General features: G+C 46.5%; 2 protein-coding genes across 2 annotated transcripts; both read left to right on the forward strand.

Moving 5' to 3' along the window:
• Positions 1–3,737: 3,737 nt before the first annotated feature.
• On the forward strand, positions 3,738–461,114 carry C3_1H2orf80 (chromosome 3_1 C2orf80 homolog). The gene is made up of 9 exons (XM_069225947.1): positions 3,738–3,883; positions 9,459–9,558; positions 56,656–56,737; positions 61,728–61,810; positions 66,272–66,359; positions 105,804–105,881; positions 181,124–181,211; positions 183,927–184,045; positions 456,201–461,114. Exons 2-9 carry the CDS (start codon positions 9,518–9,520, stop codon positions 456,279–456,281), a joined length of 660 nt encoding a protein of 219 aa, XP_069082048.1. The 5' UTR covers positions 3,738–3,883; positions 9,459–9,517; the 3' UTR covers positions 456,282–461,114.
• Positions 461,115–492,835: 31,721 nt separating this feature from the next.
• Positions 492,836–500,844, forward strand: LOC138283438 (gamma-crystallin B-like). The gene is made up of 3 exons (XM_069221391.1): positions 492,836–492,878; positions 493,471–493,713; positions 500,525–500,844. Exons 1-3 carry the CDS (start codon positions 492,870–492,872, stop codon positions 500,822–500,824), a joined length of 552 nt encoding a protein of 183 aa, XP_069077492.1. The 5' UTR covers positions 492,836–492,869; the 3' UTR covers positions 500,825–500,844.
• The last annotated feature ends 75,872 nt before the right edge of the window (positions 500,845–576,716 follow it).

Genomic DNA, 576,716 nt, shown 5'->3' on the forward strand with positions numbered 1-576,716 from the left:
CAAGAAAAGAGAAAGATAGAAAAACAGTCACCAGAGGAGAGAGCGGGAACCTCTAAGATTGAGATAGATGGGTTGGAGGTGTCTAGCAGTGGATTAGAGAAGCTTGAGCTGGATTCAGGACTATTCAGCCTTGGTACTCGGTGCACCTTAATTGGGGTGGAGCCAGTGAAAGAAGTTATGAGATTTAGAGTGATGAGAGGTGAAGGGTATTGTATGGATAAGAGGCATGGATATAAGAGAGGCAGACCTATCTAGAGAACATAAGCAGAGTGGACAGGACAGAGAAGCAATTGTGGGAGGTAGATGGAAGAAAGCAGAATTACTCAAATATGGTAAGAGGTTCGGGGTGGTAGACAGAAGGAGGAAGGTGGATGTTAGATGGGCAGAACCAACAAGAGAAATTTAAAGGGTTGGTGGGAGAGGAGAGATGATGAGTTGATCAGGGAGGCAGAGGTCGAAGAGGGGCAGAACCAGTAAGAGAAGGTAAACAGAAAGATGGATGGAGGAAGGGGAGAGGTGCATGCAACAGCGACAGAACCAACAAGAGCAGATAAAGTAAAGGGGAAAAGGAAATGGGTAGGTGGATTTAGGAGACTAGAACTAGCAGAAAAGATAAAAGGCTGAGTGGAGAGTTGAGATGTCAAGAGTTGGGCATGGAAGGGAGATTTGAATGTAAAAGCGACAGGATCAGCAAGGGAAGTTGAATGGCTGGATGGAAAATTGAGAGGCAAATGGTAGAGCACAGAGAGGAAAGATAGATGAAAGAGTGGCAGAACCAGAGAGAGAAGGTAAGCAGCTAAGTGAGAGATATAAGCACAGTATCCAGCCATTCCATTTCTGTCTTTTAAAATAATCAGAATTAGGGACGGTATTAATGAAATGAAATACCAAAAAAGGTTCTATATGACTAATAATGCCCCAGTCCTTAACACACATCTCACTGTGTTTCTGTGTGCCCAAAGTATCCTGTGAAGTGAGAAGAAGTATAAGTTACCCCGAAAGACTTAAGCGATGTATGGCCTGGTAAAAGGGGCCCAGGCTCGGATAGGCAAGGAGCCAGAAAATCCAAAGTTGTCTGACAGACATATGGCTGGGGCCAGCAGGTGGGACACTTGTTTTTATTTCTGTGGATAAACTGGCCCATGGACTGACTTGGTCATTGGTGCTGAACTCAAATTGCTGCTGGCGACTTAGGGTTGGTATGCACGAAGTAAGTTTGACAGTATTCTCAAAGTCCTCCAGCTCATTGTCATGTGCAGGATGATAATGGGCCGACGTGGGCAGGCACAGCAAGGGTGTGCCTCCTCCCACAACAAAGAATCCCAAAACTCAGGGAGTTGAAGCAAGGCTGGGGCATTGCTGCTTTTTAGCAGCAGTCAGAATTGGCTTGTGTGGGAGGTGAGATAAAGGGTGGTGAGCGTACAGGGAGTCGGGTCAGCTAAAGGGCGGGGGGCATTCCACAGAGTACATCAAAACACATAAAATTATCTACCAATCATTAAGCTTATACGAGTAGGTGTCCAGAAGATTCAAGGAGGCAGATATTGCACTGGAGGTTATAAGGCCCAAAAGGGTTTGGTTAGGAAGCTTGTACATGGCTAGAGTGATTTGTGGATGATCAGAGGGGTCTTGCAAGAATCTTGCATGCAGTTATCTTTTTACACAAAATTCAAGTGCAATTTGGTCATAAAATCTTAGACATTAGTTGAGCAGCTTTACCATTTGCATTTTGGCAAGTGTCTTCCCTTTTTAAAATGGTAAATCTCTGGGATTTGGTAGCTTTAATTTGCAAGTCACACATTACACCCCCCAACCTATGCATATCCCACCTTGCTGGATTTCCTATACTTATAGATGTAAACTACACAGAGTCTACAATATTAAGTCCCACTGAAAACCAAAATGCCTTATCCATCAATCTCACTGGCATAAAGGGAGGTTTGGGGTGTCACTTGAAGATCTGCTGTTAGCACTGGGACAAACTGCACTGGAATTATCATGAAGTAATCTGGAAACATTCAGTGAACATCGTAGTAGTGATATTAGTTTTGGAGAGATGTAGGCCTAGCTTGTCCACCAAGTTTGACCAATGTAATGTGTTTCCAATCAACAGTACTTTAAATTATTTGTACTGGTTTTATTAGGATTAATATGTATATTTGTAGCCATTTTACTGTTATCCAGTGGTGGCTTGTGGAAGGGAAAAGGGGCGGTGCGACGTGGGTGGGGGGAGAAATAAAGTAAAATAAAAAAAATATAAAAAAACGTACCCTAATGCTGCACTGCTCCTCCATCCTCGAGTGCAGGCACAGGCTCCCAGCCTGCCCTGAGGCCAGTCCTGCCACTGCTCAGAGCAGCGTCAGGATTGGCTGGGAGCATCCAGCCAGGACGATCCCAGGCAGACTGTGGGCCTGTGCCTGCTCTCTCCAGGGAGAGCACACTTCTCATGTGTGTTTGGCCGGCCAAACACACATGCGCTCTGTAGGGAGTGCACAGTGTAGTCCCCTCATCCTCTTCACAGTCTGTGGCCCCTCCGCTTTTGAATACAAAACTATAATAAACATAGCTTGTTATCATTTTGTATTAAAGGGTTTGCAGCTGTGCTGGCAGGATGGGGGGTGGGGGGGGGGGTTGGGACAGGGGACTGGGGGTATGGCTGCTGTTATCCAAACTAGGTGAGCAGCTTCTTGCTAAATTGCTTCAGCCAGAGAGTTGTCAGTTGATGTCTTGTGATATCATATATATATATATATATATATATATATATATATATATATATATATATATATATATATATATATATATATATAGTGCTTAATTTGTGCTTGAGCACCAGCATTTATTTTTGAGGGTCGGTGCTTATTCTTCTGCCTCAAGCATTTACTGCAAGCAAAAGACCCATTTGGGAAAGATGGAGGAAGAGAAAAATGAAAAAGCGTCACAAAGGTAGAAAGGAGAAAGCTGCAAGAGTTAGCTGAAGGGGCAGGGAGTGGCTGTAAATGGACTGAAGAGGCCCGAGATGGCTTCAGGATTACGCTGCCTCGGTATTCTGTGCAGCACATTTAAATACAGTAGCCCCGTGTTTAAGAGGAGGGCTTTTGGGGCACGTTTTTATTTACAAATTAAGCACTGTATATATACACTAGGACCTGCCGGCTTCCAAACAGTCTTCGATGGGTAAAGTACACTAGTGCCCTTTACCAAGGATGCATGCTGCAGCGCTCACAAAGTAAAAGGTAGCAGATGTAAACATTGTAGGCTTTCTGCGTGTGTCATGTAATCCGGCACAGGTTTACCTATCAGTCACTCGCCTTCACGCGCTCGTTCTAGGATGCAGTACCAGGAAGTACAGATGAGCTATTCCAGGCCCTGGGGACATATACCTAGCAATATTCGTCTGATGAACAAAATGACATACACATGTTTAACTGTGCATGCTCGACAGCAAGAGATACCCGTACCCTGAATAGTTGCTCACAAGGAACGCTTTAGAAACGATCTTCTGTTTTCCGGGCGATTCGTCTCTGACGTAGTTAATTATGTGCACCTCTCACCTTCCCTGTCTTTTCATCGCTTTGTCAGTTTGACCATTCAGTTAAGAAATCCAATGCCTGGACAAGTGGAAAAAGTAATTTAAATCCAGTGTGTACTAATAAGACTTATTTCCGGCGCAAGTCAAGTTCGTCTCTGTTCAGCGTCCAAAATGGCTCCTTAGCAACAAGGGGATTAAAAAAAATGCTTAAAGCGGAGGGTGTCACTGTGCCAGTTTCACCCACAGCACCTGGAGTAAGGACATAAACATCAGCAATTATTTCGTTCTAAGGAGAGCTGCGTTTAACCCACCTAAAGCCTACTTGGATACAACAGGCGTGAATTGAAACAGGTAAAACGCGAGACCGGCAGGATCCTTTAAATATTTTAATCATAGTGTGACGGTAGGCGGGGAGAAAGGGAGCATGCGTGATTGCTTTCAAGTAGATATTGTTTAAAAAGCAGTAATATTTCCTAATCTAAAATAAACACTTATTAGTGTTGCTTTCTTTGGCTCGCATTTTAAACATCGACATTGATTAATAATAGGTAACCAAATAGAAGCAACTATACTTTATCATCATAACATTTGCATCACCAGTGCAATTACACTGCAGGAAAAGTATTACACTGTTTTGACTAATGTAAATATACTAGAGTTACGATTCTTTAAGCAATTTTTTACAGTCCGATAGTCAATATACTGCTTTAAAAGGTGTACTAAATATATTAACACCACTACTATGTAAACCGCAGTGCATATAATTGAAATACTATGTTACGTATTGTCGAGTCCAGTATAGTATACTCCAGTAAATACTGCAACAACAGAGCTAATTAATGTGTAGTTTAGTAAATAGCATGTGCCACAGAACTGTTGCACGGACTGAATAGTTCTAAACAAAGGCTCAGGATAATATAATCTAAAGTTAATGCATGACTTTACTAATCAAAGGGAGACTTCGCTTAGCTGTTGGAAATGTGATTGAACCTATCTGAGGTACTGCATTGACAAAGCAATCAAAAGCTTCACTATAATTACAAATGCTGCAGATGATACAATGTAGAATAGTAATATATTAAATTATGTAGTAAATGCAATATTGATATTTTGTTATAATAATTTACATACTGCAGGTATTTTTTCCAAATGCTTCTAAATATCCTGTAGTAAATGTACTGCCATTGCTGCTGTATAGTCGACTCAATATCAGCCCACTGCAGTAAACAGCATTCATAAATAATCCGTTTTTTAGTCAAAAGTGTTACTTCAAATATTACAGTGATATTATCAATTATGTTATCAAAGATGTCATGAGTGTCGTAATTTGGGGGTAATTAGCAGTGCATGGCGAGGGCGCGAGTTATAGTTACCTTAGGGCACGAGTTATACTTACTTGAGATAACTCTAACTATAACTGTTGAATTTTTGTGGTTTTGTACATTTAAAATGTGAGCCTAACTATAATGTCCCTATAACATTTGTTTTCTGAGTGAATTTCGATGTCTTTTTTCAATTCTATTTCCTAACGATAATGACCCTATAACCTTTGTTTTTGCTTGTGACTTTCTATGTTTTTTTAAATGTATTGTCATTTTTATTACTATATGTTAATCCAGCCTTCGGCCGTGCACGGCCAAGGTTGGGCCAACCCCCCTATAAGCACCCAGCCTTGTACCATCCACAGGCCTCGCCTGTGCCACAGCGGAAGTAGCCCGCAAGACCAAGCCTGCAGCCAGACCATGTGGCCAACCCCTCTAACCAACCAACCCCACGCTGCACATTGCCCTTTTGGCGTGCATGGAGGGAGTTGACCACAGCCTCTCTGGGCATGAAAATAGATGTGAAAGGGTGTATCTGGGGGTGAGAGTGGCTGTGAGAGTCTGTCTGGTTGTGATAGTGCATGCATCAGTGTTATAGGTGTGTCAATGTGTGCGTGTGTCTTTGAGTAGGTGCATGAGAGTGTCAGTGGGTCTGTGAGTAGGTGTGTGAGAGTCTGAATGAGTCACACCTATGGTGGTTGAGCCTGGATGTGTTTTCTTTTTTACAATGAAGGAAAGACTTTAATGGGGATTCAGTACTGTTGTAATTATAGTAATGATTCAATGTGGAAAAGGATTAACCAACAAGCATTTCTTATAAGTCTCTATTTTTATTGGATAGGTGTGAGATTTATACTCTTTCTTTTTCTTCTAATCACAAGCACTTGTTCTTTTGGCACTTTTCTTTGTCCTTCTATTTTGGTGTTTTGATAGGGGATTTGATATGAATTTTTATGTGAATATGTAATATATTTTTGTATATAAAATAAAGGATGTGTTCCAAATAAGTATGTAGTGATGCTGCATGTGAACTATAGGATATATATATGTTGTTCAACTGACAGCAACTGAAGCAGGATACAAAATGGAATCACTCGCACAAAATGGAGTCGATGGTCAAACATGGAGTCAGTGGATAAATACACAAAACATTACAGGGGGGCACACGTCCTCCCTCATATCCCAGGGCCATAACATAATTAAAAAGGGGGAAGGCCACGTGACACCCCTTCGCCTACCTTCAATGGCCCTGGGAACCCCATACCCCAGGGCTGGCTCATTTGCTGCGTCCTGGGGAGCCCACTACCAGGACACAGTATTTTCCCTGTCTGCACTAACTCGGGCAGGGAAACATGTATTTGCTCCCACCTGGCAGGAATATTTTTAACTCTCCAGCCAAATGCTCCCACCTCCTGGGAGCAGACTTGAGATCTGTTACCCTACCCACACTGATGCGGGTACGAAACAGATCAACAGATTGCTGCCCCAGAGGTTGCAGCATAAGTAGCTGCATCCTGCTGGAGGGAGCAATGCCGGCTCCTGCAGCATGTGGGGAACTGGCTGGGGCTACGGTGGCATTGGGGCTCCTCCAGCAGCCCCCACTGTGTGCATGGTGGTTGCCCTGGGTGGGCACCGGAGCATCTACATATTTAAAAAGGAAGCCCCGGGGCCAAGATAGGTTCGGGTAGGGCAGCTGCATGGTCCCACTCCCCTTTAAAATAAATAAGGCCCTGGCAAATGGGGTCCCCAGGGCCTAATGAGTGTAGTGGAGGGGCACTCCCTTTTAAAATAAAATAAATTCCTTGCCTGAAGGTTGGGGACCACAAATAACCTCCCCTATAAAATACATACAGCCTTGGGGGATGGGGTTCCCAGAGCCTAATGAGACTGGGGAAGGAGGCCAGGCGGCCCCTCTCCCCTTTTGAGAAACATAGACAGCCCTGAGGATAGGTTCCCCGGGTCCAGAGAAGGTTGGGGGGGGACCCACCCCTCCCATTTAAAAGAAATAGAGCCTTGAGGTATGGCGTCCCCAGAGCCTTCTGAGGCTTGGGGAGGGGGCCATATGGAATTGGGCAGATAGTATTAAAACCACAGTGCTCACATAGAGCTGTCATGCAACCTGGCGAGTGACACAGTTTGCCCAGGGATTTTGTTTAGACCATAAGAGAAGAGGGATTTCCTGAAAGACTAGCGGCTTTGTAAGGCAAGTGGGCTTCGCAATGCAGGACTGAAAATCAGAACAGTCATCACAAAATCTCAAACCAGTTCCACAGTGCTCTGTGCTAGCAAGCATAGTAAGGGAGCCTGGCCTTCTTCAGGTAGTAGGTTCTTACTACAACACAATTTTCGAATCAGTGAGTCCATATGGTGCATATTCATGTCATTGTTTTAAAAAAACATCCAAAGGTCATTGTTAGTTCGAAAGGGGAACTTGTACATTGCTCCAAAGCTCTAGTTCTGCTCATTGTGACAGAAAACACTCAGCATGGCAATAGCTGCTCGGAGTACTACAGCTTTTGTTCAGGTTGCAAGATCTGGTATATGTGATTTACTATAAATGAAGAGATACAGAATACGTCAGAGTTATCTATTTGCTTACTACTACTGCCTAGCTCACTACTACTGCAATTATGTTACCCCATTGCACTAGTATAAAAACTTCACAGTGACATGACAGCTTCTGTATTGCTGACATACATACAGCACCCCAACATACTGCTGTGGGGTGCACCTCAAGACTGACTGTCTGTTTTTACACCCATCACTTCTGGTGCACATACATCTCTGTCAGTACACCTCCATCCTGACCAGCAGTACCCCATGCTATACCACTCATGACTTCAAGATAGTGTGAAATAAATTCATGAATTTGATGCGAAAGATAATGTATATATATTTTGCTCACTAGTCAAACATTTGTGACAAAAAATCTGTACATTAACTAATTAAAATCTTTTGGACTAAAGCATCCCAGTTACAGAATGGTACAGGGATGAATAAGGAAGTTCAAGACCTAAGCAGTCATCATTTTCATATATTTTCCAGGTAACCCTTCCCTGTCAAATCATACATTTGCAAATTCCTGTATTGCTCCCCATTTGATACCCTTTGAATAAAGCAATTTCTTCCCATTGATCCATCTCCCCCTTCAGTGAGAACATGTAATGGTTTCCATCTTTAATTTCTGTTTTCCAGAAAGTTATATCCTTTCTCTACCTGTTTTCTCTCAAAAGAAAATTGGCAAACTACTGCATTCTACTTTTCAAATTTCAGCTGTTCTACTATTTCTTCTTGATGAGAAAATCACTTCCTAGTCATTTGTCTAGATCAGTGCTTCCACTGAAAGCATTTCACTTCTGACTATGAAGGAAAACTCAGGAATGGAATACTACCACTTTTACACTCCTTTATTCATCTCTGTTCCACTTAGAATTAATCACTGCTTTTGATTGATTGCGCTCAGGTCAATATGCTCATGTTATCCTCTCCTCTAGTACAAACATTGCTGCACGGAAATCAGTGTTTTCGGCATACTTAGGCCTATATTTATACTTTTTGATGCAAATCAGCGCCAGGGCAGATTTGCGCCAAGTGGTTTACCACCGGCTAACGCCATTCGAACGCGCCTGCCGGGCGCCTTATTTATGGAATGACGTTAGCCGGCGCTGCGGCCTGGTTTGCGTCAAAATAAATTACTCTAACCGGGCAGTGGAGGCGTAGGGAAGAATGGGGGTTGTACGCCAAAGAATGGTGCAAGCCAGATTAGGGTAAAAAACATTGGCTCTAACCTGACTTGCGCCATTTTCTGACGCACAACCCTCATGGAAATGACTCCTGTCTTAGCAAAGACAGGAGTCATGCCCCCCTGCCCAATGGCCATGGCCAGGGGACTTCTGTCCCATGGGCATGGCCATTGGGCACAGTGGCATGTAGGGGGGCCCCAAGTTTGGCCCCCCTATGCCACTCTAAAATTTTTTTTACTTACCTGCCCTTACCTGCACTCACCATGGATGGGTCCACCCCATCCATGGGTGTCCTCCAGGGGTGGGCTAGGGTGGCAGGGGGTGTCCCTGGGTGCAGGGAAGGGCACCTGTGGACTGATTCCATGGTCTCCCACAATGGAAAAGAGCCCACAGGTCTCTTAACACCTGCCCTGACCCAGGCATTACATTTTGACGCAAATCGGGATTTATGTCATTTTCCGGCTCCTCCTCCCAGCAGTGCGCCTTTTTTGCCTGGTTGGATAACTATGGCGCACAGGTGTTTAAGTAATTTTTTGGACGGGAACGCCTACCTTGCATGTCATTAACGCAAGGCGGTTTCACACATCCAGAAAATGACTCACACTGAGATATTTTGACGTTAGCGGGGTCTAGCGTCAAAGTATAAAAATGGTCTTAGTTTTGCGCCGAATTTGCGTAAAATAAATGACGCAAATCCAGCTCAAGCAGAGTATAAATATGGGCCTTAATTTTAGAAGTCGACACTTGGAAATATTGCCTACCTTTGTACCTGGTATTGGAACGTCAGCTTATTTTAAGTATAAATAATATTGATGCTCAATAATAATTTCAAATTAAAATGTTGTTTCTTTTGTTTTTCAGACAATAAATCAAGAATCAGGAAGGGCAGAGAGAGTTGCATCTGAAATAATCCACCATTCATGGAAAGAAAACAGCTTAAGAAAGAAATAAGAAAACTTCTGTAAGTAAGATGCGGTTTTATAGTAAGAGTTATGGTCTTTAAAAATATAACTGGTAAGTAGAGTACCACCAAGCATTTCATTATTCATAATATGGCAGGAGTGAAGAAGGAGGTTTGAAGGTTTCTTTCATATTTCTTAGTACGGTTTCTTTTTTGAACACGTTATTTTTGGGGTTTTATAAGGGAATCAAGAGTGATTACAGCATCGAGATGTGACAGGTTTGGTACACCATCAATGCAACCGGTCGAAATTGAGGCACAATGTTCACAAATGTGTATAAACGTGTTGTGCACGCATATTATCAATTACAAGTCAGAAACGTTTGTCGGCCCATTCGTCCTTCGTGGTAACAGTCGAGCACATGGAAGGACGCCTGGCTTGATGGCTGCTGAAGTTCCTGTCCATTTTGACACACATTTTAAACGGTAGCCACACCCATTCTATCATTAAATCGTGCAGGCAGGCGATCTATAGCATAGATGTGCCACACCTTGGCCCACCACAATGTGAGGTCCGGAGGGAAGTGGGTTCTTCCAAAAGTGGACTATTGCGAGTCGTGCTGCTAAAAGGAAGAGGTTAATTAACCTGCCCCTAATTATAATGTAGGGATAGACCAAGTTTTCCCCTGCCCCGCCCAAGTACCAGTGGGTGCGGTGGCAGAATTGCTGAGCAAATCTGGCAGATCTGATGGAGTACCTCACTTCAGAAATGCTTTACCGGCACACACTGACACGACAAATGGAAATATGTGCCCCACTCCCCACAACCCCTCCACCAGCCCAGAAGCCCCAGTCTTAGCAGGTATCTGTGCTGGGATAAAGTAACGCCTGATGTATATTTGGTAGGCGTTAGCTTTGTGTTGAGGGCAGATGTATGTCCCAGCCACCCACGTCCTGAGTCGATGTCACAGCTCATCCGCTATTGGTGTTCCGAGATCCTGTTCCCAACATGATTGGTGTGTGTGGCTGCATGGCTGTGAAAGGCCACAAAGGGCTATGTATACGTGAGTAAAGTCCTTTTTCAGGTATTCCTGGGCGAACAATTGATCAAGAAGTGCTTTAGCCCTGCTTCCCTTTCCCTTGACCGTTTCCATGTTTGCCCAGTGAAGGAGTGGGATGAGGCTGAACGTTTGTAAGGGTTTCTAATGCAATATATGCATATTGAAGAGAGTGAATATGAAAACTGAATAATCATTTTTTAAAGACTCATAGAGGTGTGATGAGAGAAAGTGCCTCCAACCATCTATTTATGTCAAATCAAGATAGCCAGTAAAAGTAAGCAATATCTCATTTTTCTCTCATGTGTCCCTCTATTTTGTGCACATGGATACCTGATGTTTTGGAATTCTGATCAGTGAAGGACTACTTACGGTATGAGTCTTTTCCTAAACCACAAAAACTGTTTGACTAGTGGTTGACATAGTTCACGTTTTTTTGGTAATGTCAGCCGTTTACGTGCACAAAACATGCAGACAGCATAGGAGTGGAATATCACATGTGAGCTGCAGCAGGACACTTCTCACTTTCGTCAGGAGCAAAGCCTATGACATGAGCTGAAAATCCACAGCACCACAGTGCAGACCAGATCTCAGTATTAAAATCCAAAGTGAAACCGTTTTTGGCTTTGCAAAGGTACAATTTACACTAGGTAAATCAGTTATTATCTCATGTAATAGTAAGGTGCTCAAGTGTAAAACACAGAAGCTTAATCCACGTACATAGTTAATGGTGTAAAAAGTACCACCTACCATGTGAAGCTGCAAGCTGCAAGCTTTCAAAAATGTATAAACACTTTTCTTGCTGCATTTAACTAACTGTTAAAAATACAAATCATTAATCAACATTGCATTTTATTTTACGACACAAGAATGAACTTCTCCAAAATTTTATTTATCGGCCTGCCTTTAAGCAAATCACTTTGAGCCTGGAGGCTAGAATCCAGTGCCATGGCTGGACGCTGTGCAGAGGTTCTATTATACCTTCTCTCATCCTTGGATACGGTGTCACACTTTCATCACCTGAGACTTCCAGTGGAATAAAAGCTTTCTGGACTCCACTCCTCCTTCTGTTTGATAGCCATCTTCACTCTTCATTCTTTAAAGCTGTACAAAAACATGCACTGCACCAGTGTCTTCTGTCTCAGCAGCCATCCGTTAGACACACTACAAAGAGCACCTTGTTTAGTCAGGAATTTTGCCATACTATTTGACTCACCATTGTCCTAAACTGGTCAGATGATGGCTTTAACTAAGGCTGTCCATTACCATCTTTACAATCTTCAAAAAGTAGCTCCATTATCAGAGATACCTTATTACATATATCACAGTTCGTTTTAGTGATGTATAGGGTGATCTTTTTTAGATTAATATATTTATCTGGAATTTGTGCAACTATAACCCATTTTTGTTTCTTATATGGAAATCACTGCAGGGGCTTAGCCCCACTTATTTGATTTAAATGTTGTAATTGACTGACACAGTTGAAGTCTTTTATATTTGCATTTTTTGGTATGAAGTTTTACTATTTTGTATGCACTTTAAAGTTTGATTTCTTCAGGCATATGTGCAAAACAAAAGAAAGTGTGAAGGTAGATCTCTTGACCAAGGTGAACCTCTAGGTTTTGCCTGAATTTGCTTCATTGCTGATCAGCTATGGAGGTGTTAATACCAGCGGCAGCTGCCTCAAATCTCAAGGGGAGGGCCAGGTGGGGGGAGGGATGGAGACGGGGGGGATAAAAAAAATATTTTTAAAAAACGTACCTGTTCCCATCGCCCCCTGCCGCATTGCTCCTCTGCTCTTCTTCTGGTGTCTCAGCATTCACTGGGACACCAGCACAGGCTCCCCAGCAATACTGGCACTGCTCTCATGCTAAGCCTAGCATGAGAGCAGCATCAGGATTGGTCTGAGTGGCTTGGACTGCCACTGAGACACTGCCCTGGGGTCTGTGCAGTTTCTCCAACCTGACTGTGTTGCACAGCTGAGTTGGAGAAACCTAACTGCGCATTTGTGTTCGACTGCCCCACACACACGTGCGCACTTAGTGCACAGATTCCACTCCCCTCTCACCCCTCCCATGGCCCAGCCCCTCCCCTGCCTGCACATGCTAATGGCAGAGTCAGCAGCTGAAAGAAAAAACTGTAATTAAATATTGTTTTATCTTTCAGTTCTTGGCTTAGCCAGGGAGGTGACACTCCTTCGCCATTGCGAAAGAGCTGCCCCTGGTTAATACAGGAATGTCTTTGCTTGGTGTACAGTTGTTCTTCCCCACCACGAATGCCTGACTGTATGTATCTGGTATTCTGTTTTTTTTTATTTTGGCCTTAGCCTCACACTGATCTAGTGTGTGTACTGAGGCCTAGGCCTGTACCTTGACAAGAGTGAGTACCAGGACCTTTCCTGGATCTGGAAGGTTGCACTACGCATGCCCTCATTTCACTGACAGTGGACTACTGTCCCTGTCAGGGGTTTAGCGCATAGAGCAGTGGTAAAGCTCTGGGTTTATCCAGATCCTAGCAATAAGTTTCAAAATGTACACTGTGCTTGTTTATGCATGTGGCCTGTGTTGTACATATGTTGTATGTATGAGTAAACCAAAGTCATGGAGGCCCGGGGGATCAATTTGGATGGCCCTGACCTAGTCTAGTGCATAAGAAATAGGTAAGATTGTTTTCCCAAACAGTGCCATAAAGACAGGAGAGAGGAGACAAGACTAGGTTGGAAATTCAAGAAGGCTGTTAGCTGAGTATAGCACTGCCATTGGGTAAATAGAGAGGATGAAGGCTGGGACTGGAATCTCTGTTGCCCAAGTTGAAAGGAGCCTTTAGGTGGCCGCAGTCTTTTGTCTTTCCCTTTATCACTTTTCAGTGTGGCTGGTCACAGCCAGTTGCAGAAAGATCACATCTCTTTGGCCTTTCTTGTGGGAGCTCCAGGCTTGAGACTACCCTGGTGTAGGGAGCATCAGTTTACCCAGAGACTGTATTGGGAGATGAGCCTGGAGAAGACACTTGAAAGGAAAATCACCCTTAACCATGATTTAAAGTGCAGATAGTGGATCCGCTTCCCCTGTCTTCTTAGGCTGTATAAATGTGGAAAACACTGATCCATTTGTCGTTTCAGTTCCAAGAACACTTATCAGAGAAAGACATTCTCCAAAGAGTACTCAGCAGAGTGCTGTGCAGCAGGGGCTTGTGTACAGCTAAACCTCAGCTTTCTGTGGGTGAGGGAACATCACCTGAAGGTTAGCCTTATTGGAGGAAGCTGCTCATTTGACCTGAAGTGCCTAAAAGCCAACATGCCTGCAGAGAGAGGGAACAAGCCTGCCAACCCTGCAAAATGCGTGACTGTGCTGGAAGGAGCCGGAAGCAGTGAGACCCTGGTGCTCCTGAAGTCTGCTAGAGCAAGGAGGCAGGAGGAGAGTGATCTGCATGCCCAGGTGTCAGCGGGTATCAGACTCTCCTAGTTGCAGTTTCAGCTGGGTATCACAGAGTTAAGTCTGCTCAGCGCCGATACATGAAGGACTGACCGTGGTTGTACTTGTGCTATGGTGACCCAAAGCTCATCCTGTGCTGCTGTGACACAAGTAAGTGAGACCCTGGGTCATTCCTTGCCAATGTGACCTAAGCTACTGCAATTGGGGCTCCTCCCGTGCTGTTGTGACATAGAAACTCTAATAAGTAGCTGCAGTGACTACCTTGTGCCACGACTTATGGCACTGTAGTAGGGCCCGGAGGAAAGCCTAGCAACAAGTAGTGTGTAGGAGTGTGGCTATCCCGATGATCACCCCTATTGGTCACCGCTACTTAAGGTTATTTGAATCTTCAAACAAGAGGGCCTCTGATCTTGGCATTTTGTGATGTAATGCTTTTCTGTAGGCACATTCTAATTGTTTAATATTCCTATTTTTGACATGTTTATGTCTCTTTAATGATTATATGTCACTCTATCAAGTCAAATTGGTTTGGGAATGTTAACGTGTTTATTTCATAATTGTAATGTTGATTTTTGGTGTTGCTGTGCAAGTGCCACATGCCCTTTTCTCGGAGGAAAACATTGATGTTTGTGCCAAACTACCAAGGGTATGTCTAAAACCTGTTTTTACACACGATTGTTTCCTGTGTTGGAGCTTAACCACGGTCATACGAAGCCTCTCTTTCCCATAGTCCCACAATCTCGTCTTACACTTGTGGAGTTACACAAATCCATTATATCTAAACACTGTATAAAATATAATAATACAAGTGGAAGTTGAGTCGGTACCTTTAAATTATAAACGAGGATTGATTATACAAGGCATAGAACCCGCTTCTTTCCTAGGGGGGTGTGCCAAAGGCCACAAGTCAGAACTCAAAACATCCAGGTTCCTGAATTAATCTCCTACATGGATGCTGATGACAACCACATGAATTCCTCAATATTATTATTGCATCGTTTGAGAAATGTCCAGGACTAGATGGGCAGGCACTGCCTCAGGCTCAACTTTGTTGAAACATAGATTGGTGTTGGGGCAGAAAGAAGTTATGGGGCTTACCATACCTCCTAACTGAAATAAGCTCTTGCGAATAAAGTTATAAAAACATCAGGCTTAAAATTAGTGTTGATTTCTCATGTCTATTTCCAGGTCACCTCAATCACATCTTCTTGTTTTTTTTTGGGTTGAGGATACTGAGAAGAATTTTCTCACATTTGAACCCAGACAAGCAGACCGCCATACTGTTTTAATTTGTAGGCTCTAGGTTGTATTATGACAGTGCTCTGAATTCTATGATTGCAAAGGGCTGTTTTCACAGCTCTGAAACATACACCCTTCACTTTTCACTGTAAACTGTCACCTCTAATGCTATATTTGTGCTCCGCCCCTTGTTTTGCACTACGTACTTGTGTGTATCACTGTGTTGCTCTGTAGATAGGTTTATTACGTGCATACATACACAATAGTCCTGCTTACATCCTTTTTGGAGCCCATAGGTATGATCATACATTGCCTTCGCTGAGGATATTTCATTTCCTCCCATGGTCTCCCAATATCCCAAATAATATGAAGGTTTTCTGTATTGTGCAGAGTCCATCAATGTTTCCATTTGTTGGGCTTCTCAATGATAAATCACACACCAGTATGGTATGGCGGACTAAATAATGGGTGCAAGATCAAATTAAAGAATCATATTCAAGACAGGCAGGCCTTTTTTGTTTTATCTCGGGCTGGCATACACATTTGGTATATCAAGAACTTCTGACATGAGTCCGTTTAATCTGATAGTGCAGGATATTGTATGCAGCCTTGTAGAAACCCAGATAACAATTTCATCGTAGAAATAAACAGTATGTGCACATCAATAAGCCGTGTGTCTTGTCACGCATGCTGAGATCCTTGTTTCATGGTCTTCTCCACATCACATAGTTGCAAAAGGGGACACCCTTTCAGTCCAGGCTCCAGCCTTGTGGATTCCTATTCTCTGCAAACTATGCATGGAAGCTAGGTAGCTTTGATTCAAAATAAAGCTGAAAATAGACTTGTTCCCTTGCTGCAGTAGCTCTTTTGGTTATTTTGCATCACATGTTATTTATATACCACAAAGCAGATGGAAGGCTATTACGACTACTACCAGTGCTGCTGCTTTTACTCCACTGAGAGGGTCCGTCCAAGGACTGGAAACAGGGAAACAACAAGAAACAACCCATCCAATGTCCACAATTAATAGTTAGGGTGGTCATCTATTAATGCTCAAACTCTTGATGTCCAGTCAACAAAGCTAGTGGAGGCCCGATAGTTGGTATTCACATTGGGACACAGTCCAGGCAGTGACCAGTTAAGGTCAAAACGGTACAGGATTTTGACTTAATGGGTATTAAAACCTCAATGTTTCCTGTATTGAATCTGCCCAGATGTAGTCAGTATTTTTGGTTGGCAGGGGCAACGAAGGTACCTTGAAACACAGACTCCCTAGTTGGGACTTGAGAACTGTGAAGAAGGATACTAGTTTAGCCTCAAGTTCAAATAATGATATCTTTGGGACACTAGGCATAATTTCAATGGTTCTACAAACCGGATGCCTGACCAAATAATACCCCCAGATGTATAATGATGAGGAACAACATCCATCTCCCTGTAAGACTGGATGAAGCATGTATGGACTTCCGCAGATTCCAGTTGTTACCAGGGACATTGCAAGCTTCCTACTCTCCCAATCAAGGAATTCATCTATAAAGGTTGTAAAATTATGGTCATAGGGATGAACCTGGCTTGATTCTGACCAGGTGGCCTGTGAGGACCTTACTTCAAATTTTGAATACTTCTTGTCAGGGCAGAAGACTTCTTTTTAGGCGATGTAGTGCTTTAGCTTGTGGCCAGTGTAACATAGATTGCACACTGACTTCCTTTCTTGGTGCATTCCTCTCCCAAGGTTTTGCCCAGCATAACCTGCGAGAGGAAGGAGGAGCTCAGGTACTGTGGTAAGGAGACAGCAGGGAATCTGGAATATATCTCAGTAGCCCACCAAATAATAGTATTGTCTCCAGGCTATTCATAGACTTTAAAGGGGTTGACCGATAGGCTGCCTCTCCACTAAAGGTTTGGGTAAAATGGCCATGTGCCACTCCAGTATAATCAGCTGGTACCAACTCTAATTTCGAAAAAGCTGCTGTAAAAATACTCTAGCCTCCTTTGACTGTAGGTGAGGTTATTTTTGGCCAGCAGAGCCTAGAGCTCTGTCATCCAGTGTTAGCAGAAAATCTAGTGCACCTCAGTTGGGCTTACAGATTCTCCCACTGGGGGGGAAAACACAGGCCAGACAAACCCCTATGGTGGCAGAGTGGTACAACTTTCCTAGCCATGGCAAGACCTTCATGTATACATCCAGTCTCAATTTATCCAGGGTGTAGAGGATGAGCACTCCTCCTGTTGAGAAAAGTCACAGGTTTAAAAAGTAGAAAAGACACTTGAACACTGAACCTAAGCAGGAAATTGGCTTTCAGCAGACATTCAACACACTGAAGCTATAGAGTTACTTGGCATTTGCCACCTGTGTGAAAAAGGGAGCTGCCAGAATATCCATTAGGAGTAGCTAAGATTTCTAGTTGGTTTGTGAATCTGCCCCTCAGTGTCTGAGCCCCTTTTAATATCTTGTGGAAAGGTGGGAGAGCTGTAGATGAGGGATACTGGCAGTCTGACTGCCACACAATCTCTAGGGAAATGGGGGATGCAGTCTCATTCCATCATTTGTAATAAGGTGGAGTTAGAAGATCAGGGAAAAGAGCATATGTTCAGAGAACTCTGAAAAAAAGAAGAGCATGGAGAATGACCTGTGATGTTAGTGCATCTCACTGGGAAGTGATACTATGTTTTGTGCAGTATTAGCTATCCTGGTCTGGGTATATGGTAGGGTTGGTTACGTTGTGAAAAAGCACTTTGTTGTGATCTCTAAATAAACCTTTGCTGTACTGCGACATTGGTAATTAAGAGCAATTTGAGTTGCCTCTGGAGGCAGAGAACTCATATAATGTCATACTGAAATTGAAATTTGATCATGTCTACTTATTGTCTAAAACCTGGCCTGGAAATTCTTCCTCCTTTAGATGAATTACCTCCTGCTGACCACACCTCTTTTGTTCCAAGCCCAGCCCGTAATCCAATTGTTCTAGTGCCATGCACTCTACTAATCACTCTCTGGATCATACACATTCCACCTATCTCCATCAGAATGTTCCTTTAAAATCTGGCCCTACCCCAGAGCCACAGTGCCACTTTTTGTGGTCAAACTACAGTCAGCACTGCCGACAATCTCACACCACGACAGAAAATATACTCCTATTTATGAATGGTATAAACAACATGTAATGGTCAAACCTCAGCCAACAATGCCAAGACGCTCACACCATGACAGGCAGTACACTTCTATTAGGGTATGGTCCACAGGGGCGTAGCTTCATGAGGGCTGTTTGTTGTGTTACACCCTCTAATAAATAGTTTTTTAGGAAATAGCTGGGTACAGGTGCTTTCAGTCGGGTGAGGTGTCTTCGGATTTCACTAAGTATTTTTACATACGCAGATAGATTAAAACAAACACACAGAGGCCCTCATTACGAGTTTGGTGGGCTGTGGAGAATGCCCACCAAACCTGTACCACCTTCAGGTGGCCTGTGTGGCCAGAACACCGCCGGCCCTATAAGGAGTTCACTGCAGGGCCAGGCAGATGGAAACTGCGTTTCCGCCTGCCGGCCTTGCAGTGAATAGGGTCTTAACATTGACGCTGGCTTGTAATTCGGGCAGCGGAAGGCGCAGTGGGGCTGTCCATGGGGGCCCCTGCACTGCCCATGCCAAGTGTATGGGCAGTGCAGGGGGCCCCATGGGGCCCCCAGCACCTCTTTCCACCACCCTTTGCATGGCAGGGCTACCAGCTTGCAAAGGCTGGTTCAAAGGGGACTCGTAATCAGTGCTGCCCTGGTGGATTACAACCGTCAGGCTGTCGACTGGCGGCAACCTGGCGGTGCTGGTGGTCTGACTGTGGTGCTTTTGCCAAAGTTGTAATGTTGCGGCGGTCCAACCGCGAGCATAACCCTTGCGGTCTGGTGACTGCCAGGGTCATAATGAGGCCCACAGTCTCTCTCGCTCTCTCCTGTCTGATTTGAAGTTCTTTAAAAAATGTTGGTTATCTTGCAAAATATTTTGTTTTAATCTGTACTGCTCTCATGATTGTTAGGAATCTGAAGCTCACCCCACCCCCCAAATCTTACTGACCAAGCTACACTCTTGGGTATGGAGTAATCAAGATCCGACTGATTTACGGGATTTGATATTTTTTACAACAAAAACTAGCTTCACAGAGATCCCATCTAGTAGCTCAAATCAGAAATGAAAGCTCTCTGGGGTCATGACATTTCCCCAGCTGCCCTAGTTCAGGGGCTTCCATACAGAAGAAGATCGGAGCGCTTTTGTTACTATAAGAGCATGAGGAACCAATCCTGATTATTTGAGCAGAGCTCGCTCCTTGCCCTTGCCTGTGGCTTCATAGACTACAAACCAGATAGTAAATTATTCATTAAAAATCTCCTTCTGTTCCGATACCTGGGGAAAGGGCTATTGAGTTATCTTTACAAAAAATACTCATCTTGTCTATTCAAACCTTTTTACTTTATTGGTTCTACCTTTAGCTTGGAAGGTCACTGAAACTGGCATTAATGCACACTTGTTCTAAAATGAAATATATTTATTATGATACTGTTTACACATGGATAATGGTGATGTGTGAGCACAGTGGTGTTCTCATGGCCTACAATATTGCAGCACATGCAAATAATGTTACTTATTTCTACAGGTTTGCATGATTTCTTGCAAATCCTCCACAATATTCCTGAAATAACCTGCATGAAAACTAACTTTGACTTAAAACTTCCCACTCTCAATTCTCCTTTGTCTTTCAAATGACAGTCTCATTCCTTTCCATCCTCTGCATGCCTCCCTCTGAGCACAGCCTCACTGAATAACTTGCATTTTTGCCTTAACCCTTATTATTGATTCTCTGCAAATTGCCCACACCTTATTTGAAAGGTCACAACTTCTTTTCAGTCATACCCTGCTCCCTAACAATACCTAAACGGTAGCTCATCTGGTATTACTTTCAACCAATGCATGAATTCACACACCCCCTCTCACTAGAGATCACATCTAATTTCTACTAAAAATAATCTGCCACATAGGAAGTGGAGTAAAGGCATGGAATGTTCCTGTAGAGCACAAGACTAATCCAAATAACCAACAATAGCTACGTAAAATGACAACAATGCCTCATCAGGGGTAGTAAGTTCTTCATAATGCAATCTCAATACAATGTATAACCCGCTCTAAAACTAAATCTGTAACACTCAGTAGTCAGACAGTCAACTGTAGTTCATACAGGCTTAATAATTCCCTTTTACTGCTTGACACACTCACTCACATAAGACAGAGCTGCTAAGGGTCATATTCACCACACAGTACTTTACCAGTTCCCAGCAAAAAAACGCCCCATCACCAATGTAACAGGCACATGAAAACTGAAGAGATCTGCCACACATCACTGGCCAATGGAGAACTCTAAAATAGTGCAACACTGCAGGGGCTGATCAGCAACATAATACATCCGCTTCTCACAATGACAATCAGATTGAGGAAGCTTTTGAGAAAGTACTCCCCAGCATGTCTCTCCACCACTTCTCCCTTTAACTTATGATGGCCCAGGACCCTAAACCTAAACAAAGTATCTCAGAATGGACAACCCAGTGCAGTAACAAGCTAAGTGAACTAGGAATTTGAGAATTACTAAAAAGTGACCTGCAGAGCTGCTCAAAGCCACCACCTTACTGTGCAGCCATCTCACATCTTTATCTTTCACATTGCTAAACACTTTATCCCATACCACGATAACCACACCTCGGTGGTGCTCATGCACAACATGGAAACACTTCCCACATAGGATCAAAACAAAGACACTTTCATCCAAACAAACTACATGGTGCAATGTTGTGCCCATGTAGGCAACCGCTTCAGCACCCCACATACGGGTAGTAAGCACTATATAGATGTTGCAATACAGTACACTACAATAATATCTAGAAACCTACTCTCTGCTGAAACAGGCCCATATCTGGGCTGTGGGATCAAATCTGTTTTAGTTGTGAAAATGGTTATGTTATTGTTAGACCTGACAGCCATAGGGTGGTCACCCCTAACATTTTGCCTGCCTCCCTCCACTTTTTGGACACTGTTTTTGCTGGCTTTTAGACTCTGCACACTTTATCACTGCTAGCCAGTGCTAAAGTGCATATGCTCTCTCCTTTTAAACATGGTAACCTTGGATCATACCTGATTGGACTGTTTAATTTACTTATAAGTCCCTAGTAATGTGCACTATATGTGCCTAGGGCCTGTAGATTAAATGCTACTAGTGGTCCTGCAGCACTGGTTGTGCCACCCACTTAAGTATCCCCTTTACCTTGTCTCAGGCCTGCCATTGCAAGGCCTGTGGGTGCAGTTTCACTGTCACCTCGACTTGCCATTTAAAAGTACTTGCTAAGCCTAAACCTCCCCTTTATCCACATATAAGTCACCTCTAATGTGTGCCCTAGGTAACCCCTAGAGCAGGGTGCTGTGTGGGTGAAAGGCAGGACATGTACCTGTGTAGTTTACATGTCCTGGTAGTGTAAAACTCCTAAATTCGTTTTTGCACTACTGTGAGGCCTGCTCCCTTCATAGGCTAACATTGGGGCTGCCCTCATACAGTATTGGAGTGGTAGCTGCTGAACTGAAAGGAGTAGGAAGGTCATATTTAGTATGGCCAGAATGGTAATACCAAATCCTGCTGACTGGTGAAGTTGGATTTAATATTACTATTCTAGAAATGCCACTTTTAGAAAGTGAGCATTTCTTTGCACTTAAATCTTTCTGTGCCTTACAATCCACGTCTGGCTGGGCTTAGTTGACAGCTCCTTGTGCATTCACTCAGACACACCCCAAACACAGGGTACTCAGCCTCACTTGCATACATCTGCATTTTGAATGGGTCTTCCTGGGTTGGGAGGGTGGAGGGCCTGCTCTCACACAAAGGACTGCCACACCCCCCTACTGGACCCTGGCAGACAGGATTGAACTGAAAGGGGACCTGGTGCACTTCTTAGCCACTCTTTGAAGTCTCCCCCACTTCACAGGCACATTTGGGTATAAAACAGGGCCTCTGCCCTACCTCATCAGACACTTGCTGGAGAAGAAACCTGAACCAGAAACTACATACTGCCAAGAAGAACTGCCTGGCTGCTCAAAGGACTCACCTGTCTGCTTTCTACAAAGGACTGCTGCCTTGCTGTTGGCCTGCTGCCTTGCTGAACTCTTGTCTGGCTGTATAAGTGCTCTCCAAGGGCTTGGATAGAGCTTGCCTCCTGTTACCTGAAGTCTCAGGACCAAAAAGACTTCTCTTTTTCACTTGGACGCTTCGTGCTTCGAAATTTTCAACGCACAGCTTGTTCCGCAGCGAGAAAAACGGCGCACACTGACGCTGATCAACGCGACGTCTTCGGGACGACCGGAACTTCGACGCACGGCTTCGCAAGGACAACGCCGCCCGACCTCCAGAGGAGAAATCGACGCAACGCCTGTTGTGAGAGTGAAACTTCGACGCACAGCCCCGCAGAATGACGCGCAGCCGGAAAACAATCAGGAGAATCCATGCACAGACCCAGGACATCTGGTAATCCCTGCGATCCACAGAAAGAGACTGTCCACGCGCCGGAAAACGACGCACGACTTCCCCGCGTGAAAAATAACGACGCAAGTCCGTGTGTGCTGGGGAGAAATCGACACACACACTATTTTTCCACGTATCTCTTCTTCTGTGGCCCTCTGTGGAGATTTTCCACTCCAAACCAGGTACTTTGTGCTTGAAAGAGACTTTGTTTGCTTTTTAAGGACTTAAGGCACTTTATATCACTTTTCAGTGATATCTTTACAAATTCACATTGCAACTTTATTCGTTTTGACCTACAATTATCCTGATAAATATTATATATTTTTCTAAACACTGTGTGGTGTATTTTTGTGGTGCTATATGGTGGTATTGTATGATTTATTGCACAGATACTTTACACATTGCCTTCTAAGTTAAGCCTGACCGCTCGTGCCAAGTTACGAGAGGGTGGGCACAGGCTAATTTTGGATTGTGTGTGACTTACCTTTACTAGAGTGAGGGTTCTTGCTTGGAAAGAGGGTAACCTGACTGCCAACCAAAAACCCCATTTCTAACAGTTATGTTTTACAGATGCCGGTGACACTGGTCCTTTGGACTTCTCTCCTGCTTTTGACCTCATCTTCTATCTAATTCTACCCTTGCATTTGTAAGGAATGGGACTGAGAGACTGTGCCTTACAGGGACTGGAGTCTATTCATGGTGACAGAGAACAGACAATTACTCTCCCCACCTTTCTGTTGTTGAGAGGCATAGGGATCATATGCTATACCCACTCTGTTTAACACATACATGCCTCATAACCTGTTTCATTAGAGCTCATAGTTCATGATTTATTTCATTATGCTGATGTTTCACAGTTGCTTTTGCATGCCCAAGATGTCAAAGATCATTCCTACAGTTACTCAGGTTTCCAGAACTGCCTCAAAGAGATTTACGTGGATGCATAAAAACATATCAAGCTAAATACAGCAAAGATGGAAGTTTTTATTTTCAGTCCTTAATTCCATTTGGTCTGATTGGCCTCCCTCTATGGATTTCCTCCCCCAAGACAGCCACAGAGGCAGAAATGTTGGCATCACCTTTGATAGTCAACTTTCTTTTAATAAGTTACTAAGTAAACTTACCTTGTTCATTATCCCGTCTGTAAATATTTCTTAGGCAGATTATCCACAACCTGAATTCCAAGCTCATCATAAAGTTCCCTACAGGGGACATATTTAATCTAAATGCCCTTCACTTCCTTCTTGGATTTGAGGATACCAGGGTATTGTGACACTTATATTATGTTGTGTACCCTAAGAGTTTTTGGGTGCACACCTAGTGGATTTCTTGAGCTCCAAAAAGAAACTGAGGCCTGTTTGAAGAAAACAAAAACTAATGGGTGTCTGTCAGTTCTCCCACCAGGGGAGTAATAGCGGAGGAACGTTGCCCCCGCTTAGGTAGTGACAAATAATTATTTGTCACTACCTGACTGAGCCATGGAAGTCTTGGGCATGGCGGGCAATAGCAGGGAGGAGAAATGGTGGGCACTTGTAAGTGCGCCTGTCAGTTTGGCCGGCCATCTTAAGCTGGCCAGACTGACATGCGCACTTAAATTTCTCCAACCCAGCTGTGTTACATAGCCAGGTTGGAGAAATGGCACAGGTCCCCCTGCCTGAGCAAGCATCAAACCTTTGTCAATCATTATGTTTATGTCCAAGTGGGGGCCCTTTTTTACTTGGGTCTTCATTCGTTAGCCTGGACAGAAGACAAAGCTTCTTCTAGGTTATTAGGAAGCACACTAGATGAGCGTTGTATCTTTCTGATTATAAACATGAAACTTGCACAATCTGAAAGGAGATGTCTAGCTGCATTGCAGCAGAGAGAACGCTATTACGGGAGCAGCAGAAAATATGTGACTGTTTAGCACATACAAACTCTGTTGGTCCTTACAAGGAATGAAGCTAAGAAACTCATGTTAATGGATTCCCTGCATCAGAAGTGGCACATCTCTGTTTACTAATTCACACACGCAAGTGCTTTCAGTGAGCAAAGAACAACTTTGTTAACATACTTTATAGACTGACATGTAAAGTTGTCAGGTATACAGTAAAATCAACCACTGGAATGAAAACCTACCTTTTCCTGATACTGATTGTTTCTTCCAACAGTCCATGGTGACATGGATCCTTCCCTGTATCTTGCATGTTCACCTGGAATGAACACCCAAAGAGTGGTTTGTGCTGTGTTTAGGAGGCCTGACTAGGCCCCTCTATGTTCAGTGGCTCAGAATGTCTGATGAGTTCCTCCTTGAGGAAGGAACATTTAAGGACAAGGAACATATAGGGACAGTGCAGTTCTGGATGCTCAGGATGGGAAATATAAAAAGCACTGATTTCCAACTACACTGCATGCCATCCACATATCATGACCTTCCATCATCTCAGCAGAAGTTTACTGCCATAACCTTCCGGAAAGTAAGACTGCTCTCTGCTTACCCCTCCTAACTAAGAAGCACAAAGGGATCCCCAAATCGCATACTTCAGCCTAGAGTCTGGGCTACTCATTTGGCAGAAGTTCAACACTGTCTGCTTTAGATAATGTTCAAGTTCCTGTTCCGGTCTATAAGACTCTGATTCTCTGGTATCTGGTGACTTTTCTTGATCATAACATCTCTAGCACACCATTTGTTTGCATGAGCAACCTTATATGTGCCAGTTCATTCTTGGTCCTGAACTGGGAAGGTCTCCCTTGTTACAACCTCAACTCCCACTTCAGGATCTCTTACCGATTGCCTGGGCCGGCATCTAATACAGGAATACTGGAGTACGTTTGGTTACTGGGCTATAAACACTTGATCATGTACTTATTTGCCAACACTCCCATATAGGCAAGAGGCTCTTGATTTTTTAAAGCAATTTTTTTATTTTAGCACTCTCCACTTAAAAGAAAAAAATCACTCACTCCAATAAAGTTGGTGGGTGAATTCAGTTTCCCTAATTTTACTATTTTCTATTAAATTTCTCCTCTTAGTATTTCTCAAATATTGCATGCCAAGAGGAAACGTCTTTGGTGGGAGGTAGAATAAAGGATCCAATTAAGTCCCTGTGCATTTTGTAAAATTGTAGATACAGGTGGATGAAGTCCTCCCTCATTGTCTAAAAATATATTTAATTCACATAATATTAGAGCACTGCGATTTTATAGATTAACCTCAAATAGTTATATAATGCCCTGAGTGAAGGAATGGAACTAGAGAGCTCTTTTGCCAGATTTAAAAAAAAATGGTTATTACAAATCAGTTTGTTAATGCTCCACTCTGGGTCATGTATGATCTTTAAAAATTACTTTACACTATCAGTGCTTTGAGCTTTGCAACATAACAGTGTGAAAAATAAGTGCTGTCTTTCTCATTCCTCATTCATACATTATGGTGTGCCTGACCTGACAGTTATAACCTTACTGGTCTTTGGGCTCACACTAGCAGTACACTCTTTGTTGCACTGAAAACCAGACTTCTCTCTCACCCCTGATGTTATTTCATGGGCTTAGATATTGTGGTTAGTTGAAGCCTGCACCATCTCCTTCAGCTCTGTCTCCTATGTCTGGAACACTGCAGTAGGGCCCCAAATGTGGTAACATAATCAAACAATGTAAATGTAGTGAACTCCTGGGGAATTAAGTGAGCATTTAGAGCCCTGTACTGTTCCTGTCCATTGCTTACTCACCTGTGTATGCTCTATGAATGCTTTAACTGTTTGGTTTGGGCTTTCTACCTTGTTAAAGAGTTTTTTTCCACAGGTATGCCTTTTCAGATGACACCTTTCATTTCTAGTGTCTGCTGATTCCCTTGGCCTGGGCTAATCTATCTGTATGTTTGAACATTGCTTTTGAGTGCAGAACATTCTCCTCATACATCCAACACCAGTGCTCTGGAACTCCTGTTACATAAGTCTCACTATCATCACCATTCATTCCCCTTTTTGAAGCTCTGTGCTCAAAGTTTGAAAGTCATACCCAGGGATGCCTATATATGTTTATGCATGCCACACACAATTACCAAACATAATCTCATGCATAAGTACCTTTAAAGGATCTTTGATCTCTATACATACATCAGTTCCCTATTCCTAGTCTCTTTATATTTATGAGCAAGCAGGATCTGTTGACTGTGGAGAGCTAACTGTGCGTATTTGTGATTGTAACAAGAAAGATCCTACAGACATAGATATATAGACCTTAGGAGCACTTGTTTGTGCCTCCTAAATCCTATCTTTGCCCTATTCAAAGTGCAGGATATTTTCATCACAGAGAGTGTCATTCTGCTTAAGCAAATCCACACCCTTTTGTAGAGTTTCAGATCATAATATTCCCTCACAAGTCAAATAAAGCCACCATTCCCATCCTAAGCTCTAGGCTTGCACTGGTGATCACTATGTGTTTAATATGTTTAGCAGGCCCTGGTATTGCTACATGTGCAAACCCATTAGGCCCAATGAAAATCGAAATCTGGAGCGTTTGTTAGACCTGCTTAAACTCTCTGTAGTCCAGTGGCTCACCAGTCTTGAAACATCCCACTACCCAACGCTTCAACCTGGACATATTTAGAGTTTTCAACCCCAACAGGCCTTGACAATCTATAGACTTTAGGCCAGTTCTCCTCTGCCTGAGTTGTAAGAAGCCATATGTTTCAGCTGTTTGTACCTATGTCTAAGGAAGTATCTTGTTTGTGCCCATGACTGAGGAATGATCTTCTACACCAGAACCTGACTGGCAGTTGAGCCGTGCTCAAATCTGTTATTCTAAACCAGGATGATTCTGGGCCTTGACCGGAACTTGAAGGTGCGTAACCCAAATTCTGAATCACCTCCTGAAACCTGACCTAGACACTGCCTCATGGTGAACAATAAAATAATAGAACCCATACCATCAACCAACTGGCAGTGCCCAGGAAGTAGTTTTCATCAATCCTTTGCTAACAGAGTCTTCATGGAATTTCTAAAGGTAACCCTGCCTCCATCCTCCTTACTTCAGTGTCTGGATCTCAACCCTCTAGTCACAGAAATTAAGGCTTTAAACTTCCACCGTCTGAATAAGCTGTCCTCATCCTGTCGGTTTTACCATGCCAAACCAAGAGCATCCAAATTGAATCACACATCCTTCCGTGTTCAGATTCATGCCCTCAGTCCTACCATTGCACATGGAGTACACACATAATATACACACACATGCATGCAACAAAGACAGAGAATCTTAGTGCAAGGTCCTTGGTATTACATAAAAGCAGAACTTTACATGTAGGATGGGTATGCCACACTGTCGCTGACTCTGATACAGAAAGCTCTGGTGAACTATTAGATCATTAAACTCGGTACGCTACTACTACCGCTTTATGTGCTAATCCAGGATAGGGACAGTGGTTCCCTGACAACCAGGAGGGCACACTTGGTGTACCTCTGTAGGTGTTGGGACAGGCCCTGGACCTCGTATTGTCAGGGACAGGCCTAGGCGTCTGTGCAGGAAAGTGCCAGGAAGTCAGCAACTTAATTAGGCTCTCCTTTTGTTTCACAGCTCAGTTTTATCAAATGACTGAAGGTCATTTAACCTCTAGATGTGCCGTGGCTTTGTTTTGTGACTGTTGGAAGGCAGTACTTCAGTTTTTGAGCTCCTCTCTGGTTTCCAAACTAGAGAAGGCTGGCAGGCTTAAATTAATAGGCAATAGAGCTGCAGAACAATCGGTAGCCTTTGGAAATGTGAGTGTGTCCATCCTCTGGGCTGAAAAACACTCTGTCACAATGATGAATTGACATTTGCCTACTAGGCCACTAAACATTCAACCAAAAGGCTTTTGCCCTCATCATTGGCTTGTGAACTGGGAATCTCTGATGAGAATCGTAGATAGCAACCCTTCTCAGATGTTTTGGTGGTCATTTACAAAAGTAACTTACACTTGTGAGTAATTTACATGCGTAATTTAATCTTACACTTTTGAGCAACTTTATTACTTTCGGCTATTCACAAATTCAAAGTGTATAGTTGCTAAAAAGTGTAGACTTTACACGTCTTTATGAGTGTAGGATACTACTGCCAAAAAGATACAATAATAAGTCCAGCACCAGACATGGCCAACCACTGATACAGCAACACCCTCCCATAGAAAATAATGGAGGTCGGAACTTAAAATAAAACCCCATAGCAAATAAGCTTAAATTAAAATAAATGATTTAAATGGTTACTAACATAAATACATTTAATTTAATGTTAACAAATGTCTAAAAGTAATACACATTTCTGATTTATTTCTAACATATTTTGACAAATCTTTTGTAATTTAAAAAATAATGTAAAATTAAACTTTAATAAAATATAGTTATGTTGCTTTTTTCTTAATTTTGTACATCACTTGTGATAAGTATTAATGTATAGTAAAAGTATTTTTTAGATTAGGTGGGAATTTATTTTTTAAATAAAATTTAGGCAAACTATTTTAATTTAACATGTTTAAATTAAATTAAATAAACATATAATTGTAAGTTAGGTTAATAGTAATTTAATACGGTTTTGGGTCCCTTTTTTGGCTTTAGTAACTTTAGAAGTCCAGATTGTAAATAGCAATGGACTTACTCTTTTGTGGGAGGGTGCCCATCTCTCTCTTAAGCCTGCCCTACTTCTCCTTAATCGCCTCCCATTTAGTGGTAAATATTCCCGATTTTCCAGCCCCTCCCCAGTCCCTCCTAGATTTACTACTTAATAAATATAATTATGTGTGTGGAAACTCATCAGTCAGGGCGGAGATGTCCGCATACAAAAAAATGTGAAAGAGGCTCAGGGGTAAACTCCACACGTAAGTTTGTGAATATCATTTTGTAGTGAATTTGAAGTGTGATTGAAGTGCTAATAAGCTTACTAAAAAATCCAGTTTGTGAATAGACCCTTTGTGTTTAAAAGACCTCAAAAGACTTTAGCAAACCTGGAACGTGCAAAATACAGCAGCCTTTGTTGTTGTTGGTAAAGTTGTACATCTGAAACCATTCTAGTGATGGTCACCATCTACTACTCTGATAATTAATCTGTACAAATGTTTCAGAGTTACTGCCTCTATTTAATATTAATGAGTCATACTATTTAATTAACCAAAATTGGTCATACTCCAGGTGCATGGTGGGCTTTTATACATGCAACAGCAAACCTTTCAGTGCAGCCTTAGTAGGAGATCTCACAGAAGCAAGCCTACCCTATCAGAAATGTATCCCTTGGTTCCTATATGATAACTGAGCCGAGCTCAAGACTTAGGTGGTCATTCCGAGTTTGGCTGGCTTTACCAAAGACCAATGTGCAATCAGTTGCCGAAAGGCTGCCAGTGATGGCGGTCTGAAGACCGCCGCATTATGAGTCACCCACACAACACTGCCTAAAATATACCCCAAAACAACACCGTCGGCCCGAACAACGGTGTGAAGGAGGCCGCTTCACCACCAGCACCGCCACGGCCGCCGAGAACATCCCGCCCGCCAAATAACAGATCACAAATCAGCAGCACAGTCCCACCACTGTGGCAATCTTCTGGCGGTCTGAACCGCCGCGGAAAAAAAGGCACCACCACCAGAACACTGCACCACATTGCACAATACCATTACCCCACTCCTGAGACACATACACACACACACCTGTCCACAGCACTACAAAACACACCCCCACACATACCCAGAACCCTTTGCAAACAGAAACCTTGACAGAGCGAGGCAGGAGCACACTGAAAGGAGGCACTGCACCTAGATATCACATACACCATCACACTGAACATGCATCACACAACACACCACTGCACACAAACACCACAGAGCCCATGCACATACCACTACCCAAACTCACACCAACTAACAGCACACCCAACATCCCTGCACAACATACATACACCCCAACCCATAACCCAACCACCAGTCACCACCCAAAAAAAACACGATTCACAGACAAGGAGCTGAGGGTCATGGTTGACGAAATCGTCAGAGTGGAGCCGAAACTGTTCGGAGCACAGGTCCAGCAGAAATCCATAGCCCGGAAGAACGACTTCTGGCACAGGATAGTCGTCAGGGTGAATGCAGTGGGGAACCATACACGCACAAGGAAGGACATTAGGAAGAGGTGGAATGACCTTAGGGGAAGGTACAGGCCATGGCTTCCAGGCACCAAATCGCCATCATCAGGACTGGTGGTGGGCCCCAACCGCCTCCGCCAGAATTGTCATCGTGGGAGGAGAAGGTCCTGGACATTCTACCTCCAGAAGAGCTGACGGGAATACCTAGTGGACTGGACACTGGTAAGTCAACTACACTCCCCACCCGACATGTCCCCGTGCACAGCATGTACCCCCACCACCCTCTCACCCCCTCACACCACCCTAACTTGAACAAGCCCACCATGGACCCAATACCCACCCTTGCATGCCATAGCCCCCTACTGACACCATTCTCTCACCGACCCACCCAGTGCATGGATAACCCACACTGCAGCAAGTACCACAACTACCACAATGCAACACTCCCGACCCTTGCATGACTGCTACATCCACTTCACATCCCTGCAATTGCACGTTAAACCATGTCACTCCCCATCACTAATAATGCACATCAGTACATGGCAATGGCAGTAGCAAGACAAACATTACCTCTTCTCCAAGATAGGCCCATTGCAACATTCCACTTATGGTAACACAATCAGTGGACCAGTAACTGTCAATGCCATTACTGCCCTGCAAATTCAGTCAATGATGGCATAGAACCATGTGTGTCACTGCTACATTACCACATCTGACACAATACCTCTCTTTCCACAGGTCACCAAAGTACTGCTACACAGCAGAGGAGGCCAGTGACAGAAAGCCCAGGCCTGGAAGCAGGTCCAACAGGGGAGGACTCCCCTGGAAGTCTGGATATGGATGGCGAACCTCACCCATCAGGCATGAGTGGTCGGTCCACCACCACCAGCTTCACCCTTCCCACAACTGAAACCACCTCCCCAGTGGCAGCCAATGCACATCATAGCCCACCTTCCCATACCTGTGTCCCAAGGTCACATAAAACATCAGTGTGCCCCACAGGACAGAGGCAGGAGTCAACGGGGGAAGCCGAAGACAATAACGGTCCTGATGTCAGTAGGAGGGGGCACAGGGGGCAAGGGCCAGTGGGAGGGCAATCGAGGGGCCAAGGGACGAGGGAGATACAGGACATGACTGGCCAGGAGGCCATCTCCAGAGTCCAGGGAGCCTACCAGCAAACCCAGGACAAGATTGGCCTGATACTTACTGTAGGAAGGTAGCCTCATTCTAGCCTTGTTACCCCCACTTTTGGCCTGTTTGTGAGTATATGTCAGGGTGTTTTTACTGTCTCACTGGGATCATGCTAGCCAGGGCCCAGTGCTCATAGTGAAAACCCTATGTTGTCAGTGTGTTTGATATGTGTCACTGGGATCCTGCTAGCCAGGACCCCAGTGCTCAAAAGTTTGTGGCCTATATCTGTTCCCTGTGTGGTGCCTAACTGTATCACGGAGGCTCTGCTGACCAGAACCTCAGTGTTTATGCTCTCTCTGCTTTTAAAATTGTCACTGCAGGCTCCTGACTAATTTTACCAATTCTCATTGGTACACTGGAACACCCTTATAATCCCCTTGTATATGGTACCTAGGTACCCAGGGTATTGGGGTTCCAGGAGATCCCTATGGGCTGCAGAATTTCTTTTGCCACCCATAGGGAGCTCAGACAATTCTTACACAGGACTGCCACTGCAGCCTGAGTGAAATAACGTCCACGTTATTTCACAGCCATTTCACACTGCACTTAAGTAACTTATAAGTCACCTATATGTCTAACCCTCACTTGGTGAAGGTTAGGTGCCAAGTTACTTAGTGTGTGGGCACCCTGGCACTAGCCAAGGTGCCTCCACATTGTTCAGGGCAAATTCCCTGGACTTTGTGAGTGCGGGGACACCATTACACGCGTGCACTACATATAGGTCACTACCTATATGTAGCGTCACAATGGTAACTCCGAACATGGCCATGTAACATGTCTAGGATCATGGAATTGTCACCCCAATACCATTCTGGTATTGGGGTGACAATTCCATGCATCCTGGGGTTCCAGCATAGAGCCCGGGTACTGGCAAACTAACTTTCCGGGGTCTCCACTGCAGCTACTGCTGCTGCCAACCCCTCAGACAGGTTTCTGCCCACCTGGGGCCTGGGCAGCCTGGTCCCAGGAAGGCAGAACAAAGGATATCCTCTGAGAGAGGGTGTTACACCCTCTCCCTTTGGAAATAGGTGTGAAGGGCCTGGGAGGAGTAGCCTCTCCTGGCCTCTGGAAATGCTTTGAAGGGCACAGATGGTGCATAAGCCAGTCTACACCGAAACTGGACAAAGGAAAGGGTAGTGACCACTCCCCTGACCAGCACCTCCCAGGGGAGGTGCCCAGAGCTCCTCCAGTGTGTCCCAGACCTCTGCCATCTTGGATACAGAGGTGTGAGGGCACAATGGACAGCTCTGAGTGGCCAGTGCCAGCAGGTGACGTCAGAGACCCCTCCTGATAGGTGCTTACCTTTCTCTGTAGCCAATCCTCCTCTGTGGGCTATTTAGGGTCTCTCCTGTGGGCATCTCACCAGATAACGAATGCAAGAGCTCACCAGAGTTCCTCTGCACTTCCCTCTTCAACTTCTGCCAAGGATCGACGATGACTGCTCCAGGATGCCTGCATAACCGCAACAAAGTATCAAGAAGACTACCAGCAACATTGTAGCGCCTCATCCTGCCGGCTTTCTCGACTGTTTCCTGGTGGTGCATGCTCTGAGGGCTGTCTGCCTTCACCCTGCACTGGAAGCCAAGAAGAAATCTCCTGTGGGTCGACGGAATCTTCCCCCTGCTAACGCAGGCACCAAACTTCTGCATCACCGGTCCTCTGGGTCCCCTCTCATCCTGACGAATGTGGTCCCTGGAACACAGGAGCTGGGTCCAAGTAACTTCGACAGTACAGTGGCCCTTCTGTCCAAATTTGGTGGAGGTAAGTCCTTGCCTCCACACGCCAGACAGTAGTCCTGTGTACTGCGTGAACTGCAGCTGCTCGGGCTTCTGTGCACTTTTGCAAGACTTCCTTTGTGCACAGCCTAGCCCTGGTCCCCAGCACTCCGTCCTGCATTGCCCAACTCGCTGAGTCGTGGGACCCTCTTTTGTGACTCTGAGTCGACCGCTGTCCTCAGATCTTCTAAGTGCCTGTTCAGGTACTTCTGCGGTTGCCGCCTGCTTCTGCATGGGCTCTCTGGGTTGCTGATCGCCCCCTCTGTCTCCTCCTCCACGGGGCGACCTCCTGGTCCTTCCTGGGCCCTGGCAGCACCCAAAATCCTCAACCGTGACTCTTGCAGCTAGCAAGGCTTGTTTGCAGTCTTTCTGCGTGGAAACAACTCTGTATCCTCCAGCACGCCGTGGGACATCTTCTGACCAAAGGAGAAGTTCCTGCCACCTCCCGTTGCTGCAGAATCTTTGGCTTCTTCCAGTAGGTAGGGAGGTAGCCCTTTTGCCCCTTCATCCGGGGTTTAGTGGGCTCCTGCCCCCCTGGACACTTGCGTGACTCTTGGACTTGGTCCCCTTCCTTTACAGGTCCTCTGGTCCAGGACTCCATCTTCAGTGTTTTGCAGTCAGTTGTTGTCCTTGCAGACTCTCCTGTCTTGATTTTACTGTCTTTCTGGGGAAGTAGGGTAACTTTACTCCTACTTTTCAGGGTCTTGGAGTGGGGTATCTTGGACACCCTTAGTGTTTTCCTACACTCCCAGCGACCCTCTACACACTACACTAGGCCTGGGGTCCATTTGTGGTTCGCATTCCACTTTTGGAGTATATGGTTTGTGTTGCACCTAGGCCTATTTCTCCCTATTGCATTCTATTGTGTTCTACATTGTTTGCACTACTTTTCTAACTGTTACTTACCTGATTTTGGTCTGTGTGCATATAATTTGTGTATATTACTTACCTCCTAAGGGAGTATATCCTCTGAGATACTTTTGGCATATTGTCACTAAAATAAAGTACCTTTATTTTTAGTAACTCTGAGTATTGTGTTTTCTTATGATATAGTGCTATATGATATAAGTGGTATAGTAGGAGCTTTGAATGTCTCCTAGTTCAGCTTAAGCTGCTCTGCTATAGCTACCTCTATCAGCCTAAGCTGCTAGAACACCTCTATTCTACTAATAAGGGATAACTGGACCTGGCACAAGGTGTAAGTACCACAAGGTACCCACTATAAGCCAGGCCAGCCTCCTACACTTACCACCTTGCAGGACACCCAAAGGCTGCATGGGGAATACCACCAGGAGGCCATGCAGCAGTGGCAGGCACTCAATTATAAAGCAACAAATATATACACGTCAGCACCACAATAATGTTGAAGTGACAGATGTAGTGGGACACTCCAGCATGTGTGTAATGATATCCAGTGTCAATGATGCCAACAATACAGTAATCAGCTTGCAGACAGAGATGTGACCTGAAAAGGAAAAATGAAATGGAATCCGGCATAATGTTGTAAGGCATGCGAAACACAGTCATACATTCACAGCATTTGAACACATACACAGAATGACTGGCCCAGCAGCTATGATACCACATATGTAAAGGTCTGCATAGGCACTCACACATGTGTAGGACAGGAAAGATGTCACATAGATAACATCCTTTATTGTTCACTTCCATGAATAGTCAAGAACAGGTACTCGCCACACAGCAGCTGACAATGCAGCATGACATGCCTAAGCAGCAGGACAAGACTGATGAGTACCACTTACATTTCCCCAAACAGGTAGACTGAGGACTCTAAACCTTTGGTAGAACTATAAGGCTGTACTGCAATGTCACCAGTATACCACACATGTCCTTAGCAGCAGTGCATTTCCAATACCCCTCATGGTAAGTCAGCTTACATTTCAGGGTCGGAAACCAAGATGATATGCTGTAGTCCCCATACAGACCTTGATGCATGCAAATACTGGATACAGACTGGCTTCCAAGTGCAGATAACATACAAATCACACATAACTGTACATCATTGAAAGTAGTGACGAATCAGGTCAGTCCTGTTGTCATGTGCCTCATCCTGGTTCTGCCACCCCCTCAGCATCAGAATCACCGGCCCCAAACACTGCTCCAGCATTAATGTCACCCTCTTTCAACAGTGGAATGTGCCTTCTGAGAGCCAGATTATGGAGCATGCAACAATGATCTTGCAGACTTTCCCTGGTCGGTACTGTAGGGCACCACCCGACACATGGAGGCAACGAAATCTAGCTTTCAGAAGACCGAAAGTCCGCTCACTCACTCGCCTGGTCCAGCCATGTGCCTGACTGTAACTGTTCTCCTCTCCTGTAGTTGGATGTCTCACAGTTGTCAAGAGCCAGGGCAGGTTGGGGTATCCGTACTCACCTGTGTGGAAAAGGGAAGATGACTATAGGTAACAATGCTAGGCAGAGTGCAGACTGGGGTACAAACGTCTGACATGGAGAGCAGTACACATACCTATGAGCCAGGCCCTTTCTCCCTGTAGCTGTGACATCATTGCAGGGACACTGCTGTTTCTCATGACGTAGGAATCATGTACTGATCCAGGGAATTTTGCGTTTACATGTGTTATGCACTCGTCTGCAAGACACACAACTCTTCCGGTTTCTGTAGACCTGTTCATTGGTCCTCAGAGGTACCAAGGCGATGTGAGTCCCATCAATGGCCCCAATTACATGTGAGACATTTGATATGTTGTAGAAGGTTGCTTTTACAGAGGGAAATTCAGCACGTTGTGGGAACATAATGTACCTGTGCACATGCTTGAGTAGGGCATCCAGAACATCCTGCAACACCTTACAGAACTGGGGCTGTGACATCCGTGCAGCCAGTCCCACTGTAACCTGAAAAGAGCCACTCGCCAGAAAATACAGGACTTGCAAAACCTGGACTGTTGGAGGAATAGCATAGGGATTTCTCAAACCTGGCAGGAGGTCTGGCTCCAATTGGGCGACCAGTTCCGTGATGCACAAATGGTTCAGTCGATAGGTCAGGATGATGTGGCGCTCTTCCATGGTATCAAGATCTACGAGTGGCCAGTAAACTGGTGAATTCCTCATCACTCCATTGTGGCGATATCTGGGCGGGGAGACAAACAACAATCTGGGAACCTCACCCAATGTTGTGCATCAGGTATGACATATGACAGTCACAAAGTTTTGTTCATGCAAGTTGGCTGTCATGTTGTGGGAACACACATTACTCCACACTCCATTCCTAACCAGACAATGGCACATAATCCCTGTGACAATGGACGTATACAGGACATGTAAACATACACCTTCCAGGTGTTCTACTATACTGATCATAAATTCTGACAACTGTAGTGACAAGCGTGGTGATGTCACCTGACATTCACTACATATGTCATTATCCACAATGTGTGACCTAATGTATCAATTTCTGATGACATGCAGGTAATTACGCATTGTGAACCCAGGACAGTCATGTTACAGACTAATATGGCATCCCCCTGTCCAACATGCATTGGACAGCTGGAAGTGACCTTGTTCCGCTGGCAGAAGTCGTCATGGCGGAAGGCGGTCTGAACCGCTGTGCAAATCCTTATTGGTTAACATTGATGTCTATGGGAGACTGGGGCCAGTGGTGATCACCCCTGGCTGTAACGATCATGACCGCTGAGGTCGAAACCGCCATTTTGTATGGGCCAGCTCACTTGACTCCTGGCATTCGGGCAAGACAGACCTCAATTTCGTGTGCTTCTGTGTCCTGTATCTTGGAGCAACGATGGAACACACTGCAGGGGATAGGGCCCCAGCCTTCACTACAGAGGAACTGGAGAAACTGGTGGAATAGGTCCTACCCCTGTATGAGCGGTTGTATGGTGCTCCATGGCAACAGGTCAGTACAAAGTCCTTTGTCCCACATGGAGTTTGACGATGTATGTGTGTGCACATTGACATGTCATGACTGATCAGGTGTTTTGCATGCACATGATATTTGGGGTATATTGGCAGCATGGTCCGTGTATGTTGTGTGTCGCCAAAGGTTTCAGCTGTATTGGTATTAATTACATCATGTCCCCCATTTTCGGAATGTTTCCCATGCAGGTCAGTGTCCACCAGAAAAAAGGGTTATGGAGAGCCATCGCCAAGGAAATGCGAACTCTGGGGTCCATAGCCGGTGGAGCACCTACTGCAGAAAGCAGTGGGAGGGTGTGAGACTCTGGGCCCAGAAGACCACTGAGGCCCAGCTGGGGAAGACCTCCCAACATGGGAGGGGTGCCCGTCGGACCCTGACCCCCCTAATGGCCCGCATACTGGCTGTGGCCTACCCAGAGTTGGATTGGCGCTTGAGGGCAGCACAGAAGCCACAAGGGGTTAAGTGTTGACTGTTAGGTGACTTCTGCATAGTTGTGTACTGTGATCCTCATTGGGTTTGGGATTTACGTGGTCAGATGAGATTTAGGGAATGTACAGTCCTGGTTGTCACACCAATCCTGTAGGAGAGTGACACGATAGCTATGTTGAGCCATGCAGGTAAAGAAGTGGTGGTATTGTGACACACGTTCACCTGTATGTATGGGTCGCTCAAGTATTCAATCATGTCACTGGCTGCATCCTCCATCTCTGCGTGTACTGTTGTAGTACAAGGTGATCATATTGGCACTGTATTTGGGTAATGACAGGCATGTTTCGTGAACATTGCAATTGCTACAATTGCTACGTCAATGGACCTCTGTACCACATGTACTCCACACATTCCTGTCAGTTGGTTTGTGTGCTCAGTTCCTCTGAGCTCAGATTTGTCTCATCCCATAATGGATGCCATGTGGTTGGGTATGTTCCTGGCCTGGATTGTTTGATCAGTCATTTAGCCAGTTGAGTGGCATGTATTGGTCTTCATTCAGGTGGATAGGCTGCAGGGTTGAGGTGATCGCTGATGAGTTTAGGTAGCGCTTGCATGACTCAATTGTAAGTGATTGCAAAATGGTCTCTTGTTTACCCGGCAGGGGCTGAATTATGTATTGTTTGTATGTGAAGTGGATGTGTGGGTTATCACCATTTTATCCCTTTCTGTTTCTCCTTCCACCTTCTCTCTCCACCTCTGTCTATGTGTGCATTATCATCATCTGGCAAAGGAGGAAGGGCACCGGCGAGTGGGAATGCAGCAGCCCACGGGACCCAGGAGGCTGGCACCAGCGAAGCAGAGGGGTCCGGTGGGACAGAGGGCAAGTGGAGCACAACCGGGGAGACTGGAGCAACCACCACATCTGATACAGATTCCTTCTCCGATAGTGGCTCCCTGGTGGTGGTGGACCCATCTGGGACCACCCCAGCACCATCGTTGTCTGCCATCCCCCTTACCAGCACCGTCCTCCCTGTAGCACCCCACCCAGTCGTCCATGCCCACTCACCCAGGAGGGTGGGCGTCTCCTTCGCCCCAGGCACCTCTGCCCCTTCCCCATTCAGCCCTGCTGCCCTCAATGAGGAGGCTATTGACCTCCTGAGGTCCATCTCTGTGGGGCAGACAACTATCGTGAATGCCATCCAGGGACTGGCATCCCAGATGCAGCAGTCCAATGCATTCCTGGAAGGCCTTCACAGTGTCTTGTCTGGCCTACAGAGATCGTTTCAGGCTCTGGCCTCCTCGTTGACGGCAGCCAGTGTCCCTTCATCATCCCCTCCAGCTACCTGTTACCAATCCACAGCCCCTCTCCCTACACCTGTCCGAAGCAAACCTACAGACCAGCATACACCCACTACAACAGACAAGGTGCGCAAAGGCAGACATAGGCATCACAAACGTTCCCACGCGCATGCACACAAACAACACACATCTTCATACACAACAGACACATCCCCCTCCTCCTCCTCCTCCTCCCTTACAGTCACATCTCCACTCACACCTGCCAGCACTGCATCATCACACACTGGTCCTGCTATCATACCTTTCATATGCTCATTCACCACAACAGCAGACTCACAGACACACACCCCACACTCCACATCCGCAGTCACCTTGACTACTTTCTCTGCCAACTGCAGCACAGACACCTCACTTGCACACACCATCTCCACATTCACTCACACATCTCCCATTCTCTCTTCCTGCATCTCTACCCTCCTCCTAGTGAATGCACACGCACCCACTCACCCACCCAACATTCACCCACCACACATATGCACACATTGCACACACCATCATCCACGTACAGCACACCAACACGTCAGACAAGCCCTCCCTCCACCTCCACTCCCAACCACCAATTATGTGACCACCCCCGTGTACCTAAGAAAGTTTTCCTTGCCACCCTTGACCTCTTTCCTACTTCTCTCCCACCCCGTGTTCCCTGTAAACGTGTCCCCCACACCTCCCAGGCCCTTCAACCTCCCATTCCTCGGGTGCTCCCTCTGGTGTTTCCCCTGCTCCTCCACCCAGCAATAAATCCACCCCTCCCAGAGCCAAAGTCCCCCTTCCCAAGTACAAACCGAAACATGCCCCTTCCAAATCAAAGCCGCTCCCATTCCCACCCCCCTCAAACCCCTGAGGTGCCTGCCTGTCCCATTGATGCCCCTATGACGTGTAGGGCCATTTTGGGGTCAGGAGTCAAGTTGGGGCCATGATATATAAACTTTATGCATTTCTGCATTAATGCAGATTGGACTTGCCATTTGGCAGATTTTGTATATATTTCAAATATTTTTGATGGTTCCAATTACATCTGCCCACATTGCTGTGGTTGGCAAGATGAGATGCTTGTTCTGGTTTCCTTCTACTTGGTGGTGTGACATCTGTGTGCAATGGTGTGTGAGGTCTGTGTATGGGTTGTGTCTGTGTTGTTGCATGCGCTGGATAGATGGGTTGTGCCCTGAGCATGTTGTAATGTGTCTGACTGCTTGCTTGTAGGATTGCATGGGGTGTAGTGTGTGTCCGTGTGTATGGTGCTGCATGTGTGGATTTGCTTGTTTGTTGGTTGTACTTGATGTTTCACCTGTGTCATTGTTTGGATGTGTGTTCACTGCTTTGATTGTGTATCATTGCTACATGCAGTTCAAGGTGTTTGTGTATGTGTGGTGTTGCACAACGTGCCTGTCTATGCCTGCATTGAGGTGTTTGTGGTCTAGTTGTCATTGTCTGGTTATGGGGTGTGTTGGTGGTGTTGGTGTACGTTGTGCTGTATGTTTGGCATGTATCTGCTTGGCTTTGTGTGTGTATTGGGTATTTGCCATTGACGTATTTTGTGTGTGCCTGTGTGTGGCCTTCGCTGTCTGTGCGAGGAATGTGTGTTATGTGTGGGAGTGTGTCACTGCCATTTCCTCCACTCTGTGCTAGGCGTACTTACAGTTGCCGTCTTCGTTCTTGTCTGTGGCCCTGAAGGTGTATGGCGAGATACAATGTTTGGAAGACTAGCAGTTTGTTTGCCACGGCGGCCGCGGACGTGTCTCTGTGCCTGGAGGTGGGTGCCTCCTTTTGTATGTTCTGTTTCTGCCAGGTTTTTCGTCGCAGCCAGCCCGCCCCAGATATCCTGGCGGTGTGGCGACTCGGAATATGGTGGGCAGTACATTGGCTTCCGCCAGCCTGAAGTTGGCTTCTGCCACCAGATGTGCATGAAGTAAATCACTTAAAGGACTCAACCACTGCTCCTCAAAATGAGAAAAAATCTAATCACTTCAACCACAAAAAAGGAGAGTAAAGGTCATGAGCAAAATATGAAGTACTGGTTTTCTACATCAGTCGGAGGGACCAATCATATTTATGGAAGTCTGTATTACCCTATGGGAAAAGGTAACATCTCAGAAGACATGTGGGGCTTTCAGTAGGGTTTGGGGCTCATATGACGCTTCCTCACAGTTGCAGTGGAGTAGAGCTTTGAGCTCCATCTAGTATAGAGCAACACTTCATTTCGCAGAATGGAGCTGTGTGTAGGTTATGTTCTTCAAGCCTTCTAAGGCTTTACATAATCTAAGTAGGAGTTTGAACTGAAAGAGGTTCCGGGACAATATAGTTCTTCAATGTTGGCTAATTGTATCTCTTTTGGCAAGCTGCTGTTGGGTTCTCTGAATTCTTTGATTGTTTTCATGCAAAGTTTAAGAATTACTGTTTGTAAAATTGGCACAAAATTGTGTTATGGTTGCAGTAGCAGTTCTAACTATAGGCATCAGGACTGAATATAACAAACTCAGTCCACTTGAATCCAGATTCTGGGATACTCACAAAAACTGTTGCCGGGTCTTAAAGCCTAACCAACAAAAAGATCAAGACTACAATGACACTTACAGAATTTAGCCTCCTCTGTTTTAGACCACAAAGCTTCTAGGCAGGATATTCCAGGCTCTCACAAGCAGGCAACAAATTAGAATCTTGACCTGGGGGACAAGTCAGCAAGTTTAGTACTTCAATCTTGGAACATATTTTAGTCCTAAAAGGAAACATCTGCAAAGTAAAAAAAAAAAACTGTTCTTTTCAACACTGCAGGGGGATATAATTTTCTCTAAGGCATATTCATGTATAATTGGTCCATCAAACCAAGATAAAGGATAAAGCTAGGATCCTATTGGAGGGTTCTTATAAACCATCCCGTAGCTGTCCCCAAGATGACCCACACTACAAGTAGATATAATCAGAATTCTTCATGATTTGATGCCAGGATAAAGAAATAGCATAGATCAGCTTCTCCCATTCCCAAAATGTGAAATGTCTATCTTGGAAAGGGCCTATCACCAGGAACCAAATACCTCTTAATATGTGATATGGACATATGTAATGGCAAACCTTCCTGCATCTGCATTCTGCAGGATGGATAGAGATAACTTTACACTTCCTATGTCACTCGTACATCAGTAATTGTCACAATACTCATGGAATCCTGAAATCCTAGATTTATTTTCTTTGAAGGGATATACACCTTGTTCCAGTGTGGACTGTATTAGGGCCCTGGACTGTGCTTACGATCAGAAGCGTTTTGTTCGTTAGGAGCGTGTGTGAGTGCTCCAATAAAGGTTACTTGCTCAAGGACATCGTTGTTCCTGGTGTCATTAATTACAACATTTTGGCGACGATTTATAAACCAGGAGCACTCACCACAGACTCGAGGATTTTCACCATCTTCAGCACTTTGTAGATGGCAGACGGAGACGGTTTAGGAGTGTTTAGGAGTGTTCCTGCATTCCGGTGATGTTGGATTTCTAGGAGGATAGATTCAAAACTTTCAGGAACTGGAAGTGGTGAGGCAGAACATTTTTTTTTTGACTGAACTGCATACTATTTCTCTGAATTGGCAGTTGTTTGGCAGCCATCTTAGAGACAGTGTTGTTCGTATGAAAGATTAGTAAGAGAACAACGTCATTAATCGGCGGCCATCTTAGGTTAACAGGGTTTTTTTTTTTTTTTTGCAATATCAAAGTGAGTTTAAAGGCACATTATTGCAGTTTAAAAAAATAAAACAAGAAGAAAAACTCTCATTTATATTTTCTATCCTTGACTATTCAGTCATAATGAATAACATTTGTGGTAATCCTCCTCCGCCATTTTTAAACTCTGCTAATGAGGCTACTATGAAATGGGAAAAATGGTTCAGACATTTTAAAAACTACATGTTGGCAATTAATGGAGATTCATTTGAATCACACAGAAAAAAAGCGTTACTACTCAACTTAATTGGCTTGGAAGCTGAAGACATCTTTGAGCATTTACCTCCAGTTCTACCACCATCTGGCACAGACGCTAGAGATTATGACTGTTTGTCAGAAGCTGTAGATAGGTTTAAAAAAAGGTTTTCAGAGGAACCACACATTGTTATGAAAGGTATAAGTTTTTCACACGTCATCAACAACTTGTTGACTCATATATTTCTGCTTTACGAATTTTGGCTGCAGACTGTGAATTTGGAGAAACAGCGGATATTTATATTAGAGATCAGTTAATTATTTTCTGTTCGAATAAAAAGATTCAGGAACAATTGCTTAAACAACGCAATCCCACTTTGAGAGAAGCAATTGACACGGCTAAGAGTGTTGAATGTACAATAAAATCTTTCAAAGCCATTAATGTGGATGACATTAACAAAGAGATTGCAGCTGTAGCTTTAAATGATACAGAGAAATATAAGGCTAGTAACAAAGGAAAATGTTCTAAAGGAAAACAAGTCAGTATTAACAAACAAATTTCAGGATACAATGTTAGTAAGACATTTTGTGATAAGTGTGGTTCCAAAACACATGCATCTCAATTCAAGTTTTGCCCAGCCAAAGGCAAAGAATGTTTCAAGTGCAAGAAGATTGGTCATTTTGGCAATGTTTGCAGATCAGTAGCCAACAGAAGAATATCTACGCTGGAGGAATCAAAGTTTGATAACGAGATGGAAGATCATTTCGTTCTCAGTCTTAAGGAAAAGGTTTCATGCACAAATAAGTCTGATACAGAAAAGACCAGAAAGGGTATTAACTGCACTGAAATTGACAAAGAACCCTATATTCCACCTGATTGTGAAATCGTCATTGATGGATTGAATGTGAAAGTTTTGGCAGATTCTGGATCACCATATACTATCTTATCAGATAAGTTTTTTAATGAAAACTGGGATGATAAAAAGTTAGAACCAAATGATGTCAAAGTATATGGTTTTGGGGGCAAAGAGATTGATATGCTTGGGTTCTTCATAGCAGATATCAAATTTTTAAACAGGTCAATTATTGGAAAAGTATATGTTGCCATTGATGGGTTACATGTTATTGGTTGGCGTCATCAAAAGAAAATGGGAATGGTGCTCAATCCAAATGCCAAGAATCCAGTGTATCTGTCTGATAATATACAGTCTGTCCAAGTTTTGAACACAAGTACAGATAAGTTGGAGTTGTTATTAGACAAATTTAAAAATTTGTTTAGCAAAGAGTTAGGTAAGGTGACAGGATTTTCACATCACATTCAACTTAAAAAAAATGCTGTTCCTATCAAACACAAATTAAGGTATGTTCCACTTTCGGTCAGTAAGGAGTTATCTGAGATGTTAATCAGAATGTGTAAGGAGGATATTATTGAGCCTGTTGATGCTGCAGAATGGGTTTCCCCAATTGTTCTGGTGCGGAAAAAATCAGGAGATTTGCATTTGTGTGCTGATTTAAGATCTGTGAACAAGCAAATTTTGGTGGATTGTTTTCCACTTCCACGCATTCAAGAGCTTTTCACAAAGTTAGAGGGTTCTAAATGTTTTTCAAAGATTGATCTGAAGGCAGCATACCACCAAGTAGAGTTAACTCCCGAATCTCGTTGCATTACCACTTTTATTACTCCAGATGGTGCTTTTCAATATAAACGCATGCCTTTTGGTTTGGCATCAGCTGCTTCTGTTTTTCAAAAATTGATGCATTGTTTATTTAAGGATGTTGGGAATGTCATTGCTTTTCAGGATGATATTTTGATCTACACAGCTACAAAAGAGGAACACTATACGAAGTTGGACAAGGTGATGTCAATCCTAAGTGATAGGGGTATGACGATTCATTTCGACAAGTGTACATTGTTAACTAATGAAATAGACTATTTAGGTCATTCTATTTCAGGAAAAGGTATCACACCTATTAAGAATTCTCTACAGGTGATACAAAACATTGAGGAGCCCAGAAACAAAGACCAGGTTCATTTCTTTTTAGGCCTATGTGAGTACTATGCTAAATTTGTCAAAACTTTTAGCGATTTAGCTATGCCTTTACGTGTATTACTTAAGAAAAATGAAACATTTAGGTGGTCTAATGATCAGGTTGATGCTTTCAACAAGTTAAAGAAGTCTATTGTAAATTCGAAACCACTTTCTCCATATTCTGGTGATGCAGTAAATGTTATTACTGTGGATGCAAGTTCAACAGGATTAGGAGCAGTATTAACTCAAGTCAAAGGGAATGTTGAACAAACCATTGCTTTTGGTTCTAGGGCATTGTCTGAAGCTGAGTGTAGGTATTCAACTATTGAACGTGAGGCACTTGCCTGTGCGTGGTCTGTTGAACACTTTAAAATGTATATATGGGGGAAACATTTCAAATTGAGAACTGATCATAAACCACTGATTTCTTTATTATCTAAAAATGGCATGGGTAGAGCGTCTTCAAGACTCATACGTATTTTAGCAAAATTGTATGAATACAATTTTACAGTGTCTTATTTGCCAGGTACAAGGAATACCAGAGCGGATTGTTTTTCGAGATTATCTGGCAGTAAGGAAATGTCTACAGATTCTGAAGTGATTGAAGAATGTGTTGTTGCAAGTTTGAGAGATGCAGTATTGTCGATTTCTGAAGTCATTTCAGAAAAAGAATGGGTTTCAGCATATGACAAAGATGAAGTTCTTGGAATTGTGAAGGGTTTTATCATAAACGGTTTGCCACGAGAGAAATCTTTAACAAAGGATTTACAAGTTTTCTGGAAAGTTAGAAATGAATTGTCCATAGAAAATGATTTGTTACTTAAGGGTGAATGTTTTGTACCTCCTACAGAAATAAGAAGAAAGTTGATTTCTATAGCTCATATTGGACATTTAGGACAATCTGGAACTATAAAAAAATGGAGAGATCAGTTTTGGTGGCCGTACATGGATTCAGAGGTAGTTGTTTTCATTAAGAATTGTTTGTTGTGTCAGGATTCTGATAAAGTTTTGAAGACACAGAAAACTGAGGTTAATGTATTACCGTTTCCAAAACAACCATGGAAGGATTTAGCTATGGATTTACTTGGTCCTTATGAAGGTATTAGTTTGGAAAAAGTGTATATATTGGTTATTATTGATTATTTCTCCAAATGGGTTGAGTATAAGTGGAATGAGTGACCCAGTACTGATGAGGTAATTGAGTTTCTAAACAATTGTTTCAGAAAAGAAGGTTATCCTGATAGTATCACTACTGACAATGGTACACAGTTTACTTCTTCTAAATTATAAGATTTCTTGTCTAATTTAGGAGTTAACCATAAAAGCACTGCTTTATATGCACCCAATATGAACGGTTTAGTTGAAAGATTCAATAGAACTTTAGTAGAGGCAGTACAACTGGCTCTAAATGCTAAGATTAATGTTAAGGAACATGTTGCACAAATGATTTGGTCTTATCACTGTACACCTCATTCTTTAACTACATTTTCACCGTTTTTGATGTTGAAAGGAAGGAAACCAAGACTAGGTCTAAATCCATCTTGGTTGCAAAACAATGTACAGATTTATGATATGAATAGGATATACAATGAGGCCAAGGTGAATGTTGAGTTTAAGAACAAAAATAATTGCAAGGAAAATGGACAAAGGAGTCTAAGTTTAAATGTTGATGATTGGGTTAAGATCAAGCTTCCCACACATGTCAGAAAGGGAGAATCAAAGTATTCAAAACCTTGGAAAGTTATTAGGGTTGGGAGGTCTTCAGCTATGTTGAGTAATGGTTCATGGTGGCATTGTTCCAGATTAGCACGTGTAAACTTTGAAGGCTGTCACAAATTAAGTCATCTATCTGATCCTGATTTTGGGTGTGAATCATTCAAGGCTTATTCAAACAGTAGAACAGGTTATACCGACAATACTTTGTTGGGTCATCGTGAAGAATATAGTTCTTCAAATGTTAATATGAATGAGTTTGGTGTCAGGGCCAGCAGACATAAAAAATTGCCAAACAAATACAATGATTACATAATGTATTAGACAACATTTATTTAGGGTTTAAAAAAAAAATATATATATATTACGAGGTCTTATCTAATGTAAGAACGTATATTACAAAGTTTATTGCAGTTTTTATTTTTTATTTGTTTTGGTTTTATTCACTTGTTTATTTCATCTTGTTTGTTTGAAAAGAAGGAGATGTGTAATAGTGAATTTAGATTTTAGAATCTTGTGAATGGAACGTTTTCTGTCGGCTTACGATCAGAAGCGTTTTGTTCGTTAGGAGCGTGTGTGAGTGCTCCAATAAAGGTTACTTGCTCAAGGACATCGTTGTTCCTGGTGTCATTAATTACAACACTCGTACATCAGTAATTGTCACAATGCTCATGGAATCCTGAAATCCTAGATTTATTTTCTTTGAAGGGATATACACCTTGTTCCAGTGTGGACTGTATTAGGGCCCTGGACTGTGCATGCTGCTCAGTTGCTAAGCAATACATAGAGTGCCTTACCTCTCCTACCCAGGATGCATGCCTTCGGAGACCAGCAAGACAAACACTGACCTACTAACACACAGTAAGGTGTAGCTCTTTGGCCTCCAAGAGTGTTGCTACTTGGGTCTTTGCTCTCTATTCTTATTCTACCCAGTCCTGGAAAGCCTGCACTAATTAGCAAAAACACAACCATGATCTTATTGGGGTGAGCCATGGGTGTACAATTTTAATAGATGATGTGTAATACTTATTGAAGTATGACACTTTGGAGTTCTGTTGAGTGGGACCACTGTTGTAAAACAGCAGAGCTTCTGATCCGCTAAACTTGTGTTTCCCACACTTTATTTAGAGTTGAAGGATTCACTGACTTTCCAACAAAGGAGGTTCAGGTGGCTGTGCCGTTAGAAATTTTTGCTTGAATACACTTCAACCACAGGGACATCAGGCTATTGTTACAGTTCAACCTTTTTAGGGCTAGGTCACTAGATTTTTCTGTGGCATGGTGGTTTTAGGCAGGGAAACCTTGCAATAGCCCCCATGCACAGGAAGAAAACTCCCTAAAAATTAAGGTCAATGATTTTTGTTTCTCAAGAATAAACTCCAAATGTGGGAGTTTATTATTGAAACACAAAAAAACTTTGGTGATGGGGCAAACCAAGCATGGCTTCTGCTTTGCAAAACTTCACTGCTGTCAATGGATTCACTGCATAGGCGGCTCCATTTAAGTCAAAGAAATATGTTGCCTGCCTAGTGGTGAGCTTTAAATACGGTTGGCGGGCCTCCACTGGGTGATTGGAGACCATATTCTTTGCTTACGTGGTTGGTTGAAAGATCGACCACAATACTCTAAATGAGACCCTAAGATAGCCTTAAACACATCTTTGGTAAGGCCTATTAATAACTGAGCCAGATGTGGCAACTTCTCCAAAAAAGAGAGACCATATTTAGGTGACTGTAGCAAGAGCCTATAAAGAAAGCATAAAGAGAAAGAGTGAGAGGTCTAATTAGAATACTGAATTTACAGTGACGTCACAAAAACTGAGGTCAAACCCCTATAATATTTTTCACTTAAAGGGGAAGGTCTTATTTCGTAAAAATAACAAATTAACATAATCACAAAAAATGCAACAACAAGATTTTTTTGAAAAGCCAACCAGGATGCACATTGTGTGCATCCTGCTTTGACAGCAGCACCATTAGCAGCTGGTTCTGTTTAGTGCACCAAGCAGTAATTGGAGACAGACATGGAAGTGCTGAATGTTTTACTCAGTTGCTTTGTAAATTGTTTAAAAATATTTTTGGTTTTACTTTTTACAATACACAATTATGTTTTCAATGTGTAACTGAACTCAGAAAAGGCGGAAAGTTTTTCATTTTTTGAAAATTATTTTTATTGAGGTTTTTTGAGTATGGAAATAACAGGCAACTGTGTTGCATATTAAAGAAAAAACGAGAGGATGCACAATTATGACAAACTCTTTAAGCAATATTGGAGATAATCATAGAGACATGAGTTTTAGGTTGTATAATACCATAGTTTGAGCATTTCATTACATATATTACAACCTTATGAAATTTACAGAGTGAGGGTTAGAGTGTGCTGGTCCCGGTTAACCCATGGTAGTTGGTACAGTGTGTAAGCCTCTGTTGTCAACAGAGGAGATGGGAGGTTTCAATTAGAGAAGAGTAACAAAGGGGATGGCACGATCGAGGTTGCAAAGGGGAAGTTCAGAAGAAGAAGTGGATGTGGGCGGAGGGTTCTAAAGTGCTGTAGTGGATGAAGCAATAGCTGCTTGGCCAGCCAGGTCTTCCTCCCAATAGGGCCTGGGGGGATGAGGTGTGTAACTTGCGAAGAGGACATGAAAAGGGGCTGCAGGGCTAATGGGGTTGGTGAGTGGCGACATCAGCAATACATTGTCAAAGTGAGCTCAGAGGGTTTGGGTGTGGGGGTGGGATCACTAATCAGTTCCCGGAATTGGGTAAGCATAGTATCTCAGGCCCCTGCTATGGGTGGCTTACAGAGACGTTGAGCTTCCTCCAAGTGCAGAGCAGTGCTTTCTGCTTCTCCCCAACGAAGGAGTGCACTATGCCACTTGGAAATCACTGGGGGTTGTTGAGCTCTCCAGTGGATGGTGAGGAGATGCTTAGCCACCAATAAAGTGAGATTGGCAAAGCATGCCCATGCTTTATGATTCTTCCTTCTTTTAAAGATTCCCAAGGCTGTTGCTTTCCAGGAATTCAGCGTTGGAAGCTCTGTAATGGAGGCTAGGGTGCTGAGTATAATGTGCCAATAGTTGGCGATGTTAGAGCATGACCACAGCATGTGTTGGAGGTTGGCTGTTGGGACCTGACATCTGGGGCATGTTAGGTGGGCTGTGAGGAAAATACAGTGTAACCGTGAGGGTGTGAGAGATGCCCTATGCCGTACCATGTACTGGATGTTTTTCAATCTTGCATTGTGAGAGATGTGTTGGTGGAGGATTCTAGGGTCATGGTCCATTCAGTGTTGTACTGGGGGAACGTCAGATTCTCCTCCCAAAGGTGTGTCATGCAGGTTGCCAAGTGTCCTCTGATGGCTTTTTATACCAGGTTTCCGCCTTCAGAACACAAAAGTGTTTCTCAGTTGCAATCTGTTAAGCAATAGAAGGGTTAATGTTATAGAGTTCTCAGTTCCTCCACAGATAAAATGTTAAAACATAGCCTTCTTTTGGCTATTCTTACAAATGAAGAGGTGTTGCTAATAGAATGGTGGTTAACTAACGCCCTGTGGCTAGGTTACACGCATACAGTGTTTGGAAATACAAATTTTGGGGTACCAGCACTTATATTTCCTCATCGGACATTTCCAAGAGAGGGAAAAGCAAACAAAGGAGAAAGATGGAGAAAGAGAAAGAATGAAAGTTGTCACAAAGGGAGAAAGCAAGAACCTGCAAGAGTTAGATAAAGGGGCAAGGAGTGTCTGGCTGTTGATTAAGGAGGCATGAGGTGGATTCTAGACTACAGAGCTTTTGGTATGCGGTGCTCTGACATGTAAAAGTACCAGCCGTGGACTTCTGAGCAGAGCTTCAGGCACTGGCACTTATTCTTTTTCAGATTAAGCACTGGTGACATCTCTCTTCCTCCTTCAGCTTCGGGATAAGGGAAACTGAGTCCCCTTTCTAAAATTAGTGGAGTGACGCCGCCCACCTGCATCCACACCAGACTTGTGTCACTGCATTTAACAAATCAAGTTTAAAAACCTTTTTGTAACTACTGCCTCAGAAATGGGCCTGTTTTTTAAAACTCTACTTCATAATTGTTACGAAACCACAAAAGGCTTCAATCTCTAGTAGGATCTTCTTTGTCTTCATGGGGCAGGGGCATATTATAATAGCTTTACATAGATCCCAGCGTATTATTTTTTATTGTGCTTTAGGTTTCTAAAGTTCAAACATATACTGTGGAATTTCTCTAAGTTAACACACAATCTTTAGACAGAGCAAGTTGGAAACAGTGAGAGGCAATCTCTGCTTACTGTTTCTGACTTTTTTTGTTTAAAGTTTATGCAACTCGGCGAGTTACATGTTTGAACTTTAGACACCTCAAAACACCTCAAGCGCAAAAAAATCAGCTCTTGACTCTGCACAGAACCATCATGTTATTACTCTGTATTTAAACCGATAGGTATTTTGTTACATGGAATTTCACAGATTACCATAGGAGGCTAGCATTCTGGTGCTGTTTGCCTCTCTGACAAGCCATGATTATAGAAGATTTGTACTGTCAGAATCCTTGTTAGGACTTCTTAGAAGAGAAGCAATAGTATTTTGCTTTGCCAGCTGTAATTTATTATACTATGTAATTTTCTGACTGAATGACTCGTGGTTGCCTTGTGAGTCTGCTTATACTCAGTACAGGGGGCCTCAGTTGGTTATGGTGATAAGCCATTGATAACAGCCACAGGCTTGATTGGTTCACTAGGAAAGAATATTTCTATTGCCATAGGCACGATCAGTTCATTATGAAAAGGTATGATAAACACATTAGGCTTGACATATTGATATCAACAGGCATTTAAGGAAATTACCTTTGTAGGGAAAGATTTTTTATGTTGTTTACGGCCTCTGACAAACCGTACAGCAGGACAATTTCTGCTGTAATAAGTTGCGGTAGAATCTTTTCTTAGATGTCTACGAGGATGATGTAATAACAAATGTTTAAATAACATAAATATATAAATATATATCCCTATAGATACATAGAGGGCCTTTGGGTCCACTCTATTCTGCATTGGTCTGTCTGAATGTCATTTACGCACTGCTTCTGTCCATGTCAGCGAAAAGCATGGGGTGATGGTTCAATCTGCATTGTCATTGACTCTTGTGCCCTGTGAATGATGGTATTTTCTGATCTCATGTGTACATTCACTTGAAAATGAGTGCACTTCAATATCAGGGTTGGTTTGCCAGTCCTTTAGTTTTGAATTTTCTACTTTTATAGTTGCCCTTTTCATTTCCTTGCCTCTCCTCGTTTCATGTTAATGTTTTATAGGAGGATGCTACAGCTCTTGACTCAGTGCTAATGGGTTTCTTGCCTACTGTTCATTTTGTCTGCAGTGTGCCACATTCTACATGGTCACTTCATCTAAGCCAAGAGATTGTATTGGAATGTCCATTTTGTATCATTGTTTTACCATTCCAAGATAGTCAACATGTTGGTTCTATATGTGGCAGTCATGCCAAACTTGAAAACAATAGACTATTTACAAAACCATTGCAAGATAGAGACCTGCTGCGATGTTTCGTTTTCTTATTGCAAACATATGCCTGCCATGATTAGAAGGCAGCATGTTTTCTTTTTATTCTTTTAATTTAGCTTGCATACATTGTTGAGTTTGTGTGTGTTATTGCAGTTGTGTCAGAGGGTGAATGGAAAGATGTGTCAGAGGATTGATAAATGCATGATTTATTGAGTGCTACACCAATCAGTGACACAAGAGGCACTTCTACTCATAAGCCACACCTATTGGCATTGCCATTGCTTGTTTAACTAGGGTAGCTGGAACCTGGTGTCTGAGAGTAGTTGTCTGGCTTGGCAGTTCAGGCTAAACTGTTCCTATTTGAGCAGGGTCTTTGACTTGCATGCCTTGGTCCAAACTGAGGTGGCCTAGTTTGCAAAGTAATGATGCACTGGAATGTGGCCCAAGTAGATATCTGTGGCTGAGATGAAGTTAGGCACTCCATCCATCGCTTTTTTGTACTTCAGTGCGCCGCCCTAAGTGGGATAGGTATGCCCAGACATGGATCCTGTGCACACAGTGCCACTGGACCCGAAATATACTCCACAGATGAGACCTAATAATGGCAAAACTGTTCTTGGGTTGCTTGTGTTCCAGTTCAAGGAGGACCTAGCCTGGCAGTTTGGACTGGACTGTTCCGACTGAAGAAGGTTAAAGACTGGATCCAAACTGAGGTGGCATAACGTGCAAAATAATGATAGACTAGGAAGCGGCCAGAGTAATTACCAGTTGCCAAGATTAATTCAAGCATCTCATCCATCACTTTTTTGTACACTTCAGTGCAACACCCTATTTGTTGGTAAATATTGGATTGGGAATGGTCTGTTTGGGTAGAAGTATTCTAAAAGACAAAGGGGCACGCATATGACATACAAAACTCACACAGAGGCGCCCATGCACACCTAACCGCAAAAGGTCACATTTTATTTATGACACATTCACTTAGTCCTGAGCCTTTGGCCAGCAGCATTGGCGTGATGCTTAAGCTTATACCTAAAAGGGAAGCGATTGTTTCCTTCAGAACACTAGACTAATCCCAATACCACCACTGGACTAATCTTCCCAAACTGAAATACCACCCACCATAATGTGCTTCATTTTCTCGAAGGGGATGTAAGCGCTATATAAATGCAATTACTATAAAATACGTGCTTTATTGAGACTGCAGTAGGTTACCTTCTGGAAACAGCCAGCGTGAGGTTTGTTAAAATGGTTATTATAGTTGACACTACTGTCTGCATCCAGACGTAACTATAGCAATATAGCAGCATCTTTACAAAGCATCAGCAATCAGTTGTTATGTTTGCTCCCTGGCGCTTCATGTTCCAATTCTGGATTGTCCCTCGAGCCTTCATCAGGCCTCAGTCTCTGTGTGTGTTTTATTTGTCCTTCACAGCATACCAGTGTGTCCAAGGGAATACCATGAAACAGGCAACCTTATTAAAGTAATATTTTAGAATGTATTCCCAGCCCACGTGGCTTATTCTAGCACCATACCAATACCAACATCTGAGATGTGATTGAATGCGAACTGTTATGAAGACTCAATGTTGTAAGAAATATAGTACCTCAAACTATAATACCTAAATAAATGACTTTTGAAAATAAAATGAGTAAACTGTAATACTTATCAAAAAATTGAGTCCTGAAAATGAGATCCTTGAATTCATAAAAAAACGAAAAGAAACAAATAAATAAGGCACATAACAATGAGACATTAAAGAACATCGTGTAGCTCCACCCTCCGTTAAGTAAAAAGTAAAGCATTTTAAATGCATATAAAGCATTCAGCGATTAATATATTATATTTCACCCAGAAAATATTTTTGCAAAATAAATATGAAATGCAAACAAAATGGACAATTGACACATAACGCTGTGTAAATGCAAAAACTTTGTTCTCCGACCAAAAAATAACTTCACCTTAAAAACTGCCTTTAGACCTACCACCGGAAGATCCGGGTTGCCAAAAGCCAACAAGTACAAGTACAAAGTACGGAAACAGCATCTCTTGGCTGTGTATTAGAAGAACAGCGAATTCAGGGACCAAAGTAAATCCAATCTAACATACAGGCTTTGCAAGATGCAAGTAAATTATCTGCCTTTTTGTGTGCATTACTCTACTTGCCTCTAACCACTCCAGGTGACAAACTAAAGCACTTACCTTGCTTGCTTGTAACCAGTGCATTCCTTAAAGTTGTTCCTCCGTTATTCCTGGGTGGATTTTATAGTGCATTTAACCTGGTTTATATAATCAGTAATTTCCTACTGTTTTTTCCTTTGTCACTCTTCAATTAATTTTGTAGACACTGAAAAAGTGATTTTACAATGAATAAATAAAGTGTGTTTAATTAACAGCAACAGGTCACAAATAAAATTGAGTTGTATTGATGAAACAATTCTTTTTAGAGAGGCCTAGTCATGCCTCAAATTCGTTTCTCGTTGTTGTACATTTTAAATGGTTTCTCATTTTTCTCTCTGTACAGCAGCAGTTGAGGTCACTTTCTGTGGCTAAAGAAGGTTGTGAATGTAATTTCAAGTGTGCCTTTGTTGTCCCTTGTTTGGTCTAATACATGATTATTCATTGGTATTAGAGCAAAAGTCATTTTTCATGTGATGTGTTTTCTGTCTTACTGTTGGATATTGTGATGTATATTTTGGTTCACACCGTGCTGACAGTATGATTCTTGTGATGGAAAACTTACATAACATGATGTTTCTGGGATGTCTAACATACCTTTCTGAGATCCCCTCAAGAATGTATTTATGACGACTGGTCTCTAACTTTGGAATTAGAATATTTGAGACCTCCTTGGCTTTCCTTCGCAGACAGCACATTAGTCTGTTTATTTACTCTGTTTATTTACTCTGTACTTAGAATATTTCAAGCCATTTTTTTACCATAACTTTAAACTGAGCAGACTTCATGTCTATTTCCTTTTTCTGCTAATGCATTATTTGCATTGTGCTATGCTATTTGGTGCGGACTATTTAAAAAGAACATTGTTCAGTCGCTATTGCCTGTGCTAATTCTCATTTATTTGCATTTTGAGATTTACCAACATTTTGCTTTTTACTGACTATTTTTGCCTTCTGTAATGATCCAATATTTTAAAAATAAACCTTCAAGGTTTTTGACTTTGACCCCTGTCTGGTGTTAGTTTGATTTAACTCAGTTTATCTCTCTCTATTCGTGGGTCATTCTCCTACATAAAGCCTTCTGTCCCACAAATAAGCTCTTAGAATAATAAATGCATTTCAATAGAATTTGGGAGAACAGGAAATAGGGCTCAGAGTTGTATACCTTGAATGTTTGTAACATTGCCTTCCAGTGGGCTGCCCTCAGTTACTCCAGGGAGGACTTCATAACAAGGCCTTTCTTAAAACGAACTGTGCACGATTTGAAAAAAACGTGTGTCTATGTTGCAGTTCTGGCTTAACATTTGTTTTCAGGGTCATTTCCTTCTATACCATTTTATGTATTTCTCACAGTGGGATGGGGCTAAAGACAGAGGTAGTTTGGGTCTTTGGGAACCCAGATGATGCATTCTTCTTAGTATTTCACTGCTGGATAGGGTTAAATGAGGAGGTAACTTCATGGCAAGGTCACTTTTGCTGTCAGAGGCCATGGGTGATGACACTTCACCGGTTGAAGCCTTTGGTGATGTCATTTCTGCCTCCGGGTATCGGGAGACATAATTTCCAGGTTAGGGCTCATAGGTGATTCCACTTCCAGGTCTAATCTCACTTCTGGGTCAGGCCTCACTGGTGATGTCACTTTTTAGGCCAGGTCCCTCTGTTATGTCACTTTCTGGTCATACACTTGGATTACCTTCAAACCTGGTTTCCCCCATACAGCCCTTCATGCGTAGTGTGTATATCGTATTGATTATAAGCATGTGAAGATTAATACCGAAGCATTCAATGCTGATTTATTTTCTTTAGGGGAGACTACATTGGCACAAAACTTAGAGAAAATGCATTTGACCCTAAAGGAAGAAGACAGTATGCTTTTCTTGATGAAATGGTAAGCCCACACATGCATGTCTACATACCTAATATTTTGTTTAGTGTTTTGTTACTGCTTAAAACAAGAATGTGTATTTAGAAATTATTTTTACTTATTTTCAGTGTATATTTTGTATTGGGCTTAAGTTTTAAAGATTGTACATCCTTTTAAGCTATTCACAGTGCATTCAAAACATTGTCTATTCAAAATTAATTCCCAAATTATTGCCCCAAGATTTATTATTGAAAAAATATTAAAACAATTCCCCTATACTTGTCCTCTATACAATTGTCAGGTATCACATTCATTATTACTTGTTAATTGAGTTCATTGATGACTCAAAAGCGTGTTGATAAGAACATATACCATATGTTACACTCATTTTAAGAACAAAGCGATAGCTTTTCTAAGTGCAGTAAGTAGACATGGCATATCATTACATATATGCTCTGTAGAAGAAATCTGAATGCCATGTACGAACTTGTCCAAGAAATTGTAGAAAAGGTTTGTAGTCAACATAATTATTTCCTTTAATCATTGGTTAGTTGCATCCCTCAAGAACAGAGAAAGGCTGAGAAGAACTGGTCAATACCAATACCCTATGGAATACAAGAAGTCTGCATGGGTCATGCCCCTTCCCGCCTTTACCACTCTCCAAGAGCGAGGACCTAGTACACTATACTTCCACTATCCCTCATTTTATGACTAATTTAGGGACTTTGTTTCCTTCGTTTACGAGCCCTCAGGAGCACTGTCACATATTCTACATAGAGGCTCCTAGACCACGTGAACTGGATAAGCAAACAGGGGCTTTTCAGTTCATCCCGTGTGCGAAGCGCTCTTTGTCCCGGCATGTCGGATGGAGGGTTGCTATGATGGGAAGCACTCACACTGATGGCCAGGCTGGTGTCAGTGGTGAATACAACACAGGCACACACCGGGGCACCACACAGAATGACAAGTGAGGCCCATTCACCACCCAGTAAACAGTGGATTCTCCATCAGAGTGCTACTTTTAGTCAGGATTTAAGATCTTGTATCGGTGGCCAAGGTTGTTCATCCTCCTAGGGCGTGAGGTTTGGTCCAACAGTCACACTCCTTTGCCAAAGACGAACCAAGTAAATGTACCCATCAGAAACTTCAGCCCTCTCCTTTTCGCAGTCATTCTGCTGTCTACAGCTCTTTCCACATAAATTTCAGAGACCGAAGAGATATGCTGATGAGTTCGTCAATGTGCATTTGTGTGAGACGTCAGCGGTTGAACTGCCGCTAAGATGGCCTCAAGCAGACAGTCAATAGGAGGGAGTATTGAGAGGCAATGAGGAGGAAAGCCATCCATGCGCTGTACTGCAGTGGAGGGTGAACACAATGCATGGAAGAGGGGTGAGGCAAGAGGAGTGCTACTTCGCTGAATTTGTGTTGTCTCCGGCTGTGTAAATCAAGTGTTTACTACAAAGGAGTGACTGCTCCAACAGAAAGCATGCTGATACACCACTTAATTTGTTTTTGGTTGAGCATTAATCACTTCAGCATTTGTCTGTTTACCAATCAGAATCAGAACTAAGCAGTAATCTTGGTTTTATGCTGTTCATGAGTGAGCCAATTAGGGCATGATCTACACCCTGGGATGTAACTAGAAACTCAGTTCAGAATATTGTAAAATGTTGTAGTTTATGTAACTTGCACATGAAGCATGTCTAGTGCCACACTAAACCCTACCCCTGACCCACAGGCAGCTCTTCATTGGTTTATTCGTGTGATACTATGCTGGTGCCTTGGCTTGTCCAGGCAGAAAACAAAAGACAAATAAAGGAAGACTTTGGGGATGAGTAAACAACAAAGTTAATGTGGAGAAGACTCAAATTAGACACCACTCTTTTGATGTATTCATATCATCAACATATTACTCGAAGTCTTAATAAACATACAAGCTTAAGGTCCTACGCTTATTCTGTTTTGCGAAAGATGCAAAGAACATCAATTTAATTTCAACTAAACCACATTTAGACATATACACACATATAAAGACTACTATTTTCACAAAAAAGCTGCACATACATTATTCCTTGTTTTCATCATATCCCATAATTTTTTAGAAAAAAACCTTCTACTTCCCAGGATGTCCTGTTCCTCCAATTCAAATGAATGTTGCTTTTTTAGACAATGTATAATAATAAAGTCCACAAGTTGAGGTGGTCCACTACATAATGCAGACACTGGAGACGCTCTAGTCTCTTGGCCTTTATGCTGCATCCAATTTCATCTCAATGTTTCAATTAAACTTGAATGGACCCCTCAGAATAAAGTGTTGACACGTTTTGGCATTTCGACTTGTCAAGGCAGCGTCTGTGGGACACCATCCTTCAGGAAAAAAAACTGCCTCACAGGTAAGTTATTCACATGGATTAATTACTAGTGTGTTCGAATTTTAAATGAAAATAAATGTGGTTGATTTCTTTGTGGAGCATACAATACATAATATTTAAATCTCATGGAGGAAAGTTGTGTCTACTAGGGTGAATGGAAGGTGGGATCATAGTAGCTTCTTCCGAGATATGTATTGTTCTTTCACATCTTAGCTGGTCTTAGCGTTTTACCATTATTTCTTTTCATCTTTGGACTTGACATTCCACTTTTTATAGCAGTTAAACTCCTGGCATGAAAAGAGATCTTGGCTAAAGAGATGGTCCAGGCTGAATGTATCACACATAGCAATAGGCCAATTAGAAGTTTAGAATATGCGTAGATGTGTCCCGTGTTGGCTGGCGAGGCATCACACCACGCGAGTGCTCTCAGGTTTGCCAGGTTGAAGCCTGAATAGCTCATCCAGTTCAGTGTTTTTGTTTTGAATTCTTGGACTGGTAGTCCCAGTTTTATAATGGTATTAGTAAGACTAAACATACCAGTATGTAAAGCAAAAACCTTGGCTGAATGAGCTTCTAAAGCATGGGAAACTTGATAGCTTAGGCACACAGAAACACTGATTTTCAGAGCTGCCTGTTAAGAAAGGCCTTGCGCTTATTAGCAATGACATGCACTGGTGTAATTTCACCCCAATCTGTGCTTTACTTGAAATTCAGAAATGAAACTGTAAAAAACTTACACATTCTGATATTTAAAGTTGTTCAATCCAAGAATCAGTAAGAAACAAAGTTTGTGTAAAAAATGATCAGTTCAAAGCGTTGATAGGGAAATAAAAATTAAATTAATAAAAAAAATATATATAAACACCTTCTCGCTGCTGCGCCGTGCCTCGCTCCTCTCCTCTGCTGGCTGCAAGCAGGCACAGGCTCCCAGCCTGCCCTGCTGCCAATCCTGATGCTGCTCAAAGCCAGGATGACCCCAGGCAGACTGGAAGCCTGTGCAGGCTCTCTCCAGCCCAGCAGCTGTGTTGCTGGGCTGGAGAGAGCCCTGTGCCCTGTGCCCATGTGTGTTTGGCTGGCCCGAGACGACCGGCCAAACACATATGCACTCTGAGGGGGAGTGCTGAGCACTCCCCCTCACTGCTCGTCACCCCTGTGGCCCCACCCATTTTACAAAAAAACGATCAGAAACATAGTTTATTATTGCTTTTTAGTAAAAGTTTTGCAGCTGCCACTGCTGGTGGGGGGGGGGGGCGCAACGCTCCTCTGTCCTAATGGAGGAGCCTCCCCTGGTGGGTTCAGATTTCCTCTTTTTAGGTCTCGGCTAGAAGAGACACCACACAATGCCACAACACACAAATCCACGCTGCATAATTCCTTTAGGCACAATACATGTACACATCTAATTAAATGCTACACAATTCAACTACACACTTCCACTCTATGCCACATAATTACAAACCACTTAATTAAACTCCACATATTTCCATTTCGCTCTATGCCCCACTGCACTCCAAACCATATAAATCCACTACACACAACACAATTCAACTCCAGATAATTCCACTACACATAATTCCATTTCACAACACAATTCCATGACACACCACAGCACATACATCCAATCACACCACAGAATTTCACATCATGCCACAAAATTCAACACCTCACCACATAATTCAACTCAACTATATACAACTCCACAACACACAATACCGCTCCACATAATTGCGCTTCATAACACACAGTCGCACTCCACATAATTCCAGTACACTCAATGGGAGCCAAGGCCACTGCCACCATTCTGTTTCCAGCGGGCTGACTGGTGGAAACATCATAATATGATGTTTTTGCCGGTCAACCTGGTGGAAACATTGTAATATGAGAGTGTTGAGGCCACTGGCTTGACGGCCGCCTCACCGCCGCCGTATGGGCAGTCTTGGTGGCAGTGCTGCCGAGATCTTAATCAGGCTCATTGTTATTTACAACGCCAATAGCTCTTGGATTGCTGAGACATATTGGCTTTGCCAATGCTTGTTTTAGACTGACATTGCTTTTTGAATTACCTCTCCAGATTGTCATGTTCGGCAATAAGAACTCTGATTCAGACACAGCCCTAGGTGTGCACTTCCCTATCTTTGCGTCTAGATGGTGTTCATTGAGTTATGAAAATATGTGCCAGTGCTTAATGATGCCAGTGGAGCTGCCAGCCCAACAATCACTTGAGAACAGGGACACTTGGTCTCAACCTTTTTCTGTTTTGGAAGGTTTTCATTTTTCCAGTGTGTTCTATAAGCTGATACATTAAGAAATATTACCCAAGCAGGAGCGCTTTCCATCCCATTAGCAAAGCATTAGAGCGAAGGGTTGACAGCTCCCCCTCCAATGCAGGCCACCACTAAGCTGTGATTTTATGTCCATGATAATGAGAGGGCGTAACAGAATGGGCCGCTCAGGATGGAGTGAGAGAAGGTGGGAAGAGGTGCAAAATAAGATGATTTTGAAATATCCCACACGTTAGGGGGACTTTCATCAGGTCCTCTCTGTAATACATGCTGTAGTAGGTAGGCAAACATGACACGGTTAGTAGTGGTGAGCAGGTAAGATTTTATTTTGGCTTTAAACGTTTGTGCTTCGACTTTCAGGCTCACTACGACTTGGCTATTGGGGTAGCTTTACTGTGGCTAAATGATTCCGAAAACCAAACGTCTCCAGAAGATGAACAAGGGTAAGTGCAATATATTTGCATTGAAAGAACGTATATATGTGCACAATGATATTTTAGAGACAGTTTTCTGAACATGGAGGAGTCTGACAGCATTCACCACATACTCAATTTCCATATTTAACCCATGCAGAAGAGCAGATTACTGGGGCACCCAATCCGTCTTCACTTTGCCACACAGTTAGATGGCAACCAGGGTCAGCCTTTGGTGCTTCCTTCTTGCTCATGAGCTGCAATACATACCTCAACCTTTTGCAGCCGGTTGAATTAAGATTTTAGGATGTGGTCCCTTGCATGGCAAAAATCACTTTCGCTGAAAAATACCAATTTGTTTAGCCCAAAAGCAACACAATTTTTCTTTGTGAGCATATTTGAAGACATAAGTTTAAAGCAACTGGGCTTTGGTAAATAATTTTACACACCTTGCTGGGTTACCTATTCTTTGTGCTTGTTTGAGGCATTAAATACATATCAATTGTAGTGAGGTTTTCTGTACTTCTTTCAGGCTGTATTACTGGGATCATCAGGATATTTGATGGCCTAATGGACACTGGATTCTACAAAGATAATACAGTCCTCAGGGTGCTGCATCTATTTGTTAGGCTTGACTATCCCCAGGATTACTACAGATGACGTGTGTATGTGAGCAGTGGAATGTGTGGAGTTTCGAGGTTTAAAGGGGACTTCACTCTGCCAGGTTTATGAAAATTTGAACCCGATTAAAAGGCTTTGGCGTAAATCTTGCCTGCGCAGTGTATACTTTTTATACATTCTCTGCAAGTGAACTCGGACAGGCAAAGTTGCATGCTCTACTGGAAATGTACAGTACCATGCATGAGTATAATGGGGCACTAACAAGTCCATATTATTTGTCTGGAAGTCCTGTGCTAGAATCCCCACTCATTTTGGGGCAGAATATATCTTTGGAGGTGGTGGCAGACTTTTCAGACATTGATTAAACCAATTACTGGAAGCACAAGGTAAAAACTGCATAGGCAAAATGAGATTTAGGAAGCATCAATTGATGAGCCTAATGTGGACGTTAAGGAAGAACCATCAGGAGAAACTGCCATGGCAAAAAGGAAAAGGATATTAATCTAGCTTCCTTGGATGCTCCTTAGAAGGGGCGTGAGATTCATGATGCCCAGAGCAAAATGATGCTGAAGCAGTGCCACCATTACTCTGAAAACTGAGGCTTGTAAAGAAGACTGTGGAAAGAAAGTTGAGGGCTGTCAGAACACAGTAGCCCCAGGTAAAGATTTCCTTCCAATTCCCTCCCCCCCAGGCATGGGCAGTAAGCTCAAGAACTAGTGAGTTGACAGTAAGGTTCTAATGGTACTAAATGCTACGCTGCAAGATGACTTCTGCCAACACAAAAACAACAAAGATCTGCTGAACTTTTTCAAGTAACAACCAAGGTGCTTCTTCTTCTTCTCTCTCTAGCCCGAGCCTCTGCAGTCCTTATATTAACTCCACCATTCTTAATGTCCTCACTTGCACTCCAGCCATTTAACCAGCTGAGCCAATCTCTGGCACTAGTTCCTCCACTGTAGTAGAGGAAACCATGGCCTCTCAGCCTCAATATTTTTCTTTGCCAGTGCACTTCTCGCCCATGTACACATGTCCTTGCATCAAGTGTTTACGTTATCAGTATTACACCCCTGTGCTTTGCTACACTTCCAATGTTACACCATGTACCACACACAGTTTCCTCTGAATACACTACCCCCATACCAGTGTCTCCCCATCTAATAATGGGGCTTGGGATTAGTGACTTTCTTCTCCATCCCATACACACCTTCAATGGTCACCTCTGCTATAAATCATATACAGGAATACCTATTCTTGCCCTTCCGTCACTGCTTCTCCTCCGTGTACACACTGTAGCTACACACCTTCTCACTATACTAAGATGCAAAACAATACCTCCTACTTAAGAAGAAGGATCATTCCTAACAACAAATAGATAAAACAGTGGGGCAACCAAAAGGGAATTTTGTTGAACTGGTATACATTCTATTCAAGCGTTGGGTAATCGTTAAGCTCTGTGGGGATGCTTGAAAAGGTCAAATTTGATGGAAATGATTGTCTGGCTTGTAAACTGACAGCAATTGTTCTATAGCCTGATTTTAATGGGCGACCTACAAGCACTGCAAGAACAAGGTAAAGTGTATTAAAAAGCACAACCAGTACTCATCCACTAAAAGAGGCACCTCTATTTTGGTCTTTGGAATTTCAGTCATACATGTCCTATCCTCAGGCTTGCACAATGGACCTCTACCATACCCAGCTCAGGCCACACCATGTAAAAAGACCTATAATGTTCACACCTCTTTTCAGTACATCCACAAACATGACAAGGCAGCCATTTACTACTCTCACCAAAACCTTCCCCAACCGCATTGAAGCGTGTATGCCTCAGGTCTGACAACACCTTCACCTCTATGCCTTGTTTCCAAATTACAGACACAGACTTCAGCATAGTATTTAAATTGTTAAACCATCTTATTTATTGAGAGTGTATGTTAAACGTCCCGGGTCTCACTCCTATATGCACATATACTTACTCCCATACTGTCTTTCTGCTGTCCATTCATGATATGCCTTTTGGCATTCTCTTCCATGGATGTCATTTATGGATTACCAGGGGTCGCCCCTAGCCCTCCACTGGCGACTCCTGGACTCAGAGGTAGAAAATTCAGCGGCAGGAACGCAGTAGGCAGCTTGTCCTTAGGGACATCGTTAGTGCTCGAGGCCCCTTGTTTTTTGACATTCTTTTTATTACGCTAATAGTGAATAACATTTTAATATTCACTACTAAGGTAATAAAAATGGTTGGCTGGAATATGGCCCTCTCTGGCAGCAGAGGTAAGTAAAAATGATTTTAAATGTATATTGTGTGCATGCGGGCACGTGAGAGTGTGTGTATTTGTGATTGTGTATGTATGTATAAGCATGTCTGTATGAGTGAACGTAAAGGTCAACTGGCGTGTGATGTTGCTTCCGCCACCCCCGGCTTTTGGTGAATTGACGTTCTCGGTCTTAGTCTGTAACGCTCATTTCTAATATTCATGTACAGTTGATTAGCTGAAGCAGTTCAAAAATTAAATAAATCAATGTTTTTTGTTTTTGAGGAATTTCATCAGGCTCTCTCATATAACAAAGGATTTTAGTATGGTAATTGAGAAAGGTTCCTTTTTGCCTTTTATTAACATTTTGTTCTTGTATGTGCTATGAAGAGCTGCTATACACAATACATTTTTAAAAACTAAACTACAATAAAACTGAAATGTGATTAATTTAAGAATGAATACCATTTCATGGATATAATGTAAAGTATTCCATCTCTACAGTGTTCTTGTTACAGAGTGCAACATGAATCAGTTGAACCCTTTGGCAGAAGTTAAAAAACGTAATTGCAGTTTTGCAAATTGGCAATACTTAAAATGCTCATGACTATTATCAGTTGAACAACTCTAGAATCTCTCAAATCTTTCTGGCGCTACTGCTTATTTTACTCTCCTTTCAGGTGTATATCCCTATGCATTTCTTTTACAACAAAAACACATAAAACAATATTTAACCCTTAGTCTAGAATGCATATGTGTATGGACTTGCTATTTATATAGTTTAAACCGTGCTGAAATGCACTTGTTTAAACTATGTAGAGTACAGGCTCCGCAAGAACCTGCAAGAGGCGGGGTTGAAGCCAGTTTTAGTCTTATCCTTTAGCATGCAAGATTTAGGATCTGAGGTATTGAGAAGCTGTATGCTTTGATCACAATCCTAAGGCCTGTTTTAGTAGTTGGAGCTGTGCTTTTGGTTTCTCTACCCTGAATCTGTGATAGATGACTAGGGCCGCGGATGTAATTCCGAATAATGAATTCTATGTGACAGGATATGTTTTCCACCTGAAAGGAGGAACTGACACCACTCCTGTGAGACAAAAAGCAAAAGAAATTGCTTGGGGTTTCAGGGATTGCATAATGTGAAGTTGTATGACAGTGATGTGTGAGAGAGCCCTGGACTTGGTGGGCGCTACAGTTATTAGCGATAATAACTTTAAAGCTGCACCCCTTGACTTGGGTAGGGGATGTTAATAAATGTGTAATCCATTCTAACCTGATAGCATGGTCATTGGTTTATGGTTTTGCTGCCTTGCTGCCCAGCTTGGTTAATTCCTCAGTAAATAACAAAATGGACCAACTCAAGCCAAGAAAGTTGTGTAATGTTCACTTACACAAAGATAATATCATGGAATATTTTGTGACTCAAAAAAGGATGCCATAACTGATGTGGTTTCAAAGATACGTCAACAATAGGTAATCAGATGTTTTCATTGATTTAGGATGCGCTACAGAGCTCATGGATGGCACCCTAAATTGAATCTTTAAACTGTATTACGTGTAGCATAAAAAACTGGTCTTTGTCTCTGCTAAATCATATTCTTCTCTGTCATGACAGGAAGTTGCCATTCCTCAGCAACCACAACTATCCCAACAAAATGGAGAGAGAAGCTATGATATTATCTTCATTTGCCGGGATCTTAATGGTGAGAAAAACATTTTTGCGCTAGAAAGCTTGTTCTCTCTTTTGACTGTGCCCTGGTACCTCACAAAACTGATTGCCCACTCCACAATCAGAACAGTTAAAAAAAACTGCCCCCCCGGTGAAGTCTGTGAAGTTACGAAAACTCACCCACAACTATTTTACACAGTTCCTTGACTGGTCACCCCTTCTTGGCAAGCAACAGCATCCAAAAATGTTTTAACCAATTATTTAAAAAATGACAAACAACTTTGAGCAACACGATTATAATCTGGAAAGTCTCTATATTCACCTAATTAGGTGTGAATGACGTGGCCTGTTTGGCAAACCTGTAATACTTTAGCCTTAGTGCTAATTCTCCAAATGTCTGCAATAAGTGTGCAAGGTTGAGTATCTAGAGAACTTCGTTTATATGGTGCCTTCTGTCCTATATCAATATTTGATTGTTCCCACAGGTATTACCATTCTTCAAAATGAGTAATTACTTCTTCAGCAGATTGGGTCTATAAGAAGGGTGGGAACGTATTGTAACTTCCATTTCGCTGTGAGCCCAAAGACTGGGAGCCTCCACTGTCTACACTGCACTCCAAGCTCAATAGGGATTTCCAGTTGCTCCCTCTCTTGCAGTCACCAGCAGCGGCTCTTCCTCCCCCCTGAAGATGGCTACCGCTTCCTTCGCAAAGAAAATAGTAACCCTTTCCTGTGTCATGGAAAAGAGTGGGATCATGAATCTCTAATTCTTGAGACTGTACTACTAATCCCCCCTTCTGAATGAATGGTTTGTCAACAACCAGAATCTAACCTACAACAGCTGCAAAGACTACGAGCTGATATAAAGGAAGAGCAAGCAATAGCTTATTAGCAGCCAGCACGTAACACAAGATCATGACAAGTGTTTGGTTGGCTATGCTGTACGGCAGCAAGGCTACAAGGTGTGCCATTTATACATCACATGAACAAAGAAAGACAAACAGTGCGTGTGCATACATTGCCCAAGTAACATTCCCTAATAGGCATCCTTCCATAACTACTTTTTGCAAAAAACGTAATCTGACATTAAATGGGAGGCATGAAGAAAGGCATTTTGCTTTTGAGCACAGAGAGGCAATGGGGAGAGGCGGAGATAAGTCAGTCCAAAGATGCAGCCCACCAGTGTTTCTAGCAGTAACATTCCGACAGGAGGGATGAAGACTAAAGAATGAGATGCAGAGATGGTGCCTTGTGCCTCCTGACACAGCAAAATTGGCTTTGTGCAGCACATCTAGGGCTGTACTGTTCCAAAGCTGATGAGACGGGATTAAATGAGTTTTGTCTTCACTCGAAAGCTAAACTCACAAAAGCTAAAGTCTATTTTAATTCACTTTTACATTATAGAAAATGTGACACATGATTATGCAGTTATAAATAATACAGTTACGTGCAAAACAAAAACTCAAGCCTATCGAAAAACTATAAAATCCTACGGGATCACTCTCACCCCTTCTTTACTGCAAAGTATTCTTTTGTTTTATATGCCCAATTGGTGCTTCACCATGGCAGGCATTTTTTACGTTTGTTTAAAAGAGTCATACTTAGCCTAGTATGGTGCATATCTTGTATTCAGAAGCTCAGTTCCATGGTCTTTCACTCCTGTCTTAGATATATTTTTACCTCTGTTCACAGGAGATCTTCTTACACTTCTGTCTGACCAATTTTCTTACTAAGCGTTTTGTTGCCTTTAGGTATTTAAGACAGTATTTATATCAGGCCTTGTTTGCGCTTTTATTCTTTTAATTTAGCCTGTAGGAAATTACTATTTTTTGGGTGGTGTACCTCCAGATTTTTACCCTATCTGTTTTTTCTTCATGTGCAAGTAGTAATTTTCTTGTGCTCTCCCTTTCAACATGTTTAAATAGGTATACCCCAATTTAGTATATTTTAATTCCCTTTAACTCTCTAGTTGATGGTACCAAGTGTACCTAGGGCATGGAAGGTAAAATGCCACTAGTGGACTGCAGCACCTATTGCGCACCTATTGCGCCATCCACACAGGGGCAAGTGGAAACATGGCTTCAGGCCTAACATTGTAGCCCAACTGGAGCAGTTCAAAAATTGCAATTCAACCTGTCAAAATGGACCCTTTTGACAGGCCTAATTTGTCATTTAAAAAAATTAAAAAGTCACGCTTAAGTAGGCCTTGTAGCCCACATGGTATTTAAATGTAGGACATGTAGACATTTTATGTTAACCTGTTGTTACAGTGGCTTTCATCCAAAAGCTATTTTCACTCTATGAAGGCTGGCTAGTCCATGGAAAAACACTGGGAAGCAGAATTTAATATTAATTCTGCAATTTCAGAGTAAGGACCTGCTAGATTCAACAACTATTAATATTGATCAAAAGCCCAACTTAATGGTGAAGTCTAATGTCTACAAATATTAAGGAAAAGTACATTTTAGAAAGTTACTTTTTTCCTGCCTGAAGCCTCTGGTGGCTAATTTGCATTAACCTCCTGTTGCAGCCCTCTGAAATGAGGTGTGCAAACTTCTCCCAGAGCAGAGTCAAATGCCTTTGTATAGGATGCGTTTTAGTTTCTCTGGTACGATGACCATTTGGGCTGTACCTAGGAACTTAATTGACTTCAAAGGGGCTTCCTCTGACAAAGAGAGATGATACCTGGGCAGGCCTTTTGTTTTGTTCCCCCATTCAGGCAGGCACCAATCCCAGTGAGTGAAGAATTGCTCCTCCCCAGAACTGGTTTGGAGATTTTACCCTGGTAATCTTTACCCTATTGTGTGGGGGAGAAACCAGGATTCATACCACCTATAGTTTTGTGCCTGGCATAAATAGGACATCCCACTGTGGGACCCTCTTCAGAACACTTTTGGTATCTGTGGAAGAACAGAAGAGGAATGGACGTGTATTCTGTGACCCGGGAGGAGTCCCGAAAGACTGCACCTGTTCTCTTTTATACCCAGAACAAAGAAGTGGACTCTTGAGGCTAACCTCCATCCCAAGCTACATGGACACAGTAAACTACAAAAGGCCTTTCTTGCAACTGCCCAGCTGACCAGTTCTACCTGGACCCGGCTGTTGGCCTCTGCTTGAGTGTGTCGTGGCTCCACATGCTGCACCTGCGGTCCTTGTACCCTTGACTGTGTCTGGCTGGACTTCTACCACCTCTGAAAAGCTGGCAGTTAGGAACCTTTTTAATCTCAAAACCAGCAGGGGACCAGTAGCAACCTGACAAATTGATCAGACAAAGATATGTTGCCGCTAAAGCTGAAGATCCATGTTTCTCCTGCCCAGAGCTTCTCTGCAGCAGCAAATCCGATTCAGGAGGACCTTGCAAAAGGGTAAATGGCCTCATGGAGCCTTCTTTGGCTACAGTGTGCAGCCTTGTCCGGCTGAATGATTCAGAGCTGTGAATGTGAACATAGACGTGAAGGCACCAAAAGGATCAGGCTAGTGAGGAACCTTGCCTGTGCGCAAAAGTTGAATTTCTCCTGCTCTGAGCTTTCCCACAAAACAATGCTTCACCAGAACCATGCCCATCTGTTTTCTTGCCTCAATGATCCCTGCTCAGCTACAGCCTACTGCTTTGCCCCAGTGAAGATTTTGAACTTCCATTTTTGAGGCTAGATAAAAGTATCCCTAGACGAAAGCTCAGACCAGGTTGAGCCATGGTTACTGTATCTGATAATGTGGTTGGCCTCAAATTGCGCCTTTATCCCTGTCTGCGGTGACTAGTTGACAACAGTAGCCCCTTAATGCTTTTTACCACTAATTTTATTTAAAGCTTTTAAAATTCATAACTTTGATTCCCCATATTAGATCTGTGTCATTTTTGAGTCGTATTTATTAAAATTTGCTCTAGCTTTCTAATTCAGTTCGGGCTTATTATAGTCTTGTGTTTTTTCTTTATTATTCTTTTGCTACTCATAATTGCTTGCCTGTCTGATTTGTACCATAGTTACAAGGTACTTGAGCTCAGGTTAATTTAGCGATTTTGAGGATTCACCTTAACAAGGACTGCGATTATTACTTAAAGTAGGTAGTCAAATCCTTCAACTAATAATCCAGTTTCTTACATACACACATCTATGTTGTCTGCTATATCTGTCTAACTATCTGGAGTGTTAGTTTCTGTGAAACCAAACTGTAGTAATGATTACTGATGAATCAAGATCATGCTATTGGATATATTCATCAAATATCTATTTAAAATATTCAGTACCACTCAGTGTAGTCCAGCAGCTATTCTGTTTACAGTAACATTCACCAATTACATCTGTACATCCATATGATCATTTAAGTATGCTTTGAAGCTCGTCACGTTCTCATTCCCTACACATAGCTCGAAATGCAGTATCATTTGAGACAAACTGAACATGAAATATGTCATAATCAGGATAAGAAATGAGGGCAAAGGCCCTTATCACAAGGTCCCAATGAACTTTGCAAGGACATAAGGGTGCCAGATTTAATTATTCTGCCCAGTATTTCTCAGTCAATTAAAGGTGATTAGGATAATATCCCTTGGAATGGTGAAAAGCATGCAGACGTTGCAATTCTGTGTCCAGTTCTGCATGTTTTTCCATCTTGCTGGCAACTGACTGGCCCAGAACCGCACCCTTTTACCACTTCTTTGATGCAGGTAGTAGATTGTGCAGGTGAGTTTATTCTTGGCTGTAGGGTAAGAGGAAAAGGGGTCACAGGAGACGAACAGGTCTTTACCTACTGTTGAGGGGAGCCTCTTCTGATCACCCTATGCTACTGTATGCGCAGAGACAGGGGCTGAGCAGAGAATCTTCCTGTAGTGCCCTAAGCTCTGCATTAGACTCTCTGGGCCAGTATTATCAGGACTTGAGTTTGTAGACCCAATAATTCCAGTCCTGAAACACTGGGAGATTTATAGTTGCCAAAGCAACATTCGAGGTGATGAAAATGCGAAAATGAAATATTTACACCCACTAAAATTTCAATGCACTATACTTGATAAAACCCATTAAAAAAATATTTGTAAGGAAATGCCTCCTTGGCATGGTTACCCCCTGACTTTTTGCCTTTTGTTGATGCCAATTATGATTGAAAGTGTGCTGGGACTGTGCTAACCAGGCCCCAGCACCAGAGTTCTTTCCCTAAACTGTACCTTTGTTCCCACAATTGGCACAGTCCTGGCACACAGATAAGTCCCTTGTAAATGATATCCCTGGTACCAAGGGCCCTGATGCCAGGGAAGGTCTCTAAAGGCTGCAGCATGTTTCATGCCACCCTAGGGACCCCTCACTCGCCACATGCACACTGCCTCACAGCTTGTATGCTGGTGAGGAGAAAATGACTAAGTCGACATGGCACTCCCCTCAGAGTGTCATGCCCACCTCACACTGCCTGTGACATAGGTAAGTCACCCCTCTAGCAGGCCTTACAGCCCTAACGCAGGGTGCACTATACCACAGGTGAGGGAATCAGTGCATGAGCACTATCCCCCTACAGTTTCTAAGCAAAACCTTAGACATTGTAAGTGCAGGCTAGCCATAAGAGTATATGGTCTGGGTCACAGTTCCATAATGGCTACACTGAAACCTGGGAAGTTTGGTATCAAACTTCTCAGCACAATAAATGCACACTTATGCCAGTGTGGAATTTATTGTAAAATGCACCCAGAGGGCATATTAGAGATGCCCTCTGAATACCGGTCCACCTCCTAGTGCTAGGCTGACCAGTTCCTGCCAGCCTGCCATAACCAGACGAATTTCTGGCCACATGGGGAGAGTGCCTTTGTCACTCTGTGGCCAGGAACAAAGCCTGTACTGGGTGGAGGTGCTTCTCACCTCCCCCTGCAGGAACTGTAACACCTGGTGGTGGGCCTCAAAGGCTCATGCCTTTTGTTACAGCACCCCAGGGCATCCCAGCTAGTGGAGATGCCCGCTCCTCCTCCCACTGCCCCCACTTTTGGCAGCAAGGCTGGAGGAGATAATGAGGAAAACAAGGATGAGTCACCCACCATTCAGGACAGCCCCTAAGGTGTCCTGAAGTGAGGTGACCCCTGCCTTTAGAAATCCTCCATCTTGAGATAGGAGGATTCCCCCAATAGGATTAGGATGTGCCCCGCCTCCCCTCCAGGAGTAGGCACAAAGAGGGTGTAGCCACCCTCCAGGACAGTAGCCATTGGCTACTGCCCTCCTGACCTAAACACACCCCTAAATTCAGTATTTAGGGATGACCCAGAACCCATGAAATCAGATTCCTGCAACCTACACAAAGAAGAAGGACTGCTGACCTGAAAGCCCTGCAGAGACGATGGAGACGACAACTGACTTGGCCCCAGCCCTACTGGTCTGTCTCCAGACTCAAAGAACCTGCACAGTGACGCATCCGACTGGGACCAGAGACCTCTGAAGCCTCAGAGGACTGCCCTGAACCGAAGGACCAAGAAACTCCTGAGAACAGCGGCACTGTTCAACAACAGCAACATCTTTGCAACAAAGAAGCAACTTTTAAAGAACTCACTCTTCCCGCTGGCAGTGTGAGACTTCACACTCTGCATCCAACCCCCCCGGCTCGAGCTCCAGAGAACTAACACTGCAGAGAGTACTCCCAGGTCACTGCAACCTCGTGAGTAACCTGAGACAACCCTCCTGCACCCCTATAGCGACACCTGCAGAGAGGATCCAGATGCTCCCCTGACCACGACTGCCTGGAACAAAGAACCCAATGCGTGGACCAAGCACTGCACCCGCAGCCCCCAGGACCAAAAGGAACCAAACTCCAGTGTAGGAGTGACCATCAGGCGACTCTCTGCCTAGCCCAGTCGGTGGCTGGCCCGAGAAGCCCCCCTGCCCCTGCCTGCATCGCTAGAGTGACCCTCGGGTCCCTCCATTGATTTCTACAGAAAACCAGACGCCAACTTTGCACACTGCACCTTGCCGCCCCTGTGCCACTGAGGGTGTGTTTTGTGTGCCTGTTTGTGTCTCCCTCAGTGCTCTACAAAACCCCCCTGGTCTGCCCTCCAAAGACGCAGGTACTTACCTGTTGGCAGACTGGAACGAGAGCACCCCTGTTCCCCATAGGCGCCTATGTGTTTCGGGTCCTCCTTTGACCTCTGCACCTGACCGGCCCTGTGTTGCTCGTGCAGTGACTTTGGGGTTGCCTTGAACCCCCAACGGTGGGCTGCCTATGCCCAGAAAACTGAACTTGTAAGTGCTTTACTTACCTCAGAAACTTAACCTTACTTACCTCCCCCAGGAACTGTTGATTTTTGCAGTGTCCACTTTTAAAAATAGCTAATTGCCATTTTAACCTATGCTGTGTATCTTACTGCTCTAATTAAAAGTTCCTTACTTACCTGTGTGGAGTACCTTGCATTTTATGTATTTACTTCCAATCTTGAATCTTGTGGTTCTAATATAAATCAAGAAAATATATTTTTCTATATAAAACCTTTTGGCCTGGAGTTAGGTCTTTGAGTGTGTATTCCTCATTTATTGCCTGTGTGTACAACAAATGCTTAACACTACCCTCTGATAAGCCTACTGCTCGACCACACTACTGCAAAATAGAGCATTAGAATTATCTAATTTTGTCACTATCAGCCTCTAAGGGGAACCCTTGTACTCTGTGCACACTATCTCTCACTTTGAGATAGTATATACAGAGGCAACTTCCTACAATATTCCATAATTGATATGATGTGAGCTAAATGTCCTAGACAATATATTGATAATAAGGTATGTCAGACCCCCAGTTTAGGCCCTGAGCTGATTACCTCCCTGTTCAAATCAGGTAAGGAACCAAAAAAAAGCATTAAAAGGTGTCTAAAACAATGTCAGGATAGAATACTAGACATCCTGGGCTCTCTGGCACACATCTTAGATATGGCGGATGTATCTTACTTACTTCCGAAACTGGATCGTATTGTGGTCTGCCCTGACAGCACGTTGCAGGCTGAGACTGAACCCTTAACCAAGCAAAACTCATTTTCACCCCTATGTCTAGTGCAAGAGACACAGGACAGCAGACCTATATAGAATTGACAACCCCTGGTTGTTAGCTGTGGGCAGAGCGTTCTGTCAATTTTTGGGGGCGGTTGGGGGTTTGAGCAGCAACCGACCTTTCCTACTCCCGGGGAGAAATGTAAGTAGTTATTTGGCTTATTTATCTGCAAGCAAAAAGTGATGCAAACACTCTGGGACGGGCTGGCCCGGGTAGATCACTGAGCCCTCCTCCCTGGTTCAGGCTTGTGGTCTGCGCTGCCACTAGTGCACTGGACTGAAACATCACTAATCTTTCTATTTCTGGAATTGTTCTTTTACATTGTTTTTCACTTTTTGTTGTTAACTATTACTTAGTTGTTTAAGGGGAAGGTTGGGTTCTACTACCTCCAGACAGCTCATTATGCTGAGGGGGATCAGCGTGAACTGCTCATGGGTGGGATGTAAATTTAAAGTTCTATAGTTTCTGTCCATACTTTACGAAGATGGCTCTCTTAATGGTGTTTTTTTTCTCCTTATGGGACAGGGATGCTTCCAGACTCTGGAACACTAGTACAATGTAACATTTTCTACAATATACATGACTTTTGGATGGTCACGTCCTTTATGTTTGCCTTATTTATACATGGGTACCCAATGTGAACTAGTGTCCTGGAATGTTCAGGGGCTAAACAACCCTGTGATATGTAACAGGGTGCATGCAAACCTCTGCCGGTTCGGGATAGCGGTAGCCTGCCTGCAAATGACACATACTTGGGGGGGACTGTATAAAGTACTCAAGAAAAAGATAGAGGGGCACAGCCTATGCTATGTCCTATTCAGGGTATGCCCACGGGGCGCTCATATGGGTGGCTCCTGGGATCCCTTTTTAACACACCCAAACTATTATAGACACAGAGGGGTGGTATGTCATGCTTAAGGGCATGCTGGATGTACATAAAATTTGTCTGCTAAATATATAAGTGCGAAATATAGATGATGGCGATTTTATAGACACGATTCTTGACGCTACCCAAAAATGACCTACAGAGGAGGTCATAATGGCCGGTGACTTCAACTGTGTGGTAGATGGTCAGTTGGACTGGTTACCTCCCCGACGTCACACTAAGCGCCACAAGACATCAGCCCTTAGCTACTTCCTCACAACCCAGTCCCTTGTGGACATGTGGCACATACAGAACCCGCATACATGTTATACATGTTACACAGAAGTGGCCATCATGCACAGTTGCCTCAATTACTTCTTTATACACACCAATGCAGCATATAGAATGGTCAACATACAGTATTCTGCCTGGTATATATTGGATCAGTTGCCACTTGTGCTAACATACTCCTTGGCACGGCAAAGGCCAACAATACCACTCTGGCACCTTAATACAGACACACTTACTGACCAAGCCTTTAGGCACACACCGACAGTGGCCCTATCCCAATATATCACTTTGGAGGGCAACGGAATGGGATGCTATGAAGGCGGTGGTTCGGGGAGTGTGCCTGAGTGCTACAGTCAACATACAGGAGGAAGACTTGACATAGAAATAGAATTGGAGGCGCTAAAAAGGGCTTTGCCAACTAGCCTAGAGTGCTTGGGCACCTGGGATGGAATGCGACATAAACTATGTGAGCTGTGGGACCAACTTGAAAAGCACATAAGAAACGTGGGAAGATGAAAACATGGGAAGATGACGCTGGTCTAAAGAGGGTGATAAAGTGGGGCAAATATTGGCTCGGCTGTTACGGGTGCTCCGCAATCAAAAGAGTACAGTTGTGTATACCTAGCAGGCTATCAACGCTGCATTTGCCTCCCACCTCCAGTGAGTATATACTTAGGCCCTGCATGAATCCTTAAGTAAAACATTTTCCTCATACCTTTCAGAACTCCCACTACAATTCTTGACGCCCGCAGACTAGAGGGTATTAGATGCCCCTCTGGACAAACAGGAAATCCGTGAAGCAATTACTGCTTTGAAATCTGCCAAGGCACCGGGTAATGAAGGCTTTCCTGTTGAGTTTTATGAGCTCTTTACGGATAGTTTGATTGATAAACTTCTGCCTGTCTATACCAAGGCATTACAGACCGGAGTTCTACCAGACTCTATGAAGGAGGCCCTGATCGTGATGATACGTAATCCCGGCAGTGATCTCCTGGAGATTGCCTCCTATAGGCCGCTCTCCATGCTAAGGGTTGACCAAATCCTTAGTTCCGTACTGGCGCAGGGGCTCCTTTCATACTTCCATGCCTTATCCACAAAGACCAGTTGGTTTTTATCCCAAAACGAAATACACTACGCAACTTGCGATGCCTTGTCCATGTCATTCACACATCTGAGCTACATGATAACCCATGCCTTTCTGGACATAGAACAGGCTTTCGGTTATGTGCATTGGGACTATATCTGGAGGGTGCTGGCAACATTGGGATTGGGTCCCAAGTATACAGAGTGGGTACTACTTCTGCATAGGTCCTCGCGGCACCTCATGTGTCGGATCGGTCCTCGGAGGACTTCACGTGTCAGCTACGACAGGCACTTCATGGATGTGGGTGTTCAGGTGGGCAACATTGAGCATGTAGTGTCGTTATATGCTGGCGATGCCATGATCTATTTGCATCAACCCACTATATCAGCCCAGCTGCTTTTAAATGTTATGCAGGAATTCTGGGAGTTTTCAGTTTTAAGACTTAAAAGCACCAAATCTGTTTTGATCCAACTGGGCCGCCTACAGGATGCGCCTGCCCACTGACTACCCACTGCAACACTAAGGTGGACTACTGACAAGGTTAAATAACTTGGAATGTATTTTGCGCACTTGGAACACCAGGCAAGTCTGGACAGGGTGATACCTAACCTACGTCCCTCAATCAAGTTCTGTACTCAAAATGGTCTTCGTGCCGCGGTAGGTGTTCCAGGAACTAGACTCCTGGTTGGTCGAGTTTCTCTGGGCTGATGAATGGTGCAAAATAGGCCTCAACATCTTTAAAAGAGAGTGGGGAAAAGTAGGAATGGAAATACGTAACCTAGAATTATACTACCTGGCGGCACAGCTGCAACAGGCAGTCCACTGGCTTGACGACGAGCCGAACTGGGAAAGGGAATTATTTGAGGGCACGCATGACGGAGTCTCCCTAGAAAGATTGTTGATGCGTTGTCGGCATGTCCCTGATACCTTCCCATTCTTGATATGCAAAATGGGCACACTATGGACTAGGATGGTCCAAAGGGTTATGGGACTTGTACCATATGTCCCGGACTTAGATGTATGGATACTGCAGCCATTTCCCCAAATAACAACACATTTGGCCATAGATAAGTGGCAGGAGGAGGGGTGTCTGATGTTATCGGATCTCTATTTAGACGGGCAATTTATCACTATACACAAGGTAATCACTACGTTTGGACTGGTCTGCGGACAATTTCTACAATACTCAAAAATAGCAGCTACTGCTACACAGCTGTGGCCCACGCTCCCTGAAGCACCTGAAACCTCGCAAACCTTGTGGACGCTCTTAAGTATGGCAGGACGCTGCACATCTGTATAAAGCTCTATGAGCAGATAGACGGGCATGGCCAGCGTGAGTGGAGGAGGCAAGGCAGCGCCTTTGCGACTAACCCATCACCCAAAAGGCTGGTGCAAAATACACACAGGGGTTCACATTGTACACATGGTATATTTCTCCCTGAGATGCTTACACACCATTTACCCAAATCATGAAGATTTCATACACTTACTCTAGAACTGTACTTTGGTAGTTCCCTTCTGGGAAGCTGTTCTCACTAGGTTAAGATATGCAGTGGGCTGGGACATACCTAGGCAGACCCTTCGGTGCTTGCTGGGGCTGCCCCCTGAGAATTCCAAGAGGGCCTTGGGCAGACGCTATTCACTGCTGGGACTTACTGTGGCAAAGCAATACCTAGCTATAAATACATTGGCTCAGCCCCTGATGACTGAAAACTAGAAGATTTTTTTTTTGAGGGGGCAGGAGCAGAGGAGGCTCACATGGGTAGGACGTGTAGAGACAGGAAGGCGGTGGAGGCCCTGGCGGCTTGGGGAGCAATTGCACCAGTACTAACTGATACACCTGAAGCAGCCGTCCAAGACGCTGGGAATGAGGAGGCCGATCCAAAACCACTATCTCAGATTGCTGAACCAAATACATATTCCCAGGTTGATGCATTTATCACACTGATTAATAATGTTATGGGGTATCCTCCCTGACTTTTCACTTGTTTAGGTATTAAGAAACACACATAGAATGTGTCATCATGGAGCAGAAGATAACCCGGAAGGGAGACAACAAAACTGGTACAATACACCTCTCCACCTGAATCGGAGATATTTCTGCAAGTTTTCCTCCATAGGAATTGTGAAATATGCATCCTTCAAATCTAGCTTAACAAGCCAATCCTTTTTTTGCAAAACGTCTTGTAAAAGTTGTATTCCTTCCATCTTGAAGTGTCTGTAAGCCACATATTTGTTTAAATCCCTCAGATGTATTACTGGCCACCAACCCTTGTCTTTCTTTTTTACCAAGAAGATTGCACTTGCAAATCCATCTTCTGGCTCTGGTATCTCTATTATTGCTCCCTAGTCTAACATTTGAGCAGCCTGTGAATCTACTAAATCCATCCTTTCTCTGATGAAAATTATTTCTTTTGGGCAAAAACCTTGGATGTGAACGTTATAAAAGTCTATCCTGAAACCTTTTATAATTTCTCTAACCCAAGGGTCGTTTGTCACTACCAACTACTTGTGTGAAAACAGCTTTAATCTTCTTCCACCCTTTAGTTGGGAAGAGCCTGCATAAACCTTGGTACTCACCTTCATGTCCTGCACCTTGAGACTTTGATCTACTTCCCCACGGTCTAGTTCTCTCTGCGGATAGAATCCGGTTACGGACTCGAAATTCCTCCCATACACTTTTGATTGCTGGGAGTAAAAATGGGACCTTCTGATACCTGGACCAGCAGCCAGTCCCTCCTGTCGGCCCTTCCAAAAACAAAATTGTGCCCCAAAAGCACATCCCATAATAAATTGAGCTTTACTTAAGGCTGAAAAGGTGGACACATACTTCCCTAATGACCTAATAAAGTCGTGGCCAAAAAGGAGTCCATTGAGATCTCTTACTGTCTCCTTATTGGCCAGTGTAGCTAGTTTGGGGCTCATTTTCTTGAGGATGGCCTTTTTACTCTCAGATATCAAACCTGTGCTGGCATTATGAAGAATAGAAATTGCCCTGTGGTTCCAACCCCGCGAGCTGAATATCTATGTCTGTGTCCTTGAAATGTGCCTTGTTTGCCATATACTTAGATAAGTGCCAGAGGGCCCAGGAAGCCTAGTAATCTATCCTGGAATTGTTTTATACACTGTTCGATGCCTTTTCTTGGATCCTTACCTGATTTGAACAGGAAGGTACTCAGCTCAGGGTCCAGAATGTGGGTATGACATACCTTATTATCAATATAGGAGCTGGGGCTTTTGGCACGCATCAGATTACAATGCTGTCTCTCCAGGGGTTTTCTCACCCATTGTTTACTAAATTTGGCCACATGCAACAAGGTTCACCGTTCTGAACTGCATAGATATCTTATGGAATTTGGGCTAAATATATCCTCCCCTGGAGGATCCTTAATTGGTTTGGAAGTCGAGGGGCACAGTAAGTCATTATTCAGACTTTCAAAAGCTTCTAACCCTTCCTCAGGATCACAAATATATTTGTCAAACCCCATATTATCATTGGCATCATACTTATCATCCAGGCTGAAGGAATCCTGGCTGTCTTATGTGCCGCTGAGGACATCACTCCTTTTTGTGCTGCTACAGACACCACAATCTTTTGTAGTGCTGAAGCTACCCCAGTTTTCCAGAATGCTAAGGCTGCCACTCATAGAGGGCAGAGGTTCTTCCCTGCTTGTTCCTGAACCAGGTGAAATATTTGAGCTTCTTGTCAGATGCCATGTCTTTTGTAGGACCATTCTGCCTTTTTTTGTAGGTATGTCTTCCTCAGAAACTGAGAAATACTCATTTTCTGAAGTAATATTTCAATCAATCAATCAATCAGGATTTGTAAAGCACAGTGAATAATCCAACAGGGTAACCAAGCACTTGCAGGTCCTGGAGAAAGCAGTGAAAATGAGAGAAGAGCAAGGAGAAGGCACACAAAAATGGGGGGAAAAGCAAGGAAAAGGCATTGAAACAAGGGAGGAGCATGAAAAAATCACAAAAAGAGGGGGGAAACAAGGAGAAAGCACTGAAAGTGGAGGAAAACCAAGGGGAAGGCACACAAAAAATGAGGGCAAAGCAAGGAAAAAGCAGTGAGAATGACAGACAAGCAAGGAGAAAGCACACAAAAAAGGGGGTAAAAGAAAGGAGAAAGAAGTGAAAATGAGGGAAAAGCCAGGAGAAGACACAAAAAATAGAGTAAAAAGCAAAGAGAAAGCAGTGAAAATTAAGGAAAAGGAAGGCAAACGCACTAAAAAACAGGAGAAAAAGCAAGGAGAGAGCAGTTAGAATGAGGGAAAAACAAAAAATGGGGGAATAGCAAGGAAAAAGCAGTGAGAAAGAGATAAAAGCAAGGAGAAAGCAAACAAAAAATGGGGGGAAAAGCAAGGAGAGAGCAGTGAGAACGAGGAAAAAGCAAGGAGAGGAGCACAAAAAATGGGGTAAAAAACAAGGAGGAAGCAGGGAGAATGAGGGAAAAGCAAGGAGAAGGCACATAAAAAAAGCAGGGGAGAAAGCATGGTGAAAGCAGTGAAAAGGAGGGAAAAGCAAGGAGCAGGCACACAAAAATGGGGCAAAAAGCAAGGAGAAAACAGTGAAAATGAGGGAAAAGCAAAGAGAAAGCACACAAAAATGGGGAGAAAAGCAAGGAGAAAGCAGTGAAAGTGAGGAAAAAGGAAGGAGAAGGCGTGCAAAAATGGAGGAAAAAGCAAGGAGGAAAGCAGCAAGAATGAGGGAAAAGCACGGAGAGGGCACACAGAAAATGGCAGAAAGAACAGGGGGAAACCAGCAAAAATTAGGAAAAAGCAAGGAAAGGGCACACTAAAAATGGGAGAAAAAGCATGGAGAAAGCAGTGAGAAGGAGGGAAAAGCAAGGAGAAGGCACTCAAAAAACAGGGGAAAAAGCAAGGAGGAGACAGGAGCAAGAGTGATACAGCAGCATGGTGAGAGCTGGGCTTGGGACCGGCTCCAATATTTATTTTGCGTTTATTCACTTACCTCTATATGGGGTATTATATCCCTTTTTTCCGACTTTGACCCATCAATATACAATAGATAGTATTATTTTGGTTACTATTATTATTATTTTTAAATTATACATATATATTTTTACATATCCTTTTGACCAACCTTACCTAATACTATCTTACCTAATACTACAATCTAAAACTACCCCAGAGGCAAAAATCACCAGCTAATGAATGATAATGAGTAATTCCTAAAATAACGAGTATTTGCAATGCAATGGGTCTCGCATTTGCTCGAGTTAGAGCTACTAACGTTGTAAACTCCTAACTGGACTTTTCTTGCTACATAAGTTGAAAATGAAAAGTGAAACAGTTGACATAAGCAAGCTGATTCAACGCGCCATGGCCGCCATGAGCTCGAAGAAGACAAAAAAGGAAAAAGAAGTTCGCTCGCAGTCAAACGTATTGGCAATCGTGTAATTATCCATGTAACAGGGGCAGTCTGCAAGGCAGTGACAAAACCGACCCAAGGAGGGACAAACGTAAAGCATTTACGAAGGATAACAAAGGATTTTTGAAGGGCAAGCCCACAAACGAGTGAAAGTGATGGCAGTAAGGTGGGCGTGGTTAAAAGCCCAAATAGATAACTACACATCAGAAAAAGCAGTGCTTGTGCATTGCTATGCTCGACCTAAAACAGGGGTAACTAAACATGTCCTACTAAAGAGACTTTGCCACGATTAGTGGCCTTCCAGCAAAATATTAGTCGCAATGGCCCGTTCACAGCTATGAAGACATCTCACCCGACATGATGACCCCATGAACTGGTGATGCCACCAGTTCATGGCCCAGAAATTAAACACCTCTACCACGGGCGGTATGTTCTCTGTTAACAGCCAATAACGTTAGGCGAGAGAGCATAACTCCACTGAAATGAGCTGAGCTAAGAAAATATCGATTTTTTAAGCCAATGGCGGCAAGAAGCTGGTCGAAGAAAGATACTGCTTGAAGGGGTCAGACTCCAAGCTCATTTCATGTAAATTTGTACCAAGATGTCTGTTTGACAATTGCTTTGTCAAGATCCAGACCTAAAGCAGCACTTTGTGTGGAAATGATTCCACTTGTACCCAAGTAATTAGACTGAATTTTCAAAGTTTGACCTGCAGAGTTTTAGAAATGGATCACACGAGGCTGTTCTGCTGGGTCATACCTGAACTACAATTGTGATCCATCTTTAGGGGCTAAAACGAATGTGCCTCACACAAACATGCATTTACAGTCAAGAATTAAGATAATAAGTGGACAATTTTACGAAAAAAACAACAGTGAATGTTAAATGAAAATCTGCTGCAAAAAGTTTCTGGTTGAGTGTGTAAATTAAATCAAATCAAATCATTATCAAATCAAATCAAATCATTAACATTTATAAAGCGCGCTACTCACCCGTGCGGGTCTCAAGGTGCTAGGGGAAAAGGGGGGGTTATCGCTGCTCGAACAGCCAGGTCTTTAGGAGTCTCCGGAAAGCGGAGGGGTCCTGGGTGGTCCTGAGGCTGGTGGGGAGGGAGTTCCAGGTCTTGGCCGCCAGGAAGGAGAAAGATCTCCCACCCGCCGTGGAGCGGCGGATGCGAGGGACAGCAGCGAGTGCGAGGCCAGAGGAGCGGAGGAGGCGGGTGGGGACGTAGAAGCTGAGGCGTCTGTTGAGGTATTCCGGTCCCTTGTCGTGGAGGGCTTTGTGTGCGTGGGTGAGAAGTCGGAAGGTGATCCTTTTGCTGACTGGGAGCCAGTGCAGGTGTCTCAGGTGTGCGGAGATGTGGCTGCTGCGGGGTATGTCGAGGATGAGGCGGGCCGAGGCGTTTTGAATGCGTTGCAGGCGATTTTGGAGTTTGGCTGTGGTCCCGGCGTAGAGGGTGTTGCCGTAGTCCAGGCGGCTTGTGACGAGGGCGTGGGTCACGGTTTTTCTGGTGTCGGCGGGGATCCAGCGGAAGATCTTGCGGAGCATGCGGAGGGTGAGGAAGCAGGCGGAGGACACGACGTTGACTTGCTTGGTCATGGTGAGAAGAGGGTCCAAGATGAAGCCGAGGTTGCGGGCGTGGTCTGTGGGGGTCGGTGCGGTGCCGAGGGCTGTGGGCCACCAGGAGTAGTCCCAGGCGGACGGGGTGTTGCTGAGGATGAGGACTTCCGTTTTTAACAAGAACTGGCAATGAAAAACAAGCCCCCCTCCAAGTTGTACATCACAAAGCACTTTTTCTGTTGATTACATAAGGTCTGGTAGCATTAGGGCAGAGCTAAACAGTTCACCAGTGCTATTTAATTGAGCGCTAAGGGGGTCCCCGAAGCAAATGAATAAAATGCATTTCTTATCCAATGCATGCATTATTGCAAAGTTAAAATAAACCCACATAAAGAAGCTCTGATGAATATTGCTTTCAGCAAGACACTGAAACCTATGTATTTCATGTAAGGTAGTGAATTACTACACAGAGGATTACTTTCATGGTTATGTCGCCCTCTATTCATCGGGATAGTAGCATCCCTGTTCCAATTTAGCAAACAGCTTAAGTCAAACCTTTATTGTGAGGTACATCCAGACAGACATCGACTCACAGTACCTAGTTATGCCTCGGATCAAGCGGGACGTGGTAACTCTTTATCTTCTACAAAGTTCTGTTGCCTTTCTGCTATGTTTGATCAATATAAATGGACAACAGTAGTTGTATATTCTGTATTTTATTTTAGCCATTTAGGGAGATTTTGACAATTTATCAAATTGTATCTGATTTCAGGAACAGAGATTTCTTAGCTGAACACATGATAATGTAAAGTAATGACATGTAAGTCACCACTTAGCCCAACAACACTGCCCACAGCCTGAACTGTTCTAAGCCACGCTGCATGAAAGTCAGTGACGCAGAACACTCAAACTGCACAACTTGTCACACCGCAAATCGTGAAAAACTACCCAGAATAAATTATTCTTTGATATATGGAGAATGTAAGTAAATGTGTTTAAAGAATGTATGTAAATAGTTTGGTAGAGCTTTCAGCCGAGATGCACATCATTCACCTTGTTGGTTGTCTCCACTGCATGAAAATGCTGCCCTGTTGCTCATAATGTAGCATGTGCGGACACTACAAAGGGTACACTTCTGGCCACGTCCGGTTCTAATCCCTGACTATCCTGAGAGTGGTTCCCATCTCAGCAGTTAGATGCGCACACCCGTAAGGACAGGACTGGAGAGTGCAGGGCCTTTCTTCAAAGAGGCCTCGCCTACACAGCTCAGATGATGGTACGGGTATGCTTAATGTAAAACACTGATGAAAAAAATACTTAAACTGAGGAGCTGGGGCCGGGAGTGTGCCGGAAGAATGAAACTACCTTCAATCAGATCCAATACACCTACATTTTATGAGGGAGCAAGGCACTCATTACAAATTCGGAACAAAAGGTTTGGAGCCATTAAAGGTTACGAAAATTGTCAGCACCGTCTTGGGAATGTTTTATGAATGTGCCCAACCTACCAGTCAATGCTAAGACCCCTAATCACAACCTGACTTGTGAAAACATATTCTTGTTTGAAACTAAAATTAGGTGTCAAAGCGAATATCCCGCAACCCTCAAGAGTTCATAGAAGGTCCTAGAGTTGTGTTTTTTTGGCAGCATTGAACTACACTGGAAGTTTTAAATGCAACCAATGAAAATTTGCATTTCAAGGCACTCCACCTTTGAAAGCGTTGCTGTTCAGCAGGCGAGGTGTCCGAATCCGTGCCATACAGCAGTGGCACACGCAGGCAAGAGGGGCTCACAATGATGAGGTATGCAGTTCTTTATAAAGCACCAACTAGGTGAATTTAGTGCCCCTCTGATATCGAAGAACAGCCCCATAAAGAACAATCACAATTCTTCATTTTATTGGACAACTCAAAGTACGGCCATAAACTGCCGAAGTGCATAGGTGAGGCTGGCCATATGCATCCCATGCACATTTCACTTGAGGAATGAGCTGTGCAGTTCAATTGTCCAGGGTTTATTGTAATTAAACCTTCACAGAATCACGGTAAAATAACTCCATTACCATTAAACAGATCAACGCTCGGGGGCAGGGAATGTTCCAGTCCTAGCACAGACAACGAAAGTCGTGCCACTCAAATTACAGGAAAGCCAAAAGCTAACATGAGAGGAGCCGCCAACTACAAAGACCCACGAATCGAGAAAATAACTCATAACTAGTATTCGTGCAAAAAAAAAAAAAAATACAAGCCATCTTCAAACTGCTTCAAGTCGTGCTAATCCCACAACGAAAGCAAGAGTAAATATTCGATTTCGACTCTTATGCAAAGCCTACAGAAATGCAGTGCTTCAATGACGGGCACCGAGTGCCTACACGTCTCCAACTGAAGAGGCGAGTGGCAGTACTTCTCATCGGGTGTGTGATAGTCTTGAGGGGAGTGCACTGGCACTCCGCTGGGACTGCGCTTCTCCACTTCAAGTCCAGAGAAACGGAGGTGATCACGTTTGTGTTTTTAGTCCGTTGTGTAATTGGTGCCGGTGGTTAGGAGCACCTTTCATCGAGGGTACAGCACTGCACACAGGCTCTGGGGGGTTGTGCTGTACGAATAGCATGCAGTGTGGTGCCACAGCCACCCCAAGGCTACAGGTAGAATCCGAACACGGGATCCTGTCTGTACATTCAAGGACACGCCGTGCAAGCATGCCACAGGCCTCATATTACATGTACCAGCAGTAACTGCAGGCGCTCCTCAAATAAGGGGGGATCCAGGGCAGTGCCCCTGCAGGCAGCACCCTTACCAGCACACAAGAGCTACCTTCAGGGCCAGAGATGCAGCCCGTCCCTGTACACTGCCAGGTCCGAGACTCAACCAGTGCTGCGGAAAGGCTTTTTGTTTCTCGTAGTTCAGTGCATCTCTGAGATGCTAAAACAGCGCTACCTGCCCATTGTAGTAGTTAATGGAATCAACATCCTCCCAACCACACACCCTACACGTTACAGCGTGACACCCATGTATGCAAGTAAGTGAGTGCTATACAAATGTGTCAGAAATGGGGTCTTTGGTTGACAGTCAGGTTACCCCCTGTTCAAGCAAGGACCCTCACTCTAGTCAGGGTAAAAGAGAATCACCCTCAGCTAACCCCTGCTTACCCCCTTCGTAGCTTGGCAGAGCAGTAGGCTTAACTTCAGAGTGCTAGGTGTAAAGTATTTGTACCAACACACAGAGTAACTTAATGAAAACACTACAAAATGACACAACACAGGTTTAGAAAAATAGGAAATATTTATCTAAACAAAACGAGACCAAAACGACAAAAATCCACAATATACAAGTCAAGTTATCAATTAAAAAGCAAAAAGTGTCTTTATGTAGTTTAGAACACACACTAACACTGATAGCGTGAAAATGTACCTCGGGTACGTCAAAAATAACCCCTCCCAGGTGAGTGTGTGCGTCAAAAGGGGCTTGCTATGCGTCGATTCCACTCATGAGTGAGACCTTGCATCGTTTCTCCTTTTGTCGGGTCGGGCGCGTCGTTTCTTCTCTCCGCAGGAGAGCGATGCGCTGATCTGGTCAGCACTCTCGGTTCCGGGCAGGCCTTGCGTTGTTTTTACACGGCCAGTGGGGCTTGCATCGGAAATCTAGCCGCACGATGATTCAAAAACCACGCAGCGTGGGTTTTGATCTCCAAGTCTCTGTCAGTGATGCTGCGCGTTGTTTCTCCAGCTCCGTGAGTTGATTCTTTGGTCACGTTTCCGAGAAGCTTCGAATTTCAGCCGCAGAGCCGGCGGTGCGTTGTTTCTTCAGCCGCAGATCGGAATCACGTTGATCTTTTTCCCCGCACGGCACTCAGTGCGTGGGTTTCTCACTCTTGGGCTGCCAGCTTGTCCTTTCAGGGTCCCAGGAACTGGATGGGCACCAAAGGGGAGAGTAGGAGTCTCTCCAGCGACTCCAGGTGCTGGCAGAGAGAAGTCTTTGCTGTCCCTGAGACTTCAAACAACAGGAGGCAAGCTCTAAATCAAGCCCTTGGAGAGTTCTTCTCAAGATGGAAGGCACACAAAGTCCAGTTTTTGCTCTCTTCCTCTGGCAGAAGCAGCAACTGCAGGATAGCTCCACAAAGCACAGTCACAGGCAGGGCAGCTCTTCTTCCCCAGCTCTTCAGCTCTTCCTGAACTCTAACCCTGAAAGGGATTTGTTTTGACTTATACTGGGTGCTCCCTTGTGTCCCGACAAAGCTAAACCTCTCTGATGAGCTCTAATGAGAGCGAAACACGTGTCAGAGGTTGCTTTTATTCATTCCAGGTTGGCTTGGGTGGTTTTTTACCAGTCCAAAGCTGTAATACTGTGCCTGGAGTGGTAAATGGCTTTGTCATTTTACAGCTCAGCAAGGTTGACATTGTGTTAAACCTATGCTTAAAGACTTTGCTGTACAAATGGCAAAATACTTTGTCACTATCTAGCTCGGCGTGGATAGCACTGTACTTATCCTATGCTTAAAAACTTTGCTAGATAAACAGACATTTGAGGTGAGAAAATCTAAAGTGTCGCTGGTGTTGCAGGGTGCTCCTTACTGCTCTTCTCCTAAACTTGGGAACTACTGAGAGTTCCCTCTTTCTTTTTGCATATATATATATAATATCTATAAGGTGTTGTGTTTATATATATATATATATATAATTTATTTTGTCTCTTTTATATAGATATATATTTATATTTATTACCTACTGGTGGTCGCCAGTAGTTAGTTATAGCCAGGACCTAGTTTCCATAGGAGAAGCTTTTTTTGGTTTGCCAATAACTTTGGCGCTGTTTGATGAATTCTCACAAATTTTTCAAAAGTAGTGTGACAGTGAATTCATCTGCTGTCTGAAGGGTTTCGGGATGATTCGTCAAGCGGTGGCCAAGAAAAAGGTTGGGGACCCAAAGCGTATTTTTCCCATGCCATTTCCCATAGGGATTTTAAACACGACTACAGCCCGAAATGTTGGACGGAATTAAACTGAATTTAGCAGAAAGATAGATCTTGGTCCGGAGAAATCTCTTTTTGTAATTTGTTGTAAATCCGTTCTGTAGTTTACAGTTATTAAGGAAATAAGATTTATGTATAGCTAGAGACGTGGATGCACCGCGGATCCACCACAATGCTCTCACTCACCAAAGACCTACCACAGCGGCACCACTAACATACCAACATGATTGAAAAACAGCTACCTCAAACTCAACACTGACAAAATGGCAGTCCTAATCTTCAGGAAGAACCCCTCCGTATGGGACCTCAGCTAGTGGCAGCAGAACTCGGACCAATGACCTCTTCATCAGACAACGCACAAAACCTCAGCATCATCTGCCAACCATCCATGAACCAACAAGTAAACTCAGTTGCCTCTTCCTGTTTCTACACCCTCCATAAACTCTGCTGAATCTTCAAATGGATCCCTACAGGCACCAGAAAGTTAGTCACGCTGGCCCTGGTGACCAGCCCCCTCAACTATGTCTACCCTCTCTATGACAGAGTGTCCTCCCAGTTACTTAAAAGACTCCAGACTCTACAGACCACAGCAGCCAGACTCATCCTCAACCTCCCCAAGCGCTCAGGCATCACCGCCACTGGCTCCCCACCCAGAAGAGATGCCAATTCAAAATCCTCACACTCGCATACAAGGTTCTCCACACCCTAGAGACATCCTACATCAACTATCAACTGAGCTTATATGTCCCAGCAAGACAACTACACTCCACCTAGCTAAACCTTGCACACCCCCCGCATCCATTGCAGCCACAGCGGAGGCCACTCCTCCTACACAGCAGTCAAGTCCTGGAACAACCTGCCCCTCCACCTCCGAACAGCTCCCTCTCTGGTGGATTTCAGAAGGAGACCCAAGACATAGCTTTTCGATGGAGACACAGCACCCTCATCGCCCGGATACCCTTAGTTCTTATAGTGCTGTGCTTTACAAATGCTATGATTGATTGATCCACGTGGCAACAGCAATGTTGTGATTGGCTGGCTGCAACTTGAGAGGAAAGTTCCAGCTGCCATTTTGTGTATCAGCACTCGGTCCCTTGGAGGGGGAGGATTAAAGATGAATTAGGATTTAAGGGCTCAGGATAGAGGTATCCTGACCCCATTGGACTGATGATGGGGTCTGTGAGGGACCTCTGATGGGCAAGAAATTTCTGAAAAATGTCTTGTTTTGGGGCATGTAAGGATCTGCGGATCTTCCACGATACACACCACGGCTCCCTTGTGAATCTGTAATGGATCTGCAGATCCAAACCCCAAATAAAAAAAATACACCCACTCACAGACCTACTCACTCCCACACCCATTCACAGACCCACAAAACCACTATCACACCCAGCCGCCCACCAAATCACGGATCCACACAGCCACTTATACACCGACTCACACACCCACTGACACACACACCCACTCACTGACCCACAACATCTACACCCAGTCATAAAACCACACAGCGACTCACACACCCACTCACACACAACCACTCACAAACCAATTCAGCCACTCACACACCTACTGACAGACCCACAAAACCACTCGCACACCCACTCACAGACCCACACAGCCACTCACCTATGCACTCACACACCCACTCATACACCCACAGAACCACACACAACCACACATACCCATACAGCCACTCACACACAACCTCACAAACCCACAGTGGCCAACCTCCCACTGCGCATGGCCCAAGGCCTTGCGCTTATGGGTTGGTTGCAAGCAGGGGTTGTCTGCTGGGGCTGACTGCAGGGCAGGCCTTGTGGCCAGCCTCCCTTACCTCTCACAGCCAAATGCTGTGCCCAGTGGTGGTTGGATTTACATATGGTCATTGTTAGACCTGATAGCCTTAGGGTGGTCATCCCCCAACTTTTGCATGCCTACCTCCATTTCACTGACACTGTTTTTGCTGGTTTTAGGGCTCTGTGCACTTTACCACTGCTGACCAGTGCTAAAGTGCATCTACTCTCTCCCTTAAACATGGTAACATTGGTTCCTACCCAATTGGCATATTTAATTTACCCTTAAATCCCTAGTTAAGTGCACTCCATGTCCCCCGGGTCTGTAAATTAAATGCTACTAGAGGACCTGCAGCACTGATTGTGCCACCCACATAAGTAGCCCCTTAACCATATCTCAGGCCTGCTATTGCAAGGCCTGTGTATGCAGTTTCACTGCCACTTATTAGCATTTAAAACTACTTGCCTAGCCTTAAACTCCCCTTTTTCTACATACGTCACCCCTAAGGTAGGCCCTAGATAACGCATACGGCAGGGTGCTATGTACGTAAAAGGCAGGACATGTACTTAAATGTTTTACATGTCCTGGTAGTGAAAAACTCACAAATTTGTTTTCCACTACTGTGAGGCCTGCTCCTCTCATTGACTAGCATTAGAACTGCCCTCATATACTTTTATGTGGTAGATTCTGATATCAAAGGAGTAGCCCTGTCATGTTTAGTATGGCCAGAATCCTGCTTACTGGTGAAGTTGGATTTAATACTACTATTTTAAAAATGCCACTTTTAGAAAGTGGGCATTTCTCTGCACTTAGCTGCTATCTGTGCCTTACAGCCTGTCTTCAATCCACATCTGGCTTGTGCTGATTGACAGCTCCCCTTATGTATTCTACCCAGACAACCATAAACACAGAACACTCAGTGACATCTGCATTCATCTGCATACTTAATCGGTCTCCCTGGTCAGGAAGGGTGGAGGGTCTCTCTCTTGCACTTCAAAGGCCAGTGGCCTGCCCTCACACAAAGTACTGGGCTGAAAGGGGAACTTGTGCACTACAAAACCACTTGTTGAAGTTTCCCCCACTTCAAAGGCACTTTTAGGTATATATGCTGGGTCTCTGACTCCACCAAATCAGATACTTCTGAAACTACACCTGGACTCTGTCTGGGAGACTGCCTGGCTGCCCAAAGGACTCATCCGGACTGCTTTTTTGAGAAGGACTGCTGCCCTGCTTGTTGCCCTGCTGCCTGCTGGGCTCTGACTCTGCTGGAAGGACTCTGGCGGTCATTACAACATTGGCGTTAAAAGCTGCTTACCGCCGTGCAGAAGACCGCCAAAACACCACCGCGGCGTGGAATTCCGCCACAGCTATTATGACCCACATCTCGGAATCCGCCAAAATTCAGACACCCACACAAGTCCGCCACACCAAAGGTCAGTGATAAACTGGCAAAAACAAAACCTCCACCGTCACGCCAACAGAAATACGCCTACACTATCACAACACACGAATCCACGCGGCGGTCTTTCAACCACGGTATTCCATTGGCGGTACACACCGCCGTGCTCAAAATACACACACATTTACAAAACACAGCCACATTGGACAATTCAAAATACACACACCTGAGACACATACACACACCACTCCCACACACCCATTACAATATAAAACACACACCCACATCACCCACAAACCCCTACGACCAAAAATACAGAAAGAAGGCCAGAGAGAGACCCCACCAGCAAGTACAACAGCATCCACAGGCACATAACACCATCACCCACACAACTTCCACGCACCTCACACAACACACCACTACATATCACCACACTTATCACCACACACTCCACCCCACACATCACCTACACCACCCCATGGCACCGCAAAGACACCCCAGGTTCTCGGAGGAGGAGCTCAGGGTCATGGTGGAGGAAATCGTCCGGGTAGAGCCACAGCTATTCGGATCACAGGTGCAGCACACCTCAATTGCAAGGAAGATGGAGCTATGGCGAAGAATAGTCGACAGGGTCAACGCAGTGGGGCAGCACCAAAGAAATCGGGAGGACACCAGGAAAAGGTGGAACGACCTACGGGGGAAGGTGCGTTCAGTGGTCTCAAGACACCACCTGCCGGTTTAGCGGACTGGCTGCGGACCCCCACCTCCTCCCCCACAACTAACAACTTGGGAGGAGCAGGTCTTGGTGATTCTGCATCCTGAGGGCCCCGCAGGAGTAGGTGGAGGAATGGACTCTGGTAAGTCAAATCTTAACTATTACAACCCCCACCCTACCTGCATGCTATCACATACCCCCACCCTCACCCCCCTCAACACCAACTCCTCACAAATGTCCCAATATCACAACCCACCCATCCCAACACCAAGCCCTGCATGCAATTACAAAGCATGGACACCCATCACTAAAGCATGCACACTGCACATAGCCATACACCCCCCTAAACTATCATCACACAAGCTCCCACACAGGAATGCCAGCACTGGGGTACATGGTCACCCACCCATTGCTACCATGCCACACACAGATGCAATAATCATGCCTTTCCACCCGTGCAGGACCCCTACCCAATGTCACCAGACAGGAGGGTCCATACATGTCCACTCCACCCCCAGAAGAGGCCCACAGTGATGACAGCACCTCTGTCCAACTGGATCTAGATGACCAGCCTGGACCATCGGGGACCTCTGGACAGTCGGTTTCCCTCACACAGGCACAGGCCACCACAGACCTTCCCCCCTCTGGAAACACCAGCACAGCACCCACCCAGCAGGCCCATATCTCCGTACCCAGGACACGTCAATCAGCTGTGTGTCCACCACTACAGGGAACCCAGGATAACCCTCCACCCCAATAACAACAGGGACCTGGGGGCAGTGGCAGTGGGCACACGGTCCAGGGGATGGAGGCCCAGGAACACAGGGGAACAGGGAGGGCTGCCATGCGACAGGGGGCGGACACGCCAAGGGAACCCACTCTCCACGAGGCCCTCTCCTCCATCATGGGAGCATACCACCACTCCCAGGAGACGATGGCAACGGTACTGGGCAAGTTCCAGGAGACCCAGCGCATGCAGGAGGAACAGTATTTGGGCTTCAGGGAGGAACTCAGAACCATCAGCTCCACCCTGGGCACCATCATAGGGGTGCTGAAGGAAGTACTCAACACCAGGAGGGACACTTTGGCACAATAAGGGGCCCCTGACACTAGAATGGACGATGAACTGCCCACCTCCTCTGCCAGTGCTAGTGGACAGGACGCCCCACCACAGGACCACCACACCAGCACCCCACCCCCTGCAGAGGGAGAACCACCCCGCAAACGGTCCCTGAGATCCAGGTACAAGACAGAGAACGATGCCAAGACCCCCACCAAGAAATGAGACCACCCTGATTGTCATCCTACTGTCCCACTTTGACACCCCTTCCATAATTAAACTGCCCCAGCTCCACTTCCTATGCCCATATGGGCAATGCACCTGTGAGACTAATAGACTGGACTCTAACATGGACACTCCTCCGCTATCACCCCTCACCAATTAACTTCCCCCTCCAATATTTTGCATTGAAATAAACACACCTAAAGCACAAAATGATCTGGAGTCTGTCTGTGATTTCGAAATAGTGTATTAGCAATTACAGTGAAAAAATGTGTTTCAAATAGTAATGTCAACATACCTATGTCACACAGCTCTAGTCCATGAGGAATGTAAGCAGATGACACACAGTGGGACCCACATCTGTGAAACCGTAAGGGAAAGTGACAACTCAGTGACCATACACTGGGTGAAAACGACAGACAGGATAGAGGTAGTAGTGTAAAAGTACATGTAGTAGGCAGGATTGTATTCTCACCTGTGTGTCACTGGAAATATTGCTGGATCACTGAGTCCCTGTTCTGCATGTCTTCTTCCTCTGCTTCATCCTCATCACTGTCCACAGGCTCCACAGCTGCCACAATACCGCCATCTGGACCATCCTCCTGCAGAAAAGGCACCTGTCGTCGCAAAGCCAAGTTGCGAAGCATACAGCAGGCCACGATGATCTGACACACCTTCTTTGGTGAGTAGAATAGGGATCCACCTGTCATGTGGAGGCACCTGAGCCCTCGCCTTCAAGAGGCCGAAGGTCCGCTTGATCACCCTCCTAGTTCGCCCATGGGCCTCATTCTAGCGTTCCTCTGCCCTGGTCCTGGGATTCCTCACTGGGGTCAGTAGCCATGACAGGTTGGGGTACCCAGAGTCACCTGCAAATGGCGAGGGACAACTGTTAGACACACACTAACCTGTAGGGAAAACCCCAGACAACCATTCCCACTGTCTTGCTTCCAGGGGCTCACCTAATAGCCACACACAGTGCCTCTGGAGTTGACCCATCACATAAGGGTACACAGTTCCTGGATTGTGGCATGGTCAAACCTGTAGGTGATTAACAAATGTCGCTCCTCCATTGTCGACAGGTCCACCAACGGTCGGTACACCGGAGGATGCCACCATCTCCTCACATGTCCCAGCGGACGGTGCCTATGAAGGACAACAGCGAGCACAGAGTCAACCAACTCAGAGGTACGTTCCCACAGTTTACCCAGAACACCAATCATACACAAAAGGTAGCCTGTATGTGTGTTGAGGCTAGGCCTAGGTATGTGTGACGCAGTTGAAAATGAGGACATGTGGGCCCCTGAAATGGCGGCTGCCTGACCTCTAAAGTGGGACAATGGGATGTGAGGTAACTGCGCTGGCCTTGCACATCATCGCGGTAGGCGGTCGGAGACCGCGGCGCAATGCTGTATTGGTTAACATTGGACCCTATGGGTACCAGGAGCCAATGACGATGTACGCCGGCGGTGATGGTACGCACCGCCGTGGACGTGACCGCCACGGACGTGACCGCCATTTTCTTTCACTTCAATCACTAGATACCTGATCTTCCACAGGAGAGGACCTACACTGCAAGTGCTGCTGTGACCTCAGGCTGGAAGAGACAATGGCTCGTGCGTCTGGGGAAAGTCCCCTGCCTTCACATCGGAGGAGTTGGAGAAGCTCGTTGATGGGGTCCTCCCCCAGTACACGCTACTCTACGGTCCTCCAGACCAACAGGTAAGTACACAGGGAGCATGTTGTATGGGCTGTGCCTGTGTGGAGAGGGCTGGATGTTAGAAGGAAGGGGGCTGAGTGCTGCGTGCATGTAAGACGGTGAGTGCATGTGCCACATGGCAAGGGTAGGGATGGGGGCCACTCACTTTGATGGTGCAGTTGGTAATGACTTCTCTTCTTCCCCTGTACATTTCATGTAGGTCAGCGCCCACCAGAAGAAAGATATTTGGCGTGCCATCGCCAAGGACGTCCGGACCCTGGGGGTCTACCACAGAAGGAGCACCCAGTGCCAGAAAAGATGGGAGGACATTTGCCGCTGGAGCAAGAAGACGGTGGAGGCTCAGCTGGGGATGGCCTCCCAACGTGGGAGGGGTGCCCGTAGAACCATGACCCCCTTGATGTTCAGGATCCTGGCGGTGGCCTACCCGGAGTTGGATGGGCGCTTGAGGGCCTCACAGCAGACACAAGGGGGTGAGTACACTCTCATTCAGCTGCCATTGTGCGCAGTGGAGTTGTCTGGGTGGGGGAGGAGGGCTGTGGGATTCCCTAGGCCAGGGCGAGTTCCGTAGGCTAGGCCCCTCCGTAAGGCATGGCCCTGTGGCCCCCCACCCCACCTCTGTAGAGTGCCAAGTACAGCTATTCATGCCCCTGTGTCATCTATGTGTGCAGATGCCATCCATAGCCTTATAGGCCATTTCCCAGGAATTGCACTGTAGAGCCCAAGTGCGCAGCGTAGTGCAGGGGGCTTCTGTGTCTGTCTTGTCTGCCAACGGTAGCTGTAATCCATGCACTCAACATGCCTTTATTCTGTCCCCCCCCCTTTTTGTGGTTTCCCTGTTCTTGGGTGCATTAGCATCATCAGGCGGAGGAGCAGTGGCACCGGAGCATGAGGGAGCTGCATCCCACATGGCCATGGAGGGCCACACTACGGACTCTGAATTCACCAGTGGGACGGAGGGCGAGGGGAGCTCCACGGTGGGGACAGGAGCTGACACCAGCGATACGGACTCGTCCTCTGATGGGAGTTCCCTTGTGGTGGCGGCAACATCTGTGCCCCCCGCATCTACAGGTACAGTCGCCACCCCCCTACCAGCACCGCCCTCCCAGCAGCCCCTCAGCCTTCGCCCCGTGCCCGCTCACCCAGGAGGGTGGGCATCACCTTCGCCCCAGGCTCCTCAGGCCCTGCCCCAGTCACTCCTGCTGCCCTCAGTGAGGAGGCCATTGACCTCCTCAGGTCACTCACTGTTGGGCAGTCTACCATTTTGAATGCCATCCAAGGTGTAGAAAGGCAGTTGCAACAACCTAATGCATTCCTGGAGGGCATTCATTCTGGTCAGGCGGCCCTTCACCGAGTCTTTCAAACTCTGGCCTCAGCACTGATGGCAGCCATTGTCCCCGTGTCTAGCCTCCCCCCTCTAACTTCCACCACCCAGACCCAATCCCCTGTACCTCTGCCTATCCCAAGCACACCATCAGACCAGCCTGCACACACCTCGCCACACAAGGGAAGCTCAGGCAAACATAAGCACCACACATCCCACAGGCACTCACGGAAGCATCACACACATCCACTACCTCCACTGTGTCCCCCTCCTCGCCGTCTCCCTCCTCCCTCCCAGTCTCGTCTACACACACACCTGCATGCACTACCTCTTCAGCCACTACGTCCCTCACCAGCACACCCACCAGCACACCCCGCTCACGTGCAGTCACCACCCCCACTACCATTCACACGTCCCCTGTGTCCTCTCCCAGTGTGTCTGTGACACCCCCTCCCAAGATACACAAACGCAGCCACACACCCACCCAACAGCCATCCACATCACGACAGCCTCCAGCGCATGCACCTGCACCCAAAGTCACCAAACGTACACCTCCTACTACCACCACCTCTTCCTCCACTCCCAAACCCCCTCCAGCTACCCGTCCCAGTGTGTCCCAAAAACTTTTCATGTCCAGCCTTGACCTTTTTCCCACACCTCCCCCACCCCGTCCATCTCATAGGTCCCGAACTAGCACCTCAGCCACAACATCTCCGGGACCAGTGGTGTCTGTAGTCACAGGTATGTGGAGTGCACCGGCCACCAGGACAGCCAGTGTGGCACGGAGCCACAGCACAGCCAGTCCCCCCCCCCTGTGAAGCATCAGAAGTTGGCCAGTGCCCGGCGGGAAAGGGGAAGACTCCAGCCACCAAAGCCGCTCCCAGGGGTCCCGGTGGGAGTGTGGACTCAGGTGTGACACCTCCCAAGGTGGGGAAGGGCCACAAGAAACCCGGCAAGTCTGGGAAGAGCAGCACGGCAGAGAAGACCACCATCATCCCCGCTGTCCAGGAGGGCCCCTCCAGCCCCATCCCAGCTGCCCAGGAGGTCACCGCCAGCCCCATCCCAGCTGCCCAGGAGGGCCCCGCCAGCCCCATCCCAGCTGCCCAGGAGGGCCCCGCCAGCCCCAGCCCAGCTGCCCAGGAGGCCACCGCCAGCTCCAGCCCAGCTGCCCAGGAGGCCGCTGAACAGGGCACCGCTGAACAGGGCAAGCACCACTGAACAGGGCAAGCACCGCTGAACAGGGCACCGCCAACTCAAGCACCGCTGAACAGGGCGCCGCCAACTCAAGCACTGCTGAACAGGGCACCGCCAACTCAAGCACTGCTGAACAGGGCAAGCACCGCTGAACAGAGCACCGTCAACTCAAGCACCGCTGAACAGGGCACCGCCTACTCAAGCACCCCTAAGCAGGGCAAGCACCGCTGAACAGGGCACCGCCAAATTAAGCACCGCTGAACAGGGCACCACCAAATCAAGCACCGCTGAACAGGGCACTGCCAACTCAAGCACCACTGAACAGGGCACTGCCAACACAAGCACCGCTGAACAGGGCACCACCAACTCATGCATCACTGAACAGGGCAAGCACCGCTGAACAGGGCACTGCCAACTCAAGCACCGCTGAACAGGGCAAGCACTGCTGAACAGGGCACTGCCAACTCAAGCTCCGCTGAATAGGGCAAGCACCACTGAACAGGGCAAGCACCGCTGAACAGGGCACCGCCAACTCAAGCACCGCTGAACAGGGCACCGCCAACTCAAGCACAGCTGAACAGGGCAAGCACCGCTGAACAGGGCACTGCCAAATCAAGCACCGCTAGCCCATGAGCGGCAGGGGCACTGACGCAACTGGGGCCGTCACGGGGTGAGTGATGCACTCTGGGCACCAGTCCACCTCCAGAACCGGTGGAGACATGCATCCACTACCTCTGTCCTTCACAGGATGAAGCACTCTGGGCACCAGTCCCCCTCCAGAACCAGTGGAGACATGCATCCACTACCTCTGTTCTTCACAGGATGAATCACTCTGGGCACCAGTCCCCCTCCAGAACCAGTGGAGACATGCATCCACTCCATCTGTCCTTCACAGGATGAAGCACTCTGGGCACCAGTCCCCCTCCAGAACCAGTGGAGACATGCATCCACTACCTCTGTCCTTCACAGGATGAAGCACTCTGGGCACCAGAACCCCTCCAGAACCAGTGGAGACATGCATCCACTCCGTCTGTCCTTCACAGGATGAAGCACTCTGGGGACCAGTCCCCCTCCAGAACCAGTGGAGACATCCATCCACTCCATCTGTACTTCTCAGGATGAAGCACTCTGGGCACCAGTCCACCTCCAGAACCAGTGGAGACATGCATTCTGCCCTTCACAGGGTGAAGCACTCAGGGCACCAGTCCCCCTCCAGAACCAGTGGAGACTGTTATCAACTTGAGAGACTGTGGCTTTGCACTCCCCAGGATGGAACAGTGGGTAAACCACCCACTGTAGAGACTTGAGAGACTGTGGCTTTGCACTCCCCAGGATATGGCAGTGGGCAAACCACCCACTGTAGAGACTTGAGAGACTGTGGCTTTGCACTCCCCAGGATGGAACAGTGGGCAAACCACCCACTGTAGAGACTTGAGAGACTGTGGCTTTGCCCTCCCCAGGATATGGCAGTGGTCAAACCACCCACTGTAGAGACTTGAGAGACTGTGGCTTTGCACTCCCCAGGATATGGCAGTGGGCAACCCACCCACTCTAGAGACTTGAGAGACTGTGGCTTTGCACTCCCCAGGATTCAACAGTGGGCATTGAGCACCCTCGTGGATCTGGCGTCGTGCACTCATCTGGCTGAGGTGCCCCCCCTTCCCTTCCCCCTGAGGTGCCTGTTGTATTTCCATCTGATGCCCCTGCAGTGTTCTCTCTGTTTTGATCTGGTATCGAGTGTGGGCCTCGCCCATGCATTTTGGGCCCAGTGGTCCACGGACTATAAATGGTGCAATACCTGGACTTGTATTATTGGTGTATATATTTGTTTATAGTGTATATATATTTTATAATACTGTATTTTAATAGATTACAATGGTTTCAATAATTTCCTTTGGTCTTTGCATTCTTCCGGAGGGTTTGGGGGGTGTAACTATGATGTATAGATATGTATTAGTGTGTGTGTTGTAGTGGGTGAGGGTGGGGGTGTTGCGTGTGTGTGTGTGTGTGTGTCCTTGTTTTTTCCCTCCCCTATGTCGTAGGTGCAGTACTCACCGTGGTCTTCGCCGCCGGCGTTCGTGCTCCTGGTACAGGAGCAGGAAGACTATCACAGGTAGGATTTGGAGTTCTGGGTCCATGATGTCCTTGTTCCTCGTGGAGTGTGTAGAGGTGAGCGTTTTCCCTTCGAAATTCCTGTTTCCGCCTTGTTTTTATCCGAAGTGAATCCGCCCCGGAAAAGGTGGCGGATTGGCCTATCATGATACTGTGGGCGGTACATTGTCTGTCTGTTGGCGGTGACCGCCGCGCTGTTTGTTTGTACCGCATTGGCAGTCAGAGTGTTAAAGTGGCTGTCTTTGTTGGCGGTTTCCGCCACGGTCGTTATTCCAAATTTTTTACCGCCGGCCTGTTGGCGGTCTTACCGCCGCTTTAACACCGACCGCCAGGGTTGTAATGACCACCTCTGTCTTCCCCTCAAGTGCTGTCTAAGGGCTTGGATTGAGCTTGCCTCCTGTTCTGAAGTCTCAGGGTCACAAAGACTTCACCCCAGAGAAGAAAATCTCTGTGCGTCGGAAACTCAACACAGTACCTCAGAAATTCAACGCAGCGCCTGCTTTGCAGTGGAAAAATTGAAACATCGTCCACTGGATCAATACAATGCCTGCTCCTTCTACCAGCGTGTGAATGATTTTTAAAGCCCTTGGTGTCAAAATATCCCTCATCGCATTGAGGAACCAAAACTATGCTCCTGGAAATCAACGCATCACCGTACAGCGTGGAAAGAAAAGATGCATTGTCTGTGCCATGCCAGAAAATCTGACGCAGTGCCTTATTTTTCCACACGTCTCCTCTGCGGCCCTGTACTTTATAATTTTTGACGCATCCCAGTTACTGTGCGTTACAGAGATACAAAAACGTATTCCTAAGGATTGAGACTCTTTTAAACCTTTAAAAAGTGATATCTGAACTTGTGCATATTGGATTTTTGTCTATTTTTCTAAACCTGTATGGTGTATTTTTGTGGTGTTTTCACTGTGTTTCTGTATGAGTTAATGCACAAATATTTTACAGATTTCCTTCTAAGTTAAGCCTGCCTGCTTTGTGCCAAGCTACCAGAGGGTGAGCACAGAATAATTTGGATTGTGTTGTTACTTACCTTGACTAGGATTGTGGTCCTACTTGGACAAGGGTGTATACCTCTGTCAACTAGAGACCCAATTTCTAACAATCATTAAATATTACTTTACGTTTAAAAAAAGACCCTAGAAATTCTCAGAAAAAAACAAAGTTTACAGGGACGTTATAGCAAGGAAATAGAACTAAAAAAAAAAACTGTGTCTAGCTAATGGGTGTAAGTGTTTACAAAACGCATGTGCTCCTCATGCAGCATATCTGTGTTATGATATTGAACACAGGGAACATCTTCAAATTGAAGGTGACAAATTGCAGGTGACAAATTGCAGGTGACAAGTGATGTCTTGTGTTTGACATGTTCCACAGACGTTTACTTCACCAGAGTAGTGTGTGGGGATTCCCTTTTGAGGGGGGAAGGCCGTGATACCTGCCTATATATGGTGCCTCCTTTGTCTTGGGATTCCCTTATGGAATCATAAATAGGTCTCAGGGCCTATGTGTCACAACTGTTAATTTCACTCAAGGGGTTCCTTCAGGTTCCTGTGTTAAATGGGATTCTGTACTCGTGTCTGCTCCTGAGCCTTCTCCCTGGTGTTTCCAGATGTCTAGTTTGTCAGATGAGAGCCCCGCTAGTGGCTGTCTCCGTATTCCCTTCATGTCATCTCTAAGCAGTGCTCTCTCCTTTGCCCTTTCCCATATTGTCACTTCTTGTATCCAGTGTGGCACTGTCGGTCCCAACACTAATTTCCATTGTTTCGCTATGCAGCATTTGATCACTACCATGGGCAGATCTACTAACCTATTGCCTGCCTCTTTAGGTCCAGGCATAGGTTATAATCCCACTAATATATGCCGTAGTTTCCGTGCACTCTTGCTGTGGGGGATGTATATATGAGCTTGACCCACTTCACCCTTGCCTCACCCTGCCCCCTTTGAAGCATAACACCGAACAAGAAGTCCCATTGTATAGAGTTGAATGTTTTTTCCATATCAACAGACATTAGTAAAGCATTCGGGTGGAGACCTACGTCTGGGTGATACATATTATGGTATAATATGCGTAGATTAAGGGAGGTATTTTGACGAGGTAAACCTGTTCTGACCATGGTGTATTAAGGATTGCATGTGTGGTGCCAGACTCATGGACAGCACTTTACTTAATTTCTTGAAGTCCAGGTCTAGCATGTAGCGGGGGCGGAATGCTGATGTTGGGTGCCCGGTGTTTGCAGATTTGAGGAGTGGTATCACCAGTATGTCTCTAGTGCACTCTGGCACCCTTCCCAGTTTAAGTGAGTCTGCGTATAGTATCTCTAGCTTGGGAGCCAATGTAGCGGAGAAGGCTGTATAATATTCCACCAGCAGTCCGTTGGGGCCAGGGGTTTTCCCTTGAGCCATCTCTTTGATAGCTACCCAGATCTCCTGAGCTGTCACTGGGCTGCCTAGTGCTTCCTGCATTGTGGGGCCCACTGCTCTCAAAGATATAAGGCTCAGGTAGTCAGTCACTGCTGCCTCAGGGAGATAACCAGGGTGGGTGTAGAGTTGTTCATAGTATGTTCGAAAAGTATTATTCATGTCTTTTGGTGACTACAACAGGAGCCCGTCATCAGCCAGTATTTGCATGATGAGTTTTTCCCTAGTTGGCAGTGTAACCAACCAAGCCAGTAATTTCCCTGCTGTACCCTCATCATCGTGAGCCTTAGCCATATAGTCCTTCTAATCAAGGCAGCGAAGGTGGTCCAGCGCCTTATGGTATTCTTCTCTGGTGTCTCTATGGGATTCTCCTGCTCCTTCTTCCAACCATAACCAGTTAGCTAGATTGCCTAGCTGTTCTTCCAACACTCTTAGTTCCTCTTTCCTGCCCCCCACTCTCTGACCCATACAGTGACCAAGGATTACTACCTTTAATGCATCCCATTCAATTCATGTGTTAGGAGCTGATCCCTGATTGTGCTCAGAGTAGTCTGAGATGGTCCTTTGTAAAGACTCCTTAAAGGAGGTGGTATCAAGTACCAGGGGGTTGAGTCACCATGGGGTTTCTCTGGCTGCTTCAGTATGGGCCAGAATTTCAGTGGGCTGTGGTTTGACAGTGTGCGTCCCAGGTATTCTGTATGTAGTGCAAAGTGTCCTAGCATGGATGAACACATGAACATATCTAATCTAGTGTGCAATTTGTAGACTGGTGAATAATAGGAATATTCACACACCTGATCATTTTGTGCCCTCCAAATCTCCAATAAATTCCAATGATTTAGCCGTTGCCTCACTCCCTCTGAGAGCTTAAGGGCCGTGCCCACCGATACTGGAAGGGTAGATCTGTCTAGGTTTATATTCATTACACAGTTGAAGTCACCCCCATGAGTAAACTACCTGTTCCCATGATAGTTAAGGGGTTAGATAGCTCCTTCAAAAATGTCACCTGGTCCTGATTTGGAGCGAATATATAGACCCTAAGGTTATCTCTCTGTCCAGGAGCCTACCTTTAACTAGGACATATTGTCCCTCCTTATCTATCAATGTGTGCATGTGCTCAAAGGGAAAACCAGCCCTTATCCATATTAGAACTCCACATAAGTAAGCAGAGTAGGAGGTTGCATAAATGTGGCCTCGTCAGCTACGGCGAAGCCGTTCTATTTCTTCATGCGTTAAATGTGTTTCTGTAGGAAAGTACCATCTTGTCTGGCATGTTACCCCCATTTTCACTGTATGTATGTTTGTTTTTGCCCTTGTGTCACTGGGATCCTGCTAGGCAGGACCCCAGTGCTCATAGTGTATGCCCTGTATGTGTTCTCTGTGTGGTGCCTAACTGTATCACTGAGGCTCTGCTAACCAGAACCTCAGTGTTTATGCTCTCTCTACTTTCTAAAATTGTCACTACAGGCTAGTGACTAATTTTACCAATTCTCATTGGCACACTGGTACACCCATATAATTCCCTTGTATATGGTACTTAGGTACCCAGGGTATTGGGGTTCCAGGAGATCCCTATGGGCTGCAGCATTTCTTTTACCACCCATAGGGAGCTCTGACAATTCTTACACAGGACTGCCACTGCAGCCTGAGTGAAATAACGTCCACGTTATTTCACAGCCAGTTTCACTGTGCATAAGTAACTTATAAGTCACCTATATGTCTAACCCTCACTTGGTGAAGGTTAGGTGCCAAGTAACTTAGTGTGTGGGCACCCTGGCACTAGCCAAGTTGCCCTCATATCGTTCATGGCAAATTCCCCGAACTTTGTGAGTGCGGGGACAGCATTACACGCCTGCACTGCACATAGGTCACTACCTATGTGTAGGTTCACCATAGTAACTCCGTACATGGCCATGTAACATGTCTAAGATCATGGATTTATCACCTCAATACCATTCTGGTATTGGGGGGACAATCCCATGATGCCCGGGTCTCTAGCACAGAACCCGGGAACTGCCAAACTGCCTTTCCGAGGTTCCCACTGCAGCTGCTGCCAACCCCTCAGACAGGATTCTGCCCTCCTGGGGTCTGGGCAGCCCGGCCCAGGAAGGCAGAACAAAGGATTTCCTTTGAGAGAGGGTGCTACACCCTCTCCCTTTGGAAATAGGTGTGAAGGGCTGGGGAGGAGTAGCCTCCCCCAGCCTCTGGAAATGCTTTGATGGGCACAGATAGTGCCCATCTCTGCATAAGCCACTCTACACCGGTTCAGGAATCCCCCAGCCCTACTCTGGCGCGAAACAAAGGAAAGGGGAGTGACCACTCCCCTGACCTGCACCTCCCAGGGGAGGTGCCCAGAGCTCCTCCAGTGTGTCCCAGACCTCTGCCATCTTGGAAACAGAAGGTAGTGCAAGCCCTTAATCCAGATTTACATTTTGCAGCACACTTAGGGCCAGATTTATTGAAAAGTGGCGCAGCATGGTGCTGTGCCAAAATTGGCAGCGCCGCGCTGTGTCACTTTAGAAACGCAGTGATGTGCCGTATTTAACTGAATACGGCGCACCCCTGCGATTCCCCCTGCGCTGGCGCTACATTGAGCTGCCACACCTTCCCGCACATAAACAGTCATTACTGTCATTTTGCTTTTTCTATGCGTGTGGCAGAATGCAGCACACATAGAAAAAGCAAAAAGCAAGGAGGAATCAAAATATTCCTCCTCGTTGCGCCTTGCTAATGCCACCTCTGGGGGTGATGTTCGATTTTGGTGCTGCCTCAGGTTTACATGATTTCATAAATCTGAGGCAGCATCAAAATGCAATGGGAGTTGCTGTGGCACGCCCACAGCCACACCCATTGCACGCTCCTTCCACGCACAGTGCTCCGTGGGAAGGGGCCGTATTTACAGGGTGGCGTTAAGCCAAAAAAGTGGCTTAACGCCACCCTGTAAATACGGCACTGTGCTTAGCACCACAGGAGCGTCACAAAAAGTTGCGCTACTGTGGCTCTAGGGTTGTATAAATACGGCCCTTAGAAAGGAAAAAATGCCACTGAGGATTGTTTTTGTGCAGGAAGGTGACCCTTCCTCCACAGAAACAATCCTGCTTGTGATGCAGGCACCCTTACGCCATAGTACAAGGGTGCCTGCTTTGGCGGTTGGCAGTCACAAGTGTGTCATACTGCTGCACAGACCACTTTGGCATTCTTTACTCGGAGACTACCACTAGTCAGTCTTCCCAGTTGGATATGGGTTGACCAGCCAGCTTCTTTTAAGCAACATCTTCCTGAGGTTTAGATTGCAGATTCTGATACACGTTTCCGTTATGAATAATACATTTTCCTCTTTAATAGAACAGCATCCCAGTAGAAGAGGTCCTTGGGATCTACAGCTGCAAGCCGCAAGTCACACATTTAAAGGACTCTTCTAAGGTAAGTGTACTTACATATTTTAACTCGAATTTGGTATTAATGAGCAAAAAGTTTTGTGTCTTTCAAAATAATATCTTTTAAGCTCCAGAAGAACAACTTGGAAGGCAAAATGTTGATGCCCAGATTTTAATGAAAGGACAACTAACCTCCATAACTATAGAATGAATAGTGACATTGGAAAAGTGTATTATGGCTGTGCAGGTGACTTGTGTAACATGTTAAATCTACTTAGAGTGTCATAGATACGTTGGAGGGCCTGCTACCAAGACGCAGGGGGACATATGCAAAAGTAACATCATAATTAGTGTAAAAATAATGAATGTACGTTTGACCATAAAATCTGGAAGCTATTATACTACATGTAATTCCATACGTAAGAGGCATGCTGTGATACGTTACCCCTTCCACTACTGAGGTAGGTATTTGTGTACACACATAACAATCTTTCGCATCCATCGTCTCAACATACTCACTCAGCAAGCGATAGAAAATGTTAGATGAAAGTTCCTTCTTATCATGCAAGTGTCTCTCGTCTTTCTCGAGTCTCTTCAGAGCTGTTAGCTCAGTAACAATAATAGGTTTAGAAGTAGAAGCATCATTCGTCTCACTCTCATTTTTACCATGCATTCCAAGAACTATTGCTACAATGATTAGTACGCATGCGGTTATTAGACCGATACACATGTATTTACAACACTTCATCTTACGCCCCTGTGTAGTGAAGCTAGTCATGATCTGTATAGAATCAGAAAGTTGAAGACACTTTATCAAAGTGGATTTGCAGGTATTTACAAAGCTGAACGAGTTCAATGTTCACACAATTTTCTTTAGCAGCTTTGGTCTCTTATCGGTTAGCAGCGTTGTCTCAAAATCAGTTTCAAAGTCAATCAAGTTAGCAATGTCTTAGCCGGTTGAAAAGTCAATCTGGTGATCAATGTCTTCAATCGACAGAGTCCATAAAGTTTTTATTTCCAAAATTAAGTTCTGCCTCTTCGTTCTCAAGACTGAGGGATACAAATTCGTCTGACCAATCGTTATTGGCTACGTATGCCCACTCCGGACCGGAATACCTCCTGCTCGGTATCCTTTTTCTTTTCAATTTTGCATCTCTCTTTGATTCTTTCTCACTGGTACTTTCCTCTTTGGCCAAGTCCTTTTCTTCACTTGGTGTTGGTACTACGACAGACACTTCCTTTCTTTTCTCTTTCACTCTTGGCCCTTCACTGTCGTTCAACGTTTCTCTAATTCTTAATTTTACTGGCGATATGCTTGGTCTTCTTTTTGCACTGTGTCCACTTGATGGACCTGCAATCTCTTCTGAAGGAGTTTGAGCACTTTCGTTCATTTCTGCCTTGTCCCCTCCTTCTGGGGAGTCAATCAGGTTTTCCTTTTCTTTTCCTGTATCGTCTGCTTCTGGGAAAGCCCTCCTCTGATCAGGCTCTCCTGCTTCTTCACCTGTTTCGAGCCCTTTGTCACGTTACTTTCTTCAGGCTCTTTGTCACTTTCAGCTGCTTCAGGCTCTTTGTTACCTTCAGCTGCTTCGTTGCTTTCTGAGGCTCCTCCTTGGTCTTCCCCAAGTGAATCAGTTGCTTCGTCCTCAGAGAATATTTCTCCCTCCTCTATTTCTGCCTGTTCGCTTCTAGTTCTTTTTCGCTCTGTCTCAGCACTTGGTACTTTGTTATCAGGTACTGGCAACTTCAGCGCTTCAACTTCCTCGTCTGTAGGACACAATACCCTCTTTGTGTGACTGGCGTGAATCCAATTGGGAACTCCCGCACACTTCACAGCGGTGGTAGTCGTCAAAATCACTTGAAAAGGTCCTTTCAAACGGGGTTCCAAACACGACTTCCTCACGTGCTTCTTTATCACGACCCAGTCACCTGCTTTCAGGGCGTGTCCTGGACCTTGGATCGGTGGCAAGGTGGTTGCCTCCACCTGGTGAGAGAAAGAGCGAACCACATCAGCTAGACCTTTGCAGTAGTCTAACACCATATCATCTGTAATATTCAAAAGCGCATTTGCAGGAACTGCTGGAAGTCTCATAGCTCTGCCCATGAGAATCTCGTGTGGGGACAGCCCAGTCTTTCTGTCAGGGGTGTTTCTCATTGACATTAGTACCAAAGGCAATGTGTCAGGCCATTTCAAGTTTGTTGATGCGCATATTTTCGCCATTCTTGATTTCAATGTGCCATTCATTTGCTCCACTAGACCTGATGCTTCAGGGCGGTAGCTACAATGCAGCTTTTGCTCAATGTTCAGTGCTGCACAAAGCAATTTTATTACTTTGTTATTGAAATGACTTCCCCTATCTGATTCTAAAGAGATCGGGAATCCAAAACGTGGTATTAGCTCTCTCAAGAGTAGTTTTACAACTGTGAGACTGTCATTCCTGCGTGTAGGGTATGCTTCGATCCAGTGACTAAAAATGCACACAACCACCAACACATACTTCAAGCCTCCATGCACAGGCATCTCGATGAAGTCCATTTGCATCCTGCTGAATGGACCCCATGCTCTTCCTATGTGGCTCAAATTTACTACGGTTCCCTTTCCTGCGTTCATCTGTTGGCAAATGACGCAACGGTGGCAAACTGCTTCAGCAACTTGACAGAATTTGGGGTTAAACCAATCAGTTTTAAACAATCTAATCATGGCATCCCTCCCAAGATGAGCTTGTCCATGGTAAAATCTGGCTATCTGTGTCAAAAGGCTGTTTGGAAGAACGAATTTCCCTTCACTTGAAACCCATAATTCATCTAGTCTCCTTACACATTGTGATTTGGTCCACGAGAGTTTCTCATCCTCACTGACATCATTCTGTAAGGATTTCAATTTGTCCATCGTATCTACACCCTTTAGAGCAAATATTTCGCTTGGTTCGAGTTCTGGTTCACTTATCAAATTCCATTCATCCCTAAGCAATATACAGTTCAATGCGCAAAACCTTGCGACTTGATCCGCATATCCATTTCCCAGAGAAACATAGTCTTGTCCCTTCGAGTGTGCACTGTATTTTACCACTGCTACTTCTCCTGGTAGTTGGATGGCATGTAACAATTCTCTTATTCTTTCACCATTTTTCACTGGTGATCCTGAAGAGGTCATGAAGCCTCTCTGTGACCACAATTGTCCGAAATCATGCACTATTCCAAACCTGTACTGGCTGTCAGTGTAAATGGTAACTTTCATTAATGCAGAGTGTTGGCAAGCTCTAGTAAGGGCTACCAATTCTGCTACCTGTGCAGAGTAAACTCCTTGAAGCCAAGATGCTTCCAAAACACCTGTTACCGTACATACAGCGTACCCTGCTTTCAATATACCCAGCGCATCTCTTAAACATGAACCATCAACAAAAATAATTTGATCATTTTCTTCCAATCGGGTATCTTTGATATCAGGTCTTGGTTTGGTGCAAAATTCAGTCACTTGAAGACAGTCGTGCTCGATGTCTTCAGCGTTCTCAATTTTGGCATTTTCACTGGGAAACAAGGTTGCTGGATTCAACGTAGTGCACCGTTTCAGCTGCACGTTAGGTGATCCCAGAATTATTGTTTCATACCTTGTGAGTCTAGCACCAGTCATGTGCTGTGTTCGGGAACGTGTCAAAAGTATCTCGACTGAGTGAGGGACCATGACTGTTAAAGGGTGTCCCATCACTATTCCTTCACTCTGAGTGAGGCTGATACCAACTGCGGCTACGGCACGCAAGCACCCTGGCAGTGCTGCTGCGACCGGATCCAAAGTAGCTGAAAAATATGCTACTGGTCTGTTTACGCCGCCATGGGCTTGGGTCAAGACAGACAAGGAACATGCATCACGTTCATGACAAAACAATGTGAAAGGCTTTGTGTAATCAGGCATACCTAAAGCTGGAGCCCTGCACATGCATTCTTTCAATTCAATAAAAGCATCCATCTCATCTCCTTTCAGCTCAATTTCATCCAATGCATCCTTCTGGGTCAGTTTCAGTAAAGGTTTTGCTAGAGCTGAGAAGTTGGGAATCCATTGGTGACAGTAGCTCACCATTCCCAAGAACTTCCTCACCTCCCTCCTCGTCTTTGGGGGACTCATTTGGAGTACACTCGTTATCCTTTCCTTCATAATCCTTCGTGACCCTTTCTCTATTTGGTGACCCAAATATTTCACTTTCTTCTGGCAGAATTGTAATTTCGAAGGAGACACCTTGTGTCCATTCCTTCCCAAATGGTTCAATAGGGCAATGGTGTCGGCTGTGCAGTCACTTTCTGTCTTGGATGCAATCAGTAAGTCGTCAATGTACTGTACTAGGGTTGACTCGAATGGCAATTCCAACGCTTCCAAATCTTTCTTTAGAATCTGATTGAAAATTGACGGTGACTCCGAAAACCCTTGAGGAATTCGACACCAACTGTAAACTCTGCCTAAGAATTTGAAACAAAAGAGAAATTGGCTGTCCTCATGAAGAGGCACCGAAAAGAATGCTTGTGACAAGTCGATGACTGAGAACCACTCAGCATCACAAGGGACTTGAAACATTATCACAGCTGGATTTGGTACTACAGGGCAACATTTTATTATTATGTCATTTATTTTCCTCAAGTCCTGCACAATTCGGACCTTTCCACTTGGCTTTATTAGTCCCATGATTGGCGAATTACATGGACTGCTTAACACTTCTTTCAGTACCCCCTGCTTTACAAACTCATCAATGAGTTGGGCGACTTTCATGAGGGTGTCTTGTGCCATATGGTACTGTGGGGTCTGGGGAAAGGTTACATTGGGTTTTACGGTCACTTTCACTGGTTCCACTCCTTTCACCAATCCCACCTCTTTCCCTGTCATATCCCACACTTCTTTTCCGACTGTTTCCTGTAACTCAGCAGGAATATCTGCTTCAGTGATCATCGGATAAAGGGTAATCAGGGGATACTCTTCATCGACAGTCTCCATCTCATCCCCTTCTACACTGTCCTCTTCTTCCCCATCACTGCTCGTCTGAATTCTAATTCCATTGTTCGAACACATAATCGAACATCCCAATTTGCACAATAGGTCTCTCCCTAACAGTGATATCGGGCTTGAGTCACATACCACAAAATTATGTGTCCCTTGATAGTTACCAATTCTGACTTGTACTGGATCTGTGATTGGGTTCGTCAGGTACCTGTTTGCTACTCCCACTACTTGAACTGTTCTCCCTGAAAGTGGCAAATTTGGTACTTCAATGCTCCTAACAGTGGAACGTGTAGCTCCTGTGTCAACCAAGAATGAAACACGATGACCCATAACTCTTCCCTCCACATACGGACCCTTTTGATCAACTTCCAAAGATGCTGCAAGCACACAATTTCCCTCCTCATCTGAACTTTCACTCTCCCATACATCGTTTATTCCATTCTCGCTGTGTAGTGGGAATTGGTGTACTGTGTCATTTTGACTCATTCCCTGACCCGTGACCTGTTGAGGAAGCATTGCTTGCTGCTGATTCATTGGTGCTAAGGGTATTTGCATTTGCTGATTAGGTACCATAGGAAACTGCTGTTGCATTGGCTGCAACTGTGCCATTTGCACACGGGGCATTTGCACCTGTTGCGGTTGCATGGGTTGTAAACCCTGCAGCTGGTTCATATTGTTTTGGAAATTTGGGTTTGGACCTCTCAGTTTCGGTCCTCTCATAGTCTGGAATGCATTGACATCATTGTTTTGCTGACCTACACCTTCCTGCACCATCATTGGGCACTCCTGTTTCCAATGCCCGACAATTCCGCACATGTGACATGACATCACCTTCTTCATTGCCTGTATACCATTTGGAATCATAACGGTATTCAAATCAGGACCATTATTCACAAAACCTCCTCGGCCTCTGCCTCTCATCTGCGGCTGAAACATAGCATTTCCCTGCTGCTGCGGCATCTGTTGTTGAAAACCTTGCAAACCTTGTAAACCTGTCTGAGCTGCTCTGAGCTGCATCACCATCACCTTTTCTTTCAATCTTTTCTGTTTGGTCTCAATCTCATCACTGCAGTATTTCGCATAATTCAACACTTCATCGATCGACTTCAACTGCCAACAAATCAAATGCGTTTTAATCATCTGGCTGATTTCGGGTCTCAACCCTTCCACAAACTTGAACACAAAATGGAGCATGTCCTTTGCCTCAATCGTTTCCGTGCCACTGTAATTTTTAAACGCTTTCAACAACCTCTCATAATACGCATGTATAGACTCTTTAACCTCTTGGGCTGTTCTGTCAATCCTCTGCCAATCCACATTTTTCGACGCAACCTTGGTTTTCAAGTGTTCGATCACCTTGTGGTACAAGCTCATTACCGTGGGTGATGGCGCACCTGTGTCCCTGTCTCTCTCTGGTTCACTCGTCGGCCAACCTACAGCCCTTTTACAATCTTCCCACAAATCCGCCGGAACCACAATTTCAAACAAAGTATTCAAGTCTTCCCAGAGACACTTCGAGAGTTTTACAAATCTATCTGTTTGTTGATACCACTCAATCGGCTTCTCTCTCAATTTGGGAAAGTCATCCGTAAAGGATTGAATATCGCACCTGTGCCACGGTACATGTACAAGTTTTCCCCCTGCTGTCTCCCTCATTGGTAACATAGTTATCAGATCGTCATTCTGTTGTTTTTTCTCATTCCGCTCTGGAGTATTTTCTTTCTTTTTGTCCTTTTTCTTAACCCACCTGCTTTCCCACTTGTCTAAACATCTCCAGACCTGTGCACTCTGCAGTATCTCTTTAAGGTGTGTTTTCATCCCTGCGGATCTCATGTGTTCAAAATCTTTTGTCTCAAAGTCTAACCTGTAACTTCTGCTCAGGTGTTTAGTCTTACTTATATCGATCTCGTTTCTGTCTGCAATTTCTTGTAATTTCTTATGTATGCTGCTTACTTCTCTTGTAATCCTAGGGCACATGTATCTTAGTTCTTCCTCTGTGTATGATTCTAATCTGTTCAAACCCATTGTTCCCTCAACCAGTTCATCTGCCTCCATACCCAACCTTATTTTATTCAGGTATTCTTCTCCCTTCCCGCTAGATGCACTCTATGGGGAGTTCAGGCTGTTGAACCATTGTGTTAACTGTTGCGCGTTCAGTCCCATCAGTGTAGCAGTTACATCAACTGCCACTGACGGTTTCTGTAATGTTTCAGTCTGTGAGGTTAACGGTACTAATAGTGGTGGATGTGACCTTACCACGGTTGACGGAGCACAAATTGGAATTGGACTAAATTCCGACAAGGACCCAGATCCATTTGGCAGTGCCGCTATCGGAGTTGTCTCTGGAGTGGTTTCTATGCATCTTCTCCCTGTCCCATTCTGTATCATTAACCCTTGGTCGCTTGTGCTTGAATTTGCCTGTATGTACAGTGGTACTGGTGGACCTACAGTGATAGGTAGAGATAGCGCGTCTGGATTCTGTCTGTTCCCCGAATTCTGTGGCATGTTAATCCCCACATTGTGGTTCATCATTGCTGGCATACCTAACTGGCTTTCTACTACTCGCACTTCTTGTGTCTGCTTTTGGGGCATTGAGAACTGTGTTGATTCAGCTTGAATCAATGTCGGTCTCCGATAGTTTTGTCCTCCCTGCGCCATTGAATCAGAAGTCATTCCCATGTTATGCTCATCACAACAGTGCCTTTGAACCTGTGGCTGATAGTTATCAGCAGGTTTCAATGTCGGCACGTCTGGGTATATTCTCTGAATCTGTGGTATTTGTGGTGAGAAAGGCATGTCGGAGCTGCTCGGCCTCTGAGATATTCTCAAATTTGGTGTTACATTACCCTGTATTGGTTCTGGAGGGACAGTACTAATGCTTGAGCCTTTTTCGCTTTCCACGTATGGTGGTGGGCGATCATTCAGCAATTGTATAATGAACTCTTCATCATCTGACTCGTCTCCCCTTTTCGAGTTTCAATTATTTTCTCTCTCTCTGGACTGACTCCTGTTTGTCTTATAGGTGGCTTTCCTTCCTTCTATCTCCGCTTCATCAGTAATCGCTGGAAACAATTTAATCCCCTGCAATACGTCTGATCTCCAAACCTTTTGTGTGCTGTCCCATCTAGCATCCGCTAGTGTCTTTTCTACTTTTCTTATTCTTGTCTCAAATTTCTTTTGTTGTTGGTTTCTAGCTATTAGCTCCCAAATTGCTAGTGCCTCAAACTGTGCTGGTCTTGGAGGTACTTTCATGTCGTATAGCGCAAATCTCAGATTTTCTAAAACTCTTAGATTAAACGACCCGTGGATAGGGAACGCTACACTTCTATGTTTCTCTGTTAATTTGCACCATTGTTTTAACCAAAGACATGGCGCTACACCCTTTTCTTCAATGACAATGTAAGCTGGTGTACCCTCAGGCGGTGTTTCTTCTCCTACATTTGCTTTAATATAAACATCTCCCCTCATGGCACTCTTAAATGCTTTGAAAAATTTCATCTTTCCGTCTTTTGTTTTTCTAAAATATGTAATCAATAAGTGACTTTAATTCCCGGAATACTCTTCGCTTGCCTTTCCCCTTCCAATTGCGCTTCACGGACTGCGTCCAATCCGTGCGCGACCCTTCTCACCAACCGACCTATCCCAGCGCGGCTCCTAGTGACGTCACACTCACACACTGCGGCTGACAAAGTCCCGCGGCTTGTCCTCTTTTCATTCGGCTTCACTCATAAACTAATTTCTGCAATATAACGCGAGCACTTAACCAAAAGAATAAAACAGATCTCTCGGTTTACTACAGGAAAGGTAATACAATCGCTTCAGAAACCTTAGGGATTTTTCACTAGCCTCAGCAGTTATTCCATCTTTCTCGGTTTCCCACTTTCGCAATCAAAATTTGACCCGCAAACTTTACTCTCAACTGATCAATGAACTATTCTAGTGCACTTTAGAATTCGTCAAATCTCAAAGTCGAAGTTTTCTTTCACTCTGCAACATTCATACCGACTTGTTGACCACGCCCGATCAACCTATTAAACCTGACCAGATCACAACATCAAACAAGTGTCACATACACTTTTCAACATACTCCGGAGTCTCTTGACCTCGCAGGGCCCGTCTCAACATCAACAACCACGTGGACAATCTTTTTCTGCTCAAAGCGCTACACACACACGTGAAGTTCGACGACTTCCCTACTCTCACACCTTTGGAGTAACACTCCTCTAATATCTTTTAACCCCCCTTAAAATCCTCACAAACTTCTCAATTAATCTGCGGCGATAAGCTGTGCAAGCGCGAAACCCTAACTTCACTCATACCGTCACTAGAAACGCTGAGACCATTCTCATACCTCCATGTTCCTCATTCGCAAGCTCCGAGATTCTGGGAAAGTCATTGGGGACTTAGGGCATCATCATCTTTCCAACTTGTTTTATCAAAGAAAATTCTAACTTGACTCTGTCTATTGTTCGGATGGGGTCCCAAAGGGCTAAACCATCAATCTCTGCTACCATCTACTGATAACGAGTCCAGCCCTTATAAATTACCTGTACCTGGACACGTTGGAGGTCGGTGAATCTTTTAACCGAGTCGGGCTCTCCTCATCCTAAAATAATCGAGTCACTCAGATCAATAATCAATAACTATTGTAATCGATAATCAATACTCAATTAATAGATCAATATAGCATATCAGAAGTCAATATCAGTTGGTATTTCGGCGCACCATGACCTTTCAGTCATGAATAACCACACCAGTTTATTAAAAGTTAGTGAATTTATTTCTCTATATTAACAAAGCTAACACAATGTATATAAGTCTCAAAACCAAATGATATATGTATATGAACATTACTAGCTGTCCATAACGGCGGAAGAAACGCAATCTACGCAAAATCTGGATGATGATACACTCAGTTATCGCAATGCAAATCACTAATATGACTAACTGTATTTGACTAATTCCATACATTGGTCAGCATAACAAGATTTCAATTTAGCATGATACATTGAATGAATACCTCGACTAACCTCTAATTAGCATCGGCATGTGGGGCTTCATGCAAAATGAATTTAGTCAACACAAATTTGGAAATCTTCTAACTAGGACCCTATCAAAATAGCAGTTGGTACCTAAAAGGAAAAACACAATGCATAATACATTTATCCTTTCATATTTACCAAATACAATCAGCATTCAAGAAAAGTCTTCGTCCTTCAGGTACCGGTTGATCAGCATGGGGCAAGTTTCAAAGGGGCAAAGTTAAGGGCAAGCTTCCTTGCAGCGGCAAGGGGAATGGGGCAAAGTTACTGCATGGGCAAGACGGGGCAAATCAAAGTTAAAGTCTCTAGGGTGAGAATTCTTAAAGTCTCTTTCTCTCAGATAGAGAAAAGGGCATCAGGGTGTCGTCCAAAATGGAGTCTGGCATCTGGCTTCAAACTGGCATCGAGGAAAATGGCTGACTTCTCTTTGTCCAGTGGGTTTAAGTAAGAAACATTCCAAATTCTGCAGGGTCTTCCATTGGAGGGTTCATAAGTTGGCTTCAAATTGTCCAATGAAAATTGTCTTTTACTAGCGCTCATTTATGCATACACTGTCCTTGGAGCCTTGGAACACAAGTTGTAACATGGGTTGCCAATTATTTTACTATCTGTACCTTCATTGTCCGCACCTGCAGACTGACCTTGTATCAAAGGGGATGAAACCGGCCTAGTACGAAACCTTGGAGATAAGTGTATCAGTCAGCTCTACTGGAAAAATACAACTTCAAGCAAGAATATATATTTCATTAGTTCAAGGAAAAAAAAAACACGCAGTTAGAATTTGAGACCAGGCAACTAGGCCAAAGCCTGTACTAAATTTAAGCTAAGCAAAACGGTTTTCAAACAAGAAACCATGGCATACATTTGCAATTATGACGGATTACTACATTTCAATACTTCATGATTAATAAAGCTCGTTTACAATGATGGCGAACTACCCCGAGGGCACAATTTCCCTCGTACATTATTTTCTTTACTAAAATCACACTTCATTATATGTTTTGATTACACGATATGTATGAATATATGTCGGACCTTCTTTTTCTGCGTCATCAATACCATACAGATGTTAGTCCCCAAATGATTTCTCATACAGGCCTTATACACCATACTAGTAGCTTTCCTTTGGTTGTCTGAAATACATTATCCTGCTGTAGATGTGGTCGTAGTTGCTGAACTCCTCCATCCCCGCTTACAACAATGTCTCACTGAAGATCCTTTGGTGTGCCCAACCCGTTCATCACCTAATCAATTCAGCCCTAACTATTAATGTATAGGGTGGAACCTCAACCACATATCCGATGGTTAAAGCTCTTAATGTACCTTTGCTTACATCTCAAATGTATACTAGAGTAGCCAGGCGATCATGACCGAGTCTTTTATTTAATGTCTGAGCATTTTTATAGACCTGTGTCATGTAATAAAATTGCATGCCAGTTTCTGATAAATCATTATACTCTCTGTGTAAACTATCATTTAACCCTTTATATGTCATCTGGTGGATAGTGGCTCAATTTAAAGCTAGTGCTCATGGGATGTCGTTTTATTCCTAAACATAGACCGTCAATGGATTTTAGTACTATCTGCCTAGTTTGACTCTTGGCATGTCACGCTGGTGTTCAAATGAGCACCCAGAAGGCTAGTCCAGAACATGATTACTCACCATGCATTTCAATAAGCATTGGCAAGCTCAATAACTCCAACAAATCCAGTAGATATGTTTTTTATTTTTGAAAGTGACTGGTTATTGATGTGTCACATGTCGTGACTGCAAACTAGTGAACAGTTGATTGGGAACATGAAGGAATAAATAGGTACAGAAGCAGTAGTGCGGCGAATGGAGAATAATCTCCTTTTACCAACGTGACTCGGCCCAGGTGTCTTATTTATTTATCCATCCATGCACTCACTGACCATTCATTCATCTAGTATTGGATGCATTTTCCTTTTCACCCATTCAATACTGTGCACAAGTACGCACACAGAACCGATGTTCATTAAAGAAACACTTTCTTAAATCCATACCTATTGGGATTACCAATACTTTGTACAGGACGCAAGGACATGTAGCCTTTTTTCTGTGGGCATGCAGCACTGCACATGTTATTTCAGTCTGGGAGGTGGGTTATTAAAATAGTGTGCCACTTTTAACGGAGTCTGTTGAACGTGTATACTTACTTTCTTTAAAAAACTATGTTTTAAAGTACAAGGATTGTTTTTTTACGCATGTTAACATGTCAAAATTGTTTAATAGCTGCACCAAACATGGACCAAATAGTTGTTTAAAATGAATTCTAGTGCAAAATCCTAAATTATGGTGAATTCTGATTTTAAATTAGAATTTTGAAAATGCCACTTTTAAAAAGTTGGCAATTTCCTTCCTCAGCCATTTGGTGCCTGCAGTGTATCTCTGGGTCTCATGACTGGGTGTGGGTAACAGTTGGACTTTGTGTTTTCCTCCTAGACAGCCATACACAACAGGGAGCTTAGGTGTGCATAGATGGGCCATTACTGGCAGGATAGGAAGAAGGAGCTAGGTCCAGCCCCACTTACACTTGAATAGGCTGTGTCCTGCCACCATGGAAAGTGCTGCATACCACCTGTAGTTAGTTTGAGGCCAGGGCTAGGAAGCCAGGGCACATTTGCACTACAAAGAACTGCCTCTAGAAGCTTCTCCCCAGTTCACAGGCAAAACTGGGTATAAATACTGGACCTCAGTCACCAACTCTTGTGTACACTTCTGGATCTGTGGATACTCTGTTAGGAAGAAGAACTGCTGTGCTGCTGAAAGGACTGCCACTTTGATGTACTGCTGCTGTTAAGAACTGCTACCCTGCTTTATTGACCTACTGTCTGCGGCCCTCTTGTGCTGCTGAGAAGGACTGGACCTGCATCTCTTGAAACCAGAACACAAGAGTGACTCCAAGGGCTAGTTGTTTGGCTTCTTGATCTGATGCCTCTGGGACACAACAGACTTATAATAACCTTGCACCTACAGTTGAACTCTGCCATCTGTGAGTCTGTCCTACCAAGTGGTCCCATCCCAGTCCTCGACCCTTGGAAGTGGGCTTAAGGTGCCTTGCCAGCCTCTGTGGATTCAGCGGAACCGACACATCTCCTTTGCTGCACGGCGCAACCCCAAGTAGAATTGGAGCATGGCTGCTGCTGCATAGATTGGACGTGTCACAAAGTCCATCATGACTGCCGCTGCCCACAACCTCTTCAGAATCTCTGTTGTGCAACACATCCTCGATGCAGGCCCTTGCATCCCTCGTTGAGGGTAGCCTCGACGATGATGCTGGACCCAGCATTGCAGTGCCTGGGAACCGACGCATCATCCCAACTGCACAATACATCCTAGATGTTGGACTTTGCATCATAAGCCCTCATCAATGGGATCCTCGACAATGACGCAGGACCCTGAATTGCAGTCTCACCTCACCTAGGAACCAACACATTGCTTCGGCTGTGTGACACATCTTCGACCTGGATCCTCAGAATTTGACGCAAATCAGGATTTAAGGTACTTTGTTCAGTGCGCCAAACTGGGTCCCTGTATCTGTCCCACTCTCCATCACGATCGACTGAGTCAGGTAAGACCATATATCCATAGATGGCACGCTGTACTTTTTGAGTCTATTTGCACTAAAATCTTTAAAATTGTATATCTCCGGTTCTACTGATTGGATGTTTAATGTTTTGGTCTTGTTTTATCTATTATAAATTACTCTATTTTTCTAATCTGGTGTGGGATCCTTTCTGTGTGTTTTTTCACTTTATTACTATATGAAACGTTGCACAAATACTTTACACATTGCCTCTAAGCTAAGCCTGACTGCTCTGTGCCAAGCTACCAGACGGTTGAGCACAGCTTCATTTAGGGTTGGGTTGCACCTCACCCTGACCAGGATTGTGGTTAGTTCTTGAACAGGGCTCACACCCTAGTACACCAACAACCCAATGTCTTACAACCTCTTTCTAGTATCCAGTAGATAAGCTTTATAACCTCTATGTACCTGAAGTATTATGAAAATCTGACTGCTATTATGTGGGCGTTAGTCAGGAAGCAACCAGCTGTTACACTATAAAATATATAATATACCACCACCCCTTGGGGAAAAGTGTTAAAAAAAGAAGCCCTGGGGACCACCACCCCCTTGAGCTATGTCCTTGTTGGAGGGGTGCCGCACAGCACACCTTGTGGAGCCTCTGAGGGCCCTGGGGACTGCCACCCCCCCAGGGCCAGCTCCTGGTATGTCCTGGGGTGCCCAACCCTGGGACATAGCTGTTTGATGTTGCTTGGTTGCAGCACTGCAACTGCGCCACTGCAAACGCTCTGCTGTTTGACTGCAGGACATTTAAAGTAGGTCCCGCTGTCAAATAGCAGAGCTTTCATCTCTAAGCACAGAGGCGTGTCAAAGCAGCTCCACCCTTGCTGAAGCAATGGCACTTCCAGGGATGCCTTAAGGCCTCCCCTGCAGTGCCAGGTAGCTCGTAAGGGTTTTTCGTTATTTTTTTCTTTTTTAAGAATTATAAATATAAATAAATAAATAGGCTCTGTGGGGGAGCTCTTGAGGTTTCCCCTGTGGTCCCTGAAAGCCCATAAAGGGCTAAAAAAAAAAAGCCCCCCCAAAAAACCATAGCTCAGTGTGAAGGTCGCAGACTCTCACACTGTGCTTTTTTAATTTTAATTAATTACATTTTTAATTTTAAATTGGAGACAAATAACTCATTCTAAGTACATGAGACATCAAAGCCTATAAAACTCTATCACTCTCCCTTTCACTTTCTTTCTTTCTCTCTCTCTCTGTCTGTCTTTGTCAATTTTCCCACTGAGACACCCACTCAGACACTTATGCACCCTCTCACAGACCCACTAAGACACTCACGCACCCACTCATAGACCCATTCAGACCCTTATGCACTCACTTACAGCCCCAGTCAGAGCCTCACGCACTCACTCAGACAGTTAAGCATTCACTCACACACCCACTCAGACATCACACATCCACTCACAGACCCACTGAAACCTTGATGCACCCACTCACAGACCTGCGCACATACTGACACGCCCACTAAAACACTGATGTATGCACTCTCACACCCATAGACTCTGACAGCAACTCTTAACCTCAGATGCAGCTTCTCACACCTTCTCTCACAGCCAGGGAGGCCGCAGCCAACTTCTGCCGTGTGTGCGCAGAGGGTAGCAATTTCAAATGACTATACTTTAAAAAAACAAAGAAATTCACTGAAAAAAACAAAGGTTACAAGGAGACGTTATATTTAGGTTCTGAATTTACTCATACAAACCCACACAAATTCAGCAGTTATTTTAAGAGTTCTTTAAATAACCATAAGGTAACTATAACTCGCGCCTTTGCGATGCACAGCGAATTACTCCACATATTATATCATTGATGAAATATTCTATGCCATCTTTCATATTCTCACTGCAACATTTACAATAAAAGTATTGATATCATGCCCCCCACCATGCACAGTTTTCTCATCAATAATTTCATTGCAACTGTTGCAGTGATTTTATCAATGGTGTCATTGAAGATGTCATGATTGATGTAGTATGTGGGATATTTAGCAGTGCATAGCGAGGGCACGAGTTATAGTTACCTTAGTGCATGAGTTATAGTTTCCAGAGCTAACTATAATTGCTGAATTTCAGTGATTTTGACCACTTAAAATTTAACATTGTCACTGAAATTCTCACCTACCTATATAGTTACTTTAACCTTTGGTTTCTTCAGTAAATTTGTATGCGTTTTTTTTAAAAACTTGAAGTAATGTTTTCTTACCATGCGTAAAGCTAGCCTCCAGCCGTGCGCCACAGGGAATTGGCTGCTTCCCTCCCCCTGTAGGCAGCCAACCCCACGTATGCATGGCCTTTGGCTGTGCGTGGCAAGAGGTTGGCCTGTGTCTAACTCTCCCCAACACACCCTCCACAGGTAGCCCTCCCCATGCTGCACATGACCTTCGGTTGGCTGCGAACACCCAACCCTACGTTGTTCACTGCCTTCGGCCATGCCCTGTGGATAACCCATCTGAAGGCAGGCAACCTCCTGAAGGCTGCCAATTCCACATGTGGCTGGAGTAGGATTGGCCTTAAGGCCACTGGACCCCATCCCCTGGGGCACAAAAACAAATATATTAACTGGTGGGGGTGTGCAGGCCCCCTCCTCGAGCCTTATGGGCCTCTGGGACCCCTTCTGCCATTGCCCAATTCCATTAAAAAGGGGAGGGGGTGCACAGCCCCCTCCCTGAACCTTAAGTGACCAAGGGGACCCCATCTAAATTATAGGTGGATGCCACAGTGCACATCTGGGGCTCCCACCAAGCAACACATTTGAAGGGGGCACGCTGCCCCCTCCCAGGGCCGGACTAGGCCCTGGGGACCTCATTCCCCTGGGACTAAATTCAATTAAAAGGGGAAGGTGGTGCTTAGATCATCTTCCTGAACCTTCTAAGGCCCTGGCGTCCCCATCACCTGGGTCCAGTGGTGGGGTGCCTAGGTACGCATCTGCAAACAAACACAAATGATGGACGGAATGTGGAATCAATCAAACATTCATCCCCAGTCACAGATCTGGGTTTAATCCATCAATTCTTTTGCTCACTATGCCACCCCGGTTTGGACCCAGCCATATGCAAATGAGTCTTGACCTTGTTCCCCATGGGAACAGTCCAGTCCGAACTGACAGGCCAGGTCCTCCCTGGACCGGAAAAAAGCATCCGCTGACCTTTTAAAAAAATATTTTTTAGGACTCACGTCTGTGCATATCAAATGCACTTAGAGCAATAAAAATAAAAAGCAAACAAACACAAATGGACAGAATGGGGAACAAATGAAGCGCTCACCCCAATCAGAAATCTGGGTTCAGTCCCTCAATTTGTTTGCTCTCAAAGCCACCACATTTTGGACTGAGCCATATGCAAATCAGTCTTGACCCTGTTCCCCTGGAGAATAGTCCAACCCAAATGGCAAGGCAAGGTCCTCTCAAGACCAGAAACAAGCATTCTCAGACATGTTTCAGTGTACCACCCTTCATCAGCCAAGCTAGGTTGAATCCAGTGGCATAGTGAGCCCAGGACCCACGTCTGGGCATACTCGGCGCTCTTAGGGCAACAAAAGCAAACAAACACAAATGATGGACGGAATGCGGAACCAATCAAACATCCAACCCCAGACACAGATCTGGGTTTAATCCATCAATTCTTTTGCTCACTATGCCACCCCAATTTGGACCCAGCCATATGCAAATCATTCTTGACCCTGTTCCCCATGGGGACAGTCCAGCCTGAACTGAAAGGCCAGGTCCTCCCTGGACCGGAAATAAGCATCCTAGGACCGGTTTCTGGGTATCACCCTTCATCAGCCAAGCTAGCTTGGGTACACACCTGTGGCACCTACAAACCACACATTGGGGCCTGCAAAGGAAGCCTCAGGGCCTCCCGGCTTCAGCCAGCTCCCTCATGCTGCGGGAGCCAAAATTATTCCAGTCCTGGAGGGAGCAGCTATTTTTTTGCATGTCCCTCCAGGCAGAAGTATTATCTGTTGTGTTTCCTTGCTGGCAGGAACCGGCAGAAGCATGTTTAAATCTTCAGCTGGGTGGGAGCAGACTTTCCATCCCTGCCTGCACTCCTGCAGGAAGGGAAGGCATGTTTACTTTTATCTGTTGGGAGATTTCAAAATGCTGCCATCAGGCAGGAGCAAGAATATGATTTCCTGCATGTATCAGTGGGGGCAGGGGAACTCCTGTGGCTTGGGGCTGGGATGCCCGGTACCCAGTGATTGAGCCGGCTGGGTACCTCCCTGAGACTTTGAAGGCTCAGGGAGGGGGGCCATGTGCCCACTTATCTTTTACTTTCTTTTATGGCCCCAAGGGATTCAGGTCACCAAGGCCTTTTTAAGGCTCATGGAGGTTGCCATTACAGTCTGTGCGTTATGTAACCTTTATTGTGTTATCCAATGGTTTCCTTAGATTGCACCATCACCGCTTTTAGGCCGATCCAGTAGACCCATTACTAGGTTTTAGATTTGTTCTTTGGATTTTGCCAATACAGTTTCCAAGTATAACACCACATACCTATCACTGGGTTATCTGTTAGTCTCCTTGGATCGCACTAATACCTCTTCTGCATTTTAGCTGTAGTTCAACTACTGTAGTATATAGTGACTCTTCTTGGATAGCGCCATTATTTTTTCTGGGTATACTCGTTACTGGGCAGTCCATTGATTTCCTTGAGTTCTGTCATTAATGGACCACAGACTCCTCACTGGTTATCAATTGTCTTCATTGGAGTTGCACCCTTTAGATCCAGTACAATGGTATATAATGTCTCTTTTTTGGGTAGCACGATCTCCGACTTTGGTTATGCCCCAAAGACCCGTACTGAATTATCTATTGGTTTCCTTGGTTCTGGGTGTAATTCGGGGTGTACCCCTTATAATATGTAGTGTTCGCTTAACAATGCCTCGAGAAGTTCTAATGCTCATTGGTGGACTCCATATAGTATTTGCTGGTTGCTTGGCAGGGCCTCCATGGTGTGGGCCTCTGCCGGTCCTGGATGGAATTCATATGGTATTTGCTGGTTGCTTGACAGTGAGCCTGAGCGTGAGCCTTAGTTACTCAGGTTAAACCATTGTCAAATATTAAACGTAGACCCTATTTACTCACATCAGTGGGGTCTTGAGGCTCTCTATACAGATTTCCTTAAGATGATATGAAACAACACGAGGGACTCTTCCCATTACAATGCAGCGTTGTAACAAGAAGGAAAAGCGAATTAAACAAACAAGTGTACTTAAGTCTAAGTGTAAAATCCTTTACAGAATTAGTTAGTGCTCCTCGTTTATTTTTGAAGTGGGGCGGTGGTGGGTACCATTGAAGTGATAAGTCCTCCTCTACCCCCATTCCTGATAGTTACTGCAGTTACCAAAAAAATACTGAACTAAAACTACACCTGCATGAGGTGAGTAATTGGAGCTTCATCAAGTTTTGGGGACAATTAAACCTTGGGTGTTAATTGTGCTGTTTGTGCTTAACGCCCATCCTCCCTCTTCCGGCAGCCTACAGACATGTAGGTGTGACATCTGTGGATCTACAATGTATGGGCCTATGCTCGGCGCCATTTACCCCCGTCACTTCTCTAGCAAGTGTTTTGGTTCATGATCTCAACTATTCAGTTTGCCTTACCCTCCTCCCAAACCTGTTGAACCTTCTACCTTTCCTAGAACCACGAACCCACCTACACACAGAGCAACGTTTTGCTCGTGGTTCCAAGGCGAAGGAGATGTTACTTGTAAGACGTAGGTCATTATTTACTCTAATGTAGTTGCAGTTCCTTAATATAGAGTGTTACCTCAGCAACTGGTGAAGTTGCTATGGAAATGCAATCACGTCAACACTGCAAAATAAATGTTTGATATAAGCAATTACCGTAACTGTGGCTGCAATAAATAAAGCAGTATACTATTGCCTTCAGTTTTATTAGTGTTTGCTGCCATCGCGTGTTTATATTGTGAAGTACTACACAAACACATATGGACTAAAAGTTCGAAGTGATCGCTTCGTTAGGCTTGTAAACCATCCAGAGTTGCTTTTTAGGGGCGAGCGCATAGGGCTCCCTCCCTCTTCTAATCTCACTTATGGGGGATTTGAACCACGCCCATGTTACGTCAGTCACTTTCATTGGTTTGTGAGCTTGCCTTTTAAAATCCGCTTGTTTTCGTTGGTAAAAGGCATGCATACATCATGCCTTTTCGGGTGCTTAGCCCTCTTTGAGCGCACCGGTAAACTACTGGAAACACACGAGGCTCCATGTTTCTGGACTACTTTTTCTCTTTATTTCGTAGTGCGAGCACGATCGGTCTTGTTTTTTTTCTTCATTTAATGTGGCAAAAAAAGTCCGGTTATGATTTTTACAATGCTAATATCTCTAACTCGACGTAATGCGAGACCCGTTGCATTGCAAATGCTTGTTTTGTTTGCTTGGAGGTTTAAGGAGACAACAGTGTTAGGGGAGATAGAGGATCTGACATGTATCAGCAAGCAATATAGAGTTTGCAGTGAAAAGTGGAACTAGCACCAGCAAAGCCAATAGGTTTACCGTTGTCAAACCCACGATGATTTTCATTGGAACAAATGTGCAATATACAATAATGGTTTAAAAGTAATAACAATTAAAAATACTACCATCTCACAGTAGCTTGCATATGTGTGCAAAATAAAAGTAAAAACTGACCCACTGCAAATAAACTAAAAAAGTGAAAGCAGAAATGGGCCCACCAGCAGTGGTGTTGTAGTGAACTTTTTTTTTAAGTGGATGGCACTTGGGCAATACAAAACACCGTCACAGAGTGATAAGAGCCAATGGTTGAATGGGTTGATCCATTGCTCCATGCTATATTCTATATATATGTGGATGAAGCAAAATAAGAATAACACGAGCAGACTTATGGACCTTATGGATGAAGAGGGCTCACAAAAGCCTTGAATGCTTGTATATATATATATATATATATATATATTTTTTTAAATACAAAGACAAAGGTTACAGGGAAACACACTTTTTTTAACCCACCCCCTTTTTGTTTCATTTTGAATGGGTCTTCCTGGGCTGGGAGGGTGGAGGGCCTGCCTTCACACAAAGGACTGCCACACCCCCTACTGGGACCTTGGCAGACAGGATTGAGCTGAAAGGGGACCTGGTGCACTTCTAAGCCACTCTTGAAAGTTTCCCCCACTTCAAAGGCACATTTGGGTATGTAAACAGGGCCTCTGCCCCTACCAACTCAGACACTTCTTGGAGAAGAAACTTGAAACCAGAAACTGCATCCTGCCAAGAATTGCCTGGCTGCCCAAAGGTCTCACCTGAGTGCTTTCTGTGAAGGACTGCTGCCTTTCTGTTGCCCTGCTGCCTTGCTGCCCGACTTTGCAATGAGAAGATCGATGCAGCCCCAGCGTAGCGACTTGCAATTCGACGCACGGCCCACTGGATCGATGCACATCCGTGCTGGAATGACGCAGCCCAACTTCCGGAGAGGAATCGACTCAGCGGCTGCAGTGCAGTAGAAAATTTGACGCAACACCCACTGGATCGACGCAGCTCCTGTGACTTTGTCCTGCCAGTGCAGGAAATCCACGCACCATTCCCAGGGCGTCTGAAAACCCCGCAACCCGAAGAGGATCCACAACCGAGCGCTGGAAATTGACGCACAGCCGTTCCTGCGTGAAAACTAAACAACGCATTGTCATGTGCGGCTGAGAAATCAACGCACACCCCTTTGTTTCCACGCATCTCCTCCTCTGTGGTTCTTTGCGGAGATGTTTCACGCGAACCAGGTACTTTGTGCTTGAAAGAGACTTTGTTTGCTTTTAAAGGACTTAAGACTCTTTATATCACTTTTCAGTGATATCTCACATATACTTATTGCATTTTAATCGCTTTGACCTGCATCTTATCAGATAAATATTATATATATTTCTAAACACTGTGTGGTGTATTTTTGTGGTGCTATATGGTGTTATTGCATGATTTATTGCAGAAATACTTTACACATTGCCTTCTAAGTTAAGCCTGACTGCTCAGTGCCAAGCTACCAGAGGGTGGGCCCAGGATAATTTGGATTGTGTGTGACTTACCCTGACTAGAGTGAGGGTCCTTGCTTGGACATGGGGTAACCTGACCGCCAACCAAAGACCCCATTTCTAACACAGATGTTAACATAGAAATCAAACCAGCAGACAAAGGAGGGAATATCATGGTGCCCAATAAACAAGATTACGTGAAGGAAGCGATCTGACAACTCTCAGATACATGTTACAAATAGATAAAGTCTAATCCAACAGAACACTTACGAGAATCACAACAGCAGTGACTTGCACAGTGGGAATATCTAATTGATCCTTGTTGGACCTGGCTTTTTGACAGGGTCATCCCCAAACTTTTTGCCTCCTTCCTCCTATTTTTTCGGACCTGTTGTTGTTGGCTTTTGACCTCTGGGCACTTTACCACTGCTAACCAGTGCTAAAGTGCATATGCTCTCTGTGTAAATTGTACTACTGATTGGTTTATCCATGATTGACTATTTAATTTACTTGTAAGTCCCTGGTAGAGTGCACTACATGTGCCTAGGGCAGGTAGATTAAATGCTACTAGTGGGCCTGCAGCACTGGTTGTGCCACCCACCTCAGTAGCCCCTTAACCTTGTCTCAGGCCTGCCATTGCAAGGCCTGTGTGTGCAGTTTCACTGCCACTTCGACTTGGCATTTAAAGGTACTTGCCAAGCCTAGAACTCCCCTTATTCAATACATAAGTCACTCCTAATGTGTGCCCTAGGTAACCCCTAGAGCAGGGTGCTGTGTGGGTAAAAGGCAGGACATGTACTTGTGTGGTTATATGTCCTGGTAGTGTAAAACTCCTAAATTCGTTTTTACACTACTGTGAGGCCTGCTCCCTTCATAGGCTAACATTGGGGCTGCTCTCAAACATTGTTGAAGTGGCAGCTGCTGATCTGAAAGGAGCAGGAAGGTCATATTTAGTATGGCCAGAATGGTAATATAAAATCCTGCTGACTGGTGAAGTCGGATTTAATATTACTATTCTAGAAATGCCACTTTTAGAAAGTGAGCATTTCTTTACACTAAAACCTTGTTGTGCCCTTCAATCCACGTCTGGCTAGGTTTAGTTGACAGCTCCTTGTGCTTTCACTCAGACACACCCCAAACACAGGGTACTCACCCTCACTTGCATACATCTGCATTTTGAATGGGTCTTCCTGGGCTGGGAGGGTGGAGGGCCTGCCCTCACACAAAGGACTGCCACACCCCCTACTGGGACCCTGGCAGACAGGGTTGAACTGAAAGGGGGCTTGGTGCATTTCTTAGACACTCTTTGAAGTCACCCCCACTTCAAAGGCACAACTTAGTATAAAACAGGGCCTCTGCCCTACCTCATCAGACACTTGCTGGAGAAGAAACCTGAACCAGAAACTACATCCTGCCAAGAAGAACTGCCTGGCTGCTCAAAGGACTCACCTGTCTGCTTTTCTACAAAGGACTGCTGCCTTGCTGTTGGCCTGCTGCCTTGCTGAACTGCCTGGCTGCTCAAAGGACTCACCTGTCTGCTTTTCTACAAAGGACTGCTGCCTTGCTGTTGGCCTGCTGCCTTGCTGAACTCTTGTCTGGCTGTAAAAGTGCTCTCCAAGGGCTTGGATAGAGCTTGCCTCCTGTTCCCTGAAGTCTCAGGACCAAAAAGACTTCTCGCTTTCACTTGGACGCTCCGTGCGCCGAAATTTTCGACGCACAGCTTGCTCTGCGGCAAGAAAAACGCCGCACACCGACGCTGATCGACGCGACGCCTTCGGGACGACCGAAACTTTGACGCACGGCCTCGCAAGGACAACGCCGCCCGACTTCTAAGAAGAAATCGACGCGACGCCTACCGTGAGCTCGAAACTTTGACGCACGGCCTCGCAAGGACAACGCCGCCCGACTTCCAAGGAGAAATCGACGCAACGCCTGCCGTGAGATCGAAACTTCGACGCGCAGCCCCGCAGAACGACGCGCAGCCGGAAAACAAGCAGGAGAATCCACGCACAGACCCGGGCCATCTGGTAATCCCCGCGATCCACAGAAAGAGACTGTCCGCGCACCGGAAAACAACGCACGATTTCCCCGCGTGGAAAAATAACGACGCAAGTCTGTGTGTGCTGGGGAGAAATCGACGCACACACCATTTTTCCACGTATCTCTTCTCCTCCCACCAGAAACCAGGTACTTTGTCCTTGAAAGACACTTTATTTGCTTTTTAAAGACTTAAGACACTTTATATCACTTTTCAGTGATATCTTTACAAATTCATGTTGCAACTTTGATCGTTTTGACCTGCAAATACCCAGATAAATATTATATATTTTTCTAAACGCTGTGTGGTGTATTTTTGTGGTGTTATATTATGGTATTGTATGATTTATTGCACAAATGCTTTACACATTGCCTTCTAAGTTAAGCCTGACTGCTCGTGCCAAGCTACCGGAGGGTGAGCACAGGCTGATTTTGGATTGTGTGTGACTTACCCTGACTAGAGTAAGGGTTCTTGCTTGGACAGAGGGCAACCTGACTGTCAACCAAAAACTCAATTTCTAACAATCCTGACGAAGCAAAATAAATGACAATAGTACACCCCATAATCCCCACTCCATATCTTTTACCCAAAATACATAAAAGCACAACCGACCCTCCAGGAAGACCTATTATCTCAGGGTCCCTGATGGAGCCAATGTCAAATTACATAGATCATTTCCTGGCCCCTTTAGTACGAGATCTAAATTCATACCTATGAGACACAGGAGATTTACTGTAACATTTGGAAGGAAACCCTTGGCAAAACACGTACAAATTAACAACCATGGATGTGGTGGCTTTGTACACGAATATTGAACATTATATATGTGTTAAGGCATGTGAACACTTTTTGCAACAGCAAAACATTCAATACCATCAAAATAATCGCATGTTACTGTAAATGATTCAAATGTGCTTTAAAAATAACCATTTACTTTTCAGTCAGCAATTGTATTTACAAGTGAAGGCACTGGCATCGGATTTTCTTTTTCTCAAAATTTTTGAAATTTAACCATGGTTTGATTTGAACAACAAATAGCGTGGTCTGTTAACGATGAAAATGTGCAAAAAGTAGTCATCTGGCTCAGATTCATAGACAGTCTTCTTTTGATTTGGGAAAGGACAGAATTGGAATTTAGGGAGTACTTTGAACGATTAAACAACAATTGTGCACATCCGAGTTTCACTTTTGACTGTCGTGTCTGGGCACACAATGCTTGGTTTAACACAAGAAAGATAACACTGCACGCTTTCTGTTGGTGACTCTGGAACAACGGTCGGGGTCCTTTGCCCCTAAGACTCTGTCCTCTACTGACCACTCCCATTGTCCGTGCCCCATTTATTGATTCTCGCACGTGACCCATGGGCCACGCCATAATACACAAAGAGAAGGGGTTGCGTCCTCAACACCCCTCTTGACTGCAATTTCATGGTACAGCACGCGTACCCGTTCCGTCACTGGTGTGACACTACATCCCTCCCAAAAACTGCAAAACAAAACAAACAGTTCTGAACCAACAGCAAAAATTACAATCATCACTTATTTATACTAAATGATCTTGCAGTCTTGTAGAAGGTGTGGGGTTGCTTCTCAAACGATATCGTGACTGGGGCGCTCATGACTGGGGTACTGTCGGGCCTAGAGGGTACCTGGTCATTGCCAACAGAGTCATCATTAGGCAGAGGTTTATTGGGTCCACTGTACTCTGAGGCCTCTTCAGACTTTGCCGTACAGGAATCATTTTCTATGTCATCATCAGGTACCACCACAGGAGGTTGAAACTTTTTTAAACCAAGAGACATTTCGAGCAATCTGTTCCGACCCCCTTTTCGCCACCACTAGGGATCCTTGGTGCCTAGTAACTGTCCAGGGTGTGTCCTCAAACGGCAGCCAAAACTTGCTGCCAGGGAACCTATCTCGGACAAGTACACAATCTCCGACTAGCAAATTTGACGGATGTGATCGCATGTGATGACTCGCCATCTTGTTAGACTGCTTCCTCTTAGAATATTCTTGGTCTTCATTCATAGGGGATAGGCTTCCAAGACTCATGATGTGGGATGACATCTGTCACCACACGGCCCATTGAAAGGTGACTAGGCGCTACTCCAGTTGTGGAGTGTGGGGTCAGATGATAATCACGGAGAAAAGAATACACTGCCCTCTCCGGTGTTTCACTCTTGGCTACTGCAATACAGACCACTTTTTTCAAACATCTCATAAATCTTTCAACCTCTCCATTGGCTTGAGGCCATTGGCGTGTGATCTTTCAGTGTTTTATACCCAATGAACCCAAGTATTCTGCAAATTCATTCCCATGAAATGGGGGACCATTATCAGTCCTAACATCTCTGACTAGTCCATGGGTGGGAAATACCTTCTCCATCTTTGGGATCACTTCCGCTGCTGTCAGGGTTCTGACTAGTTCCACCTCCGGGTAGCGAGAATAGTCGTCGATCATTACCATCATGTGATTGCCATTAGGTAAGCGCCCAAACTCAAGACTGACTGATACCCAGGGTTTGTGAGGTTGTTTCTCTGTCTCTATTGGGACAGGCGCATTAGGCTCCCCAGTTGCTTGACACCAATGGCAGGTACGTACCAACTCTTCGACTTTCTCATCTATCATCAGAAACCACACTTTGGTTCTCAATCTACTCTTGGTCTTCACCATCCCTTGGTGACCAGCATGAGCTAACTGAACCGCTCGGTTAGGGAGGCTGGATGGGATCACCCACCGTTGCCCATTATTCTGCTTGAATTTCCTGTAGGATGACTGCCCCCAGCCCCGTCGGGCTGGCATCCACGGCTATTGTGGTCTCTCGTTGGAGGTTGAAGTATCGCAGTGTGGTATCTGCAGACAACACCTCTTTTGTTGCTTTGAAGGCATTTTCCCGGGCCGGACCCCATGACTACGCCGTCGCAGCTTTGGTGAGGTCCCTCAGGGGTTGGGTTAGTGACGTGAGGTCTTTGATAAAACGGCCACAGTAATTCACCATGCCTAAGAAGCTTCGGACCTCTGTAACAGTCATCGGAGCAAGAGCGTTCTTCATGTCTGCCACTTTATCGGGGTCAGGAGCAACCCCTTTTGATGAAAATGTGTACCCAAAGAATTGTATTTTCTCTTTCAAAAACTCACATTTCTCCTTGTGAAGGGTGAGACCAGAGTCATGGATGCGTTGAAGAACTTTCTTGAGCTGGGTATGATGTTCTTGAATGGTCTTGGCATAGATCAAAATATCGTCACTGACATTGACGACACCTGTCAGGTCTCTCAGTAGCTCCCGTGTGGTGTTTTAAAAAACTTCTGCCACACTCAAGATCCCCAAAATTCAACCTCTTGTATCGGCGAAGTCCAATATGGGTGGAAAAGGTCGTAATGTACCTAGACTCCTCCGCCAGGACTAACTGGTGGCATCCAGACCTTAAATCAAGTTTTGAAAACCACTTTGCTTCACTCAACTCTCCAATGAAGTCATCAATAGTAGGAGTAATGTGTTGTTCTCTTTTTATGGCAGCATTAGGTAGTCTTATGTCGACACAAATCCTGACCTCCCCCGGTTGTTTAGGTTTCTTGGCCACTACAATCGCGGATACCCATGGTGTGGGGCCATCTACTTTTTCGATGATCCCCGCAGTTTCTAGTTTAGTTAGTTCTCTCTCAACAAGGGGTCTGAGGTGGAATGCTATCCGTTGTTGTCTTAGAGCCACTGGTTGGACTGATCGGTCAGTATGCAAAGTGATTTCTTTGTTCTTTAGACACCCTATGCCTTCAAAAATGTGGGCGAACGACTCTAAAATGTCACAGAGAGACTTAACGTAGACTCTGAATGTGAATGTCACAATACCTAAGGCTTCAGCCGTGTAACATCCTAGAAGGGTGCACTGGCCTTCCTCAGCTACGTATATGTACGCCTCAGTTTCTTGAGACCCATGTGATACAGTGGTGTGGAATCTCCTTTTCATGGTGAGTGGTTGTGCATGTCCATATGCGAACACTTTGATGTGTATCGGCGTCAGTAGCGGGAGCGGTTTCAGAGTTTGGTACGACACCTGTGACATGACGTTGATGGACGCTCCAGTGTCCACTATGACCACCACCGGACACCTTGCTACTTGCATCTTGCACTTGGGCAACCTTTCATGTCTCTGTGTAGCAGTGCTGACAGTGAAGAGTGAATTAACTACTTGTGTCTCGTCTTCATCATCATCCATGTCACTGCCACACGACTGTACTTCAATTGCAGTATTTACTGTGGTAGGAGTCACTAATCCTTTTGCTGATCAGCACACTTTAACGAAGTGATTGAGCTTTCCGCATCCTGCACACTTCTTACCTTTGGCCGGACAACTAGCCATGGGATGGGTCAGACCTCTGCATCTCCCACATGTTCTCCATGACGGTGTTGGGCTCTCAGGTCTTAGCTAGGAGGAGGTTAGCATAAAGGCAGCAGCCTGTTCAGTTTTGATCGGGGTCTAGAGGGCAGCCTCCATGTGGGAGGCTCTAACCTTTGACAATTCTTTTGTCCTCCCCATTGTCAGGATGTCTGCTAGGGAGCGCCCTGATTCCTGTAGGATGCGTTCTCTTAATTTGGAAGACACACATCACTGAATGATTTGGCCTTGAATTTCATTGTTTTCGTTGTAGAACGCACACATAGTAGCAAGTTCTTTTTACCTCATATAGAACATGTCAATTGACTCTTCTGTGTGTTGGCGAGCTTGCCTAAATACGAACCTCTCATAGTCAACGTTGACCATTGGCACAAAATGTGCTTGCAGCGCTGCGATGAGTGTTAAGTGCGTCTTTGGCTCTGCTTCAACTATCATTTTGGATATGCAATGTATATCCTTTCCACCTAAGTGCACCAGCACGGCCCTTTTTTGTTCATCTTCAGTCTTTGTGGCCTCGAAGTAAAACATTAAGCGCTCCACCTAATCATCCAACTGAGAGGCTTGTGCAAACAGGGCACCCTCCACTATGAATGGCTCAATGGGGGGTAATGACTTCATCGTGTGGCCGCTGTGTGCCTGGCGGCTGACAGTCTCTTACTGATGAGGCCAAAAGTCTTCTCAATGGCCTCTCTAACTGTTGGGAGGGGGCAGCAGCACAGGGGTATGGCTCTGGTGGCCTGGGAGGGGGAACCAGCTTAGCAGGGCTCACTCCAACCATGTATCAGTGTCTCTGTTTCAAAGCTGCACTATTCCTTTAAGATAGGACCCGGGGCGTGGCCTGCCAAAACTCAGCCTGGAAATAAAATAAAAGGGCCTGTGTGCCTTTAAGACAGTCCAGGGGGCATGGTCAGCCACTGTTCGGTGCACTGGAGGTGTGGCCAGCTGGCCTGCAATGGTGGGTTGCCTTCATCAAAGAACATGAGGCACAATGAGATTGGGAGCGTGGCTAGCCGCATCTTACCGGCAGGTGTCCGTTATTGAAGTTGGAGAGGCTCGAGACCAGAGCTGAGGCACTCCTTAAACATCTGATGCCTGGGAGCAGGCAGCAGTGGAGGCCGAGGCATGAGCACTGCGCGCTACAGGGTGTAATGAGCGGCCGCCTCGCTGAATGCAGGTCGGTGTGTTAACCCCTCATCGCCAGTGTTGTGTCTGTTCGCACGATGCTTGGTTTAACACAATAAAGATAACACTGCACACTTTCTGTTGGTGAAGCTAGAACAACGGTTGTGGTCCTTTGCCCCTACAACTCTGTCCTCTACTGACCACTTCCATTGTCCGCGCCCCGTTTATTGATTCTTACACATGACCCATGGGCCACACCATAATACACAAAGAAAAGGGGTTGCGTCTTCTCTCAACAGCAATTCCATGGTAGTGCACGCGTCCCCATTCCATCACAGGCGCAACACTACATTGACATCAGCAGTACTAGAGTGACATTTTTTGACAGAAATCTTTGTCAGAAATAACCAAGTTCAGACCACCCTTCATAGAAAAGCCACTAACTCAGAGTTACATGCGGACATTTTCACCCTCCCAGCATGAAATGCAATATTCTTTACAGTGAGTTTCTCAGGATCAAAAAATCTGTTCAGAGCCCACGGAATATAACAGACAACTTGCGGCCACTGCACAGAGATTTGGGATGAGAAAATACCCCCCTCGGTGCATTAAAACTACAAAAGAGAAAGTGAAAGACATCAGCAGAATAGCACTTATATACAAGAAGAAGGCCAAAGTGGACTAAGAAAATAAAATTAGATTCATTGCAACATACTCAACAGAAGCAGGATAAATTCATAAAATGTTGACTAAGCACTGGGCCGTGTTAAAAAAGGACCCAACTATTGCCACGCTAATTGGGGACCTTTAGGATGACACCAAGCTTAAGAGACGGATTGGTGAGGAGTCACTTCAGTAACCAAACCAAGACCTGGCTACAAAAAACAAGTTTTCGGAATGTATGAGTTGCAAAATTGGAGTAAGTAAACAAGATTATCTCACAGGCAATGGACAAGTCAAATTGATAAAACATCACAATATATGCAGAAGTCTTTTTACCATCATTGTAATCAAATGTCCTTGTGGGTTGAAATATGTTAGTAGCACAGTGTGTGAGACAAGAGAACACATTTTGGAACATATCCGGGCCACCATGATTCTGAACAGGAGCTATGCTGTGTCCAAATACATGGAATTGGCACATAACAGTGAGTGGTACCAACTCAAGTACTATGCCATTGCTCATGTAGCAGAAATGGAATGGGGGGACAGAGAAAAAACCCTCCGACAGAGAGTGTTGAGACACATTATGGAGATGCGGTCTCTTACTCCACTCGGTTTGAATTCAGATGAAGAACTACATGGGCACTTCTTATAAGACACACATAGCCAATTGGGAGCATATGGATAATCTGCCATTGGTTTCCATGTGTATATATATTTTTAACCAAAATGGGATGTTATATTTCGACATTGTTTAACCAACTCCATATAAGAAATATTCGCATTATTATCATATATAATTGGGAATACGGGAATCATTGACTGGGATTCCCAATGTGAACGTGTAAGCAAGGATACATTGTAGTTGGTGACAATGAGAAAAGCAAGGGAGAACAGGCAATTTCAATTGTATCAATACACACACACAAGGGTACAATTGTAATAGTTCCTGCAATGGTTGATAGGGATCATTTGCTCTAGGATCTTTAGGGGGTGGCACTGTGTATCAAAATTCAGAGTTAAAGGTATGGTAGGTGTACCAAAACAAGCAATATACTTAGAGAGCAATCTGGCATTCTCTTAGTTTTAGTCTATCCTTGTACTTATGTGGATGAGTGTGCTTTGTTTTATATAAGTATATAATTGTATTTGTTCATTTGAGATAGGTACAACACAAACAACTTTTTCAAATAGGTGTTTTCTTAGTATAGGCATAAGAGCAATACAAAATATGGGCACTAGAACGCAGCATTTTTTATGCCTTTCAGTGAAGATACCGGCATTTGTAAACTGGGCTGGCATATGGTCACTGGCTGATATCATGTCTCCATGATCTAATAGCGAATGGGGCAAACCACAAAGTATCTACTGTTGCACACACCCCAGGGAACCAGACCTCGACACAATACTCATCAAAATATCATATAGGAATGTGAGTCACTTCTAGAATAAAGGTTATAAATGATTATAGGTTGATATGTGACTGAGTCGATCTGTGATAGGCCGATCTGTGACTGAGGGTACCAGAATGAAATGGGGAAGCATGTCGAGCAATAAGCTAAGGAACTGTCGGTAATGTGAATAATGCAAGCCCGTATTCTTTGAAAATTAGTGTTGCTCAATTGATGGAATGAATTTGTGTACTTAGGGTTGTAAACAGTATTTTCACTAATGTTTTTTTTTCGGTGCACACCACACATAGAGATGTATATAAACACAAATGAGGAACTAAGTTAATTATGCCTGTGATCAAAATCCAGATGATTGAAACTCGATGGACGTTGTTGTTGCCGAACCAAGTGCATTTGAAATAAAGCAAGAAGGATTACAGATGACTTTGAGTGCGGTCTTTTCTTCCGAAGAATTGGGGGAGTTAGAGTCTGTATATATTTCAGCTAGTCCAACTGAGGACCAGCACCACAGTGAATTCAATAGGTGCGCTGCTTATGTGGCGCGGCCTTGTGCACCGCGCTGCTTGCTCCATCACCACTCACGCAAGCACCACGCAGACATTGTAGAGGGGTACTATGAGTGACTGCCGGGTCAGCAGCACTTCGCTTTATTTTAAGGCCTTGGTCAGCGACTCGGCCCGGCCCTCTTGCCCTATTGCTGCAACATTGTACGGGAGAGCCCGGGTGGCTCTCTACATCCCTCCCAGGTTTTGCCCCAGCAACGCATCCCCATACAGTGCAGACTGCCCAGCAGGGCAGATAACGGATAGCAAAATAAGGAAAAGTAGGAATAAGAAAAGAGAGTCATGAAAAAATAAGATTAGAAGCATACGGAACCCATGGAGTCCTAGACAGCAGCAGACTTCTTAGCACATGAAGGCCCTCATTATAACCTTGGCGGTAAATGCCGCCTACCGCCGTGCTGACGGCCGCCAACATACGGTGACCGCAGAGGTATACCGATATGGGTATTATGACCCACACAGAGAAATCCACCACTATACAGACACCCACACAAGTTCGCCAGACTAAAGGTCAGTGATAAACTGGCAGTACCAAAACCCACACCGTTACGCCAACAGGAATATGCCCACAGTATCAGGACCCACGAATCACCGCAGCAGTCTTTCAACCGCGGTAAACCATTGGCGTTACACACCGCCGCGCTCAAAATACACACACACTAACAAAACTACACCACATTGGACAATTCAAACTACACACACCGTGGTGGCGGTTTCTTCATTAGGGCGGCAGGGCTCTGCCCCAGCTTCAATTCCTGTATCATTCATAACAGTGTGACCCTCGCTCTGCGCAAGGGTCAGGCAAAACTACAGGCACTTTTGTAAGACAAATGTGCTGAAGCGCATGTGCTGGCCGTCGCAGGATTTATAGGGCTTACCTGATCCCAGCCCTGGCCTCCGGCAGCTCACAACACTGTAAGGCACTGCCTCTTATGACGCACTGAAGCCTCGGTGAAAGAAAACAGCCTGGGCGCTGTAGCATATGCCCTGGGTTTCGAAAGCTGGCTGTCAATCAGCAAGGCTGTGTAGCACTGCAGCCCTTTGTCACAGGGTGGGTGGGAACAAGCCTCCATGGCCCCACCTCATTCTGGGAGTAGCTGGGAAAGGATTGAGTTCTAGTCACTGCTGCTGTCTTCAAGCCATGGGAGAGCTCTCCCAGGGCAGGACCAATGATTAGCCACGGCGACAACATCACAAGCAGTACTCTACCCACAGTGTGCAAGGGACAGAGCTTCCACTGTTGTTATGACACGGGCACTGCGGGCTTACAACAATCAAAGTCCACACCTTGAAAGGAAAGTATGTTCATCTCACGCAAATCCCTTGAACAGGAGCCCGGGCTGTGCATACCTTGCTCTGCTATCCTGCCCTGAACAGCTATAGGTGCGAAAGAGACCAGAGCATAAGTAATCTACAAAGTGCTAAGTCTTTGTAGCCTTCTCAGCCCAGAGGCACCATTTAGTTGTTTTCTTATTTGCTTAATGTACTCAAAACTTCACCTTAATGTCGGCGAGCTACAAACAGGTGAAATGGGTCCATGCCTTCTGCAGCGCTGGAGCATCAATAATGACTGCACAGCCCATTCCCACTGGAGGAATCAACAGCCAATCACACGCAGCCAGCCCAGTGCCATTAACCAGAGGCGCTGTGTGCTGAGATTCCGCACTGCATCCGACTGATGTGTGGGCGCAGTGCGGAAAAAATCACGGCTATAAAAGGGAATGTGCATGTGATATTTATTGCCACTTATGAACATTTAGTAACAGTCAGCTAATTATAGAGGCAAACGTGCAGCTGATTTTATGCTAATATTTCTCTTGTTAATGCTAGATTATGTTTAATGACTAGACCCTCATAAAAGATCTGGTCACCTTTGTAATTCTAAACAGTGACCTGTAACATGCGATTTTCAAACAATCTCATTCTCCATATGGGTCGGAATTTAAAAACCCTCAAACATTGTACATTGATGCACGCTTAGAAACGTCAGTATCACATCTTATTTGGGTCTAAATCCTCAAAGAGTGACTGGATGATTTACAAGTATGAGTGATCAACTGAGTTCATCCTTAGGCAGGAGATTGACTACTTGAGTTATGAGTGAGGCAATAAGAGCGTGATCGTGCAAATTAATCGCCAACCGAGTGAATGAGTCAGTGAATGGGTGAGTATGGTAGTAGGTGAGTGAGTTATCAGTGAGTGGCTAAGTAGATGAGTGACTTGATGGATAAGTGATTGCGTGAGTGGACAAAAGGATGCCTGAGGGAGGGAGTGACTGGGAGCCTTTTATGAAAGAGAGAGAAAAAGAAAGAGTGTGTGTGAGAGAGTGTGTGGGTTATATCATAAACTTCTCTTTGGAGACCATACAAGCAGTCCTAGGCAAACAGTGCTGGTTGTAGAAGTACTGTACTTTAATATTTATATAGCGCGTACTACCCCTGTGTAGGGCACTGATACTGCCTAAGCTGCACGTTTATGGAGGTGGAGGTTGTCGGTCATTAGCTAAATGGAGCTTTCTGTACTGCCTATAAGCAGCAGCTGAGCAGTTCCTGCCAAGCTTTTTTCATTTTTTTCTAGGGAGGAGGACATAACCTGGACCCCACGTTTATCCATTAAGCTTGCTTGCTTTGTTCTCTTCATAAAAGTCAAGCCCAACTTTTACACCCCACCACTTTCAAATGTCACCAGCCACCACTGCCCTTGCGCCGAGCGAGGGTCACACTGTTACGAATGATGTAGGAATTGAAGCTGGGGCGGAGCCCTGCCGCCCTAATGAAGAAACCGCCACTGGCACTGACCCAAATTAACGCTTAATTTTTAATTTTAAACATGACCCACCGGGCCTAATTAGGTTTGATGATTGCTGTAAAGTGGAGGAGAGCTGCTGGGACGGCTGCTCTTCTGTGGGTGTGCAGCTGCACCGGTGTCTTGACAGGTTGTTTACTTGCATTTTGACACACTGTGGCTCACGCAGTCCTGGTGCTTATACACAAGGGAGAGACGTGTGGTAGTCTCTTTCCCAGAAGTCTAACCTAGGTGATACGTCCACATCCTAGCGCCTAAGAACAGCAGAAAGCCCTCGGAAGCAGACCTTGCCAGCTGCCGTGTACGAGCAGCTGAGAGCAAGGCGCCCCTCTCACGCCCTCAGGAGTCCTCAGTGGAACAGGCCTCAGTGAAAACATATTTTTGTACTGATTTTGTTTCATTTTTTTTGTGCTTTTCAATATGAGGCACAGATGAGCCATGAAAATCAAGAAACCAATGTGAAATAAAAGAATGTTACATGGGTTAATGCATCTGCTGCGGAGAGCTATGCATAACAGCCTAGTGAAGCCGACTCTGTCATTCATCCTTCCGACGTCCATAAAAGAGTGACATTAAGTTGTGTAATGACATGCTATGTTATTTCATATTATAGGTTTACATCATTGTCTTTTTCATGCAGGTGTCATACCTTCACAACATCTTTTTTGAATATGACAGACTGAGCAGGATAGGGCAGGTGTAGTTCACACTCCCCTTTCCCAGCAGCTCCTTGGACAGAAGCAGTTCACTTTTACTTGAAATGGAAAAAAAGAAGTGCAGGTGCAGATTGTTTCTGAGAAATGACGGTTCTCTCCCTTTGAAAGTATTACGTTTTTCTGGTGAAGTGCAGATACTCTCCCTCTCAAAATAAATAAATGCTGGTACTTGGTACCGGACAGTACTGGCCCATTTAAAGCACTGCTTTTACTTGCAGTTCAGTCACTTTGCAATGCAGGGTACTTACATTTCAAATATTTTAGAAGTCAAATAATTGATGAGTCAGCACTGCATGTTTCATGTGTTTGCCATTCATCAGAGAATAGTATTTCTTCTGCTTGGGGGCTGAGGGGGCTTAACCGTGCGTATATTTTAAAACTGCCTCACCAGTTCGGCACACCGATTGACTTCCCTCCCGCACATAAGGACCCCTTATTAACACTCCACAGGTGTGTTTTGCACTCTCACAAAAGACCTCCTAGTGCATAATGACACTTTGGTTAAACCACTGTGCACTTTAAAAAAAATGTTGTTCCTCCGTGAGTGATCACCTCAAACTATGCTAGCATTGTTGAGACAACAAACCCCTCGCTCTCGTATAGCCCCTCACAACACCTCTCTGACTCTTTGCAGCTGCATTCCCATAGGAGTACTTTCCAGTCATGCAACAGAGGCAGCAACACCAGGACACTAGGCACTGATCCAAATTAACGCTTCAGAGGGCATCACACACTGCCTACTTCACTGCGTACTGCCACATGTTTTGTACTTGACTCCCTTTTTATGGGCGAGTGCAAAGCGCTCAGTCCCATGCTGTAATCTCTCTTTGGGCTTCTAACCCTACCTATGTCACGTCAGTCACTTTCATTGGTTCGTGGGCTTGCCTTTTAAAATCCACTTGCTTTCATTTGTGAAAGGCATGCATACGTCATGCCTTTTCCGGTGTTTAGCCCACCTACACAGCACCGGTAAACTACTGAAACCATTTGAGGCTCCATGTTTTCAGCATGGTTTCCAGACTACTTTATCTTTTTATTTTCCACGCAGCGCAATCACGCTGGGGTTTACATAGCGCAATCGCATTTGTTTTTTCAGTTTTCAATTTCAGCACGATCGCGCTGCATTTTACATAGCGCGATCTCGCTGTGTTTTTTTTCTTGTAATTTTTGTGGCAAGAAAAGTCCAGTTAGGAGTTTAACTCGCTAATAGCTCTAACTCGAGCAAATGCTAGACCCATTGCATTGCAAATGCTTGTTTGTTTTGTCACCCTGTCCTTATGTGCATTAGCATCATCTGGCGGAGGAGCAGAGGCACCGGCGATGGAGGGAGCTGCATCCCACATGGGCCTGGAGGCCGAATCCACCGAGGGTGAGGGCCCCAGTTGGACGGAGGGCGAGGGTAGCACCACGACGGAGACAGGAGGGGATACTACAGACAGCGACTCCTCCTCAGATGGAAGCTCCCTGGTGGTGGGTGTCACCTCTGTGCCCACCGCAAACAACAGGTACAGGCGCCACCTCCCCTACCAGCACCACCCTCCCAGCAGCCCCTCAGCATGTTTTCCGTGCCCATTTACCCAGGAGGGTGGGCATCTCCTTCGCCCCAGGCACCTGAGGCCCTGCCTCAGTCAGCCCTGCTGCCCTCAGTGAGGAGGCTATTGACCTCCTGAGATCTCTCACTGTTGGGCAGTCAACCATTCTGAATGCCATTCAAGGTGTCAAGAGGCATTTGCAACAAACAAATGCATACCTGGAGGGCATTCACTCTGGTGTGCGGCCCAACAGAGAGCATTTCAGGCTCTGGCCTCCGCACTGATGACAGCCATTGTCCATGTCTCTAGCCTCCCCCTTCCAACTTCCTCTACCCAGTCCCAATCCCCTCAACCCCAGCCTATCCCAAGCACACCTTCAGACCCGCATTCACCCAAATCAACACACAAAAGTGGCTCAGTCAAACACAAGCACCACACTTCATCTCACAGGCACTCACACAAGCACCATCCCCATGCAGACACACCAACATCCACTGCCTCCACTGTGTCCCCCTCCTCCTCCTCATCCACCTCCCTCCCAGTAGCATCTCCACTCACACCTGCATGCACTACATCCTCATCCACTACCTCCATCACCAGCACGCCCATCACTACTCACGCCTCACTGGCAGTCACCACCCCCACATCCATGCACACGTCCCCCGTGTCCTCTCCCACTGTGTCTGTGACCCCTCCTCCCAAAGTACACAAACGCAAGCACACATCCACCCAACAGCCATCCACGTCACAACAGCATCCAGCTCATGCACCTGCACCCAAACACAGCAGACTGACACCTCCTACAACAACTCCCTCTTCCTCCACTCCCAAACCTTCATCCTCTTCCCGCCCCAATGTCCCTAAGAAGCTTTTCCTAGCCAACAGTGATCTGTTCCCTCCCCCTCCCCCCTGTCCTTCCCCTCGGGCCAGGGTGGCCAAAACCCATCCCAGTACCTCAGCCACCAAGTCCACGTCTGCTGTGGTTCCTGCAGCTGTCAGAGGCTCAAAGGGGGCACCCCTCAGGCCAGCCAGTGTGCCACCAACCCCTGCCAAGGCAAAGAACATTCCGCCACCTGGCAAGGTGAAGATGGGGACAGCATCCAGTAAGGGGAAGGAGCCCCAACCACCCAGCAAGACCACCTCAAAGACTCCAGCTGCCAGAACCAAGGTGACACCACCATCTGCCAAGGGCAGGAAGGGGCACAAAACACCAGCCAAAGCACTTCAGCTGTCCGAGCCTGCAAGTGAAGGCCTGGTGGCTACCAGCACCGCCGTAAGCACTGCCACCTGCACTGTCGCAAGCACCATTACTGTCAGCAGCAGCAGCCCCAGTGGGAAGCCGTACGAGACTGCAGGAGAAGGGCTGGAGCCTCCCCCCACCACTGGCAGCACCGACACCTCCACCCCAGCCAGCACCGCCACCTGCACCGCCGCAAACCCCGCCGCAAGCACAGCCACCTGCACCGCTGACAGTAGCACCACTGCCAGCAACAGCAGCCCCAGTGGGCAGCCATCTGAGGCTGCAGGAGAAGGGCTGGAGCCTTCCCCCCACCACTCGCAGCACCCCACCAGCACTACCACCACTGTGCAGACGTAGCTGCCGGCAGATGGACTGTAGCCCTGCCTCCATGGACTATCATGCATCCTGACCACTGCAAATCTCGTGGGTCTGACACCCAGGTGAGGAACTGTGACCTGGCACCCTCCAAGTGCTGCATCACTGGACACAAAGCCCCCTCCAGAACCAGTGGAGAAAGGCATCCACTCACCCTATCCTTGGCAGGATGAAGCACACTGGGCACAAAGCCCCCTCCAGTACCCGTGGAGAAAGGCATCCACTCACCCTATCCTTGGCAGGATGAAGCACACTGGGCACAACGCCCCCTCCAGAACCAGTGGAGAAAGGCATCCACTCATCCTATCCTTGGCAGGATGAAGCACACTGGGCAAAAAGCCCCCTCCAGAACCAGTGGAAGAAGCCATCCACTTGAGAGACTGTGGCCTTGCACTCCCCAGGACCAAGCAGTGGGCAAACCACCCACTTGAGAGACTGAGGCTGTGCACTCCCCAGGACCAAGCAGTGGGCAAACCACCCACTAGAGAGACTGTGGCCTTGCACTCCCCAGGACCAAGCAGTGAGCAAACCACCCACTTGAGAGACTTGAGAGGCTGTGGCTTTGCACTCCCCAGGACCAAGCAGTGGGCAAATCACCCACTGGAGAGACTTGAGCTACTGTGGCCTTGCACTCCCCAGGACATCGCTGTGGGCATGGAGACCCCTCCAGGAGCAGTGGCGTTGTACCAACTTCCGGCTGAGATACCCCGCCCTACCCCGTCCCACTGAGGTGACTGTGTGTTTTCCACCTGATGCCCCTGCAGTGTTCTCTCTGTTTTTGAGGCAGGAGTCAAGTGTAGGCTTGGCCTATGTGTTATGGCCCAGTGGGCCACGGACTATTTTTGTGTGGACATAATCCCTCATTTTGTATATATTGTATATATTGTACATACTGTTTATTTATTTATGAACGTATTTCTCTAGAATTCTAATATTACACTAATTTGACTCAATTCCTTTTGTCCTTGCGTTCTTCCAGAGGGTTACGGGTTTATATGTAATGTTGTTGCATGTGTTTGTGTGTATAGTATTGGGGGTGATGGTGGGGGTGGGGATGTGGCATGTTGTGTGGGTGTGTCGCTATCGCCCCCCCGTCTTCTAGGCACTGTACTCAATGTGGACGTCGTCGTCGCCGTTGGTGCTCCTGATATATGAGAAGATACACCAGCATGGACAGGATGTGCAGCTCGGGCTCCATGGCGTCCAGGTTCTTCCTTGAGTTTCAAGAGGTGAGTGGTTTCCCTTCCAAGTACTGTTTCCGCCGTGCTTTTGATGGCGTTGGTATCGCTCCGGAAAAGCTGGTGGATGGGCGTGTTGTAATGGGGTGGGCGGTACAGTATCTTTCGCCTGGCTGTTGGTGGTTACCGCCGCAGTGTTTGTTGCTACCGCCCTGGCGGCCGGAGTGTTAAAGTGGCTGTATGAGTATGAGTCCCTTCCAAGTACGGTTTCCGCTGTGGTCATGATCCCATTTCGTTTACCGCTGGCCTGTTGGTGGTATTACTGCCACTTTAACACCGACTGCCAGGGTTGTAATGAGGGCCAAAGTCCTTTATTCTCTTCCTGGGTGGCGGGTTGGGTCACAGGAGATAATTCTCACTCCGACCCACTGGTTCGGCCTGTGCCATGCCATTGGCTGACGGCACCTGAGCTCGGCTACGAGTTCGTTGACTCGCCTACTCCTCATAACCCACAAATTCTCCACATTCTTCTTCAACCTCCTCTTCATCAGCTTCATCCCTGGTGCCATCACTGGAAGCCTTCACTCGTTTGAACCAGGATCAATTTGGAGTGACTCTTTGCTGTCCCTTCTGGGTGGTCACCATTGTGGCCCGCTGCTCCACCACCTTCCACGTTCCAAGGTTCATAGGGGGTCCGGAACTTCCATCCGGGATGTCTGTCCTTGAACACCATGGTGCCACCCACTTGAAGGTCAGGGTACTTTGTTCTCCTCCCGGCACTGGCTTTCTGATTGGTCCTTTGCCGTTTCTCCTGAGCAGTCTCCTGATCTAGCTTGTTGGGCCTCCACTGGGAGTCAGCAGGAATACAATCCCTTGAGGGCTGCTTGAACATCAAAACCACGGGAGCACAACCCGTGGTGCTATGAGGTATTTGCCAATATATGCTCCTAGAAACTGGTGCATGCACCCCTCTGCCTCGTCACCTTGCTCCACTCCAATCCTCAGGGCTCGGTTCAGGGTCTGCATGAAAGGTTCGACGTCCCAGTTGTCCTGAGGCCAGTGCGGGGTGATGCGGTGGTGACGTATTGCTAGGCGGTCAAGGTAATCTATAAATTCCTGCCCCTGAAATGGCGGGCCATTATCCGTCCATAGCTCCTAAGGGAGGCCAAACAGGGCAAAGGTCTTTTCTGGCATCGGTTTCACATTCTCAAATGCTGTCAATCAGGACTAGCGTGAGCTGTCCATCAGGGAAACTGCCAAAATCCATGCGGACCTTGGACCACGGTCTGACGCTAGGGGCTTAATTGATCACTGGAGCTATGGGTTGATCGATGGCGGTGATTGCGCAGGAGTGACATCTCACTACCCTGGTATCAACCAAGGCGTCCATGCCAGAAAACCACACTTTGCTCCTGAGACAAGCTATTGCTTTTGTTTTGACGGCCCCTTGTGGCCATGATGAGCCAGCTCGATCACTCTGTCCCATACACATCAGGGAAGCACTAACTTCTGGCCTCGTAGTAGAAAACCATTGCTCCCCACGGATAGCTCATGTCACACCTTCCATACCACCCGCATAGCCACGCGTTCCTCCGGATCCAGTGACCTCGTGCCCTCCATGAAGCACTTCCACTCTCGCCAGGCCAGGGCTTCCTTAGCACGACTTATCACAGGATCTTTGTTTGAGGCTTCGGCTATCTCCAACAACATGAGGGCCACTGGACAGGCTGCCTGTACCACCATCCTCACAAAACTTTCTGTCCCCTTCTTCTTGTACTCTGCCCGATAGAGGTGCGGGGGGTTGTCGTGACAGGTAATCGGCAGAATTGTTCACCCCCTGGGAGGTAGATGACCTTGAACCTATACGGTTGGAATAGGATGGCCCAACGTTTAATCCGGGGAGGTGCCAGCCTTGTCGACCCGGCAAACATCAAGATGAGGGGTTTGTGGTCAGTGACGACCTGTAATTCTCGTCCATAAACAAAGAGGTGAAAATGCTGAGAGGCCCAGCGAATGGCCAAGGCCTCCTTTTTCGATCTGCGCATATTGGGCCTTAACTGCTGACAAGGCCCTGCTTGCAAACGCCACTGGCATCCATTCCTGATCACGCTGCTCCTGGAGCAGGACTGCGCCTAGCCCAATGGGGCTAGCATCCACCACCAGCTCAGTCCTTTTCATGGGGTGAAAGTAGACTATGGTGACTTTGTCTAATAGCACCTTGTAGGAAGTTGGCTCTGTATATACTATTTCAAAGTAAGAAATAGTGTGCACAGACTCCAAGGGTTCCCCTTAGAGGTAAGATAGTGGCAAAAGTAGATAATTCTAATGCTCTATTTTGTGGTAGTGTGGTCGAGCAATAGGCTTATCAGAGGGTAGTGTTAAGCATTTGTTGTACACACACAGGCAATAAATGAGGAACACACACTCAAAGACTAACTCCAGGCCAATAGGTTTTTATATTGAAAAATATATTTTCTTAGTTTATTTTAAGAACCCCAGGGTGGCATAAGACATGCTGCAGCCCTTAGAGACCTTCCCTGGCATCAGGGCCCTTGGTACCAGGGGTACCAGTTACAAGGGACTTATCTGAGTGCCAGGGTTGTGCCAATTGTGGAGACAAAGGTACAGTTTAGGGAAAGAACACTGGTGCTGGGGCCGGGTTAGCAGGGTCCCAGCACACCTTCAAATCATAACTTAGCATCAGCAAAGGCAAAAGGTTAGGGGTTCACCATGCCAAGGAGGCATTTCCTTACACAACCCCCCCAAACGAAAGAGGATGAGACTAACCTTTCCCAAGAAAGTATTAATTTCCTAAGTGGAAGAACCTGGAAAGGCTATCTGTATTGGCATGGGCAGTCCCAAGGTCTGTGTTCCACTATAAATTCCATTCCCTGTAGTGATATGGACCACCACAACAGTTTAGGGTTTTCTCCTTTCATTTGCATTAGCCATGTGAGAGGTCTGTGGTCAGTTTGAACTATGAAGTGAGTACCAAAAAGGTATGGTCTCATCTTCTTCAGGGACCAGACCACAGCAAAGGCCTCCCTCTCATTGGCACTCCAACGCTGCTCCCTGGGGAGTATCCTCCTGCTAATAAAAGCAACAGGTTGTCAAGACCATCATCATTTGTTTGGGACAGGACTGCTCCTATCCCATGTTCAGAGGCATCTGTCTGGACAATGAACTGTTTAGAGTAATCTGTAGCTTTCAAAACTGGTGCTGTGCACATTGCTTGCTTCAGGGTGTCAAAGGCTTTTTGATAGTCCACGGTCCAGTTAACCTTCTTGGGCATTTTCTTGGAGGTAAGTCCAGTGAGGGGTGTCACTATTGATCCATAATCCTTCACAAACCTCCTATAGTAACCAGTCAAGCCAAGGCATGCCCTGACTTGAGTCTGGGTTTTTGGAGCTACCCAGTCCAGAATAGTCTAGATCTTGGGTTGGAGTGGCTGAACTTGGTCTCCACCTACAAGGTTTCCCAAGTAAACCACAGTACCCTGCCCTATCTGACATTTAGATGCCTTGATAGGCTCGCTGCTTGCAGGGCCTGCAAAACCTTCTTCAGGTTGACCAGGTGATCCTGCCAGCTGGAGCTAAAGACAGCAATATCATCAAGATAAGCTGCACTAAAGGACTCCAAGCCAGCAAGGACTTGATTCACCAACCTTTGGAAGGTGGCAGGGACATTCTTTAAACCAAAGCGCATCACCGTAAACTGGTAGTGCCCATCAGGTGTAGAGAAGGCTGTTTTCTCTTTTGCTCCTGGTGCCATTCTTATTTGCCAGTACCCTGCTGTCAAGTCAAAGGTACTCAGGTATTTGGCAGCACCCAATTTATCAATCAGCTCACCTGCCCTTGGAATGTGGTGAGCATCTGTCTTGGTGACAGAATTAAGCCCTCTGTAGTCCAGACAGAACCTCATCTCTCTCTTGCCATCTTTTGTGTGAGGTTTGGGGACCAAGACCACTGGGCTAGCCCAGGGACTGTCAGAGTGCTCAATCACTCCCAACTCCAGCATCTTGTGGACTTCCACTTTGATGCTTTCCTTAACTTGGTCAGACTGTCTGAAGATTTTGTTTTTGACAGGCATGCTGTCTCCTGTGTCCACATCATGGGTACACAGGTTTGTCTGACCAGGGGTTAGGGACAAGAGCTCAGCAAACTGCTGGAAGACTTGCCTGCAGTCAGCTTGTTGTTGGCCAGAGAGGGTGATCACTCCATCTACTGTGCCATCTTTAGGGTCAGTGGAGAGGAGATTAGGGAGAGGTTCACTCTCTGCTTCCTGGTCCTCATCTGTAACCATTAACATGTTTACATCTGCCCTGTCATAGAAGAGTTTTAGGCGGTTAACATGGATCACCCTCTTGGGGGTCCTGCTAGTGCCTAGGTCCACCAGGTAGGTGACCTGACTCTTTTTCTCTAGCACTGGGTAAGGGCCACTCCATTTGTCCTGAAGTGCTCTGGGAGCCACAGGCTCCAGAACCCAGACTTTCTGCCCTGGCTGAAACTCAACCATAGCAGCCTTTTGGTCATACCACATCTTCTGGAGTTGTTGGCTGGCCTCAAGGTTTTTACTTGCCTTTTCCATGTACTCTGCTATCCTGGAACGTAGGCCTAGTACATAGTCCACTATATCTTGTTTAGGCTCATGAAGAGGTCTCTCCCAGCCTTCTTTCACAAGTGCTAGTGGTCCCCTAACAGAATGGCCAAACAGAAGTTCAAAGGGGAAAAACCCTACTCCCTTTTGAGGCACCTCTCTGTAGGGCGAAAAGCAGGCATGGCAGAAGGACATCCCATCTCCTTTTGAGTTTTTCAGAGAGCCCCATGATCATGCCCTTCAATGTCTTGTTCAATCTCTCAACAAGACAAGTGGTTTGTGGATGGTATGGTGTGGTGAATGTGTAAGTCACCCCACACTCATTCCCCATATGTTTCTGGTAAGCTGACATGAAGTTGGTACCTCTGTCAGAAACCATCTCCTTAGGAAATCCCACTCTGGTAAAAATACCAATGAGTGCTTTGGCTACTGCAGGGGCAATAGTGGACCTAAGGAGAATTGCTTCAGGGTATCTAGTAGCCTGATTCACTACTACTAGGATATACTGATTCCCTGAGGCTGTGGGAGGTTCAGGTAGACCCACTATATCCACTCCCACTCTTTCAAAGGGGACCCCCACCACTGGAAGTGGAATGAGGGGGGCCTTTGGATGGCCACCTGTCTTACCACTGGCTTGACAGGTGGTACAGGAGGCACAAAACTCCTTTACCTTCTGAGACATATTGGGCCAATAGAAATGGTTGACTAACCTCTCCCATGTCTTGGTTTGTCCCAAATGCCCAGCAAGGGGAATGTCATGGGCTAAGGTCAGAATGAACTCCATAAACTCCTGAGGCACTACCACTCTCCTAGTGGCACCAGGTTTGGGATCTCTTGCCTCAGTGTAAAGGAGTCCATCTTCCCAATAAACCCTGTGTGTTTCACTGACAATTCCTTTTTCTTGTTCAGCAGCTTGCTGCCTTGGGCCTTCAAGAGAGGGACAGGTTTCTTGCCCCTTGCACAGTTGTTCCCTTGAGGGTCCCCCTGGGCCCAAGAGCTCAACCTGGTAAGGTTCTAACTCCATAGGCTCAGTTCCCTCAGGGGATAGAACTTCTTCCTGAGAAGAGAGGTTCTGTTTCTTTTTCTGTGCTGAGGCTGGTTCCCCAGTCTTCTTTCCTTTTCTCTTGGAAGGTTGGGCCATTATTCCAGGCTCCAACATTTCTTTTTCACCCTGAGCTCTGCTCTGTGCCCTAGTCTTGACACACACCAGTTCAGGGATACCCAGCATGGCTGCATGGGTTTTGAGTTCTATCTCAGCCCATGCTGAGGACTCCAGATCATTTCCAAGCAGACATTCTACTGGTATAGCAGAAGAGACTACCACCTGTTTCAGGCCAGTAACCCCTCCGCATTCTAAAGTTACCATAGCCATGGGATGTACTTTAGTCTGATTGTCAGCATTAATGACTGGATAAGTTTGTCCAGTCAGGTATTGTCCTGGGGAAACCAGTTTGTCTGTCACCATAGAGACAGTGGCACCTGTATCCCTCAGGGCCTCTACTCTAGTCCCATTAATAAAGAGCTACTGCCTGTATTTTTGCATGTTAGGCGACCAGGCAGCTAGTGTGGCCAAGCCCACCCCACCCTCAGGGACTAATGTAGCTTCAGTGTGGACCCTGATTTGCTCTGGGCACACTGTTGAACCCACCTGGAGACTGGTGATTCCAGTGCTAACTGGCGTAGTAGTTGAAGTGGAACCTTTCTTGGGACAGGCCTTGTCTCCAGTTTGGTGTCCATGCTTTCTACAGCTGCGACACCAGGCCTTTTTGGGATCAATGTTTTTACCCTTGTACCTAAATGAGGTTTGTGAAGAGGCTTTGGACCTACCCTCCTGTGCAGGTTTTTGGGGCCCTGTAGAAGACTCTTTACTTTTTCCCTTGGATGTCTCAACACTCTTCCCCTGGGGAGGCTTTGTGATCCCTTTCTTTTGGTCACCCCCTGTGGAAGTCTTGGTCACCCTTGTCTTGACCCAGTGGTCTGCCTTCTTTCCCAATTCTTGGGGAGAAATTGGACCTAGGTCTACCAGATGCTGATGCAGGTTATCATTGAAACAATTACTTAGAAGGTATTCCTTCATAAACAAATTATACAGCCCTTCATAATCATTTACACCACTGCCATTAATCCCACCATCTAGTGTTTTGACTGAGAAGTAAACAAAATCAAGTCTGGCTCGAGGATTTTTGAGCCCCCCTGAACCTAATCCTATACTCTTCAGTTGAGAATCCAAAGCCCTCAATCAGGGTAACATTCATGAAGTCATAGGACTCTGCATCTTTACCAGAGAGTGTGAGGAGTCTATCCCTACACTTTCCAGTGAACATTTCCCAAAGGAGTGCACCCCAGGGAGATCTGTTTACTTTTCTGGTTGCACAAGCCCTCTCAAAAGTTGTGAACCATTTGGTGATGTCATCACCATCTTCATATTTGGGGATTTTTAGCATGTCAGTACTTTCTCTGACCCTATTTATGTTGCTGCCACCATTGATGGGAGCTAAACCCATCTCTTGTCTTTCCCTCTCTATGGCTAGGAGCTGTCTCTCCAAAGCCAATCTTTTGGCCATCCTGGCTAACAGGAGATCATCTTCATTGAGGCTGCCCTTAATGATTCCAGAGTTACTGGACTTCCCTGTGGAAGAACCAGTATCTCTGACTATCACTTGTGGAGTCAGGGTTTGAGGAACCCTGGCCTTCCTAACTAGGACAGGAGGGAGGGAATTATCCTCCAGGTCACTAGTTTCCCCCTCTGTAGGGATATCCTCAGAGGGGTAGTCTCTTGCAAACTCTGCCAAAAGATCCTGGAGCTTGACTTTGGTAGGGTTTGATCCAGTCTTTATATTGTTTAGCTTACAGAGAGTCCTTAACTCTGACATCCCTAGATGCATGTAAGGGGTGAGGTTGAGTTCCACCACCATCTCTTCTGTGCTAGACATTATTTTTCTAATAGTTGGGATACTTTTTAAGAATCTAAAATTATTTCTAGAACTTAATCCAAACTTTTACAAAACTTTTAAACTCTCAAAGAAATGCTAACTGGGACTTACACAAGGCCGTAGCAGGACTTTAACATTTTTTTAAAAATAGCTCAAATTGTAAAAATCAGTTTCTAATGACAATTTTTGGAATTTAGTCGTGTGATCATATATTGGCTGAGTAGTCCAGCAAATGCAAAGTCTTAGACCCCACCGCTGATCCACCAATGTAGGAAGTTGGCTCTGTATATACTATTTCAAAGTAAGAAATAGAGTGCACAGAGTCCAAGGGTTCCCCTTAGAGGTAAGATAGTGGCAAAAGTAGATAGTTCTAATGCTCTATTTTGTGGTAGTGTGGTCGAGCAATAGGCTTATCAGAGGGTAGTGTTAAGCATTTGTTGTACACGCACAGGCAATAAATGAGGAACACACACTCAAAGACTTACTCCAGGCCAATAGGTTTTTATATTGAAAAATATATTTTCTTAGTTTATTTTAAGAACCACAGGTTCAAGATTTACAATAAACACTTTAAATGCAAGGTACTTCACTTAGATACTTTAGGAACTTAGAATAAAAACAATATCATATACAATCATTTGTAAAAATGGCAATACGCTATTTTCAAAGTGGACACAGTGCAAAAATCAACAGTTCCTGGGGGAGGTAAGTAAAGGTTAGATTAGGAGGTAAGTATAACACTTACAAGTCTCAGCTCTGGGGGATAGGCAGACCACTGTTGGGGGTTCAAGACAACCCCAAAGTTACCACACCAGCAGCTCAGGGCCGGTCAGTGCAGAGGTCAAAGAGGTGCCCAAAACAAATAGGCGCCTATGGAGAACAGGGGTGCTCCGGTTACAGTTTGCCAGCAGGTAAGTACCTGCGTCCTCGGGGGCATACCAGGGGGGGTTTGTAGAGCACTGGGGGGGACACAAGAAGGCACACAAAACACACCTTCAGCGGCACAGGGGCAGCCGGGTGCAGTGTACAAAGCAGGCGTCAGGTTTCAGGTAGGAAACAATGGAGGGACCCGGGGGTCACTCTAGTGGTGCAGGCAGGCACAGGGGGGACTTCTCTGGACAGCCACCACCTGGGCAAGGCAGAGGGTCGCCTGGGGGTCACTCCTGTGTTGAAGTTTGGTTCCTTCAGGTCCTGGGGGCTGCGGGTGCAGTGTGGATTCCAGGCGTCGGGTCCCTTGTTACCGCCAGTTGCGGTCAGGGTGAGCCTCTGGCTTCTCTCTGCAGGCGTCGCTGTGGGGGCTCAGGGGGGTCGTCTCTGGTTACTCACGGGCTCGCAGTCACCGGGGAGTCCTCCCTGAGGTGTTTGTTCTCTGGATCTCGAGCCGGGGGCGTCGGGTGCAGAGTGTGAAGTCTCACGCTTCCGGCGGGAAACGTGCAGTCTTTGAAAGTGGCTTCTTTGTTGCAAAGAAGTAGCTGGTTTTGAAGAGGGCCGCTGTTCACGGGAGTTTCTTGGTCATTTAGTCCAGGGCAGTCCTCTGAAGCTTCAGAGGTCACTGGTCCCTGTCGGATGCGTCGCTGGAGCAGGTTTTCAAAGATGGAGACAGGCCAGTAGTGCTGGGGCCAAAGCAGTTGTCATCTTCCTCCTTCTCTGCCGGCTTGTAGGTCAGCAGTCCTTCTTGTTTCTTCAGGTTGCAGGAATCTGATTTCCTGGGATCTGGAGAGCCCCTAAATACTGAATTTAGGGGTGTGTTTAGGTCTGGGAGGGCAGTAGCCAATGGCTACTGTCCTTGAGGGTGGCTACGCCCTCTTTGTGCCTCCTCCCTGTGGGGAGGGGGGCACATCCCTAATCCTATTGGGGGAATCCTCCAAACTCAAGATGGAGGATTTCTAAAGGCAGGGGTCACCTCAGCTCAGGACACCCTAGGGGCTGTCCTGACTGGTGGGTGACTCCTTGTTTTTCTCATGATCTCCTCCAGCCTTGCCGCCAAAAGTGGGGGCAATGGCCTGAGAGGCGGGCATCTCCACTAGCTGGGATGCGCTGGGGCGCTGTAACAAAAGGGGTGAGCCTTTGAGGCTCACCGCCAGGTGTTACAGTTTCTGCAGGGGGAGGTGAGAAGTACCTCCACCCAGTACAGGCTTTGTTCCTGGCCACAGAGTGACAAAGGCACTCTCCCCATGTGGCCAGCAACATGTCTGGTGTGTGGCAGGCTGGCAGAATCTGGTCAGCCTACACTAGAAGTCGGGTAGGTATTCTGGGGGCATCTCTAAGATGCCCTCTGGGAGTATGTTACAATAAATTGCACACCGGCATCAGTGTGCATTTATTGTGCTGAGAAATTTGATACCAAACTTCCCAGTTTTCAGTGTAGCCATTATGGAACTGTGGAGTTCGTGTTTGACAAACTCCCAGACCATATACTCTTATGGCTACCCTGCACTTACAATGTTTAAGGTTTTGCTTAGAGACTGTAGGGGCATAGTGCTCATGCATGTTAGAAATGGGGTCGTTGGATGACAGTCAGGTTACCCCCTGTTCAAGCAAGGACCCTCACTCTAGTCAGGGTACAAGAGAATCACCCTCAGCTAACCCCTGCTTACCCCCTTGGTAGCTTGCCAGAGCAGTAGGCTTAACTTCAGAGCGCTAGGTGTAAAGTATTTGTACCAACACACAGAGTAACTTAATGAAAACACTACAAAATTACACAACACCAGTTTAGAAAAATAGGAAATATTTATCTAAACAAAACAAGACCAAAACGACAATAATCCACAATACACAAGTCAAGTTATCAATAAAAATGCAAAAAGAGTCTTTAAGTAGTTTTAAACACACACTAGCGCTGCTAGCGTGAAAATGTGCCTGGTGCGCGTCAAAAATAACTCCGCACATCGGTACGTGAGTCGGAAATCCAGCCGCACGATGATCCGAAATCCCCGCAGCGCAGGTTGTGATCTCCCAGCCTCTGTCAGCAAAGTTGCGAGTAGTTTCTCCTGCTCCGTGCGTCGATTTTTCAGTTGCGTTTCCTGCGAGGGCCGTTTTCTCAGCTGCGGAGCCGGCGGCGCAACGTTTTTTCAGCCGCAGATCGGAGTTGCGTCAATCTTTTCCCCGCACGGCGCTCTGTGCGTGGATTTCCTTGTCTTTAGGCTGCCAGCTTCTCCTTTCAGGGTCCCAGGAACTGGATGGGCACCACAGGGCAGAGTAGGAGTCTCTCCAGAGACTCCAGGTGCTGGCAAAGAGAAGTCTTTGCTGTCCCTGAGACTTCAAACAACAGGAGGCAAGCTCTAGATCAAGCCCTTGGAGATTTCTTCTCAAGATGGAAGGCACACAAAGTCCAGTCTTTGCCCTCTTACTCTGGCAGAAGCAGCAACTGCAGGATAGCTCCACAAAGCAGTCACAGGCAGGGCAGCTCTTCTTCCTCAGCTATTCAGCTCTTCTCCAGGCAGAGGTTCCTCTTGGTTCCAGAAGTGTTTCTAAAGTCTGTGGTTTTGGGTGCCCTTTTTATACCCAATTTCTCCTTTGAAATAGGCCTACTTCAAAGTAAAGTCTCTTTGGAATGTGAAATCCTGCCTTGCCCAGGCCAGGCACCAGACACTCACCAGGGGGTTGGAGACTGCATTGTGTGAGTGCAGGCACAGCCCTTTCAGGTGTGAGTGACCACTCCTCCCCTCCCTCCTAGCACAGATGGCTCATCGGGATATGCAGGCTACACCCCATCTCCCTTTGTGTCACTGTCTAGTGTGAGGTGCAACCAGCCCAACTGTCAAACTGACCCAGACAGGGAATCCACAAACAGGCAGAGTCACAGAAATGGTATAAGCAAGAAAATACTCACTTTCTAAAAGTGGCATTTTCAAACACACAATCTTAAAATGAACCTTACTAAAAGATGTATTTTTAAATTGTGAGCTCAGGGACCCCAAACTCCACATGTCCATCCGCTCCCAAAGGGAATCTACACTTTAATCAGATTTAAAGGTAGCCCCCATGTTAACCTATGAGAGGGACAGGCCTTGCAACAGTGAAAAACGAATTTAGCAATATTTCACTGTCAGGACATATAAAACACATTAATATATGTCCTACCTTAACCATACACTGCACCCTGCCCTTGGGGCTACCTCAGGCCTACCTTAGAGGTGTCTAACATGTAAGAAAAGGGAAGGTTTAGGCCTGGCAAGTGGATACACTTGCCAAGTCGAATTTACAGTTAAAACTGCACACACAGACACTGCAGTGGCAGGTCTGAGACATGATTACAGAGCTACTTATGTGGGTGGCACAACCAGTGCTGCAGGCCCACTAGTAGCATTTGATTTACAGGCCCTGACACCTCTAGTGCACCTTACTAGGGACTTACTAGTAAATCAAATATGCCAATCATGGATAAACCAATCAACATTACAATTTACACAGAAAGCATATGCACTTTAGCACTGGTTAGCAGTGGTAAAGGGCTCAGAGTTCAAAAGCCAACGGCAACAGGTCAGAAAAAATAGGAGGCAGGAGGCAAAAAGACTGGGGATGACCCTGCATAAGCAAAAAAGTCCAACAATGCATATATGCCCTCACCTGTGGTATAGTGCACCCTGCCTTAGGGCAGTAAGGCCTGCTAGAGGGGTGACTTACCTATGCCACAGGCAGCGTGAGGTTGGCATGGCACTCTGAGGGGAGTGCCATATCGACGTAGTCATTTTCTCCCCACCAGTACACACAAGCTGAGAGGCAGTGTACATTTGCTGAGTGTGGGGTCCCCAGGGTGGCATAAGACATGCTGCAGCCCTTAGAGACCTTCCCTGGCATCAGGGCCCTTGGTACCAGGGGTACCAGTTACAAGGGACTTACCTGAGTGCCAGGGTTGTGCCAATTGTGGAGACAAAGGTGCAGTTTAGGGAAAAAACACTGGTGCTGGGGCCTGGTTAGCAGGGTCCCAGCACACTTTCAAATCATAACTTAGCATCAGCAAAGGCAAAAAGTTAGCGGGTAACCATGCCAAGGACGCATTTCCTTACACACCTCCTTTATGGCTTGGAAGGCATCACTTGCCTCCAGGCTCCAGTCGCACTTTGTATTGGCCCTTGTGAGCTGCCTCAATGGTTTGGCCATCGTGGCTAGCTGGGGAATTAATCTACTGCAGTAGGTTGCCATCCCGAGGAAACTGTGGACTTCTGTTGCATTGCGAGGACCTGGTGCGCTGCGGATGGTGTCAACCTTATGTCTTTTCCTCTTTATGGCACGATTTGGCAGTCACATGTTGATACAGAGGTGGATGGCACCATGGTGCTTGGGTTTAGGAGCAATCACCAGGGGCGACACCCAGGGCATGGGCCCGTGTTTTTTGTGCACTATGGATGGCGTCAACCTTATGTCTTTCCCTCTTTATGGCACAATTTGGCAGTTGCATGTTGATACAGAGGCAGATGGCACCAGGCTGCTTGGGTTTACGAGCAATCACTAGGGACGACACCCAGGGCGAGGGCCCCGTACTTTTTTCTATCACCCCGTGACTCTCCAGGCTGTAACTCCTTCTCCACCGCCGGCTGGAGGTGGAATGGAGCTCTTCTGTGTCGCAGCGTGGTGGCCATCACCTCTGGGTCGATGTGCAGTTTAAATTGTTTTCCGTTGAGTTTGCCCAGCCCAGCAAACAGCTGTGGGAAGTCGCTAAGTAAGGTCTTAGCATGGACCATGTGAATCTGTTGTGCGAAGAAGACAAGTTCATCTGCAGTGTGGCATCCCAGGAGGGTTCCTTGGTTTCCTTCCCCAACGTGAAACTTGGCTTTCGTTGAGTGGCCTCGGCTGGCAATGGTTACTTCGATGGCTCCCCTCACGGGTAGGGGATCACGCCCGTCATAGGTGGAGATTTTTGTGTTGCAGGGCGCCAACTCTGGTTCCGGTGACAGCTGGTCGTATACCACAAAGTCCATTACGTTAACCGATGTGCCTGTGTCAATCAGCACCGTGGCTGGGGTGCCATTAATGTCTACGGTGCACATTGGAGACGGGCGTCGCTTCTGCTGTTGCCCTTCGGCAAATGAAATGACAAAGATGTCCTCCTCATCTTCCGTATCATAGTATATATTTTCGGCTCCCCTTGCGCCACCATCTCGGCATGTGCTCTCGGCTTGCATCAGGTGTCTTACGGCTGCAGTTTTGCCCTGTGCTGTCTTCTGCTTGGGCCTCCCTCCTCGACATACCTTCGCGAAGTGGCTTGCCTTCCGACACTTATTGCAGATCTTCCCCTGGGCTAAAGTAGAGGGACGAGTGGTCATTTACACCTGCAAGGGCTGTTCCTGCCCTCACACAGTGCAATCTCCAACCCCTCTGGAGCATGTCGAGGGCCAGGCCTGGGCAAGGCAGGATCTTGTGAACAACAGAGACTTTCCTTTGAAGTATGCCTACTTCAAAGGCAGAAGGGAGGATAAGTAGTGGATCCAAAACCCCAGACTTTTATAATCTTTCTGGATCAAGAGGAGCCTCTGTGAAGGAGAATAGCTGAAGAGCTGGGGAGGAGTACTGCCCTCTTGCTGTATTGCTTTGCTGGGTTGGCCTGCAGTTACTTCTTTTGCCTTAAAAGAGAGCAAAGGGTGAATTTTGTTGTGTATCCTGCTTCAGAGAGTTCTCCAAGGGCTTTGGAGTAGAGCTTGCCTCCTGTTGGAAGTCTCAGGGACACCAAAGACTTCAGTTTCATCTACCTACAGCACTGGGAACTGCATGTTTTGTGATCTTCAAGAAGAGGAACCACCACAATGCCGCCAATGATGCTGCTGGCCTGCACTCTGACCTGCCGACGCCGCACGGTGCCACAATGCCCGCTCAGTACCGCAACCCTGGTCTCACCAAAGACACCATCTGACACTGCCACTGAGCTGCTGCTTGCACCGTGACCTGTGAGACCCAAACTCTGTCATTGCCTTGCTCACACCACAGCCTGGGCACCCCTGACGCCACCGCTCCTGCTGATGCCGGTGCCGCTGCCTTCATTGTAGCCTGTGGACACTGCTTTTGAGGAACACAAAGTCCGTCCCGTCCTGCACCGCAGCCCCGGCCCACCGCCGCCAGGACCATCGACTCCAGTGTCGTCAACAGACGTCCCTGTCTACACTGTGACCCTTGGACGCCGCACGGAGCCAGTCCCATGTCACACCGCCGACTTGGGCCTACCAATGACAACGCTTCAGCAACGATGATGACGCTGCCTGCACTGTGACCTGGTGACACCGCATATTGCGCTTCCCCTCTTCACACAGCAGCCCTGGTCTCACCGACACTGCTGGATGCCATCACCGAGCCGCTGCCTGCACGTGACCTGTGGGCACCGCATGCCGCATCGTCCCGCTTCTCACCGCAGCGCCAACGCCATCCACCGCAGCACTCCTGACTTCATCAGCCCGGAGTTTGATACGCAACGCATGTGACTTCAAGGGACGGACAAACCTGCACCAACCTCTGGAACCTACACAGCGAAGCCTCTCTCTAGACCTCGTCACAAGGATCACGGCACCCTGCATTTCCAAGGTACTATTGGCGGGTCTTCCCGACACCGTAGCTGGCCCGCGATGTGGCAGCTGGCCTGAACTGTTGGTTTTGTTGATCACGAAACAGTGATAGCCCCAGGTCGAGCTATCAACTTCAAGGAAATATATTTTTAAGTAATTCTTGCACAATTCATATCTTTAATACTGTATGTTAAATTTATCTTGTTTTGGTCTTATTTTATATAGATAAATATTGGCTATTTTTCTAAAACTGGTGTGGTGTCCTTTTGTAATGTTTCCTCTGTGTTACTGTGTGTTATGTGCAAATGCTTACACAATGCTTCAGAGATACGCCTGACTGCTTCTGCCAAACTACCAAGGGGTTGAGCAGAGGTTATCTGAGCGGGTATCTCCAGGGTGCAAACCGACTGCCAACTAGAGACCCCATTTCTAACATTGGTTGTCAGCGGTGAGGATAGGACTTGCATTTGCACTTGACCCACAGTGATTGGTGTACACTACTACCATATCACAGACCACTACGTGCCACACACAGATTTTTTTTTCACATTTTCCCTTTCGTCTATGTTTGGTCTTGAGGTCAAGTGAACTCCAACAACATCATGTCTCAGTGAAGAGCATCATCAGTTGCATCCCAGCATTTGTTTTTTGAGGAGGATAGGTTGGAAACCTACACCATGAAGGAACTAAAGGCAGTTTGCAAAAACGTCAACGTTCAAGTCAGGGGTCTCACCAAGATAGAAGAGCTATAAAAGGGGCTGAAGGTCTGGGAGGCAGCCAGAACTGCTGGTGGGCAGTCTGAGGATCTAACTGGGGAGTCTGTGGACCCAAATCCTAGGGAAGATGAGCTGAGGGTGCAGGAGCTGCTAGGGGGGAGGTACTCTCCAGGTCAGGCAGCAGTGGTGGTTCTAAGAGCTGATTCCAGAGGAGCTGGAGGACAGGAGAGAAGCCAGGAGGCACCAGGTAGAGTTGGAGAGGCTAAAAATGGAGGAAAAGAAAATGCTCTTGGATCATGAGGAAAGGAGCTGTATCAAAAGAGTAGATCCAGCAGCAGTGGTGGCAGCAATGCTTCAGTACAGTCAGATAGAATAGTTCCCATTCCCAAGAATGTGGGAAGAGAGTATAAGAAGGGAGATAACATCCAGAAGTGGTTTCAGGAATATGAGGCATCTATCCACATGAATGGGGTCCCTGAGAATCACTGGGGAGCAGGATTGGGAACCACTTCACTAAGGTTGGCCCTTCTCGCTAGGTATGGTCTCACTCCTGCCAAGTACAGGGATCAGTTTAGAGGGAGTAAGAAATCTGATTCCCAGACCTGGTTAGAATGGGTAGATTATTTTTGCACAGCACTGGATGGTTGGGTGAAGGGCAGTCATTTTACAAATTTTGAGTGGCTGTACAACTTAATTGCGTGGGAGCACTTGTCAAGTCTGTGTTTTGCAGAGCTACGCCAGCACTTGACTGATAGTAAGCTGACCCCAGGAAGCTTGCTATGGAGGTGGGCCGCTGGGTGAGTACCAGGGTCCACAAGAAGGGTTATGGGGGGACTCTGCCAAAGGTGGGCAGGGTTCCCAGCAGCAGAGTGGGGGGGGACAAGGGTAAACAAAAGGAGTTCTCTAAAGGGCCCCAATCTAGTAAACCGGGTAAGAATTCCCACCCCCCAGGAGATAAGAAACCATGGGCCTCTTCAGGAAAGCCTGCAGAGGCGGGACCCCGTAAGTGCTTTGCTTGTGACAAGTGGGCCACATGAAGGGGGGTCCCAAATGTCCCAAGTGGACACACCCACCCATCGGTGTGCAGACCAATAGGTTGGCCAGTGTAGTGCTTGGGGAAAAGTTGGTCCCAGGTGGGTGTGGGGAACCCACCAAGATGACCCTTGTCGATACTAGGGGATGGTGAGATGGTCCAGCGAAACCTAATGCATGATAACACTAAGAAATACAGGCAATGGGTGACCATTAGTGGGCAGAGGGTAAAGGCTCTCAGAGATACAGGAGCCAGTGTGACCACGGTCTGGTGTCACCTGGTGTCTGAAGAGCAGATAGTCCCCGGTAGACGTTTGTGGACAACTCAGAGCGCCAGTGTGGGGTGGCACAGGTTCCCTTTGAGTGGGAGGGGGTGTCAGGTTCCAGGTTCCAGGTTCCTGAGGGTAGCTGTGAGTCCCACCATGCCTGTTGACTGTCTGCTGGGCAACGACCTAGAGACTTCCACCTGGAAGGAGGTGGAGCTCAGGTCACACTTGGGGATGTTGGGGTTGCCAGAGTGGGCGTGTGTGACTAATCGGTCCATTGCAGCCAGTCAGGGTAATCAGACAGATCTGGAGCCTAAAACAGTGGCCCAGGTGACTGCCAAGAGAAAGGGCAAGGGGTGTGGGAAACCCGCCCCCTCCCATGGTCAGGAAAGAGGCTGACCTCGAAGGGGATGCCCCGGCACCTACATGGGAACAAGTGGCCGAACTGGGATACCTACCTGAGCTGACCCATTGGCAGCAAGAAGGGGGGTCCACCAGGGAGGAGTTCTGTGCAGAGCAGAAGGTGTGCCCTACTCTTGTAGGTCTTAGGCAGCAGGCCGAGGACCAGGCAGCTGGCACTGAGGCCAAGACTCACCTGATCTATTGGGAGAATAGTCTCCTGTATAGTGAGCCTAAGGCTGCTGAGCCTGGACAGCCTGTGTGCTGCTGTTACCCCAGCTCTTCAGAGCCTTCATATGGTGTTTGTCTCATGATGTGCCTCTGGCAGGACATTTGGGGCAAGGCAAGACCTTTGACATGCTTGTCACCCACTTTTATTGGCCCCAAATGAGGAAAAATACAGAAGCGTTTAGTAGGACCTGCCAGACTTGCCAAGCAAGTGGCAAAAGTGGAAGGAAATGTAAAGCTCCCCTCCAACCCTTTTCTGTCATGAGCACCCCTTTTGAGCAGCTGGGCAGTAACATAGTAGGGCCTCTGGACCCCAAGATAGCCCTAGGCAACAGATTCATCCTGTTCTTGGTGGACCATGCCACCCGGTACCCGGAAGCTATCCCTCTGAGGACGGTGACAGCGTCCGTTTTGACCCCGGCACGGATGGGGATCTTTACCCGAGTGGGTTTTGTGACAGGAGTCGCAACTTTATGTCCATGTACATAAAGGCCATGTGGAAGCAATGTGGAGTGAACCACAAGTTCACCACTCCTTACCACCCCCAAAGTAACAGGTTGCTTGAGAGATTCAACTGAACCCTGAAAGGCATGATTGGGGGTCTGTCAGACTCCGTGAGGCGTAAGTGGGATATCCTCTTACCATGCCTTCTCTTTGCCTACCGGTAAATACCACAGAAGGCGGTTAGCTTTAGCCCCTTTGAGCTGTTGTATGGGCACCCGGTCAGAGGACCTCTATGTCTGGTGAAAGAGGACTGGGAGCAAGCTCCTAGGAAGTTACCCCAGGATGTATTCAGTTACATGCTGGCCTTCAGAAACCAAACTGCATGCTTCAGGGAGCTTGCACAAGAGAACCTAGAGCCAAGCCAGGAGGACATGAAATGCTGGTATGACCAAAATACCACTCTGGTTGAGTTTTAGCCTTGCCAGAAAGTGTGGGTCATGGCCCCCGTAGAACCTTGTGCTCTGCAGGACAGGTGGTGAGGGCCATTTGAGGTGAAGGAGCAGAAGAGTGATGTCACCTACTTGGTGGACTTGCAGAGTCCAAGGAACCCCTTTGGGGTTCTATATGTGAACCGCCTCAAACCCTAATTTGAGAGGTCTGGGTTAACCATGCTTCTGGCTACAGATGATGGGGCGGAAGAAGAGAGTGAACCTCTCCCTGACCTCCTGTTGGCCAGGGAGCAGGATGGGTCAGTAGAAGGCGTGGTCCTCTCCTGTTCTCTGACTCTAGAGCAGCAGAGTGAGTGTCGCCAGTTATTGGGACACTTGCAACTCTGTTTGCACTTACTGCAGGTCTCACCCAACTAAACATGCATGATCTGGACACTGGGACATCCTGCCTGTGAAAAACAAGGTTTACAGGTTGGCTGTCAGAGTGAAGGCCAGCATCAAGGAGGAGGCCTTCAAGATGTTGGCATTAGGGGTGATTAAGTGATCCAGCAGCCCTCCGTCCAGCCCAGTGGTTTTTGTACCCAAGGTTGCTGCATCTGGTGCAACATCAGAACTTTGGTTCTGTGTGGACTACTCGGGACTCAATGCCGTCACCAAGACTGACGCCCACCCCGCACCCAGAGCTGATGAGTTCATTCATTGGTTGGGGACAGCCAAGTACCTCATCACATTTGATTTAATGTCTGGGTACTGTCAGATTGCCTTAACTGATGGGGCCAAGGAGAGGTCGCGTTCTGAACACCAAAGGGTGCACTTCCAGTTCCAGGTTACGCCCTTTAGGTTGAAGAACACCCCTACCACCTTCCAGAGGTTGGTCAATCAGGTCCTGGCTGGGCTTGAAAACTTCAGTGCCCCCTACCTTGAAGACATTGCTGTGTTCAGCTCCAGTTGGGAGGACCACTTGCACCACCTCTGGGAAGTTTTGAAGGTTCTGTAAGCTGCAGGGCTCTCTATTAAGGCCAGTAAGTGCCAGATAGGGCAGGGGTCAGTGGTGTACTTGGGACACCAGGTAGGAAGCAGCCAGGTGGCACCCTTACTACCCAAGATTGATGCCATTTGGGCTTGGGCACACCCCAAGACCCAGACAGAGGTGAGAGCCTTCCTAGGCCTCACCGGGTACTACAGGAGATTTGTCCAGGGGTATGGCACCATTGTTGCCCCCTTGACAGATCTGACTTCTAATAAGCAGCCTAGACAGGTGATCTGGACTGAGGCGTGCCAAACTGCATTTGACACCCTGAAGGAGGCCATTGTGCACGGCACCCTTGCTGCTGGCCCCTGACTTCTCCAAGGAGTTTGTGGTACAGACAGGTGCCTCAGAGCATGGTGTGGGACCAGTACGTTCACAGCTGAACAAAGAAGGCCTAGACCAGCTTGTAGTCTTCCTTAGCAGGAAACTACTCCTCAGGGAGCAGAGGTGGAGTGCAATTGAAAGCAAAGCTTTGCTGTGGTCTGGGCACTGAGGGAACTAAGGGCTAGATGTAGGAAAATCCGATTTTAAGACTCTCAAATTGCGAGTCTGAGCGACTCGCAATTTGAGAGTCGCAAAATCGGATGGTGTCCCTGACACCATCTGCGAATCGGAAGGGGGTCGCAAAGACTCACCTCATTAATATTAATGAGGTGGGTCGCAATTTGCGACCCCCTTCCGATTCGCAGCACTCACAGGGATGGTGGCCTGCTGGAGACAGCAGACCACCATGTCTGTGACTGCTTTTTAATAAAGCATTTTTTTTTTGTATTGCAGCCCGTTTTCCGTAAAGGAAAACGAGTTGCAATACACACGAAAAAATGAAACTTTTTTGTTTCATTTTTTCAGAGCCATTCACAAAGGGGAAGGGGTCCCATAAGGACCCCTTCCCTTTTGCGAATTGGTTAGCACCCATTTGAAATGGGTGCTAATTGCGAATTCGCGTTCGCAGTCACAAAGCAATTCACCATCGCGATGCGACTCGCAAATAGGAAGGGGAACACCCCTTACTATTTGCGAGTCTCATTCCCATTTTGAAAGTCGGTAACCAGGTTACCGACTCGCAAAATGGAAATGAGTATCGCGATATGCGTTTTGCATGGTGCAAACAGCGAAATTCACTGTTTGCACCATGCAAAACGCTTGCTACATCTGGCCCTAAGACCCCACTTGTTTAGGTCTTACTTCCGGGTTCAGACCTACCACAGGCCCCTCAGATGGTTAATGCAGATGAGGGGTGAGAACCCAAAACTGTTGAGTTCGTCCATTTCCCTACAGGGGATAGACTTCATGGCACAGAACATGCCAACACTGATGGCCTGTCCAGGTTCTTCTGACTTAATGAGGAGAACTCCCCAGGTGATGGGTAGTTCCCCCTACTGTCTTCTTGAGGGGACATGTGTTAGACCTGGCAGCTTTTTGGTGTGTCTCCTCTGTCTTTTTGCCTTCTGACCTCCTGTTTTTATGGTATACTGGACACTGTTTTTGCTGGTTTATTTTTCTCTGCGCACTTTACCACTGCTAATCAATGCTAAAGTGCAAATGCTCCTTATATAAATTGTACTGTTGATTGGTTTATCCATGATTGGCATATTTGATTTACTGGTAAGTCCCTAGTAAAATGCACTAGGGGTGCCCAGAGCCTGTAAATCAAATGCTACTAGTGGGCCTGCAGCACTGATTGTGCCACCCACATAAGTAGCCCTGTTAACATGTCTCAGACCTGCTGCTGCAGTGTCTGTGTGTGCAGTCCTGCACTGCCAATTTGACCAGGCAAGTGTACACACTTGCCAGGCCCAGACCTTCCCTTTTACTATATGTAAGGCACCCCTAAGGTAGGCCCTAAGTAGCCCCAAGGGCAGGGTGCAGTGTATGTTAAAGGTGGGACATGTCCTGATGTGTCTCACATGTCCTAACAGTGAAATACTGCCAAATTTGGTTTTCACTGTGGCGAGGCCTATCTCTCTCATAGATGAACATGGGGGCTGCCTCTAATTTTCCTTAAAGTGCCGGTTCCCTTTGAGACCAGATAGAGATGTGGTGTTTGAGGTCTCTGAACTCACAATTTAAAAATACATCTTTAGGTAAAGTTGTTTTTTAAATTGTTTGTTTGAAAAAGCCACTTTTAGAAAGTGGGCATTTTCTTGCTTAAACCATTCTGTGCCTCTGCCTGCTTGTGTATTACCCGTCTGGGTCAGATTGACAGTTGGGCTATTGTGATTTCCCTCTAGACAGTCCACAAAGGGAGCTGGGGTGTATCCTGCATATCCTGATGGGCCATCTGGGCTAGACTGGAAGGAGGAGTGGTCACTTACACCTGTGAGGGCTGTGCCTGCCCTCACACAATGCAGTCTCCAACTCCCTGGAGAGTGTCTGGGGCCAGGCCTGGGCAAGGCAGGATCTTGTGAACAACAGAGACTTTTCTTTGAAGTATGCCGACTTCTAAGGCAGTAAGGGTATAAGTAGTGGACCCAAAACCCCAGACCTTTATAATCTTTCTGGATCAAGAGGAACCTCTGCCAAGGAGAAGAGCTGAAGAGCTGGAGGAGGGGTACTGCCCCTTTGCTGTGTTGCTTTAGTGGGTTGGCCTGCAGTTGCTGCTTCTGCCTTAAAAGAGAGCATAGGGTGAACTTTGTTGTTTATCCTACTTGAGAGAGTTCTCCAAGAGCTTGCCTCCTGTTGAAAGTGTCAGGGACAGCAAAGACTTCCGTTTCATCTGCCTACAGCACTGGGAACTGTTTGTTTTGTGCTGTTCAAGAAGAGACAGCACAACGCTGACGCTGCCAACAAAGCCACTGGCCTGCTCCGTGACCGGCCAGTGCCGCAGAGAGCCGCCGTGGCTGCGTTGCACTGCAACCCTGGTCTCATCGAGCCGCTGCTTGCACCATGACCTGTGGGCCCCGCACTCAGGCATTGCCTTGCTCACACCGCAGCCTGAGCATCCTTGACGCTGCCGATTCAAAGGATGCTTCTGCCACTGCCTGTAATGTGGCCTTTGGACATTGCTTGTGAGGAACACAAAGTCCCGTCCCGCCCTGCACCGCAGCCCCGGCCCACCGACGCCAGCACCATCAACTCCACTGTTGTCAACAGACATCCCTGTATGCGCCGTGACCTGTGGATGCAACACAGAGCCCTTCCCACGAGCACCGCTGACTTGGGCCTACCGACAACATCGATTCAGAAATGGCGCCGCTGCCTGCACCATGACCTGGTGACACCGCACGTCGCACCTGCCCGCTTCACACTGCAGCCCTGGTCTCACTGACGTCGCTGGATGCCGTCACCGAGCCGCTGCCTGCACATGACCTGTGCGCACCGCACGTCGCATCTTCCCGCTTCGTACCGCAGCACTGACTGCATCCACGCCAACGCTCCTGACTTCATCAGCTCGGAGTTCTATCCGTAACATGTGTGACTTCAAGGGCCCGACGACCCCCGCACTGACCTCCGGAACCGACACCGCAATGCCACCCTCTGGACCTCATTGTGAGGATCATGACACTGTAGCTGGCCTACGATGCCTCAGCTGGCCTGTACTGTTGGTTGATCACAACACCGTGATAGCCCCAGGTGGAGCTATTGACTTTAGGGAACTGTATTTTCAAGCATTTTTGCAAAATTCATATCTTTATTACTGGTGTGGTGTCCTTTTGTAGTGTTTTTACTGTGTTACTGTGTGTTATGTGCAAATGCTTTACACATTGGTTCTGAGATAAGCCTGACTGCTCGTGCCAAGCTACCAAGGGGGTGAACAGGGGTTATCTGAGCGGGTATCTCCCTTATCCTGACTAGAGTGAGGGTCCCCACTTGGACAGGGTGCTAACCGACTGCCAACTAGAGAACTAATTTATAACACTTACTTGGCTAGCACTCCAACTGTATGTTCTCACAGTCTTTACTGTCACTTTCAGTGAATGTGCCACTGGCAACACGTGGTTAGGTCTCACCTCGTGTTGTGCTGGCGGTGGCACCTGCAACTCTGTTCACGTAGGCCCTGCGTGTTGCTCTTCGTCTATCCGGAGGCAGGCAGGCCCAGGTCAGCCTCGGGGCGGGGCCTTCGGCCTTCGACAGTCGGCTGGGACCAGCAAAGCAATCTTGGAGTGCTCCTGTGCTCTCACTAAAGGCGGCAGGTGATGAGTGGGCTCCCGCGCCCTCCGGGGAACAGCCCTCCGTTGCAGCACCACTCCGCAGTAAAGGGCAACGGCCCTCAGGCCCTAGCATGGTGATGCACCTCTGGGTCGCCGCAGCACGCTCCCCTCAGGTGACGGAACGCAGAGGTGGGTTCACTTGCCATGTGGCATCGCCATCGTAAGGTGGTTGTCGCTGGATGGACGAACCAGGTGTGTGGTGGGCCGATGTCCGACTGGGTTAGTTCACCTTTGACGCCACTGTAGCGCATCCTTTCGCAACGTTCTACTTGCGCCTTCACCACTCAAACAATCACCACGAAGACACCATAGTGGGGTACTATGAGCGCCTGCCCGGTCAGCAGCACTCCGCTTTATTTTTAAAGCCTCGTCATCTACCCGGCCCTCTTGCCCTCTTGCTGCAACATTGTATAGGAGAGCCCGGGTGGCTCTCTAGAGCTTACACATCCAATGAAGGGCAAGTTTGGGTGGACATATGTATATATATATATATATATATATATATATATACCCAAATCTGTATTTAGAAATTAACCAGCACTCCAGGATTAATGGTGTTCGTAGACATTATTCCAGTTGATGACGTTTTGACATTCAGCCTTTATCAAATGTCCTGCGCCCTGCCATCTCTAGATACATATACTGTCAGTGCATCAATATAGAAAAATACTTGGCATCAAGAAAAACATCATTCACAATCTAAATATAATGTAATAATCTGGAGATTGCCATCACACTTTTTGGTAAAAATAAATGATGTGATGCAAGTGTCAAATAGTCACACTTTGCAGTTAATAGTTAAAATTGATACTTGACTACAGTTCCCCTCATAGATACTGGGAATTTACTTTTCAGCCTACGGAGTGTGACTCGTACTGATTAAATTAATTCTGCTGTTGTAATATGTTCCAGAAAGGCACAACAAAAAGCATGCTTGTGAAAAAATTGATCAAGTGCATTAAAAAATTAGTCACAAGGTGCACAGTATATCTCAGGAAGTTACAGCAAATTATGTAATTGTACTTTTTAAGCCGTTACTTCACGGTGTAAATCAGTTTTTAAACCAGTTTATTCCTCATATTCTGCTTCAAAAATCACCCCAATGGGTAACATCACGATTTACAAAACTAGTGCTCAATTTGAGCCGTGGTTTCCGGTGCTAGGCCCCGGCACTTAATCCTCAACACTGGCACCAATGACAGTCCACCACATGGTGTTACTGTCTAATTTTGAGGCGAGTACAACAGTGTTTATTAATTTGATATGCAGTAAAATGACAAGGCTATTCAACGCCATTCTTACATCTCTGGGTGGCCAAGAATAGTCTGAATTAGCACACCAGTAGGAGTGTGATTGTACATAGTTGTGTTAGTAGTGTTATTGGCATCGCTGGCAAAGGCACTAAGTGTACAGGCTTCAGTTTCTTCCTAAGAAAGGTCCTGGCACTTACTTTTTTATAGATTAAGCACTGCACATAACTATACCAAGTGATATCCAGGTTATTCCGCAGTATACTTATTTATCACTGTCTCACCAAAATTGTAAATGTTAACTGATTAGAATACTAAATATCCTAGCCCCAGTGAGCAAAACTCTTCTCTTAAGGCATCTAGTAGACTATGGCCCTCATTATGACCCTGGTGGTCGGAGATAAAGTTGCGGTAATACCGCCAACAGGCTGGCGCTAATTACCGCCAAATTATGACCATGGCGGTGTTATCTCTGATAGACAGCCAATGTACCACACCGACCGCTAGGACGGAAACAACAGTCACCATGGTGATAGCCGCCTACAGCCAGGCGGAAGACAAAGTTACGCCCACCATCTTATGACACTACAATCGGCCACCTTTTCCGGGATGGAACCAACGCCATCAAAAGCCTGGCAGAAACAGAAGTGAAAGGACTCAACATTGGAGACACAGGGAAGAACCACGCCGCCACGGAACCCAAACTGCAAGTTTTCCCAATGATATTCTACATTATACTCCACCTGGAACACCAACGCCGGCTAAGACGATAACGGTGAATACAGACGCCTAGCATACAATGGAGTGGGGGAGGAAAAAGAGAGTGACACACACACGCACAACACACACCATTCACACAGCAGAGGAAAACCAATGTCACAGGACCCACGTCATAATAATGCAAGGACAACAGTAATTTACAAAAATGATTGTAATCAGTCCAGCAATAAAATGATCATTCTGATTTGGCTATGATACAGATCTGTAAACGTATATAACAAAGGGACTGTGCCCAGTTCATAGTGCAAAAGGCCCACATGGCCACAAGGCACAGTCCAAGACCCCACTCGAATCCTGAACCAATCCGGATAGAACACTGCAGGGGCATCAGTTGTCAAATAGGCAGGCACCTCAGGGGGAGTGGGGGCACCTCAGCCAGATGCGGGAACAAGCCCACTGGTTCTGGAGGGGGCATCATGCCCAAAGCTCTTTGTCTTGGGGAGTGCAAGGCCACAGTCTCTCAAGTGGGTGTGTTCCCCACTGGTTCTGGAGGGGGCAACATGCCCATTGCTCTTTGTCCTGGGGAGTGCAAGGCCATAGTCTCTCAAGTGGGTGTCTTCCCCACTGGTTCTGGAGGGGGCAACATGCCCATTGCTCTTTGTCCTGGGGAGTGCAAGGCCACAGGCTCTCAAGTGGGTGTCTTGCCCACTGGTTTTGGTCTGGTGGGGGCAACATGCCCATTGCTCTTTGTCCTGGGGAGTGCAAGGCCACAGTCTCTCAAATGGGTGTCTTCCCCACTGGTTCTGGAGGGGGCAACATGCCCATTGCTCTTTGTCCTGGGGAGTGCAAGGCCACAGTCTCTCAAGTGATGTCTTCCCCACTGCTTCTGGTGGGGGCAGGGCACACAGAGTCCATGGAGGCTGGACTATATGGCGTCCACCGGCAGTGACGGCTGCACTGTGGTGGTAGTTGTGGGAGGCTCCTGCCCAGCCCCTGCACCTTCCGATGGCTGCACTGTGGTGGTGGTTGTGGGAGGCTCCTGCTCAGCCCCTGCACCCTCCGATGGCTGCACTGTGGTGGTGGTTGTGGGAGGCTCCTACTCAGCCCCGGCACCCTCTGATGGCTGCACAACCATGGCTGGCTGTGGGGGCCCTGTGACAGCTGCGGGTGGTGGTGTTTGGCTCGCAGGTTCCCCTGGCGTAGAGTGCCTCCTCTCCTCCTGCTCATGGGTTAGGGATCCCTTACCCTTCCTGGCACTGGTGGACGGGCTCATCCCCCCTCTGCCTGCTTTTGCAGGCTCCGTCCCCTTCTTAGCAGTTGGTGCAGGCTCCTTCCCCTTCTTAGCAGCTGGTGCAGGCTCCTTCCCCTTCAGTATTGTTGGCCTGAAATCCTTTCCACCACGGGTAGGTGGTGCAAGCACTGGGCCCGTGGACTGTTTGGCTGAGGTGTTTGGCTGGGTCCTTGCTACCCTGCCCATTCGTGCAGGACAGGGGGAGGGGTAGGGAAGAGGTCAATCATGGAAAGGAGAAGCTTTTTAGGGACATTGGGGCGGGAAGAGGGAGGAGTAATGGGAGTGGAGGTTGAGGAAGTGGTTGTTGGAGGTGTTTGCTGGATTTGGGTGCAGGTGCATGGGCTGTATGCTGTTGTGAGATGGATGGCTGTTGAGTGTCTGAGTGCTTGCGTTTGTGTACTTTAGGAAGGGGGACAGACACAGTGGGAGAAGAAACAGGACACGTGCATGGATGTTGTGGAGGTGTCTTTGAGTGAGGTGTGTGTTCTGCTTGGTGTGGTGATGATGCTGGTGGTGGATATTGATGTAGTGCATGCAGGTGTGAGTGTAGACACAACTGGGTGGGAGGTGGAGGAGGAAGAGGGGGAGACAGTGGAGATAGTGGATGTTGTTGTGTCTGCAAGTGGATGGTGTTTGTGTGAGTGCCTGTGGGATAAAGTGTGCTTGTGTTTGCCTGTGACACTATTGGGTGTTGCCTTGTGTGCATGCTTGTCAGCCTGTGTGCTTGGGATGGGTTGGGGTTGAGGAGAATGGGACTGGGAAGTGGAGGTTGGAGGGGGACGGTTGAAACAGGGACAATAGCTGCCATCAGAGAGGAGGCCAGAACCTGGATCGATCTCTGTTGGGCTGCCAATCCACCGTGAATGATCTCCAGTAATGCATTAGATTGCTGCACCTGGGCTGCCAGCCCCTGGATGGGATTCACAATGGTTGTTTGCCCTACAGAGATGGATCTCAGGAGGTCAATAGCCTCCTAACTCTGGGCAGCTGGGCTCACTGTGGTGCCTGGGGCGAAGGAGATGCCCACATCCTGGGTGAGCGGGCACGGGCAACTCACTGAGGGGCTACTGGGAGGGCGGTGTTGATACGGGGGTGGTGGCTGTACCTGCAGCTGGGGTGGTCACAGAGGTGTCCACCACCACAAGGGTCTCCCAGCAGAGGAGGTATCAGAGTCTGTATTGTCCACTCCAGTCTCTGCCGTGGTGGTCCCCTCTCCCTCCGTCCCACTGGCGCCCTCAATGTCGGTGGACTTTGCCTCCAGTGTCCTGTGGGATGCAGCTCCCTCTGTTGCCGGTGTCGCTGCTCCTCCGCCAGATGATGCTAATGCACATAAGGACAGGATGACAAAACAAGAAAGGGGGGGAGAGAGACAACGGATACACAGGGTAATTGACTGCACCAATACCACAGAGTGGCGTACACAGCACCCTCACACACAGGGAACAGGCCTACTCACTATGCATTGCACTACCAGTGAAATGGATAGTCACTAAGGAATAAGGAGGGGCACACACCGGCAACTGCAGCACACCTGGGACCAACGCAGACCAGCCCAGGAGTGAATTCCAATAAGCTAGGTAAGCAGTATTTCCCATTCAGACCCTTAGCCACCAGAGGACTTACGCTGCTATGTCTGGCCTGGTCTACGGGAACCTAAGGACACACAACCACCACCCGGATTGTGGGTAATGTGGGTGTGTGTTTTATAGTGGTGTGGGTGTGTGGGTGTGGTGTGTGTATGGGTGTCAGGTGTGTGTTGTTTGAATTGTCCAATGTAGTGTTGTTTTGTATGTGGGTGTCCATTGTGAGCGTGGAGGTATGTACCGCCAATGGTTTACCACCGTTGAATGTCTACCATGGTGATTCGTGGGTCATAATGTGATGGGCATTGTTCTGTTGGCGTAACGGTGTGGGTTTTGGGACCGCCACTATAGCACTGCCCTTTGGTCTGGCGGATTTGTGTATGTGACTGTATTCTGTTGGATTGGTGTGTGTGTGTGTCATAATATGGCATTTACCGCCAGTGTCATAATGAGGGCCTATGTGTGTAGTTGTTGATATCAAGCTTTATGTAATAACATCGGTTATAGGCCCCTGAACCTTAGTGTTATACCTGGATTTGTGCCAGGTATTACATTTACTGTTGGTAAGTAATAATGGTATATACATAGACATAAGCATAATGACATTACCCACCTGTGGTAAAGATCAACACTTTAAGTTTATATAAATTCAGTCAAGATTTTATTTAAGTTAAATGTTATAGACTTCTCAGTCTCCGAGTTTTTACAGAAATGCTGAGAGTATCTCATCCAAGGTGTGTCCCATCAGGTGTTTGGTATTTAGATCCATGATGTATCTGCTTTCCAATCATTTCAATGCCCTCCTTCTGTCTCCAACTCTCTCTTTTTATTCGGCCCTGTCAATTCTAAAAACATGTAACACCAGCATTCTGATTTTGTACACTACTGAAGTGCCTAGCAAATGAGTAAGCAGTGTCAAGATTACTTATTGTCCTAATATGCTCCAGGACTCTCTTGCGTACTGGGAAGATCATGCTTCCTACATAAGATAGATTCTAGGGACATATCAGCGGATACACACAGTAGTCTGTGGCACAAGTCAGATGTCTCTGAATTTTCCTTTCTTTGCTTGTTGGCAAACTGTAAGAACTGCAATTACTGATGGATGAACTTGCAGGCCCTGCAGTTGCCACATTTATTTAAGCAGTATGATTCATAATCCGGAGGCTGAAACATAAATCACTGGTGTGTAGGATGGGATTTGTAGTCAAGAATAGTTTTTTATTATGAGGCTAAGGCATGTTAGGCCAGACTTTTAAAGAGTGCACCTAAAGTGTGCGGTGGCGAATGGGATAAGGTTAAGGGTGCATTTCAATAAATTATTCAAATTGGAGAAGAATTTCAAAGTTGGAGGACCGTCCCTAGAATTGCGACCATCTGGGAGCCAAACTTACTACCACCACTTCCGCTGTGCGTGTGCGAGAGAGAGCAAAAGATGGATAGATAAAAATAGTGAGAGATCCATTCTTATTTACAGTCTTTGCAATTTGTCATTCTATACATCTCGCCCTCTAACCCTCTCTTCATATATCTTTTGTATTTCTCACTATCTCCTTTTCCTGCTGTCCGTCTTTCTGCTCTTTTCTTTCCCGCCCTCGCCTTTATTTTTCTACTTCTTTCATCTCCTCCATCTATCTACCCGTCAGCTTCTTCTTTTGTTCCGTTTCGCCATTTGTTTGCACTCCCTTAGCTTCCTTCCTGTAAGTATACCTGTACTACTCCTATGTGTATTTGAAAAGTCTTTGCTATGGGAGCACAGATCGAAAACATTGGAATAGAGCCACCTGTACATCTTGTTCAGAGTATTTTAGTTTGTTGCACGCAATCATCACACGTTTTGTGTGTCACAAATTCTGATTTTTCTATGCCAGACAGGTCAGGCTGTTGACACTGATGTACGTGTGATAAATCTGTAAATAGTGTGTTACTTCATACTGTTTTCGCTTGTGAACATGTGTTTTTCTGTGCTCCGCTATACCACCCTTCTAGGAACATTGTCAGCACTACTGGACAATAAGCCTTATTATTATTTCAAACCATAGTTGTGCACTGTTGACTTTATACAGTCTCAGACTGAGTTGGACGTTTTTAAATGTGCAGCCAATATGTATATATTTAAATGATTGTCATTTGTTTTATGAAAATTGTATCTATGGATAAAATCTAAAATGTAAAAAGTTACACTTAGCAGTAGACATGTTTTGAGATTTCGCATTTACAATCCAAATCATTATTTTTGCTATGGAGATGGATAGGTATGGAGGGAAGGAAGACATTGTGAAGGGCGGTTCTGACCAGGCATCACGGGATAGGACAGGCTCCTGCAGTGCTGGGGAAGAGTTGCCTGGTTAATAGGACTGGAAGTACAGTGTAGTTTGCAGGACAAGTAGGGAGGATTTCAGCGGGTAGGTCAGACTCCTACAATTCCTGGGTCAACCATGTCTGCCAAAGTCTTCTACTCATAGATCACTCTGCAAGCAGCTGAAGGGCCCAAATATTCCCCCACATTTTCTCTCCTGAAAAAACTAAGTGCATGCAGTGGTGTCAGTGAGGCATTGGGGCCAGGGTGCTGTTAAAAATGCTCCTCTGTTGAAAGAAACATTTGAAGGGTACAAAGCAGAATACATTGATAACGCATTCTAGCGTGGGAAAAGAGGAGTGGCTCTGTCTAAGTCACACATTCAAAATGCCACTGTCCCTTTGTCCGAAGGCCTTGGGCAGAGATCTGTGTGGTAAGTGGACTCTCTCCACTTGTGTACACACTCCACTTTTCTTATGTCCTCTACGTGATCAAAACAAAATGTGCATTGAGAAGGGGGTAGAAACACAAAACAGATTGCACCCAACCCCCTCTCTTTTTTTTCGTTTCTCTCTCTCTCTCTCTCTCTTTCTCACACACATGCAAAACACACACTCACACGGACCTGTTTCTTTAATAATTTTTGTAAAAATATTCTATATTGGTTATTGAAAGCAATAAGAAATAAAGTGAAAAAGAAACAGTTATAAACATATGCCATTCAAAGCCCAGTGACAGGAAGGTATAGTTCCAGGCCCACACTACAATACGTAAGTATACATCGCACACCAAATAATGTCCAGTCCCAATAGCCAGGATATAATAAGAGCAAGTGCTTGAGAGTGCTGAGTTCAATCAGAGGTAGATATTGAGGAGGAATTACCAATCTCATCTTCTGAAGCCTGATCCGAGCCAGAGGAATCCAAAAAAGCAGACAGTAGCCTGCCTCAAGTGTCAAGGTCGTCACCCAGTTTGTTACTACAGTGAACATCGCTCCAAAAAACATGTAACTGGGTCATCGAACAAGGACTCGCCACCCCTGCTGTTAACCTTTCAACCACCCGGTCCCTAAAAGCATGTACTGGCAGACAGTGCCATGAAAGATACAGGAAGCACACCTTTGGAAGACTGCATCAAGGGCATTGTTGGGGTCTGGAGAGATCTATGCTGTGTAACCTGTGTGGTGTAATATACGTTCGATGAAGATAGTGGAAGTCTAAGTTTCAACCTAGTGTTACTTGATACAGAACATTTGCGATCCACACATACGTAACCATTGGGAGTCCTCAAACTCCATCTCCAGTTCTCTGCTCCAGGCTGCCCCCGCCTGGGGGAGAAAGGTTGTGGGCCTGCCCCCTATCCACTGACATAGTCTTATAAAAGTGTGTGACCAGGTGTTGCTCTCCACCCATCTCCAACTAGGCCTGGAGAGTGTGAGACACAGAGGGAGCTGCTTGGAAGGAGGTTCAGGTGTCACTATTGATCGCCGAGATGCTGTCATGTTGAAGAAAGTGCCCCGGACCCAGACTAAAAGCATCCTGAGCTGCCTCAAATTAAATAAATGCCTCATTGGGAAAGAGATCCCCTAAGGTATCACAACTGCCATCTCACCATGGGGTCATGCCCACCGAACTTGTGAGTGCCCGGATTGCGGGCAGATCCCAGAAATTGATTTTCCTGGCAAAAGGGGCCCTTCTTAACACCACTATATCTGTGCGTTCACACAACTGTGCAGTATGTTGCACCAAGAATGGTATCGTACCAATCCCTCTACCCCCCACTATCAGGAGTTGAGGCAGAAAGAAAGCATATGAGTCATCCTGTAGCAATATCTTCTCGCAAGCATCCCCCTCCGTGATCACGCGTACTGCATTCTGAATCTGCAAAGCAATATAATATTGTTGCAAGTTAGGAACGTCCAACACTCCCTTTTGCAGGGGGTGGAACAAAAGGTGTCTGGCAACCTGGGAGAAGCCCCTGCCCAAACCATAGAGGATATCAAAGTGTTCAGCAGCCAAAAGCAGTTGAAGGGATACAATAGAATGAATGTTGGATACAGTAAAGATAGTGTGGGAGCAGTACCATTTTAGAAGGTGCTAAGCACCCAGAAGGGACAGTGGGAGAGTTCCAAAACTGAATGGCGAACCAAAGGCCTAGAGGATTCTAGAAATGTTATATTGCAACCGTTTCTGAGGTGTGTGTGCCACCCTCATACTCAAATACCGAAAGCTGTCAGGTTCCCTGTGTGAAGGGAGGACTAGCAAGGTTGTGTGGGCCAGAGACCACATAGCCCCCATATGGAAGACCAAGGACTGCCGATGGTTACTCTGAAGACCCGACACCCCACTCCCACGAACATGTCTAAAGGGTCCAATAATCGAGGGAGCAAATTTTGCGGCATAGACAGATAGGAGAGCACGTCATCCGCATACAGGGATACAAGGTGATAAGTGGCCCCCCTCTCCGGGGAGCCATCTCCTGCTGAACCCAAATGGCCATCGACCCCATGGCCAGGTCAAAGAGAAGCAGGGACAGGGGACACCCCTGCTTGTACCCCTGCTGATGAACCAAGTCTCTGAATATAATTTACCCACATGCATCCTAGCGACAGGCTGGGTATACAGCAACTGCACCCAGGAGCGGATTCGGGGAACACTCCGCATAGCCCTCAGGACTTGCATCAGGTATGGCCATTCCACAGGCCTTCACGATACCTGTGGAAACAGTGACAGGTTTGTCCTCCCTGCTTTCCACCTTGCGTAAGATATGGGTCAACCGCCTCAACTTCATGGTGGTATTGTGACCTGAAAAGAATCCACATTGATCCTCGTGGACTAGGTGGTGCATGATGGGGCCCAGCTGGAGAGCGAGGGCTTTACAAAGGATCTTGGTGTCCATGTTAATCATGGACAAAGGTCTGTAGGAAGGGGGACCCGAACTGTCAAACTCCAGTTTGAGCATCATGAAAATATAACACTCTTGCGTAGTTTTAGGTAAGACCCCAATGCTATGCGTCTCAAGGTACACTTCCAGTAGGTATTGGGTGAGGGAAGGAGAATAAGCCTGGTAAAACTCTGTTGGAAGGCCGTCACCACCTGGTAACTTGCCACAGGGAGCTGCTAGAGTGCTTGATGAATCTCTTTCAGGGCGAGGTCAGCATACAGGTCTGTGACCACCTCACCACCAAACCAGGGAGGGACATGAGATTCAGAAAAGCGTTACTGCGATCCAGGGTCAGCAGGTGAGGGCTACAGTAAACTCCCTCCAGCTGAGCCTTTAAGGTCTAAACAGTGCTCCTCTAAGTGCACACATCCCTACCCTCCAAGTCCCAGAGGTGGAGCACTGTGTAACGAGGAGTCTCCCTTCTAAGGAGCCAGGCCAAAAGGTGGCCTGAAGTGTTGCCCTCTCTGTGAAGGAGCTGGCAGTACTATCTAAGAGCGTATTTTTCCAACCAGTCCCTCACCTCCTCAGCATGTCACAGGGCAGACAGCTCCCCTCAGGGTCACGAGGTGTCGGCTTGTGCCAGTTTAGTTCCCCTGCAAGAGCTCCTACTGGAGTGTCCTCCACACACCTCAAGAGAGCCTCACACAACGCCCCCGAACCACCTCCTTCAACACCTCCACTAGGTCGCTCGATGTAGTGTGGAGGAACAATTCAATTATGAGTAGTCCGATCTCCCACCCATCTACTTCTTTCCTCCTTTAACACCAAGTCAGATATTAGACCTGAGCAGTTTTCATTCAGGGTAATCTTTCAGATAAATGAAGTGTGTCCAGAGTTGTCTACATACTAGAAAAAACATTTTCACATATTGTTTATGACAAAGATTAATATTTTAGGGCCAGATGTATCGTAGTACAATTTTGTATTTCCGAAATAGCAAATTTTGAAAACTCGCTATTTGAGAAATGCAAAATGGTATGTATGAAAATAGCGAATGCCTAAAAGCAATTTCTTAAAATTCGCAAACGCTATTAGGGAATCGCTATTAGGGAATGGGACTCCATTCATCCCTATGGGCCTGAAGGCCCATAGGTGCAAATGGCCTTGCATTTCCTAATTTGGAATTCCAGTTAGGAATTCACAACTTAGGTAATGCAATCCAAGGGTGCTGGGGGCATAATGCCCCCTTTGTTGCACCCCCCCAAAAAAGTGTACATGTAAAGCACACACATGCCCCAGGGTGCTACATGGCACTTTTAAAAATGATTTTTTTATGCATTTTTAAGAATTACATATGGTTACCACCAACTTGGAGTTGGTGCTAATTGCATTTTCTAAATGCCCAGTTCACATTTAGGAAATGCATGATACATGTGCATAGGTAATCGCAAATAGGTATTCCCTATTTGCGATTTCCTATTTAGGGAATCGCAATTTGTTCTTTGCAAAATTGAGTCGCAATTTTAGGGAATTGCTATTTTAGAGATTCCTTAAAGTTGCACTGTGAATGCCTTTCATAAATCTTGAAAGGCTATTTTGCATTCGCAAATGGAATTTTGCGATTCGCACTGTTTGCAAAAGCAAAATAGTAGGATACATCTGGGCCTTAGACTTTAGGTCAGTAATGCATATATTCTAGGTCATCATTTTTTAGTTTGTCACCAAAAAAGTCTTTGCAGTGATTTTTCCTGTACCAGCAGAAATCCTATGGTTTACCAACACTGAAAACTAAAACTTGTACATTTCAACACTTTGAGCTTTGTCTACAAAACCTTATATTGCATATTGTATTTTCAGGGCCTCAGGAAACAACCGTTTAACCTTTCTTTGCATCCATTCGCTATGTTGACTGCTCCGCAGGCTGCAAAACACATATGGAAGTATGGTGAGTATTTGTTTTGATTTACCTACCTAGTCTACGCTAGCTAAGGCAAATTGTTGACTTTTTGTGGCTGCAGACAAAATCCTACTGGAACACAAGAGAACAGGATCATTACAACATCAAATATACAAAATAAAGTTAATAATTACAAAAGTGAAAGTGTGCTTCCTAAATGTAAGAAAATTTATCATAATCATAATTTGAAAACAGGATAAAAAATAAATACCAAATTTGGGCCTGATTTAGATCTTTGGCGGCAGCGCACATAAGGACACCGTTGTCCAGTGTGAGTGTACCCTCACTTTGGTGCCAGCATTCATTTTGCATTGAATGATAACACCACAATGACAGTTGTGTATGTGTGTGATATGCAATATGTTGTGCCAGTGTCCCCCCAGCCATTTATGACACAATTGTCTCCCCCTGACAAGGAAAAAGACAATGCACTAGGAACAAAAAAAGAATGTCCAGGTGATCTTGACTTCACAGTTAAAATCACATTTATTATACAATATCAAATTCAAAATAAGTGTTAATTGGAAACCCCCTGTGGTGCAAACAAAACTTGTATTGAAACAAAAACAGTCAGAAAAGTTCATGAAGCAATAAACAATTCCAAGAAACAGCTTAACAAACGCTGCTACACCCTTTGTCCAGTTGCATTCAAAATCAGATGTCAGAGTGCCTATATTTGACAGCATTTTGATCCTGTGTACATAAAATGATCATCATAGGGACAACCCATTGTTTGCCTCTGATGAAGTTACTTAATTCAACCAAAACTTATGAAATAAGAAAAGAAGAAAAAAGAGGGGTAAAGGAAAAAAGAGAGAAAATAAGGGGGTAAAGGGGCAGGGGAAGGGAGAATAAATTATAATAATTAAAGAAACAAAATAGGGAGGAAATAAGAAGTGATACGTGCTTCCAGTTCATGAAACATGCAGGGAGGCCTCCATGCTGGGGTCTCTGTGCTAAGGCTAAAGTATAGTGCGTAGACACATAAAAAAGTATGGGCTATATATGTCATAGGCAACCAATGTAATTCACCTACATGTCAAATTACTTGGAGCAAATCCTCCATAGGTGGTCAAAACAATAAAAAGGGGAATAAATTACCCTTATATGGGTGCCATGAGAGAACTGTAAGAGAAAACAAAGATAGGTCAATAAGGTGGCAATTGACAAGCACTGTGACTCTGGATTTTGATTATAAAAGGGTTTAGCAGTGTTTGTTAAGCTGTGACTTGGAATTGTTGATTGCGTCACACAATTTTCTGCCTGTGTTTGTATTGATAGAAGTTTGTTTGCCCCACAGGGGATTTCCCATGAACATTTATCCTGAATTTGATATTGTATAATAAATGTGATATTAACTGCAAAATCAAGATCACCTGGGTATTATTCTTTTGTTCCCAGTGTATTTTATTTTTCGTTGTCAGTTAGGGACTTCTGTTCCCTTAAAAAAATATATATGTAGATATAATTACCCTTGGCCCCTACTTATCTCTGGGTTCCCTTGTGTTTTGTAATAATTATGTATAAGTGTCTTCCCGACATATGCATGTCACAGTGATTTAAACAAATTATTGTGACATGTATATGCTTGCAGTTGTCCCCATCTCCTGTGCAGTGCCCACCAAATGTGCCCTGGAAATGCAGGTTTCCTACCTCCAGGTCTGGCGACTGAGGGGTCATATCTTCTCTGTGGGTCAGTGGCAGCAGTGACAGCAGGTGTTTTTCAGTCGAAGACGGGGGTGGAATGGGTAAAAAAGGTGAGTTTTCACTCCTCTACCCCCACCTCAATCTGCCAACTCAGAAGTGGAGGTTAGAGTGCTACTTTGTTCTTAGCGGTAAGGCACATCCATATCTGCACAGTGGAAAGGGTGGCTGGGGCACCACAGGGATACACTTTCCCTCTTCCGCTATAGACATGGGTGTGTTTCTTGGCAGAGATGGCAGTTTGAATGCAGCCTTTTGGCTATGGGACCCCCAACATCTAAATACAGAGGGCGGACCGTCATGGCGGTGGACAGGTTTTAATTTGAAAAGTCGACGGTGGGACAGTTACACCAACATCTAAATCAGGCCCTTGAACTTAAAATGAAGATCCTTGCTCCCACAGAAAGCAGGTATGACCGCCTTTTATCCGTGGAAGCGATTGCTGTCATCTGGGGAATGGTCCTCAGTGAGCCACAAAGGATCATACGATAGTTCCTTTGCAGGGAGGGTGGAATGACAGTGGATAGGGGCTCCCCCAGTTCTGGCAGTAGTGGTGGTGAGCGTGGAACCTTTTTGGCTAACAACCTGTGGCCGCAGTCCTGTGGTGTCTTACTTTTACTGTGTGGGGAGCCTGATTGTATGGTGGGAACATTGCTTGGTAGACCAAAAAGGTGCAGAGCGGGGAAGAGCAAAATCTGAATGGAAGCATGTGGTGGGGTGAAATATCCCTTCTCTGACCAAGCTCAATAATGGAGGACTCTCATCTTTACCAGTAGACTCTCATAATCTGTTTTCACTTTTGATGCTGTATTAAGCCAGAAGAAGCTTCCAGTTTTCTTTTGCAATATCCACAGTGCTCTCAGAAATCTGTAATGAGAGCGTTTGGATAAACATCATCTGATCATACATATAGTATCAAACATGCAGCCTATATAGCACAAAACTGAACATGTTTGCAGTTGTACTGAAATAATGTATGTCTGTTTTTCTCGTGACAAGATCTCAGATTGCAAAAGGCTGTGCAGAACAAAAATATGATTGGGTCTTCAACAACAAGTTCAAGTGGCAACGATCGAGAAGGAACCAAAACCTCTTCAGATGGGGAAATAGCAGAACAGGTATATCTAAGTGATAGCGAGCTGCAGTTTGTAACAGCCTTTAACAATAACAGCCTTTCTTTACCAAATACAACCTTAAGAGAAATTAGAATGCTTTCTCAGATGTCATCCTCTTCTTTCCATTAATATGGGGTAGGATGCACCACCTGTGGAGGAGAAGGGGATTCCCAAATGGTAATGTGTTATGTAGTTAGTTATTTAATTCTTCTAACTCAGTGGACCTTTTCTGTCTTCAACGTTCCCTGTGTGTTTGACTCTGGCAAAGGTTCCTCTTTGGTTCAGTTACTGGATGGTTCCTCTCCTGTATGTCTGTACCCTGATTGTGGTCTGATTAAATAAGATTAATTTTACCTGCTGCATGGGTATTTTGTACTGGTGTTGAGGAATGGAGTGTGGAGCATTTGTGACATGCCATCAGCATGAGTGGGGAATGAATCCATGACAAGTCTGATTGAATCAATTGTGGGGGCACTGAGTCTAAAAAATAAGGATCAGTTAAATGCTTTCATGGGACTAGTAGAATTCTGTTTAAGGTTCATACCAAGATTTGTGAATAAAACAGGGGGCATGAGGAATGTGTTCAAGAAAAATAAACAGTTTGTTTGAGGAGGAATGCCATGCAAGGTGACAAGAGCCCCTGCTTTAAAGCTGTTTCAGTTACTCATTTCCAAACAATAATAATGACTGATGCCAGAATGTAGGTCTTGTGGGAGTTTTGGTACAAGATCATGCTGGATGATTGGAAACAATTGCCCATGAGTTGTAATCTTTGAAGGGTGTAGAACATATGCAATCCCATAGAATGAGAGGCTGGCCTGTTATTGGGACATGGCACACTATTGCCATATACGTAGAATGCTCAGTTTTCTGCTTACACTGGTCATATACACTATTAGACATTCTAACCACAAGAGCTGGTGGGAAGGCGACCCCAAGGAATGCAAAATGTCTGCTTATAATGCAAGATTATAATTTTGATTTGCATAACTGAGGGGAAGATGAGAAGGATGTCATAGTTGCCTGTATTTCATTAGCGCTTTTTGAATGTGTTGAATTGTATTTACATATGAATGGTGGAGTGTGCTTAAATAGGATGAAAGTCTCAAGACAGTTATGATCTACACTGAGCAGGGATAGCTGAGTAAAGTGAGTTTGGATGAAAGGGACAGTAAGTACCAGGGTCTGATACATGAATTACACATTCATGATGGAATAATGTATAGAGGAGAACTTTTGGTGGAACTGTAGAGCTGAGAAAGAAAATATTAGATCTGACTCATGATGAATGCTGTAGAATTTTTGGAACAAAACGTAGATTGTGCACATATTTTTTATGGACAGGGATTGACAGCAGTGTAGAAGAAAAGGTACATATATGTGTAACATGCACCTGGAGTGATAAGTCACACAAAACAGTTTCATATCCCCCAGTGAGGAGATATCAAGACCTACTAGAGTTTGGTGAAAAACACACTATCCATATTTGTGGTCCTTTCCAATTAAAAAGAACCTGTGCAAGGTATGCCCTGGTATTACTAGATCCTTATTGACATTGGCCTGAAGTTAAAAGTTGTTAGCTAGGCAACAACGAGTGAGGTCATAGAATATTTGAGTGACGTTTTTGACAGAGAGGGAGTACCCAAAGAATTAGTTACAGATAACTGAATTCAGCTTGTATCTAATGAGATGAAGCCTTTTTTGGAAACATGAGATATAGATATTCCACCCTCATACAAACATCTTTTTACGTTCTACCAAGCAATGGCAAGGTTGAGAGGTGGAATAAAGTGCAGACAGAAGAAATTCAATTGGCAATAGGCAGTGAAAAAAGTTGGAAGTAGACAATTGGTGATGCCCTGAAGAGATGGACATATGTTTCCGTGTGAGAAAATGAGGGGAAGAAAGTCCTGCACTTTATTATGGCAACCATGGATGTTGCAGAACAGTGGCAACACAGATGAACTTGGAAGACAAATTAGGAAAACTGTTGGAAGGATCAGGCAAAATGGTGGAGGAAGATTGAAGGAATTCAAAGTGGGTGATGTGGCGAGAGTGAGATTAGGGAAGTTTAAGAGAAAAGGTTTGTCCAGGTTATCTTACAGTATGGTGGTGAAGAGAGTAGTTAGATTTGTTGTGGAGTTGAGTGATAGAAACGTATGGAATAGGAGCAAAGTAGGTGCCTGAGTGTCCAATTGATCGAAAGTTGTAGAGTTGTGCAAATGCAAGGTTGGTGTGGGGACAGGTGTTATGATGAGAAACAGAGCTAGGAAGAAACCAGCCTACTTGAAAAACAATGTGGAATAGAACTCTAACACACTAACTTGCATTGGATTATCATAATCATCAATAGTCATGCATTTCTGATCAAGAGCCACTATTGATATCTGCTGTAGTTCTGGTGGCTGTCTTGAATATATTTGTTTCACTTTTTTTTGCTTGTCTTGTTATTATGTTTATGAGTGTGTTTAAAGTGTTTTATCAGGAAGAGATGTTTAATATATTTAGCTGTTTCATGCATCCAACTCAGTGGGATCTTTCCATCTCCATATAACCCTATACATGATATAAAATGTACCCCACCACTCGTTGTATTGTGTACCTACATTCCAAACCATATAGATCATCCAAATCTTTAATGTTCCAGTAACATCACTGTGGAGAAATGTTGCCTCCGGAGTCTAACAATATGGCTGGGACTGTGGTAAGAAAGACAATCTGACAGCAATAGGTTGCAACTATTGCCAAAATTGGTATTCTATGGAACTGGTTTAGCAAACGTTTGGAGCCAGAACTATACATCTATAGCAAACATCACCTATCCTAATGAAATTAGAATGTTAAAAAAAAACTAATAAAAACTCACCCCCAGCATCATTTTTTTTCTTTTGTCTCTACTGACAACTATTCAGAGAAATCATCCAAACCATATAAAAAAAACTTTCACCACCATTCCTCTGCTATAAGCTCATGTACGTTTTATTAAAGAAAGTTCAAAGAGAACACTTTAATGAGTTATGAGACTTTTGATTTAGTATATTTTAATTGAAAGAATCAGGTGAACTGTGGTCCTGATTCACAAAGGAAAACTTACACTTTTATGTAAGTGTATTCTTTTTTTTTGCTATTCACAAACTCCAATTTAATAGTAAGTAAATGACTGTGGAGAACCTGCAGTTGAGCAGAGAACTGCCCCAAAATAACAAAAAAAATAGTAAATGTACACAAAAGTGTAAATTTACCTTTGTGAATCGGGCCATGTGGGTCATGTTTAGACAATTAATTTAGGGAAGTGGAACAGTTAATTCATTAATAAGTCCCTAGTAACGTGGTACTACATGTACCAAAGGCCTGTAAATTAAATGCCACTAATGGGTCTGCAGCACTTAGGGCCAGATGTAGGAAAATCCAATTTTGCGACTTGCAAATTGCGAGTCTGACCGACTCGCATTTTGCAAGTCGCAAAATTGGATGCAGAATGGTGTCTCAGACACCTTCTGCGACTCGCTATGGGGTCGCAAAGACCCACCTCATCAATATTCATGAGTTGGGTCGCATTTTGCGACACCATAGCGAGTACCTGCACTCACAGGGATGGTGGCCTGCTGTAGTCAGCAGACCTCCATGTCTGTGACTGCTTTATAAATAAAGCAGTATTTTTTTCTTCATTTTGCATCCCGTTTTCCTTAAAGGAAAACTAGTTGCAAAATGAAAAGTAAACCGAAACCATTTGGTTTCGTTTTTTTCAGAGTAGGCAGTGGTCCCTTGGACCACTGCCTGCTCTGAAAAAATATTTTTTTTCGACATTCACAAAGGGGAAGGGGTCCCATGGGGACCCCTTCCCTTTTGCAAATGAGTTACCATCAGTGTGACACTGGTGGTAACTGCGAGTTGGTTTGCGACCGCATTCGCAGTCACAAAGCAACCCTGAATTGCGATGCGGTCGCAAATAGGAAGGGAACACCCCTTCCTATTTGGGAGTCACATTCCCAAATTGCGAGTCGGGAATGAGCATCGCGTTCGGCTGTTTGCATGCCGCAAACTGCGATTTTTGCAGTTTGCGACATGCAAACGGCTTACTACATCTGGCCCTTATTGTGCTACCCACTTAAGTAGCCCTTTAAAACATGTCTCAGGCCTGCCATTTTAGCCTGTATACTGTTTAAAACTGCCAATTCGAACTGGTAAAATAAACCTTTTGTCAGGCCTAAACCTCCCTTTTTTAATATATATAAGTAACACTTAAGGTATGACCTAACCCCCAGAGAGCAGAGTGCATTGTATTTAAAAGGCAGCACATGTGTTTTTATGTTTTTCCATGTCATGGCTGTGAAAGACACCTGCATTTGCTTCTTACTAATGTGAGTCCTGCCTCTTCAATAGGATAACATTGGGTTATGTTATTATTACATTTAATAAGAGCTATTTTTTGATTGGGAACAGGAAGAAAAGTCATAATTGGTCTCAAAGAAATTGTAATTTTAAATCCTCTTTATTTGTAAGGTCTGATTGTAGGCCACAATTCTGAAAATGCCACTTTTAGAAAGTGGCATTTTCTCGTCTTAATTAATTGGTGCCTGCAACCTATGTCCGGTGTCTCATGACTGTGAATAGTTGGCATTTGCTGTTGTGCATTCCTCCCAGGCTGTGAGACAAGGGAGGGTCTTGTTGTTGGCAGAATGGCCCATCTTACCAGGATGGGTGGGGCAGAGCATTTTCCTGCCACACTTACATTTTAAAGGGCTACCTCCATCACACTCATAAAGAAACTTAACATCAGCCTACTGGAGCTTGAAGCCTGGGCAGGGAAGGAGGGAAAATTTCAGAGACAGATGTGGAGTAGTCTAGAAGTTCCCCCTGTTGTGTAGGCTCTCATTATTCTAATGAGACTACTGGATTTGGAGCAGCAAGATCACCCACAGTGTGGGAGACTAAGTCTGACCCACTGCGGGTGACACCTGTCGCTCTAAATCCGGGTTTTGCTCCGGCTAGCTAGCAGTGCCTCCTCTCCACCAAGAGATAGAGATGATTGGGCAGCCGAGCGCATGACATATTATACGTCTCAGGGAAGATGTGGTCACTCAGGTCGCATCCAGTTCTCTCATTCACAATTTGGTCTCATATATAAATGACAATAAGAAGCATTATGAGTTTTAAAGACTGGTTTGATAAAATTACTGCATTTTAGATAGCAAAGCGTGAGCTGCAATAACCAGGACGACACAACATGACAATATTAAAATAGTGACGAGGAGAGTGAAACATAAGAATAACGCTATCATATTGTCACTAGAATTTATGGACTATTTCCTATCTAAGTCATAATCTGAGCACAGCATTTAAGCTCTAATTCTGCCTTTCCGGTTCCCCCGGGAGGACATCAACCCTCATACCTGAGCAAAGGCCTGTAGTCTGCGTTAGCATCTGCAGCAAAGCATTCAGCAATCAGAATACAGTTGTGGTTCCCTGGCTGGAATCTCCCTCTTAATGTATAATGGGACTAGAAGTGTTTTTATAATCACACAGCTGATGTTCTAAGAAATTGTCCCTACATAAGGATGTGTATTTTCTACGAATGTTGGAGACTAAACTTCTACCATGTTCACCGGCAATGTACCAAACTGTAGCCTTGACTGAAGCACAAAGTGATCAAGAATGTCTTGTTTGAGAACACAGTGCTGGGCTAAGCAAAAACAGATAGATGAAAATAAAACAAGACCGTAAAACTGGTTATTGTAAAATTAACAATGCGAAGCACAATAAAATATATCTAGATCAAAGTGCACAGCAGCCTAGTGTGTTAAACTAACGTGCATGGAGCCATAACTAAAATGGCTACACAACACTCCCACTTCAAAAAATGGCACCAAGTGTAAATATTGGATCAACGGAGGCCCTTTTGCGTTCACTCCTGGACCTGCAAAGGGCTCCCAGAAGGACTTGTACTTCAGAGGATTGGCCTGCTGCTTGAGACCTGCTTGTACCCTCAGAGGACTGCTCTGCTGCTTGAGGCCCGCCTTGCTGCTTGATCCCAGGACTATCAGAGTGACACCAAGGGCTTGTTGTCTGGCCTCCTGTGTGAGTTACAGGGAAACAAAAAGCTTAAGAGACCTTGAACCTCTACCTAGCCACGTCCTGGAGTGACTCCTGTCCCCCCAAGTGGTGCCCACCCAGTCCTTGACCCATGTAAGTGGTGCTAACGGTTCTCCTTCAGACAGAGTCAGACAGAATCTGAAACTTGGGAATTTATCTACCAAAAAGTGGCCTGAGAACTGACAAGAGACTGTAACCTCCCTGTTCACCGATCCTCCTGAGGTGCATTTCCAGCCGGCCTGACATTGCAGTAACGCCCACTACATTCTTCTCCGCAGCACCAAATCCTGGTCAGTGACTTCTCCCAGAAAGCGTAACTAGCCTTGTGGGGCCCTCGTTGGCTACCTCTTGCAGCTTTGTCCTGCTGGAGACTTTAAGGGGCATAGTTATACTCTGTTTGTGCCGGAATTGCGTTGTTTTTTTTTTTACGCAAAGCTAACTCCATATTTATACTTTGCCGTTAGACCCGTATAGCGCCAAAGATCTTGGAGTTTGCGTCATTTTTTTGCGTGGACACCTACCTTGCGTTAATGATATGCAAGGTAGGCGTTCCCGTCTAAAAAATGACTCCAAGGCATGTGCGCCTTATTTAAACTCCCGTGCACAAATGACGCACGGGATTGGGCGGGTCCAAAAAAATGACGTCCAGCCGCTTTTGCGTCATTTTTTAACGCCTGGTCAGGGCAGGCGTTAAGGGACCTGTGGGCTCGGAAGGAGCCAAGAGGTGCCCTCCCATGCCCCCAGGGACACCCCCTGCCACCCTTGCCCACCCCAGGAGGACACCCAAGGATGGAGGGACCCAGCCCAGGGAACTTAAGGTAAGTTCAGGTAAGTATTTTTATTTTAATTTTTTTGTGGCATAGGGGGGGCCTGATTTGTGCCCCCCTACATGCCACTATGCCCAATGACCATGCCCAGGGGACATAAGTCCCCTGGGCATGGCCATTGGGCAAGGGGGCATGACTCCTGTCTGTGCTAAGACAGGAGTCATTTCAATGGGGGTTGGGAGTAAAAACAAATGGTGCAAATCGGGTTGAGGCCAATATTTTGCCTCAGACCTGACTTGTCCCATTTTTTGACGCCCAAGCTCCATTTTCCCCTACGCCGGCGCTGCCTGGTGTGGGTCATTTTTTTTTACGCACACCAGTCAGCTGCGCCGGCTAACGTCATTCCATAAATAAGGCGCCCGCATGGCGCTTTGGAATGGCGTTAGCCGGCGTTAAAAGTTTTGACGCACAACTGCGTTGGCGCAGTTGTGCGTCAAAAAATATAAATATGGCCCTAAGTTTGAATATAGAAGTCTTCACTGTGACTTTGTGCAGTTCCTCCCAGGCCACTATGCCTCCTCAGACCATTGTTTCATAGAGATGGCCAACACCTAGCGGATAGTAATCTCACTGATCCCAGGGAGCTTGCTTAGGAGACAGACCACTGACTCAGCACTAGGGTCCAGAAGAAAGTGTCTGGGGGTATCCACAAAAGGGTGGACAGTGTCTCCAACAGAAGAAAGAAGGGGGAACAAAAATAAAAGTAAGGTGTTCTCCAACGACTCCCAAAATAGTCCTCAGGTAAGGGTACCCAATCACAACCTGACTCTAAGAAAAATGGGCTTACTGACAAGAAGGCTAAGTGCTATGAGTGTTATAGGTATTGCCACATGAAGTGAGATGCAAAATGTCCCAAGAGGGCGCAGCTCCCCACTGGTGGGCAGACACCAGGGTTGGCCAGTGTAGCGCTAGGGAGGATATAATCCCAGTTAGCACTGGGGGTAGAGCAGAGGTTACCTTAGTGTCCCTGGCTGACAGAGAGACGGTGCTCAATGCCTTCTAATACTTCCAATTACAGGCAGTGGGTCACGATCAATGGGCAGAAGGTGTAGGCTTTGAGGGACACAGGAGCCAGTATGCGTACTGTCAGATGTCATCTGGTGTCCTCAGAGGAGATAATCCCCAATACATTCTACCAGGTTGTGGTAGCAGACAACAGTGAGAGTCACTTCCCTGTGGATCTGATTCTTTTTGAGTGGGGAGGGGTGGCGAGCTCAGGTTCCCTGAAGGTAGCTGTGGGTCCTCAAATGTCTGTAGATTGTCTGATAGGGAGTGATTTAGGGCCATATGTACGAACACATTTTCCCATTGACACAGAATGGGAAAACCCCTTTGCTACATCTGGCCCTTAGAGCACCCCATCTGGAAAGCGGTAGAGCTCCAGTCTCACCAGGAGATGTTAGGATTACTTGAGTGGGTGTGCCCGACCAGAAGGTTCATGGCAGCCTAACAGCATAGTCAAGAAGGCCTGGAGCCTGGGAAAATGGCCCAGTCAACTGCCAAGAAGGGATCTGAGAAACCAGCCACTGAAACTCCCACAGTCCGGGAGGAGGCAGAGTCTGAGGGTGACACCCTAGAACCTACAGGGGAGGATATTGCTGCTCTGGGAGACCCACCACAGCTGGCTAGTTGGCAAGCAGAAGATGGGCCAACAGGAAAGGATTTCTGCAATGCTCAAATACAGTGCTCCACTCTTGATGGCTTCAGATGGCAAGCTGAGGCCCAGGCAACTGGTGACACCTCTGGAGATCACCAGATGTATTGGGAGAATGACCTCATATATAGTGAGCCTTAGGCTACTGAGCCTGAGGCAACCCACGTGTTTGGTGGTCTCCCCACTCTACAGAACCTTCCTACTGAGTCTGGCTCATGAAGTATCCCTGGCAGGACATCTAGGACAGGACAGGACATTTGCCAGGCAGCTTGTCACCCACTTTTATTGGCCCAGAATGAAGGCTGCCTTAGATGCAATCTGTAGGTGATGTGCTAGTGAGAAATCAGAGAAAACGCTCAAGGCACTCCTGGTTCCCTTAATTGTCATTGTTACCCACTTTAAAAGGGTGGGAATCAACATTGTTTGACCCCTGGATCCCAAATGACCTTAGGCAACAGGTTTATCCTGGTCTTTGTGGTCCATGCCTGTAGGTACCAAGAGACCAAACATCTGAGGTCTGTAACTGCATCTGAAGTGGCCAGAGCCTAGATTGGTATTTTTACCTAGGTTGGTCCCAAAGTAGTGTCTGACAGGGGCACTTCTTACAGGAAGTCAAGGTAAGATGAGTGTGGGATAACTTAGAAGTTCTGCAAACCCTAACACCCTCAAACCAATAGGTTGGTTAAAAGCTTCATCAACACCCTTAAGGGGCATGATTATAGGCCTTCCAGAGACCATGAGATGAAAGTGGGCCACTCTGGTCAACATTCAGCCTGGCCAATAAATGTGGGTTATAGAGCCAGTAGAGCCCAGAAACCTGCAAGACCACTGACCTGGGCATTATGAGGTAAGGAAAGAAAGGGAGCAGTCACCTACCTGTTGGACTGCAAGACCCCCAGGAACCTCCTAAGGGTACTTCATGTTAACCACCTCAAACACTACTACGAGATGTCTGAAGGAACCATGCTCTTCGTGACAAATGATGGGGTGAAAGAGGAGTGTGAACTGCTTTCTGATCACCTATCTTCCAAGGAGCAGTTTGGGTCAGTTGAAGGTGTCAACCTTTCTCTTAACGTGACCCCAGAGCAGCATAGGGACTGTTGCCAGTCGATGGAGCAGTTTGTCTTTTGTGTGCTTAATGTATTGGGGATATGTCATACTAGAGATTTGTGCACCCTAGGACGCATTGTCGGATAAACATTCTTTTGTGAGTTTAGCCTACAGTAGGTGAATAGATAGTACAGGTTAGTGGGGTATGACTACAGTGCCTGTAGATCAGCAATCGACTTACACTGTATTTACCATATCTCCTTCTGAGGATTTTCCTAGTGCTACCCTCCCCCACCCCAAAACATCTGCTCATTGATGTTCTTTGCAGTAACCTATACTGGGTTGCTGCTGTTATTTTCCCTTCCAATCCCTTCATTCGCAAGGTGTCTCCCTAGATTGTCAGTACCGTCTTAGTCACTGGGGGATGTGCTATTGCCCTTATTCAGAGAATGGAATGGGTATCTATAAACCAGCACCCATACAAGACTGCAGTATGCAGGGTCAGAGCTCGGGTCAAACAGCCAGTAATTTTTAACAATGAGGAGGGTAGCCCATTAATTCAACAGCATGTCTGCTATACCGAACGTGCCACTGAAGGTCGATTTGTAAAACATAACCAGGAATTCCCCAAGATTTTTCATTATTTCAAATGAATGATCTAAATAGGGAGTTAAAGCCATCAGAAAAAGTGTAGGGATGGTTACTAGGGCAGTTCTGAGTTATTTAATGTCCCTAGCCCATTTCTGCTCCTCTGTTTTAGCTATCCAAATCCCCAGTTAGTGTTCTCCACAATTAGAAAGACTGAACTCTATTCTGTGTCAGTGACACTGTAGGTTTGCTTTAAAGAAAGGATTTTGGGCTTGGGGTATTTCACCTTAAGTTCCACATATTCCCTGAAGTTCCTCAGGATCCTTCCTAAGTTAGGACCTTTAATGGGTGGGTGACTAATATACACTAAGAGATCACTGGAGTACAGTGGTACGTATTTGTCTCTTCATGGAGTCCATAAAAAACCTCAAATTTTGGGCATGCCTCTAACAGGAGCTCCATTGCCAGTGCAAACAGCAGTCTTGAAAGAGAACAATCATGTCAGGAGCTGTAGCTAATGCTAACCTTTAGTTTACCTTTGGTGTAGTATATATTAGTTTTATCCATGAAACAAATTTGTGGCTGATGTTTATCCAGGCGCGGCTCCTCAGCTAAGGGTGGAGGAGCGTCGCCCCCCGCCAGCAGCAGTTGCAAACCTTTTACTACAAAACAATAATAAACCAAGTTTATTATTGTTTAGTAGTAAAAGGGGTGGGGCCACGGGCTGTGACGAGCACTGAGGGGGAGTGCCCGCAGCGCTGGGCTGAGTCCCAGCCAATCCTAATGCCCTGAGCAGCGTTAGGATTGGCTTCAGGGCAGGCTGGAAGCCTGTGCCTGCTGCCTGCAGCAGAGGAGCAGTGTAGTGGTGGCAGAAGCGGCGATGATGCAGGTAAGTGTTCTACAAAGCACTGTGAGCCGCTCCTGTGTTTATCTGATTTAATACTGCAAATAGATATTCCAATTTAATGTTATCAATACCTTCTCAAAATCAATTTTCAGAGGTTTAAGATACTCGTTAAGTTTGTGTGCCAGGCATCAAAAACTGTGGAGATTCCACATTGATTAGCAATTTCAGTCTGTATGCCTCACTTTGGTTCAGTGTATTCCCAGATTTGGGACAGCATTAATAACAGCCTTTCCTTCTCTGGATCGGGGAAAGTTCCCACTTCTCTCGAGGTGTTGAATATTGCCAGCTGGTATGGGCCAGTCAACTTGCATAGCATTAAAAAAATTCTACTGGAAGACCATTTTGGCCTGGGGATTCAGTTGTGATATGGAGTCTTAGAGTTCTCAGCTTGTGATAGGGCTCCTTTGTTTCTCTTATCTTCTTCAGAAAGATTGGCTACCAGAAAAGTGACTACCACTACAAGGTTTATGGGCACAGCACGTCTCTCTGTATGATGGAACACTCTCATCCTATTGGTGCACAATGGAAGCATTTAGTTCAGCAAACGAGCCAGTTGTCTGAACTGACAAATATCCTCATGCTGCAATGTAGCATGCTTGGGGGGGCTGGTAAAGTCAAAGTCATAGGCAAGAGGACCACATTTCCTATCATTCATCTGTACAGGAAGTACAGTCACAGCTTTCCCTTTAAAACCATATTTAAAAGAAGCTAGGGAAGAGAACTTCATTTCCCATCATGCACCTATACAGGAAGTGACATCATTGGATTCACCCTACTTCAGTCAACTCTTCAAGGCATCCTATTGCCCAGGTGTCTCCAGCAAAGGGCACACACAGGCAAGGATATCTCATGTGTGGGCCAGGAAGTGGTCTAGAATGCCTGTTCCAATGAAACTTACAAAATAAGATAACATCTTGTTTCTCACAGAGCACCCCATACTGCCAATACCCACAATCACACCTAGACATCAAAGATCCAAACATGAACATAGTGTACATGCAACATATACACACTGCCTCCTACATATCCTACTAACTACCACATTCCCTCCAACAATCATTACTACTCATGCCCTTTAATGCTCACCTGCAGTACTCTATAAACCTGACATTGTAGACTTCATCATCTATCACAAGCGTGATGCCTCTTTTGATCACAGAAAAATCTCCACATCCTTGCACATCCTAGACATCCTTCTTTGTACAGGCTATTGTGTCACCCATAAGTCCTCCAGCCCCATACCCTTGGCAAGCAGGAAAACACTCAACTCCATGCTCCAGATGACATGCTAGTTCTCTCTGCAGCTCAAGCCACCAATTTCCATCTCATCTACGGGCTTCCCCGGTAGATCAAAGGCTTAATTGATGAATTCCAGGACTGTCTTGCCACAACATCCATCCGACATGCCCACACCACCCTCTTGGGTTATTTCATCCTCCCAGACATCACAAACGTAAGTAAAAAAAAAAAAAACTACCCTCATCAATACATGTATGAGGTACTGCATGTCACACATCCAAAACACTACAAGAGCAACATCTTCGACCTTTACCCTTGGACTGGACTGACCTCTTTGCCTTTCCTATCCTCCTGCTCAGATTCCTACCAACCAACCAAGTTCAACACAACAGATTATACTAAACCTTCATATCCTTCAAACACCTCTCCACAGAGAACCTAGTGTTTGTACTCATCTCTCACCCCATCTACTAAATGCCCTACACCAACACCCTTCTAAACAACTCTAACACAGTTTTGGAAAACTATGTTTTGGAAAAGCATGTAAGTGCAAGCCAAAGCATTTACCACCCTGGTGTTCTAAGCATATTAGTGATATTAAATGATCCAACCACAGACAGGAAAGAAAACAGAAGAAAAATAGATCTTCCAATGACCTCATTATACTTAATTCTCTATATGCAAAATGTAAACATCTCATCACATCAGCAAAGCAAAATATTATACAAACACCATTGATGAAGCAACCAACAGAAGCAGAATGCTTTTCAAGATAACCAAACGCTGCATCAAGCAACCTGCCAGGCTCTCCTATTCCTTACTCAACAGAAAAGTGCAATGCCATTAACCTCTTCTTCAGTGAAAAGATCCAATAGCACATCAATACCACCAAACCTGCTTCATTTCTTATGCCCACCCCTTCCTGTAGAATCCCACAGACTTAAGAACCCTATCTCTTGCAGATCTTGTCAACATTCTAAACTCCCTCAAAACCACTTCTAATGAACATGCTGTCTTACCTTTGTACTTCATCAAATCTCTCCTTGGGTACACTCTCTCAACCCTACTTACCATTTTCAATGCCTCCCTCACTCAAAGTAACTTCACCAAAGCTCTCAAGACAAGCTAGATCTTTCCACTCTTTAAAATCTACTCTAGACACTCATGACCTTGCTGACTACCAGGATAATACTCACCTACCAATCATCTGCAAGGCCACTGGAAAAGCAGTCTATGTTCAACTCCAAGATCACATTAAATGCTAAACATCACCTACATGGCCAACATTCTAGCTTCAGATCAAGCTGTAACATTGAGAATGTTACTTTATATATATTGAAGACTATGCCCTTAAAATGACCCCTTCCTCCTGATGTTGATTGACCTCTCAGCTGCCTTCAACAAAGTCGACTATTGCTCTCTCACACTAATGCTGGAGTTTCAAATAGGAGTCCCCAGCAATGCCCTTCACTGGTTCTCCTCCTACCCTTCCAACTACCACTAGTTTGTCCAAATGGTTATCTCCAAGTTCCAAAAGATACCTAGCACCTGCAAAGTCCCCTAGGTTTACTGTCCCCTGCCACATTCAATCTCTACATGAAGCAATGTGGTGCTCTACTCGCAGAGAACAGCATCAAGACTCACAGATATGCTGATGATACACAAAGCTGCTTGAAATTCTCCTCTGCCTCAGACCTCCAGTGCCTCTAACACTGTCAGCCCTCCATCTAGACCTGGATGTCCAGTGCCTACCAGAATCACAATTCTACCGAGAAGCAATTCCTGTTATTTGACAACAATAAACAAAAAAGACAAACCTGCCTCAATGATGTAAAAGCTGATGGCTTTAAACCCCCATTGTCACAGAATGCATGTTCACTTGGATTCACCCTGGACATCAACCTCACTCTCTAGGAACACATTGGCAAAAAAAAAAAAGATGGCCTGGTATCCACTTTTCCTTCTAAAGAAAGTGAAACTGCTTGTTCAGAAAAAGCTTATTTCAGAACTTCTGCTCAAGCCCTCTTGCATCTGGTGGTGGTAACGCCCTGGTCCATGGCCTCCAAAACTGGCCATTGGCACCCCTTAAGGGCATGCTACATGTGGCAGAACATCTCACTCCGGTCCTGAAGAAATAAAGTCACACCACCCCTATACTGATGAAATTCCTTTGGCTCTCCTTGTGGCACTCACCATCTTCAAAACCAGCTGCATCATTTGGAAAGCTATTATGACCAGCATCATTGCTTAACTTGCAGACAAGCTCATCTTTCTGGTAGCTCTCGGTACACCTGCAGGCAGTGCACCATTAAGCTGCAGACTAAGGGTCTGATTATGAAAGGATCAAGGCCTTGTTCACGCATGGGTTGGAATTACAAGTTTGAAGGTATTTAACGCATCCAATAATTATCAGATGTGTTAAGTAACTCAACCCCCATTACATTTTGACAGGTTACCCCAGCCAAAATTTTACAAATGAAAAAGCATACGTTGTAACTGTTTTATGTGGATTTTGGTGTGTTAGACACCAGAATCTGCATATTATTGTCCATAAACTCGTAATAGGTAGTATTTCATACCTGACAAATAAAGTCCTGTTATTTATCAGGTACGCTAAATAGCACCTACACAGGTAATCAGGACCTAGGTAGTGCAGAAAAGAAAAAAAACAAGGCAGCAGGACTTTTCTATCTATGCATCGAAATCTAGACAACATCCTTGTATCCATCAGGACAGCCCCAACACTGTTCCAATATAAGAAAGAGTTGAAGACGCATCTCTTTATAAAACAGTACAACACAATGCATTAACCATCCACAAACCACCTACAGTGCCCATCGTTCATTGCCTTTATGCTTGTCTTTGACCCTGTACAGAGCTCCGCTGCCTTTTAGCTAGGCTTGCACAATAGAAATACCACATACACAGATATAAACATACATAAATAGATACTTACATGCTGTACGTATTTACACTTTGAAAATGGCATCCAAGTGTTCATTCCTGTTAGTAGCTTAAATTCTTGCCTCTGCAAGTTGAAAGGCAGGACCATCTGTCAGTCAGGTCAGAAAGCGCCACTGGGTTTTGGCATTCACTTGTGTCCATAATTGATTCTTTCTGAGCATCACTCATCTCATTCCATATTCAGGATTTGTAGATAGAAAGGCATGTACGGTTCAAACTTTGTTCACGCCCAACTCATACTATCAGGGTGGTCTGCATTTGGGGGTCGATGGGTGGTCTGTTTAACCACAGCATATGATAGTGTGGAAAATTTTACGCGTTTCGATCCGCAGTAAAAATCAAAAGCCATGTTCAGTAAAATAAAAAGGCTATCAGATTTGCAATAGAAAAAGTGGATACTTCAAATTATTAGGAATAACCAATTTAAACCGTTTGGGTTATTTTTAAAAATAGCTTATCTGGAAAAATCGGAGGGTAAGATTATACCCTCTCGTGGATTATGCAACATGCTTCTTGAGCATTTACATGTATACCATTCTACTTTGAGGGAAAATTTGTGACACTGTGTAGGGACATTTGTGTCTTACTACAGCAGTCACGCCTTTTGCGCCTTCAAGTTATATCCCTGAAAGATGTACCTGAAATTGTTTTACATTTGGAATATCCTCATCCACTCCCTGCTGTGTTTGCTGAACACGGGCTCAAAATCATGTTTTGACATCACAGGTTAACGTCTCTTTATCATTAACCCCCTCATTGTATCTTAGCAGTATTATTGAGAGCATTGTCATCACTCAGCTCCTAGCCTGTCTAGAGCAAAATTATTTTTAGTCTGACAGTAGGTTTGCATTGTTGGTTGTGGTGCAGATGGTGGCCTGCATTTCTCATGCCTCTGAAGTAGTCACCAACGTTTGATAATATGAATCACAGCATTTTGACCCCACAACTTTCTTAAAAGACCAGGAAATCTAATACCATACACAAACGGGTGAGATCATTTATTTCCAATAGAATCCCAGTGGTCAAGGTAACATCTTATAAACAGAGCATTATGATCCTTCTGTATGAAGTGCCACGGGGATTACCCCTCTCTGATCCTTTTAAGCTACATTATACACAACTGAACAGGCTGATCAAGGAGCATTTGCATGTTAAGAAGAATACACTTGGCTAGTGATGGTGCACTGACGGAAGAGCAAGCATCCAGTTCCTTGAGACTGTTAATAATGTGCAAAAGTGAGAGAATAACTAAAGGCTGCCTAGACAGGTTATAGCAGAAGAAGCAATGGAACCTGCAACCTCATACAGCTCCTGTCCATAACAATAGTAGGGCATTCCATTGGGGATTTTTAAGTGGACAATTTTCAAATAGACCCTTTCCAGGGAACATATATGTTAGCCTTGGTACAGTTGGTAGAGTGACCAACTAACCACAGCGCTAAGAAAGAGAAAAACGTGGACTGTATGTATTAGTATGTGTTACAGTATATGAGAAACTGGGTGGTAAATATGCATCAGCTGAAATAGAGACTCGTGCACTTTAAATATCAATGCAATATGATTAATAATCTCTAATTGAAAAAACGCTGAAAACTAATTTGGGTCCTGGAATTGTGAGCAGTAGTACCAACTAGAGCACACGGTTTATAACGATGAATTGAATCAGTTTAAATGTGAATAGCTATGGAACACAATAAAGCATTTTCTAAACAATGAATTGATGTTTGTCATTGTGGGAGGTTACTGGAGGTGAGATATCCACTCTTACTTGCTCTCCTTTCAGACTATCTAACTACGATTGTGTTATTGTGTAGTTTGTGAGTTTCTAATGTACTGAACTTGAATTCTTCAGTAATTTGAAACCCATGCCATGCCCTTTGCCATTCTCTTTAGTGTTTCCTATTTATTCTATATATGTCTTAAACCTGTTTAATTTAGGATACTCACATATAGTGTGATATGTTTTATTAAGTTAATTTATTTTTGTTTACAATAAATTCCTTCACCAAAGGCATACATGTTAGGGAACATAATATATTCTAATAGATGAATTGTCTCTTAATTTTACTTCCCTCATTCCAATGTATTTGATATACGTAATAAAAATGATTAAACACAAATCTTAGATAAGCCAATATTTGTCAAGCATTTAAACTTCTCAAGGGCTGGGCATTTGGTGATCCAGTGCTGTGAGAGGAGCAATGTACTACGGTTTATCAAAATGATAAATTACCCATGCCCAGTTGATGGCTAAATGGAGCACTCATACAAATATGCAGACATATCAGTATCAGACTAATCAACCAGCCATGGGGCCCAGTTACGAGGCTGCGGGTCTTGAGACCCCCAACCTCGTGGTGGCAGTTAGGACCGCTGCTGTTGTGGCGGTTCGACCGCCACATTAAGAACCTGAGATTGATGATCCTGATGGGCTGGTGGAGGTCGGTATCAGCCTTGGTGGCGCTGCATGCAGCGCTGCCCTACTGATTACGACCTGGTGCTCCACCAGTACTTTCATGTCACTTTCAATCGCATGAAAAGCCTGATAGAGAACAGATGCAGGGGACCATAGGGAGATCCCTGCACTGCCCATGCACTTGGGATGAGCAGTGCAGGGGTCACCCTCGCAATGCCCACTGTCTGCTGTGCATTGCTGTCGGCTCAATAATATGCTGACGACAATGCTGCAGCAACTCTCATGCTGGGCTGGTGGGTAGAAACCTCGGTTTTCGCCTGCCAGCCAAGAGGGAAAGTCATAATGGGTCCGGCGAAGGAGGGGGAGCCAGTGTGGTGGCAACCTCCCAGTCTGAAGTGCGGCAGACGGGCCATCCCCTCCGCCATACTCCTAATCAGGCCCATAATGTAATTTGAATATTTGTTACACCTATTGGAAGACTAGGAGGGGTAGGATAAGGAAATATAATTGCTTTGGGTCCATTGCAGAAATTATATACAGAGTGGCATACACAGTTGCCGTTTTTAAAAGATATAAATTTGTGACATTAGGTGTAGATGCTTAGTTGTATGTCTTGCTGTATGAAATATATACACTATTCGGTGATAAAAATACATCTATTAAATCTGTTAAGCCAGTTTTAGGTGAACCAGTGACTCAGAAATAAGTACTGATTCAGCAATCATTTAATTACAAAAGCAGCCCAAGATACATCTTAGAACCTCCAGATCCACCAACCACCTCTCAAATCCACACGAGAGACCGATGGAAGGACAGTAGACATTATATTTACATCAACAGAACATCTCCCCAAATATCACCAATCATCATTTTCAAACAATGCAAAGTTATAAAAACCTGAAACAGTATACCACAACAAGAAAGAAATGCATAACATATGATTGATCAAATTCACTAACTGCTTGTTTCTTTTTTCATCATACAGTTTTTAAACCATTTAGGTACAATCACTGGTAGCTCAGTACAAATTCCACGTTCTTGTTAATTTGGTACCATGAAATACTTGACATTCACTATGTACCTTTTGTTTCTAGCTCAATGTTTAATCTCACAACTCCTTCTACCATCTGACCATTTTATGGATTTACAACTTCTCCTATATACCTCAACTTAAGTGTTAAAGTTACTTTAACACAAACAATAAATTGCCTCTGAATTTCTCTCCAGTATCCGACTGGAAGACAAGTTCTCTGAAACATCTTTTCCTGTCAGTAAGCTGTTAACTATAGTCCTGTGTTCCTCTTCACCGGTGCCTCATATGTGATATTTTTTCACAGTCCCTTTCAGCACTCATATGCATCCAAGTCTGCCTATCAGGCAAAAGCTCCCTGAAAAGTTTCTTTCTACATAGCATTTCAAATAACTGTGTGCTATTAGTAGAATTTGTTGTGGAACTGCATTATAGATTGGTTGCAAGTACAGCATAATTCCATGGCAAATCATCACCTATAGCCAGTTGGAGAAACTCATTCTTCATCATCTTTATCCTTTCCAGCTTGCCATTACCTGGAGGTGTCACTATGCTCAGCACCACAATCTGTTTCCACTCCTTTTAAGGGGTCTGGCACCTCCTTAGAGAACCACTGCATCCAGTCTATGGTTGTAATTCATTGGTTAGAGCTTCATGCATGAAAAATATCCCATAAATTGTACAAATAGTCTGCTTTTGGCTGTACTAATAAATTATCTGGGAAGCAATTGATCATTGGTATATTGTACAGATAATTCATAAGAGCAACAACATACAAAAGAATCCCTTTAAAAAAAAATACGATTCTGAGGTAAAGCCCATTTGGTATTTCCGTTGGCAACACAGGTGGTTCTCTCAGTTCATAAATCTTCTCAGCCACAGCAAACGCTGCGCATTTTGATTCTTGTCTCCAAATCTCCATAAGCAGCCGACTACCAAATAATATCAATATCCTTGCATTTTATGTCCAAATGACCTTCAGGTGCTATACTAATTCATATTGTTCTTAAACCTATTCTTCCCACACCCCTTCATCCTCTTTTACCTTTTCTTATGCCACGTTACTTATAGCTTACCTTCTGTCGCTCCTTGGTTCACTCCGTCTTTTAAAATATATCTATACTGATTTTCCATAAATAACAAATATTAATCATAATATCATATTAAAGATGACCAGTAACCGATGCTAACCACCTAACGGCGTGAGTCATCAGCAGTAGCCATTTCTAACATAAGCTCAAATACACTGCATTAGTATACTGCAGCAGTTCATTGGAAAACGTGCTGGTACCAATATATCCTCCAAGGAAAAATGAAACTGCTGCAGCTGCCAATTTAGCTCATTCAGCAGGAATTGGTTCTCCTGTCTGTTGCAAATATTAAAGTACAAAAAAATATACATTCTAATTAAACACTGTGTTCCATAAGTATAAATAAAAAATATTCTATGCATATACAAATAAAACCCACTCACACAAATGCACACATTCACACTCTATTTGTATGATTAACTGTACAGGGCCTACAATACAGGCAATCACCAGCTTTCTAACAGAGGACTGTTGTGCCCTGGATTCCCCATTGCACAGGCACAGTTCGTTTTTGTTTTTGCCTGTCTCTCTGAGCGCTTTGAGGTGCTGCATAACTCAGGACCGTTTGGGGTGACATGGAAATTGGAGGTAGGGCACCAAATGAATATCTGTATGTGTGGCAGCCCCTGCGTGACATCTTTATTTGGCATCTTTATGCAAAATTGCATATTTTGAGCGTTATTCGCAAAGGTAAATTTGTATATATATATATAATTCTACTACTGCACCTTGGTCTAAATGTACACTTTTTTGCTATTTACCAGTGTAGATCTACACTTAAATTTGGGTTTTCAGGTCTCCTGCCTCTGATGGCGCCTCCTAGAAACGTACTTAATGGTGAAAAGTAATATTTCGCATGTCAGTGGGGATCTCTGCTACCATGGCGGAGATGTCTGTATGGGAAAATATGGGTAAAAATATTAGTATATTATTGTTTAAAATAATTAACGAAAAATACTCAATATAAATGTAAAATATTTTAAAGTGTTTATTATAAACCTAGAACTGTTAAAATGAAATGTACAACACATTAACTCTTTACATGTGGATAAAATAATCATTTAAAATATTTGTATTTAATTTATACATTTTATAAATAATATTTCTTAAATAATAAGGTAAAACCAAACATCCCAGCTACATTACCATTTTTATTTTTATGTAATGTGTATTCAATTTTGTTGAAAGTTATGTGTGGAATCAATTTAAATTATTAAACTTTTTAATCAAAAGTTTTAAACTTTATTTTGCTTTTTAAATGAAGTTTATTATTACATTTTATGATAATAAAATAATTACTTAACTCACATATGCTTATTATTTTAACATTAAACAAAAAATCTATATTTTTAAAAAATCACAGTAATTTTATTTATTGAACCTAATTTCATATGGGCTGGTATTTAATGCTCCAGCCTACATTAGTTTGTATGGGAGTGTGCTGCAGTACCTGTGAGTAGCCATGTCTGGTGATTGAAAGTATGGACAGGAGTACACTTACTAATGTTTTGCCTCTTTTAGGTCTGTAGTAACATCAGGAAGTGCAGTTTGTGAATAGCAAAGGGCTTATGATTTTGTGTGTGATTATTTGTAGTAGCCTGTCTCTCCAGACATTCTTATAAACTCTTCCCATTGTGTAGTAAGTATTATCCATTTTCAGCCACTCCCCTTGTCTGCTTACAAGTATGGAGATCTCTGCATGCAAAAGATAAGAGAGGCAAAAGCACAAGTTTTTGTTCATAGGTTAGTGTACATAATTTTGTGTATTTGAGTAATATTACTGTAGGACTGCCTCACAAGTAAATAGGCCCCATAATTTCTTCACTTATAACTTGAATTGCTTTACTACTTCTGTGAATGTTTTGTGTTTTTGCTGTAGCAGTTGTCTTCTTTAATGTGGGATCAGCCGTCATCAATGTTTATTTCTTTCTCTCTCTTTGATTAGTATCCCTAATTATCTGATCTTGCAAAACCTATACTGTGATCGGTCCATATTTGCCAGTTGTACCAAACACTTATAATGCCGTTACATAGTCATCTATTGTTGTGTCTTGCTAATGGCAGATTGATTAAAATGCATGCATCTCAAGTACACTTTTGAAGTTATTTCAAAGGTGGCTTTAGTGTCTTTGAACTGTAAGCATTATGACCCCATGGCCGGGCAGCTTATGAAGGAAACTACGTAATTGATCTGGGAGGTGTCAAGGTGTGGTCTTTACCAGTTATTGGGATATTGAGAGTTCAGTTGAATTGTGTATGCTGATGAGTAAAGACATTAACTACAATCTATGTGTGTGGGGTGTTCTTGTGCATGCTACTGGGCTGGGGAGAGCAAGACAACTGGCGATGAAGGTGGGATACGTGCCCTAAAAACAGAAGTGCTCTCCCTGTGAGCTTGCAAAAAATAGCAACTGCTCGTGCTTGCCTCATGTGCCCAAGCTGAAACAAAGAAGGCTTCAGTTGACATATGTGGAGTGCAAGCACCACTCCAGCACGTAAGATGCCTTATGGAGAAGTTCAAGGCACAACAAGGGTGCACCGTTGGAAAAGCCTGCCAAGACTTGCCAGCCAGGCTAAGGAAAAAAGTAGGAGCTGCACCACAACACAGAGCCATCAGCCATTCATAGAAGACGCTAAAGGCAGTGACAACCAGGTACAGCACAGGCAGCAACACCAGACATAATGCTAGAAAAGCCACTACCAGGTACGAGAAATAAATATATGTTCACCAGTACGACCATCGGTCACAACTGAAGCATCAGACAAACCAGTATCCGTACAAAGTAGCAAGTAGCATCCACAACACGAATGCACGTCCAACCGTTGCTGTGCTACTGGGTTCAATCTAGCCTGGCTGATGAGGGGTGAAACCCTGAAACCAGTCCCAGGACGCTTGTTTCCAGTCCAGTGAGGACCTGGCTTGGCAGTTTGAGCTGGACTGTTCCCATGGGGAACAGGGTCAACAATGATTTGCATATGGGTGAGTCCAAACTGGGTTGATGTGGTGGGCAAAAAAACAACGGATTAAACCCAGATCTTTGTGACTGGGGGTGAATGTTTGCATTGTTCATCATTCTGTCCATCATCTGTTCTTTTTGCTTTTGTCGCCCTAAGTGGGATGGGTATACCCAGACGTGGGTCCTGTGCTCACTACTCCATTGGATTCAAACTAGCCTGGCTGATGAGGGGTAAAACCCTGAAACCAGTCCCAGGATACTTGTTTCAAGTTCAGGGAGGACCTAGCTTAGCAGTTTGGGCTTGACTGTTGCCATGGGGAGCAGGGTAAAGACTGATTTGCATATGGCTGGGTCGAAACGGGGGTGGTGTGGGAGGCAAAAAATTATGGATTAAACCCAGATCTTTGTGACTCGGGGTAAATGTTTACATCGTTCAGCATTCTGTCCGGTTTTTGCTTTAACCGTTATCAAAGTCATGACTTTCACCTAAAAGAGAAAGCTGCGGAAAGAGCACGAAGAAATGACTCAAACAAAACAAAAAGTCAAAAGCAAAGACCAGGGCATGCAAGAAACATAAAATGTACTCACCATCAAAAGTGATGTAGGTTCCACCCAGCCACTGGGCCGGTCCTGCGACCCAAACTCAGACACAGAGGTGGTAGCTCCAGAAGGCACATATTCAGGTTTCACACCATGAACAGCATATACCCTTAACGTCACAAGAAAGAAAGATGAAGTACACAACAGCTGCTTTCCTGAATCCTCCACTACCATTTGATACCACCAAAAAACAGAATATTGGTACCAGATGGGTCACGTGGATCGAGACTTTTGATGATTTCATAGATGCTCTGGAAGAAGTAAGTGATGAGAAAATCATTAACTATTTAAAGAATCTCGCTGGCAATGGAGTGAAAGAAGTGATGAAGAAACTCTAACAGACTGACACAATGTCATAACATCAAACCGTTAGGAGACAAGTGAAATCTTATGACAAATGTTGACTATTAGAGGTATATTTTCAATCAAGTGAGACAACAAGTTGCGAAACAATGGATGAGTTTGTTGAAAGACTTGATGTGCTCATCAAACATTGCAAATTTAGTAAATTTTATGATGAAAAAGCCATGCGCCTCAGAGTCATTCAAGGTTGTTTGTCAGGCTCATTCAGGAAACTCATTTTGCAATAGGCACTCAGGCCCTCATTACAACCCTGGCAGTCGATGTTAAAGCGGCAGTAATACCGCCAACAGGCCTGAGGAAAAAAAAATGGAATTACGACCATGGCGGAAACCGCCAACATAGACAGCCACTTTAACACTTCGACCGCCATGGTGGTAGAAACAAACACTGCAGCGGTAACCGCCAACAGACAGACGGAACCCAATGTACCGCCCACTGTTTTACAACAGGCCTATCTGCCACCTTTTCCGGGGCGGTACCAACGCCATCAATAGGATGGCGGAAACACTTGGAACGGAAACCACTCACCTCTCAACACCCAACGAGGAACCAGGATGCCATGGAGCCTGAGTTACAGGTCCTGCCCATGTTGGTCTACCTCATCTTCTACCAGGAGCAGCTAAGACGCCGGCGACGACCACGGTGAGTACTGCACCTAGCACACAGGGGAGTGGGGGAGGAAAGAGAGAGTGACACACACACACAACACGCAACACCCTACCCGACCCTCACACACAACAACATACACACATATACATGCAGCAACATTACATGTACACCCTGTCACCCCCTGGAAGAATGCAAGGACAAAATTAAATGATTGTAAAGAGTGTAATAATTGAAAAATCAGATAGGCCAAGATAACTTTAAATCATCAGTATATACACATATGTACAGCAACTACACAAGTCCGGATAGTGTACCAATCATTGTCCGTGGACCACTGGTCCCAAAATGCATGGGCAAAGCCCACACATGATACCTGACTCGAAACGGAGAGAACACTGCTGGGGCATCAGATCGAAAATAAACAGGCACCTCAGGGGGAGTGGGGGGGCACCTCAGCCGGATGAACAGACGACGCCACTGCTCCACGAGGGGACCCCATGCCCACTGCTTTATCCTGAGGAGTGCAAAGCCACAGTCTCTCAAGTCTCTCAAGTGGGTGGGTTGCCCACTGCTTTATCCTGGGAAGTGCAAAGCCACAGTCTCTCAAGTGGGAGCAGTGCACACTGCTTTATCCTGGGGAGTGCAAAGCCACAGTCTCTCAAGTCTCTCAAGTGGGTGGGTTGCCCACTGATTTATCCTGGGGAGTGCAAAGCCACAGTCTCTCAAGTGGGTGGGTTGCCCACTGCTTTTTCCTGGGGAGTGCAAAGCCACAGTCTCTCAAATCTCTCAAGTGGGTGCACTGCCCACTGCTTTATCCTGGGGAGTGCAAAGCCACAGTCTCTCAAGTTGTTGACATGTTCCACAGAGTGCTTCATCCTGCCAAAGACTGGGGTAGTGGATGCTTTTCTCCACTGGTTCTGGAAGGGGCTTTGTGCCCAGAGTGCTTCATCCTGCCAAGGACTGGGGCAGTGGATGCTTTTCACCACTGGTTCTGGAGGGGGCTTTGTGCCCAGAGTGCTTCATCCTGCCAAGGACTGTGTGAGTGGATGAGGTTCTCCACTGGTTCTGGAGGGGGCTTTGTGCCCAGAGTGCTTCATCCTGCCAAGGACTGGGGTAGCGGATGCTTTTCTCCACTGGTTCTGGAGGGGGCTTTGTGCCCAGAGTGCTTCATCCTGCCAACGACTGGGGTAGTGGATGCTTTTCTCCACTGGTTCTGGAGAGGGCTCAGTGTCCTGAGTGCTTCATCCTGCCAAGGACTGTGTGAGTGGATGCTGTTCTCCACTGGTTCTGGCGGGAGCTTTGTGCCCAGAGTGCTTAACAAGCAGTGTGGCAGGTCTCATCCCCTCACCTGGGTGTGTGTGCCACGAGATTGACTGGGAACAGGTAGCATGATACTCCGTGGAGGCAGAGACACACTCCACCCTGCTGCGACTTTGCCTGCCACCTGCTGGTACAAACAGTACTGGGTGTCGTGCCTCAAGTAGTCCGTGCATGGTCCAGGACGTCTCCTCCAGCCTCGGACGTCTGTCCACTGGGAATGTTAGCCATGTCGGCTGTGGTGGCACTGTCTGAGCACATTGCGGGGCTGATGGCGGTGGTTGCGGCGGAGATGCTGCCGTGGTGAATGTGCCAGCACCTGTGGAGTGAGACAGCAGGACGTCTCCTGCAGCCTCGGACGGCTGCCCACTGGGGATGATGCTGGGGACTATTGCTGAGGCAGCAGACGTGTAGGTGGCGGTGTCCACCTCCGTACAGGTTGCTGTTCTGGTTGCCGGAGGGGGTGACTCTAGTCCCTCAGCCGAAGCCTCCGTGCCCTGTCCTGACTTCCGTTGCCCTTGTGTCCCTCCCCCACCTTTGATGTCGCTGCTGGTCCCTTGGCACTGTCCCCTTTTGGCTTGGAGGAGGCCTTGCTGGGTGGATGGTGCGGCTTCTCCCTACAGCATGTGGGCACCTTCTTCACCTTGGCAGGTGGCAGAATGGGCTGATCCTTGGCCTCGCTAGGTGGCACACTGGCAGCCCTGATGGGTGCCACCCACGATGTGACCGGACTTGCTGAGACCACAGTGCTGGAGGATTTGGTGGCTGAGGTGCTGGGCTGGGAGCTGGACATCCTGGCCCTAGGGGAAGGACGGGGGGGAGGTGTAGGGAAGAGGTCAATGTTAGCCAGGAAAAGTTTTTTAGACACACTGGGACGGGAAGATGGAGGGGGTTTGGGAGTGGTTGTAGGAGGTGTACGTCTGCTGAATTTGGGTGCATGGGCCGGAGGCTGTTGTGCGGTGGATGGCTGTTGGGTGGGTGTGTGCCTGTGTTTGTGTAGTTTGGGAGGAGGGCTCACAGATACACTGGGAGAGGACACAGGGGACGTGTGCACGGTAGTGGTGGTGGTGAGTGCACATTAGCGGTGTGTGGTGATGGGCGTGCTGGTGATGGAGGTAGTGGCTGAGGATGTAGTGCATGCAGGTGTGAGTGGAGACGAGACTGGGAGGGAGGAGGAGGAGGACGTGGAGGAGAGGGACACAGTGGAGGTAGTGGATGTTGCTGTGTCTGCATGGGGATGGTGATTGTGTGAGTGCCTGTGGGATGTGTGGTGTTTATGTTTGCCTGAGCTACTTTTGTGTGTTGATTTGGGTGAATGAGGGTCTGATGGTGTGCTTGTGATAGGCTGAGGTAGAGGGGATTGGGTCTGGGTAGTGGAAGTTGGAGGGGGGAGGCTGGACACAGGGACAATGGCTGCCATCAGTGCTGAGGCCAGAGCCTGAAATGCTCTCTGTTGGGCCGCCACGCCAGAATGAATGCCCTCCAGGTATGCATTTGTTTGCTGCAAATGCCTCTCGACACCCAGGATGGCATTCAAAATGGTTGATTGCCCAACAGTGAGGGATCTCAGGAGGTCAATAGCCTCCTCACTGAGGGCAGCAGGGCTGACTGGGGCAGGGCCTGAGGTGCCTGGGGCGAAGGAGATGCCCACCCTCCTGGGTGAGCGGGCACGGGAAACACGAGGAGGGGCTGCTGGGAGGGCAGTGCTGGTAGGGGGCATGGGGGTTGTACCTGTTGTTGCGGTGGGCATAGAGGTGCCCGCCACCGCAAGGGAGTTCCCATTAGAGGAGGAGTCGCTGTCGCTGGTGTCTGCTCCTGTCCCAGTCATGGAGCTCCCCTCGCCCTCTGTCCCACTGGTGCCTTCAGACTCCGTAAATTCACCCTGCAGGGCCATGTGGAATACAGCTCCCTCCTGCTCCGGTGCCAATGCTCCTCCGCCAGATGATGCTAATGCACACAGGGACAGGATGACAGAAAAAAAAGGGGGGGGAAAGACAGAAGAGACACATGGTAAATGCCTGCAACACCACTACCATTGGCGGACACAACACACAGGGAGCATTCCTATGCACTAGCGCATCACTAACAGTGCAGTGGAAAAGCACATGCCCATGGGGGACTCTGTCTAGACCCATTTAATGCACAGCTGGAACCCATGGGAGCCTGACTAGGTGTAAAGGGCACCTACCACCTTTAGGGTTGGAGTGGCACTGAGCCTGCCTAACAATGGATGTACGTTGGCGCGTCTGCCCTGCCCTAGGGGAACCCACAGGCCACCGCCCCCACCCAGACACCTCGTCAAGCGCGCTGAGTCAGCTGAATAAGACTGCACTCACCCCTTGTGGCTGCTGTGATGCCCTCAAGCGCCCATCCATCTCAGGATATGCCACCACCAGGATCCGGTACATCAGGGGGGTCATGGTGCGACGGGCACCCCTTCCATGTTGGGAGGCCATCCCCTGCTGGGCCTCCGCTGTCTTCTTGCTCCAGCGGCGCAGGTCCTCCCATCTTTTCCGGCAGTGGGTGCGCCGTCTATGGTAGACCCCTAGGGTCCACACTTCCTTGTTGATGGCACGCCAAATACCCTTCTTCTGGTGGGCACCGACCTAGAGGAATAGTGAAGTAAAAATGGATGTTACTCCCCAGTCCAGTTCTACACACTCATTGGCCACAATCCTCCCACCCTGGGCCAGAAAAACATACACTCACCATCCTCACATGCTGGCCTGTGCACCCCCGTCTCTTCCATCCACAACACTCCATACATTCATGTACCATCCACCATGCACACAGTTTACTCACTTGTTTGTCTGATGGACCGTAGAGTTGCATGTACTGGGGGAGGACCCCATCCACCAGTTTCTCCAACTCCTCCACAGTGAAGGCAGGGGCCCTTTCCCCAGACACTGTGTCGCTTCCAGACTCAGGTCACAGCAGCACTTGCAGTGTAGGTCCTCTCCTATTGAAGGTCAGGTATCAAGTGAGTGAACAGATAGAAAATGGCAGTTATGTCCGCGGCGGTGCGTACCTTCACCGCCGGTGTACATCGACATTGGCTCCTGGAACCCATAGGGCCCAATGATAACCAATGCTGAATTGCGCAGCGGTCTTCGACCGCCTACCGCGACGAAGAACAACGCCAGCGCAGCTACCTCATTTCCCCTTGTCCCTCCTTACAGGTCAGGCAGCCGCCATTTCAGGTGGCCACACAACAGGCCAACTAACTGCGTCACAGCACTTTTGGCCATGAATACAGACGGACAAAGGCACACAAAGAATAGTTCACAATTGTGCTAACCAGCCTTGTGAAACCTATGTGGTGTATGACCCTCTGCTCACCCTTCTCCTCCATAGGGCACGTTCGCAGGGGCAGGTGATGAGATGGCGGCATCCTCCGGTGTACAGACCCCTGGTGGACCTGTCGACAATAGAAAACAGACACATCATTATCACATACAGACTTGATCGTGCCACAATCCAGGAACTGTGTGCCCAGTTGGAGCCAGACCTGCTTTCATCTATCCGCCATCCCACAGGAATCCCCCCTCTAGTGCAGGTCCTGACAATACTCCATTTCCTGGCCAGTGGGTCCTTTCAAACAACAGTGGCCATGGCATCAGGGATGTCACAGCCAATGTTCTCTAACGTGTTGTTCAGAGTGTTGTCTGCCCTGCTGAAACACATGCGCAGCTACATCCTGTTCCCTCAGGTGGAGGATTTGCACATAATGAAAGGTGACTTCTATGCCCTGGGACATATCCCCAACATCATTGGTGCCATTGATGGTACACATGTGGCATTTGTCCCACCCCACAGGAATGAACAGGTGTACAGAAACTGCAAACGCTACCATTCTATGAATGTGCAGACCAGTACATCTCCCACGTGAATGCCAAGCATCCTGGCTCTGTGCATGATGCTTACATTTTGAGGAATAGCAGCATCCCTTATGTGATGGGGCAACTCCAGAGGCACCGTGTGTGGCTAATAGGTGAGCCCAAGGTCCCCACACAGTTTAAATAGGTGTCTGGGTATGGGAGAGTCCCTAATGTTTGGAGGATGTCTAACAGTTGTCCCTCGATATTTGCAGGTGACTCAGGTTACCCCAACCTGTCATGGCTACTGACCCCAGTGAGGAATCCCAGGACAAGGGCAGAGTAACGCTACAATGAGGCACATGGGCGAACTAGGAGGATAATAGAGCGCACCTTCGGCCTCCTGAAGGCCAGGTTCCGGTGCCTCCATCTGACAGGTGGCTCCCTATACTACTCACCGAAGAAGGAGTGCCAGATAATCTTGGCATGCTGCATGTTGCACAACCTGGCTTTGCGACACCAGGTGCCTCTTCTGCAGGAGGATGGGCCTGATGCTGGTCTTGTGGCAGCTGTGGAGCCTGTGGACAGTGAAGAAGAAGAGGCAGAATAAGAAGATGTAGACAACTGAAACGACATCATCATGCAATACTTCCAGTGAGACACAGGTATGGCACTGCTTCCCACATCTCATACTACTGTAGGACATAGCATAATTCTGCATTTTTACCTCTGTGTATGGACCCTGACATGTCACTTTGGCTTTCAATTTCACAGATCTGAGTCCCACTTTGTGCCCTCTGCTATGTTTACTGCTGCCCAACAACTGCTATATTTCCAAAAGGTTGCAATTACACATTTGTAAAAGTACAGACTGACTCCAGATTGATTTGTGAATCAAGGGTGTTTATTTCAGTGCTAATAAGTGGAGGGGTGTGTGCAATGGGCTGGGGTGATGGTGGAGGAATGTCCACGGTAGAGTCCAGTCTCTTTGGTCTCACAGGTGCATTGTCCAAGGGGGCGTAGGAAGGGGAGCAATGGCAGTTGAAGGTGGACAGGGTGACAAAGTGGGACAGAAGGGTGACAATCAGGAGAGTCTTATTTCCTGATGGGGGTCTTGGCAATGTTCTCTGTCTTGTTCCTGGATCTCAGGGGCCATTTGTGGGCTGGTTCTCCTTCTGCAGGGAGTGGGGTGCTGGTGGGCTGTTGGTCCTGTGGCGGGCGTCCTGTCCACTAGCGCCGGCGGAGGTGGAGGGATGTTCATCGTCCAGGCTAGTGTCATGGGCCCGTTTGTTTCCCACTGTGTCCCTCATGGTGTTGGCCATGCAATGGTGACCAGGGTGGTGTTGATGGACTTCAAGTCCTCCCTGATGCCCAGGTAGTGTTCCTTCTGCAGCCCCTGGGTCTCCTGAAACGTGGCCAGTACCGTGCCCATGGTCTCCTGGGAGAGATGGTATGCTCCCATGATTTTAGAGAGTGCCTCGTGGAGAGTGGGTTCCCTGGGCCTGTCCTCCCCCTGTCACACAGCAGTCCTCCCAGCTTCCCTGTTATCCTGTGCCTCTGTCCCTGAACCGTGTGCCCACTGCCACTGACCCCGTCCCTGATTGTCTTGGGTTGGTGGGTTTGCCTGGGGTCCCTGTAGTGGTGGACACACTGCTGATTGACGTGTCCTGGGGACAGAGGGATGGGCCCACTGGGTGGGTGCTGTGGTGGTGTCTCCTGAGGGGGGAGGCTCTGTGGTGGCTTGTGACTGTGGCAGGGGAACCGACTGTCTAGAGGTCCCTGATGGGCCGGGCTGGTCATCTTGATCCAGGCGTGCAGAGCTGCTGTCGTCACTGTGGGCCTTTTCTGTGGGGGGACTGGATATGTCTGGCACCTCCTGTCCGGTGACGTTGGGTATGGGTCCTGTTGGGGTGTAAATGCAGAGTTTTAGTATCTGTGTGTGCCATCTTGTGCATTGGGTGAGTTACCCTCTACTCCTGTGCTTGCCTTGTTGTGTTTGCCATTGTGTGATTAGTGTTTTGGGGTCTGTGTGGGTATCTGTACTGGACATGCTTTGGCAATGGGTGTCCATGCTTTGGTGTTGCATGCAGGGCTTGGTATTGGGATGGCTAGGTTGTGATAGTGGGGCATATGGGAGGTGTTGGAGTGATGGGGGTGAGGATGAGGGTGGGGGTATTTGATGGCATGCAGGTGGGGTGGGGGAAATGGTAATAAAGATATGATTTACCAGAGTCCAGTCCTTCTGCTACTCCTGCGAGGCCCTCAGGATGCAGAATTGCCAAGACTTGCTCATCCTATGTTGTTAGTTGTGGGGGAGGAGGTGGGGGTCCACTGCCAGTCTTCTGTACAACAATCTGGTGTCTGGATACCACTGAACATACCTTCCCCCGTAGGCTGTTCCACCTCTTCCTGATGTCATCCCGTGTTCTTGGATGCTGTATCACTGCGTTGACCCTGTCGACGATTCTCCGCCATAGCTCCATCTTCCTAGCAATGGAGGTGTGCTGCACCTGTGATACAAAAAGCTGTGGCTCTACCCGGATGATTTCCTCCACCATGACCCTGAGCTCCTCCTCAGAAAACCTGGGGTGTCTCTGAGGTGCCATGATGTGGTGTGGGTGATGTGTAAGGGGATGTTTGTTGTGCTGTGTGAAATGTTGTGTTGGTGTGTGTTGTTTAAGGCGCGTGGATGCTGTATGCGTGATGGTGTGGCGTGCTAGTGGATGCTGGTGTAGTGTTAGCTATTCTCTCTCTGTGCTTCTTCACAAATATGTCGTTGTAAGGGTTTGTGGGTAATGTGGGTGTATGTTTTATAGTGGTGTGAGTGTGTGGGTGTGGTGTGTGTATCAGGTGTGTGTATTTCGATTTGTCCAATGTGGTTGTGTTTTGTAAATGTGTGTGTATTTTGAGCACGGCGGTGTGTACCGCCAATGGATTACTGCGGTTGAAAGAACGCCTCATTGATTCGTGGGTCGTGATAGTGAGGACGTATTCTTATTGGCATGACGGTGTGGGTTTTGGTATCACCAGTTTATCACTGACCTTTGGTGTGGCAGACTTGTGTGGGTGTCTGTATAGTTGCGGATTCTGAGATGTGGGTCGTAATACCTGTAGTGGTTTTCTGCCGCGGTATGTTGGCGCCTTTCAGCATGGCGGTAAGCGGGATTTACCGCCGGGGTTGTAATGAGGGCCTCAGTCTAGGAAAGGCATTATTGACTGCTAGAGCTGAGGAACAAGCTGATCAGGAAACCGCCAACATGGAAGCAGGACCAGCAAGAGGTGAATCAGCATTAGTCATGAAGAGTGGACTCCAGCACCAAGCAGATGCCCGTAAGTCATCATTCTTGAAAAAAGAAAGACTGTGTTTCTAATGTGGATTTTCATTTCAACTCGACAATCAATGCTCAGTCATTGGACAAACGTGTAAAGTGTGTTGAAAGGAGAAGCACTTTTTAACCCTTTATAAAGAGTAGGAAAAACCAAGTGCGTCATGGAAGGATGATAAGATGAAAGCCAGAAGGTTCCAGAAGCAGTCTTGCCACGCCCACACAGACAAAAAACGACCCCACCTGCGACAGGTCAAAACTAAACGAAGTTGAATGTCATCAGGTTCATCCTGCAAGAGTTCCTTGATGTCACCATTGAGCAACAGCGAAGAGGGTGAATATGCAATAATCATACATGGGCCTTTCTGCTTGTACAGAGCATAAAAGAAGGACAGAAACAAGTGAGATGAGAAAGCCAAAGAAGTCATATAGCCATTGTCTCAAAATCAAACTGAGAATGAACGGTTGCCCTGTAACTTTTGTAATCAATAGAGGTATCATGCCAGTCAAACAATTTCACAGTTTATCGCCTGTACGACGACTCAAAGTGTCAAGTACTAATTTGTACACATGGCTGCTTCCAAACTATTGTAGAGTCAAAGATTATTCATAGCAACACTGTGACATAAGAGGACGTCTGTGCAGGCCCCAATTCACGTTCTTCAAGGTACTACATCTAGTGCATGCCTATTTACCTTTGCAACTGCTGTTGACATGGGGCGATATCCATCAATTACAACCTAAATACACAACTTAAAATTGTGAGACAGGTCCTGTCACTGTTTCATGGTCTCCAAAGGCTCAAAACAATGAAGATGCAACTCCTCATTAACCCCTTCGCTGCCAGGCCTTTTCCCCCTCAGGTGCCAAGCCTTTTTTTGGCTAGTTTGCGCTTAGGCCCTCATAACTTTTTGTCCACATAAGCTACCCACGCCAAATTTGCGGCCTTTTTTATCAACAGCCTAGGGATTCTACAGGTACCCAGACTTTGTGGGTTCCCCTGAAGGAGACCAAGAAATTAGACAAAATACAGTGAAAATTTCGTTTTTTTTTTAAAAATGGGAAAAAAAGGTTGCAGAAGAAGGCTTGTGGTTTTTCCCCTGAAAATGGCATCAACAAAGGGTTTGCGGTGCTAAAATCAGCATCTTCCCAGCTTTCAGGAACAAGCAGACTTGAATCAGAAAACCACATTTTTCAACACAATTTTGGCATTTTACTGGGACATAACCCATTTTTACTATTTTTTGCGCTTTCAGCCTTCTTCCAGTTCGTGACAGAAATGGTTGTGAAACCAATGCTGGATCCCAGAAAGCTAAACATTTCTGAAAAGTAGACAGAATTCAGCAAGGGATCATTTGTGTAGATCCTACAAGGGTTTCCTACAGAAAACAACAGCTGAAATAAAAAAATATTGAAATTGAGGTGAAAAAAACAGCCATTTTTCTCCACGTTTTACTCCGTAACTTTTTCCTGCGATGTCAAATTTTTGAAAGCAACATACCGTTACGTCAGCTGGACTCTTCTGGTTGCGGGGATATATAGGGCTTGTAGGTTAATCAAGAATCCTAGGTACCCAGAGCCAATAAATGAGCTGCACCTTGCAATGGGTTTTCATTCTATACCGGGTATACAGCAATTCATTTGCTGAAATATAAAAAGTGAAAAATAGGTATCAAGAAAACCTTTGTATTTCCAAAAAGGCCACAAGATAAGGTGTTGAGAAGCAGTGGTTATTTGCACATCTCTGAATTCTGGGGTCCCCATACTAGCATGTGAATTACAGGGCATTTCTCAAATAGACATCTTTTTTACACACTGTCTTACATTTGGAAGGAAAAATGTAGAGAAAGACAAGGGACAATAACACTTGTTTTGCTGTTCTGTGTTCCCTCAAGTCCCCAATAAAAATGGTACCTCACTTGTGTGGGTAGGCCTAGCGCCCGCAACAGGATATGCCCCAAAACATGACGTGGACACATCACATTTTCAGAAAGAAAACAGAGCAGTTTTTTACAAAGTGCCTAGCTGTGGATTTTGGCTCTAGCTCAGCCGGCACCTGGGGAAACCTAGCAAACCTGTGCATTTTTTTAAACTAGACACCTAGGGGAATCCAAGATAGGGTGACTTGTGGGGCTCGGACCAGGTTCTGTTACCCAGAATCCTTTGCAAACCTCAAAATGTGGCCAAAAAAACACTTTTTCCTGTCATTTCGGTTACAGAAAGTTCTAGAATCTGAGAGGAGCCACAAATTTCCTTCCACCCAGTGTTCCCCCAAGTCTCCCGATAAAAATGGTACCTCACTTGTGTGGGTAGGCTTAGCGCCCACAACAGGATATGCCCCAAAACACGACGTGGACACATCACATTTTCAGAAAGAAAACAGAGCTGTTTTTTACAAAGTGCCTAGCTGTGGATTTTGGCCTCTAACTCAGCCGGCACCTGGGGAAAAATAGCAAACCTGCACATTTTTGTAAACTAGACACCTAGGGGAATCCAAGATGGGGTGGCTTGTGGGGCTCTGACCAGGTTCTGTTACCCAGAATCCTTTGCAAACCTCAAAATGTGGCAAAAAAAACACTTTTTCCTGTCATTTCGGTGACAGAAAGTTCTGGGATCTGAGAGGAGCCAAAATTTCCTTCCACCCAGCGTTCCCCCAAGTCTCCCAATAAAAATGGTACCTCACTTGTGTGGGTAGGCCTAGCGCTCGCAACAGGATATGCCCCAAAACACGACGCAGACACATCACATTTTCAGAAAGAAAACAGAGATGTTTTTTACAAAGTGCCTAGCTGTGGATTTTGCCCTCTAGCTCAGCCGGCACCTGGGGAAACCTAGCAAACCTGCGCATTTTTGAAAACTAGACAACTAGAGGAATCCAAGATGGGGTGACTTGTGGGGCTCGGACCAGGTTTTGTTACCCAGAATCCTTTGCAAACCTCAACATTTGGCCCAAAAAACACTTTTTCCTGTCATTTCGGTGACAGAAAGTTCTGGGATCTGAGAGGAGCCACAAATTTCCTTCCACCCAGCGTTCCCCCAAGTCTCCCAATAAAAATGGTGCCTCACTTGTGTGGGTAGGCTTAGCGCCCGCGAAAGGATATGCCCCAAAACAGGACGTGGACACATCACATTTTCAGAAAGAAAACAGAGCTGTTTTTTACAAAGTGCCTGGCTGTGGATTTTGGCCTCTAGCTCAGCCGGCACCTGGGGAAACCTAGCAAACCTGCGCATTTTTTAAAACTAGACACCGAGGGGAATCCAAGATTGGGTGACTTGTGGGGCTCTGACCAGGTTCTGTTGCCCAGAATCCTTTGCAAACCTCATAATTTGGCCAAAAAAACACTTTTTCCTGTCATTTCGGTGACAGAAAGTTCTGGAATCTGAGAGGAGCCACAAATTTCCTTCCACCCAGCATTCACCCAAGTCTCCTGATAAAAATGGTACCTCACTTGTGTGGGTAGGCCTAGCGCCCGCGACAGGATATGCCCCAAAACACGACGTGCACACATCACATTTTCAGAAAGAAAACAGAGCTGTTTTTTACAAAGGGCCTAGCTGTGGATTTTGGCCTCTAGCTCAGCCGGCACCTGGAGAAACCTAGCAAACCTGCACATTTTTGTAAACTAGACACCTAGGGGAATCCAAGATGGGGTGGCTTGTGGGGCTCTGACCAGGTTCTGTTACCCAGAATCCTTTGCAAACCTCAAAATTTGGCCAAAAAAACAATTTTTACTGTCATTTTGGTGACAGAAAGTTCTGTGATCTGAGAGGAGCCACAAATTTCCTTCCACCCAGCGTTCCCCCAAGTCTCCCAATAAAAATGGTACCTCACTTGTGTGGGTAGGCCTAGCGCTCGCAACAGGATATGCCCCAAAACACGACGCGGACACATCACATTTTCAGAAAGAAAACAGAGATGTTGTTTACAAAGTGCCTAGCTGTGGATTTTGGCCTCTAGCTCAGCCGGTACCTGGGGAACCTTGCAAACCTGCACATTTTTGTAAACTAGACACCTAGGGGAATCCAAGATGGGGTGGTTTGTGGGGCTCTGACTAGGTTCTGTTACCCAGAATCCTTTGCAAACCTCAAAATTTGGCCAAAAAAACACGTTTTCCTGTCATTTCGGTGAGAGAAAGTTCAGGAATCTGAGAGGAGCCACCAATTTCCTTCCACCCAGCTTTCCCCCAAGTCTCCCAATAAAAATGGTACCTCACTTGTGTGGGTAGGCATAGCGCCCGCGACAGGATATGCCCCAAAACACGACGTGGACACATCACATTTTCAGAAAGAAAACAGAGCTGTTTCTTACAAAGTGCCTAGCTGTGGATTTTGGCCTCTAGGTCAGTGGGCACCTGGGGAAAAATAGCAAACCTGCACATTTTTGTAAACTAGACACCTAGGGGAATCCAAGATGGGGTGGCTTGTGGGGCTCTGACCAGGTTCTGTTACCCAGAATCCTTTGCAAACCTCAAAATTTGGCCAAAAAAACAATTTTTTCCTGTCATTTTGGTGACAGAAAGTTCTAGGATCTGAGAGGAGCCACAAATTTCCTTCCACCCAGCGTTCCCCCAAGTCTCCCAATAAAAATGGTACCTCACTTGTGTGGGTAGACCTAGCACTCGCAACAGGATATGCCCCAAAACACGACGTGGACACATCACATTTTCAGAAAGAAAACAGAGCTGTTTCTTACAAAGTGCCTAGCTGTGGATTTTGGCCTCTAGCTCAGCCGGCACCTGGGGAAACCTAGCAAACCTGCACATTTTTGAAAACTAGACACCTAGGGGAATCCAAGATGGGGTGACTTGTGGGGCTCGGACCAGGTTTTGTTACCCAGAATCCTTTGCAAACCTCAACATTTGGCCCAAAAAACACTTTTTCCTGTCATTTCGGTGACAGAAAGTTCTGGGATCTGAGAGGAGCCACAAATTTCCTTCCACCCAGCGTTCCCCCAAGTCTCCCAATAAAAATGGTGCCTCACTTGTGTGGGTAGGCTTAGCGCCCGCGACAGGATATGCCCCATAACAGGACGTGGACACATCACATTTTCAGAAAGAAAACAGAGCTGTTTTTTACAAAGTGCCTGGCTGTGGATTTTGGCCTCTAGCTCAGCCGGCACCTGGGGAAACCTAGCAAACCTGCGCAGTTTTTAAAACTAGACACCGAGGGGAATCCAAGATTGGGTGACTTGTGGGGCTCTGACCAGGTTCTGTTACCCAGAATCCTTTGCAAACCTCATAATTTGGCCAAAAAAAACACTTTTTCCTGTCATTTCGGTGACAGAAAGTTCTGGAATCTGAGAGGAGCCACAAATTTCCTTCCACCCAGCATTCCCCCAAGTCTCCTGATAAAAATGGTACCTCACTTGTGTGGGTAGGCCAAGCGCCCGCGACAGGATATGCCCCAAAACACGACGTGGACACATCACATGTTCAGAAAGAAAACAGAGCTGTTTTTTACAAAGGGCCTAGCTGTGGATTTTGGCCTCTAGCTCAGCCGGCACCTGGAGAAACCTAGCAAACCTGCGCATTTTTTAAAACTAGACACCTAGGGGAATCCAAGATGGGGTGACTTGTGGGGCTCTGACCAGGTTCTGTTACCCAGAATCCTTTGCAAACCTCAAAATTTGGCCAAAAAAACAATTTTTCCTGTCATTTCGGTGACAGAAAGTTCTGGGATCTGAGAGGAGCCACAAATTTCCTTCCACCCAGTGTTCCCCCAAGTCTCCCGATAAAAATGGTACCTCACTTGTGTGGGTAGGCTTAGCGCCCGCGACAGGATATGCCCCAAAACACGACGTGGACACATCACATTTTCAGAAAGAAAACAGAGCTGTTTTTTACAAAGTGCCTAGCTGTGGATTTTGGCCTCTAGGTCAGTGGGCACCTGGGGAAAAATAGCAAACCTGCACATTTTTGTAAACTAGACACCTAGGGGAATCCAAGATGGGGTGGCTAGTGGGGCTCTGACCAGGTTCTGTTACCCAGAATCCTTTGCAAACCTCACAATTTGGCCAAAAAAACAATTTGTCCTGTCATTTCGGTGACAGAAAGTTCTGGGATCTGAGAGGAGCCACAAATTTCCTTCCACCCAGCGTTCCCCCAAGTCTCCCAATAAAAATGGTACCTCACTTGTGTGGGTAGGCCTAGCGCTCGCAACAGGATATGCCCCAAAACACGACGCGGACACATCACATTTTCAGAAAGAAAACAGAGATGTTTTTTACAAAGTGCCTAGCTCTGGATTTTGGCCTCTAGCTCAGCCGGTACCTAGGGAAACCTTGCAAACCTGCACATTTTTGTAAACTAGACACCTAGGGGAATCCAAGATGGGGTGGCTTGTGGGGCTCTGACCAGGTTCTGTTGCCCAGAATCCTTTGCAAACCTCAAAATTTGGCCAAAAAAACACTTTTTCCTGTCATTTCGGTGACAGAAAGTTCTGGGATCTGAGAGGAGCCACAAATTTCCTTCCACCCAGCGTTCCCCCAAGTCTCCCAATAAAAATGGTACCTCACTTGTGTGGGTAGGCCTAGCGCTCGCAACAGGATATGCCCCAAAACACGACGTGGACACATCACATTTTCAGAAAGAAAACAGAGCTGTTTCTTACAAAGTGCCTAGCTGTGGATTTTGGCCTCTAGCTCAGCCGGCACCTGGGCAAACCTGCACATTTTTGAAAACTAGACACCTAGGGGAATCCAAGATGGGGTGACTTGTGGGGCTCGGACCAGGTTTTGTTACCCAGAATCCTTTGCAAACCTCAACATTTGGCCCAAAAAACACTTTTTCCTGTCATTTCGGTGACAGAAAGTTCTGGGATCTGAGAGGAGCCACAAATTTCCTTCCACCCAGCGTTCCCCCAAGTCTCCCAATAAAAATGGTGCCTCACTTGTGTGGGTAGGCTTAGCGCCCGCGACAGGATATGCCCCAAAACAGGACGTGGACACATCACATTTTCAGAAAGAAAACAGAGCTGTTTTTTACAAAGTGCCTGGCTGTGGATTTTGGCCTCTAGCTCAGCCGGCACCTGGGGAAACCTAGCAAACCTGCGCATTTTTTAAAACTAGATAGCTAGGGGAGTCCAAGATGGGGTGACTTGTGGGGCTCTGACCAGGTTCTGTTACCCAGAATCCTTTGCAAACCTCAAAATTTGGCCAAAAAAACAATTTTTCCTGTCATTTCGGTGACAGAAAGTTCTGGGATCTGAGAGGAGCCACAAATTTCCTTCCACCCAGTGTTCTCCCAAGTCTCCCGATAAAAATGGTACCTCACTTGTGTGGGTAGGCTTAGCGCCCGCGACAGGATATGCCCCAAAACACGACGTGGACACATCACATTTTCAGAAAGAAAACAGAGCTGTTTTTTACAAAGTGCCTAGCTGTGGATTTTGGCCTCTAGGTCAGTGGGCACCTGGGGAAAAATAGCAAACCTGCACATTTTTGTAAACTAGACACCTAGGGGAATCCAAGATGGGGTGGCTAGTGGGGCTCTGACCAGGTTCTGTTACCCAGAATCCTTTGCAAACCTCACAATTTGGCCAAAAAAACAATTTTTCCTGTCATTTCGGTGACAGAAAGTTCTGGGATCTGAGAGGAGCCACAAATTTCCTTCCACCCAGCGTTCCCCCAAGTCTCCCAATAAAAATGGTACCTCACTTGTGTGGGTAGGCCTAGCGCTCGCAACAGGATATGCCCCAAAACACGACGCGGACACATCACATTTTCAGAAAGAAAACAGAGATGTTTTTTACAAAGTGCCTAGCTCTGGATTTTGGCCTCTAGCTCAGCCGGTACCTGGGGAAACCTTGCGAACCTGCACATTTTTGTAAACTAGACACCTAGGGGAATCCAAGATGGGGTGGCTTGTGGGGCTCTGACCAGGTTCTGTTGCCCAGAATCCTTTGCAAACCTCAAAATTTGGCCAAAAAAACACTTTTTCCTGTCATTTCGGTGACAGAAAGTTCTGGGATCTGAGAGGAGCCACAAATTTCCTTCCACCCAGCGTTCCCCCAAGTCTCCCAATAAAAATGGTACCTCACTTGTGTGGGTAGGCCTAGCGCTCGCAACAGGATATGCCCCAAAACACGACGTGGACACATCACATTTTCAGAAAGAAAACAGAGCTGTTTCTTACAAAGTGCCTAGCTGTGGATTTTGGCCTCTAGCTCAGCCGGCACCTGGGCAAACCTGCACATTTTTGAAAACTAGACACCTAGGGGAATCCAAGATGGGGTGACTTGTGGGGCTCGGACCAGGTTTTGTTACCCAGAATCCTTTGCAAACCTCAACATTTGGCCCAAAAAACACTTTTTCCTGTCATTTCGGTGACAGAAAGTTCTGGGATCTGAGAGGAGCCACAAATTTCCTTCCACCCAGCGTTCCCCCAAGTCTCCCAATAAAAATGGTGCCTCACTTGTGTGGGTAGGCTTAGCGCCCGCGACAGGATATGCCCCAAAACAGGACGTGGACACATCACATTTTCAGAAAGAAAACAGAGCTGTTTTTTACAAAGTGCCTGGCTGTGGATTTTGGCCTCTAGCTCAGCCGGCACCTGGGGAAACCTAGCATACCTGCGCATTTTTTAAAACTAGACAGCTAGGGGAGTCCAAGATGGGGTGACTTGTGGGGCTCTGACCAGGTTCTGTTACCCAGAATCCTTTGAAAACCTCAATATTTGCCCAAAAAAACAATTTTTCCTGTCATTTCGGTGACAGAAAGTTCTGGGATCTGAGAGGAGCCACAAATTTCCTTCCACCCAGCGTTCCCCCAAGTCTCCCGATAAAAATGGTACCTCACTTGTGTGGGTAGGCTTAGCGCCCGCGACAGGATATGCCCCAAAACAGGACGTGGACACATCACATTTTCAGAAAGAAAACAGAGCTGTTTTTTACAAAGTGCCTAGCTGTGGATTTTGGCCTCTAGGTCAGTGGGCACCTGGGGAAACCTTGCAAACCTGCACATTTTTGTAAACTAGACACCTAGGGGAATCCAAGATGGGGTGGCTTGTGGGGCTCTGACCAGGTTCTGTTGCCCAGAATCCTTTGCAAACCTCAAAATTTGGCCAAAAAAACACTTTTTCCTGTTATTTCGGTGACAGAAAGTTCTGGGATCTGAGAGGAGCCACAAATTTCCTTCCACCCAGCGTTCCCCCAAGTCTCCCAATAAAAATGGTACCTCACTTGTGTGGGTAGGCCTAGCGCTCGCAACAGGATATGCCCCAAAACACGACGTGGACACATCACATTTTCAGAAAGAAAACAGAGCTGTTTCTTACAAAGTGCCTAGCTGTGGATTTTGGCCTCTAGCTCAGCCGGCACCTGGGCAAACCTGCACATTTTTGAAAACTAGACACCTAGGGGAATCCAAGATGGGGTGACTTGTGGGGCTCGGACCAGGTTTTGTTACCCAGAATCCTTTGCAAACCTCAACATTTGGCCCAAAAAACACTTTTTCCTGTCATTTCGGTGACAGAAAGTTCTGGGATCTGAGAGGAGCCACAAATTTCCTTCCACCCAGCGTTCCCCCAAGTCTCCCAATAAAAATGGTGCCTCACTTGTGTGGGTAGGCTTAGCGCCCGCGACAGGATATGCCCCAAAACAGGACGTGGACACATCACATTTTCAGAAAGAAAACAGAGCTGTTTTTTACAAAGTGCCTGGCTGTGGATTTTGGCCTCTAGCTCAGCCGGCACCTGGGGAAACCTAGCAAACCTGCGCATTTTTTAAAACTAGACAGCTAGGGGAGTCCAAGATGGGGTGACTTGTGGGGCTCTGACCAGGTTCTGTTACCCAGAATCCTTTGCAAACCTCAAAATTTGGCCAAAAAAACAATTTTTCCTGTCATTTCGGTGACAGAAAGTTCTGGGATCTGAGAGGAGCCACAAATTTCCTTCCACCCAGCGTTCCCCCAAGTCTCCCGATAAAAATGGTACCTCACTTGTGTGGGTAGGCTTAGCGCCCACGACAGGATATGCCCCAAAACACGACGTGGACACATCACATTTTCAGAAAGAAAACAGAGCTGTTTTTTACAAAGGGCCTAGCTGTGGATTTTGGCCTCTAGGTCAGTGGGCACCTGGGGAAAAATAGCAAACCTGCACATTTTTGTAAACTAGACACCTAGGGGAATCCAAGATGGGGTGGCTTGTGGGGCTCTGACCAGGTTCTGTTACCCAGAATCCTTTGCAAACCTCAAAATTTGGCCAAAAAAACAATTTTTCCTGTCATTTCGGTGACAGGATGTTCTGGGATCTGAGAGGAGCCACAAATTTCCTCCCACCCAGCGTTCCCCCAAGTCTCCCAATAAAAATGGTACCTCACTTGTGTGGGTAGGCCTAGCGCTCGCAACAGGATATGCCCCAAAACAGGACGTGGACACATCACATTTTCAGAAAGAAAACAGAGCTGTTTTTTACAAAGTGCCTGGCTGTGGATTTTGGCCTCTAGCTCAGCCGGCACCTGGGGAAACCTAGCAAACCTGCGCATTTTTTAAAACTAGACACCGAGGGGAATCCAAGATTGGGTGACTTGGGGGGCTCTGACCAGGTTCTGTTACCCAGAATCCTTTGCAAACCTCATAATTTGGCCAAAAAAAACACTTTTTCCTGTCATTTCGGTGACAGAAAGTTCTGGAATCTGAGAGGAGCCACAAATTTCCTTCCACCCAGCAGTCCCCCAAGTCTCCTGATAAAAATGGTACCTCACTTGTGTGGCTAGGCCAAGCGCCCGCGACAGGATATGCCCCAAAACACGACGTGGACACATCACATTTTCAGAAAGAAAACAGAGCTGTTTTTTACAAAGGGCCTAGCTGTGGATTTTTGCCTCTAGCTCAGCCGGCACCTGGAGAAACCTAGCAAACCTGAGCATTTTCTAAAACTAGACACCTAGGGGAATCCAAGATGGGGTGACTTGTGGGGCTCTGACCAGGTTCTGTTACCCAGAATCCTTTGCAAACCTCAAAATTTGGCCAAAAAAACAATTTTTCCTGTCATTTCGGTGACAGAAAGTTCTGGGATTTGAGAGGAGCCACAAATTTCCTTCCACCCAGCGTTCCCCCAAGTCTCCCGATAAAAATGGTACCTCACTTGTGTGGGTAGGCTTAGCGCCCGCGACAGGATATGCCCAAAAACACGACGTGGACACATCACATTTTCAGAAAGAAAACAGAGCTGTTTTTTACAAAGTGCCTAGCTGTGGATTTTGGCCTCTAGGTCAGTGGGCACCTGGGGAAAAATAGCAAACCTGCAAATTTTTGTAAACTAGACACCTAGGGGAATCCAAGATGGGGTGGCTAGTGGGGCTCTGACCAGGTTCTGTTACCCAGAATCCTTTGCAAACCTCAAAATTTGGCCAAAAAAACAATTTTTCCTGTCATTTCGGTGACAGAAAGTTCTGGGATCTGAGAGGAGCCACAAATTTCCTTCCACCCAGCGTTCCCCCAAGTCTCCCAATAAAAATGGTACCTCACTTGTGTGGGTAGGCCTAGCGCTCGCAACAGGATATGCCCCAAAACACGACGCGGACACATCACATTTTCAGAAAGAAAACAGAGATGTTTTTTACAAAGTGCCTAGCTGTGGATTTTGGCCTCTAGCTCAGCCGGTACCTGGGGAAACCTTGCAAACCTGCACATTTTTGTAAACTAGACACCTAGGGGAATCCAAGATGGGGTGGCTTGTGGGGCTCTGACCAGGTTCTGTTGCCCAGAATCCTTTGCAAACCTCATAATTTGGCCAAAAAAAACAATTTTTCCTGTCATTTCGGTGACAGAAAGTTCTGGATTCTGAGAGGAGCCACAAATTTCCTTCCACCCAGCGTTCCCCCAAGTCTCCCAATAAAAATGGTACCTCACTTGTGTGGGTAGGCCTAGCGCTCGCAACAGGATATGCCCCAAAACACGACGTGGACACATCACATTTTCAGAAAGAAAACAGAGCTGTTTCTTACAAAGTGCCTAGCTGTGGATTTTGGCCTCTAGCTCAGCCGGCACCTGGGCAAACCTGCACATTTTTGAAAACTAGACACCTAGGGGAATCCAAGATGGGGTGACTTGTGGGGCTCGGACCAGGTTTTGTTACCCAGAATCCTTTGCAAACCTCAACATTTGGCCCAAAAAACACTTTTTCCTGTCATTTCGGTGACAGAAAGTTCTGGGATCTGAGAGGAGCCACAAATTTCCTTCCACCCAGCGTTCCCCCAAGTCTCCCAATAAAAATGGTGCCTCACTTGTGTGGGTAGGCTTAGCGCCCGCGACAGGATATGCCCCAAAACAGGACGTGGACACATCACATTTTCAGAAAGAAAACAGAGCTGTTTTTTACAAAGTGCCTGGCTGTGGATTTTGGCCTCTAGCTCAGCCGGCACCTGGGGAAACCTAGCAAACCTGCGCATTTTTTAAAACTAGACAGCTAGGGGAATCCAGGATGGGGTGACTTGTGGGGCTCTGACCAGGTTCTGTTACCCAGAATCCTTTGCAAACCTCAGAATTTGGCCAAAAAAACAATTTTTCCTGTCATTTCGGTGACAGAAAGTTCTGGGATCTGAGAGGAGCCACAAATTTCCTTCCACCCAGCGTTCCCCCAAGTCTCCCGATAAAAATGGTACCTCACTTGTGTGGGTAGGCTTAGCGCCCGCGACAGGATATGCCCCAAAACACGACGTGGACACATCACATTTTCAGAAAGAAAACAGAGCTGTTTTTTACAAAGTGCCTAGCTGTGGATTTTGGCCTCTAGGTCAGTGGGCACCTGGGGAAAAATAGCAAACCTGCACATTTTTGTAAACTAGACACCTAGGGCAATCCAAGATGGGGTGGCTTGTGGGGCTCTGACCAGGTTCTGTTACCCAGAATCCTTTGCAAACCTCAAAATTTGGCCAAAAAAACACTTTTTCCTGTCATTTCGGTGACAGAAAGTTCTGGGATCTGAGAGGAGCCACAAATTTCCTTCCACCCAGCGTTCCCCCAAGTCTCCCAATAAAAATGGTACCTCACTTGTGTGGGTAGGCCTAGCGCCCGAAACAGGATATGCCCCAAAACACGACGTGGACACATAACATTTTCAGAAAGAAAACAGAGCTAAATTTTACAAAGTGCCTAGATGTGGATTTTGGCCTCTAGCTCAGCCGGCACCTGGGGAAACCTAGCAAACCTGTGCATTTCTGAAAACTAGACACCGAGGGGAATCCAAGATTGGGTGACTTGTGGGGCTCTGACCAGGTTCTGTTACCCAGAATCCTTTGCAAACCTCAAAATTTGGCCCAAAAACACTTTTTCCTGTCATTTCGGTGACAGAAAGTTCTGGAATCTGAGAGGAGCCACAAATTTCCTTCCACCCAGCGTTCCCCAAAGTCTCCCAATAAAAATGGTACCTCACTTGTGTGGGTAGGCCTAGCGCCCGCGACAGGATATGCCCCAAAACACGACGTGGACACATCACATTTTCAGAAAGAAAACAGAGCTGTTTTTTACAAAGTGCCTAGCTGTGGATTTTGGCCTCTAGCTCAGCCGGCATCTGGGGAAACCTAGCAAACCTGCACATTTTTTTAAACTAGACACCTAGGGGAATCCAAGATGGGGTGACTTGTGGGGCTCTGACCAGGTTCTGTTACCCAGAATCATTTGCAAACCTCAAAATTTCGCCCAAAAAACACTTTTTCCTGTCATTTCCGTGACAGAAAGTTCTGGGATCTGAGAGGAGCCAAAAATTTCCTTCCACCCAGCGTTCCCCCAAGTCTCGCAATAAAAATGGTACCTCACTTGTGTGGGTAGGCTTAGCGCCCGTGACAGGATATGCCCCAAAACAGGACGTGGACACATCACATTTTCAGAAAGAAAACAGAGCTGTTTTTTACAAAGTGCCTAGCTGTGGATTTTGGCCTCTAGCTCAGCTGGCACCAGGGGAAACCTAGCAAACCTGCGCATTTTTTTAAACTAGACACCTAGGGGAATCCAATATGGGGTGACTTGTGGGGCTCTCACCAGGTTCTGTTACCCAGAATCGTTTGCAAACCTCAGAATTTGGCAAAAAACACTTTTTCCTGTCATTTTGAGGACAGAAAGTTCTGGAGTCTGAGATGAGCCACAAATTTCCTTCCACCCAGCGTTCCCCCAAGTCTCCCGATAAAAATGGTACCTCACTTGTGTGGGTAGGCCTAGCGCCCGAAACAGGATATGCCCCAAAACACGACGTGGACACATAACATTTTCAGAAAGAAAACAGAGCTGTTTTTTACAAAGTGCCTAGCTGTGGATTTTGGCCTCTAGCTCAGCCGGCACCTGGGGAAACCTAGCAAACCTGCGCATTTTTTAAAACTAGACAACTAGAGGAATCCAAGATGGGGTGACTTGTGGGGCTCTGACCAGGTTTTGTTACCCAGAATCCTTTGCAAACCTCAGAATTTGGCCCAAAAAACACTTTTTCCTGTCATTTTGGTGACAGAAAGTTCTGGGATCTGAGAGGAGCCACAAATTTCCTTCCACCCAGCATTCCCCCAAGTCTCCCGATAAAAATGGTACCTCACTTGTGTGGGTAGGCCTAGCGCCCGCGACAGGATATGCCCCAAAACACGACGTGGACGGATCACATTTTCAGAAAGAAAACAGAGCTTTTTTTTACAAAGTGCCTAGCTGTGGATTTTGGCCTCTAGCTCAGCCGGCACCTGGGGAAACCTAGCAAACCTGTGCATTTCTGCAAACTAGACACCGAGGGGAATCCAAGATTGGGTGACTTGTGGGGCTCTGACCAGGTTCTGTTACCCAGAATCCTTTCCCAACCTCAAAATTTGGCCAAAAAAACACTTTTTCCTGTCATTTCGGTGACAGAAAGTTCTGGGATCTGAGAGGAGCCACAAATTTCCTTCCACCCAGCGTTCCCCCAAGTCTCCTGATAAAAATGGTACCTCACTTGTGTGGGTAGGCTTAGCGCCCGCGACAGGATATGCCCCAAAACAGGACGTGGACACATCACATTTTCAGAAAGAAAACAGAGCTGTTTTTTACAATGTGCCTAGCTGTGGATTTTGGCCTCTAGCTCAGCCGGCACCTGGGGAAACCTAGCAAACCTGTGCATTTTTGAAAACTAGACACCTAGGGGAATCCAAGATGGGGTGACTTGTGGGGGTCGGACCAGGTTCTGTTACCCAGAATCCTTTGCAAACCTCAGAATTTGGCCAAAAAAACAATTTTTCCTGTCATTTCGGTGACAGAAAGTTCTGGGATCTGAGAGGAGCCACAAATTTCCTTCCACCCAGCGTTCCCCCAAGTCTCCCGATAAAAATGGTACCTCACTTGTGTGGGTAGGCTTAGCGCCCGCGACAGGATATGCCCCAAAACACGACGTGGACACATCACATTTTCAGAAAGAAAACAGAGCTGTTTTTTACAAAGTGCCTAGCTGTGGATTTTGGCCTCTAGGTCAGTGGGCACCTGGGGAAAAATAGCAAACCTGCACATTTTTGTAAACTAGACACCTAGGGCAATCCAAGATGGGGTGGCTTGTGGGGCTCTGACCAGGTTCTGTTACCCAGAATCCTTTGCAAACCCTTAAAATTTGGCCAAAAAAACACTTTTTCCTGTCATTTCGGTGACAGAAAGTTCTGGGATCTGAGAGGAGCCACAAATTTCCTTCCACCCAGCGTTCCCCCAAGTCTCCCAATAAAAATGGTACCTCACTTGTGTGGGTAGGCATAGCGCCCGCGACAGGATATGCCCCAAAACACGACGTGGACACATCACATTTTCATAAAGAAAACAGAGCTGTTTCTTACAAAGTGCCTAGCTGTGGATTTTGGCCTCTAGGTCAGTGGGCACCTGGGGAAAAATAGCAAACCTGCACATTTTTGTAAACTAGACACCTAGGGGAATCCAAGATGGGGTGGCTTGTGGGGCTCTGACCAGGTTCTGTTACCCAGAATCCTTTGCAAACCTCAAAATTTAGCCAAAAAAACACTTTTTCCTGTCATTTCGGTGACAGAAAGTTCTGGGATCTGAGAGGAGCCACAAATTTCCTTCCACCCAGCGTTCCCCCAAGTCTCCCAATAAAAATGGTACCTCACTTGTGTGGGTAGGCCTAGCGCCCGAAACAGGATATGCCCCAAAACACGACGTGGACACATAACATTTTCAGAAAGAAAACAGAGCAAAATTTTACAAAGTGCCCAGCTGTTGATTTTGGCCTCTATCTCAGCCGGCACCTAGAGAAACCTAGCAAACCTGCACATTTTTGAAAACTAGACACCTAGGGGAATCCAAGATGGGGTGACTTGTGGGGCTCGGACCAGGTTTTGTTACCCAGAATCCTTTCAAACCTCAACATTTAGCCCAAAAAACACTTTTTCCTGTCATTTCGGTGACAGAAAGTTCTGGGATCTGAGAGGAGCCACAAATTTCCTTCCACCCAGCGTTCCCCCAAGTCTCCCAATAAAAATGGTACCTCACTTGTGTGGGTAGGCCTAGCGCCCGCGACAGGGTATGCCCCAAAACACGACGTGGACACATCACATTTTCAGAAAGAAAACAGAGCTGTTTTTTACAAAGTGCCTAGATGTGGATTTTGGCCTCTAGCTCAGCCGGTACCTGGGGAAACCTAGCAAACCTGCACATTTTTGAAAACTAGACACCTAGGGGAATCCAAGATGGGGTGACTTGTGGGGCTCTGACCAGGTTCTGTTACCCAGAATCCTTTGCGAACCTCAAAATGTGGCCAAAAAAACACTTTTTCCTGTCATTTCGGTGACAGAAAGTTCTGGGATCTGAGAGGAGCCACAAATTTCCTTCCACCCAGCATTCCCCCAGGTCTCCCGATAAAAATGGTACCTCACTTGTGTGGGTAGGCCTAGAGCCCGCGACAGGATATGCCCCAAAACACGACGTGGACACATCACATTTTCAGAAAGAAAACAGCTGTTTTTTACAAAGTGCCTAGCTGTGGATTTTGGCCTCTAGCTCAGCCGGCATCTGGGGAAACCTAGCAAACCTGCACATTTTTTTAAACTAGACACCTAGGGGAATCCAAGATGGGGTGACTTGTGGGGCTCGGACCAGATTCTGTTACCCGAACTCCTTTGCAAACCTCAACATTTACCCCAAAAAACACTTTTTCCTGTCATTTCGGTGACAGAAAGTTCTGGGATCTGAGAGGAGCCACAAATTTCCTTCCACCCAGCATTCCCCCAAGTCTCCCGATAGAAACGGTACCTCACTTGTGTGGGTAGGCCTAGCGCCCGCGACAGGATATGCCCCAAAACACGACATGGACACATTACATTTTCAGAAAGAAAACAGAGCTGTTTTTTACAAAGTGCCCAGCTGTGGATTTTGGCCTCTAGCTCAGCCGGTACCTGGGGAAACCTAGCAAACCTGCACATTTTTGAAAACTAGACACCTAGGGGAATCCAAGATGGGGTGACTTGTGGGGCTCTGACCAGGTTCTGTTACCCAGAATCCTTTGCAAACCTCAAAATGTGGCCAAAAAACACTTTTTCCTGTCATTTCGGTGACAGAAAGTTCTGGAATCTGAGAGGACCCACAAATTTCCTTCCACCCAGCGTTCCCCCAAGTCTCCCGATAAAAATGGTACCTCCCTTGTGTGGGTAGGCCTAGCGCCCGAAACAGGATATACCCCAAAACACAACTTGGACACATAACATTTTCAGAAAGAAAACAGAGCTGTTTTTTACAAAGTGCCCAGCTGTGGATTTTGGCCTCTAGCTCAGCCGGCACCTGGGGAAACCTAGCAAACCTGCGCATTTTTGAAAACTAGACAACTAGAGGAATCCAAGATGGGGTGACTTGTGGGGCTCTGACCAGGTTTTGTTACCCAGAATCCTTTGTAAACCTCAAAATGGGGCCAAAAAAACACTTTTTCCTGTCATTTCGGTGACAGAAACTTCTGGGATCTGAGAGGAGCCACAAATTTCCTTCCACTCAGCGTTCCCCCAAGTCTCCCGATAAAAATGGTACCTCACTTGTGTGGGTAGGCTTAGCGCCCGCGACAGGATATGCCCCAAAACACGACGTGGACACATCACATTTTCAGAAAGAAAACAGAGCTGTTTTTTACAAAGTGCCTAGCTGTGGATTTTGGCCTCTAGGTCAGTGGGCACCTGGGGAAAAATAGCAAACCTGCACATTTTTGTACACTAGACACCTAGGGCAATCCAAGATGGGGTGGCTTGTGGGGCTCTGACCAGGTTCTGTTACCCAGAATCCTTTGCAAACCTCAAAATTTGGCCAAAAAAACACTTTTTCCTGTCATTTCGGTGACAGAAAGTTCTGGGATCTGAGAGGAGCCACAAATTTCCTTCCACCCAGCGTTCCCCCAAGTCTCCCAATAAAAATGGTACCTCACTTGTGTGGGTAGGCCTAGCGCCCGAAACAGGATATGCCCCAAAACACGACGTGGACACATAACATTTTCAGAAAGAAAACAGAGCTAAATTTTACAAAGTGCCCAGCTGTTGATTTTGGCCTCTATCTCAGCCGGCACCTAGAGAAACCTAGCAAACCTGCACATTTTTGAAAACTAGACACCTAGGGGAATCCAAGATGGGGTGACTTGTGGGGCTCGGACCAGGTTTTGTTACCCAGAATCCTTTGCAAACCTCAACATTTGGCCCAAAAAACACTTTTTCCTGTCATTTCGGTGACAGAAAGTTCTGGGATCTGAGAGGAGCCACAAATTTCCTTCCACCCAGCGTTCCCCCAAGTCTCCCAATAAAAATGGTGCCTCACTTGTGTGGGTAGGCTTAGCGCCCGCGACAGGATATGCCCCAAAACAGGACGTGGACACATCACATTTTCAGAAAGAAAACAGAGCTGTTTTTTACAAAGTGCCTGGCTGTGGATTTTGGCCTCTAGCTCAGCCGACACCTGGGGAAACCTAGCAAACCTGCGCATTTTTTAAAACTAGACAGCTAGGGGAATCCAGGATGGGGTGACTTGTGGGGCTCTGACCAGGTTCTGTTACCCAGAATCCTTTGCAAACCTCAGAATTTGGCCAAAAAAACAATTTTTCCTGTCATTTCGGTGACAGAAAGTTCTGGGATCTGAGAGGAGCCACAAATTTCCTTCCACCCAGCGTTCCCCCAAGTCTCCCGATAAAAATGGTACCTCACTTGTGTGGGTAGGCTTAGCGCCCGCGACAGGATATGCCCCAAAACACGACGTGGACACATCACATTTTCAGAAAGAAAACAGAGCTGTTTTTTACAAAGTGCCTAGCTGTGGATTTTGGCCTCTAGGTCAGTGGGCACCTGGGGAAAAATAGCAAACCTGCACATTTTTGTAAACTAGACACCTAGGGCAATCGAAGATGGGGTGGCTTGTGGGGCTCTGACCAGGTTCTGTTACCCAGAATCCTTTGCAAACCTCAAAATTTGGCCAAAAAAACACTTTTTCCTGTCATTTCGGTGACAGAAAGTTCTGGGATCTGAGAGGAGCCACAAATTTCCTTCCACCCAGCGTTCCCCCAAGTCTCCCAATAAAAATGGTACCTCACTTGTGTGGGTAGGCCTAGCGCCCGCGACAGGGTATGCCCCAAAACACGACGTGGACACATCACATTTTCAGAAAGAAAACAGAGCTGTTTTTTACAAAGTGCCTAGATGTGGATTTTGGCCTCTAGCTCAGCCGGTACCTGGGGAAACCTAGCAAACCTGCACATTTTTGAAAACTAGACACCTAGGGGAATCCAAGATGGGGTGACTTGTGGGGCTCTGACCAGGTTCTGTTACCCAGAATCCTTTGCGAACCTCAAAATGTGGCCAAAAAAACACTTTTTCCTGTCATTTCGGTGACAGAAAGTTCTGGGATCTGAGAGGAGCCACAAATTTCCTTCCACCCAGCATTCCCCCAGGTCTCCCGATAAAAATGGTACCTCACTTGTGTGGGTAGGCCTAGAGCCCGCGACAGGATATGCCCCAAAACACGACGTGGACACATCACATTTTCAGAAAGAAAACAGCTGTTTTTTACAAAGTGCCTAGCTGTGGATTTTGGCCTCTAGCTCAGCCGGCATCTGGGGAAACCTAGCAAACCTGCACATTTTTTTAAACTAGACACCTAGGGGAATCCAAGATGGGGTGACTTGTGGGGCTCGGACCAGATTCTGTTACCCGGACTCCTTTGCAAACCTCAACATTTACCCCAAAAAACACTTTTTCCTGTCATTTCGGTGACAGAAAGTTCTGGGATCTGAGAGGAGCCACAAATTTCCTTCCACCCAGCATTCCCCCAAGTCTCCCGATAGAAACGGTACCTCACTTGTGTGGGTAGGCCTAGCGCCCGCGACAGGATATGCCCCAAAACACGACATGGACACATCACATTTTCAGAAAGAAAACAGAGCTGTTTTTTACAAAGTGCCCAGCTGTGGATTTTGGCCTCTAGCTCAGCCGGTACCTGGGGAAACCTAGCAAACCTGCACATTTTTGAAAACTAGACACCTAGGGGAATCCAAGATGGGGTGACTTGTGGGGCTCTGACCAGGTTCTGTTACCCAGAATCCTTTGCAAACCTCAAAATGTGGCCAAAAAACACTTTTTCCTGTCATTTCGGTGACAGAAAGTTCTGGAATCTGAGAGGACCCACAAATTTCCTTCCACCCAGCGTTCCCCCAAGTCTCCCGATAAAAATGGTACCTCCCTTGTGTGGGTAGGCCTAGCGCCCGAAACAGGATATACCCCAAAACACAACTTGGACACATAACATTTTCAGAAAGAAAACAGAGCTGTTTTTTACAAAGTGCCCAGCTGTGGATTTTGGCCTCTAGCTCAGCCGGCACCTGGGGAAACCTAGCAAACCTGCGCATTTTTGAAAACTAGACAACTAGAGGAATCCAAGATGGGGTGACTTGTGGGGCTCTGACCAGGTTTTGTTACCCAGAATCCTTTGTAAACCTCAAAATTTGGCCAAAAAAACACTTTTTCCTGTCATTTCGGTGACAGAAAGTTCTGGGATCTGAGAGGAGCCACAAATTTCCTTCCACCCAGCGTTCCCCCAAGTCTCCCAATAAAAATGGTACCTCACTTGTGTGGGTAGGCCTAGCGCCCGAAACAGGATATGCCCCAAAACACGACGTGGACACATAACATTTTCAGAAAGAAAACAGAGCTAAATTTTACAAAGTGCCCAGCTGTTGATTTTGGCCTCTATCTCAGCCGGCACCTAGAGAAACCTAGCAAACCTGCACATTTTTGAAAACTAGACACCTAGGGGAATCCAAGATGGGGTGACTTGTGGGGCTCGGACCAGGTTTTGTTACCCAGAATCCTTTGCAAACCTCAACATTTGGCCCAAAAAACACTTTTTCCTGTCATTTCGGTGACAGAAAGTTCTGGGATCTGAGAGGAGCCACAAATTTCCTTCCACCCAGCGTTCCCCCAAGTCTCCCAATAAAAATGGTGCCTCACTTGTGTGGGTAGGCTTAGCGCCCGCGACAGGATATGCCCCAAAACAGGACGTGGACACATCACATTTTCAGAAAGAAAACAGAGCTGTTTTTTACAAAGTGCCTGGCTGTGGATTTTGGCCTCTAGCTCAGCCGGCACCTGGGGAAACCTAGCAAACCTGCGCATTTTTTAAAACTAGACAGCTAGGGGAATCCAGGATGGGGTGACTTGTGGGGCTCTGACCAGGTTCTGTTACCCAGAATCCTTTGCAAACCTCAGAATTTGGCCAAAAAAACAATTTTTCCTGTCATTTCGGTGACAGAAAGTTCTGGGATCTGAGAGGAGCCACAAATTTCCTTCCACCCAGCGTTCCCCCAAGTCTCCCGATAAAAATGGTACCTCACTTGTGTGGGTAGGCTTAGCGCCCGCGACAGGATATGCCCCAAAACACGACGTGGACACATCACATTTTCAGAAAGAAAACAGAGCTGTTTTTTACAAAGTGCCTAGCTGTGGATTTTGGCCTCTAGGTCAGTGGGCACCTGGGGAAAAATAGCAAACCTGCACATTTTTGTAAACTAGACACCTAGGGCAATCCAAGATGGGGTGGCTTGTGGGGCTCTGACCAGGTTCTGTTACCCAGAATCCTTTGCAAACCTCAAAATTTGGCCAAAAAAACACTTTTTCCTGTCATTTCGGTGACAGAAAGTTCTGGGATCTGAGAGGAGCCACAAATTTCCTTCCACCCAGCGTTCCCCCAAGTCTCCCAATAAAAATGGTACCTCACTTGTGTGGGTAGGCCTAGCGCCCGAAACAGGATATGCCCCAAAACACGACGTGGACACATAACATTTTCAGAAAGAAAACAGAGCTAAATTTTACAAAGTGCCTAGATGTGGATTTTGGCCTCTAGCTCAGCCGGCACCTGGGGAAACCTAGCAAACCTGTGCATTTCTGAAAACTAGACACCGAGGGGAATCCAAGATTGGGTGACTTGTGGGGCTCTGACCAGGTTCTGTTACCCAGAATCCTTTGCAAACCTCAAAATTTGGCCCAAAAACACTTTTTCCTGTCATTTCGGTGACAGAAAGTTCTGGAATCTGAGAGGAGCCACAAATTTCCTTCCACCCAGCGTTCCCCAAAGTCTCCCAATAAAAATGGTACCTCACTTGTGTGGGTAGGCCTAGCGCCCGCGACAGGATATGCCCCAAAACACGACGTGGACACATCACATTTTCAGAAAGAAAACAGAGCTGTTTTTTACAAAGTGCCTAGCTGTGGATTTTGGCCTCTAGCTCAGCCGGCATCTGGGGAAACCTAGCAAACCTGCACATTTTTTTAAACTAGACACCTAGGGGAATCCAAGATGGGGTGACTTGTGGGGCTCTGACCAGGTTCTGTTACCCAGAATCATTTGCAAACCTCAAAATTTCGCCCAAAAAACACTTTTTCCTGTCATTTCCGTGACAGAAAGTTCTGGGATCTGAGAGGAGCCAAAAATTTCCTTCCACCCAGCGTTCCCCCAAGTCTCGCAATAAAAATGGTACCTCACTTGTGTGGGTAGGCTTAGCGCCCGTGACAGGATATGCCCCAAAACAGGACGTGGACACATCACATTTTCAGAAAGAAAACAGAGCTGTTTTTTACAAAGTGCCTAGCTGTGGATTTTGGCCTCTAGCTCAGCTGGCACCAGGGGAAACCTAGCAAACCTGCGCATTTTTTTAAACTAGACACCTAGGGGAATCCAATATGGGGTGACTTGTGGGGCTCTCACCAGGTTCTGTTACCCAGAATCGTTTGCAAACCTCAGAATTTGGCAAAAAACACTTTTTCCTGTCATTTTGAGGACAGAAAGTTCTGGAGTCTGAGATGAGCCACAAATTTCCTTCCACCCAGCGTTCCCCCAAGTCTCCCGATAAAAATGGTACCTCACTTGTGTGGGTAGGCCTAGCGCCCGAAACAGGATATGCCCCAAAACACGACGTGGACACATAACATTTTCAGAAAGAAAACAGAGCTGTTTTTTACAAAGTGCCTAGCTGTGGATTTTGGCCTCTAGCTCAGCCGGCACCTGGGGAAACCTAGCAAACCTGCGCATTTTTTAAAACTAGACAACTAGAGGAATCCAAGATGGGGTGACTTGTGGGGCTCTGACCAGGTTTTGTTACCCAGAATCCTTTGCAAACCTCAGAATTTGGCCCAAAAAACACTTTTTCCTGTCATTTTGGTGACAGAAAGTTCTGGGATCTGAGAGGAGCCACAAATTTCCTTCCACCCAGCATTCCCCCAAGTCTCCCGATAAAAATGGTACCTCACTTGTGTGGGTAGGCCTAGCGCCCGCGACAGGATATGCCCCAAAACACGACGTGGACGGATCACATTTTCAGAAAGAAAACAGAGCTTTTTTTTACAAAGTGCCTAGCTGTGGATTTTGGCCTCTAGCTCAGCCGGCACCTGGGGAAACCTAGCAAACCTGTGCATTTCTGCAAACTAGACACCGAGGGGAATCCAAGATTGGGTGACTTGTGGGGCTCTGACCAGGTTCTGTTACCCAGAATCCTTTCCCAACCTCAAAATTTGGCCAAAAAAACACTTTTTCCTGTCATTTCGGTGACAGAAAGTTCTGGAATCTGAGAGGAGCCACAAATTTCCTTCCACCCAGCGTTCCCCCAAGTCTCCTGATAAAAATGGTACCTCACTTGTGTGGGTAGGCTTAGCGCCCGCGACAGGATATGCCCCAAAACAGGACGTGGACACATCACATTTTCAGAAAGAAAACAGAGCTGTTTTTTACAAAGTGCCTAGCTGTGGATTTTGGCCTCTAGCTCAGCCGGCACCTGGGGAAACCTAGCAAACCTGTGCATTTTTGAAAACTAGACACCTAGGGGAATCCAAGATGGGGTGACTTGTGGGGGTCGGACCAGGTTCTGTTACCCAGAATCCTTTGCAAACCTCAGAATTTGGCCAAAAAAACAATTTTTCCTGTCATTTCGGTGACAGAAAGTTCTGGGATCTGAGAGGAGCCACAAATTTCCTTCCACCCAGCGTTCCCCCAAGTCTCCCGATAAAAATGGTACCTCACTTGTGTGGGTAGGCTTAGCGCCCGCGACAGGATATGCCCCAAAACACGACGTGGACACATCACATTTTCAGAAAGAAAACAGAGCTGTTTTTTACAAAGTGCCTAGCTGTGGATTTTGGCCTCTAGGTCAGTGGGCACCTGGGGAAAAATAGCAAACCTGCACATTTTTGTAAACTAGACACCTAGGGCAATCCAAGATGGGGTGGCTTGTGGGGCTCTGACCAGGTTCTGTTACCCAGAATCCTTTGCAAACCCTTAAAATTTGGCCAAAAAAACACTTTTTCCTGTCATTTCGGTGACAGAAAGTTCTGGGATCTGAGAGGAGCCACAAATTTCCTTCCACCCAGCGTTCCCCCAAGTCTCCCAATAAAAATGGTACCTCACTTGTGTGGGTAGGCATAGCGCCCGCGACAGGATATGCCCCAAAACACGACGTGGACACATCACATTTTCATAAAGAAAACAGAGCTGTTTCTTACAAAGTGCCTAGCTGTGGATTTTGGCCTCTAGGTCAGTGGGCACCTGGGGAAAAATAGCAAACCTGCACATTTTTGTAAACTAGACACCTAGGGGAATCCAAGATGGGGTGGCTTGTGGGGCTCTGACCAGGTTCTGTTACCCAGAATCCTTTGCAAACCTCAAAATTTAGCCAAAAAAACACTTTTTCCTGTCATTTCGGTGACAGAAAGTTCTGGGATCTGAGAGGAGCCACAAATTTCCTTCCACCCAGCGTTCCCCCAAGTCTCCCAATAAAAATGGTACCTCACTTGTGTGGGTAGGCCTAGCGCCCGAAACAGGATATGCCCCAAAACACGACGTGGACACTTAACATTTTCAGAAAGAAAACAGAGCTAAATTTTACAAAGTGCCCAGCTGTTGATTTTGGCCTCTATCTCAGCCGGCACCTAGAGAAACCTAGCAAACCTGCACATTTTTGAAAACTAGACACCTAGGGGAATCCAAGATGGGGTGACTTGTGGGGCTCGGACCAGGTTTTGTTACCCAGAATCCTTTCAAACCTCAACATTTAGCCCAAAAAACACTTTTTCCTGTCATTTTGGTGACAGAAAGTTCTGGGATCTGAGAGGAGCCACAAATTTCCTTCCACCCAGCGTTCCCCCAAGTCTCCCAATAAAAATGGTACCTCACTTGTGTGGGTAGGCCTAGCGCCCGCGACAGGGTATGCCCCAAAACACGACGTGGACACATCACATTTTCAGAAAGAAAACAGAGCTAAATTTTACAAAGTGCCTAGATGTGGATTTTGGCCTCTAGCTCAGCCGGCACCTGGGGAAACCTAGCAAACCTGTGCATTTCTGAAAACTAGACACCGAGGGGAATCCAAGATTGGGTGACTTGTGGGGCTCTGACCAGGTTCTGTTACCCAGAATCCTTTGCAAACCTCAAAATTTGGCCCAAAAACACTTTTTCCTGTCATTTCGGTGACAGAAAGTTCTGGAATCTGAGAGGAGCCACAAATTTCCTTCCACCCAGCGTTCCCCAAAGTCTCCCAATAAAAATGGTACCTCACTTGTGTGGGTAGGCCTAGCGCCCGCGACAGGATATGCCCCAAAACACGACGTGGACACATCACATTTTCAGAAAGAAAACAGAGCTGTTTTTTACAAAGTGCCTAGCTGTGGATTTTGGCCTCTAGCTCAGCCGGCATCTGGGGAAACCTAGCAAACCTGCACATTTTTTTAAACTAGACACCTAGGGGAATCCAAGATGGGGTGACTTGTGGGGCTCTGACCAGGTTCTGTTACCCAGAATCATTTGCAAACCTAAAAATTTCGCCCAAAAAACACTTTTTCCTGTCATTTCCGTGACAGAAAGTTCTGGGATCTGAGAGGAGGCAAAAATTTCCTTCCACCCAGCGTTCCCCCAAGTCTCGCAATAAAAATGGTACCTCACTTGTGTGGGTAGGCTTAGCGCCCGTGACAGGATATGCCCCAAAACAGGACGTGGACACATCACATTTTCAGAAAGAAAACAGAGCTGTTTTTTACAAAGTGCCTAGCTGTGGATTTTGGCCTCTAGCTCAGCTGGCACCAGGGGAAACCTAGCAAACCTGCGCATTTTTTTAAACTAGACACCTAGGGGAATCCAATATGGGGTGACTTGTGGGGCTCTCACCAGGTTCTGTTACCCAGAATCGTTTGCAAACCTCAGAATTTGGCAAAAAACACTTTTTCCTGTCATTTTGAGGACAGAAAGTTCTGGAGTCTGAGATGAGCCACAAATTTCCTTCCACCCAGCGTTCCCCCAAGTCTCCCGATAAAAATGGTACCTCACTTGTGTGGGTAGGCCTAGCGCCCGAAACAGGATATGCCCCAAAACACGACGTGGACACATAACATTTTCAGAAAGAAAACAGAGCTGTTTTTTACAAAGTGCCTAGCTGTGGATTTTGGCCTCTAGCTCAGCCGGCACCTGGGGAAACCTAGCAAACCTGCGCATTTTTTAAAACTAGACAACTAGAGGAATCCAAGATGGGGTGACTTGTGGGGCTCTGACCAGGTTTTGTTACCCAGAATCCTTTGCAAACCTCAGAATTTGGCCCAAAAAACACTTTTTCCTGTCATTTTGGTGACAGAAAGTTCTGGGATCTGAGAGGAGCCACAAATTTCCTTCCACCCAGCATTCCCCCAAGTCTCCCGATAAAAATGGTACCTCACTTGTGTGGGTAGGCCTAGCGCCCGCGACAGGATATGCCCCAAAACACGACGTGGACGGATCACATTTTCAGAAAGAAAACAGAGCTTTTTTTTACAAAGTGCCTAGCTGTGGATTTTGGCCTCTAGCTCAGCCGGCACCTGGGGAAACCTAGCAAACCTGTGCATTTCTGCAAACTAGACACCGAGGGGAATCCAAGATTGGGTGACTTGTGGGGCTCTGACCAGGTTCTGTTACCCAGAATCCTTTCCCAACCTCAAAATTTGGCCAAAAAAACACTTTTTCCTGTCATTTCGGTGACAGAAAGTTCTGGAATCTGAGAGGAGCCACAAATTTCCTTCCACCCAGCGTTCCCCCAAGTCTCCTGATAAAAATGGTACCTCACTTGTGTGGGTAGGCTTAGCGCCCGCGACAGGATATGCCCCAAAACAGGACGTGGACACATCACATTTTCAGAAAGAAAACAGAGCTGTTTTTTACAAAGTGCCTAGCTGTGGATTTTGGCCTCTAGCTCAGCCGGCACCTGGGGAAACCTAGCAAACCTGTGCATTTTTGAAAACTAGACACCTAGGGGAATCCAAGATGGGGTGACTTGTGGGGGTCGGACCAGGTTCTGTTACCCAGAATCCTTTGCAAACCTCAGAATTTGGCCAAAAAAACAATTTTTCCTGTCATTTCGGTGACAGAAAGTTCTGGGATCTGAGAGGAGCCACAAATTTCCTTCCACCCAGCGTTCCCCCAAGTCTCCCGATAAAAATGGTACCTCACTTGTGTGGGTAGGCTTAGCGCCCGCGACAGGATATGCCCCAAAACACGACGTGGACACATCACATTTTCAGAAAGAAAACAGAGCTGTTTTTTACAAAGTGCCTAGCTGTGGATTTTGGCCTCTAGGTCAGTGGGCACCTGGGGAAAAATAGCAAACCTGCACATTTTTGTAAACTAGACACCTAGGGCAATCCAAGATGGGGTGGCTTGTGGGGCTCTGACCAGGTTCTGTTACCCAGAATCCTTTGCAAACCCTTAAAATGTGGCCAAAAAAACACTTTTTCCTGTCATTTCGGTGACAGAAAGTTCTGGGATCTGAGAGGAGCCACAAATTTCCTTCCACCCAGCGTTCCCCCAAGTCTCCCAATAAAAATGGTACCTCACTTGTGTGGGTAGGCATAGCGCCCGCGACAGGATATGCCCCAAAACACGACGTGGACACATCACATTTTCATAAAGAAAACAGAGCTGTTTCTTACAAAGTGCCTAGCTGTGGATTTTGGCCTCTAGGTCAGTGGGCACCTGGGGAAAAATAGCAAACCTGCACATTTTTGTAAACTAGACACCTAGGGGAATCCAAGATGGGGTGGCTTGTGGGGCTCTGACCAGGTTCTGTTACCCAGAATCCTTTGCAAACCTCAAAATTTAGCCAAAAAAACACTTTTTCCTGTCATTTCGGTGACAGAAAGTTCTGGGATCTGAGAGGAGCCACAAATTTCCTTCCACCCAGCGTTCCCCCAAGTCTCCCAATAAAAATGGTACCTCACTTGTGTGGGTAGGCCTAGCGCCCGAAACAGGATATGCCCCAAAACACGACGTGGACACATAACATTTTCAGAAAGAAAACAGAGCTAAATTTTACAAAGTGCCCAGCTGTTGATTTTGGCCTCTATCTCAGCCGGCACCTAGAGAAACCTAGCAAACCTGCACATTTTTGAAAACTAGACACCTAGGGGAATCCAAGATGGGGTGACTTGTGGGGCTCGGACCAGGTTTTGTTACCCAGAATCCTTTCAAACCTCAACATTTAGCCCAAAAAACACTTTTTCCTGTCATTTCGGTGACAGAAAGTTCTGGGATCTGAGAGGAGCCACAAATTTCCTTCCACCCAGCGTTCCCCCAAGTCTCCCAATAAAAATGGTACCTCACTTGTGTGGGTAGGCCTAGCGCCCGCGACAGGGTATGCCCCAAAACACGACGTGGACACATCACATTTTCAGAAAGAAAACAGAGCTGTTTTTTACAAAGTGCCTAGATGTGGATTTTGGCCTCTAGCTCAGCCGGTACCTGGGGAAACCTAGCAAACCTGCACATTTTTGAAAACTAGACACCTAGGGGAATCCAAGATGGGGTGACTTGTGGGGCTCTGACCAGGTTCTGTTACCCAGAATCCTTTGCGAACCTCAAAATGTGGCCAAAAAAACACTTTTTACTGTCATTTCGGTGACAGAAAGTTCTGGGATCTGAGAGGAGCCACAAATTTCCTTCCACCCAGCATTCCCCCAGGTCTCCCGATAAAAATGGTACCTCACTTGTGTGGGTAGGCCTAGAGCCCGCGACAGGATATGCCCCAAAACACGACGTGGACACATCACATTTTCAGAAAGAAAACAGCTGTTTTTTACAAAGTGCCTAGCTGTGGATTTTGGCCTCTAGCTCAGCCGGCATCTGGGGAAACCTAGCAAACCTGCACATTTTTTTAAACTAGACACCTAGGGGAATCCAAGATGGGGTGACTTGTGGGGCTCGGACCAGATTCTGTTACCCAGAATCCTTTGCAAACCTCAAAATGTGGCCAAAAAAACACTTTTTCCTGTCATTTCGGTGACAGAAAGTTCTGGAATCTGAGAGGACCCACAAATTTCCTTCCACCCAGCGTTCCCCCAAGTCTCCCGATAAAAATGGTACCTCCCTTGTGTGGGTAGGCCTAGCGCCCGAAACAGGATATACCCCAAAACACAACTTGGACACATAACATTTTCAGAAAGAAAACAGAGCTGTTTTTTACAAAGTGCCCAGCTGTGGATTTTGGCCTCTAGCTCAGCCGGCACCTGGGGAAACCTAGCAAACCTGCGCATTTTTGAAAACTAGACAACTAGAGGAATCCAAGATGGGGTGACTTGTGGGGCTCTGACCAGGTTTTGTTACCCAGAATCCTTTGTAAACCTCAAAATGGGGCCAAAAAAACACTTTTTCCTGTCATTTCGGTGACAGAAACTTCTGGGATCTGAGAGGAGCCACAAATTTCCTTCCACTCAGCGTTCCCCCAAGTCTCCCGATAAAAATGGTACCTCACTTGTGTGGGTAGGCTTAGCGCCCGCGACAGGATATGCCCCAAAACACGACGTGGACACATCACATTTTCAGAAAGAAAACAGAGCTGTTTTTTACAAAGTGCCTAGCTGTGGATTTTGGCCTCTAGGTCAGTGGGCACCTGGGGAAAAATAGCAAACCTGCACATTTTTGTACACTAGACACCTAGGGCAATCCAAGATGGGGTGGCTTGTGGGGCTCTGACCAGGTTCTGTTACCCAGAATCCTTTGCAAACCTCAAAATTTGGCCAAAAAAACACTTTTTCCTGTCATTTCGGTGACAGAAAGTTCTGGGATCTGAGAGGAGCCACAAATTTCCTTCCACCCAGCGTTCCCCCAAGTCTCCCAATAAAAATGGTACCTCACTTGTGTGGGTAGGCCTAGCGCCCGAAACAGGATATGCCCCAAAACACGACGTGGACACATAACATTTTCAGAAAGAAAACAGAGCTAAATTTTACAAAGTGCCCAGCTGTTGATTTTGGCCTCTATCTCAGCCGGCACCTAGAGAAACCTAGCAAACCTGCACATTTTTGAAAACTAGACACCTAGGGGAATCCAAGATGGGGTGACTTGTGGGGCTCGGACCAGGTTTTGTTACCCAGAATCCTTTGCAAACCTCAACATTTGGCCCAAAAAACACTTTTTCCTGTCATTTCGGTGACAGAAAGTTCTGGGATCTGAGAGGAGCCACAAATTTCCTTCCACCCAGCGTTCCCCCAAGTCTCCCAATAAAAATGGTGCCTCACTTGTGTGGGTAGGCTTAGCGCCCGCGACAGGATATGCCCCAAAACAGGACGTGGACACATCACATTTTCAGAAAGAAAACAGAGCTGTTTTTTACAAAGTGCCTGGCTGTGGATTTTGGCCTCTAGCTCAGCCGGCACCTGGGGAAACCTAGCAAACCTGCGCATTTTTTAAAACTAGACAGCTAGGGGAATCCAGGATGGGGTGACTTGTGGGGCTCTGACCAGGTTCTGTTACCCAGAATCCTTTGCAAACCTCAGAATTTGGCCAAAAAAACAATTTTTCCTGTCATTTCGGTGACAGAAAGTTCTGGGATCTGAGAGGAGCCACAAATTTCCTTCCACCCAGCGTTCCCCCAAGTCTCCCGATAAAAATGGTACCTCACTTGTGTGGGTAGGCTTAGCGCCCGCGACAGGATATGCCCCAAAACACGACATGGACACATCACATTTTCAGAAAGAAAACAGAGCTGTTTTTTACAAAGTGCCTAGCTGTGGATTTTGGCCTCTAGGTCAGTGGGCACCTGGGGAAAAATAGCAAACCTGCACATTTTTGTAAACTAGACACCTAGGGCAATCCAAGATGGGGTGGCTTGTGGGGCTCTGACCAGGTTCTGTTACCCAGAATCCTTTGCAAACCTCAAAATTTGGCCAAAAAAACACTTTTTCCTGTCATTTCGGTGACAGAAAGTTCTGGGATCTGAGAGGAGCCACAAATTTCCTTCCACCCAGCGTTCCCCCAAGTCTCCCAATAAAAATGGTACCTCACTTGTGTGGGTAGGCCTAGCGCCCGAAACAGGATATGCCCCAAAACACAACGTGGACACATAACATTTTCAGAAAGAAAACAGAGCTAAATTTTACAAAGTGCCTAGATGTGGATTTTGGCCTCTAGCTCAGCCGGCACCTGGGGAAACCTAGCAAACCTGTGCATTTCTGAAAACTAGACACCGAGGGGAATCCAAGATTGGGTGACTTGTGGGGCTCTGACCAGGTTCTGTTACCCAGAATCCTTTGCAAACCTCAAAATTTGGCCCAAAAACACTTTTTCCTGTCATTTCGGTGACAGAAAGTTCTGGAATCTGAGAGGAGCCACAAATTTCCTTCCACCCAGCGTTCCCCAAAGTCTCCCAATAAAAATGGTACCTCACTTGTGTGGGTAGGCCTAGCGCCCGCGACAGGATATGCCCCAAAACACGACGTGGACACATCACATTTTCAGAAAGAAAACAGAGCTTATTTTTTACAAAGTGCCTAGCTGTGGATTTTGGCCTCTAGCTCAGCCGGCATCTGGGGAAACCTAGCAAACCTGCACATTTTTTTAAACTAGACACCTAGGGGAATCCAAGATGGGGTGACTTGTGGGGCTCTGACCAGGTTCTGTTACCCAGAATCATTTGCAAACCTCAAAATTTCGCCCAAAAAACACTTTTTCCTGTCATTTCCGTGACAGAAAGTTCTGGGATCTGAGAGGAGCCAAAAATTTCCTTCCACCCAGCGTTCCCCCAAGTCTCGCAATAAAAATGGTACCTCACTTGTGTGGGTAGGCTTAGCGCCCGTGACAGGATATGCCCCAAAACAGGACGTGGACACATCACATTTTCAGAAAGAAAACAGAGCTGTTTTTTACAAAGTGCCTAGCTGTGGATTTTGGCCTCTAGCTCAGCTGGCACCAGGGGAAACCTAGCAAACCTGCGCATTTTTTTAAACTAGACACCTAGGGGAATCCAATATGGGGTGACTTGTGGGGCTCTCACCAGGTTCTGTTACCCAGAATCGTTTGCAAACCTCAGAATTTGGCAAAAAACACTTTTTCCTGTCATTTTGAGGACAGAAAGTTCTGGAGTCTGAGATGAGCCACAAATTTCCTTCCACCCAGCGTTCCCCCAAGTCTCCCGATAAAAATGGTACCTCACTTGTGTGGGTAGGCCTAGCGCCCGAAACAGGATATGCCCCAAAACACGACGTGGACACATAACATTTTCAGAAAGAAAACAGAGCTGTTTTTTACAAAGTGCCTAGCTGTGGATTTTGGCCTCTAGCTCAGCCGGCACCTGGGGAAACCTAGCAAACCTGCGCATTTTTTAAAACTAGACAACTAGAGGAATCCAAGATGGGGTGACTTGTGGGGCTCTGACCAGGTTTTGTTACCCAGAATCCTTTGCAAACCTCAGAATTTGGCCCAAAAAACACTTTTTCCTGTCATTTTGGTGACAGAAAGTTCTGGGATCTGAGAGGAGCCACAAATTTCCTTCCACACAGCATTCCCCCAAGTCTCCCGATAAAAATGGTACCTCACTTGTGTGGGTAGGCCTAGCGCCCGCGACAGGATATGCCCCAAAACACGACGTGGACGGATCACATTTTCAGAAAGAAAACAGAGCTTTTTTTTACAAAGTGCCTAGCTGTGGATTTTGGCCTCTAGCTCAGCCGGCACCTGGGGAAACCTAGCAAACCTGTGCATTTCTGCAAACTAGACACCGAGGGGAATCCAAGATTGGGTGACTTGTGGGGCTCTGACCAGGTTCTGTTACCCAGAATCCTTTCCCAACCTCAAAATTTGGCCAAAAAAACACTTTTTCCTGTCATTTCGGTGACAGAAAGTTCTGGAATCTGAGAGGAGCCACAAATTTCCTTCCACCCAGCGTTCCCCCAAGTCTCCTGATAAAAATGGTACCTCACTTGTGTGGGTAGGCTTAGCGCCCGCGACAGGATATGCCCCAAAACAGGACGTGGACACATCACATTTTCAGAAAGAAAACAGAGCTGTTTTTTACAAAGTGCCTAGCTGTGGATTTTGGCCTCTAGCTCAGCCGGCACCTGGGGAAACCTAGCAAACCTGTGCATTTTTGAAAACTAGACACCTAGGGGAATCCAAGATGGGGTGACTTGTGGGGGTCGGACCAGGTTCTGTTACCCAGAATCCTTTGCAAACCTCAGAATTTGGCCAAAAAAACAATTTTTCCTGTCATTTCGGTGACAGAAAGTTCTGGGATCTGAGAGGAGCCACAAATTTCCTTCCACCCAGCGTTCCCCCAAGTCTCCCGATAAAAATGGTACCTCACTTGTGTGGGTAGGCTTAGCGCCCGCGACAGGATATGCCCCAAAACACGACGTGGACACATCACATTTTCAGAAAGAAAACAGAGCTGTTTTTTACAAAGTGCCTAGCTGTGGATTTTGGCCTCTAGGTCAGTGGGCACCTGGGGAAAAATAGCAAACCTGCACATTTTTGTAAACTAGACACCTAGGGCAATCCAAGATGGGGTGGCTTGTGGGGCTCTGACCAGGTTCTGTTACCCAGAATCCTTTGCAAACCCTTAAAATTTGGCCAAAAAAACACTTTTTCCTGTCATTTCGGTGACAGAAAGTTCTGGGATCTGAGAGGAGCCACAAATTTCCTTCCACCCAGCGTTCCCCCAAGTCTCCCAATAAAAATGGTACCTCACTTGTGTGGGTAGGCATAGCGCCCGCGACAGGATATGCCCCAAAACACGACGTGGACACATCACATTTTCATAAAGAAAACAGAGCTGTTTCTTACAAAGTGCCTAGCTGTGGATTTTGGCCTCTAGGTCAGTGGGCACCTGGGGAAAAATAGCAAACCTGCACATTTTTGTAAACTAGACACCTAGGGGAATCCAAGATGGGGTGGCTTGTGGGGCTCTGACCAGGTTCTGTTACCCAGAATCCTTTGCAAACCTCAAAATTTAGCCAAAAAAACACTTTTTCCTGTCATTTCGGAGACAGAAAGTTCTGGGATCTGAGAGGAGCCACAAATTTCCTTCCACCCAGCGTTCCCCCAAGTCTCCCAATAAAAATGGTACCTCACTTGTGTGGGTAGGCCTAGCGCCCGAAACAGGATATGCCCCAAAACACGACGTGGACACATAACATTTTCAGAAAGAAAACAGAGCTAAATTTTACAAAGTGCCCAGCTGTTGATTTTGGCCTCTATCTCAGCCGGCACCTAGAGAAACCTAGCAAACCTGCACATTTTTGAAAACTAGACACCTAGGGGAATCCAAGATGGGGTGACTTGTGGGGCTCGGACCAGGTTTTGTTACCCAGAATCCTTTCAAACCTCAACATTTAGCCCAAAAAACACTTTTTCCTGTCATTTCGGTGACAGAAAGTTCTGGGATCTGAGAGGAGCCACAAATTTCCTTCCACCCAGCGTTCCCCCAAGTCTCCCAATAAAAATGGTACCTCACTTGTGTGGGTAGGCCTAGCGCCCGCGACAGGGTATGCCCCAAAACACGACGTGGACACATCACATTTTCAGAAAGAAAACAGAGCTGTTTTTTACAAAGTGCCTAGATGTGGATTTTGGCCTCTAGCTCAGCCGGTACCTGGGGAAACCTAGCAAACCTGCACATTTTTGAAAACTAGACACCTAGGGGAATCCAAGATGGGGTGAGTTGTGGGGCTCTGACCAGGTTCTGTTACCCAGAATCCTTTGCGAACCTCAAAATGTGGCCAAAAAAACACTTTTTCCTGTCATTTCGGTGACAGAAAGTTCTGGGATCTGAGAGGAGCCACAAATTTCCTTCCACCCAGCATTCCCCCAGGTCTCCCGATAAAAATGGTACCTCACTTGTGTGGGTAGGCCTAGAGCCCGCGACAGGATATGCCCCAAAACACGACGTGGACACATCACATTTTCAGAAAGAAAACAGCTGTTTTTTACAAAGTGCCTAGCTGTGGATTTTGGCCTCTAGCTCAGCCGGCATCTGGGGAAACCTAGCAAACCTGCACATTTTTTTAAACTAGACACCTAGGGGAATCCAAGATGGGGTGACTTGTGGGGCTCGGACCAGATTCTGTTACCCGGACTCCTTTGCAAACCTCAACATTTACCCCAAAAAACACTTTTTCCTGTCATTTCGGTGACAGAAAGTTCTGGGATCTGAGAGGAGCCACAAATTTCCTTCCACCCAGCATTCCCCCAAGTCTCCCGATAGAAACGGTACCTCACTTGTGTGGGTAGGCCTAGCGCCCGCGACAGGATATGCCCCAAAACACGACATGGACACATCACATTTTCAGAAAGAAAACAGAGCTGTTTTTTACAAAGTGCCCAGCTGTGGATTTTGGCCTCTAGCTCAGCCGGTACCTGGGGAAACCTAGCAAACCTGCACATTTTCGAAAACTAGACACCTAGGGGAATCCAAGATGGGGTGACTTGTGGGGCTCTGACCAGGTTCTGTTACCCAGAATCCTTTGCAAACCTCAAAATGTGGCCAAAAAACACTTTTTCCTGTCATTTCGGTGACAGAAAGTTCGGGAATCTGAGAGGACCCACAAATTTCCTTCCACCCAGCGTTCCCCCAAGTCTCCCGATAAAAATGGTACCTCCCTTGTGTGGGTAGGCCTAGCGCCCGAAACAGGATATACCCCAAAACACAACTTGGACACATAACATTTTCAGAAAGAAAACAGAGCTGTTTTTTACAAAGTGCCCAGCTGTGGATTTTGGCCTCTAGCTCAGCCGGCACCTGGGGAAACCTGCGCATTTTTGAAAACTAGACAACTAGAGGAATCCAAGATGGGGTGACTTGTGGGGCTCTGACCAGGTTCTGTTACCCAGAATCCTTTGCAAACCTCAAAATTTGGCCCAAAAAACACTTTTTCCTGTCATTTCGGTGACAGAAAGTTCTGGGATCGGAGAGGAGCCACAAATTTCCTTCCACCCAGCGTTCCCCAAAGTCTCCCAATAAAAATGGTACCTCACTTGTGTGGGTAGGCCTAGCGCCCGCGACAGGATATGCCCCAAAACACGACGTGGACACATCACATTTTCAGAAAGAAAACAGAGCTGTTTTTTACAAAGTGCCTAGATGTGGATTTTGGCCTCTAGCTCAGCCGGTACCTGGGGAAACCTAGCAAACCTGCACATTTTTGAAAACTAGACACCTAGGGGAATCCAAGATGGGGTGACTTGTGGGGCTCTGACCAGGTTCTGTTACCCAGAATCCTTTGCAAACCTCAAAATGTGGCCAAAAAAAACACTTTTTCCTGTCATTTCGGTGACAGAAAGTTCTGGGATCTGAGAGGAGCCACAAATTTCCTTCCACCCAGCATTCCCCCAAGTCTCCCGATAAAAATGGTACCTCACTTGTGTGGGTAGGCCTAGAGCCCGCAACAGGATATGCCCCAAAACACGACGTGGACGGATCACATTTTCAGAAAGAAAACAGAGCTTTTTTTTTACAAAGTGCCTAACTGTGGATTTTGGCCTCTAGCTCAGCCGGCACCTGGGGAAACCTAGCAAACCTGCACATTTTTTTAAACTAGACACCTAGGGGAATCCAAGATGGGGTGACTTGTGGGGCTCTGACCAGGTTCTGTTACCCAGAATCATTTGCAAACCTCAAAATTTCGCCCAAAAAACACTTTTTCCTGTCATTTCCGTGACAGAAAGTTCTGGGATCTGAGAGGAGCCAAAAATTTCCTTCCACCCAGCGTTCCCCCAAGTCTTGCAATAAAAATGGTACCTCACTTGTGTGGGTAGGCTTAGCGCCCGTGACAGGATATGCCCCAAAACAGGACGTGGACACATCACATTTTCAGAAAGAAAACAGAGCTGTTTTTTACAAAGTGCCTAGCTGTGGATTTTGGCCTCTAGCTCAGCTGGCACCAGGGGAAACCTAGCAAACCTGCGCATTTTTTAAAACTAGACACCTAGGGGAATCCAAGATGGGGTGACTTGTGGGGCTCTCACCAGGTTCTGTTACCCAGAATCGTTTGCAAACCTCAGAATTTGGCAAAAAACACTTTTTCCTGTCATTTTGAGGACAGAAAGTTCTGGAGTCTGAGATGAGCCACAAATTTCCTTCCACCCAGCGTTCCCCCAAGTCTCCTGATAAAAATGGTACCTCACTTGTGTGGGTAGGCCTAGCGCCCGAAACAGGATATGCCCCAAAACACGACGTGGACACATAACATTTTCAGAAAGAAAACAGAGCTGTTTTTTACAAAGTGCCTAGCTGTGGATTTTGGCCTCTAGCTCAGCCGGCACCTGGGGAAACCTAGCAAACCTGCGCATTTTTGAAAACTAGACAACTAGAGTAATCCAAGATGGGGTGACTTGTGGGGCTCTGACCAGGTTTTGTTGACCAGAATCCTTTGTAAACCTCAAAATGGGGCCAAAAAAACACTTTTTCCTGTCATTTCGGTGACAGAAACTTCTGGGATCTGAGAGGAGCCACAAATTTCCTTCCACTCAGCGTTCCCCCAAGTCTCCCGATAAAAATGGTACCTCACTTGTGTGGGTAGGCTTAGCGCCCGCGACAGGATATGCCCCAAAACACGACGTGGACACATCACATTTTCAGAAAGAAAACAGAGCTGTTTTTTACAAAGTGCCTAGCTGTGGATTTTGGCCTCTAGGTCAGTGGGCACCTGGGGAAAAATAGCAAACCTGCACATTTTTGTACACTAGACACCTAGGGCAATCCAAGATGGGGTGGCTTGTGGGGCTCTGACCAGGTTCTGTTACCCAGAATCCTTTGCAAACCTCAAAATTTGGCCAAAAAAACACTTTTTCCTGTCATTTCGGTGACAGAAAGTTCTGGGATCTGAGAGGAGCCACAAATTTCCTTCCACCCAGCGTTCCCCCAAGTCTCCCAATAAAAATGGTACCTCACTTGTGTGGGTAGGCCTAGCGCCCGAAACAGGATATGCCCCAAAACACGACGTGGACACATAACATTTTCAGAAAGAAAACAGAGCTAAATTTTACAAAGTGCCCAGCTGTTGATTTTGGCCTCTATCTCAGCCGGCACCTAGAGAAACCTAGCAAACCTGCACATTTTTGAAAACTAGACACCTAGGGGAATCCAAGATGGGGTGACTTGTGGGGCTCGGACCAGGTTTTGTTACCCAGAATCCTTTGCAAACCTCAACATTTGGCCCAAAAAACACTTTTTCCTGTCATTTCGGTGACAGAAAGTTCTGGGATCTGAGAGGAGCCACAAATTTCCTTCCACCCAGCGTTCCCCCAAGTCTCCCAATAAAAATGGTACCTCACTTGTGTGGGTAGGCCTAGCGCCCGCGACAGGATATGCCCCAAAACACGACGTGGACACATCACATTTTCAGAAAGAAAACAGAGCTGTTTTTTACAAAGTGCCTAGATGTGGATTTTGGCCTCTAGCTCAGCCGGTACCTGGGGAAACCTAGCAAACCTGCACATTTTTGAAAACTAGACACCTAGGGGAATCCAAGATGGGGTGACTTGTGGGGCTCTGACCATGTTCCGTTACCCAGAATCCTTTGCGAACCTCAAAATGTGGCCAAAAAAACACTTTTTCCTGTCATTTCGGTGACAGAAAGTTCTGGGATCTGAGAGGAGCCACAAATTTCCTTCCACCCAGCATTCCCCCAAGTCTCCCGATAAAAATGGTACCTCACTTGTGTGGGTAGGCCTAGAGCCCGCGACAGGATATGCCCCAAAACACGACGTGGACACATCACATTTTCAGAAAGAAAACAGCTGTTTTTTACAAAGTGCCTAGCTGTGGATTTTGGCCTCTAGCTCAGCCGGCATCTGGGGAAACCTAGCAAACCTGCACATTTTTTTAAACTAGACACCTAGGGGAATCCAAGATGGGGTGACTTGTGGGGCTCTGACCAGGTTCTGTTACCCAGAATCCTTTGCAAACCTCAAAATGTGACCAAAAAACACTTTTTCCTGTCATTTCGGTGACAGAAAGTTCTGGAATCTGAGAGGACCCACAAATTTCCTTCCACCCAGCGTTCCCCAAGTCTCCCGATAAAAATGGTACCTCCCTTGTGTGGGTAGGCCTAGCGCCCGCGACAGGATATGCCCCAAAACACGACATGGACACATCACATTTTCAGAAAGAAAACAGAGCTGTTTTTTACAAAGTGCCTAGCTGTGGATTTTGGCCTCTAGCTCAGCCGGTACCTGGGGAAACCTAGCAAACCTGCACATTTTTGAAAACTAGACACCTAGGGGAATCCAAGATGGGGTGACTTGTGGGGCTCTGACCAGGTTCTGTTACCCAGAATCCTTTGCAAACCTCAAAATGTGGCCAAAAAACACTTTTTTCTGTCATTTCGGTGACAGAAAGTTCTGGAATCTGAGAGGACCCACAAATTTCCTTCCACCCAGCGTTCCCCCAAGTCTCCCGATAAAAATGGTACCTCCCTTGTGTCGGTAGGCCTAGCGCCCGAAACAGGATATACCCCAAAACTCAACTTGGACACATAACATTTTCAGAAAGAAAACAGAGCTGTTTTTTACAAAGTGCCCAGCTGTGGATTTTGGCCTCTAGCTCAGCCGGCACCTGGGGAAACCTGCGCATTTTTGAAAACTAGACAACTAGAGGAATCCAAGATGGGGTGACTTGTGGGGCTCTGACCAGGTTCTGTTACCCAGAATCCTTTGCAAACCTCAAAATTTGGCCCAAAAAACACTTTTTCCTGTCATTTCGGTGACAGAAAGTTCTGGGATCTGAGAGGAGCCACAAATTTCCTTCCACCCAGCGTTCCCCAAAGTCTCCCAATAAAAATGGTACCTCACTTGTGTGGGTAGGCCTAGCGCCCGCGACAGGATATGCCCCAAAACACGACGTGGACACATCACATTTTCAGAAAGAAAACAGAGCTGTTTTTTACAAAGTGCCTAGATGTGGATTTTGGCCTCTAGCTCAGCCGGTACCTGGGGAAACCTAGCAAACCTGCACATTTTTGAAAACTAGACACCTAGGGGAATCCAAGATGGGGTGACTTGTGGGGCTCTGACCAGGTTCTGTTACCCAGAATCCTTTGCAAACCTCAAAATGTGGCCAAAAAAACACTTTTTCCTGTCATTTCGGTGACAGAAAGTTCTGGGATCTGAGAGGACCCACAAATTTCCTTCCACCCAGCATTCCCCCAAGTCTCCCGATAAAAATGGTACCTCACTTGTGTGGGTAGGCCTAGAGCCCGCAACAGGATATGCCCCAAAACACGACGTGGACGGATCACATTTTCAGAAAGAAAACAGAGCTTTTTTTTTACAAAGTGCCTAGCTGTGGATTTTGGCCTCTAGCTCAGCCGGCACCTGGGGAAACCTAGCAAACCTGTGCATTTCTGAAAACTAGACACCGAGGGGAATCCAAGATTGGGTGACTTGTGGGGCTCTGACCAGGTTCTGTTACCCAGAATCCTTTGCAAACCTCAAAATTTGGCCCAAAAACACTTTTTCCTGTCATTTCGGTGACAGAAAGTTCTGGAATCTGAGAGGAGCCACAAATTTCCTTCCACCCAGCGTTCCCCAAAGTCTCCCAATAAAAATGGTACCTCACTTGTGTGGGTAGGCCTAGCGCCCGCGACAGGATATGCCCCAAAACACGACGTGGACACATCACATTTTCAGAAAGAAAACAGAGCTGTTTTTTACAAAGTGCCTAGCTGTGGATTTTGGCCTCTAGCTCAGCCGGCATCTGGGGAAACCTAGCAAACCTGCACATTTTTTTAAACTAGACACCTAGGGGAATCCAAGATGGGGTGACTTGTGGGGCTCTGACCAGGTTCTGTTACCCAGAATCATTTGCAAACCTCAAAATTTCGCCCAAAAAACACTTTTTCTTGTCATTTCCGTGACAGAAAGTTCTGGGATCTGAGAGGAGCCAAAAATGTCCTTCCACCCAGCGTTCCCCCAAGTCTCGCAATAAAAATGGTACCTCACTTGTGTGGGTAGGCTTAGCGCCCGTGACAGGATATGCCCCAAAACAGGACGTGGACACATCACATTTTCAGAAAGAAAACAGAGCTGTTTTTTACAAAGTGCCTACCTGTGGATTTTGGCCTCTAGCTCAGCTGGCACCAGGGGAAACCTAGCAAACCTGTGCATTTTTTAAAACTAGACACCTAGGGGAATCCAAGATGGGGTGACTTGTGGGGCTCTCACCAGGTTCTGTTACCCAGAATCGTTTGCAAACCTCAGAATTTGGCAAAAAACACTTTTTCCTGTCATTTTGAGGACAGAAAGTTCTGGAGTCTGAGATGAGCCACAAATTTCCTTCCACCCAGCGTTCCCCCAAGTCTCCCGATAAAAATGGTACCTCACTTGTGTGGGTAGGCCTAGCGCCCGAAACAGGATATGCCCCAAAACACGACGTGGACACATAACATTTTCAGAAAGAAAACAGAGCTGTTTTTTACAAAGTGCCTAGCTGTGGATTTTGGCCTCTAGGTCAGCCGGCACCTGGGGAAACCTAGCAAACCGGCGCATTTTTTAAAACTAGACAACTAGAGGAATCCAAGATGGGGTGACTTGTGGGGCTCTGACCAGGTTTTGTTACCCAGAATCCTTTGCAAACCTCAGAATTTGGCCCAAAAAACACTTTTTCCTGTCATTTTGGTGACAGAAAGTTCTGGGATCTGAGAGGAGCCACAAATTTCCTTCCACCCAGCATTCCCCCAAGTCTCCCGATAAAAATGGTACCTCACTTGTGTGGGTAGGCCTAGCGCCCGCGACAGGATATGCCCCAAAACACGACGTGGACGGATCACATTTTCAGAAAGAAAACAGAGCTTTTTTTTACAAAGTGCCTAGCTGTGGATTTTGGCCTCTAGCTCAGCCGGCACCTGGGGAAACCTAGCAAACCTGTGCATTTCTGCAAACTAGACACCGAGGGGAATCCAAGATTGGGTGACTTGTGGGGCTCTGACCAGGTTCTGTTACCCAGAATCCTTTCCCAACCTCAAAATTTGGCCAAAAAAACACTTTTTCCTGTCATTTCGGTGACAGAAAGTTCTGGAATCTGAGAGGAGCCACAAATTTCCTTCCACCCAGCGTTCCCCCAAGTCTCCTGATAAAAATGGTACCACACTTGTGTGGGTAGGCTTAGCGCCCGCGACAGGATATGCCCCAAAACAGGACGTGGACACATCACATTTTCAGAAAGAAAACAGAGCTGTTTTTTACAAAGTGCCTAGCTGTGGATTTTGGCCTCTAGCTCAGCCGGCACCTGGGGAAACCTAGCAAACCTGTGCATTTTTGAAAACTAGACACCTAGGGGAATCCAAGATGGGGTGACTTGTGGGGGTCGGACCAGGTTCTGTTACCCAGAATCCTTTGCAAACCTCAGAATTTGGCCAAAAAAAACAATTTTTCCTGTCATTTCGGTGACAGAAAGTTCTGGGATCTGAGAGGAGCCACAAATTTCCTTCCACCCAGCGTTCCCCCAAGTCTCCCGATAAAAATTGTACCTCACTTGTGTGGGTAGGCTTAGCGCCCGCGACAGGATATGCCCCAAAACACGACGTGGACACATCACATTTTCAGAAAGAAAACAGAGCTGTTTTTTACAAAGTGCCTAGCTGTGGATTTTGGCCTCTAGCTCAGCCGGCACCTGGGGAAACCTAGCAAACCTGCACATTTTTGTAAACTAGACACCTAGGGCAATCCAAGATGGGGTGGCTTGTGGGGCTCTGACCAGGTTCTGTTACCCAGAATCCTTTGCAAACCTCAAAATTTGGCCAAAAAAACACTTTTTCCTGTCATTTCGGTGACAGAAAGTTCTGGGATCTGAGAGGAGCCACAAATTTCCTTCCACCCAGCGTTCCCCCAAGTCTCCCAATAAAAATGGTACCTCACTTGTGTGGGTAGGCCTAGCGCCCGAAACAGGATATGCCCCAAAACACGACGTGGACACATAACATTTTCAGAAAGAAAACAGAGCTAAATTTTACAAAGTGCCCAGCTGTTGATTTTGGCCTCTATCTCAGCCGGCACCTAGAGAAACCTAGCAAACCTGCACATTTTTGAAAACTAGACACCTAGGGGAATCCAAGATGGGGTGACTTGTGGGGCTCGGACCAGGTTTTGTTACCCAGAATCCTTTGCAAACCTCAACATTTGGCCCAAAAAACACTTTTTCCTGTCATTTCGGTGACAGAAAGTTCTGGGATCTGAGAGGAGCCACAAATTTCCTTCCACCCAGCATTCCCCCAAGTCTCCCGATAAAAATAGTACCTCACTTGTGTGGGTAGGCCTAGCGCCCGAAACAGGATATACCCCAAAACACAACGTGGACACATCACATTTTCAGAAAGAAAACAGCTGTTTTTTACAAAGTGCCTAGCTGTGAATTTTGGCCTCTAGCTCAGCCGGCATTTGGGGAAACCTAGCAAACCTGCACATTTTTTTAAACTAGACACCTAGGGGAATCCAAGATGGGGTGACTTGTGGGGCTCGGACCAGATTCTGTTACCCGGACTCCTTTGAAAACCTCAACATTTACCCCAAAAAACACTTTTTCCTGTCATTTCGGTGACAGAAAGTTCTGGGATCTGAGAGGAGCCACAAATTTCCTTCCACCCAGCATTCCCCCAAGTCTCCCGATAGAAACGGTACCTCACTTGTGTGGGTAGGCCTAGCGCCCGCGACAGGATATGCACCAAAACACGACATGGACACATCACATTTTCAGAAAGAAAACAGAGCTGTTTTTTACAAAGTGCCTAGCTGTGGATTTTGGCCTCTAGCTCAGCCGGTACCTGGGGAAACCTAGCAAACCTGCACATTTTTGAAAACTAGACACCTAGGGGAATCCAAGATGGGGTGACTTGTGGGGCTCTGACCTGGTTCTGTTACCCAGAATCCTTTGCAAACCTCAAAATGTGGCCAAAAAACACTTTTTCCTGTCATTTCGGTGACAGAAAGTTCTGGAATCTGAGAGGACCCACAAATTTCCTTCCACCCAGCGTTCCCCCAAGTCTCCCGATAAAAATGGTACCTCCCTTGTGTGGGTAGGCCTAGCGCCCGAAACAGGATATACCCCAAAACACAACTTGGACACATAACATTTTCAGAAAGAAAACAGAGCTGTTTTTTACAAAGTGCCCAGCTGTGGATTTTGGCCTCTAGCTCAGCCGGCACCTGGGGAAACCTGCGCATTTTTGAAAACTAGACAACTAGAGGAATCCAAGATGGGGTGACTTGTGGGGCTCTGACCAGGTTCTGTTACCCAGAATCTTTTGCAAACCTCAAAATTTGGCCCAAAAAACACTTTTTCCTGTCATTTCGGTGACAGAAAGTTCTGGGATCTTAGAGGAGCCACAAATTTCCTTCCACCCAGCGTTCCCCAAAGTCTCCCAATAAAAATGGTACCTCACTTGTGTGGGTAGGCCTAGCGCCCGCGACAGGATATGCCCCAAAACACGACGTGGACACATCACATTTTCAGAAAGAAAACAGAGCTGTTTTTTACAAAGTGCCTAGATGTGGATTTTGGCCTCTAGCTCAGCCGGTACCTGGGGAAACCTAGCAAACCTGCACATTTTTGAAAACTAGACACCTAGGGGAATCCAAGATGGGGTGACTTGTGGGGCTCTGACCAGGTTCTGTTACCCAGAATCCTTTGCAAACCTCAAAATTTGGCCCAAAAACACTTTTTCCTGTCATTTCGGTGACAGAAAGTTCTGGAATCTGAGAGGACCCCCAAATTTCCTTCCACCCTGCGTTCCCCCAAGTCTCCCGATAAAAATGGTACCTCACTTGTGTGGGTAGGCCTAGCGCCCGAAACAGGATATGCCCCAAAACACGACGTGGACACAACATTTTCAGAAAGAAAACAGAGCTGTTTTTTACAAAGTGCCCAGCTGTGGATTTTGGCCTCTAGCTCAGTCGGCACCTGGGGAAACCTAGCAAACCTGCGCATTTTTGAAAACTAGACAACTAGAGGAATCCAAGATGGGGTGACTTGTGGGGCTCTGACCAGGTTTTGTTACCCAGAATGCTTTGTAAACCTCAAAATGTGGCCAAAAAAACACTTTTTCCTGTCATTTCGGTGACAGAAAGTTCTGGAATCTGAGAGGACCCACAAATTTCCTTCCACCCAGCATTCCCCCAAGTCTCCCGATAAAAATGGTACCTCACTTATGTGGGTAGGCCAAGCGCCCACGACAGGATATGCCCCAAAACACGACGTGGACGGATCACATTTTCAGAAAGAAAACAGAGCTTTTTTTACAAAGTGCCTAGCTGTGGATTTTGGCCTCTAGCTCAGCCAGCACCTGGGGAAACCTAGCAAACCTGTGCATTTCTGAAAACTAGACACCGAGGGGAATCCAAGATTGGGTGACTTGTGGGGCTCTGACCAGGTTCTCTTACCCAGAATCCTTTCCAAACCTCAAAATTTGGCCAAAAAAACACTTTTTCCTGTCATTTCGGTGACAGAAAGTTCTGGAATCTGAGAGGAGCCACAAATTTCCTTCCACCCAGCGTTCCCCCAAGTCTCCTGATAAAAATGGTACCTCACTTGTGTGGGTAGGCCTAGCGCCCGAAACAGGATATGCCCCAAAACACGACGTGGACACATAACATTTTCAGAAAGAAAACAGAGCTGTTTTTTACAAAGTGCCTAGCTGTGGATTTTGGCCTCTAGCTCAGCCGGCACCTGGGGAAACCTAGCAAACCTGCGCATTTTTGAAAACTAGACAACTAGAGGAATCCAAGATGGGGTGACTTGTGGGGCTCTGACCAGGTTTTGTTACCCAGAATGCTTTGTAAACCTCAAAATGTGGCCAAAAAAACACTTTTTCCTGTCATTTCGGTGACAGAAAGTTCTGGAATCTGAGAGGACCCACAAATTTCCTTCCACCCAGCATTCCCCCAAGTCTCCCGATAAAAATGGTACCTCACTTATGTGGGTAGGCCAAGCGCCCACGACAGGATATGCCCCAAAACACGACGTGGACGGATCACATTTTCAGAAAGAAAACAGAGCTTTTTTTACAAAGTGCCTAGCTGTGGATTTTGGCCTCTAGCTCAGCCAGCACCTGGGGAAACCTAGCAAACCTGTGCATTTCTGAAAACTAGACACCGAGGGGAATCCAAGATTGGGTGACTTGTGGGGCTCTGACCAGGTTCTCTTACCCAGAATCCTTTCCAAACCTCAAAATTTGGCCAAAAAAACACTTTTTCCTGTCATTTCGGTGACAGAAAGTTCTGGAATCTGAGAGGAGCCACAAATTTCCTTCCACCCAGCGTTCCCCCAAGTCTCCTGATAAAAATGGTACCTCACTTGTGTGGGTAGGCCTAGCGCCCGAAACAGGATATGCCCCAAAACACGACGTGGACACATAACATTTTCAGAAAGAAAACAGAGCTGTTTTTTACAAAGTGCCTAGCTGTGGATTTTGGCCTCTAGCTCAGCCGGCACCTGGGGAAACCTAGCAAACCTGCGCATTTTTGAAAACTAGACAACTAGAGGAATCCAAGATGGGGTGACTTGTGGGGCTCTGACCAGGTTTTGTTACCCAGAATCCTTTGCAAACCTCAGAATTTGACCCAAAAAACACTTTTTCCTGTCATTTTGGTGACAGAAAGTTCTGGGATCTGAGAGGAGCCACAAATTTCCTTCCACCCAGCATTCCCCCAAGTCTCCCGATAAAAATGGTACCTCACTTGTGTGGGTAGGCCTAGCGCCCGTGACAGGATATGCCCCAAAACACGACGTGGACGGATCACATTTTCAGAAAGAAAACAGAGCTTTTTTTTACAAAGTGCCTAGCTGTGGATTTTGGCCTCTAGCTCAGCCGGCACCTGGGGAAACCTAGCAAACCTGTGCATTTCTGAAAACTAGACACCGAGGGGAATCCAAGATTGGGTGACTTGTGGGGCTCTGACCAGGTTCTGTTACCCAGAATCCTTTCCCAACCTCAAAATTTGGCCAAAAAAACACTTTTTCCTGTCATTTCGGTGACAGAAAGTTCTGGAATCTGAGAGGAGCCACAAATTTCCTTCCACCCAGCGTTCCCCCAAGTCTCCTGATAAAAATGGTACCTCACTTGTGTGGGTAGGCCTAGCGCCCGCGACAGGATATGCCCCAAAACACGACGTGGACACATCACATTTTCAGAAAGAAAACAGAGCTGTTTTTTACAAAGTGCCTAGCTGTGGATTTTGGCCTCTAGCTCAGCCGGCACCTGGGGAAACCTAGCAAACCTGTGCATTTTTGAAAACTAGACACCTAGGGGAATCCAAGATGGGGTGACTTGTGGGGGTCGGACCAGGTTCTGTTACCCAGAATCCTTTGCAACCCTCAACATTTGGCCCAAAAAACACTTTTTCCTGTCATTTCGGTGACAGAAAGTTCTGGGATCTGAGAGGAGCCACACATTTCCTTCCACCCAGAGTTCCCCCAAGTCTCCCAATAAAAATGGTACCTCACTTGTGTGGGTAGGCCTAGTGCCCGCGACAGGATATGCCCCAAAACACGACGTGGACACATCACATTTTCAGAAAGAAAACAGAGCTGTTTTTTACAAAGTGCCTAGCTGTGGATTTTGGCCTCTAGCTCAGCCGGCACCTGGGGAAACCTAGCAAACCTGCACATTTTTGAAAACTAGACACCTAGGGGAATCCAAGATGGGGTGACTTGTGGGGGTCGGACCAGGTTCTGTTACCCAGAATCCTTTGCAAACCTCAAAATTTCGCCCAAAAAACACTTTTTCCTGTCATTTCGGTAACAGAAAGTTCTGGAATCTGAGAGGAGCCACAAATTTCCTTCCACCCAGCGTTCCCCCAAGTCTCCTGAAAAAAATGGTACCTCACTTGTGTGGGTAGGCCTAGCGCCCGCGACAGGATATGCCCCAAAACACGACGTGGACACATCACATTTTCAGAAAGAAAACAGAGCTGTTTTTTACAAAGTGCCCAGCTGTGGATTTTGGCCTCTAGCTCAGTCGGCACCTGGGGAAACCTAGCAAACCTGCGCATTTTTGAAAACTAGACAACTAGAGGAATCCAAGATGGGGTGACTTGTGGGGCTCTGACCAGGTTTTGTTACCCAGAATCCTTTGTAAACCTCAAAATGTGGCCAAAAAAACACTTTTTCCTGTCATTTCGGTGACAGAAAGTTCTGGAATCTGAGAGGACCCACAAATTTCCTTCCACCCAGCATTCCCCCAAGTCTCCCGATAAAAATGGTACCTCACTTGTGTGGGTAGGCCAAGCGCCCGCGACAGGATATGCCCCAAAACACGACGTGGACGGATCACATTTTCAGAAAGAAAACAGAGCTTTTTTTTACAAAGTGCCTAGCTGTGGATTTTGGCCTCTAGCTCAGCCGGCACCTGGGGAAACCTAGCAAACCTGTGCATTTCTGAAAACTAGACACCGAGGGGAATCCAAGATTGGGTGACTTGTGGGGCTCTGACCAGGTTCTGTTACCCAGAATCCTTTCCCAACCTCAAAATTTGGCCAAAAAAACACTTTTTCCTGTCATTTCGGTGACAGAAAGTTCTGGAATCTGAGAGGAGCCACAAATTTCCTTCCACCCAGCGTTCCCCCAAGTCTCCTGATAAAAATGGTACCTCACTTGTGTGGGTAGGCCTAGCGCCCGCGACAGGATATGCCCCAAAACACGACGTGGACACATCACATTTTCAGAAAGAAAACAGAGCTGTTTTTTACAAAGTGCCTAGCTGTGGATTTTGGCCTCTAGCTCAGCCGGCACCTGGGGAAACCTAGCAAACCTGTGCATTTTTGAAAACTAGACACCTAGGGGAATCCTAGATGGGGTGACTTGTGGGGGTCGGACCAGGTTCTGTTACCCAGAATCCTTTGCAACCCTCAACATTTGGCCCAAAAAACACTTTTTCCTGTCATTTCGGTGACAGAAAGTTCTGGGATCTGAGAGGAGCCACACATTTCCTTCCACCCAGAGTTCCCCCAAGTCTCCCAATAAAAATGGTACCTCACTTGTGTGGGTAGGCCTAGTGCCCGCGACAGGATATGCCCCAAAACACGACGTGGACACATCACATTTTCAGAAAGAAAACAGAGCTGTTTTTTACAAAGTGCCTAGCTGTGGATTTTGGCCTCTAGCTCAGCCGGCACCTGGGGAAACCTAGCAAACCTGCACATTTTTGAAAACTAGACACCTAGGGGAATCCAAGATGGGGTGACTTGTGGGGGTCGGACCAGGTTCTGTTACCCAGAATCCTTTGCAAACCTCAAAATTTCGCCCAAAAAACACTTTTTCCTGTCATTTCGGTGACAGAAAGTTCTGGAATCTGAGAGGAGCCACAAATTTCCTTCCACCCAGCGTTCCCCCAAGTCTCCTGAAAAAAATGGTACCTCACTTGTGTGGGTAGGCCTAGCGCCCGCGACAGGATATGCCCCAAAACACGACGTGGACACATCACATTTTCAGAAAGAAAACAGAGCTGTTTTTTACAAAGTGCCCAGCTGTGGATTTTGGCCTCTAGCTCAGTCGGCACCTGGGGAAACCTTGCAAACCTGCGCATTTTTGAAAACTAGACAACTAGAGGAATCCAAGATGGGGTGACTTGTGGGGCTCTGACCAGGTTTTGTTACCCAGAATCCTTTGTAAACCTCAAAATGTGGCCAAAAAAACACTTTTTCCTGTCATTTCGGTGACAGAAAGTTCTGGAATCTGAGAGGACCCACAAATTTCCTTCCACCCAGCATTCCCCCAAGTCTCCCGATAAAAATGGTACCTCACTTGTGTGGGTAGGCCAAGCGCCCGCGACAGGATATGCCCCAAAACACGACGTGGACGGATCACATTTTCAGAAAGAAAACAGAGCTTTTTTTTACAAAGTGCCTAGCTGTGGATTTTGGCCTCTAGCTCAGCCGGCACCTGGGGAAACCTAGCAAACCTGTGCATTTCTGAAAACTAGACACCGAGGGGAATCCAAGATTGGGTGACTTGTGGGGCTCTGACCAGGTTCTGTTACCCAGAATCCTTTCCCAACCTCAAAATTTGGCCAAAAAAACACTTTTTCCTGTCATTTCGGTGACAGAAAGTTCTGGAATCTGAGAGGAGCCACAAATTTCCTTCCACCCAGCGTTCCCCCAAGTCTCCTGATAAAAATGGTACCTCACTTGTGTGGGTAGGCCTAGCGCCCGCGACAGGATATGCCCCAAAACACGACGTGGACACATCACATTTTCAGAAAGAAAACAGAGCTGTTTTTTACAAAGTGCCTAGCTGTGGATTTTGGCCTCTAGCTCAGCCGGCACCTGGGGAAACCTAGCAAACCTGTGCATTTTTGAAAACTAGACACCTAGGGGAATCCAAGATGGGGTGACTTGTGGGGGTCGGACCAGGTTCTGTTACCCAGAATCCTTTGCAACCCTCAACATTTGGCCCAAAAAACACTTTTTCCTGTCATTTCGGTGACAGAAAGTTCTGGGATCTGAGAGGAGCCACACATTTCCTTCCACCCAGAGTTCCCCCAAGTCTCCCAATAAAAATGGTACCTCACTTGTGTGGGTAGGCCTAGTGCCCGCGACAGGATATGCCCCAAAACACGACGTGGACACATCACATTTTCAGAAAGAAAACAGAGCTGTTTTTTACAAAGTGCCTAGCTGTGGATTTTGGCCTCTAGCTCAGCCGGCACCTGGGGAAACCTAGCAAACCTGCACATTTTTGAAAACTAGACACCTAGGGGAATCCAAGATGGGGTGACTTGTGGGGGTCGGACCAGGTTCTGTTACCCAGAATCCTTTGCAAACCTCAAAATTTCGCCCAAAAAACACTTTTTCCTGTCATTTCGGTGACAGAAAGTTCTGGAATCTGAGAGGAGCCACAAATTTCCTTCCACCCAGCGTTCCCCCAAGTCTCCTGAAAAAAATGGTACCTCACTTGTGTGGGTAGGCCTAGCGCCCGCGACAGGATATGCCCCAAAACACGACGTGGACACATCACATTTTCAGAAAGAAAACAGAGCTGTTTTTTACAAAGTGCCCAGCTGTGGATTTTGGCCTCTAGCTCAGTCGGCACCTGGGGAAACCTAGCAAACCTGCGCATTTTTGAAAACTAGACAACTAGAGGAATCCAAGATGGGGTGACTTGTGGGGCTCTGACCAGGTTTTGTTACCCAGAATCCTTTGTAAACCTCAAAATGTGGCCAAAAAAAACACTTTTTCCTGTCATTTCGGTGACAGAAAGTTCTGGAATCTGAGAGGACCCACAAATTTCCTTCCACCCAGCATTCCCCCAAGTCTCCCGATAAAAATGGTACCTCACTTGTGTGGGTAGGCCAAGCGCCCGCGACAGGATATGCCCCAAAACACGACGTGGACGGATCACATTTTCAGAAAGAAAACAGAGCTTTTTTTACAAAGTGCCTAGCTGTGGATTTTGGCCTCTAGCTCAGCCAGCACCTGGGGAAACCTAGCAAACCTGTGCATTTCTGAACACTAGACACCGAGGGGAATCCAAGATTGGGTGACTTGTGGGGCTCTGACCAGGTTCTGTTACCCAGAATCCTTTCCAAACCTCAAAATTTGGCCAAAAAAACACTTTTTCCTGTCATTTCGGTGACAGAAAGTTCTGGAATCTGAGAGGAGCCACAAATTTCCTTCCACCCAGCGTTCCCCCAAGTCTCCTGATAAAAATGGTACCTCACTTGTGTGGGTAGGCCTAGCGCCCGCGACAGGATATGCCCCAAAACACGACGTGGACACATCACATTTTCAGAAAGAAAACAGAGCTGTTTTTTACAAAGTGCCTAGCTGTGGATTTTGGCCTCTAGCTCAGTGGCACCTGGGGAAACCTAGCAAACCTGCACATTTTTGAAAACTAGACACCTAGGGGAATCCAAGATGGGGTGACTTGTGGGGCTCGGACCAGGTTCTGTTACCCAGAATACTTTGCAAACCTCAAAATGTGGCCAAAAAAACACTTTTTCCTGTCATTTCGGTGACAGAAAGTTCTGGAATCTGAGAGGACTCACAAATTTCCTTCCACCCAGCGTTCCCCCAAGTCTCCCGATAAAAATGGTACCTAACTTGTGTGGGTAGGCCTAGCGCTCGAAACAGGATATACCCCAAAACACAACGTGGACACATAACATTTTCAGAAAGAAAACAGAGCTGTTTTTTACAGAGTGCCCAGATGTGGATTTTGGCCTCTAGCTCAGCCGGCACCTGGGGAAACCTAGCAAACCTGCGCATTTTTGAAAACTAGACAACTAGAGGAATCCAAGATGGGGTGACTTGTGGGGCTCTGACCAGGTTTTGTTACCCAGAATCCTTTGTAAACCTCAAAATGTGGCCAAAAAAACACTTTTTCCTGTCATTTCGGTGACAGAAACTTCTGGGATCTGAGAGAAGCCACAAATTTCCTTGCACTCAGCGTTCCCCCAAGTCTCCCGATAAAAATGGTACCTCACTTGTGTGGGTAGGCTTAGCGCCCGCGACAGGATATGCCCCAAAACACGACGTGGACGGATCACATTTTCAGAAAGAAAACAGAGCTTTTTTTTACAAAGTGCCTAGCTGTGGATTTTGGCCTCTAGCTCAGCCGGCACCTGGGGAAACCTAGCAAACCTGTGCATTTCTGAAAACTAGACACCGAGGGGAATCCAAGATGGGGTGACTTGTGGGGCTCTGACCATGTTCTGTTACCCAGAATCCTTTGCAAACCTCAAAATTTGGCCCAAAAAACACTTTTTCCTGTCATTTCGGTGACAGAAAGTTCTGGAATCTGAGAGGACCCACAAATTTCCTTCCACCCAGCGTTCCCCCAAGTCTCCCGATAAAAATAGTACCTCACTTGTGTGGGTAGGCCTAGCGCCCGAAACAGGATATACCCCAAAACACAACGTGGACACATAACATTTTCAGAAAGAAAACAGAGCTGTTTTTTACAAAGTGCCCAGCTGTGGATTTTGGCCTCTAGCTCAGCCGGCACCTGGGGAAACCTAGCAAACCTGCGCATTTTTGAAAACTAGACAACTAGAGGAATCCAAGATGGGGTGACTTGTGGAGCTCTGACCAGGTTCTGTTACCCAGAATCCTTTGCAAACCTCAGAATTTGGCCCAAAAAACACTTTTTCCTGTCATTTTGGTGACAGAAAGTTCTGGGATCTGAGAGGAGCCACAAATGTCCTTCCACCCAGCGTTCCCCCAAGTCTCCCGATAAAAATGGTACCTAACTTGTGTGGGTAGGCCAGCGCCCGAAACAGGATATACCCCAAAACACAACGTGGACACATAACATTTTCAGAAAGAAAACAGAGCTGTTTTTTACAAAGTGCCCAGCTGTGGATTTTGGCCTCTAGCTCAGCCGGCACCTGGGGAAACCTAGCAAACCTGCGCATTTTTGAAAACTAGACAACTAGAGGAATCCAAGATGGGGTGACTTGTGGGGCTCTGACCAGGTTCTGTTACCCAGAATCCTTTGCAAACCTCAAAATTTGGCCCAAAAAACACTTTTTCCTGTCATTTCGGTGACAGAAAGTTCTGGAATCTGAGAGGACCCACAAATTTCCTTCCACCCAGCGTTCCCCCAAGTCTCCCGATAAAAATGGTACCTCACTTGTGTGGGTAGGCCTAGCGCCCGCGACAGGATATGCCCCAAAACACGACGTGGACACATCACATTTTCAGAAAGAAAACAGAGCTGTTTTTTACAAAGTGCCTAGCTGTGGATTTTGGCCTCTAGCTCAGTGGCACCTGGGGAAACCTAGCAAACCTGCACATTTTTGAAAACTAGACACCTAGGGGAATCCAAGATGGGGTGACTTGTGGGGCTCGGACCAGGTTCTGTTACCCAGAATACTTTGCAAACCTCAAAATGTGGCCGAAAAAACACTTTTTCCTGTCATTTCGGTGACAGAAAGTTCTGGAATCTGAGAGGACTCACAAATTTCCTTCCACCCAGCGTTCCCCCAAGTCTCCCGATAAAAATGGTACCTAACTTGTGTGGGTAGGCCTAGCGCTCGAAACAGGATATACCCCAAAACACAACGTGGACACATAACATTTTCAGAAAGAAAACAGAGCTGTTTTTTACAAAGTGCCCAGATGTGGATTTTGGCCTCTAGCTCAGCCGGCACCTGGGGAAACCTAGCAAACCTGCGCATTTTTGAAAACTAGACAACTAGAGGAATCCAAGATGGGGTGACTTGTGGGGCTCTGACCAGGTTTTGTTACCCAGAATCCTTTGTAAACCTCAAAATGTGGCCAAAAAAACACTTTTTCCTGTCATTTCGGTGACAGAAACTTCTGGGATCTGAGAGAAGCCACAAATTTCCTTGCACTCAGCGTTCCCCCAAGTCTCCCGATAAAAATGGTACCTCACTTGTGTGGGTAGGCTTAGCGCCCGTGACAGGATATGCCCCAAAACACGACGTGGACGGATCACATTTTCAGAAAGAAAACAGAGCTTTTTTTTACAAAGTGCCTAGCTGTGGATTTTGGCCTCTAGCTCAGCCGGCACCTGGGGAAACCTAGCAAACCTGTGCATTTCTGAAAACTAGACACCGAGGGGAATCCAAGATGGGGTGACTTGTGGGGCTCTGACCATGTTCTGTTACCCAGAATCCTTAGCAAACCTCAAAATTTGGCCCAAAAAACACTTTTTCCTGTCATTTCGGTGACAGAAAGTTCTGGAATCTGAGAGGACCCACAAATTTCCTTCCACCCAGCGTTCCCCCAAGTCTCCCGATAAAAATGGTACCTCACTTGTGTGGGTAGGCCTAGCGCCCGAAACAGGATATACCCCAAAACACAACGTGGACACATAACATTTTCAGAAAGAAAACAGAGCTGTTTTTTACAAAGTGCCCAGCTGTGGATTTTGGCCTCTAGCTCAGCCGGCAACTGGGGAAACCTAGCAAACCTGCGCATTTATGAAAACTAGACAACTAGAGGAATCCAAGATGGGGTGACTTGTGGGGCTCTGACCAGGTTTTGTTACCCAGAATCCTTTGCAAACCTCAGAATTTGGCCCAAAAAACACTTTTTCCTGTCATTTTGGTGACAGAAAGTTCTGGGATCTGAGAGGAGCCACAAATTTCCTTCCACCCAGCATTCCCCCAAGTCTCCCGATAAAAATGGTACCTCACTTATGTGGGTAGGCCTAGCGCCCGCAACAGGATATGCCCCAAAACACGACATGGACGGATCACATTTTCAGAAAGAAAACAGAGCTTTTTTTTACAAAGTGCCTAGCTGTGGATTTTGGCCTCTAGCTCAGCCGGCACCTGGGGAAACCTAGCAAACCTGTGCATTTCTGAAAACTAGACACCGAGGGGAATCCAAGATTGGGTGACTTGTGGGGCTCTGACCAGGTTCTGTTACCCAGAATCCTTTCCCAACCTCAAAATTTGGCTAAAAAACACTTTTTCCTGTCATTTCGGTGACAGAAAGTTCTGGAATCTGAGAGGAGCCACAAATTTCCTTCCACCCAGCGTTCCCCCAAGTCTCCTGAAAAAAATGGTACCTCACTTGTGTGGGTAGGCCTAGCGCCCGCGACAGGATATGCCCCAAAACACGACGCGGACACATCACATTTTCAGAAAGAAAACAGAGCTGTTTTTTACAAAGTGCCTAGCTGTGGATTTTGGCCTCTAGCTCAGCCGGCACCTGGGGAAACCTAGCAAACCTGCACATTTTTGAAAACTAGACACCTAGGGGAATCCAAGATGGGGTGACTTGTGGGGGTCGGACCAGGTTCTGTTACCCAGAATACTTTGCAAACCTCAAAATGTGGCCAAAAAAACACTTTTTCCTGTCATTTCGGTGACAGAAAGTTCTGGAATCTGAGAGGACTCACAAATTTCCTTCCACCCAGCGTTCCCCCAAGTCTCCCGATAAAAATGGTACCTAACTTGTGTGGGAAGGCCTAGCGCTCGAAACAGGATATACCCCAAAACACAACGTGGACACATAACATTTTCAGAAAGAAAACAGAGCTGTTTTTTACAAAGTGCCCAGATGTGGATTTTGGCCTCTAGCTCAGCCGGCACCTGGGGAAACCTAGCAAACCTGCGCATTTTTGAAAACTAGACAACTAGAGGAATCCAAGATGGGGTGACTTGTGGGGCTCTGACCAGGTTTTGTTACCCAGAATCCTTTGTAAACCTCAAAATGTGGCCAAAAAAACACTTTTTCCTGTCATTTCGGTGACAGAAACTTCTGGGATCTGAGAGAAGCCACAAATTTCCTTGCACTCAGCGTTCCCCCAAGTCTCCCGATAAAAATGGTACCTCACTTGTGTGGGTAGGCTTAGCGCCCGCGACAGGATATGCCCCAAAACACGACGTGGACGGATCACATTTTCAGAAAGAAAACAGAGCTTTTTTTTACAAAGTGCCTAGCTGTGGATTTTGGCCTCTAGCTCAGCCGGCACCTGGGGAAACCTAGCAAACCTGTGCATTTCTGAAAACTAGACACCGAGGGGAATCCAAGATGGGGTGACTTGTGGGGCTCTGACCATGTTCTGTTACCCAGAATCCTTAGCAAACCTCAAAATTTGGCCCAAAAAACACTTTTTCCTGTCATTTCGGTGACAGAAAGTTCTGGAATCTGAGAGGACCCACAAATTTCCTTCCACCCAGCGTTCCCCCAAGTCTCCCGATAAAAATGGTACCTCACTTGTGTGGGTAGGCCTAGCGCCCGAAACAGGATATACCCCAAAACACAACGTGGACACATAACATTTTCAGAAAGAAAACAGAGCTGTTTTTTACAAAGTGCCCAGCTGTGGATTTTGGCCTCTAGCTCAGCCGGCACCTGGGGAAACCTAGCAAACCTGCGCATTTATGAAAACTAGACAACTAGAGGAATCCAAGATGGGGTGACTTGTGGGGCTCTGACCAGGTTTTGTTACCCAGAATCCTTTGCAAACCTCAGAATTTGGCCCAAAAAACACTTTTTCCTGTCATTTTGGTGACAGAAAGTTCTGGGATCTGAGAGGAGCCACAAATTTCCTTCCACCCAGCATTCCCCCAAGTCTCCCGATAAAAATGGTACCTCACTTATGTGGGTAGGCCTAGCGCCCGCAACAGGATATGCCCCAAAACACGACATGGACGGATCACATTTTCAGAAAGAAAACAGAGCTTTTTTTTACAAAGTGCCTAGCTGTGGATTTTGGCCTCTAGCTCAGCCGGCACCTGGGGAAACCTAGCAAACCTGTGCATTTCTGAAAACTAGACACCGAGGGGAATCCAAGATTGGGTGACTTGTGGGGCTCTGACCAGGTTCTGTTACCCAGAATCCTTTCCCAACCTCAAAATTTGGCTAAAAAACACTTTTTCCTGTCATTTCGGTGACAGAAAGTTCTGGAATCTGAGAGGAGCCACAAATTTCCTTCCACCCAGCGTTCCCCCAAGTCTCCTGAAAAAAATGGTACCTCACTTGTGTGGGTAGGCCTAGCGCCCGCGACAGGATATGCCCCAAAACACGAGGTGGACACATCACATTTTCAGAAAGAAAACAGAGCTGTTTTTTACAAAGTGCCTAGCTGTGGATTTTGGCCTCTAGCTCAGCCGGCACCTGGGGAAACCTAGCAAACCTGCACATTTTTGAAAACTAGACACCTAGGGGAATCCAAGATGGGGTGACTTGTGGGGGTCGGACCAGGTTCTGTTACCCAGAATCCTTTGCAAACCTCAAAATTTCGCCCAAAAAACACTTTTTCCTGTCATTTCCGTTACAGAAAGTTCTGGGATCTGAGAGGAGCCACAAATTTCCTTCCACTCAGCGTTCCCCCAAGTCTCCCGATAAAAATGGTACCTCACTTGTGTGGGTAGGCTTAGCGCCCGCGACAGGATATGCCCCAAAACACGACGTGGACGGATCACATTTTCAGAAAGAAAACAGAGCTTTTTTTTACAAAGTTCCTAGCTGTGGATTTTGGCCTCTAGCTCAGCCGGCACCGGGGGAAACCTAGCAAACCTGTGCATTTCTGAAAACTAGACACCGAGGGGAATCCAAGATGGGGTGACTTGTGGGGCTCTGACCATGTTCTGTTACCCAGAATCCTTAGCAAACCTCAAAATTTGGCCCAAAAAACACTTTTTCCTGTCATTTCGGTGACAGAAAGTTCTGGAATCTGAGAGGACCCACAAATTTCCTTCCACCCAGCGTTCCCCCAAGTCTCCCGATAAAAATGGTACCTCACTTGTGTGGGTAGGCCTAGGGACCGAAACAGGATATACCCCAAAACACAACGTGGACACATAACATTTTCAGAAAGAAAACAGAGCTGTTTTTTACAAAGTGCCCAGCTGTGGATTTTGGCCTCTAGCTCAGCCGGCACTTGGGGAAACCTAGCAAACCTGCGCATTTTTGAAAACTAGACAACTAGAGGAATCCAAGATGGGGTGACTTGTGGGGCTCTGACCAGGTTTTGTTACCCAGAATCCTTTGCAAACCTCAGAATTTGGCCCAAAAAACACTTTTTCCTGTCATTTTGTTGACAGAAAGTTCTGGGATCTGAGAGGAGCCACAAATTTCCTTCCACCCAGCATTCCCCCAAGTCTCCCGATAAAAATGGTACCTCACTTATGTGGGTAGGCCTAGCGCCCGCAACAGGATATGCCCCAAAACACGACATGGACGGATCACATTTTCAGAAAGAAAACAGAGCTTTTTTTAACAAAGTGCCTAGCTGTGGATTTTGGCCTCTAGCTCAGCCGGCACCTGGGGAAATCTAGCAAACCTGTGCATTTCTGAAAACTAGACACCGAGGGGAATCCAAGATTGGGTGACTTGTGGGGCTCTGACCAGGTTTTTTTACCCAGAATCCTTTCCCAACCTCAAAATTTGGCTAAAAAACACTTTTTCCTGTCATTTCGGTGACAGAAAGTTCTGGAATCTGAGAGGAGCCACACATTTCCTTCCACCCAGCGTTCCCCCAAGTCTCCTGAAAAAAATGGTACCTCACTTGTGTGGGTAGGCCTAGCACCCGCGACAGGATATGCCCCAAAACACGACGTGGACACATCACATTTTCAGAAAGAAAACAGAGCTGTTTTTTACAAAGTGCCTAGCTGTGGATTTTGGCCTCTAGCTCAGCCGGCACCTGGGGAAACCTAGCAAACCTGCACATTTTTTAAAACTAGACACCTAGGGGAATCCAAGATGGGGTGACTTGTGGGGGTCGGACCAGGTTCTGTTACCCAGAATCCTTTGCAAACCTCAAAATTTCGCCCAAAAAACACTTTTTCCTGTCATTTCCGTGACAGAAAGTTCTGGGATCTGAGAGGAGCCACAAATTTCCTTCCACCCAGCGTTCCCCCAAGTCTCCCAATAAAAATGGTACCTCACTTGTGTGGGTAGGCTTAGCACCCGTGACAGGATATGCCCCAAAACAGGACGTGGACACATCTCATTTTCAGAAAGAAAACAGAGCTGTTTTTTACAAAGTGCCTAGCTGTGGATTTTGGCCTCTAGCTCAGCTGGCACCAGGGGAAACCTAGCAAACCTGCGCATTTTTTAAAACTAGACACCTAGGGGAATCCAAGATGGGGTGACTTGTGGGGCTCTCACCAGGTTCTGTTACCCAGAATCGTTTGCAAACCTCAAAATGTGGCCAAAAAAACACTTTTTCCTGTCATTTTGATGACAGAAAGTTCTGGAGTCTGAGATGAGCCACAAATTTCCTTCCACCCAGCGTTCCCCCAAGTCTCCCGATAAAAATGGTGCCTCACTTGTGTGGGTAGGCCTAGCGCCCGAAACAGGATATGCCCCAAAACACGACGTGGACACATAACATTTTCAGAAAGAAAACAGAGCTGTTTTTTACAAAGTGCCGAGCTGTGGATTTTGGCCTCTAGCTCAGTCGGCACCTGGGGAAACCTAGCAAACCTGCGCATTTTTGAAAACTAGACAACTAGAGGAATCCAAGATGGGGTGACTTGTGGGGCTCTGACCAGGTTTTGTTACCCAGAATCCTTTGTAAACCTCAAAATGTGGCCAAAAAAACACTTTTTCCTGTCATTTCGGTGACAGAAAGTTCTGGAATCTGAGAGGACCCACAAATTTCCTTCCACCCAGCATTCCCCCAAGTCTCCCGATAAAAATGGTACCTCACTTGTGTGGGTAGGCCAAGCGCCCGCGACAGGATATGCCCCAAAACACGACGTGGACGGATCACATTTTCAGAAAGAAAACAGAGCTTTTTTTTACAAAGTGCCTAGCTGTGGATTTTGGCCTCTAGCTCAGCCGGCACCTGGGGAAACCTAGCAAACCTGTGCATTTCTGAAAACTAGACACCGAGGGGAATCCAAGATTGGGTGACTTGTGGGGCTCTGACCAGGTTCTGTTACCCAGAATCCTTTCCCAACCTCAAAATTTGGCCAAAAAAACACTTTTTCCTGTCATTTCGGTGACAGAAAGTTCTGGAATCTGAGAGGAGCCACAAATTTCCTTCCACCCAGCGTTCCCCCAAGTCTCCTGATAAAAATGGTACCTCACTTGTGTGGGTAGGCCTAGCGCCCGCGACAGGATATGCCCCAAAACACGACGTGGACACATCACATTTTCAGAAAGAAAACAGAGCTGTTTTTTACAAAGTGCCTAGCTGTGGATTTTGGCCTCTAGCTCAGCCGGCACCTGGGGAAACCTAGCAAACCTGTGCATTTTTGAAAACTAGACACCTAGGGGAATCCAAGATGGGGTGACTTGTGGGGGTCGGACCAGGTTCTGTTACCCAGAATCCTTTGCAACCCTCAACATTTGGCCCAAAAAACACTTTTTCCTGTCATTTCGGTGACAGAAAGTTCTGGGATCTGAGAGGAGCCACACATTTCCTTCCACCCAGAGTTCCCCCAAGTCTCCCAATAAAAATGGTACCTCACTTGTGTGGGTAGGCCTAGTGCCCGCGACAGGATATGCCCCAAAACACGACGTGGACACATCACATTTTCAGAAAGAAAACAGAGCTGTTTTTTACAAAGTGCCTAGCTGTGGATTTTGGCCTCTAGCTCAGCCGGCACCTGGGGAAACCTAGCAAACCTGCACATTTTTGAAAACTAGACACCTAGGGGAATCCAAGATGGGGTGACTTGTGGGGGTCGGACCAGGTTCTGTTACCCAGAATCCTTTGCAAACCTCAAAATTTCGCCCAAAAAACACTTTTTCCTGTCATTTCGGTGACAGAAAGTTCTGGAATCTGAGAGGAGCCACGAATTTCCTTCCACCCAGCGTTCCCCCAAGTCTCCTGAAAAAAATGGTACCTCACTTGTGTGGGTAGGCCTAGCGCCCGCGACAGGATATGCCCCAAAACACGACGTGGACACATCACATTTTCAGAAAGAAAACAGAGCTGTTTTTTACAAAGTGCCCAGCTGTGGATTTTGGCCTCTAGCTCAGTCGGCACCTGGGGAAACCTAGCAAACCTGCGCATTTTTGAAAACTAGACAACTAGAGGAATCCAAGATGGGGTGACTTGTGGGGCTCTGACCAGGTTTTGTTACCCAGAATCCTTTGTAAACCTCAAAATGTGGCCAAAAAAACACTTTTTCCTGTCATTTCGGTGACAGAAAGTTCTGGAATCTGAGAGGACCCACAAATTTCCTTCCACCCAGCATTCCCCCAAGTCTCCCGATAAAAATGGTACCTCACTTGTGTGGGTAGGCCAAGCGCCCGCGACAGGATATGCCCCAAAACACGACGTGGACGGATCACATTTTCAGAAAGAAAACAGAGCTTTTTTTACAAAGTGCCTAGCTGTGGATTTTGGCCTCTAGCTCAGCCAGCACCTGGGGAAACCTAGCAAACCTGTGCATTTCTGAACACTAGACACCGAGGGGAATCCAAGATTGGGTGACTTGTGGGGCTCTGACCAGGTTCTGTTACCCAGAATCCTTTCCAAACCTCAAAATTTGGCCAAAAAAACACTTTTTCCTGTCATTTCGGTGACAGAAAGTTCTGGAATCTGAGAGGAGCCACAAATTTCCTTCCACCCAGCGTTCCCCCAAGTCTCCTGATAAAAATGGTACCTCACTTGTGTGGGTAGGCCTAGCGCCCGCGACAGGATATGCCCCAAAACACGACGTGGACACATCACATTTTCAGAAAGAAAACAGAGCTGTTTTTTACAAAGTGCCTAGCTGTGGATTTTGGCCTCTAGCTCAGTGGCACCTGGGGAAACCTAGCAAACCTGCACATTTTTGAAAACTAGACACCTAGGGGAATCCAAGATGGGGTGACTTGTGGGGCTCGGACCAGGTTCTGTTACCCAGAATACTTTGCAAACCTCAAAATGTGGCCAAAAAAACACTTTTTCCTGTCATTTCGGTGACAGAAAGTTCTGGAATCTGAGAGGACTCACAAATTTCCTTCCACCCAGCGTTCCCCCAAGTCTCCCGATAAAAATGGTACCTAACTTGTGTGGGTAGGCCTAGCGCTCGAAACAGGATATACCCCAAAACACAACGTGGACACATAACATTTTCAGAAAGAAAACAGAGCTGTTTTTTACAAAGTGCCCAGATGTGGATTTTGGCCTCTAGCTCAGCCGGCACCTGGGGAAACCTAGCAAACCTGCGCATTTTTGAAAACTAGACAACTAGAGGAATCCAAGATGGGGTGACTTGTGGGGCTCTGACCAGGTTTTGTTACCCAGAATCCTTTGTAAACCTCAAAATGTGGCCAAAAAAACACTTTTTCCTGTCATTTCGGTGACAGAAACTTCTGGGATCTGAGAGAAGCCACAAATTTCCTTGCACTCAGCGTTCCCCCAAGTCTCCCGATAAAAATGGTACCTCACTTGTGTGGGTAGGCTTAGCGCCCGCGACAGGATATGCCCCAAAACACGACGTGGACGGATCACATTTTCAGAAAGAAAACAGAGCTTTTTTTTACAAAGTGCCTAGCTGTGGATTTTGGCCTCTAGCTCAGCCGGCACCTGGGGAAACCTAGCAAACCTGTGCATTTCTGAAAACTAGACACCGAGGGGAATCCAAGATGGGGTGACTTGTGGGGCTCTGACCATGTTCTGTTACCCAGAATCCTTTGCAAACCTCAAAATTTGGCCCAAAAAACACTTTTTCCTGTCATTTCGGTGACAGAAAGTTCTGGAATCTGAGAGGACCCACAAATTTCCTTCCACCCAGCGTTCCCCCAAGTCTCCCGATAAAAATAGTACCTCACTTGTGTGGGTAGGCCTAGCGCCCGAAACAGGATATACCCCAAAACACAACGTGGACACATAACATTTTCAGAAAGAAAACAGAGCTGTTTTTTACAAAGTGCCCAGCTGTGGATTTTGGCCTCTAGCTCAGCCGGCACCTGGGGAAACCTAGCAAACCTGCGCATTTTTGAAAACTAGACAACTAGAGGAATCCAAGATGGGGTGACTTGTGGAGCTCTGACCAGGTTCTGTTACCCAGAATCCTTTGCAAACCTCAGAATTTGGCCCAAAAAACACTTTTTCCTGTCATTTTGGTGACAGAAAGTTCTGGGATCTGAGAGGAGCCACAAATGTCCTTCCACCCAGCGTTCCCCCAAGTCTCCCGAAAAAAATGGTACCTAACTTGTGTGGGTAGGCCAGCGCCCGAAACAGGATATACCCCAAAACACAACGTGGACACATAACATTTTCAGAAAGAAAACAGAGCTGTTTTTTACAAAGTGCCCAGCTGTGGATTTTGGCCTCTAGCTCAGCCGGCACCTGGGGAAACCTAGCAAACCTGCGCATTTTTGAAAACTAGACAACTAGAGGAATCCAAGATGGGGTGACTTGTGGGGCTCTGACCAGGTTCTGTTACCCAGAATCCTTTGCAAACCTCAAAATTTGGCCCAAAAAACACTTATTCCTGTCATTTCGGTGACAGAAAGTTCTGGAATCTGAGAGGACCCACAAATTTCCTTCCACCCAGCGTTCCCCCAAGTCTCCCGATAAAAATGGTACCTCACTTGTGTGGGTAGGCCTAGCGCCCGCGACAGGATATGCCCCAAAACACGACGTGGACACATCACATTTTCAGAAAGAAAACAGAGCTGTTTTTTACAAAGTGCCTAGCTGTGGATTTTGGCCTCTAGCTCAGTGGCCCCTGGGGAAACCTAGCAAACCTGCACATTTTTGAAAACTAGACACCTAGGGGAATCCAAGATGGGGTGACTTGTGGGGCTCGGACCAGGTTCTGTTACCCAGAATACTTTGCAAACCTCAAAATGTGGCCAAAAAAACACTTTTTCCTGTCATTTCGGTGACAGAAAGTTCTGGAATCTGAGAGGACTCACAAATTTCCTTCCACCCAGCGTTCCCCCAAGTCTCCCGATAAAAATGGTACCTAACTTGTGTGGGTAGGCCTAGCGCTCGAAACAGGATATACCCCAAAACACAACGTGGACACATAACATTTTCAGAAAGAAAACAGAGCTGTTTTTTACAAAGTGCCCAGATGTGGATTTTGGCCTCTAGCTCAGCCGGCACCTGGGGAAACCTAGCAAACCTGCGCATTTTTGAAAACTAGACAACTAGAGGAATCCAAGATGGGGTGACTTGTGGGGCTCTGACCAGGTTTTGTTACCCAGAATCCTTTGTAAACCTCAAAATGTGACCAAAAAAACACTTTTTCCTGTCATTTCGGTGACAGAAACTTCTGGGATCTGAGAGAAGCCACAAATTTCCTTGCACTCAGCGTTCCCCCAAGTCTCCCGATAAAAATGGTACCTCACTTGTGTGGGTAGGCTTAGCGCCCGCGACAGGATATGCCCCAAAACACGACGTGGACGGATCACATTTTCAGAAAGAAAACAGAGCTTTTTTTTACAAAGTGCCTAGCTGTGGATTTTGGCCTCTAGCTCAGCCGGCACCTGGGGAAACCTAGCAAACCTGTGCATTTCTGAAAACTAGACACCGAGGGGAATCCAAGATGGGGTGACTTGTGGGGCTCTGACCATGTTCTGTTACCCAGAATCCTTAGCAAACCTCAAAATTTGGCCCAAAAAACACTTTTTCCTGTCATTTCGGTGACAGAAAGTTCTGGAATCTGAGAGGACCCACAAATTTCCTTCCACCCAGCGTTCCCCCAAGTCTCCCGATAAAAATGGTACCTCACTTGTGTGGGTAGGCCTAGCGCCCGAAACAGGATATACCCCAAAACACAACGTGGACACATAACATTTTCAGAAAGAAAACAGAGCTGTTTTTTACAAAGTGCCCAGCTGTGGATTTTGGCCTCTAGCTCAGCCGGCACCTGGGGAAACCTAGCAAACCTGCGCATTTATGAAAACTAGACAACTAGAGGAATCCAAGATGGGGTGACTTGTGGGGCTCTGACCAGGTTTTGTTACCCAGAATCCTTTGCAAACCTCAGAATTTGGCCCAAAAAACACTTTTTCCTGTCATTTTGGTGACAGAAAGTTCTGGGATCTGAGAGGAGCCACAAATTTCCTTCCACCCAGCATTCCCCCAAGTCTCCCGATAAAAATGGTACCTCACTTATGTGGGTAGGCCTAGCGCCCGCAACAGGATATGCCCCAAAACACGACATGGACGGATCACATTTTCAGAAAGAAAACAGAGCTTTTTTTTACAAAGTGCCTAGCTGTGGATTTTGGCCTCTAGCTCAGCCGGCACCTGGGGAAACCTAGCAAACCTGTGCATTTCTGAAAACTAGACACCGAGGGGAATCCAAGATTGGGTGACTTGTGGGGCTCTGACCAGGTTCTGTTACCCAGAATCCTTTCCCAACCTCAAAATTTGGCTAAAAAACACTTTTTCCTGTCATTTCGGTGACAGAAAGTTCTGGAATCTGAGAGGAGCCACAAATTTCCTTCCACCCAGCGTTCCCCCAAGTCTCCTGAAAAAAATGGTACCTCACTTGTGTGGGTAGGCCTAGCGCCCGCGACAGGATATGCCCCAAAACACGACGTGGACACATCACATTTTCAGAAAGAAAACAGAGCTGTTTTTTACAAAGTGCCTAGCTGTGGATTTTGGCCTCTAGCTCAGCCGGCACCTGGGGAAACCTAGCAAACCTGCACATTTTTGAAAACTAGACACCTAGGGGAATCCAAGATGGGGTGACTTGTGGGGGTCGGACCAGGTTCTGTTACCCAGAATCCTTTGCAAACCTCAAAATTTCGCCCAAAAAACACTTTTTCCTGTCATTTCCGTGACAGAAAGTTCTGGGATCTGAGAGGAGCCTCAAATTTCCTTCCACTCAGCGTTCCCCCAAGTCTCCCGATAAAAATGGTACCTCACTTGTGTGGGTAGGCTTAGCGCCCGCGACAGGATATGCCCCAAAACACGACGTGGACGGATCACATTTTCAGAAAGAAAACAGAGCTTTTTTTTACAAAGTTCCTAGCTGTGGATTTTGGCCTCTAGCTCAGCCGGCACCGGGGGAAACCTAGCAAACCTGTGCATTTCTGAAAACTAGACACCGAGGGGAATCCAAGATGGGGTGACTTGTGGGGCTCTGACCATGTTCTGTTACCCAGAATCCTTAGCAAACCTCAAAATTTGGCCCAAAAAACACTTTTTCCTGTCATTTCGGTGACAGAAAGTTCTGGAATCTGAGAGGACCCACAAATTTCCTTCCACCCAGCGTTCCCCCAAGTCTCCCGATAAAAATGGTACCTCACTTGTGTGGGTAGGCCTAGCGCCCGAAACAGGATATACCCCAAAACACAACGTGGACACATAACATTTTCAGAAAGAAAACAGAGCTGTTTTTTACAAAGTGCCCAGCTGTGGATTTTGGCCTCTAGCTCAGCCGGCACTTGGGGAAACCTAGCAAACCTGCGCATTTTTGAAAACTAGACAACTAGAGGAATCCAAGATGGGGTGACTTGTGGGGCTCTGACCAGGTTTTGTTACCCAGAATCCTTTGCAAACCTCAGAATTTGGCCCAAAAAACACTTTTTCCTGTCATTTTGTTGACAGAAAGTTCTGGGATCTGAGAGGAGCCACAAATTTCCTTCCACCCAGCATTCCCCCAAGTCTCCCGATAAAAATGGTACCTCACTTATGTGGGTAGGCCTAGCGCCCGCAACAGGATATGCCCCAAAACACGACATGGACGGATCACATTTTCAGAAAGAAAACAGAGCTTTTTTTAACAAAGTGCCTAGCTGTGGATTTTGGCCTCTAGCTCAGCCGGCACCTGGGGAAATCTAGCAAACCTGTGCATTTCTGAAAACTAGACACCGAGGGGAATCCAAGATTGGGTGACTTGTGGGGCTCTGACCAGGTTCTGTTACCCAGAATCCTTTCCCAACCTCAAAATTTGGCTAAAAAACACTTTTTCCTGTCATTTCGGTGACAGAAAGTTCTGGAATCTGAGAGGAGCCACACATTTCCTTCCACCCAGTGTTCCCCCAAGTCTCCTGAAAAAAATGGTACCTCACTTGTGTGGGTAGGCCTAGCGCCCGCGACAGGATATGCCCCAAAACACGACGTGGACACATCACATTTTCAGAAAGAAAACAGAGCTGTTTTTTACAAAGTGCCTAGCTGTGGATTTTGGCCTCTAGCTCAGCTGGCACCAGGGGAAACCTAGCAAACCTGCGCATTTTTTAAAACTAGACACCTAGGGGAATCCAAGATGGGGTGACTTGTGGGGCTCTCACCAGGTTCTGTTACCCAGAATCGTTTGCAAACCTCAAAATGTGGCCAAAAAAACACTTTTTCCTGTCATTTTGATGACAGAAAGTTCTGGAGTCTGAGATGAGCCACAAATTTCCTTCCACCCAGCGTTCCCCCAAGTCTCCCGATAAAAATGGTACCTCACTTGTGTGGGTAGGCCTAGCGCCCGAAACAGGATATGCCCCAAAACACGACGTGGACACATAACATTTTCAGAAAGAAAACAGAGCTGTTTTTTACAAAGTGCCGAGCTGTGGATTTTGGCCTCTAGCTCAGTCGGCACCTGGGGAAACCTAGCAAACCTGCGCATTTTTGAAAACTAGACAACTAGAGGAATCCAAGATGGGGTGACTTGTGGGGCTCTGACCAGGTTTTGTTACCCAGAATCCTTTGTAAACCTCAAAATGTGGCCAAAAAAACACTTTTTCCTGTCATTTCGGTGACAGAAAGTTCTGGAATCTGAGCGGACCCACAAATTTCCTTCCACCCAGCATTCCCCCAAGTCTCCCGATAAAAATGGTACCTCACTTGTGTGGGTAGGCCAAGCGCCCGCGACAGGATATGCCCCAAAACACGACGTGGACGGATCACATTTTCAGAAAGAAAACAGAGCTTTTTTTTACAAAGTGCCTAGCTGTGGATTTTGTCCTCTAGCTCAGCCAGCACCTGGGGAAACCTAGCAAACCTGTGCATTTCTGAAAACTAGACACCGAGGGGAATCCAAGATTGGGTGACTTGTGGGGCTCTGACCAGGTTCTGTTACCCAGAATCCTTTCCAAACCTCAAAATTTGGCCTAAAAAACACTATTTCCTGTCATTTCGGTGACAGAAAGTTCTGGAATCTGAGAGGACCCACAAGTTTCCTTCCACCCAGCGTTCCTCCAAGTCTCCCGATAAAAATGGTACCTAACTTGTGTGGGTAGGCCTAGCGCCCGAAACAGGATATACCCCAAAACACAACGTGGACACATAACATTTTCAGAAAGAAAACAGAGCTGTTTTTTACAAAGTGCCCAGATGTGGATTTTGGCCTCTAGCTCAGCCGGCACCTGGGGAAACCTAGCAAACCTGTGCATTTTGGAAAACTAGACAACTAGAGGAATCCAAGATGGGGTGACTTGTGGGGCTCTGACCAAGTTCTGTTACCCAGAATCCTTTGCAAATCTCAAAATTTGGCCCAAAAAACAGTTTTTCCTGAATTTCGGCGACAGAAACTTCTGGGATCTGAGAGGAGCCACAAAGTTCCTTCCACCCAGCGTTCCCCCAAGTCTCCCGATAAAAATGGTACCTCACTTGTGTGGGTAGGCTTAGCGCCCGCGACAGGATATGCCCCAAAACACGACGTGGACGGATCACATTTTCAGAAAGAAAACAGAGCTTTTTTTTACAAAGTGCCTAGCTGTGGATTTTGGCCTCTAGCTCAGCCGGCACCTGGGGAAACCTAGCAAACCTGTGCATTTCTGAAAACTAGACACCGAGGGGAATCCAAGATGGTGTGACTTGTGGGGCTCTGACCATGTTCTGTTACCCAGAATCCTTTGCAAACCTCAAAATTTGGCCCAAAAAACACTTTTTCCTGTCATTTCGGTGACAGAAAGTTCTGGAATCTGAGAGGACCCACAAATTTCCTTCCACCCAGCGTTCCCCCAAGTCTCCCGATAAAAATAGTACCTCACTTGTGTGGGTAGGCCTAGCGCCCGAAACAGGATATACCCCAAAACACAACGTGGACACATATCATTTTCAGAAAGAAAACAGAGCTGTTTTTTACAAAGTGCCCAGCTGTGGATTTTGGCCTCTAGCTCAGCCGGCACCTGGGGAAACCTAGCAAACCTGCGCATTTTTGAAAACTAGACAACTAGAGGAATCCAAGATGGGGTGACTTGTGGGGCTCTGACCAGGTTCTGTTACCCAGAATCCTTTGCAAATCTCAGAATTTGGCCCAAAAAACACTTTTTCCTGTCATTTTGGTGACAGAAAGTTCTGGGATCTGAGAGGAGCCACAAATGTCCTTCTACCCAGCGTTCCCCCAAGTCTCCCGATAAAAATGGTACCTCACTTATGTGGGTAGGCCTAGCGCCCGCAACAGGATATGCCCCAAAACACGACATGGACGGATCACATTTTCAGAAAGAAAACAGAGCTTTTTTTTACAAAGTGCCTAGCTGTGGATTTTGGCCTCTAGCTCAGTCGGCACCTGGGGAAACCTAGCAAACCTGTGCATTTCTGAAAACTAGACACCGAGGGGAATCCAAGATGGGGTGACTTGTGGGGCTCTGACCAGGTTCTGTTACCCAGAATCGTTTGCAAACCTCAAAATGTGGCCAAAAAAACACTTTTTCCTGTCATTTTGATGACAGAAAGTTCTGGAATCTGAGAGGAGCCACAAATTTCCTTCCACCCAGCGTTCCCCCAAGTCCCCCGATAAAAATGGTACCTCACTTGTGTGGGTAGGCTTAGCGCCCGCGACAGGATATGCCCCAAAACACGACGTGGACGGATCACATTTTCAGAAAGAAAACAGAGCTTTTTTTTACAAAGTGCCTAGCTGTGGATTTTGGCCTCTAGCTCAGCCGGCACCTGGGGAAACCTAGCAAACCTGTGCATTTCTGAAAACTAGACACCGAGGGGAATCCAAGATGGGGTGACTTGTGGGGCTCTGACCATGTTCTGTTACCCAGAATCCTTTGCAAACCTCAAAATTTGGCCCAAAAAACACTTTTTCCTGTCATTTCGGTGACAGAAAGTTCTGGAATCTGAGAGGACCCACAAATTTCCTTCCACCCAGCGTTCCCCCAAGTCTCCCGATAAAAATAGTACCTCACTTGTGTGGGTAGGCCTAGCGCCCGAAACAGGATATACCCCAAAACACAACGTGGACACATAACATTTTCAGAAAGAAAACAGAGCTGTTTTTTACAAAGTGCCCAGCTGTGGATTTTGGCCTCTAGCTCAGCCGGCACCTGGGGAAACCTAGCAAACCTGCGCATTTTTGAAAACTAGACAACTAGAGGAATCCAAGATGGGGTGACTTGTGGGGCTCTGACCAGGTTCTGTTACCCAGAATCCTTTGCAAACCTCAGAATTTGGCCCAAAAAACACTTTTTCCTGTCATTTTGGTGACAGAAAGTTCTGGGATCTGAGAGGAGCCACAAATGTCCTTCCACCCAGCGTTCCCCCAAGTCTCCCGATAAAAATGGTACCTAACTTGTGTGGGTAGGCCAGCGCCCGAAACAGGATATACCCCAAAACACAACGTGGACACATAACATTTTCAGAAAGAAAACAGAGCTGTTTTTTACAAAGTGCCTAGCTGTGGATTTTGGCCTCTAGCTCAGCCGGCACCTGGGGAAACCTAGCAAACCTGCACATTTTTGAAAACTAGACACCTAGGGGAATCCAAGATGGGGTGACTTGTGGGGTTCGGACCAGGTTCTGTTACCCAGAATACTTTGCAAACCTCAAAATGTGGCCAAAAAAACAATTTTTCCTGTCATTTCGGTGACAGAAAGTTCTGGAATCTGAGAGGACCCACAAATTTCCTTCCACCCAGCGTTCCCCCAAGTCTCCCGATAAAAATGGTACCTAACTTGTGTGGGTAGGCCTAGCGCCCGAAACAGGATATACCCCAAAACACAACGTGGACACATAACATTTTCAGAAAGAAAACAGAGCTGTTTTTTACAAAGTGCCCAGATGTGGATTTTGGCCTCTAGCTCAGCCGGCACCTGGGGAAACCTAGCAAACCTGTGCATTTTGGAAAACTAGACAACTAGAGGAATCCAAGATGGGGTGACTTGTGGGGCTCTGACCAAGTTCTGTTACCCAGAATCCTTTGCAAACCTCAAAATTTGGCCCAAAAAACAGTTTTTCCTGTATTTCGGTGACAGAAACTTCTGGGATCTGAGAGGAGCCACAAAGTTCCTTCCACCCAGCGTTCTCCCAAGTCTCCCGATAAAAATGGTACCTCACTTGTGTGGGTAGGCTTAGCGCCCGCGACAGGATATGCCCCAAAACATGACATGGACGGATCACATTTTCAGAAAGAAAACAGAGCTTTTTTTTACAAAGTGCCTAGCTGTGGATTTTGGCCTCTAGCTCAGCCGGCACCTGGGGAAACCTAGCAAACCTGTGCATTTCTGAAAACTAGACACCGAGGGGAATCCAAGATGGGGTGACTTGTGGGGCTCTGACCATGTTCTGTTACCCAGAATCCTTTGCAAACCTCAAAATTTGGCCCAAAAAACACTTTTTCCTGTCATTTCGGTGACAGAAAGTTCTGGAATCTGAGAGGACCCACAAATTTCCTTCCACCCAGCGTTCCCCCAAGTCTCCCGATAAAAATAGTACCTCACTTGTGTGGGTAGGCCTAGCGCCCGAAACAGGATATACCCCAAAACACAACGTGGACACATAACATTTTCAGAAAGAAAACAGAGCTGTTTTTTACAAAGTGCCCAGCTGTGGATTTTGGCCTCTAGCTCAGCCGGCACCTGGGGAAACCTAGCAAACCTGCGCATTTTTGAAAACTAGACAACTAGAGGAATACAAGATGGGGTGACTTGTGGGGCTCTGACCAGGTTCTGTTACCCAGAATCCTTTGCAAACCTCAGAATTTGGCCCAAAAAACACTTTTTCCTGTCATTTTGGTGACAGAAAGTTCTGGGATCTGAGAGGAGCCACAAATGTCCTTCCACCCAGCGTTCCCCCAAGTCTCCCGATAAAAATGGTACCTCACTTATGTGGGTAGGCCTAGCGCCCGCAACAGGATATACCCCAAAAGACGACATGGACGGATCACATTTTCAGAAAGAAAACAGAGCTTTTTTTTACAAAGTGCCTAGCTGTGGATTTTGGCCTCTAGCTCAGTCGGCACCTGGGGAAACCTAGCAAACCTGTGCATTTCTGAAAACTAGACACCGAGGGGAATCCAAGATGGGGTGACTTGTGGGGCTCTGACCAGGTTCTGTTACCCAGAATCGTTTGCAAACCTCAAAATGTGGCCAAAAAAAACACTTTTTCCTGTCATTTTGATGACAGAAAGTTCTGGAATCTGAGAGGACCCACAAATTTCCTTCCACCCAGCGTTCCCCCAAGTCTCCTGAAAAAAATGGTACCTCACTTGTGTGGGTAGGCCTAGCGCCCGCGACAGGATATGCCCCAAAACACGACGTGGACACATAACATTTTCAGAAAGAAAACAGAGCTGTTTTTTACAAAGTGCCCAGCTGTGGATTTTGGCCTCTAGCTCAGCCGGCACCTGGGGAAACCTAGCAAACCTGCGCATTTTTGAAAACTAGACAACTAGAGGAATCCAAGATGGGGTGACTTGTGGGGCTCTGACCAGGTTTTGTTACCCAGAATCCTTTGTAAACCTCAAAATGTGGCCAAAAAAACACTTTTTCCTGTCATTTAGGTGACAGAAAGTTCTGGAATCTGAGAGGACCCACAAATTTCCTTCCACCCAGCATTCCCCCAAGTCTCCCGATAAAAATGGTACCTCACTTGTGTGGGTAGGCCCAGCGCCCGAAACAGGATATACCCCAAAACACAACGTGGACACACAACATTTTCAGAAAGAAAACAGAGCTGTTTTTTACAAAGTGCCTAGCTGTGGATTTTGGCCTCTAGCTCAGCCGGCACCTGTTGAAACCTAGCAAACCTGCACATTTTTGAAAACTAGACACGTAGGGGAATCCAAGATGGGGTGAATTGTGGGGCTCGGACTAGGTTCTGTTACCCACAATACTTTGCAAACCTCAAAATGTGGCCAAAAAAACACTTTTTCCTGTCATTTCGGTGACAGAAAGTTCTGGAATCTGAGAGGACCCACAAATTTCCTTCCACCCAGCGTTCCCCCAAGTCTCCCGATAAAAATGGTACCTAACTTGTGTGGGTAGGCCTAGTGCCCGAAACAGGATATACCCCAAAACACAACGTGGACACATAACATTTTCAGAAAGAAAACAGAGCTGTTTTTTACAAAGTGCCCAGATGTGGATTTTGGCCTCTAGCTCAGCCGGCACCTGGGGAAACCTAGCAAACCTGTGCATTTTTGAAAACTAAACAACTAGAGGAATCCAAGATGGGGTGACTTGTGGGGCTCTGACCAAGTTCTGTTACCCAGAATCCTTTGCAAACCTCAAAATTTGGCCCAAAAAACAGTTTTTCCTGTATTTCGGTGACAGAAAGTTCTGGGATCTGAGAGGAGCCACAAAGTTCCTTCCACCCAGCGTTCTCCCAAGTCTCCCGATAAAAATGGTACCTCACTTGTGTGGGTAGGCTTAGCGCCCGCGACAGGATATGCCCCAAAACATGACATGGACGGATCACATTTTCAGAAAGAAAACAGAGCTTTTTTTTACAAAGTGCCTAGCTGTGGATTTTGGCCTCTAGCTCAGCCGGCACCTGGGGAAACCTAGCAAACCTGTGCATTTCTGAAAACTAGACACCAAGGGGAATCCAAGATGGGGTGACTTGTGGGGCTCTGACCATGTTCTGTTACCAGGAATCCTTTGCAAACCTCAAAATTTGGCCCAAAAAACACTTTTTCCTGTCATTTCGGTGACAGAAAGTTCTGGAATCTGAGAGGACCCACAAATTTCCTTCCACCCAGCGTTCCCCCAAGTCTCCCGATAAAAATGGTACCTCACTTGTGTGGGTAGGCCTAGCGCCCGAAACAGGATATACCCCAAAACGCAACGTGGACACATAACATTTTCAGAAAGAAAACAGAGCTGTTTTTTACAAAGTGCCCAGCTGTGGATTTTGGCCTCTAGCTCAGCCGGCACCTGGGGAAACCTAGCAAACCTGCGCATTTTTTAAAACTAGACAACTAGAGGAATCCAAGATGGGGTGACTTGTGGGGCTCTGACCAGGTTCTGTTACCCAGAATCCTTTGCAAACCTCAGAATTTGGCCCAAAAAACACTTTTTCCTGTCATTTTGGTGACAGAAAGTTCTGGGATCTGAGAGGAGCCACAAATGTCCTTCCACCCAGCGTTCCCCCAAGTCTCCCGATAAAAATGGTACCTCACTTATGTGGGTAGGCCTAGCGCCCGCAATAGGATATGCCCCAAACCACGACATGGACGGATCACATTTTCAGAAAGAAAACAGAGCTTTTTTTTACAAAGTGCCTAGCTGTGGATTTTGACCTCTAGCTCAGTCGGCACCTGGGGAAACCTAGCAAACCTGTGCATTTCTGAAAACTAGACACCGAGGGGAATCCAAGATGGGGTGACTTGTGGGGCTCTGACCAGGTTCTGTTACCCAGAATCGTTTGCAAACCTCAAAATGTGGCCAAAAAAACACTTTTTCCTGTCATTTTGATGACAGAAAGTTCTGGAATCTGAGAGGAGCCACAAATTTCCTTCCACCCAGCGTTCCCCCAAGTCTCCTGAAAAAAATGGTACCTCACTTGTGTGGGTAGGCCTAGCGCCCGCGACAGGATATGCCCCAAAACACGACGTGGACACATAACATTTTCAGAAAGAAAACAGAGCTGTTTTTTACAAAGTGCCCAGCTGTGGATTTTGGCCTCTAGCTCAGCCGGCACCTGGGGAAACCTAGCAAACCTGCGCATTTTTGAAAACTAGACAACTAGAGGAATCCAAGATGGGGTGACTTGTGGGGCTCTGACCAGGTTTTGTTACCCAGAATCCTTTGTAAACCTCAAAATGTGGCCAAAAAAACACTTTTTCCTGTCATTTCGGTGACAGAAAGTTCTGGAATCTGAGAGGACCCACAAATTTCCTTCCACCCAGCATTCCCCCAAGTCTCCCGATAAAAATGGTACCTCACTTGTGTGGGTAGGCCTAGCGCCCGAAACAGGATATACCCCAAAACACAACGTGGACACACAACATTTTCAGAAAGAAAACAGAGCTGTTTTTTACAAAGTGCCCAGATGTGGATTTTGGCCTCTAGCTCAGCCGGCACCTGGGGAAACCTAGCAAACCTGTGCATTTTTGAAAACTAGACAACTAGAGGAATCAAAGATGGGGTGACTTGTGGGGCTCTGACCAAGTTCTGTTACCCAGAATCCTTTGCAAACCTCAAAATTTGGCCCCAAAAACACTTTTTCCTGTCATTTCGGTGACATAAACTTCTGGGATCTGAGAGGAGCCACACATTTCCTTCCACCCAGCGTTCCCCCAAGTCTCCTGATAAAAATGGTACCTCACTTGTGTGGGTAGGCCTAGCGCCCGCGACAGGATATGCCCCAAAACACGACGTGGACACCTAACATTTTCAGAAAGAAAACAGAGCTGTTTTTTACAAAGTGCCCAGATGTGGATTTTGGCCTCTAGCTCAGCCGGCACCTGGGGAAACCTAGCAAACCTGCACATTTTTTAAAACTAGACAACTAGAGGAATCCAAGATGGGGTGACTTGTGGGGCTCTGACCAGGTTTTGTTACCCAGAATCCTTTGCAAACCTCAGAATTTGGCCCAAAAAACACTTTTTCCTGTCATTTTGGTGACAGAAAGTTCTGGGATCTGAGAGGAGCCACAAATTTCCTTCCACCCAGAATTCCCCCAAGTCTCCCGATAAAAATGGTACCTCACTTGTGTGGGTAGGCCAAGCGCCCGCGACAGGATATGCCCAAAACACGACGTGGACGGATCACATTTTCAGAAAGAAAACAGAGCTTTTTTTTACAAAGTGCCTAGCTGTGGATTTTGGCCTCTAGCTCAGTCGGCACCTGGGGAAACCTAGCAAACCTGTGCATTTCTGAAAACTAGACACCGAGGGGAATCCAAGATGGGGTGACTTGTGGGGCTCTGACCATGTTCTGTTACCCAGAATCCTTTGCAAACCTCAAAATTTGGCCCAAAAAACACTTTTTCCTGTCATTTCGGTGACAGAATGTTCTGGGATCTGAGAGGAGCCACAAATTTCCTTCCACCCAGCATTCCCCCAAGTCTCCCGATAAAAATGGTACCTCACTTGTGTGGGTAGGCCTAGCGCCTGCGACAGGATATGCCCCAAAACACAACGTGGACACATCACATTTTCAGAAAGAAAACAGAGCTTTTTTAACAAAGGGCCTAGCTGTGGATTGTGGCCTCTAGCTCAGCCGGCACCTGGAGAAACCTAGCAAACCTGCGCATTTTTGAAAACTAGACACCTAGGGGAATCCAAGATGGGGTGACGTGTGGGGCTCTGACCAGGTTCTGTTACCCAGAATCCCTTGCAAACCTCAAAATTTCACCCAAAAAACACTTTTTCCTGTCATTTCCGTGACAGAAAGTTCTGGGATCTGAGAGGAGCCACAAATTTCCTTCCACCCAGCGTTCCCCCAAGTCTCCCAATAAAAATGGTACCTCACTTGTGTGGGTAGGCTTAGCGCCCGTGACAGGATATGCCCCAAAACACGACGTGGACACATCACATTTTCAGAAAGAAAACAGAGCTGTTTTTTACAAAGTGCCTAGCTGTGGATTTTGGCCTCTAGCTGAGCCGGCACCTGGGGAAACCTAGCAAACCTGCGCATTTTTTAAAACTAGACACCTAGGGGAATCCAAGATGGGGTGACTTGTGGGGCTCTCACCAGGTTCTGTTACCCAGAATCGTTTGCAAACCTCAGAAGTTGGCAAAAAACACTTTTTCCTGTCATTTTGATGACACAAAGTTCTGGAGTCTGAGAGGAGCCACAAATTTCCTTCCACCCAGCGTTCCCCCAAGTCTCCCGATAAAAATGGTACCTCACTTGTGTGGGTAGGCCTAGCGCCCGAAACAGGATATGCCCCAAAACACGACGTGGACACCTAACATTTTCAGAAAGAAAACAGAGCTGTTTTTTACAAAGTGCCCAGATGTGGATTTTGGCCTCTAGCTCAGCCGACACCTGGGGAAACCTAGCAAACCTGCGCATTTTTGAAAACTAGACAACTAGAGGAATCCAAGATGGGGTGACTTGTGGGGCTCTGACCAGGTTTTGTTACCCAGAATCCTTTGCAAACCTCAGAATTTGGCCCAAAAAACACTTTTTCCTGTCATTTTGGTGACAGAAAGTTCTGGGATCTGAGAGGAGCCACAAATTTCCTTCCACCCAGCATTCCCCCAAGTCTCCCGATAAAAATGGTACCTCACTTGTGTGGGTAGGCCTAGCGCCCGCAACAGGATATGCCCCAAAACACGACATGGACGGATCACATTTTCAGAAAGTAAACAGAGCTTTTTTTTACAAAGTGCCTAGCTGTGGATTTTGGCCTCTAGCTCAGCCGGCACCTGGGGAAACCTAGCAAACCTGTGCATTTCTGAAAACTAGACACCGAGGGGAATCCAAGATTGGGTGACTTGTGGGGCTCTGACCAGGTTCTGTTACCCAGAATCCTTTCCCAACCTCAAAATTTGGCCAAAAAAACACTTTTTCCTGTCATTTCGGTGACAAAAAGTTCTGGAATCTGAGAGGACCCAGAAATGTCCTTCCACCCAGCGTTCCCCCAAGTCTCCTGATAAAAATGGTACCTCACTTGTGTGGGTAGGCCTAGCGCCCGCGACAGGATATGCCCCAAAACACGACGTGGACACATCACATTTTCAGAAAGAAAACAGAGCTGTTTTTTACAAAGTGCTTAGCTGTGGATTTTGGCCTCTAGTTCAGCCGGCACCTGGGGAAACCTAGCACACCTGCACATTTTTGAAAACTAGACACCTAGGGGAATCCAAGATGGGGTGACTTGTGGGGGTCGGACCAGGTTCTGTTACCCAGAATCCTTTGCAAACCTCAAAATGTGGCCAAAAAAACACTTTTTCCTGTCATTTCGGTGACAGAATGTTCTGGGATCTGAGAGGAGCCACAAATTTCCTTCCACCCAGCATTCCCCCAAGTCTCCCGATAAAAATGGTACCTCACTTGTGTGGGTAGGCCTAGCGCCTGCGACAGGATATGCCCCAAAACACAACGTGGACACATCACATTTTCAGAAAGAAAACAGAGTTGTTTTTTTAACAAAGGGCCTAGCTGTGGATTGTGGCCTCTAGCTCAGCCGGCACCTGGAGAAACCTAGCAAACCTGCGCATTTTTGAAAACTAGACACCTAGGGGAATCCAAGATGGGGTGACGTGTGGGGCTCTGAACAGGTTCTGTTACCCAGAATCCCTTGCAAACCTCAAAATTTCACCCAAAAAACACTTTTTCCTGTCATTTCCGTGACAGAAAGTTCTGGGATCTGAGAGGAGCCATAAATTTCCTTCCACCCAGCGTTCCCCCAAGTCTCCCAATAAAAATGGTACCTCACTTGTGTGGGTAGGCTTAGCGCCCGTGACAGGATATGCCCCAAAACACGACGTGGACACATCACATTTTCAGAAAGAAAACAGAGCTGTTTTTTACAAAGTGCCTAGCTGTGGATTTTGGCCTCTAGCTGAGCCGGCACCTGGGGAAACCTAGCAAACCTGCGCATTTTTTAAAACTAGACACCTAGGGGAATCCAAGATGGGGTGACTTGTGGGGCTCTCACCAGGTTCTGTTACCCGGAATCGTTTGCAAACCTCAGAAGTTGGCAAAAAACACTTTTTCCTGTCATTTTGATGACACAAAGTTCTGGAGTCTGAGAGGACCCACAAATTTCCTTCCACCCAGCGTTCCCCCAAGTCTCCCGATAAAAATGGTACCTCACTTGTGTGGGTAGGCCTAGCGCCCGAAACAGGATATGCCCCAAAACACGACGTGGACACCTAACATTTTCAGAAAGAAAACAGAGCTGTTTTTTACAAAGTGACCAGATGTGGATTTTGGCCTCTAGCTCAGCCGACACCTGGGGAAACCTAGCAAACCTGCGCATTTTTGAAAACTAGACAACTAGAGGAATCCAAGATGGGGTGACTTGTGGGGCTCTGACCAGGTTTTGTTACCCAGAATCCTTTGCAAACCTCAGAATTTGGCCCAAAAAACACTTTTTCCTGTCATTTTGGTGACAGAAAGTTCTGGGATCTGAGAGGAGCCACAAATTTCCTTCCACCCAGCATTCCCCCAAGTCTCCCGATAAAAATGGTACCTCACTTGTGTGGGTAGGCCTAGCGCCCGCAACAGGATATGCCCCAAAACACGACATGGACGGATCACATTTTCAGAAAGTAAACAGAGCTTTTTTTTACAAAGTGCCTAGCTGTGGATTTTGGCCTCTAGCTCAGCCGGCACCTGGGGAAACCTAGCAAACCTGTGCATTTCTGAAAACTAGACACCGAGGGGAATCCAAGATTGGGTGACTTGTGGGGCTCTTACCAGGTTCTGTTACCCAGAATCCTTTCCCAACCTCAAAATTAGGCCAAAAAAACACTTTTTCCTGTCATTTCGGTGACAAAAAGTTCTGGAATCTGAGAGGACCCAGAAATTTCCTTCCACCCAGCGTTCCCCCAAGTCTCCTGATAAAAATGGTACCTCACTTGTGTGGGTAGGCCTAGCGCCCGCGACAGGATATGCCCCAAAACACGACGTGGACACATCACATTTTCAGAAAGAAAACAGAGCTGTTTTTTACAAAGTGCTTAGCTGTGGATTTTGGCCTCTAGTTCAGCCGGCACCTGGGGAAACCTAGCACACCTGCACATTTTTGAAAACTAGACACCTAGGGGAATCCAAGATGGGGTGACTTGTGGGGGTCGGACCAGGTTCTGTTACCCAGAATCCTTTGCAAACCTCAACATTTGGCCCAAAAAACACTTTTTCCTCTCATTTCAGTGACAGAAAGTTCTGGGATCTGAGAGGTGCCACAAATTTCCTTCCACCCAGCGTTCCCCCAAGTCTCCCAATAAAAATGGTACCTCACTTGTGTGGGTAGGCCTAGCGCCCGCGACAGGATATGCCCCAAATTACGACGTGGACACATCACATTTTCAGAAAGAAAACAGAGCAGTTTTTTACACAGTGCCCAGCTGTGGATTTTGGCCTCTAGCTCAGTCGGCACCTGGGGAAACCTAGCAAACCTGCGCATTTTTGAAAACTAGACAACTAGAGGAATCCAAAATGGGGTGACTTGTGGGGCTCTGACCAGGTTCTGTTACCCAGAATCCTTTGTAAACCTCAAAATGTGGCCAAAAAAACACTTTTTCCTGTCATTTCGGTGACAGAAAGTTCTGGAATCTGAGAGGACCCACAAATTTCCTTCCACCCAGCGTTCCCCCAAGTCTCCCGATAAAAATGGTACCTCACTTGTGTGGGTAGGCCAAGCGCCCGCCACAGGATATGCCCCAAAACACGACGTGGACGGATCACATTTTCAGAAAGAAAACAGAGCTTTTTTTTACAAAGTGCCTAGCTGTGGATTTTGGCCTCTAGCTCAGCCGGCACCTGGGGAAACCAACAAACCTGTGCATTTCTGAAAACTAGACACCGAGGGGAATCCAAGATTGGGTGACTTGTGGGGCTCTGACCAGGTTCTGTTACCCAGAATCCTTTGCAAACCTCAAAATGTGGCCAAAAAAACACTTTTTCCTGTCATTTCGGTGACAGAAAGTTCTGGAATCTGAGAGGAGCCACAAATTTCCTTCCACCCAGCGTTCCCCCAAGTCTCCTGATAAAAATGGTACCTCACTTGTGTGGGTAGGCCTAGCGCCCGTGACAGGATATGCCCCAAAACACGACGTGGACACATCACATTTTCAGAAAGAAAACAGAGCTGTTTTTTACAAAGTGCCTAGCTGTGGATTTTGGCCTCTAGCTCAGCCGGCACCTGGGGAAACCTAGCAAACCTGCACATTTCTGAAAACTAGACACCTAGGGGAATCCAAGATGGGGTGACTTGTGGGGCTCGGACCAGGTTCTATTACCCAGAATCCTTTGCAAACCTCAAAATTTGGCCCAAAAAACACTTTTTCCTGTCATTTCGGTGACAGAAAGTTCTGGGATCTGAGAGGAGCCACAAATTTCCTTCCACCCAGCGTTCCCCTAAGTCTCTCAATAAAAATGGTACCTCACTTGTGTGGGTAGGCCTAGCGCCCGCGACAGGATATGCCCCAAATTACGACGTGGACACATCACATTTTCAGAAAGAAAACAGAGCAGTTTTTTACAAAGTGCCCAGCTGTGGATTTTGGCCTCTAGCTCAGTCGGCACCTGGGGAAACCTAGCAAACCTGCGCATTTTTGAAAACTAGACAACTAGAGGAATCCAAAATGGGGTGACTTGTGGGGCTCTGACCAGGTTCTGTTACCCAGAATCCTTTGTAAACCTCAAAATGTGGCCAAAAAAACACTTTTTCCTGTCATTTCGGTGACAGAAAGTTCTGGAATCTGAGAGGACCCACAAATTTCCTTCCACCCAGCGTTCCCCCAAGTCTCCCGATAAAAATGGTACCTCACTTGTGTGGGTAGGCCAAGCGCCCGCCACAGGATATGCCCCAAAACACGACGTGGACGGATCACATTTTCAGAAAGAAAACAGAGCTTTTTTTTACAAAGTGCCTAGCTGTGGATTTTGGCCTCTAGCTCAGCCGGCACCTGGGGAAACCTAGCAAACCTGTGCATTTCTGAAAACTAGACACCGAGGGGAATCCAAGATTGGGTGACTTGTGGGGCTCTGACCAGGTTCTGTTACCCAGAATCCTTTGCAAACCTCAAAATGTGGCCAAAAAAACACTTTTTCCTGTCATTTCGGTGACAGAAAGTTCTGGAATCTGAGAGGAGCCACAAATTTCCTTCCACCCAGCGTTCTCCCAAGTCTCCTGATAAAAATGGTACCTCACTTGTGTGGGTAGGCCTAGCGCCCGTGACAGGATATGCCCCAAAACACGACGTGGACACATCACATTTTCAGAAAGAAAACAGAGCTGTTTTTTACAAAGTGCCTAGCTGTGGATTTTGGCCTCTAGCTCAGCCGGCACCTGGGGAAACCTAGCAAACCTGCACATTTCTGAAAACTAGACACCTAGGGGAATCCAAGATGGGGTGACTTGTGGGGCTCGGACCAGGTTCTGTTACCCAGAATCCTTTGCAAACCTCAACATTTGGCCCAAAAAACACTTTTTCCTGTCATTTCGGTGACAGAAAGTTCTGGGATCTGAGAGGAGCCACAAATTTCCTTCCACCCAGCGTTCCCCCAAGTCTCCCAATAAAAATGGTACCTCACTTGTGTGGGTAGGCCTAGCGCCCGCGACAGGATATGCCCCAAATTACGACGTGGACACATCACATTTTCAGAAAGAAAACAGAGCAGTTTTTTACAAAGTGCCCAGCTGTGGATTTTGGCCTCTAGCTCAGACGGTACCTGGGGAAACCTAGCAAACCTGCACATTTTTGAAAACTAGACACCTAGGGGAATCCAAGATGGGGTGACTTGTGGGGCTCTGACCAGGTTCTGTTACCCAGAATCCTTTGCAAACCTCAAAATGTGGCCAAAAAAACACTTTTTCCTGTCATTTCGGTGACAGAAAGTTCTGGAATCTGAGAGGACCCAGAAATTTCCTTCCAGCCAGCGTTCCCCCAAGTCTCCCGATAAAAATGGTACCTCACTTGTGTGGGTAGGTCTAGCGCCCGAAACAGGATATGCCCCAAAACACGACGTGGACACATCACATTTTCAGAAAGAAAACAGAGCTGCTTTTTACAAAGTGCCCAGCTGTGGATTTTGGCCTCTAGCTCAGTCGGCACCTGGGGAAACCTAGCAAACCTGCGCATTTTTGAAAAGTAGACAACTAGAGGAATCCAAAATGGGGTGACTTGAGGGGCTCTGACCAGGTTCTGTTACCCAGAATCCTTTGTAAACCTCAAAATGTGGCCAAAAAAACACTTTTTCCTGTCATTTCGGTGACAGAAAGTTCTGGAATCTGAGAGGACCCACAAATTTCCTTCCACCCAGCATTCCCCCAAGTCTCCCGATAAAAATGGTACCTCACTTGTGTGGGTAGGCCAAGCGCCCGCCACAGGATATGCCCCAAAACACGACGTGGAAGGATCACATTTTCAGAAAGAAAACAGAGCTTTTTTTTTACAAAGTGCCTAGCTGTGGATTTTGGCCTCTAGCTCAGCCGGCACCTGGGGAAACCTAGCAAACCTGTGCATTTCTGAAAACTAGACACCGAGGGGAATCCAAGATTGGGTGACTTGTGGGGCTCTGACCAGGTTCTGTTACCCAGAATCCTTTCCAAACCTCAAAATTTGGCCAAAAAAACACTTTTTCCTGTCATTTCGGTGACAGAAAGTTCTGGAATCTGAGAGGAGCAACAAATTTCCTTCCACCCAGCGTTCCCCCAAGTCTCCTGATAAAAATGGTACCTCACTTGTGTGGGTAGGCCTAGCGCCCGTGACAGGATATGCCCCAAAACACGACGTGGACACATCACATTTTCAGAAAGAAAACAGAGCTGTTTTTTACAAAGTGCCTAGCTGTGGATTTTGGCCTCTAGCTCAGCCGGCACCTGGGGAAACCTAGCAAACCTGCACATTTTTGAAAACTAGACACCTAGGGGAATCCAAGATGGGGTGACTTGTGGGGCTTGGACCAGGTTCTGTTACCCAGAATCCTTTGCAAACCTCAACATTTGGCCCAAAAAACACTTTTTCCTGTCATTTCGGTGACAGAAAGTTCTGGGATCTGAGAGGAGCCACAAATTTCCTTCCACCCAGCATTCCCCCAAGTCTCCCGATAAAAATGGTACCTCACTTGTGTGGGTAGGCCTAGCGCCCGCAACAGGATATGCCCCAAAACACGACATGGACGGATCACATTTTCAGAAAGTAAACAGAGCTTTTTTTTACAAAGTGCCTAGCTGTGGATTTTGGCCTCTAGCTCAGCCGGCACCTGGGGAAATCTAGCAAACCTGTGCATTTCTGAAAACTAGACACCGAGGGGAATTCTAGATTGGGTGACTTGTGGGGCTCTGACCAGGTTCTGTTACCCAGAATCCTTTCCCAACCTCAAAATTTGGCCAAAAAAACACTTTTTCCTGTCATTTCGGTGACAAAAAGTTCTGGAATCTGAGAGGAGCCACAAATTTCCTTCCACCCAGCGTTCCCCCAAGTCTCCTGATAAAAATGGTACCTCACTTGTGTGGGTAGGCCTAGCGCCCGCGACAGGATATGCCCCAAAACACGACGTGGACACATCACATTTTCAGAAAGAAAACAGAGCTGTTTTTTACAAAGTGCCTAGCTGTGGATTTTGGCCTCTAGTTCAGCCGGCACCTGGGGAAACCTAGCACACCTGCACATTTTTGAAAACTAGACACCTAGGGGAATCCAAGATGGGGTGACTTGTGGGGGTCGGACCAGGTTCTGTTACCCAGAATCCTTTGCAAACCTCAACATTTGGCCCAAAAAACACTTTTTCCTGTCATTTCAGTGACAGAAAGTTCTGGGATCTGAGAGGTGCCACAAATTTCCTTCCACCCAGCGTTCCCCCAAGTCTCCCAATAAAAATGGTACCTCACTTGTGTGGGTAGGCCTAGCGCCCGCGACAGGATATGCCCCAAATTACGACGTGGACACATCACATTTTCAGAAAGAAAACAGAGCAGTTTTTTACAAAGTGCCCAGCTGTGGATTTTGGCCTCTAGCTCAGTCGGCACCTGGGGAAACCTAGCAAACCTGCGCATTTTTGAAAACTAGACAACTAGAGGAATCCAAAATGGGGTGACTTGTGGGGCTCTGACCAGGTTCTGTTACCCAGAATCCTTTGTAAACCTCAAAATGTGGCCAAAAAAACAATTTTTCCTGTCATTTCGGTGACAGAAAGTTCTGGAATCTGAGAGGACCCACAAATTTCCTTCCACCCAGCGTTCCCCCAAGTGTCCCGATAAAAATGGTACCTCACTTGTGTGGGTAGGCCAAGCGCCCGCCACAGGATATGCCCCAAAACACGACGTGGACGGATCACATTTTCAGAAAGAAAACAGAGCTTTTTTTTACAAAGTGCCTAGCTGTGGATTTTGGCCTCTAGCTCAGCCGGCACCTGGGGAAACCAACAAACCTGTGCATTTCTGAAAACTAGACACCGAGGGGAATCCAAGATTGGGTGACTTGTGGGGCTCTGACCAGGTTCTGTTACCCAGAATCCTTTGCAAACCTCAAAATGTGGCCAAAAAAACACTTTTTCCTGTCATTTCGGTGACAGAAAGTTCTGGAATCTGAGAGGAGCCACAAATTTCCTTCCACCCAGCGTTCCCCCAAGTCTCCTGATAAAAATGGTACCTCACTTGTGTGGGTAGGCCTAGCGCCCGTGACATGATATGCCCCAAAACACGACGTGGACACATCACATTTTCAGAAAGAAAACAGAGCTGTTTTTTACAAAGTGCCTAGCTGTGGATTTTGGCCTCTAGCTCAGCCGGCACCTGGGGAAACCTAGCAAACCTGCACATTTCTGAAAACTAGACACCTAGGGGAATCCAAGATGGGGTGACTTGTGGGGCTCGGACCAGGTTCTGTTACCCAGAATCCTTTGCAAACCTCAAAATTTGGCCCAAAAAACACTTTTTCCTGTCATTTCGGTGACAGAAAGTTCTGGGATCTGAGAGGAGCCACAAATTTCCTTCCACCCAGCGTTCCCCCAAGTCTCCCAATAAAAATGGTACCTCACTTGTGTGGGTAGGCCTAGCGCCCGCGACAGGATATGCCCCAAATTACGACGTGGACACATCACATTTTCAGAAAGAAAACAGAGCAGTTTTTTACAAAGTGCCTAGCTGTGGATTTTGGCCTCTAGCTCAGACGGTACCTGGGGAAACCTAGCAAACCTGCACATTTTTGAAAACTAGACACCTAGGGGAATCCAAGATGGGGTGACTTGTGGGGCTCTGACCAGGTTCTGTTACCCAGAATCCTTTGCAAACCTCAAAATGTGGCCAAAAAAACACTTTTATCTGTCATTTCGGTGACAGAAAGTTCTGGAATCTGAGAGGACCCAGAAATTTCCTTCCAGCCAGCGTTCCCCCAAGTCTCCCGATAAAAATGGTACCTCACTTGTGTGGGTAGGCCTAGCGCCCGAAACAGGATATGCCCCAAAACACGACGTGGACACATCACATTTTCAGAAAGAAAACAGAGCTGCTTTTTACAAAGTGCCCAGCTGTGGATTTTGGCCTCTAGCTCAGTCGGCACCTGGGGAAACCTAGCAAACCTGCGCATTTTTGAAAACTAGACAACTAGAGGAATCCAAAATGGGGTGACTTGAGGGGCTCTGACCAGGTTCTGTTACCCAGAATCCTTTGTAAACCTCAAAATGTGGCCAAAAAAACACTTTTTCCTGTCATTTCGGTGACAGAAAGTTCTGGAATCTGAGAGGACCCACAAATTTCCTTCCACCCAGCATTCCCCCAAGTCTCCCGATAAAAATGGTACCTCACTTGTGTGGGTAGGCCAAGCGCCCGCCACAGGATATGCCCCAAAACACGACGTGGACGGATCACATTTTCAAAAAGAAAACAGAGCTTTTTTTTTACAAAGTGCCTAGCTGTGGATTTTGGCCTCTAGCTCAGCCGGCACCTGGGGAAACCTAGCAAACCTGTGCATTTCTGAAAACTAGACACCGAGGGGAATCCAAGATTGGGTGACTTGTGGGGCTCTGACCAGGTTCTGTTACCCAGAATCCTTTCCAAACCTCAAAATTTGGCCAAAAAAACACTTTTTCCTGTCATTTCGGTGACAAAAAGTTCTGGAATCTGAGAGGAGCCACAAATTTCCTTCCACCCAGCGTTCCCCCAAGTCTCCTGATAAAAATGGTACCTCACTTGTGTGGGTAGGCCTAGCGCCCGCGACAGGATATGCCCCAAAACACGACGTGGACACATCACATTTTCAGAAAGAAAACAGAGCTGTTTTTTACAAAGTGCCTAGCTGTGGATTTTGGCCTCTAGTTCAGCCGGCACCTGGGGAAACCTAGCACACCTGCACATTTTTGAAAACTAGACACCTAGGGGAATCCAAGATGGGGTGACTTGTGGGGGTCGGACCAGGTTCTGTTACCCAGAATCCTTTGCAAACCTCAACATTTGGCCCAAAAAACACTTTTTCCTGTCATTTCGGTGACAGAAAGTTCTGGGATCTGAGAGGTGCCACAAATTTCCTTCCACCCAGCGTTCCCCCAAGTCTCCCAATAAAAATGGTACCTCACTTGTGTGGGTAGGCCTAGCGCCCGCGACAGGATATGCCCCAAATTACGACGTGGACACATCACATTTTCAGAAAGAAAACAGAGCAGTTTTTTACAAAGTGCCCAGCTGTGGATTTTGGCCTCTAGCTCAGTCGGCACCTGGGGAAACCTAGCAAACCTGCGCATTTTTGAAAACTAGACAACTAGAGGAATCCAAAATGGGGTGACTTGTGGGGCTCTGACCAGGTTCTGTTACCCAGAATCCTTTGTAAACCTCAAAATGTGGCCAAAAAAACACTTTTTCCTGTCATTTCGGTGACAGAAAGTTCTGGAATCTGAGAGGACCCACAAATTTCCTTCCACCCAGCGTTCCCCCAAGTCTCCCGATAAAAATGGTACCTCACTTGTGTGGGTAGGCCAAGCGCCCGCCACAGGATATGCCCCAAAACACGACGTGGACGGATCACATTTTCAGAAAGAAAACAGAGCTTTTTTTTACAAAGTGCCTAGCTGTGGATTTTGGCCTCTAGCTCAGCCGGCACGTGGGGAAACCTAGCAAACCTGTGCATTTCTGAAAACTAGACACCGAGGGGAATCCAAGATTGGGTGACTTGTGGGGCTCTGACCAGGTTCTGTTACCCAGAATCCTTTGCAAACCTCAAAATGTGGCCAAAAAAACACTTTTTCCTGTCATTTCGGTGACAGAAAGTTCTGGAATCTGAGAGGAGCCACAAATTTCCTTCCACCCAGCGTTCTCCCAAGTCTCCTGATAAAAATGGTACCTCACTTGTGTGGGTAGGCCTAGCGCCCGTGACAGGATATGCCCCAAAACACGACGTGGACACATCACATTTTCAGAAAGAAAACAGAGCTGTTTTTTACAAAGTGCCTAGCTGTGGATTTTGGCCTCTAGCTCAGCCGGCACCTGGGGAAACCTAGCAAACCTGCAAATTTCTGAAAACTAGACACCTAGGGGAATCCAAGATGGGGTGACTTGTGGGGCTCGGACCAGGTTCTGTTACCCAGAATCCTTTGCAAACCTCAACATTTGGCCCAAAAAACACTTTTTCCTGTCATTTCGGTGACAGAAAGTTCTGGGATCTGAGAGGAGCCACAAATTTCCTTCCACCCAGCGTTCCCCCAAGTCTCCCAATACAAATGGTACCTCACTTGTGTGGGTAGGCCTAGCGCCCGCGACAGGATATGCCCCAAATTACGACGTGGACACATCACATTTTCAGAAAGAAAACAGAGCTGTTTTTTACAAAGTGCCTAGCTGTGGATTTTGGCCTCTAGCTCAGTCGGCACCTGGGGAAACCTAGCAAACCTGCGCATTTTTGAAAACTAGACAACTAGAGGAATCCAAAATGGGGTGACTTGAGGGGCTCTGACCAGGTTCTGTTACCCAGAATCCTTTGTAAACCTCAAAATGTGGCCAAAAAAACACTTTTTCCTGTCATTTCGGTGACAGAAAGTTCTGGAATCTGAGAGGACCCACAAATTTCCTTCCACCCAGCATTCCCCCAAGTCTCCCGATAAAAATGGTACCTCACTTGTGTGGGTAGGCCAAGCGCCCGCCACAGGATATGCCCCAAAACACGACGTGGACGGATCACATTTTCAGAAAGAAAACAGAGCTTTTTTTTTACAAAATGCCTAGCTGTGGATTTTGGCCTCTAGCTCAGCCTGCACCTGGGGAAACCTAGCAAACCTGTGCATTTCTGAAAACTAGACACCGAGGGGAATCCAAGATTGGGTGACTTGTGGGGCTCTGACCAGGTTCTGTTACCCAGAATCCTTTCCAAACCTCAAAATTTGGCCCAAAAAACACTTTTTCCTGTCATTTCGGTGACAGAAAGTTCTGGAATCTGAGAGGAGCAACAAATTTCCTTCCACCCAGCGTTCCCCCAAGTCTCCTGATAAAAATGGTACCTCACTTGTGTGGGTAGGCCTAGCGCCCGTGAAAGGATATGCCCCAAAACACGACGTGGACACATCACATTTTCAGAAAGAAAACAGAGCTGTTTTTTACAAAGTGCCTAGCTGTGGATTTTGGCCTCTAGCTCAGCCGGCACCTGGGGAAACCTAGCAAACCTGCACATTTTTGAAAACTAGACACCTAGGGGAATCCAAGATGGGGTGACTTGTGGGGCTTGGACCAGGTTCTGTTACCCAGAATCCTTTGCAAACCTCAACATTTGGCCCAAAAAACACTTTTTCCTGTCATTTCGGTGACAGAAAGTTCTGGGATCTGAGAGGAGCCACACATTTCCTTCCACCCAGCGTTCCCCCAAGTCTCCCGATAAAAATGGTACCTCACTTGTGTGGGTAGGCCTAGTGCCCGCGACAGGATATGCCCCAAAACACGACGTGGACACATCACATTTTCAGAAAGAAAACAGAGCTGTTTTTTACAAAGTGCCTAGCTGTGGATTTTGGCTTCTAGCTCAGCCGGCACCTGGGGAAACCTAGCAAACCTGCACATTTTTGAAAACTAGACACCTAGGGGAATCCAAGATGGTGTGACTTGTGGGGGTCGGACCAGGTTCTGTTACCCAGAATCCTTTGCAAACCTCAAGATTTCGCCCAAAAAACACTTTTTCCTGTCATTTCCGTGACAGAAAGTTCTGGGATCTGAGAGGAGCCACAAATTTCCTTCCACCCAGCGTTCCCCCAAGTCTCCCAATAAAAATGGTACCTCACTTGTGTGGGTAGGCTTAGCGCCCGCGACAGGATATGCCCCAAAACAGGACGTGGACACATCACATTTTCAGAAAGAAAACAGAGCTGTTTTTTACAAAGTGCCTAGCTGTGGATTTTGGCCTCTAGCTCAGCTGGCACCAGGGGAAACCTAGCAAACCTGCGCATTTTTTAAAACTAGACACCTAGGGGAATCCAAGATGGGGTGACTTGTGGGGCTCTGATCAGGTTTTGTTACCCAGAATCCTTTGTAAACCTCAAAATGTGGCCAAAAAAACACTTTTTTCTGTCATTTCGGTGACAGAAAGTTCTGGAATCTGAGAGGACCCACAAATTTCCTTCCACCCAGCATTCCCCCAAGTCTCCCGATAAAAATGGTCCCTCACTTGTGTGGGTAGGCCAAGCACCCGCGACAGGATATGCCAAAAAACACGACGTGGACGGATCACATTTTCAGAAAGAAAACATAGCTTTTTTTTACAAAGTGCCTAGCTGTGGATTTTGGCCTCTAGCTCAGCCAGCACCTGGGGAAACCTAGCAAACCTGTGCATTTCTGAAAACTAGACACCGAGGGGAATCGAAGATTGGGTGACTTGTGGGGCTCTGACCAGGTTCTGTTACCCAGAATCCTTTGCAAACCTCAAAATGTGGCCAAAAAAACACTTTTTCCTGTCATTTCGGTGACAGAAAGTTCTGGAATCTGAGAGGAGCCACAAATTTCCTTCCACCCAGCGTTCTCCCAGGTCTCCTGATAAAAATGGTACCTCACTTGTGTGGGTAGGCCTAGCGCCCGTGACAGGATATGCCCCAAAACACGACGTGGACACATCACATTTTCAGAAAGAAAACAGAGCTGTTTTTTACAAAGTGCCTAGCTGTGGATTTTGGCCTCTAGCTCAGCCGGCACCTGGGGAAACCTAGCAAACCTGCGCATTTTTGAAAACTAGACAACTAGAGGAATCCAAGATGGGGTGACTGTGGGGCTGTGACCAGGTTCTGTTACCCAGAATCCTTTGTAAACCTCAAAATGTGGCCAAAAAAACACTTTTTCCTGTCATTTCGGTGACAGAAAGTTCTGGAATCTGAGAGGACCTACAAATTTCCTTCCACCCAGCATTCCCCCAAGTCTCCCGATAAAAATGGTACCTCACTTGTGTGGGTAGGCCTAGTGCCCGCGACAGGATATGCCCCAAAACACGACGTGGACACATCACATTTTCAGAAAGAAAACAGAGCTGTTTTTTACAAAGTGCCTAGCTGTGGATTTTGGCTTCTAGCTCAGCCGGCACCTGGGGAAACCTAGCAAACCTGCACATTTTTGAAAACTAGACACCTAGGGGAATCCAAGATGGGGTGACTTGTGGGGGTCGGACCAGGTTCTGTTACCCAGAATCCTTTGCAAACCTCAAAATTTCGCCCAAAAAATACTTTTTCCTGTCATTTCCGTGACAGAAAGTTCTGGGATCTGAGAGGAGCCACAAATTTCCTTCCACCCAGCGTTCCCCCAAGTCTCCCAATAAAAATGGTACCTCACTTGTGTGGTTAGGCTTAGCGCCCGCGACAGGATATGCCCCAAAACAGGACGTGGACACATCACATTTTCAGAAAGAAAACAGAGCTGTTTTTTGCAAAGTGCCTAGCTGTGGATTTTGGCCTCTAGCTCAGCTGGCACCAGGGGAAACCTAGCAAACCTGCGCATTTTTTAAAACTAGACACCTAGGGGAATCCAAGATGGGGTGACTTGTGGGGCTCTGACCAGGTTTTGTTACCCAGAATCCTTTGTAAACCTCAAAATGTGGCCAAAAAAACACTTTTTCCTGTCATTTCGGTGACAGAAAGTTCGGGAATCTGAGAGGACCCACAAATTTCCTTCCACCCAGCATTCCCCCAAGTCTCCCGATAAAAATGGTCCCTCACTTGTGTGGGTAGGCCAAGCACCCGCGACAGGATATGCCCAAAAACACGACGTGGACGGATCACATTTTCAGAAAGAAAACATAGCTTTTTTTTTACAAAGTGCCTAGCTGTGGATTTTGGCCTCTAGCTCAGCCAGCACCTGGGGAAACCTAGCAAACCTGTGCATTTCTGAAAACTAGACACCGAGGGGAATCCAAGATTGGGTGACTTGTGGGGCTCTGACCAGGTTCTGTTATCCAGAATCCTTTCCAAACCTCAAAATTTGGCCAAAAAAACACTTTTTCCTGTCATTTCGGTGACAGAAAGTTCTGGAATCTGAGAGGAGCCACAAATTTCCTTCCACCCAGCGTTCCCCCAAGTCTCCTGATAAAAATGGTACCTCACTTGTGAGGGTAGGCCTAGCGCCCGCGACAGGATATGCCCCAAAACACAACGTGGACACATCACATTTTCAGAAAGAAAACAGAGCTGTTTTTTACAAAGTGCCTAGCTGTGGATTTTGGCCTCTAGCTCAGCCGGCACCTGGGGAAACCTAGCAAACCTGCACATTTTTGAAAACTAGACACCTAGGGGAATCCAAGATGGGGTGACTTGTGGGGCTCGGACCAGGTTCTGTTACCCAGAATACTTTGCAAACCTCAAAATGTGGCCAAAAAAACACTTTTTCCTGTCATTTCGGTGACAGAAAGTTCTGGAATCTGAGAGGACCCACTAATTTCCTTCCACCCAGCGTTCCCCCAAGTCTCCCGATAAAAATGGTACCTAACTTGTGTGGGTAGGCCTAGCGCCCGAAACAGGATATACCCCAAAACACAACGTGGACACATAACATTTTCAGAAAGAAAACAGAGCTGTTTTTTACAAAGTGCCCAGATGTGGATTTTGGCCTCTAGCTCAGCCGGCACCTGGGGAAACCTAGCAAACCTGCGCATTTTTGAAAACTAGACAACTAGAGGAATCCAAGATGGGGTGACTTGTGGGGCTCTGACCAAGTTCTGTTACCCAGAATCCTTTGCAAACCTCAAAATTTGGCCCAAAAAACACTTTTTCCTGTCATTTCGGTGACAGAAACTTCTGGGATCTGAGAGGAGCCACAAATTTCCTTCCACCCAGCGTTCCCCCAAGTCTCCTGATAAAAATGGTACCTCACTTGTGTGGGTAGGCCTAGCGCCCGCGACAGGATATGCCCCAAAACACGACGTGGACACATCACTCAGAAAGAAAACAGAGCTGTTTTTTACAAAGTGCCTAGCTGTGGATTTTGGCCTCTAGCTCAGCCAGCACCTGGGGAAACCTAGCAAACCTGCACATTTTTGAAAACTAGACACCTAGGGGAATCCAAGATGGGGTGACTTGTGGATCTCGGACCAGGTTCTGCTACCCAGAATACTTTGCAAACCTCAAAATGTGGCCAAAAAAACACTTTTTCCTGTCATTTCGGTGACAGAAAGTTCTGGAATCTGAGAGGACCCACAAATTTCCTTCCACCCAGCGTTCCCCCAAGTCTCCCGATAAAAATGGTACCTAACTTGTGTGGGTAGGCCTAGCGCCCGAAACAGGATATACCCCAAAACACAACGTGGACACATAACATTTTCAGAAAGAAAACAGAGCTGTTTTTTACAAAGTGCCCAGATGTGGATTTTGGCCTCTAGCTCAGCCGGCACCTGGGGAAACCTAGCAAACCTGCGCATTTTTGAAAACTAGACAACTAGAGGAATCCAAGATGAGGTGACTTGTGGGGCTCTGACCAAGTTCTGTTACCCAGAATCCTTTGCAAACCTCAAAATTTGGCCCAAAAAACACTTTTTCCTGTATTTCGGTGACAGAAACTTCTGGGATCTGAGAGGAGCCACAAATTTCCTTTCACCCAGCGTTCCCCCAAGTCTCCCGATAACAATGGTACCTCACTTGTGTGGGTAGGCCTAGCACCCGAAACAGGATATACCCCAAAACACAACGTGGACACATAACATTTTCAGAAAGAAAACAGAGCTTTTTTTTACAAAGTGCCTAGCTGTGGATTTTGGCCTCTAGCTCAGCCGGCACCTGGGGAAACCTAGCAAACCTGTGCATTTCTGAAAACTAGACACTGAGGGGAATCCAAGATGGGGTGACTTGTGGGGCTCTGACCATGTTCTGTTACCCAGAATCCTTTGCAAACCTCAAAATTTGGCCCAAAAAACACTTTTTCCTGTCATTTCGGTGACAGAAAGTTCTGGAATCTGAGAGGACCCACAAATTTCCTTCCACCCAGCGTTCCCCCAAGTCTCCCGATAAAAATGGTACCTCACTTGTGTGGGTAGGCCTAGCGCCCGAAACAGGATATACCCCAAAACACAACGTGGACACATAACATTTTCAGAAAGAAAACAGAGCTGTTTTTTACAAAGTGCCCAGCTGTGGATTTTGGCCTCTAGCTCAGCCGGCACCTGGGGAAACCTAGCAAACCTGCGCATTTTTGAAAACTAGACAACTAGAGGAATCCAAGATGGGGTGACTGTGGGGCTCTGACCAGGTTGTGTTACCCAGAATCCTTTGCAAACCTCAAAATTTGGCCCAAAAACACTTTTTCCTGTCATTTCGGTGACAGAAACTTCTGGGATCTGAGAGGAGCCACAAATGTCCTTCCACCCAGCGTTCCCCCAAGTCTCCCGATAAAAATGGTACCTCACTTGTGTGGGTAGGCTTAGCGCCCGTGACAGGATATGCCCCAAAACACGACGTGGACGGATCACATTTTCAGAAAGAAAACAGAGCTTTTTTTTACAAAGTGCCTAGCTGTGGATTTTGGCCTCTAGCTCAGTCGGCACCTGGGGAAACCTAGCAAACCTGTGCATTTCTGAAAACTAGACACCGAGGGGAATCCAAGATGGGGTGACTTGTGGGGCTCTGACCATGTTCTGTTACCCAGAATCCTTTGCAAACCTCAAAATTTGGCCCAAAAAACACTTTTTCCTGTCATTTCGGTGACAGAAAATTCTGGGATCTGAGAGGAGCCACAAATTTCCTTCCACCCAGCATTCCCCCAAGTCTCCCGATAAAAATTGTACCTCACTTGTGTGGGTAGGCCTAGCACCTGCGACAGGATATGCCCCAAAACACAACGTGGACACATCACATTTTCAGAAAGAAAACAGAGCTGTTTATTTAACAAAGGGCCTAGCTGTGGATTGTGGCCTCTAGCTCAGCTGGCACCTGCAGAAACCTAGCAAACCTGCGCATTTTTGAAAACTAGCCAACTAGAGGAATCCAAGATGGGGTGACTTGTGGGGCTCTGAACAGGTTCTGTTACCCAGAATCCTTTGTAAACCTCAAAATGTGGCCAAAAAAACACTTTTTCCTGTCATTTCGGTGACAGAAAGTTCTGGAATCTGAGAGGACCCACAAATTTCCTTCCACCCAGCATTCCCCCAAGACTCCCGATAAAAATGGTACCTCACTTGTGTGGGTAGGCCAAGCGCCCGCCACAGGATATGCCCCAAAACACGACGTGGACGGATCACATTTTCAGAAAGAAAACAGAGCTTTTTTTTACAAAGTGCCTAGCTGTGGATTTTGGCCTCTAGCTCAGCCGGTACCTGGGGAAACCTAGCAAACCTGTGCATTTCTGAAAACTAGACACCGAGGGGAATCTAAGATAGGGTGACTTGTGGGGCTCTGACCAGGTTCTGTTACCCAGAATCCTTTGCAAACCTCAAAATGTGGCCAAAAAAACACTTTTTCCTGTCATTTCGGTGACAGAAAGTTCTGGAATCTGAGAGGACCCACAAATTTCCTTCCACCCAGCGTTCCCCCAAGTCTCCCGATAAAAATGGTACCTCACTTGTGTGGGTAGGCCTAGCGCCCGAAACAGGATATGCCACAAAACACGACGTTGACACATAACATTTTCAGAAAGAAAACAGAGCTGTTTTTTACAAAGTGCCCAGCTGTGGATTTTGGCCTCTAGCTCAGTCAGCACCTGGGGAAACCTAGCAAACCTGTGCATTTTTGAAAACTAGACAACTAGAGGAATCCAAGATGGGGTGACTTGTGGGGCTCTGACCCGGTTCTGTTACCCAGAATCCTTTGCAAACCTCAAAATCTGGCCCAAAAAACCCTTTTTCCTCTCATTTCGGTGACAGAAAGTTCTGGGATCTGAGAGGAGCCACAAATTTCCTTCCACCCAGCGTTCCCCCAAGTCTCCCGATAAAAATGGTACCTCACTTGTGTGGGGAGGCCTAGCGCCCGCGACAGGATATGCCCCAAAACACGACATGGACGGATCACATTTTCAGAAAGAAAACAAAGCTTTTTTTTACAAAGTGCCTAGCTGTGGATTTTGGCCTCTAGCTCAGCCGGCACCTGGGGAAACCTAGCAAACCTGTGCATTTCTGAAAACTAGACACCGAGGGGAATCCAAGATGGGGTGACTTGTGGGGCTCTGACCAGGTTCTGTTACCCAGAATCCTTTGCAAACCTCATAATTTGGCACAAAAAACACTTTTTCCGGTCATTTCGGTGACAGAAAGTTCTGGGATCTGAGAGGAGCCACACATTTCCTTCCACCCAGCATTCCCCCAAGTCTCCCGATAAAAATGGTACCTCACTTGTGTGGGTAGGCCTAGCGCCCGCGACAGGATATGCCCCAAAACACAACGTGGACAAATCACATTTTCAGAAAGAAAACAGAGCTGTTTTTTTACAAAGGGCCTAGCTGTGGATTTTGGCCTCTAGCTCAGCCGACACCTGGAGAAACCTAGCAAACCTGCGCATTTCTGAAAACTAGACACCTAGGGGAATCCAAGATGGGGTGACTTGTGGGGCTCTGACCAGGTTCTGTTACCCAGAATCCTTTGCAAACCTCAAAAGTTGGCCAAAAAAAACTTTTTTCCTGTCATTTCGGTGACAGAAAGTTCTGGGATCTGAGAGGAGCCACAAATTTCCTTCCACCCAGCGTTCCCCCAAGTCTCCCGATAAAAATGGTACCTCACTTTTGTGGGTAGGCCGAGAGCCCGCAACAGGATATGCCCCAAAACACGACGTTGACAAATAACATTTTCAGAAAGAAAACAGAGCTGTTTTTTACAAAGTGCCCAGCTGTGGATTTTGGCCTCTAGCTCAGTCAGCACCTGGGGAAACCTAGCAAACCTGTGCATTTTTGAAAACTAGACAACTAGAGGAATCCAAGATGGGGTGACTTGTGGGGCTCTGACCAGGTTCTGTTACCCAGAATCCTTTGCAAACCTCAAAATTTGGCCCAAAAAACACTTTTTCCTGTCATTTCCGTGACAGAAAGTTCTGGGATCTGAGAGGAGCCACAAATTTCCTTCCACCCAGCGTTCCCCCAAGTCTCCCAATAAAAATGGTACCTCACTTGTGTGGGTAGGCTTAGCGCCCGCGACAGGATATGCCCCAAAACACGACGTGGACACATCACATTTTCAGAAAGAAAACAGAGCTGTTTTTTACAAAGTGCCTAGCTGTGGATTTTGGCCTCTAGCTCAGCCGGCACCTGGGGAAACCTAGCAAACCTGTGCATTTTTTAAAACTAGACACCTAGGGGAATCCAAGATGGGGTGACTTGTGGGGCTCTCACCAGGTTTTGTTACCCAGAATCGTATGCAAACCTTAAAATTTGGCCAAAAAAACAGTTTTTCCTGTCATTTTGGTGACAGAAAGTTCTGGGATCTGAGAGGAGCCACAAATTTCCTTCCACCCAGCGTTCCCCCAAGTCTCCCAATAAAAATGGTACCTCACTTGTGTGGTTAGGCCTAGCGCCTGCGACAGGATTTGCCCCAAAACACGACGTGGACACATCACATTTTCAGAAAGAAAACAGAGCTGTTTTTTACAAAGTGCCTAGCTGTGGATTTTGGCCTCTAGCTCAGCCGGCACCTGGGGAAACCTAGCAAACCTGTGCATTTTTTAAAACTAGACACCTAGGGGAATCCAAGATGGGGTGACTTGTGGGGCTCTGACCAGGTTCTGTTACCCAGAATCCTTTGCAAACCTTAAAATTTGGCCCAAAAACACTTTTTCATGTCATTTCCGTGACAGAAAGTTCTGGGATCTGAGAGGAGCCACAAATTTCCTTCCACCCAGCGTTCCCCCAAGTCTCCCGATAAAAATGGTACCTCACTTGTGTGGGTAGGCCTAGCGCCCTAAACAGGATATGCCCCAAAACACGACGTGGACACATAACATTTTCAGAAAGAAAACAGAGCTGTTTTTACAAAGTGCCCAGCTGTGGATTTTGGCCTCTAGCTCAGTCAGCACCTAGGGAAACCTAGCAAACCTGTGCATTTTTTAAAACTAGACAACTAGAGGAATCCAAGATGGGGTGACTTGTGGGGCTCTGACCCGGTTCTGTTACCCAGAATCCTTTGCAAACCTCAAAATCTGGCCCAAAAAACCCTTTTTCCTCTCATTTCGGTGACAGAAAGTTCTGGGATCTGAGAGGAGCCACAAATTTCCTTCCACCCAGCGTTCCCCCAAGTCTCCCGATAATAATGGTACCTCACTTGTGTGGGGAGGCCTAGCGCCCACGACAGGATATGCCCCAAAACACGACATGGACGGATCACATTTTCAGAAAGAAAACAAAGCTTTTTTTTACAAAGTGCCTAGCTGTGGATTTTGGCCTCTAGCTCAGCCGGCACCTGGGGAAACCTAGCAAACCTGTGCATTTCTGAAAACTAGACACCGAGGGGAATCCAAGATGGGGTGACTTGTGGGGCTCTGACCAGGTTCTGTTACCCAGAATCCTTTGCAAACCTCATAATTTGGCACAAAAAACACTTTTTCCGGTCATTTCGGTGACAGAAAGTTCTGGGATCTGAGAGGAGCCACACATTTCCTTCCACCCAGCATTCCCCCAAGTCTCCCGATAAAAATGGTACCTCACTTGTGTGGGTAGGCCTAGCGCCCGCGACAGGATATGCCCCAAAACTCAACGTGGACAAATCACATTTTCAGAAAGAAAACAGAGCTGTTTTTTTACAAAGGGCCTAGCTGTGGATTTTGGCCTCTAGCTCAGCCGACACCTGGAGAAACCTAGCAAACCTGCGCATTTCTGAAAACTAGACACCTAGGGGAATCCAAGATGGGGTGACTTGTGGGGCTCTGACCAGGTTCTGTTACCCAGAATCCTTTGCAAACCTCAAAAGTTGGCAAAAAAAAACTTTTTTCCTGTCATTTCGGTGACAGAAAGTTCTGGGATCTGAGAGGAGCCACAAATGTCCTTCCACCCAGCGTTCCCCCAAGTCTCCCGATAAAAATGGTACCTCACTTTTGTGGGTAGGCCGAGAGCCCGCAACAGGATATGCCCCAAAACACGACGTTGACAAATAACATTTTCAGAAAGAAAACAGAGCTGTTTTTTACAAAGTGCCCAGCTGTGGATTTTGGCCTCTAGCTCAGTCAGCACCTGGGGAAACCTAGCAAACCTGTGCATTTTTGAAAACTAGACAACTAGAGGAATCCAAGATGGGGTGACTTGTGGGGCTCTGACCAGGTTCTGTTACCCAGAATCCTTAGCAAACCTCAAAATTTGGCCCAAAAAACACTTTTTCCTGTCATTTCCGTGACAGAAAGTTCTGGGATATGAGAGGAGCCACAAATTTCCTTCCACCCAGCGTTCCCCCAAGTCTCCCAATAAAAATGGTACCTCACTTGTGTGGGTAGGCTTAGCGCCCGCGACAGGATATGCCCCAAAACACGACGTGGACACATCACATTTTCAGAAAGAAAACAGAGCTGTTTTTTACAAAGTGCCTAGCTGTGGATTTTGGCCTCTAGCTCAGCCGGCACCTGGGGAAACCTAGCAAACCTGTGCATTTTTTAAAACTAGACACCTAGGGGAATCCAAGATGGGGTGACTTGTGGGGCTCTCACCAGGTTTTGTTACCCAGAATCGTATGCAAACCTTAAAATTTGGCCAAAAAAACAGTTTTTCCTGTCATTTTGGTGACAGAAAGTTCTGGGATCTGAGAGGAGCCACAAATTTCCTTCCACCCAGCGTTCCCCCAAGTCTCCCAATAAAAATGGTACCTCACTTGTGTGGTTAGGCCTAGCGCCTGCGACAGGATTTGCCCCAAAACACGACGTGGACACATCACATTTTCAGAAAGAAAACAGAGCTGTTTTTTACAAAGTGCCTAGCTGTGGATTTTGGCCTCTAGCTCAGCCGGCACCTGGGGAAACCTAGCAAACCTGTGCATTTTTGAAAACTAGACACCTAGGGGAATCCAAGATGGGGTGACTTGTGGGGCTCTGACCAGGTTCTGTTACCCAGAATCCTTTGCAAACCTCTAAATTTGGCCCAAAAACACTTTTTCATGTCATTTCCGTGACAGAAAGTTCTGGGATCTGAGAGGAGCCACAAATTTCCTTCCACCCAGCGTTCCCCCAAGTCTCCCGATAAAAATGGTACCTCACTTGTGTGGGTAGGCCTAGCGCCCTAAACAGGATATGCCCCAAAACACGACGTGGACACATAACATTTTCAGAAAGAAAACAGAGCTGTTTTTACAAAGTGCCCAGCTGTGGATTTTGGCCTCTAGCTCAGTCAGCACCTAGGGAAACCTAGCAAACCTGTGCATTTTTGAAAACTAGACAACTAGAGGAATCCAAGATGGGGTGACTTGTGGGGCTCTGACCAGGTTCTGTTACCCAGAATCCTTTGCAAACCTCAACATTTGGCCCAAAAAACACTTTTTCCTGTCATTTCGGTGACAGAAAGTTCTGGGATCTGAGAGGAGCCACAAATTTCCTTCCACCCAGCGTTCCCCCAAGTCTCCCAATAAAAATGGTCCCTCACTTGTGTGGGTAGGCCTAGCGCCCGCGACAGGATATGCCCCAAATTACGACGTGGACACATCACATTTTCAGAAAGAAAACAGAGCAGTTTTTTACAAAGTGCCTAGCTGTGGATTTTGGCCTCTAGCTCAGACGGTACCTGGGGAAACCTAGCAAACCTGCACATTTTTGAAAACTAGACACCTAGGGGAATCCAAGATGGGGTGACTTGTGGGGCTCTGACCAGGTTCTGTTACCCAGAATCCTTTGTAAACCTCAAAATGTGGCCAAAAAAACACTTTTTCCTGTCATTTCGGTGACAGAAAGTTCTGGAATCTGAGAGGACCCACAAATTTCCTTCCACCCAGCATTCCCCCAAGTCTCCCGATAAAAATGGTACCTCACTTGTGTGGGTAGGCCAAGCGCCCGCCACAGGATATGCCCCAAAACACGACGTGGACGGATCACATTTTCAGAAAGAAAACAGAGCTTTTTTTTTACAAAGTGCCTAGCTGTGGATTTTGGCCTCTAGCTCAGCCGGCACCTGGGGAAACCTAACAAACCTGTGCATTTCTGAAAACTAGACACCGAGGGGAATCCAAGATTGGGTGACTTGTGGGGCTCTGACCAGGTTCTGTTACCCAGAATCCTTTCCAAACCTCAAAATTTGGCCAAAAAAACACTTTTTCCTGTCATTTCGGTGACAGAAAGTTCTGGGATCTGAGAGGAGCCACACATTTCCTTCCACCCAGCGTTCCCCCAAGTCTCCCGATAAAAATGGTACCTCACTTGTGTGGGTAGGCCTAGTGCCCGTGACAGGATATGCCCCAAAACACGACGTGGACACATCACATTTTCAGAAAGAAAACAGAGCTGTTTTTTACAAAGTGCCTAGCTGTGGATTTTGGCCTCTAGCTCAGCCGGCACCTGGGGAAACCTAGCAAACCTGCACATTTTTGAAAACTAGACACCTAGGGGAATCCAAGATGGGGTGACTTGTGGGGCTTGGACCAGGTTCTGTTACCCAGAATCCTTTGCAAACCTCAACATTTGGCCCAAAAAACACTTTTTCCTGTCATTTCGGTGACAGAAAGTTCTGGGATCTGAGAGGAGCCACACATTTCCTTCCACCCAGCGTTCCCCCGAGTCTCCCGATAAAAATGGTACCTCACTTGTGTGGGTAGGCCTAGTGCCCGCGACAGGATATGCCCCAAAACACGACGTGGACACATCTCATTTTCAGAAAGAAAACAGAGCTGTTTTTTACAAAGTGCCTAGCTGTGGATTTTGGCTTCTAGCTCAGCCGGCACCTGGGGAAACCTAGCAAACCTGCACATTTTTGAAAACTAGACACCTAGGGGAATCCAAGATGGTGTGACTTGTGGGGGTCGGACCAGGTTCTGTTACCCATAATCCTTTGCAAACCTCAAAATTTCGCCCAAAAAACACTTTTTCCTGTCATTTCCGCGACAGAAAGTTCTGGGATCTGAGAGGACCCAGAAATTTCCTTCCAGCCAGCGTTCCCCCAAGTCTCCCGATAAAAATGGTACCTCACTTGTGTGGGTAGGCCTAGCGCCCGAAACAGGATATGCCCCAAAACACGACGTGGACACATCACATTTTCAGAAAGAAAACAGAGCTGCTTTTTACAAAGTGCCCAGCTGTGGATTTTGGCCTCTAGCTCAGTCGGCACCTGGGGAAACCTAGCAAACCTGCGCATTTTTGAAAACTAGACAACTAGAGGAATCCAAAATGGGGTGACTTGAGGGGCTCTGACCAGGTTCTGTTACCCAGAATCCTTTGTAAACCTCAAAATGTGGCCAAAAAAACACTTTTTCCTGTCATTTCGGTGACAGAAAGTTCTGGAATCTGAGAGGACCCACAAATTTCCTTCCACCCAGCATTCCCCCAAGTCTCCCGATAAAAATGGTACCTCACTTGTGTGGGTAGGCCAAGCGCCCGCCACAGGATATGCCCCAAAACACGACGTGGACGGATCACATTTTCAAAAAGAAAACAGAGCTTTTTTTTTACAAAGTGCCTAGCTGTGGATTTTGGCCTCTAGCTCAGCCGGCACCTGGGGAAACCTAGCAAACCTGTGCATTTCTGAAAACTAGACACCGAGGGGAATCCAAGATTGGGTGACTTGTGGGGCTCTGACCAGGTTCTGTTACCCAGAATCCTTTCCAAACCTCAAAATTTGGCCAAAAAAACACTTTTTCCTGTCATTTCGGTGACAGAAAGTTCTGGGATCTGAGAGGAGCCACACATTTCCTTCCACCCAGCGTTCCCCCAAGTCTCCCGATAAAAATGGTACCTCACTTGTGTGGGTAGGCCTAGTGCCCGTGACAGGATATGCCCCAAAACACGACATGGACACATCACATTTTCAGAAAGAAAACAGAGCTGTTTTTTACAAAGTGCCTAGCTGTGGATTTTGGCCTCTAGCTCAGCCGGCACCTGGGGAAACCTAGCAAACCTGCACATTTTTGAAAACTAGACACCTAGGGGAATCCAAGATGGGGTGACTTGTGGGGCTTGGACCAGGTTCTGTTACCCAGAATCCTTTGCAAACCTCAACATTTGGCCCAAAAAACACTTTTTCCTGTCATTTCGGTGACAGAAAGTTCTGGGATCTGAGAGGAGCCACACATTTCCTTCCACCCAGCGTTCCCCCAAGTCTCCCGATAAAAATGGTACCTCACTTGTGTGGGTAGGCCTAGTGCCCGCGACAGGATATGCCCCAAAACACGACGTGGACACATCTCATTTTCAGAAAGAAAACAGAGCTGTTTTTAACAAAGTGCCTAGCTGTGGATTTTGGCTTCTAGCTCAGCCGGCACCTGGGGAAACCTAGCAAACCTGCACATTTTTGAAAACTAGACACCTAGGGGAATCCAAGATGGTGTGACTTGTGGGGGTCGGACCAGGTTCTGTTACCCAGAATCCTTTGCAAACCTCAAAATTTCGCCCAAAAAACACTTTTTCCTGTCATTTCCGTGACAGAAAGTTCTGGGATCTGAGAGGAGCCACAAATTTCCTTCCACCCAGCGTTCCCCCAAGTCTCCCAATAAAAATGGTACCTCACTTGTGTGGGTAGGCTTAGCGCCCGCGACAGGATATGCCCCAAAACAGGACGTGGACACATCACATTTTCAGAAAGAAAACAGAGCTGTTTTTTACAAAGTGCCTAGCTGTGGATTTTGGCCTCTAGCTCAGCTGGCACCAGGGGAAACCTAGCAAACCTGCGCATTTTTTAAAACTAGACACCTAGGGGAATCCAAGATGGGGTGACTTGTGGGGCTCTGACCAGGTTTTGTTACCCAGAATCCTTTGTAAACCTCAAAATGTGGCCAAAAAAACACTTTTTCCTGTCATTTCGGTGACAGAATGTTCTGGAATCTGAGAGGACCCACAAATTTCCTTCCACCCAGCATTCCCCCAAGTCTCCCGATAAAAATGGTCCCTCACTTGTGTGGGTAGGCCAAGCACCCGCGACAGGATATGCCCAAAAACACGACGTGGACGGATCACATTTTCAGAAAGAAAACATAGCTTTTTTTTACAAAGTGCCTAGCTGTGGATTTTGGCCTCTAGCTCAGCCAGCACCTGGGGAAACCTAGCAAACCTGTGCATTTCTGAAAACTAGACACCGAGGGGAATCCAAGATTGGGTGACTTGTGGGGCTCTGACCAGGTTCTGTTACCCAGAATCCTTTCCAAACCTCAAAATTTGGCCAAAAAAACACTTTTTCCTGTCATTTCGGTGACAGAAAGTTCTGGAATCTGAGAGGAGCCACAAATTTCCTTCCACCCAGCGTTCCCCCAAGTCTCCTGATAAAAATGGTACCTCACTTGTGAGGGTAGGCCTAGCGCCCGCGACAGGATATGCCCCAAAACACGACGTGGACACATCACATTTTCAGAAAGAAAACAGAGCTGTTTTTTACAAAGTGCCTAGCTGTGGATTTTGGCCTCTAGCTCAGCCGGCACCTGGGGAAACCTAGCAAACCTGCGCATTTTTGAAACTAGACAACTAGAGGAATCCAAGATGAGGTGACTTGTGGGGCTCTGACCAAGTTCTGTTACCCAGAATCCTTTGCAAACCTCAAATTTGGCCCAAAAAACACTTTTTCCTGTCATTTCGGTGACAGAAACTTCTGGGATCTGAGAGGAGCCACAAATTTCCTTCCACCCAGCGTTCCCCCAAGTCTCCTGATAAAAATGGTACCTCACTTGTGTGGGTAGGCCTAGCGCCCGCGACAGGATATGCCCCAAAACACAACGTGGACACATCACATTTTCAGAAAGAAAACAGAGCTGTTTTTTACAAAGTGCCTAGCTGTGGATTTTGGCCTCTAGCTCAGCCAGCACCTGGGGAAACCTAGCAAACCTGCACATTTTGAAAACTAGACACCTAGGGGAATCCAAGATGGGGTGACTTGTGGGTCTCGGACCAGGTTCTGCTACCCAGAATACTTTGCAAACCTCAAAATGTGGCCAAAAAAACACTTTTTCCTGTCATTTCGGTGACAGAAAGTTCTGGAATCTGAGAGGACCCACAAATTTCCTTCCACCCAGCGTTCCCCCAAGTCTCCCGATAAAAATGGTACCTAACTTGTGTGGGTAGGCCTAGCGCCCGAAACAGGATATACCCCAAAACACAACGTGGACACATAACATTTTCAGAAAGAAAACAGAGCTGTTTTTTACAAAGTGCCCAGATGTGGATTTTGGCCTCTAGCTCAGCCGGCACCTGGGGAAACCTAGCAAACCTGCACATTTTTGAAAACTAGACAACTAGAGGAATCCAAGATGGGGTGACTTGTGGGGCTCTGACCAAGTTCTGTTACCCAGAATCCTTTGCAAACCTCAAAATTTGGCCCAAAAAACACTTTTTCCTGTATTTCGGTGACAGAAACTTCTGGGATCTGAGAGGAGCCACAAATTTCCTTCCACCCAGCGTTCCCCCAAGTCTCCCGATAAAATGGTACCTAACTTGTGTGGGTAGGCCTAGCGCCCCGAAACAGGATATACCCCAAAAACACAACGTGGACACATAACATTTTCAGAAAGAAAACAGAGCTGTTTTTTACAAAGTGCCCAGATGTGGATTTTGGCCTCTAGCTCAGCCGGCACCCTGGGGAAACCTAGCAAACCTGCACATTTTTGAAAACTAGACAACTAGAGGAATCCAAGATGGGGTGACTTGTGGGGCTCTGACCAAGTTCTGTTACCCAGAATCCTTTGCAAACCTCAAAATTTGGCCCAAAAAAACACTTTTTCCTGTATTTCGGTGACAGAAACTTCTGGGATCTGAGAGGAGCCACAAATTTCCTTCCACCCAGTGTTCCCACAAGTCTCCCGATAACAATGGTACCTCACTTGTGTGGGTAGGCCTAGCGCCCGAAACAGGATATACCCCAAAACACAACGTGGACACATAACATTTTCAGAAAGAAAACAGAGCTTTTTTTTACAAAGTGCCTAGCTGTGGATTTTGGCCTCTAGCTCAGCCGGCACCTGGGGAAACCTAGCAAACCTGTGCATTTCTGAAAACTAGACACTGAGGGGAATCCAAGATGGGGTGACTTGTGGGGCTCTGACCATGTTCTGTTACCCAGAATCCTTTGCAAACCTCAAAATTTGGCCCAAAAAACACTTTTTCCTGTAATTTCGGTGACAGAAAGTTCTGGAATCTGAGAGGACCCACAAATTTCCTTCCACCCAGCGTTCCCCCAAGTCTCCCGATAAAAATGGTACCTCACTTGTGTGGGTAGGCCTAGCGCCCGAAACAGGATATACCCCAAAACACAACGTGGACACATAACATTTTCAGAAAGAAAACAGAGCTGTTTTTTACAAAGTGCCCAGCTGTGGATTTTGGCCTCTAGCTCAGCCGGCACCTGGGGAAACCTAGCAAACCTGCGCATTTTTGAAAACTAGACAACTAGAGGAATCCAAGATGGGGTGACTGTGGGGCTGTGACCAGGTTGTGTTACGCAGAATCCTTTGCAAACCTCAAAATTTGGCCCAAAAACACTTTTTCCTGTCATTTCGGTGACAGAAACTTCTGGGATCTGAGAGGAGCCACAAATGTCCTTCCACCCAGCGTTCCCCCAAGTCTCCCGATAAAAATGGTACCTCACTTGTGTGGGTAGGCTTAGCGCCCGCGACAGGATATGCTCCAAAACACGACGTGGACGGATCAAATTTTCAGAAAGAAAACAGAGCTTTTTTTTACAAAGTGCCTAGCTGTGGATTTTGGCCTCTAGCTCAGTCGGCACCTGGGGAAACCTAGCAAACCTGTGCATTTCTGAAAACTAGACACCGAGGGGAATCCAAGATGGGGTGACTTGTGGGGCTCTGACCATGTTCTGTTACCCAGAATCCTTTGCAAACCTCAAAATTTGGCCCAAAAACACTTTTTCCTGTCATTTCGGTGACAGAAAATTCTGGGATCTGAGAGGAGCCACAAATTTCCTTCCACCCAGCATTCCCCCAAGTCTCCCGATAAAAATGGTACCTCACTTGTGTGGGTAGGCCTAGCACCTGCGACAGGATATGCCCCAAAACACAACGTGGACACATCACATTTTCAGAAAGAAAACAGAGCTGTTTTTTTAACAAAGGGCCTAGCTGTGGATTGTGGCCTCTAGCTCAGCTGGCACCTGGAGAAACCTAGCAAACCTGCGCATTTTTGAAAACTAGACACCTAGGGGAATCCAAGATGGGGTGACTTGTGGGGCTCTGACCAGGTTCTGTTACCCAGAATCCTTTGCAAACCTCAAAATTTCGCCCCAAAAACACTTTTTCCTGTCATTTCCATGACAGAAAGTTCTGGGATCTGAGAGGAGCCACAAATTTCCTTCCACCTAGCGTTCCCCCAAGTCTCCCAATAAAAATGGTACCTCACTTGTGTGGGTAGGCCTAGCGCCCGCGACAGGATATGCCCCAAATTACGACGTGGACACATCACATTTTCAGAAAGAAAACAGAGCAGTTTTTTACAAAGTGACTAGCTGTGGATTTTGGCCTCTAGCTCAGACGGTACCTGGGGAAACCTAGCAAACCTGCACATTTTTTAAAACTAGACACCTAGGGGAATCCAAGATGGGGTGACTTGTGGGGCTCTGACCAGGTTCTGTTACCCAGAATCCTTTGCAAACCTCAAAATGTGGCCAAAAAAACACTTTTTCCTGTCATTTCGGTGACAGAAAGTTCTGGAATCTGAGAGGACCCAGAAATTTCCTTCCAGCCAACGTTCCCCCAAGTCTCCCGATAAAAATGGTACCTCACTTGTGTGGGTAGGCCTAGCGCCCGAAACAGGATATGCCCCAAAACACGACGTGGACACATCACATTTTCAGAAAGAAAACAGAGCTGCTTTTTACAAAGTGCCCAGCTGTGGTTTTTGGCCTCTAGCTCAGTCGGCACCTGGGGAAACCTAGCAAACCTGCGCATTTTTGAAAACTAGACAACTAGAGGAATCCAAAATGGGGTGACTTGAGGGGCTCTGACCAGGTTCTGTTACCCAGAATCCTTTGTAACCCTCAAAATGTGGCCAAAAAAACACTTTTTCCTGTCATTTCGGTGACAGAAAGTTCTGGAATCTGAGAGGACCCACAAATTTCCTTCCACCCAGCATTCCCCCAAGTCTCCCGATAAAAATGGTACCTCACTTGTGTGGGTAGGCCAAGCGCCCGCCACAGGATATGCCCCAAAACACGACGTGGACGGATCACATTTTCAGAAAGAAAACAGAGCTTTTTTTTTACAAAGTGCCTAGCTGTGGATTTTGGCCTCTAGCTCAGCCGGCACCTGGGGAAACCTAGCAAACCTGTGCATTTCTGAAAACTAGACACCAAGGGGAATCCAAGATTGGGTGACTTGTGGGGCTCTGACCAGGTTCTGTTACCCAGAATCCTTTCCAAACCTCAAAATGTGGCCAAAAAAACACTTTTTCCTGTCATTTCGGTGACAGAAAGTTCTGGAATCTGAGAGGACCCACAAATTTCCTTCCACCCAGCATTCCCCCAAGTCTCCCGATAAAAATGGTACCTCACTTGTGTGGGTAGGCCAAGCGCCCGCCACAGGATATGCCCCAAAACACGACGTGGACGGATCACATTTTCAGAAAGAAAACAGAGCTTTTTTTTTACAAAGTGCCTAGCTGTGGATTTTGGCCTCTAGCTCAGCCGGCACCTGGGGAAACCTAGCAAACCTGTGCATTTCTGAAAACTAGACATCGAGGGGAATCCAAGATTGGGTGACTTGTGGGGCTCTGACCAGGTTCTGTTACCCAGAATCCTTTCCAAACCTCAAAATTTGGCCCAAAAAACACTTTTTCCTGTCATTTCGGTGACAGAAAGTTCTGGAATCTGAGAGGAGCAACAAATTTCCTTCCACCCAGCGTTCCCCCAAGTCTCCTGATAAAAATGGTACCTCACTTGTGTGGGTAGGCCTAGCGCCCGTGACAGGATATGCCCCAAAACACGACGTGGAGACATCACATTTTCAGAAAGAAAACAGAGCTGTTTTTTACAAAGTGCCTAGCTGTGGATTTTGGCATCTAGCTCAGCCGGCACCTGGGGAAACCTAGCAAACCTGCACATTTTTGAAAACTAGACACCTAGGGGAATCCAAGATGGGGTGACTTGTGGGGCTTGGACCAGGTTCTGTTACCAAGAATCCTTTGCAAACCTCAACATTTGGCCCAAAAAACACTTTTTCCTGTCATTTCGGTGACAGAAAGTTCTGGGATCTGAGAGGAGCCACACATTTCCTTCCACCCAGCGTTCCCCCAAGTCTCCCGATAAAAATGGTACCTCACTTGTGTGGGTAGGCCTAGCGCCCGAAACAGGATATGCCCCAAAACACGACGTGGACACATAACATTTTCAGAAAGAAAACAGAGCTGTTTTTTACAAAGTGCCCAGCTGTGGATTTTGGCCTCTAGCTCAGTCGGCACCTGGGGAAACCTAGCAAACCTGCGCATTTTGAAAACTAGCCAACTAGAGGAATCCAAGATGGGGTGACTTGTGGGGCTCTGAACAGGTTCTGTTACCCAGAATCCTTTGTAAACCTCAAAATGTGGCCAAAAAAACACTTTTTCCTGTCATTTCGGTGACAGAAAGTTCTGGAATCTGAGAGGACCCACAAATTTCCTTCCACCCAGCATTCCCCCAAGACTCCCGATAAAAATGGTACCTCACTTGTGTGGGTAGGCCAAGCGCCCCGCCACAGGATATGCCCCAAAACACGACGTGGACGGATCACATTTTCAGAAAGAAAACAGAGCTTTTTTTTACAAAGTGCCTAGCTGTGGATTTTGGCCTCTAGCTCAGCCGGTACCTGGGGAAACCTAGCAAACCTGTGCATTTCTGAAAACTAGACACCGAGGGGAATCTAAGATAGGGTGACTTGTGGGGCTCTGACCAGGTTCTGTTACCCAGAATCCTTTGCAAACCTCAAAATGTGGCCAAAAAAACACTTTTTCCTGTCATTTCGGTGACAGAAAGTCCTGGAATCTGAGAGGACCCACAAATTTCCTTCCACCCAGCGTTCCCCCAAGTCTCCCGATAAAAATGGTACCTCACTTGTGTGGGTAGGCCTAGCGCCCGAAACAGGATATGCCACAAAACACGACGTTGACACATAACATTTTCAGAAAGAAAACAGAGCTGTTTTTTACAAAGTGCCCAGCTGTGGATTTTGGCCTCTAGCTCAGTCAGCACCTGGGGAAACCTAGCAAACCTGTGCATTTTTGAAAACTAGACAACTAGAGGAATCCAAGATGGGGTGACTTGTGGGGCTCTGACCAGGTTCTGTTACCCAGAATCCTTTGCAAACCTCAAAATCTGGCCCAAAAAACCCTTTTTCCTCTCATTTCGGTGACAGAAAGTTCTGGGATCTGAGAGGAGCCACAAATTTCCTTCCACCCAGCGTTCCCCCAAGTCTCCCGATAAAAATGGTACCTCACTTGTGTGGGGAGGCCTAGCGCCCGCGACAGGATATGCCCCAAAACACGACATGGACGGATCACATTTTCAGAAAGAAAACAAAGCTTTTTTTTACAAAGTGCCTAGCTGTGGATTTTGGCCTCTAGCTCAGCCGGCACCTGGGGAAACCTAGCAAACCTGTGCATTTCTGAAAACTAGACACCGAGGGGAATCCAAGATGGGGTGACTTGTGGGGCTCTGACCAGGTTCTGTTACCCAGAATCCTTTGCAAACCTCATAATTTAGCACAAAAAACACTTTTTCCGGTCATTTCGGTGACAGAAAGTTCTGGGATCTGAGAGGAGCCACACATTTCCTTCCACCCAGCATTCCCACAAGTCTCCCGATAAAAATGGTACCTCACTTGTGTGGGTAGGCCTAGCGCCCGCGACAGGATATGCCCCAAAACACAACGTGGAGAAATCACATTTTCAGAAAGAAAACAGAGCTGTTTTTTTACAAAGGGCCTAGCTGTGGATTTTGGCCTCTAGCTCAGCCGACACCTGGAGAAACCTAGCAAACCTGCGCATTTCTGAAAACTAGACACCTAGGGGAATCCAAGATGGGGTGACTTGTGGGGCTCTGACCAGGTTCTGTTACCCAGAATCCTTTGCAAACCTCAAAAGTTGGCCCAAAAAAACTTTTTTCCTGTCATTTTGGTGACAGAAAGTTCTGGGATCTGAGAGGAGCCACAAATTTCCTTCCACCCAGCGTTCCCCCAAGTCTCCCGATAAAAATGGTACCTCACTTTTGTGGGTAGGCCGAGAGCCCGCAACAGGATATGCCCCAAAACACGATGTGGACACATCACATTTTCAGAAAGAAAACAGAGCTGTTTTTTACAAAGTGCCTAGCTGTGGATTTTGGCCTCTAGCTCAGCCGGCACCTGGGGAAGCCTAGCAAACCTGTGCATTTTTTAAAACTAGACACCTAGGGGAATCCAAGATGGGGTGACTTGTGGGGCTTTCACCAGGTTCTGTTACCCAGAATCCTTTGCGAACCTCAAAATTTGGCCCAAAAAACACTTTTTCCTGTCATTTCCGTGACAGAAAGTTCTGGGATCTGAGAGGAGCCACAAATTTCCTTCCACCCAGCGTTCCCCCAAGTCTCCCAATAAAAATGGTACCTCACTTGTGTGGGTAGGCTTAGCGCCCACGACAGGATATGCCCCAAAACACGACGTGGACACATCACATTTTCAGAAAGAAAACAGAGCTGTTTTTTACAAAGTGCCTAGCTGTGGATTTTGGCCTCTAGCTCAGCCGGCACCTGGGGAAACCTAGCAAACCTGTGCATTTTTTAAAACTAGACACCTAGGGGAATCCAAGATGGGGTGACTTGTGGGGCTCTCATCAGGTTTTGTTACCCAGAATCGTATGCAAACCTTAAAATTTGGCCAAAAAAACAGTTTTTCCTGTCATTTTGGTGACAGAAAGTTCTGGGATCTGAGAGGAGCCACAAATTTCCTTCCACCCAGCGTTCCCCCAAGTCTCCCAATAAAAATGGTACCTCACTTGTGTGGTTAGGCCTAGCGCCTGCCACAGGATTTGCCCCAAAAAACGACGTGGACACATCACATTTTCAGAAAGAAAACAGAGCTGTTTTTTACAAAGTGCCTAGCTGTGGATTTTGGCCTCTAGCTCAGCCGGCACCTGGGGAAACCTAGCAAACCTGTGCATTTTTGAAAACTAGACACCTAGGGGAATCCAAGATGGGGTGACTTGTGGGGCTCTGACCAGGTTCTGTTACCCAGAATCCTTTGCAAACCTCAAAATTTGGCCAAAAAACACTTTTTCATGTCATTTCCGTGACAGAAAGTTCTGGGATCTGAGAGGAGCCACAAATTTCCTTCCACCCAGCGTTCCCCCAAGTCTCCCGATAAAAATGGTACCTCACTTGTGTGGGTAGGCCTAGCGCCCTAAACAGGATATGCCCCAAAACACGACGTGGACACATAACATTTTCAGAAAGAAAACAGAGCTGTTTTTACAAAGTGCCCAGCTGTGGATTTTGGCCTCTAGCTCAGTCAGCACCTAGGGAAACCTAGCAAACCTGTGCATTTTTGAAAACTAGACAACTAGAGGAATCCAAGATGGGGTGACTTGTGGGGCTCTGACCAGGTTCTGTTACCCAGAATCCTTTGCAAACCTCAACATTTGGCCCAAAAAACACTTTTTCCTGTCATTTCGGTGACAGAAAGTTCTGGGATCTGAGAGGAGCCACAAATTTCCTTCCACCCAGCGTTCCCCCAAGTCTCCCAATAAAAATGGTCCCTCACTTGTGTGGGTAGGCCTAGCGCCCGCAACAGGATATGCCCCAAATTACGACGTGGACACATCACATTTTCAGAAAGAAAACAGAGCAGTTTTTTACAAAGTGCCTAGCTGTGGATTTTGGCCTCTAGCTCAGACGGTACCTGGGGAAACCTAGCAAACCTGCACATTTTTGAAAACTAGACACCTAGGGGAATCCAAGATGGGGTGACTTGTGGGGCTCTGACCAGGTTCTGTTACCCAGAATCCTTTGCAAACCTCAAAATGTGGCCAAAAAAACACTTTTTCCTGTCATTTCGGTGACAGAAAGTTCTGGAATCTGAGAGGACCCAGAAATTTCCTTCCAGCCAGCGTTCCCCCAAGTCTCCCGATAAAAATGGTACCTCACTTGTGTGGGTAGGCCTAGCGCCCGAAACAGGATATGCCCCAAAACACGACGTGGACACATCACATTTTCAGAAAGAAAACAGAGCTGCTTTTTACAAAGTGCCCAGCTGTGGATTTTGGCCTCTAGCTCAGTCGGCACCTGGGGAAACCTAGCAAACCTGCGCATTTTTGAAAACTAGACAACTAGAGGAATCCAAAATGGGGTGACTTGAGGGGCTCTGACCAGGTTCTGTTACCCAGAATCCTTTGTAAACCTCAAAATGTGGCCAAAAAAACACTTTTTCCTGTCATTTCGGTGACAGAAAGTTCTGGAATCTGAGAGGACCCACAAATTTCCTTCCACCCAGCATTCCCCCAAGTCTCCCGATAAAAATGGTACCTCACTTGTGTGGGTAGGCCAAGCGCCCGCCACAGGATATGCCCCAAAACACGACGTGGACACATCACATTTTCAGAAAGAAAACAGAGCTGTTTTTTACAGAGTGCCTAGCTGTGGATTTTGGCTTCTAGCTCAGCCGGCACCTGGGGAAACCTAGCAAACCTGCACATTTTTGAAAACTAGACACCTAGGGGAATCCAAGATGGTGTGACTTGTGGGGGTCGGACCAGGTTCTGTTACCCAGAATCCTTTGCAAACCTCAAAATGTGGCCAAAAAAACACTTTTTCCTGTCATTTCGGTGACAGAAAGTTCTGGAATCTGAGAGGACCCAGAAATTTCCTTCCAGCCAGCGTTCCCCCAAGTCTCCCGATAAAAATGGTACCTCACTTGTGTGGGTAGGCCAAGCGCCCGCCACAGGATATGCCCCAAAACACGACGTGGACGGATCACATTTTCAGAAAGAAAACAGAGCTTTTTTTTACAAAGTGCCTAGCTGTGGATTTTGGCCTCTAGCTCAGCCGGCACCTGGGGAAACCAACAAACCTGTGCATTTCTGAAAACTAGACACCGAGGGGAATCCAAGATTGGGTGACTTGTGGGGCTCTGACCAGGTTCTGTTACCCAGAATCCTTTGCAAACCTCAAAATGTGGCCAAAAAAAACACTTTTTCCTGTCATTTCGGTGACAGAAAGTTCTGGAATCTGAGAGGACCCACAAATTTCCTTCCACCCAGCATTCCCCCAAGTCTCCCGATAAAAATGGTACCTCACTTGTGTGGGTAGGCCAAGCGCCCGCCACAGGATATGCCCCAAAACACGACGTGGACACATCACATTTTCAGAAAGAAAACAGAGCTGTTTTTTACAAAGTGCCTAGCTGTGGATTTTGGCCTCTAGCTCAGCCGGCACCTGGGGAAACCTAGCAAACCTGAACATTTTTGAAAACTAGACACCTAGGGGAATCCAAGATGGGGTGACTTGTGGGGCTTGGACCAGGTTCTGTTACCCAGAATCCTTTGCAAACCTCAACATTTGGCCCAAAAACACTTTTTCCTGTCATTTCGGTGACAGAAAGTTCTGGGATCTGAGAGGAGCCACACATTTCCTTCCACCCAGCGTTCCCCCAAGTCTCCCGATAAAAATGGTACCTCACTTGTGTGGGTAGGCCTAGTGCCCGCGACAGGATATGCCCCAAAACACGACGTGGACACATCACATTTTCAGAAAGAAAACAGAGCTGTTTTTTACAAAGTGCCTAGCTGTGGATTTTGGCTTCTAGCTCAGCCGGCACCTGGGGAAACCTAGCAAACCTGCACATTTTTGAAAACTAGACACCTAGGGGAATCCAAGATGGTGTGACTTGTGGGGGTCGGACCAGGTTCTGTTACCCAGAATCCTTTGCAAACCTCAAAATTTCACCCAAAAAACACTTTTTCCTGTCATTTCCGTGCCAGAAAGTTCTGGGATCTGAGAGGAGCCACAAATTTCCTTCCACCCAGCGTTCCCCCAAGTCTCCCAATAAAAATGGTACCTCACTTGTGTGGGTAGGCTTAGCGCCCGCGACAGGATATGCCCCAAAACAGGACGTGGACACATCACATTTTCAGAAAGAAAACAGAGCTGTTTTTTACAAAGTGCCTAGCTGTGGATTTTGGCCTCTAGCTCAGCTGGCACCAGGGGAAACCTAGCAAACCTGCGCATTTTTTAAAACTAGACACCTAGGGGAATCCAAGATGGGGTGACTTGTGGGGCTCTGACCAGGTTTTGTTACCCAGAATCCTTTGTAAACCTCAAAATGTGGCCAAAAAAACACTTTTTCCTGTCATTTCGGTGACAGAATGTTCTGGAATCTGAGAGGACCCACAAATTTCCTTCCACCCAGCATTCCCCCAAGTCTCCCGATAAAAATGGTCCCTCACTTGTGTGGGTAGGCCAAGCACCCGCGACAGGATATGCCCAAAAACACGACGTGGACGGATCACATTTTCAGAAAGAAAACATAGCTTTTTTTTACAAAGTGCCTAGCTGTGGATTTTGGCCTCTAGCTCAGCCAGCACCTGGGGAAACCTAGCAAACCTGTGCATTTCTGAAAACTAGACACCGAGGGGAATCCAAGATTGGGTGACTTGTGGGGCTCTGACCAGGTTCTGTTACCCAGAATCCTTTCCAAACCTCAAAATTTGGCCAAAAAAACACTTTTTCCTGTCATTTCGGTGACAGAAAGTTCTGGAATCTGAGAGGAGCCACAAATTTCCTTCCACCCAGCGTTCCCCCAAGTCTCCCGATAAAAATGGTACCTAACTTGTGTGGGTAGGCCTAGCGCCCGAAACAGGATATACCCCAAAACACAACGTGGACACATAACATTTTCAGAAAGAAAACAGAGCTTTTTTTTACAAAGTGCCTAGCTGTGGATTTTGGCCTCTAGCTCAGCCGGCACCTGGGGAAACCTAGCAAACCTGTGCATTTCTGAAAACTAGACACTGAAGGGAATCCAAGATGGGGTGACTTGTGGGGCTCTGACCAGGTTCTGTTACCCAGAATCCTTTCCAAACCTCAAAATGTGGCCAAAAAAACACTTTTTCCTGTCATTTCGGTGACAGAAAGTTCTGGAATCTGAGAGGACCCACAAATTTCCTTCCACCCAGCATTCCCCCAAGTCTCCCGATAAAAATGGTACCTCACTTGTGTGGGTAGGCCAAGCGCCCGCCACAGGATATGCCCCAAAACACGACGTGGACACATCACTCAGAAAGAAAACAGAGCTGTTTTTTACAAAGTGCCTAGCTGTGGATTTTGGCCTCTAGCTCAGCCAGCACCTGGGGAAACCTAGCAAACCTGCACCTTTTTGAAAACTAGACACCTAGGGGAATCCAAGATGGGGTGACTTGCGGGTCTCCGACCAGGTTCTGCTACCCAGAATACTTTGCAAACCTCAAAATGTGGCCAAAAAAACACTTTTTCCTGTCATTTCGGTTATAGAAAGTTCTGGAATCTGAGAGGACCCACAAATTTCCTTCCACCCAGCGTTCCCCCAAGTCTCCCGATAAAAATGGTACCTAACTTGTGTGGGTAGGCCTAGCGCCCGAAACAGGATATACCCCAAAACACAACGTGGACACATAACATTTTCAGAAAGAAAACAGAGCTTTTTTTTACAAAGTGCCTAGCTGTGGATTTTGGCCTCTAGCTCAGCCGGCACCTGGGGAAACCTAGCAAACCTGTGCATTTCTGAAAACTAGACACTGAAGGGAATCCAAGATGGGGTGACTTGGGGCTCTGACCATGTTCTGTTACCCAGAATCCTTTGCAAACCTCAAAATTTGGCCCAAAAAACACTTTTTCCTGTAATTTCGGTGACAGAAAGTTCTGGAATCTGAGAGGACCCACAAATTTCCTTCCACCCAGCGTTCCCCCAAGTCTCCCGATAAAAATGGTACCTCACTTGTGTGGGTAGGCCTAGCGCCCGAAACAGGATATACCCCAAAACACAACGTGGACACATAACATTTTCAGAAAGAAAACAGAGCTGTTTTTTACAAAGTGCCCAGCTGTGGATTTTGGCCTCTAGCTCAGCCGGCACCTGGGGAAACCTAGCAAACCTGCGCATTTTTGAAAACTAGACAACTAGAGGAATCCAAGATGGGGTGACTGTGGGGCTGTGACCAGGTTGTGTTACCCAGAATCCTTTCCAAACCTCAAAATTTGGCCCAAAAACACTTTTTCCTGTCATTTCGGTGACAGAAACTTCTGGGATCTGAGAGGAGCCACAAATGTCCTTCCACCCAGCGTTCCCCCAAGTCTCCCCATAAAAATGGTACCTCACTTGTGTGGGTAGACTTAGCGCCCGCGACAGGATATGCCCCAAAACACGACGTGGACGGATCACATTTTCAGAAAGAAAACAGAGCTTTTTTTTTACAAAGTGCCTAGCTGTGGATTTTGGCCTCTAGCTCAGTCGGCACCTGGGGAAACCTAGCAAACCTGTGCATTTCTGAAAACTAGACACCGAGGGGAATCCAAGATGGGGTGACTTGTGGGGCTCTGACCATGTTCTGTTACCCAGAATCCTTTGCAAACCTCAAAATTTGGCCCAAAAAACACTTTTTCCTGTCATTTCGGTGACAGAAAATTCTGGGATCTGAGAGGAGCCACAAATTTCCTTCCACCCAGCATTCCCCCAAGTCTCCCGATAAAAATGGTACCTCACTTGTGTGGGTAGGCCTAGCACCTGCGACAGGATATGCCCCAAAACACAACGTGGACACATCACATTTTCAGAAAGAAAACAGAGCTGTTTTTTTAACAAAGGGCCTAGCTGTGGATTGTGGCCTCTAGCTCAGCTGGCACCTGGAGAAACCTAGCAAACCTGCGCATTTTTGAAAACTAGACACCTAGGGGAATCCAAGATGGGGTGACTTGTGGGGCTCTGACCAGGTTCTGTTACCCAGAATCCTTTGCAAACCTCAAAATTTCGCCCAAAAAACACTTTTTCCTGTCATTTCCATGACAGAAAGTTCTGGGATCTGAGAGGAGCCACAAATTTCCTTCCACCCAGCGTTCCCCCAAGTCTCCCAATAAAAATGGTACCTCACTTGTGTGGGTAGGCCTAGCGCCCGCGACAGGATATGCCCCAAATTACGACGTGGACACATCACATTTTCAGAAAGAAAACAGAGCAGTTTTTTACAAAGTGACTAGCTGTGGATTTTGGCCTCTAGCTCAGACGGTACCTGGGGAAACCTAGCAAACCTGCACATTTTTGAAAACTAGACACCTAGGGGAATCCAAGATGGGGTGACTTGTGGGGCTCTGACCAGGTTCTGTTACCCAGAATCCTTTGCAAACCTCAAAATGTGGCCAAAAAAACACTTTTTCCTGTCATTTCGGTGACAGAAAGTTCTGGAATTTGAGAGGACCCAGAAATTTCCTTCCAGCCAACGTTCCCCCAAGTCTCCCGATAAAAATGGTACCTCACTTGTGTGGGTAGGCCTAGCGCCCGAAACAGGATATGCCCCAAAACACGACGTGGACACATCACATTTTCAGAAAGAAAACAGAGCTGCTTTTTACAAAGTGCCCAGCTGTGGATTTTGGCCTCTAGCTCAGTCGGCACCTGGGGAAACCTAGCAAACCTGCGCATTTTTGAAAACTAGACAACTAGAGGAATCCAAAATGGGGTGACTTGAGGGGCTCTGACCAGGTTCTGTTACCCAGAATCCTTTGTAAACCTCAAAATGTGGCCAAAAAAACACTTTTTCCTGTCATTTCGGTGACAGAAAGTTCTGGAATCTGAGAGGACCCACAAATTTCCTTCCACCCAGCATTCCCCCAAGTCTCCTGATAAAAATGGTACCTCACTTGTGTGGGTAGGCCAAGTGCCCGCCACAGGATATGCCCCAAAACACGACGTGGACGGATCACATTTTCAGAAAGAAAACAGAGCTTTTTTTTTACAAAGTGCCTAGCTGTGGATTTTGGCCGCTAGCTCAGCCGGCACCTGGGGAAACCTAGCAAACCTGTGCATTTCTGAAAACTAGACACCGAGGGGAATGCAAGATTGGGTGACTTGTGGGGCTCTGACCAGGTTCTGTTACCCAGAATCCTTTCCAAACCTCAAAATGTGGCCAAAAAAACACTTTTTCCTGTCATTTCGGTGACAGAAAGTTCTGGAATCTGAGAGGACCCACAAATTTCCTTCCACCCAGCATTCCCCCAAGTCTCCCGATAAAAATGGTACCTCACTTGTGTGGGTAGGCCAAGCGCCCGCCAGAGGATATGCCCCAAAACACGACGTGGACGGATCACATTTTCAGAAAGAAAACAGAGCTTTTTTTTTACAAAGTGCCTAGCTGTGGATTTTGGCCTCTAGCTCAGCCGGCACCTGGGGAAACCTAGCAAACCTATGCATTTCTGAAAACTAGACACCGAGGGGAATCCAAGATTGGGTGACTTGTGGGGCTCTGACCAGGTTCTGTTACCCAGAATCCTTTCCAAACCTCAAAATTTGGCCAAAAAAACACTTTTTCCTGTCATTTCGGTGACAGAAAGTTCTGGAATCTGAGAGGAGCAACAAATTTCCTTCCACCCAGTGTTCCCCTAAGTCTCCCGATAAAAATGGTACCTCACTTGTGTGGGTAGGCCTAGCGCCCGTGACAGGATATGCCCCAAAACACGACGTGGACACATCACATTTTCAGAAAGAAAACAGAGCTGCTTTTTACAAAGTGACTAGCTGTGGATTTTGGCCTCTAGCTCAGACGGTACCTGGGGAAACCTAGCAAACCTGCACATTTTTGAAAACTAGACACCTAGGGGAATCCAAGATGGGGTGACTTGTGGGGCTCTGACCAGGTTCTGTTACCCAGAATCCTTTGCAAACCTCAAAATGTGGCCAAAAAAACACTTTTTCCTGTCATTTCGGTGACAGAAAGTTCTGGAATTTGAGAGGACCCAGAAATTTCCTTCCAGCCAACGTTCCCCCAAGTCTCCCGATAAAAATGGTACCTCACTTGTGTGGGTAGGCCTAGCGCCCGAAACAGGATATGCCCCAAAACACGACGTGGACACATCACATTTTCAGAAAGAAAACAGAGCTGCTTTTTACAAAGTGCCCAGCTGTGGATTTTGGCCTCTAGCTCAGTCGGCACCTGGGGAAACCTAGCAAACCTGCGCATTTTTGAAAACTAGACAACTAGAGGAATCCAAAATGGGGTGACTTGAGGGGCTCTGACCAGGTTCTGTTACCCAGAATCCTTTGTAAACCTCAAAATGTGGCCAAAAAAACACTTTTTCCTGTCATTTCGGTGACAGAAAGTTCTGGAATCTGAGAGGACCCACAAATTTCCTTCCACCCAGCATTCCCCCAAGTCTCCTGATAAAAATGGTACCTCACTTGTGTGGGTAGGCCAAGTGCCCGCCACAGGATATGCCCCAAAACACGACGTGGACGGATCACATTTTCAGAAAGAAAACAGAGCTTTTTTTTTACAAAGTGCCTAGCTGTGGATTTTGGCCTCTAGCTCAGCCGGCACCTGGGGAAACCTAGCAAACCTGTGCATTTCTGAAAACTAGACACCGAGGGGAATGCAAGATTGGGTGACTTGTGGGGCTCTGACCAGGTTCTGTTACCCAGAATCCTTTCCAAACCTCAAAATGTGGCCAAAAAAACACTTTTTCCTGTCATTTCGGTGACAGAAAGTTCTGGAATCTGAGAGGACCCACAAATTTCCTTCCACCCAGCATTCCCCCAAGTCTCCCGATAAAAATGGTACCTCACTTGTGTGGGTAGGCCAAGCGCCCGCCAGAGGATATGCCCCAAAACACGACGTGGACAGATCACATTTTCAGAAAGAAAACAGAGCTTTTTTTTTACAAAGTGCCTAGCTGTGGATTTTGGCCTCTAGCTCAGCCGGCACCTGGGGAAACCTAGCAAACCTATGCATTTCTGAAAACTAGACACCGAGGGGAATCCAAGATTGGGTGACTTGTGGGGCTCTGACCAGGTTCTGTTACCCAGAATCCTTTCCAAACCTCAAAATTTGGCCAAAAAAACACTTTTTCCTGTCATTTCGGTGACAGAAAGTTCTGGAATCTGAGAGGAGCAACAAATTTCCTTCCACCCAGTGTTCCCCTAAGTCTCCCGATAAAAATGGTACCTCACTTGTGTGGGTAGGCCTAGCGCCCGTGACAGGATATGCCCCAAAACACGACGTGGACACATCACATTTTCAGAAAGAAAACAGAGCTGTTTTTTACAAAGTGCCTAGCTGTGGATTTTGGCCTCTAGCTCAGCCGGCACCTGGGGAAACCTAGCAAACCTGCACATTTTTTAAAACTAGACACCTAGGGGAATCCAAGATGGGGTGACTTGTGGGGCTTGGACCAGGTTCTGTTACCCAGAATCCTTTGCAAACCTCAACATTTGGCCCAAAAAACACTTTTTCCTGTCATTTCGGTGACAGAAAGTTCTGGGATCTGAGAGGAGCCACACATTTCCTTCCACCCAGCGTTCCCCCAAGTCTCCCAATAAAAATGGTACCTCACTTGTGTGGGTAGGCCTAGTGCCCGCGACAGGATATGCCCCAAAACACGACGTGGACACATCACATTTTCAGAAAGAAAACAGAGCTGTTTTTTACAAATGCCTAGCTGTGGATTTTGGCTTCTAGCTCAGCCGGCACCTGGGGAAACCTAGCAAACCTGCACATTTTTGAAAACTAGACACCTAGGGGAATCCAAGATGGGGTGACTTGTGGGGGTCGGACCAGGTTCTGTTACCCAGAATCCTTTGCAAACCTCAAATTTTCGCCCAAAAAACACTTTTTCCTGTCATTTCCGTGACAGAAAGTTCTGGGATCTGAGAGGAACCACAAATTTCCTTCCACCCAGCGTTCCCCCAAGTCTCCCAATAAAAATGGTACCTCACTTGTGTGGGTAGGCTTAGCGCCCGCGACAGGATATGCCCCAAAACAGGACGTGGACACATCACATTTTCAGAAAGAAAACAGAGCTGTTTTTTACAAAGTGCCTAGCTGTGGATTTTGGCCTCTAGCTCAGCTGGCACCAGGGGAAACCTAGCAAACCTGCGCATTTTTTAAAACTAGACACCTCGGGGAATCCAAGATGGGGTGACTTGTGGGGCTCTGACCAGGTTTTGTTACCCAGAATCCTTTGTAAACCTCAAAATGTGGCCAAAAAAACTCTTTTTCCTGTCATTTCGGTGACAGAAAGTTCTGGAATCTGAGAGGAGCCATAAATTTCCTTCCACCCAGCGTTCCCCCAAGTCTCCCAATAAAAATGGTACCTCACTTGTGTGGGTAGGCCTAGCGCCCGCGACAGGATATGCCCCAAATTACGACGTGGACACATCACATTTTCAGAAAGAAAACAGAGCAGTTTTTTACAAAGTGACTAGCTGTGGATTTTGGCCTCTAGCTCAGACGGTACCTGGGGAAACCTAGCAAACCTGCACATTTTTGAAAACTAGACACCTAGGGGAATCCAAGATGGGGTGACTTGTGGGGCTCTGACCAGGTTCTGTTACCCAGAATCCTTTGCAAACCTCAAAATGTGGCCAAAAAAACACTTTTTCCTGTCATTTCGGTGACAGAAAGTTCTGGAATTTGAGAGGACCCAGAAATTTCCTTCCAGCCAACGTTCCCCCAAGTCTCCCGATAAAAATGGTACCTCACTTGTGTGGGTAGGCCTAGCGCCCGAAACAGGATATGCCCCAAAACACGACGTGGACACATCACATTTTCAGAAAGAAAACAGAGCTGCTTTTTACAAAGTGCCCAGCTGTGGATTTTGGCCTCTAGCTCAGTCGGCACCTGGGGAAACCTAGCAAACCTGCGCATTTTTGAAAACTAGACAACTAGAGGAATCCAAAATGGGGTGACTTGAGGGGCTCTGACCAGGTTCTGTTACCCAGAATCCTTTGTAAACCTCAAAATGTGGCCAAAAAAACACTTTTTCCTGTCATTTCGGTGACAGAAAGTTCTGGAATCTGAGAGGACCCACAAATTTCCTTCCACCCAGCATTCCCCCAAGTCTCCTGATAAAAATGGTACCTCACTTGTGTGGGTAGGCCAAGTGCCCGCCACAGGATATGCCCCAAAACACGACGTGGACGGATCACATTTTCAGAAAGAAAACAGAGCTTTTTTTTTACAAAGTGCCTAGCTGTGGATTTTGGCCTCTAGCTCAGCCGGCACCTGGGGAAACCTAGCAAACCTGTGCATTTCTGAAAACTAGACACCGAGGGGAATCCAAGATTGGGTGACTTGTGGGGCTCTGACCAGGTTCTGTTACCCAGAATCCTTTCCAAACCTCAAAATGTGGCCAAAAAAACACTTTTTCCTGTCATTTCGGTGACAGAAAGTTCTGGAATCTGAGAGGACCCACAAATTTCCTTCCACCCAGCATTCCCCCAAGTCTCCCGATAAAAATGGTACCTCACTTGTGTGGGTAGGCCAAGCGCCCGCCACAGGATATGCCCCAAAACACGACGTGGACGGATCACATTTTCAGAAAGAAAACAGAGCTTTTTTTTTACAAAGTGCCTAGCTGTGGATTTTGGCCTCTAGCTCAGCCGGCACCTGGGGAAACCTAGCAAACCTATGCATTTCTGAAAACTAAACACCGAGGGGAATCCAAGATTGGGTGACTTGTGGGGCTCTGACCAGGTTCTGTTACCCAGAATCCTTTCCAAACATCAAAATTTGGCCAAAAAAACACTTTTTCCTGTCATTTCGGTGACAGAAAGTTCTGGAATCTGAGAGGAGCAACAAATTTCCTTCCACCCAGCGTTCCCCTAAGTCTCCCGATAAAAATGGTACCTCACTTGTGTGGGTAGGCCTAGCGCCCGTGACAGGATATGCCCCAAAACACGACGTGGACACATCACATTTTCAGAAAGAAAACAGAGCTGTTTTTTACAAAGTGCCTAGCTGTGGATTTTGGCCTCTAGCTCAGCCGGCACCTGGGGAAACCTAGCAAACCTGCACATTTTTTAAAACTAGACACCTAGGGGAATCCAAGATGGGGTGACTTGTGGGGGTCGGACCAGCTTCTGTTACCCAGAATCCTTTGCAAACCTCAAATTTTCGCCCAAAAAACACTTTTTCCTGTCATTTCCGTGACAGAAAGTTCTGGGATCTGAGAGGAGCCACAAATTTCCTTCCACCCAGCGTTCCCCCAAGTCTCCAATAAAAATGGTACCTCACTTGTGTGGGTAGGCTTAGCGCCCGCGACAGGATATGCCCCAAAACAGGACGTGGACACATCACATTTTCAGAAAGAAAACAGAGCTGTTTTTTACAAAGTGCCTAGCTGTGGATTTTGGCCTCTAGCTCAGCTGGCACCAGGGGAAACCTAGCAAACCTGCGCATTTTTTAAAACTAGACACCTCGGGGAATCCAAGATGGGGTGACTTGTGGGGCTCTGACCAGGTTTTGTTACCCAGAATCCTTTGTAAACCTCAAAATGTGGCCAAAAAAACACTTTTTCCTGTCATTTCGGTGACAGAAAGTTCTGGAATCTGAGAGGACCCACAAATTTCCTTCCACCCAGCATTCCCCCAAGTCTCCCGATAAAAATGGTCCCTCACTTGTGTGGGTAGGCCAAGCACCCGCGACAGGATATGCCCAAAAACACGACGTGGACGGATCACATTTTCAGAAAGAAAACATAGCTTTTTTTTACAAAGTGCCTAGCTGTGGATTTTGGCCTCTAGCTCAGCCAGCACCTGGGGAAACCTAGCAAACCTGTGCATTTCTGAAAACTAGACACCGAGGGGAATCCAAGATTGGGTGACTTGTGGGGCTCTGACCAGGTTCTGTTACCCAGAATCCTTTCCAAACCTCAAAATTTGGCCAAAAAAACAGTTTTTCCTGTCATTTCGGTGACAGAAAATTCTGGAATCTGAGAGGAGCCACAAATTTCCTTCCACCCAGCGTTCCCCCAAGTCTCCTGATAAAAATGGTACCTCACTTGTGAGGGTAGGCCTAGCGCCCGCGACAGGATATGCCCCAAAACACGACGTGGACACATCACATTTTCAGAAAGAAAACAGAGCTGTTTTTTACAAAGTGCCTAGCTGTGGATTTTGGCCTCTAGCTCAGCCGGCACCTGGGGAAACCTAGCAAACCTGTGCATTTCTGAAAACTAGACACCGAGGGGAATCCAAGATGGGGTGACTTGTGGGGCTCTGACCAGGTTCTGTTACCCAGAATCCTTTGCAAACCTCAACATTTGGCCCAAAAAACACTTTTTCCTGTCATTTCGGTGACAGAAAGTTCTGGAATCTGAGAGGACCCACAAATTTCCTTCCACGCAGCGTTCCCCCAAGTCTCCCGATAAAAATGGTACCTAACTTGTGTGGGTAGGCCTAGCGCCCGAAACAGGATATACCCCAAAACACAACGTGGACACATAACATTTTCAGAAAGAAAACAGAGCTGTTTTTTACAAAGTGCCCAGATGTGGATTTTGGCCTCTAGCTCAGCCGGCACCTGGGGAAACCTAGCAAACCTGCGCATTTTTGAAAACTAGACAACTAGAGGAATCCAAGATGGGGTGACTTGTGGGGCTCTGACCAAGTTCTGTTACCCAGCATCCTTTGCAAACCTCAAAATTTGGCCCAAAAAACACTTTTTCCTGTCATTTCGGTGACAGAAACTTCTGGGATCTGAGAGGAGCCACAAATTTCCTTCCACCCAGCGTTCCCCCAAGTCTCCTGATAAAAATGGTACCTCACTTGTGTGGGTAGGCCTAGCGCCCGCGACAGGATATGCCCCAAAACACGACGTGGACACATCACTCAGAAAGAAAACAGAGCTGTTTTTTACAAAGTGCCTAGCTGTGGATTCTGGCCTCTAGCTCAGCCAGCACCTGGGGAAACCTAGCAAACCTGCACATTTTTGAAAACTAGACACCTAGGGGAATCCAAGATGGGGTGACTTGTGGGTCTCGGACCAGGTTCTGCTACCCAGAATACTTTGCAAACCTCAAAATGTGGCCAAAAAAACACTTTTTCCTGTCATTTCGGTGACAGAAAGTTCTGGAATCTGAGAGGACCCACAAATTTCCTTCCACCCAGCGTTCCCCCAAGTCTCCCGATAAAAATGGTACCTAACTTGTGTGGGTAGGCCTAGCGCCCGAAACAGGATATACCCCAAAACACAACGTCGACACATAACATTTTCAGAAAGAAAACAGAGCTGTTTTTTACAAAGTGCCCAGATGTGGATTTTGGCCTCTAGCTCAGCCGGCACCTGGGGAAACCTAGCAAACCTGCGCATTTTTGAAAACTAGACAACTAGAGGAATCCAAGATGGGGTGACTTGTGGGGCTCTGACCAAGTTCTGTTACCCAGAATCCTTTGCAAACCTCAAAATTTGGCCCAAAAAACACTTTTTCCTGTATTTCGGTGACAGAAACTTCTGGGATCTGAGAGGAGCCACAAATTTCCTTTCACCCAGCGTTCCCCCAAGTCTCCCGATAACAATGGTACCTCACTTGTGTGGGTAGGCCTAGCGCCCGAAACAGGATATACCCCAAAACACAACGTGGACACATAACATTTTCAGAAAGAAAACAGAGCTTTTTTTTACAAAGTGCCTAGCTGTGGATTTTGGCCTCTAGCTCAGCCGGCACCTGGGGAAACCTAGCAAACCTGTGCATTTCTGAAAACTAGACACTGAGGGGAATCCAAGATGGGGTGACTTGTGGGGCTCTGACCATGTTCTGTTACCCAGAATCCTTTGCAAACCTCAAAATTTGGCCCAAAAAACACTTTTTCCTGTCATTTCGGTGACAGAAAGTTCTGGAATCTGAGAGGACCCACAAATTTCCTTCCACCCAGCGTTCCCCCAAGTCTCCCGATAAAAATGGTACCTCACTTGTGTGGGTAGGCCTAGCGCCCGAAACAGGATATACCCCAAAACACAACGTGGACACATAACATTTTCAGAAAGAAAACAGAGCTGTTTTTTACAAAGTGCCCAGCTGTGGATTTTGGCCTCTAGCTCAGCCGGCACCTGGGGAAACCTAGCAAACCTGTGCATTTCTGAAAACTAGACACCGAGGGGAATCCAAGATGGGGTGACTTGTGGGGCTCTGACCAGGTTCTGTTACCCAGAATCGTATGCAAACCTTAAAATTTGGCCAAAAAAACAGTTTTTCCTGTCATTTTGGTGACAGAAAGTTCTGGGATCTGAGAGGAGCCACAAATTTCCTTCCACCCAGCGTTCCCCCAAGTCTCCCAATAAAAATGGTACCTCACTTGTGTGGTTAGGCCTAGCGCCCGCGACAGGATATGCCCCAAAACACGACGTGGACACATCACATTTTCAGAAAGAAAACAGAGCTGTTTTTTACACAGTGCCTAGCTGTGGATTTTGGCCTCTAGCTCAGCCGGCACCTGGGGAAACCTAGCAAACCTGTGCATTTCTGAAAACTAGACACCGAGGGGAATCCAAGATGGGGTGACTTGTGGGGCTCTGACCAGGTTCTGTTACCCAGAATCCTTTGCAAACCTCAACATTTGGCCCAAAAAACACTTTTTCCTGTCATTTCGGTGACAGAAAGTTCTGGAATCTGAGAGGACCCACAAATTTCCTTCCACCCAGCGTTCCCCCAAGTCTCCCGATAAAAATGGTACCTAACTTGTGTGGGTAGGCCTAGCGCCCGAAACAGGATATACCCCAAAACACAACGTGGACACATAACATTTTCAGAAAGAAAACAGAGCTGTTTTTTACAAAGTGCCCAGATGTGGATTTTGGCCTCTAGCTCAGCCGGCACCTGGGGAAACCTAGCAAACCAGCGCATTTTTGAAAACTAGACAACTAGAGGAATCCAAGATGGGGTGACTTGTGGGGCTCTGACCAAGTTCTGTTACCCAGAATCCTTTGCAAACCTCAAAATTTGGCCCAAAAAACACTTTTTCCTGTCATTTCGGTGACAGAAACTTCTGGGATCTGAGAGGAGCCACAAATTTCCTTCCACCCAGCGTTCCCCCAAGTCTCCTGATAAAAATGGTACCTCACTTGTGTGGGTAGGCCTAGCGCCCGCGACAGGATATGCCCCAAAACACGACGTGGACACATCACTCAGAAAGAAAACAGAGCTGTTTTTTACAAAGTGCCTAGCTGTGGATTTTGGCCTCTAGCTCAGCCAGCACCTGGGGAAACCTAGCAAACCTGCACATTTTTGAAAACTAGACACCTAGGGGAATCCAAGATGGGGTGACTTGTGGGTCTCGGACCAGGTTCTGCTACCCAGAATACTTTGCAAACCTCAAAATGTGGCCAAAAAAACACTTTTTCCTGTCATTTCGGTGACAGAAAGTTCTGGAATCTGAGAGGACCCACAAATTTCCTTCCACCCAGCGTTCCCCCACGTCTCCCGATAAAAATGGTACCTAACTTGTGTGGGTAGGCCTAGCGCCCGAAACAGGATATACCCCAAAACACAACGTCAACACATAACATTTTCAGAAAGAAAACAGAGCTGTTTTTTACAAAGTGCCCAGATGTGGATTTTTCCCTCTAGCTCAGCCGGCACCTGGGGAAACCTAGCAAACCTGCGCATTTTTGAAAACTAGACAACTAGAGGAATCCAAGATGGGGTGACTTGTGGGGCTCTGACCAAGTTCTGTTACCCAGAATCCTTTGCAAACCTCAAAATTTGGCCCAAAAAACACTTTTTCCTGTATTTCGGTGACAGAAACTTCTGGGATCTGAGAGGAGCCACAAATTTCCTTTCACCCAGCGTTCCCCCAAGTCTCCCGATAACAATGGTACCTCACTTGTGTGGGTAGGCCTAGCGCCCGAAACAGGATATACCCCAAAACACAACGTGGACACATAACATTTTCAGAAAGAAAACAGAGCTTTTTTTTACAAAGTGCCTAGCTGTGGATTTTGGCCTCTAGCTCAGCCGGCACCTGGGGAAACCTAGCAAACCTGTGCATTTCTGAAAACTAGACACTGAGGGGAATCCAAGATGGGGTGACTTGTGGGGCTCTGACCATGTTCTGTTACCCAGAATCCTTTGCAAACCTCAAAATTTGGCCCAAAAAACACTTTTTCCTGTCATTTCGGTGACAGAAAGTTCTGGAATCTGAGAGGACCCACAAATTTCCTTCCACCCAGCGTTCCCCCAAGTCTCCCGATAAAAATGGTACCTCACTTGTGTGGGTAGGCCTAGCGCCCGAAACAGGATATACCCCAAAACACAACGTGGACACATAACATTTTCAGAAAGAAAACAGAGCTGTTTTTTACAAAGTGCCCAGCTGTGGATTTTGGCCTCCAGCTCAGCCGGCACCTGGGGAAACCTAGCAAACCTGCGCATTTTTGAAAACTAGACAACTAGAGGAATCCAAGATGGGGTGACTGTGGGGCTCTGACCAGGTTGTGTTACCCAGAATCCTTTGCAAACCTCAAAATTTGGCCCAAAAACACTTTTTCCTGTCATTTCGGTGACAGAAACTTCTGGGATCTGAGAGGAGCCACAAATGTCCTTCCACCCAGCGTTCCCCCAAGTCTCCCGATAAAAATGGTACCTCACTTGTGTGGGTAGGCTTAGCGCCTGCGACAGGATATGCCCCAAAACACGACGTGGACGGATCACATTTTCAGAAAGAAAACAGAGCTTTTTTTTACAAAGTGCCTAGCTGTGGATTTTGGCCTCTAACTCAGTCGGCACCTGGGGAAACCTAGCAAACCTGTGCATTTCTGAAAACTAGACACCGAGGGGAATCCAAGATGGGGTGACTTGTGGGGCTCTGACCATGTTCTGTTACCCAGAATCCTTTGCAAACCTCAAAATTTGGCCCAAAAAACACTTTTTCCTGTCATTTCGGTGACAGAAAATTCTGGGATCTGAGAGGAGCCACAAATTTCCTTCCACCCAGCATTCCCCCAAGTCTCCCGATAAAAATTGTACCTCACTTGTGTGGGTAGGCCTAGCACCTGCGACAGGATATGCCCCAAAACACAACGTGGACACATCACATTTTCAGAAAGAAAACAGAGCTGTTTTTTTAACAAAGGGCCTAGCTGTGGATTGTGGCCTCTAGCTCAGCCGGCACCTGGAGAAACCTAGCAAACCTGCGCATTTTTGAAAACTAGACACCTAGGGGAATCCAAGATAGGGTGACTTGTGGGGCTCTGACCAGGTTCTGTTACCCAGAATCCTTTCCAAACCTCAAAATTTCGCCCAAAAAACACTTTTTCCTGTCATTTCCGTGACAGAAAGTTCTGGGATCTGAGAGGAGACACAAATTTCCTTCCACCCAGCGTTCCCCCAAGTCTCCCAATGAAAATGGCACCTCACTTGTGTGGGTAGGCTTAGCGCCCGTGACAGGATATGCCCCAAAACAGGACGTGGACACATCACATTTTCAGAAAGAAAACAGAGCTGTTTTTTACACAGTGCCTAGCTGTTGATTTTGGCCTCTAGCTGAGCCGGCACCTGGGGAAACCTAGCAAACCTGCGCATTTTTTAAAACTAGACACCTAGGGGAATCCAAGATGGGGTGACTTGTGGGGCTCTCACCAGGTTCTGTTACCCAGAATCGTTTGCAAACCTCAGAATTTGGCAAAAAACACTTTTTCCTGTCATTTTGATGACACAAAGTTCTGGAGTCTGAGAGGAGCCACAAATTTCCTTCCACCCAGCGTTCCCCCAAGTCTCCCGATAAAAATGGTACCTCACTTGTTTATGTAGGCCTAGCGCCCGCAACAGGATATGCCCCAAAACACGACATGGACGGATCACATTTTCAGAAAGAAAACAGAGCTTTTTTTTACAAAGTGCCTAGCTGTGGATTTTGGCCTCTAGCTCAGCCGGCACCTGGGGAAACCTAGCAAACCTGTGCATTTCTGAAAACTAGACACCGAGGGGAATCCAAGATTGGGTGACTTGTGGGGCTCTGACCAGGTTCTGTTACCCAGAATCCTTTCCCAACCTCAAAATTTGTCCAAAAAAACTCTTTTTCCTGTCATTTCGGTGACAGAAAGTTCTAGAATCTGAGAGGAGCCACAAATTTCCTTCCACCCAGCGTTCCCCCAAGTTTCCTGATAAAAATGGTACCTCACTTGTGTGGGTAGGCCTAGCGCCCGCGACAGGATATGCCCCAAAACACGACGTGGACACATCACATTTTCAGAAAGAAAACAGAGCTGTTTTTTACAAAGTGCCTAGCTGTGGATTTTGGCCTCTAGCTCAGCCGGCACCTGGGGAAACCTAGCAAACCTGCACATTTTTGAAAACTAGACACCTAGGGGAATCCAAGATGGGGTGACTTGTGGGGGTCGGACCAGGTTCTGTTACCCAGAATCCTTTGCGAACCTCAAAATTTGGCCCAAAAAACACTTTTTCCTGTCATTTCCGTGACAGAAAGTTCTGGGATCTGAGAGGAGCCACAAATTTCCTTCCACCCAGCGTTCCCCCAAGTCTCCCAATAAAAATGGTACCTCACTTGTGTGGGTAGGCCTAGCGCCCGCGACAGGATATGCCCCAAATTACGACGTGGACACATCACATTTTCAGAAAGAAAACAGAGCTGTTTTTTACAAAGTGCCTAGCTGTGGATTTTGGCCTCTAGCTCAGACGGTACCTGGGGAAACCTAGCAAACCTGCACATTTTTGAAAACTAGACACCTAGGGGAATCCGAGATGGGGTGACTTGTGGGGCTCTGACCAGGTTCTGTTACCCAGAATCCTTTGCAAAACTCAACATTTGGCCAAAAAAACACTTTTTCCTGTTATTTCGGTGACAGAAAGTTCTGGAATCTGAGAGGACCCACAAATTTCCTTCCACCCAGCGTTCCCCCAAGACTCCCGATAAAAATGGTACCTCACTTGTGTGGGTAGGCCTAGCGCCCGAAACAGGATATGCCCCAAAACACGACGTGGACACATAACATTTTCAGAAAGAAAACAGAGCTGTTTTTTACAAAGTGCCCAGCTGTGGATTTTGGCCTCTAGCTCAGTCAGCACCTGGGGAAACCTAGCAAACCTGTGCATTTCTGAAAACTAGACACCGAGGGGAATCCAAGATGGGGTGACTTGTGGGGCTCTGACCAGGTTCTGTTACCCAGAATCCTTTGCAAACCTCATAATTTGGCACAAAAAACACTTTTTCCTGTCATTTCGGTGACAGAAAGTTCTGGGATCTGAGAGGAGCCACACATTTCCTTCCACCCAGCGTTCCCCCAAGTCTCCCGATAAAAATGGTACCTCACTTGTGTGGGGAGGCCTAGCGCCCGCGACAGGATATGCCCCAAAACACGACATGGACGGATCACATTTTCAGAAAGAAAACAAAGCTTTTTTTTACAAAGTGCCTAGCTGTGGATTTTGGCCTCTAGCTCAGCCGGCACCTGGGGAAACCTTGCAAACCTGTGCATTTCTGAAAACTAGACACCGAGGGGAATCCAAGATGGGGTGACTTGTGGGGCTCTGACCAGGTTCTGTTACCCAGAATCCTTTGCAAACCTCATAATTTGGCACAAAAAACACTTTTTCCTGTCATTTCGGTGACAGAAAGTTCTGGGATCTGAGAGGAGCCACACATTTCCCTCCACCCAGCATTCCCCCAAGTCTCCCGATAAAAATGGTACCTCACTTGTGTGGGTAGGCCTAGCGCCCGCGACAGGATATGCCCCAAAACACAACGTGGACACATCACATTTTCAGAAAGAAAACAGAGCTGTTTTTTACAAAGTGCCTAGCTGTGGATTTTGGCCTCTAGCTCAGCCGGCACCTGGGGAAACCTAGCAAACCTGTGCATTTCTGAAAACTAGACACCGAGGGGAATCCAAGATGGGGTGACTTGTGGGGCTCTGACCAGGTTCTGTTACCCAGAATCCTTTGCAAACCTCAACATTTGGCCCAAAAAACACTTTTTCCTGTCATTTCGGTGACAGAAAGTTCTGGAATCTGAGAGGACCCACAAATTTCCTTCCACGCAGCGTTCCCCCAAGTCTCCCGATAAAAATGGTACCTAACTTGTGTGGGTAGGCCTAGCGCCCGAAACAGGATATACCCCAAAACACAACGTGGACACATAACATTTTCAGAAAGAAAACAGAGCTGTTTTTTACAAAGTGCCCAGATGTGGATTTTGGCCTCTAGCTCAGCCGGCACCTGGGGAAACCTAGCAAACCTGCGCATTTTTGAAAACTAGACAACTAGAGGAATCCAAGATGGGGTGACTTGTGGGGCTCTGACCAAGTTCTGTTACCCAGCATCCTTTGCAAACCTCAAAATTTGGCCCAAAAAACACTTTTTCCTGTCATTTCGGTGACAGAAACTTCTGGGATCTGAGAGGAGCCACAAATTTCCTTCCACCCAGCGTTCCCCCAAGTCTCCTGATAAAAATGGTACCTCACTTGTGTGGGTAGGCCTAGCGCCCGCGACAGGATATGCCCCAAAACACGACGTGGACACATCACTCAGAAAGAAAACAGAGCTGTTTTTTACAAAGTGCCTAGCTGTGGATTCTGGCCTCTAGCTCAGCCAGCACCTGGGGAAACCTAGCAAACCTGCACATTTTTGAAAACTAGACACCTAGGGGAATCCAAGATGGGGTGACTTGTGGGTCTCGGACCAGGTTCTGCTACCCAGAATACTTTGCAAACCTCAAAATGTGGCCAAAAAAACACTTTTTCCTGTCATTTCGGTGACAGAAAGTTCTGGAATCTGAGAGGACCCACAAATTTCCTTCCACCCAGCGTTCCCCCAAGTCTCCCGATAAAAATGGTACCTAACTTGTGTGGGTAGGCCTAGCGCCCGAAACAGGATATACCCCAAAACACAACGTCGACACTTAACATTTTCAGAAAGAAAACAGAGCTGTTTTTTACAAAGTGCCCAGATGTGGATTTTGGCCTCTAGCTCAGCCGGCACCTGGGGAAACCTAGCAAACCTGCGCATTTTTGAAAACTAGACAACTAGAGGAATCCAAGATGGGGTGACTTGTGGGGCTCTGACCAAGTTCTGTTACCCAGAATCCTTTGCAAACCTCAAAATTTGGCCCAAAAAACACTTTTTCCTGTATTTCGGTGACAGAAACTTCTGGGATCTGAGAGGAGCCACAAATTTCCTTTCACCCAGCGTTCCCCCAAGTCTCCCGATAACAATGGTACCTCACTTGTGTGGGTAGGCCTAGCGCCCGAAACAGGATATACCCCAAAACACAACGTGGACACATAACATTTTCAGAAAGAAAACAGAGCTTTTTTTTACAAAGTGCCTAGCTGTGGATTTTGGCCTCTAGCTCAGCCGGCACCTGGGGAAACCTAGCAAACCTGTGCATTTCTGAAAACTAGACACTGAGGGGAATCCAAGATGGGGTGACTTGTGGGGCTCTGACCATGTTCTGTTACCCAGAATCCTTTGCAAACCTCAAAATTTGGCCCAAAAAACACTTTTTCCTGTCATTTCGGTGACAGAAAGTTCTGGAATCTGAGAGGACCCACAAATTTCCTTCCACCCAGCGTTCCCCCAAGTCTCCCGATAAAAATGGTACCTCACTTGTGTGGGTAGGCCTAGCGCCCGAAACAGGATATTCCCCAAAACACAACGTGGACACATAACATTTTCAGAAAGAAAACAGAGCTGTTTTTTACAAAGTGCCCAGCTGTGGATTTTGGCCTCTAGCTCAGCCGGCACCTGGGGAAACCTAGCAAACCTGTGCATTTCTGAAAACTAGACACCGAGGGGAATCCAAGATGGGGTGACTTGTGGGGCTCTGACCAGGTTCTGTTACCCAGAATCGTATGCAAACCTTAAAATTTGGCCAAAAAAACAGTTTTTCCTGTCATTTTGGTGACAGAAAGTTCTGGGATCTGAGAGGAGCCACAAATTTCCTTCCACCCAGCGTTCCCCCAAGTCTCCCAATAAAAATGGTACCTCACTTGTGTGGTTAGGCCTAGCGCCCGCGACAGGATATGCCCCAAAACACGACGTGGACACATCACATTTTCAGAAAGAAAACAGAGCTGTTTTTTACACAGTGCCTAGCTGTGGATTTTGGCCTCTAGCTCAGCCGGCACCTGGGGAAACCTAGCAAACCTGTGCATTTCTGAAAACTAGACACCGAGGGGAATCCAAGATGGGGTGACTTGTGGGGCTCTGACCAGGTTCTGTTACCCAGAATCCTTTGCAAACCTCAACATTTGGCCCAAAAAACACTTTTTCCTGTCATTTCGGTGACAGAAAGTTCTGGAATCTGAGAGGACCCACAAATTTCCTTCCACCCAGCGTTCCCCCAAGTCTCCCGATAAAAATGGTACCTAACTTGTGTGGGTAGGCCTAGCGCCCGAAACAGGATATACCCCAAAACACAACGTGGACACATAACATTTTCAGAAAGAAAACAGAGCTGTTTTTTACAAAGTGCCCAGATGTGGATTTTGGCCTCTAGCTCAGCCGGCACCTGGGGAAACCTAGCAAACCAGCGCATTTTTGAAAACTAGACAACTAGAGGAATCCAAGATGGGGTGACTTGTGGGGCTCTGACCAAGTTCTGTTACCCAGAATCCTTTGCAAACCTCAAAATTTGGCCCAAAAAACACTTTTTCCTGTCATTTCGGTGACAGAAACTTCTGGGATCTGAGAGGAGCCACAAATTTCCTTCCACCCAGCGTTCCCCCAAGTCTCCTGATAAAAATGGTACCTCACTTGTGTGGGTAGGCCTAGCGCCCGCGACAGGATATGCCCCAAAACACGACGTGGACACATCACTCAGAAAGAAAACAGAGCTGTTTTTTACAAAGTGCCTAGCTGTGGATTTTGGCCTCTAGCTCAGCCAGCACCTGGGGAAACCTAGCAAACCTGCACATTTTTGAAAACTAGACACCTAGGGGAATCCAAGATGGGGTGACTTGTGGGTCTCGGACCAGGTTCTGCTACCCAGAATACTTTGCAAACCTCAAAATGTGGCCAAAAAAACACTTTTTCCTGTCATTTCGGTGACAGAAAGTTCTGGAATCTGAGAGGACCCACAAATTTCCTTCCACCCAGCGTTCCCCCACGTCTCCCGATAAAAATGGTACCTAACTTGTGTGGGTAGGCCTAGCGCCCGAAACAGGATATACCCCAAAACACAACGTCAACACATAACATTTTCAGAAAGAAAACAGAGCTGTTTTTTACAAAGTGCCCAGATGTGGATTTTTCCCTCTAGCTCAGCCGGCACCTGGGGAAACCTAGCAAACCTGCGCATTTTTGAAAACTAGACAACTAGAGGAATCCAAGATGGGGTGACTTGTGGGGCTCTGACCAAGTTCTGTTACCCAGAATCCTTTGCAAACCTCAAAATTTGGCCCAAAAAACACTTTTTCCTGTATTTCGGTGACAGAAACTTCTGGGATCTGAGAGGAGCCACAAATTTCCTTTCACCCAGCGTTCCCCCAAGTCTCCCGATAACAATGGTACCTCACTTGTGTGGGTAGGCCTAGCGCCCGAAACAGGATATACCCCAAAACACAACGTGGACACATAACATTTTCAGAAAGAAAACAGAGCTTTTTTTTACAAAGTGCCTAGCTGTGGATTTTGGCCTCTAGCTCAGCCGGCACCTGGGGAAACCTAGCAAACCTGTGCATTTCTGAAAACTAGACACTGAGGGGAATCCAAGATGGGGTGACTTGTGGGGCTCTGACCATGTTCTGTTACCCAGAATCCTTTGCAAACCTCAAAATTTGGCCCAAAAAACACTTTTTCCTGTCATTTCGGTGACAGAAAGTTCTGGAATCTGAGAGGACCCACAAATTTCCTTCCACCCAGCGTTCCCCCAAGTCTCCCGATAAAAATGGTACCTCACTTGTGTGGGTAGGCCTAGCGCCCGAAACAGGATATACCCCAAAACACAACGTGGACACATAACATTTTCAGAAAGAAAACAGAGCTGTTTTTTACAAAGTGCCCAGCTGTGGATTTTGGCCTCTAGCTCAGCCGGCACCTGGGGAAACCTAGCAAACCTGCGCATTTTTGAAAACTAGACAACTAGAGGAATCCAAGATGGGGTGACTGTGGGGCTCTGACCAGGTTGTGTTACCCAGAATCCTTTGCAAACCTCAAAATTTGGCCCAAAAACACTTTTTCCTGTCATTTCGGTGACAGAAACTTCTGGGATCTGAGAGGAGCCACAAATGTCCTTCCACCCAGCGTTCCCCCAAGTCTCCCGATAAAAATGGTACCTCACTTGTGTGGGTAGGCTTAGCGCCTGCGACAGGATATGCCCCAAAACACGACGTGGACGGATCACATTTTCAGAAAGAAAACAGAGCTTTTTTTTACAAAGTGCCTAGCTGTGGATTTTGGCCTCTAACTCAGTCGGCACCTGGGGAAACCTAGCAAACCTGTGCATTTCTGAAAACTAGACACCGAGGGGAATCCAAGATGGGGTGACTTGTGGGGCTCTGACCATGTTCTGTTACCCAGAATCCTTTGCAAACCTCAAAATTTGGCCCAAAAAACACTTTTTCCTGTCATTTCGGTGACAGAAAATTCTGGGATCTGAGAGGAGCCACAAATTTCCTTCCACCCAGCATTCCCCCAAGTCTCCCGATAAAAATTGTACCTCACTTGTGTGGGTAGGCCTAGCACCTGCGACAGGATATGCCCCAAAACACAACGTGGACACATCACATTTTCAGAAAGAAAACAGAGCTGTTTTTTTAACAAAGGGCCTAGCTGTGGATTGTGGCCTCTAGCTCAGCCGGCACCTGGAGAAACCTAGCAAACCTGCGCATTTTTGAAAACTAGACACCTAGGGGAATCCAAGATAGGGTGACTTGTGGGGCTCTGACCAGGTTCTGTTACCCAGAATCCTTTCCAAACCTCAAAATTTCGCCCAAAAAACACTTTTTCCTGTCATTTCCGTGACAGAAAGTTCTGGGATCTGAGAGGAGACACAAATTTCCTTCCACCCAGCGTTCCCCCAAGTCTCCCAATGAAAATGGCACCTCACTTGTGTGGGTAGGCTTAGCGCCCGTGACAGGATATGCCCCAAAACAGGACGTGGACACATCACATTTTCAGAAAGAAAACAGAGCTGTTTTTTACACAGTGCCTAGCTGTTGATTTTGGCCTCTAGCTGAGCCGGCACCTGGGGAAACCTAGCAAACCTGCGCATTTTTTAAAACTAGACACCTAGGGGAATCCAAGATGGGGTGACTTGTGGGGCTCTCACCAGGTTCTGTTACCCAGAATCGTTTGCAACCCTCAGAATTTGGCAAAAAACACTTTTTCCTGTCATTTTGATGACACAAAGTTCTGGAGTCTGAGAGGAGCCACAAATTTCCTTCCACCCAGCGTTCCCCCAAGTCTCCCGATAAAAATGGTACCTCACTTGTTTATGTAGGCCTAGCGCCCGCAACAGGATATGCCCCAAAACACGACATGGACGGATCACATTTTCAGAAAGAAAACAGAGCTTTTTTTTACAAAGTGCCTAGCTGTGGATTTTGGCCTCTAGCTCAGCCGGCACCTGGGGAAACCTAGCAAACCTGTGCATTTCTGAAAACTAGACACCGAGGGGAATCCAAGATTGGGTGACTTGTGGGGCTCTGACCAGGTTCTGTTACCCAGAATCCTTTCCCAACCTCAAAATTTGTCCAAAAAAACTCTTTTTCCTGTCATTTCGGTGACAGAAAGTTCTAGAATCTGAGAGGAGCCACAAATTTCCTTCCACCCAGCGTTCCCCCAAGTTTCCTGATAAAAATGGTACCTCACTTGTGTGGGTAGGCCTAGCGCCCGCGACAGGATATGCCCCAAAACACGACGTGGACACATCACATTTTCAGAAAGAAAACAGAGCTGTTTTTTACAAAGTGCCTAGCTGTGGATTTTGGCCTCTAGCTCAGCCGGCACCTGGGGAAACCTAGCAAACCTGCACATTTTTGAAAACTAGACACCTAGGGGAATCCAAGATGGGGTGACTTGTGGGGGTCGGACCAGGTTCTGTTACCCAGAATCCTTTGCGAACCTCAAAATTTGGCCCAAAAAACACTTTTTCCTGTCATTTCCGTGACAGAAAGTTCTGGGATCTGAGAGGAGCCACAAATTTCCTTCCACCCAGCGTTCCCCCAAGTCTCCCAATAAAAATGGTACCTCACTTGTGTGGGTAGGCCTAGCGCCCGCGACAGGATATGCCCCAAATTACGACGTGGACACATCACATTTTCAGAAAGAAAACAGAGCTGTTTTTTACAAAGTGCCTAGCTGTGGATTTTGGCCTCTAGCTCAGACGGTACCTGGGGAAACCTAGCAAACCTGCACATTTTTGAAAACTAGACACCTAGGGGAATCCGAGATGGGGTGACTTGTGGGGCTCTGACCAGGTTCTGTTACCCAGAATCCTTTGCAAAACTCAACATTTGGCCAAAAAAACACTTTTTCCTGTTATTTCGGTGACAGAAAGTTCTGGAATCTGAGAGGACCCACAAATTTCCTTCCACCCAGCGTTCCCCCAAGACTCCCGATAAAAATGGTACCTCACTTGTGTGGGTAGGCCTAGCGCCCGAAACAGGATATGCCCCAAAACACGACGTGGACACATAACATTTTCAGAAAGAAAACAGAGCTGTTTTTTACAAAGTGCCCAGCTGTGGATTTTGGCCTCTAGCTCAGTCAGCACCTGGGGAAACCTAGCAAACCTGTGCATTTCTGAAAACTAGACACCGAGGGGAATCCAAGATGGGGTGACTTGTGGGGCTCTGACCAGGTTCTGTTACCCAGAATCCTTTGCAAACCTCATAATTTGGCACAAAAAACACTTTTTCCTGTCATTTCGGTGACAGAAAGTTCTGGGATCTGAGAGGAGCCACACATTTCCTTCCACCCAGCGTTCCCCCAAGTCTCCCGATAAAAATGGTACCTCACTTGTGTGGGGAGGCCTAGCGCCCGCGACAGGATATGCCCCAAAACACGACATGGACGGATCACATTTTCAGAAAGAAAACAAAGCTTTTTTTTACAAAGTGCCTAGCTGTGGATTTTGGCCTCTAGCTCAGCCGGCACCTGGGGAAACCTTGCAAACCTGTGCATTTCTGAAAACTAGACACCGAGGGGAATCCAAGATGGGGTGACTTGTGGGGCTCTGACCAGGTTCTGTTACCCAGAATCCTTTGCAAACCTCATAATTTGGCACAAAAAACACTTTTTCCTGTCATTTCGGTGACAGAAAGTTCTGGGATCTGAGAGGAGCCACACATTTCCTTCCACCCAGCATTCCCCCAAGTCTCCCGATAAAAATGGTACCTCACTTGTGTGGGTAGGCCTAGCGCCCGCGACAGGATATGCCCCAAAACACAACGTGGACACATCACATTTTCAGAAAGAAAACAGAGCTGTTTTTTTACAAAGGGCCTAGCTGTGGATTTTGGCCTCTAGCTCAGCCGACACCTGGAGAAACCTAGCAAACCTGCGCATTTCTGAAAACTAGACACCTAGGGGAATCCAAGATGGGGTGACTTGTGGGGCTCTGACCAGGTTCTGTTACCCAGAATCCTTTGCAAACCTCAAAAGTTGGCCAAAAAAAACTTTTTTCCTGTCATTTCGGTGACAGAAAGTTCTGGGATCTGAGAGGAGCCACAAATTTCCTTCCACCCAGCGTTCCCCCAAGTCTCCCGATAAAAATGGTACCTCCCTTTTGGGGGTAGGCCGAGAGCCCGCAACAGGATATGCCCCAAAACACGATGTGGACACATCACATTTTCAGAAAGAAAACAGAGCTGTTTTTTACAAAGTGCCTAGCTGTGGATTTTGGCCTCTAGCTCAGACGGTACCTGGGGAAACATAGCAAACCTGCACATTTTTGAAAACTAGACACCTAGGGGAATCCGAGATGGGGTGACTTGTGGGGCTCTGACCAGGTTCTGTTACCCAGAATCCTTTGTAAACCTCAAAATGTGGCCAAAAAAACACTTTTTCCTGTCATTTCGGTGACAGAAAGTTCTGGAATCTGAGAGGACCCACAAATTTCCTTCCACCCAGCATTCCCCCAAGACTCCCGATAAAAATGGTACCTCACTTGTGTGGGTAGGCCAAGCGCCCGCCACAGGATATGCCCCAAAACACGACGTGGACGGATCACATTTTCAGAAAGAAAACAGAGCTTTTTTTTTACAAAGTGCCTAGCTGTGGATTTTGGCCTCTAGCTCAGCCGGTACCTGGGGAAACCTAGCAAACCTGTGCATTTCTGAAAACTAGACACCGAGGGGAATCTAAGATAGGGTGACTTGTGGGGCTCTGACCAGGTTCTGTTACCCAGAATCCTTTGCAAACCTCAAAATGTGGCCAAAAAAACACTTTTTCCTGTCATTTCGGTGACAGAAAGTCCTGGAATCTGAGAGGACCCACAAATTTCCTTCCACCCAGCGTTCCCCCAAGTCTCCCGATAAAAATGGTACCTCACTTGTGTGGGTAGGCCTAGCGCCCGAAACAGGATATGCCACAAAACACGACGTTGACACATAACATTTTCAGAAAGAAAACAGAGCTGTTTTTTACAAAGTGCCCAGCTGTGGATTTTGGCCTCTAGCTCAGTCAGCACCTGGGGAAACCTAGCAAACCTGTGCATTTTTGAAAACTAGACAACTAGAGGAATCCAAGATGGGGTGACTTGTGGGGCTCTGACCAGGTTCTGTTACCCAGAATCCTTTGCAAACCTCAAAATCTGGCCCAAAAAACCCTTTTTCCTCTCATTTCGGTGACAGAAAGTTCTGGGATCTGAGAGGAGCCACAAATTTCCTTCCACCCAGCGTTCCCCCAAGTCTCCCGATAAAAATGGTACCTCACTTGTGTGGGGAGGCCTAGCGCCCGCGACAGGATATGCCCCAAAACACGACATGGACAGATCACATTTTCAGAAAGAAAACAAAGCTTTTTTTTTACAAAGTGCCTAGCTGTGGATTTTGGCCTCTAGCTCAGCCGGCACCTGGGGAAACCTTGCAAACCTGTGCATTTCTGAAAACTAGACACCGAGGGGAATCCAAGATGGGGTGACTTGTGGGGCTCTGACCAGGTTCTGTTACCCAGAATCCTTTGCAAACCTCATAATTTGGCACAAAAAAACACTTTTTCCTGTCATTTCGGTGACAGAAAGTTCTGGGATCTGAGAGGAGCCACACATTTCCTTCCACCCAGCATTCCCCAAGTCTCCCGATAAAAATGGTACCTCACTTGTGTGGGTAGGCCTAGCGCCCGCGACAGGATATGCCCCAAAACACAACGTGGACACATCACATTTTCAGAAAGAAAACAGAGCTGTTTTTTTACAAAGGGCCTAGCTGTGGATTTTGGCCTCTAGCTCAGCCGACACCTGGAGAAACCTAGCAAACCTGCGCATTTCTGAAAACTAGACACCTAGGGGAATCCAAGATGGGGTGACTTGTGGGGCTCTGACCAGGTTCTGTTACCCAGAATCCTTTGCAAACCTCAAAAGTTGGCCAAAAAAAACTTTTTTCCTGTCATTTCGGTGACAGAAAGTTCTGGGATCTGAGAGGAGCCACAAATTTCCTTCCACCCAGCGTTCCCCCAAGTCTCCCGATAAAAATGGTACCTCACTTTTGTGGGTAGGCCGAGAGCCCGCAACAGGATATGCCCCAAAACACGATGTGGACACATCACATTTTCAGAAAGAAAACAGAGCTGTTTTTTACAAAGTGCCTAGCTGTGGATTTTGGCCTCTAGCTCAGCCGGCACCTGGGGAAACCTAGCAAACCTGTGCATTTTTTAAAACTAGACACCTAGGGGAATCCAAGATGGGGTGACTTGTGGGGCTTTCACCAGGTTCTGTTACCCAGAATCCTTTGCGAACCTCAAAATTTGGCCCAAAAAACACTTTTTCCTGTCATTTCCGTGACAGAAAGTTCTGGGATCTGAGAGGAGCCACAAATTTCCTTCCACCCAGCGTTCCCCCAAGTCTCCCAATAAAAATGGTACCTCACTTGTGTGGGTAGGCTTAGCGCCCGCGACAGGATATGCCCCAAAACACGACGTGGACACATCACATTTTCAGAAAGAAAACAGAGCTGTTTTTTACAAAGTGCCTAGCTGTGGATTTTGGCCTCTAGCTCAGCCGGCACCTGGGGAAACCTAGCAAACCTGTGCATTTTTTAAAACTAGACACCTAGAGGAATCCAAGATGGGGTGACTTGTGGGGCTCTCACCAGGTTTTGTTACCCAGAATCGTATGCAAACCTTAAAATTTGGCCAAAAAAACAGTTTTTCCTGTTATTTTGGTGACAGAAAGTTCTGGGATCTGAGAGGAGCCACAAATTTCCTTCCACCCAGCGTTCCCCCAAGTCTCCCAATAAAAATGGTACCTCACTTGTGTGGTTAGGCCTAGCGCCTGCGACAGGATTTGCCCCAAAACACGATGTGGACACATCACATTTTCAGAAAGAAAACAGAGCTGTTTTTTACAAAGTGCCTAGCTGTGGATTTTGGCCTCTAGCTCAGCCGGCACCTGGGGAAACCTAGCAAACCTGTGCATTTTTTAAAACTAGACACCTAGGGGAATCCACGATGGGGTGACTTGTGGGGCTCTGACCAGGTTCTGTTACCCAGAATCCTTTGCAAACCTCAAAATTTGGCCAAAAAACACTTTTTCATGTCATTTCCGTGACAGAAAGTTCTGGGATCTGAGAGGAGCCACAAATTTCCTTCCACCCAGCGTTCCCCCAAGTCTCCCGATAAAAATGGTACCTCACTTGTGTGGGTAGGCCTAGCGCCCTAAACAGGATATGCCCCAAAACACGACGTGGACTCATAACATTTTCAGAAAGAAAACAGAGCTGTTTTTACAAAGTGCCCAGCTGTGGATTTTGGCCTCTAGCTCAGTCAGCACCTGGGGAACCCTAGCAAACCTGTGCATTTCTGAAAACTAGACACCGAGGGGAATCCAAGATGGGGTGACTTGTGGGGCTCTGACCAGGTTCTGTTACCCAGAATCCTTTGCAAACCTCATAATTTGGCACAAAAAACACTTTTTCCTGTCATTTCGGTGACAGAAAGTTCTGGGATCTGAGAGGATCCACACATTTCCTTCCACCCAGCATTCCCCCAAGTCTCCCGATAAAAATGGTACCTCACTTGTGTGGGTAGGCCTAGCGCCCACGACAGGATATGCCCCAAAACACAACGTGGACACATCACATTTTCAGAAAGAAAACAGAGCTGTTTTTTTACAAAGGGCCTAGCTGTGGATTTTGGCCTCTAGCTCAGCCGACACCTGGAGAAACCTAGCAAACCTGCGCATTTCTGAAAACTAGACACCTAGGGGAATCCAAGATGGGGTGACTTGTGGGGCTCTGACCAGGTTCTGTTACCCAGAATCCTTTGCAAACCTCAAAAGTTGGCCAAAAAAAACTTTTTTCCTGTCATTTCCGTGACAGAAAGTTCTGGGATCTGAGAGGAGCCACAAATTTCCTTCCACCCAGCGTTCCCCCAAGTCTCCCAATAAAAATGGTACCTCACTTGTGTGGGTAGGCTTAGCGCCCGCGACAGGATATGCCCCAAAACACGACGTGGACACATCACATTTTCAGAAAGAAAACAGAGCTGTTTTTTACAAAGTGCCTAGCTGTGGATTTTGGCCTCTAGCTCAGCCGGCACCTGGGGAAACCTAGCAAACCTGTGCATTTTTTAAAACTAGACACCTAGGGGAATCCAAGGTGGGGTGACTTGTGGGGCTCTCACCAGGTTTTGTTACCCAGAATCGTATGCAAACCTTAAAATTTGGCCATAAAAACAGTTTTTCCTGTCATTTTGGTGACAGAAAGTTCTGGGATCTGAGAGGAGCCACAAATTTCCTTCCACCCAGCGTTCCCCCAAGTCTCCCAATAAAAATGGTACCTCACTTGTGTGGTTAGGCCTAGCGCCTGCGACAGGATTTGCCCCAAAACACGACGTGGACACATCACATTTTCAGAAAGAAAACAGCTGTTTTTTACAAAGTGCCTAGCTGTGGATTTTGGCCCCTAGCTCAGCCGGCACCTGGGGAAACCTAGCAAACCTGTGCATTTTTGAAAACTAGACACCTAGGGGAATCCAAGATGGGGTGACTTGTGGGGCTCTGACCAGGTTCTGTTACCCAGAATCCTTTGCAAACCTCAAAATTTGGCCAAAAAACACTTTTTCATGTCATTTCCGTGACAGAAAGTTCTGGGATCTGAGAGGAGCCACAAATTTCCTTCCACCCAGCGTTCCCCCAAGTCTCCCAATAAAAATGGTACCTCACTTGTGTGGGTAGGCCTAGCGCCCGAAACAGGATATGCCCCAAAACACGACGTGGACACATAACATTTTCAGAAAGAAAACAGAGCTGTTTTTTACAAAGTGCCCAGCTGTGGATTTTGGCCTCTAGCTCAGTCAGCACCTGGGGAAACCTAGCAAACCTGTGCATTTTTGAAAACTAGACAACTAGAGGAATCCAAGATGGGGTGACTTGTGGGGCTCTGACCAGGTTCTGTTACCCAGAATCCTTTGCAAACCTCAAAATCTGGCCCAAAAAACCCTTTTTCCTCTCATTTCGGTGACAGAAAGTTCTGGGATCTGAGAGGAGCCACAAATTTCCTTCCACCCAGCGTTCCCCCAAGTCTCCCGATAAAAATGGTACCTCACTTGTGTGGGGAGGCCTAGCGCCCGCGACAGGATATGCCCCAAAACACGACATGGACGGATCACATTTTCAGAAAGAAAAAAGAGCTTTTTTTTACAAAGTGCCTAGCTGTGGATTTTGGCCTCTAGCTCAGCCGGCACCTGGGGAAACCTAGCAAACCTGTGCATTTCTGAAAACTAGACACCGAGGGGAATCCAAGATGGGGTGACTTGTGGGGCTCTGACCAGGTTCTGTTACCCAGAATCCTTTGCAAACCTCATAATTTGGCACAAAAAACACTTTTTCCTGTCATTTCGGTGACAGAAAGTTCTGGGATCTGAGAGGAGCCACACATTTCCTTCCACCCAGCATTCCCCCAAGTCTCCCGATAAAAATGGTACCTCACTTGTGTGGGTAGGCCTAGCGCCCGCGACAGGATATGCCCCAAAACACAACGTGGACACATCACATTTTCAGAAAGAAAACAGAGCTGTTTTTTTACAAATGGCCTAGCTGTGGATTTTGGCCTCTAGCTCAGTCAGCACCTGGGGAAACCTAGCAAACCTGTGCATTTTTGAAAACTAGACAACTAGAGGAATCCAAGATGGGGTGACTTGTGGGGCTCTGACCAGGTTCTGTTACCCAGAATCCTTTGCAAACCTCAAAATCTGGCCCAAAAAAACCCTTTTTCCTCTCATTTCGGTGACAGAAAGTTCTGGGATCTGAGAGGAGCCACAAATTTCCTTCCACCCAGCGTTCCCCCAAGTCTCCCGATAAAAATGGTACCTCACTTGTGTGGGGAGGCCTAGCGCCCGCGACAGGATATGCCCCAAAACACGACATGGACGGATCACATTTTCAGAAAGAAAAAAGAGCTTTTTTTTACAAAGTGCCTAGCTGTGGATTTTGGCCTCTAGCTCAGCCGGCACCTGGGGAAACCTAGCAAACCTGTGCATTTCTGAAAACTAGACACCGAGGGGAATCCAAGATGGGGTGACTTGTGGGGCTCTGACCAGGTTCTGTTACCCAGAATCCTTTGCAAACCTCATAATTTGGCACAAAAAACACTTTTTCCTGTCATTTCGGTGACAGAAAGTTCTGGGATCTGAGAGGAGCCACACATTTCCTTCCACCCAGCATTCCCCCAAGTCTCCCGATAAAAATGGTACCTCACTTGGGTGGGTAGGCCTAGCGCCCGCGACAGGATATGCCCCAAAACACAACGTGGACACATCACATTTTCAGAAAGAAAACAGAGCTGTTTTTTTACAAAGGGCCTAGCTGTGGATTTTGGCCTCTAGCTCAGCCGACACCTGGAGAAACCTAGCAAACCTGCGCATTTCTGAAAACTAGACACCTAGGGGAATCCAAGATGGGGTGACTTGTGGGGCTCTGACCAGGTTCTGTTACCCAGAATCCTTTGCAAACCTCAAAAGTTGGCCCAAAAAAACTTTTTTCCTGTCATTTCGGTGACAGAAAGTTCTGGGATCTGAGAGGAGCCACAAATTTCCTTCCACCCAGCGTTCCCCCAAGTCTCCCGATAAAAATGGTACCTCACTTGTGTGGGTAGGCCTAGAGCCCGCAACAGGATATGCCCCAAAACACGATGTGGACACATCACATTTTCAGAAAGAAAACAGAGCTGTTTTTTACAAAGTGCCTAGCTGTGGATTTTGGCCTCTAGCTCAGCCGGCACCTGGGGAAACCTAGCAAACCTGTGCATTTTTTAAAACTAGACACCTAGGGGAATCCAAGATGGGGTGACTTGTGGGGCTTTCACCAGGTTCTGTTACCCAGAATCCTTTGCGAACCTCAAAATTTGGCCCAAAAAACACTTTTTCCTGTCATTTCCGTGACAGAAAGTTCTGGGATCTGAGAGGAGCCACAAATTTCCTTCCACCCAGCGTTCCCCCAAGTCTCCCAATAAAAATGGTACCTCACTTGTGAGGGTAGGCTTAGCGCCCGCGACAGGATATGCCCCAAAACACGACGTGGACACATCACATTTTCAGAAAGAAAACAGAGCTGTTTTTTACAAAGTGCCTAGCTGTGGATTTTGGCCTCTAGCTCAGCCGGCACCTGGGGAAACCTAGCAAACCTGTGCATTTTTTAAAACTAGACACCTAGGGGAATCCAAGATGGGGTGACTTGTGGGGCTCTCACCAGGTTTTGTCACCCAGAATCGTATGCAAACCTTAAAATTTGGCCAAAAAAACAGTTTTTCCTGTCATTTTGGTGACAGAAAGTTCTGGGATCTGAGAGGAGCCAAAAATTTCCTTCCACCCAGCGTTCCCCCAAGTCTCCCAATAAAAATGGTACCTCACTTGTGTGGTTAGGCCTAGCGCCTGCGACAGGATTTGCCCCAAAACACGACGTGGACACATCACATTTTCAGAAAGAAAACAGAGCTGTTTTTTACAAAGTGCCTAGCTGTGGATTTTGGCCTCTAGCTCAGCCGGCACCTGGGGAAACCTAGCAAACCTGTGCATTTTTGAAAACTAGACACCTAGGGGAATCCAAGATGGGGTGACGTGTGGGGCTCTGACCAGGTTCTGTTACCCAGAATCCTTTGCAAACCTCAAAATTTGGCCAAAAAACACTTTTTCATGTCATTTCCGTGACAGAAAGTTCTGGGATCTGAGAGGAGCCACAAATTTCCTTCCACCCAGCGTTCCTCCAAGTCTCCCAATAAAAATGGTACCTCACTTGTGTGGGTAGGCTTAGCGCCCGCGACAGGATATGCCCCAAAACACGACGTGGACACATAACATTTTCAGAAAGAAAACAGAGCTGTTTTTTACAAAGTGCCCAGCTGTGGATTTTGGCCTCTAGCTCAGCCGGCACCTGGGGAAACCAAGCAAACCTGCGCATTTTTGAAAACTAGACAACTAGAGGAATCCAAGATGGGGTGACTTGTGGGGCTCTGACCAGGTTCTGTTACCCAGAATCCTTTGCAAACCTCAAAATTTGGCCCAAAAAACACTCTTCCCTTTCATTTCGGTGACAGAAAGTTCTGGGATCTGAGAGGAGCCACAAATTTCCTTCCACCCAGCATTCCCCCAAGTCTCCCGATAAAAATGGTACCTCACTTGTGTGGGTAGGCCTAGCGCCCGCGACAGGATATGCCCCAAAACACGACGTGGACGGATCACATTTTCAGAAAGAAAATAGAGCTTTTTTTTACAAAGTGCCTAGCTGTGGATTTTGGCCTCTAGCTCAGCCGGCACCTGGGGAAACCTAGCAAACCTGTGCATTTCTGAAAACTAGACACCGAGGGGAATCCAAGATTGGGTGACTTGTGGGGCTCTCACCAGGTTCTGTTACCCAGAATCGTTTGCAAACCTCAAAATGTGGCCAAAAAAAACACTTTTTTCCTGTCATTTCGGTGACAGAAAGTTCTGGAATCTGAGAGGAGCCACAAATTTCCTTCCACCCAGCGTTCCCCCAAGTTTCCTGATAAAAATGGTACCTCACTTGTGTGGGTAGGCCTAGCGCCCGCGACAGGATATACCCCAAAACACAACGTGGACACATCACATTTTCAGAAAGAAAACAGAGCTGTTTTTTACAAAGTGCCTAGCTGTGGATTTTGGCCTCTAGCTCAGCCGGCACCTGGGGAAACCTAGCAAACCTGTGCATTTTTTAAAACTAGACACCTAGGGGAATCCAAGATGGGGTGACTTGTGGGGCTTTCACCAGGTTCTGTTACCCAGAATCCTTTGCGAACCTCAAAATTTGGCCCAAAAAACACTTTTTCCTGTCATTTCCGTGACAGAAAGTTCTGGGATCTGAGAGGAGCCACAAATTTCCTTCCACCCAGCGTTCCCCCAAGTCTCCCAATAAAAATGGTACCTCACTTGTGTGGGTAGGCTTAGCGCCCGCGACAGGATATGCCCCAAAACACGATGTGGACACATCACATTTTCAGAAAGAAAACAGAGCTGTTTTTTACAAAGTGCCTAGCTGTGGATTTTGGCCTCTAGCTCAGCCGGCACCTGGGGAAACCAAGCAAACCTGTGCATTTTTTAAAACTAGACACCTAGGGGAATCCAAGATGGGGTGACTTGTGGGGCTCTCACCAGGTTTTGTTACCCAGAATCGTATGCAAACCTTAAAATTTGGCCAAAAAAACAGTTTTTCCTGTCATTTTGGTGACAGAAAGTTCTGGGATCTGAGAGGAGCCACAAATTTCCTTCCACCCAGCGTTCCCCCAAGTCTCCCAATAAAAATGGTACCTCACTTGTGTGGGTAGGCTTAGCGCCCGCGACAGGATATGCCCCAAAACACGACGTGGACACATAACATTTTCAGAAAGAAAACAGAGCTGTTTTTTACAAAGTGCCCAGCTGTGGATTTTGGCCTCTAGCTCAGCCGGCACCTGGGGAAACCAAGCAAACCTGCGCATTTTTGAAAACTAGACAACTAGAGGAATCCAAGATGGGGTGACTTGTGGGGCTCGGACCAGGTTCTGTTACCCAGAATCCTTTGCAAACCTCAAAATGTGGCCAAAAAAAACACTTTTTCCTGTCATTTCGGTGACAGAAAGTTCTGGGATCTGAGAGGAGCCACAAATTTCCTTCCACCCAGCATTCCCCCAAGTCTCCCGATAAAAATGGTACCTCACTTGTGTGGGTAGGCGTAGCGCCTGCGACAGGATATGCCCCAAAACACAACGTGGACACATCACATTTTCAGAAAGAAAACAGAGCTGTTTTTTTACAAAGGGCCTAGCTGTGGATTTTGGCCTCTAGCTCAGCCGACACCTGGAGAAACCTAGCAAACCTGCGCATTTCTGAAAACTAGACACCGAGGGGAATCCAAGATGGGGTGACTTGTGGGGTTCTGAACAGGTTCTGTTACCCAGAATCCTTTGCAAACCTCATAATTTGGCACAAAAAACACTCTTTCCTGTCATTTCGGTGACAGAAAGTTCTGGGATCTGAGAGGAGCCACACATTTCCTTCCACCCAGCATTCCCCCAAGTCTCCCGATAAAAATGGTACCTCACTTGTGTGGGTAGGCCTAGCGCCCGCGACAGGATATGCCCCAAAACACAACGTGGACACATCACATTTTCAGAAAGAAAACAGAGCTGTTTTTTTACAAAGGGCCTAGCTGTGGATTTTGGCCTCTAGCTCAGCCGACACCTGGAGAAACCTAGCAAACCTGCGCATTTCTGAAAACTAGACACCTAGGGGAATCCAAGATGGGGTGACTTGTGGGGCTCTGACCAGGTTCTGTTACCCAGAATCCTTTGCAAACCTCAAAAGTTGGCCAAAAAAAACTTTTTTCCTGTCATTTCGGTGACAGAAAGTTCTGGGATCTGAGAGGAGCCACAAATTTCCTTCCACCCAGCGTTCCCCCAAGTCTCCCGATAAAAATGGTACCTCACTTGTGTGGGTAGGCCTAGAGCCCGCAACAGGATATGCCCCAAAACACGATGTGGACACATCACATTTTCAGAAAGAAAACAGAGCTGTTTTTTACAAAGTGCCTTGCTGTGGATTTTGGCCTCTAGCTCAGCCGGCACCTGGGGAAACCTAGCAAACCTGTGCATTTTTTAAAACTAGACACCTAGGGGAATCCAAGATGGGGTGACTTGTGGGGCTCTCACCAGGTTTTGTTACCCAGAATCCTATGCAAACCTTAAAATTTGGCCAAAAAAACAGTTTTTCCTGTCATTTTGGTGACAGAAAGTTCTGGGATCTGAGAGGAGCTACAAATTTCCTTCCACCCAGCGTTCCCCCAAGTCTCCCAATAAAAATGGTACCTCACTTGTGTGGTTAGGCCTAGCGCCTGCGACAGGATTTGCCCCAAAACACGACGTGGACACATCACATTTTCAGAAAGAAAACAGAGCTGTTTTTTACAAAGTGCCTAGCTGTGGATTTTGGCCTCTAGCTCAGCCGGCACCTGGGGAAACCTAGCAAACCTGTGCATTTTTTAAAACTAGACACCTAGGGGAATCCAAGATGGGGTGACTTGTGGGGCTCTGACCAGGTTCTGTTACCCAGAATCCTTTGCAAACCTCAAAATTTGGCCAAAAAACACTTTTTCATGTCATTTCCGTGACAGAAAGTTCTGGGATCTGAGAGGAGCCACAAATTTCCTTCCACCCAGCGTTACCCCAAGTCTCCCAATAAAAATGGTACCTCACTTGTGTGGGTTGGCTTAGCGCCCGCGACAGGGTATGCCCCAAAACACGACGTGGACACATAACATTTTCAGAAAGAAAACAGAGCTGTTTTTTACAAAGTGCCCAGCTGTGGATTTTGGCCTCTAGCTCAGCCGGCACCTGGGGAAACCAAGCAAACCTGCGCATTTTTGAAAACTAGACAACTAGAGGAATCCAAGATGGGGTGACTTGTGGGGCTCTGACCAGGTTCTGTTACCCAGAATCCTTTGCAAACCTCAAAATTTGGCCCAAAAAACACTTTTCCCTGTCATTTCGGTGACAGAAAGTTCTGGGATCTGAGAGGAGCCACAAATTTCCTTCCACCCAGCATTCCCCCAAGTCTCCCGATAAAAATGGTACCTCACTTGTGTGGGTAGGCCTAGCGCCCGCGACAGGATATGCCCCAAAACACGACGTGGACGGATCACATTTTCAGAAAGAAAATAGAGCTTTTTTTTACAAAGTGCCTAGCTGTGGATTTTGGCCTCTAGCTCAGCCGGCACCTGGGGAAACCTAGCAAACCTGTGCATTTCTGAAAACTAGACACCGAGGGGAATCCAAGATTGGGTGACTTGTGGGGCTCTCACCAGGTTCTGTTACCCAGAATCGTTTGCAAACCTCAAAATTTGGCCAAAAAAACACTTTTTTCCTGTCATTTCGGTAACAGAAAGTTCTGGAATCTGAGAGGAGCCACAAATTTCCTTCCACCCAGCATTCCCCCAAGTTTCCTGATAAAAATGGTACCTCACTTGTGTGGGTAGGCCTAGCGCCCGCGACAGGATATACCCCAAAACACAACGTGGACACATCACATTTTCAGAAAGAAAACAGAGCTGTTTTTTACAAAGTGCCTAGCTGTGGATTTTGGCCTCTAGCTCAGCCGGCACCTGGGGAAACCTAGCAAACCTGCACATTTTTGAAAACTAGACACCTAGGGGAATCCAAGAAGGGGTGACTTGTGGGGCTCGGACCAGGTTCTGTTACCCAGAATCCTTTGCAAACCTCAAAATGTGGCCAAAAAAACACTTTTTCCTGTCATTTCGGTGACAGAAAGTTCTGGGATCTGAGAGGAGCCACAAATTTCCTTCCACCCAGCATTCCCCCAAGTCTCCCGATAAAAATGGTACCTCACTTGTGTGGGTAGGCCTAGCGCCCGCGACAGGATATGCCCCAAAGCACGACGTGGACGGATCATATTTTCAGAAAAAAAATAGAGCTTTTTTTTACAAAGTGCCTAGCTGTGGATTTTGGCCTCTAGCTCAGCCGGCACCTGGGGAAACCTAGCAAACCTGTGCATTTCTGAAAACTAGACACCGAGTGGAATCCAAGATTGGGTGACTTGTGGGGCTCTCACCAGGTTCTGTTACCCAGAATCCTTTGCAAACCTCAAAATTTGGCCAAAAAACACTTTTTCATGTCATTTCCGTGACAGAAAGTTCTGGGATCTGAGAGGAGCCACAAATTTCCTTCCACCCAGCGTTACCCCAAGTCTCCCAATAAAAATGGTACCTCACTTGTGTGGGTTGGCTTAGCGCCCGCGACAGGGTATGCCCCAAAACACGACGTGGACGGATCACATTTTCAGAAAGAAAACAGAGCTGTTTTTTACAAAGTGCCTAGCTGTGGATTTTGGCCTCTAGCTCAGCCGGCACCTGGGGAGACCTAGCAAACCTGCACATTTTTGAAAACTAGACACCTAGGGGAATCCAAGAAGGGGTGACTTGTGGGGCTCGGACCAGGTTCTGTTACCCAGAATCCTTTGCAAACCTCAAAATGTGGCCAAAAAAACACTTTTTCCTGTCATTTCGGTGACAGAAAGTTCTGGGATCTGAGAGGAGCCACAAATTTCCTTCCACCCAGCATTCCCCCAAGTCTCCCGATAAAAATGGTACCTCACTTGTGTGGGTAGGCCTAGCGCCTGCGACAGGATATGCCCCAAAACACAACGTGGACACATCACATTTTCAGAAAGAAAACAGAGCTGTTTTTTTACAAAGGGCCTAGCTGTGGATTTTGGTTTCTAGCTCAGCCGGCACCTGGAGAAACCTAGCAAACCTGCACATTTTTGAAAACTAGACACCTAGGGGAATCCAAGATGGGGTGACTTGTGGGGCTCTGACCAGGTTCTGTTACCCAGAATCCTTTGCAAACCTCAAAATTTCGCCCAAAAACACTTTTTCCTGTCATTTCCGTGACAGAAAGTTCTGGGATCTGAGAGGAGCCACAAATTTCCTTCCACCCAGCGTTCCCCCAAGTCTCCCAATAAAAATGATACCTCACTTGTGTGGGTAGGCTTAGCGCCCGTGACAGGATATGCCCCAAAACAGGACGTGGACACATCACATTTTCAGAAAGAAAACAGAGCTGTTTTTTACAAAGTGCCTAGCTGTGGATTTTGGCCTCTAGCTCAGCTGGCACCAGGGGAAACCTAGCAAACCTGCGCATTTTTTAAAACTAGACACCTAGGGGAATCCAAGATGGGGTGACTTGTGGGGCTTTCACCAGGTTCTGTTACCCAGAATCGTTTGCAAACCTCAGAATTTGGCAAAAAACACTTTTTCCTGTCATTTTGATAACAGAAAGTTCTGGAGTCTGAGATGAGCCAAAAATTTCCTTCCACCCAGCGTTCCCCCAAGTCTCGCGATAAAAATGGTACCTCACTTGTGTGGGTAGGCCTAGCGCCCGAAACAGGATATGCCCCAAAACACGACGTGGACACATAACATTTTCAGAAAGAAAACAGAGCTGTTTTTTACAAAGTGCCTAGCTGTGGATTTTGGCCTCTAGCTCAGCCGGCACCTGGGGAAACCAAGCAAACCTGCGCATTTTTGAAAACTAGACAACTAGAGGAATCCAAGATGGGGTGACTTGTGGGGCTCTGACCAGGTTCTGTTACCCAGAATCCTTTGCAAACCTCAAAATTTGGCCCAAAAAACACTCTTCCCTTTCATTTCGGTGACAGAAAGTTCTGGGATCTGAGAGGAGCCACAAATTTCCTTCCACCCAGCATTCCCCCAAGTCTCCCGATAAAAATGGTACCTCACTTGTGTGGGTAGGCCTAGCGCCCGCGACAGGATATGCCCCAAAACACGACGTGGACGGATCACATTTTCAGAAAGAAAATAGAGCTTTTTTTTACAAAGTGCCTAGCTGTGGATTTTGGCCTCTAGCTCAGCCGGCACCTGGGGAAACCTAGCAAACCTGTGCATTTCTGAAAACTAGACACCGAGGGGAATCCAAGATTGGGTGACCTGTGGGGCTCTCACCAGGTTCTGTTACCCAGAATCGTTTGCAAACCTCAAAATTTGGCCAAAAAAACACTTTTTTCCTGTCATTTCGGTGACAGAAAGTTCTGGAATCTGAGAGGAGCCACAAATTTCCTTCCACCCAGCGTTCCCCCAAGTTTCCTGATAAAAATGGTACCTCACTTGTGTGGGTAGGCCTAGCGCCCGCGACAGGATATACCCCAAAACACAACGTGGACACATCACATTTTCAGAAAGAAAACAGAGCTGTTTTTTACAAAGTGCCTAGCTGTGGATTTTGGCCTCTAGCTCAGCCGGCACCTGGGGAAACCTAGCAAACCTGTGCATTTTTTAAAACTAGACACCTAGGGGAATCCAAGATGGGTTGACTTGTAGGGCTTTCACCAGGTTCTGTTACCCAGAATCCTTTGCGAACCTCAAAATTTGGCCCAAAAAACACTTTTTCCTGTCATTTCCGTGACAGAAAGTTCTGGGATCTGAGAGGAGCCACAAATTTCCTTCCACCCAGCGTTCCCCCAAGTCTCCCAATAAAAATGGTACCTCACTTGTGTGGGTAGGCTTAGCGCCCGCGACAGGATATGCCCCAAAACACGACGTGGACACATCACATTTTCAGAAAGAAAACAGAGCTGTTTTTTACAAAGTGCCTAGCTGTGGATTTTGGCCTCTAGCTCAGCCGGCACCTGGGGAAACCAAGCAAACCTGTGCATTTTTTAAAACTAGACACCTAGGGGAATCCAAGATGGGGTGACTTGTGGGGCTCTCACCAGGTTTTGTTACCCAGAATCGTATGCAAACCTTAAAATTTGGCCAAAAAAACAGTTTTTCCTGTCATTTTGGTGACAGAAAGTTCTGGGATCTGAGAGGAGCCACAAATTTCCTTCCACCCAGCGTTCCCCCAAGTCTCCCAATAAAAATGGTACCTCACTTGTGTGGGTAGGCTTAGCGCCCGCGACAGGATATGCCCCAAAACACGACGTGGACACATAACATTTTCAGAAAGAAAACAGAGCTGTTTTTTACAAAGTGCCCAGCTGTGGATTTTGGCCTCTAGCTCAGCCGGCACCTGGGGAAACCAAGCAAACCTGCGCATTTTTGAAAACTAGACAACTAGAGGAATCCAAGATGGGGTGACTTGTGGGGCTCTGACCAGGTTCTGTTACCCAGAATCCTTTGCAAACCTCAAAATTTGGCCCAAAAAACACTTTTCCCTTTCATTTCGGTGACAGAAAGTTCTGGGATCTGAGAGGAGCCACAAATTTCCTTCCACCCAGCATTCCCCCAAGTCTCCCGATAAAAATGGTACCTCACTTGTGTGGGTAGGCCTAGCGCCCGCGACAGGATATGCCCCAAAACACGACGTGGACGGATCACATTTTCAGAAAGAAAATAGAGCTTTTTTTTACAAAGTGCCTAGCTGTGGATTTTGGCCTCTAGCTCAGCCGGCACCTGGGGAAACCTAGCAAACCTGTGCATTTCTGAAAACTAGACACCGAGGGGAATCCAAGATTGGGTGACTTGTGGGGCTCTCACCAGGTTCTGTTACCCAGAATCGTTTGCAAACCTCAAAATTTGGCCAAAAAAACACTTTTTTCCTGTCATTTCGGTGACAGAAAGTTCTGGAATCTGAGAGGAGCCACAAATTTCCTTCCACCCAGCGTTCCCCCAAGTTTCCTGATAAAAATGGTACCTCACTTGTGTGGGTAGGCCTAGCGCCCGCGACAGGATATACCCCAAAACACAACGTGGACACATCACATTTTCAGAAAGAAAACAGAGCTGTTTTTTACAAAGTGCCTAGCTGTGGATTTTGGCCTCTAGCTCAGCCGGCACCTGGGGAAACCTAGCAAACCTGTGCATTTCTGAAAACTAGACACCGAGGGGAATCCAAGAAGGGGTGACTTTTGGGGCTCGGACCAGGTTCTGTTACCCAGAATCCTTTGCAAACCTCAAAATGTGGCCAAAAAAACACTTTTTCCTGTCATTTTGGTGACAGAAAGTTCTGGGATCTGAGAGGAGCCACAAATTTCCTTCCACCCAGCATTCCCCCAAGTCTCCCGATAAAAATGGTACCTCACTTGTGTGGGTAGGCGTAGCGCCTGCGACAGGATATGCCCCAAAACACAACGTGGACACATCACATTTTCATAAAGAAAACAGAGCTGTTTTTTTACAAAGGGCCTAGCTGTGGATTTTGGCCTCTAGCTCAGCCGACACCTGGAGAAACCTAGCAAACCTGCGCATTTCTGAAAACTAGACACCGAGGGGAATCCAAGATGGGGTGACTTGTGGGGTTCTGAACAGGTTCTGTTACCCAGAATCCTTTGCAAACCTCATAATTTGGCACAAAAAACACTCTTTCCTGTCATTTCGGTGACAGAAAGTTCTGGGATCTGAGAGGAGCCACACATTTCCTTCCACCCAGCATTCCCCCAAGTCTCCCGATAAAAATGGTACCTCACTTGTGTGGGTAGGCCTAGCGCCCGCGACAGGATATGCCCCAAAACACAACGTGGACACATCACATTTTCAGAAAGAAAACAGAGCTGTTTTTTTACAAAGGGCCTAGCTGTGGATTTTGGCCTCTAGCTCAGCCGACACCTGGAGAAACCTAGCAAACCTGCGCATTTCTGAAAACTAGACACCTAGGGGAATCCAAGATGGGGTGACTTGTGGGGCTCTGACCAGGTTCTGTTACCCAGAATCCTTTGCAAACCTCAAAAGTTGGCCAAAAAAAACTTTTTTCCTGTCATTTCGGTGACAGAAAGTTCTGGGATCTGAGAGGAGCCACAAATTTCCTTCCACCCAGCGTTCCCCCAAGTCTCCCGATAAAAATGGTACCTCACTTGTGTGGGTAGGCCTAGAGCCCGCAACAGGATATGCCCCAAAACACGATGTGGACACATCACATTTTCAGAAAGAAAACAGAGCTGTTTTTTACAAAGTGCCTTGCTGTGGATTTTGGCCTCTAGCTCAGCCGGCACCTGGGGAAACCTAGCAAACCTGTGCATTTTTTAAAACTAGACACCTAGGGGAATCCAAGATGGGGTGACTTGTGGGGCTTTCACCAGGTTCTGTTACCCAGAATCCTTTGCGAACCTCAAAATTTGGCCCAAAAAACACTTTTTCCTGTCATTTCCGTGACAGAAAGTTCTGGGATCTGAGAGGAGCCACAAATTTCCTTCCACCCAGCGTTCCCCCAAGTCTCCCAATAAAAATGGTACCTCACTTGTGTGGGTAGGCTTAGCGCCCGCGACAGGATATGCCCCAAAACACGACGTGGACACATCACATTTTCAGAAAGAAAACAGAGCTGTTTTTTACAAAGTGCCTAGCTGTGGATTTTGGCCTCTAGCTCAGCCGGCACCTGGGGAAACCTAGCAAACCTGTGCATTTTTTAAAACTAGACACCTAGGGGAATCCAAGATGGGGTGACTTGTGGGGCTCTCACCAGGTTTTGTTACCCAGAATCGTATGCAAACCTTAAAATTTGGCCAAAAAAACAGTTTTTTCCTGTCATTTTGGTGACAGAAAGTTCTGGGATCTGAGAGGAGCTACAAATTTCCTTCCACCCAGCGTTCCCCCAAGTCTCCCAATAAAAATGGTACCTCACTTGTGTGGTTAGGCCTAGCGCCTGCGACAGGATTTGCCCCAAAACACGACGTGGACACATCACATTTTCAGAAAGAAAACAGAGCTGTTTTTTACAAAGTGCCTAGCTGTGGATTTTGGCCTCTAGCTCAGCCGGCACCTGGGGAAACCTAGCAAACCTGTGCATTTTTGAAAACTAGACACCTAGGGGAATCCAAGATGGGGTGACTTGTGGGGCTCTGACCAGGTTCTGTTACCCAGAATCCTTTGCAAACCTCAAAATTTGGCCAAAAAACACTTTTTCATGTCATTTCCGTGACAGAAAGTTCTGGGATCTGAGAGGAGCCACAAATTTCCTTCCACCCAGCGTTACCCCAAGTCTCCCAATAAAAATGGTAACTCACTTGTGTGGGTTGGCTTAGCGCCCGCGACAGGGTATGCCCCAAAACACGACGTGGACACATAACATTTTCAGAAAGAAAACAGAGCTGTTTTTTACAAAGTGCCCAGCTGTGGATTTTGGCCTCTAGCTCAGCCGGCACCTAGGGAAACCAAGCAAACCTGCGCATTTTTGAAAACTAGACAACTAGAGGAATCCAAGATGGGGTGACTTGTGGGGCTCTGACCAGGTTCTGTTACCCAGAATCCTTTGCAAACCTCAAAATTTGGCCCAAAAAACACTTTTCCCTGTCATTTCGGTGACAGAAAGTTCTGGGATCTGAGAGGAGCCACAAATTTCCTTCCACCCAGCATTCCCCCAAGTCTCCCGATAAAAATGGTACCTCACTTGTGTGGGTAGGCCTAGCGCCCGCGACAGGATATGCCCCAAAACACGACGTGGACGGATCACATTTTCAGAAAGAAAATAGAGCTTTTTTTTACAAAGTGCCTAGCTGTGGATTTTGGCCTCTAGCTCAGCCGGCACCTGGGGAAACCTAGCAAACCTGTGCATTTCTGAAAACTAGACACCGAGGGGAATCCAAGATTGGGTGACTTGTGGGGCTCTCACCAGGTTCTGTTACCCAGAATCGTTTGCAAACCTCAAAATTTGGCCAAAAAAACACTTTTTTCCTGTCATTTCGGTAACAGAAAGTTCTGGAATCTGAGAGGAGCCACAAATTTCCTTCCACCCAGCGTTCCCCCAAGTTTCCTGATAAAAATGGTACCTCACTTGTGTGGGTAGGCCTAGCGCCCGCGACAGGATATACCCCAAAACACAACGTGGACACATCACATTTTCAGAAAGAAAACAGAGCTGTTTTTTACAAAGTGCCTAGCTGTGGATTTTGGCCTCTAGCTCAGCCGGCACCTGGGGAAACCTAGCAAACCTGCACATTTTTGAAAACTAGACACCTAGGGGAATCCAAGAAGGGGTGACTTGTGGGGCTCGGACCAGGTTCTGTTACCCAGAATCCTTTGCAAACCTCAAAATGTGGCCAAAAAAACACTTTTTCCTGTCATTTCGGTGACAGAAAGTTCTGGGATCTGAGAGGAGCCACAAATTTCCTTCCACCCAGCATTCCCCCAAGTCTCCCGATAAAAATGGTACCTCACTTGTGTGGGTAGGCCTAGCGCCCGCGACAGGATATGCCCCAAAGCACGACGTGGACGGATCACATTTTCAGAAAAAAAATAGAGCTTTTTTTTACAAAGTGCCTACTGTGGATTTTGGCCTCTAGCTCAGCCGGCACCTGGGGAAACCTAGCAAACCTGTGCATTTCTGAAAACTAGACACCGAGTGGAATCCAAGATTGGGTGACTTGTGGGGCTCTCACCAGGTTCTGTTACCCAGAATCGTTTGCAAACCTCAAAATTTGGCCAAAAAAACACTTTTTTCCTGTCATTTCGGTGACAGAAAGTTCTGGAATCAGAGAGGAGCCACAAATTTCCTTCCACCCAGCGTTCCCCCAAGTTTCCTGATAAAAATGGTACCTCACTTGTGTGGGTAGGCCTAGCGCCCACGACAGGATATACCCCAAAACACAACGTGGACACATCACATTTTCAGAAAGAAAACAGAGCTGTTTTTTACAAAGTGCCTAGCTGTGGATTTTGGCCTCTAGCTCAGCCGGCACCTGGGGAGACCTAGCAAACCTGCACATTTTTGAAAACTAGACACCTAGGGGAATCCAAGAAGGGGTGACTTGTGGGGCTCGGACCAGGTTCTGTTACCCAGAATCCTTTGCAAACCTCAAAATGTGGCCAAAAAAACACTTTTTCCTGTCATTTCGGTGACAGAAAGTTCTGGGATCTGAGAGGAGCCACAAATTTCCTTCCACCCAGCATTCCCCCAAGTCTCCCGATAAAAATGGTACCTCACTTGTGTGGGTAGGCCTAGCGCCTGCGACAGGATATGCCCCAAAACACAACGTGGACACATCACATTTTCAGAAAGAAAACAGAGCTGTTTTTTTACAAAGGGCCTAGCTGTGGATTTTGGTTTCTAGCTCAGCCGGCACCTGGAGAAACCTAGCAAACCTGCGCATTTTTGAAAACTAGACACCTAGGGGAATCCAAGATGGGGTGACTTGTGGGGCTCTGACCAGGTTCTGTTACCCAGAATCCTTTGCAAACCTCAAAATTTCGCCCAAAAACACTTTTTCCTGTCATTTCCGTGACAGAAAGTTCTGGGATCTGAGAGGAGCCACAAATTTCCTTCCACCCAGCGTTCCCCCAAGTCTCCCAATAAAAATGATACCTCACTTGTGTGGGTAGGCTTAGCGCCCGTGACAGGATATGCCCCAAAACAGGACGTGGACACATCACATTTTCAGAAAGAAAACAGAGCTGTTTTTTACAAAGTGCCTAGCTGTGGATTTTGGCCTCTAGCTCAGCTGGCACCAGGGGAAACCTAGCAAACCTGCGCATTTTTTAAAACTAGACACCTAGGGGAATCCAAGATGGGGTGACTTGTGGGGCTCTCACCAGGTTCTGTTACCCAGAATCGTTTGCAAACCTCAGAATTTGGCAAAAAACACTTTTTCCTGTCATTTTGATGACAGAAAGTTCTGGAGTCTGAGATGAGCCAAAAATGTCCTTCCACCCAGCGTTCCCCCAAGTCTCGCGATAAAAATGGTACCTCACTTGTGTGGGTAGGCCTAGCGCCCGAAACAGGATATGCCCCAAAACACGACGTGGACACATAACATTTTCAGAAAGAAAACAGAGCTGTTTTTTACAAAGTGCCTAGCTGTGGATTTTGGCCTCTAGCTCAGCCGGCACCTGGGGAAACCTAGCAAACCTGCGCATTTTTGAAAACTACACAACTAGAGGAATCCAAGATGGGGTGACTTGTGGGGCTCTGACCAGGTTTTGTTACCCAGAATCCTTTGCAAACCTCAGAATTTGGCCCAAAAAACACTTTTTCCTGTCATTTTGGTGACAGAAAGTTCTGGGATCTGAGAGGAGCCACAAATTTCCTTCCACCCAGCATTCCCCCAAGTCTCCCGATAAAAATGGTACCTCACTTGTGTGGGTAGGCCTAGCCCCGCGACAGGATATGCCCCAAAACACGACGTGGACGGATCACATTTTCAGAAAGAAAACAGAGCTTTTTTTTACAAAGTACCTAGCTGTGGATTTTGGCCTCTAGCTCAGCCGGCACCTGGGGAAACCTAGCAAACCTGTGCATTTCTGAAAACTAGACACCGAGGGGAATCCAAGATTGGGTGACTTGTGGGGCTCTGACCAGGTTCTGTTACCCAGAATCCTTTCCCAACCTCAAAATTTGGCCAAAAAAACACTTTTTCCTGTCATTTCGGTGACAGAAAGTTATGGAATCTGAGAGGAGCCACAAATTTCCTTCCACCCAGCATTCCCCCAAGTCTCCTGATAAAAATGGTACCTCACTTGTGTGGGTAGGCCTAGCGCCCGCGACAGGATATTCCCCAGAACACGACGTGAACACATCACATTTTCAGAAAGAAAACAGAGCTGTTTTTTACAAAGTGCCTAGCTGTGGAATTTGGCCTCTAGCTCAGCCGGCACCTGGGGAAACCTAGCAAACCTGCACATTTTTTAAAACTAGACACCTAGGGGAATCCAAGATGGGGTGACTTGTGGGGGTCGGACCAGGTTCTGTTACCCAGAATCCTTTGCAACCCTCAACATTTGGCCCAAAAAACACTTTTTCATGTCATTTCGGTGACAGAAAGTTCTGGGATCTGAGAGGAGCCACAAATTCCCTTCCACCCAGCGTTCCCCCAAGTCTCCCAATAAAAATGGTACCCCACTTGTGTGGGTAGGCCTAGCGCCCGCGACAGGATATGCCCCAAATTACGACGTGGACACATCACATTTTCAGAAAGGAAACAGAGCTGTTTTTTACAAAGTGCCTAGCTGTGGATTTTGGCCTCTAGCTCAGCCGGTACCTGGGGAAACCTAGCAAACCTGCACATTTTTGAAAACTAGACACCTAGGGGAATCCAAGATTGGGTGACTTGTGGGGCTCTGACCAGGTTCTGTTACCCAGAATCCTTTGCAAACCTCAAAATGTGGCCAAAAAAACACTTTTTCCTGTCATTTCGGTGACAGAAAGTTCTGGAACCTGAGAGGACCCACAAATTTCCTTCCACCCAGCGTTCCCCCAAGTCTCCCGATAAAAATGGTACCTCACTTGTGTGGGTAGGCCTAGCGCCCGAAACAGGATATGCCCCAAAACACGACGTGGACACATAACATTTTCAGAAAGAAAACAGAGCTGTTTTTTACAAAGTGCCCAGCTGTGGAATTTGGCCTCTAGCTCAGCCGGCACCTGGGGAAACCTAGCAAACCTGCGCATTTCTGAAAACTAGACAACTAGAGGAATCCAAGATGGGGTGACTTGTGTGGCTCTGACCAGGTTCTGTTACCCAGAATCCTTTGCAAACCTCAAAATGTGGCCCAAAAAACACTTTTTCCTGTCATTTCGGTGACAGAAACTTCTGGGATCTGAGAGGAGCCACAAATTTCCTTCCACCCAGCATTCCCCCAAGTCTCCCGATAAAAATGGTACTTCACTTGTGTGCGTGGGCTTAGCGCCCGCGACAGGATGTGCCCCAAAACACGACGTGGACGGATCACATTTTCAGAAAGAAAACAGAGCTTTTTTTTACAAAGTGCCTAGCTGTGGATTTTGGCCTCTAGCTCAGCCGGCACCTGGGGAAACCTAGCAAACCTGTGCATTTCTGAAAACTAGACACCGAGGGGAATCCAAGATGGGGTGACTTGTGGGGCTCTGACCATGTTCTGTTACCCAGAATCCTTTGCAAACCTCACAATTTGGCCCAAAAAACACTTTTTCCTGTCATTTCGGTGACAGAAAGTTCTGGAATCTGAGAGGACCCACAAATTTCCTTCCACCCAGCGTTCCCCCAAGTCTCCCGATAAAAATGGTACCTCACTTGTGTGGGTAGGCCTAGCGCCCGAAACAGGATATACCCCAAAACACAACGTGGACACATAACATTTTCAGAAAGAAAACAGAGCTGTTTTTTACAAAGTGCCCAGCTGTGGATTTTGGCCTCTAGCTCAGCCGGCACCTGGGGAAACCTAGCAAACCTGCGCATTTTTGAAAACTAGACAACTAGAGGAATCCAAGATGGGGTGACTTGTGGGGCTCTGACCAGGTTCTGTTACCCAGAATCCTTTGCAAACCTCAAAATTTCGCCCAAAAAACACTTTTTCCTGTCATTTCGGTGTCAGAGACTTCTGGGATCTGAGAGGAGCCACAAATTTCCTTCCACCCAGCGTTCCCCCAAGTGTCCCGATAAAAATGGTACCTCACTTGTGTGGGTTGGCTTAGCGCCCGCGACAGGATATGCCCCAAAACACGACGTGGACGGATCACATTTTCAGAAAGAAAAAAGAGCTTTTTTTTACAAAGTGCCTAGCTGTGGATTTTGGCCTCTAGCTCAGCCGGCACCTGGGGAAACCTAGCAAACCTGTGCATTTCTGAAAACTAGACACCGAGGGGAATCCAAGATGGGGTGACTTGTGGGGCTCTGACCATGTTCTGTTACCCAGAATCCTTTGCAAACCTCAAAATTTGGCCCAAAAAACACTTTTTCCTGTCATTTCGGTGACAGAATGTTCTGGGATCTGAGAGGAGCCACAAATTTCCTTCCACCCAGCATTCCCCCAAGTCTCCCGATAAAAATGGTACCTCACTTGTGTGGGTAGGCCTAGCGCCTGCGACAGGATATGCCCCAAAACACAACGTGGACACATCACATTTTCAGAAAGAAAGCACAGCTGTTTTTTTACAAAGGGCCTAGCTGTGGATTGTGGCCTCTAGCTCAGCCGGTACCTGGAGAAACCTAGCAAACCTGCGCATTTTTGAAAACTAGACACCTAGGGGAATCCAAGATGGGGAGACTTATGGGGCTCTGACCAGGTTCTGTTACCCAGAATCCTTTGCAAACCTCAAAATTTCGCCCAAAAAACACTTTTTCCTGTCATTTCCGTGACAGAAAGTTCTGGGATCTGAGAGGAGCCACAAATTTCCTTCCACCCAGCGTTCCCCCAAGTCTCCCAATAAAAATGGTACCTCACTTGTGTGGGTAGGCTTAGCGCCCGTGACAGGATATGCCCCAAAACAGGACGTGGACACATCACATTTTCAGATAGAAAAAAGAGCTGTTTTTTACAAAGTGCCTAGCTGTGGATTTTGGCCTCTAGCTCAGCCGGCACCTGGGGAAACCTAGCAAACCTGCGCATTTTTTAAAACTAGACACCTAGGGGAATCCAAGATGGGGTGACTTGTGGGGCTCTCACCAGGTTCTGTTACCCCGAATAGTTTGCAAACCTCAGAATTTGGCAAAAAACACTTTTTCCTGTCATTTTGATGACAGAAAGTTCTGGAGTCTGAGAGGAGCCACAAATTTCCTTCCACCCAGCGTTCCCCCAAGTCTCCCGATAAAAATGGTACCTCACTTGTTTATGTAGGCCTAGCGCCCGCAACAGGATATGCCCCAAAACACGACATGGACGGATCACATTTTCAGAAAGAAAACAGAGCTTTTTTTTACAAAGTGCCTAGCTGTGGATTTTGGCCTCTAGCTCAGCCGGCACCTGGGGAAACCTAGCAAACCTGTGCATTTCTGAAAACTAGACACCGAGGGGAATCCAAGATGGGGTGACTTGTGGGGCTCTGACCATGTTCTGTTACCCAGAATCCTTTGCAAACCTCAAAATTTGGCCCAAAAAACACTTTTTCCTGTCATTTCGGTGACAGAAAGTTCTGGAATCTGAGAGGACCCACAAATTTCCTTCCACCCAGCGTTCCCCCAAGTCTCCCGATAAAAATGGTACCTCACTTGTGTGGGTAGGCCTAGCGCCCGAAACAGGATATACCCCAAAACACAACGTGGACATATAACATTTTTAGAAAGAAAACAGAGCTGTTTTTTACAAAGTGCCCAGCTGTGGATTTTGGCCTCTAGCTCAGCCGGCACCTGGGGAAACCTAGCAAACCTGTGCATTTTTGAAAACTAGACAACTAGAGGAATCCAAGATGGGGTGACTTTTGGGGCTCTGACCAGGCTCTGTTACCCAGAATCCTTTCCCAACCTCAAAATTTGGCCAAAAAAACTCTTTTTCCTGTCATTTCGGTGACAGAAAGTTCTGGAATCTGAGAGGAGCCACAAATTTCCTTCCACCCAGCGTTCCCCCAAGTCTCCTGATAAAAATGGTACCTCACTTGTGTGGGTAGGCCTAGCGACAGGATATGCCCCAAAACACGACGTGGACACATCACATTTTCAGAAAGAAAACAGAGCTGTTTTTTACAAAGTGCCTAGCTGGGGATTTTGGCCTCTAGCTCAGCCGGCACCTGGGGAAACCTAGCAAACCTGCACATTTTTTAAATCTAGACACCTAGGGGAATCCAAGATGGGGTGACTTGTGGGGGTCGGACCAGGTTCTGTTACCCAGAATCCTTTGCAAACCTCAACATTTGGCCCAAAAAACACTTTTTCCTGTCATTTCGGTGACAGAAAGTTCTGGGATCTGAGAGGAGCCACAAATTTCCTTCCACCCATCGTTCCCCCAAGTCTCCCAATAAAAATGGTACCTCACTTGTGTGGGTAGGCCTAGCGCCCGCGACAGGATATGCCCCAAATTACGACGTGGACACATCACATTTTCAGAAAGAAAACAGAGCTGTTTTTTACAAAGTGCCTAGCTGTGGATTTTGGCCTCTAGCTCAGACGGTACCTGGGGAAACCTAGGAAACCTGCTCATTTTTGAAAACTAGACACCTAGGGGAATCCGAGATGGGGTGACTTGTGGGGCTCTGACCAGGTTCTGTTACCCAGAATCCTTTGCAAACCTCAACATGTGGCCAAAAAAACACTTTTTCCTGTCATTTCGGTGACAGAAAGTGCTGGAATCTGAGAGGACCCACAAATTTCCTTCCACCCAGCGTTCCCCCAAGTCTCCCGATAAAAATGGTACCTCACTTGTGTGGGTAGGCCTAGCGCCCGAAACAGGATATGCCCCAAAACACGACGTGGACACATAACATTTTCAGAAAGAAAACAGAGCTGTTTTTTACAAAGTGCCCAGCTGTGGATTTTGGCCTCTAGCTCAGTCGGCACCTGGGGAAACCTAGCAAACCTGTCCATTTTTGAAAACTAGACAACTAGAGGAATCCAAGATGGGGTGACTTGTGGGGCTCTGACCAGGTTCTGTTACAAAGAATCCTTTGTAAACCTCAAAATGTGGCCAAAAAAACACTTTTTCCTGTCATTTCGGTGACAGAAAGTTCTGGAATCTGAGAGGACCCACAAATTTCCTTCCACCCAGCATTCCCCCAAGTCTCCCGATAAAAATGGTACCTCACTTGTGTGGGTAGGCCAAGCGCCCGCCACAGGATATGCCCCAAAACACGACGTGGACGGATCACATTTTCAGAAAGAAAACAGAGCTTTTTTTTACAAAGTGCCTAGCTGTGGATTTTGGCCTCTAGCTCAGCCGGCACCTGGGGAAACCTAGCAAACCTGTGCATTTCTGAAAACTAGACACCGAGGGGAATCCAAGATTGGGTGACTTGTGGGGCTCTGACCAGGTTCTGTTACCCAGAATCCTTTCCAAACCTCAAAATTTGGCCAAAAAAACACTTTTTCCTGTCATTTCGGTGACAGAAAGTTCTGGAATCTGAGAGGAGCCACAAATTTCCTTCCACCCATCGTTCCCCCAAGTCTCCTGATAAAAATGGTACCTCACTTGTGTGGGTAGGCCTAGCGCCCGTGACAGGATATGCCCCAAAACACGACGTGGACACATCATATTTTCAGAAAGAAAACAGAGCTGTTTTTTACAAAGTGCCTAGCTGTGGATTTTGGCCTCTAGCTCAGCCGGCACCTGGGGAAACCTAGCGAACCTGCACATTTTTGAAAACTAGACACCTAGGGGAATCCAAGATGGGGTGACTTGTAGGGCTCGGACCAGGTTCTGTTACCCAGAATCCTTTGCAAACCTCAACATTTGGCCCAAAAAACACTTTTTCCTGTCATTTCGGTGACAGAAAGTTCTGGGATCTGAGAGAAGCCACAAATTTCCTTCCACCCAGCGTTCCCCCAAGTCTCCCAATAAAAATGGTACCTCACTTGTGTGGGTAGGCCTAGCGCCCGCGACAGGATATACCCCAAAACACGACGTCGACACATCACATTTTCAGAAAGAAAACAGAGCTGTTTTTTACAAAGTACCTAGCTGTGGATTTTGGCCTCTAGCTCAGCCGGTACCTGGGGAAACGTAGCAAACCTGCACATTTTTGAAAACTAGACACCTAGGGGAATCCAAGATAGGGTGACTTGTGGGGCTCTGACCAGGTTCTGTTACCCAGAATCCTTTGCAAACCTCAAAATGTGGCCAAAAAAACACTTTTTCCTGTCATTTCGGTGACAGAAAGTTCTGGGATCTGAGAGGAGCCACAAATTTCCTTCCACCCAGCGTTCCCCCAAGTCTCCCGATAAAAATGCTACCTCACTTGTGTGGGTAGGCCTAGCGCCCGCGACAGGATATGCCCCAAAACACAACGTGGACACATCACATTTTCAGAAAGAAAACAGAGCTGTTTTTTTACAAAGGGCCTAGCTGTGGATTTTGGCCTCTAGCTCAGCCGGCACCTGGAGAAACCTAGCAAACCTGCGCATTTCTGAAAACTAGACACCTAGGGGAATCCAAGATGGGGTGACTTGTGGGGCTCTGACCAGGTTCTGTTACCCAGAATCCTTTGCAAACCTCAAACGTTCGCCAAAAAAAACTTTTTTCCTGTCATTTCGGTGACAGAAAGTTCTGGGATCTGAGAGGAGCCACAAATTTCCTTCCACCCAGCGTTCCCCCAAGTCTCCCGATAAAAATGGTACCTCACTTGTGTGGGTAGGCCTAGAGCCCGCAACAGGATATGCCCCAAAACACGATGTGGACACATCACATTTTCAGAAAGAAAACAGAGCTGTTTTTTACAAAGTGCCTAGCTGTGGATTTTGGCCTCTAGCTCAGCCGGCACCTGAAGAAACCTAGCAAACCTGCGCATTTTTTAAAACTAGACACCTAGGGGAATCCAAGATGGGGTGACTTGTGGGGCTCTGACCAGGTTCTGTTACCCAGAATCCTTTGCAAACCAAAAAATTTGGCCAAAAAAACAATTTTCCTGTCATTTCCGTGACAGAAAGTTCTAGGATCTGAGAGGAGCCACAAATTTCCTTCCACCCAGCATTCCCCCAAGTCTCCCAATAAAAATGGTACCTCACTTGTGTGGGTAGGCCTAGCGCCCGCGACAGGATATGCCCCAAAACACGACTTGGACACATCACATTTTCAGAAAGAAAACAGAGCTGTTTTTTACCAAGTGCCTAGCTGTGGATTTTGGCCTCTAGCTCAGCCGGCACCTGGGGAAACCTAGCAAACCTGCACATTTTTGAAAACTAGACACCTAGGGGAATCGAAGAAGGGGTGACTTGTGGGGCTCTCACCAGGTTCTGTTACCCAGAATCCTTTGCAAACCTCAACATTTGGCCCAAAAAACACTTTTTCCTGTCATTTCGGTGACAGAAAGTTCTGGGATCTGAGAGGAGCCACAAATTTCCTTCCACCCAGCATTCCCCCAAGTCTCCCAATAAAAATGGTACCTCACTTGTGTGGGTAGGCCTAGCGCCCGCGACAGGATATGCCCCAAAACACGACGTGGACACATCACATTTTCAGAAAGAAAACAGAGCTGTTTTTTACAAAGTGCCTAGCTGTGGATTTTGGCCTCTAGCTCAGCCGGTACCTGGGGAAACCTAGCAAACCTGCACATTTGTGGAAACTAGACACCTAGGGGAATCCAAGATGGGGTGACTTGTGGGGCTCTGACCAGGTTCTGTTACCCAGAATCCTTTGCAAACCTCAAAATGTGGCCAAAAAAACACTTTTTCCTGTCATTTCGGTGACAGAAAGTTCTGGAATCTGAGAGGACCCACAAATTTCCTTCCACCCAGCGTTCCCCCAAGTCTCCCGATAAAAATGGTACCTCACTTGTGTGGGTAGGCCTAGCGCCCGCGACAGCATATGCCCCAAAACACGACGTGGACGGATCACATTTTCAGAAAGAAAACAGAATTTTTTTTTACAAAGTGCCTAGCTGTGGATTTTGGCCTCTAGCTCAGCCGGCACCTGGGGAAACCTAGGAAACCTGCACATTTTTGAAAACTAGACACCGAGGGGAATCCACGATGGGGTGACTTGTGGGGCTCTCACCAGGTTCTGTTACCCAGAATCCTTTGCAAACCTCAAAATTTGGCCAAAAAAACAATTTTTCCTGTCATTTCGGTGACAGAAAGTTCTGGGATCTGAGAGGAGCCACAAATTTCCTTCCACCCAGCATTCCCCCAAGTCTCCTGATAAAAATGGTACCTCACTTGTGTGGGTAGGCCTAGCGCCCGCGACAGGATATGCCCCAAAACACAACGTGGACACATCACATTTTCAGAAAGAAAACAGAGCTGTTTTTTTACAAAGGGCCTAGCTGTGGATTTTGGCCTCTAGCTCAGCCGGCACCTGAAGAAACCTAGCAAACCTGTGCATTTTTGAAAACTAGACAACTAGAGGAATCCAAGATGGGGTGACTTTTGGGGCTCTGACCAGGCTCTGTTACCCAGAATCCTTTCCCAACCTCAAAATTTGGCCAAAAAAACTCTTTTTCCTGTCATTTCGGTGACAGAAAGTTCTGGAATCTGAGAGGAGCCACAAATTTCCTTCCACCCAGCGTTCCCCCAAGTCTCCTGATAAAAATGGTACCTCACTTGTGTGGGTAGGCCTAGCGACAGGATATGCCCCAAAACACGACGTGGACACATCACATTTTCAGAAAGAAAACAGAGCTGTTTTTTACAAAGTGCCTAGCTGGGGATTTTGGCCTCTAGCTCAGCCGGCACCTGGGGAAACCTAGCAAACCTGCACATTTTTTAAATCTAGACACCTAGGGGAATCCAAGATGGGGTGACTTGTGGGGGTCGGACCAGGTTCTGTTACCCAGAATCCTTTGCAAACCTCAACATTTGGCCCAAAAAACACTTTTTCCTGTCATTTCGGTGACAGAAAGTTCTGGGATCTGAGAGGAGCCACAAATTTCCTTCCACCCATCGTTCCCCCAAGTCTCCCAATAAAAATGGTACCTCACTTGTGTGGGTAGGCCTAGCGCCCGCGACAGGATATGCCCCAAATTACGACGTGGACACATCACATTTTCAGAAAGAAAACAGAGCTGTTTTTTACAAAGTGCCTAGCTGTGGATTTTGGCCTCTAGCTCAGACGGTACCTGGGGAAACCTAGGAAACCTGCAAATTTTTGAAAACTAGACACCTAGGGGAATCCGAGATGGGGTGACTTGTGGGGCTCTGACCAGGTTCTGTTACCCAGAATCCTTTGCAAACCTCAACATGTGGCCAAAAAAACACTTTTTCCTGTCATTTCGGTGACAGAAAGTGCTGGAATCTGAGAGGACCCACAAATTTCCTTCCACCCAGCGTTCCCCCAAGTCTCCCGATAAAAATGGTACCTCACTTGTGTGGGTAGGCCTAGCGCCCGAAACAGGATATGCCCCAAAACACGACGTGGACACATAACATTTTCAGAAAGAAAACAGAGCTGTTTTTTACAAAGTGCCCAGCTGTGGATTTTGGCCTCTAGCTCAGTCGGCACCTGGGGAAACCTAGCAAACCTGCACATTTTTGAAAACTAGACAACTAGAGGAATCCAAGATGGGGTGACTTGTGGGGCTCTGACCAGGTTCTGTTACAAAGAATCCTTTGTAAACCTCAAAATGTGGCCAAAAAAACACTTTTTCCTGTCATTTCGGTGACAGAAAGTTCTGGAATCTGAGAGGACCCACAAATTTCCTTCCACCCAGCATTCCCCCAAGTCTCCCGATAAAAATGGTACCTCACTTGTGTGGGTAGGCCAAGCGCCCGCCACAGGATATGCCCCAAAACACGACATGGACGGATCACATTTTCAGAAAGAAAACAGAGCTTTTTTTTACAAAGTGCCTAGCTGTGGATTTTGGCCTCTAGCTCAGCCGGCACCTGGGGAAACCTAGCAAACCTGTGCATTTCTGAAAACTAGACACCGAGGGGAATCCAAGATTGGGTGACTTGTGGGGCTCTGACCAGGTTCTGTTACCCAGAATCCTTTCCAAACCTCAAACGTTGGCCAAAAAAAACTTTTTTCCTGTCATTTCGGTGACAGAAAGTTCTGGGATCTGAGAGGAGCCACAAATTTCCTTCCACCCATCGTTCCCCCAAGTCTCCCAATAAAAATGGTACCTCACTTGTGTGGGTAGGCCTAGCGCCCGCGACAGGATATGCCCCAAATTACGACGTGGACACATCACATTTTCAGAAAGAAAACAGAGCTGTTTTTTACAAAGTGCCTAGCTGTGGATTTTGGCCTCTAGCTCAGACGGTACCTGGGGAAACCTAGGAAACCTGCACATTTTTGAAAACTAGACACCTAGGGGAATCCGAGATGGGGTGACTTGTGGGGCTCTGACCAGGTTCTGTTACCCAGAATCCTTTGCAAACCTCAACATGTGGCCAAAAAAACACTTTTTCCTGTCATTTCGGTGACAGAAAGTGCTGGAATCTGAGAGGACCCACAAATTTCCTTCCACCCAGCGTTCCCCCAAGTCTCCCGATAAAAATGGTACCTCACTTGTGTGGGTAGGCCTAGCACCCGAAACAGGATATGCCCCAAAACACGACGTGGACACATAACATTTTCAGAAAGAAAACAGAGCTGTTTTTTACAAAGTGCCCAGCTGTGGATTTTGGCCTCTAGCTCAGTCGGCACCTGGGGAAACGTAGCAAACCTGCACATTTTTGAAAACTAGACACCTAGGGGAATCCAAGATAGGGTGACTTGTGGGGCTCTGACCAGGTTCTGTTACCCAGAATCCTTTGCAAACCTCAAAATGTGGCCAAAAAAACACTTTTTCCTGTCATTTCGGTGACAGAAAGTTCTGGGATCTGAGAGGAGCCACAAATTTCCTTCCACCCAGCGTTCCCCCAAGTCTCCCGATAAAAATGCTACCTCACTTGTGTGGGTAGGCCTAGCGCCCGCGACAGGATATGCCCCAAAACACAACGTGGACACATCACATTTTCAGAAAGAAAACAGAGCTGTTTTTTTACAAAGGGCCTAGCTGTGGATTTTGGCCTCTAGCTCAGCCGGCACCTGGAGAAACCTAGCAAACCTGCGCATTTCTGAAAACTAGACACCTAGGGGAATCCAAGATGGGGTGACTTGTGGGGCTCTGACCAGGTTCTGTTACCCAGAATCCTTTGCAAACCTCAAACGTTGGCCAAAAAAAACTTTTTTCCTGTCATTTCGGTGACAGAAAGTTCTGGGATCTGAGAGGAGCCACAAATTTCCTTCCACCCAGCGTTCCCCCAAGTCTCCCGATAAAAATGGTACCTCACTTGTGTGGGTAGGCCTAGAGCCCGCAACAGGATATGCCCCAAAACACGATGTGGACACATCACATTTTCAGAAAGAAAACAGAGCTGTTTTTTACAAAGTGCCTAGCTGTGGATTTTGGCCTCTAGCTCAGCCGGCACCTGGGGAAACCTAGCAAACCTGTGCATTTTTTAAAACTAGACACCTAGGGGAATCCAAGATGGGGTGACTTGTGGGGCTTTCACCAGGTTCTGTTACCCAGAATCCTTTGCGAACCTCAAAATTTGGCCCAAAAAACACTTTTTTCTGTCATTTCCGTGACAGAAAGTTCTGGGATCTGAGAGGAGCCACAAATTTCCTTCCACCCAGCGTTCCCCCAAGTCTCCCAATAAAAATGGTACCTCACTTGTGTGGGTAGGCTTAGCGCCCGCGACAGGATATGCCCCAAAACACGACATGGACACATCACATTTTCAGAAAGAAAACAGAGCTGTTTTTTACAAAGTGCCTAGCTGTGGATTTTGGCCTCTAGCTCAGCCGGTACCTGGGGAAACGTAGCAAACCTGCACATTTTTGAAAACTAGACACCTAGGGGAATCCAAGATAGGGTGACTTGTGGGGCTCTGACCAGGTTCTGTTACCCAGAATCCTTTGCAAACCTCAAAATGTGGCCAAAAAAACACTTTTTCCTGTCATTTCGGTGACAGAAAGTTCTGGAATCTGAGAGGACCCACAAATTTCCTTCCACCCAGCGTTCCCCCAAGTCTCCCATAAAAATGGTACCTCACTTGTGTGGGTAGGCCTAGCGCCCGAAACAGGATATGCCCCAAAACACGACGTGGACACATAACATTTTCAGAAAGAAAACAGAGCTGTTTTTTACAAAGTGCCCAGCTGTGGATTTTGGCCTCTAGCTCAGTCAGCACCTGGGGAAACCTAGCAAACCTGTGCATTTTTGAAAACTAGACAACTAGAGGAATCCAAGATGGGGTGACTTGTGGGGCTCTGACCAGGTTCTGTTACCCAGAATCCTTTGCAAACCTCAAAATCTGGCCCAAAAAACACTTTTTCCTCTCATTTCGGTGACAGAAAGTTCTGGGATCTGAGAGGAGCCACAAATTTCCTTCCACCCAGCGTTCCCCCAAGTCTCCCGATAAAAATGGTACCTCACTTGTGTGGGGAGGCCTAGCGCCCGCGACAGGATATGCCCCAAAACACGACATGGACGGATCACATTTTCAGAAAGAAAACAGAGCTTTTTTTTACAAAGTGCCTAGCTGTGGATTTTGGCCTCTAGCTCAGCCGGCACCTGGGGAAACCTAGCAAACCTGTGCATTTCTGAAAACTAGACACCGAGGGGAATGCAAGATGGGGTGACTTGTGGGGCTCTCACCAGGTTCTGTTACCCAGCATCCTTTGCAAACCTCATAATTTTGCACAAAAAACACTTTTTCCTGTCATTTCGGTGACAGAAAGTTCTGGGATCTGAGAGGAGCCACACATTTCCTTCCACCCAGCATTCCCCCAAGTCTCCCGATAAAAATGGTACCTCACTTGTGTGGGTAGGCCTAGTGCCCGCGACAGGATATGCGCACAACACAACGTGGACACATCACATTTTCAGAAAGAAAACAGAGCTGTTTTTTTACAAAGGGCCTAGCTGTGGATTTTGGCCTCTAGCTCAGCCGGCACCTGAAGAAACCTAGCAAACCTGCGCATTTTTTAAAACTAGACACCTAGGGGAATCCAAGATGGGGTGACTTGTGGGGCTCTGACCAGGTTCTGTTACCCAGAATCCTTTGCAAACCTCAAAATTTGGCCAAAAAAACAATTTTCCTGTCATTTCCGTGACAGAAAGTTCTAGGATCTGAGAGGAGCCACAAATTTCCTTCCACCCAGCATTCCCCCAAGTCTCCCAATAAAAATGGTACCTCACTTGTGTGGGTAGGCCTAGCGCCCGCGACAGGATATGCCCCAAAACACGACGTGGACACATCACATTTTCAGAAAGAAAACAGAGCTGTTTTTTACCAAGTGCCTAGCTGTGGATTTTGGCCTCTAGCTCAGCCGGCACCTGGGGAAACCTAGCAAACCTGCACATTTTTGAAAACTAGACACCTAGGGGAATCGAAGAAGGGGTGACTTGTGGGGCTCTCACCAGGTTCTGTTACCCAGAATCCTTTGCAAACCTCAACATTTGGCCCAAAAAACACTTTTTCCTGTCATTTCGGTGACAGAAAGTTCTGGGATCTGAGAGGAGCCACAAATTTCCTTCCACCCAGCATTCCCCCAAGTCTCCCAATAAAAATGGTACCTCACTTGTGTGGGTAGGCCTAGCGCCCGCGACAGGATATGCCCCAAAACACGACGTGGACACATCACATTTTCAGAAAGAAAACAGAGCTGTTTTTTACAAAGTGCCTAGCTGTGGATTTTGGCCTCTAGCTCAGCCGGTACCTGGGGAAACCTAGCAAACCTGCACATTTGTGGAAACTAGACACCTAGGGGAATCCAAGATGGGGTGACTTGTGGGGCTCTGACCAGGTTCTGTTACCCAGAATCCTTTGCAAACCTCAAAATGTGGCCAAAAAAACACTTTTTCCTGTCATTTCGGTGACAGAAAGTTCTGGAATCTGAGAGGACCCACAAATTTCCTTCCACCCAGCGTTCCCCCAAGTCTCCCGATAAAAATGGTACCTCACTTGTGTGGGTAGGCCTAGCGCCCGCGACAGCATATGCCCCAAAACACGACGTGGACGGATCACATTTTCAGAAAGAAAACAGAATTTTTTTTTACAAAGTGCCTAGCTGTGGATTTTGGCCTCTAGCTCAGCCGGCACCTGGGGAAACCTAGGAAACCTGCACATTTTTGAAAACTAGACACCGAGGGGAATCCACGATGGGGTGACTTGTGGGGCTCTCACCAGGTTCTGTTACCCAGAATCCTTTGCAAACCTCAAAATTTGGCCAAAAAAACAATTTTTCCTGTCATTTCGGTGACAGAAAGTTCTGGGATCTGAGAGGAGCCACAAATTTCCTTCCACCCAGCATTCCCCCAAGTCTCCTGATAAAAATGGTACCTCACTTGTGTGGGTAGGCCTAGCGCCCGCGACAGGATATGCCCCAAAACACAACGTGGACACATCACATTTTCAGAAAGAAAACAGAGCTGTTTTTTTACAAAGGGCCTAGCTGTGGATTTTGGCCTCTAGCTCAGCCGGCACCTGAAGAAACCTAGCAAACCTGCGCATTTTTTAAAACTAGACACCTAGGGGAATCCAAGATGGGGTGACTTGTGGGGCTCTGACCAGGTTCTGTTACCCAGAATCCTTTGCAAACCTCAAAATTTGGCCAAAAAAACACTTTTTCCTGTCATTTCCGTGACAGAAAGTTCTGGGATCTGAGAGGAGCCACAAATTTCCTTCCACCCAGCATTCCCCCAAGTCTCCCAATAAAAATGGTACCTCACTTGTGTGGGTAGGCCTAGCGCCCGCGACAGGATATGCCCCAAAACACGACGTGGACACATCACATTTTCAGAAAGAAAACAGAGCTGTTTTTTACCAAGTGCCTAGCTGTGGATTTTGGCCTCTAGCTCAGCCGGCACCTGGGGAAACCTAGCAAACCTGCACATTTTTGAAAACTAGACACCTAGGGGAATCGAAGAAGGGGTGACTTGTGGGGCTCTCACCAGGTTCTGTTACCCAGAATCCTTTGCAAACCTCAACATTTGGCCCAAAAAACACTTTTTCCTGTCATTTCGGTGACAGAAAGTTCTGGGATCTGAGAGGAGCCACAAATTTCCTTCCACCCAGCATTCCCCCAAGTCTCCCGATAAAAATGGTACCTCACTTGTGTGGGTAGGCCTAGCGCCCGCGACAGCATATGCCCCAAAACACGACGTGGACGGATCACATTTTCAGAAAGAAAACAGAATTCTTTTTTACAAAGTGCCTAGCTGTGGATTTTGGCCTCTAGCTCAGCCGGCACCTGGGGAAATCTAGCAAACCTGCGCATTTTTGAAAACTAGACAACTAGAGGAATCCAAGATGGGGTGACTTGTGGGGCTCTGACCAGATTCTGTTACCCAGAATCCTTTGCAAACCTCAAAATTTGGCCCAAAAAACACTTTTTCCTGTCATTTCGGTGACGGAAAGTTCTGGGATCTGAGAGGAGCCACAAATTTCCTTCCACCCAACATTCCCCCAAGTCTCCTGATAAAAATGGTACCTCACTTGTGTGGGTAGGCCTAGCGCCCGCGACAGGATATGCCCCAAAACACAACGTGGACACATCACATTTTCAGAAAGAAAACAGAATTCTTTTTTACAAAGTGCCTAGCTGTGGATTTTGGCCTCTAGCTCAGCCGGCACCTGGGGAAACCTAGGAAACCTGCACATTTTTGAAAACTAGACACCGAGGGGAATCCAAGATGGGGTGACTTGTGGGGCTCTCACCAGGTTCTGTTACCCAGAATCCTTTGCAAACCTCAAAATTTGGCCAAAAAAAAAAAAATTCCTGTCATTTCGGTGACAGAAAGTTCTGGGATCTGAGAGGAGCCACAAATTTCCTTCCACCCAGCATTCCCCCAAGTCTCCTGATAAAAATGGTACCTCACTTGTGTGGGTAGGCCTAGCGCCCGCGACAGGATATGCCCCAAAACACAACGTGGACACATCACATTTTCAGAAAGAAAAGAGAGCTGTTTTTTTACAAAGGGCCTAGCTGTGGATTTTGGCCTCTAGCTCAGCCGGCACCTGAAGAAACCTAGCAAACCTGCGCATTTTTTAAAACTAGACACCTAGGGGAATCCAAGATGGGGTGACTTGTGGGGCTCTGACCAGGTTCTGTTACCCAGAATCCTTTGCAAACCTCAAAATTTGGCCAAAAAAACACTTTTTCCTGTCATTTCCGTGACAGAAAGTTCTGGGATCTGAGAGGAGCCACAAATTTCCTTCCACCCAGCATTCCCCCAAGTCTCCCAATAAAAATGGTACCTCACTTGTGTGGGTAGGCCTAGCGCCCGCGACAGGATATGCCCCAAAACACGACGTGGACACATCACATTTTCAGAAAGAAAACAGAGCTGTTTTTTACCAAGTGCCTAGCTGTGGATTTTGGCCTCTAGCTCAGCCGGCACCTGGGGAAACCTAGCAAACCTGCACATTTTTGAAAACTAGACACCTAGGGGAATCGAAGAAGGGGTGACTTGTGGGGCTCTCACCAGGTTCTGTTACCCAGAATCCTTTGCAAACCTCAACATTTGGCCCAAAAAACACTTTTTCCTGTCATTTCGGTGACAGAAAGTTCTGGGATCTGAGAGGAGCCACAAATTTCCTTCCACCCAGCATTCCCCCAAGTCTCCCGATAAAAATGGTACCTCACTTGTGTGGGTAGGCTTAGCGCCCGCAACAGCATATGCCCCAAAACACGACGTGGACGGATCACATTTTCAGAAAGAAAACAGAATTCTTTTTTACAAAGTGCCTAGCTGTGGATTTTGGCCTCTAGCTCAGCCGGCACCTGGGGAAATCTAGCAAACCTGCGCATTTTTGAAAACTAGACAACTAGAGGAATCCAAGATGGGGTGACTTGTGGGGCTCTGACCAGGTTCTGTTACCCAGAATCCTTTGTAAACCTCAAAATTTGGCCAAAAAAACACTTTTTCCTGTCATTTCGGTGACGGAAAGTTCTGGGATCTGAGAGGAGCCACAAATTTCCTTCCACCCAGCATTCCCCCAAGTCTCCTGATAAAAATGGTACCTCACTTGTGTGGGTAGGCCTAGCGCCCACGACAGGATATGCCCCAAAACACGACGTGGACACATCACATTTTCAGAAAGAAAACAGAGCTGTTTTTTACAAAGTGCCCAGCTGTGGATTTTGGCCTCTAGCTCTGCCGACACCTGGGGAAACCAAGCAAACCTGCGCATTTTTGAAAACTAGACAACTAGAGGAATCCAAGATGGGGTGACTTGTGGGGCTCTGACCAGGTTCTGTTACCCAGAATCCTTTGCAAACCTCAAAATTTGGCCAAAAAAACAATTTTTCCTGTCATTTCGGTGACAGAAAGATCTGGGATCTGAGAGGAGCCACAAATGTCCTTCCACCCAGCATTCCCCCAATTCTCCCGATAAAAATGGTACCTCACTTGTGTGGGTAGGCCTAGCGCCCGCGACAGGTTATGCCCCAAAACACGACGCGGACACATCACATTTTCAGAAAGAAAACAGAGCTGTTTTTTACAAAGTGCATAGCTGTGGATTTTGGCCTCTAGCTCAGCCGGTACCTGGGGAAACCTAGCAAACCTGCACATTTTTGGAAACTAGACACCTAGGGGAATCCAAGATGGGGTGACTTGTGGGGCTCTGATCAGGTTCTGTTACCCAGAATCCTTTGCAAACCTCAAAATTTGGCCAAAAAAACAATTTTTCCTGTCATTTCGGTGACAGAAAGTTCTGGGATCTGAGAGGAGCCACAAATTTCCTTCCACCCAGCATTCCCCCAAGTCTCCTGATAAAAATGGTACCTCACTTGTGTGGGTAGGCCTAGCGCCCGCGACAGGATATGCCCCAAAACACAACGTGGACACATCACATTTTTAGAAAGAAAACAGAGCTGTTTTTTTACAAAGGGCCTAGCTGTGGATTTTGGCCTCTAGCTCAGCCGGCACCTGAAGAAACCTAGCAAACCTGCACATTTTTTAAAACTAGACACCTAGGGGAATCCAAGATGGGGTGACTTGTGGGGCTCTGACCAGGTTCTGTTACCCAGAATCCTTTGCAAACCTCAAAATTTGGCCAAAAAAACACTTTTTCCTGTCATTTCAGTGACAGAAAGTTCTGGGATCTGAGAGGAGCCACAAATTTCCTTCCACCCAGCATTCCCCCAAGTCTCCCAATAAAAATGGTACCTCACTTGTGTGCGTAGGCCTAGCGCCCGCGACAGGATATGCCCCAAAACACGACGTGGACACATCACATTTTCAGAAAGAAAACAGAGCTGTTTTTTACCAAGTGCCTAGCTGTGGATTTTGGCCTCTAGCTCAGCCGGCACCTGGGGAAACCTAGCAAACCTGCACATTTTTGAAAACTAGACACCTAGGGGAATCGAAGAAGGGGTGACTTGTGGGGCTCTCACCAGGTTCTGTTACCCAGAATCCTTTGCAAACCTCAACATTTGGCCCAAAAAACACATTTTCCTGTCATTTCGGTGACAGAAAGTTCTAGGATCTGAGAGGAGCCACAAATTTCCTTCCACCCAGCATTCCCCCAAGTCTCCCGATAAAAATGGTACCTCACTTGTGTGGGTAGGCCTAGCGCCCGCGACAGCATATGCCCCAAAACACGACGTGGACGGATCACATTTTCAGAAAGAAAACAGAATTGTTTTTTACAAAGTGCCTAGCTGTGGATTTTGGCCTCTAGCTCAGCCGGCACCTGGGGAAATCTAGCAAACCTGCGCATTTTTGAAAACTAGACAACTAGAGGAATCCAAGATGGGGTGACTTGTGGGGCTCTGACCAGGTTCTGTTACCTAGAATCCTTTGCAAACCTCAAAATTTGGCCCAAAAAACACTTTTTCCTGTCATTTCGGTGACGGAAAGTTCTGGGATCTGAGAGGAGCCACAAATTTCCTTCCACCCAGCATTCCCCCAAGTCTCCTGATAAAAATGGTACCTCACTTGTGTGGGTAGGCCTAGCGCCCACGACAGGATATGCCCCAAAACACGACGTGGACACATCACATTTTCAGAAAGAAAACAGAGCTGTTTTTTACCAAGTGCCTAGCTGTGGATTTTGGCCTCTAGCTCAGCCGGCACCTGGGGAAACCTAGCAAACCTGCACATTTTTGAAAACTAGACACCTAGGGGAATCGAAGAAGGGGTGACTTGTGGGGCTCTCACCAGGTTCTGTTACCCAGAATCCTTTGCAAACCTCAACATTTGGCCCAAAAAACACTTTTTCCTGTCATTTCGGTGACAGAAAGTTCTGGGATCTGAGAGGAGCCACAAATTTCCTTCCACCCAGCATTCCCCCAAGTCTCCCGATAAAAATGGTACCTCACTTGTGTGGGTAGGCTTAGCGCCCGCAACAGCATATGCCCCAAAACACGACGTGGACGGATCACATTTTCAGAAAGAAAACAGAATTCTTTTTTACAAAGTGCCTAGCTGTGGATTTTGGCCTCTAGCTCAGCCGGCACCTGGGGAAATCTAGCAAACCTGCGCATTTTTGAAAACTAGACAACTAGAGGAATCCAAGATGGGGTGACTTGTGGGGCTCTGACCAGGTTCTGTTACCCAGAATCCTTTGTAAACCTCAAAATTTGGCCAAAAAAACACTTTTTCCTGTCATTTCGGTGACGGAAAGTTCTGGGATCTGAGAGGAGCCACAAATTTCCTTCCACCCAGCATTCCCCCAAGTCTCCTGATAAAAATGGTACCTCACTTGTGTGGGTAGGCCTAGCGCCCACGACAGGATATGCCCCAAAACACGACGTGGACACATCACATTTTCAGAAAGAAAACAGAGCTGTTTTTTACAAAGTGCCCAGCTGTGGATTTTGGCCTCTAGCTCTGCCGACACCTGGGGAAACCAAGCAAACCTGCGCATTTTTGAAAACTAGACAACTAGAGGAATCCAAGATGGGGTGACTTGTGGGGCTCTGACCAGGTTCTGTTACCCAGAATCCTTTGCAAACCTCAAAATTTGGCCAAAAAAACAATTTTTCCTGTCATTTCGGTGACAGAAAGATCTGGGATCTGAGAGGAGCCACAAATGTCCTTCCACCCAGCATTCCCCCAATTCTCCCGATAAAAATGGTACCTCACTTGTGTGGGTAGGCCTAGCGCCCGCGACAGGTTATGCCCCAAAACACGACGCGGACACATCACATTTTCAGAAAGAAAACAGAGCTGTTTTTTACAAAGTGCATAGCTGTGGATTTTGGCCTCTAGCTCAGCCGGTACCTGGGGAAACCTAGCAAACCTGCACATTTTTGGAAACTAGACACCTAGGGGAATCCAAGATGGGGTGACTTGTGGGGCTCTGATCAGGTTCTGTTACCCAGAATCCTTTGCAAACCTCAAAATTTGGCCAAAAAAACAAATTTTCCTGTCATTTCGGTGACAGAAAGTTCTGGGATGTGAGAGGAGCCACAAATGTCCTTCCACCCAGCATTCCCCCAAGTCTCCTGATAAAAATGGTACCTCACTTGTGTGGGTAGGCCTAGCGCCCGCGACAGGATATGCCCCAAAACACAACGTGGACACATCACATTTTTAGAAAGAAAACAGAGCTGTTTTTTTACAAAGGGCCTAGCTGTGGATTTTGGCCTCTAGCTCAGCCGGCACCTGAAGAAACCTAGCAAACCTGCACATTTTTTAAAACTAGACACCTAGGGGAATCCAAGATGGGGTGACTTGTGGGGCTCTGACCAGGTTCTGTTACCCAGAATCCTTTGCAAACCTCAAAATTTGGCCAAAAAAACACTTTTTCCTGTCATTTCCGTGACAGAAAGTTCTGGGATCTGAGAGGAGCCACAAATTTCCTTCCACCCAGCATTCCCCCAAGTCTCCCAATAAAAATGGTACCTCACTTGTGTGCGTAGGCCTAGCGCCCGCGACAGGATATGCCCCAAAACACGACGTGGACACATCACATTTTCAGAAAGAAAACAGAGCTGTTTTTTACCAAGTGCCTAGCTGTGGATTTTGGCCTCTAGCTCAGCCGGCACCTGGGGAAACCTAGCAAACCTGCACATTTTTGAAAACTAGACACCTAGGGGAATCGAAGAAGGGGTGACTTGTGGGGCTCTCACCAGGTTCTGTTACCCAGAATCCTTTGCAAACCTCAACATTTGGCCCAAAAAACACATTTTCCTGTCATTTCGGTGACAGAAAGTTCTAGGATCTGAGAGGAGCCACAAATTTCCTTCCACCCAGCATTCCCCCAAGTCTCCCGATAAAAATGGTACCTCACTTGTGTGGGTAGGCCTAGCGCCCGCGACAGCATATGCCCCAAAACACGACGTGGACGGATCACATTTTCAGAAAGAAAACAGAATTGTTTTTTACAAAGTGCCTAGCTGTGGATTTTGGCCTCTAGCTCAGCCGGCACCTGGGGAAATCTAGCAAACCTGCGCATTTTTGAAAACTAGACAACTAGAGGAATCCAAGATGGGGTGACTTGTGGGGCTCTGACCAGGTTCTGTTACCTAGAATCCTTTGCAAACCTCAAAATTTGGCCCAAAAAACACTTTTTCCTGTCATTTCGGTGACGGAAAGTTCTGGGATCTGAGAGGAGCCACAAATTTCCTTCCACCCAGAATTCCCCCAAGTCTCCTGATAAAAATGGTACCTCACTTGTGTGGGTAGGCCTAGCGCCCGCGACAGGATATGCCCCAAAACACAACGTGGACACATCACATTTTCAGAAAGAAAACAGAGCTGTTTTTTTACAAAGTGCATAGCTGTGGATTTTGGCCTCTAGCTCAGCCGGTACCTGGGGAAACCTAGCAAACCTGCACATTTTTGGAAACTAGACACCTAGGGGAATCCAAGATGGGGTGACTTGTGGGGCTCTGACCAGGTTCTGTTACCCAGAATCCTTTGCAAACCTCAAAATTTGGCCAAAAAAACACTTTTTCCTGTCATTTCCGTGACAGAAAGTTCTGGGATCTGAGAGGAGCCACAAATTTCCTTCCACCCAGCGTTCCCCCAAGTCTCCCAATAAAAATGGTACCTCACTTGTGTGGGTAGGCTTAGCGCCCGCGACAGGATATGCCCCAAAACACGACGTGGACACATAACATTTTCAGAAAGAAAACAGAGCTGTTTTTTACAAAGTGCCCAGCTGTGGATTTTGGCCTCTAGCTCTGCCGACACCTGGGGAAACCAAGCAAACCTGCGCATTTTTGAAAACTAGACAACTAGAGGAATCCAAGATGGGGTGACTTGTGGGGCTCTGACCAGGTTCTGTTACCCAGAATCCTTTGCAAACCTCAAAATTTGGCCAAAAAAACAATTTTTCCTGTCATTTCGGTGACAGAAAGATCTGGGATCTGAGAGGAGCCACAAATGTCCTTCCACCCAGCATTCCCCCAAGTCTCCCGATAAAAATGGTACCTCACTTGTGTGGGTAGGCCTAGCGCCCGCGACAGGTTATGCCCCAAAACACGACGCGGACACATCACATTTTCAGAAAGAAAACAGAGCTGTTTTTTACAAAGTGCATAGCTGTGGATTTTGGCCTCTAGCTCAGCCGGTACCTGGGGAAACCTAGCAAACCTGCACATTTTTGGAAACTAGACACCTAGGGGAATCCAAGATGGGGTGACTTGTGGGGCTCTGATCAGGTTCTGTTACCCAGAATCCTTTGCAAACCTCAAAATTTGGCCAAAAAAACAATTTTTCCTGTCATTTCGGTGACAGAAAGTTCTGGGATCTGAGAGGAGCCACACATTTCCTTCCACCCAGCATTCCCCCAAGTCTCCTGATAAAAATGGTACCTCACTTGTGTGGGTAGGCCTAGCGCCCGCGACAGGATATGCCCCAAAACACAACGTGGACACATCACATTTTCAGAAAGAAAACAGAGCTGTTTTTTTACAAAGGGCCTAGCTGTGGATTTTGGCCTCTAGCTCAGCCGGCACCTGAAGAAACCTAGCAAACCTGCGCATTTTTTAAAACTAGACACCTAGGGGAATCCAAGATGGGGTGACTTGTGGGGCTCTGACCAGGTTCTGTTACCCAGAATCCTTTGCAAACCTCAAAATTTGGCCAAAAAACACTTTTTCCTGTCATTTCCGTGACAGAAAGTTCTGGGATCTGAGAGGAGCCACAAATTTCCTTCCACCCAGCATTCCCCCAAGTCTCCCAATAAAAATGGTACCTCACTTGTGTGCGTAGGCCTAGCGCCCGCGACAGGATATGCCCCAAAACACGACGTGGACACATCACATTTTCAGAAAGAAAACAGAGCTGTTTTTTACCAAGTGCCTAGCTGTGGATTTTGGCCTCTAGCTCAGCCGGCACCTGGGGAAACCTAGCAAACCTGCACATTTTTGAAAACTAGACACCTAGGGGAATCGAAGAAGGGGTGACTTGTGGGGCTCTCACCAGGTTCTGTTACCCAGAATCCTTTGCAAACCTCAAAATTTGGCCCAAAAAACACATTTTCCTGTCATTTCGGTGACAGAAAGTTCTGGGATCTGAGAGGAGCCACAAATTTCCTTCCACCCAGCATTCCCCCAAGTCTCCCGATAAAAATGGTACCTCACTTGTGTGGGTAGGCCTAGCGCCCGCGACAGCATATGCCCCAAAACACGACGTGGACGGATCACATTTTCAGAAAGAAAACAGAATTCTTTTTTACAAAGTGCCTAGCTGTGGATTTTGGCCTCTAGCTCAGCCGGCACCTGGGGAAATCTAGCAAACCTGCGCATTTTTGAAAACTAGACAACTAGAGGAATCCAAGATGGGGTGACTTGTGGGGCTCTGACCAGGTTCTGTTACCTAGAATCCTTTGCAAACCTCAAAATTTGGCCCAAAAAACACTTTTTCCTGTCATTTCGGTGACGGGATGTTCTGGGATCTGAGAGGAGCCACAAATTTCCTTCCACCCAGCATTCCCCCAAGTCTCCTGATAAAAATGGTATCTCACTTGTGTGGGTAGGCCTAGCACCCGCGACAGGATATGCCCCAAAACACAACGTGGACACATCACATTTTCAGAAAGAAAACAGAGCTGTTTTTTTACAAAGGGCCTAGCTGTGGATTTTGGCCTCTAGCTCAGCCGGCACCTGGGGAAACCTAGCAAACCTGCACATTTTTGAAAACTAGACACCTAGGGGAATCGAAGAAGGGGTGACTTGTGGGGCTCTCACCAGGTTCTGTTACCCAGAATCCTTTGCAAACCTCAACATTTGGCCCAAAAAACACATTTTCCTGTCATTTCGGTGACAGAAAGTTCTAGGATCTGAGAGGAGCAACAAATTTCCTTCCACCCAGCATTCCCCCAAGTCTCCCGATAAAAATGGTACCTCACTTGTGTGGGTAGGCCTAGCGCCCGCGACAGCATATGCCCCAAAACACGACGTGGACGGATCACATTTTCAGAAAGAAAACAGAATTGTTTTTTACAAAGTGCCTAGCTGTGGATTTTGGCCTCTAGCTCAGCCGGCACCTGGGGAAATCTAGCAAACCTGCGCATTTTTGAAAACTAGACAACTAGAGGAATCCAAGATGGGGTGACTTGTGGGGCTCTGACCAGGTTCTGTTACCTAGAATCCTTTGCAAACCTCAAAATTTGGCCCAAAAAACACTTTTTCCTGTCATTTCGGTGACGGAAAGTTCTGGGATCTGAGAGGAGCCACAAATTTCCTTCCACCCAGAATTCCCCCAAGTCTCCTGATAAAAATGGTACCTCACTTGTGTGGGTAGGCCTAGCGCCCGCGACAGGATATGCCCCAAAACACAACGTGGACACATCACATTTTCAGAAAGAAAACAGAGCTGTTTTTTTACAAAGTGCATAGCTGTGGATTTTGGCCTCTAGCTCAGCCGGTACCTGGGGAAACCTAGCAAACCTGCACATTTTTGGAAACTAGACACCTAGGGGAATCCAAGATGGGGTGACTTGTGGGGCTCTGACCAGGTTCTGTTACCCAGAATCCTTTGCAAACCTCAAAATTTGGCCAAAAAAACACTTTTTCCTGTCATTTCCGTGACAGAAAGTTCTGGGATCTGAGAGGAGCCACAAATTTCCTTCCACCCAGCGTTCCCCCAAGTCTCCCAATAAAAATGGTACCTCACTTGTGTGGGTAGGCTTAGCGCCCGCGACAGGATATGCCCCAAAACACGACGTGGACACATAACATTTTCAGAAAGAAAACAGAGCTGTTTTTTACAAAGTGCCCAGCTGTGGATTTTGGCCTCTAGCTCTGCCGACACCTGGGGAAACCAAGCAAACCTGCGCATTTTTGAAAACTAGACAACTAGAGGAATCCAAGATGGGGTGACTTGTGGGGCTCTGACCAGGTTCTGTTACCCAGAATCCTTTGCAAACCTCAAAATTTGGCCAAAAAAAACAATTTTTCCTGTCATTTCGGTGACAGAAAGATCTGGGATCTGAGAGGAGCCACAAATGTCCTTCCACCCAGCATTCCCCCAAGTCTCCCGATAAAAATGGTACCTCACTTGTGTGGGTAGGCCTAGCGCCCGCGACAGGTTATGCCCCAAAACACGACGCGGACACATCACATTTTCAGAAAGAAAACAGAGCTGTTTTTTACAAAGTGCATAGCTGTGGATTTTGGCCTCTAGCTCAGCCGGTACCTGGGGAAACCTAGCAAACCTGCACATTTTTGGAAACTAGACACCTAGGGGAATCCAAGATGGGGTGACTTGTGGGGCTCTGATCAGGTTCTGTTACCCAGAATCCTTTGCAAACCTCAAAATTTGGCCAAAAAAAACAATTTTTCCTGTCATTTCGGTGACAGAAAGTTCTGGGATCTGAGAGGAGCCACACATTTCCTTCCACCCAGCATTCCCCCAAGTCTCCTGATAAAAATGGTACCTCACTTGTGTGGGTAGGCCTAGCGCCCGCGACAGGATATGCCCCAAAACACAACGTGGACACATCACATTTTCAGAAAGAAAACAGAGCTGTTTTTTTACAAAGGGCCTAGCTGTGGATTTTGGCCTCTAGCTCAGCCGGCACCTGAAGAAACCTAGCAAACCTGCGCATTTTTTAAAACTAGACACCTAGGGGAATCCAAGATGGGGTGACTTGTGGGGCTCTGACCAGGTTCTGTTACCCAGAATCCTTTGCAAACCTCAAAATTTGGCCAAAAAACACTTTTTCCTGTCATTTCCGTGACAGAAAGTTCTGGGATCTGAGAGGAGCCACAAATTTCCTTCCACCCAGCATTCCCCCAAGTCTCCCAATAAAAATGGTACCTCACTTGTGTGCGTAGGCCTAGCGCCCGCGACAGGATATGCCCCAAAACACGACGTGGACACATCACATTTTCAGAAAGAAAACAGAGCTGTTTTTTACCAAGTGCCTAGCTGTGGATTTTGGCCTCTAGCTCAGCCGGCACCTGGGGAAACCTAGCAAACCTGCACATTTTTGAAAACTAGACACCTAGGGGAATCGAAGAAGGGGTGACTTGTGGGGCTCTCACCAGGTTCTGTTACCCAGAATCCTTTGCAAACCTCAAAATTTGGCCCAAAAAACACATTTTCCTGTCATTTCGGTGACAGAAAGTTCTGGGATCTGAGAGGAGCCACAAATTTCCTTCCACCCAGCATTCCCCCAAGTCTCCCGATAAAAATGGTACCTCACTTGTGTGGGTAGGCCTAGCGCCCGCGACAGCATATGCCCCAAAACACGACGTGGACGGATCACATTTTCAGAAAGAAAACAGAATTCTTTTTTACAAAGTGCCTAGCTGTGGATTTTGGCCTCTAGCTCAGCCGGCACCTGGGGAAATCTAGCAAACCTGCGCATTTTTGAAAACTAGACAACTAGAGGAATCCAAGATGGGGTGACTTGTGGGGCTCTGACCAGGTTCTGTTACCTAGAATCCTTTGCAAACCTCAAAATTTGGCCCAAAAAACACTTTTTCCTGTCATTTCGGTGACGGGATGTTCTGGGATCTGAGAGGAGCCACAAATTTCCTTCCACCCAGCATTCCCCCAAGTCTCCTGATAAAAATGGTATCTCACTTGTGTGGGTAGGCCTAGCACCCGCGACAGGATATGCCCCAAAACACAACGTGGACACATCACATTTTCAGAAAGAAAACAGAGCTGTTTTTTTACAAAGGGCCTAGCTGTGGATTTTGGCCTCTAGCTCAGCCGGCACCTGAAGAAACCTAGCAAACCTGCGCATTTTTTAAAACTAGACACCTAGGGGAATCCAAGATGGGGTGACTTGTGGGGCTCTGACCAGGTTCTGTTACCCAGAATCCTTTGCAAACCTCAAAATTTGGCCAAAAAAACACTTTTTCCTGTCATTTCCGTGACAGAAAGTTCTGGGATCTGAGAGGAGCCACAAATTTCCTTCCACCCAGCGTTCCCCCAAGTCTCCCAATAAAAATGGTACCTCACTTGTGTGGGTAGGCTTAGCGCCCGCGACAGGATATGCCCCAAAACACGACGTGGACACATAACATTTTCAGAAAGAAAACAGAGCTGTTTTTTACAAAGTGCCCAGCTGTGGATTTTGGCCTCTAGCTCTGCCGACACCTGGGGAAACCAAGCAAACCTGCGCATTTTTGAAAACTAGACAACTAGAGGAATCCAAGATGGGGTGACTTGTGGGGCTCTGACCAGGTTCTGTTACCCAGAATCCTTTGCAAACCTCAAAATTTGGCCAAAAAAACAATTTTTCCTGTCATTTCGGTGACAGAAAGATCTGGGATCTGAGAGGAGCCACAAATGTCCTTCCACCCAGCATTCCCCCAAGTCTCCCGATAAAAATGGTACCTCACTTGTGTGGGTAGGCCTAGCGCCCGCGACAGGTTATGCCCCAAAACACGACGCGGACACATCACATTTTCAGAAAGAAAACAGAGCTGTTTTTTACAAAGTGCATAGCTGTGGATTTTGGCCTCTAGCTCAGCCGGTACCTGGGGAAACCTAGCAAACCTGCACATTTTTGGAAACTAGACACCTAGGGGAATCCAAGATGGGGTGACTTGTGGGGCTCTGATCAGGTTCTGTTACCCAGAATCCTTTGCAAACCTCAAAATTTGGCCAAAAAAACAATTTTTCCTGTCATTTCGGTGACAGAAAGTTCTGGGATCTGAGAGGAGCCACACATTTCCTTCCACCCAGCATTCCCCCAAGTCTCCTGATAAAAATGGTACCTCACTTGTGTGGGTAGGCCTAGCGCCCGCGACAGGATATGCCCCAAAACACAACGTGGACACATCACATTTTCAGAAAGAAAACAGAGCTGTTTTTTTACAAAGGGCCTAGCTGTGGATTTTGGCCTCTAGCTCAGCCGGCACCTGAAGAAACCTAGCAAACCTGCGCATTTTTTAAAACTAGACACCTAGGGGAATCCAAGATGGGGTGACTTGTGGGGCTCTGACCAGGTTCTGTTACCCAGAATCCTTTGCAAACCTCAAAATTTGGCCAAAAAACACTTTTTCCTGTCATTTCCGTGACAGAAAGTTCTGGGATCTGAGAGGAGCCACAAATTTCCTTCCACCCAGCATTCCCCCAAGTCTCCCAATAAAAATGGTACCTCACTTGTGTGCGTAGGCCTAGCGCCCGCGACAGGATATGCCCCAAAACACGACGTGGACACATCACATTTTCAGAAAGAAAACAGAGCTGTTTTTTACCAAGTGCCTAGCTGTGGATTTTGGCCTCTAGCTCAGCCGGCACCTGGGGAAACCTAGCAAACCTGCACATTTTTGAAAACTAGACACCTAGGGGAATCGAAGAAGGGGTGACTTGTGGGGCTCTCACCAGGTTCTGTTACCCAGAATCCTTTGCAAACCTCAAAATTTGGCCCAAAAAACACATTTTCCTGTCATTTCGGTGACAGAAAGTTCTGGGATCTGAGAGGAGCCACAAATTTCCTTCCACCCAGCATTCCCCCAAGTCTCCCGATAAAAATGGTACCTCACTTGTGTGGGTAGGCCTAGCGCCCGCGACAGCATATGCCCCAAAACACGACGTGGACGGATCACATTTTCAGAAAGAAAACAGAATTCTTTTTTACAAAGTGCCTAGCTGTGGATTTTGGCCTCTAGCTCAGCCGGCACCTGGGGAAATCTAGCAAACCTGCGCATTTTTGAAAACTAGACAACTAGAGGAATCCAAGATGGGGTGACTTGTGGGGCTCTGACCAGGTTCTGTTACCTAGAATCCTTTGCAAACCTCAAAATTTGGCCCAAAAAACACTTTTTCCTGTCATTTCGGTGACGGGATGTTCTGGGATCTGAGAGGAGCCACAAATTTCCTTCCACCCAGCATTCCCCCAAGTCTCCTGATAAAAATGGTATCTCACTTGTGTGGGTAGGCCTAGCACCCGCGACAGGATATGCCCCAAAACACAACGTGGACACATCACATTTTCAGAAAGAAAACAGAGCTGTTTTTTTACAAAGGGCCTAGCTGTGGATTTTGGCCTCTAGCTCAGCCGGCACCTGAAGAAACCTAGCAAACCTGCGCATTTTTTAAAACTAGACACCTAGGGGAATCCAAGATGGGGTGACTTGTGGGGCTCTGACCAGGTTCTGTTACCCAGAATCCTTTGCAAACCTCAAAATTTGGCCAAAAAAACACTTTTTCCTGTCATTTCCGTGACAGAAAGTTCTGGGATCTGAGAGGAGCCACAAATTTCCTTCCACCCAGCGTTCCCCCAAGTCTCCCAATAAAAATGGTACCTCACTTGTGTGGGTAGGCTTAGCGCCCGCGACAGGATATGCCCCAAAACACGACGTGGACACATAACATTTTCAGAAAGAAAACAGAGCTGTTTTTTACAAAGTGCCCAGCTGTGGATTTTGGCCTCTAGCTCAGCCGGCACCTGGGGAAACCAAGCAAACCTGCGCATTTTTGAAAACTAGACAACTAGAGGAATCCAAGATGGGGTGACTTGTGGGGCTCTGACCAGGTTCTGTTACCCAGAATCCTTTGCAAACCTCAAAATTTGGCCAAAAAAACAATTTTTCCTGTCATTTCGGTGACAGAAAGATCTGGGATCTGAGAGGAGCCACAAATGTCCTTCCACCCAGCATTCCCCCAAGTCTCCCGATAAAAATGGTACCTCACTTGTGTGGGTAGGCCTAGCGCCCGCGACAGCATATGCCCCAAAACACGACGTGGACGGATCACATTTTCAGAAAGAAAACAGAATTGTTTTTTACAAAGTGCCTAGCTGTGGATTTTGGCCTCTAGCTCAGCCGGCACCTGGGGAAACCTAGCAAACCTGCACATTTTTGAAAACTAGACACCTAGGGGAATCGAAGAAGGGGTGACTTGTGGGGCTCTCACCAGGTTCTGTTACCCAGAATCCTTTGCAAACCTCAACATTTGGCCCAAAAAACACATTTTCCTGTCATTTCGGTGACAGAAAGTTCTAGGATCTGAGAGGAGCCACAAATTTCCTTCCACCCAGCATTCCCCCAAGTCTCCCGATAAAAATGGTACCTCACTTGTGTGGGTAGGCCTAGCGCCCGCGACAGCATATGCCCCAAAACACGACGTGGACGGATCACATTTTCAGAAAGAAAACAGAATTGTTTTTTACAAAGTGCCTAGCTGTGGATTTTGGCCTCTAGCTCAGCCGGCACCTGGGGAAATCTAGCAAACCTGCGCATTTTTGAAAACTAGACAACTAGAGGAATCCAAGATGGGGTGACTTGTGGGGCTCTGACCAGGTTCTGTTACCTAGAATCCTTTGCAAACCTCAAAATTTGGCCCAAAAAACACTTTTTCCTGTCATTTCGGTGACGGAAAGTTCTGGGATCTGAGAGGAGCCACAAATTTCCTTCCACCCAGAATTCCCCCAAGTCTCCTGATAAAAATGGTACCTCACTTGTGTGGGTAGGCCTAGCGCCCGCGACAGGATATGCCCCAAAACACAACGTGGACACATCACATTTTCAGAAAGAAAACAGAGCTGTTTTTTTACAAAGTGCATAGCTGTGGATTTTGGCCTCTAGCTCAGCCGGTACCTGGGGAAACCTAGCAAACCTGCACATTTTTGGAAACTAGACACCTAGGGGAATCCAAGATGGGGTGACTTGTGGGGCTCTGACCAGGTTCTGTTACCCAGAATCCTTTGCAAACCTCAAAATTTGGCCAAAAAAACACTTTTTCCTGTCATTTCCGTGACAGAAAGTTCTGGGATCTGAGAGGAGCCACAAATTTCCTTCCACCCAGCGTTCCCCCCAAGTCTCCCAATAAAAATGGTACCTCACTTGTGTGGGTAGGCTTAGCGCCCGCGACAGGATATGCCCCAAAACACGACGTGGACACATAACATTTTCAGAAAGAAAACAGAGCTGTTTTTTACAAAGTGCCCAGCTGTGGATTTTGGCCTCTAGCTCTGCCGACACCTGGGGAAACCAAGCAAACCTGCGCATTTTTGAAAACTAGACAACTAGAGGAATCCAAGATGGGGTGACTTGTGGGGCTCTGACCAGGTTCTGTTACCCAGAATCCTTTGCAAACCTCAAAATTTGGCCAAAAAAACAATTTTTCCTGTCATTTCGGTGACAGAAAGATCTGGGATCTGAGAGGAGCCACAAATGTCCTTCCACCCAGCATTCCCCCAAGTCTCCCGTTAAAAATGGTACCTCACTTGTGTGGGTAGGCCTAGCGCCCGCGACAGGTTATGCCCCAAAACACGACGCGGACACATCACATTTTCAGAAAGAAAACAGAGCTGTTTTTTACAAAGTGCATAGCTGTGGATTTTGGCCTCTAGCTCAGCCGGTACCTGGGGAAACCTAGCAAACCTGCACATTTTTGGAAACTAGACACCTAGGGGAATCCAAGATGGGGTGACTTGTGGGGCTCTGATCAGGTTCTGTTACCCAGAATCCTTTGCAAACCTCAAAATTTGGCCAAAAAAAACAATTTTTCCTGTCATTTCGGTGACAGAAAGTTCTGGGATCTGAGAGGAGCCACACATTTCCTTCCACCCAGCATTCCCCCAAGTCTCCTGATAAAAATGGTACCTCACTTGTGTGGGTAGGCCTAGCGCCCGCGACAGGATATGCCCCAAAACACAACGTGGACACATCACATTTTCAGAAAGAAAACAGAGCTGTTTTTTTACAAAGGGCCTAGCTGTGGATTTTGGCCTCTAGCTCAGCCGGCACCTGAAGAAACCTAGCAAACCTGCGCATTTTTTAAAACTAGACACCTAGGGGAATCCAAGATGGGGTGACTTGTGGGGCTCTGACCAGGTTCTGTTACCCAGAATCCTTTGCAAACCTCAAAATTTGGCCAAAAAACACTTTTTCCTGTCATTTCCGTGACAGAAAGTTCTGGGATCTGAGAGGAGCCACAAATTTCCTTCCACCCAGCATTCCCCCAAGTCTCCCAATAAAAATGGTACCTCACTTGTGTGCGTAGGCCTAGCGCCCGCGACAGGATATGCCCCAAAACACGACGTGGACACATCACATTTTCAGAAAGAAAACAGAGCTGTTTTTTACCAAGTGCCTAGCTGTGGATTTTGGCCTCTAGCTCAGCCGGCACCTGGGGAAACCTAGCAAACCTGCACATTTTTGAAAACTAGACACCTAGGGGAATCGAAGAAGGGGTGACTTGTGGGGCTCTCACCAGGTTCTGTTACCCAGAATCCTTTGCAAACCTCAAAATTTGGCCCAAAAAACACATTTTCCTGTCATTTCGGTGACAGAAAGTTCTGGGATCTGAGAGGAGCCACAAATTTCCTTCCACCCAGCATTCCCCCAAGTCTCCCGATAAAAATGGTACCTCACTTGTGTGGGTAGGCCTAGCGCCCGCGACAGCATATGCCCCAAAACACGACGTGGACGGATCACATTTTCAGAAAGAAAACAGAATTCTTTTTTACAAAGTGCCTAGCTGTGGATTTTGGCCTCTAGCTCAGCCGGCACCTGGGGAAATCTAGCAAACCTGCGCATTTTTGAAAACTAGACAACTAGAGGAATCCAAGATGGGGTGACTTGTGGGGCTCTGACCAGGTTCTGTTACCTAGAATCCTTTGCAAACCTCAAAATTTGGCCCAAAAAACACTTTTTCCTGTCATTTCGGTGACGGGATGTTCTGGGATCTGAGAGGAGCCACAAATTTCCTTCCACCCAGCATTCCCCCAAGTCTCCTGATAAAAATGGTATCTCACTTGTGTGGGTAGGCCTAGCACCCGCGACAGGATATGCCCCAAAACACAACGTGGACACATCACATTTTCAGAAAGAAAACAGAGTTGTTTTTTTACAAAGGGCCTAGCTGTGGATTTTGGCCTCTAGCTCAGCCGGCACCTGAAGAAACCTAGCAAACCTGCGCATTTTTTAAAACTAGACACCTAGGGGAATCCAAGATGGGGTGACTTGTGGGGCTCTGACCAGGTTCTGTTACCCAGAATCCTTTGCAAACCTCAAAATTTGGCCAAAAAAACACTTTTTCCTGTCATTTCCATGACAGAAAGTTCTGGGATCTGAGAGGAGCCACAAATTTCCTTCCACCCAGCATTCCCCCAAGTCTCCCAATAAAAATGGTACCTCACTTGTGTGGGTTAGGCCTAGCGCCCGCGACAGGATATGCCCCAAAACACGACATGGACACATCACATTTTCTGAAAGAAAACAGAGCTGTTTTTTTACAAAGTGCCCAGCTGTGGATTATGGCCTCTAGCTCATCCGGCACCTGGGGAAATCTAGCAAACCTGCGCATTTTTGAAAACTAGACAACTAGAGGAATCCAAGATGGGGTGACTTGTGGGGCTCTGACCAGGTTCTGTTACCCAGAATCCTTTGCAAACCTCAAAATGTGGCCCAAAAAACACTTTTTCCTGTCATTTCGGTGACAGAAAGTTCTGGGATCTGAGAGGAGCCACAAATTTCCTTCCACCCAGCGTCCCCCCAAGTCTCCCAATAAAAATGGTACCTCACTTGTGTGGGTAGGCCTAGCGCCCATGACAGGATATGCCCCAAAACACGACGTGGACGGATCACATTTTCAGAAAGAAAACAGAACTTTTTTTTACAAAGTGCCTAGCTGTGGATTTTGGCCTCTAGCTCAGCCGGCACCTGGGGAAACCTAGGAAACCTGCACATTTTTGAAAACTAGACACTGAGGGGAATCCAAGATGGGGTGACTTGTGGGGCTCTCACCAGGTTCTGTTACCCAGAATCCTTTGCAAACCTCAAAATTTGGCCCAAAAAACACTTTTTCCTGTAATTTCGGTGACAGAAAGTTCTGGGATCTGAGAGGAGCCACAAATTTCCTTCCACCCAGCATTCCCCCAAGTGTCCTGATAAAATGGTACCTCACTTGTGTGGGTAGGCTTAGCGCCCGCGACAGGATATGCCCCAAAACACGACGTGTACACATCACATTTTCAGAAAGAAAACAGAGCTGTTTTTTACAAAGTGCCTAGCTGTGGATTTTGGCCTCTAGCTCAGCCGGCACCTGGGGAAACCTAGCAAACCTGTGATTTTTGAAAACTAGACACCTAGGGGAATCCAAGATGGGGTGACTTGTGGGCCTCTGACCGGGTTCTGTTACCCAGAATCCTTTGCAAACCTCAAAATGTGGCCAAAAAAACACTTTTTCCTGTCATTTCCGTGACAGAAAGTTCTGGGATCTGAGAGGAGCCACAAATTTCCTTCCACCCAGCGTTCCCCCAAGTCTCCCAATAAAAATGGTACCTCACTTGTGTGGGTAGGCTTAGCGCCCGCAACAGGATATGCCCCAAAACACAACGTGGACACATAACATTTTCAGAAAGAAAACAGAGCTGTTTTTTGCAAAGTGCCCAGCTGTGGATTTTGGCCTCTAGCTCAGCCGCCACCTGGGGAAACCAAGCAAACCTGCGCATTTTTGAAAACTAGACAACTAGAGGAATCCAAGATGGGGTGACTTGTGGGGCTCTGACCAGGTTCTGTTACCCAGAATCCTTTGCAAACCTCAAAATTTGGCCCAAAAAACACTTTTCCCTGTCATTTCGGTGACAGAAAGTTCTAGGTTCTGAGAGGAGCCACAAATTTCCTTCCACCCAGCATTCCCCCAAGTCTCCCGATAAAAATGGTACCTCACTTGTGTGGGTAGGCCTAGCGCCCGCGACAGGATATGCCCCAAAACACGACGTGGACGGATCACATTTTCAGAAAGAAAATAGAGCTTTTTTTTACAAAGTGCCTAGCTGTGGATTTTGGCCTCTAGCTCAGCCGGCACCTGGGGAAACCTAGCAAACCTGTGCATTTCTGAAAACTAGACACCGAGGGGAATCCAAGATTGGGTGACTTGTGGGGCTCTGACCAGGTTCTGTTACCCAGAATCGTTTGCAAACCTCAAAATTTGGCCAAAAAAACACTTTTTCCTGTCATTTCGGTGACAGAAAGTTCTGGAATCTGAGAGGAGCCACAAATTTCCTTCCACCCAGCGTTCCCCCAAGTCTCCTGATAAAAATGGTACCTCACTTGTGTGGGTAGGCCTAGTGCCCGCGACAGGATATGCCCCAAAACACAACGTGGACACATCACATTTTCAGAAAGAAAACAGAGCTGTTTTTTACAAAGTGCCTAGCTGTGGATTTTGGCCTCTAGCTCAGCCGGCACCTGGGGAATCCTAGCAAACCTGCACATTTTTGAAAACTAGACTCCTAGGGGAATCCAAGAAGGGGTGACTTGTGGGGCTCGGACCAGGTTCTGTTACCCAGAATCCTTTGCAAACCTCAACATTTGGCCCAAAAAACACTTTTTCCTGTCATTTCGGTGACAGAAAGTGCTGGGATCTGAGAGGAGCCACAAATGTCCTTCCACCCAGCATTCCCCCAAGTCTCCCAATAAAAATGGTACCTCACTTGTTTGGGTAGGCCTAGCGCCCGCGACAGGTTATGCCCCAAAACATGACGCGGAGACATCACATTTTCAGAAAGAAAACAGAGCTGTTTTTTACAAAGTGCCTAGCTGTGGATTTTGGCCTCTAGCTCAGCCGGTACCTGGGGAAACCTAGCAAACCTGCACATTTTTGGAAACCAGACACCTATGGGAATCCAAGATGGGGTGACTTGTGGGGCTCTGACCAGGTTCTGTTACCCAGAATCCTTTGCAAACCTCAAAATGTGGCCAAAAAAAACACTTTTTCATGTCATTTCGGTGACAGAAAGTTCTGGAATCTGAGAGGACCCACAAATTTCCTTCCACCCAGCGTTCCCCCAAGTCTCCAGATAAAAATGGTACCTCACTTGTGTGGGTAGGCTTAGTGCCCGCGACAGGATATGCCCCAAAACACGACGTGGACACATCACATTTTCAGAAAGAAAACAGAGCTGTTTTTTACAAAGTGCCTAGCTGTGGATTTTGGCCTCTAGCTCAGCCGGCACCTGGGGAAACCTAGCAAACCTGCGCATTTTTTAAAACTAGACACCGAGGGGAATCCAGGATGGGGTGACTTGTGGGGCTCTCACCAGGTTTTGTTACCCAGAATCGTTTGCAAACCTCAAAATTTGGCCAAAAAAACTGTTTTTCCTGTCATTTTGGTGACAGAAAGTTCTGGGATCTGAGAGGAGCCACAAATTTCCTTCCACCCAGCGTTCCCCCAAGTCTCCCGATAAAAATGGTACCTCACTTGTGTGGGTAGGCCTAACGCCTGCGACAGGATATGCTCCAAAACACGACGTGGACACATCACATTTTCAGTAAGAAAACAGAGCTGTTTTTTACAAAGTGCCTAGCTGTGGATTTTGGCCTCTAGCTCAGCCGGCGCCTGGGGAAACCAAGCAAACCTGTGCATTTTTGAAAACTAGACACCTAGGGGAATCCAAGATGGGGTGACTTGTGGGGCTCTGACCAGGTTCTGTTACCCAGAATCCTTTGCAAACCTCAAAATTTGGCCCAAAAACCACTTTTCCCTGTCATTTCGGTGACAGAAAGTTCTGGGATCTGAGAGGAGCCACAAATTTCCTTCCACCCAGCGTTCCCCCAAGTCTCCCGATAAAAATGGTACCTCACTTGTGTGGGTAGGCCTAGCGCCCGTGACAGCATATGCCCCAAAACACGACGTGGACGGATCACATTTTCAGAAAGAAAACAGATTTTTTTTTTACAAAGTGCCTAGCTGTGGATTTTGGCCTCTAGCTCAGCCGGCACCTGGGGAAACCTAGGAAACCTGCACATTTTTGAAAACTAGACACCGAGGGGAATCCAAGATGGGGTGACTTGTGGGGCTCTCACCAGGTTCTGTTACCCAGAATCCTTTGCAAACCTCAAAATTTGGCCAAAAAAACACTTTTTCCTGTCATTTCGGTGACAGAAAGTTCTGGAATCTGAGAGGACCCACAAATTTCCTTCCACCCAGCGTTCCCCCAAGTCTCCCGATAAAAATGGTACCTCACTTGTGTGGGTAGGCCTAGCGCCCGCGACAGCATATGCCCCAAAACACGACGTGGACGGATCACATTTTCAGAAAGAAAACTGATTTTTTTTTTACAAAGTGCCTAGCTGTGGATTTTGGCCTCTAGCTCAGCCGGCACCTGGGGAAACCTAGGAAACCTACACATTTTTGAAAACTAGACACCGAGGGGAATCCAAGAAGGGGTGACTTGTGGGGCTCTCACCAGGTTCTGTTACCCAGAATCCTTTGCAAACCTCAACATTTGGCCCAAAAAACACTTTTTCCTGTCATTTCGGTGACAGAAAGTTCTGGGATCTGAGAGGAGCCACAAATTTCCTTCCACCGAGCATTCCCCCAAGTCTCCCAATAAAAATGGTACCTCACTTGTGTGGGTAGGCCTAGCGCCCGCGACAGGATATGCCCCAAAACACGACGTGGACACATCACATTTTCAGAAAGAAAACAGAGCTGTTTTTTACAAAGTGCCTAGCTGTGGATTTTGGCCTCTAGCTCAGCCGGTACCTGGGGAAACCTAGCAAACCTGCACATTTGTGGAAACTAGACACCTAGGGGAATCCAAGATGGGTTGACTTGTGGGGCTCTGACCAGGTTCTGTTACCCAGAATCCTTTGCAAACCTCAAAATGTGGCCAAAAAAACACTTTTTTCTGTCATTTCGGTGACAGAAAGTTCTGGAATCTGAGAGGACCCACAAATTTCCTTCCACCCAGCGTTCCCCCAAGTCTCCCGATAAAAATGGTACCTCACTTGTGTGGGTAGGCCTAGCGCCCGCGACAGCATATGCCCCAAAACACGACGTGGACGGATCACATTTTCAGAAAGAAAACAGATTTTTTTTTTACAAAGTGCCTAGCTGTGGATTTTGGCCTCTAGCTCAGCCGGCACCTGAAGAAACCTAGCAAACCTGCGCATTTTTTAAAACTAGACACCGAGGGGAATCCAAGATGGGGTGACTTGTGGGGCTCTCACCAGGTTCTGTTACCCAGAATCCTTTGCAAACCTCAAAATTTGGCCAAAAAAAACAATTTTTCCTGTCATTTCGGTGACAGAAAGTTCTGGGATCTGAGAGGAGCCACAAATTTCCTTCCACCCAGCATTCCCCCAAGTCTCCTGATAAAAATGGTACCTCACTTGTGTGGGTAGGCCTAGCGCCCGCGACAGGATATGCCCCAAAACACAACGTGGACACATCACATTTTCAGAAAGAAAACAGAGCTGTTTTTTTACAAAGGGCCTAGCTGTGGATTTTGGCCTCTAGCTCAGCCGGCACCTGAAGAAACCTAGCAAACCTGCGCATTTTTTAAAACTAGACACCTAGGGGAATCCAAGATGGGGTGACTTGTGGGGCTCTGACCAGGTTCTGTTACCCAGAATCCTTTGCAAACCTCAAAATTTGGCCAAAAAAACAATTTTCCTGTCATTTCCGTGACAGTAAGTTCTAGGATCTGAGAGGAGCCACAAATTTCCTTCCACCCAGCATTCCCCCAAGTCTCCCAATAAAAATGGTACCTCACTTGTGTGGGTAGGCCTAGCGCCCGCGACAGGATATGCCCCAAAACACGACGTGGACACATCACATTTTCAGAAAGAAAACAGAGCTGTTTTTTACCAAATGCCTAGCTGTGGATTTTGGCCTCTAGCTCAGCCGGCACCTGGGGAAACCTAGCAAACCTGCACATTTTTGAAAACTAGACACCTAGGGGAATCGAAGAAGGGGTGACTTGTGGGGCTCTCACCAGGTTCTGTTACCCAGAATCCTTTGCAAACCTCAACATTTGGCCCAAAAAACACTTTTTCCTGTCATTTCGGTGACAGAAAGTTCTGGGATCTTAGAGGAGCCACAAATTTCCTTCCACACAGCATTCCCCCAAGTCTCCCAATAAAAATGGTACCTCACTTGTGTGGGTAGGCCTAGCGCCCGCGACAGGATATGCCCCAAAACACGACGTGGACACATCACATTTTCAGAAAGAAAACAGAGCTGTTTTTTACAAAGTGCCTAGCTGTGGATTTTGGCCTCTAGCTCAGCCGGTACCTGGGGAAACCTAGCAAACCTGCACATTTGTGGAAACTAGACACCTAGGGGAATCCAAGATGGGGTGACTTGTGGGGCTCTGACCAGGTTCTGTTACCCAGAATCCTTTGCAAACCTCAAAATGTGGCCAAAAAAACACTTTTTCCTGTCATTTCGGTGACAGAAAGTTCTGGAATCTGAGAGGACTCACAAATTTCCTTCCACCCAGCGTTCCCCCAAGTCTCCTGATAAAAATGGCACCTCACTTGTGTGGGTAGGCCTAGCGCCCGCGACAGCATATGCCCCAAAACACGACGTGGACGGATCACATTTTCAGAAAGAAAACAGAATTTTTTTTTACAAAGTGCCTAGCTGTGGATTTTGGCCTCTAGCTCAGCCGACACCTGGGGAAACCTAGGAAACCTGCACATTTTTGAAAACTAGACACCGAGGGGAATCCAAGATGGGGTGACTTGTGGGGCTCTCACCAGGTTCTGTTACCCAGAATCCTTTGCAAACCTCAAAATTTGGCCAAAAAAACAATTTTTCCTGTCATTTCGGTGACAGAAAGTTCTGGGATCTGAGAGGAGCCACAAATTTCCTTCCACCCAGCATTCCCCCAAGTCTCCTGATAAAAATGGTACCTCACATGTGTGGGTAGGCCTAGCGCCCGCGACAGGATATGCCCCAAAACACAACGTGGACACATCACATTTTCAGAAAGAAAACAGAGCTGTTTTTTTACAAAGGGCCTAGTTGTGGATTTTGGCCTCTAGCTCAGCCGGCACCTGAAGAAACCTAGCAAACCTGCGCATTTTTTAAAACTAGACACCTAGGGGAATCCAAGATGGGGTGACTTGTGGGGCTCTGACCAGGTTCTGTTACCCAGAATCCTTTGCAAACCTCAAAATTTGGCCAAAAAAACACTTTTTCCTGTCATTTCCGTGACAGAAAGTTCTGGGATCTGAGAGGAGCCACAAATTTCCTTCCACCCAGCATTCCCCCAAGTCTCCCAATAAAAATGGTACCTCACTTGTGTGGGTAGGCCTAGCGCCCGCGACAGGATATGCCCCAAAACACGACGTGGACACATCACATTTTCAGAAAGAAAACAGAGCTGTTTTTTACCAAGTGCCTAGCTGTGGATTTTGGCCTCTAGCTCAGCCGGCACCTGGGGAAACCTAGCAAACCTGCACATTTTTTAAAACTAGACACCTAGGGGAATCAAAGAAGGGGTGACTTGTGGGGCTCTCACCAGGTTCTGTTACCCAGAATCCTTTGCAAACCTCAACATTTGGCCCAAAAAACCCTTTTCCTGTCATTTCGGTGACAGAAAGTTCTGGGATCTGAGAGGAGCCACAAATTTCCTTCCACCCAGCATTCCCCCAAGTCTCCCGATAAAAATGGAACCTCACTTGTGTGGGTAGGCCTAGCGCCCGCGACAGCATATGCCCCAAAACACGAAGTGGACGGATCACATTTTCAGAAAGAAAACAGAATTCTTTTTTACAAAGTGCCTAGCTGTGGATTTTGGCCTCTAGCTCAGCCGGCACCTTGGGAAATCTAGCAAACCTGCGCATTTTTGAAAACTAGACAACTAGAGGAATCCAAGATGGGGTGACTTGTGGGGCTCTGACCAGGTTCTGTTACCCAGAATCCTTTGCAAACCTCAAAATTTGGCCCAAAAAACACTTTTTCCTGTCATTTCGGTGACGGAAAGTTCTGGGATCTGAGAGGAGCCACAAATTTCCTTCCACCCAGCATTCCCCCAAGTCTCCTGATAAAAATGGTACCTCACTTGTGTGGGTAGGCCTAGCGCCCGCGACAGGATATGCCCCAAAACACAACGTGGACACATCACATTTTCAGAAAGAAAACAGAGCTGTTTTTTTACAAAGGGCCTAGCTGTGGAATTTGGCCTCTAGCTCAGTCGGCACCTGAAGAAACCTAGCAAACCTGCGCATTTTTTAAAACTAGACACCTAGGGGAATCCAAGATGGGGTGACTTGTGGGGCTCTGACCAGGTTCTGTTACCCAGAATCCTTTGCAAACCTCAAAATTTGGCCAAAAAAACACTTTTTCCTGTCATTTCCGTGACAGAAAGTTCTGGGATCTGAGAGGAGCCACAAATTTCCTTCCACCCAGCGTTCCCCCAAGTCTCCCAATAAAAATGGTACCTCACTTGTGTGGGTAGGCCTAGCGCCCGCGACAGCATATGCCCCAAAACACGACGTGGACGGATCACATTTTCAGAAAGAAAACAGAATTCTTTTTTACAAAGTGCCTAGCTGTGGATTTTGGCCTCTAGCTCAGCCGGCACCTGGGGAAATCTAGCAAACCTGCGCATTTTTGAAAACTAGACAACTAGAGGAATCCAAGATGGGGTGACTTGTGGGGCTCTGACCAGGTTCTGTTACCCAGAATCCATTGCAAACCTCAAAATGTGGCCCAAAAAACACTTTTTCCTGTCATTTCGGTGACGGAAAGTTCTGGGATCTGAGAGGAGCCACAAATTTCCTTCCACCCAGCGTTCCCCCAAGTCTCCAGATAAAAATGGTACCTCACTTGTGTGGGTAGGCCTAGCGCCCACGACAGGATATGCCCCAAAACACGACGTGGACACATCACATTTTCAGAAAGAAAACAGAGCTGTTTTTTACCAAGTGCCTAGCTGTGGATTTTGGCCTCTAGCTCAGCCGGCACCTGGGGAAACCTAGCAAACCTGCACATTTTTGAAAACTAGACACCTAGGGGAATCGAAGAAGGGGTGACTTGTGGGGCTCTCACCAGGTTCTGTTACCCAGAATCCTTTGCAAACCTCAAAATTTGGCCAAAAAAACACTTTTTCCTGTCATTTCCGTGACAGAAAGTTCTGGGATCTGAGAGGAGCCACAAATTTCCTTCCACCCAGCGTTCCCCCAAGTCTCCCAATAAAAATGGTACCTCACTTGTGTGGGTAGGCTTAGCGCCCGCGACAGGATATGCCCCAAAACACGACGTGGACACATAACATTTTCAGAAAGAAAACAGAGCTGTTTTTTACAAAGTGCCCAGCTGTGGATTTTGGCCTCTAGCTCAGCCGACACCTGGGGAAACCAAGCAAACCTGCGCATTTTTGAAAACTAGACAACTAGAGGAATCCAAGATGGGGTGACTTGTGGGGCTCTGGCCAGGTTCTGTTACCCAGAATCCTTTGCAAACCTCAAAATTTGGCCAAAAAAAAATTTTTTCCTGTCATTTCGGTGACAGAAAGTTCTGGGATCTGAGAGGAGCCACAAATGTCCTTCCACCCAGCATTCCCCCAAGTCTCCCGATAAAAATGGTACCTCACTTGTGTGGGTAGGCCTAGCGCCCGCGACAGGTTATGCCCCAAAACACGACGCGGACACATCACATTTTCAGAAAGAAAACAGAGCTGTTTTTTACAAAGTGCATAGCTGTGGATTTTGGCCTCTAGCTCAGCCGGTACCTGGGGAAACCTAGCAAACCTGCACATTTTTGGAAACTAGACACCTAGGGGAATCCAAGATGGGGTGACTTGTGGGGCTCTGACCAGGTTCTGTTACCCAGAATCCTTTGCAAACCTCAAAAGTTGGCCAAAAAAACAATTTTTCCTGTCATTTCGGTGACAGAAAGTTCTGGGATCTGAGAGGAGCCACAAATTTCCTTCCACCCAGCATTCCCCCAAGTCTCCTGATAAAAATGGTACCTCACTTGTGTGGGTAGGCCTAGCGCCCGCGACAGGATATGCCCCAAAACACAACGTGGACACATCACATTTTCAGAAAGAAAACAGAGCTGTTTTTTTACAAAGGGCCTAGCTGTGGATTTTGGCCTCTAGCTCAGCCGGCACCTGAAGAAACCTAGCAAACCTGCGCATTTTTTAAAACTAGACACCTAGGGGAATCCAAGATGGGGTGACTTGTGGGGCTCTGACCAGGTTCTGTTACCCAGAATCCTTTGCAAACCTCAAAATTTGGCCAAAAAAACACTTTTTCCTGTCATTTCCGTGACAGAAAGTTCTGGGATCTGAGAGGAGCCACAAATTTCCTTCCACCCAGCATTCCCCCAAGTCTCCCAATAAAAATGGTACCTCACTTGTGTGCGTAGGCCTAGCGCCCGTGACAGGATATGCCCCAAAACACGACGTGGACACATCACATTTTCAGAAAGAAAACAGAGCTGTTTTTTACCAAGTGCCTAGCTGTGGATTTTGGCCTCTAGCTCAGCCGGCACCTGGGGAAACCTAGCAAACCTGCACATTTTTGAAAACTAGACACCTAGGGGAATCGAAGAAGGGGTGACTTGTGGGGCTCTCACCAGGTTCTGTTACCCAGAATCCTTTGCAAACCTCAAAATTTGGCCAAAAAAAAACTTTTTCCTGTCATTTCCGTGACAGAAAGTTCTGGGATCTGAGAGGAGCCACAAATTTCCTTCCACCCAGCGTTCCCCCAAGTCTCCCAATAAAAATGGTACCTCACTTGTGTGGGTAGGCTTAGCGCCCGCGACAGGATATGCCCCAAAACACGACGTGGACACATAATATTTTCAGAAAGAAAACAGAGCTGTTTTTTACAAAGTGCCCAGCTGTGGATTTTGGCCTCTAGCTCAGCCGACACCTGGGGAAACCAAGCAAACCTGCGCATTTTTGAAAACTAGACAACTAGAGGAATCCAAGATGGGGTGACTTGTGGGGCTCTGACCAGGTTCTGTTACCCAGAATCCTTTCCAAACCTCAATATTTGGCCAAAAAAACAATTTTTCCTGTCATTTCGGTGACAGAAAGTTCTGGGATCTGAGAGGAGCCACAAATGTCCTTCCACCCAGCATTCCCCCAAGTCTCCCGATAAAAATGGTACCTCACTTGTGTGGGTAGGCCTAGCGCCCGCGACAGGTTATGCCCCAAAACACGACGCGGACACATCACATTTTCAGAAAGAAAACAGAGCTGTTTTTTACAAAGTGCATAGCTGTGGATTTTGGCCTCTAGCTCAGCCGTACCTGGGGAAACCTAGCAAACCTGCACATTTTTGGAAACTAGACACCTAGGGGAATCCAAGATGGGGTGACTTGTGGGGCTCTGACCAGGTTCTGTTACCCAGAATCCTTTGCAAACCTCAAAATTTGGCCAAAAAAACACTTTTTCCTGTCATTTCCGTGACAGAAAGTTCTGGGATCTGAGAGGAGCCACAAATTTCCTTCCACCCAGCGTTCCCCCAAGTCTCCCAATAAAAATGGTACCTCACTTGTGTGGGTAGGCTTAGCGCCCGCGACAGGATATGCCCCAAAACACGACGTGGACACATAACATTTTCAGAAAGAAAACAGAGCTGTTTTTTACAAAGTGCCCAGCTGTGGATTTTGGCCTCTAGCTCAGCCGACACCTGGGGAAACCAAGCAAACCTGCGCATTTTTGAAAACTAGACAACTAGAGGAATCCAAGATGGGGTGACTTGTGGGGCTCTGACCAGGTTCTGTTACCCAGAATCCTTTGCAAACCTCAAAATTTGGCCAAAAAAACAATTTTTCCTGTCATTTCGGTTACAGAAAGTTCTGGGATCTGAGAGGAGCCACAAATGTCCTTCCACCCAGCATTCCCCCAAGTCTCCCGATAAAAATGGTACCTCACTTGTGTAGGTAGGCCTAGCGCCCGCGACAGGTTATGCCCCAAAACACGACGCGGACACATCACATTTTCAGAAAGAAAACAGAGCTGTTTTTTACAAAGTGCATAGCTGTGGATTTTGGCCTCTAGCTCAGCCGGTACCTGGGGAAACCTAGCAAACCTGCACATTTTTGAAAACTAGACAACTAGAGGAATCCAAGATGGGGTGACTTGTGGGGCTCTGACCAGGTTCTGTTACCCAGAATCCTTTGCAAACCTCAAAATTTGGCCAAAAAAACAATTTTTCCTGTCATTTCGGTGACAGAAAGTTCTGGGATCTGAGAGGAGCCACAAATGTCCTTCCACCTAGCATTCCCCCAAGTCTCCCGATAAAAATGGTACCTCACTTGTGTAGGTAGGCCTAGCGCCCGCGACAGGTTATGCCCCAAAACACGACGCGGACACATCACATTTTCAGAAAGAAAACAGAGCTGTTTTTTACAAAGTGCATAGCTGTGGATTTTGGCCTCTAGCTCAGCCGGTACCTGGGGAAACCTAGCAAACCTGCACATTTTTGGAAACTAGACACCTAGGGGAATCCAAGATGGGGTGACTTGTGGGGCTCTGACCAGGTTCTGTTACCCAGAATCCTTTGCAAACCTCAAAATTTGGCCAAAAAAACACTTTTTCATGTCATTTCGGTGACAGAAAGTTCTGGGATCTGAGAGGAGCCACAAATTTCCTTCCACCCAGCGTTCCCCCAAGTCTCCAGATAAAAATGGTACCTCACTTGTGTGGGTAGGCTTAGCGCCCGCGACAGGATATGCCCCAAAACACGACGTGGACACATCACATTTTCAGAAAGAAAACAGAGCTGTTTTTTACCAAGTGCCTAGCTGTGGATTTTGGCCTCTAGCTCAGCCGGCACCTGGGGAAACCTAGCAAACCTGCACATTTTTGAAAACTAGACACCTAGGGGAAACGAAGAAGGGGTGACTTGTGGGGCTCTCACCAGGTTCTGTTACCCAGAATCCTTTGCAAACCTCAAAATTTGGCCAAAAAACACTTTTTCCTGTCATTTCCGTGACAGAAAGTTCTGGGATCTGAGAGGAGCCACAAATTTCCTTCCACCCAGCGTTCCCCCAAGTCTCCCAATAAAAATGGTACCTCACTTGTGTGGGTAGGCTTAGCGCCCGCGACAGGATATGCCCCAAAACACGACGTGGACACATAATATTTTCAGAAAGAAAACAGAGCTGTTTTTTACAAAGTGCCCAGCTGTGGATTTTGACCTCTAGCTCAGCCGACACCTGGGGAAACCAAGCAAACCTGCGCATTTTTGAAAACTAGACAACTAGAGGAATCCAAGATGGGGTGACTTGTGGGGCTCTGACCAGGTTCTGTTACCCAGAATCCTTTGCAAACCTCAAAATTTGGCCAAAAAAACAATTTTTCCTGTCATTTCGGTGACAGAAAGTTCTGGGATCTGAGAGGAGCCACAAATGTCCTTCCACCCAGCATTCCCCCAAGTCTCCCGATAAAAATGGTACCTCACTTGTGTGGGTAGGCCTAGCGCCCGCGACAGGTTATGCCCCAAAACACGACGCGGACACATCACATTTTCAGAAAGAAAACAGAGCTGTTTTTTACAAAGTGCATAGCTGTGGATTTTGGCCTCTAGCTCAGCCGGTACCTGGGGAAACCTAGCAAACCTGCACATTTTTGGAAACTAGACACCTAGGGGAATCCAAGATGGGGTGACTTGTAGGGCTCTGACCAGGTTCTGTTACCCAGAATCCTTTGCAAACCTCAAAATTTGGCCAAAAAAACACTTTTTCCTGTCATTTCCGTGACAGAAAGTTCTGGGATCTGAGAGGAGCCACAAATTTCCTTCCACCCAGCGTTCCCCCAAGTCTCCCAATAAAAATGGTACCTCACTTGTGTGGGTAGGCTTAGCGCCCGCGACAGGATATGCCCCAAAACACGACGTGGACACATAACATTTTCAGAAAGAAAACAGAGCTGTTTTTTACAAAGTGCCCAGCTGTGGATTTTGGCCTCTAGCTCAGCCGACACCTGGGGAAACCAAGCAAACCTGCGCATTTTTGAAAACTAGACAACTAGAGGAATCCAAGATGGGGTGACTTGTGGGGCTCTGACCAGGTTCTGTTACCCAGAATCCTTTGCAAACCTCAAAATTTGGCCAAAAAAACAATTTTTCCAGTCATTTCGGTGACAGAAAGTTCTGGGATCTGAGAGGAGCCACAAATGTCCTTCCACCCAGCGTTCCCCCAAGTCTCCCGATAAAAATGGTACCTCACTTGTGTGGGTAGGCCTAGCGCCCGCGACAGGTTATGCCCCAAAACACGACGCGGACACATCACATTTTCAGAAAGAAAACAGAGCTGTTTTTTACCAAGTGCATAGCTGTGGATTTTGGCCTCTAGCTCAGCCGGCACCTGGGGAAACCTAGCAAACCTGCACATTTTTGAAAACTAGACACCTAGGGGAATCGAAGAAGGGGTAACTTGTGGGGCTCTCACCAGGTTCTGTTACCCAGAATCCTTTGCAAACCTCAACATTTGGCCCAAAAAACACTTTTTCCTGTCATTTCGGTGACAGAAAGTTCTGGGATCTGAGAGGAGCCACAAATTTCCTTCCACCCAGCATTCCCCCAAGTCTCCCAATAAAAATGGTACCTCACTTGTGTGGGTAGGCCTAGCGCCCGCGACAGGATATGCCCCAAAACACGACGTGGACACATCACATTTTCAGAAAGAAAACAGAGCTGTTTTTTACAAAGTGCCTAGCTGTGGATTTTGGCCTCTGGCTCAGCCAGTACCTGGGGAAACCTAGCAAACCTGCACATTTGTGGAAACTAGACACCTAGGGGAATCCAAGATGGGGTGACTTGTGGGGCTCTGACCAGGTTCTCTTACCCAGAATCCTTTGCAAACCTCAAAATGTGGCCAAAAAAACACTTTTTCCTGTCATTTCGGTGACAGAAAGTTCTGGAATCTGAGAGGACCCACAAATTTCCTTCCACCCAGCGTTCCCCCAAGTCTCCAGATAAAAATGGTACCTCACTTGTGTGGGTAGGCCTAGTGCCCGAAAGAGGATATGCCCCAAAAGACGACGTGGACACATAACATTTTCAGAAAGAAAACAGAGCTGTTTTTTACAAAGTGCCCAGCTGTGGATTTTGGCCTCTAGCTTAGCCGGCACCTGGGGAAATCTAGCAAACCTGCGCATTTTTGAAAACTAGACAACTAGAGGAATCCAAGATGGGGTGACTTGTGGGGCTCTGACCAGGTTTTGTTACCCAGAATACTTTGCAAACCTCAAAATTTGGACCAAAAAACACTTTTTCCTGTCATTTCGGTGACGGAAAGTTCTGGGATCTGAGAGGAGCCACAAATTTCCTACCACCCAGCGTTCCCCCAAGTCTCCCGATAAAAATGGTACCTCACTTGTGTGGGTAGGCCTAGCGCCCGCGACAGCATATCCCCCAAAACACGACGTGGACGGATCACATTTTCACAAAGAAAACAGAACTTTTTTTTACAAAGTGCATAGCTGTGGATTTTGGCCTCTAGCTCAGCCGGCACCTGGGGAAACCTAGGAAACCTGCGCATTTTTTAAAACTAGACACCTAGGGGAATCCAAGATGGGGTGACTTGTGGGGCTCTGACCAGGTTCTGTTACCCAGAATCCTTTGCAAACCTCAAAATTTGGCCCAAAAAACAATTTTTCCTGTCATTTCGGTGACAGAAAGTTCTGGGATCTGAGAGGAGCCACAAATGTCCTTCCACCCAGCGTTCCCCCAAGTCTCCCGATAAAAATGGTACCTCACTTGTGTGGGTAGGCCTAGCGCCCGCAACAGGATATTCCCCAAAACACGACGTGGACACATCACATTTTCAGAAAGAAAACAAAGCTGTTTTTTACAAAGTGCCTAGCTGTGGATTTTGGCCTCTAGCTCAGCCGGCACCTGGGGAAACCTAGCAAACCTGCACATTTTTTAAAACTAGACACCTAGGGGAATCCAAGATGGGGTGACTTGTGGGGCTCTGACCAGGTTCTGTTACCCAGAATCCCTTGCGAACCTCAAAATTTGGCCCAAAAAACACTTTTTCCTGTCATTTCCGTGACAGAAAGTGGATCTGAGAGGAGCCACAAATTTCGTTCCACCCAGCATTCCCCCAAGTCTCCCAATAAAAATGGTACCTCACTTGTGTGGGTAGGCTTAGCACCCGCGACAGGATATGCCCCAAAACACGACGTGGACACATCACATTTTCAGAAAGAAAACAGAGCTGTTTTTTACAAAGTGCCTAGCTGTGGATTTTGGCCTCTAGCTCAGCCGGCACCTGGGGAAACCTAGCAAACTTGCACATTTTTTAAAACTAGACACCTAGGGGAATCTAAGATGGGGTGACTTGTGGGGCTCTGACCAGGTTCTGTTACCCAGAATCCCTTGCAAACCTCAACATTTGGCCAAAAAAACACTTTTTCCTGTCATTTCGGTGACAGAAAGTTCTGGAATCTGAGAGGAGCCACAAATTTCCTTCCACCCAGCGTTCCCCCAAGTCTCCCAATACAAATGATTCCTCACTTGTGTGGGTGGGCCAGGTGCCTGCAACAGAAAAAGGCCAAAATCTTGTAGAGATTGAGGGGATAGCACAGCGAGTTGATAAGCACATATTCTTCTTTTATACATCTTTAGGCTTTGGGGACCCACACAAGTGCGGTGTCATTTTACTTGGGAGACTGAGGGGAACGCTGGGGAGTAGGAATTTTTTGCTGGAGCGGTGATCGTACAAAGAAAAGTCAGGAAAATATGCTTTTTGAAGCACATTTTGAGGTTTGCAGAGGAGTCTGGGTAAGAAATTTTGGGGGATCCACACAAGCCACACCTCCCTTGACTCCTTGGGGTGTCTAGTTTTAAAAAATGTCTGGGTTTGGTAGGTTTCCCTAGATGAAGGCCGCACCCAGGACCAAAAACATAGGTGCCCCCTCCCCCCCAAACACAGGTAGCTTTGTAATATATCATTTTGATGTGTCCACATAAGTCTGTGATGTGCCAAACACTAAAATTGTGAAAAGAAAAGCAGTTAGGTTATGTGAAAAAGACCCCTCACCCACCAATCAAGTTTGTGGCATGCTTCATCATTGGTGTCCCACCTGAGACACCTAGCGTGTCACAAGTGTGCTGCGATGCCTGATTACAGCGGAGCAGGTTTTGTCATTTTTAACCACACATACTGGTTGGATTTGGCACGAGGGTGAGTGATGGTTCAGCAGATCAAATTTTATTAACAAGAGATTTCACAAAAGTGAAATGCACTGTTAATAACTGAAAGGCCAAAAAACTGAACCAATGACTCACAGCTCGTGAGCTGTAAAGCCACGACAGGGCACCAACCGCTTTAGTCAATTCACACACCTTTCATACATGACATGCACAAGACCATTCACGCCGCCAGCCACGGGCCCAGCACATTACAACACTCGCATCGACAGACAGCGCCACTCAAGGGCCCATCACTTTCATACACCCACATGCCTGATACAGCAATCACACCAACTGATGTGTGTGGACTGGCGTTTGGATGGCACCGCCAGCCAAGCGCCACCCCACACACACCGCCAGCCAAGCGCCACCCCACACACACCACCAGCCAAGCGCCACCCCACACACACCGCCAGCCAAGCGCCACCCCACGCACACCACCAGCTAAGCGCCACCCCACGCACACCGCCAGCTAAGCCCCACCCCACGCACACCGCCAGCCAAGCGCCACCCCACACACACCGCCAGCCAAGCGCCACCCCACACACACCGCCAGCCAAGCGCCACCCCACCCACACCGCCAACCAAGCGCCACCCCACACACACTGCCAGCCAAGCGCCACCCCACGCACACCGCCAGCCAAGCGCCACCCCACGCACACCGCCAGCCAAGCGCCACCCCAAACATACCATCCCTTTTTTTTTGTTTTTAAACAACAAAGAAACCACTAATCATAAATAAGTACAAAACTACAAACACAAAAGCTCTAACTGAATACATGACTAATGCCAACCGTGAAACTGAACATATAAAAATATAAAACAGCAGTTTACGCTCACGGAATTTCCCAATAATTCTTCTGTGTGTGGTAGCTCCTGAAACAGCCACCCACACACAGCCCAGGCTTTGAAGGACAATCAGGGCAGTACATCCTAGTCTCCTTCCTGATACCTCTTCGAGCACAGACTCTACATCTCTTGGCAGGAAAGTTTTTTTTGCCCGTGGGAGGAATGTGCTCAGCAAAGTGACGATCTTTCAATCTAGCCACATCCTCCACCACTGCTTCTCTAGGAACTCTTGCCTGTTCCAGCACAACAAGGCTAGCTATGATAGACTCCTGAAATTTCACAAATGTCATCCTTGACTCTGGAGAACTATCCTTGAACACAACAAAAGCATTAAAAGTTGCCAAGTGGAACAAGTGAATCGCTAATTTCTTATACCAAACATAAGACTTACGAGCAGCAGTGTAAGGTTCCAACCTCTGATCTACTCTATCAACACCACCCATGTGCTTATTATAGTCTAAGATGCACACAGGTTTGCGCACTTCGGCAACCTGACCCCAAACAGCCACAGGTGAAGTACTCTCATCATGGATGGTACTTAGCATGTATACATCCCTCTTGTCTACAAATTTCAGAGCTAGCAGCTCATCATTCCGCAAGGCACTGCACTGTCCCTTCTCAAGTTTTTTACAGACGAGCTCTCTTGGATAGTGTTGGACCTGACTTTTTGACGGGGTAATCCCCAAACTTTTTGCCTCCTTCTTCCTATTTTTTCTGACCTGTTGTTGTTGGCTTTTGACCTCTGGGCACTTTACCACTGCTAACCAGTGCTAAAGTGCATATGCTCTCTGTGTAAATGGTACTATTGATTGGTTTATCCATGATTGGCTATTTAATTTACTTATAAGTCCCTAGTAGAGTGCACTATATGTGCCTAGGGCCTGTAGATTAAATGCTGCTAGTGGGCCTGCAGCACTGGTTGTGCCACCCACTTCAGTAGCCTCTTAACCCTGTCTCAGGCCTGCCATTGCAAGGCCTGTGTGTGCAGTTTCACTGCCACTTCGACTTGGCATTTAAAAGTACTTGCCAAGCCTAGAACTCCCCTTTTTCTACATATAAGTCATCCCTAATGTGTGCGCTAGGTAACCCCTAGAGCAGGGTGCTGTGTAGGTAAAAGGCAGGACATGTACCTGTGTAGTTATATGTCCTGGTAGTGTAAAACTCCTAAATTCGTTTTTACACTACTGTGAGGCCTGCTCCCTTCATAGGCTAACATTGAGGCTGCCCTCATACACTGTTGAAGTGGCAGCTGCTGATCTGAAAGGAGCAGGAAGGTCATATTTAGTATGGCCAGAATGGTAATATAAAGTCCTGCTGACTGGTGAAGTCGGATTTAATATTACTATTCTAGAAATGCCACTTTTAGAAAGTGAGCATTTCTTTGCACTAAAATCTTGTTGTGCCCTTCAATCCACGTCTGGCTAGGTTTAGTTGACAGCTCCTTGTGCATTCACTCAGACACACCCCAAACACAGGGTACTCAGCCTCACTTGCATACATCTGCATTTTGAATGGGTCTTCCTGGGCTGGGAGGGTGGAGGGCCTGCCCTCACACAAAGGACTGCCACACCCCCTACTGGGACTCTGGCAGACAGGATTGAACTGAGAGGGGGCTTGGTGCATTTCTTAGACACTCTTTGAAGTCACCCCCACTTCAAAGGCACAACTTAGTATAAAACAGGGCCTCTGCCCTACCTCATCAGACACTTGCTGGAGAAGAAACCTGAACCAGAAACTACATCCTGCCAAGAAGAACTGCCTGGCTGCTCAAAGGACTCACCTGTCTGCTTTTCTACAAAGGACTGCTGCCTTGCTGTTGGCCTGCTGCCTTGCTGAACTGCCTGGCTGCTCAAAGGACTCACCTGTCTGCTTTTCTACAAAGGACTGCTGCCTTGCTGTTGGCCTGCTGCCTTGCTGAACGCTTGTCTGGCTGTAAAAGTGCTCTCCAAGGGCTTGGATAGAGCTTGCCTCCTGTTCCCTGAAGTCTCAGGACCAAAAAGACTTCTCTCTTCCACTTGGACGCTCCGTGCGCCAACATTTTCGACGCACAGCTTGTTCCGCAGCAAGAAAAACGCCGCACACAGACGCTGATCGAAGCGACGCCTTCGGGACGACCGAAACTTCGACGCATGGCCTCGCAAGGACAACGCCGCCTGACTTCCCGGGAGAAATCGACGCGACGCCTGCCGTGAGATCAAAACTTTGACGCACGGCCTCGCAAGGACAACGCCGCCCGACTCTCCAGGAGAAATCGACATGACGCCTGCCGTGAGATCGAAATTTCGACGCGCAGCCCCGCAGAACGACGCGCAGCCGGAAAACAAGCAGGAAAATCCCCGCACAGACCCGGGACATCTGGTACTCCCCGCGAACCACAGAAAGAGACTGTCCGCGCGCCGGAAAACGACGCACGACTCCCCGCGTGGAAAATAACGACGCAAGTCCGTGTGTGCTGAGGAGAAATCGATGCACCCACCAGTTTTCCACATACCTCTTCTCCTGTGGCCCTCTGAGGAGATTTTCCACCAGAAACCAGGTACTTTGTGTTTGAAAGAGACTGTGTTTACTTTCTAAAGACTTAAGACACTTTATATCACTTTTCAGTGATATCTTTACAAATTCATATTGCAACTTTGATCGTTTTGACCTGAAGATACCCAGATAAATATTATATATTTTTCTAAACACTGTGTGGTGTATTTTTGTGGTGTTATGCTATGGTGTTGTATGATTTATTGCACAAATGCTTTACACATTGCCTTCTAAGTTAAGCCTGACTGCTCGTGCCAAGCTACCAGAGGGTGGGCACAGGCTGATTTTGGATTGTGTGTGACTTACCCTGACTAGAGTGAGGGTTCTTGCTTGGACAGTGGGCAACCTGACTGCCAACCAAAATCCCCATTTCTAACAGATAGCCTTTCCGATTAGAGCAGATTGTTCCACAAGCAACAGGGTCCACTCTGAACAACTCCTTGCACAACTGAACTCCAGTGTAGAAGTTATCTACATATAAATGGTGACCTTTGTTAAACAGTCGTCTACCAAGTTCCCACACAATTTTCTCACTAACTCCAAAAGTGGGTGGACAACCAGGGGGGTCAATTTTGGAATCCCTACCAGTGTAGACCCGGAAATTATAAACATATCCTATACTACTTTCAGACAGCATATACAATTTAATTCCATACCGTGCCCTCTTGCTAGGAATGTACTGCCTAAAAACCAAACGACCCTTGAACAGGACCAAAGACTCATCTACAGATATTTCTTTGCCTGGAACATAGATCTCTGAAAAACGATCTACAAATGATCAAGGACAGGTCTAATCTTAAAAAGACGGTCAGAATCAGGATGATCTCGTGGCAAGGCTAAAGCATTATCTACAAAAAAAATAGGCCAATCTACCCCCAAGGGGGGCAGAAATGCCATATAATATATGGCCCCCTTTGGGGGTGACCCTTGCCCAAGGGGCCAACCCCCACACAAAGCACACACACACACATACATTATCCCTGGTGCTATGGGGTTTTGCCCCCCTTGGGGGCAGAAAGGCCTAAAAAAAAATTGGCCTATCTGCCCCCAAGGGGTGCAGAACTGCCCAATAATGCATTTGTGCCCATGGGGCCGACCCTTGCCCAAGGGGCCGCCCCAACACAAAAAAAGAAACAACAACAATAAAATCCCTGGTGTCTAGTGGCTTTCTGCCCCCCTTGGGGGCAGATCGGCCTAAAAATAAGGCCAATCTGCCCCCAAGGGGGCAGAAATGGTGATAAATACATTGGCCCCCCAGAGGGAGCGACCCTTGCCCAAGGGGCCACCTTCCCACATAAAGCACACATACACACATAATATGGCTGGCGTTATTGGGATTCTGCCCCTCTTGGGGGCAGAAAGGCCTAAAAAAAATAGGCCTATCTGCCCCCAAGGGGGGGGGGGGGCAGAACTACCCAATAACACATACGGGCCCCTGGGGGCGACCCTTGCCCAAGGGGACGCCCCCCAACAAAAAAAAACAACAACAATAAAATCCCTGGTGTCTAGTGGCTTTCTGCCCCCCTTGGGGGCAGATCGGCCTAAAAATAAGGCCAATCTGCCCCCAAGGGGGCAGAAATGGTGATAAATACATTGGCCCCCCCCAGAGAGAGCGACCCTTGCCCAAGGGGCCACACCCCCACACAAAGCACACACACACACATATAGTATCCCTGGCGCTGTGGGGATTCTGCCCCCCTTGGGGGCAGAAAGGCCTAAAAAAAATAGGCCTATCTGCCCCCAAGGGGGGCAGAACTGCCCAATAATACATACGGGCCCCTGGGGGTGACCCTTGCCCAAGGGGCCGCCCCCAACACAAAAAAAACAAACAACAATAAAATCCCTGGTGTCTAGTGGCTTTCTGCCCTCCTTTGGGGCAGATCGGCCTAAAAATAAGGCCAATCTGCCCCCAAGGGGGGCAGAAACGGCGATAAATACATTGGCCCCCCAAGGGGAGCGACCCTTGCCCAAGGGGCCACACCCCCACACAAAGCACACACACACACACATAGTATCCCTGGCGCTATGGGGATTCTGCCCCCCTTGGGGGCAGAAAGGCCTAAAAAAAATAGGCCTATCTGCCCCCAAGGGGGGGGGGGCAGAACTACCCAATAACACATACGGGCCCCTGGGGGTGACCCTTGCCCAAGGGGCCGCCCCCAACACAAAAAAAACAAACAACAATAAAATCCCTGGTGTCTAGTGGCTTTCTGCCCCCCTTGGGGGCAGATCGGCCTAAAAATAAGGCCAATCTGCCCCCAAGGGGGGCAGAAACAGCGATAAATACATTGGCCCCCCAAGGAGAGCGACCCTTGCCCAAGGGGCCCCACCCCCACACAAAGCACACACACACACATATAGTATCCCTGGCGCTATGGGGATTCTGCCCCCCTTGGGGGCAGAAAGGCCTAAAAAAAATAGGCCTATCTGCCCCCAAGGGGGGCAGAACTGCCCAATAATACATATGGGCCCCTGGGGGCGACCCTTGCTCAAGGGGCCGCCCCCCAACACAAAAAAAAACCAACAATAAAATCCCTGGTGTCTAGTGGCTTTCTGCCCCCCTTGGGCGCAGATCGGCCTAAAAATAAGGCCAATCTGCCCCCAAGGGGGGCAGAAACGATGAAAAATACATTGCCCCCCAAAGGGGAGTGACCCTTGCCCAAGGTGTCGCTCCCCCACACTAAAAACACACACACATACAGAAATCTCTGGTGTCTAGTGGGCATTCCTGCTATCTGATCGCATTGCGATCGGGTAGCAGGAATGCTCAAAGAGGCATAGAGGGAAAGGAAAACCCTTTCCTTTCCCTCGATGCCTCTTTCAGAGGCATCCCCCCCGCACGAAGGTGAAAAACTCACCTTCTCCTTAGACGCGCTGGAAGCAAATGGCTTCCAGTGCGTCTTTCACCCTTTCATGATATCAGCGCGCGCTGACGTCATGGGGGGGTGGGTGTTGGGGGTGAAAGGGGAAGGGATTCCCCTTTCAGCCCTGGCCTGGGGGATGGGGGGGTGGCCCTCGGGGGGAGCGCTAGCGCTTCCCCCGAGGGCCAGTCCCAGGACGTAATGGGCGCCACATGGGCGCTGCCATGGACGTAACCATTATGTCCATGGCGACAAAGGGGTTAATGAAGACATCAGGCCTGCTGCACAGCACCACCGCAGGGTAGAGTTTCATCTAAAAGAAGCTGTTGAGAAGTACCTAGAAGCTGTGCTGAAACATGACGTTACTGAGCGCTCTACTGGTCCCACACCATGGGTGTCGCCTATTGTGGTATTTCCGAAAAAGGGCAGTGAAGATGCAGTGTATATGGGCCAAGCCCACAAAGCATTCGAGAGAGACATACATACTGGTCCTCACATTGTGGATATGATCATGTAGTTAAATGGAGTCAAAAAAAATTCCTGTCTTGACCTAAACATGGGCTGCCATCAGCTAGAAATGGAAGAGAATTCCAGGTACAATACCACTTCTTCAACTCATGTTGGTTTATTTAGATACAACACATTAAGCTTTGGTATTTGCAGAAATATACTCCAAGATGTTATACGTAGGATTATTCAGCCTGTGACACATGCCTTCAATTACAGTGATGATATACTGGTATTTGGTGCAGTACGGAAGGAGTATGATAAAGCCTTCAAATGTGTCAATTACTTGCAGATGCGGGCCTCACCTTATATGCCAAAAAGTGTGAATTTCACAAAACAAAGCTCAAGTTCTTTGGACATGTATTTTCTTATGGAGTCATGGCTCCTGATCCTGACAAAAGTACGAGTAGTATCAGCCACCAGTCCTCCACAAAATGTCACCATGGTACGGTCTTTCTTGTTCATGGCCAGCTACTGTTCAAGGTACATTCATGACTTTGCCACAGTGAGTGCCCCTTTGCAAGACCTGACAAAATGAAATGCCCAGTTCAGATGGTGTGCTGAATGTGATAGCAGTTTCAAAAATACAAAACATGCAATTGAAATTGTGACTGAGATGGCTTACTTATATTTATGACTTTTGTTACGCAGAGCAGCACAGCAAGTCACCTTGCTGCCTTGCCCTGCCCTGCTGTATATTTATCCAATACACCACAATCCTGTCCTTTCCCCGTGCACTTGTGCACAATGGGCTGCTGAGCACCATGCAGGCGCATCTTTTTGGCACATTCTCAGGTTTACTAGGTTTGGTAAATCTGGAATTACTTTAAAAACCATGGAGTTGCATGGTAACACCCATGAAACACCCATGGAATGCTTCCCTGGCTCAGACTAATGCCATGCAGTGATATGCGCTGCATTGCATTATCCCAGATTTTTTAAGCCATTCAAAGCCAAGCAGAGTGGCTTTGGATGGCTTCAAAAATCTGCCTGCACTAGGTGATGGAAGAGCGATGCAAAACAGGTCATAAATATGGCTGGGAGATCACTGTTGATGCAAGCCAGGTGTTTAGAGCAAACCTTGCTTAGCATAATGGACATCCAAATGCTCAGAGACACATTGTGGCATACGGCAGTCAAAGTTTGTACGCCACAGAATGTGCCTATTCCCAGCCAGAAAAAGGAGAGTCTGGCAGTGGTATGGGCCTGTGAACATTTACATGTGCATTTCACAATCGTCATCGTCACAGACCACCAGGCGTTACCATTTTCAGCAATCCGGAAGCCAAGATAACCCCCTCTCATCGAGAGGTGGGGGTTGTGCCTACCAGAGTGCGGCTATATAATTGTCACAAGCCAGGCAAGAGTCAAAACCCTGCAGATTATTTCTCACGAGTACCCCTACAGCAGCACAGTTCAATGTCGAAAACTGATGAGGAGTACATCAACTTCATTGCCAAGTCCAGGGATCCTGCAGCTCTGTCCATTGAGCAGATCATTGCGACTACCAATGCTGATAAGGACATGTGTGCCCTTAAAGACATTATTGCAGCCAAGTCATGGAGACAGAGACCCTCATTACGAGTTCGGTGGTCAGCGGACTCCGTGATTGAAATGGTGGTCGCACTGCCACGGGCCCGGTGGTGAAGACCGGCATATCACAGGTACTGGGAAGGCACCTGCAGAACACAGCCAAGTTACCATTCGGCCCGCCACAGCTGAGGGCCTGGCGCAGCGGGTGCGGCTGGCGATAGCCATCTCCAGGCTGGCAGTCAGGCAGTATCCCACGACCACATTATGAGATTGGAGACCGCCAGGATTCACCGCCACGAAAAGCCTGGCGGAAAAAACAATATAAAAGGGAACACTTTCAGCAAAATAAGGCACATCATTAGGCACCATGGCACAGGAATTGCAACTCCTCCCAATGCTCTACCTGGCCATGCAACTCCCAGACCAGTGACGGTGACCAAGATACCAAACGTAAGTACACCAGCCTAGCACACTCTGGAGGAAACACACACAACACACACACACAACATGGGATGCCATGCCCACACACACACGCAAACAAACACACGTACCAACACACACACATACACACATACATACAACATACACGCTCATACCCACAACAATAACATAAACATGTGGAAGGAAAGCCAGGACTAGGTAGGAACCATTGGCACCAACGGTGTTGTGCCGCTCATATATTATAAATGTTAAAATCTGGAATAAAACTATGTACACACAGGCCCAAGGGCTAGTCCAAAAGTCCCACAGTGCCACGAGTACACTGGACACAAGGTGACGCCCCAACTTGACTCCTGACTGCAAAGTGCAGACCTCCACAGGGCAGGGGCATCAGGGGGTATGCAGGCACCTCAGGGGTGGGGGGGGCTTTGGGCTTGGAGGGGGGTCCTTTGCTCTGGGCTTCAAGGTGGGGGTCCTTGTGCCTGCCCTTGGAGGGGGGGACCGGAAGAGGGGGTTTGGGCTTTGCCTTGAAAGTGGAGGGAGTGGGCTTGGCCTTGGAAGTGGAGGAAGTGGGCATGGGCTTGGGTTTGGCAAGAGGAGCAGTGGATGTGTTGGGGCAGAAGTGGCAGGTGGTGGAGGGGCATAGCGAGGGCCTGTGGTGGACTGAGTGGCAGAAGGCAGAGGCCTCGGAAGAGTAGCAGGGTGCTTGGTGGGAACAGGGACTGGGGCAGTGGTGAGGAACAGGCAAAACTCTCTGAGGAAATGTTTTTGGGGGACACAAAAAGGTCAAGGTAAGGACGTTTGGGAGTGGAAGGAGTGGGTATGGTTGTGAGTTGTGTACGTGGTGGTGCCTTGGGTGCAGGTGCGTGGGTGGATGAAACATTGTATCGCCTCATCCTGCCAGCTTTCTCGACTGTTTCCTGGTGGTGCATGCTCTGAGGGCTGTCTGCCTTCACCCAGCACTGGAAGCCAAGAAGAAATCTCCTGTGGGTCGACGGAATCTTCCCCCTGCTAAAGCAGGCACCAAAAGACTGCATCACCGATCCTCTGGGTCCCCTCTCATCCTGACGAGCGTGGTCCCTGGAACACAGGAGCTGGGTCCAAGTGTCTCCCACAGTCCAATGGCCCTTCTGTCCAAATTTGGTGGCGGTAAGTTCTTGCCTCCACGCGCCAGACAGCAAACCTGTGTACTGCGTGATTTGCAGCTGCTCCGGCTTCTGAGCACTTCTCCAAGGATTCCTTCGTGCACAGCCTAGTCTGGGTCCCCAGCACTTCGTCCTGCAGTGCTAAACCCACTGAGTTGGACTCCGACATTGTGGGACCCTCCTTTTGTGACTCTGAGTTCACAGAACTTCCAAGTGCCTGCTCCGGTACTTCTGCGGGTGCTGCCTGCTTCTGCGGGGGCTCTCTGAGTTGCTGAGCGCCCCCCCTGTCACCTCCTCCAAGGGGCGACATCCTGGTCCTTCCTGGTCCCCAGCAGCACCCAAAAACCTCTACAGCGACCCTTGCAGCTAGCAAGGCTTGTTTGCGGTATTTCTGCGTGGAAACACTTCAACAACATCTAGCACACAGTGGGACATCTTCCATCCAAAGGAGAAGTTCCTAGCCCTTTTTGTTGTTGCAGAATCTTCAGCTTCTTCCACCCAGAGGCAGCCCTTTTGCACCTTCATCTGGGGTTTTCTGGGCTCCTGCCCCCCCTGGACACTATCGCGACACTTGGACTTGGTCCCCTTCCTTTTCAGGTCCTCAGGTCCAGGAATCCGTCTTCAGTGTTTTGCTGGTGCTTGTGGTTCTTGCAGAATTCCCCTATCACGACTATTGTGTCTTTCTGGGGTAGTAGGGTAACTTTACTCCTACTTTCTAGGGTCTTGGGGTGGAGTATTTTGGACACCCTTACTGTTTTCTTACAGTCCCAGTGACCCTCTACAACTTCCCATAGGTCTGGGGTCCATTCGTGATTTGCATTCCACTTTTGGAGTATATGGTTAGTGTTGCCCCTAGACCTATGTTTGCCTACTGCATCCTATTGTGATTCTAAATAGTTTTCACTACTTTTCTTACTGTTACGTATCTGTTTTGGGTTTGTGTGGATATAACTTGTGTATATTACTTACCTCCTAATTGAGGGTATTCTCTGAGATACTTTTGGCATATTGCCACTAAAATAAAGAACCTTTATTTCTAAGAACAAAAGAAAAGATACAGTTTGAATGGTATAATGCTACAAAATGGAGGAATGTCTAAATTATTAATAATATTTCTTCCTAGTATTTCAAAAACAATAGATGTTCAACCACAGTGGCTGTCATTTCCACCTCTTTGTTTTTTACATGCAACTAAATACTTTTTTGCTCAATTTTCTGTTGTATGACTCTTGTCACAAAGCAGTTGTTCCAGCACAGTCAGGCCGAGGTTTATCAAGCCCTTGCATTGCCCTTGCATCACGCATGGTGACACAAGCCAACACAAGGGCTTAGGTCAGCTTTATCAAGTGATGCAGAAGCCTTCCTCTGTCATTTTCTGGAACTTGTATGGTACAAGTGCAGCACTGTGTTGGCCTGCGTGATGCAGGAATTAATGTCTGCAAGACAGAGGTTCCCACACAAAATCCAATACAACATTAACCCAGTATGTATTACTAACATATCACTGCATGACACGTCTCATCCATGCGTTATAGTGCATAATATAGTAAAGATGGCGCGTCCATGAGGAATGAAAGTGGCATAGTGCAGCGCAATACATTCTCAGTGCTGTATGAGTCTTGATCCCTACACAAAATTGATGAGGTCACCTGTGAGATTTCGGGGTAAGTTGATCTGCAATTGGATGGCATTGGAAGGGCAGGTGGCAGGGAGTGAACTGGCACATAGCAGACAGGACGTACCTGGAACTAGGCCCGTATCATCCTTGCACGTGAACTTGGATCTGGGCTGTTTGACCAGGTGAGGATGCTCGAAATGGATGAGAAGGATGAGGCTGGCAATAGTACTGTATGTGAGAATAAAGTAAACAAGGTCAGTTGGCCTGTGACTTTGGAGGGCTTGTTGATGAACACAGACTGTGCTGTTTTAGGAATATAGCCCTGGGATGCTTATGAGCTGCGGGGTGCTAGTGCCAGGGCCATGGGATACTACAACTTATGTGATACCTTTTGGCATCCTGGCAGGTGAAATTTAGCTCAGGATAAGCCCTGTTCAGAGACAGGAACATCGGTTCTCTACTGACATCAGGCAGATGTGCAATAATTGTGAACCCAACAAAGGTTCTGGCCGGCTTCAGACTTTGACAATGAAGAAAGGAGCCTCTATTAATTCCAGAAACATATTGAGGTGATAGTTGTTTGAGATCCTGGTCTTCACATCTCAAAGGGCTACAGGTATACCTACCAACAGGATGTCATCTGCTTTCCCGTACCCACAATACTCAAACATACCTCTCGTAGGTGAAGCATTCGACTTCATCCTTGTTGTGGAAAAGATAGAAGGGGCACCATTATCCTTGCAAGGCCTCCTTGCTCAGTCCAGTAGAAAAGGCTGGATAAATATGCATTTGTAAGAGAACCCTTGCATGAGAGGTCAGAGCAACACCCCTCCCCACCCTCCCCCGCCAGTGATTCAGTGGCGGCAAAGCCAGATTATGATACTGAACCATCTTTGTGGGACATACCCACAGCTGTATGGGAGTCCTGTGCAATCTGAGATGAAAAATAGACATTGTACCCATGAACATAAATCTGCTGTGAGCACACCTTCAGAAAGTCCCAAATATGATGTTGAGGGTGGAAAATGAGTCTCAGACCATGCCATGGATGTTCAATGTATGGAGAGAGAAATGTCTGAAACAGAGCACTCAGTGACTCATTGAGTGAGCTGAGGATGCAGAAGGTTTCTCTTTGAACAAGAATGTTCACATAACAGGACTCACGAAAAATGAGGATGGATACTCTGTTGAACCGTTTGTTGAATGCTCTTGTTTCATGTGTTGAAGCCCAATGAAATGTTGAAGCTCACCTTGGTGGTGAGGACTCAAAGGGTCCCAGTGCTTTTGCCTCAACTGGGGATGGGTAGGTGCAACTTAGATTGAAAAATGTCTATATCCTCAGTTTCATGTCCATATGTATCAATTAACTCCCATGGATGGATGGTAACCCGTTGACTAAAAGGAATTGTGAATGTTAAAAATTAAAAAAAGAATGGGGAAATAGGAAGTTATCCATTGGACCACTACCACTTCTCAAGTAAACTTTAAAAACATAGTCAACTTTTCTTTTTAAATGCAGTCATGTTTCCTTTAAAGGAAATGGGCTGCATTTAAAAAAAACTTCACTTTATTGAAGTTAATCACAGACATGGTGGTCTGCAGACCCAAACAGGCTATCGTTCCTTTGATGGCCCCAATCAGAGTGAGTCATCATTTGTGACCTACCTGATGAATATTAAGGACTCGTTAAGAATTTGAATGTTCTGAACAAACTTATTTGTACATCAACTGATTCAGAAAATTATTTATTTATTATTTAGTGGCCATAAAAATATGGCTCGCACTTTGTGACCAGTATTTTCTTGCAGTACATAGTAGATGAGGCCCCACTGTACCTGGAAAGATTACATCTAGATCCAGGCGAGTTGCCATACTGCTAAAGAAATCAGCATTGTTTCTGGTAAATGTCATATAAATAAACTCTTATTGTTATATAGTGGCAGCGAATGGCACATGGAATGTGGAGAACATAACTCTGATGTTGGTGTATTACCTCATGACACTGTACAGTACAGAACTGGATGTGGCTGACACATATTTAAGATTTATGTATAGCTGTACTAATTTTCAAGAAAAGCCCAAACTGAGTGGGCATTCTCCAGACCAGTCTCCTATCTAAACTTTGAGACCTTGAGAATGAGGCCCTCATTACGACCCTGGCGGTTGGTGATAAAGTTGCGGCAATACCACCAACAGGCTGGTGGTAACTACCGCCAAATTATGGCCATGGCGGAAAGATTTCGGATAGACAGCCAATGTACCACACCGAACACCAGGGCGGAAACAACAGCCACCACGGTGGTAGCCGCCTACAGTCAGGAGGAAGTCAATGTTCCGCCTACCATATTAAGACACAGGAAACCGCCACCTTTTTCCGGGGCGGTACCACCGACATCAAAAGCCTGGTGGAAACTGAGCTCAGAAGGGAAAGGACTCACCATTGGAGACACAGGGAAAAACGACGCCACAACTGCATGTCATCCCCATGATCTTCTATGTTCTGCTATGTTCTGCTCCACCACGAACACCAATGCCGGCGAAGACGACGACGGTGATTACAGAAGCCTAGCACACAAGGGAGGGGAGGAGGAAAATGACAGTGTCACACACGCACAACACACACCACACACACACACACACCATACACACAACCAGATGCATTACAAAAACAATTTGACCCCGTAACTCGGATGAATAATGCAAGGACAAAATGATTTCTCAAAAGTGAATGTAATGAGCATGAAAATAAGTTAGGCAAGATAATAGATATATACATATGTATAGAAAAAGGGACACAGCCCAGTCCACAATTTGCGTAGGCCACATGGCCACAGGCCAAAGTCCAAGGCCACATATGTCACCTGCTTCAACACAGAGAGAACACTACAGGGTCATCAGTTGGTAAATAGGCAGGCACCACAGGGGGCCGGGGGGGTACCTCAGCTGGGAGATGTAACAAGACCACTGGTTGTGGAGGGGGCAACATGCCCTGTGCTTGGTCCAGTGGACTGCAAGGTCAGTCTCTCAGGTGGGTGTCATACCCACTGGTTGTGGAGGTGGCAACATGCCCTGTGCTTGGTCCAGCAGAGTGCAAGGTCACAGTCTGTCAGGGGGCCGGGGGGGCACCTCAGCTGGGAGATGTAACAAGACCACTGGTTCTGGAGGGGGAAACATGCCCTGTGCTTGATCCTGGGGAGTGATGGCCATGTGGGTGCCTTACCCACTGGTTGTGGAGGGGGCACCGTGCCCTGTGCTTGGTCCAGTGAGTGCAAGGTCACAGTCCGAGTGGACAGGCCGCACAGCAGCCCATTTGGGCAGGATTACATACCGTCCACCGCTGGTGACGGCTGCACAGTGGTGGTGCTGTTGGTGAGGGGAAGCTCATGCCCATCCCCTGCAACCTCAGATGGCTGCACAGTGGTGGTGCCGCTGGTGGGAGGAGGCTTCTGCCCATCCCCTGCAACCTCGGACGGCTGCACAGTAGTGGGGCCACTGGTGGGGGAGGCTCCTGCCCATTCCCTGCAACCTGGGACGGCTGCACAGTGGTGGTGCTGCTGGTGGGGGGAGGCCCCTGCCCATCCCCTGCAACCTCGAACGGAGGACAGTGGTGGTGCTATTGGTGGGGGGAGGCTCCTGTCCATCCCCTGCAACCTCGGACGGCTGCACAACCATGGTTGGTGGTGGGGGCCCTGTCACAGTTCCAGGCCCAGGCCCCTTGGTCTTCCTGCCTGCTGGAGCCGGCTCCTTTCCCTTCTTGCCTGCTGGGGCAGGCTCCTTGGTCTTCCTGCCTGTTGGGGCAGGCTCCTGTCCCTTCTTGCCTGCTAGGGCAGGCTCCTTGGTCTTCCTGCCTGCTGGGGCAGGCTCCTTTCCCTTCTTGCCTGCTGGGGCAGGCTCCTTGATCTTCCTGCCTGCTGGGGCAGGCTCCTTTCCCTTTAGGCTGGCTGGTGCAGTCTCCTTCCCGTTCAGGATATGTGGCCTGTATCCCTTTCCACCACGAGTGGGTGCTGTGACGACTGGGCCCATGGACTGTGTGGCTGAGGTGCTTGGCTGGGTTCTTCCTGCCCTTGCCATACGTGCATGATGGTGGGGAGGGGTAGGGAAGAGGTCAATGGTGGTTAGGAACAGTTTTTTAGGGACACTGGGGCATGAAGAGGCAGAAGGAATGGGAATGGAGGATGAGGGAGTGGTTGTTGGAGGTGTTTGTCTGCTGGATTTGGGTGCAGGTGCATGGGCTTTATGCTGCTGTGAGGTGGATGGCTGTTGGGTGTCTGAGTGCTTGCGTTTGTGTCTTTTAGGACGGGGGACAGACACAGTGGAAGAGGACACATGGAACGTGTGCATGGATGTTGTGGAGTTGTCTGCCAGTGAGGTGTGTGTTCTGCTTCGTGTGGTGATGATGTAGTGCGGGCAGGTGTGAGTGTGGATGAAACTGGGTGGGAGGTGGAGGATGAGGAGAAGGGGGAGACAGTGGAAATAGTGGATGTTGGTGTGTCTGCAACTGGATGGTGTTTGTGTGAGTGCCTGTGGGATGAAGTGTGGTGCTTGTGTTTGCCTGTGACACTCTTGGGTGTTATCTTGCGTGCATGCTCATCTGGCTGTGTGCTTGGGATGGGTTGGGGTTAAGAGGAATGGGACTTGGCAGTGGAAGTTGGAGGGGGGGACAGTAGGAACAGGGTCAATGGCTGCCATCAGAGAGGAGGCAGAGCTTGAATCGATCTCTGTTGGGCCGCCAATCCAGTGTGAATGCCCTCCAGGAATGCATTAGATTGTTACATCTGGGCTGTCAGCCCCTGGATGGCATTCACAATGGTTGGCTGCCCTACAGAGATGGATCTCAGGAGGTCAATAGCCTACTCACTCAGGGCAGCAGTGCTCACTGGGGCAGGGCCTGAGGTGCCTGGGGCAAAGGAGATGCCCACCCTCCTGAGTAAGCGGGCACGGGCAACTTGATGAGCAGCCGCTGGGAGGGCGGTTCTGGTACGGGGTGGCGGCTGTAGCTGGGGTGGTCACAGACGTGTCTGCCACCACCAGGGAGCTTCCATCAGAGGAGGTATCTGTGTCAGAACTGCCCCCTCCAGTCTCCGGCGTGGTGCTCCTCTCGCCCTCCATCCCACTGGTGCCCTCACCGTCAGTGGACTCTGCCTCCTGGGTCCTGTGGGATGCAGCTCCCTCCGTCGCCAGTGCCTCTGCTCCTCCGCCAGATGATGCTAATGCACATAAGGACAGGATGACAAAACAAGAACGGGGGGAAGAGACAAAGGATACACTTGGTCAGTGGCTGCACCAACACCACTGTTGGCGCAAACAGCACCCTTACTCACAGGGAACAGCCCTTCGCACTATGCCATTGCACTAACAGAGAAATAGCGGCCAAAGCATGGGGAGGGGCACACACCGCCAAATGCAGCACACCTGGGACCCACGCAGCCCTGACCAGTAGTGGATGCCTACGAGCTAGGTAGCAACATTTTCCCTTTTGAACCCTAGCCACCAGAGACCTACGCTGCAATGTCAGACCTGGCCTAGGGGAACCCACTTACACACATCCCCCACTCGGATACCACCCTACCATGCGTAAGTTGTAATAATGGGGACTGAACTCACCCCCTTGTGGCTGCTGTGATGCCCTCAAGAGCCCATCCAGCTCAGGATAGGACACTGTCATTATGCGGGCCATCGGGGGGGGTCAGGGTTCGACGGGCACCCCTTACTCGTTGGGAGGCCATCCGTAGCTGGGCCTCTGCCATCTTCCATGCCTACCATTTCTGACAGTGGGTGCTCCACCTGCCATAGACCCCAGGGGTCCACACCTCTTTGGTGATGGCACGCCATATACCCTTCTTTTGATGGACGCTGACCTGCAGAAGCAATGGACACAGAAAAATAAATTTAGACAAACAGTCCTGCCTGTTAAACATATGGCCCACCATACCCATTTCCATCACCATTTACACACACATGGCCCAGCACACAACCTGTACGCCGCCCAGAGGACATCCACCCACCCCCCTTACACAAGGCCTTCACACACACAACTCCATGCATACATGCCACATGCATCGTGGCCACAGTGTACTCACCTGTTGGTCTGGAGGCCCACACAGCAGTCCATACTGGGGAAGGACCCTATCCACCAGTCTCTATAACTCCTCCGAATTGAAGACTGGGGCCCTTTCCCCGGTCACACAGGCCATGGTAGGTTCCAGACACAGGTCACAGCAGCACATGCAGTGTAGGTCCTCTCCTATGGAAGGTCAGGTAGCAATTGAGGAATCAAATAGAAAATGGCAGGCACGTCCGCAGCAGTTAAACCGCCACCGCCGGCGCAGATCACCATTGGCCAAGGTACCCCATAGGGCCCAATTATAACCAATAAGGAGTTTTATGGTGGTTCCCGACCACTTTCTGCAACGGCGCACAACATCAGCGGAATCACCTCACTTCCACCTGTCCCCCCACACAGGACAGGTGGGCGCCATTTCGGGGGGGGGGGCAGGCCCTGGAATAATGCTGCGTCACAAGAGATATTAGGACATACTGGACAAATCACAATGACCCATAAGAGGTTTACAGGATGCAAAGTTCTGTTTTAGTACCATTGTGCAATTTGTGACCGACTCCTCACTCTTATGTCCCTTAGATTGCTACCGCTGCGGATGAATAGGAGATGGAGACATACCCCTGTGTACAGACCCCTGGTAGACTTGGCAACACTGTAAGACAGGCACATTATCCTCACCTATAGACTGGACATGGCCACAGTCACAGAGCTGTGTGCCCAGTTGGAGCCTGACCTGATATCTGGTATCCGTCACCCCACTGGGATCCCCCATCTTGTGCAAGTGCTATCAGTGCTCCATTTCCTGGCAACTGGTTCTTTCCAAGTGACAGTGGGCTTGGCAGCAGGAATGTCACAGCCAATGTTTTCAATAGTTCTGACAAGAGTGTTGCCTGCCATGATTAAACACATGTGCAGCTACATTGTATTCCCCCAGGTTGAAGATTTGGCCACAGTGAAGGCCGAGTTCTATGCAATGGGACATATCCCCAACATAATTGGGGTGATTGATGGAACACATATTGCATATGTCGCCCCTGCCAGGATAAACAGGTGTTCAGGAATCGGAAGAGTTTCAACTCTATGAATGTACAGATGGTGTGCCTTGCGGACCAGTATACCTCCCAGGTCAGTGCTAAGTATCCTGGGTCGGTGCATGATGCCTTTGTCCTGAGGAATAGCAGTATCCCAAATGTGATGGGCCAACTACAGAGGCACAGGGTATGGCTAATAGGTGAGCCCTGGTCCCCACCCAGTATATGCTGGTGTATGGTTATGGTGAGGGCCATAAGGGATAGTGTGTGGCTAAATGTTGTCCCTCAATATTTCAGGTGGCTCTGGTTACCCCAACCTATCATGGCTGCTGACCCCTGTGAGGAATGCTAGGACTAGGGTAGAGGAACGTTATAATGAGGTACATGGGCGAACCAGAAGGATAATTGAAAGGACCTTTGGCCTCCTGAAGGCCAGGTTCCTCCCCTAACAGGTGGATCCCTGTGCTACTCACCAAAGAAGGTCTGCCAGATAGTGGTGGCATGCTGCATGTTGCATAACCTGGCCCTCAGGCTCCAAGTTCCATTCCTGCAGGAGGAGGAGGAGACTGGAGATGCACGTGTGCCAGCTGTGGACCCTGTGGACAGTGAGGATGAGGACAACAGAACATCTGTGATCAGACAATACTTCCAATGACACACAGGTAGGACAGTGTTACTTCACATTTCAATGATATTTGTTTGAATTTGTGTGGCAATGGCATGCTGATATTTCCCACTTCTATGCCCACTTACTGTTCCCTCTGGCAATTCATTTTGTAGATAATGGTGACCTCACATATACTCCTGGTGTGATCACTGCAGCCAGCTACAGGTCATTAATCTATGCTCATTTTCTGTACAGTTGATTTGCAATGTTTGTACCTGTTTCAATTAATACATATTTGATGTACATGACATACTTCAAACTTCTTTTTTTCCAAGGGTGTTTATTGAAGTGCTAAAAGATTGAGGGGCAAGTGCAATGGGATGGGGTGATGATGGAGGAAAGTTTAGGGTATTGTTCTAGTCTGTTTGTAGCACAGGTGCATTGTCCAAGGGGACATAGGAAGGGGAGCAACGGCAGTTCAAGATGGACAGGGTGACAGGGTGGGACACAAGGGTGACAATCAGGAGATTGTCATTTCCTGGCAGGGGTCTTGGCAAGTGTCTCTGGCTCCTGTTTGGATCACAGGGAACGTTTGCGGGATGGTTCTCCTGCAGGGGGTGGAGTGCTGGTGGCCTGTGAGTCCTGTGCAGGGGCCTCCTGGCCACTAACGGCAGCGGAAGTGGAAGGCTGTTCAGATGTCTGGCTAGTGGCAGGGGCCCGCTGGTGTGAGACTGCCTCGCTCATAATATTGGCCATGTCTGTCAGCACCCCTGCTATGGAGATCAGGGTGTTGGTGATGGCCTGCAAGCCCTCCCTCATCCCCTGGTACTTTCCCTCCTGCAGCCACCTGTTCCCCTACACATTGTCCAGGATCTGGCCTATTGTGTCCTGGGAATGTTGATAGGCTCCTAGGATCTCTGCAAGTGCCTCCTGGAGAGTCGGTTCCCTGGGTCTGTCCTCCCCCTGAGGCACAGCACTCCTCCCAGTTTCCCTGTTGGCCAGAGCCTCTGTCCCCTGAACCGTGTGCCCACTGCCACTGACCCCAGGTCCCTGATTGTCTTGGGTATGAGGTGTGGCCTGGGATCCCTGTAGAGGTGGACACACTGCTGATTGACGTGACCTGGGGACAGAGGTGTGGGTGCGCTGGGTGGGTGCTGTGGTGGTGTTTCCTGATGGGGTGTGTGACTAGGCCTGGGTGTCCAGAGGTCCCTGATGGGCCAGGTACGTCATCCAGATCCTGAAGGCCAGAGTTGCTGTCATCACTGTGGGCCTCTTCATTTAGGGAACTGGATAGTACTGGCACCTCCACCTCCTCTCCACTGACATTGGCTGGGGTACCTGTGGGGATGTAAATGATGTGTTATGGTTTCTGTGTCTGACATACTGTGCATCCGTGGCTTGCCCTCTCTGGTTGGATTTGCCCTGGCAGCTTTCACTTGTGTACGTTGGTGTATGGTGGGATAGTTAGTTCTCTATAGTGTGCATGATTTAGTGATGAGTGTCCATGCAGGGCTGTGAGTGATGTCCATGCACTGGTATAGCATGCATGGCTTGGCATTGGGATGATTGGAATGTGATGGTGGGGTGTGTGGGAAGTGGTGGAGTGATGGGAGTGAGGGTATGTGATGGCAAGCAGGTAGGGGGGTGGTAGTAGTAGAGAGTTGACTTACCAGAGTCCAGTCCTCCTCCTACTCCGGCCAGGCTCTCATGATGCAGGATTGCCAAGACTTGCTCCTCCCATGCTGTAAGTTGTGGGGGAGGAGGTGGGGGTCCACCGCTAGTCCTCTGCGCAGCGATCTGGTGTCTTGCTGCAATGGAATTAAACTTCCACTGTAGGTCGTTCCACCTCTTCCTGATGTCATCCTTTGTTCCTGGGTGCTATCCCACGGCATTGACCCTGTCCACGATTCTCCGCCATAGCTTTATCTTCCTAGCTATCGATGTCTGCTGCACCTGTGCTCCAAATAACTGTGGCTCTACCCTGATAATTTCCTCCACCATGACCCTTAGCTCCTCCTCAATGAAACAGGGGTGTCTTTGTGGTGCCATGGGTGTTGTGTGAGGTGTGTTGGTGAGGTTGTGTGGGGTAATGTGTTGGGGTGTGTGATGTGGACTGCTGAGTGGTGTATAGGTGTGAGTAGTGTGTGGCTCTAGTCGTGTCAGTGGTCTTGGTGTCTCTCTGCTGGCAATTGTTTGAAATGGTAAAGGGTTGTGGGTATTTTGGTTGTGTGTTTTATAGTTGTGTGGGTGTGGTGTGTGTATGGGTATCAGGTGTGTGTTATTTAAATTGACCAATGTAGTGTTGTTTTGTTTGTGTATGTCCATTTTGAGCGCGGCGGTATGTACCGCTAATGGTTTACCACTGTTGAATGGCCGCTCTGGTGATTCGTGGGTCATAATGTGGTGGGCGTTGTTCTGTTGGCGTAACGGTGTGGGTTTTGATGCCACCAGTTTATCACTGACCTTTGGTGTGGCGGATTTGTGTGTGTGGCAGAATTCTGTCGGATTGGTGTATTTGTGTCATAATATGGTGAACGGATATCTGCTGCGGCGGTGGTAAGTTGGCAGCCTTCAGCATGACGGTGAATGGGATTTACTGCCAATGTTATAATGAGTGCCTGAGTTCCTTGCAAGACCTTAGTAACAATATATAGGTTGCACTAGATTAACTTGTAAAATAGAGATCAATCTGCATTTTTCCCCATTCGGGATAACAGACATAACATTAGATGACTGTATGAGTGTAACATAGCAAAGCCGTCATTGGTCCTTGCACTGTATGCACCAAAGACTTCGACTCACTCAAATGGGCATACATGCCGGAAGTATTAGGAAGCATAAGCTTTTGCTCCTGTTGAAGCTGTTTTCCCTGGAGAGAAACAATGCAGGGATTCCTGTTTTCCCTCTTACTTTTAGCTGTAGTACTGGGGCCACCAAAGGACTGGATTCTTAGTCTTAGTTTGCTCTCCCAGTTTGATGAGAGAGTTATTATATGTGAATGGTAACCCTCTGTATCTTGCTGACCCAGCTGCTTCTACTTGCAGGATCCAGTATGTATTCAGAATATTCTGTAGATATTTTGCATTTACATTAACTTACATAAATCAGTGCCCTGGTCTGTTTCAGTCTGGTATAACATGTCTGTCTACGCTGCTCCTTTAAGAGTAATGGTTCCACATGCTCATTTTTATTCAAAACCTTGCCCAGTTTTAGAGCATTGTTCCACTCTCCATGCTGGGTAAGACAGCATAGTACAAAATGATTGTATCCCTTTGAGAATTTGCCATATTGAGTCCCAGAGGTTTTCTTTAAAAAAGTGGATGCCACATCCCATTGACTTATATCATCATCAGTGTACTTGTAAGTGGCTAGCAGAATGGTATGTCATATAACGAGGGCCTGTAAATGGAGTGCTAACAGTGTGCCTGCAGCACTTATTGTTCTACCCACTTAAGTAGCCTTTCAAAACATCTCATGTCTGCCATTGCAGCCTGTTAGCAGTTTTAAACTGCCAATTTGACTTGGCAAAATAACCCCTTTGCCAAGCCTAAAACTCCTTTTTTAATACAGTTTTGTAGCATCACATTGCACTTATTAAAAAAACACATAGCTTAAAATTTCACTTACGAAACCCTCTACACGATTGTTATATATTCTTATTCTTGTTTCTTTATGGAATATTCCAGGTATTACATTTCGGGCAGCAGTTGGATTTTTGGCATTATTGTCCAAGAGTAGTCTTGGGAGCTGCAGCCTGTTAGAATTTTCACAAATCATCTTGCTATACATTCCATCTAATTGAGAAACGTTTACATATTCTGAGGTTATTTGGGAAATCAGGCACCGCTTTTACACCTCATAAAGTTGTTAGACAACCATTGTCTACTACATCCACAGAGAGAGAGTAAAACTAATAACCCCTGTCTAAAGCTGCAATTGACCCAGGAGCCCTTGACCAGGAACCTCTTTGTCAAAAGATTTCATGTGAATTTACTGTACTTTACACAGATGGCGAAAGAAGCACCTGGATGCACTTCTAAATCACAGCATCTCATTCTGCTCACAAGAACCTGAATAGAAGGATTTAACAAAGTCGTTTGGTTTTCAAACACATTTAGTAACAACAATGGGTTCTTGATCACTGTAGGAAAGGCTCATAAGCAAGCAATCCTCAGAGCAGAAATGCGGTATTATGATGCAGTAAGGAATTGTAATCATTCTTCTCCAGTTGTTTTCAGAAAGATATTGTTCTTGATCCACAGCCCCCCTACCTGCTCCCATTTTATTTGGTATACAATAATTATGGGGGAGCGCAGGACCCTACGAAATCTGGATAAAAAGTGTCTCGCCCAAATATTGGGTGGATCGGGAATAGGGTTAACTTCAAAGACTGTGTGACAATGTGTTCCCAGAGGCAAGATTCAAAAAACCATTAAAAAATACACAATAAGAAAGGAAATACTCAAAAAGGAAGTTTGAGATTAGAAATTAGAACTTAAAATACCCTTAACACCTTAGCCCTAACCCACTATCTGAATATTAATTCACCCTGTCTGATCTAATGTCGTCCGGAGGTGTTAGAACACTAGGGGCCTGATTTATACTTTTTTAGCGCCGCATTCGCATCATTTTTTGACGCAAAAGCGGCACAAACTTACAAAATTCAATTATATTTTGTAAGTTTGTGCTGCTTTTGCGTCAACAGAGAACCATTCTGAATGAATGCACTACATTGTGTAAGCAGTAAAGACCTTGCAGAATGCAGCAAAAGGGCTTCCTCGAATTATCTATTCGAGAGCAATGTCATACAGAAATAAAAAAAAATCAGTGTCTTGCTGCATGAAGTATCAAGAGAGAAATAAAAACACAAATTGATCATCATGATTTAGCATCTTGTTTTGAACAAGATGGTGTTGAGGCCTAACTGAGGCATAGTTAGCCTGAGCCATAAAAAGCACACTTAAACACATTGTAATAATAGCTGTATATCAATGTACACATGCAAAGTCCAAAGCAGGGGGTATATTTACTACAAATTGATGCAATGGAGTGCTGCAAGGCAACTTGTTGCATTACATGAATGAGAGAGAGTTGAAATGTGACATATTTACAGAGATATTGCACGCATCAGCTCTCTCTCTGCTCTGGCACATTTGTGGCTGCCTTGTGCCAATGAAAGCACCAATGCACCATGATGCAAGGGTGTCTGCGTTAAAAGGAGGATTTATTTTGCAGGAAATAATACTTTCCTGCACAAAAACAGTCCTTAAAGGCATTTTCCTTTTTCTGCGTGTGCTACAAAATGCAGCTCACATGGAAACAGGAAATAACGAGGAGAAATACAGATATTTTCCCTTGTTACGCCTGGTTCGGGGAGGCTTAGTATTTTGACATATTCCCAAGTTTACAAGCCTTTGTAAATATGAGAATGCACCAAAATATATGCGTGGATGCATGGGAACGCCCATGGCTACCCCTTGGAAGTCATCCCCAATGCAAAGAAACGCAATTAACTTGCATCATTTTGAATTTAATAAACCATGCAAAGTCATGCAAGGTGGCTGTGTGCGGCTTAGTAAATGTCAAAAAGGATTTTGCATTGAGGCTGTGCCATGAAAGTGATGTAACTCCAATGCAAATCCTTAGTAAATGTTCCCCTTGGTTTAGGAAGCACCTGGCAGAGGATGCCTGGTGGAGAAATTACCATAATGGTTTGGTCATAATTGATATTAAGTACAGGGATAACTGACGGAGAAATTGAAATAATGGTGTACTGTCTATGGCGAAGAACTACTCCATTCTAGCATCTTTTAAAACCATATATGACATTCCCTCTGCTTCCTACATCTTAAGGCTCCAACCAGGACTCCCAGAAAGAACACTCAGCAACTAGGAGAAAGAAGAAGGATACTGACATTTTGTGTGACGACTGAGAGGAAAGACAGTAGCATTGCCCAAAGTTATGCAAGTGCTGTTAAAAACTCTCTTTCTGGATAGACATAATGAAGCTATCACATTACACTGAATAAGGGCAAAGTAAGTATTGGTTCTAGATGTATTGTAATCCCTATCAGAGTGCCCCATACAGGTGTGTCAATCCTGGAAGGAGGAACATGGGCCCACACACATGTAACACCAGACAGCAAGGCTTTCTTTGTGCTGCTGCTACCTAAAGCAGTGCTAACACGTGATAGTTGAATGAGCTTTCCTCTTTCCTTATCAAATGAACTCCAGTCTGTCTTTTTTCTTATTTGCAGGACTCAGTAGGAAATTTACATGATCAGAAGAATATAGCGGAGGACCCTGAAACAGGCGAGGAGGCCGCAGAACAACTCTAAAACAGAAGATGCCTAGATGGCTTGGGAAGTTACTGTTAAAAGTACAGTGACTTTGAGTCTACCCTTTCCAAACTCCAGCAATACATTAATTTCTTGTGATAAAATGTTGTGTTAAAATTCTTTAGTGATAAACCATCTAATTGCTTCTCCCTTCCTCAGTCAATTTTTTCCTTGGTATTCTCCTGTTTTACCAGATTTCCCCACCACAACGAATAGTAGAAACTGCTGATCCTGACTGCAGATAGCTGTTCTCCAAAGCCATGCTGTCTTGCCGCCTTACAATGTTTCTCTGCTCCTTGATTCTCCTGAGAAAGGTTATTCATAGGAAAAGACTTTGCAGATCAATGTGATCTACAGCAGAAAATAAATGTTTGAGATCCAACCGGGCAGTCTGAACCGAAATGGTAAACTAAGAGTCAAAATGTGGCCATTGGATTGGCAGGTCTCAGGTATGAGAACACGTTGTATATCCAAAAGTAAGCCACAGAAGAAATACAACTAGATCTGGTGCCATAAATGGGACCATCTGATAGAGACGTCTAGCTGCAGATTTCTTACCTTTGGATTTCCCCAGGGATCAGACTGAAACCAAAAACTTTTGCTTGAGTGCCGTGCCGTCGGTTGGCTCCTTTTGATTCCGCATGGCGTCGTTGTTGGCACCAGATATACCATTGCGGTCACCTGTATTGACGCCACCCAGGGGGGTGGATGTCAGTTCTTTTCTTTCTGCACCAGTTAGGCAGACCGGAGTGTGCTACACCACTGTCATTTTTTGACTGGCATTTTTTGATGTTTTTGTCAAGTATTTTTGTAAAGTTTGTCGAGATGACATCTAGCAAGGTAGGATTCAAGCCGTGTGGTGTCTGTTACCGCGCTATGTCGGTTACGGATCCTCACCTTGTCTGCCTATGCTGTGTCTACCAGATAATGCGTTACCGAAGGTAAGTAACTTGTTCGTCGGGTGTTCTTCCAGAATATCGAATTCAAAATATCTAGGCATGCAAATATCAAGGGCAAAATATTGAATCCAAAACATTGAAAAGTAAATCATGATAGATTTTTTGCATCTAACTTCACATACATGTACCATGGTCAATACAAATATGTGTAGACCTATCTATAACACTAATAGTCACTCAAGTTGTATTTGAAGTGATGTGATGTAAGAAGCAGAACTAGCTGCTTGCCTCACACCTGAAACCTTCGTAACTGTATGGTGCATTTTTCATGTTTTTGATTGTATATGTTGAATAACACAAGGTGTGCATATAAACATATGTAGTTAGTGAATTCTGATTGCTGAAAAAGGCATCAAGCCCTGCCATAATGCCACTTTCCTGCATTTTTTGCTTTTCAGTGACCTGTGTACACTCTAAATAATTTCTGTCAATCACAGTAATATCTTTATCTGAGAAATATATGGTTGTCACCAAACATACCTTTACTGTTTTTAATTTGTTTGTTTCTACATGCACTGTAACTAATTATAGCATATAGAATAGTTTGTTGGAAGTTTTAAATTCTATATTACAGTTTGACAAACACACATCACAAAACACAACTTGTGAAGAGCAGCAACCCGGTGTGAAGAAATCCTGAGGTCTGATATTAGAAACATTAATATATGTTCCTTCAAATGTTGGTTAAAATGTGGTTACTTCTCCAGGTGACTAGCCATTGAATGGCTGTGGGTAGGACTATCAGATAATTTCATGTCATCTGGGATATCACTGTATTCTTTGGCTGTCTTTTTTGCAAACCATTGTAGTGTGATTACTCAGTTCAGTTGGTTCATGTGACTTCAACCAGGACTTTATTTCACAAGTAGGCTGTTAAACCACTGCCCATCTTATTTTGTGTGATTTGTGTTCTGTATGTCTGTCATGTATGTACCCATGACGATTTGAGTGTTCTTTATAAAATACATTTTACCTTTGCCAAGTCTAGAACCCATTTCCTTTTACCTTTGATGATCTCTTGTAACTTTGTTGTTTCTGAATCTCTGGAACTGTCTGTGGACGCTGAGACTTAAATGATTTGGTTTGTCTGCGCATCTCTATATTCTGTGCAGGTTTTTATCTAACTGGTACATTGGACTTTCTACAGTGAATATAGGCAAACCCCTAGACAATAAGTAATTCAAATAGTCATAGCAATAATAATGGTTTGATGTGGGAGATAGGTTTATTTAAACAATACATTAACATATGTGAATTAGCCATTTGCAGTCTGTACAACACACTGACCTTAACCCCTCCTGGAGCTTTGCCCTCTCAGTGCTGAGCCCTTTTTGGCTGTTTGGGGTAATTTATGCTTCGGGCTTCATAACATAAAGCTAAGTGAGATTTATGATTAGATTTTTTGTTTTTATATAGCACTCAAATGACCTTGGGCGTCTTGGCACTGCTGCTGTCATAGGTAGAAGTAGTGGCAAAAAACAAAGAGAGTAACATTAGTGACTAATGAGCCAGGTCTTAAAATTTTTCCTAGAGGACAATAGATCTTAGCAGTTCTTTAGATTCATGGGGAGAGAGTTCCACAATTTAGCTCTCCTCTAGAGGAAACTCCTATCTCCCAATGATGCTCGTTTGGCCCTGGGCAGCAATAGGCATGTGGTTTCCAAGGATCTGAGCTTCCGGGACAGTATGTACCAGATAAATCTGTCCTGAAGGTAGCCTGGGTCGATGGTATGCAATGCCTCAAAAGCTATACAAAGAGCTTTAAAATCCATTCTCTTAGCCACTGGAAGCCAGAGTAGCTCAATCAAGGCCTAAGACACAGCCTGATATTTTGGAAATCCCAACAGGAGCCGGACCGATGCATTCTGTAGCATCTGAAATTTATGGAGAATTATTTTCTGGATGCCCATAAATAGGGCATTACCATCGTCCAATCTGGCTAGGACAACAGTGTTGACCACCGTTTTTTGGAGGTCTGGGGGAATGAAAAGACAAACTTTCCTAATAATTCTTAAGGTAAAAAATACTGATGAAATTAGGGTATTAACCTAATCTTCCTAACTAAGTTTATTGTTAAAGACAATACCAGGTTCTTCACTTTCCACACTGGTAAAGGACGTGCCCCTATTTCCGGAAGCCACCAAATTGATTTGTGACCTAAATGAGTTGTCTTTGCCTAGAAGAAGGACCTCAGTTTTCCCAGTATTAAGCTTTAAACAGTTTAGCCTCATTCAGCTGCCTACCTGAGACATACAGGAACTAAATTTTAGGCAGTGTCTTCCTGATTACTGGATACTGATACCACTATGTGGGTATCATTGGGATATGACACCACAGAGAATCCAAAAGATTTGATCAGTCATGACAGTGGGGTGATGTAAAGATTAAAGAGAGTAGGACTCAATGATGAGCCCTGTGGCACCTCGCACAGCAGACAAAATTGGTCAGAAATGAAATCACCCATGGCTACATGTTACACTCTTTCCATTAGGAAGGATTTTTGATCAAGCTGAGAGCAAGACCACTTATTCCCAGCTCGGAGAGCCAGTCAACCAGGATGGTATGATTGATCGTCTCAAAAGCTGTAGAGAGGTCCAGTAATATCAGTGCAGCCTTGCTACCTATAATGGACCTTAGCTCCTCTGATGCGACCACCAGCGATGTCTCTGTACTGTGGACCCTTCTAAATCCATTTTTGTGTACAGTCCAGCAGCCTGTTAGTTTCAATGAATAACATACCTTCAGTATTCAATGCCTTCTCCAATAGCTTAGCTGGAAAAGGTAGTCTAATCATTGGCCAGACAGTTATATGCACTTGTGGATCCAAATAGCTTTTTTAATAAAGGTAGAATGGAGGCCTTCTCCCACTCAAAAGGGAAGTAACCAGTGTTATTTAGTTCATTCAAAATTGTGGTTGGATGTTTAATATTCCTGGGACAAGAAGCACAGATTTTGGGAGGGGAGAGGTCCAAAGGAGATTCAGATTTGGTAGATTTTATTGAGACACCTGCTCCGTACTGAGCAACGAAAACTTATCAAAGACAGCAGGTGAAGGTCACAAGCCATTGGCTGTTGGGGATATAGACAGTGTTTGATTATTGGTTACATAGGTGTCAAAAACTTCCTCTACGTCTGTCTTAAAGATTTTGCCTCGAGTATTGCAAAACTCTTGGCTACTATTATTATTGCTAGGCACATGCATCTTTGCAAGGCTTTTCAAAGTGTTGAAAAGCTCTTTCCCAGAATTATTGGACTGTAGAATCTTGTTGGAAAAGTATTTGGGTTGTTCCTCTAATATAAGCTTTTTATACTCTGCAAAGGATTGCTTGTAAATCTCTCGGTACTGAAGATCTTTCCTTCTACACAGCTGTTTCTGGGCTCTTCACCTCTCAGAAAACCATGGTTCTGACCCTTTATCAAACCATGCAAGGCCACCTTGTGTGGCCCTGCATGGCTTGATAAATGTAGAGTAATGCAAGGTAGTGCAAAACTTTGCCTTGCATTGCTCTGCCCCAGGGAAGCGTTCTATGGGTGAAGCGTGAGTGTTCACATGTATAAACCCAGGGATTTTGGTGCATTCACAGATTTACATTTAGTGGTAGATCTGGGAATGCATCAAATTTCTACGTCTCCCCAGGTGAGGCATAACAAGAAGAAATATCTTTATTTCTCCTTGTAGGAGGCTGACCTGGCTTATAGTGGGTACCTTGTGGTACTTACACCCTGTGCCAGGTCCAGTTATCTCTTATTAGTAGAATAGAGGTGTTTCTAGCAGCTTAGGCTGATACAAGGTAGCTATGGCAAAGCAGCTTAGGCTGAACTAGGAGACATGCAAAGCTCCTACTATACCACTTATATCATATAGCACAATATCAAAAGAAAACACAATACTCAGAGTTACTAAAAATAAAGGTACTTTATTTTAGTGACAATATGCCAAAAGTATCTCAGAGAATACCCTCACTTAGGAGGTAAGTAATATACACAAATTATATGTATACAAACCCAAAACAGATAAGTAACAGTAAGAACAGTAGTGCAAACAATGTAGAATCACAATAGGATGCAATAGGTAGACATAGGCCTAGGGGCAACACAAACCATATACTCCAAAAGTGGAATGCAAATCACGAATGGACCCCAGGCCTATGGGAGATGGTAAAGGGTCACTGGGACTGTGAGAAAACAGTAAGGGTGTCCAAAATACCCCACCCCAAGACCCTGAAAAGTAGGAGTAAAGTTACCCTACTACCCCAGAAAGACACAATAGTCGTGATAGGGGATTCTGCAAGAACCAAAAGAACCAGCAAAACACTGAAGACGGATTCCTGGACCTGAGGACCTGTAAAGGAAGGGGACCAAGTCCAAGAGTCACGATAGTGTCCAGGGGGGGCAGGAGCCCAGGAAACCCCAGATGAAGGTGCAAAAGGGCTGCCTCCGGGTGGAAGAAGCTGAAGATTCTGCAACAACGAAAAGGGCTAGGAACTTCTCCTTTGGATGGAAGATGTCCCACGGTGTGCTGGATGTTGCAGAAGTATTTCCACGCAGAAATACCACAAACAAGCCTTGCTAGCTGCAAGGGTCGCGGTAGAGGCTTTTGGGTGCTGCTGGGGACCAGGAAGGACCAGGATGTCGCCCCTTGGAGGAGGAGACAGGGGGGCCCCAGCAACTCAGAGAGCCCCCGCAGAAGCAGGCAGCACCCGCAGAAGTACCGGAGCAGGCACTTGGAAGTTCTGTGAACTCAGAGTCACAAAAGGAGGGTCCCACGACATCGGAGTCCAACTCAGCGGGTTGAGCACTGCAGGACGGAGTGCTGGGGACCCGGGCTAGGCTGTGCACAAAGGAATCCTTGGAGAAGTGCACAGAAGCCGCAGCAGCTCCAAATCACATAGTACGCAGGTTTGCTGTCTGGCATGGGGAGGCAAGGACTTACCTCCACCAAATTTGGACAGAAGAGCCACTGGACTGTGGGAGACACTTGGGCCCAACTCCTGTGTTCCAGGGACCACGCTCGTCAGGATGAGAGGGGACCCAGAGGACCGGTGATGCAGTCTTTTGGTGCCTGCGTTAGCAGAGGGAAGATTCCGTCGACCCACGGGAGATATCTTCTTGGCTTCCAGTGCAGGGTGAAGGCAGACAGCCCTCAGAGCATGCACCACCAGGAAACAGTCGAGAAAGCCGGCAGGATGAGGCGCTACAATGTTGCTGGTAGTCGTCTTGCTACTTTGTTGCGGTTTTGCAGGCGTCCTGGAGCAGTCAGCGGTCGATCCTTGGCAGAAGTCGAGAGGGAAGTGCAGAGGAACTCTGGTGAGCTCTTGCATTCGTTATCTGAGGAATAGCCCAGAGGAGAGACCCTAAATAGCCAGAAAAGGAGGTTTGGCTACCAAGAAAGGAGGTTTGGCTACCAAGAGAGGTAAGCACCTATCAGGAGGGGTCTCTTGCGTCACCTGTTGGCACTGGCCACTCGGAGCAGTCTAGTGTGCCTCCAACACCTCTGAATCCAAGATGGCAGAGGTCTGGGACACACTGGAGGAGCTCTGGGCACCTCCCCTGGGAGGTACTGGTCAGGGGAGTGGTCACTCCCCTTTCCTTTGTCCAGTTTCGTGCCAGAGCAGGGCTGGGGGATTCCTGAACCGGTGTAGACTGGCTTATTCAGAGATGGGCACCATCTGTGCCCATCAAAGCATTTCCAGAGGCTGGGGGAGGCTACTCCTCCCCAGCCCTTCACAACTATTTCCAAAGGGAGAGGGAGTAACACCCTCTCTCAGAGGAAATCCTTTGTTCTGCCTTCCTGGGACTGGGCTGCCCAGACCCCAGGAGGGCAGAAACCTGTCTAAGGGGCTGGCAGCAGCTGCAGTGGAAACCCCGGAAACGCAGTTTGGCAGTACCCGGGTTCTGTGATAGAGACCCAGGGGATCATGGAATTGTCACCCCAATACCAGATTGGTATTGGGGTGACAATTCCATGATCTTAGACATGTTGCATGGCCATGTTCGGAGTTACCATTGTGACGCTACACATAGGTAGTGACCTATGAGCAGTGCACGCGTGTAATGATGTCCCCGCACTCACAAAGTTCGGGGAATTTGCCCTGAAAAATGTGGGGGCACCTTGGCTAGTGCTAGGGTGCCCACACACTAAGTAACTTGGCACCTAACCTTCACCAAGTGAGGGTTAGACATATAGGTGACTTATAAGTTACTTATGTGCAGTGAAAAATGGCTGTGAAATAACGTGGACGTTATTTCACTCAGGCTGCAGTGGCAGTCCTGTGTAAGAATTGTCTGAGCTCCCTGTGGGTGGCAAAAGAAATGCTGCAGCCCATAGGGATCTCCTGGAACACCAATACCCTGGGTACCTAAGTGCCATACACAAGGGAATTATATGGGTGTACCAGTGTGCCAATGAGAATTGGTAAAGTTAGTCACTAGCATGCAGTGACAATTTTAGAAAGCAGAGAGAGCATAAACATTGAGGTTCTGGTTAGCAGAGCCTCAATGATACAGTTAGGCACCACAAAGGGAACACATATAGGCCACAAACTTATGAGCACTGGGGTCCTGGCTAGCAGGATCCCAGTGACACATATCAAACACACTGACAACATAGGGTTTTTACTATGAGCACTGGGCCCTGGCTAGCAGGATCCCAGTGAGACAGTAAAAACACCCTAACATATACTCACAAACAGGCCAAAAGTGGGGGTAACAAGGCTAGAAAGAGGCTACCTTCCTACATTCCTTGTGTTTTCTACAGCACACATAGAAGTAGGAAGATGCCTCTCAGAAGTGTTTATGTGCAAGAAGTGTCCCTTCCTGCACAAAAACAACCCTGCCTCCAACACAGACAGCCTTGCAACATGATGTAAGGGTGCCTACTTTCGTAATAGGCAGCCAAAGTGCACCAGTGGTAGGAAAGTACAGGAATGACAGTATAATGGTAAATATGGCATATTCCTGCCCTTTCACGCACGGCAGTTCAGCAAGGTGGCTTGCTGCATTGCACTGCATGGAAGAATAATATATCTGCCCCCTAATATTTTACCACAGTTTTGGCAGTTTTCAAAGCAGTGGCCCATATTATCTACTTTATTTGCTTTCAACCTTCTTCCAGTTTGTGGTGGAAACAAGTGAGAAACCTATGGGTGGTCCATGAAAGTTACAAGTTACTGAAAAAAGACAAAATTCTGAATTCAGTAAGGGGTTGTATGTGTAGATGAATCAATGTTTTTCTAAAGAAATGAAGGGCCAGATTTATGAGAGGCTTGCACTGGTACTGCGCCACGAATTGTGATGCAGTGGTGGCATAAGCAGTAAGTCATATTTATAAAACAAAGCATTTGCCAAAATGCGTTGTTTTATAAGGCTTGCGTGGGGCAAAATCTGCGCTGAAAGTAGCTGCCCCACACATAATATAATAAATGCAATGTAGGCATTCCCCTGCAAAGTTTGTCTTAAATGTAACACAGTTATATTTATGGGTTTGCCAATGTGTCACACATCGTTGTGAGGGACATCGCAGAGTCCGAAATGCACCAGAATTTCTGTACATTGGCAACTCAGGCATAGGAAATGATGCATTGGCTGTGGTACAAAAAGAGCAACCTCAGAAAATATTTTGGCAAGTTCAACTACATCATGGAGGTCATCATCCTGCAGCTAGGAATCGCTAGGAGACCTCCATCACCACATGGGCAGTGAAGGAGCAAGGAGCATGTGTTCTGGCAGTGCATATCCCTCATTAATCTCAGGGAGAAGGAGGTCATAAATTCTTCACAATCATGAGAGAGTCTATCACTTAATTGCTGCATAAGATTGGGCAAGGCTCCAGCCACCAACTGAACTGCCCACCAACATCCCACCACGTGTTAAACTAATGGCTGTCCTTCACATGCTAGCATCGGGTTCCTTCCAGAGCAAAACAGCCAGCGTTGCTGGAACCTCACAGGGATCATTTTCCCTCTGTACTGGATGCCATAATCTGACTCACCCCCAAGTACTTTCTATTTTCCGAGACACAGCAACAACAACTGAACTCTAAGCAAGGCTTCTATGCCATTGCGGGATTCCCACATATCCTAGGTGCAATAGATTGCACACATGTGCAATTGGTGCCCCCTGCTGAAACATACCACCTGTTCAGGAACCGGAAGCACACCTATTCAATCAACGTCCAGGCTATAGTGGACTATTTAGGGATGCTAATCAGTATGCTGGCCAAATATCCAGGGAATGCACATGATGCCTTCAGGCACAGTATCATAAATGAGCGGTACCAGTATGGTCAATATGGGAATGGCCTACTGATTGGTAAGGAAATCTTAAGTATACATCATACTAACTCACATTTGTAAATGTAGAGCATAATAGCCATATCTGTGTATGTCTAAAGATGCATATTTACAAGACGTTCGTGACATGCTTCCAATACGCATCTTGGTAAATGCATAACGCAAACATCTAAGTCAAACTTTTGAGAATAGCTTAAAAAATCTGCAGTCAGTTGAAGCATTACATTACTCTGTGCAAGGGAGGTGTTCCACAGCTATTGCGGTGGGCTTTCCATGCAACTCCAATGGTTTATGACACATTTCCAGATTGTCAAATCCTGGTAAACTTGTGAATGCGACAAAACGATGCGGCTCCTCAGATGAGGCGTAGTGAAAATAAATATCTTCTTATCTCCTCTTTATCTTTTTTTGTGTGCTGCATCCTGAAGCACACATAAATAGAGGATTTTGCCTCTAAGGATTGTTTTTGTACAGGAAGGTATTCCTTCCTACAGAAAAACAATCCTGCATGCAACACAGACACCCTTGCACCATGGTGCAAGAGTGCCTGTGTTCATGCTTCATAGTCCATTGTGTGCCAGTGCAAGGTGAAAGGTCAGGAATGCGCTGTATGCCTCAAATACTGTGCATTCCTGCCCTTTTCTAGTGACATACTACAAATATGGCCCCTGGTGTCATATGTAAATAGTGGGAACAACTTACTGGAACTTGTAGACAATGATGTTCCATTGTGCATCCCCTCATCAATCCTGCAATGGTAGTAGCAACCTAAAAACTGTGTGTAGTATTGTGTCATTTCGCACTGTGTAAATGGACAGATCCACTACATCTGCACTGGTTAACCTATTCAATACAAAAATCATGTGGTGCATAAGTCAGTATATGTACAAAGGGTATGTATTAGCTAAGTGTGAGATGAGTATTTGTTTAATAGTGTACCTAGTTTTGGTATCAGTTAAAGTTTCTCTACATTAATAGTGTGTGAATAAATCTTGTGTTCATAAGTAAATATGTACCACCTGGTAGTAAACTTGTATGCTGTCCAAAATTTCTGGTGCAACACTGGAAAAAGTAGTTGTAAATACTATTTGTGTCATGCAATATAAGTGTAGGCCCAGTTCATGTAAATTTCTGGTCCCAATGTGATACCAGCAGTACAAAGTGCACATATGTCTCAGACATACTTACAGTCTAGGTACAAACATACACATTGGTGTCAAGCCACATTGACAAATGTAACCAGTGTGATAGATCACCAGTTTTGTGGTGCACGTTGGTTACATTTCCTGCATCTGAGTCCATCAATGTAAAACTCAATAAGTCAAACAATATGCTGTCAGACATGTCATACACCAGTAACTAACACAGAATAAAATGCAACTACGGCAAGGTATCACAATGTACTCAGGATCCCAATCTGAACATTCTCTGGCCACACCAATGATGACAGAATAGAGGCATATAAGTACAGAATCACATACACAGATTTGAAAACCTAAAGTCTTGTGTCCAGGTCTATAGTAGAAAGTTACTTGTATTTTGTATATACATCAGTTGTTCTGCATAAAAACTTCCCTCATTCCCATACATTTGCGTCAATGTAAGTTTAGCATGACACCTGGTCAGAAAAAAAGCATTTGTTGTAGGCTGACCTCAAAATATATAACTATCCATGTCACATGCTGGAAATGCACCACATGTACAAAGCAAATAGCCATGCTAAATTAAGTGAACAAATCAAGAGTTGTGCCACTGTTGTGTAGGCAAATACCAACATTAGAGGTTTCAAAATAACATATGTGTGTATAAGTGTCAAACATGTTGGTATTGTCAAAACCTACCTAGGGCTGAATATATGCCAGAAACTCAGATAACAAGTTAGTCACATTGCACAAATAGTGAGTGCACATAACATAGAGATGTCAAGAACGTTTCAAATTACTAATCATAGTAGACTACTTCCTAAACTTGAAAGGGAGCATGTAGAAGTGTTCAAAGGATCAAGACAAGGTCAGCATTTGCTGTGATACTTACGCCTGGTAGAGACATGTGTAAACCAATGGTCAATAGCATATAACACATATTGTTCTTTATTGTAAGAAATGTATATGTGCTTGCTAGTATACATAACACACATGGACAGTTATGTCTCAGTAACCATGTACATAATCATTAACAGTTGTATTTTTATACGTTCATCTGATCAAGGATATGGTTTCAGCCATGTGGCATGACCCCAATCATCCATCCCCAGACGGAGCCTGAAAAACGTTCCAATATGGCACTGAGCAAGAAGAGGAATATTGTTGAGAGGACATCTGGAGTTTTGAAGTCCAGGTTCAGATGCCTGGACATGTCAGGGGGGGACTGTTTTATTCCCCTCTCCAGTGGTCTGAAAAATCAACCTTGTCTGTGCCATCTTGCACAATATCTGTGTCAAAACTAATGTCCTGTGGGTCTCCAAGCCAGAACATACAGAGCAAGTGGAGGAGGAGAATGAAAATGAAGGAGAGATCCAGCACACATTGGCTGGTCGTCGGCAACCCCACCAGAATGTAGCAATTTTTTTTTCTTAAACCATTTAACATGATGAAGAAAATGTCTGAAATGTGTTAACTATTCAAGCAATATGAATAAATATTTGAATTTATTAATTGTGTTGTCTTTATGTCAAAGTTAATGTAAAAATCACTTCACTCACATCTTCTAAACTAGATGTAGGCCTCAACATGTAACAATCATGTTGTCTGAGCTGTTGAGCAACATGGGACAATACCTCAAATTAAAAAATCAACCAGCGCAGCAATGCAGTGTGAAGCAGTGTACTGCATGAAAGGGACAGTCCAAGATTGCCACATAGCTACATCTAAATTATCCATTCCTGTCCTCACACACTTAAGCAGTGCAGTGGGGCACAGCTAGCAGTCTTGCTGTGTTCTGCAGCAGCAAAGTGTGTGTCATATTGCACTCAGTGATTGGTGGAACACTAATATCCCAAAATGGCTCTACCTGAGGCAATTCCCTCATTGTAGGGTGTCTCTCCATTGGACATGCATGCAAATTGTCATCACTTTGCTGGAGCAAATATTGTTGCAGATACCATCACAAACCAAGAGTGATAGTTGTCATGGACAAAGGCCTAGTGACAGATGTTGCTGTTAGAATGTTATTTATAATGAAGGCATACAAGCATGTGTGGGGATCCTCAAAACAACAAACATGTGACTCTTGTCCTAGGCAGATTGTCAGACATAACACATCTGGCGGCCACAGTTGAAAGAATACATATTTTCCATGTTTAACACACCAATGCGATGAGGCTCGAAGGCCTGTAACACAACCCTATGAACAGATCACCTTGCAATATATGGCATTACCCAAAGAAATAAAGAAATAAGACAATGGAGATGTTTTTCCAACCATCACATCACCTCAAGAATACAGAGATGGTAAAAGTGTGAAGTGTCCATGGCAAAAGTTAATCACAAATATATGTGTACATGCACAATCTAATTGACCATGGTGTGATGGGTGTGTTGGGTATGAAATTACATCTTCATTGTAAGAGTGGTGTACCCCTGAGTGTATAAATGCATAGTAGTGTGGCTCACTAAATCTTGTATCAACCCAAAGGGGAACATGGAATATGAGTATGTGCCATTACAATGGCCTCTGTCATGGATTGCAGTCTTCTTGGACCGTGAGTGCCACACAAAGGCCTGGCCTCACAGTTGTACTGCTACTGCCTTTGCCAGTAGTAATACTGAGCTAACAGGAGGTAGCAGCATGCTGTGTATTGAACAGTAGTAGTGGACATGACCACGTGACCCTGGTTCACTGAGGTGAGGCTGACTGGCTCACTCACATCTTCAAAAAAGTGAGTTCCTGTGGGTTACACTCTCCCTTGCCCAACATCATGTTGATCCTAAAAACTGTCCATGATAAAACCATGTGCAGAACGCATTTGCATGTGCAACAGGTTCAAATGTGGAACAGTGTGCACTTGGTTAATGTGTGTGTGTGCTGGTAGTGTGTGATCACCATAACACAATCTAGTACAGTCCAAAGGGAGTGTAGCACCAAATAGTGTGCAGTGACTGAGTGTGTGTGCTGCATGTCATATTGCTGGTGGTTGCCCGATACCTGTGTATTACATTATTGCTTCCTGAAAGTCCTGTGACTGTAAACAAAGGGGCATTTTTGAGCATGGCCATACATTGCAGCGCAGTAAGTGACCTTCCTGCAATGCTATGTGTGAAAGCAAACGGACAGTAATGTGCTGTATCTAATGGAATACAATGCATTCCTGCCTTTTACCCTGTGTCGGTGCCATTTTGGCTTCCTAGGGCCAACGCAGGCATCCTTGCACCGTGGTTCAAGGGTGCTTGTCTCGCATGCAGAAATGTATTTGTGCATGAAGGTTTGCCTCCCTGCAAAGCAAACTATCCTGTGAGGAATATTCTGCCATGTATGTGTGCTGCAGAATGCAGAACATATTGAAAGATGAAGTAACAAGGAGAGTTAAACCTAAAACTCCTTGTGACACCACTCCTGGGAAGGTTTTACTTTCTGGCGCATTCCCAGGTTTACCTCGTTCTGTAAGTTCTGGAAGGCATCTAACACCATGAGTTGTGTATTGGTACACCCATGCAGCAGTTAGGGAACTTCTCTCAGGTGCTGAGTTAAGCAATGCAGTGATATGTAAAGCAATATGTCACTCGAGATTAATGACCCCTCACAGGGCTATGCAAGGTGGGCTTGGGTGGCTAAACAAATATAATAGATTTACATTGGGCATGTACCATGTTGTGTTGTGCAAGCGCTACACAACTTAGTTCATACATATACCCCTGAGTGCAGAAATGTCTGCACCACTACATTACATGGAGGATCTTGCCTAGCTTTGTGCATAAGGCATGGCCGTCTGTTGAAAACATGTGGAATACTGGAATTACATCAGATGGAGTTTGAAAGTCCAGTAAATCTGCATACCCTGGAGTATGGGGGCCACCCTATCTCTCTGCTTCTCTAAGTGTGCAATTGTGACACATTACAATGAAGGATTCCTGACACTCTACAGGAGGAGAGACATTGGAGAGATTATGGAATACAAAAGAGTGGGCCATAGGCCCCAACAGCAATCTTTACATGCACATATGACTGTGGGGGACATCCTGCTGTGTCCCCTGTTACTGGCTGTGATAATTGATGCGTGATCATACTGCCCATAATTCCTACTTTGCTTTGCTGCCATGCTTCCTGCGGCTCCCCTGGCTGGGTGATAAGGAATGCACATGCATTCCTTGTACCCAGATAGACTCCACGGGCACTCTGCCGGGCCACCTCTCATGATGTTACAGGCACATGCAAGACTTCCAACCACCCAGTTTCACCACCTTGAAACTGCCTTCTGTCACACAGACCTCCCAAGTGGTGCCTCCTCAGTCCAGGGCCAATGGAACTGGCCCCATGGTATGTGAGCCATTATTACACTGTCCTCTACAGTAGATCCCACACATTAGGCCAGTTGCGTGGGTCAGAACACGTGCATCGCCCCTGTTGTGTGGCACATTACACTAGTTGCTCTTTTGGAAGCCACACATTGATGCTAATGCCTGGAACTGACTTTAGAAGTGCCACTGTGCAGTGCAGCCATCACGTGTTGGCCATTTGAGTAGAGGTGCATCATCAAAAACGACGGATATGTCAGAAACGGGCAGGATGAAATTATGCAAATGGGTGTGGCAGGCTCCATACTAGGAAGTGTGAAAGTTACATTTTCTTTCAGTCTGTGCTGGATGTTGAAGGAGTTATGGAGAGTGGCTGGTGTCTATGTGCGTAATTTGGTCTTGTTGGTGTCTGCTGTGTTCCTGTCTTTGTGAACTGTGTGCCTTTTGTGTCTTTTTGTTGTAAATTGTATCCTTGTTGTCATTGTTTTGTTGGGTGTTTGTCCATTGAGGGTTTTTATATATTAGGGGTAGGGATTAGGTTGAGAGGTGTTTGGGGTTTAGTGGGTATAGTGGTGTTTAGGGCATGTTGGGAAGGTTCGGGTAATGAATTTCACTGAGGGAGAGTCTGAGGGCCTGCTATGGCTCCTGCATTACCTGCCCAACATGCTTGCATCAGGGGGTAGAGTCAGCCAGGGATACCCAGCCAAGGAGTGGAAGGAGACCTTGGAGAGGGTGTGTTGACATATGCACAAGGTGTTTGTGGTGGAGAGCACTGTCTTCCAGCTCAAACATCGCTGGGCTGATGTTGTGGCATGAGCGGGAGAGCTGGTAGAACACCTTGGATTGGAAATTGGAGGCCCCATAGGTATGTATGATTGTAACGTCTGCATATAATTTATTTACTATCACATTGAAACAAAAGTGTAAACATGTAAGGGGTTGATCATTTAAAGTGGTGGTTACAAAGAGACAGTGTTATGCTATGCAAATGCTGTACCCTGCCCCAGTGGGCCTGTTTAATGGGTAATGGATGATTGTTTAGACTGAACATGCATGTATTTGGATACATTACCTCATTTCCCTGATTTAACATATGTGATTGAGCATGGCATGATGCAAACATTTATGAAACCTGCACAGGTGATAGATAAAGATAAATGTAATGTTCAATCTCCTATAATGTCAACGTTTTTATGTGTGCTGCATTGTTTAGCACACATAGGCAGATGGAAATGCCTCAGGCAATTCTCTTTGTTCAGAGAGCTGACATTTCAGGACAGAAAAATATAAACCTCCTTCCAAGCTATGTACCCTTGCACCATGTTGCAAGGTAGCATGCATAGCTGCTAGTCTCCACTCTGTGCAAAAGTGCCATGAAGAGTGTGATATGGTCCTTACAATATTACCTGTGATGTATACACTACAGCACTTCTCTGGTCTGCCTAAGGCCAATGGTTTACCCCTTGTGTCATTGTGCAAGGGGTACTGGGCTGATGCTGCCCAGCAGTACACAAACATCACATGCCTGAGGGATGCTTCATGTATGTGATGTTAGATATCTCTGAGCATTAACATCCAGCCAGCTCTGCCATGCAAGGTGACTAGCAGCATCACATATTCATACATTGTATACATAAGTGTGTCAAGCGTGTTGAATATTCAAAATCACTAGGAAGTCATTGCACTGTTAATGGAATTTAGACCATGTGTAGCTGCACTATTTTCAATGCAATGTTCAGATCATGGTTTTGTAGGTGGACCTGTCCCATACACCAGGGTGCAAGTTGAGACCTTCTTGGATCCCATTGCTACAAGTAAGTGTAATAAGTACATGGTTATAGCTCTGTGAGGCTTGTGTGTGATCCATAATAACTGAAGCAGTGCGATGTGTATGGGGATATATCAATCACCTGCAACTACATTACAGTCAGTATAAAAACACAACTGACCTTGTACACAGATTAATCTTGAATTGACAAGGACGTATGTCAATGATGTCGTTACAGGGACAGTGTGTGCAGGCACACACACAATGTTTCAACAGATGTAGCAGCAAAGTGGAATGAGCTAGACTAAGCTTTTCTGGACATGGTTTGGTTACCTATGTCCATATTTGAGTAGGAAACTGGTGCTCATGAAGTGGAACACATTACCCAGACAGTGTTACCAAGTCATGAAAATATTATTTTGAGAAAGTGTGTTTTAAAATGCTACATACATTGCTCTGTCTTCCATCATACTATGTACATACATGCTGCATAAGTTTAACTTCTCCTACTACATAAATTCTGTGTGAATGCGGATGCGCGCCATCCGGATCCGGAGGCGTGCCAGAGGCAAGCCCGTCTGCGCCCGTCCGCGCCTGGCCCGCGCCCAGCGCCACGACCACTGGTCCCCAGCTCTCCCAAGCCCCGCTGATCCGCTACGACCCCACCACCCTCCACGCCCTCAACCCAGGACGCTCCAACACCTGCTTCCAAGCTCACCCCAAACGCACCCATGGACCCTTCGCCTGCAACTCCTGCAAACACATCTTCCACCACGCAACTACCACGACCACAAGCCCACGTGCCATCAACCACCTCAAGTGCATCCTAGTCAACGCTCGCTCCGTCCACAAACACGCCGTTGAACTCTGGGACCTCCTGGACTCCACAGCACCGGACGTCGCCTTCATCACGGAGACCTGGATGAATGCCTCCTCTGCTCCAGACATCGCCACCGCCATCCCCGAAGGCTACAAGATCTCCAGAAAAGACCGCACCAACCAAGTAGGAGGAGGTATCGCCATCGTCTTCAAAGACTCCATCAGCGTCACCACCTCCACCGAAGACGCCCCTCTCGCCGCTGAACACCTGCATTTTCAGATTCGCACTGACCCGAGGACCACCCTCAGAGGATCCCTCATCTACCGTCCTCCAGGACCACGCGCCCCTTTCAGCGACGCCATCGCCGACTTCATCTCCCGGCACGCCCTCGCCTCACCGGACTACATCCTCCTAGGCGACCTCAACTTCCATCTGGAACAAAACAACGACCCCAACACTACCACCCTGCTCGACAACCTCGCCAACCTCGGCCTCAAACAACTGGTGAACACCGCCACCCACATCGCCGGACACACGCTCGACCCTATCTTCTCCGCCAGCAAACACGTCTTCTTCAGCCACACCTCCGCCCTACAGCTGCGTCCACTTCACATTCCGACGCGAGACCCACAACCTCCACACTCAACCCATCCCTCGTCGACAGTGGAACAAGATCCCTGAAGAGCAACTCTTCTCCGCACTCGCCGTCAACCAACCCACCCTCACCACCGACCCCAACGACGCAGCCCTCAACCTCACAAACTGGATCTCCAACTGCGCAGACAACCTTGCTCCCCTCAAATGCACGGATCGACAGACCAACACCAAAAAACCTCTCTGGTTCTCTGACACCCTCAAAGAATCAAAGAAAACTTGTCGCGCCCTTGAGAAAGCCTGGCGCAAGGACCACACCGCTGACAACATGACCGCCCTCAAGAACGCTACCCGCGAACACCACCACCTGATCCGCGCTGCCAAAAGGAACTTTTTCACCGACAGACTGGACAAAAACAGCCACAACAGCAGAGAACTCTTCAGCATCGTCAAGGAGTTCTCCAACCCCAGCGCCAATGCCAACGCCAACGCCGTCACGCCCTCACAGGATTTGTGCGAATCCCTCGCCACTTTCTTTCATCGCAAGATCAGCGACCTCCACGACAGCTTCGGACACCAGACCCAACCAAACACCACCGAACCCGCATCCCCGGCCATCACCCTCAACAACTGGACCCACATCAACACGGAAGAAACCAAATCCATCATGAACTCTTCCACTCCGGCGCCCCTTCGGACCCCTGCCCGCACTTCATCTTTAACAAAGCCGATGACATCATCCCTCTGCACCTCCAGACCGTCATCAACTTTCTTCTGCTACCTTCCCCGAATGCTGGAAACACGCCGAAGTCAACGCCCTACTAAAGAAACCTACGGCTGACCCGAGCGACCTGAAAAACTTCCGCCCAATCTCTCTTCTGCCTTTCCCAGCCATGGTAATAGAGAAGACCATCAACAAACAGCTGACCACCTTCCTGGAAGACAACAACCTGCTCGACCCTTCACAAACCGGATTCCGAACCAACCACAGCACTGAAACCGCCCTCATCTCAGTCACAGACGACATCAGAACCCTGATGGACAACGGTGAAACAGTCGCCCTCATTCTCCTCGACCTCTCGGCTGCCTTTGACACCGTCTGTCACCGCACCCTAATCACCCGCCTCCGCTCCACCGGGATCCAAGGCCAGGCCCTGGACTGGATCGCCTCCTTCCTCGCAAACCGTTCCCAAAGAGTTTACCTCCCTCTGTTTCGCTCAGAACCCACTGAGATCATCTGCGGCGTACCTCAAGGCTCATCACTCAGCCCGACACTCTTCAATGTCTTCATGAGCCCCCTCGCCAACATCGTACGCAAGCACGACATCATCATCACCTCCTACGCCGACACCCAACTTATACTCTCCCTCACCAAGGACCCCGCCAGCAACAAGACCAACCTACAAGAGGGTATGAAGGACGTCGCAGATTGGATGAGGCTCAGCCGCCTAAAGCTGAACTCTGAAAAAACGGAAGTCCTCATCCTCGGCAACACCCCGTCCGCCTGGGACGACTCCTGGTGGCCCATAGCCCTCGGCACCGCACCGACCCCCACAGACCACGCCTGCAACCTCGGCTTCATCTTGGACCCTCTTCTCACCATGACCAAGCAAGTCAACGCCGTGTCCTCCGCCTGCTTCCTCACCCTCTGCATGCTCCGCAAGATCTTCCGCTGGATCCCCGCCGACACCAGAAAAACCGTGACCCACGCCCTCGTCACGAGCCGCCTGGACTACGGCAACACCCTCTACGCCGGGACCACAGCCAAACTCCAAAATCGCCTGCAACGCATTCAAAACGCCTCGGCCCGCCTCATCCTCGACGTACCCCGCAGCAGCCACATCTCCGCACACCTGAGACACCTGCATTGGCTCCCAGTCAGCAAAAGGATCACCTTCCGACTTCTCACCCACGCACACAAAGCCCTCCACGACAAGGGACCGGACTACCTCAACAGACGCCTCAGCTTCTACGTCCCCACCCGCCTCCTCCGCTCCTCTGGCCTCGCACTCGCTGCTGTCCCTCGCATCCGCCGCTCCACGGCGGGTGGGAGATCTTTCCCCTTCCTGGCGGCCAAGACCTGGAACTCCCTCCCCACCAGCCTCAGGACCACCCAGGACCACTCCGCTTTCCGGAGACTCCTAAAGACCTGGCTGTTCGAGCAGCGATAACCCCCCCCTTTTTCCCCTAGCGCCTTGAGACCCGCACGGGTGAGTAGCGCGCTTTATAAATGTTAATGATTTGATTTGATTTGATTTGATTTGATTTGAATGACTATAGGTGTGGTTAGAGATTCATGCTGATCAACACTTAAAATGCTTGGTGACCCATTCCTGTCCCTGTAGCTGTGTGGAAAATAAAAAGTCAAAATGCTAAATTATGTAGGGCCATGTCAGCAGGCTAGCCATCAGAAACAAAACATTACTTCTATGATAGAAGCTGCAAATGTTGTTGTGATAGTATACATTTTCACTTAATAATGGATTTGAGTCATGACAGATGACAAATGATATCTGAACATGTGATCTGCAGGGTGTTAGTACATTATCATGAGCATTTTTCTTTCATCATTTACTTAATAACCAGAGGAATGGCTTTTGTAATCCGGCCTCAGTGGTACTTGACCCTCCCTCAGAGTACTTCATGTCATACTTATGTGAAATGGAGACAGAGGAACAATTACATCAGTGCCCTGGAAGCTGTATGGATGTTGGCCTGATACTCGATTTACCCATGATGTCATACAAATCATTACCACGCTGCACATTGTGAGTGTAGATGTCCAAATGGCAGGGGTATGGTCATATGGCTTTGCAGGTCGTAACTGGATGTCAGAGTTCCTACCACAGTGCAATGTGAATAATTTGGAGCAAATGTCAATGATATAAAACATATGGAGCATATGTAGGTCTCAATGTATGAATACAGTCTAATTGGCATGGTATGGCCAGCTACCCAGACACACTAACCTGCACATGGATTTGCATAGGAATGCCAAACTCATGGCTCCTAAATCCCCTATGTTCCATTTATGGGAGGGATTCATACAGTGCTAGGTGTGAAGTCATGTTGCTGCACCGTGTAAAAGTTCACATGCTGAGATGCACTCTGTTAGCAGCATACCTCCCTTTACACTGCTCACCTACTGGTGGGGTAACTTAAATTGGCTACCACGAATGCAGTCACCCTAGCCTCATGGTGCAAGGTTCCCTTACTCAAACCACACAAAGTTCTGGTACAGATGAATACTCCAGTATATATATGCACACTTGTGAGATGCCTTATTTAAATTGTGACGTGATGACAGCAGCCCTGGGAGAATGTGTGTACAAACATTTGATTATGTGAAGGTCAAAATGGTATTGCTACAGCTGTTTAACAGAAGGTATATGTTAGATTTTCTGGAATTTCCCTGAGGAACAAATTGTGAAGTATACTAGAGGTATATCTTGCAGTAGGTAGCCAATCACCCTCCATCTATGTATTGGCTTCCAGGCACGGAGTATGTCAAGACATCAATGTGTGTTGATTTGTATACCTCTGGATGAGTAGTGCAATACAGATGCACAAAACCTGGACTTTCCTACGTTGTCACCTTTCACATATGGTAATAAGGAAATAACTAATTTGCATGATGCAATACCAACAGCAAAATTGTCCATATCTAAATCATGTGTTCTATTCCCTATGGGCACATCATAATGATTGTGACTCACTGTCATGAATGGTATAGTTGTAATCATTTTGTGACTGCATGTCCATAATGTATAACTACACTGCCAGCACTTGAGTCAATTTGCCTTGTTTGAGTAGGTTATTTCTTTGTACAGACTGTATGTTGACCATACCACTTTCTCAATATTTGGTGTTGGTCTGGCCTGCCATATATGATTGTATGACAGTGTAAGCCTAGTCTTGCAGACATCATGGATGTTAGAAATGGGGTCTTTGGTTGGCAGTCAGGTTACCCCCTGTCCAGGCAGGGACCCTCACTCTAGTCAGGGTAAAAATAAAATCACCATCAGCTAACCCCTGCCTACCCCCTTGGTAGCTTGGCATGAGCAGTAGGCTTAACTTCAGAGTGCTAGGTGTAAAGTATTTGTACCAACACACACAGTAACTTAATGAAAACATTACAAAATAACACAACACAGGTTTGGAAAAATAGGAAATTTTATCTAAACAAAACAAGACCAAAATGACAAAGATCCACAATACACGAGTCACGTTATCAATTAAAAAGCAAAAATAGTTTTTATGTATTTTTAAACATACACTAACACTGTTAGCATGAAAATGTACCTTGGGTGCATCACAAATAACCCACAAGGGCGAGTGTGTGTCAAAAAGGGCTTGTGATGCATCGATTTCACCCACAAGCGAGACCTTGCGGTGTTTCTCCTTTCGTCAGGTCAGGCACGTAGTTTTTTCTCTCTGCAGGAGAGTGATGCGTCGATCCGTTCAGCACTATCTGGTCTGGGCAGGCCTTGCGTTGTTTTTACACGGCCAGCGGTGTTTGCATCGGAAATTCAGCTGCACGATGATACGAAAACTACACAGCGCGGGTTGCGATCTCCCAGCCTCCGTCAGCGCTGCTGCGAGTCGTTTCTCCAGCTCCGTGCGTCGATTCTTCAGTCGCGTTACAGGCGAGCATAAATTTTCAGCCGCAAAGCCGGCAGAGCGTTGATTTCCCAGCCGCAGATCAGAGTTGCGTCGATCTTTTCCCCGCACGGCGTTGTGTGCGTGGATTTCTTCCTCTTAGGCTGCCAGCTTCTCCTTTCAGGGTCCTAGGAATTGGATGGGCACCAAAGGGCAGAGTAGGAGTCTCTCCAGAGACTCGAGGTGCTGGCAAAGAGAAGTCTTTGCTGTCCCTGACACTTCAAACAACAGGAGGCAAGCTCTAAATCAAGCTCTCTGAGATCTTCACAAGATGGAAGGCACACAAAGTCCTGTCTTTGCCCTCTTACTCTGGCAGAAGCAGCAACTGCAGGATAGCTGCACAAAGCACAGTCACAGGCAGGGCAGCTCTTCTTCCTCAGCTCTTCAGCTCTTCTCCAGGCAGAGGTTCCTCTTGGTTTCCAGAAGTGTTCTAAAGTCTATGGTTTTGGCTGCCCTTCTTATACCCAATTTCTCCTTTGAAGTAGGCCTACTTCAAAGCAAAGTCTCTCTTGAATGTGAAATCCTGCCTTGCCCAGACCAGGCCCCAGACACTCACCAGGGGGTTGGAGACTGCATTGTGTGAGGACAGGCACAGCCCTTTCAGGTGTAAGTGACCACTCCCCCCCTCCCTCCTAGCACAGATGGCTCATCAGGAAATGCAGACTACACCCTGCTCCCTTTGTGTCACTGTCTAGTGTGAGGTTCAACCAGCCCAACTGAGACCCCAAAATCCACATGTCCATCCACTCCCAAAGTGAATCTACACTTTAATCAGATTTAAAGGTAGCCCCCATGTTAACCTATGAGAGGGACAGGCCTTGCAACAGTGAAAAATGAATTTAGCATTATTTCACTGTCAGGACATATAAAACACATTACTATATGTGCTACCTTAACCATACACTGCACCCTGCCCCTGGGTCTACCTAGGGCCTACCTTAGGGGCGCCTTAGATGTAAGAAAAGGGAAGGGAAGGTTCAGGCCTGGCAAGTGGGTACACTTGCCAAGTCAAATTTACAGTTAAAACTGCACACACACACACTGCAGTGGCAGGTCTGAGACATGATTACAGAGCTACTTATGTGGGTGGCACAACCAGTGCTGCAGGCCCACTAGTAGCATTTGATTTACACCTCTAGTGCACTTTACTAGGGGCTTACTAATAAATAAAATATGCCAATCATGGATAAGCCAATTACATACACATTTTGTAAAGGAGCACTTGCACTTTAGCACTGGTTTGCAGAGGAAAGTGCCCAGAGTAACAAAAACAGCAAAATTAGAGTCAGCACACATCAATAACCTGAAAAAAGAGGAAAAGATTTAAGGGAGACCACACCAAGGATGAAAAGTCTAACAGGCTGCCTCAAACGTAGGGCCATATCTGTCATATTCTCCTATGACAAGTCTCTACAGCAGCTTCAGCACAGCACAGGCTCCCACTGCCGCAATGTGTATGCACATTATCTGCAAATGTGGGGGCATATTTATACTCCGTTTGCGCCGAATTTGCGTCGTTTTTTTCGACGCAAATTCGACGCAAAACTAACTCCATATTTATACTTTGGCGTTAGACGCGTCTAGCGCCAAAGTTCATGGAGTTAGCGTCATTTTTTTGCGTGAACACCTTCCTTGAGTTAATGATATGCAAGGTAGGCGTTCCCGTCTTAAAAAATGACTCCGATGCATATGCGTCGTATTTATACTCCCGGGCAAAAATGACGCCCGGGAGTGGGTGGGTCAAAAAACCCCGCATTAGCGCCGGATTTTAGCGCCTGGGTCAGGGCAGGGGTTAAGGGACCTGTGGGCTCAGAATGAGCCCAGAGGTGCCCTCCCCTGCCCCCAGGGACACCCCCTGCCACCCTTGCCCACCCCAGGAGGACACCCAAGGATGGAGGGACCCACCCCAGGGACATGAAGGTAAGTATTTTTTTTTTTTTTTTTTGTGGCATAGGGGGGCCTGATTTGTGCCCCCCTACATGCCACTATGCCCAATGACCATGCCCAGGGGACAGAAGTCCCCTGGTCATGGCCATTGGGCAAGGGGGCATGACTCCTGTCTTTGCTAAGACAGGAGTCATTTCAATGGGGGTTGGGCGTCGTTAAAAAATGGCGCAAATAGGGTTGAGGCGATTTTTTTGCCTCAGCCTGACTTGCACCATTTGTGGACGCCCATACGCCATTTTCCCCCTACGCCGGCGCTGCCTGGTGTACGTCGTTTTTTTTAACGCACACCAGACAGCGCCGGCGGCTAACGCCGGCTAACGTCATTCAATAAATACGGCGCCCGCATGGCACTTCAGAATGGCGTTAGCCGGCGCTAATTTTTTTGGCGTAAAACTGCGTTGGCGCAGTTTTGCGTCAAAAAGTATAAATATGGTCCGTGGTGTTTACATTTCCGCATGAGCGGATAATGAATGTGCGCCTTATTTTTTAGAAAATCGCTCCTTTTCAATAAGATGCGATTTTCTTGTAGTTCACAGTAATGTGCTTTCTAGGCGGATATTCTTCGCACCGAGCGCTTTTGTCAGGAAGGAGAGCCTTGCTTCTTATGCTGTCTGCCATGGGTTAATAACATATTTTATATTTTACAGAGCTTGTTTTTAAAAGTTAAAGTAAAGTGTGAGAACACATTTGAAAGTTTACCATCCTATATTTGAAAAATGTTTTTCTGTGGCCTATCCACTGCCTACTCCCGTTTGAATTTCCAGCATATCAGCTTATAGATGGGAGTTGTAAGAGTGCTGTGGGGCAGTGGCGGCTGGTGGAGTTTTAAAGTGATGGGGCTTAAGAGAAATTAATTATATATTTAGCGGCCGGGAGAAAACCCAACATTTATTAGGAGTTTCAGGGGTGTCATACCCCCAGGATTTTTTTTTTTTAATTGGTGCATTTTGGAGAAGTTAGGGTGCCCTTTTTCTCTCCACATCTTGTGAATGTACTTCCTTGTATCTCCTTCATTCCCCCATGCCCAGACAATCTGTGAGCCCACTAAACTGTAAGCACTGCATTTCCTTATACATTTGCCTTCTCAAAATGTTGACAACTGCATACCTCGTTCACATATATTTGTACAGAATCACCACTGTAATATGTGACTGTTGCTCTGTGCGCTCTGCAGAGGGGCCAAGAAGGCGAGAGGAAGTCCTTCTCTCCAGATGGATATATACACACACACACACCCCTTAAATGAAAAGTGGAAAATGTACTGTTATGTTATGAAAAGCCAGTTTGTTAATATAATCGCTGCAGATTTCTATGTGTGTAACTCGTCACACAATTAAACCAGTTGATGCAGTGGGAATAGCGAAATGGGTACTTATTAAGCAACAAAGTCCCAGCCTGTGAACATAAGTACTGTGAATATGCAAATCATTATTTTATTATTATATAACACACGGTGTAAAATAGGCTAACACATAAAGCTTCAGTGTTTAAAATTAAACAAATGTTTTCAAGCTGTATATTACAATCTGACAGTACCAAACATAGTGTAAAACGGTTTTTAGGAGTTTCTATTAGAAGGGTGAACACCATACCTCAGCTGGTAAAACTCTTACAGTACATCCGAAAAAGAGTAACCCTGACTTCATGATGCCTCAAAGGACTCCGTCAATTTAAGCCAGATACAGGCTCCTATGCATCTCTTGGATGTGTTGATAATTCCAACCAAGCCTGTGGAAATAGCTTTGCAGATGCTGCGGAGTACAGAATAAACACTATTTTTTACGGCTGTTGTATCTTGGTGCTTTCCCACTACAACCCTAAAGTGACCATTAATTTAAAGGTAATTAAATTAAGATAGGTGTGCACACTAAAAGCATCTTGGCTCTGGTTTATTCCGAGGAGTGCTGGGTTAATTCAGTGAGAGGCAGAGACTAGGAAAGAGCTCTCAGTGGCGAGCTGCGTCGCCCAGTTAGCGAAGACTATGGTGAGGAAGAAGGCCCCAAGACAGCCTAAGGGTAGAGCATAAACAGATTGGCAGGGACACCAGATATTAAACTACAGTGGCCCGAGTCTCAAAGAAACGCCAACTACTCACCATTTTGTTCCTCTTTGTGCTTTGTAGAGTTGAAGTGGAATTGTCTGAGAAATTGAGTCCTACTGCTATGAGCGTGACTTCGCAGCCAGAGCTACATAGTTGGGTGTCCTGATAAGGTTTATACTGGGGTCAGAAACTGAAAGGCTGGTAGATTTATACAGGAAATATACATAGAGTTCACCGGCCTAGCTGAGAAAGAGTCCAAGGCCATGCAGGCTTTCTTGTGAACATTATTCAATTTCCAGCTGTCCATTTGCTCTGCCCTGGAACAGTGAAGCACCTCTCATCTTCACCGTTCCTGATGGCCGGAAAATGTGCTGCTTGTTAAAAACCTTCACACGTCCCTGTAAAAAAGTTTGACGCTTCGCTTTTCTTTTTTTTAAATAAAATAATCTCTGTAGATCTACCAGGCGAGCTGCTGAAATGCTCTAAACAGATATACGAGGTGCAGAAGCATGCACAGTGTATTCTGTTCAGAGCATGCAGCACGTGACCTGGCTTCACAAGCCATTGGGTTGAGACTCATGACTGTGGCATCAGGCCCTCTTCCAAAGGCTGAAACAGCTCCCTTTCACAACTCGTCACCCTTTGACGACTTGAGAAAGGAATGGATAGTGAGAGGAAGCTTGGAATTGACAGACAGCCCTGGGAAGTAAAGGGCTGATACTATACACACCTGGGCTGGTGTCAAAATATGGCACTGCATCACGTCATTACTGGGCGGCACCTCAGGGACCCTAAGTATTGAAGGCCTGGGCTGGCACCTCGTAAGCCAGTAGGCTGCTGAAATTTCAGACCTATAACTGGCACATGCACACTAGCGCATGTGCCCAAGAAAAACTGCCTGACGTCCATTTCAAGCAGCATCACTCTAGGTATGCAAGGCAATCTGAATGGTTATTGCTTTTTGCCTCTCTGTGGCCCCCTGCAGATGTTCTCCGCCAGCCTTTTCATGGCGGTTAATACAGTGCTGCCCTGGCTGATCAATCAATCAGGAATTTGTAACATGCACAACTCACCCGTGAGGGTCTCAAGGCGCTGAGATGGAGGTGGGAGGGGTTAGGGGGGGAAGTGGGGGTTGGTGCTGCTACTGCTACTGCTCAAACAGCCAGGTCATGAGAAGTTTCCTTAAGGTAAGGAGGTCTTTGGTCTGACGCAGGTGGGTGGGAAGAGTGTTCCACCTCTTGGCAGCGAGGTGCAAGAATGATCTGCCGCCGGTTGTAGATCTGCGGATGCGTGGGATGGTTGCGAGGGCGAGGTGGGCGGAGCGGAGATTCCGGGTCGGGGTGTGGAAGGAGAGCCGTCTGTTGAGGTATTCTGGTACAGTGTTGTGCAATGCTTTGTGAGCATGGTTGAGGAGATTGAAGGTGATTCTCTTGTTGACTGGGAGCCAGTGCAGGTCTCCAGTGGCGGGGGATATCCAGGATGACGCATGCGGAGGCATTCTGCAGTCCAGACTGCTGCTTACAAGGGCTTGGGTGACTGTTCTGCTGGTTTTGGTGGGGATCCATTTGTGGATCTTTCGGAGCATGCAAAGGGTGTTAAAGCAGGAGGAGGAGTTGGCGTTGACTTGCTGGGTCATGGATAATGAGGAATCCAAGATCAACCCTAGGTTGCGTGCGTGGTCGGTGGGAGTCAGAGCGGTTCCAAGAGTGGCAGGCCACCAGGAGTCATCCCATGCGGAGGGGATGGAGACAAAGATGAGGTCTTCCGTCTTGTCGGAATTGAGTTTGAGGCAGCTGTTCTTCATCCATTTGGCGATGGCCTTCATTCCTTCGTGGAGGTTGGTCTTGGTGGAGTCCTTGGTGAGGGAGAGGATCAGCTGGGTGTAATCAGCGTATGAGATGATTTTGAGGTTGTGGGGTCAGGCGGTGTTAGCAAGTGGGGCCATGTAGACATTGAAGAGGGTCGGGCTGGGGGACAAACCATGGGGTATGCCTCAGATGATTTTGGTGGCCTCCGAGTGGAATGAGGGAGGTGGACTCTCTGGGTTCTGCCGGTGACCAAGTCCAGTGCTCTGTTGTGGATTCCTGCATTGCTAAGGTGTCAGCGTAGGGTGTGGTGGCAGATGGTGTTGAAGGCAGCCGAGAGGTCCAGGAGGATGAGGGCCGCCATTGTCCAGTATGATTCTGATGCCGTCAGTGGCGGCAATGAGGGCAGTTTCGGTACTGTGGTTGCTGTGGAATCCGTATTGGAAAGGGTCCAGGGTGCAGTTCTCTTCAAGGAAGGGGGTTAGTTGTCTGTTGACAGCCTTCTTGATGACTTTTGCTGGGAAGGGGGGATCAGGGAGATAGGCTGGAAGTTCTTGAGTTCCTTTGAGTCTGCCTTGTTTTTTTTGAGGAGGGCGTTGATCTCGGCATGTTTCCAGCTCTCGGGAAGGACGCGGACTCGAAGGAGCTGCTGATGATCTTCCGTAGTTGGGGTGCGATGATAGAGCTTGCTTTGTTGAGGATGTGGTGAGGGCAGGGGTCAGATGGAGAGCCGGAGTGGATGGTGTTAATGATTTTGATGGTGCAGTTGTCATTGATGGGCTCCAGGAGAGCAGGAGGTTGGTCGGAGGTTAATCTGTGGTGTTGCTGATTGCCGGGGGGTCTGGGTGCTGAAGCTGTCATGGATGTCTGCAATCTTGCAGTGGAAGTAGGAGACTAGGGAGTCACAGAGGTCTTGAGATGGTGGGATGTCATTGGCATTGGAGCTGGGGTTGGAGAGTTCCTTCATGATGTTGAAGAACTCCTTGTGGCTGTGTGCGTTGTTGTTGATTTGGTCTTAGAATTCGGTTCTCTTGGCAGTTCGGATTAGTTTGTGGTGTCTGCGGATGGCGTTTTTGAAGGCTGTGTGGTTGTCCAGGGTCTGATCTTGGCGGGACTTTCTTTCGAGTCTACAGCAGGTTTGCTTAGATTCGTGGAGGTCGGCTGTAAACCAGAAGGCCCTTCTGTCGAAGGGATTCTTGATCGGGACGAGAGTATTGGCACAGGTGTTGATCCATTGCCTGAAGTTGCAGACAGGTGCGTCAGTGTTGGTGGTGTCAATGGGTGGGTTCTGGGAGAGGGTCGCAATAAGTTGGTCTTCGGTGACCTTGTTCCAACTGCGCTGGGGGATCCATTGTGGGTGGTGGTGTGTTGTGGGTTTCTTGAAGGAGAAGTGGATGCAGCGGTGATCTGTCCAGTGGAGTTCGGTGGTGTGGCTGAAGGAGACGTGATTGCTGGCGGAGAAAATAGGGACGAGTGTCTGTCCTGCGGAGTGGGTCAGTGTTGTGACGAGCTGTTTGAGTCCGAGGATGGAGAGGTTGTCGAGCAGGGTTGCGGTGTTGTTGACGTTGGTGTTCTCAATGTAGAAGTTTAAGTCCCTGAGGAATATGTATTCAGAGGATGCGATCGCGTGTGTGCTGATGACGTTGGTGATGGAGTCTCTGAACTGCTGTCAGGGGCCTGGGGTCCTGTAGATGAGGGTCCCTCGGAGGGTGGTGTTTGGGTCAGTGTGGATCTGGAAGTGCAGGTGTTCAGTGGTGTTGAGGGTGTCTTCGGTGCTGATCGTGATCCTGAGGATGTTCTTGTGGATGATGGCGATGCCTCCTCCTGGCTAGTTGGAGCGGTTCCTGAGGGTGATATTGTAGCCGTCTGGGATGGCTATGGCGATGTTAGGCGCAGAGGAGGGGTTCATCCAGGTCTCAGTCAGGAAGGCGACATCTGGGGAGGCTGAGTCAAGTAGATTCCATAGCTCTACTGCATGCTTGTGGACGAAGCAGGTGTTGAGGAGGATGGTAACCTGCACCCGCCAACAGCCCATCGGGATCACCGATCTCGGCGGAGACGGGGGTACCCTGGCAGTCGGACCGCCAGGGTTGTAATGTGGCGGTCGGACTGCCACAGCAGCGGCGGTCCAGACCGCCACTGTGAGTCTGGCAATCTAGTGACTGCCAGACTCGTAATTAGGCCCTATGTCACAATAAATAGGGAGCAGAAGGCTTGGTGTTCACCACTGACTTAATGATAGGTACTCCCCTTTTAGCCTCAGAGCCTTAAACAGGAATTAGGAAATTATTTGATTTATTACTTTGAAAAGTAGATCTTTTTTCCTTCATTTTACCAAATCTTTGGTAAAGTGCGAATTCCAAAGTCAGTGTATATATTGTTAGGTGTGATAATGCTACTCCTAGCAGGGAAGTGGATACACATTCAAATCAATGGGTTATTTTGACCCTGACTATATGCCAATGCACAAACTACTGATGCTCAGATCAAATATATGTAAGTAATCTACTTGAAAGGGTTTTGTAAGCAAGACATAGCGATGATGATGATGATTCACTACTGTAAACTCTATCCCCAGAGAGTCTGCGGTTGCAAGATAGGATAAAAGTGAATAATTCAGCTAGATGAAATCACCATTATGAATCCATTGTGAATCACAATGCACACATTGTGATCCATTGTGACTTGAAAGAGAAAGGGGTGATGAAGATGCATAACTCTTTCCATGTGACTCACAATGGTATGCACAAACGTTTTGCGCCAATTTTGCCAGGGGCAGTTTCTCCTTTAAGGCTCTGGGGCTGCGATGCTCTGAAATTCCTACATATTTACCTAAAAAATATTCAACAGATCGATTTATTGAGAGATATGATCGTATCTCTAAACAAATGGATATACTGAAGTCTGGACTGTCTGTCCCAGGCTGCCTGCCCTGCCTCGCTCCGAAGCAGGAGCCAGAGGCAGGCAATATATTAACTTTCTGCATTACAACACAGGACGCAGGGTTTACCTTTCTAAAATCCTTCATTGCCATTGTAATCTATGGTTTTATCCCCTGAAGGCCAGTGAGGCTGTTAGCATCATTATTTTGGGCACTGGAGTCTGCATTTACAGCTGAGGCGGGACGTCCATCATTCACAGGCATAGATCCACCCTTTCTTATTTGTCGCACTGTAGGGCTGGACGTAACCATGTGTGATTTGGCACCTTGTTATCCTTAATGGTAAGTGTTATAATGCTAATCTCATGTCATGTGTATTGTCCTGAGACCCCTGGTCATGCTAATCTCCTCCACTGTAAAAAACCCAGGCCCTGGCTTCAGGTCACGGACCCCTTTAGAAGTTGAGCTGCGGTATTTGTTCCCCAGCGAAATTGATGCAAAAGACCAGCAGGGCTTTGTTTTCTTGGGAAGTTGATCCGAATATCCGAACCAAGAGCAAAGGGAGAAATATGTGCATACAGTAAATAGAGTTACATGCTGTATGGCTTTAAACCAACCCTATCTTCATGCCCTTGATATTAATGCAAATTAATAAATGTGTGTACAGTGAATAGAGTTACATGCTGTATGGCGTTAAACCAACCCTATCTTCATGCCCTTGATATTAATGCAAAAAACCTGGATTGATTTACGCGCAATGAATGTAGAAAACGTTGAGGTTATCCATGTCAGGTATTTAGTTCCTCTTTTATTTGACATGTTTTATTTAATCTTGCATTTGCCAAGAGTGTTAGCTGTTTCATCATGTTGTTTCTGTATTTCTTTTGTGCATCTTATTACTCTTGTATAGTGCATACTTTGAGCTGGTTCCAGGTATTTATGAAGTGCTTTGATTGAGAGGTGTGATAATGAGGCTGAAGGCAAAGAAAAGCGCCTGTCAGTGGGTTAGCCTCTCTGCAGAGCACACAGAACAATGGTAAATTCCAGTTGCAGTTGAAATTCTGTGTAAATGTGTGTGAAGGGGGTACACAGATGTCAAATATTTACAAGACAAAAGTGAAAGAAAATAAAGTGCTTAAAAATGAGTGAGTGCAGTTTATGTTTGGGGTGGTGAAGTGAGGAAGATGTGAGGAAGTGCATTTGGTGGAGAGAGAAAAGACGGTGCTGAAGAGGAAAGAGATGAGAATAAAGATATGCAGATGGACAAGATGTGCAGAGAAAAAGGGCATGCATATCTAACGTAAAGTACACATAAATGAAAGTCAATACTCCTTCAATAGGAGTTTAACTCAGTCTCACAATTTCAGATTTGAAACATTTCCAATGTGAATTATTTATAAAATCATTGTTGATATTCATTTATCATAAACAGCTAGCAACCATTGACAAAGCCAGTAGTACTGGCAGTGTTAGGTGTATGTCATTGTTATATATCGGGATTCAGTAACATCTCAGAGAGAAACCAAAATACTCCTCAGGTGGCACATTATGGGAATTATAGAAACTTATTTTACATGTTCCCATTTAGAGAGTCCCTACTTTTTTAATCCCACTGAAAGACCTGTCTTCATATATTCCTATATGACTGACCAGAATCTGTGGGTGCACTTTCTTCCAAAGCTGATGTCACCTGTAGTGCAAGACACTGGACAAGCACACACTGTTAGACCTGGCATCCTTAGCGTGGTTTCCCCCTAACCTTATGCCTTCAGAACTCCTGTTTTTGCTCACAGTTTTTGCTGGCCTTAGGACTCTGGAGACTTTTCCATGTTTAACCAGTGGTAAAGTGCTTGTGCTTTCTCCCTAAATCATGTTAGATTGGCTTATATTCAATTGTCATAATTAATTTACTTGTAAGTTCCTAGTAAAGGGGCACTACTGGTGCATAGGACCTCCAAATTAAATGCTACTAGTAAGCCTGCAGTACTGACTGTGCTACTTACGTAGGTGGTGCTGTAGGTAGGAACGCTGTTGTAGCCTGTGTATGTGCAGTTTTAAACTGCAATTTCCACCAGCCAAAGTAAACCTTTTGCCAGACCAAAACCTTCCTTTTTAATACACATAAGTCACCCATAAGTAAGCCCTGGACAACCCCAAGTGCAGGTGCAGTGTATTTAAAAAGTTGGACGTGTTCTTTTGAGTTTTACATATCCTGGCAGTGAAAAGCTCCTAAATTCATTTTTCATGACTGCAAGGCCTACCTCTCTCATAAGATAACATTGGAGTTTCCTTATTACATTTTATATGTGGATTTTCCAAATGGGAACAGTTCCTGTTTTGTCTATCTGGAATCCCAATTTATAACCTTAACTCATGGTGGAGTCAGATTTTAAATTGCAATTCTAAAAATGCTAGTTTTAGAAAGTTGCATTTTCATGGCTTAGTGATTTGGTGGTGCAGTCTGTCTCTGGGTCTCATGACTGGATATGGGTAATAATTGGGTTTTGTGTATTCCTCCTAGACAGCCACACACAATAGGGGGCTTATGTGCGCCTGTATGGGACATCACTGGAAGGATGGGAGGGAGGAGCTGGACCCAGCCCCACTTACCCTTGAATAGGCTATGTTCTGTCTCCACACCAAGTGCTGCTTACCCCTATAGTTAGTCTGGAGCGAGGGCCAGGAAGACAGGGAACCATGTGTACTTCAATGGCATGCCTCTAGAAGCTTTTCTCCATATCAAAGGTGCAACTGGGTATAAATTCTAGACCTCAGGCACCAACTACTCATTACACCACTCGACCTGTGGATACTATGCCATTAAGAAGGTCTGCTGTGCTGCTAAAATGACTGCCATGCTGCTGGACTGCTGCTCTGAAGCAATGGCTGTCTGGCCGTGCTAGTCTGCTACCCTCTTGCCTCGGTGTGAAAGACTAGACCTGCATCTCTTGAACCTAGAAGCCGGAGTAATCACAAGGGATAGTTGGCTGGCCTTCTGATCTGAAGTCTCAGGGGCATAACAAGCTTTCAACAACCTTGTACCTGCACATCGACTCTGCCATTTTTTAATCTACCCTGCCAAGTGGTACCACCCCAGTCCTGGACCCCGGGAAGAAGGGTTAAGGTGCTCTGCCAGCCTCTGTGGATTCAGCGGAACCAACACATCTCCTCTGCTGCGTGCCAAACCAGAGCAGAACCGACACATCGCTGCTGCTGCGTGAATTGAACCTGTCGCAAAGACCTGCATTGGAAACGCTGCTGCGAGATGCATCCTTGACACAGGCCCTTGCATCTCTCGTTGACGGCAGCCTCAGCAACGACAACGGACTGTGTATTGCAGCCTTGCAGCTCTCTGGAACTGATGTATCGCACCAACTGCACACTGCATCCTCCAAATCAACTTCGCATCTGAAGGCCCGTCAAAGGGATCCTCAATGAGAACATAGACCCTCACATTGCAGCTTCGTTGCATCTCGGAACCAGCGGATTGCTTCAGCTGTGTGACGCATCTTCGACCTAGATCCTCGCAATGCTCTTCAAACTAGAACTTAAGATACTTTGTTCAGCGGGCCCAGCTGGGTTCCTGTAGCCAGCCTGCACTCCATCATGGTCGGCTTGAACTTGTGAGTTTGTACCGGTTAAATGCAACCAGATATCTACAGTTGGCACTTTGTCCTTTTTGGCACTAGTTGCATCAAAATCTTTAGAAATTGCATATCTCTGGTTCTACTGATTCTTTTTTTGTTGTTTTGATCTTGTTTTACTCATTGAAGAAAGGTCTATGTTTCTCACTTGGTGTAGGATTCTTTTTGTGTGGTGTTGTCACTTTATTACTGTTTGAATTGTTGCACAAATACTTTACGCATTGCATGACTGTTCTGTGCCTAGCTACCAGGGGGCTGAGCAAAGGTTCATTTAGGGTTGGCTTGCGCCTCATCCTCACAAGGATCCTGGTTGCTGCTTGACCATGGCTCACAACCTAGTCAACCAACAGCTCAATTTCTCGACACACGTTAAAGTTCCTGAAGTTGTTGCTCTGTACAATTTGAGCATTACAGTAATTGTTGAAGATATTAATACAGTAAGACATAGGGCAATTTATAATAATTTGCTTTGAAATGCACCACTTGTCAATATCTTTTCCGAGGAGACCCCCAACCCTGCGGTTGCCCACTAAGCTTGCTCTGTTCACTCACTACATAAAAGTCATAGCCAACTTTTAAACCCCACCACTTTCAAATGTCACCAACCCCCACTGCATTTTGCAGTTAGCATCTGCCTCGGGCAGGGCGATACAATTTACTAACTGTAAGATGTCAGTTTTCAAGGGCTGCCAAGGAGCTCCTGAAAGCTGGATAAATCAAGAAGTGATACCTACGACCTGAACTTCACTTTTTGATTCTATTTGCGACACTGGAACCTCTGTTGTTTGTAAGGGTAGATGGTTCAAAGCAGTCACCTTGCGAATGCAACGCTGGGACGGAGGTTTACTGTCCCATGAAGGTCTCTATCCCAGCCTTTTCTAATTTTCACATTGAGTCGCAAGCCGATTCCCACCTCATCAATATTATCGAGGTGGGCAATTTGCAAAGGATGAGACTGATCGCAGCACAATGGAAAACATGGCGCTGAAACCACCGTTTTTGTGCATGAAATCAACTGTAATAAAAATAAAAGCAGTAATTATGGTACAACTAAATGCAAAGTTATAATTTGTATGAACGATATTACAATTGCAATATTGCCGAGGGTAATCAACTTCTACATATTCTAGGCTGCCAGGGATGATCAGTCCTCCTTTCGGCTTTTGCTGTTGATTTCTAAAAATCTCCTACTTCTTTTTAAAGAGGGAAATATTTATACATTGAAAGTATCCATCTTCAATACGTATGCTATAAACCATTCTTAACAAACAATTGTTTGTTTTTCCTGTTTTTCAAATTATTTAACAATATCAGCAGAGAGTTTGAAAGACCCAAGATGTGGGGGTCAGTTCAGACACATGAAATCTAAGGTGCAAGTTCGTGGTTATGTATATGTCGAAACTAAAAAAGGTATGAAAGGCTGAGAAAACATCACTTTTCCCCCGTATATCGGCAACCTGTCATCAAATTGGGATATATCCTGGCAGTGGGACAGGACTGCGCATTCATTGTGTTGTAGCCAAAGGACTTCATCGTACAAGCCAGCTGAGACAATGAGAGCCAGCACAGTGGCACAGTACCTACCAGCAGGTTCACGTGTTTCCCTCAATTGCTTCGTTTCTGCTGACTGCCAGTAAACAACAACTGAATTGAATAGTGCGTATCAGGGCTATAAAAGACCGAGCTTCGTGAGGCCCTTGTTATAAAAAGTTGGCCAGCACTGGACACAATGGGGAAGGTAAATGCAGCTTTCCTTTTATTTTTGATGATATGCTCCTTAAGTCTTTTTTCTGTGCCCATTCCATTTCAGCCTCATCCAGGAAGGAAACTCTTTATCATACACATACTTTGCAAACACTTTAGAAGAGGGGAGGGCAGACAAAAGAATCTTAATGTATTTTCCCTTTTGACATATATTGAAGAAGAAGCAATTTCATGAGGGAGGCAACCAAAATAAAGCCGTTTTTTCCTTCAAACATCAGGAACCTCCCTCCAGATTCGGGCTCATGGGCATGTATGCCTATAGGTTTACAAGTGTTTTCAAAAATCTTAAGTGGGCTATGTACTAGACGAGTTTGCTTGGGCACTTACATGGCACTGCACAATTTTGCGCTGCAATTACAGACTAATGTAGGTAAGTAAATGTACACAATTCGTAACCTCAATTTGGGCCACGCAATCGCCTCTTCAGAATCTTATGAAATAACCCCCTAAATTTGGTCACACGAGTCCAGTAAATACACTTAAAATAGGAGAAAATAGAAAGGAACAATATTTATTGAAGAACTCCATACCAGTTCAATGTAATTTTCTATTGTTTTTAATAACAGATCACTTTTTATGAGGACAGGAACTTCCAAGGCCGTTCCTACGAGTGCAGCAGCGACCATAATGACCTGCATTCTTTCTTCAACCGCTGCAACTCCATCCGTGTGGAGAGTGGATGCTGGATGATCTACCAGCGCCCCACCCACGCGGGCCACCAATACTTCCTCAGGAGGGGGGACTACCCGGACTTTCAAAACTGGATGGGTTACAGTGACTCCATTCGGTCCTGCCGCATTGTCCCACCAGTACGTTTGACGCCATCCTATTAATATTTGTCTTATTTTTAACTGTGTTTTATTTTAAATGAAGATGCCGTTATCATAAATGGGAAGTAAATGCTTTTTAAAATATCTTCAGCAAACCTTTCACATTTTCTGGTGCAGTGAGCCTTAGAAGAGGAGAGAGTTGCTCCCATATCCAAAGCAGTCTAATCTACATAAGAAGACGAAGTTCATATTGAAATGGTAGGCTTAGTTTTCTGTTTCAGAGATAAAAACCGCAGAATGGTTTCTGTCTTATTGGGTTTCATTACCTTCTCAATCATAACTCACCCCGGGCCTTACCTTCCCAAAGCACTATGTGAAATGTGACGTAGCTAAAAACAAAGAGCTCCCTAGCCCATCTTCCACGCCCACCCTTTACTTATGAGCCAAAAGGGGAGAAGACTCATCATGTGTTTTATTTTTCAGTTTTCCTCAGAGGACACCACGGGGCGCTGCCTGGGCTAACCTCTTCCTTTAATCTAGCAAGGAGGAAAACAAATCTTATCAGACTTGAGAACCAGGGCTCTTGTCATGGTCATTTCTGGGCACCGACTGTCATAGAGAGGCTGTTAGGTGCCTTCTGAAAAGGACATAGTATCTAAAAAGAAGCTTAAAGTAAGTACTTTGGTCGCAAAAAACATTTTTGTTGGAGCTAGTAGGCTGCCCTTTTAACTCTGGTCTTTACATTGAGACCCTTGTTGGCCCCAGTCTGGAAGTTGTGATACTGATTGGCAGTAGTAGAGTAGCTTTGAAAAAACAGTGCTCTCCCTTAGCTATCTTGTTTTCTGTAGCACATTGAGCTGAACTGATTTCAGTATTCTTGCTCCTACTGGTAGGCTGTATAAGACAGTTGTGGTGAATATATATGTCTTCTGTGACTTCAATATTCAAGACCTACAAGGGACACAAGGTCCTCATATTTACTGCAAAGCAGTATGTTGGGTGTTTTGTTTCACATGTTGGGGAAATGCCCCTTTTTGTATTGTCACCACCATGTTTTGCTGAATGTTATTGCTGGGTTTTACACTTTGCACACTGGGGCACTGCTGTCCGGTGCCCAGTATTTGTGCCCTGAGCCCTAAAACATACCAAAATTGGTTAATTGTAGATTAACAAATTAACTCTAATATAGGGCCTTCTTAGGTGTAAAAACTACACCCATGGAATAGAATTATTAGCTTTGCCTGTGGACTACAGCAATTATTGTTCCGTCAACATGAGAAACATGGCTTCAGGCATACCACATTAGCCTGACTGCTGTAGTTTAAACCTGAAGCTGACCTGTAAAATTAGCCCTTTTGACAGGGGATAAACCTTTTGAATATTAATGTCACTTGTATATAGGCCTTGTAGCCTGCACGTTAGGGTGCACAGTATATAAACTGGAACATGTAGAAATTTAATGTCACCATGTCCCTGCATTGTCAAGCCCCTAAAAGTTATTTTCACAGTGGAATGCCCGGGCTGTCCTATGAGAAAACTAAAGTACAGATTCAAATATTAATTCTGCTATCTCAAGTTTGGGACCAATAAGAAAAAATAATTAAACTGTTCTTTTTAAATATTTATGTAAACCCAATTCAATGGAGAAGTTGGATTTTTAATAACGATTTAGGAAAGGTCATTTTTAGAAAGTTAACTTTTCCCCTGTTTGACACTTTTTGACGCTAATTTAAATTTGCTCTCCAGCAGCTCCCCAGAAAGTGGTTAGCCTGAATGAGGTGTGAAACTGCTCCCAGTTTAAAATCAGGTGTCGACTGACACCTGGAGAAGACCAGCCATTGTCCACTTGGTCATGTTAGCACCAAATCCAAGAAGAGGAGAGCCATCCCCAGAACTGGTTTTGACTGACCACGAGAAGGAGACTACTCATTACCTAGGCAACAATTCTGGGTGGTAACACTGGCTGTGCACAATATTTAAAGGGTTCTCCATCTTGGATTTTGGGAATAAGATGCATTGTGAGATTGTTTGCAGGAGGGCAAACGGGAGCTGCTGCAAAAGTGGCTAGGGTTACCCCTGGGAACTTTTACACCATTGGTTAGATAGGGACCAGGAGTCACCCCGACCGACTAGCTGGTGCCAGGCATAAATGTGACACACCAAGACACCATCCTCAGAACACTTTCTGGACTGGTGGAAACACAGTGAAAAACTACACTTTTTTATGTGAGACCTGCAAGGAGACATAAAGGTAGGATCTGCTCCCACTTCCACACAGAATAAATAGGTAGACTCCAAGAGTCAGGCATTTCTCCTAAAGTGCCCTGCTGGTCAGTCACAACAAGAACTTGCATAGACCCTGCTGTTGGCCTCTACACCCTGAGTGTCTCAAACTGCTTCTCTTGAGGTAATTGAGGCTTAAAACCACACTCCTTTGGGTGTTTGGACACCAGAAAAAAAGCTTGGAAACTTGTGACAACCTTTCCTCCAGAGCTTTAGCGGGATCTGGTGGAAAAAGCATCCAACCAGCAGTGCCACACTGTTAGATTAAATTTCAGTTTTGTCCCATTCAAACATTCCCGGACGTCCAAAAAACAAAAAGCGGATTGGAGCTCAGAACATTTTCAGCAAAAAAACTCAGAAAACCTCAAAGAACTAGCAGGACAAATTTGCGTCATGTATCCAACCTTCAGTTCAACTGCGGCATCTAGAGTTTCAGAAGCACCCTGTGCGGAGAAGACATTTCATCTCAGAAAGTGACAAAGTCCCATTCTGCATTGGGACTTTCGAAGAAATGTCAAGGCTTTTCTTCTGAAGTGGGATTTTTTTTTAACTTCTTGACTCAAACTTTTAATGGAAACAATTCACTTTATGTATCAAACCTGGGCTCCATCATGTTTGGCCTGAAATTTCACCTTGTGCCAGCTCTTCTGTGATCATCAACTATCATCGGCGCTTTACCTTTTCTTGACACTTTTCACGTAAATCTTTGGTAATTCTATCTGATGTCACTTGTGGTATTATGAAGGCCTTCACCTGTGGCACTATGACCAACCTATTGGCTTGGCAACAGATTTACCTTTGAGGCTGTAAGGCTGAGGTAGCCAGATAGCTGGTCTTCTTTGGATGCCGTTCCTGGGCACTATGCTGTTTGGAGAACATTTGGAAGATTTTCTTAGTTTTATCTTCCAAAACCATAAGCATAATCAAGTTTTACGAAGCTGGGCTAAGCCTTTGGAGAGTGCCAGTTGGCTATCTTGCTGGCATCATTACAGGTATTTTCATGTCCCAGCTGATCAGGGTAGGTTCCAGCCTTCTTCCTTTCCAGTCAGGGGTGTCAACAATAGGCCTCCTCTTCTGCCAAAGCCAAACAGTAACCATGCCTATGCAATTCTTGTGGCCAAGGTTCCAGAAGGAAGCATTTCTCAGTGTTCTATAATTTGTTAGCAGAGTCTATCACACATGCATGGTTTCCAAGTGTAATACAATTCATTATTACTTCCAGCCGTGTCATTCTTGTCAGCAGGCTTTGCCTCAATAGGTAATTGACTTGATTCAGAAGAACACTGTGGTGAGCGTTCTACTGGAAGTGAATGGGCTGGGCATTTATTTTCCTGTGTTCCTAATTCTGAATGCTACATTTCAGTTCCAATTGATCATCAGCCTTATATACCTGAACTATTCCAGCAAGAAATTCCATTTAACAAAGGAAACATTATGACACACCATTCTATAGTTTATACAGGTGAGTCATTTGCTTTTCTACCTGGGCAACAAGACAAGGGATTCTTGAGATTCTTCATACTGGAATATCATGAATGACTCAAAAATATTCACAAAAGTGTTAGCTCTACTGGGGTGCTTTTCAGTGCAGGATAATTTGTACTCCCTTATCTGGATGATTGGCAGGTTCAATCCCATTACACTGCAGCGGTTCCGCAGGGCACACCCAAGGTGTCATCTTCTGCTATAGCATAAATTCTACATCAAAGCCAAAAAGTCTTAATTTGGTGTGACCTAGAATCTAGAGTTCATTGGAGCTCAATTCCAAATACCCTCCAGTCTAGGCATCAACATCATATATCCACTTTGCTGACTCATGAAGCACCCAGGAAGGAATAAGCTACAGGTGCATGGGGAATCACGTCATTAGGGCCATGGGTGGGCACCATGTGGATCAAGGGGGCATGGCCATCTTTTTGCATCTGTTTTTTCTCTTTCTACAGGCTTCTTGCTTCATTGTGGATCCTTGGGGTCACTTGCACTTGGCTCTGCTGGCTTGGCAGCTCCTTCAGCATTGGCCCCCTTATTTCCAGGACTGGACGATCCTAATACTACTTTCCAATGACATATGGGTCAGTCTATAACGGTGGCTACACTGTGGTCCCTACTTGCACGGGGGTTATAGCTCCCATAAGAGCGTTGTCACTTTTCCTATGCTAGATAGTTGACAGTAGTGTTTCTGACCTTCCTCTCGTTCGCTTCTCATACAAGGCCAGATGATCCTGATCCAAAATGACAACAGAGTAGTGAATGCTTTTGCATTGGGTTCACTAGCTATCCAGATCAGCATTTGGTCAGAAAGGTATGTTAGCCATTTCAGAATCACACATTCGGGTAGCAGACAATGTGAGGGTGGGCTGCTTGAGGAAGGTATTTCTTCCTTCCCAAAACTTCATTTTGGCTTGTCCCATTTCGGAGAAGTATGCATGATGTTTTGGAATGCATTAGTAGACCTCTTTGTCAGTGATGCAATGCTGTTCGTCTATGCTTCCTTTCTGGGTTTCAGAGATAGGAACATGGGTGCTGGTTGCTCTGTCCTCTCTGTGGCCTCCCCTTCTGTTATATGCCTTCACTCCTTTTCTCTTAATTTACAGGTTGTCGGTTTTTCTGTGAAGGGAGAAGGCAGATCTAATCCTTATAGTCCCCTTCTGGCCTTGCATTATATGGTTTCCTCTGCACAGAAAAATAGCTCAGTTTCCAGAATGGATATTTCATCATCTGTGTACAAAGCTTGCAAATTGCCAAGCTGATGTCCCTAGGACATTACTGGACTTCCTTTCTTTCTTATGCTCACAACGTTTCTTAGATTATTGCAGCTGTGAGCCAAAAATGGGGGTTGAAATTCTTGTGCCATGGCATCGATCTTACATTAGCATTTTGCACTTTTCTGTTCCAATGGGCAGCTCTCAGGAATGGAAAGTTTGTGTGCTTGGCTCGTGCAGGGGTTTTCTCTTCTCCCTCCGCTTAGGCAATTGGGTCCTGTGTGTAACTTGTCTGTGGTTCTTAAGGGTCTACAACTTCTTTCAGATCTGTAGATGAAATCTCCCTTTGAATTTGACGTTATTTTCTCTGGTAGCCTTTACATCCACCTTTTGGACATGAGATTTGGGCTCTTCAACTTTTTGGGCAATTTATTAGCAAATCGTACCTGATGGGTTAATTTTAGGACCAGGGCAAGGAATGGTTTCTCCTTAAGATTGTATCTTCCTATCACCTTGATCAAGAAATTACTCTTCACTCTGTTCCTGCCCTTTCCCCTGTGAAAGAGTAGGCTTGGCATCTTCTGGGTGTTTCCTGAGCTTTACCGATCTATATTTCAAGTTCTATAGACTACCAGCTGTGTGACAATCACTTTGTCCATGTAGCAATGGCGGTAGAGCCCCTTCTTCATCTCTAAGTTGTTACTTCATGATAGTGGTCTCACCTGCCTATTGATCTGAAGGATCCTCTTTACCAGTTTCAGTGTACGATCTTTCTATCTATGGGAAGGCTGCTTCAGGGCAGGTGGTGCAGGAGCTTATATCCAGGATATCTGTTGGCTCATAACCTGCGCAGCGCCTTCCACATTTATCTCTTCCTACCTTTTGGGTTTGGGAAACAGCAGTTGATGGACCAGAGTACCTGCATTAACCTGGAGATTGCATCCTTTTCTTTACGAATCAAGTCACAAGTTACTTGATCTAGGATATGCTTATGGATGGGTATGAGATATCGTTGAGGAGGTAATGTTCTGATTACTTGCCAGTTGTCTGATTACCTTTCCTCATCCCCATAATAACATCCATCCCACACTCCCTTGGTCATGATAAAGTGCTTTGGAATGACAGGACATATTAGGGCTCTTCTCCCCTTTGGCTTGTGGATAAATGATTGAGCCTGGGGGAGGGGACGAGAAGACAAAAATGGTGGTGTAGGGCGTTATGTGTTGGTCACATGGTGCCTGTTAGGAGGTGGAATTACCTCATCCTGTAAGTACTGTGATGAGAAAGGATAATCAGAGTAATGAAGATTAATTGGAACATTAGGGAGGTAACACTTGAGTTCATAGCAGGCAGGGGCTCTGTTTCATAAGACACCCCTGGTCAAAGGGACAGCATTTAGTGCTTTATTTATACCATTGGTTGCGGGTGTTGGCCACTGAGGCTCATTTATAAGGACTAGGACTTATATTCATAATCATACTTTGCCCCTTAGAAAGGGAAATAAAGTCACTAAAGGAAGACAAAAACATAAAAATAGAACAAGGGTGACAAGGTTAATAGCGGGGATCAAATAAATCGTGTGAGAGTAAGAGTAAATAACAGGATGTGAAGGAAGAAAGAGGCATGAGTGAAATCAAGACTACACAGCCATGGCATTCAGCAAAGTCACAGTTGTGCAGTACCAGAAGTAGGCTTCGAAGAAACACTCTGGGTCCCTGCGTGTATTTTTATTTTTTATGTGGTACTTTGTACATTTGGCCTCGACTGCACCTTTTTGTACCAGTTCTTGATAACCTCAATTAAAATGAAACTGAATTCATTTAGAATTATATACTAGTCTGTAATCTTGAATTTTTGTTTGACAGCACCGTGGAACATTTCGTGTGAGAGTTTACGAGCAAGAAGGGTTTAGAGGTCAGATGATGGACTTCACAATGGATTGTCCTAATGTACAGGAAGAATTCCGTCACCACAACATCCGATCCTGCAATCTTTTGGATGGCTACTGGATATTCTATGAGGAGCCCAACTATAGAGGACACCAGTACCTCCTGAAACCTGGGGAGTACAGTAGATTCTCTGACTGGGGTGCCAGTAACAGTAAAATTGGTTCACTGAGGCGTGCCATTGAAGTTCCTTACAACACTCCAGGAATCCCAAAATAAAATCCTTTGAACAGAACTCATTCAAATTCTGTGCATTTTTTTTACCAGAGTTGAAAAATGTACCTCTTATGTGGTTTATATTGAGTTTCATAACCCCTGATTGACTCTGGCGTTCATTTTAGTTTGTAGGCTGAAATTTGGAATCATTAGAAAAACTGTACAGTGCCATGGAACATTTGTTCACTTTTTCAGAACTGAATTTATACAGGCGATAGGTAATGGCAAATGCCATAGCCTCTAGCAATGTCCAATGAAAACCTGTGTTGTATAATTCAAACATTCCTTCCAATTGTATTGGAAGTGAAAACGCTCAGGGCTCATATTCTGGACTCTCTTCTTTCGACAAAACTTTTTAAGAGTCTTGAGGGGTAAAAAGGAGCTAAAATCAACACTTTAAATCAATTAACAGTGTCACCTATTTGGTCACACATTAAGTCCCGGAGACAAGAAGAAAGTTTAGAAGGCTTATTACAAATTGAGTGCCAAAACAATGTAGATGAGGCATAGAAGGCATACAAGTATTTCAGCTGCAGCAATACAAAAGATAAGAAATACAATTTGATGATCAGTATATAAATCACAGTCCTCTTGCCTAATCATTGGAAAGCTAAGTTAATCTAAATACCCCAACTAAACTAGAGGAAATCCTAATTAACTCTCATGGAATATAGGATCTCGTAGGAAATTGGCAGCATAGCAGAAACCTCAGTAGACGTTCTGATAGAGAGGTGGTGCATTGCTTAAAGCAATACAAATGAATTCAAGTAGAGAGGTCTGTACCCCTTGTAGTCTCAAGTGAATATGCCCTTGTCTAACTAAGATAATACCAGTTAAACCTACAGAACCATCGAGAAATCCTCATCATCCACACCAGTACTTGTTTATCTTCCATTGCACAGTTGAAAAGGCAACTCCCCTTAAGTTCCCATTGCATGAATCGAACATCAGGGTGACCTTGAGTGTCTCTGGGAGCCTGGTACACAGACAGGAGTCTTGCATCTAATTTGTTAACGCTCCCTTGTCCTTGCCAGCTTATCCTCCCATACCTCACTATCTCAAATACACAATATACCTTTCATTAACTGTACACTCGCACAAGTGCACCTGCAAGAGAAACATTGCAAGGCAAGCAAAACTCTACATTGAAGGTTAGACATAGAAAATCAAATGTTCAGGTTTTGAGTTGTGCTAACTTAATATAACATTTCAATGTAGATTCGAAATACATGATTATACGTGCATCTTCAATTATAATTGTCACATATTCCAAAATAAATGTGATGTGCAGTTGCACCATAATTCCATAATCAGAAATACATAAATGTAACTATACATGGGTACTACATTTCAGTACTTTTATAGTCAGACATTAAAAGCACATTTGAATGCACTTCTAGTGTGAGTTAGAAATATGATTTGGATGCTTCACTTTACATTAGTAACTTTAAGGCACACAATATATCTTGTCAATTACGTAGTCCTGTCACTGTTTTGACATGTAATAGACGTTACCACGAGGCTTTAGTAATTGCCTACAAGCAGCTTTAGCATCAGGGAGTGTGAAAAGATAACTTTCAAACGTACACAGTTTATATTTCCGAAAAAAAGTATAATACAATTAATATTTGGTTCTAGCACCAGATCTTCATTATTACTCAATAGTCAATAGTATTGTCTCTGGGCTGCAGCATACAGCGCACCATCCTAAGTATTTGAGATCTTTCCAAGATATCGTACTTTTTCTGTAAGTTGATAGACATTTCGTTATTGTTGAGCACATATGTGGATTAAATGAATGAAAAGATATGAGAAAGCAGTAACAAATGTGAAGATGGTATGTTTTTGACCGAGTTCATCTTGTCATACCTTGACATGAGGGTGCCCCAACTTTTGAACTTTTCACAGCGCCTGGTATAATCTAAAGTGGGTGGCTGCAAAAGGTTGTTCCTAATTCTTAGTCATGTAAAATCTCAAATATTGCACAGTGGGTCACTTAGAATTTTGCAGTCAACTCCTCCTGTGCCCCATTAAAGGGGTAGGATCCTCAGGATATCCATCAGCAGAGCTTCATGCTGTTCCCACAGAGAAAACTCAAGACCTGTTGGCCATAATGCCACTAGGTGATAGTGACAACAGTGTGATAGTTATTAGATTTTCTTGTCCAGGACCACTGTAAGAGGTGTGGCTGTCCTGCACAAGGAGTCAATGATCCCAGAGCACAGCGAGAACACTCCATGAGCAACATTACTATTGTTTTCTGTTCTTCAGAAATAAACTTCTGCTTTGGAAGTTTGTTTGTGCAACATAAAAACATTAGCTATGCCCATCCAAAACAACATGGTACTCGACTGCAAACGTATCTGTTTTTAGAGTATCTACCACACTCGCAATGAGATTCATAGCCTTTGCTGAGGCGGGGAGCTGGGGCCTGCCTGCCAGACTCTACCTCAGCCTCTTAGGTATTAAGATTGTCATCTTTGTATAACTTTCATATATTTATGTTTAAGATTGGCCAATTTTCCAATGAAGAGCGAGAAAAAGAGCAACATAATAACTACAAATAAACCTATCTTTAAATTTCAAGAGTGCATCAAAATCCCTATAAGTTAATACATCACATATATTTTGCAAATCCATTTACATTAATATGTCGAAAAATATAGGACTAACAGAAACCCTTTACTTTTCTTGTCATTCTAATATTTGTAATAGTTTTTTTAAGGATCTGTGGATGCTCCAATATGATTAATCTGCTTTTTTAGCCTGCTATCCCAAGGTTTGTTTCTAATTTGTATGGACAAGGAATGCCGGCATTGTGGGGCCTTTGGACTATGAGAAGCTTCTAAATACTTTCATTTCATGTGTTTCCCCTCCTAAAACTTGGCAACCGTTTTGAAACACTCATTGGTATATCTGCTTTTTCTGTAAATCCACTGTGAATATGTGCACATACTGTACACATCGGGACATAGACTTCGACACCTGTTTACTAGTGTAAAAGGTGATTTATTAGGACAGGCTTGCTCACTGTATAATACATTAACATAACTGGAACTTTAAATGAACAACTTTTCATCTTTAACCTTTGGAACTCCCCCATCGTCCATTCTCACTTCATTCCCCCACTTATCCTTCGTTCACTCATCCTCCACTTCCATTCTCCCACACATCCCCGTATTCCTTTCGTCCCCTGTCTGAATCAGGCATCCCCCAATCTGTCATCCTTCACCTGCTTCTTTTTCCCCCCTGGAAGGGTGGACAGGTCTGTATCTGACTCTCCACCCTCCCCCACATACCGCCACCCAGCACAAACCCTTTTGGCATTTTGCTGCTCCACTAGTGAACGCACTGCAACACCTCATGCCCTTCCAACAGGATCGCTCCCCCCATATATTGGTCAGCAAAAAACTAAACTCCAACATGTAATGGGCATTTCCCATCTCTAAGAGATGCACACCGTCATCCATAAAAAGCACCTGCTCATCTTTTGTTATCCCCTGGTGCATCAGCACTTTAATATCATGCGCCCAGCAGAAAACCCACATAGCCCTATTGAGCTTCCTCCAAGCCCCGTGTTTCAGTGCTCCTCCATTTTCTCCTGGGCACAAATTCAGTCCAAACCAAACAAGTTCCATGCATGTTGTGCTGCAGCAGTGCCAGATCCCGTTGCATATGTTGTAGTAGGGTAAGCCCAGAGAGGCGGACCAGATCATTCTCCCCAATGTGTACCACCATTACAGCAGGACATCCCCATGTCGGCATAATCGATGTGATAAAAGTAAGCAAATTGCCCCATCTCATTCCGCTCTTTCCCCACCACAACACATCGTGCCGGCTACCCAGAAGTCCCAGGGATCATCCAGAAACCTGCTTCTCTGCATATTTAGCTGTCCAATGAATGAAAGATTGGCCGACCAACACAGTAACTGCCTTATCTTTCTCCGGGCCCCGCGCCCAACCTGAAAGGAGAAACAAATGTCAGAGTGCAACAATAAATCCCCCCACCTCAGAAATCCCCACACCTGAAAACGAAACCCAGGCCCAAACCTAACACACCTACCATATCCCTAAAAAAGCATCAAATCAGCCCTTACATATCTTTCACAACATTTGGACCGCCACCGCCTAATACGCCTGATTTGATCCCAATCCCAACCGGGCTGCTTCAGTCGCCGCGCCAATCCTGAAGGAATGAGTACCAAAGTTACCAGCCTGCCTCCCAAGCGTCTCAAAACATTCTCAAAACGGACAACAACTGGAAAGCTGTAAGCTTCTTACCATTCTCATGACAAAGCACACTCTCCTGTCAACCCACCCTATGCACCCTGAAGTTTTCCCATTCCCATACTGGGCATGCCTCCAGCACACCCCCCTTTTCCAACAATATCCATTTTCCCTTTCCTAGTTGATCCATCTTGGATCGCCTCAACCAAATCCCTATGCGCTCACCCTGCCTTTGCACATCACCCACACTTACACCACAAGCTTTCTCCACACCCAATAATTCAGACGCACGAAATGCCCCAAACAACATCCATATCATACATAAACGCAAAAGAGCCACCTCGTGGGCATTCACACAACAAACAGGCAGGACATGCAAAATGTCAAAGAGCAACGCAAACGTAATAGCATCACGCACCGCACCGGACCCCGTTCGCATTCTCCCCATCCTTTTAGCATTTTTCCTAAAATGTCATTCTTCGCTGGGTCCCAGCCAAAAAACAGCTTCCCATAAAACGACACTCCTGCCAACTTGCCCCAAATCGTGGCGGGCAATAAACTCTTCTGGATCAAAAATATAACAAAACGCAGCACCCGATCCTCAAGTATTCCCTGGTCCTGCCTCCAAAACTGCCCTTCAAAATCCTAAAAATTGCAACCATGCAAGGTGATAACTCCTGAGGGTTGATTCAGCTAGTGACATCTCCACCAGTCTCATGCCCCCCACTCCCAAATGTCTGCCGGGACCACTGTCTTGTGCTCCTCTGCGCTGGGCACCAATTGGCAGAAACGCTGCCACTGCAAACGAGACAGGGAACCTGCAATGGAATTGTTGACCCCTGGAATATGCGCAGCCTTAAATATGATATTCAAAGTCAAGCAACGAAACATAATCTTCCTCAGCAGACGCAGCACCCTGAGATCCCTGCCCTATGTCTGTTCACCAATTCAACCCCTATCAGATTGTCTACATGAAACATCACTGTCCTGTTGGTCAGTTTGCCACCCCACACCGAAAAAAAAGCCACTAGCAGAGAAAACAATTCTAAAAAGGCAATGCTCCTACCCTGACTCAACCACCTGGCTGGCCATGACTCCGCACACCACCGCCCATCCCAGAAATGCCAAAACCAGAGGCACCCGCTGTAGGAGGCTGGACTGGCTTGTAGTGAGTACCAAGGGGTACTTACACCTTGCACCAGGCCCAGGTATCCCTTATTAGTGTAGAGGGGTGTCTAGCAGCTTAGGCTGATAGAAAAGGTAGCTTAGCAGAGCAGCTTAGGCTGAACTAGGAGACGAGTGAAGCTCCTACAGTACCACTAGTGTCACTTGCACAATATCATAAGAAAACACAATACACAGATATACTAAAAATAAAGGTACTTTATTTTTATGACAATATGCCAAAGTATCTCAGTGAGTACCCTCAGTATGAGGATAGCAAATATACACAAGATATATGTACACAATACCAAAATATGCAGTAATAGCAATAGAAAACAGTGCAAACAATGTATAGTCACAACAGAATGCAATGGGGGCACATAGGAACAGGGGCAACACAAACCATGTACTCTAGAAGTGGAATGCGAACCACGAATGGACCCCAAACCTATGTGACCTTGTAGAGGGTTAGAAAAATAGCCCACACCAAGACCCTGAAAAGTGGGTGCAAAGTGCACCTAAGTTCCCCAAAGAGCACAGAAGTCATGTTAGGGGAATTATGCAGGAAAGACCAACACCAGCAATGCAACAACAATGGATTTCCAGACGAGAGTACCTGTGGAACAAGGGGACCAAGTCCAAAAGTCACGATCAAGTCGGGAGTGGGCAGATGCCCAGGAAATGCCAGCTGTGGGTGCAAAGAAGCTACCACCGGATGGTAGAAGCTGTGGATTCTGCAAGAACGACAAGGGCTAGAAACTTTTCCTTTGGAGGATGGATGTCCCACGTCGTGAAGAGTCGTGCAGAGGTGTTTTCGTGCAGAAAGACCGCCAACAAGCCTTGCTAGCTGCAAAGGTCGCGGTTAGGGTTTTTGGATGCTGCTGTGGCCCATGAGGGACCAGGATGTCGCCAATTGCGTGAGGAGACGGAGGGGGCGTCCAGCAAGACAAAGAGCCCATTCAGAAGCAAGCAGCACCAGCAGAAGTGCCGGAACAGGCATTATGAAGTGGAGTGAACCGGAGCTCACCCAAAGTCACAAATGAGAGTCCCACGACGCCGGAGGACAACTCAGGAGGTTGTGCACTGCAGGTTAGAGTGCCGGGGACCCAGGCTTGGCTGTGCACAAAGGAAATCCTGGAAGACTGCACAGGAGCCGGAGTAGCTGCAAAACACGCGGTTCCCAGCAATGCAGTCTAGCGTGGGGAGGCAAGGACTTACCTCCACCAAACTTGGACTGAAGAGTCACTGGACTGTGGGAGTCACTTGGACAGAGTTGCTGAGTTCAAGGGACCTCGCTCGTCGTGCTGAGAGGAGACCCAGAGGACCGGTGATGCAGTTCTTTGGTGCCTGCGGTTGCAGGGGGAAGATTCCGTCGACCCACAGGAGATTTCTTCGGAGCTTCTAGTGCAGAGAGGAGGCAGACTACCCCCACAGCATGCACCACCAGGAAAACAGTTGAGAAGGCAGCAGGATCAGCGTTACAAGGTCGCAGTAGTCGTCTTTGCTACTTTGTTGCAGTTTTGCAGGCTTCCAGCGTGGTCAGCAGTCGGTTCCTTGGCAGAAGGGGAAGAGAGAGATGCAGAGGAAATCTGATGAGCTCTTGCATTCGTTATCTAAGGAATTCCCCAAAGCAGAGACCCTAAATAGCCAGATAAGGAGGTTTGGCTACCTAGGAGAGAGGATAGGCTAGCAACACCTGAAGGAGCCTATCAGAAGGAGTCTCTGACGTCACCTGCTGGCACTGGCCACTCAGAGCAGTCCAGTGTGCCAGCAGCACCTCTGTTTCCAAGATGGCAGAGGTCTGGAGCACACTGGAGGAGCTCTGGGCACCTCCCAGGGGAGGTGCAGGTCAGGGGAGTGGTCACTCCCCTTTCCTTTGTCCAGTTTCGCGCCAGAGCAGGGCTGAGGGATCCCTGAACTGGTGCAGACTGGCTTATGCAGAGATGGGCACCATCTGTGCCCATCAAAGCATTTCCAGAGGCTGGGGGAGGCTACTTCTCCCCAGCCCTGACACCTTTTTCCAAAGGGAGAGGGTGTAACACCCTCTCTCTGAGGAAGTCCTTTGTTCTGCCTTCCTGGCCTAAGCCTGGCTGGACCCCAGGAGGGCAGAAACCTGTCTGAGGGGTTGGCAGCAGCAGCAGCTGTAGTGAAACCCCGGGAAAGGTAGTTTGGCAGTACCCGGGTCTGAGCTAGAGACTCGGGGGATCATGGAATTGTCTCCCCAATGCCAGAATGGCATTGGGGTGACAATTCCATGATCTTAGACATGTTACATGGCCATGTTCGGAGTTACCATTGTGACGCTATACATATGTCGTGACATATGTATAGTGCACGCGTGTAATGGTGTCCCCGCACTCACAAAGTCCGGGGAATTTGCCCTGAACAATGTGGGAGCACCTTTGCTAGTGCCAGGGTGCCCACACACTAAGTAACTTAGCACCCAACCTTTACCAGGTAAAGGTTAGACATATAGGTGACTTATAAGTTACTTAAGTGCAGTGGTAAATGGCTGTGAAATAACGTGGACATTATTTCACTCAGGCTGTACTGGCAGGCCTGTGTAAGAATTGTCAGATCTCCCTATGGGTGGCACAAGAAATGCTGCAGCCCATAGGGGTCTCCTGGAACCCCAATACCTTGGGTACCTCAGTACCATATATTAGGGAATTATAAGGGTGTTCCAGTATGCCAATGTAAATTGGTGAAATTGGTCACTAGCCTGTTAGTGACAATTTGGAAACAAATGAGAGAGCATAACCACTGAGGTTCTGGATAGCAGAGCCTCAGTGAGACAGTTAGTCATAACACAGGTAACACATTCAGGGCACACTTATGAGCACTGGGGCCCTGGCTGGCAGGGTCACAGTGACACATACAACTAAAACAACATATATACAGTGAAATATGGGGGTAGCATGCCAGGCAAGATGGTACTTTCCTACACCTGCCGCATCTGAAAAAATATGCACCTGCCAGACAGTGTCTTCCTCCTGAAAGGACATGGAGATCCTGTTCAACTGTTTCAAGAACAGGTCCCATACCCTGATGTCTCCTCGCAAACCCATGGTCAACCAAAACCTGTGATGAGGGAGCGATGTGCCTGACATTGGAAGCCCCATGCGCCTGCAGAAAGTCCTACCACCCCGGACCATCCAACATGGAAAGTTGAGGAAACCCAAGAGTTGTTGGGCCACGTGCAGTTCAATCTTCTGTCTCAACCTGATCTGACGCAAAAACAGGAGAATCTCTGCAACTTTCACAGCAGACAGCCGCGCCATGAAAGTCATTATGTCAAATTCGATGCACAAAAAAGTCAAAAAACAGCTAGGGCCCTCTGTCTTCTCAGGAGCCAAGGGCACCTCAAAATCCTGTGCCAATTTTATCAAAAACTGCAATGCCCTACCACACAAGTCAGACTGAGGCACCCCCACAAAAAGGAATTCATCCAAATAGTGCAACACCATCTGATGTCAACTCACCTGAATAAAAACTCACTGCAAAAAGGTGCGGAATGCCTCAAACAAAGCACAGGAAATCGCACACCCTGTGGGTAGCACGCTGTCAATGTAAATGGCCCCACCTAACTGCATCCCCAGCAGATAGAAATCATCCGGGTGAATGAGGAGCAACCAGAAAGCTGCTTTGAAGTTGCAATTAGCCAGCTCAGCACCCTTGCCACACTCCCTTATGAGCCGAATGGCATCATCTACTGAGGCGTACACCACTCGCGTATCCTCCAGTGCAAATCATTCACTGATGCCCCTTCAGGCCATGACAAATGATGTATCAGCAGGAAATCCCCTTTTCTCTTTTTTGGTACCACCCCCAAAGGTGAAATCATGAAATCATTATCAATGGGCCACTCGTAAAAGGGGCCCGCAATTCTCCCCTCTGCCACTTCCTTACTCAGTTTAGTCGTCACTACTTCAGGCATGGCCTTAGCTGACTGCAAATTGTCCGCCCATCTCCTCAACCGTGGCCCTTGGTATTCCACCCGGAAACCTTCTCTGAAACCCCATTCCAATTTGAGCACCATGTCTGTATCCGGGTACATGCGCAACCAGGACAGTAACCTCTCCAACTTAATTGGAGTGGGCGCCCTTTGGCCCAGGAGCGCCTTGCCCCCCTCTGCCCCTGGTAGATTTCCAATGCTCCACTGGACTAGCAAGAAAAAAACATTGAATAACTGGGTGTCTCCCTCCACATTTAGAACATCTAGCTTAAGTGTACAGGGGTGCAGGGAGCAAAACCTCTTGTTGAAGTTCCAACATGCTCCTGAGCTAGGCAATGGAGGCCACCAGTCCCCCTTACCTTGGACACCGTGACCAGGTGTACCAGCATCCAATGTCAACTTGCACCCGCCACCTTCTTTTCGAGACACCGCGTGTCCTTGTGTGCTAGACGTTGAAGCCTGCAAAACAGTAGTAGAAGAGGGTGTTGTGCCGCTCCTGCTCCCCTTCCCCTTCCCTTGTACCCCGCTCACCTCTTTGTCATGAATCTCCTCACCCTCCCAGTCATCCAGGTCCTCCTCATAATCCAACTCAAACAAGTCTTCCTCGTCCACACCCCATACTTCATCAGCACGTGCAGCCTCACCCCCATCATGCTCTGCATTTAGCCCAAGTCCCTCATGGTGTAAGCCAGGCATGTGCTTTGTGCGTTCCCGCGGTGTACAGAAGGCTGGCGAAGACTCCTCTATGGTTCCCGACCAAAGTCCTGGGGCCGTGTTGCGCCCCATTGGCTTCGCCACCTTTCTGCTAACCTCTGACGCTGGCATTGACTCCCTGTGCTGCACTGGGCCGTGTGCCCCCTGTGTTGCTGTCACGCTTTCTGCTGCACTGGCCGCACCAGCCTCCTGATCCATCCACCGCTCATGAGGGATCCACACCCAACTGCCCTGCCCCGAAACTTGCCCTTTTAAGTGGCCCCCTCAACCCCCACCGACTTCCTCTTCTCCTGCTGTGACCTCCCCTCAGCCTCCCCCCTCTCCTTGCATAACTTGGCCCACCTGTCCTCCGTCTCTGCGACCAGCTTCCTCTGTTCTTGAATCTGGGCCTCAATGTCCACTGCCGACCAGTCAGTGGGTGGGTGCTGCTGGGACTCCACCCCCCTGGTCTGTGTACACATGCCTCCAACTGTTTCCCTGCACATCTTAGATCAGCCTCCTCCTCAGCTGCCCGCCTGTGGGTCCCCTCTACAGCTACACTCACTTTCTTCCCCTTTTCTTTGCTGCCTCCTAGCCCCTACCCCTTGCCTTTCTTGTGGGCTGTGGCTGGTTTGCCAGCTACAGAGAGGTCCAGGGGCTGCTGCCGCCCACCTGGCCGACTGGGCTCCTGCCCTGCCTGCAGTGTAACCCCCTCCTTGCTGCAGGCCCGGCCCAGAGGGACCTGCCATGCTCTCAGAGAGCCCACTACCCCCAGACTCAGCCCCCCTCTGCCTTACATCTATAGGGGGCTCCCCTTACTGCTCCTCTGCCACCCTGTGAGAAGGGGGGGTGAACACGCTGTGCCCGCTACCCCTTTTTGCCTTTTTTCCCCCTCCTTTCAATGGGGAGGGGCAAACGGCAACTGCCGCTGCCACTCCCTGAGCCGCCGCACGCAGCTCGCATGATAAACCTACCTAGGCCTGGTCTAAGACACCAGGCCTGAGCAGGTCACCACGATCGGCTTTGCCCAAAATGCGAAGCGCGGCCTGGACTGCTGTGGCATCATGGCCCGCGGCCATGCTTAATGAACCCTGCACGCACCTGACACCTCCCTGGGGATCGGCCAACCTCAGCGCAGTGCAACAAGCTGGCGCAGAAGAAAGCGAGCCCTATCTCCAGACCCTCCCTATATATCCTCCCCCTAAACCCTCCCTTACAAACCCCCCAACCTATCCCAGCCCCAGCCACCGACATCCTGCCCGAATACTCCTGTGGAAAGGCTGGACTGCGTCCAGCTCTCTACAGGGCCCTACATTCTAATGTGGGAGAGAGCAAGACTTTTTGCAGCCCTCAATGTAGCATTAAACCCATGTTTAATGGCTTGACAGGCAGCCTTGTAACACTGCAAGCAAGCCCCTGATACTAAAATATCAAATAAGCCACTTTTTGACGAGTAAAACTCAACATTAGGTAAGTCGAGTGTAAGTGTGCCTTTAAACCTCAAGTCTTACTTGCATAATGTTAAGATTTAAAACTTGAAAGTTGTACCACCTTGTATGTTCAAAAGGTAACATGGATGAAAAGGTACTGTTACCACAGAGCTTGGCAGTGTGCATGTGAGTAAGCTTGCACAGGGCTTACAAGTTACTTTTGGCAAGCAACCAGCTAGAGACTTTACTGTCACTTTACTGGTGGGCATTGCTCCATGTCATTGCCAAAACTGAATATTCAGCAGTCCCCTTAGCTTAACTCTAAACACACTTAGGCCCATATTTATACTTTTTTAGCACAGCATATGCATCATTTTTTTACACAAAAGCGGCGCAAACTTAAAAAATACAATTGTATTTTGAGTGCAAATGCTGCACTAAAAAAGTATAAATATGGGCATTAGATGGTAAGGAGCTACAATTCAAATAGCACAGTGTGTTGCAGCAAAAAGTCTCGTATGAGTAAATGTTGGGCAGCCCTGGTGATCTTTGGGAGCTTTCGGGCCTAATGTGTCTTACTCTGGGGCTATGTTTAAAACTCACAGTCACATTTGCAAAGGTCCACGGCATGCTGCTAAATTGAATCACCTTTGGTAATATACATCTAGACATGGATACAGAGCAACTCAGTGCTTACAGGCTATATGGCTGAAAATGTGAAACAATAATTCAGAAACCCAGAAGCTCACCAGCTAAACATTGGCTCCTCCCAAGCTCAAAATGAAGATTTATTGTGCAAAAGTCCTAATACCCAAAGTCAAAGAGTCTTGGATGCCAGGTAAAAGGGCAACCACCGACCCTGGGCTCAAAGTCCAAGAAAGGACCACAGTTCAGGCAGAACACTGGACTCCAAATCCAAAGTTAATGCAGAAGGACTACTGGTGCAGAGGCTGAACAAGAAATAAAGTATATCTGGCAGGGGTACAGAAACATCAGAGCTGAATCTCAGGATTGGGTATTGATAGTTAAGACTCTCATAATAGGGACACCTATCAGGCTAGTTTGCCCATAAGACTAATTAATCCATTGAGAAGGAAACACTGAATGCTGGAAATTTGTCCTTCCTGCAGAGTAACCGCAGATGTTTGCCTTCTGTGGCTGAATCTGTTTTTGTAGACCACAGAACTGTGTACATCTTACTCCTGCTGACATGGGTAAAGTGTTTGTGCACTCCTTTTTAAACAAGGTACAACTGTCATGTACCTAATTGGTACATTTAGTTTACTCTTGAGCCCCTAGTATATGGTACTGCATGTACCTAGAGCCTGTAAATTAAGGCCCTAATTTATACTTTTTGGTGCAAAACTGCAGAAACACAGTTTTGCACAAAAAAGTGTATCACCGGATTGTGCTAATCCTGAGTGCGAACGGCGCTCAGCTTGGGCTAGCGTCAACTAAAATGATGCTATCCGGGTGGGGATGGCGGTAGGGAAGGAGGAGGATTGGCTCCAAAAAATTACGCTAGCCTGGTTAGAGGCAAAAAAATGCCTCTAACCAGACTAGTGCCATTTCCTGGTGCACCACCACCCCAATGGCCATCATAGTGGACAAGTGTCCCCTGGGCATGGCCATTGCAACCTGTGCCATGCAGGGGGCCCCAAGTTAGGGCTTCCGAAGGCACTTTAAAAAAAAACATACTTAGCAATACTTACTCTATATACCTGGGATGGGGTCCCCCATCCTCCTGTGTCCAACTGGTGGGTGTGGGGTTGTTCCTAGGGCTTGGGGAGAGCACCTATGGACCCCTTCCATGATGTTTAACCATGGAAATGGGTCCACAGGTCCCCTAACGCCTGTATGACCCAGGTGTTAAATAATGGGGCTAAGCAAGCTTAGCACCATTATTTAGCCTCGCCTTCCACTGTGCATCATTTTAGCACGGGGTATAAATATGGCGGTAAGGGGATACCACATTTTTTGGGTGGGAACACCTACCTTGCATCTCATTGACGCAAGGTAGGTTCACACATCCAAAAAATGGTGCAAACTCCAATATTTTGGCGCTAGACATGTCTAGCGTCAAAATTTAAATATGGAGTTAAGTTTGCACCGCATTTGCATGAAAAAAATGATGCAAATGTGGTGCAAAAAAGTATAAGTATGGGCCTTAATGCTCAAGTGGACTGCCGCACTCATTGTGCCATCCACTAAGGTAGCCCTGTAAAACATATCTCCAGGATGCCCTGGCAAAATAAACCTTTCTCCAGAACGAAACCTTTCTTTTTAGTACTTGTAAGTCATCCTTATGGTACCTTAATTCCCTTAGGGCAGGGTCCACAGTATTGAAAAAGTAGGACATGTATATTTAAAGTCTTACATGTGCTGGCAGTGACAAACCCCGAGGTTGTTTTTATTGTAGCATGTCTGGCTCTCCAATAGGGAAACATGGGCTTTCATTACAACTCCTTAGATTGCTTAGTTTCAGTTTGGAAGCAGTTAGAAACTGATTCAAAGCCTCATTTTAATAGTAATTTAAAATCCAACTTAATGGTAAAAGCAGATTTTATATTACCATTTTCCAAATGACACTTTAAAAAAGCTGTAGTTTTCCTCCCTCAGACAAATGTGTCTACCTGCCAGTGTCCAGTGTTACCTGAATAGTGAAGGGCTCACCTGTGGTGAGATGTGGATTACACCCAGACAGTGGACAGAAGGCTTGAGTGTGGATAAGTGTGTTTCCTCCTTTAGGAGGGTGGCCTGGAGGTTGTGCTGAGCCTCTTCCGGAGGTTCAAAGAGTGCCTACACTGTCACTGGCAGGTGTATCTCACACCTAGGCCTGACTTTCTTTGTCTTCCTAGTCAGCTTGGCTCCAAACCCAGTGGGAGCTGCCCCAGAACTGGTTTTGAGTTATCACAAGGGAAGATTTTTCCATTATCTTAGCCATACCTCTAAGTGGGCACAGGGAGCTCTGACCAGCTGAAGAAGAATTCTGCCATGTTGGATTTAGTTAGAAAGTGATACTGTGGACTAGCCAATAGTAAAACTGTTAGACATGACAGCCTTAGGGTGGTCTTCCCCCAACTGTTTAACTGCCTCCCTTCATTTTTCTGACCCTGTTCTTGCTGGTTTTAGGACTCTGAGCACTTTAGCACTGCTGACCAGTGCTAACGTGCATATACTCGCTCCCCTAAACATGGTAACATTGGCATATTTAATTTACCTTTAAGTCCCTAGTAAAGTGCACTACCTGTGCCCAGGGCCTGTAAATGATATGCTACTAGTGGGCCTGCAGCACTGTTTGTCCACCCATATAAGTAGCCCCTTAACCATGTCTCAGGCCTGCCATTGCGAGGCCTGTGTGCAGTTTCACTGTCACTTCGACTTGGCATTTAACACTACTTGCCAACTCCCCTTTTTCTGCATTTAAGTCACCCCTAAGGTAGGCCCTACGTAACTCATAGGGCAGGGTGCTACTTAAATAAAAGGCAGGATATGACTTATGTGTTTGACATGTCCTGGTAATGAAAAACTCACCAATTCATTTTCCACTACTATCATGCCTGCTCCTCTCATAGACTTGCATTAGAACTGCCCTCATATACTTTTTATTGGTAGATTTTTATCTGTTATGTCATGTTTAGTATTGCCATAATGGTAATAGAAAATCCTGCTTACTGGTGAAGTTGGATTTAATATTTCAATTTTAGAAATGCCACGTTTAGAAAGTGGACATTTCTCTGCACTAACTGCCATCTGTGCCTTACAGCCCTGCCCCCAATTCATGCCTGGTCTGTCCTGGTTGACAGCTCCCCTTGTGACTCCCACCAGCCATAAACAGAGGACACCCAGTCACATCTGCATTCATCTGCATACCGAATGGGTCTCCTTCCACAGGAAGGGTGGAGGGGATCTCTCTTACACTTCAAAGGCCAGTGGCCTACCCTCACCCAAAGGACTGATAACCCCACACATGGATCCTGGCAGACAGGACTTGACTGAAAGGGGAAGTCCACTTGAAAGGCATTTTTGGGTATATAAACTGGCTCTCTGTCCCCACCAAATCAGACACTTCTGGATCTATACCTGAACTCTGTCAGATGAACTGCCTGGCTGCCCAAAGGACTCATCTGGACTGCTTTGCTGATAATTACTGCTTGTTGTCCTTCTGCCTGCTGGCTTTAACTTTGATGGAAGGCCTCTCCCTTCCCCAGAAGTGGTCTCCAAGGGCTTGGATTTAACTTGCCTCCTGTTCTGAAGTCTCAGGGCCAAGAAAGACTTTACCTACTAGCTTTTAGCTAGCTCACTGACCTCAGCAACTCCAGCAATGCCGCCGCTGCTTGATGCCACACCGCTGCCTACTCCGTGGCCCTCGCTACACATAATGACTGCGGTCTGCAACGCAAGTCTGATGTAGCCGTGGTGCCGTATACTTCCCATAGTGTGATTGTGACACTGTGAAGTCAACACATCACGTCTTGACAGACTGGATCCATTGTCCTTGCCAGGTCACAAGGAACTGATGCCTCATCACCGACGCCGCACCAGCTCCCCCTGCAATCAGATGGAACCAATGCCTCACCTCCCTGGATGCCACTAGGAACTGACGCCACACCGGCTCCAGCGACGCATTACCTCCACAACTCAGTGTGATGTCTTTCTTTCTTCGTTTTCAAAGGTACTGTGCCTAGGGGTCCATGCAACTCTGTGGCCAGCACCTGGGTGTTGGATTTTTGGGAACTACTCCGTCAACGATACTGTGATAGTTCCATTTGAAGCTATTTTGTTTCTAGGCGCTTTAGTGGGATTTCATCTTTAAAAATTCATAACTTTGCTTGTGAACATTGGATTTTCGTAGTTTTGACCTTATTTTTTCAGATAATTATTATTTATTTTTCTAAACTTGTGTGGTGTATTTTTGTGGTGTTTTCACTGTGTTACTGTATGAGTTATTGCACAAATACTTTACACATTGCTTTCTAAGTTAAGCTTGCCTGCTCTGTGCCAAGTTACCAGAGGGTGAGAACAGGATAATGTGGGTTGTGACTTACCCTGACAAGGATTGTTATTTCAACTTGGACAAGGGTGCAGACCTCTGCCAACTACAGAACATATTTCTTACAAAAACATACAGGAAGGCCAGCTCAAGGGGACAGGTCACGCCTGGAAATGTTTATACCATTGGTTACAGAGTGCCCAGGAGTTTCTTCTACCCACAGTCTGGCACTGGGCATAAATGTCACAACCCTGGTATCCTCCTCAGAATACTTCTAGACCTGTGATAATCAGAAAAAGGACTGCCCTGCTATGTGAATCCTAAAGCAAGACTGTATGTACTTGCCTTTAACCCAGGAACACAGAAATGACTTCATGGCTCAATTGACTGACCTCCTGTTTGAGTTACAGGGACACAACCAGCTTCTAGAAACCTTTTATGGCAACTGCTCAGTTGACCAGTTCCAACTGGAGCTGCCCTGGACTCTGCTGCTGGCCTTTTTTGGAGTGAAACCTAACCCCCAAATGGTGCCACCTCCTCTTGTCCTAACTGCAAAAGCTGGCACTTAAAAATGTTTTGCCAACATTTCGGAAAACTGGAACTGCCACTGAGCCAAAGCAGTCAATGTTGAATCACTGATCAGATTCATCTTGCTAGTTTGCCCTGCTGAAAGATATCTGACTTCCAGAAAATTTGTAAGTTTTAACATAGAGGGCTTCAGCTGGACTGACCCATCGACATATGGTCTTTCTGTGCAGACTTCTGACTTCGACCGCTCAGAGCTTTCCCATCTTCATTGATGACTGTACTGGGACACTGCTCTTCAATTGTTGTCAACCCCTGCATTGGATACAATTTGCAGCTTGCCCTGCTGTCGATTTGTCTACAACCACTATTCTTGAGAAAAATATCTATGTCCGAAGGTAAACTTTTCTCCAGGGTGAATCTGCTGCCTGTAGCCGAACAGCTCTCCATAGGGTTTGGCCCTAACTTAACTTTGGGTCGGTCTACCAAGATCAGATGGCCCTGGTTTGCTCTTTGTGATTTTGCACTATTTTTAATTCAAACTTTTACAAAGTCATATATACTGTTCTATTAATTAGATTTATGTTGTTTTTATGTACTTTTATTTAGTAAAATATTTCCTATTTTGTAAATTGGTTTGGGATTTTCCCTCCGATGTAGTTTCACTTTGGTACTCCTTGAGTTCTGCATAAATAGTTTACACTTTGCCACTATGTTAAGCCTGACTGCTTTGTGCCAAGCTACCAGAAGTTAAGCACAGGTTTAATTAGTGACTTTAATGGTTTGCCCTGACAAAGACTGTGACTATTATTTGAAGTGAGTTCTCATCCCCTTCAACAAATAATCCAGTTTCTTACACTGGACATTAGGGACAGGGGCAACTGTGACTTCAAGCCAGGATGTCTCTTCAAATGTAAGAACGAGAAGGATGACTCAGTATGGTTTATGTATCAGAGTGGCTAGCATTAGCCACTGCAATATTATCTTAAGGGTAAAAAAAGAAAACATCGGAATCCATTTTGGACTGAAAGGAGACAGACATCAACTCCCACACAGTCAGTGATTGTATGGTTGGTAAACGATGGAAGCTCACCACATTTGCAACCCAACAATGCTCTCCGAAGGTGCTTGATCCTCTTTTTTATAAATAATTATTTTAATTAAGTTATTTAAAAGAATCAGTTACATCTCTCTGCTGTTGCTAAAGCTACGGCAGCAAGACTTTGGCACACTTCATACTCCTCTGTAAAACTTACATCATCTAAGAACAGGAACATTTGCAAATTCACTGGCACTCCTTGTGAGCCAGGACAATCCACTTTCTGGGCAAAGCTTAGTCCAGCAAAGTCAAAAGGATAAAAATAGCAGCAGATATTGAGGCTTCAAGAAGGGAAAGACTGAGCAAAACACATGCAATAGAGCATACTCTCAATGGGCCACATGTACAAAGGTTTTTGGCACTTGCAAACTCACTATTACTGCAAATCAGAGGGTTTGCAAATAAAAAACCCTTATTAAAATGTACTGAACCCATTTAATGATTCAGGAAAGGTTTTCTGAATCGTTAAATGGGTTTAGGAAACCATTGTGAATTGCTATTAGGAAGCTAAATCCAGTTGCAAAACATTAACATTTTACCACCAATGCAAAGCATGGGAAATCTATTTGCAAGCAGTAAGGGTCCCCTACTCCCTGTGAATGTTGAAAAAAAAAGTTTTTATTTAGCATCAGGTAGAGCATTCCTGAATAAGGATTGTGGAACCTTTAATTTCTTTTAAGCATATCCCATTTTCCTTTGTGAAAAATGGGCTGAATTAAAAAAAAAATGCCTTATTTAAAAGCAGGTGGCCTTCTGACCCCAGTAGGCCCTTGCTGAGGCTCCAACTCCAAAGATGTGACTTTGTGGTGCTTTCTCCCCCTAGCACAACCCAATCTAGCAATTGTGGCTGTTGCTGCTAGTAATTGTGCTACTTTTATCCTTAAAAGAGCTTCACCTGAGACCCAAAGATAGTTGGCATCAGCCCAGCAACCTGACATTGGTTGCTCTCCTAGCTTTTTACAATCTTTCTAATTGATCTGCTGCATTAATAATTGATGTGATTTGTGCAGCTTTTTCACTCTGTGTTGCCAAAGGAGCTTTCAAGGCACTTGTGTTTGTCTCAAAATTGTTCTGGATACCTCTATTCTCACAACTCTTGATACCTTAGCTTCTAAGTCATCAATCTATTTGTGCAAATTTTCTAGTGAGGACATCAATGCCTTTTTCCTGTTGTGATATGAAACAACTGGCAGTGGCATATGGGCCACCTTGAAAGGACCGGTATGTGGCCCTGTTTTTTGGTTCTGTCACAGCCCATTGGACCAAAAAATGGGCCACATGCTGGCCCTTTCAACTAGCCCATCTGCAGTGCCAGAGTGCACAGCAGGTCATTCCAGCACTGGAACTCACAAAGTTCAAAACAACATACTGCGAGAGAGTCTGCCACATATACAAAATAACCCTTTTTAATAATACATAACAAAACACAAATCATCACACAGAACACATTTAGATACAGTTCTTTGCATACAACAGATACAGCACAGATAATACACATAGGTGGTCAATTCAATATCGGTGGTCTTTTCACAAGACCGCCGAGGGACCGCCGTGCTGAAGACCGCCAGCGCTGACGATTTTCCGCTCGGCGAATTATGACTGCTGGCAGTCCTCTGTCCTTTTCCGGACGGAGAGCCGCCAGCAGCCATACTGGCGGTCGGCGGGGAAGTGGAGGTTGCTCCACCTCCACCGTCCTGTCAACAGAACACTTCCCACTGAATCACATTACATGATTCGGCGTGGCAGTGTTCTCTTGACGGGGTGCTGGAGGGGGAGCAGCCCCCATGGATCCCATCCCCTCCCGGAGGATCAACAGACAAGGTAAGTTGATCGTCCGTTACGGGAGGGGGGTGGGGGAGTGTTGTGTGGTGTGTGCGTGCTAAGGGGTGTGTGTGTGTGTATGTAGAGGGGGGTGTGAGTGCGTGTATGCATGCAGGGTGTTTGTTTGGAAATGTGTGCATGTCTGTCTGTATGTATGTCTGTATGGATGTGTGCGTGTATGTCTGAATATGGGTGTGTATGGCTGTTGGCATGTTTGTTGGTGTGTGTGCAGGTATGTGTGTTTGTGATGTCTGCGTGCGTGTCGAGGGTGAGTCTGTATAGTGATGTTGGGGGTGGGGTGGGGAGGGGGGTCCTGCCACCTTTGGGGGGCAGCAGGAGGGTGGGGTGTGTCGGGAAAGGACTTGGGGGTGGGGGCGGGGGGTGTGGGAGACCCCTATCAGTGCCAGGGAAGGAATTCCCTGACATTGATAGTGCTTACCGCCATGGATTTCATGGCGGTTCCCAACCCCATGAAATCCATGGCGGTCAGCCGGGTCATGATACCTCCGGCGGTCTTGTGATGGCTGCCGGGCTGGAGACCCAAGTCTCCAGCCCAGCGGTCGTCTCCGCCCTGGCGGTCGGTTCGGAGAAGTGGCGGATGACCATGGCGGTAACCGCCATGGTCATGATTCCATTTTTTTTAACGCCAGCCTGTTCGCGCTTTTTCGTCAAACGCCAGGGTTGTAATGAGGGCCATAATTGGCTGTGCACCATTGCCTTACTACTTTTGATATTGGAGTGTACTTGGTCAGCCTACCATTACTCCTATTGTGAATGTTTGCACAGGTTTTATGGTCGAACTTCATAGTTAAAGACACATGCTTCTTTTTCATACATAGAAACAGTAGTTTTTCCATACTATTGTGCTAATATGAAGCATGACTTCCAAACTGATTTTGTATCAATGTAGGTTTTCTATGTCTGCATTGTATATTTCTTTGCTACTCATGGAAGAAATGCATAATGTTCTATAACATGACTACTCACAAACATTTCCCTGGGGCCAAAAAGTATAGTCTGTGGTGTGACACAGGTTCACATAGAAACCAGCGGGATAGAGTCAGGTTGTGTAAGGTGGGCGTTGGGGGATTAAAGCATACTCACGGTGTGGGCTGTGAAGTTATTTTGAGGGTTTTGCTCCATACAACCCCAAGATAAGCTCCTAGTCTCTAGAAGATATATAGATTTGACAGTACTACAGTACAGTACTTTCCTTGTATACACAAATTTCATCTGGTCTCCCGAGAATGAAAAACGTGTTCTCACAATTATTCTATCAAATTAGCAGCTCTAAACATATATAACATTCCAGACATTGCAGTTATGGTCAGGTATTCCTTTTAAGAAGGCAATCAAGTACCTGATTTCCAACATGCTGTGTGCAGCCTGGTCATCCTAAAGTGTAAGGCTATCCACAATTTAATTCTTTTCAGAAATGGAAGAAAGCAAGACTTTGAAGATTATTTAAAATTCCCTCCCTCTTTTACACCTACTCCCAGCAACGTATGAGTGACAAAAGATGTTACTGATAGCCCATTAGCACAGCTCCTGCCCCTCTGTTTTTTCACTAAATACAAAACACTTTTTCAGCGTGATCTCATGGCTAGTGCCTGGCACACCTTCTGAAATCATTTCTGTGCCCCCCCAGCAGTGTCCATATCCCGGGTTGAAGACTGCTGCAATACTGTGTTCTGTTGTGTCTAAGTTGCTACTCCTTTACTGCACCTCAGAGTAATCTTTCTCTACTTGTAATGAATACCTTTATGGACTTGAATGTACAAAGCGAGTAACTTGAGTATAAAATTGGAACGCAATAGAACCTTAGGTGCCAAAATCTCCTCATGACTTTAGTCTCTTCTGTGTAAACATTAGGGTGCTTAGAAATAAGCTCCATTATGGTAGTGTTTGCTCTACATACTCCTTTTTAAAGACACTCCAAAAAGGTGTGTAATTCACTGAGGTGGGCAGACACAAATTTGCAACCTGCACCACTAGACGTGGCAAGGTGTTAGCCATGGCACTTGACATTTATTCCTGGCTTTGACACTTTGCCAAAGTATGCTGGTTGTGAACTCTATTTAAAGTCTGGGTAAGTTCCACAACACAGTGACTTGTCTTTGGTGAGAGTAGTTCCTGAGTCTCACATTGGAACCACACAAACCCCAAATGTTGTGTAGCGAGCAAAATGGAAATCATGGGACCAGAAAGAGTGGCTTTTATTATTCCTGACCTCCCCCTATGGACAAATTGTGTGCTCTTTAGCAAACCTTTTGGAACATATTTCTCTGCTCCTTTTAGTTACAGAGGTAGGCAGAACTTAAATAAAACTAAACATTGTTAGTAAGTATGTGATGCGAAAACAGGTCCGTAAACCATCAATCAAATGATGTTATGCATAGAAGAGAGAACACTCAGCCCCATAGTAAACCCACTAAAATGTGTGGTAGTGTGAAAGTTATGGATCTTGAAACAAGGAGTTTTGCACTGTGGGATTAGTACTCCTGTATTACCAATTGTTTGGTGATGGTCAAAACGTCCTTTTTATGCCTTTGTCCCCTTAATTACTATTTTGTGACAGACATGGAAATGCTACTTAAGGCTTGAGCCAAACCTGTGCTCCACATTTGACTCAGCTCAAGATTCTTTTGGATTGTCAAGCTTAAAATGAGTCAAGTCTTGATGTGGCTTCTGCCTGCCACCTACGCTCGTACCTCGTGCCAAGAAATCAAGACAAAGCATTAACATTTGGTGTAAAATGGAGAGGGAAAGATATTTCCATCAAATGGTTTAGTTGCACTACGTGAAACAAGAAAACCTGTGACTAGTCCTTGACCAATTCTTTGATCCTAGGCAATTGTATTCTTTCACTTTGTCTCCTTATCTTCGCTTACGCATATGAGAGCATCTTGAAATAAATGGGTTCAAGATGTCTCCTCTGCAAACCTATTGTGTTTGATTTAGTAGACTGCAATGTGTTTCTTGTATAATACCAACCTAGACTAACCATAGGGTACAGATGACAAGGGACAACCTCTTAGTTCCCTAATGACAGTGTCCTCAGGGCAGTAGGGGACATGAATGTTTTTAAGTTAAAGTTTGAGAACTATCACATTTAATAAATGCCTCTCAATGCAGTGATATCATCTGATTTACTAAGGTGAAACCCTTTTCCATGTTAAAGAATTGGACTTTTCTGAATTTTGAACAGACCTTATCTTATAATTTACGTGTTTGTTGCTGAATGTCTTTAAACATGAAGGTGTTCCTAAAGATAAGTGGTGCAGGACACCTTTTATGTTTCTTTTCCTTTACTTCAGTTAACAGGTAAATAAACGCTTGTCCATTTTTAGCACCATTATGAATGTTAACGCTCATTAAGTAAAGAGCAGCCCAGTGCTGCTGTTTACTAGAAGGCTGCATGTAAAGGTCAGAAGGATCTAGCAGGTCCCTGGCCTGTGAGTATCCCTGTTCTATACTGACTATCATTTTTACAGTTCTATCCGAAAGAAGGGGGTGATAGGATGCACTCTAGTCCCTTCTTCTGCAGCCTCTTTGATCGCTTACAGCAGATGCTGACCAAAGACTTTTCCAGGATTATTCAACAGGGCTAGCGGTCCTCTGGTCATTTTTTATTACTTTTCTTTAACAGTGGTAGGACTACATTGCCACCTTGGTTCTTCAAATCTGAGTCTTTTTTCTAGATAATGGTGGATCCAACAGCATTACTTTTTATTAAGAACATTGCCACTCTATCTGAGCCTGGTGGTTTGGAAGAAAGTAAAAATGTACAAACTTTTGCTTATTGTAAATAGTAGTAAGTAAATATCTTTAAATTAATTTTCAAAACATATAAGGCTCAATATTTAAAATATAGCAGCTAGCTGAAGTCAGGAATGTAATTGAAAGGCCAGTCATTCATTTCCAAAACAACCCATCATAATATAGTAGGAAAAAGACATGAAGGAATCCAACAGATACAAAATAATAAACTATATTGACCAAGAGTGAAAAGTCTGCTGTGAGTTTGATGACACCATCACCAACTAAAAAGGGAAAGGAGGCGTGAGAAACAGTTTTAAGTAGAGAGAACTAAGGGCCAGATTTACAAGAAAGTAGCGCAGCGTGGCTCTGCGCCAAAATTTGTAATGACATGCTTCATCACTTCAGAAATGCAGGGATGTGCAGTATTTACAAAAATATGGCGCACCCCTGTGTTTCCCCTAGCGCTGGTGCTAAAATTAGCTGCCTAGAGCCAACGCATGCACCCTTGCACCGTAGTGCAAGTGTGCCTGGGTTGCAGGGAATAATGGTTTATGTGTAGGAAGGTGTCCCTTCCTGCACATAAAAAAATCAATAATGATGATTTATTACTTCTATGTGTGCTACATTTTGCAGCACACATAGAAGTAGCAAATCGTCATTAATTAATGATTGTTTATGTGCAGGAAGAGACACCTTCCTGCACATAAACAATCATTCATGGCATTTTACTCTTTCTATGTGTATTGCAGAATGCAGGTCTGTAGAAGCACTTTGAGGTAGAGGGGAGGGATACTCTGACATCCTTAGGGGATCCTCAGGGACTCACCTACTCTATCATGAAGGATGCCATATTCACTAGATATGGTCTCACCCCTGAGCATTATAAGGAAAAGTTCAGGTCCTATGAGAGAAAGGAATCTCAAACATGGTTGGAATGTGTTGATTCATTCTGTAGGTCACTGGATGGTTGGGTGAAGGGCAGTAAGGTGACAACATATGAGGGGCTTTACAATTTGATTGCTTGGGAGCACTTGTACAGTTTATGTTTTCCAGAGCTGCGCCAGCACCTTATTGACAGCAAGCTGACTGACCCCAGGTAGCTTGCGCAGGAAGCGGACCGCTGGGAGAGTACCAGGGTCCAGAAGAGGTATGGAAGAGACTATGCAAAGGGTGGGCAGGGTCCCTCTCACAAGAAAGGGGGGGTAAGGGTAAACAGGGGGAGTTCTCTAAAGGGCCCCGACTATTTCCCAGGGGAAGGATTCTGAACCCCCCAGTGAAAATAAACCATGGTTCTCCAAAGGGAAACCTGTGGAGGGGGGTCCCCCCGTAAGTGTGATACATGTGACCAGGTGGGTCATGTGAGGGGGGATCCCAAATGCCCCAAGAGTACACCTGCACCCACTGGTGCGGAGTCCCAGGGTTTGGCTAGTGTAGCGCTTGGGGAGGAGTTGGTTCCAGGGGGGTGGGAGCCAGCTGAGATTGCCCTTGTCTCACTAGTGAACAAGGAGACGGTCCAGCGAACCCTAGTTCCTGAGAACACTAAAAGGTACATAGGGTGGAGGCTCTGAGAGACACAGGAGCCAATGTAACTACAGTGAGGAGTCACCTGGTGTCTGAAGAGCAGATAGATCCCCGGGTACTTCATGGAGTAGTTGCAGTGGACAACTCAGAGTGCCTGTGCAGAGTGGCGCAGGTTCCCTTTGAATGGGGGGGGAGGGTCTCAGGTTCCTTGAAGGTAGCTGTGAGTCCAACCATGCCTGTAGATTGTTTGCTTGGCAATGACTTAGAGGATTCCGCATGGAAGGAGGTGGAACACAGGTCACACTTGAAGATGTTGGGTCTGCCTGGGTGGGTATGCGTATCTACCAGGGCAATGGCAGCCCGTCAGGGTGGTCAAGAGCCCCTGGAGCCTGAAACAGTGGCCCAGGTGACTGCCAAAAAGAGGAAGGGCAGGGGACACGGGAAACCGGCCCCAGAAGTTCCCAAGGTCTGGGAGGAGGCAGAACCTGAGGGTGACACCCAGGAGCCTACAGGGGAACAGGTTTCTGAACTGGGTGAGGTCCCTGATCTGTTACTGTGGCAGCAGGAGAGGGGACCCACCAGGGAGGCATTCTGGGAGGCACAGAAATCATGCCCTACTCTAGTGGGTTTATGGCAGCAGGCTTCAGACCAGGCGGCTGGCAAGGAGCCAGGATCTCACCTGATCTATTGGGAGGACGGCCTCCTGTATAGTGAGCATAAGGTGCCTGAGCCAGGGTCAGCCCATGTGCTGGTGGTACCCCAGTGCTTTAGGACCTTTCTACTGGGTCTGGCTCATGACGTGCCTTTAGCAGGACATTTGGGGCAGGGCAAGACCTTTGACAGGCTTGTCACCCACTTCTATTGGCCACAAATGCACACACACTGGGATGCACAGTGTAGGTCTTGCCAAACTTGTCAGGCAAGTGGCGAAAGTGGGGGGAAATGTAAGGCTCCCCTCCAACCTTTCCTGGTTGTTAATACTCCCTTTGAAAGGGTTGGTATTGACATTGTTGGGATCCCAAGACATCCATGGGCAACAGGTTTATCCTGGTGTTGGTGAACCATGCCACCTGGTACCCAGAAGCCATTCCTCTGAGGTGAATCACTTCCGCTGTGGTGGATCGTGCATTAATGGGGGGGTTTTACCTGCATGGGGTTCCCCAAGGAAGTGGTATCTGATAAGGGTACCAACTACTTCATATCTACTTATATGAAGTTTCTGTGGAAGGTGTGTGGGGTAACAGATAAGTTCACCACACCTTACCACCCCCAAAGCAATGGTCTGGTTGAGCGATTCAACCGCACCTTGAAGGGCATGATAATGGGCCTGTCAGAGCGCTTGAGGAGGGAGTGGGACGTCCTCTTGCCATGCCTTCTGTTCACTTACAAGGAGGTGCCTCAAAAGGGGCTTGGCTTTAGTCTTTTTAGCTGATCTATGGCCACCCTGTGAGGGGACATTTAAGTCTGGTGAAGGAGGCTTTGAAAAAAGCTCCTAGTAAATCCCCCCAGGATGTATTTAGTTACATGCTGGCTTTGAGAAACTAGAATGCCTGCTTCAGGGGTCTCGCACAGGAAAACCTAGAAGCATGCCAGGAGGATATGAAATGCTGGTATGACCAAAATGCCACTCTGGTTGAGTTTCAACCTGGTCAGAAAGTGTGGGTGAATGCACCAGTGGAGCCGAGAGCTCTCCAGGACAAGTGGACTGGGCCATTTGAGGTGGCGGAGTGCAAGAGTGGAGTCACCTACATGGTAGACTTGCAGACTCCCAGTAACCCTTTGAGGGTCCTGCACGTGAACCGGTTCAAGCCACACTTTGAGCGGACTGAATTGTCCATGCTCCTAGTGACAGATGACGGGGTGAAGGAGGAGAGTGAGCCTCTTCCTGACCTCCTGTCTGCAGGAGAGAAAGATGGGTCTGTGGAGGGAGTGAACCTCTCCCCCTCCCTGACTGCAGAGCAGCAGAGGGATTGTCGCCAGGTGTTGGGACAGTTCACCTCACTGTTCTCCTTGATCCCAGGCGTCATACACTTGTGCCCACATGATGTGGACACTGGGGACAGTGCACCCGTTATACAGAAGGGTTACAGGGTGACAGACAAGGTCAGGGCTATCATTAAGGATGAGGTATCCAAGATGTAAACCCTAGGGGTTATTGAGCATTCCAGCAGTCCTTGGGCCAGCCCTGTGGTTTTAGTACCAAAGGCCGCTGCACCTGGTGCCACCCCAGATAAAGTGGTGGTAATACCACCAACAGGCTAATTATGACCATGGCAGAAAGATCTCCGAAAGACAGCCAATGTACCACACCAACTGCTAAGGCAGAAACAACAGGCACCACGGCGATAACCCACCATATTATGACTACACAATCCACCACCTTTTCTGGGGTGGTACCAACAACATCAAAAGCCTAGCGGAAACAGATCTCAGAAGGGAAAGGACTCACCATTGGAGGCACAGGGTACAACCACGTCACCATAGAAACTGAACTGCATGACTTCCCCATGATCTTCTACGTTCTGCTCCACCACGAACACCAACGCTGGCGAAGACAATGACGGTGAGTACAGCCACCTAGCACAGAAGGGTGATGACACACACACACACGCACAACACACACCCCATACACACAAACAGATGCATTACAAAAACTATTTTACCCCATCACTCGAGTGAATAATGCAAGGACAAAACAATTTTGCAAAAGTGAATGTAATGAGATCAACACAGTAGGAAAAATAAGTTAGGCAAGATAATAGATATATACATATGTACAGAAAAATGGACACAGCCCAGTCCACAATGTTCGTAGGCTACAAGGCCAAAATCCAAGGCCAACACGGAGAGAACACTGCAGGGGCATCAGTTGGTAAATAGGCAGGCACCTCCAGGGGACGGGGTGCACCTCAGCAGGGAGATGTAACAAGACCACTGGTTCTGGAGGGGGCAACATGTCCTGTGCTTGATCCTGGGGAGTGATGGGCCACAGTCTCTCAGGTGGGTGTCTTATCCACTGATTCTGGGGGGGCAACGTGCCCTGTGCTTCATCCTGGGAGCGGAGGGCCACAGTCTCTCAGGTGGGTGTCTTACCCACTGGTTTTGGAGGGGGCAACGTGCCCTGTGCTTGATCCTGGGAAGCGATAGGCTGCAGTCTCTCTAGAGGGTGTCATACCCACTGGCTTTGGAAGGGGCAGGCCGCACAGCAGCCCATGGAGGCAGGACAGTGGTGGTGGTGCTGCTGGTGGGGGGAGGCTCCTGCCCATCCTGTGAAACCTCGGATGCCTGTGGTGCTGCTGGTGGGGGGAGGCTCCTGTCCATCCCCTGCAACCTCAGATGGTTGACAGTGGTGATCGTGCTGATGGTGGGCAGAGGCTACTGCCTATCCCCTGCAACCTTAGACAGCTGCACAACCATGGTTGGTGGTGGGGGCTCTGTCATAGTTCCTACCCCAGGCCCCTTGGTCTTCCTGCCTGCTGGTGCAGGCTCCTTTGTCTTCCTTGCATCTGGGGCAGGCTCCTTTCCCTTCTTGCCTGCTGATGCAGGCTCTTTGGTCTTCCTGGCAGCTGGGGCAAGCTCCTTTCCCTTGAGGCTGCCTGGTGCAGGCTCCTTCACCTTCAGGACATGTGGCCTGGATCCCTTTCCACCACAAGTGGGTGTGGTGACGACTGGGTCCGTGGACTGTGTGGCTGAGGTGCGTGGCTGGGTTCTTCCTACCCTAGCCATACTTGCTGGACAGGGAGGAGGGGTATGGAAGAGGTCAATGGTTGATATGAACAGTTTTGTAGGGACTTTGGGGTGGGAAGAGGGTGAAGGAATGGGAGTGGAGGATGAGGGAGTGGTTTTGGAGGTGTCTGTCTGCTGCATTTGGGTGCAGGTGCATGAGCTGTATGCTGTTGTGAGGTGGATGGCTGTTGGGTGTCTGAGTGCTTGCGTTTGTGTACTTTAGGAGGGGGGAAAGACACAGTGGGAGAGGACACAGGGGACGTGTCCATGGCTGTTGTGGAGGTGTCTGCCAGTGAGGTGTGTGTTCTGCTTGGTGTGGTAATGCTGGTAGTGGATGATGATGTAGTGCATGCAGGTGTGAGTGTGGACGGAACTGGGTGGGAGGTGGAGGAGGGGGACACAGTGGAGACAGTGGATGTTGGTGTGTCTGCAACTGGTGTTTGTGTGAGTGCCTGTGGGATAAAGTGTGGTGCTTGTGTTTGCCTGTGACACTCTTGGGTGTTGTCTTGTGTGCATGCTCCTCTGCCTGTATGCTTGGGATAGGTTGGGGTTGAGGAGAATGGGACTGGGCAGTAGAAGTTGGAGGGAGGAGGGTCAAAACTGGGACAATGGCTGCCATCAGAGAGGAGGCCAGAGCCTGAATTGATCTCTGTTGGGCCGCCAAGCCAGTGTGAATGCCCTCCAGGAATGCATTAGATTGTTGCATCTGGGCGGCCAGCCCCTGGAAGGCATTCACAGTGGTTGACTGCCCTACAGATATGGATCTCAGGAGGTTAATAGCCTCCTCACTCAGGGCAGCAGGGCTAACTGGGGCAGGGCCTAAGGTGCCTGGGGCGAAAGAGATGCCCACCATCCTCGGTGAGCGGGCATGGGCAACTAGATTAGGGGCTGCTGGGAGGGCGGTGCTGGTACAGGGTTGGCAGCTGTACCTGTAGCTGGGGGGGTCACAGAAGTGTCCACCACCACCAGTGAGCTTCCATCGGAGGAGGTATCTGTGTCAGAACTGTCCCCTCCAGTCTCCGCCATGGTGCTCCCCTCGCCCTCCGTCCCACTGGTGCCCTCAGCATCTGTGGACTCTGCTTCCTGGATCCTGTGGGATGCAGCTCCCTCTATCACCGGTGGCTCTGCTCCTCAGCCAGATGATGCTAATGCACATAAGGACAGGATGACAAAACAAAAAGGAGGGGAAGAGACAAAGGATACACTTGGTCAATGTCTGCACCAACACCACCCTTGACATACACAGCACACTCACACACAGGGAACAGGCCTACACAATATGTCATAGCACTACCAGAGAATTAGTTAGCGGGCAAGGCATGGAGAGGGGCACACACCGCCAAATGCAGCACACCAGGGACCCACGCAGCCCTGACCAGTAGTGGATGCCTAAGAGCTAGGTAGCAAGAATTTCTATCCCGATCCCTAGCCACCAGGGGGCCTACTCTGCAATGTTAGGCCTGGCCTAGGGGAACCCACTGACCCATGTCCCCCACCCGGATACCACCCTACCATGCGTAAGTTGTAATGATGGGCACTGTACTCACCCCCTTGTGGCTGCTGTAATGCCCTCAAACACCCATCCAGCTCTGGATAGGTCACCATCAGTATGCGGGCCATCAGGGGAGTCAGGGTTAGACAGGCACCCCTTCCTCGTTGGGAGGCCATCCCCAGCTGAGCCTCCACCATTTTCCATGCCCAGCGTCTCAGGTCCTCTGCCTGCCATAGACCCCTAGGGTATGCACCTCCTTGGCGATGGCACTCCATACATCTTTCTTTTGATGTGCGCTGACCTGCAGAGGCATTACACACAGGAAAATAGATTTAGACAAACAGTACTGCCTGTTATAAATATGGCCCACCATACCCCTTTCCATCCCCATTTACACACACATGGCCCAGCACTCAACCTGTACACCGCCAAGAGGACATCCACCCACCCCCCTTACACGAGGCCTTTACACACATACAAATCTATGCATTCTTGCCACATGCATCATGCCCACAGTGTACTCACCTGTTGGTCTGGAGGCCCATACAGCAGTCCGTACTGGGGTAGGACCCCATCAACTAGTCTCTCCAACTCCTACGATGTAAAGGCTGGGGCCCTTTCCCCGGTCACACGGCAATGGTAGGTTCCAGATACAGGTCACAGCAGCACATGCAGTGTAGATCCTCTCCTGGGGAAGGTCAGGTAGCAAGTGAGGAATCAGGTAGAAAATGGTGATCACGTCCACGGTGGTGCATACTGTTACCAGCAGCATCGATCACCACTGGTCACTGTAATCCATAGGGCCCAATTATAACCAATGAGGAGTAGCACGGCGGTTCCCAACCACCGTCCGCAACGGCACACAATGTCAGCAGAATTACCTCACTTCCACCTGTCCCTTCACACAGGACAGGCAGCCTCCTTTTCAGGGGGGGCGCAGGCCCTTGAACATTACTGCGTCACTAGTGATATTAGGACATACTGTACATATCACACTGATCCATTACAAGTTAACAGGATGCAAAGTTCTGTTGTAGCTCCATTGTTCAGTTTGTGACCGGCTCCTCACTCTTTTGTCCCTTAGATTCCTACCGCTGCAGATGAATAGGAGATGGAGACATACCCCGTGTACAGACCCCTGGTGGACTTGGCAACCCTGGAGGACAGGCGCATTATCCTCACCTATAGACTGGACTGGCCCACAATCACAGAGCGGTGTGCCCAATTGGAGCCTGACCTGATATCTGGTATGCGTCACCCCACTGGGATCCCCCCTCTTGTGGAAGTGCTATCAGTTCTCCATTTCCTGCCAACTGGTTCTTTCCAAGTGACTGTGGGCTTGGCAGCAGGAATGTCACAGCCAATTTTCTCAATTCTGCTGACAAGAGTGTTGTCTGCCCTGATTAAACACATGTGCAGCTACATTGTTTTCCCCCCCGGTTGAAGATTTGGCCACAGTGAAAGCTGAGTTCTATGCAATGGGACATATCCCCAACATAATTGGGGCGATTGATGGAACACACATAGCATTTTTCCCCCCTGCCAGAATGAACAGGTGTTCAGAAATCGTAAGAGTTTCCACTCCATGAATGTACAGATGGTGTGCTTGAAATCGTAAGAGTTTCCACTCCATAAATGTACAGATGGTGTGCTTGGCAGACCAGTACATCTCCCATTCCAATGCTAAGTATCCTGTGTTGGTGCATGATGCCTTCATCCTGAGGAATAGCAGCATCCCAAATGTGAGGGGCCAACTACAGAAGCACAGGGTGTGGCTAATAGGTGAGTCCTGGTTCCCACCCAGTAGATGTTGGTGTATGGGTATGGGGTTGGCCGTAAGGGTTAGTGTGTGTCTAACAGTTGTCCCTCGATATTTGCAGGTGACTCTGGTTACCCCAACTTATCATGGCTACTGACCCCTGTGAGGAATGCCAGGACAAGGGCAGAAGAATGTTACAATGAGGCACATTGGCAAACAAGTCAGATAATCGAAATAACCTTTGACCTCCTGACGGCCTGGTTCAGGTGCCTCCATCTAACAGGTGGATTCCTGTGCTACTCACCCAAGAAGGTCTGCCAGATAATCGTGGCATGCTGCACGTTGTACAACCTTGCCTTGAGATGCCATGTGCCTTTTCTGCAGGAGGAGGAGGCTGGAGATGCCCGTGTGGCAGCAGTGTACCTTGTGGACAGTGAGGATGAGGAGGCAGAGGATGAGGATGAACACAACAGAACAGCAGTGATACGACAATACTTCCAATGACACGCAGGTAAGACAGTGTTACTTCACATTTTATTGTCATTATTTTTAAAATCTTTGGCACTGGCATGCTGTTATTTCCCACTTCTATGCCCACTTACTGTACCCTTTGGCAATTCATTTACCAGATGTTGGTGCCCCACTATAGCTCCTGATGTGATCACTGCAACCAACTACAGGTCTTTCCTATGTGCACAATTACTGTACAGTTGAATTGCAATGTTTGAACCTGGTGAAGCGAATACATACTTTAAAAATGTAACATACTTGTTTTTTTCCCCAGGGTGTTTATTGAAGTGCTAAGAAGAAGAGGGGGCAAGTGCATTGGGATGAGGTGATGATGGAGGAAGGTCCAGGGTATTGTTCCAGTCTATTTGTAGCACAGGTGCATTGTCCAAGGGGACATAGGACAGGGAGAAATGGCAGTTCAAGGTGGACAGGGTGACAGGGTGGGACGCAAGGGTGACAATCAGGAGAGTCTCATTTCCTGGTGGGGGTCTTGGCAATAGCCTCTGGCTTCTGCCTGGATCACAGGGAATGTTTGCACTGTGGTTCTCCTTCTGCAGGGGGAGGGGTGCTGGTGGCCTGTGAGTCCTGAGGCAGGGCCTCCTGGCCACTAGTGGCAGCGGAGGTGGAAGTCTGTACAGATGTCTGGCTTTTGGCAGGGGCCCGCTGTTGTGAGACTGCCTCCCTCATAATGTTGGCCATATCTGCCAGCACCCCTGCAATGGAGACCAGGGTGGTGTTGATGGCCTGCAAGCCCTCCCTGATCCCCTGGTACTGTCCCTTCTGCAGCCGCCTGTTCTCCTTCACAGTGTCCAGGATCTGGCCCATCGTGTCCTGGGAATGTTGGTAGGCTCCCAGGATCTCTGCTAGTGCCTCCTGGAGAGTCGGTTCCCTGGGCCTGTCCTCCCCTGGTGCACAGCAGTCCTCCCAGTTTCCCTGTTGTCCTGTGCCTCTGTCCCCTGAACCGTGTGTCCACTGCCACAGACCCCAGGTCCCTGATTGTCTTGGGTGAGGTGTGTCCTGGGGTCCATGTAGAGGAGGACACACTGCTGATTGATGTGTCCTGGGGACAGAGTTATGGGTACGCTGGGTGGGTGCTGTGATGCTGTTTCCAGATGGGGGAGACTCTGTGGTGGTGTGTGACTGGGCTAGGGTAACTGACTGTCCAGAGGTCCCTGATGGACCAGGTAGGTCATCCAGATCCTGAAGACCAGAGTTGCTGTCATCACTGTGGGCCTCTTCAATTGGGGAACTGGATAGTGCTGGCACCTCCTCTCCGCTGACATTGGCTGGGGTACCTGTGGGGATGTAAATGATGTGTTATGATTTCTGTGTCTGACATATTGTGTATCCATGGCCTGGCCTCTTTGGTTGTATTTGCCCTGGCAGCTTTCACTTGTGCATGTTGGTATAGCTAATTCTCAATAGTGTGCATGCTTTACTGATTATTGTCCATGCAGGGCTGTGAGTGGTGTCTATGCATTGTTGGAGCATGCAGGGCTTCGCATTGGGATGAGTGAGATGTGATGGTGGGGTGTGTGGGAAGTGGTGGACTGATGGGTGTGAGGGTCAAGGTGGGGGTATGTCATGGCATGCAGGTAGGGGGGTAGTGGTAGTAGATAGTTGACTCACCAGAGTCCAGTCCTCCTCCTACTCTGGTCAGGCCCTCAGGATGCAGGATTGCTGAGACTTGCTCCTCCCATGCTGTGAGTTGTGGGGGAGGAGGTGGGGGTCCACTGCCAGTCCTCTGTACAGCGAGCTGGTGTCTTGCTACAATGGAATGTACCTTCCCCGTAGGTCATTCCACCTCTTCCTGAAGTCATCCCTAGTTCTTGGGTGATGAGTGTCCATGCAGGGCTGTGAGTGATGTCCATGCACTGGTAGAGCATGCGTGGCTTGGCATTGGGATGAGTGAGATGTGATGGTGGGGTGTGTGGGAAGTGGTGGAGTGATGGGAGTGAGGGTATGTGATGGCATGCAGGTAGGGGGGTGGTAGTAGTAGAGAGTTGACTTACCAGAGTCCAGTCCTCCTCCTACTCCGGCCAGGCCCTCATGATGCAGGATTGCCAAGACTTGCTCCTCCCATGCTGTGAGTTGTGGGGGAGGAGGTGGGGGTCCACCGCCAATCCTCTGCGCAGCGAGCTGGTGTCTTGCTGAATGGAATGTACCTTCCCCTGTAGGTCATTCCACCTCTTCCTGATGTCATCCTTTGTTCCTGGGTGCTGTCCCACGGCGTTGACCCTGTCCACGATTCTCCGCCATAGCTTCATCTTCCTAGCTATCGATATCTGCTGCACCTGTGCTCCAAATAACTGTGGCTGTACCCTGATAATTTCCTCCAACATGACCCCTAGCTCCTCTGTGAAATGGGGGTGTTTTTGTGGTGCCATTGGTGTTGTGTGAGGTGTGTAGGTGAGGGTATGTTAGGTAATGTGTTGGGGTGTGTGATGCGGGTTGCGTGAGTGGTGTATAGGTGTGAAGAGTGTGTGGCTCTAGCTGTGTCTGTGGTCTTGGTGTCTCTCTGTTGGCAATGCTTTGTAATCATAAAGGGTTGTGGGTAATGTGGGTATGTGTTTTATAGTGGTGTGGGTGTTGTATGTGTACAGGTGTTAGGTGTGTGTTGTTTGAATTGTCCAATGTGGTGCTGTTTTGTTTGTGTTTGTCCATTTTGAGCGCCGCTGTTTGTACCGCCAATGGTTTACCGCCGCTGAATGTCTGCTGTGGTGATTCGTGGGTCATAATGTGATGGGCATTGTTCTGTTGGCATAACGGTGTGGGTTTTGAGACTGGCAGTTTATCACTGACCTTTGGGCTGCCGGATTTGTGTATGTGGCTGAATACTGACGGATTGGTGTGTGTGTGTGTCATAATATGGTGAACGGATATCTGCTGCAGCAGTGGTATGTTGGCGTGGTGGAAAGTGGGATTTACCACCAAATTCTTTAAAAATTCATAACTAGACTTATGTATTTTGGATGTTGGTCGTTTTGGTCTTGTTTTGTTTGGATGAATATTACCTATTTTTCTAAACCTGTGTTGTGGCATTTTGTAGTGTTTTTACTGAGTTACTCTTTGTGTTGGAACAAATATTTTGCGCGTAGACTCTGAAGGTAAGCCTGCCTGCTCGTGCCAAGCTACCAGGGGGGTGAGCGGGGGTTAGCTAAAGGTGATTCTCCTTTACCCTGACTAGAGTAAGGGTCCTTGCTTGGACAGGAGGTAACCTGACTGCCAACCAAAGATCCTATTTCTAACATACTCTATTGGAACTACTCAATCCCATGATAATGTAGCAATTTCACTACAACAGGCTACAAGTGGGTGTACACAGAATGTACTACCAAACTTAATTCCACACTGCAAACATGGCAGAAGGTCACATGTCCCCTTGGTGTGTGCAACTTATGATAAACATCAGATATTTAACTGTGTAACACATATATGCATATTACCAACACATCATGTCAAAATAAACACACATGCATTCTCCAGTCACAATAATAGAAACACATATAATTTTGGTGGAATTGCCCAGTAACAAGATGAATAGTTGCACCAAAATTGGCATATCTATCGCAAATGTACAACACTAATGTATGCATTATAAAATTCTCTAAAATATACAACCTGTTCTTGCCACTGTCACAAATGAGAGTAAGTGCATGGCACACACATTAGCAGAAATATCATCATCAGCAAACAATTAGTAACAATCATGAAGTAAGGTCAGGACAAAGATATTTTCAAAATATAAATATTTTATATAAATGAGATAACTCTCTCATAATTAAAATAAATAATAGAGCAAAGAAACAAAGGCATTAGGCCATTGGCCCACAGTATGGGTGGCATGCCCACAACTTTCCTCCTAATGTCACTGCTAAATAAAACTTCTGGAAGGGGCATAAATGAGGCAGAGAGAAGGTACCTCAGTGATGTTACTGGGGAGGGGGGTCCTTGGGTTTAAAAGGGGTGGTTTGGGGTTTGGGATGGTCAGGTTGGGATTTGGAAGGGGTGGGTTAGCATTTTAAAGGGGTATGATGACATTTGGGTGGGGTGGTCTGGGATGAGGGAGGGATCAGGGACAGGGCAAAAATAAGGTCCTACTTGGTCATCCAAACAAGATGAGTCATTCATGGCCGCCACACCAGTCCCCTCACCCTCAGTGGCACTGTGTCCCTTGGTGTCAGTGGTGTTTGCACCAGGACTACAATGCCCAGCTCCTCCCCCGCCGATGTGGCCACTGTCACCTTCACCTTGCCTAGGTGATGCTGTCAAAACAGATACAACAGTTTGAGGGTATCTGTGTAAATGGAGTTTAACATGAACTTTGCCAAGAAAACATTTGCCAAGTCTAACGAGTTCAAGGCACTGAAAAGTGGCCTCTTATCATCAGTATCTCATGCATGTGGGAAGAATTCCACACACCAGCTGCTTACAGTTTAGAAGTTCCCCATGCTAGCTCCCACACCATGATTGTCTTTTGTCCCTTATCCACTTTCAGTTCTCTGCATGACAAGTTGCTTTGACGACATTAGAAAATACATAGGCCCAGATACATTCCAAACCGACTGCAGTACAGGGCAAAAACTTTTTAACCTATCCAAAAGAAACATGTTTTGGGTCGGATATTGACTCATCAAGATGGGCTACACCAACATCTGTATGATGGAATCTTCCATCTGCAATTGTCATTTCAAGTATCACTTTGCTCACAATCATAGCTTTCCCATCTGGACATAACTAAGGGCACTTACATGTCATTTGGACTGTGTGTAACTCTATCAACCAATGTGTACACATTCCTGTCTGTTACAATCAATACATTCTGGCATGAAAAGGCATGTTGGTTGATACAGACTGGCTCTCATGCACATTTGGGAAGGACTGAGGCTTCATGGTAACCTGCTACTGTCTACATGAAATTAACTGAATGTTGCTATTGAAACATTTCTCAAATAGTTTTCAGATAAGGAATGATGCCATTGTACACGTTTCCAGTCCTTTTGGTGATCAAGATCATATTTTCATTGTACCAACTTACAAATGTAAAGTCTGATACTGCAACTGTCTCACACGTGCTCACTAGGCCATGTCACCAGTAAGAGGGCCTACATTACCTACTCACATCTGTGATGGAGCATCACATCTGACTCAAACCTCAAATGGGGCATGTTTGGTACAAATGTCCCTTATAATATGAATAAAGTGCAGGTACTCCTTTTTTCACATGCTGCCATGTGTCTGCTCTACATAGTACTTGACGTGTGATGAGGAATCTTGTGACAAACTTTAGAACAAAAGTACATTATAAACACAACATCAAACATTATCTGATAAACTTACACCTCCAGAAATCCTCTTTTGTGTAGAATGTGTGTCAACTGCCATGTTGATGCCAAAATGCAATGCTGTAAATTTTAAAGGTTAAACAACAAGAATAACTACAAACAATAACTCCCCCTCTTGCTGCTGCTGTTGGGCCCTCAACTGCCCATCAAGCTCCAAATGGGCCACTGCAAGGATGTGGCCCATGAGGGGGTGTTAGGCTGCAGTGCATGCCCTTGCCTCGTTAGGAGAACTGGCCAAGCTAGACCGCGCTGACGCCCTGTGTGGATGAAAACAAATGACAACAAAAGAGGTTTAAAGTGATTTTGGTTGTCTGTAGTGCAGTCAAACAATTTTAGTAGCAGCTCTCACGAGCATTCACAGAACAGACAATACAGATGACCTACAAACATGTCAAAGTACCTTAGAGACACTGATTTGCAGTGATCTGTAAAGTAGCCTAAACAATTTTCATCTCATGTTACCAATAGAAGACACAAACACCATCTACAGCAGGGATAGGGACCTTTAATGTAGTGAGACCCACTCCAGATTAGTCCAACTCATTGTGAGCAACTAAAGGCTTAACAACTTGTACTTATAACCACATGCACAGCTACATTGGCTTCATACCTAACCTTCTAAGAGTGAGATACAATAGTTTGCACCACATACAGTGACTAAGGGCAATTTGGAAGGGCTGCCATGTGTTAGTGAGAGCATGGTTTTGGTGACTATATGAGCACGTGTGTAGTAATGAAGCATACTTGTATTGCTGATTGTGAGTCTGTGTCATTTAGACAATACCTTTTCCCCATATGTGGCACCATGACATGTTTAAAACAAAAGGTTATTCCAGTTCTCAATTATGGCCTGTACATTCACTTGACAGAACAGCATCAAACAACACCAGAACTCTGAAAAATCTACTTGGATTTAAAATTTCTACCATTTTGATCTGGGCTGAATTTTTCCACTTAAACTAGATGTACAGTGCCTACTAGCCACTGGAAGTAAGGGGTCTGCATTTTGTCTTATTAAACCTACAGTGAAAACTCAGCTAATTCTCACAGGTGACTTTTCATTTCAATGCACAGACATTTCCTGAATCAACACCCTGTACCTACGTAATTCATTCAGTTCACTACCCTGCAATCACAACAATCAGTCATGAAACAAAGGGGAGCAAATAGTCTGTGGACAAAGAGGGAACAAGGTACTTTGGCAAACATTTCCCACTCAAACACGTACCTGTTCCTCTGGGGCCCCATACAGCTTGCTGTACAGGGACAGGACCTTCCTGGTGAGGAGTTCCTGCTCCTCAGAGGAAAAGGTAGGGGCCCGGTCACCTGATTTGCCTGGCATCCTGGCTCCCAGAGGTCAGTAACAGCATCAAAGGTGAGGAGGTCTTATTGGCTGCAGTGTTAGGAGGCAAGTGAGCTTTTTTCAATATGCCACGTATAAGTACACAGCAGATGCAATATGTGATGAAAATGCATACAGCCACTGGCTTTCGTGCATAGTCGTCGCATACGATAGCCTATGGCAGGATCCGTCGCGGACTGTTCCACCTACTATCTGACAGCCATCGGGTTGCCAATGTCCTGACGGCAAGTTCAGGCAGCTGCCATTTTAGGGTGTGAAGCTGTGTATTTTTAAATTATTAGTGCATCACCAGCACTCAAAATGGAGGCTGGTCTCTATACAAGCATCAGATATGAACAACACTGTTTTTGGGAAGATATCACACAATAAAAAGCTAACCATCACTGTGTTTGACATTGATAGTGCCGCTGGAGAAGTAATACCTCCATTGACTGTACTTATTAAGAAAAAAAAAACAACTAACTGCAAATAATACATTATAAATATATTATTAATTGCAAATAATTAAAACCATTTGTCACATAAAATAATGGGTGTTGAAGTTAAAAGAAGTTGATAACAATGTGTCTACATGTATGACACAATGACATTCCTAATGTTACCAAAACTTAAGATGTGTGTTGATCATCAAAGTATGGTGTGACCATTTAAGCTGATATTTTCTTCCCATGCATGCAGACCTTTGAACCCAGGCATGGGTAGGAGATGATGACCTCAGGTCTTTAGGCCATTTCAAGACCTTGCCACTGTGGAGGAAAGGGATGTCATTAAGAAGTTTCAGTTAAATAGGCAAACTATCCTGGATTTGTGTCACCAGCTGGAGTCTGCTCTCCTGCCTCACATCAGGAATACAACATCTACAACACCAATAGTGAAACTCATGGCAGTTCTTACGTTTGTGGCCATTGGCTCTTTTCAGTACACTGTGGCAGCATCTGGGGGCATGTCCCAACCAACTTTCAGTGGTGTGGTACAACAGGTCCTTTCTTCAATACTGAGACACATCAAAAGCTACATCCACTTCCCATGACAACAGAATTTGACCACTGTGAAGGGAGAATTTTATGCTTTGGGTGGAACACCACATATGGTTGGGGCAATAGATGGCACGCATCTTGCCTTGGTGCCACCACACGCGAGGGAACAGGTCTACCACAATCAGAAGTACTTCCATTCCATCAATGTGTTCGTACATCTCAAGTGTGTCTGCCCACTTTCCTTGGTCAACACATGATTCGTTTGTACTACAGAACAGCACCATACTCCTGCAAACATCACAACTTGGAACTGCTCTTTGGTAAGTACAATATGGCGTGAGGATCATTTGCTTAAATTCTAGTTTAGGAAGATACAATTATTTGATATGATATTAATCTATTGATATATTGCTTCCATTTAAGAGACACATCTTATCCTAACAGACCATGGCCCTCATTCCAACCCTGGCGGTCATGGACCGCCAGGGTGGATGGACACGGAAGCACCGCCAACAGGCTGGCGGTTCTTCAATGCCCATTCTGACCGCGGCGGTAAAGCCGCGGTCAGAAAAGGGGATCCTGCCGGATTACCCCTGGCTGGGCTGAATCTCCATGGCGGCGCTGCTTGCAGCGCCGCCATGGAGATTCCGACCCCCTTCCTGCCATCCTGTTTCTGGTGGTTTTTACCGCCAGGAATAGAATGGCGGGAACGGGTGTCGTGGGGCCCCTGGGGGCCCCTGCACTGCCCATGCCACTGGCATGGGCAGTGCAGGGGCCCCCTAACAGGGCCCCAGCATGATTTTCACTGTCTGCTTAGCAGACAGTGAAAATCGCGACGGGTGCAACTGCACCCGTCGCACCCCTGCAACACCGCCGGCTCCATTCGGAGCCGGCTTCTGTGTTGCAGGGCCTTTCCCGCCGGCCCAGCGGGAAAGCCAGAATGGCCTCCGCGGTCTTTTGACCGCGGAGCGGCCAAATGGTAGCCGCATGGCGGGCGGCTCCCGCCGCCCGTCCATGTTTGCTAGCACTGTTGAGAAATCCAACAACACTTGGGGAAGTCTGCTTCAATGAGGCCTATGGAAGAACACGGAGGTCAGTGGAGTGGGCTTTTTGGCTCCTCAAAGCCAGGTTTAGGTGCCTGGACAAGAACGGTGGAGGCTTCCTCTACTCACCCGTATAGGTGTGCCAAATCACAGTTGTCTGCTGATTGCTCCGCAACATTGCAAATGGAACATCCCAATAATTGCAAAGGATGGACCGTGAAGAGCTACAGGGTGAAGATGTTTAAATGCTCAATGAAAATGACAGTGGTGAAGAAGAAGGAATTGACCTATGTCAATGTGTTATTGACCACTTCTTCACCTGAGTGTAAGTTTACTTCTACATATTGTAACCTCTAATGTCAGTAAAACCTGTGACATAGGGAACATATCAGTCAGCAATGGTAATTTGGTAGGAATAGTCAGTTCAGAAAAGCCCAAAGCAGAGATGTTAGTGGATCAGAGTTTCCCTACATTGACTACTGTGTTCATTGGCACAGATTAACTTTGCTTGTGCTAAATATATGTGTCCTCCTAACTTGTTGTTTGAGACAAATTTAATAAATCATTAATTAGCTTTTGTTTTAAGTTTCAGGGTCTTTCACCATGTCAACTTTTATTTGGACATTTCAAAGTTGTGATATTTGCAGTGATATGTTGCTGCTGGAAAGTGCAAAGTGAACATGCGTTGATCCTGGAACAGACACTCACTTGGGATGTCTAGATCTTGTACAGAGGCAACTTGCATTTTGATTGAATGGACGTTCAGGAGATTGTATCAGACCTGTTTTCTGTGTGATGTTGCCATCAAGGCAATATGTGCCACTTAACTTGCTCAAACCACAGGTGTACATCAAGCCATAGCATACTGTTCTTCCTTCACACTGACTAAATCTTCAAATTGTGTTCAGTGGAGGTAGTTGATGTGTCTCCTCATAGTTGATAGATTTTTTTTACTCACACCACTGAATGGTGGTTATGACATTGCACCAGATACTGACACAGGGCCCTATAATGGCCATGTGGCCTCAAATTGTCTTACTGCCATGATGTAGACTATTGGTGTTATTGATGTAGGATTCCTACTATGAGGGCATGATGTATGGCTCCAGCTGAGGTCATGTATCATTGATTGATTGCCTATTTAATTTGAATCTCATGCAATATTCCCTTTCTTCCATGGTGTCAGGGGCATGGAGTCTCCACCCCTTAATGACACAGACTATTGTGGTTACGCATGGTTTGTGAATTTCAGCTCTGATTTCATCTAGGGGCCTGATTTAGATCTCAGCAGAGGGGTAAATCTATTGCAACTGTGACGATATCCCATCCGCTGAAATCTAAATACCATAGAAAAACAATGGCAGAAGGGATATCTGTCAATGTTGCAATGGAGTAACCCTTCCACCGAGATCTAAATCAGGCCGTATGGCTTGCCACCTACGTATGTATGTTATCAATACATTGGGATTTTGATTTGTTTTGTTTGAATGGGTAACACATTACTTCTTGGTGATGTCTAATTTTCCTTTGCAATTTTTGTTTTTAAATAATTTGACAAAACGATGGTGGAAGACAGACATGAAAAATGAAATACTGCAAGAAATGCATCAACAGTCTTGTAGTTTGTGTCCATATCATTTATTTGCATGACACAAAGGAACAGAAAGGTGTTTCAACCAATGAGAAAATGAACTAAAAATAAAATCAGTCATGGTGGAAAAAAGTATAGTAGTAGAGGCAAAAACAATTTGGAGTCCAATGTACAAAGTAGAACTGTCCTCACAAAAGGTAAATGTGTTCCTGAAATAGTCCGCAGAGTGAATGGCACACACAAACTGGAAGAAATTTGGATCTGAGTCTCTTGGAGGTTGTGGTGGAAGTCTTGCCATCTTCTCCTGGTTATCTGGATGACTGTCCCTTCCGGGGAGGAGGGGGCATAGGCTTAATGTACAAAACAACTAACATTTTCATCCATAACATAACTTGGTGAATGTCAAATGCACAGGTTTTCAAGATGTGTGCACATAAGGAAGTAAAAGAAGGTAGAGCGACATGACATTGCACTATTGTTTTGCAGATACAAAAAACAGAGCATCATGGTAGTTGTAGTCATCTGTTGACACGATAGACAATAGTTGTCAAAAAGTGAGTTACACATATGTGTCAATAACTATAATGGAGATGAACACACATTTACAACATGTACTACACACATATGGGTATGATGTGAATATGTGATAATATTACTTTCAAGTTGTATACCTTCATGTGCAAAAAGATGGAGTTTTGGACCTGTTTTTGGGAGAACAACAACATACATTGATAGAAAGCAAGGGAATAAGTAAATGCTAGGAATGATCCATGGGGGACAACACACAATCTGATTAAACATATTGCACATTGTTAAAAGGAAAGATACAACCATGATGGTAGTAATTAGTATGAAACAAGATATTTTGTGGAGTCAGGTTTAGACATATCTGTGTTGAACCATTCTAAACATCTAACTTAAGGATAGAACTACGTTTGTGATTGTTGAGAGATTGCTAAGTGCAACTTACCATTGTCCACTCCACCAGGGATTCCTGTCAAGCCTTCAGAATGTCAGATCTGCAAGACCTTCTCCTTCCAGGGAAAGAGTTGGAAGAAGGGCTGGGAGAACTACCATCAATGCTCTGAGCCTCCAGGTGACGCTTGGAGGCCAGGGAATGCACTCTCCCCGCAGATCTTTCCACCTCTTCCTAATCTCCTCCTTTATGCGTAGATTGTTTGATACAGCATTCACTCTGCCAACTATTCCGTCCCTCATTTGCCTTTTCTGAGCTATGATTGTGTTTTGTACTTGTGCTCCAAACAATTGTGGCTCTACTTTAATGATTTCATCCACCATGACAGACAGCTCTCTCGCTGTGAAACGTGGATTTCTCGTGTTGATTTTTGTCTAGTTTACATATTATTACTCTATAAATGCCAATTTGGTCAGTAAGATTGGGGGGAGGGGAAGTTTGAGCTTCAGATTGTCCAACAATTACCCTGGCACTTAATGTTAAAATACTCCATAGGACAAGAGGGGCTTGAGGGCAGCAGAACTGTAGAGGAGTGTGGATTGATTACTAGGGGTACTAAGTGAGAGAAAACACATCATTTTTTGTGATAACCAACATTTTTTAAGTTTTTCCAAACAGAGAGGACGGCGCTAGTGTGCGTTTGTGTGTAAAAATTGCTGGTGAAATCTGACATCATTCCTCCCTGTACCCGACTGAAAGAACATGTACCCAAGTATTTATCACAAATTACATTTATTAGGGGGGGTGTAACACTCCAAACACCCCCTGAAACTAGTCCCATGATAAAGGCATGTTATGGTAATACATTGGCAATGGCATTTTGTGGTACACTTTTATCACTAACATTAAAGTTTACAAAACAACATTTTTCTAAAATGTACCTTCAATAAAAATGCAATCCCTATGTACATACCAGCTGGCATGACTAATGGCAGGCCTCATTCTTGTTACCAGTTTGGTATGAAGGTAATTTTTTCATTTCAAGAGAAATAATGAGGGCCATATATATTCTGTCCTAAACCAATTCACAGTGGGATACCCACGGGATGGGCCTTATCCCCTCTTGTTGAAGTATCTGCTCTAGACAGCCTTCTCTGCCTATAGACAGATCTATAGTATCCCATACATAACATATTCTTATAATAATATGCTTTGGGTCATCCCTTGCTTATCACTGGGCAGTTTTTTGTATCTGTTAGAATGAGGTCTTTGGTTGGCAGTCGGGTTGCCCCCTGCCCAAGCAAGAATCCTCACTCTAGTCAGAGTAAAGGCGAATCACACTCAGTTAACCCCCGCTCACCCCCTTGGTAGCTTGGCATGAGCAGGCAGGCTTAACTCAGAGACAATGTGTTACGTATTTGTACCAACACACACAGTAATACAGTGAGCCACTACAAAATGGCACATCACAGGTTTAGAAAAATAGTAAATATTTTATCTAGATAAATAAGACCAAACACAATAAAAGTCCACCATACACCATTTAAGAATATGATCTTAGCACTTAAAAACACAAAAATAGTGCCTAGAAGCACAAATGCTGCACAATAATGTTAAGCGTCGTTGTGACTGAGTCGTTTCCTACAACGTGATGCCGCTGGCACTGTTAACGAAGTTGTGCGACCCCCAGCTACAGTACCTTTGTAAAACAAGTAGAAAACAGGCTGGTGCTCAGAGTCAAGGAACGAGGTGGCGCTGGATCCGATGGGGCGTCGGTTCTGGTGCTATGGGGCAGAGGAGCAGAGACCTTGTACAGCAGCGTCGGGTACTTACTGCAGAATGGTGGAGGTGAGGCGGTGTGAGTTGAGAGGTGTCGGTCCCTTGGTTCCAGCAGATATGAAGTCCAGCGAAGTCACAATGCTGCGGGCCAAACTCACAGGGTTGCGATAATGTCACAGGGCCGCAGGCGCTGCAATGATGCTGGCTGCCAAGGACATCGGACTTACGACACTCAGATCTCTGTGAATTTGCGCGGGTTCATCAGCTGCAGTGGCGCGAAGCCTGTGGAGTTGTTGCGCTTCTGCGAGGTCTGCGGCTTCGGGGCAGGCGGTGTTACGGTTTTTGTACAGCGGCGTCGTTAGGGAAGTTGCACGGTGTCATCCAGCATCGTTAGACAGGTTTTCTCCAGAAATTCACTTCCAGGGGCCCAGGAACTGGAATGGCACCCTCTGGCAAGTCCACAGCATGCAGACTCAGAAATGGATGGTGAAGCCTTTGCTGTCTCTGAGGCTTCAAAACAGGAGGCCTGCTCTACTCCACGCCCTTGGAGATTCTTCTCAAGCATGAATGCACAAAAAGTCCAGTCTTTGTCCCCTTTCACAGGCAGACGCAGCAACTGCAGGACAGCCCAACAAAGCACAGTCACAGGCTAGGGCAGCACTTATCCTCAGCTCTTCAGCTCTTCAGCCCTTCAGCTCTTCTCCTTGGCAGAGGTTCCCCTTGAATCCAGAAGTGATCTAAAGTCTGGGGTTTTTGGTCCACTACTTTTACCCCTTTCTGCTCTTGAAGTAGGCAAATTTCAAAGGAAAGTCTCTGTTGTTCACAAGATCCTGCCTTGTGCAGGCCAGGCCCTAGATACACACCAGGGGGTTGGAGACTGCATTGTGTGAAGGCAGGCACATCCCTTTCAGGTGTGAGTGACCACTCCTCCCTCTACTCTAGCACAGATGGCTCATCAGGAAATGCAAACTACACCCAAGCACCCTTTGTGTCACTGTCTAGAGGAGATACACAAACAGCCTAACTGTCAAACTGACCCAGACTGGGAATCCACAAACAGGCAGTCACAGAATGGTTTAAGCAAGAAAAGCCCTAATTTCTAAAAGTGGCATTTTCAAACTCACAATCTAAAAAGCAACTTCACAAAAAGATGTATTTTTAAATTGTAGTTCAGAGACTTCAAAATCCATATTTCTATCTGCTCTGGAAGGGAATCTACACTTTAATAATATTTAAAGGCAGCCTCCATGCTAACCCATGAGAGAGATAGTCCTTGCACAGCAAAAACCAAATTTGTAAGTATGTCACTGTTAGGACATGTAAAACACTTCAGTAAATGTTTCACCTTTAACATACACTGCACCCTGCCCATGGGGCTATCTAGGGCCTACTGTAGGGGTGCCTTACATGTATAAAAAAGGAAGGTTTAGGCCTGGCAAGTGGGGACTCTTGCCAAGTCAAACTGGCAGTTTAAAACCACACACACAGACACTGCAGTGGCAGGCCTGAGCCATGTTTACTGGGCTACAAATGAGGGTGGCACAACAAGTGCTGCAGGCCCACTAGTAGCAATTGATTTACAGGCCCTGGGCACCTCTAGTGCACTTTACTAGTGACCTATTAGTAAACCAAATATGCCAATCAGGGAAAAGCCAATATATACAATTTCACAGAGGGAGCAGTTGCACTTTAGCTCTGGTCAGCAGTGGTAAAGTGCCCAGAATAACAAAAACAGCAAACACAGAGTCCAGCACACACAAATAACCTGGGAAGTAGAGGCAAAAGGTTGGGGGAGGCCATGCCAAGGATGCCAGGTTTAACAGTATCTATCTCAATTGCCTGTTTTTGTGCTTTTGATTAGACTGCTTTCCTCCCTATTCAGTTTGTCCCATAGAGGAGCAATTTGGGCTCACATTGGTTTGATTGGATGAGTTGTATCCTTCCACTGCATACTTGAGGTTGTCTTCAGGAAGAAAGAGAAAATATTCAATTGTCTCAATAATAAGTACAACAACTGTCAGACAAGCTAAATTAATAGTATCAAAACCCAATACAGCTGCAATAGACACTTGTAAACCTTTATCTTCCTTACCAACAGCAGCATTACACGAAATCAAAGGTAACGTAAGTGTACTATAGCCTACAAATATATTTACTGGGGAAGGCTTTAATCTCACTTCAGATGAAACATTAGAGAGACGTTCCTCTGCTTCTGACAGATCGGATTCAGAGAGGAGTTTCTCTACCATTGGGTTTAAGTGACACTTGTAGGCTGTTACATCTCACAGTGTAAGTTTCAACTTTATATTCTTCTTTTCCCAACTCTTATTCCAGGACTGACTTTACTTGAAAAAACAATGATTCAGTCTTTCCTTTCCTGCTAAAATCCACAGCATTGTTGTTTTGGACCATGCATGCACGGTAATTGCACTAGGTTCTGCCAAAGAATGTAAAAGAGATTACACCTGTGGCCCAGATTTACAAAGATTGTTTGCATTACTTTTTTAATGCAAACCCAATGCATAATATTGTGTTGGCATTTACAATCCAAAGCAAGCATGATTTCTGTTTGATTGTAACCAAAAGTAACACAAAGCTGCACAGTGCGTTGTGTTCCATTGGCCATGAATGGGCGTTCCCATGCAACTGTCAATGGAATTTGATGCAAATTCCTATCTACAAAGCGAGGGATTTGCATCAAAATATTGCACTCTTGCACTCCTTGAGAAAGGCGTAACAAAGGGAAATGTTTTCATATCTTCCCTTTTTCCTCTCTTTCATTGTGTGCTGAATTCCACTGCACACATATGAAGAGGAAACACCTTAAAACAGTGGTTCCCAACCTTTTGATTTCTGTGAACCCCCACTTTAAGATTAATGGAACCCAGGGACCCTCACTGAATTATGATTGGAATCTGGGGACCCCCGCCTGAGTCATTACTGGAAGCTGGGGAACTAATTTGTCAATATTTGTTCATATTTTTTTATTTACCAGGCTCTCCCGGACCCCCTGAGAAGGCTTCGCAGACCCCCAGGGGTCCCCGGACCACAGGTTGGGAACCACTGCCTTAAAACATAGTTTGTGTACCTTATATATATAATCACACTACCGGAGAGTTGTGAGGGAGATTAGAAACACATATTTGGTGGGAAACGTCCCATACTAGCTCCCCCTTCGAAAGACTAGTTACCACAAGAAAGTATGGGGTTCACCGATGATGTAGAGCTCAGTACATGAGAGATTGTCCGTGGGCTCCTAGACCTCGTTGGGTTCAGAAAATGCGTGGTGTGGGTGCTGTGTCTGGTGGGGGAGGGGGAGGGATTTCCTTTTACGGACTAGGTGGTCTCACACACTATATAGTGTCATGCTTCATCATTTGACCACCTAGCCCCACCCAGGTAGGATAGTACCACCTGGGCGGACTCAACCTTGCCGGTAAAAGAACGGGAGGGAGTGAGTAAATATATTTTATCTGGAGATAATGGGATCCAGCTAAGCTACGGGGATATAAAAGCACCTAGGCAGTCACCTGTGTGTAGTCTACACTTTTAATAGTGGTAACTGCTGGTGCAACCAAAAACGGGGCGGGACACCACGGTGAGAACAAGGACTCACTGGGTCACTTCACTAGAAGTTGGCCGACATGTTTCTGCCCTCTACTGGGAGCCGTGGAAGGTCTCGGGGCATTCTTCAGGGCCTAGGATCCCTAACCATCATGCAAGGTGCAGATAGATGAGCCTCCCCTCGAAAAAGGGGGGGGGAACAACATTTGTAATATATTGATAGAGTGGGCCTACCTGTGGCAAGGAACTACCTCGCGGAGGCCTAAAGGGATAGAGAATGTAAATTCATCAACAAAACACAGCAAAACACACCATATACTAGAATTAAATATAAATATACATATAGAAAAGTGCCACAGCAAGCCAAAGTCATGCGGAACACACAGTGAAAACACGGTCCTGAAAAGAAACAATTATCCTTACCGTAATGCTTGAGGCAACTGGCCTCAGATTCCAGGAGGGGGAGTGTCCCCTTATAGTCACACTCTGAGGGGGTTAGAAAAGGGGGGGGAAGGAAAGGAGGAAAGGAATAGAGACATAGATGACATCTGTCATGAGATTTAAAAAATATATATGCTGTGAGACACAGTAGGTGTCCATTAATAATGGTGGAGAAAGCATGATGTGCCCAGCCCTTGTTGCTAGTTGGGGGCTGTGGAGGTGCCTACTGTGAAGAGTCTAGCACACACTGACTGTTGATATAGACCAGAATTCGTAAAATGCAATGAAAGTAGAATTTAACTGCCTCTAATAATAACAATTAATAAGGTAATCCACATGTGCTCAAACACACAAGATTAAAAACTGCACACAATCAGGCATTCAGGCTTATCTGTAGTGTAGCTGGAGGTCAAGCTCAATACAGCAAGTGCTCAATGGCATAAACTCACCTGAAACCAAAGCAAAAAACTTTAACATTCTCAAGGAGGTTCTACCTAAACACTAACTATACATAAAAGATAAACAACTTCGCAAACTTAGTAGAGATGATAATGATTATAAAAATGGGAGGGTATTTACTTTTGCACGTAAATATGACAATGCCAAATTGGATAGTAGTAGGGACTATACAAAAAAAGATCTTCCTTCTTCTAATATCACAACTAGTGATACAGATCTATCCAGCATCTCTAGTAATGCTAGCGAGGATATGAGGGAACAAGCACCACTCCCTTGTTCCTCCCATAGGTCGCCTTTTTTATTAGAACTGGAGAGGTACCGAAAGGGCCAAAAACAACTACAGAGGAGGGAGGAGGTACCCACAAGACCATCAGACGGGGACAACATAAATCCAAACGCAAGCAAAAGATTGGAGGGAGTCACCACACGTTCGACAATTCGCAACTCACAACATTAATAGGTGACTCTGCCCCTTTGATACATACCCCCAATTCAATCTCAATTGTTAACATCTCATCAGTCATTCTGAATCCTGATCAAGTAAATATCCTCAAAAAGGGTTTAAAGTTTGTACCTACTGCATTACCTGACTTCAAACAACTCCATATTAGTCTATTCAAGTTCATACGCAAATGTAAGCTTTACAAATATTTCTATGACAGTAACACTCCACCTCAGGTTGCCACTGCTCTGTGTAACACCTCAAGTTCCATGTCCATTAAATATGTTAAGGATGTTCAAACTCTGCTATCTATTGAACACAAGGAGGGTCCCCTTCCACCACTTTCAGAGATTCTTGCTGATCTGAACATAGCCCCCAACACTAGGATACTCAGTGGCTTGAAAACCACTTCGAAATTTACACCTGTCATTCCTAGGGGCTATGAAATTGATTCCTTCTACAATAATATAACTAATGACCTTTACTCTATGGAGGAACAATACCTTCTAGGACAAAAGACAATCTCCCTGCACAACATCACTAAAGCAGAAAAACAGGCTTTACATTCTCTCAGGACATGTAAAGACATTGTAATCAAAGAAGCCGATAAGGGAGGAAACATTGTCATTATGGACAAAGTAGACTAATCTCTGAATTGGATCATCAACTTTCTGATAGTACCGCCTATCAGAAACTCAACTATAACCCCATGATGGGGGTGAATAGTTGCATACAACAAAAACTGCAAACATGTCTGAATCTTGATCTCATCTCAGATATGGAGTTTAAATATCTTTACAACACTACACCTACTTCGCCATGTGTCTAAATCTTACCAAAGATACATAAACCAGGTACCTTCCCCCCAGGTAGACCCATCATTTCTGGCATTGGTTACCCCACGGAGAAGTTATCGGAATATATTGATATTTTTCTTCAGCCCTTCGTCCATAACCTACCTTCGTAAAGCAGCGACACCAAGGATTTACTTTGTAAGGTTGCAGATTTTGAATGGACGGAGGGACATTACTTAGTAACCTTGGATGTCACTTCTTTGTACACCAGCATCCCCAGAATAGAGGGTTTGTTAGCCATTCAACATTATCTTGATACTAGAGATGCCTCTCTACTCGAACATACAAACATGTGTTTGGACCTTATAGGCACGGTCTTAGATAATAACATCCTTATACACAATGGGTGCTGGTATCGCCAAATACAAGGAGTGCCTATGGGGGCTACATTTTCTCCATCCTATGCTAACCTGTATATGGGGTACCTGGAAAAAACACATGTGTGGCAATTTTGTCATCCCACTTTGACACAACACATTTTGTATTGGGGAAGATATATTGATGATATCTTGGGTTTCTGGTCGGGAGATGCACACTCATTGGTGTTCTTCATTCAGCATCTCAACACGAATACTTTCAACATTAGTTTTACACATGAAGCCAGCCAGTCTTCTATACATTTCCTTGATCTTACACTCTATATTGACCATGGGCAGATGTGCACTAAACTATTCAGGAAACCCACAGCATGTAATGCGATCTTACATGCCACAAGCTCACACCCTAAGTCTCAGATAAAATCTATCCCCTATGGGGAAAGTACTAGGATTCGTCAAAATTGTAGTGAAGACTGGGTTTTCCAGGAGGAATTGCATAACATGGAACTACGATTTCGCCATAGGGGTTATCACCCATATACTTTGAAAAAGGCTAGTAATATGATTAAGAAAATCAAACGCCTTGACCTCCTTATTAGTTCCAAAAAAGATAAGACACACAAACAACTCTCTCTTATTATAAACTTCAAGGTCTATATAGTAATACTTTGTTTTGTATCTGCTGATAGAGTAAAAATCCTTCTCTAGCTGTTTATTTTCTCTACTCCTCAAACGGTATTGTCATAACCGGCACTTTGCACTATACAATCTATGTACTGCATTGATCAAACAGTATCAGGTAGTTCACCCAAAATGGCGCCCACAGTTTCCTTTGAGGCTCCAGTCACCTTCTTTCCTGTCTCTAACTTAGTCCGTTTTCTATTTTTGGTCTTCTCTCATATACGTAGGAACTCAACGTGGCGCTGTGTTATTCTTCATACACACCACGGGCACACCGCATTTCGTTTTTTTCCTGACTCTCAGGACCGGGAGAGGGCAGGTAAGGGACTCCTTGTACTTGGCGTTTGTCTCGATGGCCCGCTTCTATTTGCCCATAACCTACGGGCTGGGGAGTCTATTTGCATATACCTTTTAAACTTACGGGAGCATTTCTTGTTTGGTGTGGCTCACTCAACTTGGCATAGAGACATGTTAGTATGCTATTTAATTTTTATATCACCGCATGTGATGATATTCAGGCGTAGATAGAATTCAAGGATATCTTTTAAGCACAATTCTTCTTGTGATCACCATGTTTTATTATTCCTGTAGCCCTTGGGCAATATAGCGTGTTTGGGACTCTCTGAAGGGTTAGCTTTTTTGAGAACAATAAGTGTTTGTAAAGTAGATCTACTATATATGAGATTTTTTTGAAGTATTGATATCGTTTTTTGGGGGTGCACTAATTTTGTGTACCATAGAATGGATTGGAAATAAAATCCTTTTCCCTTAGTTGCACGTATACATTTATACTGTATTTTTGTTCTATTGTGCTAGATATTCTTTCCTCTCGTGTGGTTGATTCTTGTGTTCGGTCTGTGGTGGGCTCCGCTCATGGTGGTTTTGTTTCATTACTGTTTTGTCCTATAGGTGATTGGGCTTATCAGGGCCCGCCACATACCATTCTTAAGACTTCGGATGGTTGGCATACATAGTCCTCTCATCATGTAGGACCCACGCTTCCTGTTCACTAAGAGACATCATTTGGACATAGTAATTTAGCCAGCTATATGGTATGCCTGGGACAGTTTCTCTGCCTTTGCACAACGTTTTGGTATGTTTGTACAACATACCTGATGTACACTGTGGGATTTCTGTTTGTTTAATTGTTGGGGGACTATCTTTTTAGTCTGTTATAAATTTCCTGCACACATACTCTTTTTATGGTGTTTTTTCTGTGCCTCCCTGGTATTATGGTCGGGCCGTCGCATGTTCTTTATACTCAGTATTCTAAGTCTTTTTAATAACGTGTTATATTCTCGGCGTTAACACAGTTAAGGTCTACTCATTTTTCTTCCCCACATAACTGTTATTTTATTTTGTATTTATAATCATTCGGTCTAGAAATTTAGACCATTGAAATTCAAAATGACAATCTTACATAATCAAATTTAAGCCTTTAAAATTCATAATAACAATCATGCATAGTACTTAATAAAACCCAGTGGGCGGCAATCAAATAAATATTGTCGTACAATAAAAACTTGAATAAAAGGCTTGTGTCCATCATGCAGATATGTATAAAATATCACGACAATTAAGCTAAAAATTCATCTCCATAAACTTATAGGGTCTCGGCTTCTCATATAAGAGACCGCAAACTCCTAAAGAAACCACATGCAAGTTAAATAAAATTAATTTCAGTGCATAACACATCTAAAAAATAAGAGTTAAAAAGCAGGAAAAAAAAATGTATCTTATTAGAACCTCCTTCTGTATACAAGAGAAGTGCCTAGCCGACTCAGGGACCCATGGCTAGGATATACCCATGACGGATAGACCAGGCTTCAGATAGATATTTGGTAACTGAACTGACTACCAGTATGGATGTATCATATTTGCATATTCTGAAAGCGCTAGCTCGGTCCTGCAGTAATAAGTTTTTGCAGAGATGTATAATCCAACTTCCTCTGGGGCTCTTGTATAGGGGGCAGAAAAACAACATGTGCTCAGTTGTTTCCTTACAGTGGTGGCAGAGTATACATCTGTCAGTGAGAGAGTTACTTGATGACCAACGAACCGTGTAGCTATTAATAGGCAAGGTGCCATATCTTAACCGGAGAAATAAGACACTGGCATATGCAGGCATAGGGAGATCCATGAAGATCTCAGGCCGGGGTTCATGTTTAAGCTGGAGGAATTCTGTAGTTAGCCTGCCCGCCCTGATACGATGCCAAGAATCTTCATTGGATTTCTCCCAATATCTCCTTTTGACAAGTTGCCTTGCGTTGGTAGGGATCAGTTCAGGGTGATTCCAATAGTGAGGAAATCCTAATTTGTCTCAGGCAGATTTCATCTCCTTCAACCAAGGGATTTTTTTTAAACCCTGGGGAGATGCAATAAGTTATCTTATTGCCACCCTAAATGGTTCACGTTTGTCAGTTTTCTATAGCCGGATCCAGTAAGAGAGTGGTCTCAGACATGCTGTAGTTTTAATACTATTTAGTCCTAAGTCTAGCCTGAGAGGGGTCATTGGTGTGCCCTTCCCTAACCTGGAAACCTGTCTGAGGAAATGGTTTTCTTTTGTTTGTAGAATGTCTAATTTTCTATGCGTACCCCAAAGTTCCGCTCCATACAGGGCTGCCGCACGTATCGGGACATTGTAAATCTCCACGATTGTATTCAGGGGGGGACTCGGTGCCTGTCTGGATTTGCGTATTAGGGCCCCACCTCTTTGGCTTATAATAAGTGACCCTTTATCCCAGTTACCTGTGTTTGTTAGCCTGATACCTAGGTAGTCAAACTCTTCCACTTTTTCCAGCAGGATTGTGTTCATTACTATTCTTGCACAAGATTGTTTCCTTGAGGAGCTGTATATCATAAGTTTCATTTTCTTGACGTTGACATCCAGACCATAGTCTTTGCAAAAGACACAAAATTGGTTGACCAGATTTTGGATTCCCATTGGTGATTTGGCTAGCAAAATTGTGTCATCCGCATATAGCAGACACGGGATTTTCTTTCCAGCCAGTTTGGGCGAGTCGTTTATACAATTCTCTAGATAGTGAATACAGTTGTTTATGTAAAGCAGGAAAAGAGTGGGGGCCAGGACACAACCCTGTCTAACTCCTCTTTTGATATCTACAGAGCCTTTCAGTTCACCCTCCTTGCCGCTTCAGATTTGTGCATAGATATTTACATGCAGTCGGGTTATGAGCTATAAGCTATAACTGTTATACATCTGGCTGATTCTTAGGCTCTTATTAACTATTTCACTTTTCTCTGACTTTCTACCTACACTTTTTTGGGTAATCCTTAGTAGTTTTTTATCTCACACCCAGCATGAGAGTATCTCATTTTCAGAGTTCTTCGAGCTCTCTATGGTTTTGCATCCTTGGAATGTATTTCATATAGTTTTGCTTTCAACAAACCATTTTGTGTTTTGTGTATGTTTTTTACTATGTATGCGTTATTTGTTGTATGCAAGAGATAGTATCTTTCCCTTGTTTAAGCCTTGAAAAAGTCCTGCTGGATGAAACACGTGTTGGCTGTCTCTGATCAATAATGTGTTTATGTTTCTCAACATAAGGAAATAAATATTTCTGGATTTTCCTTCACTGTGGACTCATTACTTGGAGTGCCCTGGTATTGTCTGTTTTCATATTGTTTATACAGCACGGCACAGAGGAGGCATCCTCGTATTCTTCCTTGTTCTGTGCATTATAGTACCCGTGGTGGTTGGGTATTCATACCAGGTTGGCACCCTTCTCATGACTTTGCTTTATCTACCTGGACATTGTTGTTTATGTTTCAGATATGCGATTTGTAAGCATCAACCACTTTTTCAGTAATCTTCACCAGGCATTCAGGCTTATCTGTAGTGTAGCTGGAGGTCCGCCGTACAGCAAGTGCTGAAGCACTTACTACATCAAAGGAGGCGCTCACTGTGCGCCTATCCCGACCCCTCGCTGGACCGCTTGAGGTACGCCCCCCAGCGTAGGGGTGGATTAAATACCCGTTATGTGATTGAGCACACCTGTAAGTAATTACTCGAGCCGGATGGAGCCGGTCTCGAGAACCAGGGCGCTGGGCTAATGACGTTGGACGCCGTCACCTGGACGCCGGCAAACATAGTATCCGGTGTGCGGAGGCGGCGCCCGTGCGCGCCCACGCTAAGGGATCTGGGGATTGTAGTCCCCAGATACATCGCGTGAAAGCGATGTTAGTGCCTGCGCTGGGGAAAGGGTCCCCGGCTGCAGGCGATTGAAAAAAAGGAGCCGGGAAACGGTGCCCGAGCTCGGGCCCCGGAATGGGAACAAGAGGGAGGAAGGGAAAGGGAGAGAAAGAAGGAGATACCTGGAGGGGAGCGTTGGGGGGAAGAAATGGAGGAGCGAACACAAGAGGGCAGAAGGGAAGGGGAGAAACGAGAGGGGGGGATCACTGGGGAGGGAGGGGGAAAAGAAAGGGAAAAGAAAAGAAAAGAAAGGGGAAGGGGGCGGTTTGTAGGGGGGAGGAGAAAAGACGGAAATGCAGCAATAGAAGAAAGGAATGGAAGAAAGGAATAAGGGTAAAAAGGAGGAGGGAGGAGGATTGATCAAGGAGCAGAAGGATGAGAGACAGAAGAGGTCAGTGTGTGCTAGACTCTTCGCAGTAGGCACCTCCACAGCCCCCAACTATCAACAAGGGCTGGGCACATCATGCTTTCTCCACCATTATTAATGGACACCTACTGTGTCTCACAGTATATATTTTTTTTAAATCTCATGACAGATGTCATCTATGTCTCTATTCCTTTCCTCCTTTCCTTCCCCCCCCCTTTTTCAAACCCCCATAGAGTGTGACTATAAGGGGACACTCCCCCTCCTGGAATCTGAGGCCAGTTGCCTCAAGCATTAGGGTAAGGATAATTGTTTCTTTTCAGAACCGTGTTTTCACTGTGTGCCTTGCATGACTTTGGCTTTCTGTGGCACTTTTCTATATGTATATTTATATTTAATTATAGTATATAGTGTGTTTTGCTGTGTTTTGTTGATGAATTTACATTCTCTATCACTTCAGGCCTCCGCGAGGTAGTTCCTTGCCACAGGTAGGCCCACTCTATCAATATATTACAAATTTTGTGTCCCCCCCACCCCTTTTTCGAGGGGAGGCTCATCTATCTGCACCTTGCATGATGGTTAGGGATTCTAGGCCCTGAAGAATGCCCCGAGACCTTCCATGCCCCAAAACCTTCCACTGCTCCCAGTAGAGGGCAGAAACATGTCAGCCAACTTTTAGTGAGGTGACCCAGTGAGTCCTTGTTCTCACCGTGGTGTCCCGCCCCGTTTTAAGTCGCACCAGCAGTTATCACTATTAAAAGTGTAGACTACACACAGATGACTGCCTAGGTGCTTTTATATCCCGTAGCTTAGCTGGATCCCATTATCTCCAGATACAATATATTTACGCACTCCCTCCCGTTCTTTTAACAGCGAGGTTGAGTCCGCCCAGGTGGTACTATCCTACCTGGGTGGGGCTAGGCGGTCAAATGATGAAGCATGATGTTATATAGTGTGTGAGACCACCTAGTCCGTAAAAGGAAATCCCTCCCCCACCTGACACAGCACCCACACCGCGCATTTTCTGAACCCAACGAGGTCCAGGAGCCCACGGACAATCTCTCGTGTACTGAGCTCTACATCATCGTGAACCCCATACTTTCTTGTGGTAACTGTGTACTATATAGAACACCTTCCTGTACAAAAACTATGGGTCATATTTATGAAAAAGTGTTGCAATGCAGTGCAGCAAGTCACCTTGCTGAGCTGCACTGCATCCCTGAGAAAGTGCAGGAATGTGATGTATTTAAGGCAATAAAGCTCATTCCTGTCCTTTCCCCTTGGGCTGGCACACAATGGGTTGCCTAGCGCCAATTCAGGCACCCCTGCACCATGATGCAAGAGTGCCTGCTTTGCATGCAGGATTGTTTCTGTGCTGAAAGGGGCAACTTCCTGCACAACAACAATCCTGAGATAATATTCCTCTTGCTATGTATGCTGCAGAATGGAGCCCCAGAATAGATCCCAGAAGCCAGGAGAGACCCCAGGGAGACCTCAATCTACCAAGAACTAGCCAGGAGGACACAGACAAGACCCAGGGGAGAGACAAGAAGAAAAGGAAGTGTCGTTTCAGTGCAGAGGAGCATGAAATACTGGTCAGAGAGGTGACGGAGCACCAACATCAACTCTTCATCACCTCTAAATTGCCAATTGAGAGGAGAGAAGCAATTTGGCAACAAATTGTGGACAAGATTAACAGTGTGGCAAATTTCAGGAGAACTGTCACAGATTGTAAGAAATGCTGGCATGACTGCAAGCGCAGGACAAAGGAGAAAATTGCAAGGAACAGTAAAGAAGCACTGCAGAGCGGAGGTGGGAGTCCAGCACCGCAGGAGGCCTTGGACGAGATGGAGGAGATGGTTGCAGCCATCATCCCGGAGGAGATCATCACAGGAATCGCAGGACAGCACAGACTTCCAGGAAACAACACATATGCAGGGTAAGTTGCATGGGGGACCAAAATGCCTAAATGTCAAGTGCAAGGAGGGGGAGGTACATACCTACTACAGTATGCATGTCAGCCATGGAAATCAGTCTGTGGAAAGGGCAAAGGGGCATGGCACTGTTTCATGGGCTGTGCAGGGGCATCCAGGGGCAAGGCTGCTGGAAATGCAAAAGCAGACCAGGAGGGTAGGGTAGAATGTAAAACTGGGCTGCTGCCACAGAACAGCTGGTATTGTCAGAACGTAAATTAAAGGACAATGCCCAGTCTCAGGCCATTGCCTCAAACGGCATTTACCATTGACAACAGTTGCCATTCCTACCTGTGCTGTGTGTGCTGGTCAATTAGGAATTAGCAGTTAGGTGCCCATGGCATAAACACACTCAAAATGAGGGTTCAGGATGACTACATGATCCATCCCCTTCAATTCCTATCCATGTGCAACTCCTGCCAACTGCTCATGGCCATAGACTCAATACACATCAGGCACTGTGACTTACATTATCAAGTACACAGCAGTAATCTCATACCCATGCTGCCCATTCCAGGGTCTACCCCGTGGCTGTGTCACAATAGCTGCAATGCCACCATGCAACATCTCAAGTGTGATAGTTCTAAGTCAACAGCATTGAGGGGGAGGACATATGTGTGTAGCTAGTGAAACACACCCACACAGTCATAAGAGGAAATGGAATTCTGCCAGGCCCATCAGAGCAATACACTGTAGCACACATACGCAAACATCAACATTAGAAACTACCAATGCTGACACCTGTATCATGTCATGCCTATGTAATACATGGTATGGTGATAGGTCTCAGCACTGTATAGGTGTATGTGAAAAATGATAGACTGGGTAAGGGCCATATTGTTATGTGTGGTACATGTGGCATCAGAACACCAACAAGCATTGCAAGGCCTCACCATGCTAATGGTAGCATAGGGAGGTTGAGTAGGACAAGAAGGTGGCAAGACACAATTTGGGCAGAACCTACACCTAGAGGATGTGACGCAGAAAATTCCCCAAACTGTCCACACTACATGTGACATGCAGCCCGAGAGAATGCAATTATTAGTGACAGGAACAATGAACGGGAACCCAGATTACAATGTTCCACCAAAAGGGAGTCAGTAATGTCACATTACAACTGCCACAACAAAGACTAATTGTACAATATCTTTTTGCAGAGGACGATGGCTCTCCTGTGGATCTGCCTGTCCTGGACATGGATGACATGGATGACGAGCTGACAACCATCAGCCAGGAAACCCTCTAAGATGTCCTGAGAACCCTCCAGACACCACCTCCAGTCAGAAAGGAGGAGCACACATGTAGCAGCCATCCCAGAGGACCCACCCACCACCCCAATAGCTCCAACACAGCTGAGGACTCTGATGACACTGGGACCACCTTTGAGAGGACAGTTGTGGGAGTACACCGGGAGCTGGCCAAGGAGGTGCAGGTGGGAGTGCAAATTATGGCAGCCAGCCTTGAGGGGATGCGCATGTGCATGATGACATCCACAGAACAGTTAGCAGCCATGCAAGTCCAACAAACACTACTGCAAGGACTCCAACAGTGTGTGAGGGACCTCACCACTGCAGTGAAGGAGTTGCCACAAAACCTGGCCTCCCAAACATTTTGCTGCATGCATGACAACAATCAGGACTCCCTCAGGGCAGACATAGATGCCTACCACAGGGATGTTGCTGCCATACTCAAAAACCAGCAGCTCCTCCTTGCTGCAGTTATGCCCTTAATAGTTCCACAGTTGGCAGCTACTGGGAATTCTGAGTCCCCTTCTCCAAACACTGAAGTGTGTGTTGCCCCCTCAAACCCACTACCACCACCTTCAGATGGAGAGGAGACGACACACATCAGTGGATGAAGACGTGGAACAGACCACCTTCACCCGTAGGAGTACCCGGTAGCACCAGCCCATGCCACATGGGCACTGTTTTTCCTTTGTCCTGTGCTTGACAACAAGCCAGTATTGCTAAAGTTGGTGACATGCACTCTTCGCCGACACACTGTTAACCTTACCACTATGGACTGCAATTGTCTCTCACTACCCAATTGGCAATTCATGTTCCTCTGCACTGAATGACACTCCATCGCAGCATGTCCAATGACATGTCCCTCAACATTGCACTTGTGTTGCGTCACAATATAATGCTTCACACTAATGGACTCACAAACCTGGACTATGTAAATATTGCACTACAGCACTTTAAAATAAACAGCACCTACACAACCTTGTCTCTGTGTAATGTGACACATCTACTTTGCTGGAGATTTGTAATCCATGTAACATGTCAATGGTCACAGAATGTCATAACAAGAGCATAGAAATAATTTGGGCTGATATCTAGACACAAGGGTCTGGATTTTAAAATCATCTGTGCTGCTTGTGGCTCATTTCTGAAGTAAAAGCACCACTAACCCACAAAATATCATTTCAATTTGTAAGTTTGTGCTGCTGTTGCGTTACAAAAATGAGTAAAATGCTGTGTAAAAATTGTATATGTCAGGTCCAAGGTATCTACAAGATGAAACTTAATGCTGGCCACATCCCCTACAAGACGATCATTGTGTATGTGACATTTGACTCAAAACATAAATACCACAACATACAGCAGGAAGGGCTGTGTAAGAGTGTTTGGCCAATAACGTCACCTGGGAGTACAATTTAAACCCATAGGTGTGAATTTTGTATACTTAACCTCATAAGAAATTGACACCACTCAGTTTATCAGGGTTCACATGAACATCAGGCAGCAGGCAGACGTCCCACAGTGCCCAAGATTCCAACACAGGACCCAAACGATGACAGCTTAAAAAGCACACCTACCTGTCCAATACATGAGAATCATAGTCACCTTGAGTGGTGGGTACAATAGATGGCAGATGCATAGAGAAGTAGCTTTGTTGTAGCTGCCAATGTGGCAGCTCAGTTGGAATTGGGAATACACATGTCAAGAATGGGATGTGCATGCAGGACGGAATACACAGGCCAAAACAAATTTGCCACTGTAAACTCATGCAAAGGCTCAGATCCCCAAGCATATGACACATACCGTAAAGGAGTATCTAAAACTTTGTTAACTATGTCTAAAAGAAAACTTGAAACTATGTCACACAACTAGACTAACCTAACCTATCCTAACTATACATTACCCACAACTGGCCCTAACTACACTATGCTCCTATGCTAAACTTACTTACCACATGTAACTAAACACTCTAAACATTAACTCCCCACACCCTTTATATGACAGGACACATGAAGGACAACATATACTAACCTAAACAGATACTAACTAATACTAAACAAATATATATATATATATATATATATATATATATATTTTTCTTTTTTTTAAAGAAATTTTTTTTTTTTATTTTCTTTATGATAGAATACACAAACCCCCCAACATCAACCCTCACCCACACACCCACAAACTAACATGTAATAATATAACTCCCCCACCCCCCAACCTACTTATCCTATCTAAACTAATAGCCTACTCTACCCTATCACTAAACCCCCTAAACCCACTAATAAACAGTATAAGGAAAGAGGAGGGAGGGGATGGAATTACGGGTGAGGCAATGCAAGACTTAGAGGTTTGCCCTCCTCAGAGTTTTCTGAATAGATTTGAGCCTCTGGCTATTACGATCAAAATCCCGCTGGAGACTGTCCATTTTCTTCAGGACCTTCCCCATGTCCCTCTGTAACTGCCTGAAAGCAGCCATGTCCAAACCAGCTGCTGTGGTGGTCTGTGTCCCTGATGTTGCAGCAACTGCAGGTGCCATGTTTGGGGTGGTGGAATTGACAGTTCAGCAGGTGTTGTGGCTGTTGCTCCTGAGGTTGAGGGTGCAGTAGGTGTGGCTGAGATAATGGTGCCCACTTTGCCACTGCCTGCAGTCGGGGTGGTGGCGACACCTGTTGTGGCCAATGCCAGGCCCCCTTGGCTAAAAGCCCGCCATGCTCCAGTTGCTCTCTCCCGACGATAGCGTCTTGCCATCATTTGAAAGCCTGACTCCACATCCAGGACATGCCTGTATCAAACTGCCCGCCTCTGGAACTCTCTGATCTCTGCGACATTCATGTTGGCAGCTCTAAAACAGAGACAGGCAAACATTAGTGTCATCATTGTGTGATGCATGTACAGATGATAATGTAACACTCTCCCTCAAATAACCCATGCAGTCCAAATCACAGTACAGATGATAGATTGGCCCTGAGGAATGCCATGGGAACGTGGCCTACCCATCAAGTATTTAACAGCACAGCAAAGCACAACAAGGTGTGTACCAAATTAAGTGATCTGTGCATTATGTAGTGCAATGTGTCACAATGCAAGTACTCAACATGTGCCAGGCTGACTAATCCCTATCATCTGGATTAACTTCAAGGCACACAAGACCTGTGATTTGTATATGTAAATGACAGGATGGTATGCAGCTGCTAATCATAAGGGGTCAGTGTTGTTTACATACTTGAATTAGATGTCTGTCATCTACACTGTGACCATCACACCTAGCTACATATATTTTCTCCCCCTACCCCTGTACCTCAGGGGGGATGGGTATGCAATGCATCATCTCAACCGTCAAGGACAACCACAAAACCATGTCCAGCAGTACATGGATTTAGTGAGTGGAACACATGTAAGAAGGCCTGCCAACTAGGAGTGAGGTATCCATTGGTCAATCACATCTACATTCATGTTTCCATTTGTGGACAACCATCAACATCAGATCTCACTGACACATTTCCTAAATCACCCACATTGATGCAAGCACAATTCTGGCCTTGACCTGCATGCATGCCTATAATATACCACTTAAGTGCCATGTAAATGGAGTACAATATTTGGGGCTAAATGCTGGGGGACAGCCACCCATACAGTCCTACATGTACATTACAATACAGGGATGCGCAATTTAGTGTGGAAAATGTATGCATCACTGTCTTGTGTAGATTAGGTTATGATTTGCTGTCAATATTCAGACACTGGACCACCTCCAACTCAAATGTGGGCCTACATGTGGCTACCAATCACCTTGTTCACCGGCTGCTGCCTATTGCACAGCACAAGACTCCCAAGATATGACTCTGCCAGTGAATGTCTAACCCTCACATGGAACACTATGTCAACCTCCAGTCAAGTCAAATATCAGATCCCGTGCCAGCTCATCATATCTTGCAATGAGTCCAACACACAAGAGTCAATCACACAACAGCTGCAATCACAACACAGGACAGACATTTTCGCACTTACTGGATATGTCTGGGTCCTCGAATCAAGCCACTTCCCCATTGGTATAGGGGGGTTGTCCACCTGTAAGACATGGAAAGGAGATATATTCTCAATGTCTGATCACTGTACAAACGTGGGAACAACATGTCACAGTGTGTGACATTTTATATGATAGAGCTGCACATCAGGCATGTAGACACTCCAACAGACATACCACTGCAAACTTGCATTGACACTGACACTCCAGTGAGTGATAGACACACATATGCACTGGCCCTAACAATCATGTGGTGCTAAACTGGACTACACACTTTTGTTGCAAATCCATTTTAGATGCTACTCCATTTCATTATTTGTTATTGGGTGACAATTGCAATGACACTTCCCTGGTGCACTGCAATACAGATGACTCAGGTATTGTGGCTTGTGCATCACGGACAATGAGTAACTGTGTGATGGACATGTGGGTCGATTTTCAGTCAGGAATTATTGTGCTTTCAGTGGTCCATAACAGATGTGGCACAGTTGTATTTAGGTAACATATGCCCCATTGATAGTGTCCCCTAAGCCGTGTATGCCCCCTATGACAACATGAAGGCAGGGATCCTGTGTGTTTAATTCTGACAATGTAGCGCTGAACATGGATTGGCTACTCTGCTGTTCCAAAACTGCGAAATATGGTATGCTGATAGTGTCTTAGCTGATCATCATTGACAGAATACATGGGCCCAGGTGTAGTCATTGCACCTGAAATGTGTTACTCAGGGCCATATGTACCTATATCAGGTATTGTGATTCACACATTGTGATACTCAGCAACTAGCAATTAGCAAGTTGGATGATCAGAGGTAGAACCTTCTAAATTACACTATTTGCAAATCACAAATTGGGTAGCAAATGACCTACTTCTTAAATCATGATGAGGTAGGTCTCATTTTGCAAACCCCTTGGGAATGGCAGCACTCACAGGGATGCTGGCCTGCTGAGATCTGCAGACCACCATGTCTGTGACTGCTTTCATATTGAGATGTAAATATTTATGGAAATGCAGCAATATTTCAACAGGGGTGAACAGAACTTATTTTAACAACCTATTTCATTACAAAAAGAGATTTTTGTAAGCAGTCAGTGGTCCATGGCACAACTTCATGCTTAGAAAACGTTTTTGACCATGCATTCACAAAGAGGAAGGGATCCCATTGTGACCCCCCCCCTTTTGAAAATGGGTTACCACCAAGCTGAAAAGTATGGTAACTGCAATAGCTTAGTGCCGGCATTTGTGCCCAAGAATAAAAGAAATAGGCTCCTGGGACTCAAGGATAGGATTTGAACGTCTAATCCTAAATGCCACTAGATAACCATGTTTTGTGATTGTGCAATCTGATAGCAAATTGCCAATTTTTGGTTGGTGCATTTTAATGAATATTTGTCCTAATATAAACTCAAAAATTCAGTAAACGTAGCCGTTGAAAGTTATAAATAGCTTGGTACATATGGCCCCGAATAATAGTCACACATGGCTCAACGAAACTCTGGACTGCGTTGTTTCCATGCATTGACATGTGTAATACATCTCATTACTGGTACACTAACAGTTTGTTCAACTTGCATTCCACATGGCCACAAACATTGCATGCAGCACGTCACAACATCTGCTATTGTCACTCATGAGCATTCTACTGTACACATTTGTCAATGTGATACTCACCAGCAGGGCCACTGATCACCACACCCAGGTGGTCCAGCAGGTCCTGTTCTTGGGCCGCCAGGTCAGCCCAGCGATGCGTCAGCTTGTGCTCGATCCGGGAGGTGTTGAATATTCTTTTAAGGTGGAAGAGCACCTTCGCCCAGCGCAGCCGTCTTGCCTCCATGTGATACCCCTGTATCACACAGCCCCCTGCCTCGAGCATCATTGGAAAAAAGTGGCACACCAGCAACACAAATGCCCCAAACTTCTCCTCACCCATGCATCCCAGCCTCATCCTTCCCAACATGGTTCAGTACAGTATTTTGACAATAAAATGAAAAAGAAAGGAAAAGAAAGTAGAAAAAAGAAAACTTACAAACCCCAATGACAGACTTCAACTACCCCAACTAATCTAATCCACAAACAGACAAACAACAGTACACATACAATTCTGACAACAATAAAAGACACACAAACACGTACACAGGCACAAAATGCAATAGGGATACACCAAAAGACACAATCCACAAAAGAGCAATACCAACACACAGTCAAGAAAAATCACAGACTGCAAAGTGAAAGTGAAAGTACAGCCACTGTACCATGTCTGTAAACAAGATTTCCTATTACATCACCTCCTGTCCCCTTTGCGCCCCATTTTCCGTCTTGCGTGTAAATGATTTGACGCTTACATAGTTTGCACGAGTTTTTTTTTACGCATAAACTATATGTGCATCAAAATCCCACGCATTACTGGTAAACTACTATTTTTATGGATATCCGCATGCGTGGGGTGCGTTGGTGGAATTAAAGCTAGGGACCCATTGATGTTTAGTGTGCATTTGCCCCATTTTTCAACGCTTTGCATCAAAATTTCTGCCTCAAACTGTGCTTGCCTGATTTTTCATTATTTAACATGCATGCAGCCCATATCTAGACGAAGATAGGATGGTATGGCCTGCAGTGTGTGTTCTAGTGTTTGGCCACATGTGGTAGACCATGCAACTGCAGCCCACATTTCTACTATCTCTGTGTAGGATTTTCTCTTTTTTACTGACTCAAAAGCAGCGCAAAGTTAGGTAATTTAAAAGGAATTTGTAAGTTTGCACAGATTTTGCGTCAATAAATGACTGCAAGGCTGCGCTACAAAAATATAAATCATGGCCTGTGTGTTTTGTGTGTGAATTGACTGTTAGAACTATTTGTGTGCTTCTGTTGGAACGGCATGCCATACATTAGGCGTGATGTTCATGTATGAATGTGTTACAAATGGGTATCAAGATCAGATGACAATCAATGAGGTACCACAGTCAAGATATGTGTTTATAATATGTGTCGACTCTTTTGCTGTGTGTAGTTGTTTGACTTTGGGGACAATACATTTCCCACAACAAACAAAACACAGGGAAGATTGAGGATGGCTGATGAGGGCTATGTCGAATATGTTACCCCGGAAACCACTTCATGGTGACTTGTGTGTCAACTACCCTTAAGTCAAGCATTTGAACATGTTTGGCAGGTACAGTGTTTGCGACACAGAGCCTCAATTCCGATCATGAAATTGTCATGTACAAGTCAGTTTGACTAATGTAAATTACCTATGTTCCTCCTGTGGCTGTGGTGGACCAGCAGCCCAGGCTGCATGTGTTCACAAATTTTCAGTGATGCATTGCACAAAAGTGTCCAGTTCAAGTGTGTGGGCATGTGTACCCTCTGTCAGTATTGGGCTCCATGGTGTTATGGTTTCGTACCGGTGTAGTCAGGAGTCTGTTAGGGCAACCCTTGAGTTCACAGAGTATCTTTCAAAGCAGATTTATCCAAAAGCCGAAGATCCGCAAAGTCATACTAGACGCTAGGGCAGCTATGGTACGGCAGAGAATACAGAAGAGTGAAGACAGAGCAACCTTAGTGTAGGCAAATATGTAACGGATCAGTAATGGACAAACATGCAGGGCTCATCACTATGGCCCTCATTCTGACCCTGGCGGTCGGCGGAGAGACAGCGGTCGGACCGCGAACAGACCGGCGGTATTAAAAATGGCATTCTGACCGCGGCGGTCCCCGCCGCGACCGACCGCCACTTCTCCACTCCGACCGCCACGGCGGTCATGACCGCGGGGCTGGAGTTTGCGCACTCCGGCCCGGCGGTCGTCCCAAGACCGCCAAGGGTATTATGACCCTGCCTACCGCCGCGGTTTCTTGCGGGCGGGAACCGCCGTGCGAACCATGGCGGTAAGCACTATCGGGGCCAGGGAATTCCTTCCCTGGCACTGATAGGGGTCTCCCCCACCCCCCACTACCCACCCGAGTCCTCCCCCCACACCCTCCACCCCCCTGCCACGCCCCAGAGTTGGTACGAACCCCCTCCCCACCCCCACCCCGACATGCACATACACGCACCCCGACATGCACACACCCCCAACATGCACATATACACACCCCCTACACACACATACACAACGGGGACACATACCCGCACACATACATGCAGACATGCGCACCTGCCGAACAGCACACATTACCCATAGACACAGCAGCACCCCCCACCCGCATACACGCACTCACACACCCCCTCTACACACTCACACGCACACCCCCATGCACGCCCACATCACACAACACCCCCCACCCCCTCCCCTCACGGACGGTCAACTTACCTTGTGGTTGGTCCTCCGGGAGGCGACGGGAGCCATGGGGAGGTGACCGCCAACAGAACACCGCCAACAGAAGACCGCCACACAGAAATGTGGGTCGTAATTCTGTGGGCGGTGTTCTGCTGGCGTGGCGGTGGAGGTTGACCAGTCTCCACTTTCCCGCCGACCGCCAGTGTGGCTGCTGGCGGTTTTCCGGCGGAACGCTCCCAGCGGTCAGAATGCGCACAGCGGCATACCGCCGCGGTCGGCGGTCTTCACCGCGGCGGTAACTCGGCGGTCTTGCGAAAAGACCGCCAAGGTCAGAATGAGGGCCTATGTTTGTACACAGGATAGGGCTCTGAACTTCCCACAGCAACAGGGAACGTCGGTGCCTCTGTACAGATTAATCTCACAGCTAGTCACCACGCAAGCCCCATCGAAAGGTGGCAGCAGAAGTGAATCTGTATCTGGATCCTCAGGGCAAAAACATGGATTGTCCTTACTTACACAAGACCAGGCCCTCTTTGTTGGGCTGGAGGCTGTAGGAAAGTACCATCTTGCCTGGCATGTTACCCCCATATTTCACTGTATATATGTTGTTTAGTGTATGTGTCACTGGGACCCTGCCAGCCAGGGCCCCAGTGCTCACAAGTGTGCCCTGTATGTGTTCCCTGTGTGATGACTAACTGTCTCACTGAGGCTCTGCTAATCAGAACCTCAGTGGTTATGCTCTCTCTGCTTTCTAAATTGTCACTAACAGGCTAGTGACCAATTTCACCAATTCACATTGGCATACTGGAACACCCTTATAATTCCCTAGTATGTGGTACTACGGTACCCAGGGTATTGGGGTTCCAGGAGATCCCTATGGGCTGCAGCATTTCTTTTGCCACCCATAGGGAGCTCTGACAATTCTTACACAGGCCTGCCACTGCAGCCTGAGTGAAATAACGTCCATGTTATTTCACAGCCATTTACCACTGCACTTAAGTAACTTATAAGTCACCTATATGTCTAACCTTCACCTGGTGAAGGTTGGGTGCTAAGTTACTTAGTGTGTGGGCACCTTGGCACTAACCAAGGTGCCCCCACATCGTTCAGGGCAAATTCCCCGGACTTTGTGGGTGCGGGGACACCATTTCACACATGCACTATACATAGGTCACTACCTATGTACAGCGTCACAATGGTAACTCCGAACATGGCCATGTAACATGTCTAAGATCATGGGATTGTCACCCCAATGCCATTCTGGCATTGGGGAGACAATTCCATGATCCCCTGAGTCTCTTGCACAGACCCGGGTACTGCCAAACTCTGCTGCTGCCAACCCCTCAGACAGGTTTCTGCCCTCCTGGGGTCCAGCCAGGCTTGGCCCAGGGAGGCAGAACAAAGGACTTCCTCAGAGAGAGGGTGTTACACCCTCTCCCTTTGGAAAAAGGTGTCAGGGCTGGGGAGGAGTAGCCTCCCCCAGCCTCTGGAAATGCTTTGATGGGCACAAATGGTGCCCATCTCTGCATAAGCCAGTCTACACCGGTTCAGGGATCCCCCAGCCCTGCTCTGGTGTGAAACTGGACAAAGGAAAGGGGAGTGACCACTCCCCTGACCTGCACCTCCCAGGGGAGGTGCCCAGAGCTCCTCCAGTGTGCTCCAGACCTCTGCCATCTTGGAAACAGAGGTGCTGCTGGCACACTGGACTGCTCCGAGTGGCCAGTGCCAGCAGGTGACGTCAGAGACTCCTTCTGATAGGCTCTTACCTGTGTTGCTAGCCTATGCTCCTTCCTAGGTAGCCAAACCTCCTTTTCTGGCTATTTAGGGTCTCTGGGGAATTCTTTAGATAACGAATGCAAGAGCTCATCAGAGTTCCTCTGCATCTCTCTCTTCACCTTCTGCCAAAGGATCGACCGCTGACTGCTCAGGACGCCTGCAAAACCGCAAAAAAGTAGAAAGACGACTACTGCAACCTTGTATCGCTGATCCTGCCGCTTTCTCACCTGTTTCCTGGTGGTGCATGCTCTGGGGGTAGCCTGCCTCCTTTCTGCACCAGGAGCTCTGAAGAAATCTCCCGTGGGACAACTGAATCTTTCCCCTGCAACCGCAGGCAACAAAAGACTGCATCACCGGTCCTCTGCTTCCCCTCTCAGCACAACAAGTGTGGTCCCTGGAACTCAGCAACTCTGTCCAAGTGACTCCCACAGTCCAGTGACTCTTCAGTCCAAGTTTGGTGGAGGTAAGTCCTTGCCTCCCCACGCTAGACTGCATTGCTGGGTACCGCGTGATTTGCAGCTGCTCCGGCTCCTGTGCACTCTTCCAGGATTTCCTTCGTGCACAGCCAAGCCTGGGTCCCCGACACTCTAACCTGCAGTGCACAACCTCCTGAGTTGTCCTCCGGCGTTGTGGGACTCCCTTTTGTGTCTTCGGGTGAGCTCCGGTTCACTCCTCTTCCAAGTGCCTGTTCTGGTACTTCTGCGGGTGCTGCCTGCTTCTGTGAGGGCTCCCTGACTTGCTGGGCGCCCCCTCTACCTCCTCACCCAAGTGGCGACATCCTGGTCCCTCCTGGGCCACAGCAGCATCCAAAAACCCTAACTATGACACTTGCAGCTAGCAAGACTTGTTTGCGGTCTTTCTGCGTGGGAACACCTCTGCAAGCTTCTTCACTACGTGGGACATCCATCCTCCAAAGGGGAAGTTTCTAGCCCTCTTCGTTCTTGCAGAATCCACAGCTTCTACCATCCGGTGGCAGCTTCTTTGCACCCTCAGCTGGCATTTCCTGGGCATCTGCCCACTCTCGACTTTGTCGCGACTCTTGGACTTGGTCCCCTTGTTCCACAGGTACTCTCGTTCGGAAATCCACTTTGGTTGCATTGCTGATGTTGGTCTTCCCTGCAGAATTCCCCTATCACGACTTCTGTGCTCTCTGGGGAATATAGGTGCCCTTCACACCTACTTTTCAGGGTCTTGGGGTGGGCTATTTTTCTAACCCTCACTGTTTTCTTACAGCCCCAGCGACCCTCTACAAGCTCACATAGGTTTGGGGTCCATTCGTAGTTCACATTCCACTTTTGGAGTATATGGTTTGTGTTGCCCCTATACCTATGTGCTCCTATTGCAATCTACTGTAACTTTATATTGCTTGCATTACTTCCTTTTGCTATTACTGCATATTTTTGGTATTGTGTACATATATCTTGTGTATATGTGGCATCCTCATACTGAGGGTACTCACTGAGATACTTTTGGCATATTGTCATAAAAATAAAGTAACTTTATTTTTAGTATATCTGTGTATTGTGTTTTCTTATGATATTGTGCATATGACACCAGTGGTATAGTAGGAGCTTTGCATGTCTCCTAGTTCAGCCTAAGCTGCTCTGCTATAGCTACCTTCTATCAGCCTAAGCTGCTAGAAACACCTCTTCTACACTAATAAGGGATAACTGGACATGGTACAGAGTGTAAGTATCCCTTGGTACCCACTACAAGCAAGGCCAGCCTCCTACAGAGGCACAGTAACAAAACCAGGAATACAGCCATAGCACACTGTCACTGTTTGGCACTAATGAATACATGCAAAACCAGACAAAGGATGGGTGCTGGATTAGCCTCCTGGAAAACATGTGCCATTACAAATCCAAAATTAATCAATTCTATACAGTTGAGCTCTGATCGTACACTTGCCAGGCACAATACCCCAAGTTGAAACGGAGCGCAAGGGAACCAACTAGGAAGCAAATGCAGGCACAGGAAACAGGCTCTGGTTGACGTAAAGACTGGAACTGGTCTGGCTAACAGGAAGCAGGCTCTGTCAGGAACAAACATGAACAAGAGCAGAGTCTGACTGGAACAAGCAGGAACCACACTGTGGAAACAGACAGCAGTTTCAGGGGTACTCAGAACTGTAACACAATCCATCAAGGGATCCAATGCACGACGAGGAGCTTCAGGGAATGGCAGCTTCTAAGCAGTTCCGGGCAGCAGCAAGACCAGGGCAAAGTCAAATGACTGGGCTGCATGAGAGGGCTCACAGGTGTGTTCATCTTCAGTCTCTCACAAGTCCTCAAGGAGAGAATCCAGAATAAGGGGCCAACTGGACTTTTCCCATGGGAAGCTATGGACAGAATATTACGGGTCTTACCGACTACAAGGTAGTGCATTATGGGACCTGAAGTCCATGCAGGCTAATGTAGTTGTACTATGGCATGCCATATAGAAAAGGGAAGCAAACAGGAGTCAGAATGGGAGTCCGGTGAGTGTTGATGATGATTCCCAGGGTACAGAAAGTCCATTTACAGCGCCCCCTATAGAAGGGAGGGCAGAGACTTAAAACATGGCTGTGGCAGGACTTATTACCAGGGATGGACTGCGCAGGGCATGTCTTGTGAGCAATTTTTGTCATACCTGGGACACTCGTGCTATTCATTTTCAGGATTGAGGTAGGGTCCACACAAGTTCCTTGCAGAGATAGCTAATGTCACACTTACTAATGTTAAGGGTCTGTTCATACATTCCTGTTACCAATGCTATTTCACACCCACTGCATCATGTATGATGCACTTATTTACCTTATGATTGAAGATGTCATAGTTGTGTGTCATGTGCTACTGTAGACCATGTTGGCAACATGGATGTTTGTCATAGCTGTGGTCATATGATTTTGCCCTTCATATGTGAAATAGAAAAAAATGGTTTTCATACAAACTGTGTCTGATGTTTTCTGTACAGTCATACTAGAAATGGGGTCTTTGGTTGGCAGTCAGGTTACCCCCTGTCCAAGCAAGGACCCTCACTCTAGTCAGGGTAAGTCACACAGAATACAAATTATCCTGTGCCCACTCTCTGGTAGTTTGGCACTGAGCAGTCAGGCTTAACTTAGAAGGCAATGTGTAAAGTATTTGTGCAATAAACCATACAATGCCACAATATAACACCACAAAAATACACCACACAGTATTTAGAAAAGGATATCATATTTATCTGGATAAATGCAGGTCAAAACGATTAAAGATGAAATAAGCAAATGTAGGGATATCACTGAAAGTGATATCAAGTGTCTTTAAAGTTAAAGCATTACTGTAAAAACAATAAAAAGTGTCTTAAGTTCTCCTAGAAACAACAAGTGTCTCTTGACAGGCAAAGTACCTGGTTTGCGTTGAAAAATCCTTGGAAGGAACCTCAGAGGAGGAGCTGCGTCAAAAACGATGAGTGTGCGTCAGTTTTGCCCCTTCGCGCACAGACTTGCGTCGTCATTTTCCACGCAGGGAAGATGTTGCATCGATTTCCAGCACGCGGACTTGGATCCACTCTGGTTGCGGGGTTTTCAGATGCCCCAGGGACGATGCTTGGAATATTGGGCTTGCGGAGGGAAGTCACAGTGGCTGAGTTGATTCTGGTAGGCGACTTGTGGAATTTTCGTCCGCATGGCAGGCGCCACGTCGATTCCTCTCAAGAAGTCGGGCGGTGTCGTTCTGAGTCGGCTTGCGTCGATCCAGTAGTGCTGTGCGTTGAAGTTCAGGTCGCGTCGCTGGTGCTGCGTCGATCTTCTGTCGCGAAGTCAGGCTGCGTCGTTCCAGACTTGGCGTGTGGTTACATTTTCACCGCATCCAGGATGTGCATCGTTGTTGGCAGGCGGTGCGTTGAATTTTCGCTGCAATGGGATTTCAGCTGCAGACGAGAAGTCTTTTTGGTCCTGAAACATCAGGGAACAGTAGGCAAGCTCTATCCAAGCCCTTGGAGAGCACTTCTGCAGCAAAGCAAGAGAGCATCAAGACAGCAGGGCAACAGCAAGGCAGCAGTCCTCTTCAGAAAGCAGTCAGGTGAGCCCTTTAGGCAGCTAGGCAGTTCTTCTTGTCGGGTGCACATTCTGGTTCAGGTATATTCTCCAGGAAGTGTCTCAGGTGGTAGGGCAGAGGCCCTGTTTTTATACCCAAATGTGCCTTTGAAGTGGGGGAGACTTCAAAGAGTGGCTTAGAAGTGCACCAGGTCCCCTTTCAGTTCAACCCTGTCTGCCAGGGTCCCAGTAGCGGGTGTGGCAGTCCTTTGTGTGAGAGCAGGCCCTCCACACTCCCAGCCCAGGAAGACCCATTCAAAATGCATATGTATGCAAGTGAGGCTGAGTATCCTGTGTTTGGGGTGTGTCTGAGTGAATGCACAAGGAGCTGTCAACTAAACCTAGCCAGACGTGGATTGTAAGGCACAGTAAGATTTAAGTGCAGAGAAATGCTCACTTTCTAAAAGTGGCATTTCTAAAATAGTAATATGTAATCCAACTTCACCAGTCAGCAGGATTTTGTATTACCATTCTGGCCATACTAAATGTGACCTTCCTACTCCTTTCAGATCAGCAGCTACCACTCAAACAATCTATGAGGGCAGCCCCTATGTTAGCCTATGAAGGGAGCAGGCCTCACAGTAGATTGAAAACAAATTTAGGAGTTTTACACTACCAGGACATGTAAACTACACGGGTTCATTTCCTGTATTTTACCTCCCCAGCACCCTTCCCTAGGGTTTACCTAGGGCACATCTCAGGGGAGACTTATATGTAGAAAAAGGGGAGTTTTAGGCTTGCCAAGTACTTTTAAATGCCAAGTCAAATTGGCAGTGAAACCGCACACACAGGCCTTGCAATGGCAGGCCTAAGACAAGGTTAAGGGGCTCCTAAAGTGGGTGGCACAATTAGTGCTGCAGGCCCACTAGTAACTTTTAATCTACAGGCCCTGGGCACATTTAGTGCCCTCTACTAGGGACGTATAAGTAAATTAACTAGTCCAATTGGGTGTGATCCAATGTTACCATGTTTAAAGGGAGAGAGCATATGCACTTTAGCACTGGTTAGCAGTAGTAAAGCGTGCAGGGTCTAAAAAACAGCAAAAACAGTATCTCAAAAGTGGAGGGAGGCAGGCAAAAAGTTAGGTGTGACCACCCTAAGGCTGTCAGGTCTAACAATACGCATCAAATGTGATGTGGGGTCAGAAGTAGTCAGATTTGTCTTTGTGACATGCTTCCTGAGGTAATACTCAGATTCCTAAAGAACATGTGATGTATAAATTATTACCCAGAGCAGGATTCAGTGACAAAGTGAGGTGTTTAATTCCATATCATAAGAATGTGTTTATAGTGACTATTGTTGAAAGAAGGTTTGAACTATCTGCTGTCTGAAATGCATTACTGCAGCTGTGTTTGGATGTTCCCCCTCATTTTCCCTGGCACCATCCGCCTCCTCCTCCTCTTAAGGCAGTTCTTGTTAAGGTTCATGAGGGGGATTATTCCCCCTAACACAAATGTTATGCAGGATGGCACAAGTCACTATGATCTTGCAGACCATTTCTGGGGAATATAG

Source organism: Pleurodeles waltl, chromosome 3_1 (assembly GCF_031143425.1).
Source record: "Pleurodeles waltl isolate 20211129_DDA chromosome 3_1, aPleWal1.hap1.20221129, whole genome shotgun sequence".
Lineage (NCBI taxonomy): Eukaryota > Metazoa > Chordata > Amphibia > Caudata > Salamandridae > Pleurodeles > Pleurodeles waltl.

What these genes read in the sequence shown, in the direction of transcription:
- C3_1H2orf80 (XM_069225947.1), top strand. Translation starts at nt 9,518, where the DNA reads ATGGAAAGAAAACAGCTTAAGAAAGAAATAAGAAAACTTCT. An exon ending in TCTCCAGAAGATGAACAAGG is followed by an intron (nt 61,811 to 66,271) that starts GTAAGTGCAATA and finishes CTGTCATGACAG; the next exon opens with GAAGTTGCCATTCCTCAGCA. An exon ending in AAAACACATATGGAAGTATG is followed by an intron (nt 181,212 to 183,926) that starts GTGAGTATTTGT and finishes TCTCGTGACAAG; the next exon opens with ATCTCAGATTGCAAAAGGCT.
- LOC138283438 (XM_069221391.1), top strand. An exon ending in CCTGCCGCATTGTCCCACCA is followed by an intron (nt 493,714 to 500,524) that starts GTACGTTTGACG and finishes TTTGTTTGACAG; the next exon opens with CACCGTGGAACATTTCGTGT.